General features: G+C 39.3%; 13 protein-coding genes and 1 long non-coding RNA gene across 27 annotated transcripts; 9 read left to right on the forward strand and 5 right to left on the reverse strand.

Annotated features, from left to right (window-relative positions):
- Positions 1-24487: 24487 nt before the first annotated feature.
- Positions 24488-37044, reverse strand: LOC117414119 (coiled-coil domain-containing protein 71-like). Its single transcript, XM_034023844.3, has 2 exons — positions 36793-37044; positions 24488-27930 (listed from the first exon to the last, which is right to left on the reverse strand). Exon 2 carries the CDS (start codon positions 27872-27874, stop codon positions 26744-26746), a length of 1131 nt encoding a protein of 376 aa, XP_033879735.2. The 5' UTR covers positions 27875-27930; positions 36793-37044; the 3' UTR covers positions 24488-26743.
- A 12257-nt stretch (positions 37045-49301) lies between these two features.
- LOC117414120 (proline and serine-rich protein 2-like) lies at positions 49302-59452 on the reverse strand. Its single transcript, XM_034023845.3, has 5 exons — positions 59209-59452; positions 53877-54012; positions 53046-53163; positions 52931-52960; positions 49302-51722 (listed from the first exon to the last, which is right to left on the reverse strand). Exons 2-5 carry the CDS (start codon positions 53955-53957, stop codon positions 51142-51144), a joined length of 810 nt encoding a protein of 269 aa, XP_033879736.2. The 5' UTR covers positions 53958-54012; positions 59209-59452; the 3' UTR covers positions 49302-51141.
- A 9793-nt stretch (positions 59453-69245) lies between these two features.
- Positions 69246-111064, forward strand: LOC117968151 (uncharacterized). The gene is made up of 26 exons (XM_059000504.1): positions 69246-69632; positions 74945-75044; positions 75822-75910; positions 76540-76623; positions 77462-77574; positions 78914-79026; positions 79447-79604; positions 80429-80525; positions 82238-82285; positions 93196-93323; positions 95113-95212; positions 96379-96467; positions 97372-97458; positions 97955-98067; positions 98800-98912; positions 99253-99407; positions 100643-100739; positions 101953-102092; positions 102193-102292; positions 104151-104239; positions 105110-105196; positions 105738-105850; positions 108630-108742; positions 109169-109326; positions 109409-109505; positions 109990-111064. Exons 2-26 carry the CDS (start codon positions 74964-74966, stop codon positions 110044-110046), a joined length of 2619 nt encoding a protein of 872 aa, XP_058856487.1. The 5' UTR covers positions 69246-69632; positions 74945-74963; the 3' UTR covers positions 110047-111064.
- A 157-nt stretch (positions 111065-111221) lies between these two features.
- Positions 111222-114128, reverse strand: LOC117414122 (translation machinery-associated protein 7). The gene is made up of 4 exons (XM_034023848.3): positions 113980-114128; positions 112993-113048; positions 112415-112502; positions 111222-111431 (listed from the first exon to the last, which is right to left on the reverse strand). The coding sequence occupies exons 1-4, from the start codon at positions 113993-113995 to the stop codon at positions 111397-111399; spliced, it is 195 nt and encodes a 64-aa protein (XP_033879739.1). The 5' UTR covers positions 113996-114128; the 3' UTR covers positions 111222-111396.
- Positions 114129-114520: 392 nt separating this feature from the next.
- LOC117414118 (mitochondrial potassium channel-like) lies at positions 114521-119938 on the forward strand. Of its 2 annotated transcripts, none has more exons than XM_058999441.1 (4): positions 114521-114574; positions 116166-116524; positions 117098-117262; positions 118072-119938. In XM_058999441.1, the coding sequence occupies exons 2-4, from the start codon at positions 116213-116215 to the stop codon at positions 118852-118854; spliced, it is 1260 nt and encodes a 419-aa protein (XP_058855424.1). In that variant the 5' UTR covers positions 114521-114574; positions 116166-116212; the 3' UTR covers positions 118855-119938. The 2 variants fall into 2 exon arrangements, with proteins under 2 accessions (XP_058855424.1, XP_058855423.1); XM_058999440.1 differs by lacking the exon at positions 114521-114574 and adding an exon at positions 114742-114989.
- A 1739-nt stretch (positions 119939-121677) lies between these two features.
- zgc:171775 (STKc_p38 domain-containing protein) lies at positions 121678-135110 on the reverse strand. Its single transcript, XM_058999442.1, has 12 exons — positions 134816-135110; positions 132654-132783; positions 132074-132132; positions 131122-131233; positions 129976-130005; positions 129465-129512; positions 128006-128120; positions 127525-127596; positions 126562-126641; positions 125986-126064; positions 124216-124389; positions 121678-123695 (listed from the first exon to the last, which is right to left on the reverse strand). Exons 1-12 carry the CDS (start codon positions 134932-134934, stop codon positions 123634-123636), a joined length of 1080 nt encoding a protein of 359 aa, XP_058855425.1. The 5' UTR covers positions 134935-135110; the 3' UTR covers positions 121678-123633.
- Positions 135111-157719: 22609 nt separating this feature from the next.
- Positions 157720-293729, forward strand: LOC117413893 (plexin-B1-like). Of its 3 annotated transcripts, XM_058999443.1 has the most exons (41): positions 157720-158189; positions 195317-195403; positions 222475-222575; positions 246709-246795; positions 248982-249037; positions 250012-251113; positions 253326-253508; positions 262496-262624; positions 263286-263386; positions 263995-264127; positions 264815-264971; positions 265443-265551; positions 266119-266227; positions 269044-270060; positions 270667-270801; positions 271317-271439; positions 271617-271710; positions 272032-272198; positions 272873-273024; positions 274066-274171; positions 274519-274655; positions 275050-275226; positions 275669-275864; positions 275963-276202; positions 278146-278322; positions 278941-279089; positions 279287-279387; positions 279973-280190; positions 281054-281232; positions 281789-281855; positions 282514-282660; positions 283128-283290; positions 283719-283822; positions 283899-283983; positions 284647-284813; positions 285128-285288; positions 285848-285995; positions 286878-286942; positions 287701-287776; positions 288138-288212; positions 288766-293729. In XM_058999443.1, the coding sequence occupies exons 4-41, from the start codon at positions 246793-246795 to the stop codon at positions 288868-288870; spliced, it is 6813 nt and encodes a 2270-aa protein (XP_058855426.1). In that variant the 5' UTR covers positions 157720-158189; positions 195317-195403; positions 222475-222575; positions 246709-246792; the 3' UTR covers positions 288871-293729. The 3 variants fall into 3 exon arrangements, with proteins under 3 accessions (XP_058855426.1, XP_058855428.1, XP_058855427.1); XM_058999445.1 differs by lacking the exon at positions 248982-249037; XM_058999444.1 differs by lacking the exon at positions 222475-222575.
- A 1169-nt stretch (positions 293730-294898) lies between these two features.
- Positions 294899-305542, forward strand: LOC131701491 (serine/threonine-protein phosphatase 6 regulatory ankyrin repeat subunit C-like). 3 transcript variants are annotated; one of them, XM_058999575.1, is made up of 6 exons: positions 294899-295426; positions 298192-298413; positions 300133-300335; positions 301606-301734; positions 302615-302895; positions 305439-305542. In XM_058999575.1, exons 2-5 carry the CDS (start codon positions 298233-298235, stop codon positions 302876-302878), a joined length of 777 nt encoding a protein of 258 aa, XP_058855558.1. In that variant the 5' UTR covers positions 294899-295426; positions 298192-298232; the 3' UTR covers positions 302879-302895; positions 305439-305542. The 3 variants fall into 3 exon arrangements, with proteins under 3 accessions (XP_058855558.1, XP_058855557.1, XP_058855559.1); XM_058999574.1 differs by lacking the exon at positions 305439-305542 and having other exon boundaries at positions 302615-305092; XM_058999576.1 differs by lacking the exon at positions 305439-305542 and having other exon boundaries at positions 300142-300335; positions 302615-305092.
- A 2665-nt stretch (positions 305543-308207) lies between these two features.
- On the forward strand, positions 308208-335242 carry si:ch211-220i18.4 (SRSF protein kinase 1). 2 transcript variants are annotated; one of them, XM_058999572.1, is made up of 13 exons: positions 308208-308316; positions 318093-318206; positions 323524-323645; positions 324209-324317; positions 325319-325406; positions 327143-327233; positions 328131-328237; positions 328749-328917; positions 329555-329646; positions 330241-330348; positions 330696-330765; positions 331418-331510; positions 334326-335242. In XM_058999572.1, the coding sequence occupies exons 2-13, from the start codon at positions 318160-318162 to the stop codon at positions 334508-334510; spliced, it is 1281 nt and encodes a 426-aa protein (XP_058855555.1). In that variant the 5' UTR covers positions 308208-308316; positions 318093-318159; the 3' UTR covers positions 334511-335242. The 2 variants fall into 2 exon arrangements, with proteins under 2 accessions (XP_058855555.1, XP_058855556.1); XM_058999573.1 differs by lacking the exon at positions 308208-308316 and adding an exon at positions 317447-317518.
- Positions 335243-335476: 234 nt separating this feature from the next.
- On the forward strand, positions 335477-343332 carry LOC117413717 (probable peptidyl-tRNA hydrolase 2). Of its 2 annotated transcripts, none has more exons than XM_034022998.3 (7): positions 335477-335704; positions 337286-337402; positions 338167-338238; positions 339066-339137; positions 339748-339845; positions 340539-340653; positions 342049-343332. In XM_034022998.3, the coding sequence occupies exons 2-7, from the start codon at positions 337295-337297 to the stop codon at positions 342133-342135; spliced, it is 552 nt and encodes a 183-aa protein (XP_033878889.1). In that variant the 5' UTR covers positions 335477-335704; positions 337286-337294; the 3' UTR covers positions 342136-343332. The 2 variants fall into 2 exon arrangements, with proteins under 2 accessions (XP_033878889.1, XP_033878888.1); XM_034022997.3 differs by having other exon boundaries at positions 335482-335704; positions 339063-339137.
- A 6159-nt stretch (positions 343333-349491) lies between these two features.
- LOC117414030 (histone-lysine N-methyltransferase SETD5-like) lies at positions 349492-400050 on the forward strand. Of its 4 annotated transcripts, XM_034023635.3 has the most exons (25): positions 349493-350011; positions 356945-357113; positions 374122-374381; positions 376350-376455; positions 376746-376954; positions 377144-377202; positions 377624-377826; positions 378724-378762; positions 379183-379425; positions 380065-380213; positions 380436-380553; positions 380753-380862; positions 381757-382030; positions 382404-382478; positions 383737-383991; positions 384153-384473; positions 384636-384881; positions 385366-385492; positions 385586-385824; positions 389088-389144; positions 391157-391660; positions 394824-395131; positions 395961-396097; positions 396277-396386; positions 396566-400050. In XM_034023635.3, the coding sequence occupies exons 3-25, from the start codon at positions 374311-374313 to the stop codon at positions 397262-397264; spliced, it is 4659 nt and encodes a 1552-aa protein (XP_033879526.3). In that variant the 5' UTR covers positions 349493-350011; positions 356945-357113; positions 374122-374310; the 3' UTR covers positions 397265-400050. The 4 variants fall into 4 exon arrangements, with proteins under 4 accessions (XP_058855431.1, XP_058855432.1, XP_033879526.3 ...); XM_058999448.1 differs by lacking the exon at positions 356945-357113 and having other exon boundaries at positions 349492-350011; positions 377624-377811; XM_058999446.1 differs by lacking the exon at positions 356945-357113.
- An 8908-nt stretch (positions 400051-408958) lies between these two features.
- LOC131701616 (uncharacterized) lies at positions 408959-413266 on the forward strand. The gene is made up of 3 exons (XR_009308914.1): positions 408959-409142; positions 412850-412912; positions 413118-413266. It is a non-coding gene; the product is annotated as an uncharacterized LOC131701616 (long non-coding RNA).
- A 14498-nt stretch (positions 413267-427764) lies between these two features.
- LOC117413818 (LHFPL tetraspan subfamily member 4 protein) lies at positions 427765-523360 on the reverse strand. 2 transcript variants are annotated; one of them, XM_059000122.1, is made up of 5 exons: positions 522352-523360; positions 445511-445747; positions 439171-439187; positions 434784-434798; positions 427765-432010 (listed from the first exon to the last, which is right to left on the reverse strand). In XM_059000122.1, the coding sequence occupies exons 1-4, from the start codon at positions 522755-522757 to the stop codon at positions 434790-434792; spliced, it is 669 nt and encodes a 222-aa protein (XP_058856105.1). In that variant the 5' UTR covers positions 522758-523360; the 3' UTR covers positions 427765-432010; positions 434784-434789. The 2 variants fall into 2 exon arrangements, with proteins under 2 accessions (XP_058856105.1, XP_058856106.1); XM_059000123.1 differs by lacking the exons at positions 434784-434798; positions 439171-439187.
- A 10087-nt stretch (positions 523361-533447) lies between these two features.
- LOC131701485 (myotubularin-related protein 14-like) lies at positions 533448-560182 on the forward strand. Of its 3 annotated transcripts, XM_058999451.1 has the most exons (20): positions 533448-533782; positions 533875-534273; positions 538369-538514; positions 540249-540357; positions 541945-542020; positions 542843-542909; positions 543872-543994; positions 544077-544150; positions 544703-544773; positions 545844-545918; positions 546372-546438; positions 547069-547154; positions 547621-547697; positions 548208-548244; positions 548847-548917; positions 549804-549862; positions 551456-551594; positions 551812-552015; positions 553414-553572; positions 557986-560182. In XM_058999451.1, the coding sequence occupies exons 2-20, from the start codon at positions 534139-534141 to the stop codon at positions 558161-558163; spliced, it is 1953 nt and encodes a 650-aa protein (XP_058855434.1). In that variant the 5' UTR covers positions 533448-533782; positions 533875-534138; the 3' UTR covers positions 558164-560182. The 3 variants fall into 3 exon arrangements, with proteins under 3 accessions (XP_058855434.1, XP_058855435.1, XP_058855437.1); XM_058999452.1 differs by having other exon boundaries at positions 533448-534273; XM_058999454.1 differs by lacking the exon at positions 553414-553572.
- The last annotated feature ends 5183 nt before the right edge of the window (positions 560183-565365 follow it).

Consider the following 565365-nt stretch of genomic DNA (forward strand, 5'->3'; position numbering starts at 1 on the left):
GGGGTATGAGAAATGTATGTACATTAGAAATTATTTAACAGCTTGGACAATAAAATAACTTATGGATAGACCTAAAAATAGGAGAATTTAGATTGTGTGGGGAATTATAATGGGAAAAAAACTAAGCATAATGCACAGGGAGCAGCAACTGTAAGGGTTGAGCAAATTAAAAATCTCACACTTTAATACATGTTCCTGTTCTTCATATCCTTGGGTCCCTGCAGCCCTAGAACACGACACTACAGAGACCACACCCTGCACAAACTACAGCTATGAGCTCACGCACTACAGCGACCACACCCTGCACAAACTACAGCTAGGAAATGTGGGTACTATTGCAGGCAGTTAATATATTCTTAAAAGCAATAAATTAAAGGACCTCCAAAATAAGCTGTAGGGGATAAAGAGATCCCTTCGATTGTCAAGATCTCGGTGCGACCTCTACAATAAACAGTGTCCTATTATAATGTACAAACCCGTTTCTGATATCGCTCTCTGAAAACGATGGTGGATTTACACGTTACAAGCCAAAAATAGACCACATTCCAGACTGTTCAAAGTTCATAAATCGTGTTTGTTCAACATGAGCGAATGACTCAATACTGGAAATCCCTTCTTAGAAAGATGGTATTTATTAAGCATACAACAAAATAAGTTTGAAAATCACACAAAACAGTTACACAATTAATGTCACATTAAAAGCATTACAATGAGAACTAAGGTTTAAAACAACAATTTACCAAAGAAATATTAGTATATACTGACACAACAAGGGGTCACACAATACCTGAATAGTTTTAAGAGTATTGTTACCTAGCCTGAAAAGCAGTCACTTTCAGCGTTACCTTGTGTTTCTCCGAGTGTCAGGGACCCCAACCTAGATGGATAAATACTGAGAGCTGAGGGCTCCAGGTGCAGTCTTGTAGTTTCTTAGAGTCTGAGTGAGCAGGGCAGGTGCAGGTCTGGGGCAGAGATTAGCAGGCTAACGTAGGTCTGGGGCAAGCGTAGGGGGGTAGAGCTGGGGACAAGGAGCTGGGGCTAAAGCGGGGGGTTTTATACTTTTCAAACAAAGAGATTATTTGAATTTCCCGCTGCATGCTCCGATTGGCTATTTTGTAGCGAATGGGCTTGCAATCTTGATTGATTGCTCCCCCCTTCCTCTGTCTGATTAGTTCATTATCATAATCTGGAAAGGGGAAACTTTTAGAACGTGCATAACTTTTGCTAAATAATTCAGATTTTATTCTGAATTCCTGTTATTTTTACCATAAGAAATTACATTTCTTTAGACACCAAACATGTCGGGTTGCGACTTTGGTTAGACATTGCAAACAGTTTAATTCTCTTAAAGATTTATTACCTGGGTTATTCTATACTTGTTAGGCAATTTAAGAATAAAAACACTTGCATCTTGTACTCATAGTGGTATTAAATCAATATGATGTGAAATTTGTCTTAAATCTCTAAATCTTTAAGCTATTTTTCTCTCTTTTCAGACTCCTTTGCTAAACCACCTCTCTCTCACTAGACAGGTTAATTAAATCACGGAGACGGGTTTGATTAGCCTTTTGTTTCCTGAGTGCCTGGTGCATTCAAGGTGTTCGGTTGATCGTTATCTCTAGGCAAAGCTAGACAAATTAGATTAAAGTTCATTCAATGTAGATTCCTGATAATATATAATATCATAACATAAGAAAGTCCATGACATTTGCAATATATTTGAGATGACAACGTCTAGAACCTACAGAAATCACACACTACAGTGACCACACCTTTCAAAAAAGTACAACTAGGAAATCACACACTACAGCAACCACACCCTGCACAAACTACAGCTATGAAATCACACACTACAGCGACCACACCCTGCACAAACTACAGCTATGAAATCACACACTACAGCGACCACACCCTGCACAAACTACAGCTATGAACTCACACACTACAGCGACCACACCCTGCACAAACTACAGCTATGAAATCACACACTACAGCGACCACACCCTGCACAAACTACAGCTATGAACTCACACACTACAGCGACCACACCCTGCACAAACTACAGCTATGAAATCACACACTACAGCGACCACACCCTGCACAAACTACAGCTATGAAATCACACACTACAGCGACCACACCCTGCACAAACTACAGCTATGAAGTCACACACTACAGCGACCACACCCTGCACAAACTACAGCTATGAAATCACACACTACAGCGACCACGCCCTGCACAAACTACAGCTATGAAGTCACACACTACAGTGACCACACCCTGCACAAACTACAGCTATGAAATCACACACTACAGCGACCACACCCTGCACAAACTACAGCTATGAAGTCACACACTACAGCGACCACACCCTGCACAAACTACAGCTATGAAATCACACACTACAGTGACCACACCCTTCACAAACTACAACTAGGAAATCACACACTACAGCGGCCACACACTGCACAAACTACAGCTATGAAATCACAAACTACAGTGACTACATCCTGCACAAACTACAGCTATGAACTCACACACTACAGCGACCACACCCTGCACAAACTACAGCTATGAACTCACACACTACAGCGACCAAACCCTGCACAAACTAAAACTAGGAAATCACACACTACAGCAACCACACCCTGCACAAACTACAGCTATGAAATAGGCTATGTGGTCCAGTGGTTAAAGAAATGGGCTTGTAACCAGGAGGTCCCCGGTTCAAATCCCACCTCAGCCACTGACTCATTGTGTGACCTTGAGCAAGTCACTTAACCTCCTTGTGCTCCGTCTTTCGGGTGAGACGTAAGTGACTCTGCAGGTGATGCATAGTTCACACACCCTAGTCTCTGTAACTCGCCTTGGATAAAGGCGTCTGCTAAATAAACAAATAATAATAAATAATAAAATAACACACTACAGTGACCACACCCTTCACAAACTACAGCTATGAAATCACACACTACAGTGACCACACCCTGCACAAACTACAACTTTGAAATCACACACTACAGTGACCACACCCTGCACAAACTACAGCTATGAGCTCACACACTACACTACAATGACCACACCCTGCACAAACTACAGCTATGTAATTTCTTAAGGTTTAAATGTATTGTGTAGGTTATAAATGTAACCATTGTACTGTGGAATTCTGCCTCAGACAGGCGACTCTTCCTAAACCAAACCTTCCTAAACCCATGTGGATTGAAGATATCTGTTGACATTAACACGTATAGTGGTGTTCTAGAAGTTAATAGACAACGATCAATTCTGTTTATTTTCAAAGTAACCAATGAATTAGATGTTGTGAAGCTATTGGTTCCTGCGATTAGAGAATGTAAGAACTGCCTGTTTTTCGAAGGTTAGAAAAAGGACTGCTTTGTCACAGACATGTGTGCGCTTTTCCCATTACCTTCAATTCTCTCAATAAGCTGGCTCTTAACATCGGCTCTGCACACCTACAAGCAACAAAGATGAGAGACCTTTGAAAGCTACAGCCTACCATCCGAGTAACTACCCCTGCGTTTCCAGCCTACCATATGATCTGCTGAAACAAATCTTCATGCTTGTGTCCAACTAGTCCATCAGCTATGTACAGTAGTGGTTAGGGTTCTGGACTCTTGACCCTAGGGTCGTGGGTTCAATCCCAGGTGGGGGACACTGCTGCTGTACCCTTGGGCAAGGTACTTTACCTAGATTGCTCCAGTAAAAACCCAACTGTATAAATGGGTAATTGTATGTAAAAATAATGTGTAAACAAATAATGTAATTGTATGTAAAAATAATGTGATATCTTATAACAATTGTAAGGTGCCCTGGATAAGGGCATCTGCTAAGAAATAAATAATAATAAAAGAAACTATCTAACCAAACCACTACCAGGAGTTCATTTATTTGATTAAATTAAAAAGGAAACCATCTTTTAAACCACTGGGAACAAAACTTAATTCTTTGAAACCACGAGTAGTAAACAACTTTGTTACGAGTGTAAGGTTCGATTTCTTCTTAAAAGTCAGTACCAGGACCATAAGGAGGTGTTCAGGCGGAGGAACAGCTACCTCAGCCTCCAGCAAGAATTGTACAATAGCGATATGAAGAGGGTCCTGCTATTAGAGATGCATGGCTATCTTTATTTTTGTAACCTGACGGTGTACTTTTATTTTGTATCACAGTTTTGTTTCATTAGCTTATTTACCAAATATAGCATCCTCATTTGCGCTGTAGTTGTATGACTGCTTCTTCTAAATAAATAATTGGGATATTGAGTAGTATTGTTACGAAAATGGACACGGGTGTTGCTCAGACATAAGTAACTAGGAGAAATTGCATGGGAGTATAGGTATACACATTTAAACATAGTACGTAGTAGTACTTTTCAATAAAGTTGTTTTGACAGATGTTTGTAAAGCTATTTGCAAGTGTATTCTGATGTACTGTACAGTAGCTGTAATCACCTGAATTCACAAGCACACAATGCAGTTTATCAAACATTTTTAGATGATTGATTTCCATTACACGAGAGTAAATGTTAAAACTTCATGCTGATTTGAACTCGGCTCTCGCCAAGATAAGCACCAACTAAGACGTAGCTTTACAGTAAACTAATGTGATCCATATGTGTTTCCATCCATTTACGTTTCCTTCCATATGATGATGTAGCTATCCTTCTGTCTGGTGTTAATGGCTGAAGTGTAATGCTGGCTCCAGGGATCAGCTTATTTTGCCTCCCTGGCGCATCAGCACACACAACGGCTGCGATGCTGGCTCCGGGATCAACCACAGTGCGGCCTCCCCAGCGCATCAGCATGACAACCGTCTGGATTGAGCTAAGTAGGGTACATCTCTGGGGTCTTCAAGTGGGCACCTTCCATCCTCAGTGTTTTGTCGACTAGCCCACGACACCTCAAAAGGGCTTGACGGTGATTCTGGCGTCCCAGCATCACCCCCCTCCGTCCCCCACTCAACTCAGCCCTGCTTACTTACCTGTACATCAGCGTTTCTTTCTTTCTATTGTGCTTGAGATCCCCAGCCAGAATCTTTTCGTCTCAACCACAGCCAGTTGCTGCTCCTCTCTGCTGCTTCAGATAAGTTCTTCACTGTGCGACGCAACTCTTGGCCACTGAATCCGACGTCTCTGAGAAACCGGGTTGTAGAGTGTGCCGCAAATCCTCGACAACCCACTACCACTGGGTAAACCCGGACTCTCTATCCTCGCTGTTCCGCTTAAGTGGCTAGTTGAGCATACCGCAGTTTCTTCCTCTCATACGCCTCATCTACAGCATCCTCCCATGGCACTGTTAACTCTATCAGGTGAACAAGGTGTGCTGATCCAGACCACAAGACAATATCTGGTCGAAGGTTAGTGGTGGCAAACTCAGGTGGAAAAATAAGCCGTTGACCAACATCTGCCAGCATTTTCCAGTCTCTAGCAGCTTCCAGTTCTCCTGGGCGAGGATTGGTTTTAACACCTTTTCTTGGTGGTTGCTCTCCTGGGTGGAGGAATGTTATCTTTTGTGTGTAATGTTTTGATGGAACAGGTGGCAACTTATTGGTCATGTTACGCTTGTCTTCCAATGCTAAGGCCAAACATCGCAGCACCTGGTCATGGCGCCAAGTAAACCGTCCTTGGCTAAGAGCCACCTTACATCCTGTCAAAATGTGCCTTAATGTTGCAGGTGATGAACACAAAGGACATGAGGGATCCTCTCCTACCCAGAGGTTTAGGTTCTGTGGTGATGGGAGAACATCATATGTTGACCTGATGAGGAAACTGATCCTGCTCTGTTCCATTGACCATAGGTCTTGCCAGCCAATCTTGCGTTGTTCCACACTCTCCCATCTCATCCATTCTCCCTGTTTGGCCTGGGAAATGGCCTTTATACACCTCATCCTCTCCTCCTGCTTTTGCACCTCGTTGACTACCAGCTTCCTCCTTTGAGCTGGGGCTGCCTTGTGCCATGTAGGAGGAGCTGAACTGAGACCAAGACCCCCTCTTCCATGCTGAACTTGCCCCATGATATCACCAATTCGAAGGGCAGCCTTTGCATCTTCCACAGCTTTCTTTGCCGCCCACTATCTTCCAGTTTTCAACACTGGTGTTGCCTCCCTTATGCATTTGTCACGTGACTCTACTAATGTCATTTCCAGTCTGACCTTGGCGCACTTAAACTCCTCGGTTAGAGCGGAGACTGGTAGCTGTAGTATTCCTTTACCATAAAGTCCCACTCTGCTGAGGCAGCGTGGAACTCCCAACCATTTCCTGATGTATGAACTGATTAAAGCTTCCAGCTTCTCTACTGTTGTCAAAGAAACCTCGTACACAGTCAGTGGCCACAGCAACCTCGGCAGTAGACCAAACTGAAAGCACCAGAGTTTTAGTTTGCCTGGTAGAGCGCAGTGAAAGCCAAAGTAGGCTTTCACTAAATTTGTTAATGTCATCGGTACACTTAAAATCAAATGCTGCCCAAAGAAGTTCATGTGGCACTGAACCATATGCATTAGCCAAATCCAGGAATGTCACATGGAGCTCCTTCCTCTCCTTTTTAGCTGATTGAATTTGTTGCCAGATCACATTGATGTGTTCTAAGCATCCTGGGAAACCTGGAATGCCCGCTTTTTGTATTGAAGTGTCAATGAAGCAGTTCTTTAACAGGTAAGTTGACAATCTCTGAGCAATAATGCTGAATAAAATCTTGCCTTCTACGTTTAATAGGGAAATAGGACGAAACTGACTGATGCTTGTAGAATCTTTTTCTTTAGGTATAAAGACTCCACCTGCTCGGCGCCATGCTCTTGGTACAACCTGTTTTTCTCATGCCACTTTGTGGCAGTCTGGCTCGCAGTGGTGACGTCACGGACCAGGAAGTAGAAACCAAAACAATGGATGGGCGGTTGAAGCTGAGTGCAACGGCACTCAGCGTATTTATTAATAAACAAAACAAAAGATTTAAACAAAACAACAAAACACAAAACAAAAGGGCACGAGGGCCAAACGAATAAACAAACAAACAAGTAAGTGTCGTGCTGGATAATCCAGCACGTTTTAGCAATTGTTTTTTTAAATGTTGCTCGCTCTCTCCGCTCCCCGTACTCTCCTCTGTACACCCAACCTCGAGTGCAGAGAGCTGCTGGTTTATATACTCTGGCCGAGGGATTAACTAGTAGTTAATTATCTTATTATCCCTCAGCCAGAGTCTGCACGCGTTTGGTAAGGATGCATGACTATCAGCTAGTTAAATAATCAGTAGCTGATCAGCCATGCATCCTCACGGGGTTTTTAAATATAATAAAAGACGCTGCGCTTTTATCCGCACCGCAAACAAAAATGCAAATAATAATAAATAGGGGCGGGACACTCCGCCACACATGCCCCCCCTTGTGCGCAGCACACATGGCCTTTTCGGCCACCTCCCCCCTTATTCCCTAAAGTCCCGGTTAGCAGTCCCGGCGCAGGAACAGGGGCAGCAACGGGCCAAAGGTGGCGGCCACGGTGGGATGTCCTCCTCCCACCCAAACAGCCGTAGCGTTCCAATGGCCCACGCACAGGCCGGCTCCTCTGGCCATAAAATTTTTGGGGGTGGTCTCCAGACCTGCCCCCCCTTCTTCATGGCCGGCAGCTCCCCTCCGTGGGGCTCCGGCCACCCTCTCTCCTGCAGCGAAATTGCTGCGGGGGAAGCTGGTCTCCTGACCTGCCCCCCCTTCTTCATGGCTGGCAGCTCCCCTCCGTGGGGCTCCGGCCACCCTTTCTCCTGCAGCGGAATTGCTGCGGGGGAAGCTGGTCTCCTGACCTCTCCCCCCTTCTTCATGGCTGGCAGCTGCCCTTCACGGGGCTCCAGCCACAGTATTTCCTGCCGCGAAAGTGCGGCTGGGGGAGCTGGTCTCCTGACTCCCCCCCCTTTTCCATGGCCGGCAGCTCCCCTTCATGGGGTTCCAGCCATAGTATTTCCTGCCGCGAAAGTGCGGCTGGGGAAGCTGGTCTCCTGACCTCCCCCCCTTTTCCGTGGCCGGCAGCTCCCCTTCATGGGGCTCCAGCCATAGTATTTCCTGCCGCGAAAGTGCGGCTGGGGGAGCTGGTCTCCTGACCTCCCCCCCCTTTTCCGTGGCCGGCAGCTCCCCTTCTTGGGGCTCCAGCCACAGTATTTCCTGCCGCATGGCAGGACTGGTAGTGACCCCAGGCAAAACAGGACCCTCTGGAGGCAAAGGTAGCAGCTGCAGACCTTCAGCAGGCAATGGCAGCCGCAGCGGACCCTCGGGGGGCGACGGCAGCCGCAGCAGTGGACACGCTGGAGGTGAACTCGGGAGGGGAGCCCCTGGCCATGGAGGCAGCAGCGGGAGCTCCACTTCTCCCTCGTTCCCTGTAGCTGGTGGCTCTCCAGGCGATGCGGAGCAACAGGCAGCCCCAGGCGATGCGGAGCAACAGGCAGCCCCAGGCGGTGCGGAGCAACAGGCAGCCCCAGGCGGTGCGGAGCAACAGGCAGCCCCAGGCGATGCAGAGCAACAGGCAGCCCCAGGTGATGCAGAGCAACAGGCAGCCCCAGGCGATGCGGAGCAACAGGCATCCTTGGGCGAAGCGAGGCAGGCATCCTTGGGCGGTGCGAGGCAGGCATCATTGGGCGGTGCGAGGCAGGCATCCTTGGGCGGTGCGAGGCAGGCATCCTTGGGCGGTGCGAGGCAGGGCAGGAGCAGTCCTTCCCATGACAGTGGATGTGGCACCAGCAGGTATTCACCCTCTGCTGGTGGAGGTGGAGATGGAACCAGCAGGTATTCACCCTCTGCTGGTGGAGGTGGGAGGGGCAAGCAGTCCTCCCACGGCGGTTGAGGCGGAACCAGCAGGTGTTCACCCTCTGCTGGTGGAGGTGGGAGGGGCAAGCAATCCTCCCACAGCGGTTGAGGCATAGCCAGCAGGCATTCACCCTCTGCTGGTGGAGCTGGGAGCGGCAAGCAGTCCTCTCACGGCGCTTGAGACAGAACCAGTAGGCATTCACCCTCTGCTGGTGGAGGTGGGAGGGGCAGGCAGTCCTCCCACGGCGGTTGAGGCATAACCAGCAGGCATTCACCCTCTGCTGGTGGAGGTTGTGGAGGTAGAGGCAGTTCCTGCTGCTCTGCTCCTGGCGGTGGAGGTGGCGGAGGCAGAGGCAGCTCCTGCTGCTCTGCTCCTGGCGGTGGCGGAGGCAAAGGCAGCTCCTGCTGCTCCGCCCCTAGCGGTGGTGGAGGCAGAGGCAGCTCCCGCTGCTCTGCTCCTGGTGGTGGAAGCAGTGGAGATGGCGGAGGCAGGGGCAGCTCTTGCTGCTCTGCTCCTGGTGGCGGAGGCAGAGGCAGCAGGTATTTTTCCTCTGCTGCTGGAGGCCTGGGCGCTGGATGCATGGGCTCCCCCCCTCCGGGCGCTGGATGCACGGGCTCCCCCCCTCCGGGCGCTGGATGCACGGGCTCCCCCCCCTCCGGGCGCTGGATGCATGGGCTCCCCCCCTCCGGGCGCTGGATGCACGGGCTCCCCCCTTCTGGGCGCTGGATGCTCGCGCTCCCCCCTTCTGGGTGCTGGATGCTCGCGCTCCCCCTCAGGTGCTGGAGCCTGCTTCTTTGCCTTCTTGGCACCACCCCTCCTTCCCTTCTTCGGGACCAGCAGTTCCACCTCCTGCCATGGAGGGGGTTGGTCGGGTGCTTTGTGCCCGACCTTGCCAACGGCAAAGCACCACTCCTCCCCATTGAGGCAGGTGAGGCAGGTTTCCTGATCCACCTGCGGCGATGGTATGGCCTTCAGGTGGATCCACTTCTCCGCAGTCTCCACCTCACCTCGATCAAAGGCCTGTACAAAGAGGGGGTCTTCATATGGGCACACCTCAGGGAGGTGCCCATACTCCAGGCAGGCGAGGCACCACGTAGCCCCTCCTTCCTTCAACTCCCTCTGATGCTCATGCCACCTCTCCATGTATGCGTATTTATTTTATAAACAAAACAAAAGATTTAAACAAAACAACAAAACACAAAACAAAAGGGCACGAGGGCCAAACGAATAAACAAACAAACAAGTAAGTGTTGTGCTGGATAATCCAGCATGTTTTAGCAATTGTTTTTTTAAATGTTGTTCGCTCTCTCCGCTCCCCGTACTCTCCTCTGTACACCCAACCTCGAGTGCAGAGAGCTGCTGGTTTATATACTCTGGCCGAGGGATTAACTAGTAGTTAATTATCTTATTATCCCTCAGCCAGAGTCTGCACGCGTTTGGTAAGGATGCATGACTGTCAGCTAGTTAAATAATCAGTAGCTGATCAGCCATGCATCCTCACAGGGTTTTTAAATATAATAAAAGACGCTGCGCTTTTATCCGCGCCGCAAACAAAAATGCAAATAATAATAAATAGGGGAGGGACACTCCGCCACACATGCCCCCCCCCTTGTGCGCAGCACACATGGCCTTTTCGGCCACCTCCCCCCTTATTCCCTAAAGTCCCGGTTAGCAGTCCCGGCGCAGGAACAGGGGCAGCAACGGGCCAAAGGTGGCGGCCACGGTGGGATGTCCTCCTCCCACCCAAACAACCGTAGCGTTCCAATGGCCCACGCACAGGCCGGCTCCTCTGGCCATAAAATTTTTGGGGGTGGTCTCCAGACCTGCCCCCCCTTCTTCATGGCCGGCAGCTCCCCTCCGTGGGGCTCCGGCCACCCTCTCTCCTGCAGCGAAATTGCTGCGGGGGAAGCTGGTCTCCTGACCTGCCCCCCCTTCTTCATGGCTGGCAGCTCCCCTCCGTGGGGCTCCGGCCACCCTTTCTCCTGCAGCGGAATTGCTGCGGGGGAAGCTGGTCTCCTGACCTCTCCCCCCTTCTTCATGGCTGGCAGCTGCCCTTCACGGGGCTCCAGCCACAGTATTTCCTGCCGCGAAAGTGCGGCTGGGGAAGCTCCAAACCTCTCACTTCCATATGCGTAGATGATGTCCCCAAATTTATCCAGCTTCTTTTCAACTGTTCCACTTAATCTTTCCAATGCAAAGCAGAGATCTGTGTTTATTGTGTCCCATGCAGTTTTCTCACAAGCTCTTGGCCATTTAACTCCAGGCTTGTGCCTGTTGAGGTTCTTTTCTCTCTTATGCTGGTTTGTCTGACCGGGTTCACAAGGATCATTAGGTTCATCACTAACTGTGTCCATGCAAGTCCTCCTCACGTCTATGACAGGGGTGCTGATATCCTGCGAACTGTGGTTTGCTTCCTGTCACTGGATTTCATTCGACTGACTTGACTGACTTCGTAAGAAGTACTGATCAATGCGAGGCCCTTGTCCCTTCTCCCTCAAGCATTTCATTCTCCCTTGATGAATCTTCAAACCCCTGACCGTTGTCGCCTTGCTCCAGCCGCAGACACAAACCTGGAGTTCCATGTCTTTGCTAACTGCAGATCTTGAACTAGTCTTTTGTGAAGTACTCTCCATACTCATATCCGTTTCCGTTCCTAAGTCGTTAACCGTGTTGTCCAACGTTGAGTCATCTTCCGCCCCCGCTCCCTCAGACTCTAGGGGTATTTTTCTTTTTAATTTCTTAGAAGCCTTGGGCGGGTGTCTCCAGCATCCTGTAAACACAGAGCTGGATACTGCCGACAAGGGTAGCTAACCCTTACCAGCCCCAATGGGGTCTCTTTCCTCCTGTCAGCTGTCTCTCCAGGCTGTCACAAGGTATTTCCCTTGTTGCCAGTAATAGTATTAAACAGAAACTTGGTAAATACAATCTGTATGATACTGTACAAACACATTTAGATACATGTATGATTAGCATTATGCAAAGTTCTAGGGAAGACAGAGAAAAAAGTGGGGTTATCTGCAACAGCAATCTGATAAGGGAAATAAAACAAAACATTAACTTCCCTGCTGCCATCTTTGGACCATGGTAACTTATGTATTCCCATGAGACTTTTATAACGGCTTTAGGAAAGGACTTGAACGAGCCAATTAACATTTTCACGAGAAACTCGTGTTTACATGTGTAAGTGGGCGTTGATTTCACGAGCATTTCCTGGAATCTCACAAGAAATTGAGACTTTCACAGTAAAATACTGAGACCATTTTGGGGCATTTTCATGAGCTTTCCCTGTCAAGTTTCTCATGCATTGTACATTCACGTGAAACAAACCAACATGTAAACTGGCCTATTGCAATAAACAAAAGTCATTTTATTTTCAAACTGAGTAATCTGATTTTATTTTTGGATGTGAAAAGCACCGTTAAGAAGAAGAATCACTCAAGCAGGCAAGCAAAATCCTCGGATTACTGCAAAAGATTTGACACAAGAATTGAGAGAAGATGGTCAAGAAATTCACAAGCGAAAAATTCAACGATACCTTAACAAGATGAATGTCCATGGGTGAAAAGTAAGATGCAAACCTTTGTTAAAAACAATACACAAAAGAAAGTGATTGGAGTTTTCCATTGAATACTTGAAGAAGCCTGATGATTTCTTCAACCAAATTGTATGGTCAGACGAAGCCAAAATATAACTTTTTTCACCAAGAAAGTAACAATATGTTTGGAGGAAGAGAATTTAAAGAAAAGTTCATAATGCCCAGTGTTAAATATGGTGGAGGTTGTGTCTTTCTACCTTTGTATTGTAGAAGTTTGAATGAATGCTGCAAAATATCAAGAAATTTTGCACAGTGCTAGAAGGCTTATTGGACGGAAGTTTGTATTCCAGGTGGGTAATGACCCTAAGCATTCTGCAAAGTCTACAAAGGAATTTCTGAAAAAATTCAGACTTGAATCCCATCAAGATGTTGTGGATTGACACAAAGGCTGCTGTTGCAAAAAGGTAACCAAAGTTGATTGCAGAACTGAGAGCTGTATGTGTTGAAGAATGGGCAAAAATATCTCTATAAAGATGCCAGGAACTGGTTTCAAAATACAAAAAAAGACTGCAAGCTGTAAAGGCAGGATCGCAAAAACAAGGAAGTTCTAATCCCGCCCACTTAGAACCACCAAAGCAGTCTTTTTTACTGCCTTTTACAATACATGTTTTTATTTTGAATATAACCTACAATTTTTTTATTTTTCATATACAAGCCTGTTGTTATCTCTACTGGATCTGGCAGCCATCAATTCCTTCATTTTATACAAGGAATGCACCAGGGAAAATATCAGTCAGTGAGATTTCATCTTGAAGCTAGCCGCTTTGGCAGAAACATTTCGATCAGAAAACTGCAAAGCAGCAGCCTGCTGCAACTTAACTTGGATTCAGTGCTGCACCAACTGACATACGCAAGAGAAAACATGTTACTTTTGTTTTAAATTAAAAAATTATTTATTTCTTACAGTATTGTATGTACTGTAGCACAGCAGGGAGAGGGTTAATATCCTCCCTGCCAAAAAAAAAAAAAAAAAAAAAAACCTGTGTTAATTATTTTATTGTTAATTATCCCCTGCACTTGTCTATTATTGTAAATTAGAGCCAGGTGCAGGGTATTTAAGAGAGCAGTCAGTCTGCTCAGGGCTGCTGCTGTGTGGAGAGCCCGATTGAAGGTGTGCTTAATCGTAATACAAAGGTACTGTGTGAAGCCCCTTTTTGTTAAATTATTTTGTGTTAGGACAGGTAAATGGCTTAGCTGTCCTGCGAGCTAGTCAGGGACCTGCTGAAAAGTGTACTTGGCACTCCAATACAGTTAGGTATTTGTTTTGTGTTTTGTTTTATTTTTGTATTATTAAAAGTGCTCGTAAGCACTTGAATCTTCAAACCTGTGTGTCTGGGTCTCTGGGTTAAAAGAGGCAAAGGAACCGTGGAGTGTGTAGCCGGTTTACAGTACATAAACCTGTTTACACACTACTTTCTTTTGAATGTTTATTTTATTATAGGTTTTTCATTTTTTGAAGTAGTGCTTTATGTTTAATTGTTCATTTAAATAGTGTTTCAGCCGTGCAGTACTGTGTCACACAGTCATTCTGAATATCCCAACACATATCAGATAGGATGTGCTTGAATAACACTTTTGAGTTGTATCTGATAGTTTGTCTTTCATTTGAATATTAATCTTGGTATTTTAGTTGAAGCTATTTACATAGACTGATAAGTTAGATAATATTCTTTTGAGATGCAATAATTAATATATATACTAACCTATGTAGTAAATATCCACTACACTACAGTCACCACACCCTTCACAAACTACAGCTATGAAATCACACTGCAGTCACCACATCCTTCACAAACTGCAGCTATTAAATCACACACTACAGTCACTGCACCCTTCACAAACTACAGCTATGACCAAAATGTTTGCAACACCTATAATTTTAGAATTGGAACATACTTTTAATATATATATATATATATATATATATATATATATATATATATATATATATATATATATATATATATATATGTAATACAGTATGAACAAAGAAAAGAAAATACAATGATATGGCAAAAGCCTACTGGTAGCACAGTATTTCATTAGATTTAGAAATTTCACATTTTTTCAATTGGTCATATGGAAAACTACAAAGCGGTATGTAATTCTATATGTTAACGTAACATTATTCAGCATGTTTCATTTATTATTATTATTTATTTAGCAGATGCCTTTATCCAAGGCGACTTACAGAGACTAGGGTGTGTGAACTATGCATCAGCTGCAGAGTCACTTACAATTACGTCTCACCTGAAAGACGAAGCACAAGAAGGTTAAGTGGCTTGCTCAGGGTCACACAATGAGTCAGTGGCTCCTGGTTACAAGCCCTTTTCTGTAACCACTGGACCACACAGCCTCCTATATGACTTTATGAAGCAAAATGAGTTCATTCTACAGCTCAAAATGGATACTGCTTTAGAGGTTTAGTGCAACAGTTTGAAACAATTTGAATGCTTAAGAAGGTTGTTGATTTATAAGCCTTGTTAAATACCAACTGAAATATTGTATATGTAGGAGGTTGTGTAGTCCAGTGGCTAAAGAAAATGGCTTGTAACCAGGAGGTCCCCAGTTCAAATCCCAGCTCACTTACTGACTCGCTGTGTGACCTTGAGCAAGTCACTTAACCTCCTTGTGTTCCGTCTTTCGGATGAGACGTTGTTGTAAGTGACTCTGCAGCTGATGCATAGTTCACATACCCTTGTCTCTAAGTCACCTTGGATAAAAGCATCTGCTAAATAAACTAATAATAATAATAACACCAGTAAAGTACAGAAGCCCATGCAGTGTTTACAAGTAACCCATTACTTCATTTTTGCTGTATCCTGTGTTGTTTGTGGAAGGCAAGGAAACTGATTTTTCTATTGCTTTGGCCAGGACAAATGCAAACCAACAATAGATGGAGGTGCATCTATTTTTATCTATCTGCCTGTCTAAGATTGCTGCACATTTCATCAGCAGACTAATAAACAGTAATACGTTATCCAGATTTAATCACCTGGCAACTGGCAAGGCAATACAAAAACCGATCAGACCAACCCTAATTCAGATTGACAAGGTTTGAAGGAGAGAGAATGCCTGTGTGCCTGCACCTAGAACTACTTCTATGAAAGGATTTCTAATGAAAGCACAAAGAAGGGAAAACAACGAAGCACACACTCCCCAGATGAGCATCTTAACCAGCCTTTTTTTACACAAGCAGAGTTTTTAACCTACAGGGGTTCAAATCCAAAGCGACAGTGAAACTCCCAACACTGCCCATTACACGAGGAATCATATTTGTAGAAAACTTCAGCTTTAACGCATTTTTTACCACTGCTAAATATTAACCATAACCTCCTACTCTGTTGCTTATTAAATTGTATAAGCTAAACTCCACAGGAAAGATATGGTCCCTTTGATAGTATCAATAGAAGCACTGCTGATGTCATTGTCTGGCCAGGGATCTAAAGCTTTAGAATGAAAATGTCAGATGAAAGAGCATGTGTTGATAATGTTAAACCAAGTTTGCTGAAAATGACTTTGGCATAACTAGAGTTTCTAAGGTAACATGGGTTTAAAATGATTGGAGAGAAAGCATATTCAGAAATGTATGGGAAGGTAAACCATTAACGACACTCTTGTGAAAGAGTAGATAATGGTTGGTTGCACTCGAGTGGAGTAGCAGCTGAATAACTCATTTCTATTGGTAATTAGTAAGATAACAAAAAGAGACTGTTATTAAGAATGTCATGAGCCTACTATATGGGATTCTAACCACACCTGCATGACTCACCCTGAAAACGGTTATGCTTTTATAAGGTGAGCCACTGGAGACTCTTAATTCGCTTTTAACCACTTCAACTCCAGATGTAAAAATGAAACCCCTTCCCAGATTTTGAAAATAATGTTTTCAAACCTGTAATTGCTATAAAATGTTAACATATGGTGAATAAAACACAAATAAATGACCTAAACTGTGTTTTTCATTAACCCTTTATGCTCCTGTGTACTACATACCCATGTTCAATATAGAGATAAAAACACGTTTTTTTTATTTTATTTTTTATTTTTTGTTCAAACAATGAAAACAAAAACACTGCTAATAACAACAATAATAATAATCAGTAAACAGTAATTGTCAAATAAAAATTAAACAACATCAAAACGTGTGCCATTATCGACTTGCCATTTATTGAAATATTCAATACAACAGAACCCGGGGTTGCCTTCGCAACCACTGCACATTTCCTTTTTTGTTTTCATGTTCGTAGCAGACTGTGGTGAGTGGTTACAGGTGTGTGCAGTGCAGAGCGGATACAAAAACAGACAGACTATGATTTCCAGGTGCAAAGGTGTTTATTGATTTATTAGACAATGTCCAGAGCCTTATGGCAAACACCTGTAAATAATAAATGATGGAAGTGATACAACAGCATGTATCACTTAGTTTGTAATCCTCGGGTATGACCCGAAACCAAAAATAAAGTCCAGGTTCTTTCCTCACCCACACGTAACACAGAACTCAAACACAGTGTTTATTTAGTGCGTGACACTAGTGCTCGTGGTGAAAAGAGTTTGTTGTGAAACAGGGAAGTGCTGGTGTCCGGGTTTGTTGCTGGCCTGCGGCTGCAGCTCCGGATAGTGTTAGAAGTCTTTATAAACAAAACAAACGGTTTTTACTAGACAAACACAACACTCGTGTGTGTTTTTTTTTTTTTATCACAGCTGTCTCCTTCTAGGTTGTTCTAACCATTTACAAAGGAACAGATCACTTACACTACGACCCCTATTTATACACTCACTCATGACCCCTAGGTTAACGAGCGCATCTGCTCCTCCAATCCTCGGATGCCACGCCGTTTCCCGTCCGAGTCATTGAGTTTGGGTACATTAGCTCCGCCTCCTTCCTAAATGACGGACTTCCACCTACCCCAAGGAATATACTGTCATGCCATTTAGTTAAGGGTACTCTGTTCACACAGACCCTGCACCTTTTTTGCGGTCTCTGCTTCCCTTGTGTTGGAGGGATAGTCACAAATGCGCATACAGGGCTACTTTGCGCAGGCTTTGTGATGGACCTGGCTGCCGCAGACACCTGCTTTATTGCCTTGTACCCAGTACTGTGTTTTGATAGTATTTCGTCACAGCACTGCCATTTCAAACCAAACACCTTCCCGTTTGCAACTGGCTTGCCTGTAAAGTAGCTGCATGCTCTTTTGTTTGTACAGTCACAAAGGCAAGTGATTAGCTTTTCCAGAACAAAAGCCAAAAAGCACTCCAATGGAGAATGCAAACTGCAAACTCTCAAGTTCCATGGCGGGGTGCACATCTGTGTTAATAGGTGCAAAATCAAATGATGGAGGACTGGCATCATCGTAGGGATCAGTAATAAACTCCTCTGCTGTTCTTGGCTCCACATCCTCTTCATCATCATCATCGCTGAGTGATAAGTCAGCATCACTGTCGCCGGTATCAAAATCCTCTGCACCAACTTCGAAAATCTTCATCACTCCTGCTGTTGCCATGTTGCCATGTTTAGCTTTCACTAAAAACTATATAAACTACAACAAGTAAAACTAATAATAAAACAAAAAATAATAATTTAAAACACTAATATATATATACCTGTATATACTGTATATATTGTGAGATAGTGTAGTCCTGGGGGAATGGGACTACATCTCCCAGAGGGGAACAGCCTTAGTTTGGTTAATTTAATTTAATTTGATTAATTGTTTAATCAGTAATGATCCCCTGCACCTGGCTAGCATTGTAAATTAGAGCCAGGTGCAGGGTATTTAAGAAAAGCAGCCAGTCTGTTTGGGGCTGCTGAGTAGAAGGAAGCAGGAAGGTAGGAGCCCTGCTGCCGAGCAGTCAGACAGGTTTTGTTTTTGTGGTGTGGGGAAACGGCTTATCCATCCCACTTTGTAGTCAGGGTGTTCCTGGAAGTTTAGTTAGCACTCCAGAGGAGCTAGGTGTTTGTTTTGTTTATGTTTTATTAAAAAATAGCGGGAAGCGCTTTAAACCTCAATCTCCTGTGTCCCGGGTCTATTTTTAAAGGGGCAAAGAACTCGAGCGGTTGCAAGTCTTTTACAATATATATATATATACACACACACACACACACTTGTAAAAGTTGAATAGCTGCCCGCAATATATCTCAGTCTTCTAAACGCCTGACCCTCCCCCGACTTTCATTGCATGGTACTGTAAATGGGTTTTCATTTGACGTACGTGTGTACGTCATGGTGTTGAAGTGGTTAATAGCCCCAGCTCTTATGAGTTAGAAACTAATCATCCTTGGCTTGGAGATCTTTAAGAAACACAAAGTCCTGAAAGAAGTTGTGACCCATGATGCAGCATTTTGTTGGGAATACTATGTTTTCTAACATGTTTAAATAAACAAATAACAAAGATCCCAGAGCACTATATACTGCATTTTTGTCATCCAGGAAATAGATCAAACCTTGACAAAGCTTGAGGGGGTGTCCACAGACCACGGACAGACCAACATAGCTGTTTTATTAACCACTGAGACAGGGGCATTACTCACGTTAAACAAGGCAGAGCGCGCAAAAAGCTTGAGAAGCACAGCAGATCTCCACAATACCTGTCCAAAGCCCTACCAAACAAACATCTTAATCATTGTACTGTACAAAAGGATCAATCCCTTGAGATCGCTAGTTTCATATCCCATTTAATCAATCTCACCAGTCGGGGTTAGCATACCAATAAGAGCCTTTCATCACACAACACCACTTCCAGAGACTTAGTCGATCATGGCACCAATGTAACAAGCAAAGCCTAAAATCCAATCCCTTGCAGACCTTGTCACTGTGAAAGCACGAAAAGTATTACTGGTAAGAATAGGGGCCCCGGAAACAAGCTTTGCATGGGGCCACCGTGGGACAAACAGCAGCACTGCTACTAAAGCATTTCGTTTTTTCTTTTTGGAGTGTTTTGAGGGAACAGCTTGCAGAGTGCAGTCAATCAGACCTGCATGGCACATTGCAGCACTTCTCTGTTCCAGCGAAGATGGAGGAGACATTGATTTATATGAACATGTATTCCGCTTCCAGGGAACGTGTGAATAGCTGAGGACATCTGCTGCTGCAGCACGTGCAGTTACTGACACATAGAACAACTGGGAATTTCATCAAGAGAGACAATGGTATCTCTGCCAAGAGAAGGTTCTGCTTTCGGATGGAAATTCCACTGCTTAAAGATACAACAGAATAATGTGAAAACCAATCAACAACCTTCCAGCAACAAAGTGGAAGCTATAACAAAGTAGTTATTTCATTCTTGGTGGACAAGAACAGTCCAGGCTGTAACTGGTGTGTGTATTTTAAAACATGACATCTGCTATAATACTACTGTGAGAGAAAAAACAATGTATAACACTTTAATTTAAAAATCCTTTTTAAAATCAGACTTATTACGAGAGATAAGAACATAAGAACGTAAGAAAGTTTACAAACGAGAGGAGGCCATTCAGCCCATCTTGCTTGTTTGGTTGTTAGTAGCTTATTGATCCCAGAATCTCATCAAGCATCTTCTTGAAGGATCCCAGGGTGTCAGCTTCATCAACATTACTGGGGAGTTGGTTCCAGACCCTCACAATTCTCTGTGTAAAAAAGTGCCTCCTATTTTCTGTTCTGAATGCCCCTTTATCTAATCTCCATTTGTGACCTCTGGTCTTTGTTTCTTTTTTCACGTCAAAGAAGTCCCCTAGGTTGACATTGTCTATACCTTTTAGGATTTTGAATGTTTGAATCAGATCGCCGCGTAGTCTTCTTTGTTCAAGACTGAATAGATTCAATTCTTTTAGCCTGTCTGCATACAACATGCCTTTTAAACCCGGGATAATTCTGGTTGCTCTTCTTTGCACTCTTTCTAGAGCAGCAATATCCTTTTTGTAACGAGGTGACCAGAACTGAACACAATATTCTAGGTGAGGTCTTACTAATGCATTGTAAAGTTTTAACATTACTTCCCTTGATTTAAATTCAACACTTCTCACAATATATCCGAGCATCTTGTTGGCCTTTTTTATAACTTCCCCACATTGTCTAGATGAAGACATTTCTGAGTCAACATAAACTCCTAGGTCTTTTTCATAAGTCCCTTCTTCAATTTCAGTATCTCCCATATGATATTTATAATGCACATTTTTATTGCCTGCATGCAATACTTTACACTTTTCTCTATTAAATGTCATTTGCCATGTCTCTGCCCAGTTCTGAATGCTGTCTAGATCATTTTGAATGACCTTTGCTACTGTAACAGTGTCGTCTGCAAATTTAACAAGTTTGCTTACTGTACCTGAATCTAAATCATTAATGTAGATTAGGAATAGCAGAGGAGCAATACTGATCCATGTGGTACACCACTGGTTACCTCACTCCATTTTGAGGTTTCTCCTCTAATCAGTACTTTCTCTTTTCTACATGTTAACCACTCCCTAATCCATGTGCATGCATTTCCTTGAATCCCTACTGCGTTCAGTTTGAGAATTAATCTTTTATGCGGGACTTTGTCAAAAGCTTTCTGGAAATCTAAATAGACCATGTCGTATGCTTTGCAGTTATCAATTTTCAATGTTGCATCCTCAAAAAAGTCAAGTAGGTTAGTTAGACACGATCTCCCTTTCCTAAAACCATGCTGACTGTCTCCCAGGATATTGTTACCATATAGGTAATTTCCCATTTTGGATCTTATTATAGATTCCATAAGCTTACATATAATATAGGTCAGGCTTATTGGTCTGTAGTTAGTTGGTTTGGTTTTGTCTCCCTTTTTGTGGATCAGTATTACGTTTGCAATTTTCCAGTCTGTCGTTACAACCCCTGTGTCAAGAGACACTTGCATGATCTTGGTTAGCGGTTTGTAAATAACTTCTTTCATTTCTTTGAGTACTATTGGGAGGATCTCATCCGGCCCAGGGGATTTGTTTATTTTAAGAGCCCCTAGTCCCTTTAACACTTCTGCCTCTGTTATGCTAAAGTTATTTAAAATTGGATAGGAACAGGTCGACATGTGGGGCATGTTGTCCGTGTCCTCCTTTGTAAAAACCTGTGAAAAGTAATCATTTAATATATTTGCTATTTTTTTTGTTCTTCAACTATGATTTTGCTATTTGTGTCTCTTAGACATTTAACCTCCTCTTTGAATGTTCTCTTGCTGTTATAATATTGGAAAAACATTTTGGAATTGGTTTTAGCCCCCTTAGCAATATTGATTTCTATCTCTCTCTTGGCCTTTCTAACTTCCTTTTTGGCTTGTGTTTGCACTTCCAAGTACTCTTTCTGTGTGCTTTGTTTTTGGTCCCTTTTAAACGCTCTGTAAAGTGCCTTTTCTCACTAAATATTCTTTTAATTGATCTATTAAACCATTTTGGCCATTTTGTTTTAGATTTAGATTTGTCTACTTTTGGGATGTAATTGTTTTGCACCTCTAGTACTACATTTTAAAAAACAGCCATCCTTTTTCTGTGGATGTTTTCTCTATTTTACTCCAATCTACTTCTGTTAATCTCTGTTTCATGCCTTCATAGTTTGCTTTTCTAAAATTGTAAACCTTAGCTTTAGTCATTACTTTTGGGGTTTTAAAAAATACTTCAAATGAGACCATGTTGTGGTCTGAGTTTTCCAATGGCTCTCTGACCTGTTTTAGTTATTCTGTCTTCGTTATTTGAAAAGACTAAATCAAGGCATGCCTCCCCTCTAGTCGGTGCCTTGACATATTGTGTTAGGAAGCAGTCATTTGTCATTTCCACCATTTCAATTTCGTCCGTTGTGCTCCCCACAGGGTTCACCCATTTTATACGGGGGAAGTTGAAATCCCCCATTAGTATGGCTTCTCCTTTTTACACGCATTTCTAATGTCATTGTATAACAGAATATTTTGCTTATTTTGCTCTGAATTTGGCGGTCTATAGCATGCTCCTATTATTATGCCCTTTGAATTTTTGTCTATTATTCTGACCCATATTGATTCGGCGTTGTTTTCTTTGTCCAGATTTAACACCTGGGCTTCAAGACTATTTCTTATGTATAGCGCTACTCCCCCCGCCTCTTCTGTCCTGCCTGTCTTTCCTATATAGTGTGTACCCACTAATATTATATTCGTCTCCATCACTCTCAGACAACCAAGTTTCTGTAACACCTATCACATCGTAGTTACTATGTTGTGACCAGGTGAATTCCAAAGAATTCTGACCAGGAGAATTCCAAAGAACGTTTATTGCCAGCCTAGATTTTCTGTTTGGAAACGATTCCAGTCCCTACTTCAAAGTTTCAAAAATAAACACACTATTTTTAAAGGCCTTCAGGAAGGGAGGCAATTCTATTGATAAGCAAGAGTACTTGAATTTTTTTTCTTGTAACAGATGTCCGAAGCCAAACACAGCAGATGGGTAATCAGTGTCTCAATTGGTGTCGCTTATCTCATGGTGGTAAAACAATAAAGCAAACCGACTTTACATGGAAACGGAATTCCCCTGGCTGGTGAGAATAAAGAAGGAAGTTTACCACCTATTGGACATGAACACAAATGATGTGTTTCAATTAATGTAGATAGAGATACAAAAGAAAACAACTACAAACTAAGAATTCTTATAACTTTTTCGATTTAAAATTGTTATGAACCCAAAATAAGTTACGTTTTACTGTCATAGCAGAATCTCACCTTAGGCAAATTCGTTTGGTGATTCTGCAGGAAGAGGGCAGCAGCCTCGTAAAACAAATTTCTATAACATCACTGGTTTCCCCAACGTGTTGGGAACAATAGACTGCACACACGTGCCACTAATTCCTCCAGCTCATTCTGAACATCTGTATAGGAAGAGGAAACACACATATTCTATTAATATGCAGGTGGTTTGTAATTGTGCACAATTTAGCACTGCACCACTGACTAACTTAAATAAAAACTGACGGTATACATTTGGCTTATACGCTACTCATGATAATACGAATTAGTGGTATAATGCAAAATTTGTTGCTGATCCCTTAATTTATATTAACCAGAATTGTTCTCCTGTATCATAACTTGTCAATGCGGCACCATGAGCTATTTTGTGTTAATTGACTAGGCTACTAAGTAGGCCAAGTCAATAATATTAAACGCTAAAATAACCTTTTATTCACATGTGTACAATGCAGCAGCATGATTTATTGTGTTACCAGTAGCCTACAGGTTAGTTAAAAGAAAGCATTTGATTTGACTACTGTAAAGGCATATGGTACAAAGTTATATTTTTTTTCAGAATGTAACGTGTAGCCTATTCAAAAACACGAGTTTTTATTTCAGCACAATGATTTATACATTTAAAACACATGGAGCACTATAAATTTATGTGTGCGAGATTTTATTGTATATACTGTATATATATATTTTTTTAAACCCAACACCTCCTTATGTCAGACAAACCAAGCCAGTTTCGGGAGGGGCTACTGTAAGATTATAAAAAGCTTTTTGAAAGAAACACGTTTTATTTGGGGTGACGGTGGGGGCCCCCCCGACTATAGCATCTAATAGGATTAAACTGCCTTTATTTATTCGAAAAAATGTTGCACGACTCTCGCAATGCTAGAGATCTCGTTAAGATGACACAACAAAGCCAGTACAGAACTGTGTTGTATTAAGAGCTGCAGAGATTTCAAATATGATGCCAAAGTACAGATGAAGTTGCCTCTGGTTCCTGGTACCGCATCACTTTGTGGTTTCAGACTTAATCCAATGGTCCATCTGCAATCAGAACACACACAGCACCTTCACCACAGATATGCCAAGACACAGTAGTTTATCTATTACATTGTATTTGAAAAATATGACTGATCAACATTAAAAACAAAACACTAGGAAAGAACCAAAAGATTTTCAGCGATAAGATGATCGTTTGAAAGTATCGGTTAGCACGCACCACATCACGTCATGTGCAGTACAAAAACTGTTTGTTAGTTAGTAGATCATAGAAGCAGGCCTTTAAAAAACTATTTGTTTGAAAGAAGTGTGACAGATTAAGAGATACAGGAAGATGACAGTAGAGGAAGTTCCACACATTTTAGAAACATTCTTAAAAAAAATATATAAAACAAAAAAACACAAGACAATCGTTCTGTTTTTCTTAAACAAGTTTATTTTCACAATTTCTGAACAATAAACCAAATATACAACACTGACAGCAAAGCCTTGGAACACTTTCACAAACCATCACTTGTATAAAGAACAAGTTGGGAGAACACAAATGAACATGTCTGAAAACACTTTACCTATTTATGGTATTCATAAGTTCTTGTAAGCAAAATTGTTAATAAAAAATACACAATGCCAAGAGTCAAGTACAAACTTGTGAGCCAAATGCTCATCTTTTTCTTGTTTTCTTCAAAAGACTCGAGCATCAGAAAAGTGCAACGTTGTAGAGATTTTACAGCTTGTGGCACTCTGAAGTCAACTATTCAGTTTCACACACACACACACACATTTAAATGCAAGCTATTGCTTTGGATGTAAAAAAGGACCCTTTCAGCCAAAAATGCTGGTGGTACTCTCATTAGGGCTTCAGTACGGTCCAGTGACTACAGTACCTGCCAGTACTGTACTGGTCTGTACATTACTCAGAAGGGTATGTTCCAAAAGATACAGGAACTTAACAGCGGTCAAATAGGGTATGCAAGGGCAGCTGAAAACATGAGACAATAGGGACCTTATAATATATGCGATTCAAAGTAAATGCAATCTTTATACTTGAATGGCCAAATATCATTTATACAGCGGCCAAACAAAGCAAAAAATTTAAATTAGAAAAAACACACTTTGCGTGTTCGTCAATACGAGAGAACTTTTTATTGCACTGAATAGTTGACAAGCTGTGAAAAGTCCTACAAAAAGAAAATAAACGTTTCTTTTTCAGCAACTACAAATAAGGACGGATTTGACTCTATTGAAAAAATATTTGTTTTTGTAATACTCACCTTTCGTTTGAAAATATAAATAAAAAGTGGAAAATATATTTAAGTGAAAAATGCACCCCTCCCATCAAGAGAAATAAAATAATTTAGTGGTCTTTGGATATTTACAAAAAAAAAGTTCATTTTTACAAAATAGTTAGCTGCAGGTAATGTTTTTTGTGGTTTGTACAGTAAATGCCTTTTTCTGCAGGAAGATTTAATTCACAAAAAACATCTAGCCATGAAAATAACACCCAAGTCCCCAGGAGCAAAGCTTTTCTTCTGGTCTCTTGCTTTGGGTGCAGAATTTCAAATCGGTGCTCCATACATGGCAACAGTATTGGCCAGTAAAACTAATAAAGCAACAGTCTGTAATCATATCTTGCCTCACCACAGTATGATTAATAAACAGTTTTCAATGGGAAGAAAAAAAGTGCATAAATGACGATATATTTCAGAATGAAATTAAACACGGCGATATATCCAGCTGTCAACAAGATTATTATTATTAAACTTTAACATGGAGCATATTTAACCAGATTCTCAAATTAAAATGCATTTAAACATATACTGTATTTAAATTTTTTTTTTTTTTTTTATGCAAAGTAAATAAATGCTGTTCTCTCCGACTACGGTATTTCCAAGAAGATATCAAACCTCATTTCCAGTATTCTCTCCACCTGCCCTCCCACTTAAAGGCAATGGATAGAAGCACAGGCCACAGCTAGCATGGCCTTGCGCAAACCACAATGTTTCAGGCACAGGTTAACTGATGGTCAGTATGGATTTACACCAGAGTGAATGGCACCTTAACAGATTATGCCTACATTGCAAATACATAAAATAGGGTTTTAGTTTGTTATTACATTAGAAAAGTCATCCTGAAACACAAATAAATTGCTCCCCATTAATAGACAACACTTATACTGCATAGTAAAAAATAATGACATGGCTTATCTATTAGATTTTTTTTCTTTTTTTTTTTCTTGACAATGTAAAATTAAATAATCAAAATAAAAAACTGAATACGAAAAGTCACAGTGCAGTATTATTACAATTTGTTTCCATAACTGTTGTACATATGTTTACATTGCACCATATTTAAGAGGCATGTACAAAAATAAACAAAAAGATATCCAGGACGATCCCCCCTTTCCACCCAGGTGGGGGGAGGATACAAAACAATTGCAGGATAGAATGCACCCCTATTTCTCATTGTTCTGAATCTGGTGTAGTATTTCAATAGGTTTAGGCAGCCTTAACCCTCAGGAATAAATACTACCAGATTAGCAAAGCTACACCAGAAAACCTTCCTTAAACACAAAGCCACATACCCCATTTTTATCCAACACCATTTGTAAAAACCTTGACTGCCAGAATCTTTTATTACATGCAAAAGGTTTCTATTAAAAGAGTTAGATTTCAGAGGCTAGGATAAGCCAACAGAGGTCTTATTTCTATCACCGGTGAAAGATTCACTCTTAGGATCTTTTGGGCTTTCCGTCTCACTTCTTCATCGGAAGTAGTATCGTCCACCTTGATAACCTTCGACCTCAGGTAGTTCTCCCTTATCTCAGATTCCTCCCGACCCTCATCGGCCAGGGTTGAATTTGCGGAGGTTTTCTTCCTCGGTTGCATCTCCTCAGTTTCTCCTAGCCTCTTCCGTTTCCTCACACGAACCTCTTGCTGGATGTTCAACACTTTCATGGAAGCCACTCCGGTCCAGTCTGTAGAAAGCTTATCAGGTTCCACACTGGTGGTTCTGCTGATCCTAATGGAAGAGGTTTTGCAGTTGTTGCTTTCTCTCAAAACTCTGCCATTTTGGCACATGGGTGCTGAGCCACCAATCAGCGACACAGACATTTTTACTGGACAGGAAGCAACTCCTTTCGTCATTTTACTTGCATTCTCCAAAGGCTGCACCTGTGTTATTGACAGTTTTGGCGTTCTGAGAGAATTTGACATAGAAATCCCAAGGGACCTAAAGTCTGAATGGATTTGTAGCCTGGCTGTTGGACTCCCTGAAGGTGCAGTTAGTTTTGTTAATGTCAAGCACGGCTGGTTTCCATTACTGTTCCCCAAGAGTGCAGTGGAGGATGAAGGTTTCGACAGGACCGCCATTGTGTGCCTTAGCGACTCCTGCGAAAGATTTCTCAACAGGATTTTTGGTTGTCTTTTGAAGATTATTTGAGAAGCGGCACTTAAAGTATATTTGATTTCCTTTTTCTTGGATGCAGCTTTTCTAGATCGTTTCTTTACCACTTTGACTTTAGCACACGTGCCCGCAGATTTCAAAGCCATTTCTGCCGATGGAGTTTCTGCCATACAGGATTCGTACCCGTAAACGTCTTTGCTTCTCAGAACGGTGGCCTTGTGCCCTTCTTCCTTAAGACTCTCAAGGAAAGATACCAGTTGTGTCTCAGTGTCAAGAAGGTCCTTTGACATGGGGCTGAACACTCTCAAGGCTTCCACTAATGCAGTTTGTCCAGCCGAGGAGATTCTGGACCAGGAATGGACTGCCTTCTTCTCTGCACTCTCTTCTTCACAATTCATGGCATTAGTCAATGAATGAGCAACAGAAAATCCTCAAACGGTCTTCAAGATGAGCCCTGAAAGCAAAGAAAAAAAGAGAATTAGTAAGATGTTGAAGGCCAATTTGAATTTAAAAAAAAAAAAAATTGCCACATTTCAGAAAAACTATGAAAATGCATTTTGCTCAGAGAAGTGTTATACAGAGCATTTACAGTTAATTACAATTTCTTGAAATGTGTTCATTATAGCGGAAATCCTTTTGGGTTATAAAATTGTACCTAGACCATTGAAACTTACCAGCTTTTGAAAAGCATTTTGGCCTTTACAGGTCTAAAGAAAGCACTTTACCCACTAACACACAGCAGGAAGTCAGTCTTAAGAAGGACACAACCCAAAAGGAATGGCCTCAAAGCAATGCAGCACGTCACAATTTACAACTCGGGCTCTTTTCTGACTCAAACAACTACGTGAGATTTCTTGTAAACAAATTAGGGCTGTGTTCAAACGTTGGTTCGCTAGCCAGGAATTCGAAGACAGTTCTAAATCTTTGAAGGTTCGTCAGGCGGCATTCACGCACTGTTTCTTTTTCTTTTTTCTCTGAACAGAAACAGTTTGAATACTACAAAAATCACACAAGAAATGTCACTCGCATGCAAAATTCAATCTTTGGATCTGTATAAATGTATATTACTAAAACACAATGGGTGTTAAAATCCATTACCAAATCGTTAAGTAGGACTCTGTATGGTGACTTAAATAAAGCTTTGTTTCACCTAAGTCAGCTGCAGTTCTTTTAAACTGGTCGCAATGAGGTTCTGTCGTATTGTTCTATATAATGTATTTTTAAACTACATGTGGATGTTTTATTCCATGTATATGGCTTACCTGTAAAATAGGATTTTCAATCAAATATAAAACTAGTAGCTATGGGTGACATCACCAGTAAATTATGCAAATTAGTACCAGGGAAGGTTCAAACCTTCCTTCGGTAATGTGTTCCGAACCTTCGAAGGTCAAAATGTACCTTTCATTAAAGCCCTAAAACAAATTGACAATTCTTTCCATGAATTCTCTTTACTATGTATTATCTTCATTGATCTTACTTAGGATTTTGTTCTTGAAGACTGTAGAGAAACACCATGTTTCCTAAAGATTAGTCACCGAGTCGAGTCTTCAATGCCTCGCACGTCATAGTGGAAGACCGGGCAGCCTATAGCATTCTTGAATAAAGCCCATAATTGAGCGCGACAAAGTGCACTGATAATATCAGGGATGCCTGCCTATTTTCTGAACAGACTGGTGCCATTCCTCAAGTGTACCACATGAACCTGAAAGAAACCCTAGACCCATTAAAATATAAAATATCAGTTACCATGGGGGCGGGGGGGCGGGAAATCATCCCCAAAACATGTTACCCTACGGAAGCAAAATTATCTTTTAGCTGCCAAGAGAAAGGCTGTCTTGCAAGAGAGAAAACCCAGTGCCACTAAATATTGTGATGAAACTGCAACTTAGGATTCAAACTGATTTTATTTTACTGAGTTAAGGAGGGGGGGAGGAATCTGCAACAATTGAGGAACTACTATTTGTGAAATTGTGCATGTTTATTGGTTCAAAGCATTTTCCATTCAGTTGCTCAGCATGGACTTAGAGGTTTTAAAGGTATGTAGGAAAAGTTAAAAACTGGGTGAGAGCGAGAGTTGTAGAGTAGTTGTAGGGAACACACAGGCTCAGTCCGGTCTGAATTTTCACAAGGTCAATAAACAGTAAAAAGCGAGATTGGAACAAGAGGTTTACAAACCCGCCTACTTGTACAGGAATTAGGTAGAGAGGGAGAGCTCCTGCCAACAAAGGAGTGTGTCCACTGCAATTTGTGACTTGAGAACAACTATTCCAGAAGGTGGACAGAATCCTGCGTTTTTTTTATTATAGTTTTCAAAGTTAAATGTATCCACCACAAAAGCAATTTCACCAGTTCTAGTTTGACTTGCACAATTTTCTAGTTCTAGTTTGACGTTCACAATTTTAACCTCTTTACTGTAGAGGTCTACCCCGACGGCATTTGAAAGGCAGGATCACGAAAATAAGGAAGTTATAATCCCGCCCACCTAGAACCCCAAAGCCGTCATTTTGACTGCCTTTTACAATACATGTTTTTTATTTTGAATATAACCTACAATATTTATTTTTATATACAAGCCTGTTATCTCTACTGGGCCTGGCAGCCATCACTTACTTTGTTTTGTGCAAGGAATGCACCGGGAAAACATCAGTAAGAGAGATTTCATCCTGAAGCTAGCCAAAGCGCTTCGGCAGAAACATTTCGATCAGAAAACTTCAAAAGCAGCAGGCTGCAGTATCAACCTGGATTCAGTGCTGCACATGCACAAGTTTGTTTTAAATTGAAAACTACTTTTGTTTTTACAGTTTTTTAAATTTTTTTATGTAGGCTACAACACCCGTTTCAATGACTGCCTGCAGCAGTTTTAGGTACGAGTATAACCGCAGCAGTTCTAGTGTTAATACACTCAACAGATCAACATTACAAACACCTACACATTTCAACGTTTTGCAGCAACTTGTAAAGTCAAGCATAATGCCAAATTTACAAAAGCCACATTTCCATCTGCACCATGAAACCAGTCTGAAAAACGTAAATCTCGTCTTGTTCCCAGTATCAAACTGCAGCCTACAATCCAATACATAAATCAGACATTACACAAAAGTCAAAGAATCTATATGCATCATATTTAATTGCTATTAAGAAAGCAAATCCCAGCCAACCTCCACACTTTCCCTGACAGCACAATATAGTATTCACAGTTCTGCTTCTGTTTTTTTGTTCTGAGTTTTAAAGCCCACTTCTTATTGCCTTCGCATTGGACACTCATTAGATTAGTGAACACCATGTCTATGGCAGGCCACTATAACTGAAGAGCAGCTCCTGAACTCAGTCAAAGCATCTTAATGATCAGTATGTATGAAATAGAGCCACTAACAACGATTTCAAACATAACAAGGTAAGGGGATCAACAATATTGTAGTGGCAGGACAAACATGGTACTTTAATGTACGGATATCAGCTGAACATTCAGACAAGTATGCGAATATTTGTTTGTTTGCGAAATGTAAATCAAAGCCATTATATGTAACACTGTATTAAAAGTAAGAATAGGCAGGGATGTAGTTAAGATTTCAAATAGCAGGGAATTTTAACCCTTTGCAGTCCATTTATTAAGTGCGTGTCAGGCGCGTCGGGTCCAATTTATTTTCCCACGCGCACTTAATTTTAGACGCGCTGTTTAAAAGTATTTTTTTTCCCACAGTCAAACGGGTTTAAAAGGCCCTGCATATCAACAAAGCACTCATTAGGCATCTCCAGCCCCACCCCACCCTTTCGTTCACTATAGCTTTCACGTATGCTAATAAATAAATAATAATAGTCGTACATACCGATCAATCAATCATCTCCTGATCACTCGTTTTATCACCAAACTCCTCAATAATGCGATCCAAGTCATTATTTTATTACTATAACATCTGAAAAAAGCTCTGCAAATGTCCGTGATATTCTCTGCGCGCTGATGCAGTTGCAGCCAGCTTGTTTCCTTATGGCCATCGTTATCTGATGCCAGGGGCAAGTATGACTATTCATGAGATACGCCCTTTTTTTTTCGTCTTGTCTCGGCTCCTGTCGCTCCCACTCTGCCATTGAATGGTTTTCTCAGCTTTTTCCAGAGAAAAAACGACAGAAGAAACAAGTTTTTTGCGTCTTTTTGATGATGTCGGACAGGGTCCGACATTGGACCGGATAGGAATAATTGCAATGTCGGACCAGGTCCGACATAGGACCACAAAGGGTTAAAGGAGCTAGGGGAGAATCCTTTTTATTTAGTAGATTATATAGGGGGCATTACGGCTATGTTTTGTGTCGCCCTATAGAATGAACTAATTTTGCTTCATAAAGTCAAATGAAACCCGCTGAATAATGTTACGTTAACATATTGAATTACATACCGCTTTGTAGTTTTCTATATACTGAAATTGAAAAAACTGAAATTGAAAAATGTGACATTTCAAAATCTAACATGAAATACTGGAGTTCTATTATGGCTTCCTGTAGACACTTGCGATATTATTTCGTAGTTACTTGGATAACATGATGTTAAATAAAATATCTAAATTCTGTTCATATTAGGGGTGCACCGATCCAGATTTTCTTGGCCGACACCGTAAGCCGATGATTATCTTCCCATATCGGCCGATACCGATAATAATAGATACTGCAGGTAAGCTATTGTAAACTACTAGAACAAGGCATAGGGCTTATATTTAAAACTGTTCTATAATTATAAAATGTTAATGAACAAATATCGTTTACTTCAGAAAATGAATACAAAGAATAAAGTAGTATTATATTGTGTGCTGGACAGCAATTTATACATTTGTTTTTTTAACAGGTCACACAAAAATACCATTTTGCATTTGTACTAGTAAAAACACTTCTGTATATAAAGTAACATTAACTTGTATAGCCACTTGCTGTAAAACATTTGCGTATTATAACTATACTGTGCAGTAGAAAAGAAGCCTACCGTTTTGGTTCTCATTTTATTACAATCCACAGAATGGGGGGAATAAAAATAAATCAATAAAAATTATAAAAAAACACTGATCAAAATACATTTCTGTTGTAGTTGGGCCGGTGTTGAAAAGCATGAGGCATTTCTGATTACCTGCATCTGTATCCCGATTCTGACTTGCTTCCCAAATCTGAAGCAGAATCTGTGGTTTACAGCAGAGATCTCTATGCGTGCGCATCCTAATCTGCTCTGTTTACATCTTGCGGTCTAAAATCGGTAAATAGAGGGTCACGAGCAGCTGTATTGATCCTGTTTTTAAAATTATGATTAATCCCAAATATCAAAACGGAGCTTTTTTTCACTTGCCATTTTTTAAACAGGCTTTCACGACCGTGAAAAAATGTCATGTTCTGGCTTGTCTGCCATCAGTTTCCTAGACTAAGATAAAAACAGCTTTTTTTTTTGTTGTGAATTCAACATTTTGTTTGCATTATATCCAGTCTCATAGTTAGCAACGTAACAGGTTCCTCTGCTGTGATTGCAGCAAAAAAAGATGCACAGATGCACGCCCTGATCCGCCGCAAGGAAGCGGGACAACGGGGTTGAATCGTGAAACTTTTAGATTTGGGATACTGTGTTCAGGTCACAATGACATTCACAATCTTTCCAGGACTCTCTGGTATCAGCAGGAAGATTGGTGCTGACTTGGGAGAGGCTACACAAGCAACAATGAACCGAGAAGGATTGTTATTTTTATTATTTGTGTTTTTATAGTGTTCATTATTAGGATTACTATAATTCAGTTAACCTTTTAGCGTTGCTATGATCATATGGCAACAACTCGGTTGCAGTTTTCTTTATGAAAAAATGACATTTTCAAATTTTGAATACAGTATTTTCATTTTCTGACAAGCACACCAACGTGTGCATGTAAAATAGCTGAAATAATGCAACAACGTATTGTGGCAGGGCGACTTGTTTTGGTTTACCCTTTTTGTTTTGCTCTGTGAGCAGTGTTTTGATTTCATTTTGTTTACTAAATGAACAGTTGCAGCAGTTTTTCCAGCCTTGCTGTTATTGTGTTGTGTCGGCACAGTATTGGGATAATCTGATTCACACGGACTGTCCTCATAGGGGATAACGTGATCACGCCCTGTTCGGCCAAATCTTTAGCAAATGTTGTTATGGGTGTTTGCTTTTTATTACGGTAATTACTAGGGATAAAATAGCAAAACTTTGAAAAGGGAGAAGAAGTTGCAATTACCACAGACTCATGGATCCCATTCCCCAATCTTTCCATAGGTGGAAGGCTTTTTCACTTGAAATTGTTCTGTAAGCTTTTGGACCGAACAACCGTTTCTGTTTAGAACAGTTTTTATTTGTATGTTGGAACTACTGCACTAAAGTAAAGGACCCCTGAGACACACTTCAAACAGGTAGGCCAGGCATCTCTTATTACAATTTAACGTAAAGTTGTGTGGATACATACATTTGAATACTTTACATTTAGTAATACTTGACCATATACAATTAACTGCACAAGGCAGCAAACATTATATTAAATTACTTCATATATTACTTGATCGTGTGTCAGTTTGGCATTTAAAATAGGACTTGTGGCAATGTTTGGGAGGTTTATGTACACTAGTACAGTATGTAGGGGAGAGTGGTATGTGATTAGAGTACTCAGAAATTGTAATGCTGAAGTACTCGAGCAATAGATCTCAAAAATCCCACTGCTACTATCAAAGACCGCAAACTTTTAAATCTCTGTGGCAGACTTTTTAATATCAGTCACAGTGCTCTTTACAATTCCAAAATAGTGTGTTATTTTATCCCTGGTAATTACCTTTTCCAGAAGTGAAAGTAGTTCCAACTTTTTTTCAACTGTAAGTGCAACTCGCTTTCCTGTAGCCATTTTGCATTAGCGCTGTACAGTGGGTGATGTTCATCTTTTTATTTATTTTTTTGTAATCATTTGGGCAAAGTTACTTATAATAGTTCTGTCTCCACTGGCAACTTTAATTACAAACATAAATATAAACATTTCAATATGTATGTTTTTTTTTTTTTTAACTTTGTAGTTAAGTCTTTGCGATATTAAAACGTTATTTGCTTTAGGGTTTATTTACTTAGAAAATACTAAGCAGTGCTTTCAGTATCAGAATGTAATATAAAGAGAGTGTGTGTGTATGCAGATAAAGTTTAAACGCCGACACTGCAAAGCGTTTAAACGTTCATAAAAATGTACCAAAAGCACATCTCTAATAGGCTCTCTTCAGTTACTGTACACAAAACATACGGGAATTAAAAACACATTGGGCCAGATAAAACTGTACCCCGGGCCAATAAAAACACTAGCTCAGTGGCCCAAAGGGCCAGTAGTTAATCTAAAACGTAGAGCCCCGACATGTCCAGAAATGTTCGTTCGAACATTCAGATATTTGTCCCAGCAATATAATATTGAATGGCAATTTCAGAGAAGCCATTTAATATCAGTTTACACCAAACCTACAAACAGGTGCCTCTACATAGCCCTATCCCCAGATTGAGACAATCTAAAAACCCAGCACCCAAGACCTCACCATGTTACACTGCAATTAGTCTTCACTGTGGCGATAACCCAGCTCCGTTCAAAAGAACGAAAAACAACAAATCTCAGGCCAACTACCAGTGTTGTACAATCTCCAGAAATAAACGAAACCCTTCGAAAAAAAAAATCAACAGATCTCGTCCTGGGATGAAAATAGCTTGAACTTCTGCTGCAGTGGGCAAACTGCTAGAGTTCAATTATTATAATTAATTTGTTTTAGTTCGACTTGTTGCTGTTTTTGTGTTTTTTATTTGCTAATTAAAATCAAATAATTTACGAAAACTATCCCAAAAGAACAAACAAACAAAACAAAAAAAGTTAGGTAGATTGTCAAGCAGAAACATGAATTCTGATTCAAAAACTAGTTTGTGCAATTCCGTAAAATGACCCTACATGCAGTCAGCAATTCTGTCGTATGCAGGGGCAAAACAGCTGGTGGCTGCAGTTCAGCTGCTGCTCAGGAATTCATCTGTACATTTAAGGGAACTTGCACATCCTGTGTGAACCATGTGGTGCTAAACTATATAAATTCAGGCGCCAACCCCTTATTTAGCACTAGTGCCCTTTCAGTTAAAACAGCTTCCATAAAAGATACTCTCTAAAACAGACAAAGAAAAACGGAATTGCATTCGCTAGAATATTTAAACATAGTGGCTTCTCCTTGGAAAACTAATTTTTAAAAAGGACGTCCCTGAAAAAAAAAAAAATAAATACATTTCATCCCAATTGGTAAAACTAATGAATACATAAACACAGGCCAATAACCCATTAACTACCAGACTGCCAGTAGGCATGGTCTTCAATTCACATTGAAACAAAAAAAAATTACTTTTGTGAATATTAAATATAATGGACCCAGTTCCATGGACAAAATTATATTTCAGTAGCTCAAGCAAATGACATCAAGGTTAAGCTAGGTAAGGTGTAACTTGAAGAGTTTGAAAACTAAACACGTAAAATTGTAAAACAATGGTATACTATCAGTAAGTATAATTAGTAGCATACTTTTTAAAGGCAATTCGTTATTTGAGAACTATACTGTACGCCAACAATGGAAGTCATCAAAATACGTTGGTTACTAGTTTGTCTCAAATGTTTGAGAATTAGAAAAAACATTTTTAAAAAACAGAATACCTTTAGCATCGTCAAAAATTGGCATAAACTCTATAACATATAATTAACGTTCACTGCTGAACTACTTTACGATACGGTAATGTAGCGGTATGCTTGCTGTACTGGAGAAAAGTAAGGCAGTGCCTCTTACAATATATACGGTAACCCACACGGCAAAAAATAAAGTTACCCAACATTTTTAGACGTTTTCTTATTATGACACTGGCTTTAAAATTTAAAAAGCTACTCAGCAACTACCAAATACTTTCAGAACTTCCATTAACGTACGAAAAATGTACAGCAAATACGTTTTATAAAAGACAATACCGTTAGCTAGCATCAATGAAAACTATTTGCTTGTTAAATAAATGTGTCGTACATTTGGAGATATACATCGTGTAAACGGCAAACATGAACTGTAATATTTTAATGAAGAAAAAGAGAAAAATTTAAAAGGTTCGCGTCTCTTTAAATTTTTCGAACAAACCTACAGTGTTCTCACAACAAACATTACATGGTTTACAAAAGACACGGAGCATGTGATTCAGAGATTACTATGATAGTGTGTCGCAGACCGAAAACTAAAACAGGCATTTCAAAAACAACATAACAATGACCGCAAAAGAAAAACAGAAAATAGTTTGTATTACCTTCAATAGGGGTGGTGAATCCAAGCTCCACAGACAGTACAATAAAACACAGAGACGACGTACCATCAGGTTCGCTCTGTCTTCAAGACAGCGACACACAATGCCAAAGACAGCGGGGCTGAGAAAGGGGAAGCGGGGTTCCAGTTCCTGTTGTCAGGCTCTTTTTTTTTGCACTGGTTGGCGTCTCGCTGAGAGAGACAGTGACCAAATTAAAATGGCTGCCACCACATAGCATAGGGAGTTTCAGATCAAGATAACAGGCAAAGAAGGGGGCAGGCTTTGTCTATAACAAAAAAAAAAAAAAAAAAAAGGGGTGGGGCGTACCGGAGAGTCTCCAGTATGCCCCACCCCTTTCCCCACCTCCTTTGTCTCCAGTGGAGACAGACCCCCCAAAAAGGCGTGGTCAATGTCAATAATATATGGAGATGGAGGGGTTTGAAACAATACGTTGCATTTTGGGGCGGGGAATGTGTGTGGGATATCAAATCATTGGCAAGGAGGTGATCAAGAGGTGGGAGTAAAGGGAGGTGGTTTAGTGGGTGATCCGCCCAAGGTGGGTTCGGCTAACCAAATAGGAGGGGATAAAGCCTGATTGACACAAAGAGTGGGAATAAGTCAAGGGGGAGGAGGGCACAGGAAGGGGAGGAGCAAAACAAGAAGCCACTGGAGGAGGAGGAGGAGGAGGAGGAGGAGGAGGAGGAGGGGGAGGTGGTAACAGGAAGTGATTAAAATGTTTTTTTTTGTTTTTTTGTTTTTTGGTCAAAATGTTTAATAGCAGTGTTAGCCAAATAATAATAATAATAATAATAATAATAATAATAATAATAATAATAATAATAATAATAATAATTGCTTGAATGTCTTTTCAGTGATCTATTTAAATTTTACACATTTTCAGTTATTTTTGTGTTTCTGTTTTTTTCTGTGATTGCTACATTTTACATGGCTACATTTGTATTTGTATTTACAAACATGTAGTTGTACATACAGGAGGCAATGTGGTCCAGTGGTTAAAGAAAAGGGCTTGCAACCAGGAGGTCCCTGGTTCAAATCCTGGTCAATGATGCACAGTTCACATACCCTAATCTGTAAATTGGATAAAGGTGTCTGCTAAATAAACAAATAATAATGTGTTAAATAATCACTACAATATGTATCTAGTTATTTTGCGCACATTCTCATTATATATGTGTTGTTTTGGGGTTTTTGTTCTAACCCTTTTATAATATTTGCAGTTGCTCTTCTGTTCTAGTTGCCTGTTATAGATACACGTAACATAGGCTAGATAAGCCAAAGTGTGGAAGTAAGTGCCAGCGCCATCTAGTGATCTGCCGAGCAGGGCCAGGGGCGCGGTTAATGATTTTCATAATTATGCTGCATCAGATCCAAATCACTGCTCTCTCTCAGAAGCTTCATCTGCCCGTCATTGCATTTCAGTTGTATTCAGTAATATACGGCACTACAGTCCAGTAGATGGTTCTGGCACTTACTAATACAAAGACAATTTGGCTGATCCAGCGTGCGTTACAAAGGTCTATGGCAGATGACTAGAACTGATAAGCAGCCTGTGACAGAGCAGAGGCCCAGCACATTTAAATATGTGTGTTTGTGGCTGGCAGCCATCTTGGCTTGAGTGGGGGAACAGCCTGAAGCCAAGATGGCCGCCCTCTGTATAGCCACTTGGTAAGTAAGATAATTGGTCTGGTGTGGTGTCTTTCAGGGGGGTGTGGGGGGCGGTGATTCGCTGATTGATTCACCCGAGAATGCTAGGCATGCAGTTCAGTTAGTCGCCTGGAGAAGGCACCACACCATTTAAAAAGAACAAAGAAAGGTTTGTTTGAGAGGGAGAGTTAGTGAAGAGAGAGGTCTGGGAGCAGCAGCGTAGGCTCTCTGTTACTGCACAAGGATAGCCACAGCTTGGGTGCTGGTTTGTTTTTGGATAGGTTTTGGATTTGAATTTTTGTTTAAACCTTTTGTTTGTTAGAAAATAAAAGTGCGCAGGAGCACTGAATTGCAATCTTTCTTGTCTAGATTTCATATAACTGCTATATATAAATTAATTTACAATCCTCCTTTCCCTGACAGTATAATTTTTTTTAAAAAAACTTCAGTCTGAGACTTAAAACCTCACTCTTGCTTCCTTTATATTGGACAATTGAGCTCAGCCAGCCCACAATCCTAACTGGGTCTGTCACAGTACCAGTTGAAATTGATTTGATCTTGATCTGCAGCTGGTTGAACTGAAGGAGTGATTTCAAATCTCAGTGGCAAAATGGAAACGCAACTTAACAAACATAGGTGTTAAGATACATCTTAAAACCTAATGCATCTTTTCTGTATTGGAATGGGTTATAAACTGTATGGTCATGGCTCCCATATGCAACAAAATGTGAATTAACTGGCACTTGTATTCTCATTTAAAGGCAGTCAATTTACTATGGCCCCCGACTACAACGTTATGAAGGGAGAGCACTGCATTGAGTGGTGCTGCACTTATAATTGCACTAAAACTTTGTAAAACATGGGGAAAGCACAGAAACAGAACCGTGTGGGCAAGGGAGTGGATCCTAAACGTGAGGAGAGGAGCTTAACATCATCTTTTAAATGATCTACGCTTAAGTCATTGCAATTTTGTTCACATGGATCCAGACACTTTTGAGGAGCTGCTGAGGCTTGTAGGACCACAAATAACCTGAAATGCCACAACAATGCATCAGCGTACATATCAATACAACGATTGATTGTAGCAGGATTCCAAACCATGTCATTTTCTATAGAAGTCGCCATTTTGCATAGTCATAAGAACATAAGAATACAAGAAAGTTTACAAACGAGAGGAGGTCATTCAGCCCATCTTGCTCATTTGGTTGTTAGTAGCTTATTGATCCCAGAATCTCATCAAGCAGCTTCTTGAAGGATCCCAGGGTGTCAGCTTCAACAACATTACTGGGGAGTTGGTTCCAGACCCTCACAATTCTCTGTGTAAAAAAATGCCTCCTATTTTGAATGCTTGAATCAGTTCACCGCTTAGTCTTCTTTGTTCAAGACTGAATAGATTCAATTCTTTTAGCCTGTCTGCATACAACATGCCTATTAAACCCGGGATAATTCTGGTTGCTCTTCTTTGCACTCTTTCTAGAGCAGCAATATCCTTTTTGTAACGAGGTGACCAGAACTGAACACAATATTCTAGGTGAGGTCTTACTAATGCATTGTAAAGTTTTAACATTACTTCCCTTGATTTAAATTCAACACTTCTCACAATATATCCGAGCATCTTGTTGGCCTTTTTTATAGCTTCCCCACATTGTCTAGATGAAGACATTTCTGAGTCAACATAAACTCCTAGGTCTTTTTCATAGATTCCTTCTTCAATTTCAGTATCTCCCATATGATATTTATAATGCACATATTTATTGCCTGCGTGCAGTACTTTAAACTTTTCTCTATTAAATTTCATTTGCCATGTGTCTGCCCAGTTCTGAATGCTGTCTAGATCATTTTGAATAACCTTTGCTGCTGCAACAGTGTTTGCCATTTTTTGCCTCCTTTTTTTGTGTCGTCTGCAAATTTAACAAGTTTGCTTACTATACCAGAATCTAAATCATTAATGTAGATTAGGAATAGCAGAGGACCTAATACTGATCCATGTGGTACACCACTGGTTACCTCACTCCATTTTGAGGTTTCTCCTCTAATCAGTACTTTCTGTTTTCTACATGATAACCACTCCCTAATCCATGTGCATGCATTTCCTTGAATCCCTACTGCGTTCAGTTTGAGAATTAATTTTTTATGCAGGACTTTGTCAAAAGCTTTCTGGAAATCTAAATAAACTAGGTGTCGTGGGCTAGTTGACGAAACACCAAGGATGGAAGGTGCCCACTTGAAGACCCCAGAGATGTACCCTACTTAGCTCAATCCAGACGGTTGTCATGCTGATGCGCTGGGGAGACCGCACTGTGGTTGATCCCCGGAGCCAGCATCGCAGCCGTTGTGTGTGCTGATGCACCAGGGAGGCAAAATAAGCTGATCCCTGGAGCTAGCATTACACTTCAGCCATCAACACCAGGCAGAAGGATATCTACATCATCAAAAGGAAAGAAACGCAAATGGATGGAGACACAGATGGATCACATTAGTTTACTGTAAAGCTACGACTCAGTTGGTGCTTATCTTGGCGAGAGCAGAGTTCAAATCAGCATGAAGTTTTAACATCTACTCTTGTGTAATGGAAATCATGTCGTATGCTTTGCAATTATCCATTGTCGATGTTGCATCCTCAAAAAAATCAAGCAGGTTAGTTAGACACGATCTCCCTTTCCTAAAACCATTCTAGTGGAAGCTTTTATTTATGATTACTGGCTCAAGTCCAGACATATTCCTAACAGTCACACAATCATTTCACTGCCAACTCTAAATAGTGTTAGAAGAAAAAGGTTTTGTTTTGTTAATATGTCTTTCTATTTTATATGTTGCTGTGCTTTGTCTGTGGATTTCATTACATTCATTGTAAAGGCAAGCTTGTGGAAAATTACTGATAAAAGACACATCCCTTATTTGGGGATGATATATTGCTGGTTTCTGGTACTCTTCCTGTGTCTTGTAATCTCTTGTAGTAATATATCTTATTAGGAAGGTGGGTGTGTCACATGCAGGAATTGTGATTCGATTATTAGAACTAGAACAGGCCCGGCTAGAAAAAGACCTTGGTGTTCTAATAGAATCGCAATGTGGGAAGCAATTAAAATGCCAAACAGAATGTTTGGGTATATAGCCAGAAGTGTAGAGTACAAATCCAAGGAGGTTATGATGAGGTTATATAATGCACTGGTGAGACTGCACTGCGTTCAGTTCTGGTCACCACACAATCAAAAACATTGTGGTCCTGGAGAGACATATCCCAGGGTTTAAAGGAATGAGCTACGAAGGCAGGTTGAGAAATTGTATTTATTTAGCCTGGAACAAAGAAGAATTAGGGGTGTCTTTTGGAATCTGAAAATGAGTTGATAAAGTGAACATTAAGCATACTTTAAATGCAGCACAGAAACCGTATAGACTTAGGACAGAGGGTAGGAGACCTTTCTTCACACAAGAGTACTGAGGGCAGGGATTGGGTGATCTAGACTTGTTGTTGAGGCAGAATCACTTTGATCCTTTAAGACCCAACTTGACAAAGTTCTGAGATCAATGAGCTACTAGGAACTGGTTGATCATTGATGGGCCAAATGGCCTCCTCTCATTTGTAATTTTTTTTTTTATGTTATTTACGTTTCTTGCTGAGCAGCTCTAACTCAGGTTAAAGTACCTTAACACAGACTTATCAAAAAATATACAGTAATGGAGTAATTGCATTGATTATTGCAAATATCATAAAAAGGTACAGGACCATGTGGCAGGGTGAAAGCCCTGCCGGTGCACAGGTGTGTGGGGAATATTGGGTTGGCAGGGAGGGGGTTAAATTCCTCCCTGCAGAAACAAGTGGGAATGTGGCTGGAGCCGTGAATTGAATACGAGGTGATTAATTAGGTGCCAGTCACAGGGTGTAAAAAGGGTGTGAATGGTGTTGGGGAGAGAGTTACTGTTGAAGAAGCTGAGAGTAGAGTGTATGTTGGTGTTCCTGGGGTGTCGTGCTGTGTTTGTCTTGTTTTGTTTAAATGTTTGCTTTGGCCGCCGTGCCGCTGGTTTTTTGTTTGTGGTTTTATTATTGATGTTATTAAACATGCGCATTAGCGCTTACATTTGCAGCTTCTTTGTCTGAGTCTCACTTCCTAGTAGTGCCAGCTTTGCCAGTGACGCTGTCCTTTTCACACACCAGTAAAAGAAAATCTTGAAAATGTAACTGAAGCTATTTTAAAGGCAGCCATAATGCAACTTTAAACGTAAGCAAATAAACATGGGTAATAATTGGTTTTATAAATGTCAATGCAGGCTCTGTAAGTAGTAGGGTTGCCAACTTTCCATTTTTTCAAAGCCGGACATTAAACACCTGTTCATTGTATGTAACAAATTAATCTTGTAAACAGCGATAATATCTGGATGTCATTCAGCCAGACTGTACTCTTCGAGCACACAAAACATAACCATCTTTACACCTATCGAATTACGGGAACAATTGATATGTTGGCTAAAGACAATATCCACCGCCATGATTTTAATTTAGTGACCTTGGAGTGACTAATAAACGCGTATCATTATCGTTTTTTAATTAATGGTTTCATTTCATAAAATGTGGCTCTAATGAGGGTTCTCATTTTAACTTGAGTTAGTATGGTAACTCTTCTACTTAATCTAAAGAGTTTGATGGTTTAATTTAGTACCATAGATCATGAACGTCTAGGGGGCAGCAGTCATCACCTGGACTTCGTTGTAATTGGGAACATTTTCAATACGCACCTGGGGATTATCTGGAGCGTACTAGTATTATTCTGAAGTACTAACCAGGGGATCATCTGCAGCTTTTTGTTTGTTGCAATTGACCCCAAGTGTTTGCTATATTGAATTGCTTTAATGCAATGATCATGCACAGTATGTATCATTAAGTTCAGGCTTCAGGGGTTGTCAAAAGAAACATTAAAAAAAAACAAAAAACGGTCCTAATAGCTAAGGAAACACCTGTGACCAGAAACAGTGAGAAGAAAGGGAGTGAAGTGAATAGCTTTGAGGAGAGTGTGAAGATGGGGAGACGAGATAATAGAAATGAGATGAAAGGAGTGCATACAAAATGAAAGCCACAGATAAAACAAGGCTATTAACATACTCAAAGAGATAAACACCGATTTGTCTAAGCAGCTGTGCAACACTGGGCAAGCTTTCAGATGTTAAGCCCTGCATACACGAGGAAACATGTTTCAAGACAAAATATTCCCTTGTGTATGCTGGATGTTTCTGTGTGTCCAGAAACAACGACACATGATTCCCGGTTTATTTTCAAGAAACATTTTGCCTTGAGGAGAGACCCTCTGAGCATGAGTCATCGATCATATGATCGATCAAAGGAAGTTAGAAAGGCCAAGAGAGAGATAGAAATCAACATTGCTAAGGGGGCTAAAACCAATTCCAAAATGTTTTTTCCAATATTATAACAGCAAGAGAACATTCAAAGAGGAGGTTAAATGTCTAAGAGACACAAATAGCAAAATCATAGTTGAAGAACAAAAAAAATAGCAAATATATTAAATGATTACTTTTCACAGGTTTTTACAAAGGAGGACACAGATAACATGCCGCACATGTCAACCTGTTCCTAGCCAGTTTTAAATAACTTTAGCACAACAGAGGCAGAAGTGTTAAAGGGACTATAAGCTCCAGCCTGAGCTCCAGGCTGAATGGGAGGATCTCATCCAGCCTGGGCTGGATGAGATCCTCCCAATAGTACTCAAAGAAATGAAAGAAGTTATTTACAAACCGCTAATCAACAGTCTCTTGACACAGGGGCTGTACCGACAGATTGGAAAATTTCAAACGTAATACCGATCCACAAAAAGGGAGACAAAACCGAACCTGGTAACTACAGACTAATAAGCCTGACTTCTATTATATGTAAACTTATGGAAACTATAATAAGATCCAAAATGGAAAATTACCTATATGGTAACAATATCCTGGGAGAGAGTCTGGTTTTAGGAAAGGGAGATCGTGTCTAACTAACCTGCTTGATTTTTTTTGAGGATGCAACATCGACAATGGATAATTGCAAAGCATACGACATGGTTTATTTAGATTTCCAGAAAGCTTTTGACAAAGTCCTGCATAAAAGATTAATTCTCAAACTGAACGCAGTAGGGATTCAAGGAAATGCATGCACATGCATTAGGGAGTGGTTAACATGTAGAAAACAGAAAGCACTGATTAGAGGAGAAACCTCAAAATGGAGCGAGGTAGCCAGTGGTGTACCACAGGGATCAGTATTGGTCCTCTGCTATTCCTAATCTACATTAATGATTTAGATTCTGGTATAGTTAGCAAACTTGTGAAATTTGCAGATGACACAAAAATAGGAGGAGTAGCAAACACTGTTGCAGCAGCAAAGGTCATTCAAAATGATCTAGACAGCATTCAGAACAGACACATGGCAAATGACATTTAATAGAGAAAAGTGTAAGGTACTGCACGCAGGCAATAAAAATGTGCATTATAAATATCATATGGGAAATCCTGAAATTGAAGAAGGAATCTATGAAAAAGACCTAGGAGTTTATGTTGACTCAGAAATGTCTTCATCTGGACAATGTGAGGAAGCTATAAAAAAGGCCAACAAGATGCTCGGATATATTGTGAAAAGTGTTGAATTTAAATCAAGGGAAGTAATGTTAAAACTTTACAATGCATTAGTAAGACCTCATCTGGAATATTGTGTTCATTTCTGGTCACCTCGTTACAAAAAGAATATTGCTGCTCTAGAAAGAGTGCAAAGAAGAGCAACCAGAATTATCCCGGGTTTAAAAGGCATGTCATATGCAGACAAGCTAAAAGAATTTAACCTATTCAGTCTTGAACAAAGACGACTACGCAGCGATCTGATTCAAACATTCAAAATCCTAAAAGGTATAGACAATGTCGACCCAGGGGACTTTTTCGACCTGAAAAAAGAAACAAGGACCAGGGGTCACAAATGGAGATTAGATAAAAGGGCATTCAGAACAGAAAATAGGAGGCACTTTTTTTGCACAGAGAATTGTTGAAGCTGACACCCTGGGATCCTTCAAGAAGCTGCTTGATGAGATTCTGGGATCAATAAACTACTAACAACCAAACAAGCAAGATGGGCCGAATGGCCTCCTCTTGTTTGTAAACTTTCTTATGTTCTTCTGTTCTTATGTTCTTATGAATACAGTTGTAACTATACTACTTCTATGCTGTGTGTGCTTAGGTGGCACAACATATCTTAATTAATCCTACACCTCTTCAAGTAGCATATTTGTTTTTAACAGACTGAGGCTTTTCATTTTCATTTACATTTTTTTTATGAAACCTATAAATTGTGCAGTTTGCTTGTTCCAGCTACAATATAAAAGCAAATTAGTTTGATAAAATAAAAAAATAAAAATCTTTATAATGTATTCTTCACTATTCTTTCAAAATAATTATTTGATTAAACATATATTTCACATAGAATCAAACTTCGGTATTATAAACTGTTTTCATTTTCTTTTGTTTTAGACCTGCCTTTTTGGCACAGTTTTCTCAAAGCGAACTAGGGTGCTTTCTTCTTAACTTTGTTACAGAGAATCATTAAGACAAGAGCACTAGCTATCTTCTGATTCCCTGTAATCAAATCTGGCAAGGCAGGTGGTACAGTAGCTATCACTGACCCCCAGCTTCAATACGTCTGCAATGTGTCAGGACGTGTTTCAGCTCTTAAGAAACTTACTAAAATAATATATTGGTTATCACATTAATTAGCAAGTCAAAATGTTATACTATTAACAGATTTTAATTACATTTAAATAAAAACAGCTCAAAATAAATTAATCTAAAAGATGAGTATTTTTTATTTTATTTTTTTCTTAAAACGGTATTTATATTACCTATTAATTAACCCTAAAGTTAACCCCACAGTTAGCACAGCACTGAATCCAGGACCAGAGGACACTACTGGAAATAAAGTGGATATGGAATTAGAAGAGAGGGTAGGAGACACTTCTTCACGCAGAGACCGGTAAGGGTATGGATTTGGTTACCTAGCCATGATGTTGATGCTGAATCATTAGGATCCTTTAAGACCTTTAATATGAATTATGGTGTCATATGAAAGCAATTTGTTAAAGCACATTAAAAAATGTTTTCAATTTAGACTTGTGTTTCAACTTGCCCAGTGTCAACCAGAATAGAGTTCCACAAGCAGAAGCGCACAAAGGGATCTGGCTTCAGTTGATTTAAGGTGATCTTTTGGAACAAGTAAAAATTTTCTGATCTCAAAGAACGAATAGGAATATACAGAGTTAGTAGTTCTTGGAGATAGGATGGCCCTAATCCATGCAGGACCTTTTAAATTGTTAACATCATTTAGATATTTTATTTAACATCATGTAATCAAAGAAGCTACAAAATTGCATTGCCCCGGAAGCCATAATAGTAGTACAGTATTTCATGTGAGATTTTGAAATTTCTGTCAGTTTTTCATTAAGTATAAAAAACTACAAAGTGGTATGTAATTCACTAAGTTAATGTAACATTATTCAGCAGGTTTCATTCGACTTTATGAAGCAAACATTTGGCCATAGCTGTACATTCATTAGATTTCTTGTAAAATATATTTAAAATGAAAGCTTAATTATCCTCTTTACAAAAAGAGCTGGAAATCTCTATCTGGGGTTAACAAAAAAACATCACCTTAATTTTTATTTTGAAGAACAAGAATATAAATTGTAGACAGTTTCTGCAGCTTTGGGACCCTATGTTTTCCTTAATAGTCACTTTAAGTCTCTTCCCTGTGATCCATGGCAACTAGGTTTGAGAAGTACAAATAAATATATAGCAACAGTTTACGTGGAGATACAGCATCATTTCAGTCAGTCCTCTGCAGTAAATTACTGTTGTCCATAACTGAAACTTCTATGCTGCTGGCAATTCTAATTACACTTTTCCTTGTGTTTTATTTATTTTTATATACAAACCAAACCAAAATAAACAAAACTAAACCTAACCCACCTCGGTTTCCTAACTAAACAAGTAGAGCCTTGTCTAATATGGGAACAGGCTAAACCGGTTTACCTCAACCAAAACAAACACAAGTTCTTTGTAGTTTTGAATCACAGGACAGCTGAGAGGCCAGTGGAAATGGAGGCCTGGCCGTCAGCACATTGCATTGTTACCCCGTTCCTGAGCGGGGAGGTGCAGAAAGCTTATTCCGACTTTCAGCTGCAGCTGCCAAATACATTTTGCTCAAGTCCGAAATACTGGCCAGAGAGGGTGTCACTCCTGCAGTCAGAGCACAATGGTTCCATACCTGGAGGTATGTAGAAGGAAAAGCCCAGAGGTCACAATTGTTTGATTTAATTCATTTAGCCAGAAGATGGATGAAACCATAAATCAACAGCTCAGCTTGTGTGATAGAGCTACTAGAGCTCCTAGAGCATTTTTTTGGGAAACTTACCTTCATCTTTGAGGAAGTGGGTCGATCAAGGCGACCCTCAAACTGCGGACGAGTTAATTGCACTTGTCGAACAGCAGCTCATAGCGATGGACATTATCAGACCACTTCCCCGGCAACGACAAGGACCTGGTGATCCCTGAACCCAAAGCCCCAGACTACTGGAGGTACCGGTAAATCTGAATTTGGGCAAGGGGGCACTGAAGAGTGGTCTGAAACCGTGGAGTTCCAGAGTTCCAGCCGAGCAGGCCCCTTGATTCTTATCCCTGAGGGTCTAAACTTTAATAAAACACTGGCCTGAAAATTGTAGCAAAGAGTGTCAACTCCTTCACTATTTAGGCTATCTGGATCCCTGACTAATATATGAATTATTCCTGGTAAACTGATTCATTATTGGCAACCTGGCAAATGAATTAAGCAGAAATAAGTATGGCAACCTGGCTCTACAATGAAATCACTGTGCAAGTGATTGCACCATTCAGGGCCACAGAAAGGACAGCAACGGTCAGGAAACGTCTAGAAAAGTGAAGGCAATGTTGATAACCACAAAAATAATTATGAAACAAGACTTCTTCTCTCTGAAAGTCAGTGAAGGGCTTCAGCGAAACCAAACTATATTTATAAAAGGCTGTGTAACACAGCAGGGAGGGGGTTAATCCTCCCTGCGTGAAAAAAAAAAGTGCGAATGCACATTTGGTTTAATTTAAATTGTTTTATTATTTAATTATCCCCTGAACCTGGTAACTATTGTTAAATTAGAACCAGGTGCAGGCTATTTAAAAAGGGCAGTCAGTTTGCTCAGGGCTAATGAGTAGAAGGAGGCAGAAGAGGTGCTCTGCTTCCGAGCAGTCGAGAGAAGTGTGTGCAGTGTAAACCTGTGTGGTTTTGTTGAAGGTAAACGGCTTAGCCGTCCTGTTTATAGGTTAGGTTTCTGTTTTGGGTTTTAGTTATTGCTCGAATAGAGCTAGGTGTTTGTTTTTTTTATTGTGTTTGTAAATTTTAAAAAAATAGCGCAACCGTGCTGGAAAACTCTATTCTTGTGTCTGGGTCAAGTTTTTAAAGGGGCAAACGAACCCGAGTGGAAGCAGCTCGGTTACAGCTGCTAGAACTACAAAAGTTAAGACTCTTAAAACTGAAATGCACCATCATTTGTAAAATATTCTTTCACAGGAGGTCCACCAGATGGTGCTGGCGCTTTCTAACATAAAGACCCTTTTGGTTGATCTTATCAACTCAAGACCAAAGCACCTGAACAATAAATTCTAATAATAAAACGACAGTACCTGAGTAATTGCAATAAGAACCAGAATGCTGTCAAACATCAGAAAAGTTAAGGGGAAAGGAAACAAATAGTGAACATGTGAAGTAACTCACTGATTAATATTAGCTCAGAAAATGAATTCATCCACAATGGTAGTATTAATGCCTTTTATTACACTTGGAGAGATTGCTCGATTTGCAACATGTTTTGTGAAATAAAATTTAAGTGCTGTTGCAAAAGTCAGAAGAATACTACTTTTACTGTCGCTGCAGAAGTACCAGGTGTTATTGCTTTCACATTGCTGCTGGGATTGTACTGCAGATTTCTGTGCCTAACTCCCCTGAAGGAATCATTGAAAAATGGTCACAATGCAAACCCTCTGCAGACTTGCAGGTCAAAGCACTGCCATCATGGCTGCACTATATCCTATGTCTTCCTAATGTTGAGCTCTGTAAATATTGCAATAGCCAGAACAAGGCTGTTTTGCTTTCAAGATACATTTTATCAGTCTGCTCACTTTTTGATTTTAAGGGTAGCATGTACACTATATTTATATTAAACAATATTCAGAATATATACACATACAGAATATGGCCCTGGTTTTTTGTATAAAATGCTTCTTCATCCTGTTCCAAATAAAAGTAGGTTATATAATGATGCTGTATTAACCACTGCCTTCCAGCAGATAGCACTAATGTATCTAATGTTAAACTAACCCTAAACAACACATTGTTTGATTTTTTTATATATACATATAAATGTGTATGGCACTCTGCATATTTCTCATATGAAACTGGGTAGAATTATAGGGACATTTTTCATTTACAATTCAGAGTTCAACTGGGATAAGTTTGAACTCATTTCAAAACTTGGTTAGCCTTACAAAAGAGTACAGGCCATTTAAAACCCTCTCGGAAATGTCATTTTTGTGATTTATATAACTAAATAAATGACTTCCTAAACTGCTGGTCTGAGCTAGTGTACTAGCTAAAAGAATCAGGGGAATTCAATTTGGTAGGCAAATCTGATGGTGAGGTAAGCAAATCTTACCATTGTCTACAGCAATGTAAATGCTGCAAAAGTAAATTACAGTAGAAAATGTTCTTTTTACTGAATAAAATGCAGTCGCTTGAATGTGACTATACTCTCTTTAAAAGGTGTTGAGTGTGGATATACATCTGAGGACCAAATTTAAAGTCAACACCTCAAAGACATCAGGCTGAGGCCGAGGTCTAGGCCAAAGTGCAGTATTGGGGTAGACTAATCTGAGATTATAGTTGAGGTAAAAATAGCTGAATGGGTTGACTGGTCTCCACTTAAAAAACAAAACAAAACAACAAAAAAAACATGTATTTGATAATGTGGGTGCGCAATTTTAAAACTACTTTGATTTTTTTTTTTTTTATTAATGTTCTAAAATGTAATTGAAATGATCTTAGATTTCAAACGCAACTGCACTTCTGTCCATCTGAAACCACATGCTTCACAATTACATAACCCTTAATTATTCACCTACCAGTTTTAAAAGATGTGATGACTGAATGATACAAGAATAATACATTAGATATGTCACAAGTTACTCTTGAATAAATTATTTAAAAATAAATAAATATATAAATGATTTGTGTTTTTTGTTAAATTTGGGGTTGTGAATTCATTGACATAAACACTTTGTACAACATGTGTTAATCAATGGGAACAAACATTATTATTATTATTTTTATTATTATTATTATTATTATTATTATTATTTTACACATCCTGTTAGCTGTTACTACATTTTCTGAATTTACAGATCTGCTTTTATGAATACATTAAAAAAATATAAAACGCCCATATTAACCCCAAGTGGTCCAAGTGGTGAGACGTTCTGCATACCCTTGAGTACTACTGCATAGTACTCACAGGTATTGCAGAGAGCTATTGCATAGTTGCTTTAGATAAAAAAATCTCAGAGAGAGATCCGAGTTACATCAAGTCAACTTTGCCTGAGTTATTGCTGCAAAAGTCCCAATTTCTTTAAGGCTTCCTGATGGTCTTTATCCTCAATGGTGGATGACATTTGAGGGCTTGACATGGTCGTATCTGGGGGCGACTGAGAGTACTTCTGTTCCCTGGGAGACCCTGGGGGTGTTGGTGCCTCTTCTGGAGTTTTAAGGAACCCCAGCTTCTGAAGAGCATCGACCCTTGGGCTATTGAAGTCTGAACCTTCTGGAAATAAAGAAGTGGGGGATCGCGGACCCTCGCGAAGGTTTGATGATTCATCCGTGCAGGTACCACTAAACCGGGCCAGAACCTGAGCCCGCAGCTCCTGTACGCTGACTCCTGATCTCAAGATGGTGTCAAACTTGCGCACGTGAGCAGGCTGGTGGCTGGAGGATCGGGCCAGTCGTGGAGAGACCAGGGTTTGTGGACGGATAGCTGGTATATCCAGCGGGGCAGATGTTGGCATTTCAAGTTGGTGATTGTGATCTGCTGTGACTGGATTTGGGTTTTGGGGTTCCTCAGCAGCGGGGGTGACCTCCTCTTGTTCTGGTTCTATGTTCGGACCACCATCCCTATCATCCGCATTGTCTAAAAACAAAACATACAGACAGTGCGGTGATCTATTACATTATACACTACCCTCCAATAAATATGGGGACAGATAACACACTTAGCCACACTCCGATCTCTTGATCAATACATATGCTGGTATTCTTCCAATACCCACAGATATTTTACAGAGGAAGTGCTACCAATGTAGAATGATTAGGTAGGACATGTATGTGTGCAATGGCGTATGTTAAGACTGGTATGCTTTACAGTGTGTGCCTCATCCCCGGTTTTGTGCATATATTCATTTGTCCCAGCACCTGTTGGAGAGTTGTGTATATGTACCATGGTTATCCCGGGATTACCCCTATATTACCCCTATATATTGTACAGTGGTTATCCCAGGATTACCCCTATATTACCCCTATATATTGTACAGTGGTTACCCCGGGATTCCCCCTATATTACCCCTCTATATTGTACAGTGGTTATCCCGGGATTACCCCTATATTACCCCTATATATTGTACAGTGGTTATCCCGGGATTACCCCTATATTACCACTATATATTGTACAGTGGTTATCCCGGGATTACCCCTATATTACCCCTATATATTGTACAGTGGTTACCCCGGGATTCCCCCTATATTACCCCTATATATTGTACAGTGGTTATCCCGGGATTACCCCTATATTACCCCTATATATTGCCCCTATTAAAATCCTTTAATCCTGGAGGATTACCAGCTCTTGATTAACACACCTGAAAGTCACATATTAATACTGTGTTCTGCTGCTGAAGGTGGGTCTAAAACAGAATTTGTAGTACTGAAGTTAGGGATATTGTTTTGATTCTACATGAATTTTATATTTAATCAAATAATTGTATAGAAAATGACAGGCTTGAATTTATGACACCATTCTGTGTAAACTCTATGCATAGATGTCATCAAGATTTATTAACAAAATAGGTTATGAAACACACTACCAGCTCCAACATAGACTCTGCATCATAGAATCATTACCCTCTCTATAAACGTTTGGTACATTACATAGTCATATTCTTGCTACCAGATCTTTAGCACTGTAAGACCAAAATGTATAATTTTAGGTTTGAGTTAGGACTACGAAGTTTGAACTAGTGGAGTTCCTGTAGTTAAACCAAGCACAGGCCATAATAGTAGTCAGTGAGTTAGAGAATCGGAGAGCAAAGGAGAATTCGCCATTAGTCATTACTCATTACATACCTGTTAGCGTTTCTGTTTCCTGTGCTCCTCCTGATAGAGAAAGAAAAATGTATAAATGTATGCCAGTTCATCTAGTCGGACCTGTGTCGATCACTCCACTGTAATATTACAGTACCTGTCCTTTCTTCTTGATCGTCTGCCACCATATCAGCTTCCAAGGAATCAATGGTGTCCATTAGGTATTTTAGACATTCCTGCTCTTCGTTAGACAGATAACTGAAAATGTCTTCATCCTAAAAATGAACAACAAGGTATGTAGGAGACAAACAATCCCACGTTACACGTGTCATTGTGTTTTCATTTTAAAACATCGTAGGGTCTAATATAATGATGTAAACAGGGGTGTGTCTTCAAGCTGTCTTGCCTTGACTCTTCAGGTGAAATGATCAAGGCTTCTTAACCCAGTGTTGTAGCAGACATCAAAACACATGTTTGAAAACTGCAAGAGCGTCAACCTACGTGTACTTGTGATGGCTGTGACAAAACAACAAGCATCACAGTTTACAGAAGTATTCCTACATCTTAAATCTAAAAAAAATCGCAACAACTTAACACCAGAAAGAAATATTTAAATACATACTCCCGTGTGACCTACAACACTAAAAGAAATTAAATGATGAACGTTACAACTAGAAGTCTTGTTCATGTTCAACATTGATGACGACTTCCCGTCAAACCATTTCTTGAGAAATCTGTATACCCTGAATAAAGGTTTAAAAATGATGAATTTTATACTCTTTCGAAGGATGTACCTCCTACAGCACAGTGCCTCCCAAGATCATTGCAGAGTCCAGGGAAGAGTGCCCCTTACTGAGCCAATAAAAACCCTTCTGAAGTACCTGATTGTCCTTGGAGGCCACTCATCCAAGTACTGGCCCAGCACAACCTTGTTTAGCTTCTCATAGTTGATAACGTCATACCAGTTCAGATATATAAACTAGCTTACCAGCTCTTCATTAGCAGGCTCAGTCCGTTCCTCTCCATTCTCCTCTCCATTTATACAGACTGGATCTGAAACTGAATCCATCTTTCAAGAAGTTATGTCCTGTTCAATTCTTAGCTAGTTTTGCTGGTTCATTACCCTGAATTGGAAAACAAAACAAGAAGAGTTACATAACAAAGTCGGAACAACCCTTGTGCTGGCTTAGGTCAGATATCTTTAACCTATAGGTTATGCCATTGTGAGGACCCTCTGTGTGTGTGTGCCCAGGTTAAGCACCACAAAAGACTTGGTCAGCCTAACAAGGTCCATGTTATTGTGTTTTTGATCAATTCAACCAGTTTTATTATTATTATTTGTTTATTTAGCAGATGCCTTTATCCAAGGCGACTTACAGAGACTAGGGTGTGTGAACTATGCATCAGCTGCAGAGTCACTTACAACAACGTCTTACTCGAAAGACGGAGCACAAGGAGGTTAAGTGACTTGCTCAAGGTCACACAGTGAATCAGTGAGTGAGCCGGGATTTGAACCGGGGACTTTCTGGTTATAAGCCCTTTTCTTTAACCACCAGACCACACAGCCTCCCATCTTGTTTACATTGGGGTCTTCCTGAATGCAGCAGTTCCAGTTGTGTGGAACTGTCCTAACATACACACAAAAAAAAAACTCTTGAATTGGAAGAAGAAGAAAAAAGGACAACACACAGGAACCACATTTACCTGACAAGGTACAGTTTATATTTATACTGTTTTCATACAGTATGAATCACACTGGAATTTCATATTGGGTAAGATACTATACAATTCAACTAATTCAGTACATTTGGCAAACTTGGATCCAAACTTGTGTTCCCTCTTTAACTGTATTCTAACCAGCTAGGGTTTGATGATGCATTGAAACACTTTGAACATTACAATATACAGTACAAATCTGGTACATGAACTTCAGAAGCTGTATTCAGATGTTAAGAACACTGAAATGACACCTATATGAGAGGACATGACATGCAAATTAGGGTTTTCTTTTTTGTTGGCAGCTGTGACCCACACACAGGCTAATTAATTAGAGTGATTCCCATGCTGATGTGTCATTCAATTAGACATCCAGATTACGACGTCATTTCCAATTTACGCTGAGAGTCAACATGTTCGACCTCTCCAGTGGTAACTTTACATCATGTAAATCGCTGATAGTACTCCTCGGGGGACTGTGAATCTTTTACCTGGAAGTTATTATGCCAAATCCAGAGGGTATATTAATAAGGTTTGTGGTTTAAGGTTTTACCTGATAAACAACAAGACAACAAATGAAACCAGTCTTCAAAATGCTACATGAATATACACCAAAAATAATTCCACTTGTGGGACTGTATAAAAACTTAATTAAATCAAGTTTGCAGATCATGAAACATGTTTTTAACTGTTCTAGAGATGGTTAGAGGTTTATTTTCATTATCAAAGCAACAGTCCTTAAAAAAAGGTTTGTGAATATGGGCCCATATGAAGAATGAGGACTTATTGTAGGCATATTTTAAACGTATGGTATTTGTATATATTGTTCACCAGCATTGCTGTTGTTCCCATCTGTAATTTGAACTGACTTGAGTCTGGAATACTGAGGGAACAAAGAAGAGAACGGTGACCAATATGTGTTTTTACTTAAGAACAAAATTTACAAGTGAGAGGAGTCCATTCCGTCCATCAGTGCTTATCCAGTTCCTAGTTGCTGACTGATCGCTAACCTTTGTCGGGTCTTAAAGGATCCCAATGATTCAGTATCAACAACTTGGCTACTATCTGTGTAAAGAAGTGCCTTCTACCCTCTGGCCTATGTCTGTCTCTACTCCACAGAGCCCTGTTAATAAACGTGCAAATGAATAGAACTGGAACTTTTTGAACATCACAACTGAAAGCCGACTGTCGCAATACAGAGGGACTGGCACAGAAATATACAAGTCATGACAAGACCCTCAATAATTTGTTGCTGTGAAATTCTTTTATGCATCATGTATTGCTTGAACATGGATTGATTGAAATAGTTTTCAATTTGTCATGCAGTCCTTTGGGGGGTTACAAATGCAGCCTGCGTTCACTCTATCGAAAACCTGCAAATTAAGATGTTCATTTAATTGCTGTTGTGGAGTATCAAGGGAATAAGATGCTTTATCAAAGCAGTGTTGACCTGAGGAGAGTTCGGCGCTTATTCTAGCTGATCTACCTGCAGCAAATTCTAGCAACAACTACTTGGCTCTCAGCAAAAGAGTTCCCCGGCTGCTTTCAAGTCACCTTTATAGTGCCAGTAGTCTCTGAAAATAGACTAACCTTGATGAACTGCCTAATAAATAGAGCCCTGTGTTTTTCACAAATACGAAATAGGATTAAATAATATAAAATTCAATACCTAAAACAAAATAAAATGAAAGAAACACATTTTTAAATACGGAGGTTTATATAAAAAATACTTTAAAAAAATACTTTCAATCGTAGTTGTCAAGGCTCAGCCGTTACCACAGACACTGTCTGAAGGGAAATGGAAGCTCTGACTAGCACTTGCGCAGATGTATAATTTGGAGCGAGTCGTTTGGTATTAAAATTGTGATGGAAGAGACGTTTCTTTCTAAAATGCCTAAACTGTGCATAACAATTAAACAACGCTGCAAAGAATCGCTCCTGACTTCTCTTGGTCAACAGTTTAATCCACTGGAGATAGCCACTCGGGCATCAGTGGATACAAATATTTTGTAGGAATGTATTGTGACTGTGCCACTGCTGAGGGAAGTGGAAATACATTAGTTTGTGTTGCGGTATATGAAACTAAGTGACAGTGTGAAAGATGCAGTTCAGAATAATTTTGACGGCTCTGTAGATATTATTGACATGCTGTTTGGGCTCAAGTGCCAGAATGCCAGCTTATCCAATACCGTGATTTCTTGTCTCGTGTACCCTGTGGTTTTCACTGACTTGCAACCAGTATTCACTGATTCCAAGTGATAGGCGACAAACCATTAAAAAAGAAAACGTAGAGTTCTGTTGTATGCTTGTGTTTAATTCTTAATTTGAATATTTGTGCTAAATTGAAGCTCTTTATGAACACATGCGTAAAATATCCACATTTTCTTTCAGTAACCTGCTTTTTGAGTTGATGCTGAATTATACAATATTCTGAATTAAGCCATTTTTTGTGATTGTTGATTTAATATCCTTCATGCTGATTTGATTTTCATTGTGCAGTAATAAAAGTATTTTTGTATTTTTATTTTATCTTATTGTATTTTTATAGAAGGCATGGGCAGTATTTACTGTAAATAGGCAGTTAATTAAAAATAGTGGGGGACTTCTAATGAGAAATTATGGTAACGTAATTATTTTTCTGTTGCTAGGTCTGTTTATGTCAAAATAATCAAAAATAAATATATAGTTAAAACATAATGTATCCTTTGTTTTTAATATAATCTATTTGAGTTATTTTATAAATGTGTATCTGTAATAAAACAAAATAAAACACTTTTTAGTGGCTAAAATGAAATACAATGAAATTTGTGAAAAACAAAAAATAAAACGAATTTCACAGGGCTTTACTAATAAACAAAGTAGGCCACCTGTGCAATGCAGGATTCATTCTGTGTGGGAATGCATTTATCATGTACTGAACAAAGTAAATGGTGAGGCTCCCCCACAATATCACCCTTTATTCCTACTCATGCCTCTTGCTCCCTAAATACATTGGTATCATTGAATATAATAGTCCCCTTTTTAATAATATCCAAAATATTTTAATTAAAATCCCACAGGTACAGTGGCACCCCAATAATGATCACTTTACTATCAATGCGGGGCAGCAGTGTGGAGTAGTGGTTAGGGCTCTGGACTCTTGACCGGAGGGTCGTGGGTTCAATCCCCGGTGGGGACACTGCTGCTGTGCCCTTGAGCAAGGTACTTTACCTAGATTGCTCCAGTAAAAACCCAACTGTATAAATGGGTAATTGTATGTAAAAATAATGTGATATCTTGTAACAATTGTAAGTCGCCCTGGATAAGGGCGTCAGCTAAGAAATAAATAATAATAATAATGCAGAATGACTGTGCGGGCCACTTCATTTTAATCCAAAACATGTTCCTGTATTGGTGACTGACAAAATTGCTGCTCCATTTTATACTGGACGTCACCACTGCAGAAACATGTTCTTCAAAGGATGATGACTATTCAGGGATACCGAGATATTTAGTAAGTAAGGGGTCTTGGTGGGGTAAAGGCTGTTTCAAGGCTGGTGACAGCATCATTTTAACCGTTTGGTATTTATTTTTTCCTCTGGTGTATTGTATAACAGAAGGCTGTTTTTCTGCAGTGCCTTCACTAACCTAGTTATACAGCTGCTCTTTCATGATATTTGATCTGGAACCTGTGCAAGACCTGGCCCCATAATAAACAAATCTTGTTTGTCTATTCCTCTGCAGTGGAACATTTGAATGTCAAATCCCTGTTTAAAGGGACACTCTTGAGCATTGTTTTTATGTATGTATGCTGCACAGTATGCTTGTGTATTTGCATTTACTGAGGGCTAAATGCATTTTAACTGTGACCAGACTCCCAGAGTATAAACGACTGAAAGGAAAATTGGTTTGTTAAAATGGATTCAATTCGACATCTCTACCCAGTGTACTGGTGTATCTCAGCAATTATTAAAATGCTTTAATGTTGCCAGCAGGTGGTTATATGGTTGTAAAATCTGTGTGTGTGTGTGTGTGTGTGTGTGGTCTGATCCCGTGTTGTCAGCCCATGTTACCGGAGAGCTTTTCATAAAATACCTCTCTAGATTGTATGTGGAGTACAGCATCATAGCGACCAATCAGAATATCTTCCATACCCATATGTTAGGCTGCATTTCCATCTGCCATTGGATCAGCTGAACTGAACGTGAAGGCTGTGAATATATTATACTGTCAAGTGCTGCTGCCAAGTCCTGCTTGTATCCTTGAACACTTTTACGTATAGCCCACGGAATACATACTCACTATTCATGGATTACATGTCCAGGGTAAAGCGGATTAAACATTCTTCACCGCTTTCTTTAAACAGGTCCTGTGTAACTCCGTGATGGATTATCACACTACAACTGTTTTATTAATATTCTTTTGTTTGTTTGACATACATAAATAAATAAATAAATAAATAAATAAATAAATAAATAAATGATATATAACATAGCATTTATGCTCCCAAAATAGTAATTCATTGTACAACTTTCCACAAACTTTGATGATGCCATTCGGTGACAGTGGACGTTAATAACACGCACGACATGTAAAGCTTTTAAAGAAGTATTGAATCAACTTACCTTTATATTTTACTACATTAGTTATTTCGGCATGCAACTGTCGTTTTCATTTTGAACTTCAGTAACCTGTCGCATTAGAAAAACTAAAAAGAATCTCTCTAAACACGGGAACACGCCACCCATCTAAACAGCAGCCACGCGTCGGATGCACCTTTCTCTGTCTCGTTGTCTGCTTCTAAGTAAATCCCAACGAAGCACAGACTGATTACGTGTTTGTTTAGAACTGGCAGGTGTTCTGTGTGTCTTGTTTTCTATGAGCTGCAGGCAAATACAGGGCTCTCCTAGTTTAAGGTGGCTTACCTTGAGTAAACAGTCGCATTCAAACCAGAGCTTCCATTTCGGCTATGGGAGATCCGGGGAAAAGAAACTATACAAATAAACCAGTTTTCCACAAACACGAGAACATTGTATGTATTATATAAAACAAAATACATATTATTTATACAGATTCGTACTTCTAAAAGACAAGATATTTAAAACGAACAAGGTAGTTAAAGGAAGGTTTTAATTGCGAGCATAAATCCATTAGTTGAAATGAATGAATGTTTTATTTCTGAAAATGAAAAAATAAGGGGTGGGATGGGGTGTAATGTAAAGGAAATCCCACCACGACAAATAGATACAGTATGTGAAAAATATACAATTGATCTGGGCTTAAAACAATGTGGAACTTGACAAAATGATTATAGTCTTCTGTGTGCTAAATATTAATGCAAGAACTCAAAGTATTCAGTCATTCTGACCAACACATTTAATATACAGTGTTTATATAACTCTGCAATATGAAGACACTGTCTCAGATGTTCTATAATATGTTATGGCCGGGCGTTTGAAAAATCATTTATTGTACAATTGATCTAGAGGCCTTTAAAAGCACAATACTCTACTCGATGGATCAGTGTTATTTGACATTAACAAACTGGTTTATTTAATGTTCCTTTAAACAGTAGTACCACACGTTATTCAGACAGCTGCCTGCAATTCAATGTTCTTCTTGTTTTCTGTTCCTAGTCGAGCTAATTACTAGAGGACAAATCCTGAATTAATACTGACAAAAGAAATAATAAATAAAGGCTTGAGAAGGAACACGATTATACTGTAATACTGTATATAAAAATATGGCTATCAAAAGGGATGATGGCATTTCTGTGGTGTTACAGGGTAATAATGGAACACCCAGTGGATATTTGAAAGAGAGAGTTCCATAACAATGTTTTACAGTTAACAATAATTCAATGTTGTCAATATATTTCTGGAATATTCAATTACCGGTGCAGTGTAGTTGTACCTAATTCAATACGTTCATTGGGCCACCTAATCACATTTTCATTGTACGTTATGTAATATGCATGTTAAATCGAACCACTCTTTCGTGAAGAGAAAGCAATAGCTGCCATGGTACCTGCCCAGTTCCACTAAATATTTACCAATGGCTTAGTCTGTGAGATCCCTTTTTTATTTCCTTACATGGACTAACAAATAATGTAAATACGATAACATGTGAGGATGGGCGTGTGAAAGAAGCAATTGAACATTTGAACGACATGTACTTTATGATCCAAAATACATAAAGCACTTTCATTCATCACTATAGCAACCACTGTAGGACCACATCCAGTATCAATTTATCTAGTTTTGACCCTCAAGGCCAAAAATGAATATCTAAATAATGTCATACATTAATAGAGAGGCCTAGTAAATATACTGTAGCATTACACATGGTCAGGTAAACAACAAACAATATGGGTATTTGTTTTCAATTTAAGCCCCAGTGTTTACTTAAACTTAGGCCCTGGTTATTCACTACAAATACTCGCTGTCAAAAAGAGTCTAGCTGACCCCACCATTCCCTGTCCCTGGAGCCCCTCCCACCAGCAACTTCACCTGACGAATAACCCCAAGAACAACAACACTGGTGTAGAAAAACTGTTTCATCCCCATAGTCACCGGAGAATGCTCCTAACCAAGCCCCCATAGCCGAGCATCACTGCCCACTGTCCCATGTACCCCAGGGTAACCTTTTATAAGGAAGTACAGTCAAAATTCAGCATATTGTTTACTTTTGAAATGAAATCATTTTTATTTCACTTTCCTTAGAAATGAGTCATCTCTGCAGTGAGTTGTTGGGATTGTAGTCCTGGACAAGATGTAGTCTCTAAATAAACTCGACAAAAACTACAAATCCCAGTGTCCACAGTAGCAGCTCTTGAGTTAGGTTCAAGGATTATTTAGTCAGCTTTTTTCTTGTTGTTAGTGATAAATACATATGTATTTGTTATTCAATAACATTCGTTATTATCAGTTCTTATCATTTATACGATATTCAACTCATGGTACCTTTGCGTTGACTTTCTAATTGTTCTCCTTCTTCTTCCTTTTCCTCCCTGGTGAGTCTGGAGGTGGACAGAGTGTCTGTCTCAGTGTTTTCCAGACAGTGCCTGTTCACAGCCAACGCTACTTAGATTTCAAGCCATTACTGCTAACTGTGCCACTCAAAGGTGTACACATTCAGTTACAATCCAACTCCTCTGTAGCACAACTGTGAAGACCCAGATCTGTACCAGCAGGCTCAGTGTCTCCTCATATAGATAGGTATGTCCTCCCAGCTTTATTAGTTAGATCATTAAAATAGTTATTTGTTATTCATTAGCGTCACTTTTGGAACCAAACCCAGGGTAGATTAATTCAGGTAAGGTATTGAGATAAGAAAAACATTTTAGGCTATGCACCATATAAAAAAAATAATAAAACATTGAAGAGCAGAGCTTAGTCTATGCCAGGAACATGATAATTCTATGACAAAATGGTCAGGGTTAACTGGTATTGGATATGAGGTTCAGGAGTGATTCATTTGTTCAGGTTTAATTTCTTGGAAAAAATGCCTTTTTTAACTTTATTACTGCATTCATTAATTGTACTGTATTTGTTTCTAATATGTCATGTTTGTGTTCAGTTTTATATTGTTCAAATAATATCTCACAATCCGTGTACTTCAGAAGTCAGAATACATTTAGATTAATTGACTAGTCCCTAATAAAAAACACAGACAGGCAGGCAGGATGTAGAATTTATTAATAAAAGTTTGAAGATACTGGGCTTAGTTTATTGTGTATTTGAGACATTGCAGCTTTGACAGCTTCGAGTTTTATTTTATAACAGGAACATTTTACACATGAATCAAGAATCAAGAATAGTCTGTTTGAAATATGAAACACCGTCATTGGACATTTTATAAGCTGAACGTAGAGCATGGGAGCCAACACTCCTTCACCTCCTTGCAACAATTATTCTAACCACTTGGTGTCGCCAAACACAAAGCTTTCTACCCATAGAAGCTTTAAGACTGTGTTTTGTGTTCTGGAAAGCCACTGCATATAACTGGATTATAGCGTTATTAATAGTGATTCTTGTTTTAGGGTGCAATCCCATACAGTGAGATTTCACCTGGAAATATTATTCAATATTATCTGTAAATGTTCTGATGTTCTTATGTTTTTCTTATGATCGTTTGAAACAAGGCACCTGGAGTCAATAAGTATAAACAATAATACAGAAATACAAATGTTCTTAATAACCTGCCTCCATGCAACACTGCCCCTAGTGGATATGAGACATATCATGTAAAATATGCTCCTAGACCAACTGTGGTACGTATTTCATCCACTTGAGACAGATTGTTTCAGGGTTGTGATGATTGAAGCAGAAACTGTGAATAAGAATACAGTAGATAAGATCATTCTGAATGTAAAGTGAGAGCAACACAACCCCGAACCATTCAGAATAATGAAGATCATGAGAGAAATGTGACAAAAAATCTATTAAAATGATATTTGAACTCATAGTTTATCATGGTTTGCCTTGTTTTTAATGTGCTTCACCAGGCCTCTCTGGGCTTTACAATGTTTACATGTGCTTTACCATGCGTTCACTATGCTGTATTCCACTTTGCTATGCTTTTACTATGGGAAACATTTATCATGGAAGCTACATGTCATTACCTCCATTGTCATCTTCATTTCCAGTGAAGCAGCTAGTTAGTGTGGTGAATATTCTGTAAGGGTTGTTGCTAGTTCCCATAAGCGAAAAGTACTATGTAATTTGAATTTCAGTTAATCTACAGGGGGGGGGGGGGGGGGGGGTAATTTGTAAGTAGGTTAATGCTACAAATAGAGACATTACTGCTGTGTAAGGTTCAGTTTTCACACTGAACACGTGGTTTTGTTGAGATGGTTTGGGTTGTGGTTTCCTCTCCAGCAGGTCTTTTGCAATTCATAGGCAACAGATCAGTAATTCTTATAAGCTTCTTGACAGGATTGACGATTAGCAAGTGTCATCAGATTTCAAGTGGCCTACAAGTTTCTTCTAGGCACCAGTGTAGAAATGGATATCCGGACTGGAACCCACTGAAATATGAATTCTGACGAACAAGAGCAGCCCTTTCAGCTGGTCAACCCTCGTCCGGTTCCTGGTAGCTGATTACAATAAGGATTCTTCATCAACAACATGGCTTGGTAACCCATTCCCCTACCCTCCGTTCTACTGTAAGTCTGTCTTTATCTAATTTCCAACTATCTCCTCTGGCCCTGGCTTCTATGCTGAGTTTAAAACTTTGGCTACTCTTTTTCAGACAATAAAAAAACCCTTTTATCAAGCCACCCCGCCTTCGCCCCCCCCCCCCCCCCCCCCCCCACGTCCAATTCATTACTATGTTTGCACAGAAAGCCTATTGTCCAGTATAAGACATTTAGCTATATTACAGATATTGCAGGAAGCAACGTACAGGGAATCAAACCTTTTTTTTCAATTGTTTTATTGGAAGCAAACAAGGTTATTATTAATATCACTAACCGTTCATTTATTAACCTTCAATACAATATAATTATTATAATGCACACATTCATGATACTGCAGGAAGAACCACATGGCTTGGTGATTGACTTCTCTATATTCTATGGCCTCATCTGGTTATAAAAAGAAAGGCTGAAGGTGTGTCAGTGACTGGTTGATTGGTTGAGTGATTGGTTGGTTGAGTGATTGGTTGGTTGATTGATTGGTTGGTTGATTGATTGCTTCATTGATTGATCGATTGATTGATTGATTGTATAATGAGTGGGGGGTGTGAGATGTTTAGAAGGGCTGTGCTGGAGATGAACTGTGCTGGAGAAGGGAGCTGTAATTCAAAGTGTAGTCTCACCAGTGCATCATACAACCTCATCATAACCTCCTTGGATTTGAACTCTGCACTACTGGCTATATACACAAGCATTCTTTTGCCGTTTTTGATTGCTTCCCCACACCGTGTGGTTGCTAACAGTGATGAATCTATTACAACACTAAGGTCTTTCTCATTGGTGTGCCTGCTCTAGTTCTATCCCCAAACTGGCATCTTGATTGGTTCGCCAATTAATGAATAGATGAATGCATTTGGTACTATACAGGTGTGTATTAAATACGTCTAGTCTAGGGGTATGCTGTAGGAACAGTTTGAATGTTAACTGCAATTGTAATGTGTGTGGCTGTACCTGGGAAAGCTGCTTCTTCCCCTATAAGCCTGAAGATCAGCATCAGTATTAAAAGGCTGCCCTGTCACAAAGACATTCTTACCCTAAACGAGACAGAGTCAGATTATTAATTGTTATTAGATTATTGTTTCATTTGCACAAGCAAACCCAAGGAATGCTGTTTCTTCAGCAATATTCTCCCTACTGCTTTATAATGTGTATGTCATTTTATAAAGTATGTATTTACAAGAGCAACATCCTTGTTAAGCAGTAGAGTAGAAAGTTATTCCAGGTGTTTGATACATAAGGACTATTAAAGTTATAGGGTTAACTAGCTTGATTTATTCTAAAATAAATGAATAAATAAAGCAGTATATATTTTAGCATATTTTAGAGAAAGCAGGAGAATGTTTTTGTCACCTTTCTCTTTTCTTCTTCTTCTCCTCTGTCAAAAGTGCTTTTGCTTGTGGGTTGACGGTTTGGTATTTATGACCTTCCCCCACAATCAGCTTTGTGGAGTCTTTTCAGAAGCATTTTTGATTTTTGATAGGTGATTATTTGTCTTACTTACTTCTTTCTGTTATCCTTTTGATATAAAATTATTAGAATTTCACTTTGCTTGCTTCCTTAGAAATGTGTCATGTCATGTCAATGTGGCAGTGAATTGTGGGATTGTTGTTCAGGGCAGGATTTAATCGCTCATTAAACTCAATTGAAAAAATAAATAAAAATCATTTCCCAGTTTGCACAGCGATAGCTCTTAAGACTAATATTTATTTCATCGCAAATGAAATGGTCTGCTTTCAAATTACTTCTACTCTTGACTCCCTGCACACACAATCACTGGGGAAGCTGAGCACCTGGGAATCAATACAAACACCTATTCAAATCAGGGATTTCCCTGTTCAGACCAAACCACACCCCAGGAAAGCTAGTAATTTGTTATGCTAAATAACAGACAGGGTTTTCTGACCACATGTAAATGTAAATAAGCAAATGTACACTGAATAAGATAAATAGACACATGTAGACACATTTATTGTTTGACATCCCTAATCAAATTTGACTTACTCTTGTATTATTATTATTATTATTATTATTATTATTATTATTATTATTATTATTATTATTATTAAGCTTCCAAGCCCATGGCTGGGAAGCCTATTGTTGTTGTTAAAATTATTATTATTATTATTTTTCTTTCTGCCATAACCTTAAAAGTTGCATGAAATGAAAACCATTGCAGGAAAACTTTTAACATTTCACAGAGTTGTAAACGCCAATGGGAACTAATGTCCACAGCTGAATGAAGGCGATTGGTCACATGGTTTGGCAGACAAATTGTGGACAACCACTTACCGCAGAGTTCTGAAACCTGTCCAAGATGCACGGTGCTTGAAATGAAGCTGATTGGTTCAGCGGTATGGCGGCCATGTTGGATAACCCAATTAGCATTTCAGCATTGCGCATAAAATGAACACTATTGAACAAAAACCCTGGAAACTAGTAGTGTCTACAACTGAGGTGCCAGGTTATTGACGAACCCCTGATAAAGTCAACCTACCCTGCTTAATGTCACCATGGCTGAGTCCCTTTGAAGTGGGATTGTAGGACTTTGACTGCATTTTGTAAGTACTTTAACCATCAGTGAACAAAATGTACAAATGGATGAGATTATTAGTAATTGAACATGCAAAAACAAGTGAAAGAATACTGTTACTCATCTAAATGAACTGTGTGGCAAATAACTCTTACTTAATTCAGGTGAAAAGATCACCATTTAATTCTGCACCTGTTGCTTTTTTCCCTCTGTGACTAATCAAATAAATCCAAGAGCCGTCCCGAGTTGTTTTCTATGGATTGAATCACCAAGCAGGTTGCACTTCTGCTTCCTCTGCTTCTTGCATCTCTCACCTCTACACTGATGTCAGATAATCTCAAAATGCAGCACACCCTCATGACTATTTAAATAGTCTATTTCCTTTAGTCATCTCACTCTTTTGGGCTAGGTGTGTACGGTGGCAGAATTAACGGTGTGCCTGCTTAACAATGGAGAAACCGCCCTATGTAAGCCTTAAATGTTCTTCAGTGGCAATGCAGTTGTTAAAAGAGACAACATAAAGGAAGCTACAGTACAATGGTAGGAGCTGTCAGATGAATGATACCTCAGTGATACATTTTTCACATTTTAGCAGCAAACACACACACACGCAGAGCTCAATTTAGTGGGTAGCTGTGCAAACGGTGGCCATCTTGGCCCCAGGCTGTTCCTCCTGAGCCTAGATGGCCGCCAGCCACCAAAGACACATCCATCCATATGCAGAGCAGGGGCTCTGCTACAGGTCCATTATGTATAATGTTCCACTTCTTCAAATTAAAGTAAAACCCCTTACATACAGTTGGCCTTTAATTTTAAATCTGAAAAGAACCTTTAAAGTGAAATTCTCAGTGACTGAAGTTACTCCAAGTAAATGAAAAATAATACACAAGATCGCAGAAGAAAGGATTTAGGATTGGAAATAAAAGAAAATATTCACAGAAGACAAATAAGGAATAATTTTGACCTACCCCCAAAACTCAAAATGGTGCTGGTACATTGGGATTTTCTTATTTCAAATACACAGGGTGAAAAATGAGGAGAAATTGCAAAATAAATTTAAAAAGCTGTGTTGATGATGTAAAACAATGGGAAATTAAACAGTAAATAATGGCCTGCATGAGGTTAAGAAGTCAAAGACGAATTTACACTCCTTAGAGTAAATTGCAGCCTGCTTTAGTAAGAATGCCTCAGGCTGTAAGGGTTAAATTAGACATCTCTAGTCTAACAACCCTTGTGAACACAGCGGGCAGCCTAATCACAAACAGATACACAAACAATTTGCCTGATTACTACTCTGTAGGCAGCCTACTTGTGCAAGACCCTCAATAGTACCAGCTTAGAGCACTGCACAGGAAATGCTGTAGACCCAGTGGAAAAAACATGGGGCTGCAGAGGGGTTGTAAAGCCAATAGGACCTCCTGGATGTTTAGTAATTTTTCGATGGACAACTTTCAGCACTTTAGATATTGTAGCAAGTCTATAAGTGCAATAATTCACAATGAGGCAGTTGATAGTTTTATTAAATAGAGGAGCTTTGAGAAGAGAGCTTGCTGGGGAACGTCCTGTGGAACTTCAGTACCAGTACCAGTATCTCATATATTTGGAGACACTAAATCGCATACAACAATGGAAAGCTCTTTTAGCAGCCAACCAAACATCTTTATCAGGAACAGAGAGCTAGTGAAATCCAGCCACGGACAGTGTACCCATGACCTCATGTAAATGAAAGAACAGGGAAAGCTATGGATCCAAAAACAATCTCGTCCAATGAAACAATTAAAACATTATAACAGGGAACAGCAGCATTTGGATAACTGGGCCTAATTAAGCTCAGGGGACACACCCCATGGAACCCTCACTACAATGAAATCTCTTGGTGTCTGTTTGCATTCTTTCATGGTTTAGCCTCCAGTGCACACAGACCTTGCTTGCTTTACAGTCCACAAAGGTAAGTTTAGCTCCAGGGAACAAGCTGCTCACCCCTCCCTCTTTAAAATCGGCTTGACCCTACAAAGCACTGAGCCTAGTATCCTCGCTACGAGTCCTGTGACTTGTGCACTTTCAGAAGTTTGGCTATTAATGCTCTACACTCTTTCAACACAAGCTGAAAAGGTAAAAACTTTGTTAAAAAATGTGGAACACTACACCCTAAATTTACTCCACAAGAAAAAAGCCACAGCATGTGTCAATGCACAGTGGCCTACACCCAAAGTCAACAACTCCAGATAGTCAGTTGGCTGTGAAAATCATCTCCCTCAATTCACTGACTATTTTAAATTAGCTGGCGTCACGTCTACAATAACAAACACTCCTAAGATAATGATCAAAATATTAATGCCTGGTGTGTCACCAGGATTAATGTCTGTTACATTTCAATAGGCTGTTCATACTAGCCTTAGAATTGGTTGACGTTTAGAGCAATGAGCTAGAGATGACAATGGCCAACAATGAATTGGATTGCGTAACTAGGGTGTACTACAGTTTAGCATTGATAGCTATACAAAATATATGGCCAACCTCACCATATTAAGTTATATAGTCAGTATGCTGCTTTCAAATCAGTTGGAGTCCAACCCACACATACAGAGCAGCAATTCAGAAAGAAATCCTGCCAGCTGTATAATATTGTAGTATGGCACTGAAGGCTAATTCGACATGGCTTTCATCACTGGGTTTGAATCTAGCTCAGGTCACGTTACGAAAAAAAAAACAACCCAGTGCATCATTTATTAACACCTTTACACCAAAATTAATTTTGCTTTAAGTACCTGAACTCAAAAGCATGCCTATGTTGTTTGTTAATAGTTTTGTCACATGAACAGTTTCATTTCCCTTTCTCAAAAAAGAAACTTGTCCAATGTGTCACGACTGGAGTCCCTGTGCTGAATGACAGGAATGAGGATTAGCAACAAGGTGGGTTTTCATCAGCGTTGGAGCTCTCTGCTGGCACCACCCCTGACTATAGCTAGAGCAACTGTCCCTATTGTCTTAACACAGCCTTAAACAACAACATTAACAAAGGTTTTTCTGAAAACCACACGCAACGTGGAAAATACTTCTCTCAGTACAACTGGAACAACAAAACATCAGACAGAAAACAGAGACACCGCCAACAAGCCGTGAATCTTGAATTACAGGAAGGGAAGTGGACAGTCTTACTCTGGTTTATTCAATGTTTTTTTTTTTTTTTTGCTTGTACAATGGAGGCTGGGCTTCATTCTGGACTTAAGCCAAGTGTCTACTACCTCTAGTACAGTCCCAGCTAAGACCTACTCAGAGCTGACAAGAGGCACCCAGTCATCTCCAGTGTGAAGACAACAGCGGTAAGAGGACATTTATTTCTCTGCTGTCTTTACTGTACTGTACATGTATAGATTTAGTTTCTTAGTTTTAGCACAGGTATGGGGTAACCAGGTAGGTACAGGTAGGCTGTATTAATCAACCAAAAGACAAAAAGAAAAGTTATTCATGTTATTGTTTCAATGCTGAGCTGCTTGTTTTACTTATTGTTCTTGTTGGAATGTACCTTTGAAAAACAAGACCTGAACTTGTTTCAAGACTTTAGTGTAATCAGGTAATCCCTGTGAGATTTTAAACAGGTAGTCACAATATAAATGAATGGAATTTAACATTCTGTGGTGAAAAATATGATCATTGTTGTCATAACAAAAGTAAATTCATGAAACCTACGTGTTGCTCATATTGAAAGAAGTGCTTATTAATTCATGAGGAATTAATGTTAGGTCAATATCAATTAGTTATTAATTATAAAGTTAACATAAATTCATTCATTTAATGAACTGGTTATTTGTATCTTAATTTTCGTTTTTTTCTATATTAACTAGATGTTTTGTGGTATACTGTATACAATAATTACATATCATACAGGATTCTAAGACAGGTGATGACTTAATTAACTGGTTTAACAAACAATCTAGGTAATTTGATCACATTCATAAGACCATATTTGTCAATATAAATAAATCAATGAAATACATTTTCACCAAGATTAATACAGCATGTGGTGAGGTCAAAGTCTATTTCCTGAGTGTCTGGCCAAAAGTTTTGCATCACCCTCTAGAATTAACACATTTTGTTTCATAATGTTGAATGAAACCTGCTGAATAATGCAGAATTTGGATAACTGAGCCGAATTAAGCTCATGGAATTCCTTGGTGTCTGTTTGCATTCTTCCATGGTTTAGCCTCCAGTGCACACGGTCATTTCTTGCTTTACAGTCCACAAAGGTAAGTTTAGCTCCAGGGAACAAGCTGCTCACCCCTCCCTCCTTAAAACCGACTTGACCTTACAAAGCAAGAAATGTGTGGTGACGTCTGGCTTCAGCTATGGCCAAAAGTTTTGCAACAGCCTATATAATTAACTAATGTAAAAACCTATGTATAAGTCTATTTTCTAGGTATTTTTAGGGGGTCCTAAAAAGGGGGAAGCGACTTATACACCGGTTTTTACGGTAATTCTGCTTCATAAGGTCGAATAAAAACTGATGAATATATATATATATATATATATATATATATATATATATATATATATATATATATATATAATTATGTCTCAATCCTAAAATTCTAGATGATGCAAAACTTTTGGCTATGGCTATGTATACAATGTAATCATGATGTTACCTCAAAACTAGTATTTATAGGTCGACTTTATAGGTGTTATAGGTGTTTATAGGAGGCTGTGTGGTCCAGTGGTTAAAGAAACAGGCTTATAACCAGAAGGTCCCCGGTTCAAATCCCAATTCTGCCACTGATGCACTGTGTGACCCTGAGCAAGTCACTAAACCTCCTTGTGCTCCGTCTTTCGGGTGAAACATAGTTGTAAGTGACTCTGCAGCTAATGCATAGTTCACACACCCTAGTCTCTGTAAGTCGCCTTGGATAAAGGCGTCTGCCAAATAAATAATAATACTTTTGCCCATAAGTAATATGTTCAGTTAGTACCGTCTTTAAAATAATAATCAATTTCATGTTGAAATTGGACTCCTGAGTGACTGGTTTCTTTAGTCTTTCATAGTTTACCCTTCTGTATCCTTCAACAATAAAAAAAAATAGCAGTTTACACTTTAATATGTGTATGAAAATGGATTTCTAAGTATGCAATTAAACATTAAATATCTTTTTGTTTTAATATTTTAAAACATTTCTCTTAAATAAAACAGGTCTCTCTTTATTTTCACTTTCTGTGAAACTGTTAGCAATCTTACTAACATGTTAACACATGTTGTTCATTTTTAGTTAACAGTAGTATAAACAAATACAGTGGGTAGAATAGAATACTGTGCAATCTGATATGTGCAATCTGATATGTAAAACATTTCTGCAGTGGCATCTTTAAAAAGAAATGCAACGCCATTGCAATGATATGATTGACTCTGGTATCCCAATGTAGGGGTTGTGATGTGTGCTGAACAGTTTTATCTGGCCCCTGTTTTACCAGTTTATAAATAGGTTACTGATTCCAACCCCATATGTAAGGGGACAAAGAGAATGAAGAAGAATTGCATTTTTTATATAAATTGAATGATTTTTTTTACATTTTGTGGAGCTTATTAATTAAATGTTCATACTGCTATGGTCAAACTTATTGTTGGCAACTACATTGCATTCAATAAAACGCTATACTTATTTCTAAATAAACATTTAATATTTTGTTGCAGAGGTGGTGCTGAGTTTTGGAGGAGAAGGGGAGGAAGGTGGAAAAAACAAAAACCAGACAGAGAATGAGTGTTCGACCCAGAGCTTAAATAGAGAGGTTAATGGATAGATTGCTGGATTAACTAGGGAGGAGCCCCTGCACCTGTTCCACGAACAACACCCAATGCTTACAAAAAAAACATTAAAAATTCAATGATGAATGTTTCAAATTGAAGTCTTTTTCAGTGTCTTCACTGGTATTTGTACATTCAGCTCTACTGAGTGTTTTATAGTTCTGGATGAACATTAATAAACACATGATTGCATCGTCCATGGCAGTAGGAAAGCAGTCCTGTTTCTTTCGGTTTATCTTTGAGGTGAATTGTCCCATATCGAAGTATATTTAACTTTATTTTCATCTATTGAGTCACTGCTGGTTGTTTATCAATTATAATATGAAAGAGGCTACTTTAATGATCATTACTCTTTTAGCAATACGTATTGGTAGTATTTAAAATAAACCAAGCTTTATTATACGTTTTTCCTAAATAATATTTTACTTTTTGCATTTCAAGCTGATGGCATAACTATTTTAAAACTGTGGTAAGGTGTGTCATTTGTAGATAATTGATGCTATATGAATAATATATTGATCAATATATGTGTTTTCCAATATATTGACATTCTAGAAACTGATATCACAAAGGTGTACCGGAAGCCATAATAATAGTACAGTATTTAATGTGATTTCAAAATGTCACATCTTTCAAAAATCAGTTTTTAGTTAAGTATATGAAACTACAAAGCGGTATGTAATTCAATATGTGAGTGTTGCATTAAGTTACATTCAGCAGGTTTATTCAGTTATTTCTATAGGGTGATGCAAAACTTTTGGCCATAGCGGTACAGTATGTATGATCCCATATCCCAAAACTGATATTTTTAAGATGACTCTTGACCAATAATGTACTGAAGATAAACGGCATTTCTGACAAACGTTTCAGGAACCCTTCGAGAATTGATGTCTTCATATGTTACAATGTGTGGGTTTTTGGGACATTTTTATATGTTACCGGTATGATGTTGACCCCACGGCCGTCCCTCATCTCCTCATCACATCTCCATGGAGACAAATGGATAAACATGGAAAAACATGGAACCCCTTCATTCTGTGGAAAATGTGCTCTATTATTCTCTGCTGCTCCCAGAACATGTGGTTTTAGCCTGCACCTGTATGAATTTGCATGTTACTGTTCTGTGTTGTTTGATAGCATATGCAACATAAAGTACTTTAGAAAATGAAAAAGAGTATTGAATCAAATTAAGAAATAAAGTAAATAGTGGGTTCTTGTTACCTGAAGCATGGAAACTAAACTTGTAGCTTTGTCAGGAAAAAGTGGAAAATGTTAAACAACACAAGATGGATATACACTGCAATAGTGTCCTGTGTTTCCTCTTGTTAATATCATTTTCTGCAGCCAAGTAGCCACGAAATACTAAAGAATACAGAAGTATCAAAGACCACACCACAGGCATTTCACAGTTCTGAATTCTTTCTCAAATGCTTTCAGATAACACAGAAAGGTACAATATCAACAGGCATCTGTGTTTTCTGGGTTTATTTTTGAGGAGCACACAACATACTCACTGTTAAGAGTCTTTGTTTTGAGCAGACTGGGGTTGTTTTTTAAAACCTCCTGATACCCGTTCATTGGGAAACAGGTTTGGCCACTTCATGTGATTACTGGCACAATAGGAATGAGAGTGAGTTGGACGGAAATCATATCTAACACCTTAAATTTTAAGCCCAAATGTTTCTTTAAACTTTCACTTCCATGTATTTGTATATTATAGTAAATCTAAAAAAAACAATATCCACTCTTCAAGTCTATTATCGCTATAACCTTGAATATCACTGCAAAAACAATATTGTTTCTTTGTAAATATTTGATTAACAATGTTTCTCCATCTTGAACCTAAAGGTTCCTAATATTAGATTTACAAATAAAGTTCTAGGCCTGTTATCATTTTCTTTTCCATTCTAATAACCCTGAATAAAACAATGCAATGATTAAAAATGATAATAATAAAAAATTCCAAGATTCCAAACAGCAATGTGACAGACTAGAGTTGAACACTCTTCCTGCAGCCTGATCTGAGGCACCAGACTTCAGACTCTGACTAGTGACTATACTTTGATATATAATCTGATCCTTTATCAGATCTTCCCTGAGAAATGTTTACCACTGTATTTTTGCAAGATATTTTTGCAGTTCCCCATGCTTTTCTCATGGTTATACTATGCATCTACCATAGTTTATCTCATGCTTATTAATATGCTTTACCATATCTTGCTGGTCTTTGCAATACTTACCTGTGCTGTACCATGCCTTCACTATGCTTTATTACACATGTTGCAGGAAGAGTATTCAGTCGGCATGCACAATCTAGACCATTTGCCTTGAGGATGTAACTCTCACCCATGAGTAAAGTCATTACTCTGAATACACTTGCATTATGTCAGCTTCGGGCAATACATTTACTATATGTGCATGCTGTTCTGATAGAAACTGAAACTGCACCAGATACCGGAACAGTATTACAAATACTTTTGAGCAATAAAGAGCCATCAACAACAGAACAATCCCATAAAAAGTCTCTTACAGGCAAAAAAATGATATATACACAAAACAAATTTAGAATGTATCTGAAGAGCTCAGAGGGACAAAATAACTTTTGATGAAGAGGTCACCTGAAGAACCCTGTCTACTAATGAAAGAACTTTTTAAAGGACTTCTGTGTGTTGATCTATATAGAAGACAAGTCAAGGACCTTTTAAGGCTTTGCGAATCCTTTTGTTCTGAGTGTAGTTTTCGATTGCTTTGTTGATTGCTTTGCTTGGTTGACTGACAGTAAGAATCAGAGAAGAGGAACTTCAATAAACTTCTTGTTCTTTTTCTCCTCTCTGAATCTAGATTCCTCTCATCAGCCAACATGAAGATTGCATCCTTTAACATCCAGAAATTTGGGGTGAATAAAATATCCAAAAAGGAAGTCCTGTCAACTATCATCAAGGTGAGGACAGAAGTATCTGGTTTACCCCTGCTGTCTATAAAATGTTAACAATCAAAATGGAAGACTGTTTGACTTCCAATAAACTACAGAACTTAATATTAGCTCAATTTGTTTTATCAAAGCACTGTAAACCAAATCTTGTTACCACAGTTGCTTTTAAATGTATGAATAGATTTCCTTAAATGTTGTATATTGTATTTGATAATGAGGGCATTTCTCTATATCGAAATCCCCTTTAAAGTACATAGAGCTGAGAAAATAATTTCAGTAAATCTAACCTAAATTGACATCCTTTCACAGACCGCTTATCTCATGTATAAAACATTGGTATATTGGTATTTTTTATAGCTAGCGTAACGAGCAGTGTTGTGTGATACACTGCTGTTACGGGTTCTGTCCTGTCCCCTGTCACTAAGATGAGATGAGGTTTAAAGGATTTGATTTTAGAAACACACTCAAACTCCCAGTAGGTCTGCACTTTTTCAGTACCGTAACCTATCGCTGCCTTTTCTTTGACTCATGTGTTTTTATCATCTCTCTTGAGCGTTTGAAGTTGTCACATATAGGAGTGCTGACATATCTTGAAGGAGCGATCAGCTTATTGTATTCATTCGTGCAAATACATGTTTACAATAACGTGTGCATCTTTTTTCACAAAAAATTGGAAAAACTTTGAAATGACAATAATTAGTATTAGGTAATATTAACTGAGTTTGGTCTGTGTATTTTAAATTGTATGATCACTTTGTGACTTTTTGCCCCACCCTTTTTTTCCAGATCGTGTCTCGATATGACATCATCCTCATTCTGGAAGTTGTTGATGCCGATGGAAAAGCTGTGGAAAAATTTGTGACTGAGCTGAACAAGTAGGAAAATTAATAGTACTCATTTTGTGGAGTAGATTCCAAAAGCTCAAAACCAGACGACACTGGGTGCAGCCAGTACTGAAGAGAAGGAAACAGCTGGAGGGGACACCACAGGCTAATGAAGATTACATGTTTATTTCAGAATATTACAAATTCCTCGTATTTGTTCATATAGGGTCATGTTTTCTTTGTTGTTATACATATCATTCACACCCAGCTCTACAGCTGTCATTGTATTACTTTTTTGATGTATCATATAATTGTTTATAACAACTCCATGACAACAGTGCATGAATGTCAGGGGACTCCTGATCATTTTTAATGCCTATACGATATGATTTTGAGTCCAGAACTAGTGCATCCCTCTCATACGACAATTACAGACGTGGTGTGGATTGTTCAGTAGGAAATATTTGCATAATTAACATTCGATGCGATAACTGTACGTTATAATTGGATAAGGATAAGAAGGAAATGGTGTGCAATGACCTTGAGCTGTGGGAACAGTACTTTATTGAAATTGCTAAAAAAAAAAAACACACACAACATTGGAAACCAGCCATTAGACAGTATCTCTTTCATCCCTGTCCTTCACTCACAGACTGTTTGCTTGTTCTTTGTGTTCGCAGGGCGCAAACCAAGCACTATTCTATGTCTCTCAGCCCACGACTGGGCAGAAAGACATACAAGGAGCAATTTCTATTCCTTTACCGGTAAGACAACACAGTTTTAAAGAAAAGAAAAAAGTGCCAGAATTTGTGTGCAGTGAGGTCTCTTTCTGTAACTGTGTGTGCAGTGAGGTCTCTTACTGTAACTGATGTATTCTTGTTGTTGTTTAGATTCACTTTGTACATCATTGTCTGTTTTGAAACAACAACATTGATTAAACCTCTGATATTTCATACCCCTACCAAGTTGCTCTTTAACTAAGCTGTGAGGCTGTGCCATCTGCAAATTGCAAACACGACCAGCAGGAGTAAGGAATGATCTACTAATTACCACAACATGGGCTGTGCTTTGTTTTGCACAAACCAAACTGAATTTCAAAGCCCTTCTCAAATTGGCACACTCAAATGTATATGGGCTTGCATTTTATGTCTTCATAAATTATTTTTTTAAAAGTGTAGCTAGTAAAATGTTTCTGTTACCGGGGCCCAAGAAAGCGTTAACTGGGTACCTTGACAAGTACTTAATTCCCTGCAAAATATTTCAGAATGTCAGCCAGGAACAAAAAATATACTTCCTGGTAAAATGGGCCTCTACCTTCGCCCTTTAGTAAATATGAGTACTTACTAATATAAGCTAATGATAAATGGCATTACCTTCGTACAGTAATTCATTCATAAAACAGTTTTCTCTTGTGGAGGGGGAGGGATGCATATGAAGGGTAGAGGGGCTTGGAATGGTGGCTTGGAATGGTGGCTGAAATTTGCCAGTACGTGATGAAGTCATAACTGAACATCGTCAATGTCTGTGCAGTTAATTAAAATGCTATGTCTGCTAAGGCTGGGCCTGTTTCAAGTAAATACAATTTGTTATGTCATTTTAAAGGGATGATTCAGTGAAGCTTACAGATACCTACCAGTATGAAGACAATCAAACAGGAGATGTGGATGCCTTTGCCAGGGAGCCATACATGGTGCGCTTCTCCTGTAAAAACACAGGTATGAACCATTGCTAGAATAGTAATGCACGTTGTATCTTAACTTCAAACCACTGGAGATGTGTTCTTATTTTGAAAGCCTCTTTTACAGGCTTGTATTTTGGAATATGTAACTGATCTTTATTTAATCTCCTGGTTATATTATTGTCTAGTCTTGTATGGGGTATTCATATATAATTCACTGTTTGGTTTTATTTTTGGCAGTATCTTAATTTTAAACTGTATTGTCTTTATTTTCTAAGACACATTATGTTTATTTGTGGTTAAATTAGGTTAGATTGCTGTTTGAGTGCACACAATAAATTTATCCTAGAAACATGATCATTGGTCCATCTGTTCCTGTACTAACAGTCTCATGGTTTTTTACTTGTTTTTTAGGATGTGTGAGTTTGTCAAATACCTCCCTGTAGATTCAAAGTTAAACAGCTGTTTTAAGATACCGATTAGCTTCCTGTGCTGTAGGTCAAATTGTCTTACTACATGTATACCATTGGAGTGAATCTGGCCTTAAATAACAAGCAGTGATTAGCTACCAGAAAAGTATTGTGTACCTACAGTATAATATAACCAATGATAACTAATGTTAATAATAAATATAAAAACTGTCCCCCAGTCCTGAACTGACACAATACCCTTAAAGTGACGGTAGCTAACAAAATGATCTGATAAATCTTACCTGTTTGGCACTTTCATTCACTATATGTCACAAATGTGCAGTTTTGAAAGAAGCACACGTTCTCAGTTGTCTTGTCTTGCCTTCCAGGAAGTCTGTCACTGCTGCACTGCCTAGGTCATTTCAGCACAGCAGTGTCTTTAGGGTCAAACAATCTTACTGTCACTGCTGCCCTGCCTAGGTCATTTCAGCACAGCAGTGTCTTCAGGGTCAAAAAATCTTACTGTCACTGCTGCACTGCCTAGGTCATTTCAGCACAGCAGTGTCTTCAGGTCAAATAATCTTACTGTCACTGCTGCACTGCCTAGGTCATTTCAGCACAGCAGTGTCTTCAGGGTCAAAGAATCTTACTGGCATCATTCATCAGGGGAAGTGGGGACAATTTTGTGCAATTACCATAAAACTGAAAGACTATCTGAAAGCAAGGCCTGCAAACAGAGATTTCTTTAACCTGGTGTAGTAGCAGATCTCACGTTTTAAAATGAAAACTACATGTTTGTTATAACATCTGTTTCATTCAAAACTGGACATGTGAGACCTAATTAAATCGATATCCATGATGGAGAAAATGTATTTATGGAAATCCTTTTGTAGCTCAGTGGTAACTGAAGCACCATAACCCTATACAGCTCTGTGTGCTGATTTGAGTGTTTCTCCCCTGCTCCAGTGCTGAAGGATCTGGTCCTGATGCCAGTGCACACCACACCTAGAGATTCCTTTAAGGAAATTGATGAGCTCTACGATGTCTTTCAGGTCGTCAAGAAGAAATGGAAAACTGATGTATGTCATCCAATTTAATCATACCGTAGCATTACAAACTATCATACCAATAATTAATCTGATGTTTCTGTAAGGTGCTTTTCAGTGCCTGGTGATAATGTGTCCTTTGTAACTCCCTCCATATTAATAAAGGGTTGGCTTTTGTCTCTAAATGGAGTTTATACAGGAGAAACATTTTACCTCTCTCAGCAGAAATGCTATGGCTGAAGTTTTCTGCTGAGAAGGACGACATGTGGAGCAGAAAAAAACTACAAATCCTCTTCCCCAAGTGGGTGTAAGAAACCCCACATTTATTTATTGCTGTTTTATTTCTCCCACCCACTGGGGGCAGAGCATTGTACTGTGCTACCAGGATGGGGTGGTCAGTGCTTGACGTCAATATTCCAAAACACAGACACTAATCGACTCTTTTCTTCACAGAACATCATGATCCTGGGAGACTTCAATGCAGACGGAAAGTATGTGTCCAAAAAGAAAATGAAAAAAATCCGTCTCAGGACTGAGCCTGGTTTTCACTGGCTGATTGGGGATGACGTCGACACCACAGTCAGTACTGGGAATGACAACACTTATGACAGGTAAATACAGCTTCCAGAGCTGCCTAATAGTAATATGACACCAGAATCAGTGCCCTCTAAATGGGAGTAGTAGACAGTGGGGGAGCCGTGGGAAAAGGGAGGTGGACCTTCTCTGTAACAGGGCAGATTGTAAACTAAATGTACTGCATATCAGAGAACACAGGTACAAAATGAATGGAATTCAAGAGTAAGTCTCTGAAAAGAATCTTGAGGTGATCGTGGACTCCATTAAATGCCGATGTGGAAAGGCAAACAATGTTCGGTTGAATAACCAGAAGTGTGGAGTGCATTTCTTGGGAAATTATGTTAAGCCAATACAATGAATACTGTGCCCAGGGAGATTTATAGAAATTTATAAATTGCATATATAAGGTTAACCCCATGTACTATTTGAGACTTAGCAAAGACTATGAATAGCTACAAATGCGGAAAACAAAAGGTGGGGACCCGTATCTACGCAGAGTGATGTCAGAAATTCTTAGAATGACTATTGTTTTTGTAGTGAAGTATAGTTCGACTACAAGACATCTTCAATAAGCAGCAACAAGCTGAAATCTGCTGTTTTGAGAAGTCAATCCTGCTTTTCTTCAAGGTCCTGCTCAGTATACTTGGGCACAAAGTGGCTTCTTGTAAAACCATACCATGTACAGTGCTCCATTTTTTACATCTCACCTACACCTATACAAAATGTTGAAAACAGTGAATTATTGAATGTATTAAAAATGATGTGAATTAATACTGGATGCAAATAGATTTAACAACCTTACTTACTTTTAACAATATACACTTTACTATCTTCATTTTATTTCTATTTATTATTCCAGAATTGTGATTTATGGGGAAGACATGCTGGAGGCTGTTGTTCCACATTCAGCCAAACCTTTTAATTTCCAGAAAGAGTACAGGCTTAATATGGAACTGGTAAGTGCATTTGCCAATCGGATGTCCTAACTTAACACACCAGCCTGTAAAACTACATTTAGATAAATGAGCAATCAATGTATGTTGATAGTTTCATTAAGCTATCAAAGGATTCTTTATTTTAAGCTGATGTATTTCATATATAAGTGTATATGACAAGTGCAGTCTTTCGGCCATTCACTTTAAGTGGGAATCCAAATCGTGTTTCTCTGCCACGTTACAATGTTTCAGAAAAGGTCAGCTGACGGTATTAGAGGCAGCGGAACGTCGCCAGCATGATCACTCAGAATCGGAGCGAAAGCAGCATATCATTTTATTTATTAAAATCCAGAACCTTAACAAAAATATTATTATTATTATTATTATTATTATTATTATTATTATTATTATTATTAATAATAATAATAATAATAATAATAATAATAATAATAATAATAATAATAATAATAATAATAATAATAATAATAAACCCTGCTTAAAGCAGGGAATCAATCAGGGGCGAGTTTATGTTTATGAATCAGTGAAAGTTTCACACCTTATTGCACAATGTTCACAAAATGGATTGTTTTGTGGCACACTGAGGCTTGATCACTGTTTTTTGCAATACCAAGCAAGCCCACATTTCCCAGCGACTGCATCAGCAGCACTGGTATACTGTATATTGTAACGCTGCATGAAAATAAACAGGTTCACACAGGCACTATTCATGCAAACTGTTTATTGTAAACACAGGTAAAAGAAATAAAAACAAAATGACCACTGTCAGCTGGGGATCACGGCAAAGAAATAATAATAATAAAATAACTGTCTATTCTCAGTCTCTCACTTGCTCTCCGCTTCACAGCGCTATTTCAAAATGATTATGCCAGAGAATATGTTCTTGTGTGAGTATATATTTATATGAAACATTTTCCTTCATAAAAAGCTACCGTTTTTTTTTAAATTATTATTTAATCGTGGGTAGGTCAAACTGTATAACAGAGCAAGTGTTGTAATAAAATATGTCTTTAAAAATATAGTCTGCTGAGGCTGTTGTTAGTTTAGACTTCACTGTATAAAGCGTTCAATAACTCCGTTATCAACAGCCGTTCACTCTTCTGAATAGCAGGTTGACGCTCAGGACCAATGAAAACTTTATGCTAATGAGGTCATCGTTAACCTTTCTCTCAATTCGTTTAAAACATGCCTTCATAGACGGAAATTGTTGGGGCTTAACGACGCATCTGAATTATCTCTTATGAATAGCAACTGCCGTTAAATAGGCGGCTATGGACGAAATACGATCGTGTACTCCAGTTTGCTCATTTCGACAGGCGTTAACCCTTTATGAATAGACCTCTTAATGTGATCACTTTCGACTCATTACTCTTCCTTAAACTCTGCCTAATTTAACGGGCATTGTTAAACAATGGCGAGTCCATCCAAGTGGATGTCAATATGTTACGATCCAAAAAAAGAACCCATCTTTTGGCGCCCATGTCTATAGCCTTGTTCATAGTGAATCACAAAGACCTGTAGTGATCTACTTCTGTCTTTCTATTTTTAAATGAGCCCCCTAAGTATTTACTGGAGAATTGTGCCGACTGACACCCCCCTCCCCTCCCCTCCCCTCCCATCAGTTGTGAGGGCTATCAGTATGGTAGCCTTAGATCCAATGTATCTAGTCTAAGAGAAGTACATTTTGATAATACATATTTTGTTTGTTTCTTTAGGCGAAGGATGTGAGTGATCACTACCCAGTTGAAGTTGAACTGAAGTCTGCACATTAGGACAACATTAAATACTGGAAGACCAAACTCTGCAGATGTATAGCCACAGCCTGAAAACTGTAGTATATGGATGGATCATCTGTCTATCTATTTAATAAAGTAAAAAAAAAAAAAGGGTTTGGTGTGTCAGCAGTGATATAGTAACCACAACAACAGTCTTCAGTTTGGATGGCAAGTGGTAAAATCAACAACTTTGCATGTAGACTGATTACTTTCAGCAACTTTATTACAGCACATTACAACGGACACAGTGCTCTCTTCTCTAGGAGGCTTTTAATAAACTTTATGATCACATTGTGAACAAGTTACTGAACAAACACCACGGTCAGCATTATGTAGGCTACTAGATCATTTTAATTAGGGAAACCTTCTTTTTTTTTTCTACTTTCACTAATAATTTTGTATTGGGACCCACTGGTAACTTAAATACTTAATCCTGTCTAAATGCACTCAAATCCCAATTAAAAAATAAAAACATATTTTTATTCTTTCACATTTGTAAGCGTTAGATAAAAACAAACATACCACAATTTGGAGATAAGCGGCATGTAAGATTTATTTTATTTTGCATATATTTATTATTTAGGCTATAACCCACAAATCAATGCCATCCCTCGCTAGTTAAGGCTATGATGCAGCACACCCAAGACATTCAACTGCACAAAGCTGGCCTTACCAGATGGTAAAGCCCTCTTCTTCGGGTTCTAGCTCAGGGAAAAAAGTTATGCCAAGCACAACTTACACATCAGGCAATGGTTTACTATAACATGTGGGTTTACAGTCATGGTCACATGCTCTTACCAGCTGCCAATACCACAGGAACATTTTGCATCAAATAACTGTGTGTGTATTCTCATAGTAGCCTGTCTTCAGTTATGCTGTACTTGAAAAAGTCCAAAACATTTCTATATACAGTATATGTATAAAGGCACACATTGTACACAGTCCAGTAAGATATTACAATAAACTATCCTATAGTGGAGTGGGGTGGGAATCAGTGTTGCAAAGAAAGGAAGAGTTACATGATACAATAGTTTCTCCCATCAACATCTCTTTTTATTTTAGTTGAATTTAAACCTGTTCGTGGTCCCACAGCAACCTGAACCTACTAACGTCCTTCTTTAAAATAATAATAATAATAATAATAATAATAATAATAATAATAATAATAATAATAAAATAAATAAATAAATAAATAAACCATCTGGTTCTCTCGCATTTTTTTCCAATGAATATAATTGAATTATGCAACAATGTTGTAAATAGTGCAGTGCAGACTATGGGATAATGTTCCTGGTGCTGCTACTGGTACTGGTTGGGATGTTCTTATTTCAAATACACAGCGTGAAAATTGAGGAGAAATTGCAAAAAATAGATTTAAAAAGCTATGTTGATAATGTAAAACAATGGGAAATTAAACAGTCAATAATGGCCTGCATGAGGTTAAGATGCCAAAGAGGAATTGACACTCCTTAGAGTGCTTTAGTGGAGTGGAGACTTTGGGGCCAGCAGTATAATATTGTAGGATGCGACAGAAGGCTAATTTGACATGCCTTTCTCACTGGAAACCTGGGTTTGAATCTAGCTCAAGTCACATCACAAAAAAACACTAATTAACACCTTTACCCAAAAATTCAATTTGCTTTTAGTAAAATAACGCTAAATGAACACACAACTCTTAAGGTTTAATTAACTCAAAAGCGTGCCTACGTTGTTTGTTAATATTTTTTCATTTCCCTTTCCCAAAAAAGAATGCTTTTTGGTCCTGATAAATATTGTCCAATGTGTCACGACTGGAGTCCCTGTGCTGAATGACAGGAATGAGGATTAGCAACAAGGTGGGTTTTCATCAGCCTTGGAGCTCTCTGCTGGCAACACCCCTGACTATATCCTGAGCAACTGTCCCTATTGTCTTAACACAGCCTTAAACAACAACATTAACAAAGGTTTTTCTGAAAACCACACGCAACGTGGAAAATACTTCTCTCAGTACAACTGGAACAACAAAACATCAGACAGAAAACAGAGACACCGCCGACAAGCTGTGAAGCTCGAATTACAGGAAGGGAAGTGGTCACAGACTTACTCTGGTTTATCTGATGTGTTGTTTTTTTTTTGCTTGTACAATGGAAGCTGGGCTTCATTCTGGGCTTAAGCCAAGTGTCTACTACCTCTAGTACAGTCCCAGCTAAGACCTACTCAGAGCTGACAAGAGGCACCCAGTCATCTCCAGTGTGAAGACAACAGCGGTAAGAGGACATTTATTTCCCTGCTGTCTTTACTGTACTGTACATATATAGATTTAGTTTCTTAGTTTTAGCACACACCTTTCAATATGGGTAGGTACAGGTAGGCTGTATTAATCAACCAAAAGACAAAAAGAAAAGTTATTCATGTTATTGTTTCAATGCGGAGCTGCTTGTTTTACTTTACTTGTTGTTCTTGTAGGAATGTACCTTTGAAAAACAAGACCTGAACTTGTTTCAAGACTTTAGTGTTTTCAGTCATTGTGTAATCAGGCAATCCCTGTGAGATTTTAAGCAGGTAGTCACAATATAAATGAATGGTATTTAACATTCTGTAGTGAAAAATATGATTATTGTTGTATAAAGAGGGGTACTTTTTAAAGTAAAAGAAGTAGTTCCAATTCAATTACCTACAAACTAATACTGAATTCATAACAAAAGTAAAAGCCATGTTGTTGATATAGAAACCAGTCACATCAGCCTGTGGTGAGATCAAAGTCTATTTCCTGAGTGTCTGGCTTGCAGCTATGACCAAAAGCGTTAGAATTATAGAATTAACACATTTTGCTTTATAAAGTGGAATGAAACCTGCTGAATAATGTTACGTTAACATATTCAATTACATACCGATTTGCAGTTTTCCATATACTTAACGAAAAACTGACAACAAATGAAAAATGTGATTTTGAAATCTAACATGAAATTCTGTACTACGAGCATGGCTTTCAGTAGACTTTTGCAATACCATTTTGTAGTTTATTTGATTAGATGATGTTAAATGAAAGATCTAAAATATGTTCCTTATATATACGAGAGGGGTATTGCTGCAGAACAAAGACTCCCACAGTGTAGCTCTCACAGGCTAGCGCTGCGTGCGCAACTCGTAATAGACGTCATTATGATAGGCTAAAGCCCAATCATATGATAAGGGTGATAAATGTAGGTACTAAAACAAAGTTTATTTCATAACAATAACCTAACCCTAAACCTAAAGTTCGTGGGGTATTGTGGTTCTGCAGCTATACTCGTGGTGGTAACGGCAGCGCTGGGAGCTGAAAAGGAGAGACCAGGCTGCCATAAGAGAGAGTAGCGTGTCTTAATAACATAAGTGGCGTGTGTTAACCGAGAAGAGTGTGGGTTAACAGAGTCCAATCCATAGAGGCGGGTGTGTAACCACCACCAGCAGCAGTTAAATCGGTTTCATAAACAAGCAACGCAACCGTGAGTGTGGGGTCGTCTGTAATCAGGAAACTGGTACGAAACCAACAGGATTACTTAAAACCCAGCGAGTGTGTTTGGGATTTTAGAAGTAAAACGTGTTCAGTTGTTTGCACTGGGAGCCGTGTGTGTGAAGGCAGCAACCAGACTGTTTAATACAGTGTGGAGTTTGCAAGTCCATTGATTGTTTACTTTTTAAAACGAAACGCAAGAAGGCTGAACGTGGAGTGTTTGGTTCAGCACAAGCATCGTTTTAAAAGTAACTCTGGCACCAGAGACTGTGTGGTTTTAAAAGACCAGTACATCGAGTAGCCTTTTGAAGCAAGGACGGTGTACTGTTTAAACTGTATAAACACCAATATACCCGATTGTGAAGAACCTTGCAGCATTAAAATTATAGTGGGAGTCTGAATTAGGAATGGTGTTTATAAAACCGCGACAAATGGGCTGTGTTTGTACCACTCTGTTTTATGGACTGTTTTAATCTAAAGAAAAGAGTGACAACTCAAGTTTACTTTGAAGATTTTTATTTTGTGGTTGTCCAAAACCAAACGTGGTGTTTTTTTCTGTGGGCCATTGAAGTTTGCTGGCCATGTTGTTCTTCCTCTTTGAACAGAAAAGCTTCACCGGCATTGCCCCGGAACTTACCTGAAGGGGGTACCGTTATCAACCCGTGGAACCCGGAAAGAAAGAGAAATTAGTGTGCAACCGGCACCGGGAAGACTACAACCACTAAAACTAGGAAAGAGACACTCACCTGGGAGGCCTCCTAGTGGTCAGTGGTGGAAGTACAGTCAAAGAGAACCTGGAATTAAAAGAAATGAAAACATGTTTTATACAGTTTGATGTAGTGCAACAATAAAATAAAAAAATTCTAAAAGAAACGTGGTATTTGTACATTCAGCTCTACTGAGTGTTTTATAGTTCTGGATGAACATTAATAAACACATGATTGTATCGTCCATGGCAGTAGGAAAGCAGTCCTGTTTCTTTCGGTTTATCTTTGAGGTGAATTGTCCCATATCGAAGTATATTTAACTTTATTTTCATCTATTGAGTTACTGCTGGTTGTTTGTCACTTATAATATGAAAGAGGCTACTTTTATTGATCATTACTTGGCAGTACGTATTAGTATTATTTAAAGTAAACCAAGGTTTATAATACTTGTTTTCCTAAATAATATTGTACTTTTTGCATTACAAAAGACGTTTGTCGATAGCTGATGGCATAACTATTTTAAAACTGCGGTAAGGTGTGCAATTTGCAGATAATTGATGCTATTATGAATATTATATTGATCAATATATCTCGGTATGTTTTCCAATATATTGCCATTGCTATACAGCTTTGGCCAAAATATCTTATTTAACATCCTGTAATCAAAGAAACTACAAAATGGTATTGCAACTGTGTACCAGAAGCCATATTAGTAGTAAAGTATTTAATGTCATTTCAAACTGTCACATTTTTCAGTTTGTCAGTTTTTCGTTAAGTATATGAAAAACTACAAACCGGTATGTAATTCAATATGTTAGCATTACATTACATTCAGCAGGTGTATTCAGTTATTTCTATAGGGTGATGCAAAACTTTTGGCCATAGCTGTACAGTATGTATGATCCCATTGTGACTTTGGTGCTTGTAACTACATACAAAGGGAATCATTAGTGTTATATCAGTGTGGCTGAGGTAGACTGATGGTCTTTCCATACAGTATATCTTTGAATCCATCTTTCCTGGTAGTAAAGATAACATTAGGGTGCATCATGTTTTCAAGGAGATAAGAAGTCTTCTTAGTGAGGGAAACTGTTGTCTTTAAGTACTGTTGATGATTCCTTCAGTTATAGTTATTATATGGCTAGTTGTTTGGTCTTTTCTTGTTTTAAGGACCTGTCATTATATTTCAATTGCCAATAGTCTGAATACAGGGGCATTCATTACAATTACAACCAGTCATATTTGTGCCACATGCCACAAGACAAGGTATCTCTAATCCGCAATAATTGTTCTGCCTAAATTGCTATTTAGATTACACAGCATGTTATCTTTGAAGAGGGTACTTTTAATAAGGAGGGAAAGAGCAAACATGGGGGAAAATGTCCTTTATATCCTGGTGTTGTACTGGTGTCTTCACAATAGACAGGTTGAGTTTATATTGGTCTGACTGTTCGCAGTTGTCAGCTTCCCTTGTTTAGTAAACAGTGCAATTATATGAAGCAACACCTCTGCAAAACAGGTCTGAAAAACAGGACTATTAGGTTGCCGTTGGTTGTGTGTACCAATTACAAAGGGTTAGAAATACAGTATTTGCAGTTTGCACTCAAAAGTGGAGTTTTAAACAACGGGGTGTTTTAGAACAGCTATTTGAAAAGGTCTTCACATTCTTGCTTGGTTCGTGAGAAGACTGGTATTTTTAAGATGACTTTTGACCAATAATATGTAGCAATTCCCATGCTACATAATGTGGGTGTAAGTCTCACCCACCTGTCCCTTTAATTAGGGTCAGTAGCCTGGCCAGGTCAAAACTTCATTTCCCATAGTTCCTTGCAACCACCCTCTATTCATCCTCTCTCCCCATTGGCTCATTCAGATTTCCACCCCTCCAATCTCAGAGCTCCTTAGTAGCCAGCACCTGTATTAAAGCTGGCTAATCAGGCCTGAGGGAGACTCCCTTTCTCAGAGGAATCCATTTAACTACAGCATTTTCTCTACTTAAATTTCAGTGAATCCATTACCATCCTTAGATAATTCCAGTGCATCCGTTCATTTTCTTTTGTCACTGCGCTTTGTCTAAACTGCTCTTTTTGTTTTCACTGTTACTTGTTTAAGTTTAGCTGTTTTTCTAGGTCTGTTTAGTGTTTGTTGTTTTATGTGTGACAGCCTCCATTTTTTCCTGATCCTCCTGATTTTTTCCAAACAACTGTTCACCATTCAACTCAACACTACTGGACAGTCTCAACAATTTCAACGTACTCAATGTTTTCAACCTTCTACAATCACTATCATTTCGGGACACTTTGCTGGACTGCCTTATTTGTGGGTGAGATCATTTCTTTTTTGTTTGGATTTTTTCTACTTTAATTTGATACTTTGTTTCCTGTATTTTTTTGTTATTTTGTTACTTTGTATGGATTAATTACCCTGCTTTACTGGACTTGTTGGGCCTACCTGTCATTTTCCCACCATTGCCATAGAGTTTTTCGTCTGTATCTATTTATTTATCCTTGGTCTTTATCTGTGTGTGTTGTGTTTGTGAGTGTGGGTTTATTGGAGACCCTCCGGACACCATTCATTTCTACTTTGTGAATCTGTTTAGCCTTCTGTTTGTCCCTACATATTTATCTGTACCATCTTATGTCTTACCTGTTACCTGCAATTATTTGAATTACTTTCTTATCATTATTCATTTCATTCATTTGTTCATTTTTTCATTTGTTGACATTTATTGTTCACAATAATAAACTGATTGTTCGTGAAATTGGCACCTCTGACGTCCCTGCTTTTGCTGTCTGTCACTCTTGCTGACTTATTTAGCTATAGGAATAGGGCCAGTAGTTTCTCCTTAGGGAGGACAGTGCAACTGCTTCTCAGTTGTGCAGAGTGATCGTTACAGAATTGGTGGCCCGACAATAGGAGCCATAAAGGAGCTATGAAGAAGCCGGCAGAGGTCAGCATGGTGAGAAGCCAGGAGAAGAAAAATATAGTTCCTGCTGCAAGCCTGACTCTGCTGATCGTGGATGTAGGCGCTCGAGGGCTCCAAGGGCCTGCAGTCCTGGACACTGGGAGCACCTTCACTCTGATGAGAGAGAGTCTCTGGAGGAAGATCGCTCATCCAGGGGAAGAGCTGGAGTCTGCACAGGACCAGTATTTCATGCTGGCGGATGGACAGTCACACCAGGCCAAAGGTCAAGTTCGCCTCACTTACCTTCTCCACGGAGAGATCTGGTTTCTAGGCACATATGTCCTACAGGATCATCACCTGACGTTTCCCCTTGTTCTAGGCTTGGATTTCTTGGAGAAAACTCATACCCAGATTGACATTGTCAATAGGCAGTATGGTGTCAAACATCAGAAGGATTTCTCCTACCATCCTTTTTTGCCACGGTATGAGGGGGAAGCTTCCTGGGACAGGTCCTTATCGAGTGTCAGCCTCTACTTCCATACATCTTGCCAGCCACCTACCACCTCTGATCCAAAACCATGCCAACCGGCGAAGGTGACCATGACCATCACCTCAGCTGAACCATCTCCTGTCGAGCAACAACTCCAGAACCTCCAGCAAAAGTGGTCTTCAGTCTGTACTGATAAGTTGGGAATGACCACCGTCACCCGTCACTCCATCTCCACTGAGGACGAAGTCCCTGTTCGGGGTCGACTGTATAGAGCGTCTCCACTGAAGAAGGCTTTAATCAAGGAACACGTCCAAGACATGCTGCTGGACGGAGTTATAGAACCATCTAACTCCCCATGGTCCTCTCCAGTGGTGCTCACAGAGAAGAAAGATGGTGGTTACAGGTTCTGTGTGGACTACAGAAAGCTGAATGCAAAGACTGTCTTTGATGCATATCCCATGCCCCTCATTCATGACATCCTGGAGTCCCTGAGTGGTGCTGCGGTATTCAGTTCCCTTGATCTTCGCTCGGGTTACTGGCAAGTGGCGATGGACTCAGCAAGTAGAGCGAAGACTGCGTTTACCACACCCTTTGGTTTTTATCAATTTAATGTAATGCCATTTGGGTTAAAAAATGCTGCAGCCACTTTTCAACGGCTGATGGAGAGAGTGTTAGGAGACCTCCGAGGGAAGATCTGTTTCGTCTACATAGATGACATCATTGTCTATTCACCAAACTCCGCACAGCATCTTCAAGACCTCGAAGCTGTCTTCCACAAACTTCATCTGGCCCGTCTTACTCTCAATCTCAAAAAATGCCACTTCTTTAAACACACTCTCCATTTCCTTGGTCATGTGGTTTCAGGTGAGGGTGTAGCTGCTGATCCCCACAAGCTCCAAGCCATCCAGGAATATCCCATTCCTACCAACTTGAAGGAGGTTCAACGGTTCCTAGGTTTGGCAGGGTGGTACCACAAGTACATCCCCAGGTTTGCGGATATTGCTGCCCCACTTAACAACTTGAAAAAGAAAGATGTCCCCTGGAAATGGACAGGAGAGTGCCAGAAGAGTTTCAAACTCCTCCAAGAAGCTTTGATCAGTCCTCCAGTCCTCGCTCACCCGGACATCTACAAGACGTTCCGAGTCTTTACTGATGCCAGCGATGTAGGACTTGGAGCGGTTCTGACTCAGCTAGAAGGAGATGATGAGAAGGTAATAGCCTACGCCTCCAAATTACTGAACTCTGCCGAAAAAAACTACTCCACATCTGAAAAGGAGTGTCTCGCTGTCGTGTGGGCAGTAGAAAAATGGCGGCATTATCTGGAGGGGATGGAGTTTGAGGTTGTCACTGACCACGCTGCACTCTCCTGGGCATTCAATAACCCAAAAACCTCTTCCAGACTGACCCGCTGGACTCTTCGCCTACAACAATTCACTTTTACCGTTATTTACAGGAAAGGTAGTCTGAATCTTGTACCTGATGCACTCTCTAGAGCTCCACTTGTACCACCTTCAACTCCTTCTGCATCAGTGTGTGCTAGCAATGCCCCTGCGAGTAGCATGGATCTTCCCACCACCATGGACCAGATTGCGGCCGCTCAGTCCAAAGACCCAGCTATCTCTGACATCATCAATGACATTGCTTCCAATACTGCCAATGATAACCGCATCTCCTTCATCCAACAGCAGGGACTTGTGTATCGCCGGGTGCCCATTCCTAAACAAGGATTCCGATACCAGCTGGTTATTCCGGAACAGCTGACGGATTCCTTCCTCCACCACTACCATGACAACCCTTTGGGAGGTCACCTGGGCAGGATGAAGACCCTGTTGCGCATCCTGGAGGTTGCATGGTGGCCCTCCATCCGTAAAGATACATGGCGCCACATAAAGGAGTGTCAAACCTGCCAGAAGTACAAACCGTCCAACACCAAACCTGCAGGTCAACTCCAGTCCACTACTGTGAAGGAGCCAGGAGAGATGCTGGGTCTGGACCTAATTGGACCTTTCCCAAGAAGTAAAAAAGGTAACACTTACATCCTGGTCATTGTTGATTACTTCACAAAGTGGGTTGAGCTGTTTCCATTGCGGGATAGTAAGACCACCAAAATTGTGAACATTTTGACATAGGAAATATTCACTCGATGGGGAACACCGCAACACATTCTTTCAGACCGTGGACCTCAGTTCACGAGCCAGCTACTCGCAGAGGTGTGCAAGACCTGGGGAGTAGTACAAAAACTCACCACCAGCTACCACCCACAGACCAACCTGACAGAACGCGTGAACCGCACCTTAAAGACCATGGTTGCATCTTTCGTTGGGAAAAACCATCAGCTGTGGGATCAGTGGCTACCCGAGTTTCGTTTCGCCCTCAACACAGCCAAACATGAAACCACTGGCTTCTCTCCTGCAGTACTAGCGCTCGGAAGGACCATCAGAGGCCCATTGGACCGATTAATCGCTGTTGCTCCTGCTCCATCCACCGATCCCTACCAACTGCTAGATCGCCAGCAGCAGATTGCCGAAGAGGTGAGGGATCACGTTGCCAAAGCTCAGAAACGGCAAGCTCGGAATTACAATGCCCGGAGAGCACACTGTCAGTATGAAGAAGGTGAGTTAGTCTGGATAAGATCTCACCCCTTATCTGATGCCTCCGGAAAGTTTTCCGCAAAACTTGCCCCTAAATGGTTTGGGCCAGCTCTTGTAACCAAGAGACTTGGACCCAACAACTACAAAGTCAAGTGGGGGGAGCCAGATTATTTCAAAGAGGATACCGTCAATATTGTTAATTTAAAACGCTACTATGGCGTTCGTCCCTTGCACCTCCAGTGTGGGGGGGGGGGGAATATGTAGCAATTCCCATGCTACATAATGTGGGTGTAAGTCTCACCCACCTGTCCCTTTAATTAGGGTCAGTAGCCTGGCCAGGTCAAAACTTCATTTCCCATAGTTCCTTGCAACCACCCTCTATTCATCCTCTCTCCCCATTGGCTCATTCAGATTTCCACCCCTCCAATCTCAGAGCTCCTTAGTAGCCAGCACCTGTATTAAAGCTGGCTAATCAGGCCTGAGGGAGACTCCCTTTCTCAGAGGAATCCATTTAACTACAGCATTTTCTCTACTTAAATTTCAGTGAATCCATTACCATCCTTAGATAATTCCAGTGCATCCGTTCATTTTCTTTTGTCACTGCGCTTTGTCTAAACTGCTCTTTTTGTTTTCACTGTTACTTGTTTAAGTTTAGCTGTTTTTCTAGGTCTGTTTAGTGTTTGTTGTTTTATGTGTGACAGCCTCCATTTTTTCCTGATCCTCCTGATTTTTTCCAAACAACTGTTCACCATTCAACTCAACACTACTGGACAGTCTCAACAATTTCAACGTACTCAATGTTTTCAACTTTCTACAATCACCATCATTTCGGGACACTTTGCTGGACTGCCTTAGTTGTGGGTGAGATCATTTCTTTTTCGTTTGGATTTTTTCTACTTTAATTTGATACTTTGTTTCCTGTATTTTTTTGTTATTTTGTTACTTTGTATGGATTTCAATTACTCTGCTATTACTGGACTTGTTGGGCCTACCTGTCATTCTCCCACCATCTTTTGTCTATCTGTGTGTGTTGTGTTTGTGAGTGTGGGTTTATTGGAGACCCTCCGGACACCATTCATTTTCTACTTTGTGAATCTGTTTAGCCTTCTGTTTGTCCCTACATCTGTACCAGCTTTATTCTTACCTGTTACCTGCAATTATTTGAATTACTTTCTTATCATTATTCATTTCATTCATTTGTTCATTTTTTCATTTGTTGACATTATTGTTCACAATAATAAACCGATTGTTCATGAAATTGACACCTCTGACGTCCCTGCTTTTGCTGTCTGTCACTCTTGCTGACTTATTTAGCTATAGGAATAGGGCCAGTAGTCTCTCCTTAGGGAGGACAGTGCAACTGCTTCTCAGTTGTGCAGAGTGATCGTTACAAATGTACTGAAGTTAAACAGCATTTCTGAGAAACGTTTCAGGAACCCTTTGAGAACTGATGTCTTCATATGTTACAATGTGTGGGTTTTTGGGACATTTTTATATGTTACCGGTATGATGTTGGCCCCACGCCTGTCCCTCATTCACATCTCCATGGAGACAAATGGATAAACATGGAAAAACATGGAAAAACATGGAACCCCTTCATTCTGTGGAAAATGCCCTCTATTATTTTCTGCTGCTCCCAGAACATGTGGTTTTAGTCTGTGCCTGTATGAATTGCCATGTTACTGTTCTGTGGTGTTTGATAGCGTATGCAACATAAAGTACTGTGGAAAATGGAAGAGAGTATTGAATCAAATTAAGAAATAAAGTAAATAGTGGGGTATCTTGAACATAGGAACTAAACTTGTAGCTATATGTCAGCTTTAATTACCCCAAATTAAAAACCAATAATAAAAAATAAATTGACAGGAATAGAGATTCCAGACAGACTGGAGTTGAACACACTTCTTGCAACCTGAGCTGACTTTGCGGGGCACCAGACTTCAGACTCCAAATTGCTTTGATGATTTTTGTAAGATGTTTTTGCAGTTTTACCATGCTTTTCTCATATACTATGCATTTACTGTAGTCTACCTCATGCTTATTAATATGCTTTACCATACCTTGCTGGTCTTTGCAATACTTACCTATGCTTTACCATGCCTTCACTATGCCTTATTACATTTTATTACACTTACATTGCAGGAAGAGTATTCAACTTCACTCTTGGAAACTTTTATAAGGGTTACATGCACAGTAAATCTAGAGCATGTGCCTTGGGGATGGAAATCTCAATCATGTGAGATTACTCTTAATACACTTTTATCATGTCAGCTTCGGGCAATACATTTACTAGCAGTGGTATGTGCATGCTGTTTTGTTAGAAACTGAAATTGCACCAGATACCAGAAAAGGTCTCTTACAAGCAGAAATATATAAGCAAAATGAACTAAGAATACATCTGAAGTGTTTAGTGATGAAGAGGTCACCTGAAGAGCCATTTCTACTATTGAAATAACGTTTTTAAATAACTTCTGTGTGTTGATCTATATAGAAGACAAGTCAAGGACCTTTTAAGGCTTTGCGAATCCTTTTGTTCTGAGTGTAGTTTTCGATTGCTTTGTTGATTGCTTTGCTTGGTTGACTGACAGTAAGAATCAGAGAAGAGGAACTTCAATAAACTTCTTGTTCTTTTTCTCCTCTCTGAATCTAGATCCCTCTCATCAGCCAACATGAAGATTGCATCCTTTAACATCCAGAAATTTGGGGTGAATAAAATATCCAACAAGGAAGTCCTGTCAACTATCATCAAGGTGAGGACAGAAGTATCTGGTTTACCCCCACTGTCTATAAAATGTTAATAATCACGATGGAAGACTGCTTGGCTTCAAGTAAACTACAAAACTTAATATTAGCTCAATTTGTTTTTATCAAAGTACAGCAAACCAAATCTTGTTATCACAATTGCTTCTAAATGTATAAATAAAGTTCCTTCAAATAATGACTACTACCTTTCAAAAGAACGTGTGCTGATTTAAATATTGTATTTGGTAATGAGCGTATTACATAGTTTGGTATGTCTTATAATGTGTTGATAACAACACAATTACTTTATTTACAGTTTTTTTTAAATGACTGCTGTTTATTTTGAAGACTAGAGGCCTATTCAATTAGAGCATCGATGCCCGACCGGTTCCAAGTGGTTCCAGAACCACATCCAGGCAGTAGAGGAACCCAAAAACTGAGCAGAACCAACATGACTTAGCAACTTATTCCAGAGACCCACCACTCTCTGAAAAAAGTACCTCCTACCCTTTGTCCTGGATCTAGCTCCACTCAACTTCTTATGCCCATTGGTTCTGATCTCTGTGCTGGGTTTGAATATGTTCAATTCTCTCAACCTAACTTCATAGCTCATACCCTTGAAGTCCTGGGATTAGTCTAATTGCTCTTTTCTGAATTTTCAGCAGTTCTGTTCTTTGTTGGTTTTTACACAATATTCCAATATATTATAAACACACACTGGGCCTGAATTTCAAAGCCTTTTACTTTACAATTACAAGGAGAACATAGAAAAACTAGAAATAAACACAGCAGGTATTTACTTTAGTGTTTTTTTTTTGCCTTTTGGAAAAAAATAGTGCATTTACACTTCTTAGCTGTGAAAATCACCCCCTATCTTTTTACTTCACTTTTCTAGTTAATGCCGAATCACTCCTCTTCATCCAAAGTTATATTGATACTTTTGTGCTTGTGCATAGTCTGAAATAGTATTACTAATATCCCAAATCCACCTGCCACATAAAGTGGTAACTAGTTATTTCATACTGCAATGTTTATATGTACCCAATGTATAATGTATTACTATCAAACCATCACAGATAGTGACTGGATCTTCAGAGGGACAGAGTAATCTGTGGATTTACAATGTTAAAATAAACTCTGTGTATGCAACATCTCTCCTAAATATTTTTTTTAGATTGTATCTCGATATGACATCATCCTTATCCTGGAATTTGTTGATGCCAAGGAAACCTCAGCGAGCAGATTCCTGAGTGAACTGAACAAGTATGAAATCACTATGACTGCTCTTTTAATACTGGGTGATTCTGGAGCTTGTCTGAGACAATGGCATGACAGCTAATATGGGGAAGGCACTTTGTGAACTCTACTGCTCCTCGGTGTTTCAGTATTGATCCAGTCTTTGAACTGGGGCTGCCATTGTGCTGAATTGTCCCTTGGTTTTCTGATGTGAAGTAAAGTCTACTGAGAACTCATTTCACTTGTAAGGAACTTCAGTTGTCATTTTAATAGATTTTCCCTTACTGTTTTGTGATGTTTGCAATCATTTCTAGTGGTTCTAGATTCGGTTCCAATACTCCCATTTTTCTCCTAATCTGCATTGACCTGGCATTGACCTTGTCTGGAGAATCCCATGTGCTGGGGCTAAGATCCTTTCTCGTTGTAGAATTAAGAGGGCTAGCAGAGTGAAAAAAAAGTCACGTTGTCATGTGATTCGAATGAAACGAGGAAGGTTGTTTAGTCCTGAGCAAACTCAAAGCCAGGTAAAGGGAGCTTTAGAGAAAAATGAGGTACAGAACCCCGAACCAATCACAATGGTTAAGGGAAAGGTAAGTAAGCAATTTAAATAACATTTGCAGCTGCTAACCCGTTAAGTCCCAGACTGGTTTTGAGTTGTATAGGAGGAAGGGTAGTGGATTCAGTCAGATTGCCACCTCACCATATAGGTTCATTCAAGCACCTGGGACAGATTTTTAAAGTGTTTACTCCAGTCTTTAAATTACTCAAGGATAAAAACACCTATTCATTTCTACATACCTAGATAGAGAAATATAATTCACTTTTATGTCTTGTGTTCCTCAATTATAATGTGTAAGGCTTCAGTTTAGTTTCTTGCTTCTATTAAGGGGAATGTACATTTTTCACAGCTGTTTTTTCTTTGTGTTCACAGGGCACAAACAGGTCACCAGTACCGCATGTCTCTCAGCACACGACTGGGCAGAACTAGATACAAGGAGCAATTTCTATTCCTTTACCGGTAAAAAGAAAGAAAGAATGAATTACATTTGGGTATCACTTTTTTTCTCTTGGAAACTGTTACTGAAGACTTTAGCAACTACCTGCATTTGCCATTTTGAAATCAAAAGTGCTGTTGCTTTGTAACTACACCACATTTGTAATTAACATGTCACTACAGTGTAATAACAATGTAGATAGGGACACAATGTGTAATTATAGTATTATAACACTGTTGATAGGGACACAATGTACAGTGCTACCAACTGTTTAAGTTTGAAAATAGGAGGGAAATCCTTACACTTATATCTTTCCACAGTGAATGCAAACAACCAGTTTGAGAGATGATGTAAAGGTGAAGCTAACCTGTATCTGTACTACAGTAAACACTGCATATCTACCAAACGGAAATCACTATTCCACATGCTTTATTTGACCAAATGCAAGGTACAAACGGATAAAGCCTGACCGATTTTCCTTGATTTAAGTAAACAAAGTGTTTATGTTTTCACCTAAAGGGAGGATTTAGTGGACCTAGTCGATACCTACCAGTATGAAGATAATCAAGAAGGAGATGTGGATGCCTTTGCCAGGGAGCCATACATTGTGCGCTTCTCCTGTAAAAACACAGGTAAGTTGGGGTGCACCAGGTCTGTAAATATATAGGATCTCAAAGAGCAGTATAACCTCATTCGTAGTGGATCATTAAAATGGCCCAACTCTATATACCTAATCCACACCCTATCCTTAAACCTAAGTAGATGGGACCATATTTTAATCACCTACAAAGAACCTCAAGTTGATTAGGGGTGTAAGGATTCATTGTATAATGATGAATCATGATACTTTCTTTACAATCGCTGCTTGGCCCGTAGCTACTTGCCTCCACCAAGATGGCCGACTTCCTGTTTCCGCCCACCATCCAATTGACCCGTCATGGGGAAGCATTCTACCAACCTTACACAGCGCCCTTTGTGGTCGGGAGGGAGATTTACAACATTTATTCTTACTCTCTTTATCACAATCCCATTTGATGTTTGTCATTTAACAAAATGGTCCATCAATACATGGCCTTTTGATTTTATTATGCACCATACAAGTAGCCCATTAGGACCATCACATGTATCATGATGCCTGCATATTGTGATATGAATGCCATCGTGACATCAGTGTATCATTACATCCCTAAACTTGATCAGGTTCTATTTCCACTGGGGATCCTAAGCAGAGCCAATGGGGTCATATTTCTGTATATTTTGGATATTGTTACCAGTTAAGAACCATATGAGTAATGAGTGATCTGTCAGCTGGTATAGGAGAGCTACAGCAGTGTGCTTAGCTGTGTGTTTCTCCCCTGCTCTAGTGCTGAAGGATCTGGTTCTGATTCCAGTACGAGCCAATCCTCAAGACTCCTTAAAGGAAATCGATGAGCTCTACGATGTCTTTCAGGCTGTCAAGGAGAAATGGAAAACTGACGTATGTCATCCAATCTAATCGTACCATAACATACCAAACTGTATGGTACCATATACATACAATATCAAATAATTCATTAAAAAACAGATAACTGACTGTGGTGACATGAATTCAAATGCAAACAAAGACACGTTTGAATATAAGGATGTTTTTTTTTTTGGGGGGGGGGGGGGGGGGGTATTTTTTGGACTGGCTGGCTTAGGTTGCTTAAGAATTTGATGTTGCTGTGTAAAACGAGTTAGCTTTTGGGGGCATCTGCTAGGAAAGTGACTGCTCTACTCAGAACCGGAATATAATGTTATGTGCCCTTCATTAATAAAATGCTTTTTTTCCCTCACAGAATGTCATGATTCTGGGGGACTTCCATACAGAAGGCAGATATATGTCTGATAAGAAAGTGGGAGGAAAACGTCTCCGGACTGAGCCTGCTTTTCATTGGCTGATTGGCGATGATGTCAACACCACAACCAGTAACAAGAGTAACTCTTATGACAGGTAAACTACAGTACCGTGAGCAGAGTTTAGCACACAATGATCTCACTCTGTAATAGCCTTGTGTTATCTTGCCATCATACATCTGATAGGAAGACTTATTTTCATTTTGTTTCATGCAAATCAGCATGTTAACGTTTTGGTTGGTAAACCTAATAAGCTCTTCTATATGAGTTAGAACTAGGAATACTAAATGAAATCCAATGACGAACATTCCCACTAAAAGTCTTTCTCAATGTCTTCAATGTTGAAATGATATCTCTGGGTAGTACAGTAAGTGGTACGGTGTGAAGAGTGCACGTGTTGATTATAGGTGTCAGTGGTGTTAGCTACAATAAGTCACCGAGACAATTTCTATGTCATACTTCTTACATGCAGGGCCAGGGTGATACAGGGAGGACAGGTTGAGGGTTCAAAGCTGGTGTACCAGATGAACTGGCATGTTTGAGAGCCCTTGGGAGGTCACAGAGGTGCTTTTAAGCTTCTTCGTTTGAAACAGAAACAGTGGTACACAATGTGATTCTAAACAAGAAGGATATATTAGTTAAGATAACTGGAATATTTCTGCCCTGTACCAAGCTGGGGTTTTTTTTCCAGCCCTTTGTTTTGTTTTTAATTTTAAACAAAATGTCCTATATAAAAACAAATATAAAAACGATAATTTGTACAAATATATATATTTTTTTCCTCAGGTAAATATGGGGGTAATATTGACACAGCGGATAAATGCACGAAATCATTTACTTAAGTTTGTTTGTTTGTTTTCTTCTTTATCTAAAAAGAGAAAATCCATTAACAAAACTAGACAAACTCAGGAATTAGAGACTGGTCTATATTATATCCAGTTAAAATGAAAAGACTAAGAAACTTGCTAACACGACAACTGATTATAATATACAGAGGGGTGTTTTAGAAATCTGCAATTATTTGTGTTATAATCCTACACTATTATGAAGCTATGTATACATTTTTACATCAATCCAAGCAGGCGTTCTGAAGTTATAAGCCTCACAAGCTTCCATAGAAACAAACTCTGCTTTTTAAAATGTATTTATAACTAATAGTAATTAATAACCACAATAATAATGTGAAATCTAAGTAATAACATTATTGTTATTATTTGAAGTCATTTTAGTAATGTTTGTTAGTGTATTACATTTTCATGACGTGATTTTGGAGCTGTTTTTTTGTGAACATAATTGATGTTAGATTCATTTTGTTTCTATTTCCTAATCTAGAATTGTGGTTTACGGGGATGACATGCTGGACGCAATAGTTCCAAATTCAGCCAAACCTTTCAACTTCCGGAAAGAGTACAGGCTGGATATGGAAAAGGTACGTGTATTTGAAGAACATAATGTCCCAATATAATGTCCTTTAAAAATAGATGAATATAAAATTATACAGAAAATTAACCTTTTGTGTCTTGGTTTAAGTCATGTACCTTTAGAGCAAGGGTGTTCAGTCACAGTCCTGGAGGTCCATTCCACTCCAGGTTTAACAGATAAAATGAGATAATGAACTACTAATGAACTACTTGGGTGGAGGTTTAATTGGTTCAGTTAAACAATTTAGAACAGGGTTGGAACAAAGACCTGGCGTGGAATGGCCAACTTTGGCCAATCCTGCATGCATGGTAATATATGGAGCCCTGATAAAATTAGGCCAAAATTTGCTGGAACTGACTTGCAATTTTGTCTAGCAACTCACGATGTTCTTATAGTGACTACAATTAAACTGATATATGAACAATCGACCACTCCTAATTATCAAACACTCCCTAATAATGAGGGACAATTATGGCCATTGTACATATTGATGCGTTTTAATGATAAAGCACAGGCTACAAACTTCCAAAGCTTAACATCTAAAGTTTACGTTTTAGTTCTTTAATTGAAGCGGCCCTAATTGTTATTATATTCAAGTATACAAATAAAATAGGATTATGATGAGTTTGTGTAATGCACTGGTGAGATTGCATATTCAATACTGTGTTCTATTCAAGTCCCTGCAATACAAAAAGAGCACTGTGTCCTTGGAGAGAGTCCAGAGAACAGCAATCTGACTGATCCCAGGGCTGAAATGAATCATTTAGGTAGTTTGAGGGAACTGAATATATTTTGCACAGAACAAATAAGGATTAGGGTGGGGCTTGGTTGACATTTTTAAAAGGAATTGATGAGAATAACCCAAGCCAATACTTTTGATCTCATCACGGAAACCACTACAAGGGTAGAGAACTGTTGCCCTGAGTGTGGGAAGTGTATGAATGGGTTAGCCATGTTGTTGATGCTGAGTCACTGAGATCCTTTACAACTCTGTAAATCAGCAGCTAGGAATCGGAGGAGCATTGATGGGTCGAATGGCCTCCTCTGGTTTATACATTTTCTTATGTTACTTTGTAAAAATAAATGGATCAGGTTTTACCAGCTGCCCGTGTGTAGCATAACCACAATTCAAGCTACTCAAAGTGACTCCCAATCAATTTTGATTCTCCTTAGACCTCTGAAGTAATCTCCATCTTGTTCAATTCTCTTTGTGTTTTTAGGCTCTGAATGTCAGTGATCATTACCCTGTGGAGGTTGAACTGAAGTCTGAAGATCAGACAAAGAGCAGTCCTGGAACTGAACCTGGATCTGGAGAAGTTCAACCAAAACCTGGCAATAGATGGCAAGGAGCAGATAAGGAGTGAGTGCAAACCAGCTTTCATTTTGAGGCTGTGCTAACTCTGTGGGAGAGTCAGAAGGTCGATACAGTGTATGTTCTTATTTCTCCTCTCCCTATGAAGATCTCAGTCGTCAGAGCATTTGAGGATTGCCTCCTTTAACATCCAGAAGTTTGGAATGAATAAAATATCTAACACAAAGGTGCTGTCAACAATCATCAAGGTGAGAAGAGGAGGTTTACCCCTAATTGACTTCAAATAAACTACAGGACTTAATATTAGTTCAATTTCCCCTTTTAAAGTACATAGAGCTAAGAAAATAATTTGAGTAAATCTAACCTAAATTGACACAGATCACTTATACAGTTGGCACCGCCTAATTGTGATACTGATAATAGCGATTTCTGCTAAAATGGGATACAACTCTGGGAGATGGTTCTTCCCAGTGCTATTTATGTAGTTTAATTGGGATGTCACTTCGTTTCATTGGCACACAGTGTTTTCAAATGATGAACTAAGATAGCTTTTCAGAGCAAGACAGGTTTGCATGCACAGTGCAGCGAGTACGTGATTACGCTGTGACTTACGTAAATTGTGTAGACCACATTGAACTCTTGAAGTTGTAGTTCCCTGTGGTTTCTCAGGATGCTGTTGCAAATAAAGTTGGCGCAGTATTGCCAACTCTCGCGAATTCTAAGTAAAATTAAGACTTGGTTGCGATCTCGCGACAGTACTGTTGGATCTCAAGATTTTTCGCTTTTCGAAAGATATACGTTGGTCATGTTGGAAAACTCAAAGAAGCACAAACACTGTAGATGCAAATTCAACCCAGACTGGACCAGTTGGTTTCCAGCTCCTTCATATTGCTAAACATGCAACACTCCAGTAGCTGTTATCACAGCAGCAGTAACAGGTACGATAATAGATAATGTTGTTTGTAATGTTGAATGGTGATATGGCTTGTCTGATTTTGTTATGCATTTTGAGAAGCACTAATAGACTCAATATAAGCTGTTATTAACAAGGTTTAAAAAACAACTGAAAATATTGGTTGTCTCTGAGCACTGAAATATTGGTTTATGTTTTGAAAATAAATCTCGTGGATCGAAGGCCAAATCTCTTGATTCTACTGTTGGCGTGTCAACATAGCAGGTGTCTCGCCTTGTGAGAAGATGTGATTTCATTTTTGTTTTTCATTTTATGTAGCAATAAAAAAAACAGATTGATTTTTTTTAGGAATAAAAAAAATGAACTCATTTTAAATTATGTATTTAACATTTAATCATAATGTGATGCAATTTCATTCTTTTTCTTTTCATTTAGAAACAAAAAAGCGTGACTAAGGTCGTTTCAAAATGTCTCTGGTTTAATTGGGACATCCCCTTATTCAGGATATTTTTATTTCTCTCGGAGTCCCGGTAAAGCGGCTCCGACTTGGTAATCTTTTCATAGCATTGTGGTTTAGACACTCGCTTGCGGTGCATGGAGTCATCGGTTTGCGCCCAGCCTCCACGCTGTTACACTGTTAATAAACAAAGTGTACTTATTGCTCTTTGAAGAAATCTGCACTTCTACACTTCTGACTTGTCCCTGCATTCCACTTTGAGGCATCGCATGAATATGATTTGGGCACTGAAAACATGCGAGTCATTGGAAAAGCACGGATTGGTTACTAGAAAAACACTCAAACTCCCAGTAGCCCTGCTGTTTGGCTCACGTGTTTTCAACATCTCTCTTGAGCGCTTGAAGTGGTCACATATAGGAGTGCTGACATATCTTGAAGGAGCGATCAGCTAATTGTATTCATTTAGCAAATACATGTATTGATCATCCATAGGGCTCTGGTGTTTGCAGTTTTAGCTGGCCTATTTTATATTATTAACTAACAGTTAACAGAAAATAAATAATGTATATTAACATGTTTATTAGCTGTTTGTTAACAGTTAATGAACAAAAAAAACAGCCTTAAATAAAGCATGACTGTATTAGGTAATATTAACTGGAGTTATTTTGTTAGTTCTATGTATTTTAAATCCCATGATGCACTTTGTGACTTTTTGTCCCACTCTTTTTTTTTCCAGATCGTGTCTCGATATGACATCATCCTCATTCTGGAAGTTGTTGATGCCAATGGAAAAGCTGTGGAAAAATTCCTGACTGAACTGAACAAGTAGGAAAATTACTGTGGGATTTTATCAATTATAACAGTAACATAGCACTGATAGAAACACCCTCAAAATGTCCTTTATCAATCACAGGCAAGAGAACCTCGCTTCACTGCTAACCCCTTCATCCTGTCCTCAGTTATCATCCCTTTCCCACAATGTTCAGAACTAGTGCATCCCTCTCATGCGACAATTACAGACTTGGTGTGCAATATTCAATAGGAAATGTATGTGTAATTAAACTGTGTACTTTAAAATTGGATAAGGAAACGCTTTTGCGATGGCCGAGGGAACAGTACTATATGGAAATTGCTAAAAAACGACAACATTGGAAACCAGCCACTAGACAGTCACTCTGAGGACCAGCTCAGTGTCTGTCTCATCCCTGTCCTTTCAGTCAGGACAATCTTGCGTTAAATAACCACCTTTATTATAATACAAAATCTTACAGATTTCCAAAAACATTGAACCCAACAAGAAAAATAAGTAGAGTAAAAATAGTTGGAGCACAGCCTCATCCTTCAGAGCATCCCGGTGCCGCCTGCTAAAAAACAAACAATAAAATAATAAATCTATGTGTTCATCCCAGTGAACAAAAATAATGAGGCAGAGGAGCATCGTATACTCCCCCCCCTCAGGACGAGGCTGGGAGTGAGGTGGTGGTGGTTAGGGAGGAGGTGGTAAATCGAAAGCACGACAAGACTGAGTTTGTGAAATAGGTTTATATACCTTATAGGTTAATGGGAATTTGCCAGTAATAGGCTTGCAGATTAACCAATGAATGTACCAGGCACTTGTACTATAGATTTCCTGCCTGAAAAGCTTGCAAGCTTTTTATCACTCTCAGACTGTTTGCTTGTTCTATGTGTTCACAGGGCGCAAACCAGCCATCACTACACCATGTCTCTCAGCAAACGACTGGGCAGAAAGACATACAAGGAGCAATTTCTATTCCTTTACCGGTAAGACAACACAGGTTTAAAGAAAAGAAAAAAATGCCAGAGTTTGTGTGCAGTGAGGTCTCTTTCTGTAACTGTGTGTGCAGTGAGGTCTCTTACTGTAACTGATGTATTCTTGTTGTTGTTTAGATTCACTTTGTACATCATTGTCTGTTTTGAAACAACAACATTGATTAAACCTCTGATATTTCATACCCCTACCAAGTTGCTCTTTAACCAAGCTGTGAGGCTGTGCCATCTGCAAATTGCAAACACGACCAGCAGGAGTAAGAAATGATCTACTAATAAGAAATATACATAAGAAATGGTATTACCTTTCTACTGCAATTCATTCATAAAACAGTTTTCTCCTGTGGAGGGGGAGGGGGGAGGGATGCATTGGACCGATGATGTAATATGAAGGGTGAAATTGGCCAAAACTTGATGTAGTTTTGATGGAATCATAATTGTACATCGCCAACGTCTGTGCAGTTAATTGAAAATGTTATGTCTGCTAAGGTTTGGCCCGTTTCAAGTAAATACAATTTTGTATGTAATTTTAAAGGGATGATTTAGTGGACCTAGTTGATACCTACCAGTATGAAGATAATCAAGAAGGAGATGTGGATGCCTTTGCCAGGGAGCCATACATTGTGCGCTTCTCCTGTAAAAACACAGGTATGAACCATTGCTAGAATAGTACTGCACGTTGTATCTTAACTTCAAACCACTGGAGATGTGTTCTTATTTTGAAAGCCTCTTTTACAGGCTTGTATTTTGGAATATGTAACTGATCTTTATTTGATCTCCAGGTTGTAATATCTGGTATACTGTATTGCCTTTATTTTGTAAGGCACATTGTGTTTATTTGTGGTTAAATTAGGTTAGATTGCTGTTTTGAGTGCCTAACCACTAGACACTAGATCATTTTTGGTGAGAAGCCCACAATATACAGTGCCTTGCGAAAGTATTCGGCCCCCTTGAACTTTGCGACCTTTTGCCACATTTCAGGCTTCAAACATAAAGATATGAAACTGTAATTTTTTGTGAAGAATCAACAAGTGGGACACAATCATGAAGTGGAACGAAATTTATTGGATATTTCAAACTTTTTTAACAAATAAAAAACTGAAAAATTGGGCGTGCAAAATTATTCAGCCCCTTTACTTTCAGTGCAGCAAACTCTCTCCAGAAGTTCAGTGAGGATCTCTGAATGATCCAATGTTGACCTAAATGACTAATGATGATAAATAGAATCCACCTGTGTGTAATCAAGTCTCCGTATAAATGCACCTGCACTGTGATAGTCTCAGAGGTCCGTTTAAAGCGCAGAGAGCATCATGAAGAACAAGGAACACACCAGGCAGGTCCGAGATACTGTTGTGGAGAAGTTTAAAGCCGGATTTGGATACAAAAAGATTTCCCAAGCTTTAAACATCCCAAGGAGCACTGTGCAAGCGATAATATTGAAATGGAAGGAGTATCAGACCACTGCAAATCTACCAAGACCTGGCTGTCCCTCTAAACTTTCAGCTCATACAAGGAGAAGAAAGATCAGAGATGCAGCCAAGAGGCCCATGATCACTCTGGATGAACTGCAGAGATCTACAGCTGAGGTGGGAGACTCTGTCCATAGGACAACAATCAGTCGTATACTGCACAAATCTGGCCTTTATGGAAGAGTGGCAAGAAGAAAGCCATTTCTTAAAGATATCCATAAAAAGTGTCGTTTACAGTTTGCCACAAGCCACCTGGGAGACACACCAAACATGTGGAAGAAGGTGCTCTGGTCAGATGAAACCAAAATCGAACTTTTTGGCAACAATGCAAAACGTTATGTTTGGCGTAAAAGCAACACAGCTCATCACCCTGAACACACCATCCCCACTGTCAAACATGGTGGTGGCAGCATCATGGTTTGGGCCTGCTTTTCTTCAGCAGGGACAGGGAAGATGGTTAAAATTGATGGGAAGATGGATGGAGCCAAATACAGGACCATTCTGGAAGAAAACCTGATGGAGTCTGCAAAAGACCTGAGACTGGGACGGAGATTTGTCTTCCAACAAGACAATGATCCAAAACATAAAGCAAAATCTACAATGGAATGGTTCACAAATAAACATATCCAGGTGTTAGAATGGCCAAGTCAAAGTCCAGACCTGAATCCAATCGAGAATCTGTGGAAAGAACTGAAAACTGCTGTTCACAAATGCTCTCCATCCAACCTCACTGAGCTCGAGCTGTTTTGCAAGGAGGAATGGGCAAAAATTTCAGTCTCTCGATGTGCAAAACTGATAGAGACATACCCCAAGCGACTTACAGCTGTAATCGCAGCAAAAGGTGGCGCTACAAAGTATTAACTTAAGGGCCTGAATAATTTTGCACGCCCAATTTTTCAGTTTTTTATTTGTTAAAAAAGTTTGAAATATCCAATAAATTTCGTTCCACTTCATGATTGTGTCCCACTTGTTGTTGATTCTTCACAAAAAATTACAGTTTCATATCTTTATGTTTGAAGCCTGAAATGTGGCAAAAGGTCGCAAAGTTCAAGGGGGCCGAATACTTTCGCAAGGCACTGTATTTAACCTTAAAGGTCTGATAACCAAATCAATGACTTCTCATTAATGCTAAAACATGATCACTGGTCCATCTTTTCCTGTACTAACAGCCTCTTGGTTCTTTACTTGTTTTTTAGGATGCATGGGTTTGTCAAATATATCCCTGTAATTAAAAGTTAAACAGTTGTTTTAAGATATTGATTAGCTTCCTGTGCTGTAGGTCACAGGAGGTCAGGAATGAATCTGGCCTTAAGCACAAGCAGTGATTAGCTACCAGAAAAGTATTGTGTACCTACAGTATAACATAACCAATGATAACTAATGCTAATATATATATATATATATATAAATAAAAACTGTCCCCCAGTCCTGAACTGACAAGATACCCTTAAAGTGACGGTAGCTAAGAAAATGATCTGATAAATCTTACCTGTTTGGCACTTTCATTCACTATGTGTTACAAATGTGCAGTTTTGAAAGAAGCACACGTTCTCAGTTGTCTTGCTTTGCCTTCCAGGAGGTCTGTCACTGCTGCACTGCCTAGGTCATTTCAGCACAGCAGTGTCTTCGAGGTCAAAGAATCTTATTGTCACTGCTGTACTGTCTAGGTCATTTCAGCACAGCAGTGTCTTCAGGGTCAAAGAATCTTACTGGCATCATTCATCAGGGGAAGTGGGGACAATTTTGTGCAATTACCATAAAACTGCAAGACTATCTGAAAGCAAGGCCTGCAAACAGAGATTTCTTTAACCTGGTGTAGTAGCAGATCTCATCTCAAATCGATATCCATGATGGAGAAAATGTATTTATGGAAATCCTTTTGTAGCTCAGTGGTAACTGAAGCACCATAACCCTATACAGCTCTGTGTGCTGATTTGAGTGTTTCTCCCCTGCTCCAGTGCTGAAGGATCTGGTCCTGATGCCAGTGCACACCACACCTAGAGATTCCTTTAAGGAAATTGATGAGCTCTACGATGTCTTTCAGGTCGTCAAGAAGAAATGGAAAACTGATGTATGTCATCCAATTTAATCATACCGTAGCATTACAAACTATCATACCAATAATTAATCTGATGTTTCTGTAAGGTGCTTTTCAGTGCCTGGTGATAATGTGTCCTTTGTAACTCCCTCCATATTAATAAAGGGTTGGCTTTTGTCTCTAAATGGAGTTTATACAGGAGACAACCTGCACTTCTCTCAGCAGAAAACTACAAAGCTATGGCTGAAGTTTTCTGCTCAGAATGACGACATTTGGAGCAGGAAAAAACTACAAATCCTCTGCCCCTAGTGGGTGTAAGAATCCCCACATTTATTTATTGCTGTTTTATTTCTCCCACCCACTGGGGGCAGAGTTGCAGGGATTTATAATTATTTTTGTACTCCACTGATGGTGTCAATATTCCAAAGCACAAACACTAACCGACTCTTTTCTTCACAGAACATCATGATCCTTGGAGACTTCAATGCAGATGGAGATTATGTGTCCAATAGGAAAATGAAAAAAATCCGTCTCAGGACTGAGCCTGGTTTTCACTGGCTGATTGGGGATGACGTCGACACCACAGCCAATACTGGGAATGACAACACTTATGACAGGTAAATACAGCTTCCAGAGCTGCCTAATAGTAATATGACACCAGAATCACTGTCTTCATTTTATTTCTATTTATTATTCCAGAATTGTGATTTATGGGGATGACATGCTGGAGGCTGTTGTTCCACATTCAGCCAAACCTTTTAATTTCCAGGAAGCGTATGGGCTTGATATGGAACTGGTAAGTGCATTTGAAAATCAGATATCCTAACTTAAGATACCGTCCTGTAAAACTATTTTGATCTGACCTGGGTTCTTCTTGAAACTTGTTAATTTGTGCAACAAGTTTCAGTAGCTTTGTCACTTAATGTGATCACATTCGACTCATTGTGCTGCATTAAACGCTGCCTGATTTAACAGGCATTGTTAAACAATGCCAAGTCCATCCAAGTGGATGTCAATGTTACAACCCCAAAAAAGAACCCATCGTTGGGGGCCCATGTCTATAGCCTTGTTCATAGCGAATCACAAAGACCTGTAGTGATCTACTTCTGTCTTTCTATTTTTAAATGAGCCCCCTAAGTCCTTACTGGAGAAATGTGCCGACTGACACCCCCCTCCCCTCCCATCAGTTGTGAGGGCTATCAGTATGATAGCCTTAGATCCAATATATCTAGTCTAAGAGAAGTACATTTTGATAATATGTATTTTATTTGTTTCTTTAGGCACTGGATGTGAGTGATCACTACCCAGTTGAAGTTGAACTGAAGTCTGCACATTAGGACAACATTAAATCCTTAAAGCGTGAAATCTGCAGATGTATAGCCACAGCCTGAAAACTGTGGTATATGGATGCTGAGACCATCTATCTATTTGAAATTGAGTTTAGTAAAACAAAAAAAGAAAAAACACAGGAATAGGGTTTGGTGTGTCAGCAGTGATATAGTAACCACAACAGTCTTCAGAGGTAAAATCAACAACTTTGCATGTAGACTGATTACTTTCAGCAACTTTATTACAGCACGTTACAACAGGCACAGTGATCTCTTCTCTAGGTTTTAATAAACTTTATGATCACATTGTGAACAAGTTACTGAACAAACACCAGTCAGCATTATGTTGGCTCCTAGATCATTTTAATTAGGGAAACCTTTGCCTTCATTGGGACCCACTGGTAACTTAAATACTTAATCCTGTCTAAATGCACTCAAATCTCAATTAAAAAATAAAAACATACTTTTATTCTTTCACATTTGTAAGCGTTAGATGAAAACAACCATACTACAAATCGGAGATAGGCAGCATGTAAGATTTCTTTTGTTAGGCCATAACCCACAAAGCAACGCCATCCCTCGCTAGTTAAGGCTATGATGCAGCACACCCAAGACATTCAACTGCACAAAGTTGGCCTTACCAGATGGTAAAGCCCTCTTCTTCGGGTTCTATAGCTCAGGGAAAAAGTTATGCCAAGCACAACTTACACATCAGGCAATGGTTTACTATAACATGTGGGTTTATGGTCATGGTCACATGCTCTTACCAGCTGCCAATACCACAGGAACATTTTGCATCAAATAACTGTGTGTGTATTCTCATAGTAGCCTGTCTTCAGTTATGCTGTACTTGAAAAAGTCCAAAACATTTCTATATACAGTATATGTATAAAACATCTCTACACCTATTGCTGTATGCATTGTAAGTACGTTTAATAAGATTAATCTGTTATTCTGCCATTTCATATGAAACCTAGAGAAATTTCAATAAAGTACGTAAAGTTGCATTTTATTTGAAAATAAGAAATGTATGAAAGACTGTGGTTTTATAACTGTAGAATTGTCTAGCCAGTATAGAGGGACATTCTGCATTTGTGTTCAATATTTGTTTTGTGATTTACTACATTTGTTATGTAACTAGTTACATTTTCTATAGAGAACAAAAAATTCAAAACAAAAACAGGCACATTTAACAAAAAAAAAAGTTTATTCAGCTTTGGACAAATACACATTTATTTTACAAAGAAAAAAAAAAAGTTAGGACTGATTTGATGTTTTCTAAATGGATCCAAAATGAAGAACAAACAGGTCCCTCCACCTCATGCCTGTCCTCACTGGTCATCTCACATCCCCTCAAACTCATTTCTTGCCAGACTTCTTAATGCCACCGGTAGCTGTGAAAGAGAAGTGAAGACAGAAATCAGGACACTTAGTATATTTCCTTCTTGGGATTCAATGAATACAGTACCACCCTCGCTATAACGAACCTGTCAGGGTCCAAGCCTTTTGTTCGTTATAGCGAAAGGACAATCACAATGAATGATTAACTGTTGGAGTAATTAAATGAGATTGTGAATAAAAGTAGAATTACATGTACCTGTTGGTCTCATGTATGCAGTATTCTGCCTTTGCTTTATCCTATTCGTTAAAGAATTAAAACGCAGTACAAAAAGCAAAAATCCCAAATCGAAGCTGAACTTTTAATCAATCAATCTGACAAATCATTTTAAAGTGCATCAAATCTTAATCCAACACTCAAGAATCCCAAACTGAGTTTATATTCCAAATCAACCCAACATGAAAATTTAATCAGATCATGTTTTTTTTCTTTTAAAATCAATTTTGCTATGACGCATGGTTGCTGAACAAGCCAAAAAAAAAGTGCCTTTTGACAACCTAAATTCACGACAGAGAGATGCTTACGTTACTACTTGTTTCAAACAATCAATATAGTTTCCAGCTTTGTTGCATCATGAAATAATTCAATGACAGTGGATCGAGATACTGTAAATGATGAAACCTCGAAAATGCAATATCCACATAAAACAGGGCATCTTCAAAAAACTAGAATGCCGTTTAGGATTTTTATATTCACTTAAAACTCCCTGCTAAAGTTTATGAAAATAGGCTGGGTGCAAGAGAAACCTTCACAGACAGTGCTTAATGTGCACTAGGTGCAGATCCAGCTGCTTCAGGAAAGTGAATGGAAACACACAATGGCAATGAAGTTAAACCTTGGCTTGCTTCCAAGCCTCTTTCTGGAAGGTAGAAGACAATGGTGTAAACCCAGGGGCAGTGAGCATGCATGCAGCATCCCCGATTGCAGGAATCTTAAGACAGACATTCGCAAGAAAGTAAACTATAACCCGCTACTCACTAAGCGGCCCCTTTCCCGCAGCCTTTGCTTTCATCGCCTCCAATTGCTTCTGTTCCTCCTTTTTCTTTTGCTTCAAAGCTACATCCTCCTGAAATAGGAATAGAGAATACAATGTTACCAAGGTCCTGCTCAAACTCAGAATTTAGTTTGATTTGATTAGTGTGCAAGATAGAGGCACTTTCTTGTATTAATAATGCTTTGAAATGAAAATACAAAACCTTAAGTGTAGAAGGGATTTTTGGTGAATACTTTTATTTTTACCTGTTACTATGTACACATAAAACAGCTACAATCAATCATATTTAGCAAAAAGGTCCTAAAACGAAATATTACAAAAACTGCATTTTGGTAGGCGTCTATCAAGTCTGACATACAGATGGATGGATGAACAGATAGACACCATGTATCCTCTGAATCCAATTCTCAGTAGAATAGTCTTGATGGTATTTCCAATTTCATGACAATTGAATAAGTGAGTCTCCAGATAGATGAAAATATATTTAGTGTGCCATACGTAAGACCACCTCCACTATACCCCTTTGCAGGGGGTTTCATCCCCAGTGGGCGATAATACACACCTCGTCCATATCCTTCCCTTGCTTCTTGGGCTGTTTAAGCGGTTTCTTCTTACCACCTATGAAAGGAAAAATTACACATACTTGAATTTAACAAATGCAAACAAGTCCCTTCAAACGTTCAGTTCCTGTGCAGTACCAACTTTACAAACTTCATTGTACTTGTGCAAACATCAACGTTAGACATTCCTGAGAGGCTTGGTTCATTTGGGGCGTCATTCTTGTGCACATAGTGGACACAAAAAGCATCTGGATGCTGTAACTTGTCAGATGTCACGAGGTAGACCTACTTGTACTAAACCTGACCTTAGGCAATCTGGTTATTCCAAGCTGCATGACTAATTGGACCATAAAATAGATTCAAATCGTTGATTCAGTACTCATGTTAACTTAACTGCGCAGCAGTACACAATATGAATTTAATGTGTGTAGCCTTCATGTGCAAGCATCTCAGGGATGATAATCAAGACAAACGAGCTCCAGACTGCTTGCGAGTGAAAGGCCAAACCAATGTTTTGACCTTAAATTTAAAAATACTGAGACTCAATATTCCGGATAAAATCTAGAAGCGAGTAAACTAGAAAACTAAAAGCCCTTGAACCATAGTTTTTTAATCGATTTCTTGGAAAAACCAAGAAGAGAGAGGCTGTCATTTGCCGATCTCAATGTACGAACTCGTCACGGGATGCCAATTCTGTGACCTTAAAACGGTGGCGATATGGCAACAGTATTCTTGCTGCGGCACTATCAACACACACCACCATATCCACGGGTATGGCATTCTGCTGGTTAGGGGTCCAACCCCAACGATGCAGCTGTTCGTGTTGTCGTGTTGGGTTTAGTTCAGACGGACGTTATGGATCTAATAGAAGCTACAATGTTAAATCTCTATATCCATTATATCCACGTATACTTTAAATAGCCAAATTATTAGTCGAGTAAAATACTGCGACATTTATTTAATACAAATATAATTCCTTATAATCTTACCTTCTCTACCCGACATGTCTGCAGCTATTCGTATACGCGCTTCACTGAAAGTGTAAGACCCACAACTAGTCCACTTCACCGGAAATAGATGTCTGCGACAGTGCCTGACAACCTCGCCAAAAACACTTCGTTGTTTAACGACAGGCTTTATTATTATTATTATTATTACTATTATTATTATTATTATTATTATTATTATTCAAACTATCTCAGATTATTTTTGAAGCGTTTGTTGAGATCAGAAAAACATGGACTGCGTTGAAATTACTTCATCAGTCCGGCAGAGTGCGGTAGAGATAGATCGGCTCGTTAATTACTTTAAATTTGGGATTTTAAAGGTGCTGTTACCCATACGGGTACAGCCTTTTAGTGTATTATGCTGAAATACCCTTGTTGAAAATGTCGGCGTTGTTAATAGATATTATGCCTTTATCTATTAAACATAATCTAATTGTGAGATGGGAGAGGAGAGGGTCTGTGCAGCAGCTTTAGTATTATATATATATATATATATATATATATATATATAATGTAAATTAATTTGGTGTGTGTATACTTAATGCACAATGTTGTTCAGTCACTTTCCAATTTCATGGTAAGTAATACATCTTATTGTGTACACAGCTGTTCTATATGTAGTTATTTAATACATACAGAACATCTCGTTTTACCTTCTCTACCAGACATGTTTGCAAGTGTCGTTCCCTTGCTGAAAAGACCCCTAAAAAAAAGTTCGCCGGAAATAGTTGTCTACGACAGTGACTTGCATTAACATTCACCATTGCGTTTACCGATTTGAGTGCATTAATTACTAAATATGCATATTTAATGTTATCTTTTGGAGTAATTATTCTAGTATTATACATAATATTATCGAACAAAAACCACAACCATTTCTGCTCGTTTCTGTTCGTATATTTTTTATTTAAAAATAAAAAACCGCTTAGTCCTGTTTCCGTTTCCGTACAAATCAAAGGTCAAGGACTGAGGGGCGGAACTGCAAGTGACAGGTAACAGTGAGTGACACAATCGTGTTCTAAATCCCATTCTTACATATTGCTAACAAATAACCTTTACATTTTTTATATATGAACATTACTTGTATCCATTTATTAACTAGTAGCCTCTTGGAAATGGTTTAAGCAGTAATGTTAAATGTAGCATTTTAAACAATGTCTGCCCGAAACTGGGTCGTTATGTCAGTATAACTAGACTGGAACTAAGCACTGTTCCCGTGTATAAGCTAAGTACTACTGTATGCTAAATGATCCACATGCCTTAATGGTAATATATAATGTGTGCGTTTATATAAATATATATAAAACATGCATTACGTAAAGCCGACGACCACAGAGATTATTTTGGGGTTTTGTCTTTGTCGGTTACAAGATCGAGAAGTGACTCCATTAATTTCGTTTAAAAATGCTTTATTATTATTATTATTATTATTATTATTATTATTATTATTATTACATGAGTACTATAGTGGGCCATATTCACGTCTAAGTGTTGGCTAAGTTAACACATTTTATTTTCTATAAACAAACTAACCCTTGTCAGAGCTCCTGGCTAAATTGACCTGTAACATTAATAACAATTAGTTTTTCGTTTTACCAAAAAATGGGGCAAACTTACCACTGTGGTTAATGCTTTGTGAATATGGCCCAAACTAAATGATCTGTATTTCACTGGCAATGTCTTTCAAGAAAAAAATAAAAGGTTCTATGGTTAGTGAATAGGCATGCAGAAGGGGATCTGTGGGATATGGAAAAGCACATTAATAACATTGCAAACCATGATCAAGTATGGTAAATGTGCAGTATAACCATGGGAAACCCACCCGATATGATGAAAAGGTGTCCTGAAGCTACTGAAATGCCAATTTTGATGATGACCTTCAGCCTTATTTTTCTCTGTGATAATTATTTCAATCTTTTTTCAATAATGAATTGAATGACAAATACTAAGCATCATTTTCAGCTCATAGACCAAACTGTGTTCTGGGAATCTCTCAGGCTACAAAGCAGAAATTTGAAGTGTGTACTGTAAATCTCTCAATGTGTGCTATCCAAAATCTGAAGGAGTCAAGCAAACCCTCCTAGGTATTCTTCACACTTGTGCAAAAGTAATAATGAAAGAATGGACAACTATCTAAGATTTAATATTCTTTCTTTCATTAAAATCAGATTCCAGCTGTTTCCAGTTCCTTAACCGCATTCCGTGTCAACGTCAAATGAGGTACAGAGGGGACCTGTTAGTGGTTAAGTATGGGAGTTGTTTTTGCCGATCTCAGATCTCAGGGCGATACAGGTCAGATGTTCTTGCTACGCGGTTGTACTGCAGCCAGAGCTCAAAGGACCCACCCAGCAAACTTCCGTTGCTGCAGACCAGCATGAACACCTTGCAGAAGGTGACCGAAGTGGGTAAACAATTTGGGCAGAACACTGCCAAGCAGATAGCAGCATCCACAAACTTATTGTGGGCGAGATATGAAGAGTTTGTGGGTCTGAACGAAGTCCGGGAGGCACAGAATAAAGTCACAGAGGTAAGCAAAAGTGAGAAAAAGTTGTGCCTGGAGTGCCTGGCTCAATCACTTAACATTACTGGGATATTTGGGATTTTACATACATATTGTTTTTTGATAAACATGCAAACCATCTGCAGTAAACTGAACAGGAATGTTTTATTAATGGTCAGACTCAGGTGAAAAATATAGCCTCTCAACCGCATCACTTTTTGTTCTCTGTTTTACAAAAGAGATTGCAGAAAGGGAGTTTTAATAAGCACACACAATATGACATTTAGAAGATTAAAGTTATTGTAGCCAATACATTAATTCCATAAATCTTACAGTACCTGTAGATTACTTCAATTAGTTACATAGATCTTGAATATTAGGTACAACACTTGGTTAAATAAATCTCTTTGCAAGCCATACTTCCAATTGCACTTGCTAGGTAATTGCACCTGAAGAGTGAAAAAGTCCCTACCCTTCAATGGCTTTTTTCTTGTCATTAATCAACCAGCTGCTTCTCCTATTAACTAAAGTAGCAACAGGTGTCATGTTTTAAAGTGTATTTATTTAGTAGTTACGGGGTGACTAGATCTTTCTTCCCAGGCTGAGAAGGAGTTCATGGTGGCCAGAGGGATCGTCCGAGAGTCCCATGAGAGCCTGGAGACTCTGCAGGTGAAACTAAAAGAGGTTCGGGATCGGCTGGACCGAGTCTCCAGAGAGGAGGCCCATTACCTGGAGCTGGCCACCCTTGAGCACAAACTGCTACAGGTGAGGGAGAGGGGAGCACCCTGTGGGGATACAGGCATACAAACTGCTGCAGGTGAGGGAGAGGGGAGCACGCTGTGGGGATACAGGCATACAAACTGCTGCAGGTGAGGGAGAGGGGAGCACGCTGTGGGGATACAAGCATACAAACTGCTGCAGGTGAGGGAGAGGGGAGCACGCTGTGGGGATATAGGCATACAAACTGCTGCAGGTGAGGGAGAGGGGAGCACGCTGTGGGGATATAGGCATACAAACTGCTACAGGTGAGGGAGAGGGGAGCACGCTGTGGGGATACAGGCATACAAACTGCTGCAGGTGAGGGAGAGGGGAGCACGCTGTGGGGATACATACAAACTTCAGAGTTCTAGGGTTTTGGAAACTAGGGCAAAAATATAAAAAATAACAATACCCTTTACTGTGACCTTTTATGGCTTTTTACTTGCACAATATCTTGCAATTTGTTGCCCATATCTATAGAATGTTAAAATCAAGAAATTCCTCATTTTAGTGAGTATCTTTAAACTTGAGCATCCCTGTGAGGGGAGCTTGTATGAGTTTGCAAACCTGCCGCCTCAGCTCCTACTACTGCTGCTAATATTTCATAAACCGTTTAAGCTGGCAAATTGATATTTTCAGTATCTCCTCAATGTATCTGCACCCTTGTCTTTGACCTGTGACCCAAAATGGCTGCCATATTGGGGTCACGTGACTTTTTGGTTTCCAGACGCTTTGAGATATTGGCTTCAAACTCGGTACAGAGAGCAGAGTGATTAAAACCTTTTGTGCCACTGTTGTGGGGTTGTGTTTTCCAGGAAGAGCGACGTCTCCGGACTTCGTATGAAAACGCGGAAGAGTCTGAGCGTGTGAAGTTCTCTTTATTTTCGGTGGCGGTGCGGGAGAGCCACGAGAAGGAGCGTACGAGGGCCGAAAGGACAAAAAACTGGTCCGTCATCGGCTCGGTACTGGGGGCCTTGATTGGGGTGATGGGTTCCACCTACATCAACAGGGTGCGTCTACAGGAACTGAAAAACCTGCTGCTGGAGGCCCAGAAAGGACCAATAAGCCTTCAGGAAGCCATCAAGCAGCAGGCTGCCATGCACAACTCCCAACAGGAAGAGCTGAGTAGTCTTATCACCAACATGCGGACAGCGGTGGGGGTGGGTGTGAAAGTAGAGGCACCAGCCAAGCCATGGATACCCACAGTAAGCCAGCCCACTGAGGCTGCCCAGCCCACTGAGGCTGCCCAGCCCACTGAGGCTGCCCTCAAAGAGCAGCTAATCTACAGCAAGAAGACCCAAAGCCTAGTGGAAGCCCTCCAGCCTAAATTACAGAAGGTGGAGCAGACCATGGGTAGGATGGTGTCCGAACTGCAGTCGGTGAGGGTGGCTGTCCAGTCTCGTCCCACAGAGAGACCCATTATAAGGGCGGAGGAGGTGCAGGTCTTGGATGCGGAAGACGTTCTGAGCGGATTGGCCGAAACGGAACAGAGGATAGAGGCACAAATGCAAAAAAACACGGTGTACAGCACAGTGCTGACATACACCGCCTTTGCATTGACACTACCTGTACTCTATTTCATATTCAAAGGCAATTGAGAAACAGTGATATAGGGGGTTATACTGCATCTACCTGTACATACACTGGTACAAACAATCAGAGAAAGCAATATTCAGTATATGCACACAGGCACACAGTTTCAGTATTTCAATGTATATGTGTCCGGTGTGATCACATATAATTGACGTAGTAGTATGGAGGATGGACAAAAAGACAGGTATGGAAGGAAACAATTGGGCACCTGTTCATCATTATTGACTGTAATATCAGATATTTATATATTACCATCCCAAGATTGTTCTCCCTTAATTGTTTATAGCTGTGTATGTGGAGGTGAAACCCATACTAGTGCAAGAAATGTTACCTTTAGTGCATTGTCGTTCTTTATGCAGGTTTCAGATTATAGTCTTTGAAAGCAACACATGCAAACTGTTTTTTTTTTATATGGAAGTAATGTGATTTTGAATTCCTCTTGGGAACTTTCACATCTTGTTCTAACTCGGGTGAATTGCACCATCATTGTGATCTAGTATTGAAGAGGATACGCTGTCGTCCTTTTGTCAAAGGATCTCGGTCACTGTCTTATCATACCAGAGATTAGGGACAGTTGTTTAATTGATTACTAAGCATGGCGTATCAGAAGGTCTCAGGGTTGATTGAATTTCAGGAAAAAGAAGGTAGAGTGATCTACCTGTTTTGAACCCCAGGACAGTTGATAGTTGATAATGCAGTTGAATGACTAAGTAAGGAAGAGGTTCCCAGTATATGTAGGTAACTGAAAGGTCTCAAATAGCTGGCCTCAAATTGCTTTCAAATATTACATACTAAAATGTGTTTTAAAAATCTGAGACTTGAATCGGGGATGACAGTACGCTTAAGGTAAGTACTTATTGAGTAAATGAGTCACTTTACTGAATGCATCAGACATTGTCAAGATGTTAAAGAAATTAAAGAAACCATTATCCTCCCAGTTAAGGTGTTGCACTGGGGTTTCATCAGTATAGCCCACTTTGATTTAAACCTCACTTACTAATCTTTATAGCGATTGATTGTGTGCACTTTAGTGCCCTGTGTTCCCAGTATCAAAGGTCATGTTAAACCCATCCCCAGGGCCAGGTTCAAGGGTTTTGACTCTGCAGTAGAGCTGGGCCAAAATGTCCGAATGTCCCAACAAACATTTTTTATATGTATTCAAGGGCATTTTTGGGGGATATGTATAAAACAGAAGATCGTCTCAGCAACTCTTGGCCCCCCATTTACTTCTGGCTGCTAAAAAACTTCAGCATTATAGTCTAGATTAGGCTGCACATGTAACACTAGCTGCCAAATAGTGATCTTTACATACATGTGAAGTTGCCGGTGCTGCTTCAGATTTAGGAATCACGTCAGTGTGGATCCGTTTCTGTCTGCAGCATGATACAGGTCAGGTACGTCACTCCAACTTGCAAAATGCATTTTTTGTAAAGACTTCATTATGTACCCCTGGCAATGGGTTTAGCTCAAGGTCTCAAAAGAGAAGGATACTGCTCACCACCATATACAGTAAAACCTGCATCTAACAGGAATGCAAGGGGATAGTCTATATATGAGTGATTTAACAAAGTGAAATATATAATATATAAATATACAGTCAATTCTCATTAATATGAATTTAAAGGGATCAGCAAATGTTTTTATTATCAGGAGTCTTAGCCAAATGCCTACTGTCAGTTTTTATTGCAGTTACAGTAACAATGAAATCCAATTTAAATTACAGAACAATCAAAAGTATTATACATTTAAAATTACTGTGCATTTTTTTTAATACAGTTGTAAGTGAACTTTTAAAAAGTATACATTGCAACTTGAAATCTGCATGCCCCGTTCTGATCACGAGCATTTTTAAACGACACAAGCAAAGCATCCTCAACATCAGGGTATTGAGCAATTTGGAAACGCTGACGACTTGCATCCACAGTTTGCTGTTCATAGCCTGTATTATTGCACCCCGTTTTTTCAGAATGGTTGACAAAGTGTTTACGGGATTGTTGAAATCTGCAGGAACATCTTTCTTTTTCTTGCACGGTGGTGCATTATCCATCGCTTTCAACACCTCCACTTTTGTCTGCAAGGATAGAGCACGTTTCTGCACTGCTTCATGGAAATGGCATTGATGCATTAGCACTATGGCAAGTCAAAATGCACCATAGGATCTTTAGTCCCAAAACAGCACTAAAATATGCTAATCTGGATACAAGTTAATACATTTCCTGAATATCCTTTATTCAGCTGTTCAAAATGTTCTTTCCGGAGGAGGCTCCAAAATAATTTGCAGCAGCAATACATTTTTGGAAGTGAATTTGTATTATAATAAGTAATGCAGTAGTTATGTTGTGCCTTAGTAAGCCGACGCTCTGCACTGTTCTCCACTGGTGGAGTTCGTTCAGACCTTCCAGTCGGACTTCAACATGTTGCTTTATCTCAGGCAGGCAGGCCAGGGGGTTAGTTAGGTACTTATGAGATACATAGTATGAAGTTCCTTGTGTAGTGGGGCCTGTTCACTATACTTTTAACTTTCACTTTGGTTTAAGACTGTTTGGTAAAAGGATAATTCAGATCATCTCCGTTTTACTTCTATTTAATATTGTACTTGATTATAGCTCATTACGGATTATTTGTTTATTCTTCTAAGATCATTATTTGCCTTGGTTCCTGACTACTCCTGCAAAGATTGCTTCTGAAAGATATCTTTTTGGAATTTCAAAAACACTGGAATTAAGTATGTTCTATTCAAAAAAGGCAGTGCACTTGTTAAAAAAAATAAATGAATGTACAAAATATGGTTATGCAAAACGATTATATATATATATATATATATATATATATATATATATATATATATATATTTTATTCATCCTATTCTAAGTCCCAGCAATATGATCTTTCAACTCTGCCAAGCCCACCGACTATATGAGGAGGTGTTAGCAGAGTTGAAATGTCATATTATTACGATTGGGAAGGCTCTTTAGTGTTGGCACTATAGATTCTCCAGCTAACCCAGAACCACTCAGAATGATTGCAAACGACATAAAATAATGAAAAATGCAAAAAAAAAAAAGATATTGACATAACAATTTGGGCTGTGTACTAGTTACATGTATTGTATGCAGTAGTTGTGAAAATGTATCAGACAGACTTTGTTGCTCAATCAACTGCATTGCTGGTAATGTCTCGATTAAAGGGAACAGGCCCTTCTACTACATATGTGTTCCGTACAGTCGTAGATTTAACCCTTTATAGCCTGGCCTATGGACTCCACTAACAGAATCTTGATTTCTCACCCCACAGACATTTACTACTGAAGACGTTAACAACAGTGACTTGAGAGACAAGGTTTACAATACCTCATAGAACACTTATTATTTTTAATAAGTCTCGGTTGACAGTTTTAAGATAATGTGTTTAAAGCTCTGAAGAAGTTAGAAACTTAATATGTATAAATGGGGAATCAATTTCGAATAAATACATTTAAACTCATCTATGGTATATTATTATTATTTTATTTGTTTATTTAGCAAACGCCTTTATCCAAGGCGACTTACAGAGACTAGAGTGTGTGAACTATGCATCAGCTGCAGAGTCACTTACAATTACATCTCACCCGAAAGACGGCGCACAAGGAGGTTAAGTGACTTGCTCTGGGTCACACAATGAGTCAGTGACTGAGGTGGGATTTGAACCGGGGACCTTCTGGTTACAAGCCCTTTTCTTTAACCACTATATATGTGTATAACTTTTGTCGTGTACTAGATATAAAAAAGTAGGTTAAATGAACAAACAACAAACTGAAGAATGCTATGGATATTTATAACTTTGGAAAATGAAACTAAGTTAAAAAAACGTTCTTTAGGAGATCATTTGGTTGCAGGTTATACAGTAAAGACAATTGGCTCAGTTTTCATTTCAAAAGGATGTAAGAGGCTTCTAAGTGAGTTGTGGGGATTAAAAAAAACAGTATGGATACATTGGTAGACCTGTTAGGTACACTTCAACAATTACAACGCTGGTATCGTACATCAGCACATCTTGAATCAATTATATTAAGAAATTAACAACATGCATTTTTACAAGAGTCTGCGACTATAATGTATGAACCAGTAAGGTTTCAGTCTTGTTTTTATTAAAAAAACTTAAATTTGAATATTCAGAATTATAAATTATTCAAATGGCAAAAAAGCATTACGTTATTTTGTTATACCATAATAAATTAACTGATACCGTTGTTTATAAGGTAATGAAATGACTAAAATTGTCAGGTATAATCATTTTTCAGAGGTGAAGGTACATGTATAGTATGCTGTCTCATATAGTACATGACAATCTTTTTGTGGCCCAAAGTTAAGACAAAGAATACACTGTTAATTTAAAATTCCGTCTAATTAAAAACAAGTTTTATAGAACATATTCCCAAACAATTACATTTAAAACCACTTGAAGAGCAAAATATGGTTCTCAGTTAAACACTACTGCTTTGTTTATCAATAGCTCACTGTCTAGTAAATGTCAGCTAAAGATTGTGTAGTAAAAAATACTACATTACAAAGCAACTGACGTGAGCAATAAAAAACAAAATACAAATCAAAATAAAAGTTCCTCAATTCATTTTTCTGCCCAACTGACCCACTCTTCTCCGTCTCAGAGCATTGCAAGTGTTGTCTTAGAACTTTACCCAGCAGCCTCTGTTTCCTCAGGATGTTAACTGCTTATTCTTCTCAAGTTTGTGTTGTTCTTCCCCAGCTATTCCATGAACAGGTAAAAGCTGCTCTGAATACCTCAGGCTATGTTGCTGTTTGTCTTGGGTTGTCAGGGTCAAAGGTCATGATCTCCATGTGGATGAGACCTGTAGAAAACAATACACCGGACACCAGTTAATACAACAACATGCAAAAAGTGGATTTATCTTCCCCACCCGTACTGATATTTGAGGTGCATTTATTAAGTTATTTCATCTAAATTTGTCTTAACCTGGGTTTGAGCTTGCATTGAGCCTAATTATTTTACCCCCCATCTACAAAAAAGCTTGAACATTTCTAAAAATAAACGCTGAAAAGGAGAAGTCTTAATTATATTGGATACTGTGGTTCCAATCTCCTGAAGCCTAATTCATGGTGTACATATAAACCAGCAAGGTGTAGACAAAAAATAATTTGCCACTACAATAGACAATGAAAGCTGTACTTTCATTTCATCCCCCACAGCAGTTATTGCACCTGTTTTATTTAGGGTGCTCTTTGTTCCTTGAAAAGACTTGGACAGTAGTATCAGTGAAGCAACCTAAGTGATTCATTTCCCTTCTGTGTTGTATTATATAAAAAGGTTGAGGTGCCCCACACAGCCCTGATGCAGACACAGAGACTCACTCCTCCACTCCTCAACCGGCAGCTCCAGGTTCTCAAAGGAGTCGTCGTAGGGCATGGAGTCGGGCTCGCTCTCAGGGTCGTGATACTCCTCCAGGTATCTGTGAGACAGCCCCTCCCTCGCTGTCAGCCTCCGGTCCGGGTCCAGCACCAGCATCTTCTCCAGTAGATCCACCACTATCAAATACACAACGTCAAGCAACTGGGCTAGTGAGGGCATAAGCAGTCTGGAAATCATAGTTTCTGGAGAACTGACCCACATTCCAAGACGAAAAACTACTGCAGGCACCTAGCTTGGCCCGTTTCAAAAACACAGACACTTTTGAACCTTTCTAGCCAGCAAAAAACAAATAATGGTGTTATTTAATATATAATAACAAAGTATTTAACACCACAGTAAGTTAATGCATGCATCTTTTCTTAAAAAAATAAATAAATAGAAGATTGGCAAAGTTTCAACTATATAACTCAGCAAGTTCAATTCGAAGTTTTGTAACATTTTGCAGTTTGATTTTTTGCTTTTAAAAACTGGTGGTAAATGCTCTGTGAATTTGGCCCTGCATGTTTTATTGGGACCAGGTAGGTGTCAGGTTAACTGACAATTGGGATGGATTAAGGAGTTTTTCAAGGTCATATAAGTGGGACTTAGATACTCATTCTGAGCAGTAGGCTGTTTCAGCTCTGAGACAATTACTACCAAACGCAGAATGCTTAAACAAAAGAAGAGCTTTTTTGAGTCTGTATTTGTATCTGTTTCAGGGAAAGCTGCGTCACCTTTATTAGCATAAGAGCTCATGCTATTATTATGTGTTGGTAAAACAATAAATGCGTGTCTGCTCCTAAAGTGATTTAAAGCGTTTAAATGCATTTTTGCTGCCATGCACATCCACTCACTGTATAGATCTCAGATAGGCAGTTTAAAAATGAATGGGTGAAATGACCCAGGAAGTAAAGCAGTAACACACTTCCTGAAAGGCAAGACAAGAAAACTGGGAACTGTTTAAAATCTTGTGTAGCACCAGACATCATGTTTTAAAATGAAAGTCGTGTTTGCTAGAACATGTGTTTCTTTCAAAAGCGCACATTCAGAAATTACATAGTGAATCAAAGTGCGTATCAGGTAAGATTTATGAAATCCGTTTTTCTTTCATTTTGTGCGATACCTATCTCACGCGAGGTGGGGGTTGCTAAGTGATTCAGCTGCAGCATTTGTAAAGAACTTGTGAATGAAAGGAATGTTCCATTCCATTCCATTTTTCTACCGCACTGGTACCAACATGTTACTGCACTTGTCAAACCTGCCTCACTACTATGAGTTATGGAATACCTTAGAACCAACTATAACATATATTTGTCCTTAACATGTTTTAAATGGCACCAAATCCTTCCTCGCAAAAATGAACCAGTAAGGGGTTTGCTTAACAGTAATGACCTATTAATAGTCAGTGAGCAGGTTTTTGGGGTATTAAAATGTGTAAATGTGGCCATTTCAGTCCTGACAATGTAAGCCGCAAAAACATGTTCAGATCAATCCAACAAGGAGTTCAGAAGCTATAAGCCTCACAAGCTTTGATAGAAACAAACATCAAAACAAGAACACATATAAACACACAGTTCACGTACATATTAACATAAACCCCTTCACATAAAGGCGTTAGTATTATGACAGGGGACTATCGATGTGAACTGGCTGAGGTGTACACCTTGCCAGCATGTCACCAATGGTATAGTCATATGATGCCCGTGAAAAATACAAATCTAATCCAATATTACCTTTCTTGTCCATGTTGGGAAAGGCCTCTCTGAAATTCCTCTTCACTTGGGGGGGCAGGGCCTGTATGTACCTTTTTGCCTGTTGAGAATCAAAACATTTGTGTTATTCCAGATCCATACATTCCAATATATATTTTACAGTAATATTCCCCCAGAAAATGAGCAGGGTTTAAAATGCAGGAATGTTAATACCTAATATAATCCTGTGTTGACAATGTCAGCTCTGTGTTAAGTATCTCTATGCCTCTGAGTCATAACAGAGCTTGTAATGTAATGTATGATCTTCTGCTGCATGTAGAACCACTGTTTTAAGATGAGGAAGCCTTTCTCCATAGTGTTAAAACTTTGGGTACAAACACAAACTGGCCTTAATAAGGTCTGCCCTTGTAAACGTTTGCCAAAGTAAATTTGCACAGTAAGTTTTCCCAGGTGTATATCAAGTACCCAACTCTGAATTCAACACAGCTGCACTTCCCTCCAAAAGACCCTTGCCTATTGGTTGTGTTACCCTAATATAACGCTACATTGTACTGCAATGTATTCATTGTATATTTCATGCATTAAAATGAATCTTACATCTTTGCTCTGCATCTTCTGCACCAGGGACGGGTGGGGGGTTCCTGTCAACTTCATGATCAGCTTCAGCTGGTCAAAATCTAGATTGTCGGTCAAGGAGTAAGTTCCATAAAGTAACTGCAGCTAACGTCATAATTCCATAAACTTCTGCAGTCAAGTCGTCCAACGTTTTGGCTTATGCCTTCATTACATCGTCTTCAATACTTTCATCACACAACAAATATAATGGTTTAAGAAACGAAGCCCCTATAAAGCATGACACTGGTCTGGAAAGAAGAGGAGGAAGAGGGAGAGAAAAATAAATTGTTATTTAATTATGGCACTGGTATTTTTGTTTAGTTTTAGCAGTTACATGACATTATTGCATTGAATACTCAACACATTGTCTTTATTTCTGGGTATTGCACCTTTGTACCTTATTGTATTGGAATTATGGGTCTTAATAAGGCTGTAGATCACTCCTGGGAGAAGACACCAGCATGATTAATATAGAGTTAAAATCTAGCAGTATTTTGATCTGCTGCTATTTTCTTTACATTCTCTCCCTGCAGCAATTTTCCACAACAACTCAGGAGAATTGAAGGTTAGTGGGCGTCCTTTGATCCGACAACCACAGCAACTGCCTCTTTACACCTAGGAACTCAAGAGCAAATTTAGGCGAGCTACCGACCTCTGGAGGACACAGGCCAGCCCTGCAGGTGCCCGTCTGAGCTCACCAGGCGTCGTGCCAGTAGGGTCCGCTGTAGTGTGGGGAAACAGGCCTGCAGGTTTTGCTTCCCTAACCCACGGGAGCCCCAGAACCAATGCGATGCTTCCTCTGGAATCCCCAGTGAAGACCAGCAGCTTGGCACAGCCAGGACGTGAACCTGCGCTCCCCTGACTGCATGACTCACCCTGTACACCACGTGACCCTAATGTGTTCTCTGCTCACCTTTCATACATTTAAACTCTGATAAAGGATACAGTCTTTTCCAGGAAACAGGACGTGGCCTGTGATCAGCTCTGCTAGAATACACCCAACTGACCACATATCAACTGCAGAGGGGACACAAAGACAATACTGAAAGGTTATTATTATTAGTAGTAGTAGTAGTATTAGCATCATTATTATTCCCCATCGTGGATGCATTTTACAGTTTTGCATATAGTTACAGAATCTGGTAAGGACCTTCTTTAGTTATTGAATGTATACGAATCTGCGGAAGGAGAGATAATTTGTCTGTCATGCTTCCACAGTAGTAACATTCATATTATTATCAATGATGTCATAATAGTACAAAGCAATTCCCACTGGTATTCCATTGCAGTACCAGTGCGATACTACATCGGTTCTATATAAAGCACACTGCCACTGCTGATAATGATGTGGTCTGCTTTGAAGGTACTGCCAAGGGAATGTTATGGATTCCAAGGGTATCCCGATAGTATTGTTCCTGGTGCTCACCGGTCTGGGTGTAGTGCATCCAGTTGAGGATGATCTCGGGGGCTCTGTACCAGCGCGTCACCACGTACCCCGTCATCTCACTCTCTGCATGCCGAGCCAAGCCGAAATCCAGAATCTGTGGGAAACAGAAGAAGAGTAAAACCTGCAAGGCCACTCAATATACAGGCCTCCTACTGACAGCAATGCAAACTCACCCTCCATGTCATGGTCACCCCTATATTCAGTATTAGACCCACCAGTTAAATTACTATTGAAATTCTTCACACTGCTGAATTAATGCAAACAGTGACCTGCACATGTATAGTACAGTGCAGGTCATCACATATATCTAAGAGCACAATGAAGTTAATTATTGCTGACACTGCCATGCACGAGGTAGTGGTGCTTACTAATATAAAGACTCTTTGGGTGAGCCTATTTTACATATGTCTATGACATCTCCTCAGCTCAGAGTCAAAGCCCATTAAACAGGCATATAAAAAGACCACAATATTTGAGTAATTGTTATAAGAACCAGTCACAGTGATTGTAAACAGCATTGAAAAGCTTCTTACCCTTTCAGGAATGTTCAGGCTAATTGGTTAATTGTATAACTCACCTGCACACTCAGGAAGATAATAGGAGCTAAGGCAGTGAAAGAAGTTAGTGGTTTTGGTTGCTTTAGAAGCTGTTGAGCTTGCAGACAAAGCAGTTTAAGGTTTGTATAGTCTAGTTAACCTATCTGTGGTTCTTTTATTTTTGCGTGCTTACCATATGCCTGCAACAACCCAGGTTTTATTGTACTGTGACCACTGGGCTGTCACAGGTATATTTTTATAACACATTCATACTCAGATTCCATCATTGCTGTGATTTCAATGCTGAAAGATGCATGAAGCTTGTTTTAATAGCTTTTACTTTCCTGACTGTTCTTATGTTCCTCTGAACTCAAACTCAGTTTATCTGACCTGTAAAAGGCTGAACAGGTCCACAGAATGACAGGCTTGTATCTTACATCTTCTGTTATGCGCAATAAAAAGGAAATTACAAGGAACTCTGGCAACCTACATTATGACAAGAAACTAGGGTCAGTCCAGTTCAAGCAGACCAAAATCTGGGGAAGAGCTTCCTCCACGTGTGGTGGGTGGTACTATAATCCACAAGCAGGCAGGTGTTGTGTGCATGCAGAAGAACTATGCTACTTATGTCCCACATGGTGAGAAAGTGTTACTTTTATTGCCCTTTCATCTAATTATGCTATCCATTGAAAATATATATAATACAAATCTTTATACCATTTTAAATAACATACATGCAACCTTGTAATATAAACATATTCTCAAATGTATAGCACATTTTAAGGGATTTCCAACCAAGCTGATTCATTAACAAAGTCATTGACACTTGATGCTGAGTAATAACCCCACTTGAGCTGGAATGACCCACACATTTATACTTTAAGATGCTACGAATTCTTTACCTTGAGTTCACAGTTCTGGTTCACAGCCAAGTTACTGGGCTTCAGATCCTATAGGAAGACATGATAACCTTAAAGTAATTGTAGCTAACACAATCATTTCATAAATCCTACCCAATGTGCACTTCCATTAGCTACATAGGTCTCAAACGTGCAGTTTTGAAAGAAACACATGTTACAGCAGACGTGCCTTTTCATTTTAAAACACATCTGGTACTACACTAGGGTTAAAGTTCTCAGTTTGCTTGGCTTGCCTTCCAGGAAGTCTGTTACTGCTCACCTTTTAAATTGAAAGTACGTTTGCACATTTCAGACCTATATAATGAATGGATGTGCCGAGAAAATTATGTATTTGATATATATATAATAAGGTCAAGAAAACATAATAAAACTGAAATATAATGAAATACTTTGCGGTATGTTTAATATATATTGATATGGGTGGTCTTGGCTTCAAGTAAAATAAAATAAAAATGTGTTTTATTCTTAAGAAAATTTACAAAAATGTACATACCCTGTGCACTATCCCAGCAGAATGGATATACTGAAAGAGAAAAAGTAAAAAAAAAATAAACATGTCACTTCATCAAAGCTCTCGTTTGGCATGCACAGGACACCTACCCTGGAACCCTTTTCTCAATCAAATGTGATTTATGTATCATCAACCACAAACTTAGTCCACTTGAGCTGGAATGACCCTCCAGCAGAAAACCAGAGGGTGAACAATTAGTATTTGAATATATGCGCCTGTATTTCTTTCATATGAAAAGCCTGTCGCCTGAGGAGCTGTTTTGAGAAGGTAAACTTTAAGTGCTAAAAGAAAGGCTGCTACATAATGGAGGTATTGTTAAAACAAATCTTCTGACGCCTTTAGGCAGTAACACTGGTATGTTGTTTCTGATTTGGACACTACGTACGTTATTTCTTTACAATTCTTAAAGAGCTTGGTATTGGTATGAAATATCACTGTTATCTTAACAGTTGTATTTGTGGTCTTGTTTGTAGTTTCCTGCTTCAGTCGTCCCTGTGGCCTCAATAGGGCACTCAGACATGTGCATCTGCACACCATTAACCTGCAAAGTTACCAGGCTTTAAACAGAGTGGGGGGGTGGGGTGGAATGGGTTACCAAGCCATGCTGTTGATGCTCAATCATTGGGATCCTTTAAGACCCTTCTTGACAGTTTTGAGATCAACCAGCTGATAGGCCATTGATAGGCCGATGGCCTCCTCTTGTTTGCAAACTTTCTCATATTTCTGATGTTAAGAAATTCTTAGCAAACTCAAAGTCAGTACCCTGTCTGTTTCTACAGAACCATAAGATAAGTGCCCAGAACAGTTTAATTTAATAATGACACAAAAATGAAGGACCATGCAAAAAAGTAACAGTAAATTATTAATGTATTTTATTAAAGAAAGATACAATTATTCATCAAGACTCAGCAATGTTCCAAAAACTATTGAGGCAGGTCTTCCAAGTGCTTAAATTAAATGGTTTAAAAATAGAAAGAAACTAAAAAACGTAAAATAAAATAAATTTAGGAGTACAGTATAATGTAAGGAAAATGGCATATCTGATGCAATAGTTTGTATACATAGTAAAATATGAAAGAAATTTGTAGCATTGAAATTGTTCTTAAATTGTGCTGCACCCTGCCTCACCTTGAGTCCTTGGAGTATCTGGTACAGGATGTAGGAAATCATTTTGTCAGTCAGTTTTCCTTTCTTCATGATATGGCTTAGATCCTGATCTACAAATGGCATCACCATGTAACTGGAACAGAGATTAATGATTCATAATAAACAGGCTAATTGAACATTCATTAAGAAGTGAAGACCTAGCACAGAAATGTGTTTTAGTTTTACTGAGCGCTAGTCACTGCTTTAAAATCTGCAAGGTATTCACAACAGTAAGTATTGAATTATTTCTACTTGAGCTGATATTGAATCAAACACTAGCAGCATTCTCAGGTTGCGTGTTGACAAAGAATTGAAAAGGGTTTGTCTATTGCGCAAAACAAAGTAAAGCACCTGGTTCTGTCCTCTTCCACTATGTATTGTAGAATACTGTAGTAAACTAATAAAGACAGTATTTGCTGAAGTAAATATTGTAGTATTATCTTTAAAGAGACTTCTTGCATATAATCTTAATTAGTGTTGGTTACTGGTTGGAACAGCTACTGTACATGTACTCCCACTGCCTGCAAGCCACAGAAAGCTTGAATTCCACACACCTTCTGTGAGACAAACAGTGCCCCGAGACAGCACTGAGGCAACATTTTAATGAACAGCTTCAGTGTTATATATCCTTTTAAAAAATGGGCAAACTTTTGATGGCTCTTTGAAAATATGTATATCTAAATACGTATATACATTTAATAGCAAGGTGTACAATCCCTATGGACCAATTCATTAAAAAAAAAAACAGTCCTCAATAATACATTCCTTAAAGCAGTTCTTAAAATGAGTGCCCACAAGATAGAAATAATTGTACCAACCCATTTGTGACACAGACCCCCCCACTCCCCCTCCCCCTCCCCAGTCCTGGTACACACGTGTCTGAACAGGCATTTGTGTAACAGCAGGTATTTCACAAGCCTGCAGTTCTACTTACAACGTCTGGAATGTATCTGGAGATGAATCAGGCGTGAAAACATTCAACAGACAGATTACCTGCATGGACAGGGAAAAAAAAACAGATTGAACGCATGAACTAAGCCATTGAACTGAGCCCAATCTTCTTCTTAAGGGAGCACAGAAAACTGGCTCCGATTTAACCAAGTCTTTCCCTCCAAAAGGTGTGCAATTTAGTTTCTTCTCCAAAATCTCACCTGCTGAAGGAACAGATCCTGATTCTACATTTAAAAAACTTGGCAAACCATAGAAAAAAAAAACTATGGCAAATGCATAGTAGAACCGTGCGAACAGCAAGAAAATATCTCCATGGTAAACTTTTATAAGTGGGGTGAATATCAGCGTCTATCGTACAGCACCCTATACAATATTCTATATGTGATTTATCTCTAGTGCTGTTTCTGCTTCAACCAGAATAGAATGCTTACCAACTACTATAGGAAAAATGTCATTTTAAAACCCCTAGGCAACTTCTGAACAGATGTTTATCTGAAGCATATAATGAAGATGCAGACACCCTGTATAAGACTGAACCTGCGCTTGTTTTTAACACGTCTCACATTCTCATGCTGGATGTGTCTGAGCAGACGGAGCTCCCGGTAGGCTCTCTTGGCGTGAATCAGAGACTGGAAGGGACGATACAGCTTCTTGATAGCCACCTTCTCTTTGGTCCTCTGGTCTATGGCTCCACTGAAAGACAACAGAGAAGGTTGCTAAGACAGTGCTTTTGTCGCCAGGCTATTGACCAGGACTAAAAAACGCAACACCTGTCATTGGATCCGAAGCGCAAGTTAGTTATCAGATCAATTTTCACTATCTTGCTTCTCACTTTTAAAGCTGTAGATGGACCCTGAATATTCAAATCAGCTGATCACCGCATTCCTGGGTTACTTAAGTTGACTCACAGTATCAGCTTGACCATCTCAGCTGAGCTCTTGTCTTACACAACGACTAGAATCCAGTAGAAAGTAGAACTAGAAACAAGACTTTACCTCTCAGCCGGACTAGGCAGGGTATTTTAGAGATGGAAATAAATTATGTTTCACAAGGAACAGTCAGATGATTCTGTAGGTCATTTTATTTTTATTATTATTTGTTTATTTAGCAGACGCCTTTATCCAAGGCGACTTACAGAGACTAGGGTGTGTGAACTATGCATCAGCTGCAGAGTCACTTACAAATAAAATCTCACCTGAAAGACGGAGCACAAGGAGGTTAAGTGACTTGCTCAGGGTCACACAATGAGCCAGTGGCTGAGGTGGGATTTGAACCGGGGACCTCCTGGTTATTAACCCTTTTCTTTAACCTTTTCTTTATTATTTTCATAATAACAGGTCTTCCTTCCAGAATAATAAAAGGCCATACCTGTAGTGCCAGGGCCGTCTCGATGGTGGCCTATACCCAATTGACAATGTTATGGCAGGTGTTTCATTTTATTTTCTCTCTCTAAATGCTACATAAACTGTATATAGTTTAGTTTGATATTACAAGCATGTTTGTAGGTTTTGAGCAAGACTATATAAAGGGCAGTTAATTACTGCAAATCTAATCAATTCATGTTGAATCTTGTGTGACGATATCCAAATATATAAAGCATGACTCAGTTTTTGATATGACTGATATTATCCTGCATGGCAGTAGAATATAGACCGGGTTATATCATGTATGTATGTATGTATGTATGTATGTATGTATGTATGTATGTATGTATGTATGTATGTATCTATCTATCTATCTATCTATCTATCTATCTATCTATCTATCTATCTATCTATCTATATAGTAGTAAAACACGCTCTTCCGATTATAATCGTACATTATTTAGCTACCTCAATAATCCGTAAAGCAATGAGTACAATTAAAAGGAGAGGAATTTAACCTCGATAACCATTTTACGATTGCCCGCACAACTCGTATTTCCCTATATGACTTCCGTTTGTTCATCTTATCGCTGTTTACACAATAGACTTCTAAAGACACATTTCCAGTAACTGACGCAATTCCATCAAAACACCGGAGTTTCGCTCACCCTCTGATCAAGGAGGTACTGTACCGCAAACTACAACATTCATTCATTATGCCCAGGCTACAAGAGAGCGGGTTTAGTCCCTCGAGAGGAAGGAGCACACATTTTTATTTGCAACCTCAAATAATGACGAAACCTGAGAGTTAATGATACAATCAAATTGTTTTGCACTTAGCTTAATATCAAGACTTTTTAAGATATTTAATGTATTGCTAAATTCAAACTCAAGAACAAAACGGTAAAATATGATCATTAGTATAATTTTTATTATTGATACTACTATAACAATAATAATTATTATTATTGCGTGTTGTATATTATGTCACTTATGCACTGTAAAACAAATATTGAAGAATTAAACATCTGTTATCCAACAGATTTGAACACATTTCAGTTTTTCTCCAAGAATTAATATAAATTACAATATGGAACCTTCATTAATAAGACGTATTCTAAAGTTCTCCTAACAGTGCCTGATTTAATAAAACTGTTGGGTTTTTATGTTTGCGATTTACTAGGCCTACTGTTAACTTCTTAAAGTTGATAATTAGTGCCTGGTTTGCACGACTTGTCAGCACGACTTGTCAGCACAGACCGAACCCAAGCGGAGATGGGACAGAACTGCGCATCAAAATAGAAGCGAAGCGACGCGATGCACTGGTGTGTCCCGGGCTTAAGATAAAGAAACGGACTTACCAGACCGTTCCGTAAGCCCCCGATCCAACAGGAGTCAAGCCAGTGTACCGAACTGGTACATCCCAGGTAGTTTTCTGGATCTCCTGTCTGTAGAAGCCTTTCTTCGCTGGAGTCGCCATCTGCCCTAGAATAATCTAACAAAGTTCTACAACTAGAATCTCCCGAAAACAAACAAGACTAAGGTGGGGCTGAAGTCCGGAGACCCCTCCTCTCCATCACGTGTATCTGGAAAGCACAGGTATATCCTTATCAAGATTCCACGACCAGAGCAGTAAGGAGATTTCGTAGCATAACAAAGGAAGTGAAGTACATTTCTGACTGCTTTTATAGTAAGATAGATAGCACATGAAGCACCTGCCTCAGCAGTGTCAATGTAGGATCACTGTCGGCATCCAGGGAGGGTTACCAGAACCAATTCCCCTCCTTTATTTTTTGTACTGGTCAGAAACAGTATACCGATAAATCATCTCTGTTTTCGATTTTTTTTTTAAAAAAAGGGCCATTGCCAGGTTAGCCTTTTAAGTTTGTCCCAATTGGTTTTTTTTGTTTTTTTTTTAATAAAATTCTTTGATATATATCACATGTTTAAATGTGAATAGCTGATCTAATTTTTCCAACCTAGCTTTTTGTATATTTAACATGTTTTAGTCAGGTGACAATAAAATAAAAATAAAAGACCTGCAATAAATACACCTTGTTTAACTTTTAAATTATGATTGTTTCAACATTATATATATATATATATATATATATATATATATATATATATATATATATATATATATATATATATATATATATATGCATCAGTAATGACTGCAGTAGTTGATAATGTTATGGCAGGGGGTTCGTTTTCTGTCCAATCTCAGTGCTTTGAGTAGATCTTGTTATTGCAGACACACTAGCCCAGTTTGCCGTTCTACATTGTTTACAGTAAACACTGTTCTTTATTGTTATTCAATCGTCCTATAGGGGTGGTCTTATTTGGAAGGTGAATCTTGTGGAATCAGCATGCCCAACTAGCTCTGACTTGCTTCATTAAAAAAAGCATTTAGTATCCCAAACCCTGTAAATGAGAGCAAAGAATAAAGCCACCCCAAATCTGACTAAAGGTTTTAACTTGTTGCTCCATTTATTTTTTATTTGCTATTTACTGAAGTATCCAGCAGGTGGCGCCACAACCTCACACAACTTCGAAAAGTAACGTTTGAATGCCCCTTAACAGTTTGGTAGAGAATGACCTGTTTGCAATAAAGCGCAGAAGTGAAGAAACATCTTTTAATGTTATAAAGACCTTACATGGGAGTCATCATGCTTTTGACAAAGTGCTAAACAAAAAAGTTGTGCTTTTATTGACAATACATAGCACTAGGTGGCGCTGGCACTTCCTAATATAAAGACACGTTGGCTGATGTCTCCTACATCTCTATTGAAGGTAATTAGAACTGAAGATCTGCTTCTGAACAAAAGGTAAAGCCAATCAGCACAGGCTATTTTATCAAGGAGAACTACGCCAAGTGATTGCAAACATCACAGAAAGCCAAGGGGCCGATAAATAATTCAGAACACGTGGGAGCTTTAATATTTAACAGCCAGGCAGTGTGTTGGAGTGCATGCATTGGGATTTATAAGGCTACCAGCAATCTGCATTGTTACACTCAGACATTATACCAGAGAAGGTCGTGTGAAGGTCATCGTGGTTCTTTCCTCTCCACTGGATTTCTCTGAGCAGTGAATAGTGAGTGAGTCCCAGGCTGTCCTGGTATGTAATCATTAGCTTGGGTTGCCATGAGCTGCTAATGACCTTGGGCCTTGGGTTCACAGACTCGTCATTTTATATGCACATCATGTAGAAAGTGTTAGACCTTCCTGTATAGTACATGCACAGAAACTGATTGGATTGGAGATCTTTAACCCATTAAGTACCAAATAAAATGTTCTTTGAAAAAATTAGAACTCCGGCTGTAGTTCTGTAGTTCTGTAATTTGATACATTCTAGATCATTCTGGCTACAAATAGCTTTTTTTTTGAGGACGGTATATAGATAGATAGATAGATAGATAGATAGATAGATAGATAGATCGATATACAATGACACCTGTGCCTTCTGCCAGTTCTGTTGTCAATTCAACGTTTGTCTTCTTTCTATTCCTTAAGGATATTATCTTCAAGTATTGCTCATCCTTATTAGACAGTTTTTTGGTCTTCCAGTCCTGGGTTTGTCAATTACATATGATGTTTCTCTGTACTTGTTGATTATGCTTTGGATACCACACCTTGAAAATCAAGGGATGCGAGCTATTTCACTCAATGTTTTTCCTTCTTTATGCAAGTTAAGGTTGTTATAATAGTAGAAAACACTAGTGGCTTTCAGTAAAATGAAGGAAAAATGCAACATATCTAAGACTTTTGCACAGCAGTGTATATATATATATATATATATATATATATATATATATATATATATATATATATATATATATATTTATATATATATATATATATATATATATATATATAATGTACCTGAATTTTGAAGTGTATAAGGGTTTCCGTACAATACTCAAGCACCTTTATTTTAAGAGCTTCATTTAAATGTAAGTTTTTATTTGACAGATTATTCTGGGGTAGACCCTCTTTACAGCAGACAACAGTGAGCAAGCTGATTCCCTTCAAGAGAGGAATCACACCGAACACAGCGATCAACTCCTCTCCATTGCCCTTTCCACGTGAAACACACACACTCCCGCTTCCTGATTGGGCGGTTCCAAAGCGACTGGGATGAGCTAAATTAAATACATAAATAAAACCAAATTTCCAAATTCTGTTCCCATTAATATGAATATATTCAATCTTTTTTTTTGTCTGTTCACCTGGCTCTCCACACAGCTTTACTATTCCACCAAATCTGTGATGTGTGCATGATTAATCGATCGTTCACTAAAACGTCACTTTCAGTTTTCACGGCACAGTCAGACCTTACCCCACCTTTACCATGGCAAACTCCATAGGGGTCTTTTCATTTCCCAGAACTGAGCCATTGTTCATCAACACCGCAGGCAAGCTGTCGTTCTACTGAGACGACAGTGTGGGCTGAGCTAAGGACAGGACAAAACATTGATTACCAGACCATCTCCAAGGTCACAAATCTGATATCATTTTCTGTTGAAAGGGAAAGTCAATTGAGCTGTCTGAACAATTGACAGTTGTGTGTATTTGAAATGTCCTCTGATTTGTTTTCCGTGGCACAAAACTTTTTTAATTGTTAATTTTGCTTGTGGACCCAAATATGCTATGTGCATTTTACAATGAACGTGAAAACGTAGCAAACCTTCTGTCAGTCAAGGTAAGCTTCCCATTATCCACAGAGCTGGATCTGATTGTCATAAAGAATGCAGCGCTTCTATACTTGTCTCACATTTACGACTTGGACTTTATTACTGTCTTTGTAAAAATAAAATAAAAAAGTGCTTCCTACTTTCCATTTAGAATGAATTAGTAAGTTTTCATTATATCCCAATATACTATGCACCTTGAAATGCTTTATTGCTAATAGGTAGGGGTGGGTGAGATTAAAATCCACTAGCAACATTTTTGCAAACATATTTTTGCATATTTTTGCTAATTATTTTGAATGTCATTGTTTGCATATGAATTTGCTGTAAACTGGAATGATTTGGCATCTCAACTCATTGAATTGAATGTAAAGGCAAGGGTTGGACGCGAACCACAAACTCATGCTGTTCAAAGACTAACGTCTCACCATTCAACTGAAGAGCAAGCTCTGTGCTGGAGAGGTAAGTCTGTGTCAGTATAATTAACTCATCAGCTGCTAGATGGAGATCCATTGCAGTGTGTGTTCTGATTGATTCTCCATGATGGCTGCACCATGTGCTCCACTTTGAAGCATTTTTTAGGTCATGTTTGATGTCATTGATCATCAGTGCTTTGGTCATGCTGATAGCTCTAATTGTACAGCCATGCCAGGAAATGTATGTTAATATTTTCTATACTGCGGATAAATCTAGAAATACAAAAATACAGTGAAAAGGTAAACAATGGCTCATCCTGAACAATATTTTTTTTACGTACACTTTAGCAACTACTTCCTCCATAAAGCAGCGATTCCACTTTAAATCCGATTGAAAATACAGATGCTGCAATGTTCTTGTGTAGCCTCTCTGAAGCAGTAACTCATGCCTAAATGCTTGTAAATCAGGAATTGACTTTTCCCGTAGAACACAGGGCCTCCATTGTGATCAATAGTCATCTGTTTCCATTTAGGGTTTGTATCCAAATCTGGTTAATAGCTACACGTCTGCTTACAACAGCAGTCCTGAAACGACCCGCAACTAAAGAACCCCTTGCTGTCTGTAGATCGTTTGTGAGCCTACAACAAGAACGGCTAGTGATAAAAATACACAAAACTATGAAGCCCATGCTTTCTGGAAGATTGCAATACTTATGCAACATCAGCCAGTTATGATTCTGAACATTAGGGTTTAAAGAAATCAATTGTTGTGTCAGGTATTGAGGCACTTGGAGAGTTTTCCAATATCTTAAAGGTATTGTGCTGTGTTTTGGCTGAGCAATGATTACAGTCTCCACTGGGAATTCCTGAGGGCTCTGGTGTTCCTGTTTGTTAGACAAAACCGGCAGGGATTGTTTCTCCTCATCCCGCTACAACGGACTGGCCAGACACCTGGTGAGCACAAGCGGAGGCCAGTAGCTCACCCACATCCACTCTCGAGTTCCTGGTGTAAAGAGACAGTTGGCTTGGTAGTGGGATTGGAGGATGCCCACTGACATTCAGGTCTCCAGAACTGTAGTGGGGATTTGCTGAGATAAAGGTACGTTATTGGATAATTTAATTGGGAGAGAAAATTGTGGATAAAATAATTGGGCAACTTTTCAAAACGTTGTGATTGGTCATTATTTATGTGTGAATAGGGTATTAGATGCAATAGTCATTGTAGTTGCCTACACCCTTTGGGCCAAGCCCTGTATGTACGCGTATAGGAAAAATATAAATAAATACTCCAATGAAAGAAAGCCCTCATGCTAGTTTAAGTATCTCGTTCAGACTGATTTGCAATTGTAGTGGGAATGATCCTTTTAAAATTGATCTCCAAGCCTCTATTGAGAAAGGTTGATTCATTTAGCATTGATCTCTGGGAAACAGGAGTTGTTTTTTACTTACCAGTGTTGACACACAAATGCTTAAATGAGCATTCTCTTGCCTACTTAGCATCTTTCTTCTTCTGAGTTAGTTATTATTATTATTATTTGTTTATTTAGCAGACACCTTTATCCAAGGCAACTTACAGAGACTAGAGTGTGTGAACTATACATCAGCTGCAGAGTCACTTACAATTACATCTCACCCGAAAGACGGAGCACAAGGAGGTTAAGTGACTTGCTTAGGGTCACACAATGAGTCAGTGGTTGAGGTGGGATTTGAACCGGGGACCTTCTGGTTACAAGCCCGTTTCTTTAACCACTGGACCACACAGCATCCTGTTCTAATTACAGTATTGCTGGAGATCTTAGTACAAAGCAAATTACCTTTGCTGCTTCAGGTTCTCAAAACACTACTCATTAAAATGTACGTTCCTTTGCCATTTGGTTTGTTAGCAAAATCAATATACTTTCCGAGCATTTTTGTTTTTACTTTTGAATTTCATAGGAAAATCGATTAGATGCCATTTTAGTGATACAGCTTTAGTGCAAGAAAACTTTTTTGAAATTAAATTAATAACAGCAGGTATAAGCAATATGTAAAGAAGATCCTTAGCAAGTTTCTCCGAATTGAACAAACGCTTCTCTAGATATATGCAAAACTCTGACACAAGGTTCATCTCCACTGTATCTCCAGCAGGGGATAACAACAGATTATATTCCATAAATATCAATTCCCCCACTTTGGCCATTCAAGGGTTAACAGGCCTGTGTTTCAGAGATATCAACTCTCTAACTGTAAGGCCTCCTTAAAGTTCCCCTGCTTCAGCTGGGCAAAATAATGGCAGCTGAGAGCCCAACATTCACAGTTTACTGTTTTTAAAGCACAGCACAGGTTTATGAAATCTTTATAGGGCTGTAGTTTGTTTCTCTAGGCTTGTCAGTCTGTTACATGGTCTAATAAAACCATCTCTACAGTCACTGAAGTTTCTTTGTAGCCTGTCCAAGGAGCCCTGTTTACTGGCTATAAAGTTCTTTATGATTGTTAAGGAAGCTGTACTTATTTTAAAACGCAGGGAATGTAAAGCACCTGCCATAAAGCTGTCAATAGGATGTAGGGCCACCGTAGGCACCGTAGCCAGTGTTTAAATTGTTCTTGTGATCATTCCTCAATGATAACAGACTCTAATTCTTGTTCTAAACATTTACAGTGATAAATTAGCACAGTATTTTTCATGTGTTTTATTTATTTATTTATTTGTTTTTTAACTACACTTTGCTATGTTTTTACCAGAAGCCATTGAGTCTGTGGCATAGCCAGGAAATAAAGGAAACAGAAATGAAGCTACAATATGTATCACTACAATGTAAGTCAATACACAGATGTATGAAAACGTAACACAATGACCTTAGGGTATGATAACAGGTGCCGTTGACAGATATTAATGCCGTCCTTATTGATGCTGTTATGGCAGGTATATCTATCTATTATTGCTGGGCATGCTGGGGAGCTGCATATACGTCTTTACTGTTGTCTCTAGAATACTGTGCAATTCAGACTCCACCACTATCCCAAGAGATTTCTCATCCTGACAGACTGCTTATAAGAATGATGGTCAGTCTGACAACTCCACATCAACTGAGATTTATATAGGACAAACAGAGAAATATAAGGACAATTAAAATGAGAGAAGAAATATGAACTTCTTCCATGCTGTAAATCCTGTAAAATAAGCAGCAAGGGTAGACAAATGACATTACCAAGTGAGAGATCTGTGTAAGAAGACTGTCTGGTGTAAAGCAGGATATGACTGTACGCCAAAATGGCAATCCGGGGGATTGTAGCCAGTCGTCTCGCTGAACCTAAGCAACTAAGGTTCCAAAGCTACTGAACACTGGAGGTGAGGCCCAGCCTGGCTAGTCTCTACCTGGCCTCGTCGAGTGTCTGACCAGTAGGGATTAACTTTCCTCCCTAACCCAGGGGAGCACAAAGGCCGAGATTGGAACCACTCAGGCATGACTTGGCTTGGACTATAGGCTTTTACAAGGTGAACCACTGGGTACAATGGGATAGCTCACTAGCCTTTCATGTCTTTTACCTCTGGAGGCTTGCCTGGGTTTAATGTGCCAGTTTCAACCATTTGTCCACCTACCAAAAGTGGCACACACTTGTGAGCGGGCAAGGGGAGTGATGTGCACATAACAGCATAAAAACATGTGATGATTTTGACCTGTTTAAAAATAAATCCAGGTCACCTTGAAGTTTCTCAGAGGGACAAGGTGTTATAACATTATTGTCAAAAGGAAGAGTTGAATTTAATGTTTTTTTCCTTTTTTGATAGACCCTGATGACACAAGCGGTACTGTGAAGCTATATTGTCGTCACAAGACTACCTGCTGGAAGTCTTGTATGTTGGTAGTCTAAACTCCAGGCTCTTTGATGTGAAAACTATTTTTAAAGTGTATGGGTGACTACATGTGAAAGGATAGCATTACAGACAAGGCTGGTTAAATGTCAGGAAGCAGACTCAGAGACAGAAGCTGCAGTTTAAAGCAACGGTGCACACTTTTATTGAACATAAAACAAAGAAACAAGCACAAGGGCCAAAACAAAAGGTTTAAACAAAACAAAACCGCACTTGTAGGCTGGGCCTTTGCCTTCACTACAAAGCCACATTTGCCACTCAAATCACAAAAACAACACACGGGTTACATACCCTGATTCCCTCCAGCCACATTCTCACACAGAGATGGCAGGGAGAGATTAACTCTTTCCCTGCCAACTCAACACAACCCATGTGCAGGGTCCTGTCACACTACACCTATAAGTGGATAGGCTCTTGTGCTGAAACCTGCAATTAGAATGGGTGCAATTAAGACCTCTCAAAAGGCAGCTGTTTACGTCTCTGGGTATCACATTACAGTGTGCCGGCCTTCTTTACTCTACAGGGATCCTTTCATACTCACCAGTGCTGAAACAACTACAACCACATTATGTACTGCAAAATATCTCCAAGCTCTTTACAAAAAAACACAATGTGATCCTCCCCAACAGAGCAGGGCAGGTTAGGTGAAAACCAGAGGAAACACATTTGTCTTGATTTAAAAAGCGACAGAGTGTCAGCATTCTTAATTCAGTTAGAGTGTTCCATGGAGGATCAACAGCTGAAAGATCAAGCTCCCAGAGTCCCCTGTTTTGGCCCCATGGGAAGATGGAGGCAAGCCTGTTCCTGCGTACAGGTAAATCAGAACCCTGCCCCTATGGATCCTTTGAACTGGTTCACTGAAGAATGGGAAGTAGCATATATTTCACCATGGTTTTGATAACAACAGCTATGGCTTCTGTTTTACCTATTTATTTATGATCTCCTATTTAATTGGTTCCAGGGGTCCACTGGATATGTAAAAATATCGTATCTCAAAGGGAGTCGTTCTACTACAGTACATACAGTACTAATCTGCGTTGAAAAGTTGAGGTAAAAATAGTAGAATAGGTCAGGGGTCTCCTATCCTGGTCCTGGAGGGCTGGTGTCCCTCCTGGTTTTTGTTCAAACTGTACCCTAAATTAATTAATAGGACCAATTAAGCTTCTAATAAACACTTAATTGGTCCAATTAAGTAATTTAGGGTACAGTTGGAACAAAAACCAGGAGGGACACCGGCCCTCCAGGACCAGTACTCGAGACCCCTGGAATAGGTTGACTAGTCTCCACTATATATGGGGCTCTATTTGTGAACACACTGTTTCGTACCAGTTTGCTGTTTGTGCACTATAATATGATTTATATGTTAATGAATTGTAAACACAACTGTACCTCCTTCTGCCCATCTGAAACAGCATGTTTCACACTTACTGTCACATGCGATTAGCCTACTAGTATATGTAACATATCTTTAACAGTTTGTTTCATATTCTTTAAATAGCTTGAATGGATTACAAGCTAAAAGATATCCCCCCTCCTTACTGGACGGAAGTCTGGACGGAAATTAATGGGAGTTGATGTCCTCAAAAGGTTTAATAATAAAGCTTCCTCTTTTTTCTTTAAAAAAAAAAAAAGAAACCCCTTCTAGAACTATCATTGAAAAGGTCACTGTGGTATTCTGAATTACTGTTAATGATACAAGACAAGAACTGCATAGGCATGTGAAGGGCCTGTTCAGCTGGGAGTCATTTATTGTCTTGAAACATTTCTGCTAACTTTGCACTGTAGCAAAAACTTTGAAATCCTGTTCCTTTAACCCTTTAAAGAGACACTTGCTAAGGGTATGAAATATCATGGTTATCTTAACTAATATATAATACATGGCAAATGATCATTTTCCTATAAAATTGTTATTATTCACAGTGGTGGCATGCAAGTGGATAATAAGGTGATAAAACGACTAATCTCAATTTTTTTTAACAAACTCTACCACCAATACATGAACATATCAAACCACTGCCAGTACCAAAACAAACAACAATGAACTGCAGATTTCAAGTTTCATCTGCAGAAGGCACACTTTCTTTCAGAAAAAAACTGCCTAAATTGTGATGAAACTTGGTATTCACTTTATTATTGGGAGTGTCAGATTGTAGGTATATATGGAGGTGTCCCTCTGTCTTTACATCTGTCAATCTGTATGTCACACTTACGTTTTTACTGTAAATCAGTATTAAAATACTTTACCATGACACTAATATCTCATTTGCTTGCCTAATGGCATCAAGGTCCTAAATACCACTTCTCCAATTTACTTTAAACTATTCATTGGTGTTTTTATTCTATACATTCTGTACATTCGTATATGTCATGGTCAGCCACGTTTTGGGCGGAGGGTGTATGTTAGGTTCACAATGATCCTCTCCTTCACCAATATGTTGTTTGTTGGTTGTTACTTTTTTTATAACGGTAGAATTCTTTGATTCCTTTCAGAACAAAATTAGGGCAAAATTTGCTTCACAAGAGTGGCCCCCTTGTCTAATTTCTTTACCTCATCTAATTATTTCCATCCCCATTGCATTTATGCACAAGGGAATTAACCCACTTCAGTAACTCCAGTGAATAGGCATTATTGTTCTATATTGTCAAGGTTTCTATTTTGATGGCATACAAACATAAGAACTATTTTTACCTTGACTCTGGTAAATAAGTAGTCGTTCTACCCCTACACCTTGTGGGCTCTTCTAAGCATTACCTTCTGTTCTGAACTTACTTTTAGCTTCCATTTATGCCCTGTCTTCCCTAACCCTTTTAATGCATGTGTTCTCAGATGTGTGCATGAAAGGGTTAAGTTTGAAATAGTGACAACTTTATCTATAGCATTTTTTTTTAAAACTTCAAATAAATCCCCTTGTTCCAGTTTTTTTTTCTAGACTGAAGAGATTTGATTCCTTTAAGCTGTCCTCATAGCTCACGTCACTAAATCCTGGGATTACCGTCACTGCTTTCTCAATGTAGGTTTTGTATTGAGGTGACCAAAACTGCACACAGTATTCAAAGATAAAAGAATATCCAGTGTGCTTTAGGATTACCATAATAAATGATATAGTACCGCCAAGATTTTAACAACGTTATTTTTTTTTACAATACTGCATGTTTGTAGAAGCCAAGTATTTTTATTTTACATTTAGTTCCCATTACAAGTTAAATCGCCTGTGCAATAAAGTACGCTTATAGATGCTCTATTGTATATTAAGCAGGTTGACTATGCCAATATTTTTCAATTTTATAAAATGGCAGAAATAGTGGGCGTTATCTCATTGGCTAAGTGTTTCAAGCTGTGAAAATATGTCCCCATACCAGCACAGCTTAGAACTTTACGTGATGCGCTTGACAACCAATTCACTTTGTGCGGTGTGGTTAGGCTGGGGGTGCCATTTTATAAGCACAATACCTGTTTAAGAGCTGAAGACAGGTAAAAAGGTCTAATTAAGCAAATTATCAGTTGAACTAAGGGCATAGTTAAGTAATTGAGAGTTCGGCTGGAATGTAAACCAGCAGACACAGGGGGTCCCCAGGAACGGGTTTAAGAAGCCCTGCTCTAGAGTGTTTAAATATAGTTCAAAATCCAAAGGCCTAGGCTGTTTGAACTGTAAATTGCATCTCATTCAATTGCGATGCAGGTTGCATTCTGAGCTGTAGTATGGGCATATTTATCAGGGAGGGTATATTAACATGAGTTGGCTATCTGTGCTCTGACCAAAACTAGTGTTGTAAAAACTGATGCTGTACACTTCCATTGTGTGTTTTTAGTTCCTCCTGTTCCTTCTCTCTCTCTCTCTCTCTCTCTCTCTCTCTCTCTCTCTCTCTCTCTCTCTCTCTCTCTCTCTCTCTCCAAACATGTTAATATTCCATGTGGCCAAGCTCCTAACTGGAGCACCATGAATGGAGCTCTGTTTGGGGGATGAATACAGCGTGCTGTGACAGACAGCCTTGCTCATTCACACAAACCTCGATCCTGTACCCCAGTACCACTGCAAATAAATGACTACACTAGGACACACTGGATTGGGACAGAGTGAATGAATAAATACTGCTCTTTTTTAAGTTTCTTTTTCACCACCCACCTCCCTCTCTTTCCTTCTTTCATTCTCTATAAATTAAGTTTTCTGTAACAGAGAAGTAGAGATGATCATTATAAGGAGACTGTCAGCCCCCAGGCTAAAAACACAAGAGATTAATGTTGAAACTGAAAAGAATGGGATTAAGAAATCGCTTTGTTGGAAGGTTGTTTTTCACAGAGCGTTTCCTAGTTGCTTAGTTTCAGGTTTGTTTTGAGTTGTGACGATTTCAAGGGGGAGAACGGTGGCTGTGCTCACTCAGACAGTTGCCTTTTTATGAATTTAGTAGTGCGTGTCCCAATTATGTAAACGTCTGGTTCTCCGGAAGCTTTCTTTTCATCATCAAAAACACCCACAGCCAATGCAGCCTGCACATGGTGAAACCACTGGAAAAACCCTGAGCAAACTGGAAAACACTTCTGAGAAATATTGATTAGAGTTTCCAGTGTTTTTATTGTGTCTTTTATTTATTTATTTTAATAAAAAATTTAACTGGGGGAAAAACATCAGCTTCTCTTCTCAAGTATTTCTAAATTCAGGTTGCAGGCTTTCAGTCTTTATGTTCTCATTGAATCATTCATTACAGCAGCTTGTTTTCTCATATCATCACAGATTGCCTAAGTCCCAACAAAAAGTTGCAGTAACCTCTAAAATACCAAGGCAGAGGCAACAGGTTCAGTAAATGTATTCGTAATTATTATTATTATTATTATTATTATTATTATTATTATTATTATTATTATTATTATTATTATTATTTATTTCTTAGCAGACGCCCTTGTCCAGGGTGACTTACAATCGTAAGCAAATACATTTCAAGTATCAGAGTACAAGTAATAATACAATTAAGAGCAAGTAATTATTTAAACTGATTCAACAGGTTTGTTAAAAGTGCTCATTTTTTTGTATTGAGTGTTTATTATATATTTCATTTAGAGAGGCAATGATTGCTCAATTAATCGATTATTAACCGCCATGGCATTTATTTTGCAAGCCTCATTTCAACATTCATTCATACATTAATTGCCCTGTTTTTTTTTCATTCACCCTTTTATAAAGTTTATTATCCTAAAGAACCGTAATAATCCACAGCATAACCAGCAATGGTATTACTGAGGAGAGCACTAGCTAGGGTTCCCACCTCTGACTTACAAAAAACCAGGACACCAGAGTCATTTCGTACCAAACTAACTAAATAAATAAATAAATCATATGCTTTGACATTTTAATCTTTTTAGCTTGGAATTTAGTTAGTTTGAAGTTATGGATAGTAACACCATTTATAAAACTGTTAATATATAATAGCACTATTTTAAGAGTAAACAGGAAAAATCATAACAGATAAATACTAAAGTGCCCTTATCAAGCAATCCTGTAATAGGAACAGCACTTGCTGTGAATTGCACTACGAGTGTTGGAGGCCCAGCAGGAAGGGGGCACTCTTCCCCTTGGTGCAGTTGCTCAGTTAACGTGCCATTATGGTGTTAAGGGGCACAGTGCTTAGAAGGTGCCATCCTTTTGATAAGATGGATGGACTTTAAACATCACTTACAGAAAAATACCATTGACATACCATTATACAAGCCCTGCATTAGCAACCTTAGCAGGTCATAACATTAGCAGTATAGCCATAAACAAACCACATCATTACCAGAACTACCAGCAATGGCGTTTTGATGGATCTGAAACCAATATTTCACAGTGGTCCTGATACAGTACCATTAGTAGACCACACCATTGCCAACAATGGCATTAGCCGGCCACTGTATTGCCAGCAATGGCAACATAATGTATTTTGAACACAGATTTCACATGGTACCACAGTGGACGACCAATGTATTGGTTCATACCATTGTGATTTTGTAAAATATTCCCAAACTCGATTTGTAATGAGATGTTGTATTTCAGAGAAATGATGTAATATAATATCTTCAAATAATATTTGGAAACAGCAGTATTGAATTAAGCTTTTCTTTACCAAAATAATACTAATAGCAGTGCACATTTATTGGGACAATGGAATTCTGAAGTGAGTTGTTTAATTGCTCAGTGAACTATTAGACTGCAGGGTTTATCGGTGTTGTTAATTTTTAATTTTTTACAAATGAAGTTTAATGGTTTTACATTTAAAGTTACATCACAAAGTACTGATTAATGGCCTCAGCATTAATCTTTTGCACAGTTTTGAGAGATTTAATAGTGTACGGCTGAGGCTGAGAGGAAGTAGCCTAGAACAGTAATGAAACAAGTCCTGGTTATATCTCAAAAAATCTGGAGAGACACTGGATCACTCGGACGGATTTGGTATGATTTGATGTGGCAAATCTGCAAACTATTTTTCTAGAATGATTCAGCACCCTTCTTCAAAGATTACTGGCTTAAATTCCTGCTGATGAAGGCACTAGTTGAAAGGTTTGTCTCATTGGCATAATGATTGGTTTGCTCAACCTATAACCCACCAGGATTCTTTTTAGAGCATTTTACAGCACTGGGGAATCGGCCTGGAATGCATTAACTACCTATCAGTGATCAACCAGGGAGTACCCATACAAATAAATAATTCTAATTCCTGTTGCTGTAAAATGCTCTAAAATCCATCTTTGGCTTATATCAAAGAGAAAATACCAGTGAAAAGTATTCCTCACTAACAGGTTTGAGGTAGTTAACTGCAAGGTGGAACAGCTAATGGTTGCTCGAGAAATTGTGTGTGTATAACTATTTTGTCTAGATAATCAAGGTTGGTGTGAGTATGCTTACACTGTTTGGCTACTCTAGAGCAGGGTTTAGAGCTTTGTATAATCAGGTTTTGGATACTGTATATGTTTTTCTTTTATTTTGGTTCAGTGGTTGTTTGCAATGGTCTCAGAGTCATTTTGGTTTATTAGTTTATTTCCTTAAACGTTCATCAATCTTCGGCTAGTAACGTGTCAGATCAGGGAGAGGCGAGGTAATCAAATAAAAAACACATGCCCTGGGCAATTCCGTTGAAAGCTAGAGTATAAGAAATCAATTGTAAAGGCATTTAAGACTGGACTGTGCTTGTTTCAGTGCCTCGAGCCATAAAAACATGACTTGATATCCAAAGGAATTCTCTATAAAGACCTCCAGCTGGTAAACCTGATTATACATTCATAGCCTCTTCCAGCTACCAACTAACACATAATTTAAACAGCCTGTAATCATACTGGTGTATTACTGTCACTTAATTACATTTTACATGCCTGAGGTTTTCTTTAAAGAGTGGAATATATTGAGACTTACATTTTCACGCTGTCTTCCATTCACTCAGGATCTAAAAAATCTTACTTTACCATTGTGTTTCAACTGATTTCTGGAGCAAGCCATGCTGAAGCAGCAGTTACATTGCATTACACAACAGCTTTAGTTTTTTTGGCTCATATTGTATGTGTTTTTGTGGAAAGTTTATGGGCTGGAAAACCAGGAGGTAGGCTGAGATCACAAGCACTCATTTCACAAAGATGTCCTGTGTCAGAATCGAATTGTGGTCCCAAGGTGTTCTAACCATAGATTTTCAATTTGTCCTTTGCAAACGGCTCTGAAAATGTACAATGCTTCTATGCTTAAACTGATCCCTCTTTCCTCCTTGAAATAAGTTAAAACAGCTAAACAGTGTACCCACAAATGTATTTAAACCATTCCTGCACTTTTGTAATTGAAGACTTCACAGTAGTGGAAGAAAAGCAAAACTTTCTATAAAGTGAAATCTAACGCTTGGTTTCCAGCTGAAATGGGATTGAGTTGAAAGGGATTTCATACTGATCCTAATGAGCGACCAAAGCAAAGGATGTGAGAGGCAGGTTTTAAACGGCGGATTGCAGAAAAAAACACTAGGCATGAAAGGGGGGCGATACATCTTTACTAAAATTTGGTATGGCTTTTTTTATACAATGTGGGTGACTCTTCTCAACCGATCAGCCAGGTCAGTGCTGTGTACCAAGAACCTTGACGTGTATTACATGCTGCTCAGGGTGAGGGCGTCAGTACTTATGAGAACTTGCCATTTTGTATAAACGACCACTTACTCAAATACAGTATATTAGCAACAGTTTGATCCAAAATGGCAGCCACCAACAACATGCAGAAATTTCCCAATCTTTCTTTTCATAAATCTTGTACTAAAATGCCTTGGGAGGGACACAAAAAACAAACATTGCTGATGCCACACACTGCTTGAAACAGCTGAGAGACTGACACAGAGATAACAGACAAAAAGAGGCACTAGCAATTTCTCTTTTTGATCAGATAATGGCTTTTACACACACACCCGTTGTTTTGCATTGTCTGACACAGCTGAAAGGAGAAGATGACCTTTAGATAAAAGTTTTAACCTCAGAGTAAGGTTTGAGGCCATATAGAAAAAACAAAACAAACTCCATATAGGCTCTGAGTGACCTCTTCTGGGACTGTTTTGAAAGCAGTTGTAAGTTTTAAACATTAGTTTGGAAGGAAGAACTATTCATCACCCACCCACCCACAAACACATTATGTCACCTATCAGTCAACCATAAAAAATATAAATTGACCTGTCACTTACTCCTCTTTTCATTTATTCGAGTCACACACCTCCACCTCCCCCAATCGCCACCTTTCTTAACCCATGATTAATCACAAAGCATCTATCTTCTCCTCTGAATGGCCAGGCGATGGACTCTCAAACCAAATGGGTTTGTGGCCAAATATTTCATCTTGTATCATGCTATATATTCATTACAAATTCCATGTTGTGGCGGTTTGTGCTCAACTACTGAAGTATTACCGGAGAGCCTGAGTTTTGCCCAGTTTAGTGTCCACTTTAGACCAATTTCAAGGACTTCTTTTTTAAGTGTTTATAAACATTCTCTTAGAATAAACAGTGCTTTGAAAACAAGAAGATATGAACCCTTTACCCACTCCTAAAACTGTTCTGTGAATAGGGCTTGTTAGTTTGCACTTGTATGTATTACTTGTGGATATATCATTAGGTTTACTGGTTTTCCAGATGTTAAATGAAATAGGCTTCATCTTGTTCAGAATGCTTACAGACACTGAATTTCATGATCACCTCCTTTAAGACTCTGTGGTTTGTAGGCCGAGACCCCTGTATTCCCAGCTGAAGTCGGATCTTTTGATGGTTCCAAAAAAAACTTCTAAAATCAGCCAGGACAAGGCTTTCTGTTGTAATGCTCCCCGTCGAAGGAACTTTTTGGAGCCTTTCTTACTATTCTATTGTGAATCATATGACTAGCGCTATTTTAGAGTAATTGTTATCTTTATTTGATCTGGACACTGCAAAAAAAAAAAGTATGAGGTCAAGAAAGACGTCTTGAAGGGGTGGGGACAATTTCACCCTTCAAGTAAAATGACCATGGAAGTGCAACACTATTTGAAAGTATGGCTTGCAAACAGAGACCTAGCATAGTACATGTTTACTACATGTTTTTCTTTCTAAACATTTGAGACATCTATAACAAATTTAGGTGCACAACAGGTAAGATTCATGGATTTATTTTGAAAGTTAAAATCATATTAAGAATGAATGGTTAAGAGGGCTGGAAAAATGAATACAAATAATAATTTTAAAATTAAAATAAATGCGTGGTTATGTCCACTTAGAATCATCTTATATATCCAATATTCCGTTTATACAGTACAAAGACCCCTGGTGTGATGGCATCTTCAAATGAAAAAAAAATCTCCATCGCTTTGATGAACTGCTTCCTTGCCTGTGAATTTGAAACCGTTTGTATTCCCGCAGATTCAGCTGGAAAGGAACCAGAGAGCTTGTGCTTGTTTCCTGTGCTTACGAGGTTGGGTGAGACGCTGTCCTGCTGAGAACTCAGTGTTGGCAGTGACCCTGTGGCAGATTGCCAGTGTTGTAAGCAGGTTTCCTACAGCTGAGTTAAGCTAAAACCCCACAACCCCACGACCACTCCCCACCCAACAATATATATATATATATATATATATATATATATATACTGTATATATATATATATATATATATATATATATATATATATATATATATATATATATATATATACTGTATATATATAGCTTGATCATCCTAAGTGTTAGTATAGAAGTAGCATCAATCACCATCTATTGATTTGCCACATTGAATGAAGATTGCTTTGTTTTGCTGGCAGTAGATGGTGCTGCTGCTTATTGATATGTGTCCATAGCAGGCAGCTAGAACTAATAGTCAAAGCACCTGAACACAATATTGGAGTTAACGGGGGGTTCAGGAGGCTTTCTGTCTGTCTGTCTGTCTGTCTGTCTGTCTGTCTGTCTGTCTGTATGTCTGTCTGTCTGTCTGTCAGTCTGTATGTCACAGAGATCTAGTGAACCACTGATCCAGTTGTGATGAAACTTGAAAAGGACATCATCTGGGGGTATATGAAGGTATCTGTAATGTTCTTATGCCAGACACATTTTTACATGTGCCTACGGTGTATAGAGGTCCTGGTTATTTTACAGATGGCTCAGATTTTGAATGTACAGCTGTGCTGGACGGCTTGTCCTTGACATGCTTGATGTCTGTTAATTATTATTATTTTTTTGTAATTCTGTACATGTGTTTACAGCATTCCATTCAGTACAGTAGAGGTCATAAATAATGTATTGTATATTTCCCAGCCATTCTTCACATATTTGTGTTCCAACTAAATATTTGCCATGTCCGTTTGTGTTTTATTATCTAAATATTATACCCTAGCATCAATAAATAAATTCAAAGTTTTGCTCTGCTGTAAATATGGACAAATGTGACCCCACAACATTTGTGGGCTCAGAAATGTCTTATGAGAAGCTAAGGCTTGTCTGTGTAATATATGATACATAAAGTAATTGTAGGTAACAGCATACCATAAATCTTACCCATTTTGCACGTCCCTTAGCTACATTAGTTACAATGTGCATTTTTAAAAAAACACATGTTACATGTATTTTCATTTTAAAACAAACATCTGGTACCAGACTAGCTTTCAATCTCATCCCACCAACAGGATAGGAAACATATTGGCAGTGCAAAACACATCACCCTGTTACAAGGCACAAGCTGAAATATGTGCCGACTTGACTAAGGGGTTGATGTGATTCACCTATATCCCAAAGCTGGAAAGCATTGTGCTGCACTGGGGAAACTGACCACCTACCACTGATTATCCCGCAATTACTCCTAAGGGAAGTAGTTGATAAAATACAGGGGGTTAAAAAAAAGATATATACACTTTAGTTTTACCTTTTACAACCGCTGTGTCTCCTCAGTGAGATAACATGTCTCTCCTTTAATCTCAGTAACCAGAAAAGCAGAACTATTTCATCAACATATAGAAAGCTTTTTTTTTTATTAAAACCAAAATGATGTGTGATTTATTTTAGTATTGTTCTGTAAATGCTACATGTACCAACTGTTTCTGTTTTTCCATGAAAAGCATCATATAGTTTACATAATAAAAAAGACAAGTAACCTGATTTAAAATGTTCACTTTTTAATTTGTATTGGCAAAGATTGAGTTGGTCAGGTTTGGTTTACAAAGTGTTTCCATCTGGCAAATTAAGGGGGAATCCGTGTATGAACTGAAGTTAATTGAATTTCAGAAACAGAACATACCATTTGCACTACACTGTTCCCAGGATTTGAGCAATTCCCAGAAGTCATGTTACTGTTAAAAAGCCAGTGTGGTATGTGTTCAATATTTGGGTGACTGTACTGAACTGACGCAATAATGTGCATGGTCAACATGAAAGTGATTTATGATTGTAAGATGTTCTTTTAATTAAACTGATTATGGGGTCTGCTTTATGATCTACACAGTGAAGGATAAAAAATACCTGCAAACTTTAACTCTGTATTCATTCTGTTTAATTTATTGACCCACATATTAGCACACTAAATGCAATACAGATACAGCAGAAATGGGGGCCACAGTAGAGTTTAGGGCTTCAGTATTTAGATATACCACTAGACCATTAAAATAGAAGCCTATATGTCTTATGAGAGAAGATTTTCTTTTTCTGTCTCTGTATCTATTTTTGAGGTTTGCAATCATTGTATTGGTTCTGACTGCGGTTACTCAGATACTGTGTTTTGGGTTGAGGCACCTAAGTTCAGGAGGTACTTTTTATTTTTAGCTGCCAGCCATCTACAGTACATATATAACATATGATAGACCAGCCAAAGGGCATTTATACAAGAGCCAGCACCACCTAGTGATCAGCCACTTTGGATTAAGCTTTTTATATTGCTGGCAATGCACTAGCTGTGCACTAGATGGTGCTGGTGCTTTTTAATACAAAGATACATATGTCTATGATAGGCAACCAGAATTGAGGAGCAGGTCCTGAAATCATAGTCCAAGCAACTCAATCCTATCAAGCAATAAAACAAACTTAATACAAGCAATGCTCATTCACAACGATCTCGGATTAAACTCATTTCCTGATACTCTGAATTTTCTACTTGGTCTCGGACAAATTTTAACAGTCGCTTATTGTAAATGACTTTTTATAATATGAATTCACTCAACACCAATTTCCTGTTTTGTGCACATTATTTTGGAGACATGCTAATTGATACACCGTGTTTATTTTAAAAGAAAACTATTTGAAGGAATTCTAAATGCCAGGTTAACTGTATATTTATATTTACTTTGCTTTATACTTTAACATGAAGTCACTATTCTTTTGCACACCTCTGTAAACATTGTGTATTATGTTCTCATCTCAAGAAATACAGCCATATACAATCATAAAACACATACGTCCCATTTCATCATTTTAAATTGTTTTGCCTTTTTATCAAACTTTCCAGATTTCTTTCCAAACATTTCGTTTCTTCCCTGGATTAGATAAGAAAGTCTTTCTGATTCAATGACTTGTGTGTTTATTTGTTTATCTTGAGTTTCCACACTGGAAATATGAAGGACATGCGTCATCTAACACATTACCAATGGACTGAGCCAAAGATTGTTTAGCAATGGGTACCCCTTTACACTTCATCCACACTGTAACCATCACAAAGAGGACATGGAGAAGTAAATACAGGAGCGCTACCACAATATTGTATTCTTTATATCACACATTTAAACAAAACCTTCAAATGAAAAGGAATGTGGTTTTTTTTCAGTCCTCTTACTATTTTATTTGTATGACTGATTGTTCCTGGCATAGCCTTGATAAGCAGCTGTCGTTATCTTAAATAGTAAGTAACATTGCCGTTGTTTCTTTTCTTTTTGCATGATGTTTACAAACATTCTGACTGTGTGTTTTTTCATTGAATCAAATATTGTGTTTTACCCAAAGTCTGTGATAAGGTGTTTTAACTTTCCCTTCCTGTGTTATTTCACCTCAGCAGTGTCTTCTGGGTCAAAGCATGTCAGTTAATAGGAGAAAGCAGATGGTTGGTTAATAACAGAAAAGAAGGTATTGAAGGGGTGGGGACAATTTCATCCTCCAGGTGAAATGACCGAGCAAGTGCAACACTAACTGAAACCATGGCTTGCAAACTGAGATGTATTTAACCAAGTGCAGTACCAGATATCAAGTTTTAAATGAAAATACATGCCTGTGATATCATGTTTCTTTGAAAACTGCACATGTTAGACCTGTAGAGTGAATGGAAGTGTTTTGTTTGCCACAACCACTTTAAAACAGACACATATAACACTAAAAAACATAGTATTTGAGTGAATAAGAAGCTAGCTCTTAGTCCACACAGTAAGTGTTTTTTTCCCCCAGTATAAAACATCTTTGTCCTCCACTTAACACAATGAATTCTAAACAGTTTATTGTGTATATGCCTGTGTGTATGTGGTGGTGGGGGTAGGGTCGGAGGAGGAGTGGTGTGTGGCAGATGCAGCAATTGATTGGTTTTTTCTCCAATCCTGTCCCCAATAAACAGGAACCTCAGTGGCCACTCTGATTCCTGATCAGTGGGACCCCCATCCTTGGTCCTGCCTTCCAGCAATACTGAATGATCGGCCTATTATTTATAGCTATAACAGTACCATTGTTTTTCATCTGGTCTATTACTATGCAATAGCATTTTTCATATTGGATCATACGACTGCTGAACATTGCAGAAAACCTTAGCAAGCTGGTAACCACTGAAGGTTTTTACTGGGTTTCCAGCAGGCACTGTATATAAAAAACCAACCACATTAGATCAATTTAGAACATAAATAAATCAACTGTATAATTTTACTGTAAATGATTTAGCAGTCACCAAACCAATTTTTTTTTCCGCTTCAGAAGTAAGACAAATAAAACCCTATTTGAGAATCTGTGTGCAGCCCCAATCAGAACAAGTCCCTTAAATCATGCAGTTGTGCTGGTTTCTCCCTTCCTTGTGCTGCTGGACCTGTAGAAAGCTGTCCTTACTGAATGGATTATGCAGGGGGGGCTAGGATGTTTGGTGCATGTTTTGCCCCAGGTACTACTTTCTCATTAAATATCTATATAAATAATCGTCTATAACAATTTAATAATCAAGAAGTCCCACAGCTGCAGTAAACCCTAACTGTATTCACTGCCAATGCAGTACCACTAGGGGGGGGGGGGGGGGGGGGATATGTGGTCTTCATTTTACCCCCCTCCCCCAAATGGGGTCCAGCAATGATGACATTACTGCTATTACAGGGGACATTGCTGTAATTGTGGAAGAAACACCCCAGAGGACCCCCAGATCAAAATGTATTTGTAGGTCTTTTGGCTTCCAATACAAGATTGTGGATGTTAACTTTACAAGTTCCATAATTATTTATAATTGCTACTAGAACATGGAATAGTGTTGACACAGCTATAAATTAGGCTAGTCTGCAAAGCAACAAATACATATAATGTATGTGAAGCAGGTCAAATCAAAACATTATGGGAAAAAAGTGATCTAATTTGTATGCTTGTATTCATATGTTTGCAATACGTTTATTGTGCTTATTCAGTTGTCATGAATACGTATGGCTTTTTATCAAGCTTTATGAAGGGTGAATATGATACTAGCCAAACACGTGGCCTTCGGTTTTTAGTTCTGAATTGCCCTTTTAAGTGGTCAAATCTTTTTTTTTTTTTTTTTTTTTTGCCATACTCAATTTACATGTCTGGTCCGGTTTGTTGCGAATGAATCGGCAGGGCAATTGTGTGACACGGCCCCTTTAAGTGTTAAGTGTATTGGGGGCAGGCCCAGTGATGTAATCTGTCCAGCCTGCGCTCCACACTGCCACTGTTTGCAGGGTGCACGGGATAATTGTGAAACCCATATTACAATGCAACAACCAAAAAGAGAGGCGCTTCATGAAACTGTGAGCGACTGAGCGAGGGATCAGACAGACAAGCACCAGATAATCACCCCCCCTTAGCCAGCCTTTACAAAGAAACTCCTCACAAGCGTGGGAAAAAAAATTAAACGAAGAAGAAAATAGATCTGTATTTCAAATTTCGTTCTTACTTTCCTGAGTGTATCTCTAAAACAAGTTTGGAATCATTTTTTTTCTCGTTTTGTTTGCCTGGATTTTAACTGGAGTTCTCTGGGCTGTTAAATTGGATTAACCCCCGTCTGTGAAGCAAACGGATTTCAGCTGTGCGTTTGCAGCAAGTGAGAGAGAGAAAGAGAAAGAGGAGACGCATTCAGAAACTTTTTTTTCTGCTTCAAAGGTAAGACATATAAAAAGATATATATTTAGGATATGTGTGCGATTTCAACATGTGGTTCTGTTTGTAATTACTGATATGTCAGCATAGGATTGAGACGCACACGTGTGTGTATGTATACATAAAAAAAATAAGGACAGAACATGTGCTGCATTTACCATTGTTTGAAGTTATACAACATTGCCGATGTGCATGAGGGGGAAATAAATAGTAATAAAACAAATACAAATATTGACAGTCTTGCAAACAATAAGATAAAGCATGGTGTTTTATATATGGATTATAAATGAAATAATTATGTGCGAATAAAAATTATTTTCGCTTACGGTATTTGCTCGGGTTGATTTCGAAATGCAATATAGAAATGTTAGCGCATCTAACAATTGCACCTTGTGTGCATTTAGTTTTATTGTTATGTAAGTTGATTAAAAACGTCTAATTATTAAACACAGATTGCAAAAAGGTGTTTGAGATGCCAAGATGCGATCGCTGCTGTGTAAAGTTTTCATATTGTGGATATCAAAACAGAGGCTTTATTTTAGAAGAGGCTTGGGGCTTTGGTGCTAAGTATTTTCAAATTATGTGACCACACTGTTCAACAGATAGAACATTCAAAGTGCTTTTTATAGGTGTTCACCCAAATGTCTTTCTTAGATGCGCCCTGCTTTTTCTTTATCGCTTCTCTGGTATCGGTTTGTATGGAATTGGAAGAGATCGATGGTTTACGTACATTTCGTGTAGCCTATACATTTTCACAGTGACTTATCAATGGTAAGTTTCAGCATTTGTCATACCGAATCCGTTTGTATTGGCAACGGAAGCGTGACCACCTGGCCTCCTCACAACCGATACGTACGTGTGGGATATGGACTTTTTGGGGTGGACCTCAAATCTTTCTACAGTCAGTACTTGGAGCTGGTGGGTAGTTCTCGCTTTGCCCAGCAGGAGTCGCTGATACTCGACGCGAAAATATCCAACTATAACTATAAAGTTGGGGAAGTGCAAAAGTAAAAACAAATAATAAATGGACAAGACTGTATTTTAATGTGAACAATACATGGTTCACCGTGCTTAAATAATTACAAACGTACGCACTTGCTGTACTTAAAAGGCTACTTTTGTAGCTACAATGAGAACGCTTCTATCTAGTAGTTTACGCATTGTGTAACTGTTTCATTTGATTAGCCCATGCCCTAGATTTGAGTTTGTATCTATTGATGAAATGTTGCCGGAATTTGACTATAAATACGATTAGTGAAATCACGGTTCTTCAGTTAAGATATATAGCGAGGTTGATACAAGTTTAAAACTGATCATAGACTGAACAACCAGGAAATATGCAAAACTATACCGGCGCTTGGTTTCTCGTTTGGTTAGCGTGTTCATGGTAACCTAGCAACAAGTTACAGTGAGCCCCCTGTATGTACTGTAATCATAGTACAGGCAAAATTGGTCCTGTTGTGATCTGTTTTCATAGTGCATCTGTTCAACGCTGAGTTATTTTACCTGCCAATTATTTAATGATGTGGGAGCAGCTTTTTTTATATTTGATGTACACTTGCATGTAACTTAGTAGTGTATGGTCTGCAAACTGGGGGATTTAAATCTTCTATAGATATTAGTAAAATTTAAGTGGATCAGACAGTCGGACGAATGGACAGACAGACTCCAGACACCCCTAGATACTCAATAATTTGTGCTAAAAAAAAAAAAGGTTCTTGGCAAGTTTTAATCGTAACTGGACAAGTCACTAATGTGTCTTTGGTGTGGGAGAATTGAGGGAAGGATTAAATCCAACCCATTGTCGTGCTATCTTTAGGATTTCATTTTGCAAACAAAACCACATTTAAAGCCAGCTTAAATATAACTCTCCAGCCTCATTGCATACCCTGTTAAAAGGCCACAGATTCAGTTTGACCCTTGGTTGTAGCCAGAAATAAACTCAAACAGCTGGCTTGCTTTGAGAGTGTCAGATTTAGGGAGAACCTCTGACAATGCTAAAGGCAATACCTGCAGAAGCTATTTGATGGATAAGGACCAGGGCTGTTTGTTGGTTTGACACATGCTGTTTTGTTTACACTGCTGACCACTTTGACCTATCAAAGATACCAGATTTCTCAGATTACCTTTAATGGTATTGTATTTGAAGTGCGCCTGGTAAACCAAACTTATTTCTACCCACAAGTTTAAGAGAGGTTAGTTTAGAATAAAGTTGGGTCTTTCTAGCTCAAGTGGACCAAATTCTGGGACGGCGTCTCCTCCAGTATTCTGGGAACAATGGGGGGAAAATGATGCCTTTATGAATACAAAGGATAAGATGTGTCACTCATTCTCTAAATGGTTAGACAAAAAAACAAACACACACCTTTTTGATAAATTTGTCTTGCTGTGTTCACCATTAGGGTTGTGGCCTAGACAAATTATTAACATTAATAGCTTTAAGAAAAAATAGTTGTCAAGTCATTGACCCCCGCTGGCCAACGTGGGCTGGAATGACTGCGTTGGGTTACCATAGAAACCCAACGTAAGCAGACCATAACATTCCTACCCAATGGAATTCTGAACAAATGTGGCACAATATTCATAATTCAGTAGCAGAACAGATTTATTTATTTTTTTAACCAGTGTGTATTGGTTTGTTTTATTGTGATACAAGATTGGTATTGCAAAATATCGGATGTTACTGTACAATTGTGGTACCATTTCTGCCAATGGCTCATACCATTGGAGCTAGCCTTTTGTTGCCCAGTTCCCTTGTGTACAGAACCATTACATTGCTATTTTAGCACCACAGCTTTTTGTCAAAGACTTGAATCCTACCCCCACCTCCCCAACAGAACTGATTAAAACTTCCATCCAGCCTGTCAGGAGAATGACCTTGACATTTCTTGGCATTGTGTACAAATGACAGCCAAGAAAGAGTGTCATTCTTTTTGTATGTGTGTTTTATGAGAAGACGCAGGCAGACGTTTTCTTAAACCAGTATCGTTATTTGAACTGGGCAGTTAACTGGCTGTCTGATTAGCACATTCCTCGTGCTACCTTTTTAACAAAAACATTTTTTTTCCCCTGTGAACTTGCTGGTCCTAAATACATAAAATGTTATCTTGAAGAACCATGCACTCTGAGTTTTATAGAATTGTACACAGAACTGCATTGTCCTTTTGGGATAAATCACATTGAGGTGGTGACTGCTATAGTTAAACCCTAGAGGGTTTACTGTATTGATAGCATTGAAGAGTTTGAGTCAAAGCACACCAAAACAGTTTCTTACTAGGTGAACAGTATTCTCATACTGCCAACAAACAATAGCAACTATAATCCGCTTGGTTTTCTGTGATCTGTCTTCTAATCTGCTTTGTAGCGCGTATTGCAGAAAGACGTATGCTGTTACTGACCCCCCATCTTAATTGGTTTGGTAATTCAACTGCTAGCATTTGGAATAAAGCACATTGGTTTGAAATAAGGTATGGTCCTGGTAATCTTGTAGACCAAATGCACAGTAGGTTGTTCAGTTGGCAGGTAATGTTCTGAAGTACTGTAGTTGTTCAGGTGTAATCTGATTCCCAGTTAGTGAAGCTCCTGACACATGCCTTTTGAAGCGCGTTTTCCTCCCTTGCAAGCACATTACTACCAGAGTTCTCTCTCTATAGTAAATCGTGTTCCATTTACTGTTCATGTTTAATGATTATTTCAGTCGTTCTGTGTGGTTTGGAGTTGAGTGTTGCTCCAATTCAAGCGCTTCAATCCTTAGAAAAAAGACTTTGTAGAAACATTAGTCCTAATACATTTCTGTTCTTTTATTGGCTTGAATGTAGCTTAAATGCATTGTAATGTATTCTAGTGCTGGGGCAGATATTCCAGTATTTGAACAAACATGGTTTGAAATGCATTTGGTAGCACAAATGACTCTTGTTCATATGACAGATTTTAATGATATCGCACAAAGAAGACCAAAATGTCTGAACTAAATAACACTCATTCTACTGAGTTTATTTCCTTTCTTTAATAGGCAATTTCATGGAAGGCACGGTTTATTTTATTCCTGAGATTTGTTTTGTCCTGACTAAAATGGTACACAACATAACCTGAAACACACCCTACCCTTCCAGCACTATACTTTTATTATGGGTTTTCCAAGTCCCTCAACGGTTTGGATTTCTGTTTTATTCTCTCTGTATTTGATTAGTTCCAGTGTTCTTATAGAGTTTGATTTCCCCCATTCCTGAAAGCTCAGCTTTTTATAAAGAGTAAATCAATTTAACTGAAAGCTGGTTGGGTGTGTGTGTGTGGAGGTGGGATGATTAAAACTTCATACTGAAGCAGCAGAAAAAGGCATTTTGAAGATTTTCCCAGAAGGAATTACCAGTGATTACAAACCCGGATTGCACTAAAGCAGTCACTAATCTCTGGCTATTGCTAATGTGGTGTGTCTTATCGTTGTTTGTAAATAAAGGCTGGTTTTCTGCACAGAGCATTATAATGTGCGTCAAATCTTTTTTTGAACTACTGATGATTTCAGCCAATTTTCTGTCCGAGTGCTTTGATTAACCAGTATTTAAACTCATTAAACCCCAAACTTCTACTGACCTATTTCCTGGGAGACTTATTTTCCGCCTTAATGGCATCTCCAACTGCATCCTTGCATTACCCAACTGACCGCTAATTTACAGGCTGCAAGGATATTTGTAAAAGCTTGGTTTCTAAAAGCCTCTGTGCAATGTGTGTTTTGATCTGTAGGATTTGACCCAGTAGTCTAACTCGCAGGTGAAACCTACCATATGACCTGGTGGTACGTCTAGATGTTCTATTTCCCAGTTTGTCAGACTGGATTGACAGGCAGTAGAGGCATGTTCCCTTCATCAAGTGCAATCGGTCTCTACAGAATAAAGCAAGCAATCTGTTGTCCTTTTCACAGCGACAGTGACATTCAGTAAGGAGACTTATCATTGATGAATCTTGAAGTGCTCTTGAGTTCCTTGGTGTTTTGTATTGTGTCTCTTGCGAAGATTTCAACGTGACTTTCGGCAAAATCCTCCGGAGAAATGGGAGATGGTTGTCGTGCAAACTGGGATCACAACCTAGTGCGTCTTTGTACAATTACGGAAACTCTCTACGCAGCAAATTTAACGTGCACTTTTATAGAATACAGAACTTTAACCCTCTTTAAAACAGTTACACGTTTAATGGACAGCAAACTTGATTTAATTAATAAAAACACCCTTAAGAGAACATCATTCACATTTTGTGAACAGGGCCCAATGTCATGACCTATTGATGCCCATCCTATATTTTATGTGATAGCCCTTGAATCTAAACTGCTGTTTTCATTTTCATAGCTACAGAGCTTGAGGAGTCTTGCAGTCTTAGCTTTGTTGTAAATAGCACAGCATTGCTTGGGTCACTATATGTTTCTAAGTGTATTGACTTATGATGCAACACGGATTATAACTTGAAAAATGAAATGTACTGTAATTCTCCAGAGAGACTCGGGGAGCTTGAGTGTTTCAAAATCCCTCCAAGTCTTTACCGTTTAATACCGGAATTTTATCCCAGATGAGGTCTCCAAGTGTAATGAATTATATTATGCTCCTTAATCTGTCTTGCAAGTGGAACCAAAGCAAACCTCCCGTTGTTTACCAGACTATGCATGCACGTGAAATCTCTTTTAGTTTGTCTGTGTTTTCTCAATATCATTCCAGATGTTTTATTTTCACTTGAAACAGTAATTGAATTGGTCTGTTTTCATAAAATGTCTGCATACAAGAGCACCACCAGGCATTTGGATTATGGAGTTTATCAGAGAATAGGAGTCTGTATTCGACACAAGCTTGAATATACAAAAGGTCAACCACAACGGAGCGCATACTGAATTATATACCGCATCGAGAGAGCTGCTCTTCCCATTGTGTTGAAACCTGATCTGGACGTTCTTAAGTACAACTTGACAGTATATGAATCTGAGTATAGATTGAGGATCCTGTAGATATGTCACATTTACTTCTAGAGAACCGTTTGTCCAATTATAATAAATCAAAACTAGCAGGGCTGTTTGTTTTCCATTCATCTCCTAAAACAGTTTCAGAAAACCTATCAAGAAGGCCTTCCTAGAGTTTTATTAATATGTGTCTTGATGAAATAATTCCTCACGTTTTATATTGTTACAAATTCTACAGTAACTTTAAATTACATTATTTATTTGTGCAAGACTACATATGTACAGCTTGTATGTGTGCTGTATCAAATACCTGCACAAATAAATGATTCATTTGCTACTGTATAAATGTTAAGGATAACATGCGTATTGTTGAACTGTTAAATGTTCTGCTTGGCTAAAGATGTTCTAACAAGTTCTAAATTGCCCCTAGTGAGAACATTCTTTATCAAAAGTTATTAAAGTAACTGGGTGTAAATACCTTTTATGTCACACTTCCAGTTTACCATGAATATATGGTGGTTATACAATAGGTCTGGTGATGTGCTGGTTCATCATACTGATGGCTCTAATTTTGTATTGAAAGCCATGGTGGGAGATGTAGTATCCTAGCATTGTTGTTCCTAATATTATTTGCATTGTGCTTTGTAGTTCATGTTTGAGTGTGTCCAACTACTGTCTCACTCCCAATGAATAGAAAAAACACACAAAGCTGCTGTCTGGAATCTCAGTTTGATGTAGGTTTGAGCTTTGTTCAAGCTCTGTCTTCCTCTTGAACCTGCAAAAAGGTGACTCAATCAATTTTTTTTGTTCGTAGTTTTAGAACATGGGAAAGTGACATGCCCTTACATGTGCTTTACTGGGGTGTGACCAGCTTTTGAGCACTCTAACACAAATGAAAACGTAACTGTTTATACAGTCTGGACCTCCCTCCTGGTAATGCATTCACAAATTGGCACCTACAAAGCATAGCTCAATGATTACGTGTATTTATTTTGTTTGGCAGTTTGGGTATGAAGAGGGTTTCAAACAAATCACTGACAAGTCTTCCTGTATTAAATCCCATGTCTTAAACTAGTAACAGGGAGAAGCAGCTTCTACATGTCACAGTTAAGGTTTAAAATAGGTCAATTCTAGCATGAGCTAGTCCAGCAAACTGGATCATTTATGGCATTAACCAGGTCTAGGCTCGATAATCGTCGAATGAACCTACGTCTGACAGCAACACATCACAGAATACAAATTAAATTGGGGAAAAACATCAGGTGTGTGTTTTAACCTCTGTATATTGTGGAATTGGATCCATTGGTAAACTGTGTGGAATTCTAGCCCTTCCAGATTAAGTTTCTTTCTTCTTTCTGACTCTTGTGGACGTATCTGGCAGTAAACGTTACATCTGTAGCTTGGCGTGCAGGGTGGGTGGTGGATTGTGGGTATGTGTCGGCTGCTTAGGAGGGGACCACATCCTCAATCATACAGTAACTGAAAAGATCATTTAAAAAGTGCTCAAAATGGTTGGCTTTAATGAGACGCCATTAGCCCCATACAGTAGTTATTTTGAAAAGACCCAATGAGGCTCTTAAGTCTTGATCTTGCCATAATTAGTTTATAGAGCCGTTTTATTTAGTTATAAGATGGAACAGGTTTCTGCTGCTGGACAGAGACTAGAAAACTGTCTACAAAAGCTGCTTTTAGAAAACTGATTGAACACAGCGGTTTATAAGAAGCTTCCAGGAAATGAATGATTGCCTGTCCTGCACAATTTCATAACTGGTTAAGCAATGAGCTGCCTCAGAGCTGCAGCTACAGCTGTGAGGGTTAGTTTGGTCCCTCTTTCTATAGCCCACGTTTTTGTAGCTGGTTCTCCACTAACTGCCTGCCAGAAGCCCTGCAGGAGTTTCTTGGCAGAGTTAGCTAGTCTTCGTAAGCAGATTTACTGGGAGCCCGCACCATATTGCACTACTGCTTTCTCTGCTAATCCAACAGATTTGCTGCCTGGTTTTAAAGTTAAATTACATCAAGTAGCTGTGACAGGGTTATCTAACTTCTTTTAAACAACCTCACTGCAAAAAGTTGACACTAAAATAGTTTTACAAATGAGGGTTTTTTTTTGGCCCAAGGCTGGCTTCAAAAATGACATTTCTGGAAAATTCAATTGTCATGCCTTTCATAGAAAATAATGATTAGATGCTTCTCTGCAGCTCTTTTTTGTTGTACTGTACTTGATACTTGGCTAGGCAGCCTGGCTTTAACAGTGATTTGGGGGGCGTGGAGGGGAGCTGAGACATGCATCGAATGATTATTTTTAGAAGGTCATATTGGCAACTATCAATTGACATTAATATTTTAGAGCTTACCAGAAGTTTCATTTTTAAAACCAGCCGTGGGCCAAAAAAAGTTATTGACAATTAAAGGTTTTTCCAGTGTCTGTTTGTCTGCTGGAATAAGACGTCATTTTTAGGACAAAGCATTTCTGTTGATCGTTACTGTAATAATTGTATCTAAAAAGCATTTCTGTTTTTAAACTGAAACAAAAGTAATGATCTTACTGTCCACATGATTCACGTCTCTTCCCCTCCCCCCCCCCCCACCGACAGCCGAAATACAAAAAGCTAAATCCAGCTCTGATGTGGATAACGCAAAGAGACAGTCAGGAAATAATGATCTGAGTGCATTGCAGACTTGATCCGGTCAGTTAGAATTCATTTTGAAAAGACAATAAAAACTATGACCGCACTGAAGAAGAACTCCACTTACAGCACAGTAACTTGGATGGACTTTGGATTTAAAGATTAAAAAAGATCAGTTAATGGTGGTGGCTATTAACTGTTTTTATGTGTGTTCTTTTTCAGTATTTGATTCTTAGTATCAATATACAGGCTTTTTTGTCGATGGTCGAAATTGAGTGCTTATCTTTTCTTTTAATATTCATAAAGTGAAGTAACCACTTTTACTTTTACACACTCAAATCTCTTCCAAAGTGAACTGTATGTAGTACACTTTGTTGTACAGAACCTCTGCCTTGAAGTGTAGTTACGCCTCTGTGAACACAAAATAAACCACTAATGATTTTTGAATGCAGAATCATGTTATTTAACAAAATGCCTGTTGCATTCCACCATAAATTTCTAAGCATTTAGTAAAACAGTTTAGTACTTCTTAAAACAATATAAAAATAGGACCACTTACACATTGACCTCTTGTGGTCCGGGCCTGATTCTGCTAATTATTCCTGAAAGTGGTCACTGTTGTCTATTTGCCAACTAATACAAATTCTGAACGAATGTGCAGTTCAATGGAGTGGGCTGGTGACTGCGTGACACGTTCATAATCCTATTCTGCTGTCTCATCATTTCAGTTTTTTTTTATTCTTAATTTGCAGAGCAAGGTTTCTCCAATACAAGCCCGGCTGTAACGAGATCCCAATGTGTGTGTTTTTTCCTTTCTGCTATTGCCTATGCAGGCCTGCACTGCTGCATGAAAGAAAGGAGCTGGGCTCTCTTTGTTCATTTTGTGAATAGGCAAGAGGGGGAGACCATGACATGGGGGGCTGAGGGGGTGGGTGACGTATTCAGAGCACTGTTTCGTCTTTCAATAGAACAGCAGCTGTTGCCACAGACCACGTTCTTGCACAAGGGTAGACTGGCTAACTAAAGAGTAAAGGTTACCATACTTGGGTTAGTTTTTAAACATTCTAGAGAGAGGTCTCTGTCCCTGTGCTTTGGAGGAAGGGAGAGATGGGCTGTCTTTTGATCATGTGTGGGGTAAGGCAGTGTGGCGGAGCAAGAGCTCTGCCTGTAAAATATTGTGGTGTTTGGCAGGGAATGGGTTAATTCCTGTCCCTGCCAAAAACATGTGAGAATGTGGCTGCTCCCAAATAGAATGATTGGGAGCAGCCACATCACGTAAAAGGAGAGCCCAGGACTCCATTTTGGAAGAGGAGTTTACACTGTGTTTCTTACTATGTTTTTCTGCACATTTTGTTTTTTTATAAAATATTGAAGGCGAATGCACAGCCTATGTTTTGTGTTTTGTTTAAACCTTTATTTTTTTTTGCCCTTGTGCCTTTTTGTTTGTACTTTTGTGTTATTGTTTTTTGTCCCTGGCTGCATGACAGGTGGAGATTTGGGGTTTCACTCACCATTTCAAAATACACCTGCATCCACCCCCACACCCCTGCACCTATCAACATGAGACTGAAGCACTTTCCAGTAATTGTCACATGCAAAATCTGTTGCTCATTTGCCTAGTGTAACCTGTTGAGTAATGGTTTTCTGGTAAGGGAGAGGGCTCTCAAAATCAGACATGTTTCCTGCAGTATACCTGGTAAGCGTATTATTCAATGTAATACATCCTTTACATGTGTCTACAAGGTATATTGTAGGCTGGGGAGTGGCAGCTAAAGAAGGTAATGCTTACAGAGTCTACACTCCTACAATTTAAGGTAAAGGCTTAAAGGAGGGGTTGGTTTGATCTGGGAGAAGCCACAGCTGTTTCTGGAATATTCTACAGCACCAGGGAATCCACTTGGATTGCATCCACCACTTTTAGGAGTAATCCCAGGTCTACCATGGATGTAATCCAAGGCTATTCTCCAGTGCTGTAAAAGGCTATAAAAACCCAGATCAGGCTTATTCCTGTGTAGGTTGATGAAACCCCCTTATGATCCCAATGGCAGTGTATCTTGATGTGACATGATTGTGGGGCAGTGCAGCTTGAGTAGAAACTCATGGCAGTCTATTTTTCACTTTTGACAGCCAGTCTTCAATGATAAGCGGGCTGTGAAACAGTAACCTGAACATCACAATTGCAGCAGGGACTACCAGTTTTTAGTGAGCGATTGTGCTGGATGTTTGTCACTGAATAGAAGCTTGACATTCCCTAGAGTGGTTCTATACCTTGGAAACGGATGCTTGCATTTCTAAAGCTGGTAGTCTGGCACTCACCCTATGAAGCAAGTGTGTGTGTGCTTGGGGTGGAAGGGGACATTCCTGTCTCACAGTGAGGGTTGCCGTGGACTCCCATGAGAACAGTGGATTGGAACAGGCTTCTGGAGGGGCTACTACAACCACACCGTTTTATTTAATTTCCTAGTCTTAAATACTCTCCCTCAGACAAGTATTGGGGAAAGATGTACAGCGCTCACTTTCCGTGAATTAACCATGCAAAAAGCACCATGTAATCAATGCTATATTTTTTACCAAAAAATAAAAAAAAGGTAACATTCCTACTCATGGATCATTTTAATTAGCAGTTTTTAAACTAAAACAAATGCTGAATAAGATGTCTGTGTTATAAAGTTCCAGCGCAGCTTTTCGTCAGTTCAGATACTGAATCAAAAGGGAGAGACATGTTTTGGAATATATTTCCGAGATGGCTTGCTCATTAAACTTTAGCACGTACTTTAGCATGAGACTTTTTGAACCGTAGCTTTGTCAGGTTTAAAGCTACGTTTACTTTTGCACGTGAAGCTGTTGTGCTTTCCAGCACTGTTGCTTCTCTGTCTAGTAAAACACACCTAATAAAACACGACAAACTTATGGAAATATGGAACATAGTTTTCCATATTCTGTGTGGTCCGCAAACATACTTGAATAACTGCCGTGTACAGTAGTTGCTATTTTCACACAAAGGCGTGACAGATGTGGCTTGAGAAACGTGGTCTCTATTTATTAAGCCAGTAGTATGGCTCACCCCCAGTAACCCAATTTAATAATCAGTCCCTGGCTGGTGTATGTTGGTATTTCACAGTTACTCTGATCTTTTTATGTTTTTAATGAAGCTGATTAATTCCATGTACCGGTATTTGCAGGAATTTGCAGGTGTTTTTGACAAAAGGGTTTTGAATTGCTGGCTTTATCTTTTGTGCTACAGATCAGTCACACTCAGGAGTTTAAACATTTTTCTTTTGCAGGCAAAGCCCTATATAAACTTCTTGAAGGCAGTGTATGGTGTTTGTTGTCTGGATTTTCAATAGCTTTTCAAGCAAATAAAGACGGATGTAGACTCTATTTATTATAGATTACAAGTAAAAATAACCAGAAGATCATTGGAAGAAGAGGGGGACCGTGATGAAAAGAAATCCTTAAGTCCAATATTGTCTGTTGCTTCATGTAGCCCCCCCCCCCCCCCCTCGTTTAACTGTATGGCGTAATCTGCCACTATCGAATTACAATTTAAACTACTGCTGCAAAATATGTTCGCCTCATACCTGTGGGCTGGACTGCAATTCAATTTAAAAAGTGCTTTGATAACCACTCCCTCCTCTTTTTTTTTAGGTTAATTGTTTGGCAAAGGAAGTGGCCTTAGGGTTTTGAAAGACACTTCACCAATAGCTGCCATTCACTATTGGCAAGATAATTATTGACCACACCCTAAAGCAGATTAATCTGTAGTGCTTCAGACAACACTGCCTGTTACACAAATACAGAATAACACTTTAAAAAATCTTCAGTAGTACTAAGCCAAGTTCAGGTACAGTAGACTAGTGGTCCTGAAAGCTGTGGCTGAGGCCACGTTTGTGCCTGCAAGACCAGAGTGATGTCTGTTTTTGTGCCATCTGTGAATTTTAATGTCGGTGTGCATTTTTACATTTTGGAATAAGTTAAATATCAAGAGAGAGAAATGATCATGCCCTCAACCTTCTGAGAAATACACATGTGCCCATGGTGGAGAACGATTCAATGCCTTCAGTAATACTGACTGCAGGGAGAGTGCAGGGTATAACATGAAGCTGGCCAATGCAGGTTTGACTCCTGAACAGACCATGAGATAAACTGCAGCTCTATGTGCGACCCAGGCCAATTGCATCGTAAATAACTCCCTTTATTCATGGCAGGCTCAAGTGTTTTGCTTCCCAAGAATAAGCCACCCACACCCCCTGGCAACTTGAATCTGTTGGAATAAACAGTGCGAGTGTACAGGAAGGAGAGCTCTGAGCTGGTTCTGGGTTACTGATAAATGAGGGATTCCAGTCTGTAGTGGCAGCTTCTTGCTTACAGATCCACAGAGGGATGTACGCTGCAGGATTGTTTGCCTTATGCTCTTCCCCTGGAGTTCCACGATTGGGTCACGAGCACCTGTTCTCAACAGCATGGCAACATCTGTTGTTATTTTTAATGGAAAGCATGTTAAAGAGCGTGTTCTGAATACTTGGCATTCCTGAACACCTAATCCAGATGCATTATTCTGCAGATCCAAAAATAATTTGCTTCCAGTTTAGGGCAAGGCATCATCTTTTCTTCCAACCCAGATGGCAAAGACCTCTTATTTTCTGTTGACACGTTCATGAAACATTTGGGTAGGTGGTACAAGTGAGAGAGTTAAACAAATGTGATCCTGCATGCTATCTGTGATTAAGGAAAGTACGATCTGCGAGTAAAAATGACTGTAACCCTGTTTGTTATCCTGGATACTCAAGATCCCAGGATTAAGCTGATTGAAAAACTGCATACAGTACATCAAATCTATTTAAAACAGTCCCCATCAAGTCAGTCTTTAGTTTAGACTTTACATTTGTGTACTGTTCAGTTTCAAATCATAAGCCACCTTGGTGATGCTGGCATGCCTTCGGTCTTTTTGAGATTTTTAAAATATTTGTTCTACTGTTTAGTAGAACTCTTTAATAGGGTTGAACGGTACTGGGGGTATAAAGATTTTACGTTGGTTAGACTTCTCCCTCTGAGATCCTGCATTGGGTCTCTGGATTCTGGGATGAAGATCACTGTAATCTGGTCCTTTCCGAGTAGGGTTAGAGCAAACAGAAATATTTCTAGTTTGTGTATCCGTGGCAAGCCACACCAAGTCATTTTGCTGATTCTTGTTAATTTATCTGCAGAGTCTTGCTGAGAGGTACCGCGAGGGATAAGCTTACCTCTGTCAGAGTCGTATTAAAAACAGGAGAGCTCGGAAGCCCCCATCTGTACAGTAGGTCTCGCTGCATTGTTTTGAACTCTTTAGGTCCCCTCTGCAGCTAAGTTGTTCAATACTTGGTGAATCCAAACTTTCCAGTTCATGGCCTCCCTTGACAATACTCTGAGGATGATCCCCACCCATGAAAATGTGAAATCGTGTTCTCTGTACAATCGCCCACCTGCTGTATAGGGGTACATCAGGTCAGGCATTGGCAATGAAGATTATAGCTGCAGGACAGAGCTGTGTTACAATTGAAACAAACCCGAGCACGTAACCGCAGTGTTCATGTAAGAACATTGTTTTGTCAGGTGTCAGGCTCAGGAGATAATATTTCTGGATGTACTTCAACCCCCTTCAAGGCATATTACACACTCAATGTGAACCACTGATCTATACAATTGATCTAAACCAGGGGTCCTTAGAGGGAAACAATTGTGAACATTCTAAATTCTTGACTGAACTGTTTTAGCAGTCATGGTGGTGAAATGCTTTGACATTAGGATAAATAATAACAGACAACACTGGACTTGAAGTGGTGGGCTCCAAGGTTTTCAAATCCACTTCTTATTGGTAACAGCAAAAAAAAAAAAAAAAAAAAAAAACCTGGTATGGTAAGCACTGGATATCAAAGGATCTACAAGCTAGCCTTTCGAAAAGCTTTGAAAAGATTTTTTGGAAAGCTCAATTCAACAAAACTAATCCAAAATGGAGCATATATATCTATGGCAGTTTTAAAGCAGATTAGAGATATCAGCTTTTCTGTTCTCGGAAGCTAAAGCCCTCTGTCCGAAAAGTATTCTGTGCTGCCTCGACTCTACAGATAACACAGGAATGCAATCAAGGACACAAGTAATGATAAAGTGGAAATGTGTGAAAATGATATTGCCACTATCTGGTAAATAATTGTAATGGGCAAAACATTCTTCAGAATCAATTTCCCTATTTGTGTCTGTGTGACACACATCTTGCATGTACTGTATATTGAAAACAGCTTATCTAATTTTGATGAAACTTGGTAAATGCATTCTTCAGCATGCGTTACCGAGAGTATGCATGTACTATTTATTATTATTATTATTATTATTATTATTATTATTTATTTCTTAGCAGACGCCCTTATCCAGGGCGACTTACAGTCGTAAGCAAATACATTTCAAGTATCACAGTACAAGTAATGTACATCCGTTCGTAGATATGTGACACACTTATGCTAGCACTGAGATATCACAATCCCCCACAACTCTCGCCACCCTCCCACCAGGTGTAAATTATAAATTCTGTGGGGAAAAGATATTGGTGGTTGTTTGGAGCACTGTAATATTTTGTTTTTGTAAGTTCATTTTGTTTAGTTTACTTCTGAATTCTGTACTCCTGCTGTGCAACAATGCATTGTTGTTCCACTGGTTTATTAAAAGAATATTAGAACGCGACATATCCATGTTTCACCCATGCATCATGCATGTGGCCAGGAATTAGTGAGGGAATTACTGGAGGTTTGATTTACGGTGGAAATATGGATCTTAACGAGCTGCAGCTGGTAAATCTGGTTGCAGAGTCCAAAAGCCACTGTCAAATTCCTTAGATTCTATAAAGAGCAGCTAAATGCAGTGTACAGAACAAATCCATTTTTATCCTGCTCTGAGGTCAAAATGTTGGCAAAGGAGCTTTTATTTGCAGTGTGGGTTGGTGCCACTGTAGCCATGTGTCATTTTTAAACTCTTATTTTATTTTTTATGGGAGGGGGATTTGTGGTTGTAGCCTGGGGGCATTTCAGGAGTCGATTTTAAAAACGAAATGCATTTTAGGAGTCGATTTTAAAAACATAAGTGAAAAATGAAATGCATTGTAGGACTACGAAGACTATTTAAGGATTAATTAACCTTAAATAACCCAGTTTCTGTAATGCACTACATCTTATTTTCTGATTTGTATTGTAGGTAAATGGACTGGCAGTACCATGATATGTTTTCTTTAGGGTAATACAAAGCTAACATTGAGTGAGATATATGATATAGAATGTGGTAGAGGGAAATGTGTTGCGTTTTGTGAAGGCTTGTAGCAGTGCAGTTGTTTTGAATATTGTGTTTTAAAGTTCTACTAACTATCCTGACACTGTTTTCAAGTTAATTTTATTTAATGAATGAACACATTTGGATCCAATCTCTTCCACAGATTCAAACCCCTCATATTCTGTTGTAATCATTTGGCCATATTGCCGCCTCTCTTGTTAAGATAGACTGTTAATACCAAATATTTCTATCTTGGCTGGAGTGACCCCTGTCTCTGCAAGATGATTACAGGACCCTCGCTACCAAAGCATTGCAACAAGTAGATTGTCAATCTGCACTTTATATTGAGCAGGCATGTTGATTGATTGATTAAAACTGAACCCCAAAAATCCCAGGGCTGTTACAGCAAATCAATAACATAATCCAGCTCTTTCTCCAGTCTACATTTTTCTTGGTTCCCTGCTCTTCCATTGCTCAGTCTGACATTGATTATTGAAGTTAGTAAAGTAATCAGAGTCTTTTAAGAAGTCCAGGTGTCGCAGAGAGGGATGAGACTTCAATCTCTCTTTTTCCATTACGACTTTAACAACTGCGCTGCCCCACGATGAGGTTCAACTTTACACTCTAAGGATTCTTGGAGGAACTCTGACAACATTTTTTCAATCTGATTGAAGGTGACTGAGAAACTGATTTGGTGAGTGGGTTCATAATTGTTACTCTACTGTAGGTGGGGGAAGGAAAGCTGTAGCCATTGTTTTTCCACTGCACTGTTTTTCACTTGCCAGCTGGTTTGCAGAGGTGGGTTTAGCTGGGGAATCTATCTTACCTGAAAAAAATGTGTAAAAGTGAAGGCACATTACTAATTGCAGTGTGAGCCACCATGGCGCTTACAGTAGGCTTTGTCACTTTGCTGGACCGTGTGACTGCTATGCAGTGCTAGCCTTATTTCCAGCTGATAGTCATTCATGAGTGAGGAAATCTGTTGATGCCACCGTGTCAATGCTTTGTTGGCGAGGGTCCTTTAGTTTCAAAAAGGAACTTGTAACGCAGCAATGTGTGTGTGACGGAGCGCTCTGATTCTAAAGGTCACTTGTCTCAAGGCCGGTCTTTCCTCAGTCGCGCATGGTAATGCGTTAGGGTAGAAGCACCTGGAATCTAAAGGTCGCCTGGGCATGTGTTCTGCACACCCTTGGGCGTTCTTTCTTATCGCATTACTGTACATGCAGAAATTATTTCAAACCAGGAACTTTCCATGCATGTCCAGACCATGTTCTTGTATCCTGTTCAAATTGGTTTTTTTTTTGTTGACATCTGGAAATAAATGGAATGGAAAATGCCATGCTACTGAACAATATTGTGTGAACAGGATGAAATCAGATAGGATTTTGAGCTTTGTGATATGCACACTGTGGCTTTTTCACTTTGGGCAGTCGGTGGTATCTCTTTCAGTTAACATTGATGCTAATGCCTTCACCAGTATCCTTTTCTTACAGTTTTAGAATGATATGGCATGTGTGACATGCTGGATGAATCACATGTGCTGTCATGGCTCCAATGCCTCTGGACCTTCTTCAGTGCACTTCACTGTATGTGTTTGTGTGCAAGTTTCAATTGACATTCTTGTTACTAAACTTAGCCTAGTAACATGTAATCTATCAGAGGGGTTCACAGACCAGATTAGTACTATTCTTGGGATACTTTAGGTAAGGTAGTCCACGATTAGAGTTCACCGGGGTCTGTGTAAACACAGCAAAAAAAAATAACCGTCCCCTTTCTTCCCTCCCCTTTTCTGTGCCAGCCCACCAGCCCCAAATTGATGGTGCCACAGCAAAACAATGGTTATGAAAGTCTTTAATTAACCTACTGTGTTGTCTTGTAATTTTACGTCTGGTAATGTGCTTGAGACTAGGGATTCAAGAGGGAAAGATGGTGCGCTTCTAAGCTTAACTGAAACCGTGCTAGAGTTTCTGATTTCTAACTGTTAAACAATTTAAAAACTGCATTTATCCTACAGTATGTACCACTGAAACCTCTTCTTCTGTGTTCACTTCCCCCTGTGGTTACTGAATTTTGCAATAGTGCAATACTCAATGCTATTTTGATTTGATCAGTTCTCGGGCGTACTTTTTTAGAGTAAAATAAGAATAAGCCATTTAATTCACTGTTCAGAGGGAACACAAAAAATGACTCCACAGTACTGTATGTGTCCTCACAAAAGCCTCCATATCTATGCAAACTGCGTGAAAGAACTAGTACCCAAAAGACTGGACTAGTCAGCCTTTTAAGTGGCAGTATGACGTGTGTTTGGTTAACTTACTTTACTTTAGTGTACACCTGATACCTTGGCCTACTTGACTATAGTTTTATCACCATTGAATATACTACTTGGATTTTGCTTCATTGATATTATTTTCTTCCTTTGTTAAGATATTCATTCTAAAGGGAACATCCTGTTTCCCTACAGAAGGTGCTCCTGTAAGCTTTACTGTGTTGCCCTGGTCAACCCCAGTCAGCTTACAGGGATGTTTTTTGTAACTTTGTCAGTCCCGTCTCCAGTCTGAATACGGTCAGTGTTAAATGAAATGGAAAAATATTGGAATGCCTTCTTGCTGAACTTTGTAATTAAATAAAGGATTCTGGCGTCAGATTCAGGGCAAGTTGTTTGTTCCAGTTCTATAGTTTGCAAATAAAGGAAACCTTTTTAAAGCAGCAGAGTCTTTGCCAACTGTAGGTAACCCCTTGTGTGCCTAGCTCTGGGGAGAGAGTGAAAAACAAAGGGGGGATTAGGGGGGGATCAAATTAAGAACATTTCCATTTAAAGAAAGGACATTTGTTTTAAATGGATATCTGTTTTCTCTTTTTCAGCTACGCCTTATAATACTAGTGATGAACAAGTGTATGGTGTTAGTTACAGTAAAGCTAAATTGAAAATCTACTGCAAAATAAAATGGCCTGAATGGAGCTTTTAGCAGTATAGGGTTGGTCTTCTAGCTACATACAGTACCCATTAAAAACTGGTAAAAGCTTCTTCCAATTCCTCTTGCTGGTCACCATCTTTGGAAGCTTTATCAATTAAGATTGTATTATGTTCACAATTACTTATAGTCCAACTTCCTTGTGTGAACTGCTTGTAATAAAGATCAAATCTATTTCAATTGGGACTCCATTAGTTACAACTGCAACTTGAAACTCAAAATAAGGATGTTTGATTTACAAAGTTGACAGACATTTAACAAAAGATTTTAATTAACAAAATGAGTTTGAAATGTTCAGTGTTCATGTGCTTACTTCTCTGTCATCTTTTAGCTCTGGACTTTTTAAAAGCAGCACAGATGACTGTGAAATGTTTGGCTTTAAGAACAGACGTACGTGCGACTGATGTAAACAACATCTTCTATAGTGAAAGAACAGAGCAACTGTTTTGTGAGTTCCCAGTGTAAACTAAAATAAATGACTGTTTGTTTTGAAAGAATACCAACATTTATATGGTTTATAATGATGTTAATGGTCTTAACCTTTAACAGTTTGAACATGATTAAAATTGAACATGATTGTGAGAAACCACAGCTGTAACTTGATAAAGACTTTACAGTACTGTGTGCTTTGAAACAAAGCAAGAGACTACCAAGCTGAATTGGGTACAGGAAAGTCCCATTGCCCAGTGAAGATCTATACGGTACTGGCAGATTTGCTTGTATATGGGTGTGTGCATTTTAAATAACCCATGTTTTCCCAGTTGCATGTCGTTTTAATGGATATTTTATGTTGCTCCAAAATTACATTTTTAAACCCCTGTAAAAAAAACAAGGCCTGTTCGCTGTTAAATTTAACAGCGAACTTGTACTGCTGAACTTGTACTGTTAGTGTTAAGTTTGAATCTCTCCTAGACAGACCTCTGAAAGAGGAACAATGCCCAGCTGAATTGTGCTCTCTTAATCTTCTTGAGAAAGCCTTCATGGCTACTGACTGAGTTTCTTGGATTCCAGCAGGGTTGTGCTATTCAAGGGTAGTGAGTTGGTATTCAGTGATAACACTTCAGGATCTCTCCTGATAACTTTTCCATGTTTCATATTGCTTTCTGCATTTTATTTATTTCTTTCTTTATTTTTTGTAAATCCCTGGCTAGAGATGCCTATCCCCAAAAGCATGTTGTGGCACAGTAGAGGTTTAATTGAACAGGGGAACCACTTTTACAAGTGTGATTTTAAACTTGCTAATCGCATTATTTTGCACAAGTTACTAAGAGTCTGGGAATATGCCTGTGGCTCTCTTTTCATTTCAACATGTAGTAACTAGAACATGACTTTTTTTTTTTACCACTGTGATTAAACCTGGTAAGGACCTGGATCAGCGCTGAATAGAAACTGGTGGCTGACTATCACATCACATCGCATGTCATGTGATTAAGTAAAGCATGCAGTTTGATGGATAGAAGTGCATTTGCAATCCATATAAATGACATTTTAGAACATCATTAATACATTGCACAAACAGCAAAGTGTTATGAAGCAGAATGCTGACAACTGGAGACCCAGACATTTATGAAATACAACATTGTATTAATATATATATTTAAGGTGACGACTGTTTGATTATTTTGTCTGAGTGGAATCGTTGAGGTAAATTTTATCCCTAGTTAGGGCATTAAGCTTAAATGATTGATAATGAGAATCTGGGGACCTACAGTATATAGGCTCACCCTTGCATTACACTAGTCTATACTGTATGGCCACAGACCTGCAGTTGTGATATGACTGTGGATGTAGAAATTAGTGTTCTTCAATTGCTCAAGTGGACACAAAATACGATACGACATGCGATTTGAGAAAATGTGTGCATGCAAAAGCAGAGCTGTGTGCCACATGCGGAGAACGGGACTGACAGTGAGGGGAAAAATGCCAATTTTGATGACTTTTTTGACCTCGACAAATAATGTTATCAGTTTCAAGCTTGATTCAAGAGCTTTCCAACAAAAACTAATTAACTGCTGTCTGACATAAGAGGCAGAGTCCTTGGTTCACTTGAGCAAGAATGACCATTTGTGGGGGGTTGTAACACATGGTTATACAGCTATGACTACAAGTTTTGCATACCCTTATAGAATTAACCAATTTTGCTTCATAGTTTACCATATACTTAACGAAAAACTGGCAAATAGAAACATGTGATTGAAACATCCTCCTAAAAGTTTTCAAAATTTATTGAGAAAGAAACTGTTTCTGCTGCAAAGCCTTCAACAGGGTATAGAGAGACACTAATAGTTTTTTTTTTATGGACAAAGTAGCAGATGTTAACAATCAGTCATAATTGATAGTTGTATAAAGACATAATAGATTGAAACAAGTTATTAATTAAAGATAAGTATAGAATCACTTGGATAATGTTGCGTAATTTAAAAGATAATGCAAAAGATAAAGCTAATATGTAACCTATTATACTTTTAGAATGGATAATTGTAACACCTAATCATTAGCTTTAAAAAAAAAAAAAAAAAAAAAAAAAAAAAAAAAAACCTCACAAAAACACAATCTTTATTGAAATTTCTAAACACATCTGTAAATTCCCCCCAAGAAATATAACATTTAAATTTATCATAGAAAAGCAATAATAGTAATAATAATAATAATTTAAAGGAATGGTTTAAGATCGAAATTGATATTTATTTGTATAAATCTAACATAAAGTACTGTAATACTATTATGGCTGCCAGTAGACTTTTGTAATATAATTGTAGTTTCTTTGATTACATGATAAAAAAATAAAAATAAAATTATCTAAATTGTTCATATATTTTTTAAATGATATCTCAATCCCAGAATTCTAGATGATGCAAAACTTTTGCTTGTAGAATAGAAGCCATAAATGCAGGTGTGTTCTCTGGAAGCTCGTTCCCAGTTGATCAAAATATAAATTGCAGGATCAGAGTCCTTTTACTGTTACTTACGCCATGCATTAGAGTCTTCTGGGTATTGCCTTTCAAATGAGCGAGCGTTTTCTTTTAAGATGTCTCCTTCCTCATCACTTCAGTCATTACTATAGTCAACCCCTAACCACACATGCCTTTTTAATGTCATGAAGACCTTGAAAAATACATTTTGTCAAAACATTGGTTTGAAAGTTTCTTCTACTGTTTTTCTCTACTATTTGGCACCCGGTCTTTTGATAAGCAAAATGGGTATAAAGAAAATGAATAATAAAAATATATATACTGTATATTTCAATGACCTGCAGTATGAAATTCTGTGAAAGGGTGCTATTTGTATGTGACCCTGAGAATTGAGACATGTAGACTTGGTGTTCCAGAACCCCCTACAGTGTGTACAAAAAACATGTTACTTTACCTTTGCTGTATCCCATGTTGTCCATATCGCTGTATTTTTTTAAAATATATTACCGATTTGAATTGTGAAATATTTACTCATCATTAAATCAACATTTCTTTTCAACTTTTTCAACTCGTTCGCCAAGAGAAAAAACATTTTAAACATCGCTGTGTATTCAGTTCATGCTTCCCCCTGCAACAAAGCTGGTGCTCCCGATTTGAAGTGAGTGGCGTATTGTGGGAACAGAAATCGAGCGTTGTTGCAGGATCAGTTTACTCTGCAATCCTTCGTTTTTGTTTTTATCCTAGGGCTCCCGAATAAATGTTGAAATGCGTTGCCCTGTTCATTTAAGACCCATAATATGGGATTTTTAAAAATGTCAAACGACTCTGTAATACGTTTACAAATATAACGCTGCGATACTGACAACACAGGACACAGCAAAGGTAATGTGATGTGCAGGGGGTTCAGTAACATTTTAATATGTCTCCATATAAGAATAAATACAAGTACAGAAATAAAACAATTAAATATTTGTTTTACTCTGATTCACATTAACCCAAAACCTTTTGAAATGCTGCATCTTCCAGTTTTTAAACTGGATAATGGAAATGTTTTTAGAGCTTGATTCAGGATCTTATCAATACCACTGCAGCTAATGAATGAACAGGACCAAGGCTACCTGAGGCTGCTGCTGACATATTTAAATCAAACTGAGGTGGCACGAAACACCGCCAGCGCACACATCCTGTCTAATTGCTTACCCGCTTCCATTCTCTTTGTACTGCCATACAAAAACACAAAGCAGACAGTATGGCTGGAGGCTCTCCTGTTATGAGGTACGTTGTGTGTTGTGTAGGGCTTGGCTTTGATGTTTGATCCTTGCAATCACAATATGGTGAGTCTTTTTTTGTGTCTGCGAGTGGTTTTTGTGATCTTGTCGGTTTTCATGACCAAACTTGCATGTTGACCCTAGGTTGGAGGATGACCCCAAGACAACATTGTAGAGGTTTTTGAAAGCGACCGCATTTCTTTCCTCCTAGTCATAAAGTGTGCATGTGATTGGTGCATTAACAGGTTGAGAGTCGGAGTATAGGCCTGGCCTCTGGGAACACTTTCAAATCAAAGCTCCCAACTGGAACATGGTTTATTATTTATGGAAATTGAGGTGAGATGGGGAAGGGGAATCTCCTATTTGAACAGCTGTAATAATACACAGTACATATACAATACCCGCCTTTGTTTTGAAGTAGTTTTCTGTGCTTTTGTCACATGTTGATAGCCCAGTTTGTTTACATTACCTAAAGATTCAACTCTAGGGATGTAGCAACACAAAGTTGAAGCTACATACATTATTAAAAGTGGATTTATCTGTTGCTGTTGTGGTTACCATTTATGGTTACAACCACCTTTTTAAATAGAAAAAAAAAAAAATTAAACTTTTAAAAATGATATTGACGGAAACAACTAAAGGAACAGAAAATGAACCAGGGATGAGATTCGCACAGTAAGTACAGGACAGGACTCCTGTTTGGAGAAGCTGTCTCACCTGTTTCGGTTCCATGCTGTTGTCATGGTTACCACAGAAGTGGAAGTGAAATAAGCGCCTCTGTCCCAATAATATCAACAGTTGGAAGCCCTGTTTCTTCATGAAGATGCAGGAACGAGGGAGTGTGAATTCTAGTTTCCAACACGACCTTCTGTGCTTAGTCAAAGTGCTGACAACACTTTTTTCAAAGTGGGCAGTGTGGTCTAGTGGATTGTGTGTGTGAAGGTTTGTTGGATGCCAGGCGAGTCTGGCTTTAGGTTTAGCTGATGACTCACTATCTGACCTTTTTGAGAACTCTGTTGCACCCTCTGCATCCTGTTTCTTTTAAAATTCATAAATGAGTACATTATCTATAAACAGGGCAGAAAAAAAAACAGGTAGCAGTGTGTGTTTGACAGCTCCCTCACTAGCTCTCTTAATACGTTGATAACAAGAGTGTGTGTGTGTACGTGATGTGCTGTTTGACTGTGAACCCTTTCAGTCCCTTACCAATGAAGAATCCTTCATCCATTTTTTTCCCCCCCAGAATACTAGTTGAGGGGGAGGTGGGCGGGGACAAACCACATTTTTTATAAATATCACAGCTTCTGTAAACCGTACATAAAGGAAATGTATTGTGCTTGAACTGAGATTGGTGGTCATAATTCTCAGTCTCTGCGAGGGAGCAGAGGCTGGTGTTCAGGTTTGAAGTGTATGTACACCCGAGCTGTGAGGGGAGGTCTCCCAGCATAGTGTCTGACTGTAGTGCTTGCCAGAGAGGACATTTTGGCTGCTCTGACCTTGAGTGAGGAATCTTGCAGTACCCCGTACTATATTTTATAGAACATACAGTGTAAAGCAGAATTTCTACTCTTAATATGATGTCATTTATGTCTGATGCCAGCTGTTTGATACAATAAGTGAAATTTCAGAAGGCCGTATCCCATCAATATTGGGTTCTACTATATCTGTATACCTTAGTACTGGAATTAATATATTTAATAGAAATACAGCTTGAAATGTATTTGGTGGCAACAATGATCATGTTTTGTATTGATTCATATAACAGTTTAAGTCACTGCATGAATAATATATCTGCAGAGGAAATCCATGCCTAAATGAAGTCTGGAATAAATAACTTTGCACAACCTGTAATATCTTTTTTAATTCAAAATGATAGAATATTCAAATATGCAGTCAAAAACATTTGAAGACATTTTTTTTTCTTTTGTTTCAAAACATTGAGTGTTGAATTATGGATGAAAGAATATTCAAAACCCATGTTTGTCCCAGCATTAATATCTGCTTTATAATTTGTTGCTAATACATGGGAAGATATTATTAAAGAAAACAGTCCTGATATTGCCTACCAGTACATGCAGTGAGGTGCACCCCACACTGAAAACAACCTTTGAGAGCAACGAGGCAGGTCTGTGTTTTAATTTACACTGCAGTATTTTAAACTGCTGCAGGTCTTGATTTGCAATATAAACTGCTTCCCATCCCACAGAGTCGTCATCATCTGTGTCTGTGAGGGCAGGAAGCCACGTAGAAACGGTGCTTAAACTTCAGACCAAGTCTCATGTTTTTAATGGGAACCAGATTGTGGGAATATGAGAGCCAATGGGAGAGAAACATTATTTTATGGTTTTAGAGAGGTGACACTTATTGTGCTAGATAGGCCACACAGTTAGAATGGAGAGTAGCAGTGGTGGGATGTCGTCCAAGTAAGTTTTCATTACTTTGGGTGGGGTGGGGGGTTACTTTATAATGTCAGGCTTTTCAATTCCCAACAGAGCAATGGTGGTTGGAAGCACCAAATGACAACAAGATTTCTAGGAAGGTGGTCCTGAAAGGTTTACCCACAAAACCAGTGCAAGCAGTAATAGGACAAAACTGAGTTTAATCGAGGAAGTCATTAAATATTCTACTATGTGCTAGCAGACTGTTTGTATTTGTTACATCTGTATTAGAATGTGATTTTTAAAATGTGTTTTTATTGTTTTTGGGAATATGTAGTTAAATATCAAGAGAATAGTATCCTGCTCTCCACCCTTATGAAAAATATACTGTTCAGTACTTCAGAAGAGTACTTTCTGAGCAGTACATGAAAGAATCGCTCAAGTCATTTTTCAGTAAAAAATAAATAAATAAAAGCCCCTCCCCCCTTTTTTTAAAAACACAACATGAGCACAGACATTTTATTTGTATTGTATTCTTTCTTGTGTTTGTTTCTGTTTTTTTCCCTCATTAACCCCTTCACATCTCATTTCAAGTCTACGTTCTCCAGCAAGGCGGGACCTACAGGAGCAGGCATATGGCTTGCCTCGCAGTCCATGTGTTATTTTTATGATTTGAAATTGGGACCCTGTGTTGAGCAGCATATGACATGCTTCAGCCAGCTCAGTAGGCAAGCTGAGTCTCTTAGCAAATCTGGCAGAGCGTTGGTCTCCATTGTGAGGGGTTCAGTTCAGTTGCTCGCATGGTTTACAGCCTTAACAAGCCGGCATACAATTCTGGTTTACTGTATCGTCAAGCAAGCCATTGGACTGATTCCTCTGCTCCTCAACCCATTACACAAAAGAATACGATTTCTTTTTTTAAACTGCTATGATAGATAAATTCACTTTGAATTCATACAGGATACCAGAACCTGGTGCTTTTACTTGTAAACAATCCGTAAGTCTTGTGGTGTTTTTGCTGAATAACCTTAAAGCCAATGGGTGGACAACTGTCCCCGAGGGCCATTCACATCAGGGATTAGAGTTTATCAACTAAATGAAACAGATTCATATATGTGAAATGAAGGTATAATTGGTTCAATTAAGTAATTAAGTGTATGGTTGTAACAAATATCTAGACAAAAATGTCCCTCACTGCACCACTGTTAAAGCCCCCTTTTTTAAAAGAAATTTCTTCATTTAACTTTACTGTCGTTTACCATGCCAGTGGTTTAATGGTGCACCCAACCTTGGGCTTTTTATTTTTCTTGTTATTCATATTGCTCAATTCCAGACCGGTCTGCTGTGTACAGCTCGGTAATCAGGCCTCCAGGCACTGCCCACCATTCCCTCAGGGTAGTGCCCAATGCAGGGGGTAGGACGTGTATTGTAGTGGTGGTGGGTTTGTTTATCCCCCCCTGCTGGAGGGAGGGCAACTGATGGCTATTTGCTGCACGGAAGAGTTATGAAATGCAAAACTAAAACATGTCTACTGCAAGTGTACTGCTATTCACTTTGTGGATATCCAGAAGTTTATGGATGTGTTCCAAAAACGAAGTAACCAAGGCTTTAAACCTTGAACTTCCTCGGAATGCAGCTCCCATTCTAAATGCATAGAAATCTAAGTGCTGTAGTTTGGTGTATAGTTATAGCAACCCTCCTGACTGCACTACAAGGTAAAAGCAAGTAATGCTATAGAACTAAAATAATACACACAGTGTTCTAATGTGTGTTTTAAAAGTGAAGGATATGTAGCGGCAACTGCTACCACAAACTCTGCCAAGCCCACTAAAGGGCTACAAAAAAAAAAAAAGTAAAAGCTGGCTGGGTTTTTTGTCATACCTAAGGATGCACATTTACAAAAAAGCTTTGAAAAAGATGAAGGCAAGTGGTTCATCCTGGTATAAATTATTGTCGAAACTACTGTGCTGCTTTTATTAAAGTGAAAGAACCTGTTCACTGCAGGTGGGAGTGCCTTCACTTCATAATGATTTCCAAGCTAATGGGAACATGAATCCAGCGCAGGGGTTCCAATTGGAAACGATCCCATTCTGAAATGAGACGATCTTACTTTTTTAGTTAAATATAATTTGATCTCCAAAGTAATAAATTACACCTCAAAGGGGAGGAGATGTGACTTCTCTTTTCCCTAGTTGCTTTTGCTGGTAGGCTCTTTTTATTTTTTATATGAGGCTTGATTGAAAGTGGTTCTGAATTGAATGCTTTGTCAGTACTAACAAGTAAACTCCACGTTTTCTGCAGTGTAATTGGTGAGTCAGACATTCACGTAGGGTTGCTGTGCTTTGACCTTGAAGGAACATTTATAAAAGGTGCACATGCTGTCTGCTTGCTTCTAGTAGATTTAATGCTGGATTTAACAAAGTACATGCAATTCCCTCGGTTGAGTGTTTGCTTTGATTCAGGTTATTTTTCGCACCAGTGTTGATAAAGGATCATGATTGCTGGAAGGATGTGTTCTGTGAAGTCAGGAGTGGAGTAATATGGTGGTGTTGACCTTTTAACATCAGGGGTAGAAAAACAGCTGTAATCAGATTAGACAGAAGAGTGAGAAACCAGACACTGAAAAGTAACAACTTTTATTTTAAACTCATTTTAAAACCATGTGAGGCACCTTTAAACATGACTGTAACTACAGTTGTCCCGTAATAGTGGGGCTGTCATGAATAATTTAAATAGCACACACAAACCGCGCCTGTACATTAAAGGAAAAAGCTGCATCAGCCAATTTATTTCTTGTGGATACGTTTAGGTCTCCTTCCTCTGCGCGATGCTGGGAAAGAATTTGAATTTGTTTTTAAAAGCTTGACAATAAGAAGCCTTCTCTCAGTTCTAAGTGGTTTGTGGAGGATCCTTTTAAAAAGGGAAACATGTAATCCTGGTCAAAGTTTAAACATCCTTTTTTATTTTAAATGGTTTACTGTAATTATAGCAAGCTCTGGCCAATAGCATTTTTGAGAGGAACGATATAAATTCAGAATTTATTGGTTTTTAGTGGATACAATTTCCTTTTGCTTAAAGAAATAAAAAAAATAAGCTGGTATGTAGCTGGTCTCCAATAGCAAATCTCTGCTCCCTGTTTTCAAAACCCACTGGCTCTAAATGCAAAAGTAAAATGTACTGAATCCACAAACTGTAACTTCTCTAAAGCTTTTAACAAGAACAGTGCAAGAAAATACACAGAGCTAACAAAACCATTCCAGTAAACCTTACCCTTGCTGCAACACTGCAAACAAGTTCGGTAATTCAAACAATAATAACAATTGAGAACAAGGCTACACTCCTTTTCTCTGTGTGTGTGTCGAATGCCAGGTATTAAGCTGTTTGAGATGCACAGTCCTATGGAAGTTTATTAGAAATGTGGTTTTGTTATGGGGAGATCTGGGGAAGAAACATCTGTAGGTCAGTGTGGACAGACGCCAGGGGTATCTCAGAATACAGTGCAGTGGGATGCTTTCAATGGGTGAATCTTAAACAAAACGGCGAGATCTGCAATAGCACCTGTCAAGTTTAAGACAGAATCATTTTACTGGTCTCTTGAGTGTTTATTTTATGACTTGTAATAAGGCTGAGCCAGCGATGCTAGCTGGTGATCAGTCTTTGTCAAGACTTTGAATGCTGAAGTATGTGTGCTTACTGTCCTGTATAGTTTGGCTGGTCCTAAATAATCCTGTTGGTGCTATAGGCTGGATCCTGTGTGGTCCAGTGGTTAAAGAAACGGGCTTGTAACCAGGAGGCCCATGGGTTCAAATCCCAGCTTAGCCACTGACTCATTATGTGACCCTGAGCAAGTCGCTTAACCTTCTTGTGCTCCGTCTTTCGGGTGAGACTTTGTAAGAGACTCTGCAGCTGATGCATAGTTCACACACCCTAGTCTTGTGTCTTGTAAAGCGTTTTGTGATGGTGGTCCACATGAAAGGCGCTATATAACAATAAAGATTATTATTATTATTATTATTATTATTATTACTATTATTACTATTATTATTATAGCTGAATAACTCCTATGTACATGCATGTATTATTTTATTGTACTAGACAAGTTTTGACGGATCTAGAGTTGAATAACTATCTTATTCAACGCTTCTCATTTTGTAATGTATCTGTCATTCAATCAAATCCAATAACAGACTTGCTGGGAGATTACACCACGTTGCTAAGCAGATGCAGAGCTCAATCTAAGGAAAGGAATTCTCCAAATGTAGCCGTTTTTAATTTATGTTTAAACATCATTTCTTTACCCAACGGGAGTGCTGTAGTTAAGTTTTTCATTCACAAGGCTGTAAACCACCCACTCACCCCCTTCTGGAACACTCGGCCGCCCTCATTCATGAAATAACTCCAGTAACTCCATGCACGTCATGGTGTAGTCTCTGTTTATATGGCAAGTGGAATCACCCTGCCATTCTCTTTCATTGGGATCCACAATCCTGTTACTCGGCACTTTAACACAACACAGTACAGTTTGGATAAACACACATCGGTGTCTATAGCTGGACTTGGTGCTAAATAGCAGCACTTAACTGACTTTGTTTTATTTATTTATTATTTTTTACTGCCATGGGGGGATCTATGTATTTTGTCTATGTTGATGTAAGTGCTTTGGCAAAATGAATTTTAATTTTGTCATGCCAATAAAGCCTTTTTTGAATTTGAAAATGTTCTGTGTGTCTTCAAAGTAGGTGTTACACTTCCCTTCTGGGACTGTGGTCTTTACCTTTTTTTAAATATATTTTTTTAAAGCGAGTCCTGACAAAACTGGACTTTAAGACTGAGTCAGACTGCAAAGGGATGAGTATTGTGGAGACAGGCTTGGCTGAGCCGATGTTTCCAAAGAGTTAACCCTTTTGTTCCCGGGAGTTTCTGGAATCTAGTTTCACTAAGGCTGTATAGCGCAGAGGAGAGGCAAGGCAAACTGTGAGGGTGACCTCATTCAAACAAAAAGCCAATTTTTAATAATCCATGAACAATCCTTTAATGGGACTTGTTTTTTCTTTGTTAGACGTTCCAGCCTGCACTAATGTTCCGCACACATAAATGTCTGTTTTAGCTCCAGGGGTTCCAACAAAAAAACAGTTCTGAAGAAATATAATCAAAAATGGACCTGCTTTAACTACTGTAAGAACATCTTGTATAACAAAACACCAAAAAACTTCAAAAGACACGACCTGTAATTCCATTAATTTTTAAACTGATTTAATTAATCTATGACCATATGTAATAGATATTTGCACTGCTGTGCAAAAGTCTTAGATATGTTGCATTTTTCTACTCTGATGCATTATGGGCATCAACTATTTACTCAAAGCCTCCACTAGTGTTTTCTACTATTATAACAACCTTGACTTGCATAAAGAAGGAAAAACATTGAGTGAAATAACTCACATTGCTCAAGGTGTGGTATCTGAAGCATAATCAACAAGTACAGAGAAACATCTGTAATTGACAAACCCAGGACTGGAAGACCCAAAAAGCTGTCTAACAAGAATGAACAATAGTTGAAGATAATATCCTTAAGGAATAGAAAGAAGACAAGCGTTGAATTGACAACAGAACTGGCAGAAGGCACAGGTGTTGTTGTCCATCACTTCCGTTAAGAAAGGGGAACAAGACTAAAAGGCTAAAATATGCACAAGAAAACAGAAATTGGACTATGGAACAATGGTCGAAGGTACTTTGTTCTGTTGATGGATGGACAACGACAATGAGCACAGAGGGGGATCCATCTGCTAAAGGGTGGGCTGCTGTTCAGGAGGTGTGGACTGTGACCAGGGTAGGTGGACCTCTCTAGGGGTTTGGGTGGGGGGTGTTGACAAGGCAGCTGGGACAACTAGTCGGGTCTGGGTGACTGTTGAGGTTGATCTGGTTTTAACTGGAGAGCTGATGGAGTCATTGTGTGAGCTAATTGATACCCTTCCTCTGTGGAGGCGTTGTTTTAAGGACTAGCACTGGAAATGATTAGCTGGTGTTTAATCGTAACAAACTGTAATTAAGTTCAGCCCACAAATAAGGCTTCTGAGGGCTGTTTACTGGTAGGCAAATATAAACAGTTATCTTTTCAAAGAAGCCTTGTTCTGTCACAGCACTGGGAGGGGGGTTACTGAAGCCCCTTTCGGCCAGCAACCCATTGATACTTAACAAGAATTGCATGGCCTAGCAACAGTTGCTAACCACAGTTCTGAAGTGTTGGTGTCGCATTTTAGCGCAGTGATGCGACATTACTCAGGTTAAGGACTTTAATGTGGCAGCCCACCCGCAAACTTGAAATATGGTGTTTTGAATGGGTTTTTTAAATTCAGTTTACAGCAGAGAATTCCACACAGATTGAGTAACTGAATTTCATGCTCATGAAAGTTGCTGAGCCTGGAGTTGTGAAGATGAAACAACAAGGTTTAAAAAGCATTACATTTCTCAAGTCTCTCTCTCCTTTTTTTTTTGTGTGTTTTCCAGACTTGTTTACTTGCCACATTGTAATAAGGTTGATAGAAGTACAGGTATGGTACTCTCCTGATTTCACTTCCTGTGTTACAGGTAATAGGACCCAGCATGACTCTACATAGTTTCCTGTGTGCAGACAGGTGGGGATCCAAAGTGTAACACAAGAAGTGGACTTGTACTACTGTATGTGTGCTTCATCTGAGTTGAAGGGAAAACAAAAATCAAAAGAGGTACAATGTGCCTCAACTGCCCTGGAGGGGCAGTAACTTTTGGCAGCCAAAACCATATGGGGTACAAATACAGTTCACTGTAATCCTCCTGTATATTTTCACTGTCATTTATTGTATAGGCAAACCCACACCTGTTTCATTCACGGTTTTCCGGGTCTGCATAAGACTTCTTCCTCTGAAACTGTACTGGGGGACGTGCAGTTCACTTTCCAGGCTAACCATAAAACTGTGCAGACACTGCATTGCCTGATTTCCCTTTTATAGAAGGTAACACCTGGAAGCTGACTGCACGGCAATTTAACTGTTAAATACAGGCTCCATGAGGAGGCACTTTACATGTAGGCCTTGACTAGAACGAGTACTGCAGAGATAGATGTATATATTATATCCAATTTAATTGGTTCCAGGGGTCCATTTGATATGTGAAAATATTGCGTTTTGGAGGGACTCGTTCTATTACTTTTGTAGTTACTTTATTAACGTCAGGGGCATTATAAATTAACAGTATCATGTAGATCAGTGTGTCTGAAACACCACAGTACTGTACTGCACATGTATTATACAAAGAAAATCAGTGAAATTATTGCAATAAATAAAGCAAACAGCATTCCAAAAACAGTTCTTGCTGTGCTTTTTCAGTCGTGTATGTTAACCCAAGACAGAAACAACAAGAAGAAAGCGCCCACTCGAACATCAACTGGCTTTGGAGGTCAACGGAAAAATTGTGTTTCAGTTTTTTAATGGTACTGTAATTATATTAATCCCTTGTTTTCTTTAACTTAACATGGTTAAACTGGGCAGTTACGTGAAGTGGCAGCATGTCAAATGTTTTATTAGCAACTGAATCTATTCTCTCCTGCTAGAGCTGAATTTACTGTTTTAGACTCCTAATAAAATGTGTATTGATCAGTTTCCATCAGTACCATTGAGGCAGCATATGTAAGTGATACGTGCCAGAGGTCCATCTGTTAATAGAGGGTATCATATCTTACAGGATCGGATATGACAGGTTCTACTGTATTCTTTCTTTGATTAGGTACACTGTTTTGCCAAGTCATTTGCAGTGTTATACACCATGAGAATATCTGACGTCTTCAAGGCTAAAAATCAACATATTTTTCCATCTATTTGCGTTTTCATCGACCACTTAATAATGAACAGGTTAGACCATCGCAGCGTATTGTATGGGCTATCTTGAAGTGTAGAAGTGAGACCAAAACCAGTAGGGGAAACGTTTCAGAAGGTGCTTTCGTTTGTGGTGTTTGATAGCATTTGGTTTACCTCGTTGGTTTAGTCGGTGAATACTGATAGGGTCCTGTCGAATTCGCATGAGCAATTTAGTTTAGTGCCTTTTGTAGTAATGATACTGTGTATCCTGACAAGAACTGATCATGTAATTGAAGCAAATGGAAATATCACAGAACAACATAGATTGAAAACCACGCCCCTACATTATGAGCCACTGTCGACATCATGTGGCAGCTCATCTAGCTACCAAATTCCAGTTCTCTCTGTTGACCGCCCTGTGTAATGATGAAACAGACCGCCCAAGGAATGAGTTTATTAAAGGGGCACAATGATCTGGGACCTGTGAGGTCTGCTCTAGAAAGCAGATGTGGTTTTATAAGCATGCCAGCAATATTCTTTTTTTGTCAAACATGTTTTTTCTGCTTCCACTTCGAACAATGAGTATTTTTGGATAAACCTGCTGCTCCCCCCCCCCCCCCCCCCCAATCACATAACATACTTCAGGTTCTATTAATTGAAGTCATAAGTGATCTTGAGTTATCAAAGCTGGCAGACATAGAGCTGAAGTTTCATATATATGTCAAGGTTTCAAAATCCTAGAGGTATTTATAGTGCCTGGTTGGAACATGAACCTGTTAGCATTTCTGCCATTGCAATCCATCCACAAATGTCCCCAGTTTTTCCACCTGGTTCCCAAAAAGTAGGACTTATGAAGTACTGTACATGCACCCAGGTTTGCATTTTAAGAAATACACTTTTTCAAATCTTAAAGTTCTATTTAATGTTAGCTTGTATACCTTATTGTTTGGCTTTTCTCTCCACTCTTCTCTTCTCCCTCCCTTTTCACGTTCATTAGTGGCTCATTCCTTTCAGATCATACAAGCAGTAGGCAGACTGTTGTCTGTAAACACAAGGGCTCCAGTGAATCCAAGAACCTTATTTTAGAAAAGTCTAAAAAATGCTGGATTGTAGGTGAACAGTATAAAAGGGTTAGGCATTGGATGATTGCTGTCATTACCAATAAGTCAATATGGGGAAAGAAGTAAAGAGCTATCTGAAGACCTTAGGTAGAAAATGATTTATTGTCATAAAGCTGGAGAAGGATACAAGAAGATTTCCAAGCATTTGAGTATCCCAATTTCAACTATTGTTTCTATTGTCAAGAAGTACAAGACTCATATTACTGTCACAACGCTCCCATGGTCTGGAAGAAAGAAGATTCTTTCACCAAGAACAAGTAGAAGAATTGTGAGGTAGGTTAATCATAATCTGAGATTGACTGCCAAAGACATTCAAAGTGAATTGGCTGCAAGTGGCCCTGGGGTTTCCATTTCAACCATAGGTTGAGTATTGCATGGTGAAGGTCTCAATCGTCGCAGGCCAAGGAAAAAGACACTCTTAGGAAAATGTCACAAGGACAATGGCTTAAAGTTAGCAAAACGCTATTTGAATTATGTATGTGAGTTGTGGTCCAAAGGTTTTGTGGCGTGATGAAACAAAAATCAAGCTATTTGGTCACACCGATAGTCATTACGTTTGGAGAAAGTCTTGTGAGGCGTACAAAGAAAAGAACACCATACCTACTGTCAAGCATGGAGGTGGTAATACCCTTCTATGGTGCTGTTTTTCCTCTAATTTAGTTCCAATACATGGTAAAATGGATTCCATAGCATACCGAAAGATATTGGCCAATCATAGAATAAAATCAAGGTCCTGGAATGGCCTAGTCAAAGTCCCGACCTAAATTTGATTGAAAATCTTTTGGTACGAGTTGAGGAAGGCTGTGCACAAGAGAAGTCCTTGGAATTTGAATGAATGGGAACAATTTTGAATTGATGAATGGTCAAAAATCACTAGAAGCATGCCAAAAGCTCAATGACAAATATCCTAATCATTTAAAAGAGGTTATTTCTTGTAACCTTTTTTTTTTTTTTCTTTCCTCCTCCACAAAAGCAAAGCTTTTGCTACAAAATATTTTTCCTATAATTCATTGTTTTTTGGAAATTTCTAGAAATTATAAATTTCCATTGGGGTGTGTAAACTTTTGTTTACAACTGTGTATATATAATCTGCTGCTGCAGAAGTGATAATTATTTGAACAGACATTTTTTTCACCAAACTTAATCCAGCCATTCCCTGCCAATTTGAGCAGCGTATAAAAATTACCTGTGTTCCTGGTGTTTAAGTGCTTAGACTTGTTGGCTCCTTGTTTTGCTCCTCTCCAATATTTCCATATAATCCGTCTCGGTCCTTTTGGCTTCCATTTGTATACAAAATACAGTAAATTAAACCCTCCCTTGTCAAAAGTGTAGGACAGCCATGGGCTGCCAGGATACCAAGGTATTTCAAACTGCAGTGATTACTGCCTCCAATTCCATTAGGGGAGCTGAGAGTTAAGAAATCTGAAGCAACATTTGTTACGTTGAGACTTACGAAACAGTTATTCTACTTGAAATGAAGGCTGTCATGTTTTATGTACATTTTGCGTGGGTTTTTAGTCATTTGACCCGAAGGCTTATGGTAACAGCTCCTGTGAAACGGTTCACTTCAGAGGTTTTGATGAAATAGCAGCATACTCTCTGCTGGTGGTTGCTGTGTGGCAAGAATCCAAAAAATCAAGAATGAGCTGGGTGAGGAATCCAGAGTTTCTACTTTGTAAGGTCTTCGGTTTATTCAGCAGCTGTAGCTGTCATTGCTCAGGCTACCTCTACCCTTGAAATCTTCTTGCTACACCAAATATGCAAACGACTGCAGCTTTTAAAAAATATAGTATAAAGTTACAATACAAACACATAAATGAGGGGTCTGATGTCTTAGTATTTTCAACGATTTGCCGTATTATAAAAGGTCGCCTGAGGAATAAGGAAATCAAAAATAAGCCATGAGAGCTTTGTTTAGCAGGTAAAATTCCTAGCACCTGATCTTCACTTGTTTTACAGTAGCCAGCGGCCCTGTTTCTGTGGTGTGTTAGGTTAAGTCATAACTGTGGGGTTCTTAACTTCTACTGTAACTTGAATAAAGTAAGTTTGAATGGACTGGTCCAGATTTTAGTCATTTCTAACATAGGTGGAGCTTGACTGACAATCTTCTTGTAAAAGACGTACAACAAAAACACCATCTCTTACATGAGCTGTGCTGTAAGTTTCAGCTTATGATGATACCATAATTATGCATTTATTTATTTTACTTTTAGTTGTTAAATCTTCATTTTAAAATGAAGTTGTAACCCACTCTGACTGCTTTGGAATCTCTGGCTTACTGCTGTCACACAGTAACAGATTCTATTAAACATACTATACATGCAGTCATGCATAATAAATGACTTCAAGCTCTGTTATGGAAGGTAACCACATTGCACTTGTCATTCTTGGGAGCTCTTCTGAAATATTAAAACAGCTTGTTTGAGCCAACTGTATGGGGCTGTATGGCTTTCCTATTCAATGCTTGGGAAGGTTAGTTTTCAGGCTCCCCCCCCCCCCCCCCCGATATTCCATCCTTTACAGCAAGGTCATGACCTCAAGGCTACAGGAGTCAGTGAGCCTCTTGCTATGGCTAGGTAAACCCTTTGTAACATTATATACAAGCTCTCTCTGTGTGTACTGTAAAACAGTCCTGGTATGCAGGTCTCTCTAAAAGTTTTCAACTCCACCCCCTTGCTAAGTGATGCTTTGTTTGCATGTGTCGGCGTTTAGAACGTACACCACAAGTTATTTTGGCCTATTTGAGTGTAAATCTAATACATTTTATTTTTTTATTTTATTTACAGGCTTTCGTGGGAAACCATTGTAACTAATTACAGTAACTGGCTGTTGCAGATTTGAATCCTAAGAATTGAAGCTCGGTGAACACACAGGTAAGGTGGATGGATTCTTCGTTGATGACAGGTAGAGTTGCACATAGTGAAATGGAGTTCTTTTTCTGATGGTATTGAAAAGAAAGAAACATTTAATGAAAGATCCTTTTACATTCATGCTGTATTCCATTGTCTCCAAACGGTACAAGTTAACAAATTAAGGTTTGCAGTTAAAAACTAAAAAAAAACACCTTTTAATTAAGAGGACAACCTATTGGTCTTTCAGAATGTAGCAAATACTATCAAGTTGGGTTTTATGAAGAGAAGGTATAGTTTTAAGAAATCTGTAGATTGAATATATGTGGGTTTCTGGTTGCTTAAATTGTGTAAAATGACATTTTTTATAATATAGACTCCCTACACTTGTTATAAATCACAAAAACAAAGATTGCGCTTGATAATGTGTACTGGAATTTTGACAAGCAGTGCTTGGGTGACTTCTCATATTGCAGTGTTAGTTTGAGATTTTGTCTTCTGTCTTTTTATTTTTATTTTTCTGTGTTTTTTTATTAATGGCCAAAAATAAATCTTTGACCAGTTCTTGCTGATATTGCGTGAGAGGTGAGGAACTGCTCAAGAATAACTCCCAGGAACTTGGTGTGCGCTTTTATGCAAGTCACCTCAGTCACAAATGAGGACCTATTTAGTTGGTTCAATAAAGAAATCGAAGGACGTTTCAGCCTTGCATTTACCCAGCCAGCTCCACTGAAGAGTAAAGGTATTGTGCTGTTTTGCAGGGGAGCTGTTTCAAGCAGATGAAGTGCTGTAGTTTCACCACTCTCCATGTTTAGTTCCAGTGGATAGCTGCTATTCGATTTCACTCAGTCTAGCCTTTTTCTGACCTTGCTTATAACAACAGCAACCTTATCCCTCTCTCCCCTCCTTCCAGCTGCCATGTTGCCAGTAGTGTCCTTGTGTGAATATAAAGCCTAATGTTATGATTATGCAGTGAAATACGATCAAGGCATATGTTTATACATCCTCGATAGCTACTCTTTCCCAGGATTTGAGCAAGGGGGAAGCTACTATGGATGAACTCGGACGGACCCAGACACTTTAGAACTCATTTACAAGAAGTGTTCCAGGCTGGGGCACATCAGCTTCTCACTTGGGGGTCGAGTGGCCCCCTGAAGGTACACGGAGCAGCTGCAGATTGAGGATGGCATGTGTTGTCTAGCAGGTACAGCAGTGTGCTGGTGATCTTGGTGGCATGTGAGAATTCTTGCTAACTGAGCCACTCATTTATCTGCTCATACTTGGATACTGAAATGTCACAGGTTTGGATTTTTCCTGTTTCTTTAGGGAGAAAGAGAACATACTTGGGATGGAAAATTGCAAATACCTGCGTGATGTAGTGCATACTTTAAAGCCTCTTGTCTCCAGGTTTTACCATCCTTTTTCTGGGCTTCCTCACACTTTTTGTATGCTTTTGCTATTGTACAGCGCAGTAGACCTGGCAGTAGCTAGTGAGAGCCTCTCTGCCTGTTTTTGTAATCCATCTGCCAGTCATTCACGCCAGCTTCCCTGCTTGTGCCAAGGACTCTGTGTGAACATGTAAAACTAACTAGGCAGCGAGCTTATTGTTACTTTCACACTTAAACACAAGAGCTGGCCTTTTGACAATTTGTTCCTGTTTGCATTCATTCTTCCAGCACTTCAAATGCAGCCATTGTTGATGGAACTCTCATGCATTCCTGTTACGCACCGTCTGTCTATGCATATACAGTACAGGGTTCAGACAAAAAAATGGGAACACCTGCCAGCAATAGCACACACTTTTGTGTAAAATCAAAATAAATTGTTTTGCAAATTAAATGTGTTCTGAAATATATAAAAACTGTATGTCCCTGTTGTAGAATCTCAAATTAGGAGACTGAATTTCTGAACCTGTACAGAGTCAAATCTGTATGATTCCATCAACCCATATTGACCAAACCTATTAACAGTGCTAAGGCAGACGGAGAATATGAGAAAACAGTGCTGCAGCTCAAAGCTAATTTAAAACCGACATCTTGTAATATAATAGGTGCCCTGTTGAATATTTTTTAAGGGAGTTTCTGCACCCAAGACAGTGAGTTGTCTATTTGTTTTACCCAAGGGTGTGTGAGTTGAGTCACTTCCTAGAGCACAGCTCATTTTGCTAAATCGTCACCCATCCAATTACTGACCAGGCCCCAACCTGCTTAGCTTCTGAGATGTGCGGATATCTGAATTAAAGGCAACATGATCCAGAGAGCGCCAGTTAAAATGAACTTACATTATTCTGCTTATATTATTATATGTGCCTTGAGTCTACGTTTTTAAAAATGTTATATTTAATAACGTTTAGTGCATCTGCCTGGATACCTGTAAAAAGACTGAGTCTTAAAGCAGTGATACACAAGGCTTTAAAATCTGCATTTCTTGTATGCAGCTATGGCCAAAAGTTTTTGCATCATCTAGAATTAAAAATAAAAACATGTCATGTTAGATTTAGAAATGTCACATTTTTTCAATTTGCCAGTTTTTTTCATTAACATATTGAATTACATACCGCTTTGTAGTTTTCCGTATACGTAACATAACATTATTCCGCAGGTTTCATTCGACTTTATGAAGCAAAATTAGTTAATTCTGTAGGGCGATGCAAAACGTTTGGCTGTAGATATGAATTTGCCACTACACTACTGTAGATTTTAGCAGGTTTTAAACTGCTGCTTCCTGTTACCGTATCACTTCCTTTGTCATCCACCTTGCCACATGGCCCTGTCGGAGTGAGGCTGTTCCATGGAGCTGATCTTGAGCACAGGAAGTGATAAGAAAGCAGTGGTTTAAACTTTTTAAAATCCTCTGGAATTGTGTATTAGTTACGCTGCTAAAATGTACATAAAGTTGAATTTAAAGGTTGGGTACTCCTCTCTGAGCCCTTTCCAAGCTTCATTCTGGCTGGTGACTTCTAATGCTTTTGATGGTTCATGGGGAATTTGGAATCCTGTAAAGCAGAGGTGTAAAAAATCAAGGCCTGGGGTCAGTCAGGCCTCCAGGGAAGTTGTGGTAGCTCAGTTCAATTGGGGGGTGGTAAACCGTTACAGAATCTTTTAATTAGTAAGGGTGGCTACAGCTTAACCTGTAGCCAACGTGCTTGGGCAGGATTTTCTTTTGGTTTTTCATACATCCCTTGTTGGGATTTCAGCTCCCAGAATTAAGGAGGGCACCAAATTAGAACAGGGAACCATTATGAAACATCTTTGTTATAATTGTTTACAGAGTTGAGGTACTGTTGAATTATTTGTATTGCAGAAGTATGTTTGCAGTTGGTACCTCTTTTGTGAAAGCTACCTGTCTTTTTTGAAATAATTTCCACCGTTGTACAGTAAGCGCTTGTTTATTTCTTTTCATTAAGCTTGAGCAGAGTTATTATTGGAGTATACTGTTACACTGTAGGCTTTGTAGCAATTGTGCTGAAACAATAAAATAAACCGTAAAGCTCTTGAATTATGACATTTTTGGCAGCTGAAATACTTCCCAAAATAAACGGAACGAATTCTGCGTAAGATTGTCACGTTCACCTGTTGTCATTTACAGCCTTAGTTGGCAACTCAGAGTGTCTCCGTTTATATCCAAGTCAGGAATATGCATCTTCTCAGTAAGTTTTATTTTAAAACCCATTTTCCTTACCTTTATTACTGTCCAAAGTACAGAAGCACCGTCGGCGTTGTGCTAAAGACACAGCATTATATTTACGTGTGGAATTTTTCATCTACAACATTAGATTCAGCAATGAATTGCTTGATTCCTGGTGCCTTTATTACTTCCTGGGTCAGCCCTGAGCCTGTGCTCAACTAGAGTGAGGCTGCCCTGCAGCACAGAAAATGTGGACCCAGTTTGAAATGAGGCTCTTGACGCCTCAGTCACAGTCTTGCACCTTTTTATTCCAAATAACGTTAAGTTTATTTACAGAGTGAATGGGGGTGCATATTCTTAAGCTGCCAACTAAGGCTGTAAATCTATGTTTTAATTAACGCTCAAACCTGCTCTGCAAACAGACATTTACAGTTTTAAATATCATACTCGTTTCCTAATTTAGTATTCCTCTTTTGTTTTACTTTCTGTATTTGTAAATTGTACGCTGATTTTCATACTGTATTCAATTACAGTGGTTTACTATGGGTGTATTTATACTTTTCTTTACATGATAAACCTAGGGCTTCTGTTTTTTCGGATTCTTTATTAATTGTATTTTTCTGTGCTTATTTTTAGCTATTTTCGAGTTTTATGTAAATAGTTTTTTGTATACTGTATGAAATTAGTGTTTTTGGTTACTTTCCACAATGCTTGAGTGTGTTTGGTTTTTTTTTCCTGTCAAAATAGGTATAGTAGTAACTCGACCGTACTTGCACACTTAAGTTGTACCTTCTTTCCTTTGCTGTGCTCCACAACGAAATCCCTATGGTCACTGGCACATTCTTCTGGGATTTTTGTGTGCAGGCATTTTTGCACATTTAGCCACAATTCTATTTTAAATCAGTAATCAATGAGGACCATCACACATACCGTGTTGCATAGTGTGAGCAGCATATCGCAATACACTTTATCGTGAAATTTGTGTTACACCGCTAGTCATAACATACCGATACACTATAAATGATGAAACTATTGGAGGAATGTGAAAATCAGTACAATTCATATTAACGGTACATTTTCGTTAAACATTTCATAAATGGCATTCAAACATTTTATACTTTTTACAGCCGAATTGCTGTAAAAAGTATTTGTTACTTGTTCTATTAGTTTTTGGTTCTGTTCAGAATAGAGGTTTCTATCTGGAAGGTGTTTGTGTCAACGCCGTTGAACGTGCATGTTCATTTCGTAGGTCTTTACTCAGGGCAACGCTGCAGAACGCGCTGTGTAAGAATTCAACGGAAATCAACTAACTCCTGAATCACGCACAGCATTTGCTGTGGGGATAGGGTCATGGTTTAAGAGTGCTTAAACCTGCTGCGGGTGAATCAAGAGTGGGGAAGAGATGGTTTGATACAGTATTTGGGAATATAGTGGCAAAACAAAAGCGAAAAAGTTGTGCAATACTAGACTAGCACAGCAGTTAAAAATACGCTAGACAGGTTCTGCAAACAATCCATTTAATTTGCCATTGTTTCAGAGCTGCAGTTTCCTACAGTCCATTTTACACTGAACTATGATTCCTGGGTGTTACTACATTCTTCCATAGATTTAGCCTTTTCTCCTTCCTCAAACGGGCATTGTTGGCATACCAGTTTGTTTACATTACTTGAGTGGAGTTAGCTGCGGGAACACAAGCTTACTCTATTCTGGAATGTTCTGGCAGCTTTGAACTGTCTTTTATAATTTGTTTAATGGAAGTAATTTCACAGTAGAGGATTTACCATATTATTTACACTGGGGGAAAATATGCCATTGTCTAATTATCAGTATCACGAATATGGGTACCATTCTTGTTTTCAGAAGTAGTATTATTATTATTGAAAAGTTCAGCAGTAAAGTTGGTGGGTTTCCCGTAAAATATGTAGAAAGTACACTTACCAAATATCTTGGTTACCCAATGTGTATGTAGTGGTACCCACAATGCATTTACAACAACTACAGAAAGACTGGATGAGTATATATCTTGTTAATTTCTGCAGTGGTGACTGCAAAGACAGGTATACTTTATTTAATCAAGCTTACAGTAATGCTTCATTAATCAAGACTGTCTGCTAGTCTTGGCATTGTGGGTTCTTGTATCTGTGGTTTAAACTTGGCCTGGCTCTAATTCGGAGGACTACGGCACGCTAAGCCAGCAGGAATCCATTGGCTGTGGTTCCAGGCAGTTTCTCGGATGCAGCTGTCTAGCACCTAGCGTTCCACTCGGAGTTGGATAATGTATCTGACGGGGCTCGATATTCGATAGCCTCTCTTAAGATACAACTTCCTAAGGCACTGGGGGTTAGGAATGCAAAAGGCATGCTGAGGACGAGAGGGGCTTGAAACCTGTGACTCTGAAACAGCCAGTTAAAAATCAAAGAGCAAAGGTTCTCGATTTTTATTACATGCTGAAACTTTGGATTTAAGGACATTTCATACGGCTCTGCATGCAAGACATTTAAACAAGGGTCATGGAATGATGTATATTTTCAAAAGAAATAAACCCCCCAGTTGTGTTCTACAAAATATGCCATGATCTCTATCTAGGGCATGGGAAACTGAAGGACAATCGGTGACTGGACTGGTGCTGTATTATGTTAGTTTCAAGGCTTGGGTATTATTTTGAATGATAATCAAGTTTTAAATAGTACATGCCTAGTACAATAACTGTGATGTCGGAGTACAATAGTATAGTACTCCCTAATAGATTGCTAACATTTGGATGAGGTCCATTTTAAGAATTATCAGAAAACAGTGTTGCCATTGACTCCCAGTGTTTGAATCTTGAGTCAGTTCATCTCCCAAAGAGATAAGAGAAACCACTGCCATTACACTGTCAATAGAGAGAAAGTATTCATGAGTATTCAGCATTACTCACTCTAATTTCTTCAGAGAAGTTGGGGAAAGAAATGTTTGTCTAACATTGAAACATCAATAATGTGTGTGGTGGATACTGAAGCAATTGCTATATTCTCTTATGAGTCATTTGTGAAAGTCAGATATGCTGTCACTGACTTCAACTGGGAGATGCAGCCTTTATGGTATTCTGTAATCAATCAGCAATGTGAATCTAGTTACACAAGTATGTGTTACATATCACAGATGTTTTTTTTTTTTTTCCAACCAAGCCACATATTCATTAGCTTGAAGTTGGCAGACAGTTTGGATACTTTTTGTTAAGTAGCAACAAAAAAAAAAAAAGCAAATTTGCAATTCGGTCCTAGAATTGCAAATCTCTTTCCTATTCAGTGATTTCAATGAGAGTCAAGGGGACATCTGTTTCAATGCAAGGCAGCTCCAGCGACTGTGAGAATGGAAACCGGTCCAACTGACCTCCCGCACTCTGCAATGGGAGAGCAGGTCCAGTCCAGAAAGGGTTAACTCCGCCTGATGAAATTAATCCTCTTCCAGTGTTACACTCCTAAATAGATCTGTGTCGATTTTAATTATGAAACATCAGCAGGTACTGTAATCATACCTTTTTATGTAAAAAATAAATAAATGAATATTCAAATTATTTGGATGTCTGAACACTGCACTTTCTATGTCTTTGTGCAAGTCTGTGCCAGGTTTATAGACCTTTCATTAAGAATTACAAGTTAAAATGGTCTTTATTTTCCATCCATTTAACCAGGATTTGGCAGAATATACAGCAAAAACAAAAATAGGGCAAGTAAAATCATAAACCTGAGGAGGGAAAAACATGTTCAACCTGATGTTTTGAATATAAAATGAGATCTACCGGTATCCATAAAAATGTAGATCACCAGAACCTGCTTGCATAGGATATGTTAAAATGTGCGACTCATGTGCTGAGCAGTGTTCTTTACAAGATTGGATTTGAGGTTCTTTACGCCTCCACTATATCCCTGTCACTGGGGATAATGAAGGGTAGGAAAATGTAGCATGACCAGGAATCCTCTATTAGACTCTGTCCATTCTTGTAAATCAGTCTCTTACCAGCATTGGATTTAATTGTAACATAGGAATTGATTCGTGGGACACTAAATGTTATTTAACTGCTAATGCAACATTTTGCTGTGCATTTAAAAGTTATTGTTACTAATTGGTCTGTATGTATTCATGTCTGATTTTTCTGCTGATTCATCAGGGGATTGAACTGTATTTTACAGGCTCAATTAAAAGCAATTAGATTAAGGTTAATTATTATTATTATTATTTGTTTACTTAGCAGACGCCTTTATCCAAGGCGACTTACAGAGACTAGGGTGTGTGAACTATGCATCAGCTGCAGAGTCACTTACAATTACGTCTTACCCGAAAGACGGAGCACAAGGAGGTTAAGTGACTTGCTTAGGGTCACACAATGAGTCAGTGGCAGAGGTGGGATTTGAACCGGGACCTCCTAGTTACAAGCCCTTTTCTTTAACCACTGGACCACACAGCCTCCTATATATATTGGGTTGTGCAGGGCATCTTATTTCCAGATGTTTTACACAGTTTATTCAAAGCTCTTGGTGGCAGAAGTCTTTCTAAGACCTGTCACATTTGAAGTGGGTATGTCATAATATGTCTTGGAGGAAAATGAAAGTTTTTGGAATATTGGTGCGTTGATATTCTAAGATATGTATGGATTGGAGGCGATTGTCTAATGAAAGGCACCTTTTGAAGTACGAATAAAACCAAGGAGTCTTTTATTAATGTGCTTCATGCTGTAATATTTAACAAAAGAGGCTTCTGTGATTTCACATGTCTAATCTTCAGAAATGAAATGATCTTGGACAGCCTGGTTCACTTCCCTGGATCCTGCTGTCCTGTTTTCTCCTCCCCCCTGAAAAACACTACTCTCCGACAGTTCTAGAAATCTGTCTGACAGTTGAAATTCAAACTTCCCAGAATTCCGGAACTTTCCAGTACTATGAAAGCAACAGGTGTGTTTATTCACACAACATTTTACTCGTATTACAAAATTGACGATAAGTGTATTAAAAAAAAAAAAAAAAAATAGATTGTATGTTTTTTATTAAGTGTAGCGCTGTATATAACTAGCAAGTAGCAAATACAAAACAAAAAGGAAAAATGTATTTATTTTGTAAGGGGTGCACTATTTCGCACCGATATGGTGTGAACATCAGATTTGAAGAAAGTTACCCTGACCAGTTGACTGAGGAGTCTGAAGGAAACAATTCTATTCGTATGTCATCACATTATAATATATTAGCCATCACATACATATCTGTTTATTTTTCTAAAGTGCTGCTCACCAGTAGGTATCGGAATGCTGTATAGATACAGTATAAAATGCTCTTACAATTTAAGTACAAAAGAATATACAGAAAACAAATATCAATACATGCTAGATCTGCTGTCCTTGGCTAAATAGGGGCAACTCATCTTCAATCTCTCTCCTTGTTCCAAGCGTGCATGTCTGCATGAACACATTGCGCTGAATTTAAGAACCACAAGCATCTACACAATCTCAAAATATCAAAAAAGGAAACAAATATACGTCCACACCACCAGCTCTTTGCAATAAACTATTCTACTACAATCAGCACTATTGGTTTGCAGTGGGAAGAAAGCTACGCATGCGTTAATGGCATAAAAAGAATATTCAATTTTACCATGGAAACGCGGAATATGAAAGCAATAAGAGAATTCCGCCTGCGTGTATGCAGAGCATTTGGAATATTCTAGTATTCCAAATTTAATATTCTGAATACTTGTGCCATGTAAACATACTGCAAGACTCTGTGGCTGGTTCACCATTTTGTTTATTGTGGGGTGTTGTCAGAGGGCACTTGACTGTAGAGTGTTTTTAGAGCAACCTTTTTGGGTCATGTGACAGGCCAATTGGGATGCGAGTTTCAATTTAGTTGGTTAATGTATTATAATATGTGGTTAGTCTCTGTAACCCACACCCTGTGCATTCAACAGCACTAAGAGTCATCTGTGATTCTGTTTTTCTTTCCCAAGCCTGCTGTACGGCATAGACCAAAGTGGCATCTCGGATTGAAGATTGAATGGTAGATTTGTCACAGGTGACAGTCCTCTTCTTACTGCTAGCTCTGCTGACACTGTCTCCTCCATTGTCACAATACATCATTATTGTTGCTCGTTATAATGAAGAAAGACTTCTTACATGTCGCCCAGGTCCTGATGAAGTCTTGGAAGGAGCTGAATCTTGATGACAAGCCAGCATAGTCCTTTATTTTGAAAAATAAATTCAAGCTGTGCTGTCAGAGTGCTTACTGTTCTGTAATGTCTGTGTTGTTTGGAAAACCTTTGAGTAGAGTAACGCTCCAGTAATGTAATATGATTTGGTTGAATTGTTTTCAATACAATTTAACTCAACACTGCACACCTGTACCGACCGGTCTTAGGGAGATAACAACTCCCTGTATTCCCATTTCTTCAGTAATACTTAGTTACTCTAGTTAAACACTTTTTTTTTTTTAGTGTCAGTTTATATCCATTGTTTTACTAAGATGTTCTTTGCACATTTTCAAAAACAGTTCTAAAACAGTTTCCTCAAAACAGTCCTCAAAGTTTGGTGAATTGGGCCTAAAAAACCTGCATTGTTTCCAAGGCATATTAAAAACAACTTCATTAACATGTGCAGTGTACTAAATAAACAATTTTGTTTTGCTGAACAGACAGGTAATCAAGGTGCTAAGAGGTCATGCTAGCTTAGCGTAACCAGTGTTTAGCAGTTAGCATTTAAATGGAGATGAATGGGGGAGGACAAAGGGCAAGGATTGAATAATAGTGAACTATAGCCCTACTGTGCACTTGGGTGCGAAGTGGGGGATATACAGTGCTTTTTCCGCACATGAGTCCTGACGGGGAACCTTTTGTTGTGTTGAATTGCAGGGGACACCGCTAGGATTGAATGTGTGTGTGTGTGTGTGTGTGTGAAAACCCTCTGTTAGCAGGGAGTGTTGTTGAAATCTTTGTGCACTGAGCCCAATGTTTTTGACTCTCAAAATCTCTGTTTTCAAAATGTCTCATGCAGGAATTCACACTTAATGCTGGTCCTGCTCCCCGCTGTGGAGCGTGTCGGAAATACATTTCTTAAGCGATTTTAGTTCAGTTCATGACGTCCGACATATCTGATCTGCAGGAAGCTAAAGACCGAATTGGATTAGGAGGTGATAAAAATGAATGACTTCTGACAGTTGTAGACTTTAAATACTGTACAAAATATGTTTCACAGACATGCACACAATACTTAGAGGATACAGTACATAATAAATGTTAAACATTTCCATTATAGTTTTAAATAGAGAAGTAGTTTGTTGCTTTCAAGACAACTAATGGGTCATTCCATGGAAGTAGTTTGTTAAACTACACATACATCAATATCAGACTAATAGCAAACCTAAGCGTTTTCTATGGAACCTTTACTGCTTTTTATTGTGCCTCCAACTCATAAGTGACTATCCTACAATTGTCTACTCAATGAAAAAACATTGGTATTAAGGAATGCATAAAATCTGTGAAACCAGCTGATAAAGCAAAACCATAGGACCAGGAATCCTGCTTGTGACATCCTTATGCTGAAAAGCACCTGCAACCAGCTGCTGTTTCTAAAAGGAGACCTGCTGTATTGGAAAATCACCAAGGAGTAACAGAATTAGGAAAAGCAACTGTCTGATTTTTAGGAAAACAAAAACAGAGCAAGATTGTTGTTTGTTCCTGTGCTCTGCGAAGGAGGAACACATTTTGAAACTGCCAAAACCCAACAGAGTTATTGACACACATGTAGGAGGAGGCTGTTAACTATTGATGTTGTCTCCACCAGGTACTGTGCTCCAGTTAACAAGCAGCTCTGGCTTGAAGTGACAAAAGGGGATTCGCTGTGCTTTAATTTGTTTGGTAAGAGGTCCCAATGGACTTTACTGTTGATACCAACATGAGAGCCATCTTACAGAGGGTGCTTCAAAGCTTGAATAGCCATGTTGACCCATGTTGAACCACACAGTGTGAGTTGATATTGGTGTCATCTAAAGTACTAGGGATGTGGAAGAGGAGCTCTTCTGTCACTCGCCGGTCAGAGAGCAAGTTTCTCTTATTGTGATACAAATAATGTTTTAGAGAATTGTCAGTTTTTGGGAATCCTATTTACAGGAAGTTTGGATTGTGTTTCAGCATGTCTTGCAAACCCCAGTGCAGCTTTGCCAGACTAACGTTCACAGTTGCCACATTAAAAGAAGCTGTTGTGGTGTTTTCCGGCTCAAAGTCATGGCGCCCTTCCGTTTGGGAATTGAGGCACATGGTCAGGATTGGCTTAATTATTGTAAAGGAAAAAGTATGTTGAGTAAGTAAACGTAGGTCCTAGATTAATCAATCTTTCTGGTTTGTCTTGATGCTCATGGTAAGCTTTGAATTGACGCCTGAACACTGAACTGCAGACCAGTGTCGAGCACCATAAATGCCTATATTTCAATTGGTCAGGCAATCCCCCAGGACTGTGCGACCTAAAGAATCTCTGCATCCGTTTCTAGGTACTTTTCTTTTACGGGGCAGACCTGTCGCACCATCGTTTATCTATTCGTTTTCACAAATTATCCTGCGATTCCTAGCGAGCGATTTCATGAGAGACAGCTGCCTTATTCCCTGCTCCGGTGCAGAAACATGCATATCTCTCCACTCCGGACTCCCTGGTTCAATCAAATTGATTGATTCTGTCATGCTCTATGGATTGCCTGCCTCTATTTATTTTTTGCCTTCTCCCGAGAACCCATCTGCCTCTCAGAGTTAGGGCTTCTGTTAACCAATTGCCTGCGGTCTTATTTCCCAGCACAGAGGAGCAGAAAGATACTGAGCATGGCCTGGACCATGGGAGCCATAACCGGCCATCGGTTCTGATTTCTGAATGCAGAAAGGAGGAGGAACGTTCATTGTCTTTTAAATGAAGCAGGCTGTGTTCTAATCTCAGGAGAATGTTAGTCAATAGGGGCTTCAGATGAGCTCATTCTAATTAAATTGTTGCGAGTGCTTTCGTATCCCATTGATCAGCTGCTACGAAGGTTCTGGTGTCACGACCTACGGTCACAACAGACAGTGAGCATCCTGGCAGCTTTAGAATGATTAACACTGTAACACTTTTACAGTTGCACCATGTGTGTCAAGATCAATATGTGCATATACAGTATAACCTTTTTCTTGTCTATATAGTCCATTCCTACAATGACAATGTTGCTTCTGGCAACAACTGGAAAAACTGATGTAGCACCAAATATATCATTCTCATAGATGTGTACAGTATTACTGTTGACAGAAAGCATTGCGACTAGGTCAAAATGCTCCTACGATTTTTTTCTACACTGTATCTAGTATGAAAACTCAAAGCACCTCCTTTTTAGTTTTTCTTCAATATCTGATCTTTTATAAATGAGGTATTTTGTTTCAGAGCAGATAATTAGCTCTTTGGAATTGTGTATGAATATAACAAAATGACAACCCACCCCGAGTGCCAGATCTGTAAATAATAATTGTGCCCCTGAGCCACCAACTGTTCCCTTATTAGCATACAAGCACTCTCTCTTGGTTCCCTATTGACCGAGTGATGGGGCGCACTGCACCCCCTCTACCCCCTTTGTTCATTGCAATATGATTGCAAGTCTACAATTAAATGTAATTTAAATAAATCTGGTAGGTATAAGGTGGTAAGATAACTGGTGGATTCATTCATTAGTCACAATGTAGTAATCTTTGGGGAAAGGCAACGAGCAGGTTCACAGAAATACAGAATTCCGGAATAACAGTTAATAAGTTAATACTTATTCATTCAGTATAAGTACGTATCTTTCTCCTTTACACATCGTATGATGGCCTGCTTTAGACCCTTTTTTTGAAGCTTGTTTTGACAGAATAAATGTACTGAAGAAAGTCTTCTGCTGGCCAAAGACATTTACACAAAACGAGTCAATGGATTCCCTGTGTGTGAAAGACAGTGATTTATTGCCTGCTGTTTGTGTGCTCGTTTTGGAATTGATTGTCGTTCCATGGTTAGTTTCTATTGTGTAATGATAATAGGGTCTGCTGCTATGATTGCATTGGAAAGGAAGATTAATAGTGACGGACACCACCCAAAATCAGCTTTTTGGGGTGGGGGGGATAGGCTATACACTATGGTTACTGGGGTTTAAAAACACTTTCTTACATTTTATTAGCACTAGAAACATGATCACCGTCCCTGCATTTTCTTTTTTTTTTTTTTTTCTTTTTTTTTTTTTTTTTTTTTGTATTTCTCAATGTAGCCCATATTTTCACACATTGAAACAGTAAGCTAACAAACTTTCAGCACAGTAAAAGGGAAACCAGTAAAGATTACATGTATTAAGATTTTGTAGGCTTACAAACCTCCGCCTTGCATTTTGTTTCGCTCGACCTGGGTCAAAGCGCGTCCACCCACGTCCTGAGGTGGGTCGCTGTGAACCGTGTATGCCCCAGGTACGTGGTTTCACACTACACGGAATTTGAATTTGACTCTATTTCCAACCAAAATCAAAGAAAAAAGCTTTTCAGTATTTTAAATGAAGCTCGACAGATACCAGGCAGAGATCAAGTAAGAGGTGGCACATGTGATTTGTGTCTCTTCCTGTGCTGTGGAGGTTGAGGTGTGCTTCTCTGTCTTGTTCACTGTTTGTGCAAACAGATTTCTAATTGTGGGGCACCACTGTGCCTGGCTTGTCTGCTCTGATGGATGGTGGTGTTAGTTTTAAAGTGTGTAGTTTAACAGTGAAGCGTGGCGAGCCCAGTCATCAGTCCTGAGTGCTCTGGGGAGCAGGCATCAGCTGTGCTGGCTAAGCTACCGGCCCATCTGGTCACTTCATCTACGTTGTGTTGGAAGAAAGTTGGCTTTATTATCATTAAGACAGTTATGCCAGTCGTCATTTCGAGTTAAGAATTGAAGGCATTTTTGCTCATGGAACCATTGTTTCGGACGCTGGGGTCGGTTTTCAATTGGTCTAAATGGTGGCAGATCTAAATAATGCCTTCCTTTTGAATCTCTTTTTTTCTAGGACCCCCTCTGGCATTTTTACATATTTCTACAGCCAGAAAATAAGACTTGCATGCACTGTTAGGTATTTGATTTGCATAGCCTTGGTTCTCAAATTAATTCTTGTTGGCAGTGTTTTAGATTTGTCTGATATTTGTGTGTGTGTGATCCTGCCCCTTATGACATATTCTATGTATGCAATGTTTGCTCAGTGTTTTTCATATGCACATTAATGTTGTACAGCTGTAGATTTGTATATAGTAACTGCATTCCTATGAAAGGAATCTTTTGGGATTTCTGAGAGTTCATTTAGGCATGCAAACTTGTTTAGGAAATTAAACAGAATCTAACATCTCTACCTACATTTTTGCAATACTGTGGTGGTTAGTGCTGTCCAACTGTTTGGTGGCTCATTGGGCTCCACAATGTGGCGCTCTTAATTTTAGAGAAGAGGTGTCCCATTAAAGGCTGTTAATAGGTTTGAAAAGACTACAAGGACAAATGCTGGTCTTTGGTAATGGCAGGTACAGTCCAAAGTTAATTCAATTTCAGTAATTATTCAGTCATATTTTTAGTTTTAATAAACTAAACCTGTTACATGTTAGTCTGAAGTGGGTTATTCAGATTGTGTTTGATAGTCTGGCTCGTAAGAATCTGCTTGACAGAAGTATGGCTCTCATGACCAAACAGCTTGGACAGCTCTGAAATAAACAGTTTTATATCCATTTTCCTCTGTCGCAGTAGCTTTAGACCTGTACTACTTGTCATTAGGACTGGAGGGTGTTCTTGAAATGCCAGAGTAGAGAGTGTTAGCAATTGGAATCTACAACAGGTTTGCATTGACTGAGCAGTTAAGAGTTCTAGCAGTTCTGAAGCAGGGGGAGGTGAGCTCAGTGGAAGATCCCAGTTATTTTTGGAGCAGTCAATAACTGAGGACATGGCTTTGCTAGGCCCCTCCGTGTGAATCAGGCATCTGAAACGTGGACAGGTGGCTGGGAGGATGGATTAAAAACACATTTCCATTCCCTAGTTAAATTAGCAGGAGTGTGGAATCAAAGCAAGCTCACTGCCACAAGGCACACAGTGTACTTCAGCCAAAAGGCCTCTCCTCCCACTCTCCTGCATCCACAGAGAGCACACTGTTCAATAAATAAACAAGGCCGGCTGGGATTTAAAAAAATAAGTGAATACATCAATGACCTCAGGGTAGTTAGCTGGGTTTCTTTCCTCCCCAATGCACGCATGTCACAGTCTATACTTTGGCTTGCATCTAGAGAACGAATTGTCCTGTTATGATGAAACTTGCTAAGGAGCTTCCTTTACAAAAGTTATGGAGTGTTTCATAATCCCACTTTACATCTAAACATACATCTAGCGAGCCACTTGACCAGTTGTGGTTAAACTTCCTAAGGACAGCAAAAGTTATCGATAGCATTAATGTTTTGGGCAGTATGAGCCACACTTGCATTTTTTCATCCGTCTAAAGAACCCCATGTAATTTTCTAATGAAAATTGTGAAGGACATTGTTTAGTTTTGAGCGTATCATAATATGGGAAGTACAGTGTATGGAGGCTGTCTCAGACCATCCGTTTGCCTATATGCCAAGCCTACATTTTTACATACTTCTAGAGAACTGCTTATTCAATTGTGATGAAACTTGGTCTGGACATATTTTAGCACAAGGTATGGAGAGTTACTGTAGGCTCCTTACATTTTTTTCATGTAAATACAGTGGTTATGTTCATGTTACTGTAAATGTTTTTAAAATGGTTTTTTGGCTTCCTCGATCTACTGTACACAAGAGCTTACAGAAGACTCCCATAACCTCCTACTGCTACAAGCAGTAGAAACAGCTTGTTATATGGCAAGTGGGAGGCAACTTTTATACCAGCGGCTGAAACCTTTGGTGAACGTAAACAAACTGGACTGCCAACACAGCTGAAGTAGAATGCATCGAAAAACTACAGTGGTAGTAAACCCGAGGAATTCCATTTGTGTAAGCAATTTTAACATGATTGGTGGGAAACTCAAGGATGGAAATAAGACTCCTATTGCATAGTAGCTTGATTCATTCCTGGTTTTACTTTGAGTTTAAGAAGACACACCTGAGCTTGTTTCCTTTATGTATACACTGTAGCTGGAAGGGGTAAAATTGCCATGCAATAGGAGTCTGGTTTCCATCCCTGGATGCTGCTGTTTTAAGGATGCTTATTTTTCCAGTAGTTAAACATTTTTGTATTTTTGATGAGGATTTGGCTTTCTGTTGGGACCTAGCCCTTTTATTAAGCCTACCAACACAATGCTGCTTTTGAAGGGGTTTTATATGACAAGTGGAATCTGCCATTCACTTTCATTGGGATTCCAAACCCTGTTATTATGTTATAAAGATACAGTCCAGCTTGAATTATAGAGTCCATTGACTGTTTCCGTAAAACTCATAACATTCATTCATTTTTTTTCTTTTTACATTTTTCTAATTTTGTTTTTATTTTTATTATTTAGATTTATGTGAAACATTTTTCCCTGCCACAAGAATACAGGTTCACTTCCTGTGTTACAAGTAACAGCATCCCACTTGCATATGGAAATGAGGGGTGGGGAGCCCTGATAAGTGTAACACAAGAACTGAAGCTATTGCTTTATGGGTTGTTACAGAAAATAAAACAGATAAGTAGCAGAACAATAAGGCCTAATAACTGTAAATATCCTTTGTTCTTGTTATATTTAATGGTTGAATAACAAACTCTACATGTTGATATCCAGTTAATGTTGATTAATAAAGGGATTCTGCCCGAGTTGGGTCCTATTGTTGGCAGCTATGTTCAGGCCTGGCAGTGGGCAGCTACTGGTTACCATGACAGCTTGCTAGCTGTGCTGAGTTGAAAACATTCCTCATAGATACTCCCTGAAATACCACAGGAGCAAGAGCTGCACCCTGGGCAGGCCTGCAGCTGGACTGTGTTAACACTGTGCGGACTTCAAGGTGAACCAAAGCCAAGAATCTTGTGCTTTTTCACTCACTGGGTTTCTTATTTATTTTATCTCTTCTGTTTTTTTTAAAACCTTGCGCCTTTTTTTTTTAACAAAGGGTACAGTAGTGTCGTATATCTAAATCATATGACAATAAAAACAACACTGTGGAATATTATGTCACTGAACTGTTTCCTTTATCCATGGCATTGCACTGTTGAAATATGCACACAACACAAGTACTGATAAGAATATTAAGGGATCCTTACACCCATTAACTAGTGCTTCATTGGCACATTGCTTTTGTTAGGTGACACTCTCCTAAATATTCTATTAACTCTCATTTGCAACATTAAATCTCTTATCTGCCAGATTTACTAACTATTCAAGCATAAAAAGGGGCTGAAATTACGGTTTCCGAAAACCATCATCCTTTAGTCTTTTCAAAAGCAGTGTCCGTGCTTTAAAAGAACAGTTAGTAAGCTTGGTAAACAATACTTCTGAAACAGTAATAGATAATTTTACAAGCACACACAGGATATTAAACAGGTAAGAAATGTCGATGATATAAATTAGCCTATTCATCTCAAGTTTTTATGTTTCCTCTCTCCCTAAAGTTGCATGTTTCGATTGTGGTTGGTGTGCAATGCAGTGTTTTGTGTGGAAGTGGGAGGGGAAACCTGTGTCCTGAGAACTTTCTATCGTCAGATATGTGTCTGTCTATCCTCTGATTTAATAGAGCCTATGTAAAGTTCATTCCTTAATGGATGTCTAGAAGATACAATCTAAAGCTTTCATTCTTCATCGCTTATTTGGAAGGAAGCGCTAGGCAGTTATCTTTCACAGACTGAATGATTTGATTTGGTGATTTTATTGTTGTTTAGCCAGTGACATGTTCATTTAAGTCTATCCCATTATAGGATAGAAGTAATACTGGACAGCATACTAAATGTGAGGAACATACTTCATGCTTTAATTGGTTCTGGGAAAACTGTTCAAACAAACATTGCTGGAATGCATTCAGAAGCACAAATTCTCATGTTCTTTGTTCCTTCTGGGTCACATGATTTCCAAATGTTCTCTTTGCACAATTTATTTTTGCTCAAACAGAGTGTAAATCATCTAGAACTTCACACTATCATACATTTTTAAGGTAAAACTAAGGGGCTTATTTGATCAACCTATACCTAGCCAGAGCTTCTCTGAATGGGGTACAGGTTCATCAAATCAGGCCCTAAATCAAGCAGACAAATAGCTACATTTGCTACAGTATACCCAGCTTTCTGTGGTGCTGTTTTTCAGCACCACAGAAAGCATGTGGATTATATCAACCACTTATTTTAAGGCATAATCCCAGGATTAGATGGATGGTTGGCGCAATCCAGGGTGATTTCACTAATGCGGTACTTTACGTTATGCTTAAACTAGTGCTCGAACAAATCATGTACGAACAAACACTGCCTGAAATGTCTTCGGTGGCAAAAGTGACCATATTGATATTTGTTCATAAAATAGAATTTATAAACGACTGTAAAAATATAATTCAAAGGAAACCAATTCTTAAACAGTGTCTGAAATAAATAACATACATTCTACCGTACTCTTTCTGGCCTGTATTTAATTTGGGGTTTATTTTACTCCTGAGAAATCTACTATAATATGATATGAATTCTCCTTTTGTTTTCCAGCTAATTAAAAATCGTTTGTTTTTAAACACTATTTGAACATGGAAAATCCATGTTTGTCCCAGTGCTGGTTAAAAACATTTTTTTTGTTTTGTCTTATTGAAAATGAAGACATGAATCTACAGTATTTCATTCTTTTTGGGTTTGATATGATCTGCTGGAAATTTTTCCCCTATCTGGTTTGAAGGCTTAAGCCCCTTTCACACTGGTGTGCTCTACCTGGGTCCGAACCTACCTAGGATTGACCTGGGTGACAGACGCAAGTACACAATGCGCGTATCAGTGCCCCGGAAGCAGCTTGTTACTGAAGGTTCCATCCACGCGTCTCTGGATTGAACCGTCGGCCCAGATGTTGATTCGAGCAAATGTTTCTTCATCCCTGCTGGCTCATGCTTTGTCTTAATCAACAAACATATGGCTAAACAGAAATGTTCCTTGCGGAAGTGAAACCTTCACGCAGGCGTGGCTGTTTGTTATTTCGTCGGCTCACGAACGGCCGTCATGCATTTTGTCTCAATCAACATGGGTCAAAGCGTGTCGACCCACATCTTGAGGTGGGTCGTTGGGACCCGAGTCAACCCGGGTACTACCCAGGTACACGGTTTTACACAAAGCGGGATTGTGACCCGGGTAGCCAGAACCCGGGTAGGAGTGCCTTGTCATTTTCGACTTGGCACGATTACAATATTTCTGACTGCACCAGCAGTTGAAGTGCATTGCGACTGAATGCCTGGGATTCCCGCGTGGCGGCGCCAATTCTCTGCCCTGACGCATGGCATTTGTGTGTCGGCCCCTGTTCAGTCACACTGCTGGCAGCTCACTCTGGCTGCTTTATCTGGGGTCTGGAATGGATGGCTTGAGTTTCATTGCAGATGTAAAACAATGCTTCATGTAGATCCGATTTGAATGCGAAAATCCACGAGTAATCAGATTACTTGAAAACCCCTTTGCAGCAATATAAGATGACCCATAGTCAAGTCATTCCATCATGATAATGACATTATATAATATTCCTACTGGGGCGTATTTTAACCCTTTGTTACCTTGGGTATAACCCTGACCTGCTAACATGATTGCTATATGCTCTCTTGTACTCGCCTTACATTGACTCACAAGAGCATACATGCTTGTCTGCCTCTAGTGGAAGTTGAGGGAAGTGCATCTCCAAGGGTATAAACATTATTATTGTAAGTCCTGCATCATTGTTTATTGTGGCCTACATTGACTAACAGCACTCAGTCACACCCTTTAAGAGAGAGAAACAGAAGCCTGGTGAGTTTTTTGCTTATAAACTTCGGCTTTAAAACTAAACAAACTACTTGACACAGCTTGAGATCCTTGAATTGTGTTTTCTTGTTTTTAAAACAAATTAGGAGTTAATTGGAGTCTTAGGTTTGCAATACAAGGCTTGTTTGTTTTTATGATTTGATGTGGACATATTTTCTTATATTACAGTTAATGGAACCTCATCACACAGTTGTTAGAATAACAGGCTTCACTTGCCAATATTACTGAATAACTACAGTAAACACAACGTTAAAGTAGTGTCTTTTGGCATTCAATGGTTGCAGGAATGTTTCAATGGCAGGGATGTGTTGGAACTGGATTAGTACATTTTCACATGTAGGTAACAACTTCAAAGAAACGAAGTAAAGTAAACAGTATTTCGGTGTACTTCTATGTAGCGTTCATATGTGCTTTGTGATTTTAAAATTACACATGAACAATAATGTACCTGTAAAATGCACGAGGTCACTTCGTGACATTTTCACAGAGATGACTGATTTCCTTTAGCCAAGATTGTAGAAAACAACTTGTGCAATTCAAAGAACAACTTCAGTGTTCAGTATGTTCAGCATTATGAGATGAGATAAATGTTAATTGATGTTGTTTAAAGATGGTGTTCGTGTAAAAAAAAAAAGTTACCTTAAAATGAACAAAATTCCACAATACAAATTGGGGGGTAGGAGAGGAGGAAGGGGGGGGGGGGGGTGGTAGAGAGAGAATGAGGTTAATTCCTGCAAATATTCTCTATGGTAGTTCCATTAAAGGTCAAACAAGTTCCATAGAAAATATTTTGTTTTTGGTCATTTCTTCTAGGCCAAATTTCCAACCTTTTGACTCCTCAATTGAAGTTGTTGTAGCTGAACATCAGGTGTCCTGATGGTGCAGCCGACCCCAGAACTGAATCCCAACAGAAAGAACCCCCTTTAGCTTTCGCTTTATCCTCACACTCCAGTACAAAGAGGAGTCGAATTTTATGAAACTGAGCCCGAGTGCTTTATACAGCTGCTTTGGTTAAGAGAAGAAAAGAAAAAAAACCCAAAACACCATGAACCTCTAAGATAATATGCATACCAGTACCAAGGCTAGTGCTTGCACAACTCTTGGGGTAAAATCCACGGGTACATACAGACTACACAGCAACACACACTGTCTGATCTTTGGCACAGTCCCCTCTCTATTTACAGTATATACACACATCTTCTGGACCATAACTAGCTGTTCTTGGCTGCGTCTGCCTGGGTCAGCCATGTATTAATCCCAGCGAGAGAATTTGATTTCCTAGCCAACCAGCGCTTATCTCTGTGGCACTGGCTTCTGAAGGATGAGAGGGAGGGGGGGGGGGACTGGGTTAAACTCACAGAAAGTGAGACAAGAACCTGGAGATTGATGGATGTTTTAAACACTAGGGAACGTGTAACTGAGGGGGTAAAAAAAAGCCTACCAAATACTTTTAATTTTGTTTTCTTTTACTGTAGCCATCTCTCAATTTGAACAGTTCTGTTAAGACCTTAAACAAAAACTGCCTAATTCTACTTCATTCTTTTTTTAAATAATATTTAAAAATATTATTATTATTATTATTATTATTATTATTATTATTATTGTATATTCTGATGTAAGTAACTAGTAATCTAATTATGCAGCTTTAGTTATTTAAGGATTTTATAGAGGTTGGACAAAAACAAAAAATGGTATTCAATATGTAGTACGTATTGGGCTGGCCTTCCCAGAACTGAAACGTGTTTTTTTTTTTTAATGTAGGGTTACCATATGACTCCATACACTGGGACCATTTGGGACGGTTCAGGCTTTGTGGTATGTTTACCTGTTTCAGGTACCTTTTTAACAGCAGGACTACACTTAAAGCCTGAACTGTCCCAGTGTATATGGAGTCACATGTTAACCCTATGTTAATAGAATCCCTAGCATGTGTTTTGTATGTAAGCTACATATGTCTGTTGTAACTGTCACAGTGGGCAGATTTACCAAATAAAGAGTAATAGTCAGAACTAGGTTAGCCGGTGCTTCCAAGACCTTCCTTGTGAATCAAAAGTAATTTGTACATGATTTTACAGGCATTTCTGGATAACCGATTTCGACCCCCAATTTCCCTGAATGAATTAGGAGACGGTCACATATGCCTCTTGAACAATTAAGACCTTTTAGACTCCTCGCATTGATCTGCTCCTGGCCTGGCTTCCTAGAACACTCAATTGATTGTGTAATAACAGCTTTCGTAAGTCACTAGTTCTGCACTCAAACCTGAGTTTCAGAATTACTCTAAATTTAAGTGTTATTAAAATCATCAGCCTGGATTGAGAGCAATCAAGACCCTGTTAAATAAATGGGTTCCCCACCTTTAGCTGCATGAACTCCTAATTGTAACCCTATTGATGCTGTGAGAAGTATGGTCACTTAGAGCAGGGGCCGGATTACTCAAATATTACAAGCACCAAAATACAATGTAGCTGGAAAAACCAGGACTAGCGAGTTTCTAATTGTATGGAAGGGCAAAAGATACACTCTAAATCTATCTGAAATATTAAAATAAGTACCCTGTAACTAACAAGCGGAAGAGATACAAGATTGTGTGCAGGACTAGTGTGAGTTTCTATTTCGTATATCTATAAATACTGTATATCTCGATAGCAAAGCCTTATTTGAAATCTAATCAAATACATTTTGTCTATTTTTCATTTGTGTTGAAAGCTACAGTAAAACTGTTATCTTTTATACAAAGACCGGAATGTAAAGCCTCAATTATAGATCCATCATCCATCACACTATGCCGTAGTCAACATTAAATAACCCTGCGCTTGAAACACTATCCTGGGTTGTTTTTACCATTATCATTTTACTGTATTTATAGAAATCATATTATGCTATGATTTTTTTCCACTGTGTATCTCTTGGTGGGGGGGTTTTATAGAACAGTAATCCTGTTTTTACAATTTAAATACTAATAAAAAAAATACACATTTACATGTAATTTTGATGCTGCTTGCGATATATACAGTAAGCTTGCATTAATGTAATAATGTTAACTTACACTTGTCAAGTGACCCCAGAGATTGGCTGTGCCTCCATGATACTTCAACAGTCTCTTGCACAGTTTGCATTCAACTTTCTTCTTTTTTTATTTTTTTTTTTGGGGGGGGGGGGGGGGGGGGGGAGTGTCATTTGGGCATTTAACAAAGAAACCCAAACAGCAGAGGGGTTTTGAGATTTGTTTTCAATACAGCGTACGCTATACAACGTTTTCCTGTCGAGATGGCAAATGAAGAAATTAAAGTTCTGTCTCTGGATAACACGAGCCAGTGCTTTGGCATACTATACCTTGCTCCATACACGGCATTAGTGCCATATAGAGTTGATACATATAATGATTTGGTAGTGGATTTTAATACAACAACCTTTGTGACATTTAATGTGTGCTTTATAGTGTTCACAAATTGTCAAACGGAGAGGGAAAAAAAAAAAAAAAAAACAGTGCGTGAATGCCACCTAACGAACCTTCGAAGGTTTAAAGCTACCTTTTGAATTCCTGGCTAGTGAACAAACTTCTAACCAAGTCCTACTTGATATACAGTCCTCCTCCCTTATATATTACACTTTTTTGTACAAAAAGTACACATTCTATTTAGTGATGCTATAGCTTTAAGTTGGTGTAACCTTTTTAAAACACTATTAAAAACGGCTTACTTTGGCCCATTGTAAATGGGATATGTGTCTCACAAGAGTCCTACAGTACATTCCCCTCGGAGTATTCTAAAGCTTCCTTGTTAGTGCCACAAACATAAGGCCACTGTGTGCAGTCTGTCTCCGAACTAATGCCGATGCTGAGCTAAAGCAGCTTCACACTCCACCCTAGATACTTTAGAAGTTGGCCCAACATCAGGCTCCAGCTCCATGACTGTGCTTAAATAACCTGCAGAAGAACTTGCTGCCTGTATGAACAGGATCCTGTCGGAAAAAGGGTGTTTGTTTCCAGTTCCTGGTATCCTAGTTAATTAAATATTTTTTAAACCATTTCACGTTCCAGATGGTCAAGACTCGGTGAACATGGACTGCAGCTGTTAACTCACTTGCGCACCTTTTTTTTTAATATTGTTTTATTTTATAGTGGATCAGTTTCAAAGGGACTTTTACTCTCCTTTCAATCTAAATCCGTACTGCCGATCACAAAGGGAGTTTTAGTTCAAACAAAACAGGAATAAATCAGACTACCTCAAATGAGAAGGTTTCTTTTAAAGAAATGGGTAAATGTAGGGGACTTTTTTTTTTTTTTAAATATTACCTTATCAAAAATCTGAGGAAAAAAAAAAAAATATATATATATATATATATATATATATATATATATATATAATATATATTGTTTCAAACAAAAATCTGTCGTTTTCAAACAGCAATACACAGCTCCCTAAATAGCAATTAAACTGCATTACAAGTATAGTTTGGATCATGCTGCATACTGTATATAGATCTGACAGGATTTTTCCACATGCCTGAGAACTACAGTAATATTGTAACTTGTTATAGGAAGCAAGTGTGCTTTATTTTAGTCCACGCTTATAATTAACAACATTCTTAAATATGTTAAACTTATTGGAGCAGTTAAGTTGATGAGTGATTATATACAGTTTTAAAATACATGATTGGCAACTGTAAAACCTTTAAAATACACACCTTTTGAAAGACATTTATAAATAAAATGTAAGCAGCTATATTCCAGAGTGTGTCATACATATTTCATACTGTATATGGAGTCACCTAAAATGCTCTGTTTTCTGTCCATTTAAACAAAAATATTTTGGTTACGATGTGGGCAACTTTTCAATCTAAAGGCACTGAAAGGAGATGAACTCTCTCTCTCTCTCTTTCTCTCTTTCCCTCTCCCTCTACCTCTCCCTCTCTGCTTTTTTTAAAATTTTTTGCATAAAGGGATATTTCATTATCTGCTGATTTGGCTTAGTTCATGCCCCCGAAGGCAACATCATTAACTTTGAATGAGTAACTGGAAAAGGTCAGTTCAGATTGGATTTATGACGCAATTATTCTTCTTCTGGAGACTATGGAAACTACTGCCGATTTAACTATTAAGTAAAAAACAAAAAAGTAACCGAGAATAAAAAGTAAAAAGATAAAAGTAACTGTTTCAATTATCGGTTTTATTTTAAGTACAGTGAACTCTGAGGTAAACACTCCGAATCCTAAATATTAGATTTTTAAAATGTTTACCTCCTTGTACTCTACACTGAAACAAATCAGCGCTTGTATAGAATTCATATTAAGAAAATAATATTTTAAAGCATTGTTTTGCATATTTGTGTATAAATGCAAAACAAAGCCCCCTCTTTGATCTATCCAGTTATATTTCAGCAGTAAGTAAGAAGCAGGCAGGATTTCTTACAAAACTCACTTCTCTTTGAGGGAGAGACCCCATGTGTCCCAATACAACTACTCTATCTTCTCAGTTTCTTCCTTATTTAAAATGAATCCCATTGTTTTAAAAACCAAAATACCCAGCTGGTGAAGTATATTATGCCAGGAATGCAGTCGTTGGGTTTCTGGATATCTATAACCTGCTTCAGTTTACTTTCATGGGTTTTGACGTCAATGAAAGCACTTTGAATATGTCACTGATTTGCAGTGCACTTTGAGAAGGATTTATATGTGAAAAAAACATTATTTTTACTGCTAGTGAAACAGTGAATGATTAGGTCTGCATATGACTAAATCAAAAGACACATTGCCTGCACAGTTTGAAAGATTCCGTCTATCAAGAATGTTTGGAATTTTGTTGCGGTTCTATGTGGAAATCATTGCTAAAAAACAAAGTTATATACCACGTTTGTTTAACAAGACAGGATCAATTCCGCATACAAAAATTATGAATTCGATTTTGTTGCAGAACTAATTGATATTATGTACTTTAGACCAGGGCTGTACAACGGATGACTCCTGAGCCATCATTGAGCTCCAAAATATGTCTGATTTACAGGTGAAGTGTCCAGATTTACACTTTAGTAGGTTTGAAAAGAATACAAGGACAAATAGTTGTGTCTTGTTGAAGATATACTGCAGCATTGGTTAGTTTTTCAACTTTGCTTCTATTTAGTCAGCTTTTTAGTTTTTATTTAACAGAACACAGCTGTCCAAGTTTTGATAAAAAGAGCCAAAGAGCTCTTTAAGAACCATACTATATAAGTGTATTGTTTGTGTGTGCGTCCAATAGACTTGTAAGGGTCTACTTTAAGGGTTAATGATAAGAAGAAACAAAAACACTAAACTGTTGTACATGACGTATGTTCCAATAAAATAAGTTGAATGCACCCTGAAGAACACTGTAATGACCCATTCCCACTCTCTCCCTCGTCAGTCATGTTGTCAGGAGAGAAATTCATGTCCATGTTTTGTTTTCCATTTCTATTTTCTTGTTTAAAAATACCCCACTCGTTTTTCAATGTTTCAGTCTTTTACTAAGAAAACATTCCTCTCTCTTGTTTTTTTATAGTGACATTAGCCGGACACTGCCTCCCCATTCCGCCACGGGGTTCAGAGTTCAGGAATTGTACCGAAACATCACACTCTGCAGTGCTTGTGTTTTAAAAGCAGGTAAGGAGACGTGTTCGTTCACACAAACTCACAAACATTCATAATAAATCACACATGAACTAAAAATCTTGCAGTATTGCCTCTCCTAAGTAACTTTACAGAATGACTGCCTTATGATTACTAATTTTAAAGTGTGTATTTACTGTACTGAACAAAATAAGAAAATAAATATTATACAACAACTGAACACAGCTCTCCCATGGTCTTCTATGGAGGTTAGCCATTCTGTTATTACTCAGTAATGGAACAGCATATGCTATAAAGCATGGCTGAGAGATTAAACTAATTCATGACACCTATTCTGTAACCCAGCACAGGAAGCAGGATTTTGTTTCCCTTGTCGTGTATTTGGTGGAGAGGGGTTCAAAGACAAAAACGTGTACAAAAGGCTTTGTGAATTAGAAAAAAACTGCTGAAAAATATGATATATATGAAGGATGTTAGATGTGTGCATTCAAAATTGATATATTTGAACAAAAATATACAGGACTAGGAAGTCTGAATCTGTTTATGTCTAAATAATGGTATTCATTATTTTGGCCCCCATCTAAGTGATGTGTGTTTTTAAAGCCCAGTAGGGCAAAGGCTAAATGATATTGTTGCCAGGACAACAAGGTGCTTTCATCTCAAACCGGTGTGAAAATGAATACATTTCCAGTGAATTGGGCTGCATTGATTTAAATTGGATTAATACAAGTACATCATAAATCATCTTGCAGTAGCCCATCTAGACCCTACTGCATATAATTGTATTAGGCCAACAAGCCTTTACATATTCAGTACTAAACAGTGATGCTTGTACATTAGGATTCACACTAATATACTATGATTTTATTTTATTTAATTTGTTATTTTAAAGCCCTCTCTTCTTATTGGAAAGCCCCTTTAAAATCACAGCTGTCAAGTTACATTAACTCGTTTGTGTATTTCTGTTAACAGTTAGTTAATTCGCCTTGGGTTTAGGCAAAGTGTTGTCAAAAATGTGTATCTGTATGGTATTTAGTAGGGTAGCCAGTCAGAATCTGGCACTGGTTGTCGAAGTAGGCATTGTGCATTGGGTCAAAGGTCATTCCAAAGGAGTAAAGGTTAAACTGACAAAACCAAAGCTACATAAACTGTTTCGAGTTCCCCAAGACTCACTTTCTTCAGGAGTCAAGGGCAGGAATTGTGTTTGTGTCACTTGGTGGAGAATTACAGCAACTGAGGACAGGCTCCAAATCTAACGGACAATTGACTCCAACTTCCTATGCACATGCTATTTTACACATGGGTTAAAATTGTAACAAGGAGTTGAATTTAATGACCCCCCCTCTCCTCCCCTCCCTCCCCCAACAGTTGGAATTGAAGTTACTGTAGCAAATGATGATGATGATGATGGCTGTTAACCACTCTCACATGTACACTGAATGGACAAAGCAAGGCGAGAAGGAGTCAATTTAATGCAAATAATCCTGTTCATTATACGCAGTGACACCAGGCTGACTGGAACACACTAAGCATTTATAAAGACTTGTATCCCCCTGTTTGTCTAAGAAGCAATGTTTCAGACAGACTCTCACTGAATACATGCTGTACGAGATATTCCCTCCTTTAGCTACACTATGGGCTTTTATTGGTTGCTGTGGTCCTTGTAGCCTGTTAGTAGGGTATAGCTGTTAACTATTCAGCAACTATTTTTTTGCTTTCTTTGTCGTGGATTAATCATTTGTACTGACCAAAAAAAAAAAAAAATCTGTTGTGTACAACAGACGGCGGATCTTAATAATGCCGTGTGTTTATTATTTAACTGTTTTCTTATTTAGTAATGTTAATAAATTGATCTATAAATCATGGCGGGAGAGCAACCCTAGCTGGATTAAATCGAATACTGCATGGGTAGTGTGTGTGTGATGAGCAGTTAATGCCCACCCGAGGGCTGGGATGCTACGTCCTGAGGGGTTTATCCAAACATCCCACCCCAAGGGTGGGCATTACATTCTCGTTTCACACACTACCCAATGCAACATATTATAGAGTTCTAAAGTTCTGTGTTGCTTGTTGTCGGATTTCTTTCAGTGTGACAGCTCGTGCTGGGCTCACGCTCTGTTGCTGGTGTTAATGAGCACATGCTTGCTGCATCAACCAGCCAGGTATTATGGGAAATATCAACTGGATGAGCCCATTGAAAAAAAATGCACAATTATGCAGTAGGCTACAGAGTATCTGCATTTATAACCAGCTACAGTAACTGAGCTCCATTGCTTTCTTTTTTTATTTTTAGATGTTTTTTTTTATTATTATTATTATAAGGGGACATTTTGCTTTTAATCTTTTAACTCTTATCCATAATTTAACTCTCATTTTAAATGTTAACATACCAGTAATCTAATCTGTTTTTGGGGGCCTATTAATCAGACTTTTTGGAGCCAGGACAGTCTAAACATTACAGTTAGAGTATATTGTCATAGAGATTCATCCAAGGAAACCGTGTTTAATTATAGGAAACTTATTTTTGTGTAGACTCAGTTCTAGGTGAATGTGAATTTGCAGGGTGAATGCCATATGGGAATTATATTGGCTGTCGGCTGATGAGGCGCTGCGTTAAGGCTCAAGTCTTTATTCTTTGTAAATAGAGGATACTCCATGGGGGCACCACGAATAATTCATTTCAGAGATGTACATGTTTTTGAATGTTACGTGCTTTAAGCAATTCATCAATTTTTTCCAAGCAGTATTTTCAAACATGTTGAATGGGATACTTGACCTACAAATCAAAATAACCATTAGGTAAAGTCTTATATACTGTATATACTCGAGCCAGGTATTGGACGTGCAGTTAGTGGAAAGATGTGTTTGATCAGGTGACTGCTGTGCAATTTTCATTGTTTTATTGGCCCCATTGGTTAATTAACTACCCCTAAAGGGGTCGTAGAGACTAGCCAAATAGAAAAGTGACAGTCGACCTCAGGACAGGTAGTTGACCAATAGCAGGTCATGTGACGTTGTCTGTGTCATCACATGACCTAGTGTGTGGCTGGGTTGACAAGGATGGCGTTACGCGAGAGGAAAACGGCTCCATTTTAATTTGAATCTTCTTTCAAAGAGAAATACAAAACTGCTCTGTGGCAGCAGCAGCAGCATCTAAGATTTGAGTGTTTTAATGTTATTATTTTAATTGTATTTAGCTGTATTGAACTGAAAGTAGGTTTCAGGTACAAAACATTAACATATCAATTACATTTTAGAACACTAATGCGTACAATGGTTTTCAAATATAGTGCACAAACAGCAAAGTGTTATAAAACAGTAAATTCACAAATAGAGCACCAGATACTAATCTTTATTTTTATTGGTGGTGAACAGTGAACTATTTTTACCTCTACTATTTGGCAAATTAGTAGTCGATCTACCCCTAAAACATTGTGGAAAATTTAAACTGGGACTCAAAAGTCCCTTTAGGCAAACAAAGGGGTAATGCAATCTTTTTTTGTGTGAGTCTAGGTGAGCTTGCCATATTTCATTATAAAAGCGAAGCCATCATTGCAAGTATCAGTGGGTACAGCAGGTAAAGACTGACACGTGTCGATTAACTTCTAAGGCAACAATTGTGTGTAAAAAACAAAACAAAAAAAACACACATTTGTCTCAAGTGGATGGTTTTTACCCCCAGGTTAAATAATACAATTATGTGACCTTACACAGACCTTATACAGTACAGAAGGGACTGTCGGAGACCAGCATGCTTGCAGATCAGCTTCACCGAAAAACAGCTTGCCCTTCATGCTTCAGGTGGCTTTCACTTCTCTGTGGGCTGGCTGCATTTCCATTTCCTTTCCAAATGATAAAAAAACAGCAATACTAAAAAAAAAACATACCAAACATTCTTCTGTACAGTGATATCAATATAACAAAGACAATCCCCGCTTTTATTAAGCATTCCTGGAAGGGGAGCTTATATGTTTTTGTAAACTTGCTGCCGCTAATTTCTCAAACCATTTTTACATGCCGACCTTCATAATTTCATATGTTAAGGAAAGTCCTTGATGAAAATCTAAGGGTATTCTTCACCTGTGACCTGATCTAGCTGCAAAATTGATTGTTTTGCCAGCAGTTTATTTTTTCAGTTTTGCTTGTCTTACATTAACATAGCTTGTAGGTATCATGTACCGCATAACCTCCTACTTGTGCAAGTAGAGCACTGTATGATTTATTTGGCTCATATGGCGAAGTAGTAGCTGGCAAGCTGGTTTACAAGGGAGGAGTGATGCATTGATTTTGTGACAAATAAACGTTGATATTTGTGAAACTGGTCTATACTTGTTAAAGAAGCCAGTGGCTTTCTAGAACACTTTCCTGTTTTTTAATTGTAATATATATATATATATATATATATATATATATATATATATATATATATATATATATAATGAACATGCATGAACTGTTCCAAACAGATGAAAGTTGTTCATCAATTTCAGCATGAATACAAATAGTAAGAAATAAAATACAAAAACAGACAAATACATCTTCCAATAAGAGTACTAAGCACCCTATCTGTCCCATACTGTTAAGTACATGGACTTTCACTTTCTAACTTACTGAACATCTGTTGTTGTGAACTTGAGGCATTGCATTATTGCCGAGTTTTTCATTGCATTAGTTAAAATGTATTTATTTGGAACAGAATGTTGAAGACCTGTAGTATCCCGGGTGGAATACTTGGAATCCATGGGTTAAATTGCAGACGGTGATAATTCTGTTAGGCCGGAGCCTCTGTCCAGTTTAATCTAACTGTAGTTCATTATTTAACCTATTATCTCTTTTAATCTGCAACATTTTCTGTACAGCTTGTTCATCATTTATCAATTTAGACTTACTGTTAGCTGTGAGGGAGGAAGGGGGACAATTGATTTGCTTCAAGGGGTATAATTTCAGTTACATTGTTGTTGTTCTTCCCTTTCTCCACATAAACAGTGGCTGCTCATTTTGAACACAGGGGACCTCTAGTGCTTTCAGCAGGTAATTTTCAGCACCTGGCTGTATTTCGTATCTCTTTCTATTATCTGTGCTAATGAATGAAATGAGTTTGGTTCCGGTTGATCAAGTCCGCGTCCTCAAAGCAACCACATTATTCAGCAGAACTGCCCTGCCTGTGCTTGAGGGAGGCCCAGGGCTGTAGACAGTAGCAGGGGTGTTGTCAGGGCTGGGGTGCGCTCACATCGCTGTGAGGAGAAGCTTGTGTCTGACTGTAGCCAGTGCCATTGTACCTCACCTTTCCTAAAAGTAAATTCAGAAGGACCAATTTTTAAAAATAATTTAGTGTGGTAATGATATCTAGCCTCTAGGTTTGACAATCCTATTGTGTTTACTTATGTATTATTTTTTTTAATCGCCTCCATATCCCTGGATATGTATGCATGCATGCATGTATATGGTACAGTTCTTTGCATATACCTAGAGAACTGCTTATCCAATTGTGTTTTTATATGTGATCATACTGTGGATTTAGGTCATGGTGATTTTTTAATATACTGATGTATCTAGTTCTGTATTTACAACTGTATTATTTTGAAAGGTTTTAAATGGTCTTCAAGTGCCATTTTCTTAATTGCAGGCCATTCAATGTTCTGTTGATTTGAAGGTGAATATTTTCTTAATAGCTGTCCAGCCTGGTGCTAGTTCTAGTTGCTTGGCCACTGTCTTTGCTTCCTCACTCCAGAAAGCCATGTCTGGTTTGTGATGGACCGACTGAAGTACCATATTTGGTTGGATTTTCAGCATGTAGTTTTCTGGTTGGATTTTCAGCATGTAGTTTTCTGTTTTGCTGTAAACCCCCCCAAAAAAGAACAACAAATGGTACAGGGTTTGCTACAAATGAGAAAATTCTGATTTTACATTACTGAGCTTTAGTATACCCACTGGCTTTAGACAGTCTTTCAGACCTCTCCTATGAAAAATAAATCTAAACTACACAGTAAATGATTCTGGGTTTACCACCACCACAGGTCACATCAAGGGCGTTTAATGTGACAGGTGGTGTTGTGTTAGCTGCTTAATATGGGCAGCATCCCTTTCAAGAAAGGCTTCCATTGTCAATAAGCAGTAGAAAATGCAACTTTATTCAGAAATACATTTTGATGGATGGCATATATATATATATATATATATATTTAGGTATTCAACTTGAATAAAAAATGCCAGTATGAAAAAAAAGCAAAACCGCTTTTTTCAATGAACTGAGATGAGCTATTATTATTATTATTATTATTATTATTATTATTATTATTATTATTATTTTTTTTATTTTTTTTTTTTTTTTTTATTTATTTATTTTTTTAACTGGCAAGTTATCGGAAATGTTTCAGTCCCTGTAATTGTCAGGAGAACAATTCCCCAGCTCTTCTTCAGGAAGTGCCTGTGCATTTACATCTCTAAATTAGGGGTGAGACCGAATAGTCGAACATTCGACTATTCGATAACGATGGCACCTATCGACAAATGAATCCAACATTCGAAAGCTGAAAAAAAAAAATGTATATATTGATTTTATTTTAAAGGCTGTACTGCTGATTGGCTCTCTATGTAGCGGTAATGAAGATTGACTGGAGGGTGGGATTTGTTATTTCTTGTCTGTGATTGGCTAAACTAGAACGTACCTCGGCTAACGATGGCTTACTCACAGAAAAGTTCTGCATGGAAATACTCTGACAAAGTAAATGAAAACACTGTTAAGTGTAAAATATGTGCAGTGCAATTAAACTACCACAAATCTACAACTGGTATGTTAACCCACTTAAAAGCCAAACACCCTTCTGTGACGCTAGCAACGACAGAAAAGAAAAGAGGACCGCAACAAACCGCCATTGCATCCTTTGCGGTGAGGCCTCGTCAGTGTGACAACGTCGTACGTGCTGAAAAACATCAGCCCTTATTGCTAATATGGTGGTAAAGTACATGCTTCCCATAAGTTTTGTTGAAGGTGAGGGATTTCGGGAGTTGATGAAATTTGTGGAACCTGAATACACAGTCCATGCACGAAAAATCCTGCACTAAAACAATTACCACTCGACTCGAAAAAAATGCATGCCGATTCAGCAGCGTCTGTCCGCAGAAACTTGTCAAAGGCTGAGAAGGTGGTGATCACTACAGATGCGTGGACTGCACCGAATAACCGAGTCGTACGTCATAATAACCTGTCATTTCATCGAGGATTGGGAAATGAAAAACGTAGTTCTACAGACTCGCGCCACGCCAGAGAGGCATACAGCAGAGAATCTAGCAAATGTGTTGAACACCGCTGTAGACCATTCGGGTTTAACTAGGGGGGAAATCACTGCCTGTGTTCACGACAATGCCAGCAACATCATCTTCGGAGTTTGTTGAATGGGACTCGAATTTGTGCTTTGCACACACTCTGCAGCTCGCCTTCAACGATGGCTTTAAACTTGGTGCCATACATAATGTAGTCGGTGCGGCCAGCCGTCTTGTGTCGCATTTTCATCACAGTGCAATTTTTACTCAGGCTCTGAAGTTGAAACAAAAACAAACAACTCTGCCTGAGCACCGTCTGCTGCAGTATTGCCGGACCTGATGGACATGCTGATTAAACAAGAATAAGTGAACATGATGATAATAATGGACATTGCTAGCCTAACTATTCCTAAAGTTTTAGTTAGGATTTTTTTTTGCTTCCATGGAAGGCTAGTGCGTTAATGCCACTCAGGCCTTTTTGTTCATTCATTCATTTATTTATTAATATTATTAAGCTAGACACATACATAGCAAGCTGTTGCCTATACAGGCTATTTATTTTTTATTCACTGGAACTCGAACGCACAGGTATGTTTCCGATTTGATTTAACGTAGACCGTTAGTCTATATGTTGTGTGTGGTTTGAAAACGTGGGAAAAGTAAGTCGTTTAGTTAAGTGGATTGTATAAATTAGCTAGCTAGATAGTCTAATGCATTTTGTATTTCGCTGTTATGACCGGAAAACATTATTGCCACAAGGATGCTAATGTTAAGGCATTTGCCTCGCAGCTCACATTGCTAAACTATTACTGAATGAAAATTAAATTAATAATTGAATAAAAATTATACTTTTTTTTTTTTTAATTGTCACAACCTTTATAGTTCATTTGAAATTGTAATTAACGGAAAAGCTTGTGACAATATCGGTAAAAAAAAATAACACTTGCTTGCAAAATACGAGAGTTGACGGTATGCTTATGTTATTGCTGCTGTTATGGCATTTCTGTATGTTTCCTAATAGGAAGGTATTTTTTACATAGCCTAATGTTTATTTAACAAAGTTAGGGAAGTATTTTAAAATAAAGTTCAGAATTTATTGCAATTGCAATAATTGTCACTTTGCATTATTTCGCATTTAATGTACGTCTCATTTTGAATGGGAGGGGGGAGGCAGGGGGGAGGGGGGGGGGGGGCGACTATTCGATTAGTCGACCTCAACAGCTGTGGAATTATCGATAGTCAAAATATTTGTCGTGCACATCCCTACTCTAAATTAACCGTCACTTAAAAGTTTTTTAGTTGATGTATTTTGTTGGTGTACTGAATTTGCATAATCGAATCATCACATTATTAGCGAAGAGAATTTCACTAAAAATCAATTACAGGACTGAGCGGCTGGATGCTTCCAGTTCTCTTCACACTGACTGACAGATCTGATTGACAGTGTCAGAGTGAAACTGAGCAGGTCTTACCAACATGGGAATATGAATCCCTGTGACTTGCATGAGCAATTAAAGTCTTAGACAGCCATGCTTAGACAGAAACAGGGGTTTGTGACAAAGCTTTGACAAGCTCCTAATTCTGTTCCAGTTTTCTGCAGTGAAACTGCTGCTTTAACTGTTTACACTGTCTTCCAACAAGTATTTAGGTAGATGAATACCTGCAGAATGTCTGAGGTAGAACCCTTCACCCATTCCTTACTAAATAACTTGGCATACATGCAGCAGTGTGCAAGGGGTTGATGTCCTGCCGTCCTTAAGTTTACACCTTCTGACATGTATTCAGGACACAGGGACTACAAACTCTAGATACAAGTAGATACAAATTTGTGAACGCAGTTTTTACTGCTTGCAAGACATTTGTACCTTCATTCATGTGAAGGAAATGAGCTCCAGAGATCTGTGCTGTGGAGTCAGCGGGTGTGTTCACAGGCCACTGATTGTGTTGCAGGAGAGGTGCTCATGTGCTGTGTAAATGGGTAGCTGTAGTTTCCGGAAGCAATGATCCACTGTGAGCCCAGGGTGTCAAACCAGGCTCTGTGGAGTGAGTCACAGTGAGGGAATGCCAGAGAGCCAGTGGACTGCAGTGTGAAGCCAGGATATGAGAGCAGTTGCCGTGACAGAGAATGATAGGGGGGTTGCTGTGACTGGTAGTGATTTATTTTTATTTTTATTTTTATTTTTATTATTATTATTATTATTATTATTATTATTATTATTATTATTATCCAACAATAAGGAATGTAAGGGGCTGATTTGGGCAATGGGCTAATACACTAGATCCTCATGTTTTGCCCCTCTGGAGTCCTGGGTCACAAGTTGAATGACTTTTGTTTAGTCAGATGGAGACTTGGGTATTTGTTCCACATTAGAAAGCCACCAAGTACTTTTGCTAATTTTTTTAAAATTATGCTTAACCTTTTTGTTTTGCTAAATTTTGTGTTTTACATGCATCAGATACAGTGTAGTGATAATAGATATATTTGGATTGGAATCTATAGCAGATCTAAATACATACATTATTTAAATCGTTTTTTTAATAGGTCTATATCCTGTAATAGACCTGCCATGCATTTGCTGAATGCTAAGTTATTTAAATGTAGTGATCAAACAGACAACAAGTGTTCCTATAAAGTTTGTTTTCAAGGCACTTCAGCATTATAATGGTCTTAATTCAAGCTTTAGTGCTTGAATGAAGATGCGGTTTATACTGCAGATGTGAATGGTTGGGCTTCCAGAAGCTACTGGCCTGTGAGTGGCTAAAAAAAATCAAAACAAAGCCTGAGATTTTGTCTGAATGCAGGCTGTTTCCAGACCTCTTCTGGTGACATCACTTCCTTTCCTGTGCCTTGAGGTTTGACCAGCAGTAATCGGGACATGTTGCCCTCAGTATTACTGGGGTTCTGTGAAGTGACCGGAGACATGCAAAATTTTTCGCCTTTCAAATTTCACTAATAAATTCACCTGCATATTTGTTTTCTTTTGGGGCTGTCTGAGCAGTCAGTTGGGCTAGTACATAAATGACAACTGGGGGTCTTCCTTCCTTTTGTTAAAGATTTTCAATGGACAATCTCGGCCACACTCGCTGGGAATAAAATAAACGGCGCACGTCCCAAATGCACACCTCCAGTGGCCAGTTTTCACCTGGCCTCATTACAGGAATTTCTTTGTTTAGACTTGCTCAAAGCTATACTGTATGTGGATCAAATTGACCCCTAAGCAAATATTAATGCCTTCATTAGTGGATCCATATTAATTCACTTAAGCTGAGAATTTGTACCTGGTATAACATTGACCATGCTTAAGTCGGTCAGGTATGCTGATTTCAGACTACAAAATAAGCCCTCTTGACCATACCAGGATCATGCTGTGTTTAGTTTAGTCTATATCTGGGAATAGACGACACACTGGGTGATTTGTTTTTTTAATGATTAAACTGATGACCCATAGAAACCACATCCACGTTTTCCAAATAGTGATGAGTCTAAATGGGGCTTTTTTGAAAGTAAAGCAACACAGATGGGACTATTTGTTTTTCCACTCAAACTTTTTTTTTTTTTTTTTTTTAATTGCTGGCTTCCGGAAATTCTCACTCCTACACTTGTTTTAGAAATCTTGTTATCATTAGTTTAGAATCAGACTTTCATATCTTTTTACAATTGTACAAAGTGATTCTTGTTCCATGAAGTTAATTCCTGCCATTGAACAAGCTGTTTGCTTCCGTATGGGGTAGGTGCTTCCAATGTAAACAAACCAAGGCCAATCAGCAAAAGTGTCTGAGTGGTTATATAATGGTCCTAATTTCACTTTTTGCTTTTGGCTACAACTAAAACATTTGTTAATTTAGAGGAAATTCAAGAAGTCTTTAAAGAAGAATCACGTCTACCTGTTTGCGACACACAATACTGTTAACATTTAGTAAAGAAACAGAACATCTAGTAGTAATAGTTCTCCACTGTATTTGAAGACACGCAGGAACCAAAACCCTACCTAACTGTATCTGTTGTGTTGTAGACAGTGTTTTACAGAAGTCTTGGCTGCTAGTTTTAGGTGTCTGAAGGAGACTGTGTTGGAGTGCCATTTGGGTTTTCCTGGGGGTGTCTTTCTTGAAAACAGACATAGTTGCAGATGGTTGACAGTCTGGTCAGTGCTAAAGGCTTCTCTGCTGTTCTGGCTGTGCGGTCATCCTAATGAGCAGTGTGCTCTGGTTGTTTAAGGGCATCAAGAAGATGGCAATGAGTGTGAGGTCTGAAGAGGACGTCTGAGATGAAAACTGTACATAAATTATTAACCCTGTTAATAACTGGGAATCTGAGGGTGGTGTCTCAATCAGCCAGTGTATAGTAGCTGTCAAGTCTGTGATTGATTTTTAAAACCCACAAATGGAGAATCTGGAGTGCTATCTTGAATGGGTATATGGATACCCTCCTGGTTTTAATGATGGATTTTGGGTGTCTTTCTTGACACCACCATCCATCAAAGCCCCTACCCTGATACTTAGTTGCCACAGAGAAGCATGCCATCAAGTTATTAAGGATTAAGTTCCCCGGCCCTCTACAATCAATTGACCAAAATTTAGGTCATCAGTGAAGACATAAGGGTTCACAATATGGTGTAGAGTGACAACAACCATCTGCTCTTAGCGCAACATGCTCACTCTAAATTATTTTAGATTCATTAAAGTATACTTTATTTCAACCTGAATGACATTGTTGACAGTTATTCCTTTGCCATTCAAAATTAATTAAATTTGACTGAAAGGAACTACTTTTAAATCAAAACCGTTTTTTGCTAAATAAATGCTTTGTGAATGTAAAAAAATAAGTAAATTAATTTAAAAAAAAAAAACACAGGATGGCTGGTGTTTGAAATCATGGACACTAGAGGCTCATTAAATCCAGAACATAATATTTTTAAAAAGCACATATGAAAGTGTAGCCACTGAATAATTAATTTGTAAATGTGAATTTTCACTAGACAGTTTAATGTAGTCATTTGGAGACGGGAAAGGAGACTAACTTGCTTATGGATTAGTCACTAGATAATAGGATCCCTTGGCTCTTGGCCTGCTCCTAGACCAGACTGCCTAAAATAAATAAACAAACTAAACATACATCATTGTTTGTTTAATACAAATCAGTAGCAGTCTCAGGGAGATAGATAACAGCCCACTCAGTCTTATTTAAAGCTTGTGTAATAATATACTCCTTGAAAGTGACTATATAAGATGTACAGTATGTATGTACAGATATCACACTTACATTTTGACATACATCTACAAAACTGTTTGTTCTTTAGAATGTTAATGAAAGTCTGGGGATATGAGGCCAGTATATGGGGTAGCACTTGAGGTATGCACCTGTAATTGCCTTCCCCCTGAAACTGTTTGTTAGCTCTTGAAAATATACAACACACTATTTCAGGGGGGAAGAAATTACTGGTACACACAAATGTGGGCATTTTTATACTGGTCTCATTAAATAAATTCCACCTTACTCACTCAGGTTTGCTTAGAGACTGCACCAAAGGTAAAATATTCTGGGGAATATTATTAAACATGCCAAATATCCATGAGCTCTGGAAAAAGTAATAAAATATGATTAAGAACACATTATAGTACGTCAAATAAAATATGCAAATTGAGAGGATAAAGAGTATGAAGACCTTAATCCTAAATACAGGTGTCTGTTGACAATGCTGTATTCTGCTTTTTGTAAAACCGTATAACTTCTTATGATCCTACCAGAGTGGCTACTATATTGAGCAATATTGGCACTGCACTAGAAAAATGAAACTGCATCTACGAAAAGTGCTTTGTGAATTACATGCATTTCAATGTTTTTGTATGGTGCATTTGTTATAAAGATATATGTTATAGTATAAAGCACAGTTTTATTGTACAGTGCATAATGCGCACATTCATGTCCTTAACAAAACTCTTCCAGACTATTACACATGGTCAAAGCTTGATATGTAGCCATACCAGTTTCAGTTTTCCAGCTGTCAATACTTTGTACAGAAAACGTGGGTGGCTTCACAGTTTCCCACAACGCCTCTGTCTCCTTTCCGGTCACATCTTGAACCCACAACAAAGTTAGAATTTCAGTGTGACATTGGGTTGTAAATGCAACTAAAAACTTTTTTTTTTTACTTCAATTTAAAGGATAGCTTTTAATATTTTGACCCGTGAAGATGTCTGATAGAAGACCAGAATTCTGATATCCCTTCAGAAAATATTCGATTTCTTCACTGTATAGTTCTTGTTTTATTATTTGATTATAATAAAGACCTGCAGTGGAGTAGCGTTCTGATTAAGTGGCAACAAAAAGGTCAACTAGATGTGAAGGACTGTTCTACAGTTGAAATACGGTGCATTGCTTTGTGTAAATGACGATCTCAGCAACTTTAATTAAAGGTTGAGTCCCTGATTTAAGTGAAGCGTGTGATGGTAAAGTCTAATGTTATCAGCTAATCACTTGATTTGTTTCTCTTTTGGATTCAATTTGATGGCCTGAGTCAATAATACAAACTTCTTCTGATTTAATTAACCTGTACTCTTCACGGAGGGGAAGTAGGCAGATTTAAAACAGCAAAAGGCACTGCTGGGAAGCACTGTATATACTATATTTAAAGCGGCTGTGTCCCACGTAGTCAGTCTGTTGGTAGATCCTTGAGGTGTTCTCCAATTGTGATGAAACTTTGGGAGGATCTAAATCTGGGAGTTATGGATTGGCCTTGTCTGTCTATCCGTATCTGTGCAGGTCTCACTTATTTGTTACATTGCTGTGTTTTATTGATTCTCTCAATAAACTTCTATTACTGGTGTTGTCCTATTAGAGAAAGGCACACTATTTTAACCTTTGGCCATATGGATGAGACAGATCACTCAGAGATGCCATTCCCCTTACATTATGTCCCTGTGGTTTCTTTTCTTTTTGTTCACAAAAACAAAACCTTCAATATCAGAGCTTCTAAGCACGTCGGCCTAATCACATTGGTGGTAGAGCTCCATTGCTTTCAATCCAGAGGCCTTGGTACTCGTGTAAAAACTGTCCCTGAATCTTGACAGGCAGGAATGAATGAGCCTCTTGTGCTATGCCTGGTTGGTAACTGCCTGGTTTAAAAGATTTGCCCCTGGAATTTTTATCCTGGGAACTTTTGTCTTTTGGGATCACTTTGCTGAATTCCATCAGTGGCGCAGCAAAGGAGGGCTCCTTTTAAAAGCAGTGGAAATCTGTGCTGCTGCCCATTGAAAACAATGAGTCGCCATTGGGTGTTTCCTTAAGTGTCACAAAATGCTAATTATTATAAAGGCTTAATTATCATTTGAAAGAATAAACCTTCCTTCAGTATACTGTACATTTGTATTAGAGTGGTGTACAATAACTGTATGTTCTTTTGAAAATAATACAATGTTTCAACCTGCCACTTGTTTGAGTATAAAATGATTTTTTTTTTTAAATGTCTTTTTTTTTTTTTATAATTGATTAGCTGGAGTGTATTGTACATGCGCTTTTGTTTTTAACTTTGTACAGCACTCTGGGATACCACGGGATGAAGGCCACAGTGTAAAAATAAGTTTGTATTGTATTATAGCAGAGAAGATGAAAGGATCTGCAGTGATATAAACCTTGTACTTCATCAAATGACTTTAGTAAACAAAGGGAGCATCTCTCAGTGCAGTAGAATCAGTGTTTCCTTTCAGCTGTCAGTTTAAACAGTGGAGGTAAAAGAAAGGTCAGCAGTGATTTTGATTTACAGTAATGTACAGTTTATAAAGAAATATTCATTTTCTCTTTATCTGGCATGTTTTAACTTTTGTAGCCTAAGTCTTTGAATGAGAGGCCTGAAGGAATACTTGAAGCTTTGCATGTATATAGTAGTACAGGGAGAAACACCTAGCTACACCTAGGTAGTCCTAGCTACATCCAAACATAAAATAAAAAATGTACCCCCCCCCCGTGGTTAGAACAGGCAATTTATTTCCCATTTTAAAATCTCACTTCGGCAAAAACATAAAAAAAAAGATATAATCCCTTGGCTCTGAAAACAATGTAGATTCCTAGAGTGACAACCGTTGTTTGATTGGACTAAAAATAAAACCTTTAGGCCTGCCAGCAGTCACAGGGTCGCTATTCACAGGAAACGCCAAGGAAAGCCAAGAGCTTAATCCTCCATATGTGGTCAACAATTATATACAGCTCTAGCTTTTAATAATGTCTTCGGCTCATGGCTTTTGCCCCAGCATTTATTTTTTCTTGTCTTCACGCAGTTAAAACACTCGAGGCAATGACAGAGATATATAAGTTATATAGTTTAGCCCTACCTTAATATTTTATAATCAAGTGCCATGAATGATGAACATCTGGCCCAGTTTCATAACCCTTTTTGTAGGTCTGACGGAGAGATCTGTTCCAATTACTGTGTGAGTAAATGACTTGGAGGCAATTGTGCCTGCTTCATAGGAAATCAATACCTACTCTGTCCTCCCTGAGGGCTGGCTACTGTAGCTCAAAAGAACACGTCAGATCCTATTGGTGCATTTTTTACATCAATAGCATGCTGTATTATCAGTTTTTAGCACTGAAATCATTTTCCTCCTATTTCTAGCATTTATGGGGCTATTCTACCATTAATATAATCAGATTTACTTGAATGAGCCTTTATGGAGGTGCTGAATAGCCTCTGGTACTCTTCGTTCGCTGTCTCATCTTCATCACTGCAGACTGTTAGTCAAGTGGGGTTCCAATGCACTCCAGTGATGCAGAACATTAGTTTGCCAGCCAGTTCTAGTAAAAATGGTGTTGAGTGCTATGTTACTCCTAGGATGTTTAACCTCCGCAGTTTGACGCTGCTTGGTATTAGGTGGTACGGTCGTTGTTCACATCTGGAGGCCTAGGTTTCAGTTGTATCTTGGCTTTTAGTGGACAGAAGTTCACATAAAAAGAAAACGTCGCGCAGTTAGACACGATTTCGACTGCAGTTCGAAGATAGGCCAAGGATTGGATGGGTAGTCTAGACATTCAGCTGCTGCTCACAGGGCAAAGTGGCAGAAGCTCACATGAACATCTTTTCCTTGCTTCCTGGTCTTTGGAATGGGAGTCTGGGATTCAATCATTAGACTTTGAGGCTTGTATGTATGTATGTATGTATGTATGTATTAATTAATTAATTAATTTATTTTAAGAAAATGATGCAGATTTTGCTTTCAAAGATGCGCGTCTGCATTGGCATGTCTGTTCATAGGTCTGGCATTCGTCTTTCATTAATTAAGTTTGAAATCTCATGAACTCCTTAAGAAGGCATCAGAGTCTATTCTGCAGTTCATGTACTGAAACAAGAAGCTGTGTGAGGGTCTTCCTCATTGGTGGCTTTTCTCTTTACAGTCCATTAGATATCCTCTGTTATAAGACAGTGGGCAGTCTTGGACTCACCGGTGCTGGTTTTCGACAACCCGCTGTTCCTGTGATAGAAATATCTCCTAATTAGCGAGCGGGGAGCTGGTACACTGATTTATCTGGTGGTGGCTGTTGTAGCCTCCGGTTCTGTAATTAGTGGGCTGCACTTGTTCCAAGCTGCTGATTTGCCACATTCCAGCCCGGCTGCACTGAACAGCAAACAGCAGCTCAGTAAGACCTCCGAGGGGGTCAAACTTTCACCTGATTGAGGTGGTAAAAGACTTGACAACAGTACTTAGAGCTATCTATTATAAAAAATGCAGAAAAAAAAACTAAATTTATTATTTTGGTTGAAGTTTTTAAAGAACGTGATTATTTGATTTAATCAGCAAGTAAAATCTGATTTTTATTTTAAAATGCTCTTAAAGGAAATGCCACCAGAGGAGTCCGATTTTACTTTAAGTTACTGTTAAATAACTGTTAAAAAAAAAACCAACGTAATCCTAAAGATCCCACTGCATTTCAGCACTTTATTTTATGCCAATTTGTTATGTTTATAACAAATTGTATTTTACCTTCTGTATCTGCTTGTGTGTTGGAAATACTGTAGCAACACCCTCTCTTACACATGCAGATATTTTCAATAAATGTAGTACTGTACCAGGCTACAGTAAGTGTGTTTTGTATCGTAATTGTTCTTCGATAAAAAAAAAAGGTAGAGGGATAATGAGACACTGGCTCTGGAACAACACTCCCAAGCACAGATGGTTTCAAAATCTATTGTGGTTGTGTGTTCTAGACTCGGTTCTGCTGAAGGCAAAGTAGAGTCAACCAAACAGGGATACCCTTGTAAACGATGCTTCAGTTTTAATGGGTTATTCCTGGGTAAAGAATGAGTACATTTAAAAAAACTAAAACAAAACCCAGGCCTCCGGAGGTGAAGGCCAGTGAATTAGCCCACGGTGTCGCCCGCCCCCCTGCCTGTGCCATTGAATGCAGCCTCAAGTGAATTCTTCCCCATCCAGCAATGACACATCATTGAAAATGGAGGGCCTAACACCATCCTAACAGCTGTCGGAAGAAGTGTGTTTGAACGGTAGCCTGTCTCTGTGTGTGTGTGTTTCTATAAAGCAATGTTGTTTGTTTCTGTGTTGGAGAAACATGACTGGAAAAGTGGCAAGGCTCCTTGGGCTCTGGTTTTATTGTATTTAATGATCCAATTAAAATAAATCATAACCCTGTCTGGCTAGCATCAGAAGACCCAGCATGTCCTACTTGGTTTAGTCAGGCAAACACAGCTTATGTATCCTCGACCAGGCCTTGGTGTAAAAATGCTTTATACGAGGAGGGCAAATAGGTTGATCAAATTAGGCTTGTGCCTTAATCAGTGATAGTGTTTTAAAGTTATGAATATATACAAAAAAATGTAACTGCATTCTGACGTGCCCCATATAGTATGTGATATGCCAACGTATTTTTGTTCAGATTCGTACATTCCATAATGTAAAAGGTCAGATTCCATATGATTTTTTTGGGGACCATATCTCTCATTTGAAAAGAAAAAAAGGATAAATATGTCAAGATAAATAGTCAAGTCTGAAGTGTTCACCAATCAAACTGAAGCAAAGGGCAGCATTCTTGTCTCAGCTACCCCCTTCTCCCTGCCAGCTCTGCCTGGCTCCAGTGCTCCGAATGCCTGTTTCACAGCATCTTATTTACCTTTTAGTGGAAAAACAGGATCTCAAGCCCCAGCGTTTCAGCTGAGTCTGTTTTTTGGCAGTAGCTGTCTCTAAAGTCCACACAGCAAGCTAATGTACATTCAGACATGACTGAAAGGGCCTGGAATGCCATAGCTTGCTTTGGACTAATTTAGAATGACATTTTTTATTTTATTTACGGCCCTGTTTTTCAAAACGTTTAGTCTTGGTTTCTGTTTAATAAATATTGCTCCCTTCTTCGGGAGGTCAAGGCAGACTCTCTTGTGCAGCACAGGCCTCCCCGTCAGTTGCCCCTGTCAGAACTAGCAAAGACTGGCTGACAATTCAAAGCTTCAAGATTAACGGTAGCCTTTACCAGATGAGGAAACCAAAATGGCAAGAAGAGAACCATGGATTTAACCATGACCATACTCTGGTGACTTTGAAGGTTTAAAGCACCCGTGTGGCCTCACCAGAGCTCTCAAAAAACCAAGTCTAATTTCATACATCTGGTACACCAGAGTGTAACCATTAACCTGTCCCCCTACAACACATATCAGAAAGACATGGGAAAGAAATACCACAAAGAACAAATGTGCCTACATCCACTAGGGACAGATCATTATTTGAATCCTTGTGAAAGCATGCTTAAAGATCACTTTTCTTTAGAAAAGAAAAGTTTACGATCCTCATTATAGCTGTGCAAGGCTGCTTTTAGAGATTGTTCAGTGTTAAAAGTAATACATGGGGGCAAGGCACCGCTCTTGGGGAAATGTCTCTGCTATGAATAGGTTCAAATGTGGACGTCCATCAATATATGGGGTTTGCTAAACAATGCTACTTACAGGCTGTGTCACTTTTTATATATCTAGCGTATTTGAAATGTAAGAAGATAATCACAGAGGACATGAAGTATATATGCCAGTCTACAGTGTGGTGGAGGACTGGTCCGGGATCCTATCCAACCCATCACGCTGCGTCAGTGGGATCGGGATGTCTTCCTGTCAGTGCGTGTTGGAATCTGTCGAGAGCAGCTGTCCTTTCCCATTCAGTTTCTGTTGCTCTGTCATTAAAACTTCCCAGACTTCACAGCCTCAATCTGAAGCATCCAGTATTTATGCCCTTTCAGCAGTGAATGCTTTTGTGATAGATGTGCATTGTAAATACAATCCTTTTACAGTATACCTCTGGTACTGGGCTCCTGTGCTTAGAATTGGATCACACTGCGAGAAGATCAAAATAACTTCATATTTATAGCAGGCTGCTGACTAATAAACACAGCCCACTAATATTCAAAATGTGCAGAATCCCACAACTGTGTTGAATTGAATACTAAAATATAATTCCTAAATGCTAGTTTGCTACATTCTTCTATAGTTTAACAAAAAGCAAACCTGCGCTTTGATTAGTCCTGCTTGTTTACATTCTCCCAGACGTTAAGGCTGTAGTGCTACAAAAGCTTGAGGTTTGAATGATGTGTGGTGTGAGTGCAGGTTTGTGCCCTGGCTGTGTGAAATCGACGGACTTCGCTGAGGGTTCCAAAGGGCGCTCTGGCACTCCCGCTGGTTGGGAGGCAAAACCTCATCGCACTACAGCGGACCCTACTGGCCAGGCCAGGTGAGTTCCAGTAGACACCCGCAGGGCTGGCCTTTGCCCTCCAGAGGCTGGTAGCTCACTGCTCTTCCTGGGTTTAAAGAGGTAATCAGTTAATGCTGATCTGTCCAGGCTTACAAAGCTGGAAAGAGATAATGAAAATAGTGGACACATTGATTTGATCACAGCTGGTGCACCGACTCCTCTGTCTGATAGAAGCCTGCTAGAGCTCGCTGACGGTATTGATTCATTTTCTAATTTAGCATTCTAATGTAGTACTTTGATAGGGTCAATGGGTATGAAATTAATAGTGGCACATTGTTTTAACCACTCTAGGTTAGGTGTTAAAGTCCTATCGTTAGCTTAGGCATAAATTCAACCCCCTCCACATTTTCCCCTCCAAAGGTCTGTTAAAAAGCTGGGGGGGGGGACCATTTTCCAGCGCTGTCTAGTTGTATAATAGAACCAGAGCAGCTTTGAGACACCCCCTATTTTTCTTAGTCTACCAACCTCCAGAGGGAGGCTTTCCGGCTAAAAATACAAGCACAAATATTTAACCAGCTGCCTAAATGTAATAATCTTCAGGGAGAAAAACAAAGTTCCATAGGCCTTGGTGAGTTCCGTGCTTTGAATAGAGGGCCACTGGCAGCTCTGGAAGCTGCTCTGCATGTAAACTTGGTCTCTAAATGCCTCTCTGTAGTTTTCAAATCCTCGGTGTCACTGCAGGAATAGCACAGTAGCCTCATTCACGGCAGCACCTCTGAATCGCGAATGACCTGACTTTGTGACCTTGCTGCTGTTGGTGCCACTTCCTTGTGAATTCGTCAAAAGCGAACAGAAAACAGAAAGGCCTCTGGAGGCCTGTATTTGAGTCCGCCTCAGGTGAAATGCGCCTGGTTGTTTAGTTTTAGCCCCAGTGGACATCCGTACACGTCATGTAATCACAACAACTCGACACAATTAGCAGTCACTGTGTGAGAGAGTCATCATGGTGCCTGCTCAGACAAAGATTTACAGCATTGTAGTAAGAAAAAATGATCTTTTATAATATTCAAAAGGCACACTTTATGTTTCAGTGGTATGCAAGTGTTTAAACATTCAGGGATGTATTCCTAAAGCATGTTTATTTGTTAGTGTCATATGTGTCAGTGCATCTACAACCTGCAGTATTGGTTTGTACCGCATTCATAAAGCATGCTTATCTCTACATGTGTCTAAGTCTGTTCTAAATTGCAAACGTGGTTAACCAAAGTCTAATTGAATGTGTTAAACAAATGTAAGGCATCTAAGTCTTTATCTTCAGCTCCTTCAGCCACATTTTATGCAGAGCAAAAACACATCTTATTTGTTTACTTGTATCAAGAATTGAAAAATGTGTTAATTTTTATTTTATTTTTATTTATTTTTTTGCTACTTTAATCCCATAAGGTACACAAGGAATTGAGCGCTTGTTCAAACGGTTTAGTCTTTAAACTCTATTTGAGAGCAACTCAAGTACCACAAGGAAACAATTTGGATGACCAGATCCAACCTGTCGTTGCAAAAATAAGAAAGTTGGCATCATTTTATTTGTGGGGCACACATGTCCCTTGTGCCTTAAAGGGTTAATAGAATATTAAGTACAAAAATTACTTAAACAACAAATTGCTAAATCTCCAAAAATGAATAAAGTCTTTATGAATACAGCCCTTAAACAGCCTATGGCTGATATACAGACGTGCTCAAATTTGTTGGTACCCCTCCACAAAAAACGAAGAATGCACAATTTTCTCTGAAATAATTTGAAACTGACAAAAGTAATTGGCATCCACCATTGTTTATTCCATATTTTTGCTTTTGATTTTTTATTCAACATAATATTGTAAATAATAAAACAAATGAAAATGGCATGGACAAAAATGATGGGACCGCTAACCTAATATTTTGTTGCACAACCTTTAGAGGCAATCACTGCAATCAAACGTTTTCTGTAGCTCTCAGTGAGACTTCTGCACCTGTTAACAGGTAGTTTGGTCAAACTGCTCCAGCTGTCTCAGGTTTGATGGGTGCCTTCTCCAGACTGCAAGTTTCAGCTCTTTCCATAGATGTTCGTTAGGATTCAGATCAGGACTCATAGAAGGCCACTTCAGAATAGTCCAATGTTTTGTTCTTATCCATTCTTGGGTGCTTTTAGCTGTGTGTTTTGGGTCATTATCCTGTTGGAGGACCCATGACCTGCGACTGAGACAGAGCTTTCTGACACTGGGCAGTACGTTTCGCTCCAGAATGCCTTGATAGTCTTGAGATTTCATTGTGCCCTGCACAGATTCAAGGCACCCTGTACCAGGCGCAGCAAAGCAGCCCCAAAACATAACCGAGCCTCCTCCATGTTTCACTGTAGGTATGGTGTTCTTTTCTTTGAAAGCTTCATTTTTTCATCTTTGAACATAGAGCTGATGTGACTTGCCAAAAAGCTCCAATTTTGACTCATCTGTCCAAAGGACATTCTCCCAGAAGGATTGTGGCTTGTCAATATGCATTTTAGCAAATTCCAGTCTGGCTTTTTTATGTTTTTCTTTCAAAAGTGGAGTCCTCCTGGGTCTTCTTCCATGGAGCCCACTTTCGCTCAAAAAGCGACGGATGGTGCGATCACAAACCGACGTACCTTCACCTTGGAGTTCAGCTTGTATCTCTTTGGCAGTTATCCTTGGTTCTTTTTCTACCATTCGCACTATCCTTCTGTTCAATCTGGGGTCGATTTTCCTCTTGCAGCCGCACCCAGGGAGGTTGGCTACAGTTCCATGGACCTTAAACTTCTTAATAATATTTGCAACTGTTGTCACAGGAACATCAAGCTGCTTGGAGATGGTCTTGTAGCCTTTACCTTTACCATGCTTGTCTATTATTTTCTTTCTGATCTCCTCAGACAACTCTCTCCTTTGCTTTCTCTGGTCCATGTTCAGTGTGGTGCACACAATGATACCAAACAGCACAGTAACTACTTTTCTCCATTTAAATAGGCTGAATGACTGATTACAAGATTGGAGACATGTGTGATACTAATTAAAGAAACTAATTAGTTTGAAATATCACTATAATCCAATTATTTATTATCTTTTCTAAGGGGTACCAACAAATGTGTCCATCCCATTTTAGAATATCTTTGTAGAATAAGCAATAATTCATCTCTTTTCACAGCTTCTTTGCTTTATTCTATGACATACCAAAGGCATGCAAGTATACATGATAAAATAGCTTTCAATTTCATCACTTTTCAGGAGGAATGAAGCATTATTTCAATGAGCTGTAAGGGTACCAACAAATTTGAGCACGTCTGTATGTAGGTATTTTTTATGTATTTTCTACATTATATGTGGTACTACACATGCAATAAACATGTTGTAGTAGTAGTAATAATAAAAAAAGATCTACTGGAGACTTGCTGATGATGGTATTACTGCTACAAACATGTTAGTTTTAACAATTGAAGGTTGAGAAGGGTAGAAGCTTTGGGTGGTGTAAACAAACTGGACAGACAACAAGATCTGATTTAAATGCACCTTAAGGTTAACCTAGGGATCATATGGCATCATCAATAGATTTATACAGCTTTAAAACAGCAGTCCTATGTTGGACTGATCAACCAAAGTAAGGCACCCCTTTTAAATCGCTTTTGTCTGATGGGTAACGTCACCAGTAGTTGAGTGCTGTCCTTTTGACAGGTTTATTTAGCCTGTCGGGTGTTCATAACTGCAGGATTCTGCACCTGCAACACGTTCAATACTTAGCAGAGCTGTCCTTAGGAGGTTCAAAGAGAACAGCAAGATGCTCACGCCTGCGTTGTTTACCCTGGAGGCAAACGCTTATTGTACTGACCATAATTTCATAGATGAAGGAAACGGGCGCTATATGTTCTCAGTATGATGTCCTGTTAAGACCTGTGAGCCGTGACTTGGTTGAGCAGCTGAGTTTGCTTCATATTTACATTACGGTCTCGATTCGGTGCTGCTGATGATCTGTGGCTCGGATGTTTAATGTAACTTTTAAGAATACATGACACCCCCTGTTGTGCCAGTAGAGAAATCACAACTATTACTCTTTAAAATATTGAGCTACATATTTTGCACAACTTTTGAAAATAACTGTATCCAGTGCCATTGTCCCTCACCTTTCCGTAAGCACTAAATTCATCACTGTACGTGGAACATGTGTTTATTTTGTCTTCCTTTCTTTGCAGGTACTGTCCTGGGATGATGTGTTAAGCAAAGACAATGCCAGCAGTGCAGGGGTGAATGCCTCTCTAACACAACATAGGAGACAAATGGTGAGAACCTCCTTATATCCACTGTACAAAAAAATTCCTACTGTATATTTGAGAGAGGTTTAACTGAGCCTGTAGCTAACTAAATATTCATAAATTATACCTGTCGTACATTTCTATTCATTGTATGTCTCAAATGTGGAGTTTAAAAAAACACGATAGCACAAGAATGGGTTTTATTTTTACAGAATGACATCTTATACTACACTGGATAAAAGGAAGTTTACTGTTTGTTTGCCTTCACCTATCCAGGAAATCGGTTACACTTTTGCATCTGTTGCACTTCCTAGGTCATTTCACCACAGCAGTGTCTTCAGGGTCAAGCATCTTACTGGCTGCAAAGCATGTCACTCATTTGGGGGAGCAGCTGGTTGGTTAATAACATGAAAAGGCCCTGAAGCACTGCGGATAAATCCACTCTCCAGGTGAAAGAATATCAAAGCAGGGCCAGCAAACAGAGATTTTTTTAACCAGGTGTAGTCCTGCTTTAAAATGAAAGTACTTATTTAGATTTATTTCCAAACTATACATTTGAGATCTATATAGTGAATGGTGACAATTCAAGGAATTATTTTGGTCTTATTGTCTCTGGTGATGCAATTAAGACCTTGGCTTAACAATATTTCCAGAGCCCTTCAACGGCGTAGTTAACATAAGTGGTATGTTTCCAGGGACTGTATTGGTGTATCACATCTGTCGTGTCGATGTAATACTCATATAGACTTCAAAGGAAGCTTTATTCAAATTGATTCCTGATCATACATTTTAATGCTTTTGAAGCCATTCCACACAATCGCAGATAAAAGTGAACTCCTTTTTCTCATTCAAATCTCTGTTGACAAAACGTAGCTCGGCTACATCCAAATAGTTATATTACAACCCATTTAAATAAGGTACTTTCACTGTACTCCTTGTATGCAGTTTTCAAACATTAAAACACATCAAGTAACAAGATCCTCAACTTAGTTACATTTCCCCTGCAGGAAACGCATTGCAACAGCTCATAAAACCTCTCTTGGAAAAGACCATTCTAATCCTGGTACAAATATGCTTTTAACTGAAGCCTTGCTGCTTTATTCTTTTTATTGAGGCATCACCAGGTCGCCCGGAAATTGAGATCTAAAAAATGATCAGAGAGCTTTTTAATTGTCTACGGAGCTTAGCGGAGAGAGGGTGCTGTTTTATTTGGCTGTGCTTGATAAGTGTCGTATATATTTCTTTCAAATTCCTTATCGCATTGACTACTTTGCTGCAGTTACTTTTGGCTTACTAATTTGCTAAATTGCAAATTTTAATCTTCTACAGGGATCCTTGTCTGTCTGTCACACTCTATATGGTGAACATGCCTTGAATCTTCATGACTTTCATCATAGTCTTTTAGACCACTCCTTTTAGAGATTTAGCTTTATAACTGTTTTTATCATGTGCTTAGAAGGCATCCGCCTATTTAACACTGCACTACTATTGCATAACAGTTTTATCACATACAATGCAATCGCCAGGTATTTTTGTATGTGGGGGGGGGGGAGCTTTTGCATGTACCTATATATTTTTTTTTACCGAATTCAAAGCTGTAGGTCTGTCTGGCAATGTGATGCATTGCATATTATATTGTGGGCCTTTGAGGATAGATTGTAGACATAGTAGGTGCGAGCACCAAAAGAAAAATTTATAAATAAGACTTCCATTGAATAGCAGTTTGCTCCATTCTTCGTTTTACTGTGTTTAATATGACACGCTTGAGCTTGTTATCTGTCCACCGTGGCTAATCCAGCTTGTAGTAAAACCTGGAGTGGCTGAAACTGCTATGCAATAGGAGTCTTTTTTTTCCATTCCTGTAAAGGGATGTAAATAATCTGGGCAGCAAGGTGTGGTTGCTGAGGGTGTGGACGTGGGGAGAGGGTTAATATTGGCACAGGAATAAAGGTAAGCAAATTCTTTTTTAATCAGCGCTTTTGCAAGACCTGGAAGAGAAAGTATAAATCAATTCCCTTTGTTCTTTTACCCCCCAAACACACTCAACACATTAAGTGAAGTCTCTATAGAGAATAATTTCCGGGAAGCCCCGTCGGTGTTTTAGCTTTTAAGATGATTTCAGTTTAAAAAGGTTACATCTGTTGAAAGATTAAATGGTTTTGTTGGCAGATTTGTACCTGAGCTAGCAAATAAAAATTCCTTTCCTCTCCCAGGGAATTGTGGCTGTGCGTGGCGCCTGTGCACTTACAGGTGCAGTAATACAAGTACAGTAAGTGATGTTTGAAAACAGTTTCCCATTGCCTTGAAGCAATTGTCAATTTGCACTTCCATAGCTACATGGGTCTCAAATGTGCAGTTTTGAAAGAAACACATGTTATAGCACACATGCATTTTTAGTTTTAAAACATGTTCTCTAATACTACTTTAGATTAAAGGAAGCGTTCTTTGCCTTATTCTCGGTTATTTGATCTCGGCAGTGTCTTTTAGGGAATTTTACTGGTTGAATGCATCATCAATAGGGGAGGCAGCTGATTGGTTATTGACAGGAAAGAAGCCAATGGCGGCGAAATGACCCGGGAGGTGCAAGGTCTGGTGTAGTACCAGATATCATGTCTGTCAAAGCTGCACATTTGAGACTTGTATAATGAATGGATGTGCATGGTGGAAACATTTTATGGAACTGTTTTGTTAGCTACACTTATTTAAATAGACTTGGTTTTGTTTTAACTGCCTCCCTGTGATTTAGCTCAAGTTTAGCTGCATATTGATCCTGTGAGCAGTGAAAATTGCAATTAAGCAAATAAAATGTACAGGTTAATGTTAAAGCCTCGTAACACAGCATAGAGTAATCTGTGAGCAAACCAGTTCCTTTAGGTAAGACTACCTAGTATCAAAAACAACAGATTATTTCACTCACTTTCACCTAGTAATCAAGGGGACTGAACCTGTATGGTACCATTGTCAATGTTTGGCAAAGTAAAGAAAGGCCTTTTAAAGTTCTCAATTCTCATTAAACATTCATCGACTACAACAATTGAGCAGTATTTTACACATTTAATAATTATGTCCAATAGCTGCTGAAATGCACTGATCATGTCTTATGAAAGAAATCAAGAATGTTTAGTTTGCATAGCTTGAACTTTGCATATTAGGGAAAAATCTGCTCTGAAATGTCAGTAAAAGTTGCCTGCGGTTCTTTGGCCTTGACACCCCTAAAATAATGAACTATTTTCTGTATTGCAGAATGTTCACCATGCCACCCGGGGCAGTCCTTATTTATACCTTCCTCTGTCTGCTGGGGAGCAGCTTCCTGAGCGCCTATGAAACCTTCACCCGAAGCGGCACCAAATTCGAGCACCTGGCCCTTCACCCAGACCCCCAGACGGGCACGGTCTACATCGGAGCCACCAACTACCTCTTCCAGCTGAGCTCCGACCTGCAACTGAGGACTGAGGAGAGCACGGGGCCAGTTGAGGACAGCAAAGACTGCCTGCCGCCCATCGCCTTCACCCACTGCCCCCAGGCCCGCCTGGCCAACAACCACAACAAGCTGCTGCTGGTCAACCCCTATAAAGGGGAGCTCATCACCTGCGGCAGCGTTCACCAAGGCATCTGTGAGAAACGCAGCCTGGATTCCATCAAGAATATCCTCTTCAAGACTGACCGGCCGGTGGACACCCAATATGTGGCGGCCAATGACCCAAACGTGACCACTGTGGGGCTGGTTGCCCTCTCCAAAGAGCAGCAGCCTGTCCTGTTTGTGGGCCGCGGCTACACCAGCAGCCACCCTCCCATCTCCACCCGCAACCTGGTGTCTCCGCTCATCTTCTCGTACGAGGAGACTGCCAAGCTTGCCGTGGCGGGCCGTCTTTCGGAATATGACCACCATTTTGTCAAGTCCTTCTCCCACCACTCCTCAGTCTACTTCCTTTTTTACCGGCGGGATTTGAAATCCCAGTCCCGGGAGTACAAAACTTACATCTCCAGGATCTGCTTGTACGACACCTCCTATTACTCTTACGTGGAGGTGCCGCTGGTGTGTCGGACTGCTGGGAAGAACTATAACCTACTGCAGGCCGTCCACGTGGGGCACCCGGCCGAGGGGCTGGGGGCTGGGCGGCTCAGGACTCAAGGGGACGTGCTGGTGGGTGTGTTTTCTATGGGACTGGCCTCCTCGGGGAAGCCCGGAGAGGACTCTGCAATGTGCATGTACACGCTGGAGGAGATCGACCGGCGCATCAACGCCACGCGGGACCTGTGCTACACGAGGGACGGACGGGCCGAGGGTGGAGAGGCAGCCTACATAGAGTATGACGTCAAGTCCCTCTGTGCTAACCTCCCCTCGGTAAGACGTCGTCCATTATTGTCCGTGATTTGATTTCCACAAGCTGGTAGCATTTTCCTTTTTAAATCCCTCACCAATCGATATATAAGGGAGGTATAGTTTAGCATTCATCCTGGGCTACCTAATGTTATTATTATTTATTTCTTAGCAGACGCCCTTATCCAGGGCGACTTACAATCGAGTTAGAGCAACTTGGTACGATATCATAGTTATCTTAACAGATGTGGTCGTCTTAATCACTTGGTATCATTTTTCAATTTGTCAGCACATCATTGTGACTTACAAATAACTCAAGATGCTTAAAGCACCCATGTGGCCTCTATAGAGTTCAGTACAGCTGGTACACCAGAGTGTAACCATTAACCTTTCCCCCTGCAACACCACTGGTATTTCTTACTGCTGTTTTTCTTACATCCAGCTCTACTTGAATAAGACATGTTTTGAGAGCTCTTTTAAGGCCACAGGGTGCTTTAATAAATCACCAGGATGTGATGACTGAAGCAGAACCTGATATACAAGACACAGTGAATCTGAACAAGAATACATTAGTTAAGAGAATCGTTATTTCATACCGATATCACGTTACTCTCCACGGTTAGCATTAATCAAGGTCTGTGCAATCAGACGTTACTTTTACATATATCTAGACAACCAAGTGTGCCGAAACTTGGTCACTTTTAGCATAAGTTAATATTGCAGTATACTATAAGATTTCTGTAGCATATCAGAATAAATGCATCTTGCATATACATGCATATTATCGGTGAATTAAAATTCAACATAAGCGACATGTGTAAGGGATCTTTTCCCACTGGGGGTTGGAGGAGTACAGCTGTTTCAGGAAATGACATGGGGGTTGGGTTCTTAATAAACAGGTAGGAAATGGTTTATAAAACATTGACCTGCTCTTGATTTATAAAGCCAAGACACACAGACAAAAGAAACCAAAATAATCAAACTGTTCCAATTGCTTCAATACAGACACTACAGTTCCAATAGTGTGCGTGATCTGTATGATGCAGATGGAATGTGTAGTCTTTGCAAGAAATCAGTAAAGTATTCTGACAATTTATACTAAGTAACTCAAAGTGAACACCTCTACAATGCTTCTGTGAATACACTGATTACTCTTTCTTCAGGGTGCTCCTGAAGTGTTATCACTATCTTAGGCTACTCCTGGAATATCTTCTGTCCTAAAATTGTTTCCTTAACAGTGCAAGTCAAACCTTAAATGTCACATGAATGCCCTTTTTATATCATATGCTAGAAAGTGGAGGAGGGTGGGTTCGATTAGTGGGATCTTCAAAGAATATTTCGAGCTGCAGTCTGACCAATCTGAAAAAAAAAAAGCTGTATACAATTCAAACTGTGCCTGTAACTGTAACAGTAATAAGTTACATTTGTTTTTCCAAAGTACTAAACTTAACTAGTTACAATTTTGTTCAAGTAACTGTAATGGACTACTTTTAAAAAGTAGCTTCCCCAACACTGCATGCCGCAAGAATGCTACACTTCCAGTTTTCCGAATATGTATCTAAGCACAAGTTATTAATGCTCTCAGAATCATGCCGTGTGGAAGCACCAGGATGTTGTCATCTACTCTACTGATGAAGGAAATGAGTTGTTAACTTTTTGTTTTGCTTGCCTTGGCTACAGCAGATAACATTCACAACCTCTCCATGCTGCAGTTAATAGTTTTGCCTGGTTAACAGAGTGGCTGTAAGACTTCAAGATGTGATGTCTGTAGCCAAAACTACCATTACGGATTGAAACTAAACTGAGAAGCCAAGTGGTCCTGGGTTCTGGTGAAGTTGTACGGTGCACCGATAGTAAACCCTATCATGGGCTTTGTTTTTGGTATTGGAACGAGTGTGATTGTGGGGGGGAAGTGTGGCTTTAATACATTCTTTGGAAGTTTCAGTGGATATTATATACTGTAAACCATTATATCCAACTGTTTGATGATGGAAATTAGCACCCCTAGGATTCTGGCCAAGCTAAGTTAAACAAACGGCTGTAATCTCCTGTTAACAGACCTCACTGTTTGTGTACATACCACTAATAGCCAGCAGAATGTTCCTCTCCAAATTTAAGTTATTTCTAAAAACAGATTGCTCTTATTTTTCTTTCCTTTTTTAATACTTGCTTTCCATGAAGGCCAAGTTGGTCTTCACAGTTCAAATAACAGGCTTGTTTTTCTCTTTTTCCTCAGAACACCCTCGATGCCTACCCCTGTGGTTCTGACCACACCCCCAGCCCAATGGCCAGTCGAGTTCCGGTTGAGGCTGCCCCGTTATTGGACAGCCCGAACACCCGTCTCACCGCCGTGGCTGTCAGTGTGATGGAGGGACATACCATTGTGTTCCTGGGGGACAGCAAGGGAAACTTGCATAAGGTAACTGCTAAATAAGTGCAGGAGTACTTGTGTGTTTGTCACTGGGCTTCTGTACCTCTGTGCATAATACTTCTCCACGTTCCTATATTGTGTGTGTGTGTGTGTGTAACAACTGTATAAGGGTTGAACACTTTCCATAACTCATGATAAGGGCTTGAAGTTTTCAGGTTTTATTTTTGATCTCATGACATCCCTTTTAACCTTATTTTGAGCCGATTCTGTTTCCTAATTAAACAGAAAAAGCTGTTAATTACAAAATAATCACTTGTTTTACCTTCATACATTGGCGACTCATGGCTAGAAAAACTGGGGGGGCACAGCCCCCCCCCCCCCCCAAAAAAAAAAAAAACGTGCTCAAACCCGATGCCCGATTTTAACCATTTTTATGTAAACATTAAGCTAGCTTTCTAACATTACCAGATATTTCATCACAAACAGTTCTACGCCAGATTGTCACAATCAAGAAAGCTGCAAACAACACTTTATAGGCAAGAGTCTCTTATTGACAGACAGCTACACCTGCACTAACCTGAGCGTTTGAAATGGAAGTATCGTCACAGTCTTGTGCTGTTAGTAACATTCGGAACTACAGAAGAGTCAGGTTCGGTTTCTGTTGATGTCTCTGGCGTTGGAGGTTTAGCTTTTTTGTTGTAGAAAAACTCCAAACGTAGCTGTCTTTTTGCCATTTTAACAGGGCTCAAATTCACTCCGTTTTAGCACATATTTTCGCTGACTGAAAAAGTGAAAGTCTCACACGAGAACAAATATAACGGTGAAGGGTCTTAGACACTCTTTGTTATGTTATTATGTTTTGAAAGTTTGAAATAAACTGCGCATTTTTAAATAATAAACCCTGGCAACAGTGGCGTAGCCAGGATTTTTTTTCGGGAGAGGGTGGCAATGGTAACTTTTTTAAGGTGAATAGTCACAGTGGTGAAATTGGCAACCTGATTTCTTATTAGTGCATTGACGTTTTATTTTCGAAAAATAAAGAACTTTTTTTTTTTTAACAGAAGATCCAATAACCAAATACACTGTTGTGCAAAATAGTTAAAAATAGAGATTCAGTTCAGAACACTTCCGTTTAAAAACAAAAAAGGAAATACGAAGCAAAGGACTTGAACTTTTAACATGCGCATCAGATTTCAATTTCACATTATGATAATAAATAACTATATATAATTTCATTCGTACTTATGGTTGTTCATTTCACATTTGGTGTTCAAAGCAAAGCAAACCATTTTATTTAATTTCACAAATCCTGACTAATGTAATTACTCTTTGACTGACGCAGGACTGCCGATGGTACCTAATCTTCTGGAGGTTCAGGGGAGGAGGGACTTGTGCACACAGTTGCATTAACTACATTGTATAACTACAGCGCCTTTAAAAACAAAAAAAATGTACAAACAGCTGATCCAACAAAAAACTTGGGTTGATTGACAGCAAATCCAACCACTCATTTTTTTTGGTATCACACTGCACTGACATTCGCTAGTTGAGCTGACGGACACGCTGTAGCCTAAACAAATAATCAGAATGAAAACAAGTAGGTAACCGAACTCGGGAATTGAAACAGTTTTGCCGGTTTTCTCTCAGCAGCGTCCAGAACTGTTTTCATTCTGATTTATGTCTTTAGTTATTCAATTAATAACAGGTTGTACATTTACCACTCCATCTCCAAGACCTGGTTGGACTTGTTTACCGTCCCTTGATGAAGCTGGCTGCACAATCCGTGAAAAATGATAATCTTATTAGTAGGCTGGCTGCTGGAGAGGTCAGCTGGCAATAAGATATGTCATGAGGCGAGTGCATTCTATGTAAATACATAGGCTTCTCATTACATAGTAGATGTCCTCTACCACATCTATGTGTGTAGTAGCTAGGCTACATAGCATATACAGTAATCATAGCCTATATGTTTCATGCATCTGTGTTTGGGGTTGAGCAAGTACAGCTTGCTTATGTATTCTCATTGGTTGATAGCAACGCGGTAAATAAAAAGTTCTTTCCGTGAGCGAAAAGAAAAATCAGCGCCGCCCATGCCACGTCCGCCCCGCTATAATGGGAAGCGAAAAATATAACAATATTGCAATTTCTTACACATGTTTCAGAGTGAACGATCCTAACACAGTGGCTAAGCCACTTCCTGGCAGAAATCTGGGGGGGCACGTGACCAGGCGTGCCCCCCCTATGCGTCGCCACTGCCTTCATATATTGACTGAGCCCGATTCTGTTTCACTTAATTTTTTTTCAAACAGACGTGGCAAATTGCGTTAATTGCTCAACGCTGATCCTAATTGCATTTCATTCTTGCAGTTGCCGAGTTTATCGTTGTGCTTTTTGTTATTTTCACTCGTTTAACAGAGCTGTCCTGACAGATTTTCTTCTCAGTATAAACTGTCCACTACAGATAGTGTACATTGATAGCAAGTCCATCATTTAAAATCGCCTTGATTTGTAGCAAAGAAAAAATTATCTTAACCCAGTCTTTAATTAGTAGTTTATTAGGATGCAGAGACCGCTCAACAACTACTAATTAACATTTAAAGGGAGGTAGAGATTTGGAAAATCAAAACCGAAAAGTTCAAGCCCTACTCATGATGTAGGGCCACCACAGGCAGGTAGAACGCAACGGATTCAACTTGACAAGTCTGCTTGAATTAGTTTAGTTTCAATTGTTCTGGAGGTACAGTACTGTGCAAAAGTTTTAGGCACGTGTGAAAAAATGCTGTAAAGTAAGAATGCTTTCAAAAATAGTCATGTTAATAGTTTATATTTATCAATTAACAAAATGCAAAGTGAGTGAACAGAAGAAAAATCTACATCAAATCAATATTTGGTGTGACTGCCCTTTGTCTTCAAAACAGCATCAATTCTTCTAGGTACACTTGCACACAGTTTTTGAAGGAACTCGGCAGGTCCAAACATCTTGGAGAACTAACCACAGTTCTTCTGTGGATTTAGGCAGCCTCAGTTGCTTCTGTCTCTTCATGTAATCCCAGACAGACTCGATGATGTTGAGATCAGAGCTCTGTGGGGGCCATACCATCACTTCCAGGACTCCTTGTTCTTCTTTACGCTGAAGATAGTTCTTAATGACTTTCGCTGTATGTTTGGGGTCGTTGTCATGCTGCAGAATAAATTTGGGGCCAATCAGATGCCTCCCTGATGGTATTGCATGATGGATAAGTATCTGCCTGTACTTCTCAGCATTGAGGAGACCATTAATTCTGACCAAATCCCCAACTCCATTTGCAGAAGTGCAGCCCCAAACTTGCAAGGAACCTCCACCATGCTTCACTGTTGCCTGCAGACACTCATTCGTGTACCGCTCTCCAGCCCATCGGCGAACAAACTGCCTTCTGCTACAGCCAAATATTTCAAATTTTGACTCATCAGTCCAGAGCACCTGCTGCCATTTTTCTGCACCCCAGTTCCTGTGTTTTCGTGCATAGTTGAGTCGCTTGGCCTTGTTTCCACGTCGGAGGTATGGCTTTTTGGCCGCAAGTCTTCCATGAAGGCCACTTCTGACCAGACTTCTCCGGACAGTAGATGGGTGTACCAGGGTTCCACTGTTTTCTGCCAGTTCTGAGCTGATGGCACTGCTGGACATCTTCCGATTGCGAAGGGAAGTAAGCATGATGTGTCTTTCATCTGCTGCAGTAAGTTTCCTTGGCCGACCACTGCGTCTACGGTCCTCAACGTTGCCCGTTTCTTTGTGCTTCTTCAAAAGAGCTTGGACAGCACATCTGGAAACCCCTGTCTGCCTTGAAATTTCTGCCTGGGAGAGACCTTGCTGATGCAGTATAACTACCTTGTGTCTTGTTGCTGTGCTCAGTCTTGCCATGTATGACTTTTGACAGTAAACTGTCTTCAGCAACCTCACCTTGTTAGCTGAGTTTGGCTGTTCCTCACCCAGTTTTATTCCTCCTACACAGCTGTTTCTGTTTCAGTTAATGATTGTGTTTCAACCTACATATTGAATTGATGATCATTAGCACCTGTTTGGTATAATTGTTTAATCATACACCTGACTATATGCCTACAAAATCCCTGACTTTGTGCAAGTGTACCTAGAAGAATTGATGCTGTTCTGAAGGCAAAGGGTGGTCACACCAAATATGGATTTGATTTAGATTTTTCTTGTGTTCACTCACTTTGCATTTAGTTAATTGATAAATATAATATATTAACATGTCTATTTTTGAAAGCATTCTTACTTTACAGCATTTTTTCACACCTGCCTAAAACTTTTGCACAGTACTGTATATGCAACCATCCTTTAATGACTACCACCTTAATGGTATACTCTGCAATGCACCAGGTTTGAGACCACTTCATTTGAGCAGCCTTCAATTACATAGGCACCTGTCAACCAAGCAGTCAGCCAGATCTTGCGCATCGTGCCAGGTTTACAATTGAGGAATGCATAGGAGACGGCCCATGTGAGCAAGTTTGTGATGCATAATGCAGGAGTTTGTTTTATTTATTTATTTATTTATGTATTTATTCATTGCCAACATCTAAGAAATGTGGGTCAACTTACTGCAGTGTTTATATGAAAGAAGCATCAAATATTGGACAAGTGAACAATTGAATAGACACTTGACATGCACTAGGAAATACAGTTAGCGTGCTCTAAGAAATGGGTCACTAATTAAATACAGAATCTCCCAGTCTTTTTCTTTTGACATGCCAATACCCCCTGCTTCGGGGAACACAAAACCTGCAATCAGCAAACAGCTTTTCACAGCAATCTCTTGAACTAGACTTGTTGGTCACAGTAGGCTTCTCCAAGTGTAATCAGTGAATCAGTAAATAAATGGGTAAGATACCAGGGTGAGCGCATACAATTTAAAATCTATTCATAAATGCATGAGTGCACTGATAAATGGTGCGGTACAGTGTGTTTTTGAATTGGGGTTAAAGAGCAACTTGCTATGAGAATGAAGTAATACAGTTATCGGAACTAATGTATTCTTCCTGTGATTTAGTCACTTTGTATAATTTTCGGTTTCAGTCATCACATCCCGGTGACGTTTTAAAGCTCAGAAGTTTAAAGGCTAGAGCTCTCAGAATTCTGTATAACCTTCTAAAGTGTAACACTGTAGTGAATGTAACAAACGCCACATGGAACCAATGCAGTATTCCTTAAATGCACTGGATTAAGGTTAATGGTTACACTCAGGTGTGCCAGATGTACCTAGGGTTTAGACATTATTCTGAGAGTTTTGGATACAAAGTAAATCTAAAATAGAAGAGTACATCAGATTATATTTCATACCCATACCAACCTGCTCTTTTAAGGCAATACATGCCCCACACAGTTGTAAAAATGTACACATTTTTAGGTTCCACAAAGGTTGTGAGAAGGTTTGTTAATTTAGATATATTCTTCAAAATATATTCAATTCACAGATACCAGGGCATTTAAGAAACAAGCAGTCTGAGAAATTCAAGGGAAACTACCACAAACCTACATGGTTTTTAAATGTTTTGTTAGGCCAGAGTCTATATTGCATTGTTAAGTACGATCCTGTGTGCTGTAGCTTTACTGTTTTTTTTCCTTGGACGATACTGGCTTAAACAAAGAAGCCCATCGAGCAGGCTCTTAAACACACATTATCCACTAATGCGCTATTTATGGTGCTGTGGTATGCCAGACCATTGCATTTCCTTTCGGAGTACCTCATAAATCTGCTCTTTTGAGATAAACCCCATTGAAATTGCATAGGGCTGCAAATAGATGGAATTGAATCCCTCAGCAGCACTAAATCTCAGAGGAATGTCAGCACTTTCCAAAAATGACCGGACTTAACTGTTCTCCTGAATGTGATGCTTGGACTGTGAAGAATTCCATGACAACCTTACCATATACAGTAAGCTGCTGTTTGCTCTACTTCTGGGTTTAATTTGAAATGCCTCACAGACAAATAAAAAAATATTCCAAGTAATTAACACGTGAAAGCCTCTTATTTTATTTGTTTTTCCAAAATGTTTCAAATGACTTGTTCAATGTGTTTGGGCTAAGGGTGCCTCAGTAGCTCACTTACTAAAAGCACTGAAATTTGGAGTGCTGCGTGAGTCATGCAGGTGTGGTTTGAACCCAACTTGCCCCAGTATCTTGGTAACATCCATTTCTAGGGGTTAAGTTAACAATTGGCTTGACAGCGGGAATGGAGGCTGGTCATTGATCTTTAGTCCTGATGATCAGCAAGTGGTTTGCAGCAGTGGGACAAATCTGGATGTAAATCTGTGTTAACCTTTCGCTGTTTTTAATTCGCCACAGGCCTAAACCAATGATCAGGTCTGTTGAACAGGCTGTTGAACCAGTGAACGATAGTCGTAGGAGAGCTTCCAGCAGATTCTAAAGATCTATATTGAAATCAGTCTGGATCCAAATGAACAACACGGTGTTTGTATCATTTTGACCAATGGGAATTGTAGCCATTTCTGTTAAGGCCGGGGTTTGGATTGCATACATCAAAAACACGTTTAGTGCCTGTAACTGGGTTACATTTCTCCATCCAGCACTGCATGCATTAAACAGACACCAGTGAATGCTGTACTTTACCGTTAAATTGAACTCCATTGTCGGATACAGTAGCAACAAACGCAACACAAGTGTGTGTCATTAAATTAAACATTAATGATACGCGAAAATAAAGGTTGACAAACAAAAGCCCAACACTCACCGTTTTTAGTATACCAATGCAAAATGATTTTTGAACACAAGCCATATCAAGACGGGACGTTCATTACCAGCAACCTGTTTTTCTGCTGTGTATGATGTTCATGAGGACTGCAAATGATGTCACTATGTAACACAATTTTTGTTCCTGGGTAGTAAGTGTTATTTCCTAATTGCTTATGCCTCAAAAGTATAGAAAATAGCTATTATTCCCCACAAACTTTGCTTTTGTGACCAGGACAGTGATATTTTGAAATGTACCTATTTCCAATGAGAAAACGGGCGAATTTGTGTCTTTTCGTTCACATAAAGTCAGAAAAAAACAACATATGAATCCAAATTAACATGTATTTATACTAAAGTAATTAAAAAATGACTACAAAAGATTTAGAAGTGAGTAGTTTTTCGAGATTTACAATTATACTGTAAAACACTTTCACGAATCAGCCCCCAAATGTAGTCTCCTATCATGTTCTCGTTATACTCTCCTTGGTAGCGGCGTTCAAAGTCCAGTATATCCTGGTGGAAGCACTCGCCTTGCTCCTCCGAGTACACTCCCATGTTCTCCTTGAATTTATCAAGATGAGCATCAAGGATATGGACTTTGAGGGACATCCTACAGCCCATTGTGCCGTAGTTCTTCACCAGAGTCTCAACCAGCTCCACATAGTTTTCGGCCTTGTGATTGCCCAGGAAGCCCCGAACCACTGCGACAAAGCTGTTCCGAGCCGCTTTCTCCTTACTAGTGAGCTTCTTGGGGAATTCATTGCACTCCAGGATCTTCTTTATCTGTGGTCCGACGAAGACACCGGCTTTGACCTTTGCCTCAGACAGCTTAGGGAAGAAGTCTTGAAGGTACTTGAAGGCTGCCGACTCCTTATCTAGAGCTCTGACAAATTGTTTCATAAGGCCCAATTTGATGTGCAGTGGTGGCATCAGCACCTTCCGGGGGTCCACCAGTGGCTCCCACTTGACGTTGTTCCTCCCCACAGAGAACTCGGTCCGCTTGGAAGGGTCCACCATGCAGAAGTAGCAGTTGCTTGAGTGGTCAGTGGGTTCCCGCCAAATTCTTGGGATAGCAAACTTCATGGCTCTCTTTTCCCCTCTGTACCATCCTACAGAAATACATTTATTTCACCCATGACTAATGTGCAAGATATTCTCTCAACATTTTTCATATATGATATATTTTTTCAATAACATTGAAAATTGTAAAACATTTTAAAATTAAGAACTTTTACAATTTTAAAAATTAACAAATTTTATAACATAAAATTCCGAGCAACAATTGTCCATCTTACCTTCCAGAGTTTTTTTGCAGTGCTCGCAGGTGAAATGAGGTGCCCAGGGTTTGTCTTGATCCCCGACAGGCATGCCGAAATATGCCTTGTAGGCCTCACACATCTTAGCAGATGCTTCCACGGAGTACTTTTTCGCTCTTGTCTTGATAAATTGGCCGCAGACATAGCAAAATGCGTCTGCCGGATGCTTGCAGCCTCTTGATGCCATCTCAGAAAAATGCAGATATGTATCCACTTAGGCAGCTGGAACTAAACTGAACTGGTGGGCTTAAGGCCCCTGTATTTATACTACTATTTATATTACTGGAAAGTTCTAGAAAGTTCTAGAAGTTACTCCAAGTTTACTCAGCACTGAATCTATCTGGAATGTTCTGGAAAATAGGTAAATTTCAAAATATCACTGTCCTGGTCACAAAAGCAAAGTTTGTGGGGAATAATAGCCATTTTCTATACTTTTGAGGCATAAGCAATTAGGAAATAACACTTACTACCCAGGAACCAAAAAAAAAAAAAAAAAATTGTTACACGGTGTGTTCAGAAAGTCGTTGGTTTGAGGAGCGACAGGTTCGACACTGTGGTGTTGTGGGGGAAAGGGCTAGCAGTACAAGCCTGATAGTTCTTGTGTACAGCTGTAACATGGGGCCACCTTCTGGTAGCAAGTTGTACTGCAACAAAATGTTTGTTTTGGAGTAACCAGGAGAAGAAAGATATTTTTCCATCAAGCACAGTAGAAGCAGAACGTTGGCCAGCAGCAAAGTGTTATGACCCACAGTGCAGTAGTCACAAACCTTAGAGGAATACTCCCATGCAAACTAGGATAACGGACAAGGGTCTACAAGATGAGAATTTTTATCTACTAGAGACCAAAAATGAAATGTTTACTTTTGGAAGTTGTTTCACCTTTTTTTGGTAATATTGTTTTCTAAGTAGGTCTGAACACAGTGTCTGTGTTACTACTTCCAGCTCCACTAACCTCGCCTTTTTGTTTTCAGGTTTTCCTCGGCCCCTCTGGCGAAGCAGAGAAGTATGCCACGATAATGATCCAATCAAACGCTGCCATCGGTGGGGACCTGCTGCTGGACCAATCGCAGGAGTATCTCTACATCATGACTCAGTCCATGGTGGGTGTTGCTTCTAGTACCGCATCTAATGTTCTTAATCTGGATCTCAAGTGCTGTAAGAACCCACACTTAAATCAGAACAATCTAGCCATTATTTTTATTTTTGAATATTACAGCCCTTTTGTTCTTGTGGCATGGCGGAACACTAATTGCAAGGACTCCTGACCACAGCACTGTAAAGGGACAGCACTGTAATTTAGAAATTGGAGTACTCGGTTGAAGAGCGAGATGGGGGGGGGTGGTGGGGGGTTTCAGTTGCGACTTTACCTAGTAAACTCTGAACTTGCCTCCTGTGCTGTCCCTTCCATACATGCCCTCTCACCCTATTACAGACATGCTTTTCTGTCTCAGTACCACTCCAAAATGGCAGTGAACTTTCACAGAACTCCATCCTAATTTTTTAAGATCTCAATCACTTAAATCTGACCTTGGCTACTGTGCTAGTTGAAATCAACCTCCTCTCCCCCCTAAACTAAGCCGAAGAGATTGAACTCTTTTTGTCCAGCCCTCCATGGCTCATACAATAAAGCTCTGGGATTAGCCTGGCTGACCTTCAGTCGTCTTGTTGCGAGGTTACCCCACTTTCTGAAAAGTGTATTATATAGTCTTGGCATAGCTCCGTAGCAGTTTTCTAATGTTTTAATCTGGTTTCTCTGGCTAGGTGGTGAAGCGTCCAGTGGCTGAATGTTCCAAGCACCTAGATTGCCAGTCCTGCCTCTCTGCCAATGATCCGTACTGTGGCTGGTGTGTGCTGGAGGGAATGTGAGTACAAACCAGGGGTCCACCTGTACAGTTAGACGTTTCCAAGTCTTGCAGGCTTCCTCAAAACAAGTTTTTTTTAAAACTGAACTCCCTTTTTAATATACTTACTTTTAAATACAAAAATGCATCGGGTCCACAGTGGCCCGCTTGAAACGTAGGGCGAGGCTTGCAAGCCCGGTTTGAATCCCACTCGGGTTGATCTTTGCTGGGAAACCAGCCCCGATGAGAAGACCAGACGATTTGGATGTTTTAGAACTGAATGGAAAAACAATGGCTTTTTAAAAGTGTTTTAAGCGTGGCTCACGTTTCTATATCCTGCAGGTAATTTGAAGCTAAAAGGATGCTTATTACCTCATCCAAGCTAGTGTCTAGACACAGAAGTGCTGACATCGTAGGTGGTGCGCTCCAGGCGTCAAGAAATAATCGTCAAACTCAGCATCTGCCCTGCTGTTTTATACATAAGCTTATTAGATTTTGGTTTTAAACTGAACCTGGAAAGAGAAATGGTCTGATCTGTAATATTTTAAGATCTTGAATATGGTTACCAATCCATTTCCAGGGCACTTCTCTTCCATCATTGTGTTGGCTTTTCTTCCCCTGTGTATCAGGTGCGGTCGACGGTCCGACTGCCTGCGGTCATCGCTGGCTGGTCAGTGGATGTGGAGCTATGACCAACACCAGCAGTGCCTGAGAGTCCAGTCATTGACTCCATCCAACATCAGCAGGGAGGAGAAGAGAACTGTAAGTACTGGGCATAGCTGGGTGGGAACAATAGGGTGCCATTTCAATTCAGTGGACACTAGTAGTCGTATTGGAAACAGTGGAGAGCTGTGAAACTGAGCCATTGTGGTTCAACCATGAGAAGTATTATGATCATAGTGTGTAAAAAAGGAAGCTTAACATTTTGGCAATGGCAAGCAGGGGGCTTCGTCGCTGTCCCCTATGAAGGTCTGGGTCACAAGCAAAGTGTGTTTGGTGTATTCCACATCAGAAAACCGTCACACAATATAACTCAAATGTCACTCTATGCGTGAGAGAGGCCCAGGACTGAATGGCAGAGGGGGTTCATATAATGAGGTGCCTGTAGAGCTGTGACCAGAAGCTCTCATGCCATCTTTTTGACCTTTGACAGTGACATTGTCCCTCACTTTCCCAAGGCTGAAATGTGCCACATGGTGTGTGATTGTGTGGAGCTCGGTATGTGCTTTGTTTTTTTTCCAAGACCCCTCAACCAGATGTGGCTAATCTGAGGACCATAGTTAGTGCTCATTCTCCATAGTGGTTCCCACTAGGCTATGTGCCAAACCTTGTATAAAAAACAAAGCTGTTAAGCTGCAAGCCATTGCACACCCTGAATCCCTATCCCCACTGGGGCAAAGGGAGAGATTAACCCCACCTCTTCCCTCCCTCCTGTCCTCTCCTCTCCAGATCTTCCTCTCGATCCCTGAACTGCCTGCTCTCGTTGAGGAGGAGTCCTATTCCTGCTTCTTCGAGGACTACGAGAGCCCAGCTGTGCTGACTGAGACCGGGGTTACCTGCTCTTCCCCTGATGCCAACAAGGTCCCACCCATCCGCCAGGGGGAAGGTGAGTGAGCCCGGGCAGGGCAGGGGGCATCCTGTCTGGGGGTGTGCGTGCTACTGGGAGAGGGTCCATAGACAAACAGGACTTTAACCGTTTCTCAAATTTATTTTTTTTACTTTGGACACTGTAGATGACATACATTTATACTACTGCAGGCAGAAATAATAGCATGCCTGCTTGGTTTAAAGAGATGCCAAGGCAGCTTCAGGAAGAATGATAGGGATTACTTCCAGGTTCCGGAGACGCTCTAGAACTGACTTTCAGAATTTAGAACAGCAAGAGTGTCTTCTGAGTTGGACTTCTCTTTTGTAGTTCTGTTTTTTAATAAACGTTTCAAATGCATCAAAGAAACAGCAAGCAGTCGGAGGAATTCTTTGTTTTGCTGTTAAAAATGCAGGTTTCCAGGGAGTTTCTGCTACCGTGTTCTTCCCAGTGCAATCTCTGAGACTCGTTAATCCTGTGTTGTCTTTGCAGACTACGTGACGGTGAGGCTCTCCCTGCGCTTCCTCAATATCACCGTCTCCTCCACGGAGTTCACCTTCTACGACTGCAGTGCTGTGAAACAGCTCTCCAGGAGCATGCCGTGAGTTCACCTCCACCTGCTCTACAGGGAGCCCCATTCTAACCATGTGTTTGAATGTCTCAATAGATACAATAATGTTATGGTCCAGCCACATTGTCCACTAATACCTAACCATCAGGGGGAGAAGAAGTCAACCACAAGTTGTTGAAATCATGACCCAATCTTTACATGCATTCCTGCATGTGATTTTGGGATAATGAAAGCTTATTTTCTGAAACACTTCGCCACATTTCATTACATTTTTGCATGGAGAAGTTTATTACTCCTATTGAGACTTGGTCATGGTGACAGACTTATACAATTTCTTGGTTTCTGTTTCAATCATCCTGACCAGCCTGTTGTTCCAACCATGTTCTTAACATTCAAACCAGTTATGAAGCATGTAACCACTTCATTGTACCTGTTAAGCCTGGTGTGAAATGGCTCTCCAGGGCCATAGTTGCCCATGACTGACATAGGTAATGGAACCCAGTTTTTCGTGGTGCTGACACCTGCACTCCACACAAGTGTGTTAGACGTGGGTAGGAGATGTGTGTGTCGTTGAAGTGCCTCGTTTACTCTGTCTAGGTGTCGTGGATGTGTAAGCAGCCAGTGGGGGTGTAACTGGTGTGTCCATCACCATCTGTGCACCCACAAGCCCACCTGTGAGGAGGGAGTCATCATCTACAACAAGCATGTGAGTCAGGATGTGTGAGTGGGGCTTAAAGGGTTCTTGAAAACCTGCAACATATTGGATAATTTCTTTAATAAAATCCAGTCCTGGAAAATTGGATTTTGAATGTTTTGATGATAATTTTGTTTTTTAAATTCTTAAGTCAAATGCAGCTGAACTTTCAGAATGTTTATCGAATGCCTTAATGTTAAACTTAATATGCCTAAAATTTTGCTCAAGTGCAACAGAAGTTATCTATGACCAGGAGAGTCCCCAGAAATCTTTCACATGGTATGCAAAACTGAACCACACCGACATCCCATCTCATGTCGATACAGACTCTGCATCAACATGCTGTAAGGTGTTTCAGCAAATCGGAGTCCTGCATTTTTGTTCTTTCCTGAGTTTCACAGCACCTACACTGTCACATTTAGAAAACTGCAATCAAATTGCATCACCGTTTCCCTTTCTAAAAATGAATAAACACAGTGCACTGCCATCGAGACAGAACAGCAACTATAGTGACAGCCAATTTGTCCACAACAACAATAAAAGGTACAAATAAACCTATTTGAAACTCAAAACTAGCTCACAAATCTGTTATGCTGGTTCCATTTCTAATCCTTATTCTCACAATCACTACAAGTAATGTAATAGTTACTCACCCCCTAAGCATGGCGTATAAACATAAACTTATAATAATAATCAATAATAAAATAACACAACTTGGCAATTATGTGTTAATGATAAGGAAATGTATTATTCACTTTAGCCGCATTCACACTGGGTCAGTTTTCAAGTGGACTCGGTCTGTTTCGTTTGGTTGATTCAATGTATCAATGTGCTTGCTGTTCACGCTTACCTGCGAGCAAAGGGGCCGAGTTCGTTTTGGATGCCAGCTATGGTGTTTTTGTTTGTGGTCCTTTTCCATTTTTTTCAGGACCGAGTTTGTTTGTGTTCACAATGCAGTTTTCAGGTGCACTCTGCTCGTTTTATATGGTGCGTGAACCGGATCCTGCAAGGCATATTGACAAATGGCAGCTATTGATGTAGTGCTCAGGTTTTTAATGTAGTGTGTTTTAGTTTCTTACATGTTGCTGTAAGCACTGGGGCAGCACTTTGCTAATTCAATGAATACATTTCTTGAATGCAGTTTACTCAATTCTGCACGGTTCTCCTAATGTCAGCATTAAACGAAGTAATAGGAGAAAAGACTTCACTATATTTTACTATTGTTGTGTTTTGTCCAGTTCGGCTTGGATTTTGGTGTCTGACAGCATTTTCTATCAGAGCTTCAGTTTCTCACACTGTCCATGTAGTTTAGGATTACCAGATCTCCAGTGAAAACTGGGACGTTTTATTTTATTTTTTTCTTCAATTCACTGACATCGTAGCAGCTCTGAAGCCGTTAACAAAAATAACAGCATATAAAACAACACAATAATAGTTTCAAAATTAAACATCGGGTGCATTTATTGCAGATCATAACTCCTCCATTATTTACTTTATATTGCCATCTAGGTAAAACATGTTATGTACAAAAAGCCAGATATAAAATATAAATTGGCTATTACCATTTAAACATATGGTATACACATAATCAGAATGATTAAACAAATAATCCATAAGATTGATTGTTTATTTTATTTTTGAATGGTGCTAACACACAACCTAATACATTACTCTGCTATTAACTTGCTGAGCACGCTAATACAATTTTTTACTTAAAAAATACAATAGCATAACTGGGACGATTTAACAAGTTTATCGTTTCCGACCGATACAAAAAATGAAAGCTGAAAACTGTGACACTGTTAATTTTCCCAGAATGTCTGGTAACCCTAATGTAGTTCCCCGAGACGACATTTTTTTTGTTTTGTTTTGTTTTTGTGCTCTACTTGTTTCCTCAGAATATTACCTAAACCATTAAATGTTTACTTCCTAGCCAGGTTACCTTGTATAGTTTGTTTCCTATGTGCAAAAGGACACAGTCAAGCAGTTGATCACATTGAGGTTTAGCAAGCGAACCACTCTGTGCGTTTGCCAAACGGACTGAGACAACCTCTTCAGGTGGACTTGGTATGGTTCATTTCCCAATCAGACTTTATTGTTCACACTTCACACCAAACATAACGAGTGCGACCAAACCCTCTAAAACGGACCCAGTGTGAACAAACTGATAAAATTAAAATACAAATAAAACTTGTATAAATGTGCACTTACCAAGCTCAATCCTGGAAGAGCAGCAGAATTCAGGGAATGCAGTGCTAACATTCAATGATGCCAACATATTTTCTGTGCTCATAACTCCACCACTGTTAAACAGACAGTTTGGTGCTTTTACTAGATTTTTTATTTTTTTCCCTCTGACATCTGGCTTCAACCAACCTTATCTGCTTCTGTTTGCTTATTACTACCACTAAATAAACAGTACAATCCTATAAGCTTAAAATGTCTGTTTCGCTTCAACCGATCGCACAGGATTATATACAAGTCCACACCTATGAAGCCAAAGTCTTGCAAACCATTGTTAATGACCATCCTCATGAGTGAATCAACCACAGCACTCTGAACACTCCTCAAATATTCTTTAAGTAGAATAAGTCTCCTTGTACAAGGAGAATGTATGCAAAATGAAGTAATGCAGAGTAACTTGGAACAGTGTGATTCGTCTGGTCATTCTGTCGTCAGATTTGAATGAGTGCAAGATGGACTCCGAAATGATTAGGTGAACAAAAATGAACTGAAATGTAATTTGTGTTTTTTTTTTTTTTTTTTTTTTTTGCTGTCCATGCTCCTTCCTGTTTTATTTAACTTCTCTGTCTGTCTCTCGTCTGCAGTTTGCCCTTCCTACTTCACCTCCCCCTTCAGTGACGCCAGTGATAGTGTTTTCTACAGCACCTCTGCCCTCCACTTTGGCTCCAACAACATTACCAACAACCGTCCCTACTGTAACAACTACCACCGCCGCCACCACCACCACTACTACTGCTCCCACTACTACAACTACACCTCCCACGACTACGACTACTTCTCCTCCCACAACTACTTCTCCCATGACAACAACAGAGAGTCCAACTACAACAGAGCCCACAACCATCCCAACGACTGTCCAGCCAGCCACAGTTCCCACAACACTGCCTACAACCACAGAACCGACCACCCTGCCAACCACTCTAGCTGCCACCACCACCACCACCACCACTGCTTCTACTGAAGCAACTGCAGTGGCCATGCCAGCCGAACACACGGTACCCGTTTTGGTTGCAGAAGAGACAACTGAAGAGGAGATTGTGACGACAGCCGACTACACCGACCTTCTAACGATGAACCATGCGGTGGAGTTAGATGAGACTGAAGTGCCACCTTCCCCACAGCCTACAGCAGGTGAGGATAGGAACACAAGCCCGTTTACCACCCCAGCTCTCCTTACCTTCCAACCCCTCGTTGCCTCTGTGACTGCTTCCCCCGACCCATCGAATGACACCATCCAGCTCAATGACGCTCTGTCAATAGTAGAACCTCCCCATGACGTCCTGCCGCCCACTGTGACCGCCACCCAAAGCCCGACTGACCCCTCCCCTTTGGAAACGCCTTCTGATTCAGACTCGGAGTTTGAATTCCCCATCGCAGAGATGCAGCCCACTGTGATCTCAGAACAGCTCCTGGACGCTGGCTCGGACCCAGTTCCCTGGTTTGAGGAGGTGCAGATGGAAAATGATACGGCCCCGTTCTCGGCCAGCACGCTCCTTTCTGGAGACGGCGATGCAGAAAATGTGTCCCTCACCTTCCCACGAATGCTGGACTCAGACTTGGAATTCGATTACCAGTATGATTCCCCGGGATTCTACACAGTGGTGAGTGCCAGTCTAAATTTAGAAATGAATGTACTTCTATTCAGGGGCACGCTTCTTAATAAATAATAAATGCCATACAATTAAGCCTTGTCTCATCAACAAACTGTAACAAAGACTCCTTTTACCAGAATGCATGTGATTCTTAAATGATGCTGTGCCATTTAAATGTATTTGATTTTTGTTAGACATGTAAACAGTAACTTTTACAGCCATGTTATCCCCCGCTGTGAATGGCTTGTATTGGAAGTGGTGGTCATACGTACTGTACTTGTCACACTTCACATTTTTCCATATCTGGAGAATGGCTAACCCATTGGAAACTTGCTAGTATCCTTATTTAGCATAAGTTTATTGACTGTCTGATTCAGTGGGAAATAGGGGGGTGTCTGTCCATCATCGCTTAAGATTGGGATTTTCAATATTTTATTGCTAATTCTTCAATACTGTTCTGTATATATGTCACATTCAGCAGCTTTTTCATCATACTGATCGCTGTAGTTTTGAATTTACAGGGGATGTATGTTCTGGCTAAACTTGTTTAAAATGATTCTGATAAACGCTGTGTCTGTGAAGCTCTTACCCTGGTTTGGTGTGGTTCTTGTGCAGGGCGAGGAGGCTGTCGGTGTCAGCTGGGGACCTGCAGACTGCCCCTGTGTGGAGAGTGTCCAGGGGTCAGCCCTGCTGCCTGTCAACGTGGAGAGGAAGATCACACTGCTGGGCAAGAACCTCCACCTCTTCCAGGTACCTCAAGGAAATCTAGAATCAAACCTATTTCACAAAGTGTCCATCAAGAGAAGCAGTGATAACCTACTGGTTATCTTTGGGTTTATTCCCCAGCTGATTTAAAAAAAAAAATACTAGGTGTTGGAGAACTTGTGTACTTGTATACCCCAAATACGTAATACATTACTTGGCAGTAATTGATTAAATTAATTTGTATTGCTATTGGCAGAATGCCCTCTCTAGAATCAGGAAACCCTATAGACTGAGTATTTCTTTGCTGGCGGTATGCCCATAGCATGTATTTTTTATGTATTGCAGCCTATTATTTATGCCAGCATAATTACAAAAAGAAAATCAATGATCCACAAGTTTCTCAGCCTGTTATTGAACGAGCAAAAGATACTGAAGCTCTCAAAGACTTCAAGTTTTGAATACCAGATAATCTTTTTATTCACAATCCACACCCCTAAACAATATCACTGCAGTGTTAAGAGTGGATTGTTGCAATGTTCTCCTCTTGTTCTTTGCTGAAGGATCACGAGCTGGATTACGAGTGTGTGTTTGTGATCGAGGGGAGGATGGTGGTCGTGGACACCTATGTGGAGACTGACGAGCTGGATCCATCCCTGTATTACCTCACCTGCCAGCTCCACCGGGTAGGGAACACCAGATATACCTTCTTGAAGTAGCTAAATAGAGGGCCGTTTTTTCAAAAACAAGTTCTGATTAGATATTTAAAGTTCGGTTTTGTTTGACTGCTTAATCAGTTCACTGCTATACTGTAGCTGTTCCACATAAGCTGATCCCAGCTCTCTTGCTTCCTCCTGTTGCAGTACACCTACTCCGCCCAGCAGGAGGACTATAACGCTGTGGTCTACATCAAGAGGAGGGACACCTACCGCGTGGACAGCGCTCAGGATCTCTATGGTAGGTTACTGAAGCAGTGAGGTCAACTAGACGTTTCAGCTCATGTCTTCAATACAGCACGGATAAAAACGTTCTCCGAAAGTCATTGCTACATTTCCATTTGCAACTGGGAGCACGGTTTGAAATCGGGCTTGTTCTTTTACACCGGCAGGAGATCGAGATTCAATTAATTAGAAATTAATTAACTGATTTCATGGTGCAGATGGAAATGTGGCTTTAGAAAGAAACAGCGTGATGTATTTTTAAGTTATGCCTCAGAGTGGGTATGCATACCCTTTTAACCCTGTCCTGAAGCTTGCAGTGTGTCGTTTTGTGTTGCAGTGACCCTGTATAACTGTTCGGCGGGGCGAGCTGACTGCAGTCGCTGTCAGACTGCAGATCCCAAGTACAGCTGTGTGTGGTGTGGAGGGGGGCAGTCCAGCTGTGTTTACAAGGAGTCCTGTACTGAGGAGATCAAGCAGACCTGCCCTGCACCCCTTATTCACTCTGTGAGTAGCACAGACCTTCCCCTTTCTGTTACATGAAAACAGTGTCCGGACCAAACGTACAGTGATAACAGACCTTAAAGTGGTGGAAGCAACAAAGTAATGCCATAAGTCTTGCATGTTGCGCACCTCCATTTGTTGCATAGGTCTCAACTGTGCAGGTTTGAAAGAAACAGATGTTGTAGCCATCAGGCATTTTCATTTGAAATCCTCATGTTACTTGGTTAAAAAAAATTCTCAGTTGTTATGCCTTATTCTCAGGATGTCACTTCCTATGTAATTTCACCACGGCAGTGTCTTCTGTGTCAAAGCCAATAGGGGAAGCAGTAGGTTGGTTAATGATAGGAGAGAAGGTATCAAAAATGCGGGGCAATTTCTATTTAACATTTGGCATCAAAATAAAGGTAATTTCTGTGTAATTTTTATATAGAAGGTGACTCCTGGGACTTTTAAAGGGTTTTGAGATATTTCAACATTTGGCAGGATGATGCAGGTTTAATTATTCAGTTACAATAAAAATGAAACTACACCTGAAATGTACGTACACACCTTTTACTATCATCTCATGGTGCAGGTTACTTTGATTAACACTGGAATTGCAGTATGTTTCTGTAGTTACTTTATTAATATTTTGACATCCTGTTCCTTAACCCACTGTAAACTGCTTTTCTGCTTAGATTGAACCCCTGTCCGGTCTGGTGGAAGGAGGGACTGTCGTCACCATCTCGGGTTCAAACCTGGGTCAGAAGTCTCAGGATATCGAGCACACCGTGTCTGTGGCGGGGATACCCTGTACAGTGGACCCCAGCAGATATGAGGTCTCCACCAGGTAGGTTCTGAACCGCACGGTTAAGTATTGGCAGAATACATTGAAATGTCCCTGTCTCCTATTGGCCATTGCAGTTTCCACTTCATTTCTATATTGTACATTTTGAAAAGTCTAGTGGTGCAACACCATAGGTAGCCCTTTCTTCCATGTTGGTCCGCATCTATCGGAGTCCCCCATGCTTTCTTTCGGAGTCCCCCATGCTGGGCAGAAAGAATTCAGTTATATACAAACTGTGCCATTCTGCATTACTGCAGCTGTAAATGGGAGGAGTTGAATATTTCCTCTTCAAGGCACTGTCTGTCCAGTGGAGAGAACATTGGGGGACTCTGAAACACTGATCCCATGAGACGTAGAGGGGTGCTTCAGAGATGTTTCAGACTTGAGGTATGGAAATTAAAGTTGAGCTGAACAATAATGGAGGCAGTGACACAGATACTCCAGCTAATTCAGAGTAGCAAACTGCATTTCAATCCTTACTTGCTGTTATCTTAAACTATGGAGAACATATGACCTCCTATGTTGCAAATATATCCTCCTGTTACAGACTTCTTCAATACCTGTAACATACTGACATACAACTGATACCTTCTGTTACTGTTTGATCTTTTGTTTTAAAAAGGTAGAGTAATATTCCTTATTGCCCTTAAACACACAATGAACTTTCTGTTGTGATAAATATTAGAGAAAAGGCTAATTTTATAAATGTAAGTTGTACCTTCTGTCTAAGCGGTGAAAGCTATCCAGAAAATATCATTCATTTTAAATGTGCCAACTTAATCACAGAGAAGATAAGAATGGGAAACAGTGTGACCAGGAAAATTCGGAGCTCTTGAAACATGCTTAGTTTCTTTATTACATGTTGCTTAGCCCTTCGTTTTAGCAATGTCAGACATTGCCACAAGGGGCAGTACTGTGACATGACAGCATATCTCATCATTGGCACTGGTTAAGTGCTTCAGAACTTTTTGTCTGAAGGGTAGAAAATGTTGCTGCTTTGTTGCAATAATGATTAAGATGTTGATGGAAACTTGTATCCTGCAGGATTGTGTGCATGACGACCGCCAGCGATGGGCCGAAGTCTGGCCACGTGTCTGTGGAGGTCAATGGAGGAGGTCATGGTGTTTCCACCCAGGTGTTCACTTACCAGGTGAGAGCAAAGCCATGTGTGCAACACAACATCTGAACGTGAGCCTGGTCTTTAAATGACTGTCTTGTCTTTCTTTGGGTAGAATGCACACACCAGCTGTTTTCTTGCAGTGAATCAATGGGTCCAATGTTAGTGTTATTTTAGTGATGACAAGCTAAAGAAGGTCCTTGGCAAGTTCCCTTGCAATTGGACAAGCAGTTCTCTAGATATGTATGCAAAGCGTGTGACATACCGATGTTTGTATATACATGTTTCCTTTCATAATGATCTAGGACTTATTGTTAACTATTAGGTAATGATTTGATAGAATTCATTTTAACTGTACTGACTCCTCTCTGCCCCTCCAGGACCCAGTTTTGGAGAGCATCTCCCCCCAGCGTGGCCCGAAGGTGGGCGGGACCTCCCTCAACATCACAGGCAGCAAGTTACTGACGGGACGTCCCAGTGAGGTCAGCATCTTCGTGGGAGACATCCCCTGTGTCATGTGAGTGCCAGTCCCTCAGCACAAAGCCTCTTGGACAGAATCTTGGTGTTCCCACATTAAATCTATTTATCTCCAGGGAGTTTTTTTTATGTTGCTGTTTGCCTTTTACAGTTTTATATTAACAGCAAAATAATAATAAAAATAACAGCGCTTTAAATTAAAATTGAAAAAATGTATGGCAGTTGGAATCCACTGTTTCAGATTCAGTATTTTATAAAATATTTAACTTGTTGTAATGCTTATAAGAGTGTAATTAACTCAAGGTGTTCATTGTAGACTCATTGTTTCTTATTATTTCGGCAATGTTACCTTTTACATTTAAAAATACAGATTTACCACCCAGTTCATTCAGTCAGGCCCAAAGCCTTAATTGGTTTCCTGTTTGCTCCCTCAGTTCCTCAGAGCTGCAGGATGATTGGTTACAGTGCCAAACTGGCCCCAGTAACGTCACGGCCGAGCTGACTGTCCGGCTGCGGTATGGGCAGAACGAGAGGCGACTGCAGGGCACTCTGTACTACTACACTGAGGATCCCAACATCACCCAAGCCGGCCCACCAAAGAGCTTCCTTGGGTAAGGGTCTTGGTGGATACTTGGGAGGGTGTGGAGGGAACAGCAATGAGGATGTCAAATTCATGCACAATGCCTGTTCGTTACATGATCAGGCAACCTTGTGTTACATCCCTTTAACATCCTTCTCACACACTCCTCCGGTACTCTGCCCAAGCAGAAACACCATAGCAGGGCTCCATATTATCGGCCATCCATTCAGTATTTAGTCCTACAGCCACCAGGCAGAGTTTACACATTAAATTAAACTGATAAAAAAGAATAATTAAGCTCTGTCAATTGATTTAGCAATACTCCCTTCAAAGAAAATAACTGGGTGCAGTTATTGGGACTAGTGAGTTTCTCAGCCTGTTCTTCTATACAGGATTGTTTTAGTGGAGAATGGAAGAGGTAACAGTGAACCTTTACAATGCTTTGGCAGTAACAGAGGTACTTGTGTTTTCAGTGGGGGGCGGGTTATCCGGTTGTTCGGACACAATCTGGATGTGGTGCAGAGTCCGAAAATCCAGGTGACTCTCTCACCAATGAAACAGCGGAGAAAGCGGCGGGGTGTGGAGGCCCAGGACAGGTCACCACGGCGACACAGGCGTATCGTTCCGGACACGGGATGCCCTGAAGATACTCTGTGTTCCATCCAACAGGTGAGCTGGAAAAAAACCTTGTGATCGTCTAGTGTAAACTGTATTACAGTTTCGGACTCTACACCTCGAAATGGACTGTGTTTCTTTTGGTCCTCTAGTTTGTGGAGCCCTGCCAGGTGAACACCTCCTCCCTGATCCTGTGCAAGAGCCCAGCTATCGGGACGCTGCTGAGAAACGCCCAGGTAACCGTGGAGTTCATCATGGACAACCTGCGAGTTGACTTCAACAGCATCAGCCAGACCCGCTTCTCCTACGAGCTGAACCCCACACTCAAGCCACTCAGCGGGGTCGACAGCAAGCCCTACCGACACAAACCAGGCAGTGTAATCTCTGTTGAGGTACGAACGCTACCTTCACATCTAGCTTGGTGCTGGGGTAACCCTAAAGATGTAATAACCAAGGCATTTCCTTGCCTCTCTTCACAAGTTCCTTATCTTGCCCGAAACATACAGTACTGTGCAAAAGTTTTAGGCAGGTGTGAAAAAATGCTGTAAAGTAAGAATGCTTTCAAAAATAGACATGTTAATAGTTTATATTTATCAATTAACAAAATGCAAAGTGAGTGAACAGAAGAAAAATCTACATCAAATCAATATTTGGTGTGACCGCCCTTTGCCTTCAAAACAGCATCAATTCTTCTAGGTACACTTGCACACAGTTTTTGAAGGAACTCGGCAGGTAGGTTGGCCCAAACATCTTGGAGAACTAACCACAGTTCTTCTGTGGATTTAGGCAGCCTCAGTTGCTTCTCTTTCTTCATGTAATCCCAGACAGACTCGATGATGTTGAGATCAGGGCTCTGTGGGGGCCATACCATCACTTCCAGGACTCCTTGTTCTTCTTTACGCTGAAGATAGTTCTTAATGACTTTCGCTGTATGTTTGGGGTCGTTGTCATGCTGCAGAATAAATTTGGGGCCAATCAGATGCCTCCCTGATGGTATTGCATGATGGATACATATCTGCCTGTACTTCTCAGCATTGAGGAGACCATTAATTCTGACCAAATCCCCAACTCCATTTGCAGAAGTGCAGCCCCAAACTTGCAAGGAACCTCCACCATGCTTCACTGTTGCCTGCAGACACTCATTCGTGTACCGCTCTTCGGCGAACAAACTGCCTTCTGCTACAGCCAAATATTTCAAATTTTGACTCATCAGTCCAGAGCACCTGCTGCCATTTTTCTGCACCCCAGTTCCTGTGTTTTCGTGCACAGTTGAGTCGCTTGGCCTTGTTTCCACGTCGGAGGTATGGCTTTTTGGCCGCAAGTCTTCCATGAAGGCCACTTCTGACCAGACTTCTCCGGACAGTAGATGGGTGTACCAGGGTCCCACTGTTTTCTGCCAATTCTGAGCTGATGGCACTGCTGGACATCTTCTGATTGCGAAGGGAAGTAAGCATGATGTGTCTTTCATCTGCTGCAGTAAGTTTCCTTGGCCGACCACCGCGTCTACGGTCCTCAACGTTGCCCGTTTCTTTGTGCTTCTTCAAAAGAGCTTGGACAACACATCTGGAAACACCTGTCTGCCTTGAAATTTCTGCCTGGGAGAGACCTTGCTGATGCAGTATAACTACCTTGTGTCTTGTTGCTGTGCTCAGTCTTGCCATGGTGTATGACTTTTGACAGTAAACTGTCTTCAGCAACCTCACCTTGTTAGCTGAGTTTGGCTGTTCCTCACCCAGTTTTATTCCTCCTACACAGCTGTTTCTGTTTCAGTTAATGATTGTGTTTCAACCTAAATATTGAATTGATGATCATTAGCACCTGTTTGGTATAATTGTTTAATCATACACCTGACTATATGCCTACAAAATCCCTGACTTTGTGCAAGTGTACCTAGAAGAATTGATGCTGTTTTGAAGGCAAAAGGTGGTCACACCAAATATGGATTTGATTTAGATTTTTCTTTTCGCTCACTTTGCATTTAGTTAATTGATAAATATAATATATTAACATGTCTATTTTTGAAAGCATTCTTACTTTACAGCATTTTTTCACACCTGCCTAAAACTTTTGCACAGTACTGTATGTACATGTAGAAGAACTTGGTTTCCTCTCCCCAGTAATTTCCTGTGTAACAGATAATCATTCCTCCACCCCTCCCATGGGGTCCTATTTACCTGTAACACAAGTCTGTATTAAGACACTACTAACCAGTGGTGTTCAGAGTTATACTGTGGGGTTACTTATCTGCTGCAACCCCACTTGGTATTAATACTGTATATTTACTACTACTTGGCTCCTCATGCTCATGCCCATCTGTGTCTCATTCTCTGCCCAGGGGGAGAACCTGGATCTGGCCATCTCCAAGGAGGAGGTGCTGGCTATGATTGGTGAAGGGAACTGCTCAGTGAAGACTCTGTCCAGGAATCACCTGTACTGCGAGCCACCCCCTGAGCAGCCATCGCCACGGCGACGGAAGAAGCGGGATGGAACTGACTCTCTTCCAGAATTCATTGTGAGTGGAGCTTTGTGCTTTTATCATGGAGAATTTTTAACATGGAGAATTCAGTTTCAAAAGGGGCTTCAGTTGTGGTAATGCATATTATTGACACAGATGGAAATTGCAATGAATAGCATATGGATTATAACTTCTCAAGTAATCTGCTACTGCTCTTTCACTAATACCGTCTCCCCTCCATTTCAGTTTCATTTTAAGCTATGTGTTAAGAACTATTAATCTGACTAGGTATACCCTTTATACTGTAAAAGTTAACTACAGCAAATTGTCATGGTAATTTTGCTAGTTTTCCCATGATATACTAGGAATCTGCCACATTTTACCATGGTTTGCCAAACTTACCTGTGCTTTTACCATGCTTTCAGTATGCTTTAAACTTTGCTGTTCTTTTACCATTGTAAATGTTTGTAAGGGTAGGCATTTTAGCACGTGTGGGTACTGAATGCCCTCCTAGATTACAGTGAACTTGCTTGGATGTCTGTTTATTTCTACATACTGTGGGTCCTAGTGACTTGCACCTGATTGGCTAAGCTATTGTTCTTGGATGTTCCATTCTACAGGCTACTGTTGTGTGTTGCTAGTGAGATGTGAATATTTGTGATTCTCTGCCTGCAGGTCCAGATGGGTAACTTGAGGTTTATGCTGGGGAAGGTCCAATACGACACTCAGAGTCTGTCCACTTTCCCACTGGAGGCACAGATTGGAGTAGGTGTGGCAGCCTCCATTGTAGCCCTTATTGTCCTGATCATTGTACTCATATACAGGTATGTATCAAACTTATTTGCATATAATTACTCTTAAATGCATAGGCAAGATAACCAAGTCAAACATGTGTTTTTATTAGATTTTCTTTTTTTATCACCTGGGCCCACAAACTGCATTCATGGGAACATCTAAAATGTAAATTGAAACCACTCTGTTTGTAATGGAGTAGCTAAATGAGCTGCTTGCTGTCTTTTAGGAGGAAGAGCAAACAAGCTCTGAGGGATTATAAGAAGGTGCAGATCCAGCTTGAAAACCTGGAGACCAGCGTGAGAGATCGCTGCAAGAAGGAGTTCACAGGTGGGGGAAGAACAAACTTATCTAGGCGGCTCTTATGTATCCAAGCCTATATTGTGTCCATGCCAAGTCTCTTAAATGACATATGCCCAAGCTTTCTCTTGTAATGCAGAGTCATAGACCAGAGGCACAAAAACGTAGTAAGTTTCACCTGCTACTGGTAGAATTGTTATATGGGGCAACTGAAGCTTTAGAAAAGCTTCAGTTTCCACTTGCAACACCAATAGCATCCTTTTAAATTGGTATCTTTTTAGTTTCTAGTCATCCTAATTATCAAGGCGTACAACAATTGCTAAATTCTGGGTTACAGCTGAAATACTAACATCAAAACACTCAATTAGTCAACATCCAACAACAATTTTGAAGATCATTAATAAAGCCCCATTGACCAGTCTTTTATGATATTTAACCAACATGTCCTCATAGCTCATGAAATGGATTATCCCCGTAACACTTCTCTGTGCCGTCATGTTTCCTCTATAGTGGGGTTACTGGATGCAGGATTCTACTGTAGTTCCTAAACTCTGTCACGTTCACCAGGCCTGGCTGAGCACCATTGGTTTAACGCCCTGTCTCTCCCCCCTGCAGACCTCATGACTGAGATGATGGACGTGTCGAGTGACCTGGTGGGATCGGGGATCCCCTTCCTGGATTACAAGATGTACGCCGAGCGCATCTTCTTCCCCGGCCACCGGGTGTCTCCCCTGCGCAGGGACCTGGACGTGCAGGAGTGCCGCAGACAGACAGTGGAGCAGGGGCTGGTGCAGCTCTCCAACCTGCTCAACAGCAAGCTCTTCCTGACCAAGGTGACGAGGCTTCCCTTCCACAGCAGCCAGGCTGCTTTAAAATCAAGTGCTGCTGCTCGAAGAATGAAGGGATCATCAGTGCGCATATGAAGCATGTCTGTACAGACACTCCACACACTCCTTTCCACTATGCACAATCAATACCAGAACTGTGTTGGTGTCAATGGAGATCACACACCATAATGACACTGTAATGAAGGGTGAACAATAATTAGGATAGGACCATTGGGACCTCTTTTTTCCCAGCCTATAATGTTGGATGTTTGCGCATTTCATACTGGTTTTGTGTTAGTGAAGTTTTATGATTTCAATACAGAATCTGGGTATCTACTAATCTCTGAATATATCTTCAGTCTGAGTGGTGTTCTTGATAACTCTAAACACTCTCTTTTATATGTTTTAAAACTACTCCTCGTTGCTTTTTAACCCCTTCAATAAAGAAGTTGGATATGGAACTTCTTTGGCAGCTGCACCCTGACTACTGCTTTACAGATCAGTCCTTTTAAGTAAATGAAAATGTTTTTTTTTTAATTGTGTGAACACAAACCTAAATATATATTGGGCTGAAGGGCTCATGTAATCATTCCTTAAGTACTTCTGCCAGGTACATGCATTAAAACAGCTCTGTACAACGATCGCCTCGTGAAGTACAGTATAAACTGTAAGTGTTTAAACACGTAAGATATGTAATGAGTGCACTGAAGCAGCGTGTAGTCTGGTAGCCCTTTTTCGTCTTGTATTCATACGTTTATTTTTCAATGGCTGTTTAAGAACTCCCTGGTGATCGGTGTGGCTCAAAAAAAGGTCAGACAGCGGCGCCTTTAAAGTGCAGTTTTTCAAATTGCGGTGTGCTGTCCCTCCAGTTTATCCACACCCTGGAGAGCCAGCGTACCTTCTCCCCACGGGACCGCGCCTACGTGGCGTCTCTCCTGACTGTCTCCCTGCACAGCAAGCTGGAGTACTTCACTGACATCCTGAAAACCCTGCTCAACGACCTGGTGGAGCAGTATGTGGCCAAGAACCCCAAACTCATGCTCCGGAGGTGAGGCCTTATCGGCAGCCCGTTTACATTGGAGTTTTCCATTTCGTGGCTGATTTAGTCCATTATGTATAAATATTTGATCTGTTATAGATTTGGATAGTCTTGGAGCACTCAACAGCAATCCCAGATGCCTGGAGGATAACGTTTATGGGGCTTAAATTAATTAAAGAGCAGGACTGTCTGAATCATTTCAGATTGTCTTTATCGATTCCCCCCCCTCCCCCACATTATATTGGAGGAAATTGCATTAATTTCACATTAGAAACTATAACTACCGTCTTATTTAAAAAATGGCAAAAGGGAGGCTTATTGATTTTACTATGGCAAATGTAATAAAACCCATTTCAGCTTAAGTACTGCAGAAATGTACTGTACTGTGTGGTCCCACAGCTCTATCAAAACACTTCCCAGAAGTGCAGTTATAAGGAATTGTATCTGGTGTTAATGAACTGGCGATTGAATTCAGTGTTTATTGATGAAAACTGAAATACAGAAACTGCATTATAATGTCATGTTGTACAAACCTGCTGTACCGTAACTGATCTGTGCCTTTCAGGACCGAGACTGTCGTAGAGAAGCTGCTGACAAACTGGATGTCTATCTGTCTGTATGCCTTCCTTCGGGTGAGTGCAACTCCTTCCATAAAGAAAACTGCTTTTTAAACCGAACAGTAAACTATGAATACGTTTTATCCACAGCAAATCTGTTCAAAATAATCATGCATTATCCCATATTGGGCATGTGTTTTTTTATTTTTTATTATTGTTGTAAAACTGGACACCGTTGAATTGTGAATAGTTAGGTACTCACTTGTGAATCAATCTTGGCATCATAACTGTTTTGAATAATTTTAAAATGCTTTTGAATTGTTTTAATTGAAAATGTAATGTTGGGTATTGAAGGTGCCTAAGTCACTCTTGAAGGCCATTTTAAACTGCTGTCATGAGGGAAAAGAAACACCCCTCAATGATGTTTGAAGAATATCTTGGAGAAGCCTGTCTTGTATCTGTATAAAACACTTTACCTGCATGTGGTTACTCTAGGTGTCAGATTCCCCCTGGTGGTTGAATCCCATCATTTGGTGCCTCCACCTCCCAAGTCTCAATACCCTGCAGTAGATGTTTTTGCACACTAGTGCAATGGCTTATCCACTTTGCATATGCAGTGCAACAACTGAAATTGTAAACGCTCACTACATGCAGACTTTATTCCAGGTTTCTCTGTAATGGTTTGTTTCTTGTAAATCAGCATCTCCTTATAACCCCTGTGCTGTTTCTGTAGGATTCTGCAGGAGAATCCCTTTACATGCTTTTCAGGGCTATAAAGCACCAGGTAGACAAGGGGCCAGTTGATGCCGTCACTGGGAAAGCCAAATACACCTTGAATGATAACCGGCTGCTGAGGGAGGACATAGAGTACCGCACGCTGGTAAGAACTGCCCGGGCTAACAGAGGTGTCTCTGAACACAGCAGCTCATATTCTATGTTGCAAGTGACCACCTTCCCCCTAAAATAATGCCAAGAACTGCTATTGAAAAGCGCCAACATCTAAAAAAAACTATGAAAATCTGCCCTTGCTAACGCAATGGGATTGTACTATAAATATGGGGCAGTACTAGTTCAGTTTAGAAGTTAGCAAAGTGTTAAATTTGTTTTTGGCAATGTCAACAATATGCAAGTTAACTACAGGTGTGGGCTCCAGTGTTTAATTGAAACAGCTGTATGTGTTCAGTGTGAGGCAAGAATCTAGTTTGAAGCTGCTCATTCTTTCAGAACCGTTTTACACACCCCTGGTCAAAAATCTCATTTGCAACTGGAGGAAAGGGGGTCATTCTTCTGCCAGCTTGCCATTTAATGTGTGTGTGTGTTTCTCGACGGTTCTCATTGCCCTCGCAGACTCTAAATGTCCAGATGCAGGGGGGAGGGAACGAGGCTCAGCCTGTGCAGTCCAAAGTTCTGGACTGCGACACGATTACCCAGGTGAAGGAGAAGATACTGGACCAGGCTTATAAAGGGACTTCCTTCTCCCACCGGCCGCACACAGACTCCCTGGACCTTGGTAAGGGCCATTTAAACGTTTAAATATTTTCAGTTTAAAAAATAGATTGTGTACAGTGTAAGGTTATTTTACACCTACAGTCTCATCTACATTAATGCTGTTGTTTGAGTGAAGGCTTTTCTTCCCAGTATGTTAAAATGCAAATGTTTAAACATGTTCAATCTTATAGTTTAAACGTTTAACAAATTAAACTGAATCCAACTTCCTCATTTCAAAATAAGTGAAGGAGACAAACGATAAAGGCACCCACTGAAACGTTTTGCCTACTCTTACAAGTATTACCCTAATACAGGTTTCACTGTATGTTATTAAATAACCCAAACTTGGATTTCCGGTATTGAGGGAAAAGTAAATCAAGCAGACACAGGTTTCAGATCGTGTTGTGAAATGAGGGCTGAAATTGAAGCCTGGTATAATCTTTGTTTCAGAGTGGAGGTCAGGGGTGGCAGGTCACCTGGTCCTGTCAGATGAAGATTTGACCTCTATTGTTCAGGGGAACTGGAAACGCCTGAACACCCTTCAGCACTACAAGGTAAGCTGCTCCATGACCGGCTTTGTACAGGCACGAGGCAAACCTTCATCTCTGACTGTGTGCATTTCCCTCATAGGTACCAGATGGAGCAACAGTGGCTCTGGTGCCAAGAAATAGCAAACACATCCACCATGACAACCATGATTACGTGGCAGGGGAAAGTGAGTACGGTTTGAAAAAGAAATACAGGTCATTCTAGACTCGACTGGGGGTGTACCATGTCAATGTGTTAACTTTCAAAATGATCATCCATTAATTTTAGCACTGTATGTAGCGGTACTAACTTCACAATAAATAATGATAATTAAATAAATGAATGTTACTTATTAAACTACAGGCATGATTTGATTGATATAAACAGTGGTGTAGCTAAATACCACCATTGTTTAAATCATTAGAAGAGGGAGACCTGAGAACCAACATCTCTACCATTATGTACAACTGTCTCACTGTATTTAAACTGTGGAGCTACAGTTGAACCCTACTATCTGCTACAGATGACCTGTGAAACCGGTTAGGCAAAATAAGAGCTCTTCCTGTGACTGGCAGTCCCATGCAATCCACAGTTATGGTACTTACAAAATTTTGGGGTGGGACAACCCACTGTAGTTTCCTATTGGAAAATAGTTTATTTGATCTTTCAAAATGATGCAGATCGTGTGTCAAGTTAACAGCCCTGACCAGTGTTATAACACACCAAAGGGTTCAAAGACCCAGTGTTACCCAAGGTAAAGTGGTCCAAAAGTAGAGTTTATTGGAATTGAGATTGTATTTGTACCTCCTAATTTTGAGTATTTGAAGATCCATCAATGTTCCCATTTCAGAGACCCCAATGCTGGAGGATCTGGACGAGGGTGGGATTAAGCTCTGGCACCTGGTCAAGGCCAACGAGGAGCCCGATTTGCCCAAGCACCGGAAAGGCAGCATGCGGGAGAGGGAGAGAGCCAAGGCCATCCCTGAGATCTTCCTGACACGGCTGCTGTCAATGAAGGTACTGCACCCACCCAGTTATATTCATAAGTTATTAACACTGTTCATGTAGACCAGAGAAGCACACTGAATAAAGCACAACATTAAGAATACACAAACGTCTGCTGTTACTCTCATCAATAATTCCACGCTGCAGAAAGATGCTGATCCTCTGACACTCTGGGAAATGTGCAGGTAACTTGCACAAGAAAACTAACAATGAAAAAGACAGGAAAACCATTTTGCTTCAGATTTCAGGCCTGGATAAATTCTGCATAGCTTCTTTTAGAATTGGTCTACTTTGCTGTTCTAACCTCCTCTCTCCTTCCTCTTCAGGGTACGCTGCAGAAGTTTGTTGACGACCTGTTTCAGGTGATCCTCAGCACGAGCCGGCCCGTCCCCCTGGCAGTCAAATACTTCTTTGACCTCCTGGACGAGCAAGCAGTGCATCATGGGATCATCGACCCAGAAACGATACATATCTGGAAAACAAACAGGTAGACAACTGGAGTTATATATAATAAACACATGGGCTGCAGGGAGTTACTTGCAATCGAATTGTATCAAGGGCTTCTGTGATGTTATAAATCATGACCCTGATTTGCTAAATGTCTTTGCTTATAATGTTGAGTTTGTATAAATGTGTAGAATGTCAATTATTGTTTTTGAACTTGGTTATGCTAAGGTTTGAAGTCATATTGCACATTCCAGCTCTTGCATTCCAGATTGGTAATGTCACGTCTGTGCCACTGGTTTTGTATAGGCCAGTTATAAGTAGTGTCTGTGAGAAATAGCAGAGGACAGGCAGTGTAATATAACATCGTAGAATTCCATCTAGGGGATCTGATTTACATTAAACACTTCCTGTCACTTTTGTTGTTTTTTTTTATAATGTCAGTTGAGACTGAAATATGTCTTTCAGAGATACTAATCAATTTAAATAGTACAAAGTTTATACAGTGAATGCTTAGTTGTGTAATTCCTAATTCATATGAGTAGCACTGCTGTCCTGGTGTGTGGTGGTCGTTGCTTACATTTTTTTCCTCTTTTTGGCAGCTTGCCTTTGCGGTTCTGGATCAACATCATCAAAAACCCGCATTTCATTTTTGACGTGCAGGCGTCGGACAATGTGGACGCTGTGCTGTCAGTCATCGCTCAGACCTTCATGGACTCCTGCACCATCGCAGAGCACAAGCTGGGGAGGGTAGGTACTGGGGAGGTGGACTTACTTTAGCACAACTACACCTTACCAGTGGAGATGCACAACTTCTGGGCCATGTTACAGTAACATAAAAATAAACAACAGCATAGAACATTGGGTAATGGCCGCACATTTCTAATGAATTCCCACTGAAATTAATTCAGCTGATAAAATTAATAAATTTTGAATTCAGCCCTGTTAATTCATCATGATTTAGAAATGTTTAGGTTTCCCTTTCCCCTCCATTCGTTCCTAATGAATTCACTGTTTATTCTTCACTAATTCATGCCCACTTACTCGCCCACCAGGGGATTGTGAGAAGTGTTAATTCATGCGTGCCTAATGCATGTGATCAACATCATTTGTTACAAAGGAACATGGGATGAATACGGGTAATTAAATCCACATGAATTAACAGGGCTGAGTTCAAAATTAATTACTTCATAACTCAGAAGTGCATGAGCTATTCAGGTGTTGTTCCTGTGGCATTGTCGGAATTTATTATACATTTGTGGCCATTATTTTAAACCAACATTTGCCAATATAGAAATAAGATATGGTCATTGTACACGAATGTTGAAAAATACTGACACTTGTAAATTGACACCAGTATATTACTCTGTTTTTTATAATGCATAACTTCTATTCATGAAACCATAAAATATTGTACAGCATAATGTTTGTCATTGAAGTGACATGTCTCTTCCTGTTTTAACATTAGAAAGTCCCCCTCTCTGGTTAGTGTTTCTGGCATGCTATTTCACAAGCAGGCTATTTGATTTTATGGATAATATTTTAGCTTCGCATAACCTTACGCATAGGATAAATGAATATTTCTTACTTAGCTTCTTGGGTTTTTAGTTGTTTTTTTTTTCGCTCTTGCAGGACTCTCCAATTAACAAGCTGTTGTATGCCAGAGACATCCCACGGTACAAGCAGATGGTGGAAAGGTAAGATTTCCTTGTGGAGACAGTGGGAGGCAGAATTGTCTATGAGCTTTGAATGTCATGCCAGTTGAAGTGCTGTATTGGGATGTCTTGTCGTATCCGTGTGTCGACACCCCAGCATGAAGTGATGGATTGCTCGTTAGTTAGAAGATCAAGGCCATACATATATTAGGTGCCGTCAAGGATTTAAAAAAAGGTGTTGAAAAAAAGCCTTAAATGTGCCTCTATGTATTAACCATGCCTTGGACTACTGGCCATTGATAAAGTATTGTATAAAATACTGGGTTAGTTTGGCAAAGAAGAGCAGTGAACTCTCAAAGGTAGTGTGCAGAGCACACGCAGTCAACGTAATAGGCTTTTTTAATATACAATTTTAGTACTGTACTACTATTTGTAGTAGGTGGCCCGAAGATATAAACCCCTATTTTGCTGAAGAGCTGTATTTGCATGTCACAATGATTATGTATATTGTATCACAGAATTGAAGAACTATACTGCAGTCTAATTCAACAAACCTACGTAATATAATGATCATATTTCAGTCTGTTATTAAAGGTGCCAATTGGCTAGCATTTTGGGGTCACGTGACTGGTTTGCAGATGATATATTTTCAGATATCGTATGATGTTCTTATTCAGTACACCTCTGTATTCTATGATTCTCAAGGTAATTTGTTTGTTCCTGGGTAGAAAAATGTACCCTTTTGTGTGCAGAAGTTTGGGTATCAATGAATGTATTTGATTGTGTTCATTTCTCCTCAGGTACTACGCAGATATCAGACAGATGATATCTGCCAGTGACCAAGAGATGAACTCGTCTCTAGCAGAGCTATCTCGGGTGAGGATGTCTTCCAAGGCTGATATCTCATAAATCACATGTTGTGCAATCTTAAGATGAGGGAACGTGAAGCTTGGAACTTTCAGGCCACTGCAGGGCACACCAGGGGAGACTTGGGGTTTGATACAGCAAAGTTGCCTCAAACTAGATCTCCCGGTTTCCTGGAACCAGGGTTCAAGGCTCCGTGGCTTCGTGCTCCCTCAGTTTTATGGTTAGGCTTGTTTAAAATTCTCAGATTTGTTCTCGACGCTGAAACTGGGATGTAAGCTTATTCCTGGCAGGTGTAGCGTTGAAGTGCTTGCAGTGAACACAAGTTCCAGAAATAAGTTTTAACATCACTTTGTTTCTTTTCATCCCCCAGAACTACTCAGGTGAACTGAATTACCTTGTTGCTCTTCATGAGCTTTATAAGTACATCAACAAGTATTATGATCAGGTAAGATCACTAGTTCTCTTTTATAAAAATGTAGCATTAAGACTATAGTGGCCAAACATTGATAAGTGGGTTCAAATGAAGAAGAATGAGCCATTATTGCAAAATATTGTTCTAATAGTATTTATTTGACTGTCTAGGTAACTTTATTAAAAAAAATAAAGTAATGTCAAGTTTTGTTATTGTTGTAGTACAGTGTAAAAAAAAAAGTGTAAAAAAAACTGTAAAAAAAAAGTGTAAAAGAAAACCCCAAACTGTAAAAAAAAGTTAAAAAAAAAAAAAAACTCTCTCTAAAGCACGTGCAGAAAGGTTTTGAATGCAATATTGTACAGCCACCTTCTATGGTGCTTTTTTTGATAGATAAATATGACTGCTATTAACCGGAGTGTGATGATAACCACAATGATTTCAGGCGCTTGTCCCCATTGATTGCTGGCTCTTTTCAATGTTGTGTTAGTAAGTGGGTTATTAAGCCGGTTTGACTGTGTTTTAAGTGTTGGGGCTGTGAATTCACACACGTGTGCAGGTTCTCACTGGTCTCTCTGGTGTTCTCCAGATCATCACTGCATTGGAGGAGGATCCCACCGCTCAGAAGATGCAGCTCGGGTACCGACTCCAGCAGATAGCGGCTGCCGTGGAAAACAAGGTCACCGACTTGTGACAAGAAGACATTTGGGAGAACGCAAGCTCGTAGGAGGAGGACACCCCAGTAGAGTGTGGATTTAGTAACTGAGACCCCCTGCAGTCATCCTGCTGCCAGCTCTGTCACAGACTGCTTCACTTTTTTACAGAGCGTCTTACAACGCCAGGATGTTAATATTTCCATCATCTGTTATAAGAAGCTAAACGTGTTTGTCGGTTTGAATCAGCTGCTGCCATGTGAGGTTTCCCAAGAAAGGGATCTTTAAAAGATGTTAATTAAGACTGCCATGTTAATTAGGTCAGTTTTAATTGGACAGTTTGTTAATACCTTGAAAACGCAAACAGGACTCCCTCTTCAATTGAAAAAGTAACGTTCTCAAGTCTGCCTAACAGCCATTGGAAATTGCACTTGTGGGTTCTAGCTCTGAGTCCTGGTGACCTTCAACAAGGTTAAAGAAGAGAAAGAAATGGCAAGCAATTTAATAGGGCACTGTCTTTATGGAAATCAATGCTTCTATTCTCTGATTTTAAAAGAGTTGACATATCTATCAGTGTTATGCCACGCAAGCAGGGACTGAGTTCTTGGGTTTATTAAAGATCACTATCTGCACAGAGGCAGGCAGCAGGGTGGGAATCAAAAATAAATGCACTGTCTAGAGAATGTGTTAAAGATATTTAATTATGGGAAGGTAGCTCTAAGCCGAGTAGAAGGAATATATTTTGTTATGTTTTGCTAATTCTGGGGAAAGGAGGAATTTAGAAAAGGAAAAGTTTCACATCTGCAATCAGACTGATCAGGTACGAACGAGTCAGGAATGTGTTTTTTGTTTATGGGATGGTTTTCAGATGGGTTAGATGATTTTCTTCTAGGAATCCTCCGGAGAAAAAGATTGTTCTCCTGATTTCTCAAGAAATCTCGGAAGAATATCCATGTGATTTTAAATGGAAAGCACAGTTTGGAAATGGTCTATTTAGTCAGCATTCTGTTTAGTAAAATAAGCCCTAAATTAAATCTCACCAAACACTGGGTAATGAATGTCTTGTAAACCTAGTCACCTAAATGTCATTCAAACTCATTTTTTCATTTTAGCTGCTTTATCCAACAATTATTATTATTTAAGTATGATTCCCGAGTGACTGTTGACTGCCGTTACAATTGAGTGCTGTACTGCATTAAAAAACATAAGCACAGGCTTTCCAGTTGGCTTACATTTAATGAAGGGTGGATAAATCAAGATTTGTCCTGCTATTGTTAGGGAACTAAATAGGTTTGGTCTTGTTACTACCAAGCAACAAATAGAATGAAAACTAAACCGAAATGTTAACAACTGGACATGAGGTACTTCAGTTCTGAAATAACTGTTAGAACCGTGTGGGACACTTTAACTCCTCCACTGTGTTTACAGCACTCCGAATTGCATAGAGGAAATGTAACACAAGCAACCACAGCACAGGCTTGCCACCAGAGGGCAGTGTTACTTGGTAACCCTATTTGTTTTAAAGCCATGTATATTCTGTCCTGAGCTTGTCTTTCTTTTAAAACGGTCTGTAGCTTTAAAAGTGTGAGGTATAAGACTTGTTACTCTGCTGGTTTAGTGCTGCACGGACAAGTTTGCTATTGCCAGTCCAATTTAAAGGGGAGGAGAGACTTGTATTTAATGTGGGCACAATGTAACTGCCATTTTATACAGCAGTTTGAGTCATTCCAGTTGCGTGGTGTGTCAAAACACAAGCGTGTCTAATTAGGCTTACAGAAAAAGTCTCAAACTGATCAGCAATGGCGCTCTGCAGTGTTTGACCTTGTTTGCAACTTTGTGCATCTCCCAGGTATTTCAAAGTAACCTGTACCTAGGCTTGGGAAGATATGTTTACATTTGTACGCCAAGAACCCAGTGACTGTAAACATGACCAACTAATTATCTAGCGTCTCAAAACTGAATTAAACATTGTAACCCTTTTTGTTTTCCTAAAATAAGTAGACTTTTTTTTGGTGCAAAGTCTATGCTGAATAGTGCATTACTGCTAAAGCCTTTGAAAATGTAACAAGATTTTGTCTAGTTGATGCCATTTATATAAATCATTAGATTTGCTGTTTTTAATATCAGTGGATAAATGGTGCCCATATTGAGAAGACTGCCATAAAACCTATAGACATATACACTACTGTGTATGGTGATGGGCTTTGAATCTCAATGCCCATCTTTTGCTTTCTTTCTCAATTAGCCACAGGATGTTTTTTCTACAGCTGCATTGCTGAGGTTGATGGACAGAGCTTGTTGAGTGGGCCAAAGTGCCCAAGTTGCACCTCACTCTCAAATCATATTTGATGCAAGTTACAGTGTGATTCTGTGGCCGTCTGAAATTTAGGGCCATTTAGGAGAACTTTTTTTTTCTGGTTAATCTTGTAGTTCTAAGAAGTAGCTTCAAATGTCATTTTAAAGTTGACATTTTCCTTCCTCCTGTGATGTGTTTAAAATCATTCTGTTGCTCCCATATTCACTTAACATTTTTCTATAAACTTGTCCTTTTGAGCTTGTCTAAAGTATCCTACATGCCAGGACTGAACAGCCTTTATTCCATTCGGTGACAATGTGACAGAGTGGCTGGGGCTGACAGAGTTAAAAGCTTACGTTGTCACTTGATTTGAATGGAATGATGAAGGCTGTTAATCCCAGCATTTTGGGTTCTCCAGACAAGGAAAATGGTAATATTTAAATATTGGAGCAAAATAACCCAGAACCGCTCAAAGAATGCAAACACCATAATGAGGGGATATACAAAGTCATTGAAATGACATTCAAAGATACTTACTCTTTTAAGATGTCTATATTGATTTTGTTTTTTTCTTCTGAAACCTCAGATGGTTTCTTGTGATTTCCTTGGAGAAATTTGAATTTCAAGATCAACGCAGAGGAAATAGAATTGGGAATTACCTTAAAAGAATTTCCGATTGCCACAGATCCCTTAGTGTCCTGTAAACGCTTTCACCCACTGAGAGGGAAATGTTGCTTCTCGTGTGGGCTGTCCTGGGTAATTTATTTTTAAATAAATAAACTGTAAATAAGCAAGGGTCCCAGCATCATTTCTAGACAACAGTACTGTTAAATTATAGAGCGTGTACACATCACTACATCTTGCAACTTGTTTGGATTTCAGTGTGCAAAGTTGGATTGACTGTCTGCATTTTAGATATTTTTATATAGTGTATAATTATATTATATAAATATGGTATGTTTGACAAGGCAGCATGCTAGGAAGTGATGTCTGTTTGAGAACATGAATAAGGCAAAAAAAAAAACTTACAAACATTCCAGTTACAAAGCCTTGAAATTGTTATTGTTGCATAAGTATCTGTTACTGGGAAATAAGATGCATACATTTTACTTAATATCCCGCTACATGCAAACACCCTTGGAAGTTTGAATAAATGTGTAAATAATGCTCAGTTCTGTAGTGGAAAATGTGTGTGTGTGTTTTTTTTTTTTTACCTGCTTCATTCATTCCTGCAATAATTTTCACTATGGCTGATCAAAAGCATTGTCTCAACCCACGCTATTGGTCATCTATGATGGGAATGTGCAGAAAAACTACTATTAGAGACACCAAACTTGGTGCACAGTGTAAATGACAGTATTGTGTGGATTTGTGTATTGGACGGGGTGCTGAAAACATCTAATGACCCTCAAATGTTTACTTTTGGCCACCAGAAGATAAGCCTGGGTGTCCGAATTGCTCCTGGCTGTTGTATAAAATGGTGATAAGTCGAGTAACCAAGGCTTTAAAAACAGACTCCTCACCCCTCATTCCCATAACACTATATCCCTTTTGGCCCTCTCCAGAAACACGTTTTGGTTTGTGCTTACTTAAAGAGCAACTTGGTATGGTTATGAAATATCCGTGTTATCTTCACCAATGATTATTGTTTAGAATCACTTTGTAGATCATTTCCTGTTTCAGTAAGACATTTAAAGCAGCCCTGTGTGGCCTCTCCTCTCTAAGTACAGCTGGTAGACCAGAGTGTAACCATTAACCTGTCCCTCTGCCCCCAGTAGATAAGAAATACCACATTTGTTCTACATAGTATTTCTTGCCGTGAGTTCAAACATCTACTAAGTTGACTGTATTGAGAAACAACACTCAAGTGAGCACTAACACTTGTTTCTGAATATGGTCTTTTGCTTTTAATAGTTTATTACTCAAGTGATGTCCACATATCCTGCCACAATGTTGCAGTTTTGATGGAAATATTAAGTTCACTTCCTGTGTTACAGTTAATACAATCCCACCCAAGCCATGTACTTCTGGTCCAGGCTGCAAGTAGGAAAATAGTAATGGTCCAAATAATGGGGTTCCAATTTCTAGGACACAGGAAGTGGAAACAAAGTGTTGTGGCAGGAAATGGGCATCAGTGAAGTGAAAAGTGTGGAAAGCAATTGATCAATAGAAAAATAAGGGAACTGTTTTAATGGTACGCTAATAAAGGGATTACTTGCCTTGGTTTTAAACCAAAGTATTTTTGCTTCTATCTAGAAATGTGAAGATGGCATGTTGCACCCTCTGGTCCATACAGAGTCTTAGTTCTACAGTGTATACTAAATTAATGGCAAACTGATTTTTGTTCCACTACACAGTGTAATATAATTTGGGTGGAGAATACCAGAATTTTATTGGTTCGGCTGTATAAAAAATGATTCTATAGAGCAGGTTCTGAAGGAGCACTGAAGGTTTTTTTGTTTTGTATTTATTTTCTTTAGAAAATTCACCATCACTGTTAATATCTCTGTAAATAACCATGTAATAAGTCTTCAGCTACCTAACCTGTTACAGAAGAGATGAGAGAATTCCTACACACATGTAATAAACTAGAACTACTATAAATGACATTGGTGGACTGGGTTTGTTTTTATAAAGATTTCCTCTTATGATGAGCATGTCCTAATGAAACAAGTGTGTCTGTAACATCCATCCCTTGCCACAGATGCAAATTCAAAATTAGAGACATAAGAAGCATGAGAAAGTTGTTGACTGTGAAACATGAAGAGTATATACAGAATAGTATATAATAACCAAGTGTTATGCCAATTTCAGAAGTGCTTCTCCAGATAAATGCACAAATGTAATTATCTGGAGAACCACAGACAGACAGACGGATAGAGAGACACATAGACACCGCTCAATGTCTCCAGAATCTGATCCTCTCAATAACTTAAACTAAATTATGTTCTTACCAAGTTTCATGACAGTTGGATAAACCGTTCCTCAGATATATGCCAAAATGTCAGTTTGACATGCAGACAGAGAGGTGTGCAGACAGAATCTGATGTTCTCAATTTACACACAATAATATTCACACCAGGTTTCATGACAATTGGATAAGAGCTTTTCCAGATATATGGAGACTTTGAAGCTTCATCCCCAGAGGTGAATAATAATCCCATACTGTAGGTTAGTCTGACCATGGAACAGGACTGCCCAACACTGTGCTGGTGCACTCGTTTAGCTGTGGCTTAGAGACCAGTGCCACTAACTAACCCTACCTGATCCACTGAAGTACTAACTAGCATTGGCATTTGAGAACTGATCGATACTGCGGGCTTTGACGTCCCTCAAATACGTCAGCTGCAATGCAAAACGCAAAAGGTTTCACTCTATATTATCGTTCACACATAACAAACTTGTGATACAATTGCCATTTTTTCAAGCAATTCAGAAGGTTCTGTTGCACCTTTAACTAACTTTGGACGCCAGTTCATGCTGATGTACTAGAAAATGCTTCATGATAGAATCTGCAGCTGCCCTGATTCCTTTTTCTATCACTAGAGCTCGATGTTTTAATTTAATTATCTAAAATATTTTGCAGTACGGTATTTACAATAGATTAAATTATATCAATTTTTTATTATTGTAATGTCTTTTTTAACCGTCGTGTGTGTGTCTTGTTATCACGACAGATATTGGTCATATTACGATAATGCTTGCACACTTGCAGTGCTATAATTACAAACGCATTGCCCTTTCAGGATACAAAAAGATAGAGGAGGCGCGCAGGCGCAGGAGGAGAAACGGATGCAGACTTTCAGCACCTTGGACAGAGAACATCAAATCGCTTACTATAGATTAGCATTGTGAGATGAAGGGTTAAACAGGGATAAATCTCGGTATATATCATTGAATTCTGGTGGGAGGTCGTATGCCGTCTGCCTAGGGGCAAAGTACAGCATTTGAAATAGAATCCGGCATAATACAAAGTGATACTGGGGTAGTGTGCAAAAACGACTTACAAAAAATAGTGCAAAACCTTTCATTTTGAGTTTTATGTTTAATAATACGGAACCATACAGATATTGAAACCTTGACTGAAAACGAGAGCAAAAGCAATCGCTTCGAGTTACAAGTGGCAAACATTTAGCCGCAAAATAAAACTATTTTTAATCGTGCATGATTTCCCAGAACTAGGACTGTAGATTTGTGCGTGGTTCGAACCTGACTTCAGACTGGCATACAAAAAAAACAAGATCTGATTCTAAACAGTCGACATGGAAACAATCTTTTAAAAAATCAAAGGACTTGCAATGGTAAGGTGTATTAATTTATTGCTGGAGATATGCATGTTCATAATACAGTATGAGGTTGTACTTGGCTTTTTTATGCCCTCGTTCAAAACTAATTTTGGAACAACTATTGTTTGATTTATTTAAAGTTTATGCTTTGCAGGTACCACACAGTTTATAATCTTGCATGTTTTTTTTATTTACAAAGTTATTTAGAGTGCATGTACAAAAGTATACGTGTCGTACTATTCAGCTGTTCTATAAATAATAACATTTTGCGCCCACAGAAAGTGTCATTGAAGGATCTCGTGCGCTATTAAACTGCACCAGGCCATCGTGTGGATTTACTTTCGTTTTTCAGTTATATAATACAATATAGAGCTGGACCATACATCGATGCTGAATACCTTTTAGGAGCGCACAAAGAGTGTCAGAATTGTTGATGCCTAACTCTGAACTCAAAATAGGGTTAAATTGAGGAGAAGAGCTTAATCTAATTTTGTACATTTCGTCAGAACAGCACAAACCCTATTGAGTTCCAAGACAGAGCTGTTAATCTGCAGTGGGTCCCGGACTTTAATGAAACTTTGTGGTCACATACTACATATTATATGTTCTATAGCCGCTAACATATAGTTTGTACTGTGCTCTTATGTGTTGTAATGCAAATCAATATTAAGACTTAAGGCAACATGCCTGCAGAAAATATTTACAGTGCGGCTGTCCATAAACCTCCATTATTTACACCTCTATAAATCTAATGTTCTCCGTTTTCAGTAGATATTGTTAATAGGGTTAGGGTAATAAACGACAATATTAGGTGGTGTTAACAAGTTTGTAAATAGTAAGGGATCACGCAATATTTACCCCTGTTATGCATATATGGAGTAAAATGACATGCCGTACTGCTGTCCCTACTAAACATAACTCTGGTGTACCATGGTAAAAGCATTGCAAAGTGCAGGAAAGTGTGGTAAATTTGAGAAGTATTGTTTTAATGTGAGCACCGACTTTAACTTAAGTCATGTGTCTGTTGTTTAGCATTATGAGGTGTAATGAATACTAAAGTATGGTAGTTCAAATATGGAGCTCACATAAAAAAGTAAGAAAAAATGCAAGAATGCAAAAGTGGGCCAACATAGGATTCAATACACATGGACAAAATAAGAATGTGGAAAAAGACAAGGTTATTTCTGCAACTGTATTTAGTTCCATTAAAGGGGAAACTTCCATTGTCAATATTTCATTTTTGTCTGTCCCTTGTGGGCAAAATTCCTTTACCACCATTAACTTTTATAGGCCAACTATATTAGAAAATATTCATCAATTCATATGAAATCATTATTCAGATTACCGTTTTATATAGCTTTAATGTGGAATTTTGCACTGGTTGGTTAATAGCGATGTTATTTCTAAAGCTGTTTTGTAAATGTGGCACAGTAAATATAGCCAACACCCATTTAGTGGGTGTACAGATTATGTACCACATGACCCAGTTTCAACATGGATAGTTATTTCAGTTATAATTCTTGTTATGCAATTCCTGACTTTTCCTCGGCATGACATTTGACAGACACCCAACAGCTAGGAAGAAGCGTGTGGAGATCTAAGTGAGCACCAGCAGGGCTTCAGAGCACCCGTAACCTCCTGCTGCTGAAACTAAGCATGTCGGTTAGAATTACTGTGACCTTGGTACCCACATTATATAACAAAGCATCAAGTCTTTGTGAAGAAGTGACTTGTCTAATATTGAATACAATGTGTTACATAAAGGTCTTGGAGAAATGCAAACAATACGTCAAATCCGTCAGTGGTGCAGTCTGTTTCATGACGTGTTCCCTTAACCACTGTTGTACAAATTAGTGAAATCAAAACAACATGCTCCTAGCCATGGGCCTCTTGTAGCCATAGCAACCGGCCTACTATGGCTGTGTTAACCCCACAGGATTTGTATCCTCCGTTTACATCTCCAGGAAATAAACAAAATATATCTCTTTAATTCAAATGATAACCAAGAGGGTAAGAATGGGGGAGGGGGGTATTTTCAGCATGCCCTCCAAATCTTGTAAACAAAAAAAGTGTTTTGCTTGGATGATGCAAGAACCACTCAAGGAAATAAATGCATGTACTGTATTAGTTGTATGGAAGGCATAACACATATATTCACTGTTCTTATATTGCCTGTGCATTTCTTTAAACCTTCATGTATACAGTATATATCTTGCATTTATATAGTATATGTACTGCTTTCCCCACCAATAAAAACACAGCCAAGGCAGAGACATGATAAGACAAGTGTTAAACAAGATAAACAAATTAAAACAGAGTTTCTTCAGTATTCAGTTACGTCTCTCTCATTGGATTATGGTGATGCTGTTTATGGAGCAACCTTCATGTCTTATCATGGTTGGATGTAGATTTTTTTATCCATATTTAAGGTGTGACTGCTTTACTCAACACTTTCCTTGGTTCCCCAGCTCACAGTTAAGGTATCGCTGTAATAAAGTTGCATACCTGTTTGTAATGTACATTTTGGCAAGATAGCCTTTTTTATGTGCTATTTTTTTATTGATATACAGTATGTCCTACGCGCACAGGGTGTTACGGGGACAGATTAGTGGTTACACTTTGGTGTACCAGCTGTAGAGGCAACACACTCTGAGAAATAAAAAGTCACCAGGATGAGACGTCTGGCTCGCTTCTTGCTAATTCTTAAATGTTCCTCCCTAAGCACATCTAATGGAGTATCACAGCCCTGAAGGTTCATTGTCCAATACTTGTCATTGCAGGTAGAAGATACTGTGGTTGGAGTGTTGTGGTAGGTAAAGCTATGGGTTTCTACATCAGCTCCCTGTCCAGGGCAGATATCCGCTGCACCAAGCCTCACTGTGACACACAACAGGCCCACCGCTACCAGACAGCTCCCAACTACAACTACAAGTGGACTGATATCCACTACGAGGCCAGCCGGGGCAATGTGGACAAACTGCGCTCCCTCCTTCTCACCTCGAGTAAGAGCAGCCTGAATTCTGTTGAAGAAAACTAGGAGCTGACTTAGTCTAATCAAGAGGTTTCCCTATTGACAAGGTTGTGTCTCAGGGTCATATTGCTATGGTGTTTGCAATAATTCGGAGCATTTCTGGTTGCTCCAATGTTGAGTAATACCAGGAAATAAAAAACAATTTTATTCTATTCAAATCATGTAACAATGTGACTATATATATATATATAGAGAGAGAGAGAGAGAGAGAAGATGGGGCTAGAGTTAAAATGCGACATTGTCACTGAATGTAATGAGGCTGGCTGTTCAGTCCTGGCATTTAGTAGACTGAACATACAGTACAAGGTCAAAGTCATAATAACTTAATACCTGGTGCAACAGAACCCAGATGCACTCAGAATGATTGCAAACACTGTAACATAGGAACATAACTCAAATAAACAGTATAGGAAATCAAATACATTTCACATTACTTATTCCTTAACGTCTTTCTTGCAAGTTATTTCTGCTGGTTTCATAGAGCCCAATTAGCACTGTTCTTGTACTACTTTACCACAAATAACACTACAGTCAGCACTCACATATCCGACCCTATAACATTTTGACTTCAGTGACGGTTAAACACGTGTGACGCATATCTGATTATTTCATTTTGGCCCGTTCCAACCCTTGCCCGTTTTTCAGTGAAGACAAAAAAGATACAATATCAAAAATACATATCTGAAAGGACTGTGTTTTAAAATAAGTAGGCTTCCATTTAGATGTACTGTATTGATTGTGTTGGTACAGTACTATATTTTTAACATAAGTATTTTAATTCAGAATGATATGATTCTGAAAATATCACTTGCCAAAAGAGACGACGTGTGGACTGTAATACAGTACATACTTTTAAATCTGGTATGTATTGTAGCAGTATGGAAAATTCCCCGTTAACGACCCAACAGCAAAATGAAATCAAAATCATGCACAGAACTTTGTGAAACCTAAAAGGTAATATTGCAATTTAGCAAAAGAGGTAAAAAAAAAAAAAGTTTCCAGAATTAAAACAGTATCCAAAGTCAGTATTCAAAATTGCAGAATATAGTGCTCGATAAGGCCCTAATGACACAGTTCACTTGCAAATGAAAATGCACAAAAAAAACTACACCGTATTATTTAAAACTGTTTAATGACTAACTGTTACATTACCCTAGCTTGTCTCGTTCGCTTTTGGTTGCATTTTCGTCAGGTGAAACTGGAGGAAGTGCTGTGTAACTGCACAATATAAGATTTGGCATTAGAGAGAATTAAAAAAAAAAAAAACGCAGGCTGTGACGGATATTCAGATCAATTGTAACATTGAAGAGATGGGCTTTGTTTAAAAAGACTTGTGAGAGTCAGAAATCACGTGTGACGGGTAAGTGCATTAATTTGTTACATATATAATTGGGATTGATTTTATTCTTAGTACAAGGGTGGTAAAACGCGACTGACGTGTATCTGGGTAACGGATATCCGAGTGCTGACTGTAGTTAGTCCAAGATTAGTGATAACCGGCCATTTACTATTATGCTTTTAAGAATTTAGTTAGAACTTATTTTCACTTTGACCCACACAATAGAAGTACTTCATGTGTAGCCAACCCAAAGTCCTATGTTCTGCAAAAAACTTTGCATATCCAGGTGGATGCTTAAACATCCCTAATACCTTTCCTTTTTGTGACTACCCAAATACTAATTTCTCAAAGTTGTGTCAGGTAAAGCACAGGTGGACCAGAAGGATTACTATGGGAAGACTCCCCTGTACTGGGCTGCATATAAGGGTCAGAAGTTGTGTATGGAGCTGCTACTGTCCTACGGCGCGGACGTGAACAGCCAGTGTAAACACGGGGGCACCCCTCTCCACGCGGCCATCGGTCTGTTTCCAGAGTGTGTGCTACTGCTCATACAGGTGAGGCCAGAATCACCTACAAGAACAAGGTGCAGAACAATCCCTATGCATCTTTACATTCATGACTGGGGTCACTGTACAATTCACTGTAAAAGCATGTGAAATCACTACAGTAAAAGCATGCTAAAGTGGAGTTTTGTGAACTTTGTGAATGCAGCCAAACGGAATAACAGACAGGAATTTCAACTCTTCCTCATTTAAGCTGTGTTAAAATGCTTGTGTGTTTGTTAAATAAAATGAAAATACGAAGCAGACGTAATTACAGTGTGGGTTTACGGCATATTTAATTCACCTTTCTAAAGTGTAAGTTACTTCAGATTACATTTCCATGTCCTCTAACGTGGTTATGATGTTGACAATCATTCTGAGTGGCTCTTATTGCAGTTACTTAAGGAGTTTTTTTTTATAATTTTTGAAATTCTAATTTGAGAGCTGCTCTTCAGTTCTTGTTGACTAATCACTTGATGGTTCATACTTGTATAAATACACTGGCTTATCTACAGTAGCCACAGCTAGAAACTGAAGAACATCAGAAAAAGTAATAAATAAATAACTGGACTGGTGTCAGTTTATTCTCTATGTAATGTTGGTCAGTTCCAACATATACATTAAGCATGAATCCCTTCCCATTCTTCAAATACACAACTCATTAACATAACACCAAAAAAAACATAAGGGGGAATATCAACACATTAAAAAACGGCTTATCTCGCTTGCCTCCCTCAAAAACAAAGTTCCTTTTTGTATATGTATAGGTCCTCATACACTTTAACATTATTTCAGACTTAACTCCCTTGTGTTTCTTTTTAAGAAACTTTGAATTGTTTCTTTTCAAATGTCAAAGTTACACAGAGCTTTGTTACAGCCACATTCCCTACTCTCACCAAACAACCCCTTTGTCTCATCAGCTCACCTTAATCGATACAGCTGGGCAACATCTCTTAAGATTCTCTTAAAGAAACAGATGCCTTAATATTAAAACAGGGCTGTTGCTGTTAAAAAAAAAAATGTGAAAATGTAATTTGAAGCTACTTACTTAACAAATACCATTAAAATTAAATACACGTTTATCATAATGTGTGCATCTTTCTCAAATTGTGAGATCTATGAAATGATGGTAATACATATTAGTTAAGGTTTACTGGAATCATTTTTTCAGCTCTGTGTACTTCAAGAGATTATTTAAATACAGCACTGTGTGAAAATGTGATCACTATTGGTCTTCATGGTTAGTTCATCATCACTCCTCTCTGCTCTCTCCCTCCCTCAGCATGGAGCAGACACTGACCTCCCCGATACCTGGGGGGTGACCCCCATGTACCTGGCAGCGTGCAGCGGACAGTCTGAGTGCATCCAACTGCTGGTGCAAGCTGGGGCCAGGATCACCTACAAGAACAAGGTGCAGAACAATCCCTATGCATCTTTACATTCATGACTGGGGTTGCTGTACAATTCACTTTTCAATTTTTTTGATGTAACATTTGTTGATGCCCATATTGTATGATAAGTATAAGGCAAAGACATTCAAAGGCTGAAACTAAGTATGAAGCTCTATATTTACAATCCCATTTCATTTACTTGTTTTCTGCCATGCCCCTGCTGAGGTTAGTGTGGGTTTGTCAAAGAAACAACAGTCACCAAATCCACAGTAGTCAATTTCTTGTTTTCTGATAGTCATTATTACATCATTAATACAAACATGGTTTAATTGCTAAGACCAGTTGGGATATTAATGGCATTTGGCATCAGTATTTTAAATGAATATCACCATGTTTGAATATGAATTTAAAATATTTTAAGTGGAATAAACAACTCAAAGAGGTGAATCAGAGTACAAATAAACCAATATTATGCTTAGTGCCAGCAAACATTATTTATGGCAGTAATGGCAGTGCATCACACAAAACTAGCAACCAGGTAAACACACCAAGGATCTACTGCAACAAGAGGAAGAAATACTGCCTGGATTCTTGTTTCCTGTCAGTTTAAAGGCTGGTTCATATTTCAATCATGTGATCATTGCTGAGGCAATTTCTAATCTCTCTAGTTGTGTGTTTGTCTAGTAATTCAAGGGAGACTGGTTGCCAGAGTTAGATTTTTCAGAACGGAAGCTGGTCGCATTACACGATCATCTCCTGATGAACCAGCCTTTTTGCCACCAAAGGAGAATGACCAAATAACTTAACTGGGCAGGTCATTCCTCAAATAAATGATACTAAAATGGAACTGTTCCTTTAGGGATAGATGAGAGATAACCAGAGCGTCACTTCATTTTGCAGAACACGGGGGAGGCTCCCAAACAGCTAGCCTCCAAGACAGCTTTGATCTCCTGGATCGAGAGCTACCACAAAGAGCCGCGATCGCTGAAGCACGCCTGCAGGCTGAGGATTCGAGGGGCTCTGGGACCGCGCAGGATCACAGCCTCACGCACGTTTCACATCCCGCTGTGTCTGAAAGAGTACCTGATGTTCAAGGACCTCGAGCTGCAGAACTGCTCAGCAGCACCAGCGACGGCACAGACGACACCCAGCGGGGACTGTTAAAGATAAGAAATGAATGGGTAACTCTTTCAGTTCCAGGGCATGCAATCAAGGTAGCTACAGACGTGCTCAAATTTGTTGGTACCCCTCCACAAAAAACGAAGAATGCACAATTTTCTCTGAAATAACTTGAAACTGACAAAAGTAATTGGCATCCACCATTGTTTATTCCATATTTAATAGAAATCAGACTTTGCTTTTGATTTTTTATTCAACATAATATTGTAAATATTAAAACAAATGAAAATGGCATGGACAAAAATGATGGGACCACTAACCTAATATTTTGTTGCACAACCTTTAGAGGCAATCACTGCAATCAAACGTTTTCTGTAGCTCTCAATGAGACTTCTGCACCTGTTAACAGGTAGTTTGGCTCACGCTTCCTGAGCAAAACTGCTCCAGCTGTCTCAGGTTTGATGGGTGCCTTCTCCAGACTGCAAGTTTCAGCTCTTTCCATAGATGTTCGATAGGATTCAGATCAGGACTCATAGAAGGCCACTTCAGAATAGTCCAATGTTTTGTTCTTATCCATTCTTGGGTGCTTTTAGCTGTGTGTTTTGGGTCATTATCCTGTTGGAGGACCCATGACCTGAGACTGAGACAGAGCTCTCTGACACTGGGCAGTACGTTTCGCTCCAGAATGCCTTGATAGTCTTGAGATTTCATTGTGCCCTGCACAGATTCAAGGCACCCTGTGCCAGGCGCAGCAAAGCATCCCCAAAACATAACCGAGCCTCCTCCATGTTTCACTGTAGGTATGGTGTTCTTTTCTTTGAAAGCTTCATTTTTTCGTCTGTGAACATAGAGCTGATGTGACTTGCCAAAAAGCTCTAGTTTTGACTAATCTGTCCAAAGGACATTCTCCCAGAAGGATTGTGGCTTGTCAATATGCATTTTAGCAAATTCCAGTCTGGCTTTTTTATGTTTTTCTGTCAAAAGTGGAGTCCTCCTGGGTCTTCTTCCATGGAGCCTACTTTCGCTCAAAAAGCGACGGATGGTGCGATCAGAAACTGACGTACCTTCACCTTGGAGTTCAGCTTGTATCTCTTTGGCAGTTATCCTTGGTTCTTTTTCTACCATTCGCACTATCCTTCTGTTCAATCTGGGGTCGATTTTCCTCTTGCGGCCGCGCCCAGGGAAGTTTCTACAGTTCCATGGACCTTAAACTTCTTAATAATATTTGCAACTGTTGTCACAGGAACATCAAGCTGCTTGGAGATGGTATTGTAGCCGTTACCTTTACCATGCTTGTCAATTATTTTCTTTCTGATCTCCTCAGGCAACTCTCTCCTTTTCTTTCTCTGGTCCATGTTCAGTGTGGTGCATACAATGATACCAAACAGCACAGTGACTACTTTTCTCCATTTAAATAGGCTGAATGACTGATTACAAGATTGGAGACATGTGTGATACTAATTAAAGAAACTAATTAGTTTGAAATATCACTATAATCCAATTATTTATTATCTTTTCTAAGGGGTACCAACAAACGTGTCCAGGCCATTTTAGAATATCTTTGTAGAATAAGCAATAATTCATCTCTTTTCACAGCTTCTTTGCTTTATTTTATGACATACCAAAGGCATGCAAGTATACATGATAAAATAGCTTTTTAATTTCATCACTTTTCAGGAGGAATGAAGCATTATTTCAATGAGCTGTAAGGGTACCAACAAATTTGAGCACGTCTGTATTTCAATCTGGAAGCCTACTTCAATAATGAATGGCATGAAAAAAGACACACGCCTTACCCTTCGAGATGTGTATATTCATTTCTTAGCATCTTTAGTATTGGAAAGTGTAAGTACATTTGTTTTAAAGGGTTCAAAATAGGTAACAGATATCTGGGATGGGTGTGGGTACTTTTACCACAGGTGGGTACCTGGGTTTTTAAAAACAGGATTTTTTTCTGCTTTTTGTTCATAAAAGTAATTAAAAATGTATCCCTGTGCTATCTCCAAAATAAACTGAGGGGAAAAGCAATAAAAGTCTCATCTCCTTGTTTTATCATCTAATTGTCTTGCAGAGCTGTTTAGCAGCTAAAGTACCCTATACTTTGCCTCAAAATGATACCACAATGTGATTTTATGGTCACTTTAAGAGGAATTAAAAGATATGAGCAAATATCTGTAATTTGAATCGCTATACTATTTATAAAAATGGAAGTACATGTAATTACCAAGTGGTCTCCCAAGAAATGCAGAACTGCAATAATTCCATAATAGTTATAGCAACTGTAGTTCTCTAATTTCTATATAATGTGTGTCCTGAATCTGAAAGTTTTGCCAGTTACTTTTCTTCATCAGTCTCACCTTGAATGCTATGCATGACTCAATTTGGTTATGGAAGAACTACAATTTATGTACGATCTCATGCAGTTTGGGAAGGGAAAGCAATGAAGCAACGCTAAGCTATTCTGGCTCCTCAAACTGTGTGAAATGGTGTGTCTCCTAATGAGAGACACACTACACCAATGTAAAAATGTATTCCAAATCCTACTAACATGTACCCAGGAACTACAACTAAACATAAAGGTGTTGTTGTTTTGTTTTGTTTTTAGTTTAGAATTGTTGCACAATTCTGGAAAGTCTAGACGGCAGCAGGCGATTGAACACTTAGTTCAAGAAAGGAGACAGCTGATGAAGCAATGGAGAAGAGCAGAACAAAATCAGAAGGAGGGACTCAATCTCTTACAAAGGGTCATAAAAGATAAGCTTGCAACATTGCGCAGAGCTGAGCGCCTACGGAAACGCTACAAAAAGAAGGAGCGTGCGAGAGCTAACTTTTATAAAGACCCATTCAAATTTGTAAAGAAGTTATTCACCAGTGAGAAGAATGGCACACTAAAAGCATCTAAGGTTGAGCTGGAGAGATATTTGGAGGAAACACATACAGATTCAAAAAGGCAGGAGCCTATGTCAATTCCGTCAGACATCACACCTATCAATCCACCAGAATACCAAATGGAGGACTGTGCACCTAAGTGGAAAGAAGTAGAGCAAGCTCTGAAAAAAGCAAGGGCTTCATCATCTCCAGGGCCTAATGGGGTTCCGTACAGAGTGTACAAGAGTGCTTCAGGAGTTCTACAAATTCTGTGGAAATTGATGAAAGTGGCATGGGAAAAACAGGTTGTACCAAGAGCATGGCGCCGAACAGGTGGAGTCTTTCTACCTAAAGAAAAAGATTCTACAAGCATCAGTCAGTTTCGTCCTATTTCCCTATTAAACGTAGAAGGCAAGATTTTCTTCAGCATTATTGCTCAGAGATTGTCAACTTACCTATTAAAGAACTGCTTCATTGACACTTCAATACAAAAAGCGGGCATTCCAGGTTTCCCAGGATGCTTAGAACACATCAATGTGATCTGGCAACAAATTCAATCAGCTAAAAAGGAGAGGAAGGAGCTCCATGTGACATTCCTGGATTTGGCTAATGCATATGGTTCAGTGCCACATGAACTTCTTTGGGCAGCATTTGATTTTTTCAGTGTACCGATGACAATAACAAATTTAGTGAAAGCCTACTTTGGAGATTTGCAATTTAGTTTTTCAACTTCAGAATTCAGCACTACATGGCAATGCCTAGAGGTTGGAATAATGGCAGGATGCACCATTTCTCCACTGGCTTTTACCATGGCAATGGAAGTAATCATTAGGGCATCAAAATGGGTAGTAGGAGGGGAGCGCTTGGCTTCTGGAATGCGACTACCACCAATTCGAGCATACATGGATGACATGACAACCATGACTACAACAGTAGCCTGCACTAATCGGTTATTGGGCAAATTAACTAATAACATTGAATGGGCACGAATGCAATTCAAGCCCACTAAATCAAGGAGCATCTCTATAATTAAAGGCAAAGTAGTAGATAAAACATTCTTCATTAATGGTGAGGCAATACCAACAGTGTTTGAGAAGCCAGTGAAGAGTCTTGGGAGATGGTACGACGGGGATCTAAAGGACACAGTTCGTGTGGGAGACGTTAGACAACAAGCAGTGGAAGGGTTGAAGAGCATAGACAGCTGCGCTCTACCAGGCAAACTAAAACTCTGGTGCTTTCAGTTTGGTCTACTGCCGAGGTTGCTGTGGCCACTGACTGTGTATGAGGTTTCTTTGACAACAGTAGAGAAGCTGGAAGCTTTATTCGGTTCATACATCAGGAAATGGTTGGGAGTTCCACGCTGCCTCAGCAGAGTGGGACTTTATGGTAAAGGAATACTGCAGCTACCAGTCTCCGCTCTAACTGAGGAGTTTAAGTGCGCCAAGGTCAGACTGGAAATTACATTAGTAGAGTCACGCGACAAATGCGTAAGGGAGGCAGCACCTGTGTTGAAAACTGGAAGAAAGTGGGCGGCAAAGAAAGCTGTGGAAGATGCAATGGCTGCCCTTCGAAGTGGTGATATCATGGGGCAAGTTCAGCTTGGAAGAGGGGGTCTTGGTCTCAGTTCAGCTCCTCCTACATGGCACAAGGCAGCCCCAGCTCAAAGGAGGAAGCTGGTAGTGAAAGAGGTGCAAAAGCAGGAGGAGAGGATGAGGTGTATAAAGGCCATTTCCCAGGCCAAACAGGGAGAATGGATGAGATGGGAGAGTGTGGAACAACGCAAGATTGGCTGGCAAGACCTATGGTCAATGGAACAGAGCAGGATCAGTTTCCTCATCAGGTCAACATATGATGTTCTCCCATCACCACAGAACCTAAACCTCTGGGTAGGAGAGGATCCCTCATGTCCTTTGTGTTCATCACCTGCAACATTAAGGCATATTTTGACAGGATGTAAGGTGGCTCTTAGCCAAGGACGGTTTACTTGGTGCCATGACCAGGTGCTGCGATGTTTGGCCTTAGCATTGGAAAACAAGCGTAACATGACCAATAAGTTGCCACCTGTTCCATCAAAACATTACACACAAAAGACAACATTCCTCCGCCCAGGAGAGCAACCACCAAGAAAAGGTGTTAAAACCAATCCTCGCCCAGGACAACTGGAAGCTGCTAGAGACTGGAAAATGCTGGCAGATGTTGGTCAACGGCTTATTTTTCCACCTGAGATTGCCACCACTAACCTTCGACCAGATATTGTCTTGTGGTCTGGATCAGCACGCCTTGTTCACCTGGTAGAGTTAACAGTGCCATGGGAGGATTCTGTAGATGAGGCGTATGAGAGGAAGAAACTGCGGTATGCTCAACTAGCCACTGAAGCGGAACAGCGAGGATGGAGAGTCCGGGTTTACCCAGTGGAAGTGGGTTGTCGAGGTTTTGTGGCACACTCTACAACCCGGTTTCTCAGAGACGTCGGATTCAGTGGCCAACAGTTGCATCGCACAGTGAAGAACTTATCTGAAGCAGCAGAGAGGAGCAGCAACTGGCTGTGGTTGAGACAGAAAGATTCTGGCTGGGGATCTCAAGCACAATAGAAAGAAAGAAACGCTGATGTATAGGTAAGTAAGCTGGGCTGAGTTGAGTGGGGGACGGAGGGGGGTGATGCTGGGACGCCAGAATCACCGTCGAGCCCTCTTGAGGTGTCGTGGGCTAGTCGACGAAAGACTGAGGATGGAAGGTGCCCACTTGAAGACCCCAGAGATGTACCCTACTTAGCTCAATCCAGACGGTTGTCATGCTGATGCGCTGGGGAGGCCGCACTGTGGTTGATCCCCGGAGCCAGTGTAACCGGTCTATGTGTGTCTCTCCTTGGCTAGCAAGCGCTGAAACCTGCGTCTCTGTTTCCCTGCCTGCGCTCACACTCCGGCTATCCTATATCTGCATTGTGTTGGTGTTCCTGGATGTTTTGTTAAGAAGTATACCACTGGAGATTTATGATGGAAGACTGCAACGTTTATTTCTCTCTGCATAACAGAAAATAAAATAAAATAAGTAAAAGATGGCTCGGTTCACCATTCATCTCCCCTCTAGAGTACAGTAATGTATTAACTTCACATTAATTTCAGTAATTACATTAAATCGATTTAAAAGAAAATACAAATTCAAAAGACATTGCTGAAAGAAATCACATTTTAAACCGACATGAAAACAAAATACATTTTTAAATTAAAATACAGAAAGACAACATACCTGCATAACAGAAAATAAAAGAAAATAAGTAAAAGATGGCTCGGTTCACCATTCATCTCTCCTATGGGGTAAAAAAACCTTCAGAAACATTTCGGAATTGCCATCTTTTTAAAACAAAATTAATGTAATTAAAATATTTCATTTCACAAACTCAGTCGCAATATTGTACCAATGCACACTGTATTATGTTCATGAGTATTATTTGACTACATTCCAGCAAAATAGTTCATATAAAATAACAAATAACAGAGAAAAAAAATAATGCAGCCTACCCCTCTAGAGTCCAGTAATGTATTAACTAAGATTTGGCGTGCATTCCAATATAAGATTACATATTCGCACACTCTAAACAATAGTGGCTGCAGTGAAAACGCGGCACTGGATCAGGATCTTTGGTGTAGGATTAATAGTGCACTATATACCGGTTACACCAGCATCGCAGCCGTTGTGTGTGCTGTTGCGCCAGGGAGGCAAAATAAGCTGATCCCTGGAGCCGGCATTACACTTCAGCCATTAACACCAGACAGAAAGATATCTACATCATCATCATATGGAAGGAAACATAAATGGATGGAGACACATATGGATCATATTAGTTTACTGTAAAGCTACGTCTTAGTTGGTGCTTATCTTGGCGAGAGCCGAGTTCAAATCAGCATGAAGTTTTAACATCTACTCTCGTGTAACGGAAATCTTGCATGGAATAACTTCTGCCGTGTAAACTTTTATAAGGGACCCATGACCTTGATAAGAAAAACATCTAGTTTTTAATACAAAAAAAACTGCATAAATGAATTTAAACCTTACCTCTATCACTGAAGGCAGATGAACATGGATCTCAGGTTTCCCAAGCCTTGTAGGGGAGAGGCTTACATGTATGGCTTGACACCCCAATTTAAACACTGGGCAAGAAACTGAAGGTTCATGTGTCAAAGTATCAAACCACTCCGATCCGTATTTATGGTGCCTAATCAGAGCCCACACCTGTTCACTCCTATACTGTTACAGCCTGTCGGAAACTTCAAACACGTTTTTCTAGATTTCAAAAAATGGTAATTCAATATAGAACTATTGAAATATTTCCATATTTCAAAGCGCTTCCTCCAGTCCTTAATTAACTGCTATTATTTGAAAAGAGAAAAAGTCATGTTTAGCCACCTTCAGAGTGCTTAAGAGAGCTTGGATTTTATTACTTAGTAGTTTGGTTCTAGTTCTGTAAAATTTTACTTTGTTCAAACAATAGGGTTTTAATTAAAGACTGGAGTAAATGCTTTGAAAATATGGTCCATCATCTTCTTATAGGGCAAGATAAGTATCTTGTTTAGACAATATTTTTTTATAATGATGGCCATTCTTCAGCTTCATATGAGGAACTTTTTTCGACATTGCTTTGTCTATGATTTCCTGGCGGATGGAATCATGGGTGAATCATGTGACTTGTGGGAGACACAGCGATTGCAAAGCCTTTGCAAACAACAAGCAATTGCTGTGTCTTCTAACTACCAGGAAATCAGAGGCAAAGCATGGGACAACCTGAAAACAGTTCCTCATTTGAACCTATTGATTTAGAAAAAAAAGGTTTCTATAAATGTTTTCATGAAGAATGGTTCTTTCATAAACAAGAATTTGCTAATTGCATTGCATTCAATGTTAAGTTACTGCTGCAAAAAGGACTAGCCAAGAACAACACAAAGACAATTTAATAAGCTAGTCTGGGCATCTGATACTGGAAGCAGGAGAAAGTCTCACTTCTGGACCAAAAGGTGTTATCATCCCTGAGGAAACCCATATAACATTTCTCCATAAGCCAGCTTGGTGTATATATGTGTGCTGGATCAGATTTAAAATGAAGGTCCCACATGGTCTGCGGATCACTCATTAAAGAACTGGGGTGCCACTCACAGCAGGAGCATCGCTCACTTGACAGAGCTGTGCTTAATCTCCCAAGAGGTGATGGATGAAGGCTGATGGAAACATGGGGCTCACATGAAATGAGCTTCTTTCTAACTCGCTGTTTACATATCTGCTTTACTTGCTGTGAATGTGATGCACACAGGCTCTTCACATTCAAAAAACATGTTCAGGAATATGCATTGACTGAGGGTGAAAATAACCGTCTTGTGCATTCTTTTTAAGTAAGGCCTGCAATGCTGAACTCTTAAAAGGAATTAAAAATATAATAATAATAATAATAATAATAATAATAATAATAATAATAATAATAATAATAATAATAATAATAAAAGTAAGCTGTTGATGTTTTCGCTGTTGCTAGTACAGTATGGTATGTTGTATGTTTAGAATTTCAGTTTTGTCTTTGTGCATGAAACAACTCTCAACTGGTTTATGAGAAACACTTAAAAAATCATAATTTAAATTATGTTCATTGTGTTTCCATGAACAATGGTTTATTCAGTTTAATCATGTTATAATTGGATACAGTGATGCTGTAAACAGAATCCAGGTGAAGTGTCACATTTAATTAAACCCCAAGAGAAACAGGAGGTGTATTCTCTTGAAATTGCAATCTGCTTCACCTGTTTACCTACCTCTCCTGTAAGTGGGATTTAGTTCATAATTAGAAGCTATTATAACTTTCTCTGAAACATGTATTAATGATCCACAACTTCTAAACCTCAATTTAAAATGTCTGTCTACTTCATTTGCTTATTATAAGTCTAGCAAGGTTTTGTAATCAGAACACATATTTACTGGTCTCTTCCTGTGCATCCAGCAGCTTTATACAGTCCCAGACAAGACTTACAGCTAATAGATTACTTTAGTAGATTAGGCAACAAACAGTTGTATTTTAAAAGTTACAGTTACACTAGTGCTGATCATTGCTGGAATTTCTGAGAGCTTTACCTCAGATATAAATAATAACTTACATCACATTTATCAATAACGTTCTGTCAAATAAAAATATATTTCTCATGATTGGCATATATTGTCATACAGTATGTTTTTTTTTTTTTAATTGTTGGTTTCTTTAACTATTGAAAAGTTTTTCTTCACATTTTGCAATTTAAATTGTTGCACTATATTCCAAGGAATGTATTATTCTGTACATATAGTTGATAAATGCCATGGTCACCAACTTTATCATCGTGCTGATAGCTCTGAAATACTTGTTTTTTCCAGTGTAGATACAGGCTGGGAACCTATTTATCAGCCTTTGTGAAGCAGAGACACTCAGCACCTCCTCCAACTCCCACAGCACGCCCCTCTCCTCTCAGCTGTATCTGGCATTTGTCCTCTGGAGCAAGGTTGCTGGAAAACAGGACCTGAATGACAAGCTGTAAACCAGGCCTGAGTCAATCTAACCTGACAGCCTGGCAGGGCCTCTGCGTGAGTTCCCAGCTTTCGCCTGTGAAACCCCACAGCAGGTAAGGTGGTGGCCCCACTCTTACTGCGTGGGTCACATTGGTGCTGCTCATGTGATAGGAAAGAGAATCCATTGTCACCTGACAGAGTATTGGGACAAGGCTTAGTTTTAGAAGTAATGATATAAGAGATGTTTTAATGATCAATGTTAACAACAGTAAGGTACTGTAATCATAAACACATTAAGACTTCTGGTTCAAACTGTTTAGTCAAATAGTTTTTATTAGAGAGTAAGAAGCTTTAAGTGTTATTTTAATTGTTTTGTACTTTTGTTATATTCAGTGATACACAAATATACCGTATATGCACACACACACGCGCACTCACAAGGTCAACCCCAGCGCTGAAAAGTCACATTGTCACATGACTTGAATAGAATAAGGAACGTTGTTAAGCACCTAAGGAAGCATTAGATCACTTAAATCATTACTTAATAAGAGTACATTTTTCCACCACCTGACAATGTTACTATATGGCTACAACTCAAATCTCCCAAACTAAAAGAGCAAAATATACAAAGCCATGATGTTAATGAGTTAAAATAACCTGACTTGTGACAATAAGCAGACTGAAGACTTTTCACCTGGCTTTGTCTTGCCAAACAGACACTGATAATCATGCTTGCTATGTTACTCTGAGAATGTTTAGTGTTCTCTGTATATGTGAGATATAATGAGTATAACTTCTGGGTCAGGGAGTGAGGGGGACAAAGAGCAGAGACACAACCCTCTTACAACGGTTCATTAAGACAAGATTTAGTATGTCATTAAATATAATTGTACAGCCCCATGTAGAAAGAAATTATACTGTAGAAAAGATTATGCCAGCTTTACCATACTCTGATAACCTCTAAACATGTGTAAAATATTGAACTAGTATTGATCCCTGAGTGGTAACCTGGTAAAGGCACGATCGCATGGTGTGCAGGGTGAGTTATACAGTGAGGGCACACAGGTTTGAGTGCTGATTGTGCAAAGTTTCCAATCTTCGCTGGAGATTCCACAAGGAGCATGTCATTGGGTCTAGCACTCCCGCTGGTTGGGAGGCAAAATCGGGAGTCACATTGCTGATCTACAGCAGGCCCTACAGACCAGGGGTCCCCAGTTCAAGTGGACGCCTGCAGGGCTGGTCATTGTCCTCCAGGGGTCAGAAAAGGGGGTTATTGAGCACCCTTATAAAAATAAAATAAATGCAGAAATATTGTGCATTTAAAGAATCGACAATATAGTACTGCTGTACTGTAATATCATATAACAATACCAGGCTGGTTCCTTCCCCGACCCACCCTCTCTCCACATTTCTTCCCACAACTCCTGCTTTGCACTTTGGCATTGTGGTTCTGTACTTCCCAACTTTATTGCACCCAGGTAACCATGTGTGCAAACTACTGCAACTTGGCCACAATCAGAGATGGCAGACAGGATGAACCAATCCAATGTGAACGTTCTTGCCGCTACCAGCTTCATTACAGCATTTGGGAAGCTGCTTAGTTTAGCGACAGGAAGCACCAGTAAACCCGAAGCTGTAGTAGCCTTCCTCCTTCCACTAGAGGCGACACAGCCTCAGGTGTATCCCTGGGTTTAACGCAGTGCCACTGGGGAGCGCTGACACTGGCAGAATAGAACAATCACAGGCAAAGGCAGGCAGGCTGAGTTCCTGAGCTGCTGTGAAGTGTCATCTTAGCTCCTGATTCATTACCTCCTGCTGGTGTCACATACCAGGGCAGAGAGGACGTGAGGGCACGGGAATTCAACTGTGTAATGGTTACACTCCCCCTGTTTATAAAGCAATTGGCAGGGGGATTTCCAGTACATGAGAGTAGATGTTAAAACTTCATGCTGATTTGAACTTGGCTCTCGCCAAGATAAGCACCAACTAAGACGTAGCTTTACAGTAAACTAATGTGATCCATCTGCGTCTCCATCCATTTGCATTTCCTTCCATCTGATGATGTAGATATCCCTCTGCCTGGTGTTGATGCCTGAAGTGAAGTGCTGGCTCCAGGGATCAGCTTATTTTGCCTCCCCAGCGCATCAGCACACACAACGACTGCGATGCTGGCTCCAGGGATCAACCACAGTGCGGTCTCCCCAGCGCATCCACATGACAACCGTCTGGATTGAGCTAAGTAGGGTACATCTCTGGGGTCTTCAATTGGGAACCTTCCATCCTCTGTGTTTCGTCGACTAGCCCAACAATCAGCAGTAATCTTTTACTTCTGTATAAACTACAGGAGTTTACAGCCTTGTGGTTTACAGTTGTCCTAAGACACCTGTAACATAATGAGAGAGCCAACAGTAGCTAATAAACACAAACATCTTCACCAACTGAGAACAGCTGTACCAACCATCTGGCAAAATCAGTAGATCAAAATGATTGATGAAGAGGAAGAAAAAATAGATTCTAATTGAAGATAATGCTGCGACAATGAAACAGATTTCTGAGTGGTATACAAATTTAATTTGAGAGTTAGAACCTCAGGAAATCAAATTCTTTATAACTAATTATAATAAATAAGGTACACCCTACTGTAAATCCATTTTTGGTGACATTGATAAATCATTCACTAGTGCTTATTATTATTATTATTATTATTATTATTATTATTATTATTATTATTAGTAGTAGTAGTATTAGTATTAGTAATAGTATTGCACTTATACCAGGTGAGTCATAAACAAAGCATCAAAGAGAACATTTGGGTTTATTCAATTGATCAAAACAGGAAGAAAATTAGTTTGTGAAAACAAACATCTCAAACCGTGAGTGTGAGCCTTTTACAATGACAGAATTGGTTATATTTTAATATTACACTTTATAAGTGTCAGAAATGTTGTGTGAACTGACATTGGTGGTATATTCATGATTCATTATTATTTAGGGAGGGTTAAATATGTATTGTTTCCATCCTTTGAATTTTATAGCAAATCATACGCTTTTTCATACGCAATTAGATTTGAATTACAGACACTTATAATAAAGTGTTACCTTTAAATATTGAACAGTGACAGGGACACATGCAGCAGACGTTGATAAACATGTGGACTACATGTATGCAAGTCATGGACAAAGTGCTTGGAGTGCTGCAGAGCAACAAGTATCCAGAATGGCCAAAGCAGTGTCATAAGTGTCATAAGTGCTTGGCTCAATTCAAACGTGTTCTGTAATAATATTGTTCATGAATCACCTGCAAGAATCTCGTAACTATAGAATTTAAAAAAGGCATACCATTGATTATGAGTTTTGTTTGTTAGGATTTTGCTGGTTACCATGTTCACAGCCAGAGATCTACTGCCAAAAACCACATCATTCTGATATGGAGGGTACTATAGAGACCTCTTCCATTTCTTTAGATTTCGTTTTTAGAAGCTTGCATCAAGGTTTCAACCTCTGAGAAAACAGTCAAAACCACAGCTATTTTTGAAGGCAGAAAGTCAAAATGTACCTTCACTGGTGCTCTAGAGACAGATGTGAGCAAGCTTTCCATCTTCGGGGCTAGCAGCTAAAAGTACCCTAGTACTGAGGGATCCACAGTGTCACAATGTTCTATTCCTGGGCCCTGTTACAGCCCTCCCCAAGCAGCCTGTGTGTGTGTGGAAGTCACAACCTCAATGTTACTGCTAGAGACTAACGGAATTGCTTGCAAGCAGGCACATTTTAATCAAAGTGCAAAAGAATCTGAATCGTTTGCAAATTAGTAACGCTTATGCGCTTATGATCCCAGCACAATGGTGTAGCTACCTGTAAACCGATGCCTATTGATGATGACACAGTTTATACTTCAACCACCTGTCAACAACCACGCCAGCACTCCAAAAGCTCTGATAAACATTCTGCTGACAGGTGTTCCCTCCACCACACAACAGTAGGGGTGAAGGAAGACCTGAGATGAATATGCTTTCAGATTTAGTGGCTCTAAGGCCCTGTGATGGATAGTGAGTATCCTGAACAGGCAGTGGGAGGCTTTGTTGAGTTCGTTTCCTCTGTGCAGTGCGGTTGTGCGTACAGAGCAAGCTCCCGGCTTCTAGACTAAGGCTAGCCCTGCAGGTGTCCCGCTTGAGCTCACCAGGCATCTGGACAGTAGGGTCAGCTGTAACACGCCAAGAAGTTTCTGCCGGTTTTGCTTCACTGACACGCAGAAGCACCAGAGCTAATGCGACACTCCCTCCAGAATCCACAGCAAAGACTAGTGACTTTGCACAGCCTGGATGTGAACGTGTGCTCCCTTGACTGTGTGACTCACTCTGCAAACCACGTGGACACGCTTGTACAAGGTGAGCCCCTCGGGGACCCCCATTAAATCATAATTTGAACCCCAACCTATAAATTTATTCTACTGTTCCTATCAGACTGTAAAACTGAAACTCAGTCCCTCGGCTCGACGAATGCCATAATATTCTCATTACAACAAAGTATTCAAAGTAGCATTTTGAAATGGACGAATGAACAACCCCCTATTACCTGTGACACAGGAAATTAACTTTAATTGTTGTGGTTGGAAATATGTTCTTAGTCAAAGTGAAAATAAAGCATGAAAAACAAAAGAATCAACAGAAAAACAGGAAGGGCCTTGTAAGAATCTTGTTAAACTCATGAGACATTTCAATGTTTTGTCATCGAGACAGTAGTCACAGTCAAAGATGTAATCCTACCAAGACTGGATGTTACTACTTGAAGTTGTCAAAGGCCCAGTTCACAGATTTGTCTCACAAAACCCCGGTCACATGACAAAGACAATCCTGCTCCTGTTACTTGTTCAGCTGCTTAAACCCAGGTTTTGTTTTGAAACAATGTAGTTTTGCAACAGACTTTTTTTGTTTTTGAGATATTGGAGCTACAGTGCAATTAATTCCTCTAAGGAGTTTTGTATAATAAGCGCCAATTTTTAAAAAAATATATTATTACTCTGGCCAAAATTAGGCAGGCTGCACATGCTTTTACACTGTTAGGTAGCATTTATTTTTAAACATAATCATTTTAGTATTTGTATTCACACATCAGGATCACCTGGGGAATACATTTATCAATTCGCTAATGTTCGCAAGGAGAAAGATACATTTCCTTTAAACATCATAGTGTATGCAGAACATGTGCCCTCCTACAATGATGCTGATGGGCGGCACATTGTGAGAACAAAAAACGGTTGTTGCAAAACTGGAGATAGGAACGACATGAGACACAGCAAAGGTAAAGAAATGCATTTCTAGTAAGCACTGCTGGGTGTTCTGTAACACAACTAGGATATGGTCTGCTGTTGCTGCTACTGACTATTACTAAACACTGTTTTTATGCCTAATAGATTTTGTAATAATCAACAGGGAGTTGTTAACTGTAGTAACATTATTTTCAAATGCTTTACAAATATAAGGGAATAACAGTAGACTCAAATTACTGCTATTTGAATGTCGTGTTGGGTTTTAAATAGTTTTGCAGGGTCTTTGACTGCCAGAGCCCCACTAGACCACAACTATTACAAATAGAAACTGAGCAGTAATTCATTTGCTTTGTGAAGTATACTGGCTTGGGTTTTATATACTAATTCAAACTATAAGGCACTCTGCCAAGTAGCTAACGGTTAGCCCTGCCAGGCTGAGGGTTAACTCCGCTAGAGTAAATCAATCCAACCCCAGCTGTCCTTCCTATCCAAAATATCTTCTCATTATTCTAACTGTAGTTCTAGTGGGCCGCACCCCCTCACCCCAACAAGGAAGGGCCTGTCTCCTCCCCTCTCCCTCTCAACACTTTCATCACTCCCACACAGGGTCCTGGGAAGTATCCTGCACAGAAAGCCCTCCACAGCCCCAGGCTACACGGACTAACTGGCAGCAATGCAGTGGCCCCGGTCGCAACCCCACTCCCATTTCTCTTCAAAGCTGTGAGTATGCATTAGTGTATGCGATCCCTATGCATTCAGAATGGACTTGTTTGTCATGTATTCTATGCTTTGCACTCTGATTTGTACGCTTCAGTCAAAATGGTCTGCAACTTTACTCATTCACTGCAGTGGTCCTCTAAGCTGTGCCCATGTAACCAGTGTTATGCCCGCTACGCCAATTGGCATAATCTGTAATACTGCAATACTGATCAGCAACCAATTTCCCAATCGAATATCAGACTGGTAATAATCAATAATAGTCAATGCATTGAGAACACATTATTGTTCAAAATCAATAAACAAATAAATGTAGAGCGACTCTTCACAAAAGTCTTCATACACACCTGAAAACATACATGTGCTAACTATGTAACTTATATGTCAAGCTCCAGACAGGGCACTGTGTCTGTATGTGTCCATGTGGATTCCACTATACACTGCTTACTCTTAAGATGAATACCAGTATATTCACTTGAAGGAACCTAGGAAGGACCATAAGGAGACCACAGCTTACCCAGAAATGTGCAACTCAATGCACGCTGATATGATATGCTACCATTGTGGTATCATTCTCTCAATGGCTCATGCTATTTTAACCACCCTTGTGATACCATTCCCTCTTTTAGTATGTAACCGTTGCATTTCTATTGTAGTGCTCCCGTCTGCATTGTGATTGAATACCATTTGCAATGTGTAACTGTAATGCATACAGCTATACAGATACCTTAGCAGCCTGTATGGGGTATGGTGAGGTTAGAGGGGGAGATCCTACAAACAAGTCCTCCACAGTATCTGTATTTATTGTGCATTCTGCTGTACAAACTCATGTTTCATACAAGATTTCTTTATTACAATACAATGGTTCTGTACTAATGGGAGATGGGAAGCTACTGCAGACCCACTGTAATATCAGTACCAGTGTGCTACCCTATCAGGACCACAACATGCAATATTTGTTCCAAATCAATTGTGATGTTGCTTTAGGGTTTATTTAGGGCAATCCACTAGCAGGGCTCAAAGGATTGATCTACAAAGATAGGTTGGATCTATTTAGCCTATAACAAAGAAGAATTAAATGGGACATGATTGAAGTTTTTAAAATCTTAGAAGAAGCTGACATAGTTACCCCGAACCAATACTTTAGCACAGAACAGAAACCAGGACCAGAGGACACAGTTGGAAATGAAGTGAGATAGACTGAGGACAGAGGGAAGGAGAGACTTCTTCACACAGAGAGTGGTGAGGGGATGGAATGGGCTAACTAGTCATGCTGTTGAGGCAGAATCACTTGGATCCTTTAAGACCCAACTTGACAAAGTTCTGAGATCAATCATCTAGTTGGAACCGGACAACCTTAGTTGGGTCTCGAGCTTCCTCTTGTTCTTAAATTTTCTTAGGTTCTTATGTACTTATATACAGTATGTTGCATACTTTCTTTGTTACCATTTAGGTATGTTAAGCTTCCCTGATTGTAATATAACAATGTGATCTTGGAATCATATTTGAAAATAAAACTGAAAGGGTGCTTTTTGAATCTAAAGAATTATAACTTGGAAATATCCTTTTAAAAGTTGGTAGCAAAGTGTAAATACATTGTAAATGGAGGTTCTGAATTTACAGTTTAACCCGATAAAGACAGATTTCTTAGTAGGGATCTTAGATTCAGATTTCATTCACGTGGAAGACTCCCTGTTAACTCGATAAAAGTTAGATCGGTGCCTTTATATTACTGCCCGCCAGCACCATCAAGTGCCCAGCAATGTATTGAGAGGAAAAGAATTCCAAAAATGACAGATCACTAGATGAGGCTGGCTCATACTTTTATAAAGACACTTTGACTAATGTAGCCCATGTTACATAAATCTGACAGGCAACTGGAACTGCAGTTCCTGAAATGGGGTAAATGCACCTCACACCTCATATATATATAAAACACAGTACTAGAGTAATTGCAGGACTTGCAAATCATAAGAAAGCGTAAATAGGTTCCATTTCGCTCTCCTGTGGAGCAGCCCTATTCTTGGAAGGAGTTGGAAGGTACAGTTTTAGAGCAGCAGAGACAGCTTTTCTTCTTCACACTGCTAATCCAGGAGGGAGAGCGGAGCTGGCTAAGGTAACGCAATGCCAGCCCGCAGGCACAGCCACGCTGTATTCTGTATCCCCAGGAAAAGGTGTTTAACCCATGCCATCAGAGCAGCCGCTTAACGCTGGCACACTTACTTTATTCAGAGCCGGGCTCAGTGCTGGTGCAAGGAAACCTGAGGGACCACAAGGGTTTTCATCATTGCACTTCAGATATTACATGAAGGGGAAATGAAAGTGCTGACTGTACTTCAGCTGCCTCTGACAACTCGGTTAAAAATAACGACTGGATCGTGTACAGCAGATCTGTTTTTATTCAGCCATATAGTGAGTTGTATAAGAGCAATCTAATTGGGGCTGTGCAGAAACTGACATTTTCAGAGTAATTCTCTTTAGCACATTTTAAAGGGTACATAAGGACCTTTTTATTTTATTGTGTTGCATGTTCCCATGTGTTGCTACAACTGTTTACATAAGGTGTGTGTATTTATTTATTTATTTATTTATTTATTTATATATTTTTTTACATTTTGACCACTTTTTTAAACTTTTAAATTGCATTCCCTGCCTCAAGATGGCTTCACATATACCTGCATGGACCTCTCAGAACTACATTTCCCATCATCCTCCTGCTCACTGGTAAATCCATCTCAGTTAAGTATCAACACCATACAAAACCAAGTGTTCCCTTGTTTGCTCCTGTCTACTCAGTTATTGAGTACCAATCAATAACTATCTGACAGTGTGATGTAATATAGAACCTGTCGTGATCAAACCATCTAAAACATCTCATATTTTATCTGTGAATATTTGTCTTTCCTTTCTTTTATCTGTTTGGTATCAAATCCTATTGATTTCACTTCCTGATTTTCACTTCACTCGTTTACATGCAGTGAATTGTGGGATTGTAGTCCTGGCAACATTCAAATCTAACCCTACACCTAAAGGAGGTAACCCAGAGCTTTAAAATAGATGCTCTTACTCCTTCATAGCATTAGCATCATTAACACTGCCCCTTTTGTCCTGTGTTGAAGTTTCTTCTTGTTTATTTGAAATGCACTTTAAAAAAAAACAATTGTTTCCTGGTACCTAGTCACTTCCTGTGTTGTAGGTCAGATTTTCTCCGGTGGTTTAAATGCAATCAGACCAATCAGGCTTGGTTATTTTTTATCCCTTTACTGATCATTAAAAACATTTTATTTTATATTATATTAAACTATTCTTTTAATTCATAATTTGAGCTTTCCTTAAGTAATAAACATCTTGCTAGAGGTCAAAATGTGTTAAAGACAACTGAAACTCTTTCCACTGTGGTCCAGGTATTTAGAGGGTTGCGTCCAAACAGATTACCATCTGACACAGGTGCGAGACTGAAGGCTAATATTAGTCCTCTGGTGCAGGCTGCCTGTTAACTCTGGAATATGGGGCAATGGGTCCAGGCTGTCTTGGAAATTAATTAGAAAGGCAAGAGTGGCCAATTGGATGAAGAGCTGTGATATCCCAGAATGCAATGCACGACACATATAAGCAGAGTTATTATTATCTGTGACTGGTCAGGTACAAACTTACAGTCAGTTTGTTTAGTTCCTAGTTTAGGTCTTTTGTCTACCATCCATAGTTATAAAACACTCAATGGTAGAATATACTGTAATAATAAAAGAAACATTGCCTTTCTCAGTGTTGTGTTTCATGGAGTGTTGTGTTTATTTCACTCACGAGGATGGCTGTAAACAACTCACTTGCACCCAGTGGCTTGTTGTTTATCCACATTTAATTGTCTGGTTCATTTTTCTGTTAATTGCTGCTTTTTTCCCTTCTGTATAGGTTTGTCAGTAATCCTGAGCTCCATTCAAAAACATCTGTTTTTATGAATAAAACACATTTTTATATTTATTAAACTGCTCTTTAATGTTGGTAATGGGCCCATTAGTAGTTCAGGACCGTCTCAGCAAGGCCATACTTGATTTTATTGATAAAAATGTAACCATTCATAAATAAATGACGGTGAAAGCTTTGTGATTAGAGCCCGTAGGCAGAGTTACTTATAAAATGTTTACGGGTCCATACACTACTTAAAAGGTTCTTCAGAAGTTTATTAAAATTCGGCTTCTTCCTCACCATTTTTCTATACTTAAGAAGTCAAGTAACAAATATGTTACCACATTTTAAACAAATATTTGATTAACTTTTTCTTTGGAAAAGTAAACATTTTATAAATCATCAGTATGTAATGTCAAAGCAGTGAATTGTGACTGCATTGCCAAGGCTGAAATTCAAGGTGCTACGCTTGTGTTACATTCAATGTGAGACGGCAGTGTTTTTCAGCACATGGATAATACTGTACATTTGAAAGGAGCTGAAGAGTGTGTGAAGTTGTTACAAGCGTCCAAAACCCCAGTGAGGAGTGCAGGAGAAAAACACTTCCTTACAGTGCTGCATTGCTTGTGAAGCAGGAACCCTTTCATGTTAATCTGTGAGTTCCTGCCTAGCTGTAGCTCTTCAATCCCATCAGGATCCGCTGCCTTCCTCAACCACCTGTGTGTTTTCTGTGTGACTGGAGACTCATCTCTATTTTTATCAGTAGCACAGCCTAGCTTGCCCACAGGAAACTGATCTCTGCCTCATGCTGAGTGACATATATCTGTGACCTATATCTATAGGGGCTTCTGTTATCTAGTCACGTTCCTAACATGTGGGTTGGGTTTCTGAATTATGTATATAAATACTTACTTGTTATGATTATGTTTTATGTTTTTTAAAGTCTGGTGGTTTGTGTGCATAAACTTTTTCTAGGTATGTGTTAGAAAGCCAACAAATCTAATTCAGTTTCATAAATCAACAAGATCAACAAGTGACTATTTTTTATAACGGGTGTTACCAAGCCACTGAACCCTGGAAATGAGGGTCCAGCCTGGGAAGTCTCATATGGACTCTGGTCTGGTGTTGACCAGAAGGGTTTGCTGGAGTATGATGAGTCAAACTGGGTTTGGGGTAGGGTAAAAGCCAATGCAGGGATCCCTGTGAGTCCCCAGCCCAGACCAGGAACTTGACGAGAGTGGGATTCGAACCACATTGGCATGACTCTCCAAACAATATTTTACTAAATGAGCAACTGAAGACCCATGTCCAGGACATCAGTATTTTATATTGGGGCGTCTGTGTCTCAGTATTTTCTACAGAAAGAATATTTTGAATATGTATACATTTTTGTACAATATATATATTTTTATTTTAGACCTCCAACACATCATCAGCAGAACCTCCTGAATGTGCAGCCCAGCTGGGACTCCACAGAGAGGCTGCTGGCCCTGGAGAGAGAGGAAGACAAAGGACAGGACCCAGCGGAATACTGTTACGGTCAGTCTCACATCACCATAGCAACCACCAGCCACTGGGCCATCTGAGCCTCTTTCCTTAGCAACTGGGTTGACATCCAAGCCAGTTTCTGTTTGCAAATCTGTCTTTCAGGTAGCCTTGCACTTCCTTGGTAATTTCAAGCAGCTGCTTCCCCTATTGACTGACATGCTTTGCTGACAGTAACATGCTTTGACCCTGAAGACACAGCTGAGAGGACATGGCTTAGAAAGTGCAACAGTAACAGACCCCCTAGAAATAAGGCAAACAAACTGAGAGCTTTATTTAACCTATTGTAGTACCACATATGAAAGTGCATGTTTGTTATACTATATTTTCTTTTAAAACCACACGTGAGACCTACAGTATATAGTGACAAGAAATGCGCAGAAGATTTATGGAATTATTTTGATGTCTACAACCACTTTAAAATCAACATAATCTATTACATATTGTGTCTTCCCTCATGTTCTGACATATACCTCATGTACATGCCCATTCCTAGAACATTTGCACACACAGTTGGTTAAACCAGGTTTTGCATTTCTGTTTTTTTTTTTCTCTAGGAGGATACCACCTTGTAAATATAGGGGACACGTTTAACGGAAGATACCAAGTGCTGCGAAAACTTGGGTGGGGCAACTTTTCCACCGTATGGCTGTGTCAAGATTTACAGTGAGTACATGTTCAAGACCCTTAGCTAAACTCCTGCCTGATCCTTAGCATCAGCTGGAGTGTTATACTATGTGTTTACCCTTGTAAAAGTGCACCATAGTAAAGGTATAGCAAAGTGCGATAAAGCATAGTGAAGGTATGGTAAAGCATATACAAAAAAAATAAAATTGGTAGTCTATGGTAAATGCCAAGTAAAACCATGGGAAAAGCATGGAACAGCTGCACATTTACAGTGATAAACTTTCATATTTTTTGAGAATTATAATTTAAATGTGTATTGAGCAAGATGATGACTTTTTATCTTCATTTAGGCTGAAATAAAAGAAGTTGGCAAGAAAAGTTTACCACGGTAGATATTCAAAGTAAGAGCAGCTGACTATGCTTTTCCTGTGCATAACCAGCATGGTTAATCTCCATTGTCTTTACATTGCTTTACCATTCTCTCACTGTGCCACAGAAATGCTTTACTACATGTTTTTACTGCTTGCTATGTTTTTATGTTTGTAATTGTTCATTGAATCCATTAGTGCATATCTGGTCAGAGCTGCTGGTTTTCAGCTGGTCGAGCGGTCAGGAGACTTGGTTAAGCTGGTCCATAAAACAATTGGTCCCCCATTACAAAATCCTTCTTAAGTCAACTGTATTTTTACACTGCTAAATAAATCGGACTCTCTTGCATAGAGGTTAAGATGCTTGCCTGCAGTGTGCATGGTCAATGGTGCACCCAGCCCCTACCCTGTTACCTGCAGGTGCAGTGAGTAAGGTCTCATAGAGTTTAATGGTGGAAGAGTGTTGCAGACAGAGTAATGTACTGCCCTTACTGATTCTGATCCCTGTCATGTGATGAACGTCAAAGCTCTATAACCACGAATGCAGACCAGCCCTTTTGCACAGTGCTTAAGATCCTCACTCGGTCGCCTCTTCACACCAAGCCCCCACTCTGTTACTCTGGCACTGTGGATTCAGTTGTTAACTCTGAATGCGTGCCCCTGTGTTTTCAGGGAGAAGGGCTGTGTAGCTGTGAAGGTATCCAAGAGCGGGGCTGAGTTCACTGAGGCTGCCCAGGATGAGATAACTCTTCTCAGATGCGTAAGTCCATTCTGAGGGGCTCTTTCATTTCGACTAATAGCTAGTGAAATAATTCCAATAAAATAAATCTTACTTGTTATGCACTTCCAAAGCATCTTGTATGTGAAGGTATGTGCAGTTCAGCAAAGAGTTGCATCTGGGATGTCTGCTAAGTTAAAGAAGGTTCTCAGTTGGCTAACCTGGCTTTCTATTACTGTTTCACATTCCAGGTCATTTCACCCTTGCAGAATATTTTGGATCAAAGCAAGTCTGAAAGACATATCAGTCTCTAGGGGAAGCAGCTGGGTGGATGCTGACAGGAAAGGTGGTGTTGTAGGGCAGGGGACAGTTTCAATCAGAGATTTCTTTAACCTATGGTATTAGACATATTTTTCTTTACTTTAACTTCTTTCAAAACTGCAGACCTGCATAGTGAATCAAAGTGTGCAACAGAGAACATTTACTGAAGTATTTAGTTAGATAGACTTTTTTTTAAAACTTCTTATAAGTGTAAAAAGTTGTCAGGATGTTAACAATGAAAAGAAAAATCACAGGTACGTTATTTAAACAGTAGCAACACATGGGGATGCGTAACACTATATTTAACAGCATCAGTCTCTACCTGTATTTAATAGGTGTTTGAATTGTTCTGGAGAGATTCAGGGTGGTGCACACTGCTGGATTTCTATAATCCAAAAATGAACATGGGACAATCCACTTACCCAGTCCTGCTTTTGTAATGCAGATCAACAGTGTGATTGTCCTTCACTTCATTCCCAAGCACAATTTTCTAAGGGATTGCACATTACATAGGTAGGATGAGTACAGTATTGGTAAAATAGCAGGGGCCACAAATCAGTCTAATTTTTTTTTTTTTTTTTTACTGTACTCATTAGTCATATTACAGGAATAATTTAAGCAGTAATTAGTCTCACTGGACTAGATTAGATTACCTTCTGGGGGTGATTCAGGCCTGCATTGAGGGAAAGCAGTTCACCTTAATCAAACCGATTTCTGGCACAGTCCTCGTTTATTTATGTATTTATTTATGACACTTCTTTTTTCTGTCCAATTTGAAATGCTTCATTTGAATATTGCCTCTTCAGGAAAACTGAAGATAAATCTGGATCCATTCACAATTCTCAGTTTAAACACATTTCAACAAGGAAGTTATCACACAGAGGGTCATGTGCTGGACATTTAACTTGGTTCAAAAGTTCTGGACAGGAAGTGCCGAGGTTGTTTACCGCTGACCATGCGTTTCACCAGGATGATATGGGAGAGTTCAGAGGCCTTTAAAGAGATGTAGGAGTTCAAATCCCAGAATGCATTGTGAAAAACGTGTCCTGCAGTGTCACAGTAAAGCCAGAGTCATGTGATCACCCTTAAACTGTGTTTGTTTCCAGTTTCAAATGGAAAAGTTATTTCTGGTGAGTAACCAAAGACACCCACAGAAGGGTGACAAATATATTAAGCAGGATAGTGCACACTGCTGCCACCTACTGTGAACTTGTTGGTACTACATCAACAACATCACCAACAGAGAAAAAAACAGACAGTGGTGTTAGTGAATTGATTCCTGGTGGCTTCAGTTTGGTAAGCCTGTAATGTGTTTAAATTGTCCCTAATGCCGCCTCTAATTCCTTCAGGCAATCTGCTAATGGCAGGCATGGGATTGTACAGACATGGCATTGCTTAAGTAGCATGTATAGAATGTGGATTAAACAGCTGTTTCTGCCTCTCTGTTTTGTTCACAGGCTGGTGGTCCCAACAGGAAGCAGCACTCATACAGCCAGCGGATTGTGACTCTACTTGATGAGTTTAAACTAGTCGGGAGAAATGGGATCCGTATCCTTTAGCCTGCCCGGTGGAAACATCGTTGTGTCCCGTGTGAAGGCTGGTAGTTCTCGAGGCTGCGGTTTGATTAGATATGATAATGTCTGTGTGGTGTGCACAGTCATACGGTCAGGGGAGTGAAGGTTTGCGTCCTGGCTGTGTGAAGTAGCTCGTCTTTGCTGAGGATTCCACGGGAAGCTTTGGCTACCGCAGGTTAGGGTGGTAAAATCAACAGGGGTCGCCTCACTGTGCTACAGTGGCTCCTACTGGCCAGACGCCCAGTGAACTGAAGCAGCCTTTGTCCCCCAGGGGCTGGTAGCTCCCCGTCATCCACTATAGAGCTTCTGGGTGTAAAGAACAGCTTTTTTTAAAATAATATTTATCCAAATATTTTATTCCCAACTTACTATATCTAATTTCTGTTCCTTCAGCGTGACAATTCCCCACACAGCTCAAGAGAACTGAAGGTCAGTGAGCATCCTTTGATCCCACAACCAAGCCAATTGCCTCTTTACACCCAGGAACTCAAGAGCGGATGTCGGCGAGCTACCAGCCCTTCAGGTGTCCACTTGAGCTCACCAGGCGCCTGGTCAGTAGAGTCCACTGTAGTGCGATGAGGAGAGACAATTCCTGTCTGTTTTGCCTCCCTAACTTGTGTAAGGTGATTTATTTATGGCCACACAACTTTGAGTAGTTTATTTACAAAAATCCCTAAATAGCTAATTGTCTCTTTTCTGTCATCATGATTAAATATTGAAGCAAAGGGTAATTTAGCAGTACATCACATGCCATGGATACAAAAGCAGGTTTAACAGAATGTTTGTGCACAACAGTAGGGTTCAGTACTAGGATGTATGGTCTGTCTGCATTGCCTCCAAAGCGCTTGTTCCTCCTTCACCTGGCTTTCAGATGTGTGCCTGGTGTTCGAGCTCCTGGGACAGGACCTCCATTACTGGATGCTGGGCTCCAGGCAGACAGGGCTCCCCCTCCCCTGGGTCAAGCTCATCATCCAGCAGGTGAGAGTAGTCATTCACAGCACTCCCTCTACAGGCCATGAAGCACACTGCAGCTCTTCCCTCGAGTGCAGAATTCAAACAGAGCCTAACAGTCTTAATTTGAAAAGTTGTTGCTGAAAACTACCAGAAAAAAAGGTTCCTGAATATTGCCACCTTTTTCAGGGGTTTAAAATACGATTATTTTAATACTTAAATAAATATAACCCTGTATTCCTGAATAGCACTAACAGACTTAATAAAACACATGAATTAAGGATTTGTGAGTAGAACCCCTTGTCTGTGATATACTGTATGTAGAATATCTTATAGAGTGCTCTACTATATGTGATATCCACCCTACAAGGTCAAAGCAGCTTTCTGGATTGAAAATCAGCTTGTATTTTACAACACCCTATACCATTAACTAATGTTAATGAAACTTCTTGTATATACAGTACAGACTATCTGATACAAGCCTTCTGATACACAATGTGGACTCTGCATGTGTTGATGGTCTCATTCTCTGTCTCAGGTACTCCAGGGTCTTGACTATCTTCACACCAAGTGTAAGATCATCCACACAGACATCAAGCCGGAGAATATCCTGCTCAGTGTGGGGGAGCAGTGCCTTAACCAGCCACCAGGGGGCACCAGGAGTGTGCGATGTCACCTGAGGGGAAACCAAAGAGGAATCCAACCAGGTACAAGACTGCTACCTTTCTGGACGCAGGGATGGAAATAAAAGTCCTATTGCATAGCAATTCCACCCATTTGGGTTTTATGAGTTTAGCCACAGTGTATAGGTACCAAGCTCAAGTGTGTCTTATTAAACGCATTGTAAAACCTGGGATGGATCAAACTGCTATACAATGGGCGTCTTCTTTCTTATTTCATCTTATTTCCTGGGATGGGTATAAGCAGTGTCGAATTCCAGAAAACTGACTTAACGAATTGTATGTTCTCAAGGCATTCTCATGTATGTCATTGCCCAAATATGGCACATTGGTCTTCACACTTCTAATTAGCTGTAATTTGCTAAAAGGGAACTCAACAGGATACTCAGTGTAGAGTGGGTGGCACTTTACGCTTTGAGATGCTGCTCACAGCCGAGCAATGCCACTTGGCAGGTGGAGGCTCCAAATGGAAGACACTAAGATTCTACAGGAACCTATAATGTATCTGCGTGTTAATGCCCGTCAGTCCTGTCAATATGGGCACGTTTGTCTGGATGGCCTCAGTTTGCTTTGCCTGTTTCATATGGGCTTGCACAGGGAACAGCTGCACTCCCCAGTCCCCTGGATTCACTCTTTGTTTCAAGTTTATTTTTTGTTCTTCCAGATTTGTCTCCCTGTGACAGCCTGCTGTTCAAGTCCTGTAAACCTGAACAGATCAATGTGAAAATCGCAGATCTTGGCAGTTCCTGTTGGGTGGTTAGTTGATCCTAAATGAGGATATTTCCTGTGTATGTCTATAGGATTGTGAATGGAAGACATGCCATGGTTTAAGTGGGTATCGTTAATGCAAAGCGTAATCAGCAAGCAATGGAAATGTTTTCTGCAGGGTGTCCCATCAGTCCAGCATCAGAGGTAATATCAAATATTCTGCTGCTTAGTATGTTCTCTTTAGAATCAGGCATGGCCCCGTCCCGTGGCCTATCTGCACCAAACATCAAAATGATCTCAATTCCCGCCTCTTTGCTTAAAGGCATTTCACACCTGAAAGAAATACAGAGATGCCCAATGTATCTATGATGCCTGACTTACGTACTTAAAAACAGGTGAAACTCTACTTGCTAAGAAACTCCTACAACAAAACGATCTGCACATTAAAATTTATTTAATTAAGATAATTATTGTCCTGTACCAACATGTTTAGTGAACAAGGGGTACAATGGGAAATAAATGCCCTCCAATTACTATTATTAATCTGATCAAACACTTGAATAGCAGTGTATGCTACAGGCTATTAATTAAAAAATTAAAAAAAATTAAAATCTGCTGAATTAAACTTTCTGTTTTTCATAGTACAAGCACTTTTCAGACGAGATTCAGACCCGGCAGTACCGGTCCCTGGAGGTTCTGATTGGTTCTGACTATGGCACCCCCGCTGATATATGGAGCACTGCGTGCATGGTAAAGAGCCCTGCAAGCATTTCTATACACTGTAAAGCATACAGCGCCCTATATTGGCAAAGAAGAATACAAAAATGATAACTGTATAAATCTACATTGCAGAAAGCAGCAGCTAAATCATGGTTCTGAGCTACGAGGTTTATACTATCAAAATAATTGCATCCCACGGTTTTATTTCACCAGAAAAGATCATCATCAGCCATCTTTGTGTAGAAGAGAGCAGAGAACACTAAACTGGAAGCTAGCATAGTTTAGTGTCACACTGACCATGCTTACGGGTCCCTGCTGCTTTAAACAACCTGGACTGATCAGAGGTGGTGGACTAAAGCCATTCATTCTTGTTCCAGGCATTTGAGTTGGTGACGGGGGACTCTCTATTCGAGCCACACGCGGGGAAAACCTTCTCACGACAAGAGGGTGAGTCAAGAGAAGCTGCCCTCTTTACTGCAGTTTGTAGAGAATACATTGAAACAGACTTAGGTCAAGACCCTGACAATACCAAAGCTAACCTTTTACCAGAAAATTAAATGTTTCATTGCAATTTGAGAAGTGACTCCCCAGATATATGCAAAAATGGAAGCGTGAGACACAGACGGAGGAATGGACAGACAGACAGACACCCCCCATATCTCCAGAATCTGATAGTCTCAATATTGTAGGATAAATAATGGTAATACTAAGGTAAGTTTTATGACAATTAGATATTGTCCAGATGTATGCAAACATGCAACACCCTTCAGTATATCCCCAGAATCTGATCTTCTCAATAACTTAACATCCTTTTAACGCATGCCATGTGTGAATTGTATTAAATTATTTTCCATGTTAGCCAATATTTTTTTTACCAATTAAAGTACTAATCTTTGTTTTTACACAATTGAACCAAATATATTGAACTATGAATCTATAAACTTATGGCAACTGTCTGAAAACTGTTTGAAGCCTGTGTAGATATGTTTTCATTGCAGGTGCTGGTGAGGAATGATTCTGAGTCTGGAACATGAACTGGGTTTCTGTGCTGTCTCACTCTTACCTCATCCTTCACGCTCTCTCTCTCTTGTCTATGCAGACCATATCGCTCACATTATCGAGCTGCTGGGGAATATTCCGGTGAGACTTGCTTTGTCTGGGAGATACTCCGGGGAGTATTTCAACCCCTACGGTAAGGTAGCCTGGGAAACAGGGCTGGGCTGGGTAGCCTCCATCTTGTTTGCTGTACAGAGCACACTACATTGTTGTACTGATAAATACAATGGTTTCAGTGTTAACATGTGCAGCTGTTGAAGTTTATTAGGTTTTTAATGGCATTAGATATGTTGCCAGCCTCACTATTTTGCCAGTTTTGGCCCTTGCAAGCGAAGGAAGGGCTGTATTACAAAAACAAAACTAACACAAAAAAGCAGCATTACATTAATATAACCATAAACCATGCCATGCAAAATGTTATTTAATCCAATAAAAACAGAATGCAACACACAATTTGAACGCTATGTAACTTTGTTTACATTATTTTTTAATATAAATATTTTACATAACATGAAATGCAACATTAAAATAGTACCCCAGTCTTGCTAGACATGGGTAGTTGGTTGCATATTAAACAAGACAAATGATAGACTGTAAGATGAGAAGTGGCATTCAGGGACTGAGTAACTGACAGTGTTATGTGAGAAGAGTGGCAAACAATAGAGTGTAAAATGAAGGGATACTTTGAGAAGACGCGGTGAAAGGGCTCTCTTTAAAAACTCTCAGACATTAATGAGACCAGGGAAAAGATCAAGGGAAAGCTGTCTGTATGCAGTGTTTATAAAGTGGTGACAATGAACACTCCAGGACCTAATGTTTAGCAACCATTCAGAACAAGTTTTCCCATAAAAATATTGTTAGGCCTTTATTGTTCTGGGGTTCTAATACTATTTTCAAATCGTGCGGCACGTGGATCTCTGTACTGAAAGATGGCAATACATCTCAAGATGTACTGGATAACAAATAGTAACACTATGTAACACAGTTTTTGTTCCTGGGTAGTAAGTGTTATTTCCTAATTGCTTATGCCTCAAAAGTATAGAAAATGGCTATTATTCCCCACAAACTTTGCTTTTGTGACCAGGACAGTGATATTTTGAAATTTACCTATTTCCAATGAGAAAACGGGCGAATTTGTGTCTTTTCGTTCACATAAAGTCAGAAAAAAACAACATATGAATCCAAATTAACATGTATTTATACTAAAGTAATTCAAAAATGACTACAAAAGATTTAGAAGTGAGTAGTTTTTCGAGATTTACAATTATACTGTAAATCACTTTCACGAATCAGCCCCCAAATGTAGTCTCCTATCATGTTCTCGTTATACTCTCCTTGGTAGCGGCGTTCAAAGTCCAGTATATCCTGGTGGAAGCACTCGCCTTGCTCCTCCGAGTACGCTCCCATGTTCTCCTTGAATTTATCAAGATGAGCATCAAGGATATGGACTTTGAGGGACATCCTACAGCCCATTGTGCCGTAGTTCTTCACCAGAGTCTCAACCAGCTGCACATAGTTTTCGGCCTTGTGATTGCCCAGGAAGCCCCGAACCACTGCGACAAAGCTGTTCCAAGCCGCTTTCTCCTTACTAGTGAGCTTCTTGGGGAATTCATTGCACTCCAGGATCTTCTTTATCTGTGGTCCGACGAAGACACCGGCTTTGCCTCAGACAGCTTAGGGAAGAAGTCTTGAAGGTACTTGAAGGCTGCCGACTCCTTATATAGAGCTCTGAGAAATTGTTTGATAAGGCCCAATTTAATGTGCAGTGGTGGCATCAGCACCTTCCGGGGGTCCACCAGTGGCTCCCACTTGACGTTGTTCCTCCCCACAGAGAACTCGGTCCGCTTGGAAGGGTCCACCATGCAGAAGTAGCAGTTGCTTGAGTGGTCAGTGGGTTCCCGCCAAATTCTTGGGATAGCGAACTTCATGGCTCTCTTTTCCCCTCTGTACCATCCTACAAAAATACATTTATTTCACCCATGACTAATGTGTAAGATATTCTCTCAACATTTTTCATATACGATATATTTTTTCAATAACATTGAAAATTGTAAAACATTTTAAAATTAAGAACTTTTACAATTTTAAAAATTAACAAATTTTATAACATAAAATTCCGAGCAACAATTGTCCATCTTACCTTCCAGAGTTTTTTTGCAGTGCTCGCAGGTGAAATGAGGTGCCCAGGGTTTGTCTTGATCCCCGACAGGCATGCCGAAATATGCCTTGTAGGCCTCACACATCTTAGCAGATGCTTCCACTGAGTACTTTTTCGCTCTTGTCTTGATAAATTGGCCGCAGACATAGCAAAATGCGTCTGCCGGATGCTTGCAGCCTCTTGATGCCATCTCAGAAAAATGCAGATATGTATCCACTTAGGCAGCTGGAACTAAACTGAACTGGTGGGCTTAAGGCCCCTGTATTTATACTACTATTTATATTACTGGAAAGTTCTAGAAAGTTCTAGAAGTTACTCCAAGTTTACTCAGCACTGAATCTATCTGGAATGTTCTGGAAAATAGGTAAATTTCAAAATATCACTGTCCTGGTCACAAAAGCAAAGTTTGTGGGGAATAATAGCCATTTTCTATACTTTTGAGGCATAAGCAATTAGGAAATAACACTTACTACCCAGGAACAAAAAAAAAAAAAAAAAAAAAAATTTACACGGTGTAATACAGGCTATCCTTACACAAGTTTATCACAGTATTTTTGCACCGCATTTTGTGCAGTTTTACCACCTTTTTCCTCTGGGTATACAGTACCACGCATTTACCATAGTTTACCATGAGTTTTAATATGCTTTACCATACCTCGTTGGTCTACACAAGGCTTACATATGCATTATTACACTTTGCTAAGCTTTTACTATGGTAGTTTTTTTTTTTTTTTTTTTATAAAGGTTGTCGTGAGGACCAGTTACCTTTAGCCCGCCCCTCTTGTCTTTCCAGGTCATCTCCGGCGAATCCAAGTGCTCCGACCCTGGAGTCTGTGTGAGATCCTGGTGGAGAAGTATGACTGGCGGCTGGAGGAGGCATCTGTCTTTGCTGATTTCCTGCAGAGGATGTTGGAGTTCATTCCAGAGAAGCGGGCCACAGCAGCACAATGTCTGCAGCACCCCTGGCTCACTTCCTGATCCCACTGCAGCCGAGCCAAGCCAAGCCAGGACAGCAGCAAAACATACCAATAATAATAATAATAATAATAATAATAATAATAATAATAATAATAATATTTGGTGCTACAGCTGGGGTCACAGGTTGCTTGTGAAAACCACAGCCACAATACTTTATGGTTTACGTACCTTTGCCCTAATAATTTACCTTGGTAAATTTGCACAACATTTCTGTACTTTTTTATGCCTTACCCATGTGTATACTGCGCATTTACTTACCGTTCTTCTCTATGCTTTAACACATGCTTTCTTACACTTTGCTATGCTTTTACCATGGTATACGCGGTAACCTTTTATTGAAAAGAAATTTGAATTGCAAAGTTGTCAAAAATGTGTACTACAATACTCTCCAATAATAAATGTACCTTGATGATGGGTCATTTATTGCCCATTTTAAACCTCAGAACCCTTGCTAAATATTTTGGTATGTCTGAATAGATACATTAATTGTCCTATCTTCATACATTTTTAAACATCTCAACATTTCTTAAGCAGAGTATTGCAAGAACTGAGCTTATATAATCAGATGTAAACGAGTTGATCTAATGATGTGTTTTTCTGTAACTGTACTTTATATATTCTTCAAACAAAGTGAAATGTTCCTATTACATTTTGTTTTTAAATAAAAAAAAAGCCAGGATGTCTGTAATGTCGTTGAATTTAAACTCGTGTTAGAAACTATTCTTTATTACTTTTACTACAGTACATACACGGCTGAAAATGTGTTAATAAAAGTAGAGCCCTTTAATACTGTCTCTAATTTATTTCATAGAACAGGCCAACAAATATGCGATTAAATTGCTGCCAGTAGAAATGTTGTCTCGGTTCTTACACAAACTGCATTCAGCTTGCAGGATTTTCTTGCTAAATCTGTTTTTCTACCCGGACAGAGTTACCGTCGGACACGGACGCCTGAGAAACCGCATATCACGACCCACGCGAGTCCATCCTGTTTGGCGAACTATCGATTATCTGCCTGTGCTAACCAACGGGAAGGAGAGAGAGAGAGAGAGAAAAAAATGACGAATAAATGTCTATGATTATCAATTCTATTGCCTTTTCGGGATCGTTTTGCAATACTGACAATCTTTCTGGATCTGCAGCCTTGCTTCGTGGAAGGATTTTGCATTATCGGAGAGGAGAGGGACCACACAGGTTTGTAAGGAGTGGTTTCTTTTTAAAATTCCTACTAGGCTACATTAAATAAATGGCCTGGACGTAACGTTTGTATAGGAAGGCTGTTTTTGTATCTAATCCACGTCCTTGTTCCTGTGCAGCTCACGTTTCACAGATTACCAGTAATGGAGATTATTCAAATCTGATGACAGTTCCATTTAACCCGAGTAATTGATACTTGTGCCTCGGATGGATCTCAGTCACCACATTATTGTATACAATCAAATATAAACCAAGAAACATGAAATATATTGTAAATGACGTTACGTTTTTGACAGAATACTAGTGTTAGTGAAAATTGAAACGAAATACTCCACTATGTTATTTTCCACAAATTATGTTGTACATTTATAAATTCTACTCGTTTCGTAAGGCATGCATTGCAAAATCGCTCTTTTACATGTGGTACATGAAACAGTAATAAAAAAATTAAAAAAATCCACGTTTACGTGAAGGCCATTTCTAAATTCCTTCCATCTTCTATTCCAGCAGTGTTCCTAGTGACATTATTTAGTTCGCATTTTATACAAAAAGGTCGAATAACGCTGTTCTAGTGTTCTTGTTAGGTCTACAGGAATAGAAAAAAACAGGTTTATAACAAATGGTCTGTAGCCAGGTGGTAATACTAGTATTTGTTTGTAAAATTGTTACATCATAGCAACAGAGACAGTCAGTCAAGCGATTATTGTGATTACGCGTCAAGCGACATAATTTTATTTGCTCTACTGCGACTCCTGCTGGCGTAAGAGTTTTTTTTTTTTTTTTATCGTGATAGCCTGCAATTTCAATATAGCATTTGACCTTATTTTGCTATGAATAGCCAGACAGTTTTCCCAAACCGCAATGTTAAAAAGAATAGTTACAGGAGTTGAACGGAAGCAAAATTGCACACCTGCACACTGATATTTAAATGGCCGTGACACACGTTCTGTAATATGTCATATCTGCATCTCTCTGTTATGCCAGTCTGTCATGATGGGTAAGACATCAGATCTGACACAATTTGATAGTGGTACCGTCGCCCTTCTTACAAAGCAGTCTCCCACAGTGCATCGTAATAAGTAATGGCAAAACCAGGAAGTGAGTGAGTGTGAATGTATGTGTTTGTTTACATTTGTTATCGATGGGGTAACCCATGTGCACAGGTTGGTCAATCGAAGTTGTTAAGGGCAATTCATTGACAGGACCACCAGAGGGCGCTACAAAGTAAAATATGAAAAACTGCAACTGCAATAGCCCAGTCAGTGGCTTGTTTACTGATATTAAAATCCATTCCATCCAGTAACAACTTTATTCAACTGTATTTTATTGTTTGTATGTATTAGCTTTATATTTGCAAAGAACAAATGCAACAGAATTGGTATTGAATAACAGATCACAGTAACCATTCCTGTACACGGAGACTAGTTCACATGCACAGTATATAGAGAGGATTTAAGAAGAGGTCCCTTAACTAGGTAAAGCCACTTTTGCCTATAAACATGCCTGCTTGAACAGTGGCAGACTGGCTCAGCGAGGTGCTGAAAGTGTGTTGCTGTTTTTGTTGTTGTGTGCTTCTAGTGAAGGATCATGGAGCAATCTGAGCAGGCTGCCCCCGAGTCGGGGTCCCAGGAGGTGAACCCCGTCTTCATGCAGCAGCTTCGGGAGCTCGACATCCCAGAGGAAGCAGCCAAGCAGGTGACTGCCATCTTACTGTTGGGATATGAAGCCTCTCAACCTGGATCCTATTGCTGCAAAGCCAGAACTATATAGAAATGTATACCAAGGGCTGAAACCATCCAGGAGGGTTAGACCCATACTAGTTCTGGGACGGACATTGGGGGGTTGACGTTCAAATGTTCTTTCATTTTGAACTAGCTGGATAATAATATAATTTCTACCATATTAGCATATTAAACATGAAGTAAAATAAAATTGGTACCAGGATTGAGCATCAGTTCCTTTGTAAAATCAATGCCAATTCCCCCTCCAATTTGTTCAAAGCAAGTATTTTGAAGGAATTAGAGTTGGGAATTGATTTTACAAAGGAATTGACCCTAACCTTGCCTGCTACCCCTTTATTTTCTGCATTCGTTTTCTTTGCTTGTTTGATCCAGTTATTTGTAATGTACCCCTTTTGATTACAAAAATTGAACCAAATGACAAAAAAAAACAAAAACATCCTTTCTTCTAGTGAAAAGAAAATAGTGGGAATGACTATATATGGACATACAGTAGATTAGTTTGCTTTTTTGAAGGTGTTATCTTTCCAATGCTTCAATCGTTTTCTGCAGTTCTGAGTGGAGTATCTTCTGTAGACCTGTATAGAGGTCTGCAATGTTAAGTTAAGCACTCTCGCCTTGTACTTTGTCATTTTGATGCGTTTACATGGATTTTTCTTTGAGGACAGGTGTCTGTGTATTTGTGAGCTCCCGATTCTGACCTCTGATTTCATGTTGCAGGCTCTTCTGCGCACAAGGAATGTGTCGGCTGAAGAGGCGGCTATGTATTACTTCAACAAGCTGGAGAATGAGGTAGGACCCGTTTCACATTGTGCGCTGTCCTGGTTGGGATCATTAAAACAAGTGCATCATGTAGTCTTTGTAAGGGTTAAGAACCAACATAACCATATGCCCCTTTTTGTTGTATTAGACCCCATCTGAGCTTTACTCTTGTATTCAATGGGATCAGTTTGATCAGCACTTGCTGGGGAATCACAGTGGAATGCATCAACTGCTACTTCATGGTTATCCTGGGATTACCCCTAAAAATAGGTGGTAGATGCAAATCAAGGGGATTCGCCAGAGCTGTGAAATGCTGTAATATGCTGCAGCTGTGGCTTGTCCTGGTGAGGTATAGGCTGATCGCATCGACCCGTATGCTGAACTATGAGATCCCCAAGGACAATCGCATTAATGTATGTAAATAAGGAAACCAGGTTAGATTCATAAGGTTATTGATGTTGCTGTAGTAACACAGATCTTCACAATAAATAAGGGACCACTGATCGTGTGGATTGTGCTAATAAGGAAATGGGTTATCAGCTTATAGAAGCCCATGTTAAAATGCTTTATAAATCTTTTAACATGTTACCATTATAGAGATGCTTCTAAAACAGAGTTTCCATCTGGTATTGATCCCCCGTGAAGCTGAAGTATAGGATGCAGTAATCCAACCCCCTGGTGTGATCGTGCGATACTGCACCTTTCACATCCCTACATTTTGCTGGCTTGCATGTTTATGCTGCAGCAGCTTTTGGAGTACATGTTCCCACTGAGATTCCCTGTAAATATTGCAAGTCATTGCCTTGGTGAAATGCTCCGGGGTGCTGAGTGTGACTCGTGCTGCTCTTGCACAGGAGGAAGGGGATGAAGATCTCTGGTTTAAGATGGTGTTTGTCGTCAACATGGAGCTGTCCATGGGAGTCGGGAAGGTGAGCAACACCGCATTGAATATCTGAAGATACACTGATGCTGTCAGGGCTTAGTCTGTTAAATGCAGTAAGTTAGTCATGTGTACCCCACCCACACTACCTAGACAATGAATTCAATTTGATAAGATGTCATTGTTAATTTATCTTTGTACTTAATCATAGTCTCTTACTCTACATTTGTGCATTAGAAACTAAATAACATGGGATGGGCACACAATGAAACCACATGATTGCCATTGAAAGTCACATTTTCAACATGGATTATTTAGGTAGTGTGGAGGATGCAGTTTGCAGTAGTCTTCGAAATATTTTACAACTGTTCAGATATAAATATTCACATTTATTATCTACCAACAAATAGGAATGCTTACACACACAACTTGAACTTGTGTTTATTATTAATGCAAATAATTTGAGAAATTTAACCTGACTGCTCAAATGTTGGATCGTGATCATTTACCTTGAATGATTTTTGTATTGCATTTTGAATGCTTTCTGCTTTACCTGACCATGTGCTACCCTATCACAGTGCTGTACAGACAGGTTTGATTTTGTTGAAGAAGCAGCAGCTGTAATGTAGCTCTTCTCTAAGGTATGTGCTCTTGTTCAGGTGGCTGCTCAGGTGGGTCATGCTGCGGTAGGGCTGTACCAGGCTCTGCAGGAGAAAAACAGCTGGAGGGAGATGGCATGGAAGTGGGACCAAGCAGGGTAAGTGTGTCTACATCCTGTGTCTCTCCCTGTCCGGCTGCCTGCCTCAGTAAGAGGATTCTTGCATGAGAAGTGAAATAAGATAGGCGTTACTCATGAATATTGCATCTCTGTTCTCTTATCTAATTGTGGCCTCATAAACTGGGCATAGAGAATAGCCAAGCTCATATTGCATGCCAATACAAACAGTGCAAGGCATTAATCAACCAAGACCCACTGAAGGAATATTTAAAATGATGTTGTCCATTTGAACACTATTCTGTTTGCTACATTTTTGCACAGTTTTTAATTGGATTTACCATCAAAAGTAAATTCATTTGTAATAAAAAGAATGGGTGCTGCATTTTTGTATTGTTTCTTCGACAGTTCCACTATATATTAACAGTAACAGTTCAGTCATAGCTTAGCCAACTGGGCACAGCACCACAAGGATCTGGTGGCTTTGGAATTATTTAAATGTTATTTATGACAACAGAAATGAGTTTTTGAAAGCTGGTTTATTTAACTTGATGCTTTATTGAACAGTTCTTGCTGGTCTTATTGGTTGTATTGCGTGTCCTGGTGTATAACAGTATACTTCCCTCCAGGTTCATTCCATCATGATTTCAGTTGACCAGGTTTGTTCTGTCTCGTGGAGGAGTGTTTGGAGCTGGCTGAGTGCAGTCCCCTCACTCTGCCTGTTGTTTCCTGCAGAGCGAAGAAGGTTGTGGTTCAGGGCACGAACATGGCTCACCTGCTGGAGCTGCAGGCCCTGGCCATGAGCCTCAGCCTGCCCACCTACCTGGTGCAGGATGCGGGGAGGACTCAGGTGCGAATCAACCTCAACACATTAGAGTCGTCATTTTGTGCCCCAGTGATATTGTGTTTTTTTCTCTGTGCAAAACAAGAATTGAAAGTGTTTGTAGCTAACCATGCACATCCATCATTACATCGGTCTCAAATGTGCAGTTTTGAAAGAAACATGTTTTAACAAAACATGGTATCTGGTATTTCTCTAGGTAAAAGAAATATTTTTGCAAGCCATGGTTGGCTTGCACTTCCTGGGTCATTTAACCTGGAGAGTAAAATTGTCCCCATCGCTTCACTGGTGTCTTTTTTTTAATACCCAGTCATCTTCCACTATTGACTGACATGGTTTCAGCCAGCAACATTATTTGACACAGCCGAGGTGAAATAGCCCAGCAAGTGCAACCAGATAATCCAAGACTAAGGCATAGAAACCGAGAGCTTCCTTTAACTTAAAGTATTACCAGATCTCGTGTTTTAAAATGAAAATGCATTTGTGCCATAGCACGTGTTTCTTTCAAAACTGCACATTTTAATATCTATGTAGCTACTGGCAGTGCAAAACAGGTACAATTTATGAAATTATTTTGTTGGGTACAGTTACTTTTAAAGATAAACATGCTCATAAATTATTTAGAAATACAACACAGGAATTGTTTTCAAATAAAAACAATTAACTTGTTTTTCCCCTTGAAATTTCAGATGTTTTTTAAATGTGAAAAAACAAGTACTACTTGTAGTAGTATATTGTGCAGTATGTGGCCCCCGGGACCCCCCAAACAAACCCTATTTACAGTGTAGAATTTAGTAGTCTTGCGGATCCATCATCAATGCATTTAAAAGAAAGATTTGAAAACAATGCAAAAGTATTTGAGAATAATGCCATACTCTTATATTACACCTAATTGATGATTTAGGGGGAACTGACACACACCAGAAAATCCTCTTCCAGGCGATCTACAGCAGGGGTTTCAAACTCAGTTCCTGGAGGGCCCGCAGTGTCTTCTGGCTTTCGTTCTACCCAAGCTCTCAGTTACTTAATTGGTCTAATTATTTGATTAACTGGATGCATTTAAAACTTCTCTTCAGGCCTCACAATGTTTCATAGGTAGTGTACCTTGAATCAAGTGCATTTTTAAAACCATCAACTGTAAAACACCTTGAAAAATATTAACTATGTCAAATTCAACAAATAATTAGATCAGTTATGTTAATTGAGATCTTAAGTTGGAATGAAAACCAGAAGACCCTGCGGCCCTCGAGGACTGGAGTTTGATACCTCTGATCTACAGCTACCAAATCTTTAACTGCCTATATTCACAACTGACCCCTTGACTAATACGTAGAACAGAAATCATGTTTTCCAGCCTAGCTTCCTTTTTAGTCTTTCTTTGTTTTTGTGTGTGTGTTTGGTTAGGTTGAGTCTGGATCCCGCACAGTCTTGGCAATCATTGGTGAAGAGGAAATGGTCAACAATGTTTCTGGAAGCCTGAAACTGCTTTGAAAACACTTCTGACCACTGCAGAGGCAAACTGCATCGGCAGAAACGAACAGCAGGGGGCGGTAATGAGTTTCAGCAGGAGCGGCTGGGCATGCGGAGTGTTAACTACAGCCATTTATTTTTCTCTCTTTATCTTTCCGAGTCACTGTCTGGAGGCCATGGGAGGTGCTGCTCAGTCTCACAGAACCTGGTTTAAACCGGGATGTCCTGTTTCATGATATTAAAAAACGTGGCAGCAGGAGAGATCCTGAGCAAGGAGTAATAGTTTCATTAAATGACAAAGAACTGACCCATGACATCACCCCCGACCTCTCAATCCCACAGTGCCCCCCCCAAAAAAATACTGTGACTGCTGTAGAATAAACAGTTACGTTTTAGTATATTATTGGTATTATAATTATTAACCAATATATTATCCTTAATTCAAGTCTAAAGATATTGTGCTTAGTAAGTTAAATCCTGTGGGGGGGAAATAAAAAACAAAATAACTACTTGCCATTTTTCATCCACCCCCAAAAAATATTACAAATAGCAGACACCTTGGTTCTAAAAGAGTCCCTTGTTTCCAAACACCATCTACAGGATACAAACTACTACTGCGCCTACAGAAGGATAAATACTAGTCCCATAGTGTATGGGTTGAAAGCTGTTTCAAGGCCCTACAGTTTTGAAGAGCTACTTAATGTGGCTATATATGGTTCTTTGTTTAAGTGCTTCAAATAGTGACCAATAGCTATACATAAATGCTCCGAGAGCATCGACAGGAAAGTGACACTACCTGTTTAAGTAGAATCGTGTTTCTTTGCTGTGCTTTTCTCCTTGCAGTGCCATCTACAGACACCATTCATGCTTTATCACAGTCGTATTTGATATTTTATGTTTGTAACCAAAGTGTAAAACATGATTAAACATCTACAATTAATATTAAGGGATTTGAGAAATTCAGCTCTGTGAAAAGAAATATAGACTGCATTTAATAAAATAAATAATAATTTCACCCCATCAATAAATGTTGCAAACTCCAAGCCCTATAATAACTTCAATGGTTTCCTTTTCTACTTTTAAAGTGTTGGTGAACATTTTTGGTTTGAAGAAAGTCTTGACTCGGAAATACTGGATTCAAGTCTGTATATTCATTTTTGAGGGGGTTCTGTTTGTCGTGTTTTTGAGATTAAATAAATTCAGGTTGTTATTTATTTATTTATTTTTACATCAATGTATATCTGTCCTGTACAATATGCAGTTTATAATATATAGTAGACCATGATGTTGATGTGATACAACCATCTGATATTTCTTTGTATCATATAGATTGACATTAAGTCACATTTAAGGTTGGCTATGCTGTTTAGTTGTTTAACAATATATTATACAAAATATATATTCTAGTGAGTGCTGATACAATCTGATTTTCACACCACTCTTGGTCAAAACGGCACTGAAGAATTTCAGAGCGGCCAAGCAGTTCCTGGTTCATACCAGAAGGGGGCAACATGTATAGAGAAGAAGTGAAATAGTTAATGTAATCTATAAACACCACATGATTTGTGTGATGTATTTTTTTCCCCCTTCTCCACAGTGAAGCAGGTTGAAACACACACTGTCAAACTTACAATAATGGCTCAAAGGACTGGCTATGAAAAGAGGTTTAAACACCCAGCTGATTTTAGCTGTGAACTTGAGACCACTATAGACGTGTCAATGAAATTGCATTACATTGATTTTTGTTCTGTTAAGGAGTACAACGGCATGTGTCTTTACTTAATGTTGCTGCCTTCAGTGTAGTCAGTGTATTGCTGCCTATGATTACCCCACCCCCTATCGACAGTGCTTCGACTGGTGTATCTATATGTATTGATAAAAGCCTGGCCTGTACGTGTAAAGCATATTCGTAACGTGCAAGAGTTCCAAGTTGTTTTCCATAACGAATATGACTGAGTGGCCGGTAGGAGACGCCACTGTGCTGTAACTGCTCTGTTCAGCGACGTTGATGTGAAGCCGCATTTTTTCCCACTATTACTGAATCTCGCCTGATATATTAGACTGACATGGAATGGAAAATGTCTGCAATAAATTAACTCAAGCAATGCAATAATGATCAAATAATAAACCGCTCATCTTTATGTATTATATTTTATAAAATGAAATAGGCTGCAAACTCACAAAACAATCATATACGATGGCTATAATATTATCTTTAGGATTGCGTAGCTGTTTGTTGTACAAGCTATAAGAGTCATTTAATCTACGTATTATCGAAGACTTGGTATCACGAGTGCGCTAAAACAGTTTTAGTTTATAATTCTTTGTATTCAAATTTGCCAATAAATATTCAATTAATGCACAGATGTAGAAGGTTGTGATTAAGTACAAGATCGAGTAATAGTAAAAGATATGCTAAATTTAGAAAAAACACTTAAAATGGTCTGTCTCATAGTCAGTGACGTGGTCACATTAAAACTATTGTAGGTGTGGTAATTCGATGTATGGAACATTAACCTGTAAAGGCTAGTTCCTGCAAACACGAAGGCATGAGAAAAAAGAAAAAGAAAAAAAAAGTGAAACGTGGCCTTCTCTGGCGGTCGTTTTTACTGTCTGCAATACCTAACGATGCCTGTTTATTATGAGCCCGCTTGGAACAAAGTCAAGAAGAGGATATTTATAAAATGCTTTTGTGGCTATAATATTCTCTTGATATGAAAATACTGTTTTATTTTCGGGTTTTTAATAGCAGACCAGTAAGTCAATATAGCTAAAAGGGGGCGGGGCGCTGGCGCTTCTCTCTGCTCCTGAAGATATTGTAGGAGTTTTTAGAAGGACAATCAATTCCATTTTAACAACAGACCACAAGCCCCCTTTACAATGTAGGTCCTACTTGAGCCGAATTGCTGTGCCCATATTTCCATAACGGGTAAAGGATGACGGTGCTTGAAAACACACTGAAGGGCCATAAAACCAGATGGCGGATATGCCTGCCCTTGGCGCCAGACTGGTAAATACTGAAGTTATGCAATACCTCAAACATTTCAAAAATGCATATAAACCGCTTGACACAAGTGCGTTACTGCCCACGGTTATAGTATGGGATATGTGCATTTCAAATAAAATTGTATTTATTGGATTGATTAATTAATGAATCCCCATCAAAGTGATACATTTTATAGTGTATTGGACTAGCCCTCATCGTGTGTTTAGAAACGGTTTAGCTTGATAAAACTTGACTTGCTTGTGACTGAATACGAAACACCTATAGTGATGTTGCATTGCTGTAATTCGTCTAATAGAATGGGAAGGTTTACATATACATTACACTCCATCTGCCATAAAAATGTGATTATTATACTCTGAAAAGATAACACAGTGTAGTCGTTCCCTGGGAGAAACAATTTAAGCAACCCCTTTCCTGTGATTGCCGCAGAGCCTTTGTGATTTAACTTTCGGTATGCAGCCAGTTCAAAACGGAACAATGGAGGTATTGAGACTAGCCTCGCTTTCGTTTAGTTGCTGGGAGACGCAGAAAAGGTCGATCAGGGAAGAGATTACTCATGTGTTCCAGTCTGGGACAAAGGTCATCCTTTCAACGCACGCAGTACGCTTCTGGAACATTCTTACTGAGGAAGATGGGTAGGGACGAGAGAGATCACCGTGCATAGGTTTATGTTACAAAGAGAAGACAAAAGCGTCTCACAGTTAATAGTAGTATAAATGTGGTTATTATAGGGGGGAGGTTATATTCTGTATGGTAGATAGTGGAAATGGAGTTGGCAGTTTTCTAAATAAGCTTGGTTTATGCATAAACCTTGAAATCGTTTTTCTGTCGATGTAATCGTGTGAAGCAGCCCAATGAATACACATTTTAACAAAAATGTAAGCTGAATCTGGTTGCATGTGCTGGAGATATGCTCAGATTTCTTGCTGCTGCGACACTGCAATGTGGAGGAATTCTCAGCGTGTGATTAGGTGGTAGCGCAGCCAGGAGGAAGCATGAGCGGAGAAGAGCACACAGGAAGGACACGAACAAAGGATGTTAAAAAAGAGGAAATTGTAATTTTCTATACTACAGACTAATATAATATATTAACCTCTGCCTCCATCCGTCCTCGGTGCAGTATTACAGTGCACCAGAATTGTTTATTTCCAAAGTTTTTTTTTTTTAACAGACCTCCGATTATATTACCGTCGTTTGCCTATGCAATGTGTTCACACACACATAACCTTTAACATAATGGCTCTCAGGAAGTCATTGCCGGTGGCATACTGGATTTTACAGTAAATGATGCACATTAAAGGTGGCTTTTATTGCTTACCACACACAGCACTTTGACAAAGGCTTATTTGGGATACAACGAAAACTTGCGCTTGAATGCAGTTAGGCAAAAGATCCATTATATATATATATATATATATATATATATATATATATATATATATATATATATATATATATAGGAAATCAAAAACCTATCGAGTATTACCAACCAAATGCCATTTTTTGTAACCAAAATGACCGTGTGTTTTTCCACTGCTACTTTCTAAAATGTGCATTCGTCGGTTTTTGATTTTGGATAAAGTTGCCAATGTGGTCAATACATATTAAAATATATAGGGGTGGCGCAGTAGTACGTGCTGTTTCGCATGCGTGCCTGTCTGCCTGCCACGCCGCATGTCCTGACGTACCTAACCGGAATTTATTGCATGGCAGCTTTTCCTAAACAAACACCCAAGAGGTGCGCCAAGCAATTTCTGATCTGTATCAGCCCCTCTGAGTTTGGTAAACGCTATACCATCACCCCCCATTACATCAATGTATCTCTAAATTATGTTATCAGTGTGTGTGTATGTATATATATATATATATATATATATATATATATATATATATATATATATATATATACACACACACACACTATTTTTAATAAGTAAACATATTTCTTTGAAAGCAAGACGGTCGAGAAATATCCAGATATAGGTGCAGCATTCTGTAAAATGTTAGGGAAACATAAAGACAAATGTCTGTAATCATTCAGCAAATCAGAACCTTTCATTCACGCAGCTTGTTTCGAAGATGGTGTTATTTCAGGAGACATTTTTAAATGTCATTATTTTGTAAACTATGAATAATGCATGAATGCTTGTGACCAAGACTGCATTAAATGTATTTCAGTTACAAGTATCAGTCCTGTTTAAAAGTATTAAATATAAATTGTGTTTCTGATGTAGCTCTTCTCTCGTTTACACGCAATCCTCATGTAAATAGTGCACCACAAAAGCAACACTATCCCAAATGTGTTGCTAGTTAGCGTAAGCTTGTTTTTAAATTAGACATTTTATCCAACTTTAAAATATCCACCACAATCCATTTTTTTAATTTGTCAATATAAGCACTCCCGTACAGGTCTAATCGTATGTAGCTATAATGTATAAAGCTATCGAAAACACAAGATACCCTCCATCAGTCGTCAACAATTCTGATAAATATCAAAACAGCCCGAGGCAACGATTCTACACACACATACAAACCTTTATTTCCCATGGCAGCCAGTACTAACAATAACAAATACAATACCGTTACTCATAAATACCTGATGTATACATCTGCATGACAGCCTGAATTTAACATACAGTATGTGTACAAACATAAGAGAGAGAGACAAACACACCAAAGACCATAAATTATCTGGCCTCAGTAATAGATATGTATTTATTCGAACATTTCTGTTTTGCGGTGAAAAATAATAAAAAACACACATTTTCCAACACTTATAGTTTGTCACATGTGGAATGAGTCACTCTGCTCAAAATATAACTGGGATGGGCATTCGTTGTAGTTCGATCCCCCCAAGCGTCAATGGAACACAATGATTGGGTAACCACCACTATACGACGGCACTGGGCTCTGGTGTGCAAAAATCCTGTCAATAACAGGGCCATTTTTTTCAGTGCAAGGTATTCCAAAATGTTGTTATTACGTGTTCCAACTACGCGCATTTTAATTGCCAAACGCAAGTTTTGTTTAAACCTCGAGGAATAATTAATAATTTAAACAAACTCCCACCTCTGTTTCAAAAACATACATTTCAACTCGTCGCCTATTTACCATCCGCTTTTATTTACATTAAATCACGGTGCTGCTATTTATTTAGTAAATGTATCTTAAATGTTAAGTAGCGCTAGAAAACACCGAAGGAAACCATTTTGCTTACACTTCGCTGGCGCTAGAACATAACTTATCCGTTAATAAAATACATAAATATTATCCTGCTATTTTTATGCTGCCGACAAAATCTCCAGAAAGCGCGAGCCCCACAACACCGACGTTACATTAACAGTCAATCACCGTCTGCGTGTTCCAGTTATGACGGGGTGGAATTTCGTCCAATAGCCATTCAGTTCGCCTTTCTCTTTGCTTTCAGCCAGCCCCTGCCGCCCACCTCTTTAGAACCCCGTCGACTACAACAAGGCTTGGCTTTCCCGGACGCCATCTTGCGCACAAAACAAAATTGTACATAGAAGAAAAAAAAACCTCTCGCGTATCTTCAACAACCAAACCGAGAGAAAAAAAACCCTCAAAAAACACAAAAATGAAACCACCAAATGTACATTATGATACATATAAACCATCTAAATCGTGTTCTCGTCGTTGCTCATTTTTTATCCAGCTTTGTAACGCTATACACACACATACACATGTCACGTCCTTCGCTCGGCTTTCATTTCTTTGAGTGAGAGATAATTTCGTAAAACCGGGGAAGTTCTCTCTCCAGCGGGAGACTGCCCTGAAGGCCAGACAACACTGTCCACCAATCCCTTTATCAGCCTTGCTTAATCGACACCCTCTCTTCCAATCAGATCTATGGACAGGCGGAGCTAACCCTATTCCTACTGGTGTAGCCCCTGCTTGGAAGCCCAGGAGAACCCGTGGCGAGGGGTGTTGTATAAGATGTGTCACTTTGGCAACGTAGCGTCTTTTGCTGGAAGGTGCGTAGGCTATATATATATATATATATACACACACACACACACACACACGTTTTAAGAAATCACGTTCTCTTAGAAGCTCCAGAAATAAAAAATAAGTTCACCTTCGCGAATACAATGTATATATACATATGTATATTTTAATGAACGCATTTTCCCCTCCTGATTCTCCATATCAATTCCGTTTCAATCCCAACTACGTTTACTTATCTGCCTCTCCTCTCTCTGAGTGAAGCAAGCTGCTGAATTGTCAACCCCTGGTTCAAGACAGTCTCCTCACCCTTGGGGTGGGGGAGAGACGGCCTGATCCTCCAATCAGTTTTCGGCGTTTGAGTTTCAGATATTGAATGACACCTATGTGTCGAATGATATATGAGAAGGCGGGTTTATGGGTAAGCCTCCCACGGGTGAGCCCCTGCCGCGGTGCCCGGGAATCCCCGTGTGTTGGTGTGTGTCAGTAATGTTGGATCCCGCGGTTGGTGCCGGTTAGGAGGGGGATGGGCGGCACTGCGAATCTTGGAGGAGCTCAGAGAGAATCAGAGCCTGTGTAACTTCACATAGAGTAGTACATCTCCCCTTATAAACACCGGTTATAAAGCATGTAAACAACATTATAAACGGATTTAAACACTAGGCTCAAAATTAGAGAGGCTAAGGGATCGCTGGGCCAGATATAGGACTGTGAATACAACTCCCCCCCCCGCACATGGGACATTGAGAAGGGAATCGCCACACCGGACCAAGGAGCGCACTTTCCTGGGTACGGTTTTTAGGAAATACCGTGGCTCTGGCAAGGGCCCTTTTCTACGGTCTTCTCTGGATGTTGGATTGTTTTTAAACTTAGGAAAGAAAAACAAGTGGATATAAAGTTTGAACTGGGGTGGAGAGGCCTGAAAAGGTGAGTGTATGTTATTACGATAAGGTTTTTAGAAGCATTTTTAAGGTTTTTGTGTCTTGGGGTGTATGCTACGTTAGCGCGTATTTTTTTCAAAACAGTTACCCATAAACAAAATAAATAGGTGCTATATGGGTTACTTATTGGCTTGCTCAATTTTGTATTTGTACACTGAAGTGAGAATTTAAAGTTTTTCACAGGGCTTTATGTTATGCTGTGCTTATTGATAATGTAAACAATGCGCCCTATTATTCTACTTTTAACTGATAAATAGCTCTCGTTTCATAATGCAGTGCATTTAATCTGTTTGAAAGGCTTAACACGTTTATTGCAAAGATTCACAGCTGATTTTTAGGTTGGCTATGGTTGTTTCTTTACTGGGACCTACTACATAGGGTTCCAAGTTTGCAATACATTTTAAACAATCAAACAACACTAATTATTATAGTTGGCAATAACAGCATGTTTAGAGTGGGTTGTAGTGTTGTCATGTAAGTAATCTACTGTGGAAACCGTTTAAAAAGGCCATACTGATTACTGAACTGTGCACAGCAAACGCATTGAAAATGCTAGTGTTAATTATGAGTAACCTTAACTTTCTTGGACACATTTATTTCGTTACCCACATTGCTGTGTGGCATTTCGCCTTGGGTGGAAAACAATCCCAATGAACTCGAACGCTTTATTCCAAGATAACGTCACTTTTTTTTTTTTTTTTTTTTAATTTGTGTTTTTCTTTACGCTATTCCCAGGTTAACCTGGGTATTAAAACTACAAGCCCTCCTTATTAATAAACAATAGTTTTTTTTGTATACCCTAAGTGTTTTAAATATCCAATGTGGTTTTATTTTTTAATTAAACTGTATTTGAACTGTACTGTGCTTAAAATAGAGCACTGTCCCCATTGATTTTCGTTTTAGAGTAACGTGGATAGATGGTTGCTATTTGTGAAGAGCTGTTTCCTTTTAGCCTCCATTTTTTATTTCAACAACAAGTGAGATGAAATGAAGAGAGGGAGGTCGGGCCTGTGGCAGCACTGCAGAGCCAACAGGAGCCAGACATGTATTTCCAGAAAACTAGACTGTGGAGATCACATTTTATACTGGCTGCAACAGGAAAAAGAATATTACACACGATTCTACCATAGCAGTGCAGAACAAACGTTTTAGGATTGAATACAGAATATGTTGTTTTAACCAGTAATGGGAGCTTGCTTTATACCTTGGTTTTATTTAATAAAACCATTGTCATTCTATATTTGGGGATTTAGCTTGTCCTAACATGGGCACCCTTTTCTAGCTGACAGCTGTTTATATAAAAACACCCTAAATTTGTAGGCTTTGGAAGTGGGTTTTGACCTTATGACCAAGTTCAAGTTTCCCCAAATAAATATATCCTAGAAAATGAGCAGCTGTAATAGCAATAATGAAGCTCTATATTTACAATTTTGAAGCAGTGCTGGTTCGAATGATTAATCAATGACAAAGGTGTCTCAGAACACATTTTTATTTAGCTGCCTGGAGACAAAAACAGACACATTCCACAGTGTTCAAGCACATTATTATTGTTATTATTAGGACTAATGGCAACAGTCAGTCTTTTACTGTGTCTGTCTTTATTTTCAATTTTCCCATTAAGTTGTTAAAACTACATGTTTTCTTTGGTGTGATTTACATCACTATGTTTGAGTTCCATGAAGATGAGTAGGTGTGGGGAATCGTAGATAATGAGGAAGCTGAGATTTGTTATTTAACTGCCCTGGGAAATCTCACTAGCTGCAGACATGGTGTGTTGGTCATGTGCTAAACACCTCCTCCATTAACAGGAAAGGAAAGAAGACACTTTTTTTTCTTTCAGTATGTACAACCTATTAATCAGTCCATTTTTTTAAAAGTGGTGTTGTTTTCATTAGATTTAGGCTCCATAGTCCTCAAAGGATCCAGTATGTAGTACAACATTTGAACTAATCAAAGTCTTACCTTTTGCAGGTCATTTTATAGGTATTATAATGTGAAATAAAGACTTCCATTTACACTGCTGTACTGGAAAATGACTGCATCAGTAGGCCTAAGGTTATGTGACCAGGCAGGTCAGGGGAAGGCCTAAGTTGTATTTTACTCTAATTCTCTAATCAACCGTCTGGAGTGTTCCCATAGCAGGACCGGAATGGATCTCGAGGGCCGGAATTGAGTACCAATGCCCATAGATCATCATTTAGTATTGAAGGCATTAGCTATCGACCAATTTACTTATTGAATAACCAATTGTTAATAGTATAACTATACGAGAATGTTTAAAATACATTATATTTTGGTCATTACAAAGTGGCATGGCTCTCCTAGATTATAGAATTATCTATCTTCACAGTAAAACTAGCAACAAATATTTTTGATGAGCACCCTCACTTGGGCTTCTGTTGGAATGCATGGTTGTAAGCACAATAATACCTTTCTTTTATAGATGCAAATACCAAACTACAGGGCTTGAAATTGGAGATTGACCTGCTAATCTGAGCTGAAGCATTTATGACTCTTGGTCCCCTGTGTGGATTCATCTGTCATTTAAAAGAGAGCGAGGACGAGAGTAGAAGAATTGAATAGATTGAATCTGTGCTTTTTTCATGATACAATTTCAGTACAGTTGAGCTCTGAGTAAAAGCATTGGCGAGGCTTGCGCCCCAGTCATCCAGACTCGAATCAACCTTTCCATTCACTTCTTTGTCAAATGATTTTAAAATGCTGTGTAATGTTCGTAGTGAAAGAGAAACACCCAGGCATATTCCTTGGCAGCAAATACTTAATGATTTTAATTACGACACATTCTGCTTTCTGCTGTAAATGGCTGCCCTTGCACAGCACATACACATTTCTTTCTGCTGCCCATTCTCTTTAATTTAAGATTAAGAGTGTATCTGTGTTTGTTCACATCTATCAAAGTATAAATCACTTGCAGGTTTGATGCCAAATGGTCATTCTAAATGAAAACCTAAATTGATTGTGTCTTTTGTGCATATACCAAACCTATGCATCTGAATGGTGTATTATACTGTATATCTACAATATTCTCCATATTGAGGAAAACTAACTACCAAACTAACCAGACAGCATGATCTTAAAGTGGAGATTAACTGACACTTAGGAACTATATTCCACTGAGAAGTAGGATATTTTAGTATTGAACAGACAATACAGCAGCTATGCTAATATTTTACTAAGCAATTTGAAATGGGGGGGGGGGAAAAATCCCATACTAAACAGAACTATAAAAACAAAAAGGCTTGCAAAATGTAGTCATTAATAAGCAGCTTTTGAAAACTCCTCAGGACCAGAATTAGCCATCTTATACTCCTTTCACACAGACAAGTTACGACTGCTCCGAACCGGGACTGATGCAGCATTTTGGTCTGTGTGAATTGCCTGTACCGTCACAGAGCAGTCATATTTTATGCCGTTTCGGAACCATTTAAACTCCTGTGTGACAGGCTATGCCTGAACTGGCGCGCTATAGTGGCCGTGGATTGAAAGTCAACATCCCACGTGACTATACTGGACGTGTTGGGTATTTTTGTCGTTTGGTGTTACACGCTTTCAGGTAGTAGGCTAATTTGAGTCTGGAATAAGTTAAGGAATTGTTAACTTTATGTGCTGAAGAGGAGGTGACTGCACAAATTAGAAGTGCGGTGTATGATGCTGTAATTTATGGGAGAATCGCCGTTGCCATGAAAACGAGCTACGGGTTTGAAAATTATACCCGCATGATCCCTTTGAAAAGTGTTATGATGGTATTATACCGACATAGATTGCGTCATTTCGTGCTGTGTGAATGGGTATTTTAAATAACTTTTTAAACGTCTCGGAGACAGCTCCGTAGCGGCATTTGTGTGTGAAAAGGCTTTAGATAACTTAAAATATCAATGCTACATTCAGTTAAATTGTTTGCATGTTTACAAAGCCTGGATGTAAAAAAACATGTTATCTGAATGTATCACAGTTTTAAGGTTGTCCTCCCTGATGCCAACAGTTTTTTCAGAAATCTGATGGCCTTGTCATTTTTAGTTTATATTTTGTATATATTCTTTCTGTTCGGTTGGTAATTGAGGGATCATTTAAGTTTTTATTGGTCTTTTTTTTTGGGGGGGGGGGGGAGGGTATAGTGTGATAGTGTCTTTCTTTTTCTTTTAAACACTTTTAACATACAGAATAATGTAGTCCACGCTTATGATGACCCTACAATAGGTGTGTGTGCATTGGTTACATTTGAACGGCAGGTATTTGGAGCAGCAGTTGTTTTAAACCCTAAGAGAACTCTCTGGAAATGAGAATACAGAAAACTAGCTGTAGGCTTTAAGGCCTTAAGAGTAGGCCTGGATCGCAATGTCTTTATGGTACTGCTATTAGATCGCCTTGGAGTGCTATCTTTTCAGTTTTACCTCCAGTTCTTTTAGCAGAATGCAAGATTCTCGGTAGTACACCACTATTTATTTGGTGCATGCAACATCGCAATTAAGGGTTTGGACGTGGTCAGGACAGTATGTTGCACAAATGAAGTTCCTTTCTTATAAAATGTACATGGATATTGGATGCTGCAGATTCCATTATGCAAGTGTTTATTTGCAGCCTGCATCATGTGTACTGAAAGTCCTTGACTTTGACCAGCTCTCTCTGCTGTTTCACGTCTGGTTGGTGTATTGCATGTCATATTGTGAAGAAAAACTGGTTATTAACTATATGGTATTGCTATGATTTAACTGTTTGTTGACTTGATGTGATAATGCCCAAGGGTGAAAGCCTTGCAAGCTTTCACAGAAACAAACATACATTCAAACAAAAAATCTGTGAAAACAGTATGTGTAGTGGGAATGCAGCTTTTCCACATCATAATGTGTGTGTGTGTGTGTGTGCGTGTGTGCGCAGTTTTCTGTTGTTGCTGCTTATGACTTCCGTAGCTCAGTCTGCATAATTTGGCCTGTTAGCTGCATAGTAATTAAATAAACTCCAGGCTGGGTCTACAATGATGCGTTCCCAAACTTCCTCTTCTACTTATAAAAAACTGAAAATGTCTCTGGTACCAGTGTTTTCACTGATCATATCAACCTGTCTGGCACACTCTACATGGTGAACACAACATTTGTATTGGGTTTGCCTATAATCTGACGTTAAACCTTTTTTTTTTTTTTCCTGCCTATAACTGTTTTTCTGTATTTAAAATGGCTACCTTTTTCCTGATTAAAACATCTGGGATGACACAGCTTATGTGAGTATATAGAAAGCTGACACTTGGATCATTTGTTTAGTTGAAAAAGCACAGACGCGCAGTCATGTGTCAGTTTTTGGGCATATTTAGTCTGCTTTTGCATTATACTAGTGTATGTCGGCCCCTTACAAAAACAAATAGAAAAAGATGTTGTCTGTGTTCATCATGTTGAAATACAATATATAGAATATCCCGCTTTCTTGATTAGAACTACGTTGCTTATTTAGGGATTACCTCTTGCAAAACATTTTTAAAACAAGAAAATAGATTTAAACAAGCCTTGGTGTTGTGCTTTGTCTGGGTGTATTTAAAACCTGATATGAATGTTGTAATCCCCAAGTAGGCCTCTTGGTAGATCTTTAAAGAGTTTTCAGATCAGGGAAGGTTTGCAGGTAATATGGCTATGGTTAGGAGCCAGAAAAACAGGTTTAGAAGTGATGAAGAAAGTATTGAGATTTTAGGAGGTGGGGAAGTGCATGGAGTAATGGAACTGTAACAGCTGCTGATTACCATACAGAGAAAAGGAGAGAAATCAGCAAGTTTTTTAGGCAGCGTGCAGAACCTCTGAACCTGAAAGAGTTTTGTGAGGGATACAATGTGGTGTGTGGAGCAGGGAGCTGGCACATTTCCATGAGAAAGAGTCAGGATTCCTGCACAGCTCAGAGACAGAGAGGGGGAGGGGAAGTGAAATGCACTGCTAATGTGTGGAAAAACAACCCATTCATTGCTAAAAGTATCTTTCTAAATGAAGTTGGTGTATTTGGGTGCTGATAATACAGTTTGTTATAAAATATGTTTAGTACAGAAAATGAATATAAATTAGATTTTGTGAATATTAAAGACAAAGTTGTAACCTTAACACACCTTAGGAAATACCAGGTTTTATGAGTTGCGTAATGAGATGGCTTGTAAAATATTTTCTAACAGCTTTTGCAATTGGGCGGGCGGGGTAAACTCTGTGGCATACAAAGAATACTATTATAAAGCATAGGGGTTTTGTTTTGTTCCCAATGATTTTATATAGGGCACCTCTACAATAATGATTCCCTAGACTGTAGCCTAGAGAGCTGAGTCTAGCGCGTCTACTTTCAATAACAGGAAAAACCTAGTTTGTTTATTTATTTATTTATTTGGGGTGGGCAACGATATGAAAATTGTATATATCGATATTGAAGTCTTCCAAAACCCAGAAATACAAAAACACAATTAAAATATGAAACGTATGTAGATAAGATAATTGCATATGAAAAGCAATAACTTACTTTAACTTGGTGGTGCTTTGCTTCACAATATCCATGGAGAAAAACAAAGTTTACTATTCCGTCATCAGCCACTTCAAAACTGAAATATTCCTATACTTCACTGCCTGCTCACAGACTTTGTAGCCAATCCAGCAGTAATTGAATCTTCAGCTGTTGCGTGTAAATGCTGACTCACGACACCTCTAAAAGTATGAAGTACGGCGTCATGCCGAATTTTGCATTATTTTGATGTTTTCAAAATGCATCTCATTTATAATACCGAAAGTTCACATTTTAGTGGAAGTAATCACACAGACAAAATGCAATGCACCTCTGACGCATGCGCATATCTCACGATATGTAAATTATCTATCGTATTAAAATATTGATATTGGTGCCCACCCGTAATATTTATAAAAACTTTTGTGTGCTTCTTTGCCAGGTTACCCAACAATGGTTTGCTGATTTAAGAGACAATGGTGGCTAGGAGCCCACCGAGTTACAATGAATCATCCTAAATGAGAAGCATAGCCCACTTGATGGCAAGATGACATTTACCTTTATGGCTCCTTGTCTTGGGATCCATTCAGCCATCTTCTAGAGGTGACATGGTAATTGTAATATTTAAGTACATCTATATGTGTTACAGATACTCCTGACTAAAATGTGTACTACTTTTAGATAGGACAGTGTAGTCTAATCATTGGTTCTTTAAAGTGGAACAGTCTCAGTTCAAATATTCCAAAATGGTACAGTTTTAAATTTCCTTTAATTAATGTAAAGTGTTTTGCAGTGTAAAAGAAGTAGGGTAGACTGGGGTGATGCAGTAATTGTTACAGTACAGCACATTTTGTTTATATCTGTGAACTCATGAATAACTGATTTTTTGAAGCATAGAATTGAGAAGATCTACAAACAAAGCAATGTGTAATTCTGTGCATTTCTCTCCCGTAGATTTTAGTGCATAGAAAAACTAATGAAAACACAGATGTTTGGCCTGTAAATTGAAACAACTGACAGTCATCTTTTCCCATTCAGTTTAGAGTTTGTGTCTAAATGTTAGTTTCTCAGAGTTATGTTTTAGAATACAAAATGGATATGGCCATCTTAATTCTGTTAAAAAATAAAATAAATAAATAAACATAAGAGCTGGCTAAAATTCCTGGAAAGAGCCTGGTCTGTGAAATAAAAAAAAGAAATACTTAACCTTTCATAGAATTTCATGCTCTTGTGTTCTTTAGACAGAAGCTGTTTTAAACCACATGATTATGGGTGTTCTACAAGTGCGTGTACTCTGTGATAGAGGAGGAAATGGCTGAATGAGCCTTATCTGTGAAATGACTAACAATATTGCCCTCTAAACACCTGAGCAGTGAGTCATAGTTTAGAAACCACTATGTGGGTCCTGTCTGCAGAGTGAATTTCCTGTTCAAATGTCCTTAGGCAAGACCAGCTTTCATTTGTTTATAAATGTAAAAATACAACAAAAAATAAATCCAGTTAAAAATGCTGTAATAGTTTACCTAGAATATATTCCAGTTGCCTGCACAGACACAGCAACATAACTTAAGATGGATGACACTTGTAGAGTGGGATCTAAATGGGAGACAGGATACTGTATGCATGCCGGTAGGGGGTGAAAATGTATATTAATAATAATAATAATAATAATAATAATAATAATAATAATAATAATACTGCTAACTGCAGGGAAGTGAGTTTTTTTTAGCTTTTTGCTGTGTTTGATTTGAAACACCCATTTGATTTGTCCACACATTCTTTCATCCCTTTCCCAGTTAGCTCTGCACCTTGGGGGAAGCACTAGAATGCCTAGCATACATTTGTAGTATTAGAGATGCAAGTTGGTTATGATCTGTTCAGTTTTTCATCAACTCTTTCAGCTGGTTTTGAGCAAAATCAAAATGAATTTATTTATTTATTGTTTTTTTATAAATAATTGACAAACAAGCTCAAAACAATTTTACTGCATCAGTCATACCATACCAATGTGTTATACAGTTATCCAAACTTGGCTTGATAATGCCCGAGTGGCTATAGTTGTAATTAAACATTTAATTTATTAAATGAAAAATGTAAATAATAAAATATAATTAATTTCTACTGAGTTCAAACGTTTCCAATTCTTGCTGTAGTTCATCTCAATCTCCAAGTTTAATTTTGTTTTGTATTTGTGTGTGTTGCATATTTAGCAGGTCTAGATCTGTACCTGAAAGTAGAATGGCTTTCCAACAATCAGAATTGTTGTAGCAACACTTCCCATAAACTTCAGTCCTGCATAGTCACGGTAATTACTCCATTTTGTAGGTCTCATTTTTATATGGCTGATCTCTTTATTTTGACTTGGTAGGATTGACTCTGACTCTCAGTTTAGAGCATTTAAATGACAACTGTGCACATCAGTTCTGTAATATATCCTACTAACAAAAAAGTCACATTAGACTGTGTTTCAGTAGTGTAGTCTACAGATTACTGTGAGTTGCAGTTTCAGACATTTATGCTATGTGTCCCACAAATGCATTTAAATTAAATAAATGCAGTAAAATAAAATTCCTTGGTTTCTGTTTGCTGCATTCTTTCAGGATTTTTACATTTTGTTTACAAGACTGTTTGAGACCCCTCCCCCATCAACCTGTGAACCAAATAATGTCTACTTATAGATTAGAATTTGTAAAAAAACTAAGTTTGCAGGTAGCGTTTTGTAGGAAACACCTGTGTTGATAACATCTCGGTATTCGCAACTGCCTCAATGTCAGATATTTGGCATAGAATTCTTCTTAATGTCTCCAGTATTGAAATGAGTTTTAGTTCACATTCTTGTATCCCAGGGTTTTGTCGGATCTCTCCCAGCTGGTGGTAGAATGTGAAAATATCTTGATAATAGAGGTTATTGCACATATTACACCTTAACCTTGTACTGTATATATGTGAATTCATCACATAGGCAGGAGAGGAAAGTGCAAACTTAGCTAAAGAAAAAAAAAAGGTCAGGTAAGTATGTTGGTGAGTGAAATAAAGTCAAAGAAAAGTGATTCGGGAATGTATGAAGATAAAAAGGACCTGGAAAATGCAGTGCTATAGGCCTAATGGAGGGGACCATAAGTAGGGCCACGGAAAATTCACGATTTCACGAATTTCACGGAAATCGTGTATTTGATTGCCTACCGTGAAAAACTCAAACATGGCAAAAATTGCACGCTGTGGATGCAGAACGAGCAGTTTCTGCATATGGACAGGTTTTTACACCACAAAGACAAACCATGAGTGTTGAAACTGCAACAAGATGCACGATGCTGGCCTTCAACAAATAACTAGTTTTCTGCTCACGGGCCAGATAATTATTGTGTGTGTGCACAACATGCTAGATGAATAAAAAGTCGCATACGATTTATTCTTCTTGTTTTTCCTGTTCTTGTTCTTCAGATTATTTTGTATAGGTTGATTTGCTGAAGTAGCACAATGTTATGTGGTTTTAAAATGTCATATAATTTAGTGTGTGTAAAGAAAAACACAAAGTTTCGGTTTTGTCACTTGCACTTAGCCCTGTTTTTAACATTTAGTTTTTCAAAGTCAGCATAACGCTGTACAACACAGTCAGTTTAATTACTGTATTAAACGTTTACAAAACTCGACAATGTTGCCGAATTTGTCATTCAAACTTGTTTTTGTTTTAATCAGTTTTGTCTGCTTGTTACTTCTCAGCCAACACATTTAAATGACCCTTGTTTGTTACATTTTAAAAGATTGCTTTAAACATTTTTTTTTATTGTCATTCGTGAATTTCTTGAAAAAGTACTGTGAATTTTCCATGGCCCTACCCATAAGTGTCACACATGTTTTTTGCAGACATACTGTGATCTACTTTATTTTTTAAATTATGATGACGCAGATTTTTTGACAGTTATTTAGCTTTTTAGTTTATAATTTAAAAGTTATAATCTGCATGGGTTATTATGGACAGTTATAGTTTTCTTGGGTAAACTTTGGGTGGTGTTGATCCTGCTGTAAAGGTCCTAGGTTTGTGTGCTGCTCAGCATAGGCATGGTTGAATAAGAGTGCAGTAATAAGGCATATGGATGCCCGATGCTTCATTTAAGAAGTCCATCGATTCTGTGAGTGCATTTTAGTGAATTATGGTTCCAGGTACTGTAGGAGGAACCTGCAACAAAAGACATGCCCTCAACAGTGTGTTTTTTTTCAGGGAATCCAGCGCAGTATCATACTATGCGCAGAGAAGTACTTTCTTTAAAATGTCTCCCTAACTTCTTCTGTTGGTCATTCAGCAGCCTCTCTGGGGCTCCATTCACTCAGTATTGCATTGGGGTTGAGTTTTAAATACAATTGAAATCAAACAAACAAAAACAAAACCTACAGTGAGAGAGGGGTAGCGTTTCATAAATTCAGTTTAGCCACCATGCCTTCACCCATTATTTAAGAATGTGCTTGAATTTAGATGTGTCAAATTACAACAGACTCCTAAGATTGCTATATACTGTGTGTGTGCTGGTGTTATGTGGAGCATGTTTAACAAACTTTGGTGGAGATGCTGTAATCCTGCTTTGCAGCTACAATAAGTGTGTTTTCTGTATCTAGATACATATACAGTGGGCTGCAATATCATGTATTCACAAGGGATACTGTACGTACGTTGTTTTAACAGCCATGAACTGGCAGGTGGCTAGTTCTTGGATTAATGTGTTGGAAGAAAGCGTGTTGTTCATTCAGCCAACAACCACAAAGCTAAATTTGGACACAGGACTGGGAATTCCTGGCAGATTCTAAATCGGTCATTTTCCTCCTAAGAACCCTCATTATTTTGTCACTATTGATCTAACTTGGATCAGGTCTAGTCCCCCACCCCCCATATAGACTAAAGTTTAAAATAACTGTATGTTTATTGTGCATTAAGCAGTCCTTGCATTGCTGCTAAAACAGCTGATCCTTGGGCAATGTGAAATACAAAAGTTATCCAAGCGACAAGAAATGTAAAGTTAAATTGAGACTGGTATGTTTTAACATTGAATGACTATTTATCTTTAATTGTGTATCTTCATTTAATAATTGATTGCTAATTTGCTCGTTATGGAAATGAATACAAATTTGCCAGTCTTTTGTCTGCTTTATACCTTGATTGAAGGCAATGTTAAGCCAAAATGCGTAGTTTTTTTTTTTTGTATTTTTTGATATGCGAGTTGCGGGGTTTCCTCTCCTTTTTTACCATTCACCCAATCCTCAAAAATGGAGTGTAAGTGACCACAAAACGTTATCAGGTAACAAGATGAAAAACTAGGACATGTATCCAGGGACCTGATTTTATAGAATTGTTCTGCTTTAAAATGTAGGCTATTTTCCTGTGCCATTGCAGTCCTTTCTTCTTCACACAGACTGTCAGGTGTGTTTTTTAGGCTTTGTTACAATGGTTTTGTTAATGTTTAACACAGCCCAGTGAAAGCAGAGCTTTTTTATGCTTTTTGTTAATATCCAAATAAGGAAACTGTTTATGGGAAAATGCCTCTAAGTAACTATCCTTGTTTTTTCCTAAATGTTGTACATTCATTTTCATTGTAACAAGAACAACGATATAGGCAAATTAATTTTGCTCTCTGCAAGCATAATCGCTTAATGAAAATTTTTACAATTTTAACATTTGCATTGAGTACTCTGCATTAAGGCAAACCTGTGTACAGAAAAACCCATGAATACAATGAGTTTTAAATGATTTACTTTGTTCCAGCCCAAACCAGCAAGCAGGTAGCACTTTACATCATAGTGAAGTACTAAATAGACATGCCAGATTAAAGAAAAGAAGTCTGCGTAAACACAAATCAATTTTGTTTAGTGCCATTCTGAAGCTACGCAGGGTGGCAACCGAGAACATTGTAAGGTTGCACAAAAAATGTGACTGTACTGGATTTCAACAATACATACGGTTTGCCTTTTCACTCTGTACTATATTTATTCAGTGTGTGTGTGTGTGTTTTTTTTTTTTTGGATAGCTTCTAAGGTATTGAATTCCATTGACAATCTAAGCCTTAGCCAGCTTCCCTGACTCTTGTTTGTAAAATGGCTGCTGATTCCCCAGATCTGCTTCTCATTATTGAACGTTTCTTTACAAACACAGCTAGCTTGTGTTTACCCTATAAAACCTGGCACTACTCCATTGGAAGGATGCAGACTTCTGACTTTATAATGAGGCTTCATTGTAGTATTCATGTTCCATGTGCCTTACCTTAAACAAACCTGATTTGCTTAACAACGATGGTCTGAATTTACTGTCAAATTACTCTGAAAATTTGGTAGGTTAATGTGCAGGTAAATATAATAATATTAATAATAGGTAGCCCAGTTGAGGCAGGTGCTGTAGAATTTTAGGGGACCAGATGAGGCACAAATGTGCAGCAGAGGACAAAGATAGTTTCTCAAACTGGCTGAATGAATTTGCTTATTGGGTGGCTAGTTAATCATTGGATGTTTCTGGTTGCTTTGTATTCAGTCAGAAGAAGCCGCTTAAATGTTATTTCTTTATTTCTGGTATTTCTTTTGTTGTTGAAGCCAAACACTGATATTAATCAGAACTGCTGGTATGGATTGATAGACTGAAGATATCTGACTGGAGCAGAAAGGCTTTTTGAGATTGCATGCCCATTTACTGAGTGCAAGGTATTCAGAGATCCTGGATTTGCCTTGTACTTGCTGGCACATTTTCAGCTACTGCATACTTTCCTGTCTTTGTGTTCAGTGTCTTGTGATTTCAGGAGGTGTGGTTAATCATTGCTGTAGTCAGAACAAATAACAAATGAGGGAATATGTCATTTTTGCCCAGCCTTCCTTTTACGTGTCCTTTGTTTTTCCACTAGTTAAAGGACCCGGAACAAATACTAGGAGAGGGTTTATATTGACATTGTAAATAGCAGCTGTGATCTGGGACACCAAGTTAACAGATCATTTCTTTACAACGGGGCCACTTCGAGTTCTGGCAGTGTCTGACAGTCATTCAGTGGCCTTCAGCCATTGTAAATGAAATTGTAAGTGATATCAGCCTAGCTTTGTCATCCTGCCTTCTAGGGTGTTTATACTCTGGGGCCTGACATGGCTCAATTCAGCACTATTGAGTTTTTCTTTAAATGACACCTAGGCACTGTATACAGCTCCATGGATTACTTTCTGCTTGGATATTCCCTTGGTTATTTTTTTGGTGTGTGGGTGGGAGTATGGGATTTTATCCTTTGCAAACAGACAAAAAGCAGTGTGCGTTGGGATTTAAATTAGCTAAGAAATTCAACTGGCTCAGGAAGAGAAATGATTTCTGTATACTCTCTTCATGGTACAGATTTGTATGTACACAGTATTTCCTGAATTAAATTAGTCTGTGTGCACTTGACTGGTATCTACTGAGTTGTTTTTAGAAAAGCAATTTGATCCTTTTATAAGTTACTCTATTTCAATGGGGAGAGGTGGAGTTATTGTTTCAGTTCAGCATGCTGTCTCCTGGGAATGTGCCGTGGGTAGGTCAGTGATAGTGTTAACTGTTTTGGTTTCCGGGATGACATCATTCATGTATTGCATTCACAGAAAACTTGAATGAGGGGGAGGGGTTTGCTCTCATTATGCCCTGTTGAGTCTTTGGTTTTGCACACTGCCTATATTATATAGAGACTACTGTACGGTATGCTTGCATAGCTTTAATGCTATTTTGTAAACAATGATTTGTATCCAGTGCATTTGTTCTAAATTATCCTGAAAGAATCCAGTCAATATACACTAGTACTGTAGCTTCTTAAAATAATTCAGCAGGAGTCCATTGGATTTAACCATACGTTTGGTTAGTGATAACCACACTGTACACGTGACACACAGATTGGGTGCACCATATCTATAACAATGAACAATTGATGTAACCCAAAATACTTGCTTTTGTCTAATCTCTTTAATGTCCCAGAAGAGTAGCGCTATTTCACTACTATGTTGATTCCCTTTCGTCTGGTGTCCTTTTATATTCCTCTGTTCTCATTAATTTTTACTGTGTAGACCACATTTTAATGTCGGTGGCTTTGGCAAGTTGTTTACAGTTAGTAAAATAATAAGGCAATTTTGGAAAAGGTAGACGTACTCTAGCATTGTAGGGGTTGTTCATCATAATAAGGATGATGTGTGAAACAATGTGTGCGTGTATTTGTGTCCTTTTTTAAAAATTATATTTTTAAAGCTGATTTTACAGAACTTTTAACAAGCCATATACAGTACTGTAGTTGTAGCGGGGGGTGATTTTTGTATCTAATGCTGCAATGCTTTTTTTCTCAAGAGTTTTAAAATACATTTATTTTTGGGAATTCATTATGGTTGTGAAATTGCTGTTTGGACAAACAGAAGTGTTTACAAAACACTTTGCACTAGCGTTTGACAGATCTTCCAACATTTCATCTGTGCTTGTCGTCTCATGCAGTTATATGGCTGACTGAAGCTCGAGCACAATATCTTTTCAGGTAGAATCCTCATATGTGCTCTGAAAAGGTCATATCGATTTGTTGCTGTGTTTCTCCTGTGGATTTATTGAGTTAATGGCAAAATTATATTAGTACAGTAGCTCCTGTGAAATTAGCCATTCGCTGCCCTCCCTTATGCAAAGGATCTCCTTCATAAATATTGATCATCCAGGAGCTGCAGAAGAGCCTGCAGTTTCCCGCAGTACAGCTCTACAGCACACACTCCAGGGATTCACAGGCATTGCACATCCACCCACATTAGCAGGCTTTTTCTTTTCTTGCTTAGTAATAGCACCTCCTGTCCCTGTCTGCATTTACTAGAAATGAACGCTCTTGTGTAACATTTTCATGGTAAAACATTGTCCAAGTTCTACCCCTTGTTTGAGAGAGGCGTAAACAGATCACAGGTCTATTTTTGATGGCTGTTTTGACCTATTTCCAAGCAATGGGAACCAAGACACTATCAAACAGCACTGACCTGGTATTCCATGACCTTGAGGTCAAAAGTCAGAGGTTTCCCAAAATCCTTGTCTCACTTACATTGGAACCATTGGTTCTCCCCAGGAAATCTGTAGAGCTGGTTGACAAAGCATTATAGCCAGGAGACCTCATACCCACTACGATTCTTTTTTTACGCAGTGGCCCTTCTTGTGGTTGTTCTAATTCGCTTTCTACAAGTTGCTCTTCTTTGACTATATCGGGTTGCCCCTTTTCATTTTCTACATTTCTTTTTCTTTATCATCCATTTTGGTTTGGTAATTTCCTCATTTATTATTACTTTTTAAATATATATATATATATATATATATATATATATATATATATATATATATATATATATATACACACAGTATATATATATAATTTTTTTTAGCAGTCATTAATATTTCAGCCTCTCCCACCCTTCAACTCTCTGATTGGTTAAATGTAGTGACAAGACGTAACACAGTAACACAGCTGTCATGTGGTTCCAAGATTTTTTCACCCACCATGCGCGAGTGATCTTGTCTGCTAGCAGCACAACCAATCCTTATCGTTAAAGGCACAGTAATATCTGCAAGACGGCCGGCTCGGGGTTCTTCAGCTGGGTGGCCCGTCCGGCTGGAAAGGCCTGGCAAGAACCCTGCTATAATTTGCTTTAGATTTCAGCTTGACATTTAATACAAATCTCATAAACCAGTTTTTATATATTTCAGAGACCTGCTAAGAGTAGATCGGTTTTAAAATTGATCAATATTTTGGCACTGGTGTAATGTTTGCATTTTGTAATTTCTTCATTGGAGTGCCACAATGGATGCTACTTTCCGGCACACACATATATAGAGTTGATTTTATGGGTGATTTAACTTGGTGACTAAATACAAGCATCATTGGAGATTTTTCCCCACCCCTGCCTCACCATGCAGTTTTATCAGTCAAGAGACTGCTAAAAAGTGCATGTCTCAAACACGACTGATTTCTTAAAGATTTTAAAGCATTTTTTCCTTCGAGTTGGAGGAGTACTTTGTTTACTTTGAACACATGCTAATGGAACTTTATAATCAATTTTACATTCTGAGATAGACCAATCTTTCAGGTAATGCCTTCATCTGAGTTGCCATGATTTCCATTACACGAGAGTAGATGTTAAAACTTCATGCTGATTTGAACTCGGCTCTCGCCAAGATAAGCACCAACTAAGACGTAGCTTTACAGTAAACTAATGTGATCCATATGCGTCTCCATCCATTTACGTTTCCTTCCATATGATGATGTAGATATCCTTCTGTCTGGTGTTAATGGCTGAAGTGTAATGCTGGCTCCAGGGATCAGCTTATTTTGCCTCCCTGGCGCATCAGCACACACAACGGCTGCGATGCTGGCTCCGGGGATCAACCAAAGTGCGGCCTCCCCAGCGCATCAGCATGACAACCGTCTGGATTGAGCTAAGTAGGGTACATCTCTGGGGTTTTCAAGTGGGCACCTTCCATCCTCAGTGTTTCATCGACTAGCCCACGACACCTCAAGAGGGCTCGACGGTGATTCTGGCGTCCCAGCATCACCCCCCTCCGTCCCCCACTCAACTCAGCCCAGCTTACTTACCTGTCCCCAGCCAGAATCGTAATATAATGTAGGTGTGTGTTTCTTATAGTTTCTCTTAAAATAAACTTTGACAAGAAAAGGAATAAGGGCTAGTTATTGTCAATCAGGTATGTGTGGTCAACACACATAATTAGGCTATACAAGTTCAGATAGCAAACTCTCTCAACTTGTGTAGCCTATTTGTCAGCGTGTTGCATTAAACCTTGCCAGCACAGGACCCTCTCATGGTCCAAGTTCAAAGAGCTTTCTCTCAGTATTTTGGGAACAGAATCTGCTTCTTTGTCCCTTTGCTGTATTCTGTAAGATTAAGACTTTTAGACCCCTTAACTTGCATTGTTGGCTATTGGGATTCGGGATGTCTTGGCTTCAGTGCATTGGTTAATCCACCTTTTGAAGAATCCTCTTTTCTGGAATGGTTTTGAATTCTTTAAATCTCTAGCCATTGGGTAATCTATTTATTTGAGGACCTGTTTTTTGGGATGTTAATTTTTCATTATAAAGTGAATCTTCATGCAACAACATTGCAGCCAGTAACATAGTGTGTATCAGCACCATCTGTCCCCTATTTTGTCTGGAGACTGTTTTGATTAAATGCAGCACATCATCCCTAAAAGCTCTAAACAGCAAGTCAATCTGTTGTGAAAAGATTGCTAATTCATAAAGGAAGGCCTAATATATTTAGGCCATCACACACATTTCTTGTTTTGAAGTTCTTACATTTAGGTGTTCATACAGTTGTCCTCACCTTCTTCACATCCCTGCAATGCAGAGACTCTTGGTTACAGGTAGACAGTAGGCACATAGTGTTAAATTACTTCTAAAAACCTGCACTGTAACTTGATGGCGACATTTTCTTCAGCCATTAACTCGTTTAGCTTTCAAACCTAGTCTGTGGTTGATTTCCTGGTGTGTTTACAAAGTGATGATTCATTAGCCACATTAACACATAGTTGCGGCAAGTTTAACACATTTATGATTAAAACAATGCCTATGTTCTTTTGTCATTAACTAAATTAAAGTTGTGCCAGTATTTAAAGGAACAAGCCCATTTTGAAAGTAACAGCTGTTGGTGTTACCTGTACCATGTAGAACCAGTGCACACACATACAGGGGGTAAAACATGTATAAAATCAACAGTATTGGATAAGCCCAAATGCAATCCAGCATTGCTCCTGGTTTGTGCTACTGGCCTTTTGAATGGGGTGTAGATGCCACATGTGGTGGGATGTAGTACTGCGGTTTCTTGCCCAGCTGGCTTAAAAACAGGGTTTTCTTTTCATGATCATTAAGGATTGGGGAATATTTTTATACCTTCAGGCTACAAAAAAATCTTGATGCTTTTATAGTCTTTCTATATTGCGAAGACACTAAGCAGTGTTGTAGTTTTTGTTTTAATCACGAAAAAGGACTTTCCTGGTCAATCATTTGTGTTTCTATTGTCAAAGGTATTTGGTCTTTTTTTAAAACTGTCTCAGCTGCTCTTTGGTTTCCTCTTCCTGAGCTAACCAGTAATTTGAACCTATGACTCATTCTGTTTTGTGCATTTTACAGAAAGCTAGCACCGTCAGTCAATACCAACTGTAGTTGATGACAATACTCTCTCTCTCTGTGTGCAAGTGCATCTTACCCTGGTCACAGGCAAGTCTTGTGTATGCATTTTATTTTTTTGGAGGTTCCTTGAATCAGAATGGAAGGGGGATGGATATCTTTGGCTCAAGGAGACAGCTGGTCTAATACAAGGTGCCCTTTGTGCAGGGAAATTTTCTTCTGAGAGCAGGAAACAAGTACATTTAAAGATGAAAAGGAATAATTTGTTTATTGAATGTTAATACTGCAGAATAAAGCCCATCTCTCTAGATTGTGCCTAGTTGTCCTCACACACCCACAAGATGGCCTCTTGTACCTGCACTGCAGAGACTGTAAGGGAATGTTGTAATACTCTTCAGTCCTCATTTCTGTTTTTCTCTGCTGTGTGATCTTGGAGAAATCAGATCTGCACATTTAAACAAGAACAGGGTATCTTACTGGTGTCTGTTAAACCAGTAAATAATACTGTAGTGCAGGTTTGTTGAAGAAAAAAACAGTTAGTGCTATGTCTTGTCTAGATGATGCACCAGATAACTATACCAGGAATTATTTTTTAGTATTAAGCATTGTCAAATTGGCACCCAAATCTATTTTTTAGGAATATCACAATTTCAGAATGGAAAAGTCAAGATCAGCGATATTTTTCTTGATACCGTATTGAAAAAACTTTTGTTCCACAATAAGCTGCAGTGATGCTGACTAAACGGATACTGTATGTTCAGAAACAAGCAGACAAGTATGTTTGCCAAATAGAGGTTAATAAAAGGCAAAATCAATTCAGAGGTTCAAATAAAATGAGTAGTTCCCCTTTTCATTTAACAAGTTAAAGTGTTTCAATTAACAGTAAAAACATACAGGAAATGTAATGATTTGAATGCAACTTTGCCAGTGAGTATGATGCATTTAAAATCTTATTTAAAAACCTACTGTCAAATGTATGGCTAGTTTGTATGGTGCTTTCATGCTTTCAGCAATTCCTATATTCGCCGATGCAATGTAGGTGAGAACTGTGAGGGGGGAAAGGTGTTTTAATTTGTGCTACCCCTGACACAGGAGCTCATTTTTACTGCAGCTTCTGCTTCTCAGCCGATTTACAGGACTGCAGGTTGGGAGCCCGGCACAAGCTGCAGTATTTATATATTTCTGATGTTTACAGAAGCCAGGGGCTGGTGTAATTACATTTACTGGATAATTGAGCAGAGCCGTGGTAATAAAAGCCAGCCTGCTTTTGCTCGTGGGCGAGGAAGATTCGATCAGTCTGCTTTGCAGACTCTTTCCCCTGCAAGTGATGGACGAGGTATGAGGACTGTGTGATGAATCTCACCGGCCACTGGAATAGATGAGGCGAAAGGGCAGCTGGGCTGTTATTGGCATTGTCTGACAGCAGGGCTGCTAATCTAGTTGGGTATTGATTTAGGAGCAAGCGAGAGATTTGAGCATGCTTGTTGGCATCTGGGGAGGGCTCGGACTGCAGAAACCCCAGACGTGGCTACAGTCTGGGATGAGTAATCCATATTTTATCTCCTCCTTTTTTATTTATGAATTCTTTCAATTTTTAATTATTTACAGAGTACTACAAGACAAGTGGAATCAGAAAAGATCCTTTTGCAAATTAATTTCCAGCAAATTAATCTTTTGCTGTCGTCCCAAAAAATGCAGGAAAGATTGGTTCTTCAGTTTCGATGCACTGAATTGCACTTTCCATGTTCTCCTAAATGTAATTCACAATTTTTTAGGTTCTATGTCATGGTTTTGAAGCAAGGTTGTGGTCCCAGTTAATGGCATACTATACACGCATGCCACCTCTCACTGTTGGTCACCCCTGATTTTCTTGTATTTGCATTGGATTTGCAACCCATTTATTATGAAAAAAGTCCAAATTCTCATGATGGTTTTATACAGTTTTTTGCAATTTTTGAAAAAAAAATCTTGTACAATGGACAAAATGCTAGAAAAATCTACTCGTCCCCTCCCGACCGCACTAAACACACACAAAAAAGTAGAATATAACTTGTAGGATTTTGGTTTTATTTAATAGGGGACACAATCAATCAATTCGTGATTAACAGGGGTGGATCTAGCCTTGTAGCTTGACTGGTTCACTAAATTCTTCAAGATACACAATTCCCTGTGACCTTACCTGAAATGTATACCATACTTTAACCACCCAGCTGCTTGTTTATTTTGGCAATTTCCATGTTGTAAATGCTTCCTTTTTTTTTTTTGCAGATTTCATTCTTTGCCCTCATATAAGCAATTTGGACAGTTTTCAAAAGAATTTGCTATATTTATTTTTTGTGTGATAGATTTCAAAGCAGACGCACTCCAAACCCTCATCAATGCTAACGTCTTTATCTAGCACATACACATCAGAAAACTTGCATCGTAAATTTTCAATCACACGATATACAGTATCGTCCCCAGTTTCAGGCACAGATGTATAGCGCTGTTATATTAATTATCTGTGAAGTGTAGCTACAATAAATAAATAGGTTGTTTTGACCAGTACCAAACCTGACAAGGCTTCCTTACAACCTGTGACACCAACAAATAAAGAAATCTTGTTTTATTCTCTGTAGATACACAGGCATCCATTTTTCACTCTCAGCTGTGTATATACTGATGACCCAGTCTGTCAAGCACATTTCTTAGGGACTGCTGCCATCTGCCAGTAAAAAACAAAACTGCATACACTTTTACAATACAGGTTTCTTATTCTTTCATTGAAGCACGTTAAAAAGACGTGTTAAACTTTGCAGATGCACATATAACGTCCGGCATGCTGTTCTCAAGGGAGTGACACAAGTGCAGTTTGGAACACATTTGCTAGTAAATTTAAGTAACATTCTAAGAGTACAACTGTAATACTTAGGAGTTATTCAAATATAAAAATAACTTCTGCCTGTTTTTTTCCCACTCTTTTTCTCTATAAGTGGAATTCAACTCCTGATGTACAGGTGTTTTAAGCCCCTTTCAGAATGCCACAATCCCACGTAGTGTGAAACCATTTACCTTGGTTGTACCCGGGTTGAGCCGGGTCCCAGCTCAGCATGTGGGTCATCACGCTTTGACCCGGGTTGAAGGTTTCTCTTCCGCAAGGAACATTTCTGTTTATTCTGTTCAGCCATATTTTTGTTGATTTTTGAGACTCACCATGAGCCAGATTGCAGCAGGGATGTAGATACGTTTTGCTCTAATCAAGATTCAATCCAGAGAAGCTTGGATGGAAGTGTCCGTAACAAGCTGCTTCCGGGGCATTGATACGCACATTGTGCACTTTTGTCTGTTAACCTGGTCAACCCTGCTTTATCAAAAGCAGTGTGCAATTGCGTACCCGAACCGCATGACACTGGGTCCTGACCCGGGCAGAGCATGCCAGTGTGAAAGGGGCTTTAGTTTGTTGCATCGCAGATACAAAATCATTGCCACCTATTACTGCTGCTTTGTGGAATTCTGATTTTTCTTGACATTCTTTCAGTTTTGTAACTGCTGAACCCCAGACTTTTAAAGGACTTGTGGATAACCTGTCAGGTTTCTCTGCATTTTTTTACTGTTTTTGTACCAAAATGCATGCAATATTTACAGTAGGCTTCATCAAATTCTGCAAAGACAAAATATTTTCTTTCGTTTATTTCCATTATATACAATGGTACAGTGTACAATGTTTTACAGCTATTTTTCCTCATCTAACATCTTCTCCCATGATGGCTAACTGTAACACTGCTGTAGCAGGGTGATCCTGTTTTCATACCCTGATGGCTTATTTTTTTGGGAGGGCAACATTCTTTCCCTGCACTACTGTCACTGAAAATGATACATAAATGAATAGATACATAAACACATGAGATTTACAGTCTATTTTATTAAATATTAGAAATGTCAGGTTCATGTATTAAAGCAGTATCACTTATATGCTAATTTACAAAAACCATAAATAATACCTTAAGTTTCAAAGATTAGTCTCTGCTTTGCCAGAGGCTCTCAGGCAGCCATTTCTGGGTTTCTTTGTGACCAATGGAAGATCAGTTGGCCAATCAGAAGTGATAGGGGTGAGACGTAAACTTTCTAAAATGTTTGTGCTTAGGTGCTGTTCTTCCGCAATTCAGTTTTTAGAAACTTGCGTGGCTATCTACAAATAGAGCATCTTTCTAGCAACAGAACAAACATAGGACAAATAAATGAATAAAAACTACTTGTCCGACGGGCAAAGTATAACGGCAAAACTTGTTGTCCCGGGCGTCGGGTGATACAAATTGCACACCCCTGCTACGTTGAACTGGTTTTACTGTGAGTTTAATAAGACCCACCTGAGCTTGTTACCTGTACGCTGTGGCTAGTCAAGCTTGTAGTAAAACCTGGAAAGGATGAAACTGCTATTCAGTAGGAGTCCATCCGTATTTCCATCCCTAAATAACATACTAATTTGAATTTAGCGACTTACAGCTCTTTGACAGTCTAAACGTTTTGTAATAGTAAACTAAACTGAAGTGTGTACATGTTTAAACTTTGCATCCTAGTACATGCATAACCTGTACTGTTTTACCATTTCAAGGTACAGTAAAACCTCAGATTTACGAACACCAAACTTATGAGCTGACCGGTCAACCGAACACCCCACTTTGAGCCGGAAGTACACAATCACTCAACCATGCGGCAATCCAACCAGAATCTAGTTTAAAAAAGTGTAAGGTTATCCTACTGAAATGGTAAGAACTGGGAAATGCAAACATGTTGCACTTTCAATTGAAAGAAAACTCTGATGGCTATATCGTCATCAGCAATGGGAATATGGCATCGGGAAATTGTCAGCAATATTAAAAAAGAACATTTTTACAGTGGAGACGAAAGGCAGCAGAGCAGTAAAAACAGATGTATCGTACGCAAAGCTGCTGCTGCTGCTGATATTGGTCATGGAGAAGGCAAAATTACTTTACCAAGAAATGTATCCAGGCCGAGGCAAGGCAGATTTCAAAGCAAGTACAGGCAGTTTTACTAAGAACATTTCAGTTTTAAACAAAGCAATGTTTTTTTTTTTTCCTCCCTTAAGCCAAAGGACTCTGAAACACCGAGCAAGCTGCACAAATGCATTTTGTTTAAAATAAAATAAAAACAAGCTCTGCATTTCACCCAGGTTTTCCAGGACATTTAAATCTGTGTTTTTGCTACAGTTATAATCTTAATAGTAAGTTTAAATGTATCCTTTTTCCATTTTATAGTTTTTAAAGACTTTATAACAAAAGACCATAACAAATGAGTATTGCATTACTGTGCTGTATCCTTGTATTCTCCAGATTAAGGCTGTAGCTAGCAGGTGTACACGTTTATTAAAACCATTGAAAACTCATTGAATTACAGACATTTCACACTTAAACAACCTTCATTCTCAAGGTGTTTTGTAACTTGGAGGTTCTACTGTAATTGATAGTCCTTTTCATGTGTGTTTTTGCAGGTTTCCTCATGTCCGTGAAGTGCTGGTCGCAGCACTGCGGCTCCCCACCCCAGGAGTGGTCAGTTGCTGTGATTTGGACCCCTTGATCCCTCTCCCCTCCCCCCCCCCCCTTCCCCCCCCTCCCCTCCCCTACCCCCCCCCCCCCCCCCCTCTTCCCCTTCCCTCCCTCTCACCACGGTGCTGGACGTCATGAGCATAGTAATCCCTTTGGGAGTCACCACACCAGATACATCATACTCAGACATGGCTGCTGGATCAGAGTGAGTATTGTGCATTGAAAGAGTAATTATTTTCATTTCCCTTTTTTGTGATGTTTGCCATCATCTAACATGGCGACCCTCACATTGTTACACTTTTGAAGTTAGAAATATTTTGCAACAGTCTACTGGACTGGAGTTTAAGATTATTATATGTGGCGACCATCCCTTGTTCCTACATGTGCATCTCTTTGTAGCACTGTAGCAGTTGCCCTGAAATTACCTTTTAATACAATAAAGGTAGAATTTATGGTAGATTTGCAACAGGCAAACATCTGAAGGCATGATACCAAGAAAAATACAAGCAAGTCCTGGTGTAATTAGTAGTTTAACTGAATAACAAGTTCTGTTAGTTCCTTGTGCCCAGAATCATACTGGTTTTAACCCAACTTCTGTTTCATGCGTGACAATATTGCACAACATTGTTAAATGAGGTGGATGTTGGTCTTTTAGAATGACCTATCCTGTATCTTTAAGTGATACATATTCTATATAACTTATTTGACAATAGTAAGAGTGGTTTATCCGTAGTTTAAGAAGGTGTTTGAGTAAACATTTGGGAACTACTGTTCAAGTAATAAGGGCTCTTCAAAACTTTCCCATTGAGGGTCCAGGACTCTCAACTATAATAGGAAATGTTGGGTGTCCTAATAAAGTACAGTCTTAATGTTATGGTTCACAAATGTGTTTTTTTTTTTTGTTGTTTTTTTTTTTCTGTCTAAAAGACCAAAACGTCAAATAGAATCCACAAAAGCAAAATTGCATAAAGATCAAAGGACAACCAACCATTCTACTCAACCAAGCATCCCCCACTGCTCTCACTATTAAAGGAGACCAAATGCTCCAGAACCTTAAAGCATTTCAATATTTAGGAACGTTTGTTGTAAAATAACTTGAATTCTGATTTTTGAATATGACCGCTATTTTTTCTGCTTTAATCGTGAAATATCCAAAATGCCAGTGTCAGACGGAGAGATGCGGGTCCCGGGGACGCAGACGATCGCAAACCTGAGAGTCCCGACAAACCATGCGTACTTAAAGAACGGGGGTACCCGTGTCCCTGAGAGCCTTGAGCCTTAAAGTGGAGTTCTTGGATTAGCATGAACCCTAATGTGTTTTTTCTGTCTGTTTTCAGTTTGTAAATATTCAGTAATCACTGCACTATAGTGTACAGTAAAACACCTTGAAGCTAAGAACCATTAAACCAAGTTGTATAAATAGATCTTGTCACCTTGCAGTATGAAATTGTTGATTCCAAAGATTCTACCTGCAGGCTGCAATTAAGAGTGTTAACAATCATCTGTATAGATATAAAGAGGGTGATTCTCAAATTCACATTTCTGATCTATAAACACTTGCTTGAGCTTTCAAAATCTGGCTTTGTTTTCTACAGTTTGACACACATCTAGTAACCCTTGCTTATGGACATTCGTTTTGGTCATTTCCTGCATCGGATTATAAAACCCATTTCCTGCTGACCCTCAGTCCCAACTTGGGTTTTCTAAATCGGTTTTGAAATAACTTGCAAGTGCTCTGTGTTGGGCTTCTACAGTATCTACAACAAACGGCTTTAGCAACCGACCGAACTTCAAGAGTATAAAAGAAAAATATCCATTTCCTGCATTTTTTCAATGTTCAATATTGTGTCAATATTGACTGATAGGTCAATTTTATTACTTTTGGTTCATTTGCCTTACTGTTTCTGAAGCAGTTTCGTTTTGTTGTTTTCAGTTGTAAAACTGATTTGGTTTAAAAATTGTCTGCCACTGCCATCTTGTGGAATGTTTTAGTACTTAAAGAATTATATGAACTAAATAGACCTGTTGAGGGTATTATATTTATTTATTTTTACCCTAAAGACTAGGTACATTCTTAATACACCACATTGTATTTTCTATTTAAGGATTTTAAATTGATATCATACTGTTACGGAAAAGGGATGTAGCAAAATGTATCTGGTTTGTTTCGCAGCCCCGAGTCGGTGGAAGCAAGCCCCGCCGTCAATGAGAAGAATAACTATTCCAATCCCAGCTGTGGGACCGCTCAGAATCATGGGTACCGAGGATTACCCTACGCAGTGAGTAAAACCCTTCATCCTTATGAGATTACAAACCAAAGCTTAGGCAAGGATACAATTAATTCCTCTTCGTTATCAACCCTCGGCCAGAGGAGCTAGTAATTTGGAATGACATAAAGAATTATTCGCCGACTTCCCTTTCTGCTTTGTATTTGAGGCTCTGTGAGTATTGCAGGCTTAATAGTCATGAGTTTTTGCTTCTGTAAAGCACCTGCCCCCTCTCCGTGGCAATCTGTTGAAGTTAATAAGGTGTATCTCAAGTGTACTCATGCATTATTCTGTGTCTCCAGGATCACAACTATGGCGCCCCCCCTCCCCCCACTCCGCCAGCGTCCCCATCCACACAGACCATCATCCCGCGTATGGAGCTTAACGGGGTGCGCTCGCAGTACGTGGACAATTCGGCTGACAGTGACAGCTCCTCTGACGAGAACGGTTGCAGGTGGTGTCACTGCAGCCTGACACAGGACGGCTTTGTCATTAAATGTGAAAACTGCAGGTAGGTGCCGCTGTCTCTCTCTCAGCTAGACTGCCACCGCTGGCCATATCAATGCTAAAGATCTTTTTCACATATCCAGATTACTTCATGTTTACAAACAGTTTAATCGGAGATACAATTCGCTTTACGTTATGCGCCCACAAAAAAAAAAATGCAACCATGCTCAGCCCTTTCTTTTGCTCATTTTAGGGGTTTAGACAGACGGAAAGGGATCGGAGTCCAGCGAAGAAAACAAGAAAATGTGTCTGGTAAGATAAAGCTCTGGGGATTTACAGCTTGTTACCATCACCCTTGAATTCAAAGGGAATGTGCAAACAATAGTATTTTTAAAGGTCTGTCTGGAATTGTGATAATTCTATGATGTATTATGCTTGTTATACAATTCAAAGCACTAAATAAAATGTTATGCTTGCATTGATTGACTGGACCCCTATCAAAGCTCCAAGTTTTATTACTGTTGTATCCCATTCTTAAACTCTGTTAACTGTTTAATAAAAAGAATGGTGGCAGTTACTTGCTGGAGGCAAGTCTAACCGGTACTGTTAGAAAATCACAAGATTTGGGGCAGTTGGGGACTTAACTACCAATAAATGACCTCAAAAAATAACCATGAAGTTACACCAGAGTTTGGTCTGAAGGTTGAAGTCTGAGTGCCATTTGTTTTGCCAGGCGGTGAGAGTAGCGCCACAGAGAGTGGGGATGAGGAGGTGACCCCGCCAGCGGTGTCCTACACTGCCACGCAGCACACTCCTACCAGCATCACTCTCACCGTCAACCGCGTCAAGAGATCCAAAACCAAAAAGAGGAAGAAAAGCACGGAGAAAACCCGCAGCGCCCCAAAAGCAAAGAAAATCAAGGTATCGGCACCTCCGGTCAGTCAATTCATCATTTTCATTATACAGGATTATATGAGCCAGTGGATAACACCAAAGCACAGTATGGGAAATATGTCCATCAGTTCTCTGTCAGTTTTAGTTCATGATTGTATGTATTTTAGAATGATCCAATAACATGGTTTCTTCTGTTAACTTTTCTCAAATATCCTATTTGCATTTTATAAACATGGAAAAACACACATGTATGGAGGGTGTGGTTTGTAAAAAGGATTGTCAGTCATGGAAAGAAAAAAATGAAAATGTATGAATCTGCTTACAAGACAATGTATTTTTGTACTATCATAACTTAGTGTTGTGGTATACTAATGGAAATTTATAAATGTACAGTCGCAGGCAAAAGTATTGGCACCCTGCGCTGCTTATATCATAATTCAAGGTAACAGGTTAAGGACAAGCATTTAGTAAGCTTTGGCCACTTTTTAGTAAAATAAAAAGCAAAATACACTTTCTTGTAATTAACAAAATCTTGTATCAAGAAATGTAATGTAATAATCAAATGTATAAATAGTTTTGATTTGTATTCCTTTATGCATCTAGATCTGTATTATAACTATAATGTGTTTGCTGAATGATTAAGAAGTTGGGGAATGACACTATTTTTTACATTTTAGACAAAAGCCCTTCAGCTGTGTAGAAAGAAAAGTAAACACAGTGCAGTCAACTTGTTATTTTTCAAGCATTCCTGAAATGTCTTGTATTTGCACACATCTTCAGCTATGGGGGTGCACCTGTACCTTCTATAGGGGCATTGTGTAATATGTTAAACCAAAGGAGCCATTGCATTTTCACAGAAATTGTTAAGCTCATGTGCATTTGTGTGATTTTATACATTTCACAAAAAGTAAATATGATTAATTTTATTCTCATTCTTAGGCTTTCCGAGAAGGTTCTAGGAAATCAATGCGAATGAAGGTATGTAGAGACACCAGGAGAGGAGGGGAGTAGATGTTGTAGCCCTCAAAGGCAACTGTAATAAGGGGGTGACACAGAATGCAACAAAACCCTCAAGTGTGAAATCTGACTAAACTAGACAATCAGTTTCGAAACAAACAGTGAGACACTAAGAAGCTGCTTTCACATTTGATTCAGTGTTTCAGATTGTAGATTACAAAGAAATGGGGACTGTGATATTGGATATTAAACAAGTCTGTGTAGTTTAAATAAAGTTATCTGGGTAGATGTGTTCCTTACAATGTTGGCTGCTAAGTCTGGGATAGATTAATCTTTAAGTCAGAAGTAAACATTTATGTCATGTCTTAAATGAGTTTGTCTTGGTTTGAATATATATTTGTGCTTAATGGATTTTTTAACCCTACTAATTTTCATGATTAGAATTCAACGACAGAGGCTAACACCCTGGATGAGAACACGACAGAGGGCTGGGAGAACCGGATCCGGCTCTGGACAGATCAGTATGAAGAAGCTTTCTCTAACCAGTACAGCGCGGACATTCAGAACTTACTGGAGCTGCAGCGCATCACCAACAAGGACTCTGTGGGGAAAAACGCAACAATGGACACCATCAGCAAAACTGAGTTAGCCTGTAACAACACAGTCATCGGCTCTCAGATGCAGGTAAGCTGGAAGTTTGACAAAACAGCTCCGCTTTTAAAATGCTCCAGCCACAGAACATTTTTGTGAATTTTGTTTGGTAATAGTGGGCCCCATAAGTCAGACTAACCTATTGGAGCAGGACCTACTGTTTCCTCTTCACTTGGTATTTAAATTGTTATAGCAGGAAAGTAGGAAGTTCCCTTTGTAGCTTCATATAGCTAAACTGAGATGCAGCATAGTGCCAGCTAAATGATAATTGCGTCGGAGCAAAGACACAAATACTAGAAGAATCTTAAATTCAGCGATTCAAATGTTGTGGCTAGAAGTCTTTTATCAATGTCTTCAGTCACTTTTTGTTATCATTAAGGCTCATTGCACTTAATAACTTTTGGAGTAAGTAAAGATGTTGAACAAACAGACAGTTCATCTTCTGGGTTCTGAGAGCTTCATCTTTTTCATAATTACAGTCAGCACCGCTTTATCGGGAGAAGGAAAAATATCCTGAATAAGCGGCTGTCCCAATTAAACGAGAGGCAGTTGAGACAACCTTAGTCACACTTCTTTGTTTCTTAATGAAAAGAAAAATAATGAAACCACATCACAGTATGATTTAATGTTAAATTTTGGGATCAGTGGAATGGTTTCTTTGTTTGCCCACAGCTCCAGCTTGGGAGGGTAACGCGAGTGCAGAAACACAGGAAGATACTTCGAGCCGCGCGGGATCTGGTGCCGAATACCCTGATCATAGAGTACCGAGGGAAGGTCATGCTGAAGCAGCAGTTTGAAGTCAATGGGCAGTTCTTTAAAAAGTAAGACATCCAAAGCTATGTGTGTGTGAAGCAGAGTGGGACGGGGGGGGGGGGGGGGCATTGTCTGTACTAGTATAGGCTCCACCTTGCTCCTAGCGGGCAAGAATAGCCCTGTTTTTTGGGGTTTTTTTACAGGCTTTTAATTGGCTAAATTATAATTATCCAATGGTGGCTTTTGGCATTAAGTAATATGCATTTTTTTGTGTGTTTTTATTTTTTTAGACCATACCCATTTGTACTTTTTTACTCCAAGTTTAATGAGGTTGAGATGTGTGTGGATGCACGGACATTTGGGAATGATGCACGGTTCATCAGAAGGTCCTGCACACCCAATGCTGAGGTAGGAACAGAACAGTCTGAGGATTTCTTCATTAAATAATCCAACCTAATTAATGATATGGCTGTTGGAGGCATTGGAGCTGAGATTCTGGGTTTCAAAAATCTCCATTCCAAAAGTGGCTTCTGAATTTGCTCAGCGTACATCAAATATTGCCGCTGCTATTAATTATTTTCCTAAAGTTTCTTATTTCTCTGTCAAGGTTCGGCACGTGATTGCTGATGGGATGATCCACTTGTGTATCTATGGCAACACTCGCATCACAAAGGATACCGAAGTAACCATTGGCTTTGACTACGAATTCAACAACTGGTGAGTAATTTAGTAAAAAATAAATAACTACTAAAAACGGACCAATATAAAAGGATAATCCAAGATATAAATGTGACTAGGTTTATTTATTTCTTTATTTATTTGTCAGGAAAACTATTCTATTCTCATTTTAAACAGTTACCAATGATTTCATTTAATTTTGCTTCGCTCTCCAAATGAAGAACAATGAAAGCTTTGAATGCACAAAATCTGGTAACCGGAACCTAGCAAATGATTAATGCTTTCCTTGGTTCCTATTAAGGTTAATCACCAAAGGTAGGGCAACTGTAGGGAAATCGTGGAAATGTTCAGTGTTTGCTCTTAACCCAGTGACTTCTTATAGTGTGAATCAAGATGTGATTTGTTAAGCAGGTCGGTTTCCTTAAATATGCAATGTGGATATTACTGTTTAATCCATCAGGGCCTTGCCTGCTAACATTTCTTTTGGTCATGCATAAAATGTTCTACACAGAAACCACAAGTATGAATCCATTAGCACCGAAGACATTTGTTGGACAAAATTTCCATCACTTGTCATTTTAAATTTTGCCTATAAATAAGCTTCCAAAAGTGGAAGTTTAAAGGAAAAATGTCATACTTCAATATCAAGGATTATATTACATCATATGTTTGTGATCTTACATTTTAATTAAAATAAGTTCATACAAAAAGGTACAGAATTTCTCAGAAGGTTTTGGGAGAGTTGCTGTTAAAAAAAAAAAAAAGACTTTGTTATGCCTTTTGCAGATAAATCTTAGTTTAGTGACCAAAATGTTAGATATTACCCCCTCCCTCCTGCACACCTTTTATGCCTGTCTTTTTTAAAAACATTTGTTCTAATTTTAGCTCCCATTCAAACTGTGTCCTTCCTGTCTCGCTCTCTTTTTCTGACAGCAATTACAAAGTGGACTGCGCTTGTCATAAAGGGAACCAGAACTGCCCGGTGCAGAAGCACAACCTGAGCCCTATGGAGCCACTGCCACCTCCTCCTCCCCCTCCCACACCCCCACAGGTGGGAGCAATGACCAGACGCAGTAAAGCCAGGCGGAAAGAGCTGGAGGTGGGCAACCAGGACAACGCGTCCGATGAGAACAGCAACCAGCAGTCTGAGGACCTGAATGATTCCAAAGAGTTCCAGGGACTTGGAGCTGCGGGCAGTGACGCAGAGGTATGCTTCATTCAATTCATTCACCTCCTGGCATGCTGATCGGTCATTTAAACCGTAAAGCTCAAGTCCCATAGACATAGCCATTTTCTTGCTTTTTATAGAACCTCATGGTTATCAACTCCCCATGTCCTGAACAGCTGTCTTTAGACAAAACTCCTGCTAAAGGCAACTGCACTGTACATGTTCTCAATTGTATTCCATTTGTATGTAGAGATTGTAAATTTTCATTTTATATGTATCAGGCTCTACATCCTTGATGGTTGTTTTAAAAGACAAATGTTTTGGCTAATGCCTTCATCAGTTAACATATGAAAACATTATCCAAAACATGAGCGAATACAGTAAATCACTTTTTTTCCTTTACTAATTTTAGGAGGGAGATGATAGGTTGAAGCTAGAAGATAATGAAGAAATTGAAAATGACGAGAATGCAATCCTAAATAAACAGGTGAAACTACAAATCGTTAACAATACTGTAATTACTGTTAGGATGAGTCCTAACTCCTCCTGTTCTCAGTTGGAAGTTTTGAGACCAGGCATTATGTAACCCTTTGCGGTCCATTTATTAAGTGCGCGTCAGGCACGCCAGGTCTAATTAATTTTCACACGCGCAGTTAATTTTATACGCGCTGTTTAAAAGTGTTTTTTTTCACAGTCAAACGGGTTTAAATGGCCCTGCATATCAACAAAGCACTCAGTAGGCATCTCCAGCACCGCCCCACCCTTTTGTTTGCTATAGCGTTCACCTATGTAAGAAATAAATAATAATAATAATAATAGTCGTACATACCGATCGATCATCTCCGGATCACTCGTTTTATCACCAAACTCCTCAATAATGCGATCAAAGTCATTATTTTATTATTATAACATCTGAAAAAAGCTCTGCAAATGTCCATGATAGTCTCTGTGCGCTGACGCACTCAGCCAGCTTGTTTACTATGAACGCCCCATTATCTGATACCTGATACCATGTATGACTATTCATGAGATACGCTTTTTTTTTTTTTTTTTTTTTTTTCCCCCCCGACTTGTCTCTGCTCCTGTCGCTCCCACTCGGCAATTGAATGGTTTTCTCGGCTTTTTCCGGAGAAAAAACGACTAAACACCTGTTTATTGCGTTGCTATAATGATGTCGGACCCAGTCCGACAAAGGACCTGTGAGGAATAATTGCAATGTCGGACCCAGTCCGACAATGGACCGCAAAGGGTTAAAGTCTTTGACCAGTGCATGCTAATGCTGATTAGTGTTGAATCCTGTGGGAATATGTAAATAGTTCCCATTTACTAGATTTCATATTGCAGGCAGTAATCTTGGGTTGTCCTCATGTGTCAGCAGGAGATTAAGTTAGTCAGAACCATAAAGCATTAGCATACACTGTCGCTTTGGATAAAAGCGTCTGCTAAATGACTAAATTATTATAAAGTGAGAACGAGACTGATTTGAGTAAACTGCCAACTTAAAACTTCCTATGTAAAAGCAAGCAACCTCAACATTTAAATCCTCAAGTTTATGAAAATAAATAAGCAGTAATGTTTTTCAATAGCATAGTACTTGCTTTTCATGCAAGGTAGAGCTGGGTGTATGTCAGAGGTGTTGCAATTGCATAGATCCAGGCTTAATCTGACCAGTACACATGTCTTTTTTTGTAGGATTTTTCCCACCTTTTCAGACATTTTAAATAATGAGTTGTATTTTTGTTTAGTCACGGGATGATCGGAAAGCTGAAGCCATCATGCATGTGTTTGAGAACTTGGAAAAAAGGAAAAGGAGGAATATCCAGATCCAGGAGAGGAGCTGTAGCACTTCAGGGGCAGCTTCCAGTCCAGCAACACCCACGGCACAGGAGCCTAAACTAGATACCACCGAGACCGAGGATTCCAATCTTGCCTCAGCAGTGACGCAGACTCCTCAAAACACCGGGGTCGGGGTCAGCACCCGCCGATCCGCTCAGAGCACAGTGAGTACCCAGTTCTTTATATCCTATTATACTTTTCATTTTGCATTGAAATATACATTTTGCCCCTAATTCCTGTCATCCCAGAGAAGATTATTTAAGGTCCTCAAATGTTTTCTTCAAGTCCCTAATGGCTGTTCCTGTGTTGCCACCCCCCATCCCAGGAGTTGCCAGTGGTGGAGAAGCCACCTGCTAAGCCTGCTCCTGCCAGGTCTTCCAAGCCACGGCCAAAGAGCCGCCTCTCCCGATACCGCTCCAGCTCCTCACAGCGAGCACGGCGACAGCGGCAGGCAATGGCTCAGCAGGCAGCAGAGCAGGGGCAGGTAGCCATGGAGGAGGGGATACCAGGGGTCTGTGGTGCTGAGCAAGGGAGCACAGAAGGGGGACTGGCCAGTGGACTTCCCCTTGATGTAGATGGAGCAGCTGGGACTGCTGCTGGATCCCTGGGTAACCGAGCAAACCTCCGATACCCCAAGACTAAAACGGTAAAAGACGAGCTTGTGCACGCTGCCTTCTAAAACTGTTATACTGTGTCTGTCTTGTGTGCATGCTAGCTAAACTACTTCTATGCATTTCTTTTTTATTTGTATTATTTATTGAACCAGGAGTATACCCATTTTTAATGGAGAATAACATGTGCTTTTCAGTACCTGGTGACGGAGTGGTTGAACGATAAGGTTGCTGAGAAGCCCGAATCCCCGATCGACTGGCCACTACGAATAACCACGGACCCCACAGTGCTGGCCACTACCCTGAACATGCTTCCCGGTCTCAGCCACTCACCTCTCATCTGCACAGCCCCCAAACACTACATCCGATTCGGCTCCCCCTTCACACCCGAGAGACGCAGACGCCCTGTCATCCTCGATGGAACCTACGGCTCCTGTAAAAAGGTGAGGCCTCACAAAATATTTGTGAAATTTCAAGAATTCCACTGAACATGGAGGTGCTTGTCAGAGCAGGCCTCTATGTAGTTTGTATTTTCATACAAGTTTGACTGTACGTTGTATAAAGACATACATGTAGTGTAGTAAAGGATGGTAGCTGCATCACACAGTGGCTTATAAAAAAAATGAACTGAATAAAAGGTGGAAAAACATTGAGAGGTTGTTAGGCCTTCTGTATCTTCATGTATTAACAAATCTAACCACCCACATATACACATTTTCTTTTTATCAAATTATTCTTGTTACCTATCGGTTACTTTTTTACATTTTTGGAATTATTTTCTTTTCATTCAACCCTTACGTAAGCTTGTGCCACATTTATATAAAATGCATACAGTGAAGGTTTCATCAGATGCGGGATTTACACAGGAGACAAATGCATTTTGCTGTCTTCATGAGCGATTCCTGGTGACCACAATTCTTTCTGTAGCGTTGGATGAAGCAAGCGTTGGACGAAGGCATGTCAGCCAAAACTGGGGATAGTGGAACGGAGTCTCAGTCATCACACCAAAGTCACAGCTGCAGCAGCACCTCAAACCCCAGCCCCTGTAACACAGGTAACCCTCTCGCCACACCCTCAATTTGATGAAATGCCCCTAATCACCCTAGAGACAAAACTCTCAAACTCCTCCCGTTTTCTCCCTTTGCAGAGTTAACAGCGCCCCTTAAGAAACGGAAATCATATGTGCCGGAGGGAAGCACCTCGGAGCTGCTGCGACCGCTCTCCCCCATCACCCCCCCTCCACCCTCGTCAGATACTATGAGCCCCCTGTTGGCAGCTTCTTGCGCCCTTCTCCTGGGAGGGGAAGAGGACAAGCACAATGGATACATGTACTCTCCCCTTCACTCCCTTGCTGCTAGTCGCTGTAACACCCCGCTGCAGTTTGAGGTGAATACTGGTGGAAAAAATATGTTTAGGAGACAAGTAGTATTTATTTTTCACAGATGAAAAATACAATTAAAATAAATTTGTCCTGCATAGCAGAGTTTAGATATTAGAAGTTGGTTATAAAACAATTGACATCTGTTAAACTTTTATTTTTGGGGTGAATTAGTGTTTGGGTTTAAATCCAAACCCAACTAGTTGTTCTTTATTTCCCAATGTTAGACAAAAATGAACCACTCTGAAGCCATAAACACAAGATTTTATATATTTTTTACAAAACTACAAAATATTTAATTTGTTATAGTCGCTTGTAAAATTTGTTTGTGTCGCTAATATTGATAAATACAATTGTATGTAACTTGGGAATGTCAAACTCAAGGTGAAGCATCACTTAACTTCACTCAAGTAGGAGCCTTGCTCCAGTGGAATAAACCCACTCTGCCTATGGAACGTTGTTCAGTTCTACCCTGGGTTAACTGAACTCAAACAAATAGAACTAGCTTTAATCGGATATTGCAGTAAAATAGATATACGTACCCCAATCCTTTTGTTTGTCATATCTATCATGTTTAAAACTGACTAAGGACATAATTGCTTTTATTATGTTACAGAATTAAACAAGTGACAGAATATTAACTAGAGGAGAGAGAATATGAAAAACAAATAGTTTGTATTATTTTAGCAGTCACAATATATTATAGAAAACAATACCATTTTAAATATTTGCATTTATTTTGTAATAGTTATTTAACAAAAGAATGGTGTTAATATCTATTTAATGCTTTGCTTGGTAGAATTCAGGTATACCCTAAGTTAGACATTCCCTTCAACCAGTTTCAATGCACAAAGAAATATAAGTGGTTTTCTCCAGTGTTTTGTTGAAGGTTGATGTTTTGAAAATCTTTTGCACTAATCCGATTTATTTTTCCTTTCGTATACCATTCTTAGGTACTGAATACCTCAAGCAGCACCAATAGCCACTGGCAAAATCTCATTTCTTTTTATCTTTCTTTTTTATTGTTAAGAAGACTTGTCTTTCTTTACAGGCGGAAGATCTATTCTGTGAAAGATGCAGTATTACTCTCCACAATCAGTCCTGGTTTATTAATGAACTGGATAGTAATTTTGTTTTTTGGGGGGAAAAAAGAATTCTGTGTCTCTACTTTCATTGGGCTTTAGATCTGTTTGAAAGGGTATACAACAGTAGTAGCATCAGGAAGTGCATTTAGAAAATAAAGAACTGCATTAAAGTCTTGCTGAACAGCTTGTAGGGTTTTAAACCTGACGCGTTACTTTACTGAGTTTCTTGCTTTTTGTACGTATTCCCCACAACATCCTTTTCAACACCATTGCGATTTGTTTTGAAATTTTTATTAACATGTCCCTGGTCGTAAATTACTTTTGACCAGTTATTCTTTTAGTTTCACATTGGTTATGCATCGGGTCTTCCTGCCAAAATGTGTTCTGAATCACAACATCTGAGAATGGAATCCAACCTGTCCAGTCAGAAACATTTCATTGGTTCCTGACAACTGTCACAAAGTTCAGCATTTCGATTGCTTCATTTCTTTGTTATCCTGAATATGCATGACAAGCCCTGTGTAATCCCAACACCTGCTTTACAGACCCCTGCCCAGTTAGAGTGAAGATGCAAGTTGTACATGGGGTGTTAGTCCAACCATACGGCTGAACTTTGTGAGAGGAGTAGGGAACCAATGAAACGTTTCTGATTCAACCTCCCGATTTGTTGTGAATTCAAAAGACATTTGGACAGGAAACCCCAATGCATAACTGATGTGATACGGAAAGAACTAGTCAAACCGCATTTATAACAGCAATATGTTAATAAAAATATCAAAGTGTCAATATGAAATATGTTACAGGAATACATACATACATCAAAGCAGAATGTTGGGGAAAGTAATGTGTTGTGTTTTAAACCCAGTAGCCTTCTCAGTAACACTTCAGGGAAATATCTACTTGACATGAAATTTAGTGTAAAATGGCCAACCTTAGACATTAGTACATTTCAACACATCCTGCTTAATTTTGCTTTTTTTTTCTTCTTTTTTCCACCATTTTTTGATTTTGTTTTAGCATCATACTTTTTCTTGTAGTTGCTCTCTTCAAAATATTTAACTTCTATTCTGAGTTAACACACCATATCATTTAAACGACTTATTTTGCAGTTCAAGTCAACTGAATCTCATATGCCCCCTCTCAATCTGTTGTGTGGGAAGTGATTTCTTTAAAATGTATTTTACTGTAATGTGAAATTACCAGAGCTACACTAGTTGTTGTGTTTCACTCCCACATTTCTGCTGATTTTTATCACTTCAAAAATATACAGTTAAGTTGATAACATAAGTTGTTTATTAAAACAAATTGAGCCTGTCAAATCTTATTTAGAAAACTATATATATATATATATATATATATATATATATATATATAAAAGACAATCTTCTATAATATAATTGATCATAATGTGTGTATGTAGTCAGTTATATTAAAGATTACCCATTTCTTGAAGATAAAACTTATGCAACCAAGTCTGTGACACAATTTCTTTCACATGTGCCCACTTGATCTGTGTGTGTAATTTTTTTCGTATTTAACTTTTTAAAATTCTCTTTTTAATATGCTTCCCACAGCAGATTGCAGTGAGGTCTTATTTCTGATCACTGACTCATACCATTGTTAATGTGCTGTTGCTTTAGAGACTGATTGGGGGAAAAAAAAAAAATAGCGGCCTTTAGTTTGGCATTGTTAATTTTATTTTTTAAATATTCGCCTAACATTATGCCACAGCTTTTTACTATTTGGATTGTAAATTATTTGGGGTATGATCTGTTTCCAACCTTTTTTGTTAATTTGCAATTACAGTACTGCATATATTGTAATTACTTTATTGGAAAGTATTCAAAGCAGGTTGTGATGGATGAACCACAAGGCTGAATTTGGTGTTTACTAATAGTAATGATGCAGTTTGCTGCTATATATGGGGAATACCCTTAAAGGGATGCTCCCTCCTCACTTTTTCAGTTTGAAGTAAAAACAGAATATACATATCTGTTCCATCTTTCCCCCCTCAACCCATTTGTGTTAATCATGCACTACATTCATTTACATTGAGCGGTTTCTAACCAAGTCTTTTTTTCATTTCATACTTTTAAAAGCTGTGGCAATTCTCTATGCTTTTTTTTATTTTATTTTGCTACCTGACTTTAATTAGAAAAATAACAAGATGCTTTTCCCTTCTCTAGAACATATCCTCCCCTGAGAGTTCCCCTGCGCATAGGCCCGAGTCCCTGTCACCAGAGGTAGTTATCACAGTCTCTCGCTTAGAATAGCAGGATAAAACATGGAGATAGGTCTGGGAGGGGGACATTCTGGAATTGTTGTGCAACCTTTAGTGCATGGGATTCATTATCACTATGATTGAGATAATGGGTGAATTGTGCATGATAAATTCACGTACCCTTGCAACAAACAAGTGATGTGGGGGAGTGGACCAGTTCAAGCCTGTAAGTTACAGGGGGCAGAGGAAAATCAATAGAAAATGTTGTGTGTTTCATACACATTATGTTAAGTGTTCTATTAAATGAGTAGAGAACAGCAGCGTGTAAAACTGTCAAGGAATAGTACATATAGGTAAATCCTATTCATCTGCAGGAAAACTGAAAAGGTTACATTAAGATCATTAGATCTTAAATAGATCTACATAGTTTCCTTTTACTTACCCATACATGGACTTAACAGCAGTCCATAGGCTGAGTGGGTTTATACCACTGGGAGCAACTGTTTACTTCAAACTGGTTAACTGGTCTTGTACAATGGCAAATTTGTAGGGACAGCCTGCCTCCAGGTCTGTACTGGTTTTAGACCCACAAATGTGAACTCCTATTGGAGAAGAGGCCTTAATCTGCTGCCATCCACACACCAGTGATGGCCCCTGGGTTCTTTAAAACCCAGCCTTGATCAAGAAACAGTACTAATAAATAAGGTGATCTGAAGATGCATAAAAAAAAAAAACACTGGTGTGAATACTCTGACTACTGTTTTGTTTCTCTGCTGTTCTCCCTCATTCTCAGATCTATTTAATCTGTTTGCACTGGTAGCTTGGTAATTCTATAGTCACCTACAAAGCGCCACACTCCCAGTCCACAGTACATAAGACCACAGCAACGTTTGGTCTGTTCTTCAAACACCAGTTCTGGTTCATGTAAATTCAGTTTTCATGAACTGTTTTTTAGACCAGTGTCGTCTTGCTTTTAATGTTCACCACCCTTGCTTCTTAAAAGCATTACATGTCAACAAATGGGGATTAATTCCCAATAAAGGTAAAATCCTGAGACACTTCTGTTTCAATAATGCAGTATGCCATAGGGCAGCACTCTTGAATCATTTTTATGGAAATACCACCAGGTTTATTAAAACAGCAGTGCAAAAATAATCTAAGCGGACAAACAAAAGTATCCCGCCTCCTTTGCTTGTGTTCTAAAGAAGTAAATATGTTTGACCACTTGTATCAAAGCACTGTAGGTGACAAAGAAAATGATTTGATGTAAAGTTGAAAGGATTGCTTGCCTTCTGTTGGGATCTGGGTGGCGATTGTAGGTGATGTCATCAGTTTTCACCTGCATGGACTTGGAAGAGGGGTGGTAAAAAATCATACACCTGGTTATGTGACTGGAAAGAACACAAGTCACAGACTGTGGCAGTTGGCTAAATCTTTCAAATTTTTGGAACCAATTCCTGAAACAATTTGTCTCTAGTTTTTAGTTATTGGACCAGTACTATGGAGGAATTTTGCATACCAGCCTGCCTTATTTATTTATTCTTTTAGCTCTTTCCCTTGTTTTGACAGGCCTTCCAGCATTATGGTTAGGTTTGATAAGTCTGAAGCAGCTAGCTGCACAGAAACACACACTTTTTTAGAAGTGTAAAGAATGTTGCAGCCATCTGGAAATCTTTGTAGACATGTTTAATCACTACTGTAGAAATATTTCACACGCATATATATATATATATATTGGTGTGTGTTGAACAGCAGCAAAAAAAAAACTTAAATGTTTAAAATTACAGCTGTGAGCTGCTGAGGTTCCATCTGTGTTCTGATGGTTATTTGTAGGTTTGTCAAAGTCATCATAGATTGATGTAATGTCAAAAGGCCACAGACAACAAGGAAAAGAGCTTTAATAAATACAAATAGAAAAAGCTGTCGGCCAGCTGCCTCTCTCGTAACATAAACCCAAATCTCTAAATGTTAGGAAAGAGTTTGAAAAATCTGAAGAGTTGTAAACTTTTTCTTTTTCCCTTGTATATTTTGCAGCCTTGTCTCCGAACAGATTTTGACCAACCCCAGACAACTTATCCTGATCTGTCTGTTCCCTCTGGCATGACGAGCCCTGTCCTGTCTGCGACAGGATCTTCTGAGGATTTTGCTTCTGTACAGGCACCGCTTGTTGCTGGGGTGCCATTCAGCAGTACAACTGATGCAGTCTTCAGTGGGAGGAGCCTGGATTGCCAGGCCCAAGCTAAGGAGCAGGCATTCAGGACAGAGTTTAATCTCATCTACGCCTGCTCCCCTTTGAACGCTAACTTGCTAGCATCCGGGAACCTTGCAGAGGGAACGGGGCGAGGGTCTGCTGTTGGCAGCGACGGGAGAACATCCCTGTCAGAAGGGGGGTTCTCCCCCGGAGAAGTCTTTTTTGGTCGACAGAGTCAGGGACTCCTGAACGAGCCTGCCCAGGGTGCAATGTCACCCTATGGAGATAGACAGTATGTTTACTCCGAGAGCGGAACACCACCCCATAACCCACCACAGAAAAAGAAGGCAAGTCTTATGATGCATTTATTTTATTAAAGACACGTTTGGTTTCTGTTGAGTACCTGTCCCAATGTTGTAATGCTTCCTCAGGCAAACCTCTGACTGTAACTTGCTTTATGTCTCTCTTGAAGGACATCATCTTTTACACAGCTATGGTGGTCCATACAGGACCCCAGATTTCAACTAACATTCAGTAACCTTTTTAAGGTATTTCTTAGGTTTGGTACTGGTAACCAGACATTTTGATAAGTACTGCAAGTCCTTGTGCATCATGACAGGGTTTTAAGAGCTAAGTGTCCTTTGTTGAGGAGTAGCTGAGCATGAGGGAAGTGCAAGATTTAAAAAGGCGGCTTGGGGACAAGGCACGTGTGTCAAGAGCAGCTTTGGAATCCAGTTTGACTGTATTACCAGTGCAGAGCGATGCATTCTGGTACCAGACTGTAAATTCAGGACTCGCGTTAACAGATTGAGGGAGGCAATACAAACTGACTGCTGTGTGGCTTTTAAAGTGGGGCTTGCCAGCAGCACATGCATTAAAAAGGAGACTGAGTGAGTATATTTTGCAAAAACTAAATGAGAAAAAAAGCCAGTTTAAAAATAAGTATTGTTGAAAACGAAATGATTTTAAACTAAAATATTCAGCTCATCCTATTAGTGATACACCATAATACAAGCCTTTGCATTTATGTTGTATCTGTTGTTTTTTTAGTAATATTTCTTAGTGTCATCAACTTTTTAGGTGACTTAATCAATTGATAATGAAGACAAATACAACTTGGACTTTATCCCCTTTCACACATAACTAGGTATTATATCAGCACACTCAGAATGATACATCCTTTAATAGTCTTTCAGTGTCAAGTTTTTAAAAAATAGATTTAACTATTGCCCTCGCATCCTTACACTCTAGGCAGTAGTCTGCCTGTCATGTGACTGCTTCACATTACTGTCAGTCCCGCCCCTTTTCAAAGGAACACCGTCCACCTACACTCCTAAAGATAAAGATGAATGAATGAAAAAACTGCTGAACGGCGATTCTGTGACAGAAAACGAATTACAAAACATACTACAAAAGAAAGAAAAAAGTATGAACTTGATAAACATTTTCTGTTATTTATCTGTTATTTTTATTTACTTATGCTGTATCAGCTATATTTAAACAAAATACTGTAAAGCCATAAATATGTGACCAAAATATTTGGCTAATCACACTCATAAAACCTATTTAGCTCCAGAAATGTTGTCGACCTGCTGCACTGGTAGTAGTATATTACTTCATTAGATGTACAGCACTAAGATATTCGTGCCAAAAATGTTTCCTTTTTTTCAATACGTGCAAAGCACATATAAAAGGTTTGCAAATATTTATGGCTTTACAGTATATATAAAGTCATATTTACTATCCAGCCTTGCCTGTCATTATTTTGACTGACTCCTATTTATGCGGCTTCGGGCATTATAGCCCCGTGTCAGTAACAGTAGTCTTCCCTTAGGTCAATAATTTTCCACTATGGCCCTCCTCTCCAGTCCATATTCTCTCTCTCTCTCTCTCTCTCTCTCTCTCTCTCTCTCTCTCTCTCTCTCTCTCTCTCTCTCTCTCTCTCTCTCTCTCTCTCTCTCTCTCTCTCTCTCTCTCTCTCTCTCTCTCTCTCTCTGATTTTTGAACAAAAGTTCTGCATTACTGCCTTTTAGTGGATAAAGGTCACCTTTTAAGTACAAAACTGATTGCGAAGTAAATTGACATTTGACTATAAAAAAAGTGGAAAAATAGATCTGTGTAAAAATCTCATACATCATTGTAGTAAATGGATCTTCTGTAAAGTATGAATCCCGATCCAGAGTTAAATTTGACTTGTTAATGTAGGATACCAATAATGATTTGCCACCCTTGCAGGGTCATTTTTTATAGGCACAGGGCCAGCCTACATACTTTTAGTCTGTTGACAGGGAAACCAGGTGCTTCAGGCTGAGAAACCAGTAAATTAGGCATGCCATTTAAAAATATTATTAGAATTATTTGTTTTTATAAAGGTAGCCATAAAGCATAACCCGCAAAAATGTCTTAATTCTGAAGTGCTCAGTTGGGGAAATTCTACTGTCATTCTTCAATTCTCATAAATTAGGTTGGTAATTATATGTTTGCTCAGTGCTATTGTGAGCTATCAGCATTCATGTGTGCTGAAAATAAAGTATGCTGATCTGCCATATTTATAATTGTCAACAAGACATGAGCATTTGCTACCAATTAGAATTCCATTTATTATCCCCTGACAATGAATATAGTGGGGGCGCCTGTCAATCCGTACATGACACCTGTATTTTTATGTCGAGAACCAGTTGTGTTGAAACCTGGCAATAATGTTCAAGTCAGAATCTGACTTGAATGTTATAGTACATACTGTGGATGAAGGCCATTGTGGTGGTCTGATTTTAGCACTGATGGATCTTATTTTTGGAGTTTACAGCATGGTGCTGACATACTGATTTTATTTCCAGACAAGAAATTCTGTAATGCGGTTATCATTGGAATTTCTCCAGTTTGTCTGTAAAACAGGGAGTTCCCTCTTCCTGTTAATATGGGACTTGAGGAATAGATTGATATGCAAACAGCTCTGTGAAGTCGACAGAGGCACATGGGCATTCCTCAGGAAATACCTGGGCGCGTCTTGTTAGTTTAAAAAGACCTGTGTGTGTGTGGCATAAAAGCATAGGATTAAAACAAACCTTTTAGAGAACATATGTTCTGTATTTTGTGGATTAAGGACTTTTCTTTTTATTCACATCTGTAGCAAGTCTGCACATCTGTTTAGTTTAAAGTTAGACATCCAGACCTCATTCTGAGGCTACTTAGAAGGAATAATAGACAGAAATTAAATAAGTCCCCCCTCTTTTAAAACTCTTGAAACGGAACATTGCATTTTTGTTCACAGCATTTCCGATTTTTCCATATTGTTTGTGCCTAGCAAAGGGGTCGAAATTGCTCACAAGTAGAGTATAATTAAGAATTGAAAACTGTCTCCTATAGTCTCTCCTCATTTGTCCGTCAAAGGCAAATGTGTACAAAACACAAATTGGCCCTCGGATGGGATCTGGTGCAGTGTACGATCAAACCTTCACCCTGTTCTAAGAACCTAGATTAACACAGTGCTCCACCACTTTCTGTTTTCAGGTCTCTCTGTTGGAATACAGAAAGCGGAAGCAAGGAACGAAGGAGAGCTTCCCAGGCGAGCCAGGTAAATCGGTGGGCACGCCAACCAGGTCCAGCAGCAGCTGCAGCAGCAATGCAGAGTCCCCTCATGTCACACGCACCACGCTGCGGCACCCCACCTCCCCACAGAGTGGCTTCTCCTCCCCGGTTCACCACTCCATCCCTCAGATAGAGGAGGTCAGCCCCCCAGAGCCCTGCACCAGCCGACACTTTGGAGCCTCAGCAGCTGGCTCCCACAGCAAACCTCAGGACACCATCAGCAGCCGCTGGTGAGAAAGCACACCTAACCTTGCAAATTAGGATTTTCATTTCATCTGCTTTAAACATTGTAGTGTGTTATCAGAAGTGAAATCTGTTCGAGAAGAACTCTCACAATCCACATTTGAAGTTCTCATTACATTACATTGTCATTTGAATTCTATGCTGAAATTTATAAAACTGCAAAAATAATCCTATATTAGATATTAAAACCATAAAATACCAAGCGTTTCAGACGACTGTAAATGGCACACCTTTTGGTCTTGGGGTTTATGAAGTCTCTGAAACCTCTTGCTTTTTTATTATTCTCTTACAACAGACTCCAAGCCATCTTTTCAGACAATTTTAATATACAGTAAGGTATTTTACTTGCATGTGTAAAATCGTTTAACATTAGTGTTACATACCCTAATACCCATATGGTTAGACTGTTTTATTTTTTTATTTAAATTGTAATTTAGAAAATACAAAATGCAGGAATTCTGTAAATAGATCTGTTATGAAAATTAAGTGAACCGGTTTTCCAGTTGCTTTCTAATCCGATTTTCTAGAGTTATGCATGTGAGAACATATTGAATGGTAGCACCAATTTGCCTCTGCAGTATAAAACTATTCAAAGAAATGCAGGGGGGAAGGTGGGGCTACTGAAGTTTCTAAATTCTTTGTTGGTGTGCAGATTTGTCTGAAAGTATGGATGTGTGTGTGTGTGTAATATATATTACTTTACTGAAAATATTTACCTTAACTTCTAAATCTGAGCTGTTTTAGTATTGGTGACTTGTGTGATCAGACAAGGGGGTGTAAGTGCATGCCCTTTACTGAATGATCATCTCTCCCCAGGATGGTGCCCACATCAGTTGAGAGGCTACGAGAGGGTCAGGGGGTGCTGGAGAGAGTCTTGCGGGGGGGCATGAAGATGGAGCGTGTGCTGAAGAGAGTGGAGTCCACTTCAGGAGAGTCCAGGGAGAGAGACTCAGGTACTGTATAGCGTAACGGCTTATGTTTCCACATGGTGGTTTGCGTTTGGCAGTGACATCTCAGTTCAGCAAAAGCCTTATTGTTTTTCTGTCATCCAAATGTGTTGAAAGTAGAAAGTGCTAAACATACCTAGCACTATATTAAACTTGATCTTTCTTGATTATACTCTGTTTTTCAGATTTCACAGAGGGGGGAAGTTTAGACATGCAAGCCATTTCTTGTTCTAGAGGCTCACCTATACACAGCCCCCAAAGATACAGCCACAGTCCCTCCCGATACAATCACCAGGTGAGAGGCTGCTGCCACTATTCCTAATCATCCTCAGCGATTATGACATGTCTGACTCTGTCTGCATTCTACTGAAGCATTAATTTAATCTGAATGGTACATACAGGATATGTAAGTTCTTAAAAGCATCTTTTTCTGAAAATCAATCCCTCTTCCCCCCCTCTTTTTTCTATCTATAGCTGCAGCCAGTTCATTCTGAAGGACACCAACCAGAACCTCAGACTTTCCTACAGGAGAGCATGTCTCCATTTAGAGGCCATGGCAGCACATATAGCTATTCAACACCATCACCTGGACATGGCTACAGGCCCACAACACACACAATGAGCCACGGGGCAACCCAGAGCCAGCTAGATCCCTCACTTCAGCCTGTATCCTACTCCAGCCCTGTCCATTATTCTTCCTCCTCCTCCTCCTCCTCCTCATCTTCCTTGGACTCCTCTATGGTGCCTATTGGCGGGAACATCGGACACTATGGAAGCAGTCAACAGCATTCTGGAAGCAGCATACATTTGTATAGTGGCAGCCATCTAAAGACAAGCCTGCTTTCTAGCCAGTCCGTGGCGATATCTGCTGCCGACTCGCTTACACCGGGCAACCACAAAACTGTAACAACAGACTCAAGCGTGGTTCTTCCAGCCACCAATGCTGCTTCGGTTAATGCCACCTCAGCTTCACAGAGCTCCAGACTGTCACAATCTGACTTACGAACCTTAAGCCCAGTCAGCCCTGGACAAACTGTCCTGCAGTCTGGAACCAGACTATTAGCAGCAGCAGCCAACTCACAGCACTACCAACATCGGGGAACAGCATTGAGCCAGTACCAGCATCCACAGATACAAGGATCCGGAGTACGGACACAATCGGGAACCTATTAGATTAAAATAGACATAACCTGTGGGATGTATGGACCAAACAGTCATTTGGGATTGGATTTCCACCAGGGCCTGTTTTTATATAGACTTTTGCTTCACCAAAGGCATAATAAGTAATGAACAGGCCTTGGTTTTAATTACAGTACGACCAACAACAAAAAAAAGACCGTATAGAATTTCAAATACCCGGCCCTGTTCACCTTTAACTCAGATTGACAGATAATGTACAAATAAGAGAAATAGAAAACAAAATAATGCATGTACCTGTTGTTTAGGTACATAAGAAAAAACAAACAGAAGCAGAAATAATTTGGTTAGACATCTTTTATTTGGTTTAACCAAAACATTAGTCAGTGGTGCAGTAAAAAAAAATATATATATATATATATATATATATATATATATATATATATATAGGTGCATAATGTAAAAAAAGAACTAACAAAAAAAGCAGAAACAAATCTATATTTGTAGCATCAGGTATTAATGCACGGGAATTCAATGGAGCGAGAAGAGTAACTCGTATAGACGATCATTCCAGATGATTGCCAGCTATTTTTTTTTTTTTTTTTCCACACACGAGTTTACTGTAATATTCCGGAGTTAGACTATTTTTTTATTTATCTAATTTTAATTTCAGTTATAACCGTTCTAGACTAGCTATAAAGTACTTGACCCATACGGACATTATAATCCACAGTGCTGCAGTGACCTTTTTATATTTTCCACACATTCACACTGCGAGTTCCTCAATCTCTTTTGTTGTTCATGAGGAATTTGGAAATGTTTTTTTGTTTTTTTAGTGACTGTTACAAACTTTCAGTATAACTGAGTGGGGGAGAGATGGCTTTCTAAAGGTGGTCATGCTCTTTTTGAAACCTGTAAAATTGTAAGTTGTTGGAATTTAAGATCATGGGTTTTTTCTTTTTTTTCTCCTCCATTCTGTACACAGTTAATTGTAAAAGCAGATAGTTCATTTGGGTTAAATCTCCAGTGTCCCTTTAAGATGCTGTCTCATTAACTGATTTAAACAGACCACTAAATAAATAAACAAAATTGTGTATAGAACCTTCACAAAATGTTCCACCTTTGCATCCACCGTACCGGAAAAACATTACAATAAATCCCATTTTATGATCTTGAAGTGCTGGTATTTGATGTTTAACTCTTCCCACCAGTGTAGATGGCATAACAATTAACACTATCACCTTTTCCAGCTCTGCACTTTCACCACAACCCTTTGAATGAAAAATTAAATGTTAAGACTGACCAGAATCTTCTGAAACGCCAAATATCTGCACCTTTTTTTAAATTTTTTTGTATCTGAATGTATATACGCATGTGTGCATAAATCGAGTTTACTGTATATCCCATCAGGGTTTCCTATTTCATTCTGAATGTTCGGAATTCATGAACGTGAAATGCATTTAGACAGACTCAATCTTGCACACTGATTTCTCTGCTTATTGGTGAACCTACCAGCAGCATTTTGAAAGGAGATACTGCATTTAAGTCAATGGTGTTTTTACACAGGGTTGTAACAATTTAGATTTTCCAAAAATAAGATGTCATTTTTGATAATAAAATACTCCTGTTGATAATCAAAACATTCAGAAATGCAAATTTTGGAATTTTGTCTTCAAGTAAAAAAAAATATATATATCTTATTCCAGTGGAGAAAAACACACATACACTCACTTTTGGTTTCAGGTGTTAGTAAATATTAAGAGAGAATATCCGTGGTAAAGTACAAAATGTGTTTCATGACTTTGTGCAAGAAATTACTTCCTGGGTATGTCTTTCCAAAGTTATTACACACAAATATATGAAACATGTAAATGATTGTGCTTTTTGCAAATGGATCTGTGCCATGCTGGTGATGAACTGTTCAGCATTCCCTATTACAAGGTACTTTGTAACTAAATGCTAAACTAATGGGCTATTCTGGAAATGGTATTAAGTGCAGCTCAGCAATGTCTGAGGTAACATGACAAAATAGTAAGTTGCTTTTCTTTTAAAATTGTAGACCTTCCAATGTTTGAAAAGCAGACTGGTTGGTACGTCATCTGTGTTTTTGAGAGCTGGGCCTGCAGCTACTACCGTGTTTTATAGCTTACATCTTTAATTTCTCTTGCTTTTTACAACTTATTTTTAATTTTTATATAGCTTGTCACTTTTCCTTATCGCTTCAGAAACCTAAATGTTTCATTTACCAAAAGTGGTGCAGCGCTTCCCTCTTTCCTTGCTGGTTGATTAGTCAATTTCATGATTGCTCTGTAATGTACCATTGGAATGGTTAAACAGACCTTGTTAGTTACTTTTTTCAATACCACATTTTTGGCTGCTTTGGCTTTTCTTCAGGGTTAGCCCAGGCTTTAATAAATGCTGCTTGTGTTCTGTGTAAGCTTGCATCTGGATCACCAAAGAGCAATGGCTGAAGAGTTGGATTTCATTGCATGCGAGATCTGCTGGGTGCAAACACTTAGTCAAGGATGTTTACATAAATGTGCTTGTATGTGTCCTGTGGATTTTACACCACCCATTATCACAAGGCCTTTTTTTTACTACAACAGTGAAAGAGCACTTCTCACACATTTGAGAACCACTGCTGTGGAGCTGCAGGAGCTGCTGGAATAAGGAAAATCGAATTCCAAACAATCACTAATAATCTGTGGGAAAGAAAAAATGCATGGGTTGTTGCCAGCAATTTGCTGCTTCTTGGAGCCCCACAGCAATCCTGCAATGTTCTCATTATCCAGTTGGTGGACTGGATTACTAATGAATGTGGGTATAATGTCATTACTGTCCAGCTCTGCAGTAGGTAGAGTGGATGGCTTGCAATACACAGTACACAATTCAGCTCTAGTAGTCATAAAAACTTGCAAAGGATGTTGTAAATCGACATATTTTATTGAATAAAATAAACTCCATTTAAACAAAGAAGTAAAAATATTATACAGCATACATATTTTGATCTGTAAATAAATTCCAGCAGGGGACTATACTGGGCTTAATTGCATATAAAACAATGTAGATACAGTTTCCCAAAAAATATTATTTTCCGAAACATTGAGAAATCAATTCCATTGTGTATCCAGGCCCTTTTTAACTTCCATCAGTGCCCAGGGTTTGTCACAGGATGTTCATATTGGTTTACTACAAATGCTTTTGTTCACGGAAAAGCTGCTTGTGACCCTCTGAACAAGCAGAATTATCATTTGGCTCACATTTTATGAACTAAATACACGTATGACATGAGGTTTCTGGTACCACTAATTCCTTTCTGATTTGCAAACAGGCATACATTATTTTGAGAGAATTTTTTATTAAAATAATGATGCATTAAAGAAGATTAAAGCAAATTATTGGGAAACGGCCCATTTTGAAACAGATTGAAACAGTTTATGATTTTTATCTATACAGTCGTTTCAAACCTATTTAAACATTACAAGATATTTTACATATGGGGTTATATTATTGATCTATACTATATATATATATATATATATATATATATATATATATATATATATATATATATATATATATATATACACACACACACACACACTTCAAATGTTAAATAAAATAAACCATCTATCATAGGTCATTACTAACCATTGTCTGTTTAATGAGTAAACTTAAAACAGTTCACTTCCTTGGTTTAAAGGCAGTGTTGTCAGGCCCTTACTATAATAATAATAATAATAATAATAATAATAATAATTTGCAGAGGTTTTTGTAAAAAACTAATATTCATTTAGCTTGCACAGTAAGATTACCAAGTCTCATACAACGGAAGACCTACACACCCTAATTTATAGGGACAGTCCCTAGTTTTCTGTATATATCCTTTTAAAAGTATAGTATTTAGCTGCCCATTACTAACACATTAAAATAGCTCAAATTATACTGTTTGAAACTGAAGCAGGGCTTCTTTCAGGATTATGCTAGTTTCCTTGTGGTTTCAGTCACTTTGTATCTCTTGTATTGCAGTGAAACAGTTTATTCAAATGTTTTTTTTTTTATGGTTCTGCCTTTTTATAATGTCTGACCTTTAACCTCGGCTCCATCTGCTGTAGGCCGATTTCACTCCTGCAGTATGACCTGCAGCACAAATTTTTTATACTATGGCATTGCAATAGAAAATTATGTATAGTGTTTCCAGAATAATGAAAATGTGCCCCTACCCTCAAAATGAATCTGGATTATTGTCCTATTTAAGGGGGGGGGGGGGGGGGTTCTGTTTCACTGTTGAGAAGAGTGACAATGATGGTAGTGCATGTAATCCTCAAGTAAAGATGCCTCGGTTCTGTAGTGTTCTGGAATCTGAACACTGCGTGGATGTTGACTGATGGGTTGAAATCCCACTTCACCCGATCCAGCTATAGGCCCGGCATTCCTTCTCCAGGTTTTCCCGGTAAACGATCCGGTATCCGCAGTCTATTGGGATTCGCATGCATTTCTTAGGCCAAGAGGTGGGCTTCATTGGGCTACGCAGAGAGAAAGGTTGTTACTAGTATTGCAATGCAAAGCCAAATCCAAATATCACCTAAATGAAATTATTCAGCAACGCCACTTAATGTTGCCCGTTTTCTGTTGTTGTCTTAGCAATAAGCTAATCAGGTCAGTCTGGGGTAACTTTGTTCCTTGCTATGTTCAGGATAGTAATGAAAGGTATCCGTGGTAATGCAAGAGAAGGAAGCTTGAGGGTTCAAAATATGAAACATGTTTATAAAAATGTTTAGAATAAGCCCTTGTTAGAAGTAGCTGTATTCCAATAGACAACAACATGGTTTTACCTTCGATCACTGCCTTGACATAAAGGGATATACAAGTCTGGAGTCTGATCTGGGATAGCACTGACCAGCAGAAAAGTGACAGCCGACCTCAGAAACTGGTAATCGACTAATCGCACCCTTCACTTTCAAAGCAGCAGCAGCAGCATAGTGCTGTTTTTGTGTGTTCAAAGTGTATACTAGTACCAAACTAGCACTGTCAGTATTTGAATTGGGCTGTTTGAATTACAGGAAAGTAATTGTGAAGTGTGCGGTTTCAGATGAATGGAAGTACAGTTACGACCTCAATCCATTACATGTGAGAACATTTAATAGCAGTTTTAAAATGCAGTGCACAGACGGCAAAGTGTTACAGAACTGCACTTGCACAAAGAGAGAACCAAACATGATCAAATACGTTATTTATTTTATTTTTACCTTGACCATTTCACTCGGGTTCATAAGTAGACACGCTACCCCGAATGTGATATATTATTATAAACCTCCCAGAGGCTTCAGTCAATCTGGTTCTGAGCACAGTGGCTATTAGCCATGTACAGAAAATTATTTCTAAGCTTCTAACAAAGCTCTTAATAGCTGCCCTTGCTTCAAGGATATTACAGCATCTTTTTTTTTAATTTGTATTCTTTTATTCAGTATATGCAGATTTTTTTTTTCAAATACAATAGTTTCTGCTGCTGTTGTTTCCTGGTACCTAATCACTTCCTGTGTTTTGTAGGTAAATTTCATTCCTGCAATGTGACCTACAGCACAGGAAGTTATTACATACCCGAAGGTTTTTGTACCATGTGGCATTGCATTCCCAGTTCTCATCACTTGGTGGCGCATGGAGCTAATGTAAAGAGAGCCTTGGTTCTCACTCCTTTTGAAAGGAATTTAAGGGATTACAGAGTGTTAATGGAATTGGTCTCTTAACTTGATTTCCTTTGTTCAAAAGTCTCCCCCCGAGTACATAATGCTCAGTTGAAGGCAACCTCTATACATTACTGCTGTTCTCAAACACACTCAAGGGTGTGCCGGCAGACTTACGTGAAGCAGGTGAATCCCAACTCGTGGCAGTAGCACTTGTCACAGCCCCTCGTGAATGTCTCTCCAACTTTGAAGAGCTTATCCTTGTACTTGCATTTGCCTAGCAGTTACAAAAGACAAAAAGGGGCAGTCCCTGCATAAAACAGTACCACAAGGCATGAATTAAACCTAATTAAGCACTCAGGGTGCAATAAGAACCAGATGTTGACAAATAGGCTTGCAATATCTAGCCTTAAACACCAGATGGCACTCTACTTCTCTTGCTCTTATTGTATTATTACTTGTACTGTAACACTTGAAATGTATTTGCTTACGATTGTGAGTCTCCCTGGATAAGGGTGTCTGCTAAGAAATAAATAATAATAATAATACTTCAGGTCAGAATACAAGATCATAAGTCTGAGTTGATCGATAATGAAAACCCAATGTTTTAGCATTATCTACAAATTGCTAATTTAGGAAAAGGAAAAACAAAACCCTTTTTTTACCCTCTGTAAAATGGTACCCTTTGATAGTGGAGGTAACATTTTGGCCAAAGTGGGGGAAGCACATATCTACCTCGCTTACTACAAAAAAGGGTACCCCAATATGTGAAATGTGCATTTTTTTCTCTTTTTTTTTATCTTTAAAGGAAATATCATCGACTATATTTGCAAAAGAAATACCTTTTTATTGCCACTATTTTTTTCATGTGTATCAAATCTTACTAGGTGCAATTTTGCTCATAAGATCATTTTTTCTTACTTTTGAGTCTTAATGTGAGCACCATCATTAAACAATATCATTTTAATATCTATCACATCTCAGAATGCTGAACGACATACTGACGTTATTTAAAGATGGTACTCAGATAATAATAAAACAAAACTGTGAAAAACTACCTTTTAAAATGATTAAAATAAACGATGTAAAATATGTCAGTAGTAGGCAAGTTTATTCCTGCTAACATATCCATGGTATTAAAGGTAAAACAACTTCCATTAGAAATACATATTACATTTTTGGTTGTCATTTGTAGGCAAAAATTCCCATTATATATATATATATATATATATATATATATATCATTTACACTGAATTGTTACTTCTGTTTTAGTTTCTTTGTAGAATTAGACTCTGTGTGTGTGTATAGAGAATCATTCTTACCTGGATGATGGTAAATGGCTGCTTCACTGGAACTCAAGATGAGAGTAAGTAACAGGCAGACAGCCCACAACAGGGCCAGCCAGCACCAGAGACACCTCACAGGTGCCATGGAGAACCAGAGAGAGAGACCAGCAAAAATAAGGTATAATTTAAAAATATATATATATCTTCACTCAAAAGGTAAAATGCTTAGAAAGTCTTCTTTTAATAATTATAATAATAATAATAAACAATTGAATTCAAAACCAGGCTTTAAAATAATAATAAAACATGCCTAATTTCTTTAAAGGATAGTTCAAAAGCTATTCAAACTGTCAAGTATCTCTGCAGAGCTACAGCATAGGGATTTTTTTCTTTTGAAAGATCTGAACTCCCCTTTGCTCACTCTCCTGGTCAAGCCTGTCTCTAAGCAGCAAGTGAGCATGGCTCTGAATTTATACCCTGTCCACACCTGGGTTTGGCAGGTAAGAGAGACAGTCTGGTTCAGATTAGAAAGTGAACTAATTTCCGCCTCTATTTCCTGTTATTTTCTCTATTTATTTTTTTTCCAGGGCTCTGTAATTTCAATACTACCTTCCCTCCCTCCCTCTCTCTTCTCTCTCCTCCCCCTCTCCCTCCCCCTCTTGCTGCACTCTGTGAGCAGGACACAGCTTGCTTTAATTTTGTTGTTGTTGTTTAGGGTTGTGGAAAAGCTTGTTGTTGTGTTTAGGGTTGTGGAAAAGAAGGAATGTGAGCTATTTCCCTATTCCGTGTTTCTCACAAGGCCTGGCAAACCAGCATTGTGGTCTCCATGGTTATGTTCCCTTGGTAACAGCTAGATTAGCCCCCCCTCCTCCCAGGCCTCCTTTTGTCTTAAAGGCCTCTGGCTTTTCGGCTACAGCTACAGCTACAGCGAGGGATAAAGATTGAACTGTTTAACTCTAGTGATGGAAATCAACCCTTTTTCTTTTTAGAGGTGGTCTCTTCGTGATTGTATAACCAAGTTTAATTATTGTTTTTGCCAGGTGTTCATTTTTGCTGAATTATAAAGAGATTAAAATATCTTCTGCCTAAAGGGGGTGTGGAATAGGGAAGCAGGCAGTGGATTATAAACCACTGTCTCAGAGGGTTGTGGTGTGCTTGCATTAGTTGTATATCTATCTGTCTGTCTCTTTGTTTATCTAGCTGCTGAATAAATGCCCGGCTCTTTTAGCACTGCAGAAAGCTTGTTAGTAGTTTAGTATACAACAGTGGAATTGGCTGCCCCAAAATAACTGTCTATATAATTTATAAAAATAATACTGAAAAAAAATCCCTCGCTAGTATAAACAGCACCAAGTTCCAGGCGTTTATTCACTTGGGAGTTGGTTTATTTCCTCGTACACCTAACTAGCCCTGAAGTTCTTGCTCGATTTACTCCACAGATGGATGCTCTCTAGAGCTAACAGGACTTTTGAACCTTGAAACTCGCATTAAACGGCAAAACCATTTTCAAGTAGCAAAAACACACACAACAACAAATTAAAAATGTCCTCAAGCAGTGCACAATATAAACATGCACGTGTCTTGCTGAAGTCAGGATCCATCCAGATATTTAGGGCATCCCGGGGTATGCAATGTGAAAGCATAGACAAACAATCATGATTTAATGTAACTGAGCTCAGCCACTGTGGTCCTATTAAGTATGGAGCTGTTAGACATTATTTATGATAGTGGGTGTCTGTCAAGCATCTGTGCCGCATGTCTTTAAAGAACAGTCCCAAAAGACAACTTCAGATCTGTGCAGCCGGTGGAGAACGGTGACTGATGGGGGAAGACGGCAGCTGCAGAGGATTGTGAAATCTGAGAAGCATCCATCAATATGCACAGTATACAAGCAAACTTCAATATAAGGGATGTGGGTAAGGGCAAGGCAACAAGGAATAGTGATTAAGGTACTGTGGACTTGGCAACCCCAGCCTCCGGCCCACCTTGTTCTCTCCCATACACACCTTCCCCTGGCCAAGGAACCCAGACATTCCTGCCCCTGCCACAGCAATGGCTATCCAGTACGAAACATTCCCCTGAAAACCCAACAGACGAAAAATAAACTCAGTGCAGCCAGTGAAACCCACAGTGATTCCAAACATCCAACTCCAAATGGCAGCCTCGGCCCAACGCTTAGTCAAAGTATTTCTTGTCCTTCCTCGCTGCCCCCGGCACACGTGAAAAGGACGCCTTTGGACCCGCTTCAAAAATGAAAAACGATGTTTAAACTATTTCTCTGTGTTTTTCCTCATTTTGGTTAGCGAGATGAACACACATCATTTAAACGGATCTGTACACCTCAAGTATGACAAAAATGCACTCCGGCCCTCTGGAATGTTTGAGATCTTTTTAGGAAGATTTTGTAAAGTGTTCTAGACATCATTTGACGTGCTTTTTGAAAGTCTGTTAAGCTGAACAAGATGAAAAGGGCTTTATGTTGTAAGAATTACATTTAAATACAAAAATGAACTAACTGTCTGGGTTGTCAGAGACTCTTCCTGTTTAGCAGCAGGTTAGTGCTAACCGAGGCTTGAAAATGTTTGATCTGGCATTCAACATTATTATTTCGCCCCATGAGAGAGGCAACAAAACCTTCTTTCCCTGATAGCAGCATACACTGGCCACATAACATCAGCACAGCTGCATCCCATTCATAGTTTTGTACTTGTAATCAAGGATTGAGTATTAACTAGTCCTGAAGTGAATATCGACTGCACAAACGATATTGGGAGCAGCTTAATCCATTTATGTGGTTTCTTCATAGTTTTATAATGTTATAATTGTTTTATTCCTTTCATTAAAAATAGTAGAAAGCATTCCAGCCTCTTGCTTTGAAATCTGACCTCATCCATAACTCTTGTTATTATGATTTGTTTATTTAGCAGTTGCCTTTATCCAAGGCGACGTACATAGACTAGGGTGTGTGAACTATGCATCAGCTGCAGAGTCACTTACAATTACGTCTCACCCAAACTATAAAAAAAAAAAACCTGCTTGTGGTAAATTTAGAAATATGTCATCAACGAAGACATTAAGAAGACTTAGTTGAAACGCCTGTCATTGAAAAACAGACTCATAATCTTCTGTTGTGGGAACCTGCCACAGTTAATACGAACAATCTGAGTTTGAATCAGGGGGTCAGGTGGTCTTTCTACCAACATTTCAGAAAGTAATTGATTTTCTCTTCTAATTGAGCTGGACTCCCCCCTGTGCCATTCCTTCAGTCTGGATCATTCTGTAATGAATAGCTTGATTTATCGGAATGTAATCCAAAAATCACCTTCCCCTGGCATGATTTCCACCAAGGAATGCAGCAGAATGAACACCTTTGAGCACTGTGCCGAGCAGGAATGCTTACAATGTGCTCTGATAGGCCCTCGGTCTGACCACAAGCAGAAAAGGAAACACGTACATTGTGATTTGACTAATCAAGGCCTGTGATGGTTTATAAGCATGAAAAAGAAACAAACCATCTCATCTGGAAGTTTTGCAATTGCTTTGACCGCACTAAATACCAAAAACATAACTGTAACCAATTAAATAGTTGAAGTTTTCTTTTACAAAAAAAAGATATAACTGGTCTGCTGTCATTATTCCTAGCTCTGCCGTTTTTAGATATTATTTCTCTCGATCTGTAGATGAGAGTTTAAAAGAAAGCTGGCAAGGCCTGACAAGAACACTGTATCAAACACAGACCAAACAAAATTCAAACACATTTATACAATTGCCAAAAAAAATGACTTAAATATTCCACTGACTTAATACTTCAGTGATATCGACAGATGGACTCAATATGTTTATAGATTCTAATACTGGGGGTGTTAAGATATACACACACTATAAAGAATGACTTGTTTAACACATTCCTCAGGCAGCAGGGAAAGGGGATGTGCACTTCATTCAAGGATTGACTTTGTGTCTGTAATTGTTTAGTTTCATAATGCTGTTTCTGTCTTTTTTGAAAATGATTAATTGTGTTTCCCAGTGCGATGTTTATGGATTTTTAATGATCTTATAGGAAGGAAACACGCTTATATTGTTCTTGATTTACTTACTGCTTGTACTTACGGTCTCATTATAGTAGGGTACGTTGCTGCTCCACTAACATTAATTATCCCCTGCAAATGGGACAGAGTGGAGACTGTTGTACGACCGTACATGGGTATGTGTGTCACACTTCACATATTTGTCCGTATATCTGGTGATCTGCTTATTCAATTGCCAACTGTTTCATCTGAGTGACAGCTCTAATTCTGAATTTACAGGGAGGGGTGTGTGAGACATACTTGTTATCAATGAATAATGAAACTTAATAGGAAATGTGGATAATTATATTTGAATTAGTGATACTTAAAAAAAAAAAAAAAATGTAACCTATATTTTTCTGGGGTCACATTTGTGAAACAACATTGCTGTAGATTATTTTTTTACGGCACAAGGCCACACTAATAACCCTGTTGTTGAATGGCCCTGTGATTCTAATGTCAGGTTTCCATATGCCACCATTGGAAACGGACCAGTATTTGAAGTGGAACTCGTTTGGATTTCCCTGCAGAAAGGAATTGCTTTGGCCCGGTCACTCTGAAGGAGGAAGTGGCATTGTGACAGGGTGGAACCCCTGCCTGTAAATAGTGTTAGGTTGGGCTGTGCGGGTATCAATAAAGATGTATTATTTTGTATTTAAGTTTGGCAAGGATGGGGTTAATTCCACCCCTGCCAAACCCATGTGTGGAATGTGCTTCATTGAATAATTGATTATCAATCAAGTCCCAGCCACATGGTATAAAAAGAAGCCAAATGCTGTGCTTAGGAGAGCTGGTCCAGTGAAGGCGAATGAGCTTGCGCAAGGAGGAGTGTGGCTCTGTTTTAGTGAAGGCGAGTGCTCAGCCTAAAACAGTAAGGTGTGTTTGTGTTTAGTTTTTTGTAAACAAACGTGTGCCTCTGTGCTTTATCTGCAGCGCTCTGTTTCTGAGTCTACCTCCTGCTGGTAACCAGCCTTTACAGTGGCACTATCCTACCACAGGGCATGAAGAGGGTACATGTCGTTTTTACTGGGGTGTGAGACAATACACTGTGTAGTTACCCTTTTCCAATTATGAGTGTAGTGTAACAGCTTATAATTAACACATAGAAAGTGTTCAAATATTACTGAATGTAAATGCTATATATAAATGTGTTTTGATGTAGTTTTCAGCAGCAGCTGAAATTGAGGCTACCTAATAAGAAAACTTGGCAGTCCACAGTAAACTATGGTAAATGGTGCTGCAGCTAAGTGAAAGGCCCTGTGTTCTCTGAAATTGGTGAAGGGTCTGCCTGTTGTAAAGCCTGCCTTGAGAACGGTATGGAGCTCCACAGTGTTGATAAGGTCACGGTGTAATAGGTGGTTCAATATCACACGTTAGGATGGGGGTCAGGATGAGGTCATCCTAAATTAACTCAGTTGCTCCATAAAACTGAGCCACCAATGCTACTGGGAACTGGTGTGTACATCAAACTGCAGTTTTCCAAGATAAATTTCAGGGAGACAGACGTGAACCAGATGAGCTGACACAAACCACAAATTGACGTACAAATTACTGGCCAAAGTCCATGGCCAACTGTTATGACTGGAAGGGGGTCTTTCCCAGATGGTACGTCAAATGTATGTCTATCTAGTCTGAGCTAGTTCAGAGTCATCCACCAATAACCAGCTGCTGTTTTGCCCTGCTTGGTTGCTAACGCTTTACGAAAGGTACTGTGAGTTTTGTAAAACCAGACATCCATGTGAAAACAAAAACAATGGAAGGAAACCATGCAGTAAACACACAGAGGTCGCTAACAACCTTGCTTTTTTTTTTTTTTTTTTTTTTTAGGAATATAATAATATATAATTAGTCTAGGGAGGAAATTATCTCCAAATGCAAAACAACTCTCCACTGCAAACACGGCTGCCAGTGAGTGCGTAGACAGGCACACAATTAGTGGACAGATCCATTGGCATAAACTGTGCGCTGTGAATTCTCAATGACCGTAGTGGAAAATAAGATGAGTATGTCAATAGTCTGCTATGAAAGGGCAGTACTTCCAAGACGGTGACCGAATGTCTCAATGGTTGACAAACTATTCTGTAGTTTTGTATCATTCATAACTATGAAAGGTGGAGGGTTATTTTCCCATGTGACATCAGATGACTGGAACGAGTTTCCACTTCCAGATCTAAAAGACAAGTTAACGTGGCGAACAAAACATAGTAACGGAAAAGAACAGTCAGAGCCAGCGACTGCCGCAGGAGCAGGGGGGCGTGGCACCCGCACTGTAGACTCAGTGTGTGCGTTCTCATTGGTTGTGTTATCTCTGTATCAGTATTGGTGATCTTAATTTAGATACATGTTTTACTTTGTTTAGTCTTTAATGTATTATAGTCCCCAACCAGGTCCTCCTGAGCTGTATATGATTGAGGGTTGTAGCGTGTCGTCAGTTGCTGGCGTGTGTGTATTGTTTATTTATGTGCGTGTTCATTTTTCATACTGTATTGTCGGTCTTTCCTCCACTACCGTAATCCGCAATCCGCTACAACATCCATAATTCATACCTGTCGTGCATCATGTTATACACAGTACGTGGTTTTGAAAAATACGTGCTGTAGCATGCGTTTTAATTTCTATAAAATTACACTATATTAAGTTAAAGAACTTTCTCAGTTTGCTTGACTGACTTTCAGATAGTGTATTATTTATTTCGTTTGGTCATTTGACTTCAACAGTGCCTCAGTGTTAAAGCAAGCACGTCAGTTCTTATGGGAAGCAACAACTGTTGGAAATCAAATCCTTTTAATTGTGGGATTAAAAAGCACAGTGCTGAACAACATTGGCAGAAAATGATTCTTAGACTAGAGAATGTTTAAACGTTTCGTTAGAAACTTTATCACGAAAAGGCAGGATCATTCATCTTCATTATATATGTATTTTCTTTTAAATTAATTTAATTTCAAATTACGTATAATTATGTTTTACGCACCATGGCAAAGGTTTCAAAGCAGTGTGTTAAAATACAAATGAGATTTGAAAGTGCATGTGGTCTCGCTTTGTGAAATAGTAAAATGAATCATCTTTGGTTTGTAATTAACTTTTTAAGCGTGAGTGGTTTTCTGAGGAGTGCTTGTGTGTGAAGCTTTCAAACTTCAATTCGTGTTCAGATACGTACAGTGGGTACTGTCGTGTTGTAAAGGCTTGAGATCCCTGCCCTTTGAATTTAATGTGAAGGAAAGCTCTGGACCCGCACCTCTAACCTGATGGTTTAAAGATGTGTCAACATTCAACTAAAAAGCAAGCTCTGTAGTGGAGATGTTAGTACGTGCTGTAAACTGAATTCAGTGTTCAAATTACTGGCTCTTTACTCTGTACAGCCCATTAAGCACCATTTTTAAAGGCAAATAATCCACAAAGAAATCCTTCAAAACTAGTATTGTTAACCTTTCTGACTATCTTGTTACTTGTTTTGTAACACAAATAATTGTTTTTCCCAACACAAAAATGGTGTTGAGTGGTTTTGAGTTCTGTTGCTTCAATATCGAATCATTATTTCCCCTAATGATATCTTTACCGGGCACTTGCTTTGAGCTTGTCTAGAGAATCCTAATTGCCAGGACTTCATAGACATAGTCATTCTCTTAAAATCATGTGACCTTAAAACGCTGCTGGCCCACCTGCTCTGTCTATACACATATATACGTAGAATAGGCGGAGCTGGCTGAATAGAATGGTCACATTGTCACATGACTTGAGTGGAATGAGGAAGGATGTTCTGTCCCAGCATGCAGGATTCTGCAGACAGATTTTGAGAACAATGGAATTAAGAGAACCCAGAACTGTGGGGCTCTGTAGCTTTAACCCGCCTACTGAAACCTATCACACTCCAAACCTAGCTCCTGGAAAAAAAGCCACTGTAGAGAGATAGCCGCTACTATAACTCGCTGCATTTTACAGCCTGGATATGCTGTCTGTTCTGTGATTCCTTGCTGCTGCGTGTTGCCATAAATCGAGCAGACACCCACGTTAGGATCCTTGCTCAACCAATCTGTAGACATTTCCGCTTGCAGACAGCTTCCTGCAGTTTCATGTATTTTAAGTGTAATAATAACATCTTTATATAGCGCCTTTCATAGTGACCACCATCACAAAGTGCTTTACAGAGACAGGCTGTGAACTGTGCATTATATGCAGTCACTTACAATAGGACATTGATTTAACATCTCATACGCAGGATGGAGCATAAGGAGGTTAAGTGACTTGCTTAGGGTCACACAGTGAGTCAATTAGTGGCAGAGGTGGGATTTGAAACAGTGCCCTTCTGGTTACAAGCGCTGGACCACACTGCCTCGTGTAAGCTATAGGGCTATATTATTTACAACTACAGTCCCCGCTGGGGGGAGATCTCTGCCATACACAGCCATTCATTATACAGGTCTCTGTGCAGTTTTGAAAGAGGCACATGTTTTTGGTAAAAAAAAAACTATGTTTGCAAGACATGCTTATGCTTATTTTAAAAGTCTTGTACTTAATAAATCAGCATGGTAGTTTGATCCGAGGTCTCTTGAGCACTTAAGATTTTCTCATTTTGTTTTTAATAGACCCCCTGAGTGAAAATCTGGAAGCAATTTGTACTACCAAATGTGTGGAGCTCCAAAGTTTTTGTAAGTATAGTGGTTCAATGTCAGGCCTTAAAGGTGTGTTTAGTACGTCTAATTATATGTTTCACCATTAAAGTTTTTAACCTGAAGACTTGACTCGTTATTTTTGTCTTTACCGGAACAGTTCCCTTAAATGCAGTGCACTGTACATGCTTTACATAGACGAGCATGTGGTTTGGACGTGTCTCTCCCTCTGCTTCTCTCTCAGGATTCCTAGTGGAAGTAGCGCTTGTTGAGCCAGGATGATATAGAGCGGCTGGTAAACCTGCATGCTTCACCCTGATGCTGTGGAGTGCATGGAGCTGTCCAGCCTGGACTGAGGAATACTGCTGCTGCCCTCTCCCCTCTCCCCCTCCCCCTCCCCCTCGGTCTTTCTGTAAAAGAATACAAGTTTGCCACCGGTGTTTAAAGAATAAAACCTCTGGAAATTCCTGTTTATTACGAGCCCCATGCCCACCAAGCTAGTGATTTAGCAGCTCCTAACCACTAGGGGTGCCATTTCACAATAACGCTAAATATTTACTGACTATTCAATAATGGATCACTGTATATGTTTGGTAAGAAAAACCACCTGCTCCACCCTTTCTCAACAAATACTAAGAACTACATAAAGCAATGAACACATTTTCTATTTATTTAAATATCTATGTTTATTAAAACAATAACAATAATAACAGCCCTAAAAGGGTATAGATACATAAACAACGACACACACTCTTTGTGTCACAGTTACAAATACAAAAACATACTATATAACTTTTTTATTTTTACTACTACTATTTTAAGTCTTTTCATGGCCCTACACCAATCCTTGATCATAACGCCTGTCCTTCCTCTTAAGGGAGAGCTTTCCATGATAATCTTCCATTTCCTTTACCCAAACCTTAAGACCCCCTTTCTCAATCCACTTCATCTCTTTCCAGGTCCGCTTCTGCAGAAAGGACTGTTAATAGCGCCTCACTTCACTCACGAAAAGCCAAGCAATCAAGGTTACTTTCCTGCTTTGGTTACCTGTGGGAGCTGGTGCTGCAGAGGGCTAATCTCATATACGTGCTGTACTTTTCCTCCTTGGAGGACTGGGTTCAAAACCAGATTAGTTCCTTCCTTTATTTTCAAAGACTTGGTTAATTTACCTTATAGCAACGAAAAAGCAAGCCCTTCAGTAGAAGAGATGGCACAGTGGGCTAATTCACTAGCATGCTGTACTGCTGTCCTTGGAGAACTGGATTCAAATCTTGATGAGTTCTTTCCTTCATTTTCACTAACTTAGTTCATTTACCTTATATTGAATGAAAAAGCAGGTTCTTCCATGGAAGAGAGATAGCACAGTGAGCTACTCCACTAGCATGCTGTGCTGCTCTCCTTGGAGAACTGGGTTCGAATCTAGCCAATTCCTTCCTTTATTTTCAAAGAATTTGCTAATTTGCCTTATAGATAATGTAAAACAAGAATTTCCTGTGGGAGCTGGTGGTGCAGTGGGTTAGTCCCACGGCCTTCACTCCCTGAAGATGGTGGTTCAAATCCTGCACCTGGAGGTGAGTTCCTGAGGTAAGTAGTGGTTGTTGTAAGTAACAATGTTGGTTGTGTTTCCACAGATGGAGGAGAAGAAGAAGAAGAAGACCTGCCCTACAGCGGGGAGGAGGAAGAAGTAGGAGAGGATAGAAAGGGGGGGGTCTGGCCCCCCCCAGCAGGGAGGAGAATGGAAAGTGGGGGTCTTGCACCCTGAGAGAATAAAAAGTGACAAATTTAACTATCTTCTTTTGGTGCTTATAATTTTTTTAAATTTATACAATAATTAAGTTATCATCAAAAACTAAGCTATGTTTGTCACCTTTTGTATTCTCTCAGGTTGCAAGACCCCCCACTTTCCACTCTCCTCCCTGCTGGGGGGGGGGCCAGACTCCCCCCCCCTTTCTATCCTCTCCTACTTCCTCCTCCCCGCTGTAGGGCAGGACGACTTCTTCTTCTTCTTCATCTGTGGAAACACAACCAACATCATTACTTACAACAAACACCACCACTTACCTCAGGAACTCACCTCCGGGTGCAGGATTTGAACCACCATCTTCAGGGAGAGAAGGCCATGGGACTAACCCACTGCGCCACTAGCTCCCACAGGAAATTCTTGTTTTACATTATCTATAAGGCAAATTAGCAAATTCTTTGAAAATAAAGGAAGGAATTGGCTAGATTCGAACCCAGTTCTCCAAGGAGAGCAGCACAGCATGCTAGTGGATTAGCCCACTGTGCTATTTCTCTTCCATGGAAGAGCCTGCTTTTTCATTCAATATAAGGTAAATGAACTAAGTTAGTGAAAATAAAGGAAAGAACTCATCAAGATTTGAACCCAGTTCTCCAAGGAGAGCAACACAGCATGCTAGTGAATTAGCCCACTGTGCCACCTCATTTTTGTTGCAAAGTAAGCTTTTCCATTGATTATATAGGACATTAACCAATTCTTTGAAAAGAAAAAGGAATTAAAGTGGAACCCAGTCCTCCAAGGAGGAACAGCACATTATTCTAGTGAATTATCACACTGCACCACTTGGCTCCATGTGAGTCAAGCATTGCATATACCATCTTATATCAACCTCTTTATATTATTATTTCTATGCTTAAGACCACAGACACCTTGTCCTGTTTTGTAAAACAGAGTCTAACAAAAAGGGGAAATTCTTTGAAAGTGAAAGAAAATCTCACATGCCTGTAACATGGGGTTTGAATCCACTAATCAGAGTCCCATACGTTACCAACAGAACTAACCAGCCAGGTGGCTAAGCTGTTGCATGAAACATACTATATATTGTGACGCTGACCTGGGGATTAATTGTGATTCTCAGGTTAGTTTAATCTGGATTCAAAGCCAAACTTTATGGGTCAATTGCAACAAACTAAAAGGAGCGTATTAACTAACTGGGGATGATCCTTTGGTTAGTACGGAGGACGGTACTGAACTAGTGCGCAAGTTAATACCAACTGCAATAAACTAAGCAGCTCAAGATAGTCCCCAGCTGCATATTAAAAATATTCTCAATTGCAACAAAACCCAAAGTAACTGCTGTTGCCCTCTGGAGGATATTAGAACATGTTACTAATATAGTCCAGCCATTTCTGTAGACGAAAGACTTGTGGTATCGTACTAACTGCAAAAAATATGAAAACTCCCAAAATGTATTGCCAACTTTTATGAAACTGAACTGTTCATAACCAAGAATTATATCAAATGAATTGAAAAAGAAAGTGTCAAAACGTTGCAACAAAACCAGTTTTATCCTTATTCAACCTTTTATAAATAATAATAATAATAATAATAATAATAATAATAATAATAATTATTATTATTATTCCAGTACCACTTTCCAGCATCTCCACTTTCAGCCTCTTCCACAGATTTTTTTCATTTGCTGCTGTACCTGCCCGCCTCTCAGGGAATTCAGCATTATATCTGCTCACAGGTGTATTCTGTGCCGTTGTGCGCTGCAGAATTGCTGTGGAATCCTTTCAGCCATCCTCCACAGATTCAATACAATCTTTTATACACTCTATGAAATCAAGTTTTTGCTCCACTGTATAATTGTGCACACGGCTAGTGGCCATGATTGCCTTTGCATGGATGTACTGAGAAAGTAAGCTTTTAAGGCTGTACCTGAAACATGTCATTAGCATTTCTGACTCGATTTACACCTTTTATATTCTACAATACACCTTTGGTCCTATAAAGGAATGCATTTTTTTTTGTGTGTGAATTAAATAATGAGGACTAATAAAAGTATTGTTTACCATCTAACGCAGCTTCATTAATTTTGGTGGTGTTTTAGGGAAATTACATTTATACATGTGAATGTTACTTGCAATTCAAAACATATCCAGTACCAGCACATAACCTTCCCAGTCTCGCATTGTTATTAACATCTAATTATACAATATTTGTGTAGATTACGGATAGCTGGTGTCGTTCAGTATTTAGGGATTTCCAAGCAGCGTTGACTCATGAATCCACTGGTTATCTGTTGGCAAAAAAGAATGTAAAGCAAATGAATAATTTCTTCAACACACACACACATGGATTATGCCATGCTTCTGCTGGCTGCCAGCTGAACTGAGATAAGATCACACCAATACAGGAGGAAATGAACAGGATTAATATGAGTTAAACTATCAAGGATCAATTGAAACACACCTTTATCCAAACCCACTAATATGGGCACCAGGAAGAGGATTCAGAGAAACAGTAATAGAGAGAGTTTAGTTCAGTATAACAACATATTAGGATACAAAAAACACAAAAAACAAGGTCAAGAGAAAGACAGTGTCCTTGGTAATGACATTCTTACCAAATATTTCTACACAAATTTGGAAAGACCTATTCATTCTTCACGATTCATAAATAATGAGGAAGATACTTCCTAAAGAACTAATGGCAGTTTTAAAAAGAGATGCTAATTTAGCAAATATTCTAGTTTGTAATAAACACAAGGATAATAGATAATTTAAAAGGATGTACATACCTGCAAAAGCAAATGTCAAGCATGTACATATATTTAAGTTATATGTAAACATACAGCGGGGGAAACTATACAGTAGTTAAGAAAGTGCCATGCAAGAATAGTAAGTTCATGTATGTTACACTTTACCAAAATGTAATGAAATAAAACACGTGGGAGAGACCAGTACAACATTATATAAAATAATACAACATCACCTACTGAATATAAGAACAAATTAAATAAAAAAAGACATAACATGAACAACTTAAGATTTGTAGATTTAGAAGACATCAGATTAGAAAAAGAAATAAAACTCAAATGAGAAAGACATACCATGAATGACTTGTAGTTTTAGAACGAATCAGATTTGAAAATACATAAAATAGAACACATGGGTACACAGGACAAGGAAAACATACAGTGCAGTGGACTTCATAAACCATGACATCATCATTACATCACCATGACATCACCATGACATTGATGAACTGTACTGAAGCAATGCTTGAGAATAGGCTTGCACACAATATCCATGGTATGCAATCACCGAGGATTTTAGGATTGAGACATAATTATATATATATATATAAACATATAAGTATATGGTAAACTACAATGCAGTATGAAATGCAATATGTAACGTAACATTATTCGGCAGGTTTCATTCGACTTTATGAAGCAAAATTTGTTAATTCTATAGGGTGATGCAAAACTTTTGGCCAAAGCTATACAGTAACAGCATCTTTCAAAGTAGATACACAACCATGACAACTAAGCTTAACTGTTACTGATCAGAGCTCATAAAGCTAAACATTATTGGCAGCCACTCAGCAAACAGTAACAAACCGACCCATGATACTACAAATAAACAAACATCATCACACGCGGGTACTTCCGGTTAATTTGTCATTAACATTGCAATGCTGAATCCAAAAACAAGTAAACAGGGTGCATTCACCTGGTTTAACGAGCTCTATCAATCGTATTTAAAACAACAGCAAACGCCTCCTTGCTTGGCTTCCTTCCACAAACTAACATACTAAATTAAATTAAATATACCTGTTTCACAGACACACGTGTTTTCGATGCCCTCTGCTGTTTATAGTGGGTAATGCGCTATCAAGTTTTAGCTTTCATTTCTTATGAAATGCTGCCATCGTGTGGCCATTTGGTAGAACTGCTGGTTCAAGTATAATCACTTTTTAAAAAAAAAAAATCTGGACAGCACATTATCGCTTTGAAATTACTTGGATTACTGTTAACCCCGCTGTGCAAAAATTAAGACATTTGTGATATATTCTTAAAAAACCTAACCCCGTGACGAGGAATTGGAGCTGTTACGTCTTGCCTTCAACAATTTCATTGAATAAAAAAGCAACAGTAAGCACCTGACTTCTGATTGGCTCACACAGTTAGCGACTAAAACTGAAAAACAAAATACCTAATTTGCATAGACCGAATGTCTGTCTACTTGCGCTTTTGTTTAAGAACATATTTTATAATTAATAAAACATGTTGTAATACAAGTGTCTACATCTGTATTTCCTTTGAAGTACTGTTGTAATATTGGTAATATTTGAAAACAAGAAGTTTTAAAATAACCAATGAAAAAAACAAACGAATTAAACCGAAACCTACCTGAAGCAAGGGCTTTAGAGTTGTTGAATGCAAGTTCTCTACCGATGCTGCCCCCGTGTGGCGATAAAATGGAACTGTCATGGCAATGCAATATCAGTCAATGCAATTCGAAACCCTCCATGTAACTGGATATTCATTTCAAAATGCTATGATGTAGTAAAAAGTGGATATGTATATCAATATGGAAATCAGATTTTACACCCTATACATTAAAAAGCTATTGTGTTATACCTCATGGTTTTTTCTCTGCAGTTTTTCGGAATGTTCGGAATGTCTATGGATATTTAGAAGTTTATAACCGAGAGTGAGTTTAGAATACTGGTCTGTGAGAATTTGAAGCAGTTAAGTTAATATTAATACTCATCCATGCTCATTGCTGTGTCTTCTCGATTGTGTGTTCTTGTACCTTGACAAGTCAGTGAGAATTAGATGTCGTTTCAGTGTTTAATACACATCCCCTCACTGTCTGCATCTGTGCATTATTGTCCCTTGACTCGTCTGTGAGGACGAAAAGGTCTCCACAGCCAAGTCTGAGTGGCTCAGCAATGTCCTCTGTAAAACAGACCATGACTTGAACACCTACACATTGGTCAACACAAGTCAAAACTAGTTGTTTTTTTTTGGTTAATTAAACTGAATTTGGTTAGCTCCCCACTGAGGATTAAAGATATTAAAGCAAAATTAAGTAAGGAGAGAATTAACTTTATAAAAAACAGCATTAGAAAGAGATTGCTCCAGGAGGTACCAGTCAGTAAGGCTTATAATCATTTAGACCCTTCTGGGATTTGCCAATGCTATATCTTTCTACATCATTTTACACTACAAGGATTTACCCTGGATGGTATCACCCATCTATTCATGATAACCCCTAAACATGGGGGTGGATACAGTGCAGTATAGGGGGACTGTAAAATGCTTAAAACCTATCCTAGCAGGGTATACCTTCATCAAATCAGCCCCTTAATAAAAACAAACACTTCAGCTAACACCTAGTCAAGAATACAAATAACAAGAATGAACAGCACCGTTTATGACTGACAGTCCTTTTGTAATTAACACTTTACCACTTTATTAGGAAATCTACTTTATCTAATTATCCCCTTTCCCCCGTTTTGAACCCCCCATTTCTAAAACGTCGGTCACCTATACATTGATGCAGCAATAATAAAGGAATCACACCTTTCTGGCCAGTAAGGGGGCACTGTCACTCCATTACGATGTCAGCTGGAAACAATTACTTCTAATGCTGCAGAAAATTGGGATTTTAAAGGGGATGACCAAATCCTAACATACTGGATTACCTGCACACCCGTAGTTTAAGAAATGGCGTCTATTTTAATAATCCAGCAGCAGAGTATCTTAATACCACCACCCTGAAATGTAACCCTGATTTTTCTGGACCCTCATGTCACTGTGTTTTTAAATTAAGTGGTAATGTTAAGTGGGGCAATAAATGCACCCTGACTAAAATCCCAGCTGAAGTATTATAGTCACTTAGATCTGCCATTTTTTAGATCATCAAAATAGACCCCTATGTGTCAATAGGATCAATGCTAAATAACTGTGCAACGGTCAAGGTTATGTAAGAATGAAACAAAAGGGCAGACAGAAGAAAGCAAACGAAGGGCAAGAAATAACTGAAGAGTCACTCACAGTGATGTGATTAAGACAAAGCTGCAATTTGAGCTGCAGCTTGGACTGGGGAGTGTCAATGGGCTGAACACCAAGGACAGCGACCAGGGGAAGTGGAATGATGGGTAATAGCAGGGCTTGGGCAAATGTTTGGAACACAGAGTTCTGAAATGTTACCAACTAAGGGCAGGGCCAAATCATGCGAGTGAGAGATGCAGGAGTTTGTTTGCATCTATCACAGATTGGATCCAAGCCTGGATACATTCTAGGATAAGCAAGGACATTGTAGAATTTACACTGTATTAGTTTATCTCGGCACAGATGAAAGAGGGATGTGTAACAGATCCAGTGACCATGGACTGCAATGAGCATCTTAACCACTATGCAAAATAGCTAGTTTCCTCTGCCCTCATGGTTATAGAGCTTTTAACCTCTTCTAATCCCACTGATAGCAGACTGAGAAACTAGTTATTTCAGTGCATCACACATCACTGCCAGTTACACTGGCACCCACCACTCAATCTATTAAAAAAGGGAACAACTGCTGTGTTGGAAGAGTCTTTGCAGTGCTCATAAAATCAGTACATTGAAAACATGACCACATTTTGCAGTGAAAAGCAGCAAATCTAACGTTTCAAATATGGTAACAGTTTAAAATAATTATCACAGTGCTACCTGAGAGCACTTTATGTATTCTGCTACCTAATAAAGGGTATTCAACACTTCTTAAATAATCTGAATACAAATAATTAATCACGTTGGTAAAAAAGCTCATTCTGCACCAAATTTATGAACCAGACGAAAAAATGTCGTTTTCGAGTGGACAGGCAATGGAATGTGGAGATGTTTGTAAAGACTTTTATACAATAGTATTTAAACTGGATCTCGGTGCCCCTGTGTAAACCGGTTAATTGTTCCATTGCTGTAACACGACAATAGCCTAAACATGGATCCATTTGCCCCTGTGTGTCCCTGCTGCCATTCAAGTTTAAACGCCCCGAGCCAGGAGGCCTTTGCAAAGTGTTTCTGGTTTTAAAGACTTGGAGGCTTGGAGATACACTGTGGGATTCCATTTATTATCTGAGCAATCACACAAAATAAATAGCTTGGACACATGTGGTGCTTCTCAATGCAGTAATCTCTATTGTTCCTCTATACAGCCTGCTCTGTAACTAACTCTCACACCCAGTATATGCTTGTTTGAGTCCTGAGTTGTGGTCATTTATTGGTTAATGTGAGAACAAGACAGAATTTGTGTGGGTCTCATTTTGGATTAAAAGCCAGCCTGTGAAACACTCTCTCGTTCATGTCTAGAGCAGTTTGATCCACAATGGAGGCTATTGAAAAAACGTGTTTCTTAAAATCCCTTTTCTATAAACTTTTCCCATTATATGGTCATGTGAAGCCTTATTTTAACCCCGTTTGATCTGAGAGAGAAGCAGGTTTGAAATGAAGATCAGTTTCTGAAACTAGAGATTCATCACAAATGTTTTGAAAAACACTCTGTCTAAGATATATTACATTTTGTTACTGGCACCAAAGTTGTAGACTATATCAATAACATAATGTTACTTCATGCTTAAACTAAGATTTTAATAGAACTGGGACAAACTGTTTATCTAAAGGGGTGATTAAACAGAGAACCAAGCGAATGACCCACAGTCCGTACTGTCCACTGTGACAATTTATTATAAACTCATTCCAACAGCACAGAATCTAAAAACGGTAATTGTTATTTAATACTCAAAAAAAAAAACAACAAATGGATGGAAATTTAAAATAGCACAAGGTGGTTCGTTTTTATACGTACAGTTTTTTTTTCTTTACAGAGCGGATACAAGATGGAAATGGCAGTAAAAAAACTTGACATAGTTTTCTTTTTTTAATGAACAAGCAATTAAACAGTAAGTGTTCAATAAGTGATGTTCAGCTTTTGACCACACAACAGACCCTATAGGTGGGTTGCTTTCCTTTCTTGTTACAGTGAAAACAGTGGCAAAAACTTGACATAGTATTCTTGAAAGTACTCTTGCAAAATGGCTTTATTAACCCTATTGTAATACTGACAAAGTCAAGATGACCATTGAAAGAAATGTGATAATTGGAAAAGAATTTAAAAGCAAGCCAATCTCAATGTCATTGGGGTTCTAAAGTGTTACACCGAATAATCCCTAGCAGAAAAATAAACAGACTACTGCATTGCCAGCAATGGCAGCCCAATGGATTTTGAACAAATATTGCTCCTTTGTCCTGATATAGACGTACATGTGCTACAGTGCTGCAGTGGGATTATTGTGTATTTGGTTCACTGTGATGCCAAACAAGAACATTCCACATAGTTAACACATTGTGATACTATTCAATTGTCACTACATTGAAGATCCCTTAGTCAGGCTAGGTTCGAAAGTACTGTATTTGAATGTGGAGAAATGTTATGTACATGAGCTGAATGGTGAAAGAGTCTGAAAGGGGTAGCAAGGAAATCAGGGACCACTGTGTCACATGTCTATAAATATAGGGTTACTATAGAACTGCATTGCGATGTGAGTTGAAAAGCCTGAACTGTCCCAAACTGTCCAAGTGTACAGAGAGTCATATGGTAACCCTATATAAAAAGGAAGAATCTTCAAATGCCATTCTCATTTCTGAGGTGTTCTTGGTTTTGTTGCACCATATTGAGTAATTATGATTTTTTCTCTAAATCTGCTTTTACCTGGCTGGTACTGTGATGATGATGTCTGTATAATGTATTGGCAGCAGACTGGAATACATTTATATTTGATCTGCTGAGACACAAGCACTGTCCCCTGAAACCTATCAGACATTATCCTATCACTACAGCAGCAGGAAGTTTAAAATAGCATCTTCAAGTTTTGTTTTTTTTATAGCTTATAAAGCAATGCATAAATTAACAGGACATGTATTGTGGTATCTGAAGCCATTACCTTGCACAGACAACATCATCACAGCATCTGAGCCTTGCAAAACAGGAGTCATGACCTACTTTTGTTAAACAGAATTAACCAAGTTTGTACCTTTGAATTTCTACAAAACTGTATCCAGATTGGATCACTGGTCCTGCTCCTACTTTGAGAAAGGTAGAAACAGAGGACGGGCCTATAATAAATGGGAACTGTACAGTACTCTCTTCGAACAGTTTATTGTAAAGTTTATCCAGATGAATACATCATCAGTTCTACTCCTACCATTAGCATACTGAAAACAGTACGTGCCTCCTCTTTGTCCAGGATGTTGGAGGGTTTTCATGATCCTTGTACTTGACCTAGTTTTGAGACAGTGACCATCGCAACCTCCTTAGTAATATACAGAGTGACAGATGGACAGAGTGCATCATTTTACTGTACTGCTCCTCGATTTGCATGTAAAAATGGGGGACTATCCATTTTATCCAATTGGATTAAAAAAAAAAAACAATACTAATAACTGAAAACGGAGAGGCAGGAAGATATGTAACCCCCATCTTCTGAAGGATATCCAACTAGAAACAAATAAAGGATCAATGATGGACAGATAATTCGCGATTAAATATAAAATATGTCTATACTAGCAATAAAATCTGGCACCTAAATGCTCTGTGAGAAACTGCCCACCCTTTTATTAGGCATATTAGCGAACCCTGCAGACCTACTAAAAGGGCGATAAAGTAAAAGCCAAATGAAATGCATTTGAAAAATGAGGAGATGAAGTATCATTGCTATTCATTGGCAGTTACACACTCGTCTCAAGCAGCACTCTTCAATGTAATTCTGACCACATTAAGCTATTTTTCAGATTGTTTCTATCTACAGGTAGGATCCAGTGGAGAGCTTTGGAGCTGCTAAGTGGTTTTAAACTGCATGATACTGAGGTCGAGTGGTATCAAGTGAGACCACCTCATGTTCCATTTGTAATCTGAGCCCATTTTAAATTTGGCTTCCTGCAAGTGAAGCACACAGTTTATTATATATTGACCTGCTCAGGCATGGTATAGTTTCCTGCCATTAATTTATTAAACCCACCTAATATAGTTAATGATCATGATTGACGTCTGTCGTCAATCATGATCGTTAGATTGAATATCCGGATTACAAAACATGAAGTGATCAGAGCATTTAGGTGCCAGATCAGGTATCTACATGTTGCTAATCTAAACCCAACAGAAGAAAACAGGGCAGTGATAATATTGCTCGTGCTAATTAGAGGTCAGGAAATAGATTGTACTGCACAGTTAGAAACAGAATTTACCAGGGGTGGGAGTAAAAACACCTACCATGACACTATGAAAAGGATGTAGGTCCTCCACCAAGGGGCAGCCAGGACGGTTCATCATGAGATCTGAAAGGTGCTGCAACTCTTCTGGAGGGATACGTGATCATCAATATTTGCCACCTCTAATTCCAAGTAAGTTGTATGTGGGATCCTCAGAGTCATTGCTTTTATCTATTACAGAATACAAGTCATGTATGCATTTGAATCAGTAAAATGACCCTTATAAAAATGTTAGCACAGTAATGTAGCAGTTTTCCCATGCTTATATTATGCTCTTACCATAGGCTACTGTTTTTTAATATGCTTTACCATACCTCTCGGGTCTCTACAGTGCTTACCTCTGCTTAACCGATCTTTCACTGTGATTTATTACACTTTGCTATGCTTTTATTGTAGGAAACTATTGTAATGGGAAAGGACAGTCCAGTAGCACAAAACCGTACTTACATTTCCACTGGTGCTCTAGCATTGTACAGGGTGATTAGAAAGTTAATTTACCACATCAATGATATGGTGCGCTGATGTGGTAAATTACTCTCTAATCACCCTGTATTTTTGGTGGACTGGAATTTCTGTCTTAGGGGTTGATTTGATCGACCTGTACACCCCACTGGGATAAAACACAGCAGAATTGTATATAGCATTTTACAGAACTGGGAAATTTCCCTGGATTGCGTCAACCACCTATGTTTGTGGAAATACTGCTACAATTAAGTGGATCTCACCATCCAGGTAGATTTCCTGGGGCTGTAAAATGCTCTAAAAATCCAGGCGTGGTTTTCAGGGTAGAGGTTGATTACATCAAGTTTAACAAAAACCTGAAGCTGTCAATTAAACAAATAGATCACAAACGATCAGACACTTTGCCCTTGAACCTAATGGCTGCATCCCAGTAAGGGTGTGATTAAGTCTGCACCCTGATGAGAACCAGATAAAGAGCCAGCAGCTGCATTAGCAGAGAAGCATTGCGAGGGTCTTGTGATATGAACCAGTGGTTTAGGATTGAGGCTACTGAAATAATTTACTGTAACCTGTGACTTGAGCTAGATACAAACTCAGGCCTCGAGAGGTCAAATAAATGAATTAGCCCGCTGCCCTTTTCATTTTCTTTTATTATTATCTTCAATAAAGTCCATTGATGTAACTAAAGACAAGACATTATTCAGATTTAACCTTGTTGTGACACACTCATGAAAACAGTCCTTTGAAATGGTACAGCTAATTAAAATCAGAACATCTAAACAAGGATATTTTACACAAATCGATTGTACATAAAAAAAAGAACATTATCTCACAGACATCAGGTTCCTTAGAATAACTCATGTGGCACAATTTAAACACAGCAGGGTATCACTCGGCAACATTGTGTTTATTTCTTTCTAGTGGACAGTTTCAGTCAAAGAGTGAGTTTTGGTAGCTGTCCAAGGATGGCGGTTTCCTAACTAGGACTATCGGGGGGGGGGGGGGGAAATGGAAATTTCTAATTGGAGGTTTTGGCATCTATAGTCCTTGATTTTTAACCCAGTCTACCATAGCACAGGTACTGTAGGAACATGGCCGTAACTAGCTGAGGACACAGAGGTCATGTCTTCAGTTGTTTTTTTTTGCATCATCAATGCTGATCCTCATGTAAAAATTCTGGTAAAGTACAAAAGACTCATTTTCTCTGTTGGTTTGCTGTGTAACATAGATTTGGAGGTTGAATAGTAAATACCAAGCAGTCATATAAATACTGCCAGCTATAGCTTGAAACCTAAGTTTGACCTCAGTAGAATGTCAGCTCTAGTTACGACTCTGTGTGGGAATAGTGATGTCAAGCAAATAAGAGAGTCCCTTAGTTTTCCATAGCAAAATTTTAGGGGAAGGAAGAAACACGGACAGATACCATATTTTTAACACCAGTAGCAGCAACATAGTCTGTCTTATGGTTTAAGCAGCATTCAGTACTTTTTAATACAGCCTTTTTCTACCAAGGGCACTGAAGTAAGCATGATGATATATATCAGTGTATCAGATACTTAATCTCATACCATTGGGATATCATTATAGAACCCGTTTGTCTTGCTTTATCACCATTAGCATTGCACAGTGGTACCATGCTGGAACAGAGATTGTATCTGCAGTACTGCAATGGAGTACCAGTGGGTATCACAGGGATACAATTAAGACTCCTATTGCACAGCAATTTGAACCATTCTAGACTTCACAAGGTGAGCCAATAGAGTCCAATCTGAACTTTAGAAAAAGGTGAACCTGACATTGCTCAAAGTGATTTACAGTGGGTGTTCATGTCTAGTATTAATTAGTTCATAGCATTAACCATTACGATTCCATGTACCATTGTAGTGCTATTCTGCATTGTCAGTGGGTAATATTTTTAAAAGGTTAGGGCATGGTGGTAAGGGGGACTGAGCTGCAATTGAATGTGTGGCCACTGATTTTGGCACACTTACTGAGAGCAAGTCCATTAATAACTTTCTATTTGTGCTACCCCAAGTTGCCCAATTGTAATGGGAAGACCCCAGCAGCCACTATCTACCTCTGTCAACTCCCCTCCTTTTAAAGATACGTCACTGCTCAAGTCAAGAACAGTCACTAACTGTGTCACGTGACTCGAGAATTGATAGGGGTTTGAAAAAGCACCAGTTAGAGGAGTTTGCCATCTTAAGAGGCAGCTTATCGCTCATCGCTTACAGCAGGGTATCAGAGTCACAAAGCATTGGCCTCCCATATATACTGTATATATATATATATATATATATATATATATATATATATATATATATATATATATATATAAAAACAATAGTAAAACACAAGTTATTTCTTTACATTTTTAGAAATAGTGCTTTGCAAAATATTTTACACACATCTGTAATATATTTAGGCCTTGGTTTATGTTTCAAATATATTCCCTTGTCCCATAAAGAAGTAATTTAGGTATATTTCAGAATTCTTTCATATAAAATTCCTTTGTTTTTTAGATATATTTCTTTTTTATATGTTTTTTTTTTAATTTGCCAGTGATATTGCCACAGCACTTGCCAGAGTAAGGACAGCCACAGCGTTTAGATACAAGGGCAGGATTTAAAATGGGCAACACCAGAAAGACACTCCTGAGATGGACCTGCATGTTGTTCACACGTTTTGCTTGACCTAACTACATTATCCCAACAATATACCTTTATCCAGTCCTGGGAGAGAGTACAGACAGTTTTAACTTGTGCATTTAGGGCTCATAGATGGTGAGGGCGCACTTCAATCCTCAATTTAACCTCTCCTGTCAGTTGGTTAAGAATTCTTCAGCATGCATTTTATCTGCTCCTCCAGTTCCCTGATGAAAATTGCTCTGAATGGATGAAGAACTGTTCTTCTTGTCCAAATGTTTTATATTGAGGTTTAGACCACTGAAGGAGAACAGAATTGGTTAAGCATGACACCATTTTTATATTTAACTTTTATTTTACTTAGTGTGGCTCCCTCCTGTGTACTAAATTATTTTTGCAGTTTTTAAATAAGCCCCTTTCACACTGGCATGATCTACCCGGGTCAGAACCTACCCGGGCGGGACCCGGTGTCATGTGGGTTGGGTACGCGATTTCACACTGCCTTTGATAAAGCAGGGTTGACCTGGGTGACAGACACAAGTACACAATGCCCCAGAAGCAGCTTATTACAGACGCTTCCATCCAAGCTTTTCTGGATTGAACAGTCTGCCCAAATTTTGATTTGAGCAAATGTTTCTTCATCCCTGCTACAATCTGGCTCATGCTGTGTCTCAAGCAACAAAAATATGGCTAAACAGAAATGTTCCTTGCGAAAGTGAAACCTTCACGCAGGCGTGGCTGTTTGTTATTGCATCGGCTCACGAACGGCCGTCATGCATTTTGTCTCGCTCAACCCGGGTGAAAGCGTGTAGACCCTCATCCTGAGGTGGGTCACTGGGACCTGGGTTAACCCGAGTCCGACCCAGGTACATGGTTTCACACTACGCGGGATTGGTCCAGACCTGGGTAGGAGTGCCAGTTTGAAAGGGTCTTTAATGTGTACGCTTCTCTGTAGAGAAGTTTATTTTAAAAGTGTATTTTGAAGCAAATATGAAGGAATTTCTAACCACTTTCCGCAATTCTCAAACTTGAGTACACTGTGCCTGTGTAAAACGTCATTTCGAGGCAGTGATTTAGGTGCGGTTGTGGTTTGAGGCAACGTAAAATTTGATAAACTGTATTCTATACATCCTTAAGTATCTGTCGCAAACGTGACCTGGCATTGTTAAGTTGGGTTGCAGTTTGAGACATGTGATCTGGGAATCAAATTCAGCACATTATCCACTTTGTAGTTCAGAGGGAAGAGAAGTAGGAAGCATATATAGTGTAGAGATGGAGCTCAAATATAGACAGCGCTTACACAGGAGGTGGCACCAGTAAGTGAGAATGTAACACAGCACAAGTTAAGGGGTGTTCACTAACACTTCAACATGCTTCAGAGGTGAAAATGAATCCTGACTGAGGTGTTTTGTATTATTTGAGGTGTTACATTATCAAGTGCAGTTTAGTCCAAAGAGTGACTGCATAGTGCTGCCACTTTCTTCCCTGTATTGTTCTTTAACTGTTTACTGGTAACTATTGTCGCAATTTTACATGTTTATTTTACTACTGTGCTGATTATCTTTTGATTTGAGTGTTTAAGTTGCAGATGAAATACGTGTTTAAATACTATCAACATTTATGGTCAAAGAGTTTTTTTTTAAATCTTTTCTATGATAGTCAATCCTGTTCTGTTTGTGATCTGTGTGCATGATAATTTAGCAACTATAAAATACACACATAATCAAGTTAAAATGTACAGGGTTTGTATGAGTGGCCTGCTTGTGGCTTAGATATCTTGGGAAACATGCACTGTTTGTGGATGACCATAGTAGTAAAGCCATGGTCATAAGATATGGGTTTGCAGTAAAACATGTATGGCTGACACCATAACCATTCACCACACTTGCAACTGTTGTTTTGGGTGCACTTTTTTCATATGTATAAAAGCTTGCTGATTAGCTAAATCTTTATCACCATGTGTTTTGAAGCAAAAATCTAAAACATAAATGGAAACATTTGCTTGTTAGTGCTCCATGACGAGGCTACTTATTCATATTTACTATATGGTGTCTTTAAAAATAAATCATAGTTATGGTTTGTTGCCTGTTTATAATACTACATATCTGAATCTTTCTTGAGTCATTTTTAACTTCATATAGAAGTAGAGTGTTATTTTCAATACAACCATTGCCTGTTCCCAGGTAGGATTGATGGGAGTCAGTGTGCCAATATATAGAGGTGTGCAGATATTTTCCAAGTAATTCCCTTTAACATGTTTTAAGTCAGCAGAGATTAATTGTAACCTGCTATTGTGAAACACACCATTATGCTTTCTCAGTCATTTACAGTCTACACATTTAGTATCAATCAATGACAATAAGACTGACAGTGTGAAATAAAAGTATCCAAAAACTTGTCACATCCTAATCTTTTAAAACCACTCACATTATCTTCTTACCTTTGTTTCCTCCGTTTGATATAAAATCCATTTTCTTTTGATTGCTAATAACACTTCACTAAGGCCCAGGCTTGTTTCCAATAATTCAGCAGTTTCAGTGACTCCTGTCCAATACTCGTGTCTAATAAACTTCCATCTCAATTCATGTGTTGAATGCAAGTGAAGTATTATTAGAAAAGCAAAAGAAAATTGATTCTATAACAAATTACGGATAAAACATTAGTGGTTTTAATAGGTTCTGACAAGTTATCACAGTGTTATATTAATTCACATTGCCTTTTTTTTTATCATTGGCACGTAGTAATGTGTCGATTTTGTGTTTTGCAATTAACATATTCTTTAACAGGTTTTTTGTTTTTAATTAAAACCTGCTGACTTTAAACAGATTCAAGGGAATTACTTGGAAAATCTGAGCAGCTGCACAGCCCTATAAGAAACTATTTTTTTTCCCCCATAAAGGGCTGCTAAAAAAATGATTTGATCATTGTATTTAAGGTTCCCTAAATTAATGTATTAGTTTAAAGCCCTTAAATGTATTCAGTAAAATAGAAATATACACGTGTGCTTTTATTAAAAACCACCTTCCGAAAGAATGTTTGAAAAACTGCACTGAATCCGCTGCCAGCACCTGGAATGACACACATGGCATGTTTTCAATTGCACTTAACAGCAATGATAACTCTGTAACTGCATATCTCAGGACTGGCGTAGATTAAGTGTGCTTTCAAAAAAGATTGTGTTTTTCTTGTCAAAGCAGTTTGCAGCATGCAGGGCTATTGTCCCAACAGACATGTATAAAAGCTACCCCCTGCTATTTGCACACATTTTGAAGTCTTCATCTGAATTCCTCAATCAAGATGCATGGAATCTCAGCAATTGCTTCAAGTGGAAGGACGTACAGTAATTAAACACAACTTGCAGGGCCGGTTCATCAAGTTCTAATGAACAACGTGCTCTTGTGGGTCTATTGCAAGGCATCCCAGGAGTGTTAAACATTTTTATGTATATAAAAGGTTAATTAGAAACGACCTGGCAAGCCACTTGAATGAAAGATGGTTTATGTCTCTTACCCTGTTTTGTTTTTAGAATATTTTTCATCTTAAATAACTCTTTAGGTGTCCATTTACATTTACAAATATGAAAGAGATGTTACAGTCTGGTTCTTCTGAAACAGCAACAGAAAATCATACCGTATTGTGCTGTACAAAAAAATAAGTTTGCTTGGTTTTTCCTCTGAATTGCACCTGGGTGCCGATGAAGAATCTTGTGAACATGGTATTTCTCCTTTTCTCAATATTTACATGTCTCTGATATTGTTTCATTTTGTAGTCCAAACTAGAAAACAATAAATAAATAAAACAAAGTTGTTTTTTTTTCCAAGAGGAATTGTGTTTATATATAAAGGTAGTTTGTTCTAGTGTTTGATCCCGGAGTGAGGAGACAGAGATTGGTAGAGAGAAGGTGTTGGGGCAGGGGTGGGGTCTCCATGAAATCCAACCTTTGATGGTCTATGATCCTGGACCTCAATCTGAAAGAATGAAAAAAACAAAGAAGTGTAAGTACTGTGTACATTTTATCATTTCTTTTGGGTATCGCCATTTTACCTCAAAATGACAAAAGCCCACCACACGGCTAAGTCTGGTCATGTAAAGTCTTGTTGGTCACTGGAATAGGGATTTTGTATGCGATTCAGCAAGATAGGTTTAAAAGGTTGTCAATAGATTAATAAAACCGTAACCCTAGTTATTCCCTGCCAGGGATGAAATCATCTGCGAAGGGGATATACAGTCGTGGAGGTAGTATTGTGTTGGAAAACAACTAGCAGTCTCCAAGCTCTTTATTGGGGAACAACAGTCAACATACAGCCACTTCACCACAGTATGTATGTATATACGTATGCATGCAAATACATATGTCACATATATCTGCAGAATTCAATTGTCATAAAACTAGGTTTTAACATTATTTAGCATAAGTGTTGAGAATATCAGATTATGTGAATATATGGGGGTGGCTGTCTGTTCGTACAGAGGAGACATGACTGAAATCTTTAAAATCTTAAGAAGAGTTGACATAGTTAACCCTAAGCAATACTTTAGGTGAAGCACAGAAACCAGGACCACAGGGCACAGCTGGAGTAGAGATAGACGCAGGACAGTGGAAGGAGACACTTCTTCACACTGAGAGTAGTGAGAGTAAGGAATGAGTTACTCAGTCATGTTGTTGAGGAAGAATCACTGGATCCTTTCAGACCCAACTTGTTCAAGTTTTGAGATCAATCAGCTAACAGGAACCGAATGAGCAGAGCTGGGCTGAATGACCTCCTGTCATTCGTAAATTTCTTATGTTCTTATGTACATCCGTCCTAACGTATGACATGTTTACATATATATCTGGAGAACTACTTATCCAATTGTGACTAAACTTGGTATTATCATTATTTAGCTGAAGTTATTGAGAATATTACATTTTGAGGATACATGGAGGTGTCTGTCTGCCTGTTCATGCATCTGTCTGTATGTCACACTTACATTTTTCCTCATCTAGCTGGAGAATCGCGTATCAAATTGTGATAAAACATTGCTCATTCTTATTCCATACTACTCTGTACATCCTGTTGATATAGCTCTTTGAGTTTACAAAGACATGTTGGCTGATCAAACCTGGCTTTCATGTATCTATGGCAGGCAACTAGAACAGATGAGCAACTCCTGAAATGAGGTCAATCCACCTTAAGATTCTTCACACCAAGCAGATTCATTCACTACATAGAGCTATTTTTTTAAATAAAAATACATGCTTGTGATATGTGTTTCTTTTAAAACTGCACATTTGAGACCTACATAGTGAATTGAAGTCCACCACAGAAAAGATTCATGGTATCATTTTGATAGCTATAACTACTTGTAATGAACCCTGTTATATATTGCTATTACCCCTCCCTTTAAGAGTTATTTAACTGCTTAATTGTATGCCTACTGTATTACTGGTGCCCTTTTAAGTGACTGGTGCCCCAAAGATTTAGTCCGTATAATTGGCAGATAATTTGCATGCACCAGGTGAGTAGACATGACTGTGAACATGTTAGGATGTCATTGCAATAAACCGTTTCATTTGAGAACACACTGTGTTTCTCAGTGACTGTTTATTGAGTTAGCTGGACAAGTGAGGGTTTAACCAAGAAAACCCTGATTAGCACTAATCATGGACTGCCTTATCTAAATTAACATTCAGCAGTCCTAGATTAGTGCTAATCAGGGTCTGTGAAACCTGCCTTTCAACACAGAACACATTGCAGATGTTCTATTAATCTCTGTCAGTCATTAGAATTGAGATGAATACAAACCATATGACTTCCCCCATTTTGTCACTGTGGATCTATTTGATTCCTTCCAGGTTTAAATAAAGCAAGTGAACACCTGAGAAGGAGTAATTAGCTTTTGTTTTTTTAGTTTAGAGACAGTCCTGTGTTGTCTGCCACCCAATATGGGAACCATTCATCTTTTTTCCTTGCTTCTCTGGTTGGTGGCAGCTGGGGACACTGCAGTTAGTCCCACTTTAGTGGTCAGTTCTTAAGTGGGAAGTGACCCATACTTTGCTTGACTTGTGTGAGCTTATATACACAGCACTAAAGTGGAACAGCTGTCGACATGGTTAAACATGTTTTTATAAGGTCATGGAACCAGCTTTTCCATTGCAGGCAGAAACTTAAAACACAAACCGTGTTTATGTGAACTGGGTACATTATCCATGACTTGTTATTTAGAAATAAACCCATTGTACCAATGCTCACAAATTAACAAACATCCCCAGCAATAGCTATACATACCAAATTTGAGCTGTCAGTGTTATGAAAAAGTATATCATAATGACCTACAAACACTGTAAGCACAGTGTGCAAGTTTGACTCAATAACTTATAAAAATAGATGTGTGTCCACCATTAGACTACCATTTCAAACATGTGCTCCTATTCATTATGTATGTTGAGTATGTTCAAATATTAAAGACATAAAAAGACAGCCTTGTAAAACGTTGGTTATAATAATCTAAAACTAAAGTAAGATCTTAAATCCCTGACTGGCACACACTGTGTATTATGGCCTCTTTTTATTTGCTCACTAGCCCCGCATGTACTGTATTCTCAGCAATTAAACCCAAATGGACATGATTGGCTATGTTCACAAGCCAATCAGCCCTTAGGAATCAACAATGCTGTATTTTATACAGACTGGCGAGCTTGAAAGATTTAGTTCTTTTGTACCCGGACAGAGTAATGACACGAACCAGCTGGCTACTTACCTAACATTAGATCCTCTGTAACAGCAATCAGGAGAGAGAGAGAGAGAGAGAGAGAGAGAGAGAGAGAGAGAGGCGGTGCAAAGTCAATTTCGAGAGGAAGATATTTACACACAGACAAAAAGAAACATTCATGTAAGGTTAGATCACAATGACAGCGGAATACTGGGTCAGACAGACAATTAGGGACTTGATGAATGACAAGCCTCCACATCTCAGCTCTGGGCTGATTTAAGCAGATTAAAATAAAGCACATGCAATTTTTTAATGAATGGGTAAGTATATATTTATGATGCTGCGGTATGTCCACAACCCAACTATTTCAGAGGGAACCAATGCTTCTGAACCTGTGCATTTGAATTGGATTAAAACCCTAACTCGATCCCAACTCGAACCTGTTTTACAAACAGAATATATATATAGGATTTGTGAATCAATCCCTCAAACAGGTAGCTTAGATTGTGCATATAAAAGGGTTATATGTATAGTTACAATAGTTTTTCTACATGCTTTATTTGAACTTGGCCTTGATTTGTTAGATATTTCACTAAATGAACCAATTATAATGCTTGTAAAAAAAAAAAAAAATACTCCAGGAACATCAACAGTGCTTCTGTACAAAAACTTTACATCACTAAAGAGAGCGGACTCATAATTATAAACTGCTGCTGTTTCATTATTGCTGTAAGCTGTCGAATGGCACAGGGGGTCGCGTCCTGGGCTTCTACTGTGAAGAGCAGGGTTAGTGTCTAGGTTGAGAATATCCGATTTATTTATTTTTATTTCATAAGAAATGTTTAATTTGCTTTTTAGAGAAAATATTTGAACAATTCTTGAGATTAGGCTAAGGGAATATTTAACCAGGAGTATCCCGTACATTTGTCCCAATTTTCAGTTGAAGGAAAGATATTCTAGGAGCACCCTAGGAAACAGTTCTTGTGTTATTAAAGCTGACATGATGTGACCGGTTTATGCTGAGAAGCGTAGTAGAGACTCCTGGGGCATTTTATCACCAGCTAGAGATAACAACAAGGTACTAAGTGATTGAAATGACACCAGGCTCTGGTTGGGTATTCCACAGGCTGCTGGGAAATGGTATTCTTTCAAAGCTGAGGATTTGAGACTTTGTTTCTTTCCTCTCCTGGTTTTGTTTTGTACACTGCTGTTTTCACTAAACCCTACGATTTTTACTGCGATATTTCTTACTGGTAACTTAAAATGATTTATTAATAACTGTGTTTTTTTAAAAAGTTGAATGCAACATATATTCAGGGTCTTTTTATTCTTATTTTTTAATCTTGAAATCAGGGGTGCGACTCGATTTCAGGTGAGACTCATTATCAGGTAAACACGGTAATTAGTTTAAATGTTTCGTAGACACAGTGTGAGTGTACATTTTATAAATAACATGGAGGTGCTCTCTGGGGTTTTTAAATGTTAGCTTTGTGTCTCTTTTTTTCCACAATGTCAGCACTTACAAACAGGGTAACATGGTGATGATTTCATTTCTTTGACACTGCTTCGCGCATGACTTTTAATATAGATGGCACAGGCAACATATTGCTGCCTTTCTCAGTAAACTGCAGCAAACCTGACTAATGGAGTCTGGTGTCTGGCCAACAAAGAGCACATCCATTGCCAGTGAAGGGATCCCGCCAATGTAGATCACATATACACTGGGTGGTAAACACAGGGAGACTCTTCGAAGGATCCTCTGAGAAGATGCATACCTGACTGTTCTTAGCCATGTGTGCTCTGTTTAGGTGAGCAGCTATAGTACCTGTACTACCACCATTACACCTAGAACATATCTTTGATATTTCTGTGTCAGGGTTTTGTGTTCATTTTTATGATGTGTCACAGATGGGTTAAACTACCCAGCAAACCACTCAATCCATTTTTCCCATAGAAGCCTAATGTAGTCCAGACAGCTACTGTATATACAGTAACTCTCATAAAATGTGTTTCCGTATCCAGGATTTTTATGCTTTCAGCATTAGCAGCCATAGCAACGCAACGGCGCTGGAGCAAGTCTTGGTTAGTGATCCTGACACTATAAGGTTAAACCACCTGATGGTGTTTCAGATACTGGTAACTTTTAGTTAGGTAGTGGAATATTCTGAAGGAGTTTTTTGCCTGGTTTCAGCCTCACTGTCAGAGCAGTTAAAACTTGTATTGGACTTGGAAATGGGTGAGAATATCCAATTTTTGTAATTATTGGCTGACTTTAAATGTTTTGCATAAACTGTTTTTGTTTGGAGGTATTTCTTCTTGATATTGTGCTGCTATAACTTTTCCCATGGTTACCATAGTTCACCATGGTTTGCCATGTTTTTTAGTATGCTTTACATACCTCACTGGTCTTTACAATGCTTCCCTATGCTTTACCATGCTTTCACTGTGCTTTATTACACCAGACTATGCTTTTACTATGGGAACCTTTTATATGGGAGAAGGTCCTCCATTCATGAAGTACTGCAGTGATTCCATGAATGAAGATGGCCGAATAAGCCCTCAAAGGGAACACTCAAGGAGTTCATGTTTAAACTTAAATCTGAAGTTGGAGAAACGAACTGGAGAATTCATTTGGAACAGTGTTTTGCCCAGTGGTCAAGGTCTTTACACTGAAAGGGAATTGATAAAGGAATATTAGACTGTAAATGTCACAAATATCTGAAGTACATTTCTAAGTCACCCTAAAAATGTGATTTGTCTTCATAGAGCCCATTAAATGTACTTTCTTAATTGCATTTTACCAGTTTTACATTCATATTTTCCTTTTTTTTAATGGTTTTGTTAAATATTTTGTCCCTTGATTTATTTATGGTATCTATTGTTTTGGTGCTGGCAAAGTTTTTAAAGAAAATAACCTGATGACAGCTTATCCACTGCCTAAGTGAGGATTAAGTATAGAGCATAAGCACTATGATTTTTCACCCCCATTATTTTATAACGACAATCAGTTTTTAACGGTGAATCTTATGTAACCAAACTGTCACTGGCATTGCACTGAAGAACAGCCAAGTAAAATAATATGTATTACAAAATATATTCTCAGAAAACACCTGGAAGAGTTTAAATATATACAAAGCACCCCGGGCAGTTCTCAGAGCGATGTCGTATTGATGCAGAGCTCATTAAATCACCTCACTCTACAAGGTGTTGTCAGCTCAGCCAAGTGCACAGAGGCATGGAGAGTGTTACTGTAGAGAACATATGGAGCTGCCATGAAGACTGGACCATTAGTTACACAAGGGTGAATGAAACACAGTATAGCATTGCCATATCCAGAACTTGAAACACTCAATCAGAAATTCAGACATAAATCTTATAAGAAAAAAACTCAAACGCTTTGACTAATGTTTTCATCCATGCTGGTTTAGCGACTCGATGAATAATTGCTGACCAGGAATACTGTATGTAATGCATATTATGTTATTTATATACCAATAAAAATTACATACAGTAAAATAAAATAAAAACCGAAAAAACATTACTTTTTAAAAGTGCCATTAAACAATTTTGAAACACATTTCAGTAATATGATTGACTTGGAGTTGATAATCCTAAAGCAGGGATGTTTTCTGAACACTTTTAAGAGGCCTTTTTTATCTTAAAATAAAGCGTGGTAAATGGTCTTACATTTTAATGGGAGACTATTCACTTTTCAGGGAAGGAGTGGGGTAAAACGGACAAACACCCCACAGCAGTGTGGAGTAGTGGTTAGGGCTCTGGACTTGTGACTGGGGGGTCGTGGATTCAATCCCAGGTGGGGGACACTGCTGCTGTACTCTTGAGCAAGGTACTTTACCTAGATTGCTCCAGTAAAAACCCAACTGTTTAAATGGGTAATTGTATGTAAAAATAATGTGTAAAAATAATGTAATTGTATGTAAAAATAATGTGATATCTTGTAACAATTGTAAGTCACCCTGGATAAGGGCGTCTGCTAAGAAATAAATAATAATAATAACAAATTTCTCTAATTACTGTTGGAGTTCAGTGGACAGAACACGGTTACAATGTGGAATGAAGTATTTTCTGAAATTCCCCCTTTGAATATATGAATGCGCCTCAGAAGCAGTTCTGCCGAGGAGGACTATTTGTGGCAAACATTTGCAACTGGCCCCAGGGAAAGGGAATCAGAAACATTGCATGACATGATTGCGGTAAGTACCACACATATGACCGGACGCATTAACTCAAGCACGACTGGACGGAACATGGAAATATTGAAGGTGACATCACAATAGACAAGGGAATCACACACACACAGACACACACACACACAAACACAGACACACACACGCCTGAGCACGCTGGGACACCACCACACAACTACAGTACAACAAGGAACCAGCACATCACAATGCCACTGGTTATAACTTACCCCAGTAATAGTGAAATCTGCAAACAGAGAAATAAAGGACATTTTAGTTTAACACACAAATGGTTTGGTACCGGTTTACTCATAGTTGCCTGTGTATTAGGCTGCTTCCTCCCCTGCAGCATCAGCTCCTGTTTAAAGAGTTTAGTAAATCAAAGAGGCTTGAGGCAAGGCGGTACGAGTCAAAACAGAGGTGGGCAGTATCCAGTCCTAGAGGACCATTCCACTCCCAGTTTCATAGGTAGCAATATTAGGACCTGGGTGGAGGTTTAATTGGTTCAATTAAATACAGACTGCTACTCTATCAAGTACTGTTTGTTTCTTTTCTCTTGCTGTTTTTTGATGGCAGTTACTATGCTGGTGCTTTTGCTAAACACGAAGTAAGATTTCATGCTGTCAACTTGTAATAAAAGTGTGTTTATTAAGAAGGGTCGAATGCGTCCAGGGTGTTTTTATTTTCTTAATTTTTTGGGGGTTTTCAAATTAGCAGTGCAATTTTTAGGGGTATTTTGTGTATATACACTAATTAGCTTAAATGTATTGCAAATAAACTGTGGTGAAGTTTTATCAATAACATGGCTATAATATGATCCAGAGAGTTGATTTAAAAAAAATAAAATAAAAAAAAAACATTTGCTTTGTCTCTCTGTTTTCACAAAGTCAGCACTTCAATTTTCTTCTGTGGTTGAGATCAGGCCCTTATACTGAAGCTAGTGCAATAGCAAGGACTACTTTTCACAGAGGAATAACATCATTTTCCTGGAATAAAACTAATAATAACAAAACTGCTCCTTCTTGATACTAAGTGTTTGATGCACTTTTTGCAATAGAGCCCAAGTTTTGCCCACCTCTGTGAGTGACACAGAATTAGGACAGACATTAAGAGACACTTCTTAACACAGAGAGTGGGGAGGGTATGGAATGGGTTATCTAGTCATGTCTATGATGCAGAATCCTTGGGATAGCTTAAGACCTGCCTTGACAAAGTTTTGAGATCAGTTTAGCTACTTGGAACCAGACCAGCACTGATGGGCAGAATGGCCTCTTTTTATGGGTCAGAATTTCTAACAGAGGCTGCAACTGCAGTGCATCTCACAACACTGCCCATTACGAAGAGACTGACTTGCACTGTTAGTACACTGCAAGTGATTATACTACATTTTCTTCATATTCTTATACCTAGTAAACTGTTTGAGATGCTGATTTCATATTTTCAATTTGTTGTAACCTCAGAAACCATCAATGATACATGCTTCATACAGTATTTGTACTGCATAAATATATACAGAACTTTATATATACCAAACGCTTATAAATCTGTCTACCAGAAATCACATTCTAGTTTTAAGTTGCCATTGTCATGTATTCTGGGTGCTACTTTTTTCTTTATTTTTTGCTGAAAAGAGAGAACAGGAGTATTTTTTTCCCTTTGGTTTGTGTGGAGGATGTGACCCTATGGGCTGATCTATGCCACGATCAGCAGGTCATTCGAACATGATATGGTCTTACAGCATGGCATTCTGCGTCCAGTTTCTCAACCGACTTTGGCTGCAGGATGCAGCCCTGCACATATACACCCGTATCTGTTCCAGGTGACTGCATTACTGGGAAAGACGCAGAAGAAGAAAGCAGGGAAAATCCATCTTCTTTAGCAGGCGGCTCAGTGGATTTTCCTTCTCTAATCGCATTATGTAATGCTGCTAGCAAAAGGACACAACTGCAGGATATTAAAGCTAGAAGCTTTGTGCTTTATAAGCCTAGAGTGGATGTGAAATATAGTCTTGACCACACTGAGAAAGTCCCCATGCCCTGAGGTTAAAGGCTCAGTCCCTTGACGTACCCTTCACATGAGAATGAAGTGGGAACAGATTCACTGCACTGCTACTGCAGCATGTACAACCGATACTGTACATCTGTGCACTACGGCCACATTTAACAAAATAGTTCATTTGAACCATTTATCAAATTTGAGCATTCTCAGCTGTTGGTCGTTTGCTTGTATTTTCCTGATGCGGTTCTACTGACACCAATTTGTATCACAGCTGTTCTTGAGATATATGGAAAAATAAAATCTGCAGAGTGCCCAAATCAATTTGCAGAGATTAGATTTCTTAATGGCTTTCTCATTTTTTCAGAAATCGTTTAAAAAAGTGTCAGAAGCTAAACTATATATATATATATATATATATATATATATATATATATATATATATATATATATATATATATATATATATTATATATTGTAAGATAGCGGGTTGTGAGAGACAGCAGGGAGGGGGTTAAAACCTCCCTGCAAAAGAAACATGTGAGAATGCACTTTTTGGTTTATTGTTTAAATTTAATTGTTTAATTGTTTTATTAATGATCATCCGCACCTGGGCGTTATTGGGGAATTAGACCCAGGTGTGGAGTTTAAAAGGAGAGCAGGCAGTCTGTTCGAGGCTGCTGAGGAGAAGGAGGCAGAAAGGGGTGCTCTGCTTCCTGGCAGTCGTGAGGTAAAGTGCTGTTTCAAACCAGTGTGTTTTTGTGAGGACGGGGAAACAGCGTAGCTGTCCCGTGTTAGTCAGGGAGTTCCTGTGTGTTAGTCAGTGCTCGTACAGAGCTAGGTGTTTGTTTTGTATTTTGTTTATTTTTTGTTTATTAAAACATAGCGCACCAGCGCTTAAAAATCCATTTCTGTCGTGTTGGGTCTATTTTTAAAGGGGCAACGAACCCGAGAGTGGTGCAATCCTTTACAATATATATATATATATATACACACACACACACACACACACACATTTTTCACATTGCTAACACCTTTTTACAATCACCTTATGATTGGTCTAAACCTTCAGTTTTGAATAAGATTAGTATATTTCTAAAATACATTCTTATTTTGTTTTAAAGGGGTTATAGTTTATTACATTTCTTCATACACCTAAACCTCATGCAGTTCTGTGTGCTGTGCACTGCAGGTCTCACATGTGCAGTTTGGAAATACGAGTTCTAGCATCTCTGGTTAAGGAAAGTCCTCAGGTTTTCATTTTTAGGTTGTCTGTTTCTGTTTTACTTCCCATGTCACATCAGCAGTGTCCAGCAGTTTGTAAACGACAGAAAAGAAGGACACCCAGATTTACAAAAAAGAAAAAAAAATGTACAAGGGGCACTTGTCTATCAAAACAGAGCTGATAAAAAAGGAGGTTCAACTCCAGGTAGGTTTTGTTAAACCTTGCCGTGTGCAAATGGTTTTGATGGGCATGACAGAGACTTCAGGCCACCACAATCCCTGGATCTCAATCCCATTGAGTATGTTTGTGATGATGTTGAATGACGCATCCATCATCTTCTGCCTCCTCTATGAATTGCATGAAATATTATTGACAAAAAAGATTAGCGTCCCTTGAGATCTTCCAGCACCTTGTGGAGTCTATGCCACGTTGTGTCAAAGCTGTGATCAGGACAGACGGTGAACCAATGTCAGGTAGAGGGCCTAATAAAGTCACATGTCTTACTGAAGTTATCTGTGGGGTAACATTTCAAGATAAGAAACCTGGCTCTTGGGGGAAGCCCTTAAAATCAAAACTTCTACTAAATAAAAAGTTTTTCAAAATCTTCCTGGTGTGAGAATAGGCTTTTGCTCTCCCTGCAGATATGGAGTTTGACGTGATAACAACAGCTGTTTTGCATTTGCACTTTCAAATGAGCTAGATCACAAGAGGGTTTATTCAAAGATTGCTCTGGAGTAAGGGAGGTGATTTCCAGCCATATTGCTCTGAGCCTCCAGCCCCCGAAGCAGAGGACCTATCATTACAAACTCATAATAGAATCCCTGGCTGTATTCCAGATCTACATATCAGTGCAAAAGTATGTCCTACCCTTTCATCACCTTCAGTCTTATTATAAAAGATGGGGTTTCAGATTTCTAAACATAAATACCCCTTGGTTGTTTACTGTTCGCTGTTTTACATTATAATATTGTACACAACTAATACATTTTGCACAAACTATTATTTCATGCTGTTACTACCCCCTGTTCTGCAATCACCTTCTGTTTTTCCATTACATCTCAATCTCACAGTTCCTCATTTTGCATTTGTAATGAAGTTATTTATCGCTTTCTCAAAGAATATAATTAAGCACAGACTCAGAGGGAGTATTAGAGATTACAGATCTGTTCTTGTCAAACAATAAGACCATTCATTTTGTTCAGCACTGAGGTAGACCAGATGGAAAAAAAAACCTTAAACAAAACTGTAAGTTAAGCATAAAGTATGCAGCTATGGCCAAAAGTTTTATATAAATAGAATGAACGAATTTTGCTTCGTAACGCCGAATAAAACATCTGCTGAATAATACTGCTACATTAATTTATAACATTTAGATTGGAGTGAAATATACTTTGAATATAACATTGAACTGGGACAAGACAAGAAAGGTTTACGTTAACCTTGCCATGCAAATAATCTAAAAGAAAACACCCCAGCACAGTGATAACATACAGAACTCAGAGTTGATTGCTTGTGTTCTCAGTGACAGAAACAGCTGTCAGATTCTGACTGCGTACATGTAAATAACAGAGATCACAAAAACTATTTCAGTTGTGTGTTTTATATATTTGCAAGTCTTATAATTACTGCTTTAGGCAGTTTCTAAAGTAGATTGCTGCAGGTACCCTGCCCACCTGTACTTAACCCCTTGAGATATACACACGGAATTGAGCGGTTCCTCAAACGGTTTCTTCTTAAAATCCATTTGAGAGTGACTCAATTATCACAAGCAAATTTAACCTGTCAGCAAATTTTAAACTATTTCGTGCATCTCACTGTAAAAATAAGAAAGTTTGCCTCATTTTATTTGTGGGACACATATGCCCCCTTGTACCTTAAAGAGTTAAAACTGTCTCCATTATACGCAGGTGGCTAGACCATCACCCCAATGACAGAAGCAGTTTGTTTTATCAATATTTTTATGACTAGGCCTCTCGTCATTAGCCCCGTAGGAGAGAGTAAAATTACAAGCTCTCGTCAAAGGCACTGAAAAGGTTAAACTGACATTTTTATTTATGCCAGATGAACTGCAAAAAAAATAAAAAAATAAAAAAAAAAGTCGTGTCGTGACACAGCTGCTAGAGAGCGGGGAGGACTCAGGAGAGATGAGCCATTCCCTTGGAATCATCTTGGTTACCATAGAAACACCACCACTTCAAATGTATAAATAAATAAAATAAACATATTTTTTTTCCAAGTAGGAGTCTAAGGATCCCAGTTTTCTAGTTACATTTAGACTGACTGAAAACTACCTAATTTGTATCTGTATAGCTTTATTTAAATTGCTTTCTATAAATATTTGTCAGGGTTTCATCGAGGGACTAAATGACCAGTTAATACAGTTTTATTTGCATTTAGCTGCATTGACACTCATTGGTAAAACAGCTGTGGTGCTCTCTTTGTATCCCATAGCCCTTCACGTACCTCAGGAGTGGAGATTGCTCTGGCTTGGCATTTCTTTGTGTATGTGTAGACTTTTTCATATTTCAATTGCACGGCAAGCAGGGCAGTCACACTGCATTGTAACGTAACAAAAGGGGTTCATATTTCTACATACTACACCCTGTTTTCAGTACAGATGTCATCCAGTACATAGCATACTATGTTTTTGTGATCTGTAGTTGATGCGTTGCTTGTAGGGCGTCCTCTAGACTGGATATGTATTAGATGTCCGCTGTTATATGAACAACATTTTGGTCTGGCCTTTTTTTAAAGGCCTACACTTGGTTCCACCAGGTGCGCATAAGTTCAAACTTATCTTAGTCCTAATTCTTTGCTAACTATGCTTTTACACATGAGTCTTTACGTTTTATGTTTGTTTTAACTTTACATTTTAATTTTAAAAAATCAGCTGTGGAACCTGTAGGATGTTTCCAAACTGTGTACTGTGCCATTTTATGGCTGGATAACAGGATTTGTAATCCAAATGAAAGTGAATCGCAGACACTGTTTCACCTGCAGACGTCCGAATCTATAATGGCAGTGCATCGCTCTAGACTACTATGCAAGGTCATCCGGGTCAAAAACACGTTATTTAGTACACGTTCTCATTTGACTTTAATACGTGTTGTAATTCTAATTATTACAAAATTTAAAAATACTGAACCACTGCTGTATTATGTCTTCCGGTAGACTTTATATCATTTTCTAATTTCTTTGATTACACAATGTTAAATAAAAGATCTAAATTATGTTTATATCGTTTTTTTTTGTTTGTTTGTTTTTTTAATTGTCTCAATCCAAAAATGATAGCTGATGCACAACTTTTGGCCATAGCTGTAGATGCTTTTTCTTTCTTTCTGCAAGCCTACCTTTGTTGTCAGTCGTAAGCTCGTCCTGCAGCAGATCGTTTTGCCTGTTCCCCAGCACGAAGGCGAGGAAGGAGAGAATCAGGGCGTCCAGAATGCCGATGATGGCAAGGATGTAAGCCCAGCGCACTGAGCAGTTCCCCAGGGTGTACTTGTCCGTGTCGTCCCCGCACATGTCCCGCACCACCTCTGAGTCCCAGCCGTTGGGGAAAATCATACAGCCCAGGACCAAGCAAACAGCTAGGGGGAGAGGGAGAGAGAAGTGAACAAGATTTTAACAAGGGCATTTAACAGTAAGTGGTGAGGGAGACAGGGAGTTCAGCACCTGCTTCAGAAGACCAAAACACTATGTGAAATTGCTCGGCGCATTACGCACTGATCTGCTTTAGCCTAATGTTCTGTACCGTACATCAGGGACATTTCTAAACCAGGGCTTGTAAATTAGCAGTAGATTTAATAAAAAAAAAAAAAAAAAAAAAACACTTGTCCTAACCCTTGGGCTGAGCAGTCTCCTGGGTTTAAGTTAAAGTTAACAAGGCGTGACGTTGCTCTTGGTCATAACAATTTTTTTTTGTTTATTCCTTCCTCATACCTGACTATTTTAAGCCTGAAAGGAATAATAACCATAGCATAAAAAACATGTCCAGACCTCTTTTATTTGCTTTAGGCTGTTTATTTTTTTCCCCAATTTTCTTTTCTCTTTGACTCTGACAAAATTCATTTTTCCTGACACTATGCTATAGATTCACTTCCTGTCCAGCAGTTATTAGGAACCCCCTCCCTTAGCCTTACACCCACTGACCTGCACATAGGACCTTATATCAAGCTGCACAGGAAGTGAATCTATTGTGCGCATACAGTGAATGGAAATGGAAAAGCTGGATAACTGAAGCAGAATAAAACAATGTCAATGAGCTTTATATTATATCACTAGAACTGCTTAAAAGGCAGCCACACATCTGTGAATTTACTGCATAAAGAATAGTGCAGCTAAACTGCAAGCATTATTGCCTGAACTGCCAAAGTTGTAAGCCAATATATTGTCAGCATTTTGACTTGCTTTTGAGAGTTTGGGCATTCAGCCTCACCTCTTGAGTCAAGTCAAGTCAAATGGAGTTTGGAGAGGAGGAAGAGGTTAAACTCAAAGGCACTGCAGAGACTGCAGTAAGACGTAGGTATTAATCTACCTGGATTGCTAGATTGATGGTCGCTAGGATCTTCTTGATCACATTTGTCAGTGTAGTTAGAGGTGCCTGCCTGAAACTTTTCTTTGCAATAGTTTTACAAGTTTCTTTTACAGTCCTGCTTATTATGCAATTGAAGCAACTGTGTCTCAAAAGAGCTTTCAAACAAGTCTTCAAGTACAGCTGGTACACCAGAGTGTAATCATTAAAATGTCCCCCTGGAACACTCTGCCCCTAGTGCAGAGCTCTATAATGGCTATAGGGTCACCTGGATGTGATGACTGGAACAGAAAATAATAGATAAAAGTAATTCTAAACAACAACAGAAAAGCATTAGTTAAGAAAACAGAGATATTTAATGTACCAAGTTGCTCTTTAATTTCATCTCAAAGCTGGAAAAGAAAAGCCTTGTTTCTGACATCATCAATATTAATACAGGAGGATGGAGTCTCCCCAAAGCACTTGCCTTTTAAATTAATAAAGCTTGGCATCAGAACACATCACAGTCCTGTGTCACTCACAATGTGCAATGCTTTCTACATTGCTATGCTGCAGCTCTCTCTGTGCAGCTCTCTCTGTTTGCACTGCTCGTAGGCTCACAGGTTATACAGCGTTTATTTGTAAAACAATTTAAAAGTAAATATTGTGTCAACTGCAGTATGTTGCACTTTTGCAGTACTGACAAGGTGGATAGTATTATACCTTTTATTTAATCAACAAAGCGAAGAAAATCCACCAGTCACTAGATGTCCTCAATAAAAACAACCACAGTGTAGGTTTACTGCACATTGTGTTTCAGGGTAGTGCTATTGATGTTAAACTGAAGTGACAATGTAATTATGTCGAAGGCTCTATTTTTCAGGATATTTCGCTTCTTACCTGTTTAATATCCTAACATGTGTGTTTTGTATGATTTTTCTGTTGTTTTTTCAACCATGGCTGCTTCTGAAAAAAAAACCCTCCTAAGACAGATTTCTAAAGTAAGATGGCTTTACAAAATCACAGAGGCATGTGTGTGTGTGTGTGTAACATCAGTATCATTCTAACCAAAACCTTCAAGGCTAAAAATACTTTCAAACGTCCTTTTCTTGCAGGACCTTGTTGAATGAAAGGTAGGTGACGCTTTTGGACAGTCGCTGGCAGAATAATCTATTTCTTCGTAATGACATGCTACTATACATTTCACACTAATGATTTGATTATCTTAACATATCGATTTTACAAACACCCCCTGATTCCAATTAGTTTGGATAATAGAGGTTTCACTGCAACTAATAAAAATGATTACGCCTCTTGAATTATTGGATTCTTGTTTCATTCACACTTCAGTAGATATTGTATATCCATAGCAACAATAAAAACTACATTAATACAATCTATGTTTTGTTTTTCTTGTTATTATGCAGCAACGTGTTGGGAAGACTGGGAAATCCCAATCCACTCCCCCTTCTCCGTGACACATAAGAGACAATGTATTCATTAACGCTTTATTTTATATAATAAACTTAAAATGTTCTGTAAAATATAGCATCAAACTAATAACCACAGTATTGAATCAGATTCTAGCTCTTTATTTCAAAATATATTCTGTTACACAAGATTGCCCGTTAAGATGGCACCCAAACAAAATTATCTTCAAATTGTCTCGGAGGAAGACAGGGAGAAATTAGTTGAGCATCAACAACCCCCACCAAAAAAAACAAATAAACATTTGAGCATGCAACATTTACAGCAGTACACTTTTATAAAGGTTGTGGTAGCAGGATAAATTGCCTTCAACTGAAAACTAAAAAACCTACAGCACAAATTTTGAGACCATTTTTATTTAAGGGTTTGGTTGTTGCTAGATATTGCAAAGTTAAATCTTAAATTTAAAATTATACTGCTGAACAAAAAATCGATTTTTCATGAAAACCCAGCAAGGTATGGGAATTGATAATTGTTCACTTTTTTGTTTTACACCCATAATAATAAGGTGTTCTTCTTCTAACCATTAACTTAAAAAACAAGCTGAAATGCTGGGACAGTAAGGGCCAGGCAGTATCTTCAGATTTGATTAAGGGAGCATCTGCAAATTATAATTAGAAAATGGAAAAGAGATGTCCTTTTAAATAGATAGATAAATAACAACAACATAATTAGATAACTGACGAAGTAAAAGACTAATGTAGGGAGCAGGGAGAGACTATTAGATATCATTAACTTTAATTACAAAATCCCATTTCAATCCCATTCAATTTAAAGGGGAGTAAAAAAAAGGACTAAGACTGTAGGATGGGAATTACACTTACTAGTGATGGCAAAAAATAAGTTTTACCTATGGAAGTTATTTCCCCTTTAATGCAGCTAGCATAGTTCAGAACTTGTCTATTGCACACGTTTTTCATGGGTATCCTTTGTTGGCCCATTTGTGTTTTTTTTTTTTTTTTTGCTACTTTGTACCCTTTTGTTAATATGAGCGTCATCTTTAAATACATTTAGTCCTGAGAGTGTTGTTTAGCATTATGAGACGTGATCACTATTCAAAGATGATACTGTTTAAAGATGGTACTAATATTTAAAATGGATACAAAATCTGAACAATTACTTTAAAATGAGATAAATTGCACAAGTGGGCTGACATAGGATTCGATACATGTGATAAAATAAGAATATTGCAAATAGGCAAGTCTATTTCAGCAACTATACCCCATGGTAATTCTTACAGACCCAGGTCCTTTCTCGCATCTCTTGTTGTTACCTCTTTACAGTAACTGAATATGTCTCCAAATGAGGGGCCCTGCAGAGCACATGTATTCCGCTGAATAAAAAGCAGAGCTGGCTGCTAGATCCCAAGGCTGAGCTCAGATCCCTGTCTGTCAGGAAGCAAAGCTGACATTGCCTTTATCAATCAGGAATCAGCCCCCTCGTTCCCTTTCCTTCACTGTGTCTCCAGTCTTTCTTTCATCACAAAAGGTTTAAAACAAGCGTTTGTTTTTTAATGGAATCAAAGGAACTGCGGCTGCAGTCATGGAGTCATCCATCCTGTAGGCCACATGTGCAACTTTCTGGTCCTCATTGTCCGGAGCCCTCCTGGTCTTCATTCCACCTGTACCCTAAATTACTTAATGTAACCAGTTTAACCTCCTCCCAGGTGAACAGATTCATTATTTAATGATACTTATAAAACCTGGATCACTCTGGACCTTGAGGACCTGATTTGGGCTCGCCTGCTGTAGGTGGTGTGGAAATTAGAATAGTCTTTCACTTCTACGACCCTGGCAAACAAACAAGCTTGTCTATCTAAGCATGCTTATTATATAATCTTAAAGCCTAAAAGACTACAAGACAGTAAGATGACGAACGGTTTCAAAAAGTGAATGTCTTGTTCTATATTTAGAGTGCATGCAATCTGTGTAGGATGTGAGGATACAACCAAAGAGTTAATTGGTAATTAAATTGGACACTTAGGCAAGCCAGTGTATACATATTGTACACCTGTGTTTGACAGAAAAAGCATATTATTTATTATATATAACTGAGTTAATATAATGACTGAGTTAATATAATTCCCATAGGATTTACAACTGGTGTTCTTCGCGTAGACACACAACTGACAAACAAATACGAAATGCTATAACGTTTTGGATTACTAAGGCCTGCTTCTAGGATAGAAGGATTTGTGTAAAGCGGAGACAGCACTGTCACACGGACAAACTTTGAAGAGTGCCCTGGTAAGCATGGCTTTTATTTACACTTCAGCTCTAAGCCCAAGGCTGTTTCCTCCACTGCCTATTCGATACATTCAAGGGACTCCAAGACACTAAATACTGATTCATTGTTTGTATGGCTGGTCGAAGAGTTGATTTGTGTGTTTCTTGTGTATATGTACAGTATGGCTGTTATACTTGCACTTTATAATGAATGTTGGATATGGACTTATTACTTTCATTGCTGCCACTTAATTAAGGTGATACAGTTTCTACTGTACATCCTATACAGATGCAGATAATGGGAATTTCACTAATATGGTGCTTTAGATTCTACAATGTTGCAAAACTCAAATGTTAGTACTGGTATCAATTTTTTTTTTTTTTTTTTTTTTTACAGTCCTCGCAATAATAACATAAATTGCACCTAAACTGTTAATATTTACATTCAAGTGAGAACTACAAGTCATCTACACAGCCGCTGAGGGATTCAGTGCCTGTCTCTCCCCCTGTATTGTCCCTGAGGCAACTTCTACCTTGCCTCACAGTGCTGACTTGTTACTATGGCAACACGCTGTTAGAAGACAAGGTGTTGTTTTTAGAATGTTTTTCTGTTTTATATGCTGTTATGTATTGTCTGTGTGTTTTCGTTTTCTTCTATTCGACTTTGTAAGTTCTCAACGTAAAGTCAAGCTTGTAGAAGGTTACTGATAAGGATACATTCCTTATTTGGGTTTGATACATGCAGATTGTCAGTATGAGAAAATCAGAACTGCTCGATGTGATGTGACATAACTGATTTATGACTTTTATGACACAAAATTGAGTAATTATAACTTTCTCCAGGGTTATGAGTCATTATAGGGCTCATCCATATATTGTATTTGAATTATTCACACTTATTATGAAGTGGGTCTGCTTTATGAACTCATTTTTATCAAAAAATCATTTCCATAGTCTGTTCTAGAGATGGGAAAGCAATGGCCATGTTTTTAAATGAAATGTTAAATTAAGCAATTCTATTAAAAATTCAAAAGTAGGGGGGTGGACTTTATATACTTTATACATGCAGGGAAACTTGTTAATATTCCACTGCCTGCTCCAGAGATGAGTAATGATGTTTTATCTTGCTCGGCTCTTTGATCTTACCCTCAAACAGGAGTCAAGGCTTCAGTGAAGTGAGGTGGATTAATTATTGATAATGAATGAGATGCAGCCCCGGTGAGGAGAGAGGGTCTGGTTATTCACAGCCCTATTCACTCTTGATAGTTAACCATTGTGTTTCAAGCAAAGAGCAAGTACCAATGGGATACCATTAAGTGACTCTCAGCGGAACCAGAGACTGCAAGAAATGGCAGCACAGTTATTCTGGAATGCAATTCAAAGTGGTCCTGATATGGTAGTTCACTAGTAATTGTACCAAGGTAAATGGATTGCCAGTGTGTGTTTTGGGTTTATACCATTGTGATACCAAGTCAAAATAGGAAAAATTTGCCCCTGTAGTACCAATGTGCTCTTGTTCTACCACTGCATTGCCACTGTAGTTCCCCACTGCATTCCCATTAGTAATTAGTAATTATGCCAATCCCTGCCCAATCTGCATTTTACATTATAAGGCTGTTAAAACATCAAGCAGTTCTGGTTACATGACAATCCAAAAAGCAAATTGTTAAAAATCACCAAATGAAGGGGGGAACAAGCTGATTCCTGACAGAAATACAATGATTCTTGGTTGTAAATCACCCTCCCGACCTGTGAGGGCGCTAAGCAGCAAGAACAGAGTTCCTTGGACGGACTGGCCTGACAGTTCTTTCCCAGGGTTCAAGGGAAGTCGGCCAGCCAGGAAGGGAGCGAGACTCTGTTGCAATAACGCATTGACTCGGAAGGGAAACAACGTGGCAGCCGCATGTTAGAGAGGCGGTTGCACTCGTTTACCAAGGGGTCATGTGTGACAACATAAAAGGGGACGGAGAATCGTTATCTGTTCCTTCGTTTTGGTTTGAGCTTTAAACTGGTAAGGACTGTGAGAGACCCTGTGAGAAATAACGTTTTGTGAGTGTTTTGTCTGTTTGTCTGTAATTGTCTTGTTTTGTAAATTACAACTGACACAATTCCGGAGGTGTCACTAAGGACCAGCACTGCACGATTGTCACTAATAAACTGAATCACCCACCACGAGCACTGCTGCACGCACCCAGGACTGGTGACCGTGTTAGTATTATTGTGGGGCGGATATTTGTGTTTATTGTTTAGGACTGTAATCCATTGTTATTTACTCCATGCAATACACATTGTTGTGTATTGCCAGGGTCTTATTATTTGGTCACCAGACCTGGATACAATAAAATTCCTTTCCAACTGGATTATAACTCTCTTTGTCTGTTTTATCCCGCACTGCATCACTCCTGCACCTGTACCCACTTAACCACTTTGACACAGTTATTAACAATTATTGTACACAATAATAGAGTTCATAATAGCTCAGTTACTGTTAGTTGTTTTTAACTAACCCACTTAAATTCAGCAGAATTCCTTGGGGTACTTGTATACAAGCAGATGAATATGTGCAGAATGATAAGGAGTTGCCTGGGGCATTTGTTGTCCCAATTTGACCCCACTCACATCCCTTGCTTACTAAATATGAACTGTAAACCCATATTTGTTTGCATGCCATTCATTTAAAGTAATTTGTTACTTCTTCATCAAAACATTGCACTTTATCGTCTGCATTATCATCAGAAATGATTTCATACACAAGTTCTTCATATATGTTGTTTAGGAGTCTCTGTTGTTGTTTCTGCTTACTGCCATGCTTACTAAATTTTCCAGCAAAAAGATGCTTCTCAAAAGACTTCTCCAAGCTGATTTTGAGTAAGCAAGGTAGAGAAGCATAGAAGTGTTTTATATAAGGATGATAATCTGTTGAGGGAGACCAAGATATTTAGTAAGCAGCGTGGTAGAACGGGCAATGCCCCACTACATGTTAGAAGGTAATGATGCCTTTACAGTCAAACACAGTGACAATAAGCACATTTGAGTTTATCAAAAGTTCACCAATATCTTAAAACACAGAAGACTTGATACAAAAAATAGGCCTGTTTTGTTATGGAACAAAACAACTAATCAGGTTTCTTTTTAAGACCAGTCTACAATACTATGCATGCACAACACCTTGTAATAGTTAAAACCATAATGAACCTGCAAACAAACACATTGCGTTGTTCTGAGTGCTATATTGTGCTACCGTACATTATATTCAGAACATTTCAATACTGTACGGAAACCCAGTTATATGTAAAGGTATGCTTTTATTTTAAAAGGATAGAGATATTAAGTGAGGTGGAATGCAGTTGTTCCTAACCAAAGTAATATTATCCAGAGTGTGTCCCCGTTGTCTCCCATTATATTAAAAACATGTCAATGTGTTTTACAGTTTCACAGTTACAGAAGTGATAACAAACGTGTATATCTTTTACACAGACTACATTACACTTGACCTGGACTATATGTTAGATACTCAAGTACCAAGACATGTTCTTATCCAGTACATGTACTATGGAGTATTCAAATGTATACAAGTTGATAAGAGCCAAACAGGCAAATCCTCCAGATTGCCAAGGAAATAATCAGTCTCTAGGCTCACCCTTATAAAAAAGAAAGAAAGAAAATATGTTTGGCCCATCTACCCATGCTGACAGTATTTTGTGCTTAGCAGATACGCTCGGTGAGTTAACAATTGAAATCCAGCCTCTATATTAATCCCCCTAATTACCCATAAGGAATAGGGCCCTGGAGAGACCCGCGGTGTTGGGAGGGGTGGCTCGCATTGAGCAGAACATTTCTGCAGCATCTCATCAATTTCCGAAAAAAAAGGAAACCCTCTGAGCTTGGAGACTGAGCCTCACCTGTCTGGCTACTAGAATGGACTATGCTACTAAAGCACAGGAGAATTGTAGGGGTTTGTTAGGCTTAGACAGGCAGGAACCAACCCCCCAATTATCTCTTTTTACATCAAACCAAAGTTAATGCCTCTCACCTGAAAGACAACGGAAAGCTCCATCCACCAACTTCAAATGTCGGTTTGGGATTACTGCAACCTCAATCCAATGCTGCATCTTTTAGTCTTGTACATGAAAATAAAATTACTCAGACAGTTACCCTACGTTTCAGTATCCATAGCTGTATTTATTATATACGTGTCGATTATTGTAAGGTTTCCTTTCACTCTGCTGCTATGGGTATGGCGTCTACTTTTGTTTAAACTTATAATGAGCTAAATAAATATCTCTTAAACCTTTATACACCTAATTATAATTCATTGATTGCTAAACCTCTCCCATGGTGGTAAAAATACACATAGACTTCAAAAGGATCAAAATCACTGTCAAGTATGTGAATGCTCTGTCCAATCACTTTTTGAGTGCCAGAAACGTATCTTCCCTCTTCCGAGTGCCAGCACCCATATGAGTATCACAGCTCAGTACAAGTAATGGCTCCTCTGTATACCCAATTACAATACTAAACAAATAAGAAACAGCTTAAGACTGTCATCTAAACTCTCTTTCTAGCATGTATTATCTGCAATCGTCATTTTCGTCTCCTAAGCACAAGGTTTTAGATTTTTAACGGGCTGTCTTCCTCCATGCAATGTAAGTGACCAAGCCCCCCATAAAGCCTGCACATGTCCAAATGACTTCATTAGAAAAAAGACTGTATCCAAAAATTCTATGTGTTGGCTGTACTTCATTCGGAAGTCCAGGTTAAAGTCCATTCTATATATCTCTTGATGTACATACAGTATTGTGTGTGGTTTGATGTAAATTGATTTGCAATTGGGCAGGCCAACCAAAAATGTGTGCTTTTGAATTGGAGGCCTGACCCAATTTTGAGGGGCAATGAAAAACATGTGTGGAATGTGGCCAGGCTAAATTGGAAGATTGATTGCTTGTTTAACCTGGCCACGTGTATGGAAGCATGAGGCTGATTGAATTTAGGCAGTTTGGAGAGGACCTTGTGGGGAGGTGACACAAAGCTTACTTACCTCCCTGGACGGTGATGTTTCTTTCTGCTTTTAGTTTGAGTTTGGAGTTATTTAAAAGTGTGCAACCCCGTGCTTATACATATTTTTGTGTTTGTGTTTTGAAAGTTTATCCACCTCCTGTCTTGAAAGGAAGTGTAGTTGCTAGTAGTAGATGTGAATTTCTTTCTTTTAGCCAGGTTATCTATTTAGTTTGGTTATCTGACCTGGGCTTGTTTTGTGTGCCAAGAACTGGAACGAAGGGAGACTATGTAACAAAGCCCATGTATACTGTGGATGAGATCTGTGTATTAAGGGATGAAGTCACAGCACATAGTTATACTGTTTTTTTTAATTGATTAGGAGAAAATGTGTATCCATTGCTGGCACAGAACTTATTTGGCAAGACATCACAGATAAAGAAAATGCAGAAAGTAAAAAAGGATTTGACAACATGGAGAGTATTAAACATTTAAAAAGCTGCTAAAATGATCTGGGGTCCATTTCCAATGATATTAACCCTACATTGCCAATGGCAAGCAATGTACTGCAACATGCCCCACATATTGTTTTTTTTGTATCTTTGAGACAAGCTGAACCCTGTGTGTGGGGACGCAATAAAAAATTAATTGTACCGTCTTTTTTGAGTGACATTCAATTTATATTTTGGGTCAGGACCTTATGAGAACCTCTAAGAAACTAAATCGAGTACACACACATCTTAGCTAGTGAAGGCACTTGCTGAAATAAAATGGATGGTTAATGCAGTCAGGGTGGAAATCACACTGCTTGGTGGGTAAGTAAACTTTTTTCAATATTGGTAAACATGTTTTTTTTATTATTTTTAATTTTACCTAGATATGTAAAGAGTTCACTTTGATTTTAGAACAAATTAAAAACAGAAGCTAAAGACTTTGTCTAATTTTATTCTTGAGCATTGCTGAGTGCACCAGCAGTAGGATAATAGCTGCTCAGTGATAGTACTGGTACACTGAATAAGGCACCAGCTGAAACCTTACTTTACTATCTTGGAACCTAATTTCGCGGAGTCAATCTGTGAAGGTTTTAATAGTGTATATATTCAGTCCCCTGTATTGGAAAATACAAAATGGTATTTTTTATATATATATGTGTATATATATATATATATATATATATATATATATATATATATATATATATATATATATATATATATATATATATGAGCAAAAGTGTAATTCACTCTATAAATAAATTGGAACTTCTCTGAAATTGGACTGATTCATTATGAGTGCAATCTTCAAGCTCTATAGAAATATGGAATAGCCATATCAGGACTCGTTACACTTCCTCACACAAAAGGACTTGTACAGAAACTTAAGTCAAATCAAATGAATTGAAGTAAGGGGCAGCAGACAGTCAATTCACACTTGAGTTAGCATGAGGCAACAGTCTACAGAAGCCCTGCAGTGTGAGATACACAAACCGGACCTGAGCTCTGTGCGCCAAACCTGTAAATATCTAATACAGTCTTCAAGGGCCCTTGTACCTGGAAGTAGAATCCACTGCTTTGAAACTGTGATTTATGCTGATGTCTTACTGTGTTCCTGTCAACCAAATGTGGTAAACAAGCATCCTGGATGTTGCTGGGAACCGTACTGTAAGAGGGGAGAAGGGGTTCTGTATTATCATGATTACAAGTAGTTATTATTATTATTATTATTATTATTATTATTATTATTATTATTATTATTATTAATAATAATAATAAACCTTTGTATGCATTCATTTTTAATGTTGTATTTTGGTATTAGATTAGCTTAAATTTGTTTTTAATGTTGTATTTTGGCATCAGATTAGTTTAAATTCACTTTTAATGTTGTATTTTTAATGCATCTTGGAAATGACTGTAAAAATGGTGGCCTACTGTATATTATCAACCTATTCAACAGGGGTGGGTTATAAACACCTCCATGGTTATGTAACCGTGCAGGGAAAGAGCTACCAGGACACAGCTGGGTCTAATTGGTATAGGAATGGGGAAATGAACAGCCATTTTCAGCAAATACAAGAAGGCTTGGTCAAAGTACTGTGAGTCAGTGAAGCACTGTTACTATCTAGCCCTATGAAGCACATTAACATTCTAGTACTAACAGTATGAGAAACAAAAAAAAAAATCTGTTTTTCATGTTGCTTCCTTCACTCCTATGTAGGGAACCTGTACAATCCCTTCATTATATAAACAACTAGCATATTAAATAGTACTTTATTTATTGTGTAATTTAAATTGGCATACTCGATAAACCTAGTATACACAGCAGAGAGGGCACTACAGTTTGGTATGTTACTAGGAACCCAATGATAATCATGGCATTACGGCTGCTGAGAACCAAGTTATAAACAGCTGCTATTTTTAAACAAAACAACAATAAGACAGACTACACAACGAAGTAAGAGAAAGTTGACCATGTTTCTTGACCACTGCATATCCTGAACACAGAAAATGGGTTCAATTGAAAGTGTCAGCTTCTAGCCCATATGGTTCCCAAGAAATGATCGCCAAAACTTAGAGCAAATGTCCCAGCAAAGCTTTGCATTCTCAATTGACACAGAGTGACCCATATGTTTTCTTTATTACATTATTGTTAATATTTCCAACTCCACTGTTTTTTCTCCTGTGTTCTCCGCAATGCCTTTGCCTTAGTTTATGAATCCCCCCCTTCAGCTAACAGTATGCTTGTCTATGTCTTCAATACAATACTTCATTAAATACTGATGCTGCCAGAGTGCATCTCATATTGTTTTCCCCTCGTCCTTCTGTCAAAGCGAGTTCACAGGGTAAAACTTCCACAGCCACAGAGAAATTGGATGGATCTGAGTCATACATCAGAAAGGCTATTAGGGATTATTAAAGAGCATGTCTTTTTCATTTTAGGTGATAGACAGTCATGGTAGCCAGGAACACTTACAGGGTCTATTCAATTAATATAATGATGAGGGACCTAAATGGAACTCTCCCTGCCATTTAATATATTTTCACAAAGTAAATACACTAAAAAGATCCACATGCACTGTCAGATACACAAAGGCTCCTATATTAATAACAGTGATGGTATTTAGAGCCCTCGCTGTTTAGATCAATTAAATACTCATATATAAAGAACGCGAGAGAGAGAGAGAGTGAGGAGAGAGGTTATGCCATGGCCCAACTGAAAAGATCAAATTTATTTTACAAGTTAGCCTTTCACTGTCAGGAGTGGTGGGGGCGAAGCAAAGAGGTTAGCCTAATGAGTACAAATATATCATATATTTTCAGTTGGGCCAAGGCATATTAGATTTATCTTCTATTCAGCTGGGACTGTGTTGTGTCCTTCCGCAGTCTGCAATGATCTATTGGTACGTCAGTGTCTTACTATTGGTTGTATGACTGAAGGAACTTTTAATTCATTGGTTCTTTGCATTGCTGCCAACTGCACAAAGCAGGAATTCACCAGACAAAAAACTCACAAAGTCTCTGGATGTCGCTATTTAGACATTCTAAAGTTGACAAAAATGTCACTAGACAATTTACCAAGTATTCAGGAAAGTAAATCTCAAGAAGTCGCTAGATGTTGCTATTTAGAGAACTTTATAAAAAGGAGAGTGGTGTTCTAGCGACAATTTTTGATGACTTTGTATTATAAAGTCAATTATAAAGATGTTTTTACCAAGTATTCCACATCATAAATGGATATATACTTCTTAGTACATACCTACAATCGCTCCATATCTAAATCTGCATAGTGTCTCAGTACCACTCCCCTTTGGATGTAGATGGTTCTTGATTACTGGTACATGACTCAGGATGCTGACTGCTGCTGGATGGCTGTGTTGCTTTAAAAGTGGATCTGTGAAAAACTAACCTTTGCAGAGAGTTCAGCTTTGTAATATCTGCAATAGGCCTTGGTCGAGTTGCCTTCCACAGGTTTTATCCAACCCTTAAATTGCCGCTGAGACTGCAACTCATCTCAGAATCACTGAGTGTATTGTGCTTTGTCTTTTGACATCTCTATTTGAGATAGACAGCAAAAATGATTTAAAAAATACAACACAATGACCATTACTGCTTTTCACATGTTCCTTTCCCTAACTACCTGCCACGAACAAGTAATGCAACAACGTGCATAATCATCAGGGCGCGTTAACGTTGGGGGTTGTGGGAATGGCAATTTTTGGAAGCTCAGTTGAGCTGCAACAGTTGAGGAGGCAACACGTTGCTTTGCCTCACTGTGATTGTTACCTGTGCTGCCTCCTTTCTGAGGCAGCTCTCAGGGAATACTGTAGAGTTCATAACATCCGCAATGGGCCGTGTTCAAAAGTTGCTCTTCACAAGTTAATCAAAACATTTTGGGAAACAGGATACGCTTCTGATAAGCCTCGTAACGGTAGACCACCATTTCTGGTTATGGGGGTAACAGAACCCTCGCACAATTCCGGACCTCAAGGATTCCATTGTCCGGGAGGTGGCCAGCATACCTGATGAGATGCGTAATGCTGCCGTAATGTCCGTTGTCACACGAATGCAATTCATTCTGGATCATGGAGGATCATATTGAACACTTGTGATTATCAGAGGCAGGTCACAGTGGCGCCCCCTAGTGACAAATAATAACTGTGGTATTTGCGTCCCTATGGTTCCCTTAACAACCATATGCAAGTTCACCTTTCTATGCCCTACCGTTTGTGAGATATGGTGCATTGATGTGGTTAACTTACTTTGTAATCATAGTGATGAAGGTACAAGCCAAAACATTTATCAGCTTGACTTTCTATTTTGATTGACTGTTTTGAAGTATGGATGATTGTGACAGAGAGCGAATGAATCCGAGTCAACAATCTCCCTCCCAACCTGTGAGGGCGCTGTGTAACAGGAACAGTCTCAGCACCGGACTGGATGGTCGAAATTTTGTCATCCAGAAAGGGGGTGGAGTCACAATACCAGAAGTCATCGCCTTAATGCGGTAGGCGATGTGTCAGTCATGGATTGGAGGATACGTGATTGCGCTCACTACCGAAGGGGGCGTGACTGAAGGTATATCAGGGAATGTGGCCAAGCAATCTGTTCCTTTGGTATGGTTACAGAAAGACCTATAAGGACGAACTGTGTTATAAAGAAACCGCGAGTTTTGTGTGTTTTTTTGTCTATTTAAACTGTTATTTGTCATTGTAGAAGGCTAAACTCTGGGAGCTGTAGCTAAACTGCCAGCAAATAAACCCGGACTCCACTTCACCATTGTACACGAATAAACCTGTAAATCACCACTTTCACTAAGAGCACTCACTCTGGACTTGTGACTGTGTCGTGTTTGTGTGTCTTGTTTAGTGTATTATTATTTCGGGACTGAACCCCATGGTTTATCTGTGCAATACACATCGTTATGTAGAGCCAGGTATTATCATTTATCAGCAAATAAGAGCTGCTTCACCGTAAACTGTCTTGCGTCTATTATTCCTGAGCACCGCCTCACTACTGCACCTGTGCACTACAAACCACTTTGCCACAATGACATAAGTGGTGTTCTTTGAATGACTGCATGACTCGCTTGAACAATGCACTGGAAATCATCACTGCAGTTATCTTTCATGTGGAAACTGACCACAAACTTTAAAATGCAACAGCTTTTAAAACGAAATGCACGTTAACTCAGTGTGTTTTAGTGCTTGTCCATGTTTGAGACTTAAGTAAAAAAAAGTAGCATCTGCTGCATATGAACTCCCCTGCCCTGCATTTCCCAGGCCTCGAGTTAAAGTTGTGATGAAGAGATTAATGTTCTTAAAAATATCTCATTCTGACAGCAGCCCTTTGAAGTTCCCTTCAGATAGGTTTGAACTTCTGCTTTAACTACAAAGTGCTCTGCATAATGTGGTGTATACGGCATATAAATACTGTGTTTCTGTATGTCATCGCAAGCTGCCCTAGTTTCTGGAAACTCTCCACTCTTGCTAGACCATGTCAAGACTGGAGAAGCTTTTCAAAACTGTTCAGATCAAACGGACGCAGGCTACTGATTTCTTTCTGTCAATGAGAATTCATTAATTTGGTTAATGATAAAGTTTTTTTTTTTTAAGTGCTACTGATGATTAATAGTTGGTTTCACAGACGCTAGTTAGCACTAGTCTTGGAGTATATTAACTAAATTAACATTGTGTATTCCAAGATTAGAAAATAGGAGGCACTTTTTTACACAGAGAATTGTGAGGGTCTGGAACCAACTCCCCAGTAATGTTGTTGAAGCTGACACCCTGGGATCCTTCAAGAAGCTGCTTGATGAAATTCTGGGATCAATAAGCTACTAACAACCAAACGAGCAAGATGGGCTGAATGGCCTCCTCTCGTTTATAAACTTTCTTATGTTCTTATTAGTGCTTATCTGGATCTGTGAAACCAGCCATTTCACTGTGGTCTTAACACTGCAGCACATGGTAATGTTATACCTTCCTTGGTACTGCCAGTCGAAATTTGTTCATACCACTGACATTGGTATGTCAAAATATGATACCACTGTGGTACTAATATACTATACTACCATTGTAGCTGCACACTTCCCCTTCATACAGGACCATTGCACAACCATAGAAGATCATTGGGCAAAGTAATCTCTGTTAGTCATTTTTAACTGCCGCTCAACCCTATAGTATTGATAGGATTTGCCATATAACAATAACGTTTAATATCCTCAATTTGTATTCCAGTTCAATCCGCTAATCTAGATTACTCAATTTTCTTCTCTGGCAGCCCTGATTTGTTTGGCCTCCAGTGTGTAACTGGCTGGCACATGAGATGTCAGTCATTCTGTCAAAGGAGATCTCTGATTTGAGCTACTGTATCTAGAAACATCTAGAACCTTCTATGGCTAATTTCACAAAAATACAGTGGGGTGGGGTGGGGGGCATTTATGGTAAATGTATGGAACATGTCATTTGAAGCTCATCTTAAACAAATAAGATTCACATGTTAATAATTCTTCCATTTCACACTAATTATAAACTCTGTGCCCCTAAAAATACTATACTAGCTGACCCTAACCTAAACTGTAATTTACCTTGCCCTGTATTACTTTAAACAGAAATTTAACACATATGCTGATGGGTGTTCACTTAAAGGGTGTCATTGGCTTTTTGAGATCCATTATAAATGTACAACATGCAAATGCAAATAAACAGGTCAACTCTCTCTCTCTCTCTCTCTCAATTTCATCTGGTGGTCATCCCCGGTTTTGGGTACAGATTGCATTATGCACACATTTAGAGGCAAACCCTCGAACACACTATTGCATCATTTTCATAATATTCTAGGAGGATTCTGGGAAGGCAAATCAAGCAGATGTTCCTCATGACAACCAGCAAAGACTCATCACTGTACATAAATTGAAAATGGGGCATACCTAAATAGAAAAAAGGTACACAGTTAACCAGGAGAGCAGGATACAGGCAAGTGCCCTTCTTACGCCCCTCCTGTCCCGCGGGCGGAACATGGTACTGCAATTACACATTATATTTCATAAATCATTTGTAATATTATTACAAAAGCAAAAGAGAAAAAAAAGCTAATTCAATATCAAAATCGTTGTTTTCCTACCGTCAAACAGCGAAGGAATTTTTCGAATCCGTCATTTCACCGCTGAGATATCCCCTTGGCAATGTGACTTGTATCACATGCTTCTAAAACAGCTGCAATCGACTAGCTGTGCGTTTTGCTGCTCTGGTCTTACAGCTGTCTGATGATGGTGAAACCTCCCTGATTACGTTGTAGGGGAGGTCACAAGCTGTCCAATGATACCTTGACTTTGTTTGTAGCCCAATCCATTACAGAGTAATCGATCTGCGCAGTAAACATACCCCTATCTATTGCAACCGAGTGCGCAGCGTTACGCACAACGGATCACGGTTTTATAACATTTTCTGATCATTTTTCAATTTATAAAATTTGTAAAATCGAAGAAAATGTCGAGCAGTGTTCCAAAGCATCCTAAACAAAGTAGATTCAGTCTTTCTGAAGTTTTGGAAGAGATGGATAGGAGTGAAAGTGATTGCGAAAATGATCAACTTCCTGGTTTGGAGAGTGCTGATTCAGTGTCTGAAGCAGCATTGAAGATGGATTGGATCCTCTTCAGGATTTGTAAGTATAATGGATCCACACTACATATTATTATTATTATTATTATTATTATTATTATTATTATTATTATGCATAATTTTCAATATGCATTTTTTACTGTAAGTATGTTATTAGAAAATGCAACCATTTGACTCTCAAGGGACACATAGAAATAACGTTTTTTTTAATAATTTTTTAGCAACACCATGTCTCAACTGTGCTGTGCTGCTCTATACAGTCTCTGATCTTTACATGCAATAAAAGTTGCAAGAAATAATTGTTGCTTCCTGACCGTTTTTATTATTTTCTCATTGATGTTCACTGATTTATTGCATGAGAGTGTTTAGCAAACTTTTTATATATATATATATATAATTCCATGATTACAAGGCGTGGTGTTACTCACCTAGAAACAGTGTAGGTTTTCTTATCCTTTCAAGATAAGCTGTCTGCCTCCCCCAACAGTCACTCACCCAGTTCCTTTGTTTGCCACATGTCAATCAAAGTAAAGATGAAAGGAACTGAGGTGTTTTTAGTCTGGCAGCTTGATTTGAGAGCAGCCAAGTTCTCTGCAATCTCATTATTATTAGTATTATTATTGTAGACATTTGGCAGACACCTTTATCCAATAATCAATGTTCACCTCTCAGCAGTGCAAATACTGTGCTTGAATCTGTTGCTCATTGATACTGATAATGGAAATGTTATTCTAATTTTCAATTCATTTCACTTTTTATTTTCAGTGAGGACACTGAAGAAAACCCTCCCCCCTCAACAAGTGAGAGTTTTGATGTTTCTCAGCAGAAAAGGCATACTCATCATGCATACTCATCATGGATACATTTCGGGCACCCCAAAGCTCTCCAAAAAGGCCACCTTTTGAATGAAATATTGGACAAAAAAAAAAGGGGGGGGATTACAAAATCTAATTCATGTGGCAATGGATAGCATGTGAGGTGCCAGAAGTTCACATCCCTTTTAGAACTTGCTCAAGAAACTAGTGTATCACTGGACATAAAGATTTACACAATGTTCATTTTTGGAGAGGTTTGGAGAGGTTTGGGGACCCTTTGTAAAAACTCCTGTAGAATTTGATCCCTTTATTCAAATAGTTCCAAATTTTTACCCAGTATAGTAGACATGTTGGTGAAGCACTGGAAAAAAATCTGGCTCTTTTCATATGCTACAAGTTGAAAAAATGACTATAGAACATAAAAAAATGAAAAGCGTTTGTTGTTTTTTTATGTATTTTTTCTGGATATCTCCTTCCAGTGTGGTACTGAGTAAGACTTTTATCACACCTGAGGTTTTATTCTTGATGCCCAAGGGGTTACCTTGAATTCAAGGCCTGAACCATGCCTGTGCTGTCTATACTTTGGAAGATATTGTGATTTATTTAAGGGCACAGCCCCCCAGGCGGAAATTGTCTGTGAGGGGCTGGGGGTTTTGAGAGGTTAACATGAGACTCCCCCTTTAATATACAGTGCGTATTGTTTAATGACTGTGCGAGAGTGCATGCTGCACAGCAGTCTTTCTTTTTACACAGCAGGAGATGTGAATTTTTGTCAGGCATCTTAAGTGGTTGGCAGAGGGCTAAATTATAGGCTTGCTTTCTTCAGATGCTGCACCACTGGAAGGAATTTCCTGGCAGATAGTCACTGCTGAAGACATCCACAACAAAGCACTGCATGTTCAAGCCAGACACTGCTTGTTCAAGCAAAAGCATAAGGTACAGTAGGCTGGCAATATAAACACTGCCGAGTGACTTTTTTAGAAAACTGATTCATAAAAGGCTGACTCCCCCTCGCAGCTTTAATTAAGGCCTTAGATGTCATCTTCCTGACAAACAGTGAATTGGAGATATTTAAAAACCAACTGGTGTTGCTTCATCACTGAAATTGTTTTAAGGTGGAGTATGTTGTCATACCGATGTGCTATGATTTTAAAATATCAAAGGGCTTAATTCTCTATTGAACCACAAAAGATTTCAGTTATTTTCTTATTTATTCTGTTTGGCCACAAGAAAACCTGTTTCATCACTAAGGCAAGACAGCACATCTTCCAGACTTTGTAGTGCTTGAGTATCTGCAACTTCACACATTCTCATTTGTGAAGTTGCATTAATATTCACTCATTGACTGATCAATTGATTATTTGATTAAGCCAGGGAAATTATAAAAACTACATTTGCGTCTGATTTTTTTTTTAATATACTGTCCCAATCTTCCTAGACACACCAACAGAGCATTATTTATCAGTGTAACAGGGGGAGACCTGTGCTGACTCTTCTGACGTGTTCATAGTGCTGCAGGGAGAGGGCAGCAGCTCGTCAATATCCGCCTGTCAGTCATGGCAGTGACACAGAGAGGTGGGAGAGTGGGTGTGCGGACTTTCCTTCTCTCTGAGTGGCTGGGAGGCGGGTCTTGGGGGAATTGCTGACCCTATAAGTTTCATTCTGCTGTTCCCTCAGGTCTGCCCACGGAGACGTAAACGACGTGCGGAAGCGCTGGAGGAAAATAAGCCGGGACGAAAATCCCAGCAAGACAAATAAATAATAAAAGAAATAAATAAAAGGGCAGCCCCGATAAAGTGTATAGCAGGCTGAGGGAGCCGCTAGGGTAGGACGGAGACCCGGGCCGTGCGGGTAGCGACGGCTGGGGTGAAGCTGCCGAGCGCAGCACTTTTTATTTTGTAGTTTTGTTTACTGTGTTTTGTTTTCCCTGTTCCTTTCGCCTTTTGATTAGTGTTTTTGTTTAAACCTCTGTACCCTGTACCGCTCTGGTATAGTTGTGGCTCTGTCGCTACCATAGCTGGTACGGCAGGCCACAGACAACAGCGCCCTCTGCGGGCTGAACCAAAATCAGTTTCTAATAAAACTGGGCACCTGTGCGGTGTTTTCAGACTCATTTCTCTGTGTCCTGTGTCAGTGAATTACCCACCACCCTTCCACACGTGGTGTTAGAAGTGGGATTCACTGGCACTGCCCCCTTCAAGCAGTGCACACCAGCATGGATGCTTCCCAGTTTGCGGAGATGTTGAATCTCCTGCGCCAGACCCTGACGGCAGCGGTGCAAGGGGCGGCTAGACCGGCGGGACCTGAACCCCGGTTGATGAGACCCACCAAGATGACGGCAGAGGATCGACCCGAAGCCTACCTGGAGGTGTTCGAGGCGCTGGCGACCTCTGCCGGGTGGGATCAAGCCCAATGGGCCAGTTACCTCTTGCCCCAGTTAACGGGGGAGGCGCAAGCAGCAGCGAGGACGCTGTCTCCCGACCGGATGATGGACTACCCCACGCTAAAAGCTACCATCCTGAATCGCGTGGGGGCCACACCGGAGGGCTATCGGAGGAGGTTTCGGGAGGAGCGCTTCCCGCCCGAGGAGAACCCTAGAACCATCGCTCATCGCTTGAATGAGTATGCCATGGGGTGGTTGAGGCCGGATGCGAGCACGAAAGCCAGGCTGGTGGAGGTGATTGTGGTGGAGCGCTTTCTGGAGTGTCTAGCTCTGGAACCACAGCACTCGCAGAGCAGTACCGGGCAGCCGAACCAATGCCAGCCAGGCTGCCGGGGAGAAGCACTGCGGCATCATCCGCCCCACCGGCCCCGGATAGGGCGAAGCGACTGGGGGGAAGGGGTGTACAAGGTTTTGGACGGGGGGGGGGCTGTGCGAGCTCCCGGCCCGGGGACCGGGGCAGCGTGGGGTTCCCCGCGGGCTGCTGCGGGGTCGGACCGGGGTCTCGCACGGCTTCCTTACCGTCGAGCCCCTTTGATGGCTCCGGTGTTTCCACCTCTTGCCGAGGCTCCAGGGCGAGAAACTAGCCCACTGCGGTGTTGGACGTGCCGGGAGGTGTGACCTCAGCCGACCAGGTAAGCCTGTTCAATTACCTCAGTCACTTCAGCAGACGGGTTTTGTTATTCCTGTGACAGTGGATGGTACAAAAACCCAGGCGCTCCTGGATTCAGGGTCAGTCATGGATTCAGGGTCAGTCAGTCCCTAATACAGGATAGCCTAATCTCACTGGGGCATAAACGGTTATTGAGACAGGTGCATATTAAATGTATTCATGGGGATGTATGCTCCTACCCTAAGATAAGTGTGAATATAACGATTGGCCAGCAGGGGATGCAGGTGCATGTAGGGTTATGTCCTCGATTGCCAGTACCAGTAGTTCTGGGGCGGGACTGTGGGCAGTTTAAGGATTGGTTAGCTGCTCTGACAGCCCCGCCCACCCTATTGGCCAAGAAGGAGGAAGTAATTGGAGAGATCTTCCCCTTCTGTGACCCGAATTGGTTTTGCCATAGATTTAGACCCCGAAAAACTAAACGGGAACGTCGGGCCGCTAAGAATGAGGGCTGGCGATGGAAGGAGTCCGAGAGGTTTCAGGTGGGGGCGGTTGGTGAAGAGTCGGGGGGGGAGGCTGCGGAGCCGGCACAGGGGTCTGGCTCAGCTGCCTCCGCTCCGGACCGACCCGACCCAGAGCTGGAAGCCATGGGAGCTGATTTTTTAGCTCGTTCCCGTCACTTCCGACTCGAGCAAGGGCGTGACGACGTGCTGGGCAGGCTCTTTGACCAAGCAGCGGTGGTTAATGGTCGGGTGGTCGAGCCCAGACGCGCCGCCACGTACCCTCACTTTGAAATTAATTGAGACCTGCTGTATCGTGTTGACAAATTACCCCAGACGGTGGAGGTGCGTCATCAGTTGCTCATTCCTCAACCCTTTAAGGAGGATTTGCTGCAGCTTGCTCACGCTATTCCCCTGTCTGGTCACTTAGGTAGGGACAAAACCAAAGCGAGGCTTGTGACACGGTTCTATTGGCTGGGGTTGGATGGTGAGGTCAGACGGTTTTGTGAACGGTGTGGGGAGTGTCAGAAGGCTAGCCCTAGAGCCGTCCCACGAGCACCACTGGTGCCGTTGCCCCTAGTGGAAGCTCCGTTTGAGCGTATTGGGATGGACATAGTCGGGCCATTGGAAAGGAGTGCGGCAGGATACACACACCTATTGGTCATTTTGGATTACGCGACGCGTTATCCAGAGGCTATACCCCTCCGATCTATGTCTGCTAAGTCTGTTGCCGACGAGCTCGTGAAGGTTTTCTCCCGGGTGGGGATCCCCAGGGAGATACTGACCGACCAAGGCACCAACTTTATGTCCCGGCTAATCCGCGGAACATGTAAACTTTTGGGGATTAAGACCATTAGGACCTCGGTGTTTCATCCTCAGACCGATGGTCTTGTGGAGCGCTTTAATAAGACCCTTAAGAGCATGTTGCGCAGATTTATTAGCAGTGATGTGCGTTAATGGGACCAGCTGATTCCTCCCCTTCTCTTTGCGATCAAAGAGGTACCCCAGGCTTCCACGGGATTTTCGCCATTCGAGCTGCTGTATGGGCGAAGACCCCGGGGTGTGCTCGATCTGGTCAGAGAGATGTGGGAGGAACAGCAGGATAATTCGACTAATGCAGTCCGGTATGTGTTGGACCTGCGCAAACGTCTGGAGTCTGTTGGAAAATGGGCGCAGGATAATTTGCAGCAGGCACAACACCGACAGGAGACCCAATACAATAGAGGAGCCCGATTACGCACATTTCAGCCGGGGGATAAAGTGCTTCTATTATTACCCAGTTCTGAGTCAAAACTCCTGGCTAAGTGGCAAGGACCCTTTGAGGTTACACGCCGGATTGGGGCGGTGGATTATGAGATCTGCCAGCCGGAGCGACGGAGAGAGAAACACATTTATCATGTTAACCTCCTGAAGCCCTGGCTGCAACCGGAGGCATTGGTAGTGGCGCAGGCAGATGACGTCACCGACCTGGGACCTGATCTTTCTGTGTTGGCGAAAACAGGGTCGGTACAGATTGCAGAGAATCTGACACCAACACAGAAATGTCAGGCTCGGGCGCTGGTGACGGAATTTCCTGATGTATTTTCTCCCGTCCCGGGAGCCCATCATCACATTGAAGTTGAGCCGGGGGCGCTAGTTCGCCAGAGGCCATACCGTGTACCTGAACGTAAAAGACAGGTAATAAAAACGGAAATTGATGAAATACTGAGACTGGGGTAATAGAAGAGTCCCAAAGTGACTGGAATAGTCCAATTGTTTTAGTGGATAAGCCGGACGGGTCAACTCGATTTTGCATTGACTTCAGGCGAGTTAATGAAAAATCGAAGTTTGACGCTTATCCCATGCCCCTGGTAGATGAATTGCTGGAGCGTCTGGGCACGGCTCATTTTATGACGACACTGGATTTAACGAAGGGGTACTGGCAGATACCCCTGTCCCCGGAATCCAGAGAGAGGACGGCGTTTTCGACTCCCTTCGGATTATACCAATTTAGGACCATGCCCTTTGGGTTGCACGGAGCACCAGCCACTTTCCAGCAGATGATGGATCGCATTTTGCGGCCCCATCAGCAGTACGCCGCTGCTTACATAGATGACGTGGTTATCCACAGTGAGGATTGGCCGAGTCATCTGTGTAAGGTAGCGGCGGTATTGCAATCCTTGCGGGAGGCTGGGCTCACTGCTAACCCAAAGAAATGTGCCATTAGAAAGAGTGAGTCGGAGTATTTGGGGTATCGAGTAGGGGGTGGCCAGATCAGACCGCTGATTGCTAAGGTGAAAGCCTTGGCTGACTGGCCGGTCCCTACAACCAAAACCCAGGTGCGCTCTTTCTTGGGACTAGCGGGCTATTACAGGAAGTTAATTCCGGGCTTCGCCACGCTTGCTGCTCCCTTGACAGACCTCACCAGGAAGGCTGCCCCAAATACGGTTCAGTGGACGGAGCCGTGCCAGAGGGCCTTTCTCGCTTTGAAGCGGAGGTTGTGTAGCAAGCCAGTGCTATGCAGTCCGGATTTCGGTAAGAGGTTTACCCTGCAGACGGATGCGTCAGAGACAGGTCTCGGGGCAGTGTTGTCCCAGGAGGTGCGGGAAAGTGAGCACCCGGTCCTGTATATCAGCAGGAAGCTCCTTCCCCGCGAGAAGAACTATAGTACCATCGAGAAGGAGTGTCTCGCAGTAAAATGGGCAGTCGAGTCACTCTGGTACTACCTCCTGGGGCGACACTTCACCCTGGTTACAGATCATGCCCCCTTGGCATGGCTTAACTGGATGAAGGATAACAACGCCAGAATCACGCAGTGGTACTTGGCCCTGCAGCCCTATGCCTTCAGGGTTGTCCACCGAGCAGGGAAGCTGCATCAAAACGCAGATTTTTTCTCTCGGGAAGGCATGGGGATGTAGGATTTTCGAATGGACCGGTGGTGCCATTCTAAGGGGGAGGATATGTAACAGGGGGAGACCTGTGCTGACTCTTCTGACGTGTTCACAGTGCTGCAGGGAGAAGGCAGCAGCTCGTCAATATCCGTTTTGTAGTGCTTGAGTATCTGCAACTTCACACATTCTCATTTGTGAAGTTGCATTAATATTCACTCATTGACTGATCAATTGATTATTTGATTAAGCTAGGGAAATTATAAAAACTATATTTGCGTCTGATTTTTTTAAAATATACTGTCCCAATCTTCCTAGACACACCAACAGAGCATTATTTATCAGTGTAACAGGGAAAATCAGCCGGGACGAAAATCCCAGCAAGACAAATAAATAATAAAAGAAAGAAATAAAAGAATTAGCTGTAGTGGGGAAAACTCTTGGGCAGCCCCGATAAAGTGTATAGCAGGCTGAGGGAGCCGCTAGGGTAGGACGGAGACCCGGGCCGTGCGGGTAGCGACGGTTGGGGTGAAGCTGCCGAGCGCAGCACTTTTTATTTTGTAGTTTTGTTTACTGTGTTTTGTTTTCCCTGTTCCTTTCGCCTTTTGATTAGTGTTTTTGTTTAAACCTCTGTACCCTGTACCGCACTGGTATAGTTGTGGCTCTGTCGCTACCATAGCTGGTACGGCAGGCCACAGACAACAGCGCCCTCTGCGGGCTGAACCAAAATCAGTTTCTAATAAAACTGGGCACCTGTGCGGTGTTTTCAGACTCATTTCTCTGTGTCCTGTGTCAGTGAATTACCCACCACCCTTCCACAATCAGCCTTTCTAATAAAATGGCAATAAAACTGAATAGTTAGCAGACTTTGAGACGGGCTAATTTGCTGTCTTGCGCTGACTTAAGCAGCTGGTTTAATTTAGGTGCAATTTATAAATAGAGTCCCAGAGCACTGCTTTTAGGATTCTCTCTGAAGGCTGATTTTAACCACTTGGTAAGCTTATCCAAGAAGATGAGGATGTTTAGTTGAAAGTTAGTCATTGTATGTGTGCAGGGAACCAGGCCAGAGGAGTGAACAGGAGTGAATAGCTTTGATCAGTGCATGGTGTAGATTTTCTTAGACAAGAATTATTATAGAAATTCAGCATTTCATCACGTACCATTGCTTTGATAACTGGGATGTCACTAAGTTCAGAAACCTACTAAGTTGCTCTTTTAGATAACTGTGATATTTACAGTTATACCTCTCTTAAATTAATGCAATTACTGTAAGCTGTGCTGGAGTTTTACTGCAGCATTAAACATGATATGATCTTATTAAGATAATTATTTTGCCCTATTGCTTGTTTTGAGTTTAAAATGTCGAGTTGTCGAAAAAACAATACACAAACCCAAATGAAGAAATGTTATCCAGCAAGATAATTATCTTGGTATGGATATTTCATGTTGCTTTGCAATTAATCTTATTTAATTAAAAAAAGAGATTATTTAAATTGTTACTTAATATATCTTTTTAATAAAAATAATTAGCCAAGTGGCAAAATGGTGATTTTCAAAAGGCCAAATTGCTGAATTTCATTCACCAGACATATGCTAGTGTGGGTTTTATAATAGACGGTTTTATATGGCTGAATACTTTTGGCTGGTTTCACAACCCTGATTAGAATTGTTACATTAGATAGTCCAAGCTTTGTTTACTAACTATTCCAGACAAAAGTGCTTTGGATATAGAAAGTGCATCAGTGCTGCTCAGGCTTCAGTGCACAACGCTTCATCCATGAGCCACTAATATTTCAGAAATCATGCTGTTATATTGAATATTAGAAACATTACAAACCTGATACGAGTCTGAACGGTCTACGTGATCTTGACTAATTGCATTGCCTTTATTTGTAGTGCCACTGCATTGCTATTGAAAACCGTTTGGTAAGAGCCCTCCATATGGTACTGCAGTTAATAAAAGATTGAAAATGGACAGTCCTCAAACTAGGAATTGCTGAAGGAATAGATGTTAGATAGGTATAATTACCTTACCTTTACATCAATCCCTTTGACATGTCTTTAACTGTGAGAACAGCTTGTTGATATTGTCTGAGAATATCCAATCTTCAAAACAATGGCATGACAATGATATCTTTCAAAGATCTGAGCAGAAAAAAGCGTAATTTGCATTTATCTTCACCAGCTTATCACAGCAAGTGAGAACTGTACCACCTGATTCCAAAACATTGTGGACTTATATTTGAGTGGATTTGCCTGTTCATCTGTTACTACTTCAGCTATATATAATGCTGCAGCAATTTTTCTTCCGGCTAAAGCTAATTTCACGCCCTGATGGTAAACTGCAGCAAAGGGCTGTCTTAATCACCTTTATTCTTGTGGGTACATTTGTTTGGAGGATCTCGTTTGTAAAATGCTTGTCAAAGATGTGCTTAATATTCTGCAGTGTGTAGAATTTTCATCCCCACCTGTCTGAATCAACTTGTGTAGTACTTTCTTGTGCTGAAGAGCTCTCATTTTCTAATGTGCTTGTTTACTGTAATGCAGATCTATCATTCTGGTTCTAATAAGCTTTTACTATTAATCTCTAAGCCATCTATTCAGTCAGTGTAGATATTATATACATGGAGCTCACTCCTGAAACTGAATTAGCTCTCTCAACTAAATAAATCATGCCTTCTTAAGCCTATTTTTATTTGGGTTACGCAAAATGGCTTGTTATAGACAGGGGTATTTCTCTCGACCTCCTGGGAGTGTATGCCTCCCAGTAACTGAGCTGGAAAAGGCAGACTATTCTGGCCTACTACAACAGACTTGGTATTATTATTATTATTATTATTATTAGTAGTAGTAGTATTAGTAGTAGTATTAGTAGTAGTAGTAGTAGTAGTAAGTGTTCTGTGGCTACCTCATATCATATTTGTGTGGCTTCTAGCCTCTCTGTTGTGTCATGCCAGCAAAGGAAGCGAGTCATGGTAAACAAGTACATCTGGTACACCAGAGTGTAACAATTAACCTGTCCCCCCTGTGACACTCTAGTGGATGTAAGCAATACAACATACAGTAGAATAAATGTGGTATTTTCTATATCCAGTAGGGGCAATGTTGCAAAGGTTAATGGTTACACTGTGATTATCAGATGCACTCGGAGTTAGACATGATCCTGAGAGCTCAATTGTTTTAAAAAGTCACCAAGATGACTGAAGCCGAAAATGATACAAAGCAAATTGAGACAACAAGAAGAATACTATTTAAAATAACTCACCCCCCCTACCAAGTTTCTCCTCATTACAAATACAAACGCACTGCCTGCTATTAGCTTCCTTGTTGAGGTCATCGTGACTTATAAACCACATTGCACTGTGTTCTTTGCTGGAAACTGATAACATTTTTCCAATTATTATCATGTCAGTTGGAGAGGCAGACAGGACCGCGAGTTCCAGTGAATTGGGTCATTAGGTGAGTTAATGTATCAGACAGTCAGTATTGACAGACGTGTAATTTTGAACCTGCGAGATGCAATGATCACACATTCAGGACCTGAGCCGCCCATTAGAAAGATCCATGGTGGGTATGCGAATGATTTATAAGCAGCAATTATGTTTACAGACAGGAGTGGCTTATCACGGTTAACTGCTTTGATAGCAAATGTGACCGCCATTAGAGAAAGACGACAGATGCTGCATTGGAAATAAAAAGGTCTTGATTGCTTCAAGGTTTTCTTTTTATTTTATCACCGTTTGTCTGCAACTTGTTAAGCATGACTTGTTTAATTGGCCAGGAGGTTCTTGGTATCAGCACGTTGTTGTTTTTTAGGGAATTGTTAACCCTCCTTTCATATTTACACTTTTTTTTGTTTGTTTTTTAAAGGGGACTATCTCTTAAAGGTGTTTAACCCTGGTTGGACCTCAAGGTCTCTCATTATCTTAGCGCTGTATGTTAACATATGCTGTCGGAAACCTCGCGGGACTCCTAGGTCCCAGTCTGAGGTAGTATATAAATATATATAAACGTTTGTTGTGCTCTTGTGTATTGTGGCAGTGTGGCTGGGCGGAAGCAGAGACTTTTGGGCCTTCAAAAGGGGGGAGGTGGCCATTAAGGCCATGTATGCTGCGCATACGGGGGGGGGGGGGGGGGGATGTGGCAGTGTGGCAGGAAGGGAGTTAAAATCCTCCCTGCAAAAAACACACATGGGAATGTGGCTGGAGCTGTCAATTGAATAAATGTTTAAATGATTAATTAAGGCCACAGGTGTATAAATAAGGTGATCACAGGTGGTGAAATGGTTCGAGTTGATGTTGGTGAGAGGTGGAGGATTTTCTGTGTTCTGTGCTGTCTCATCCTGTCTGTCATATGCGTCCATGAGTGTTGGTTTGTGCAGTTTTGTTTGTTAAAGTGTTTTTGTTCTGTTTAATGCTTGGTTTATTTTATTTTGTTTAAATAAAGAAAGAGCGCATTGGCGTCTCACCCCGCAGTACTGAACCTGTGTATACTTCCTGGTCTGACTTCACCCACCAAGCCATCCGTGACATGCATACTCAATAAAGGAGTTTATTCTTCAGCTTGACACAAATAATTCAGGACTGAAAGGGTTAAAATAGTCTTGCTCATTATTAGATTTAGTAGTCACAGTACGTTTCAAAATGTACTCCTATTTTCTAAAGAAAAAATAACTGAATTAAAGGGAGAGTTTATGTAACGGGCAGTGTTGTGTATTGTACTGCCGTTACAGATTCTGACCCTGTTGGTTAGATGAGTTATAAAGCTCTATAAGCACACCTGCAGAACCTGGTTCTTTTGCATAGTGGTTAAGGCACTTGCTTGCAGTGAGTGTGGTCGCCAGCAGCCTTTTACATATAAACCATTAACGTTTCCAGAATATTTGATTTCTGGAATTTTGAATATCCTTGTGTTTTGTGTTATTCTCTGTTGCTGTTTCTGCTTACAAATGTATATTAAAAAAGGGTTTTAACACACAGCAAAAATCTTCCACATAGCTTGGAGCCAGGCTATGACTCTTTTAAAAAAAAAATAGATCAAAGTACGCTGTGAACCGAACCTCTCTCCATCGGTCCGGTTCTTTCCTCTTTCAAAGTGTGGCAACCTCTTAAGACAAGCTAAAAAAAACTACAAAAAAAAAAGATCCCTTGTCCCTGATGCTAAACCACTCAGCCCCTCAGCCTTACATCTTTTAAGTCTGCTCCTTCCTTTTAACACAAATGTAGGAGGACAATCATTTAACAGTTGCTATAGGAACCTAAGTGTAAAGCTAGGACTGGTCTCTGGAGCCTCTTATTAGAATTTCATTCAAAAACTAACACTTCAGGGATGCACCTGGGCCTCTGAATTAACACTCCTGAGCTCAAGAATAACCACTGGAAGCTGCAACGCGGGCTGCTTTAAAATGCAGTTGGATTGAAAAGGGATTTTAATTAATGAGCAATGCCACAGGGAGTTGGTGACGTATGTGGTTTCTCTAAATGTGAACTAATAATGACTCATTGCCAAATAGAAATGCATTGCTTCTTATTCCTTGGGAGGTAGGCTCTTTTTCAGTCCATTTGCTCAAGGGATGTGCATTGCCCCCTCATAAACTTTATGTAACAAACATTTAAAATAAAGTAGGAGAGGATGAGGATTTGTTTTTAAAATAAGCAGTTTCTAAAGAAGTCTGACTTTAAAACTTTGTTAATTATTGCTCATACCTGGCTATTCATGCATGGATGGATTTCTTTTCAAGGATAAAACAAGGGCCCTGTTTATATCCACAGGAAATGCAGCTTCATTAAAACTGTTTTCCATTCCCCTAAAAGATTGGGTCGATTTATTCCGTTTCTTCTTTGATTTTCAAAGTCTGCCAGATTCTTCCGAAGGGAATTCATTCACAGTCTCATATTTTACAAGCGCATACATTTTGCATTCTTAACTTCTACCACAGCAATTAAATCAAAGTATTGGGCCCTATGTATGAAGCTTGGATTATTTATATGTTCTGAAGAATTATGGAATTAAACTTGAACAACAGTCATTAGTATTTAACTGGACACAATTCCTAAAAATAATAAGGCTAATTTTTTTCAGTAAAGCCTTGACCACTCCAGCTTTTATGAGCTTTTCAACTCATACAGACAACAAGGCACCAAACATGCCCTACAGAACCATTACAGAACAAGGACTGGTTGTCGAATATGGGATACCAGTAAACAGAATTACTTAAGTGATAGCCAAAAGGATAAATGAAGTGTACAAGGAGATAACTGTATTCTGAGGGAGCAACAATTGATTAGCACAACTAATAACAGCCCTTTTGTAATAAACAAAATAATATCATTATAAAATATTCCCCTTTTAAGGAATCACCTATAGTTCTCACCTGTCCTTTAGCTTCTTTTCTAGACCTTCAAACCTTTCTTACCTATCAAAAGTCCATGCTGCAATGCTAGTGTCTAATACGTGCAAAATCCGCACATTCCTTCACACTTTACCACTTGGGGTGGAGACCACATCACCCAGTGATATAAGTAAGTGAACCAAAACTAATTTCAACATTCAATTGAGAAAGACTTGTTATGCATTTCCATTCGCTATAGATCTCAAATGGGCAGTTTTGAAAGAAACACCTGTTTTATCAAACATGTATTGTCATTTTATAACATGATATCTGGTACTACATTACATACTTATTCTCAGCATATCTGTTACACTTCATTTCACCTTTGCAGTGTCTTCTGGGTCAAAGCATGTTACTGGTTTAAGTCAAGTCAATAGGGGAAGCAGCTGGTTGGTTAATGACAGGAAAGGAACCATTGAAGGGGTGGGGTTAATTTCACCCTGCTGGTGAAAAGACAAAGTAAGTGCAACACCAACTGAAAGCATGGCTTGCAAACTGAGATTTATTTAACCATGTGCAGTACCGTGTTTTAAATCTTAACATTTGAGACCTACAGGTATATTACAAATAAAAAATGCACAACAGATGGGTTTTATGGAATTACTGCTTGTTAGTTACAGTCACTTTAACATCATATTTCCTCCCTTGTAAGAGGCACATGTTTTTGCATACTAAATAACTGAGAAAATTCAGCAATTAACTAGAGCGAAACAGTGAGTAAATCACTTTATTTTAACCAAGCAAATAGCATTTTAGTGAATAAGGCTGTGGGATTAAAATCGGTTCTGAATGAAAGCTCACCATTGCTGGTAATGCTGTGGTCTGCTTATTGTATTGTAATGGTATATCAGAAGTAGTTTTAAACACAAGGAGCCATTGCATGATTTCCATCTGTTAGCATACCGCTCGGCAGGAATTTGTACACAAAACTAGTAAGACTGTAAAAGTAATTACAATTCAGCACAGTGTGTATTGCCCTGATTACATGCTAACAAACCCATTGTATGATCATCGACCCCAGTTATGCAGCTCCATTTGACCTTGTAGGGTTTCATTTGCGAAACATTTGGTGAAGGCTGAGGTAGGAATAATGGTCATAGTTGGCTGGATTTAATACAAATCAGATCTCAAAATGGTTTCATTCCCAAGATTAGTGTTCTGATGGACTACCATGAAGAGGCATTCAATCAGACGTATTAATTTAGATTAACAAAATAAACCAATTCCTGTCCAAGCGACTAGGCCTGGATGTTGAGAATCATTGGGATCGTTTGTCTGCAGATCAGATTCTTTGAGCGGGGAGATGGAAACTATGAAAGGCTTTTGATTATTCTTGGACAATAACTTTAATAGTAAGGAATATTATTCTGGGGGTAAGGTCAATCTGAAATCATTCCATCTATTAGACAACTACAACTAATTATCCTCTGTATAGAGTTGGCGTTCTGTCCTTCCCTGGTTTTCTTGTTTAAAATCTGTTTTTATGGAGTTTTTTTGTATGAGATCATCTGTACAATGAGTGAGTTTTATAATGGATGTGTGTCGCAGGGCTACTTATTGTTTTAGAAGTGCTGTCTTGTGCATTCCTTATATGTTGATGCCGCAGTGCTGAAGTCATGTTGCAACCAAAAAAATACTTTTGTAAAAAAAAAAAAAAAAAAAAAAAAAATATGTTTAGCAAGTCTATGAAACTGCAAATATAAACGACTTTCCTTTTGGTTTATATTTTGGATACTGACTGAATTTGCTTGAAGACAGAGTGCTGTGTAATCCTGAATGTGGTATGGGTCTGGTACCATGCATACTAAGTGGTAGCCCTGAAATTATATTTTATAATGTTTATGAAGTCTATAATATCTATAATATCTACGTAACTGTTCTAGACTGAAATAACTTACATTGTAAACTCAAATTCATCAGGAATTGTATTGCTTATCTTTTTTTTACTTTTTTGTGCACAAGATGACACTCTTAACAGCTTTAGAACTGTAGTTGCTACTGACAGGTTCCAAAAAGGGACATGATGTATTAATATGTTTCTGAGAGAAAATCTAAGAACAAAAGGGACAAAACACATTTTCTAAAAGGAATAAACAATTTTAGCAGTATTAAACTAGCAAGAAACTACTCACATTAACTACCCCTATTTGTTTCTTGTCTAGTATCATATTGTTAATTGCATTCCTTTTAGAAAATTTGACTGAGCCTTTCCTTGAAAATGTAGGTGCTTTTGTTATATTACCAATGGATAAGTCATCAAATTCAGACAACTGGTCTGATTAACAAACCTCTCTGTATATGAATAGACTCATCACTTCAAGAATCTTGGGCTTGCAATTGGTTTTGATGGCTTAACAGTGTAACAAACAAGCTATTTTGTTTGAGCTTCTAAATAGGGCCCAAGGAGTGAATGACAACTCCTGAGGGCCTGTCACATTTACATCTTAGATGAATAATTACATTTCATATATACAGTACAATGCTCGCGTTCTATCCATTTATTGCATCAACCTAGAATTGCTCCCAGTAAAAACATGAATTGAGATGTATTTCATACTTTCCTCAATCCCTATTAGGCCAGTAGTGGTACAAGACCAGTCCTTCCATTGACTTGAACACAAAGCCTTGCAGACCACAGTATTCGACAGCGTTGGGAGCTGCTTCGGGTGCCAGGGATGCTGTGCTCAGCAGCAACACAGCCAGGCAGCCACAAAACCTCTGGCAGGGATAATGTGCAATCGGGCGCATGAGCAAGCATTTCTCCTGATGAGCGAAGATCAGCCAGGTAATATTGCCAAACCAGCTCAGAAGAGAATAACTCCTCATATGATAAAACAATTAGAAGTAGGATAGCTGATGTCAGGCTGTTCGATATGGTTGATCTATATGCTCAATATGTAAGAAGTGATGTCAGAGCACTACAGAGCACAGGTGTAACTTTTAATCAAGCAGCTTATTTCGGCGCCAGCACGAAGCGCCAGCAAACAGAAGAGCCTCAACAAAAGAGCCGGGAGTCTAGCTGTGGGAGTCCAGCGAGGGGAGGCCTGCGCTGAGACGCTGTTCGACTAGATCCGAACCTAACGGGCCTCTAGAAGACGCTATCTACTAGTCAGGTCTGTACCCTCCACCCTACTGCTCCTACTGTGCCTTTTGTCTTGCTTGTCCTGCTATGACTGTCTCTCACATCCCTGTTCTGTCCTCCCGTCCTCGTCCTCTGCCCTCCCTCCGCTGCTGCTCCTCCAACCCCTCTAACCTCATTTCTCTGCCTCTCCCCCCCTCCCGCACACTCTCTGGTGCACTCTGGAACTGTCACTCTTCTGCTAACAAAGCTGATTTCATATCTGCCTTTGCCTCCCACCTCTCGCTCGATTTCCTTGCTCTAACTGAAACCTGGCTGTCCCCTGATAACACTGTTACTCCTGCTGCCCTGTCCTCTCTCTACGTCCTGTCCCATACCCCGCGTCTCGCTGGACAGGGAGGTGGGACGGGTCTTCTCCTCTCTCCCTCCTTACTCTTTTCTGTCCCCTCCGATCTCACCTCACTCTCTGTCAATACCTTTGAATTTCATGCAGTCCAACTAACCTCTCCCTGTCAACTCCTGCTCATTGTTCTGTACCACCCCCCTGGGCCTCTCACTCACTTTCTGGATGAACTCGACTATCTACTCTCCTCCCTCCCCTCTCTGTCTACCCCGACTGTCCTGTTGGGTGACTTCAACATCCATCTCTCCAACCCCAGCCACTCTGCTGGATTCCTCCCTCTCCTTCACTCCTTCGACTTCTGTCTCTCTCCGTCCCCTCCTACCCACAAAGCTGGCCGTCAACTGGACCTCACCTTCTCCAGGGCCTGCTGCCCCTCCACCCTCTCTGTCACCCCCCTGGACCTCTCTGATCACTATTTCATCTCTTTTTCTCTGTCTCTCGCCCCTCTCCCTGCTCCTCCTACCCCCACTATCACCTCTCGCCGTAACCTCCGCTCTCTCTCCCCCTCTGTCCTTGCCTCCACTGCTCTCTCTCACCTCCCTCCTATCGACTCCTTTTCACAACTCTCCATAGACTCTGCTACCTCCACCCTCTTCTCCTCACTCACCTCCTCCCTCGACTCCCTCTGTCCCCTCACCTCTCGACCTGCTCGCCCCTCCCCTCCCCATCCCTGGCTCTCCTCTGCGCTCCGCTCGGCAAGAATCACACTGCGATCTGCTGAAAAGAAATGGAAGAGAACCAAACTCCCTGCTGCCCTAGACCTTTACCGCACTCTCCTCTCCTCCTTCTCCTCTACTCTCCTCTGCTAAATGTGCTTATTTCCAATCTGTAATCCAAGCCTCCACTAACAACCCACGTAAACTATTCTCTACCTTCTCCTCCCTCCTAAACCCTCCCCCACCTCCTCCTCCCTCCTCTATCTCCCCTGATGACTTTGCCTCCTTCTTCTCTTCTAAAATCTCAGATATCCACAAACTCTTTAACACCTCTCCCTCCCCCGCACCCCCTCCTGCTCCAACCCCTACACCCACTACATCCCCTACTAACTCGCCCTCCCTCTCCACCTTCTTGCCCCTCTCAGACTCTGACCTCTCCTCCCTGCTCCAGGGTCACAAACCCACCACGTGTGCCTTGGACCCCCTCCCCACTCACCTCTTTCAAGCTGCTGCTCCTGCTCTACTCCCCTTCATCTCCTCCCTCCTCAACACCTCTCTACTTTCTGGTATCTTTCCCTCTGCCTTCAAAAAAGCCTCTATCACTCCCCTCGTCAAAAAACCTACCCACGACCCCACCTCCCTCCAGAGCTACCGTCCTGTCTCCCTCCTACCTTTCCTCTCCAAAACCCTCGAGCGGACTGTACACCGCCAGCTCTCTGCATTCCTGTCCAACCACTCTCTGCTTGACCCTCTCCAATCTGGCTTCCGCTCTGCTCACTCCACTGAAACCGCCCTCCTGTCTGTCACCAACTCACTTAAGTGTGTCCGAGCTGCCTCTCTCTCCTCTGTCCTAATTCTCCTCGACCTCTCTGCTGCCTTTGACACTGTTGATCACTCTATTCTACTATCATCTCTTGCTGACCTGGGGATCTCTGGCACTGCTCTGGCCTGGTTCTCCTCCTACCTCTCCAACCGCACTTACCAGGTAACCTGGCGTGGAGCAACCTCCACACCTCACCCTCTCTTAACTGGAGTCCCACAAGGGTCAGTCTTGGGTCCTCTCCTGTTCTCTCTCTACACCCGCTCCCTGGGCCCCCTCATCGCATCCTATGGTTTCTCATACCATTTCTATGCTGATGATGCTCAGATTTTCCTCTCCTTCCCCACCTCTGACTCCACCATCTCCTCCCGTATCTCTACCTGTCTGTCTGCTATTTCCTCCTGGATGCACTCGCATCACCTCAAACTCAACCTCTCTAAATCTGACCTCCTTTTCTTTCCCTCCTCCTCCCCCTCCTCTGATCTCTCTATCTCTGTTCCTCTGGAATCTACCACACTCTCTCCCTCTTCCTCAGCTAAGAACCTTGGAGTCACCCTGGACCCCTGCCTCTCTTATTCCCAGCACATCTCCACTCTGGCACGCACTTGCCGATTCTTCCTGAGCAACATCCGAAGAATCTGACCCTTCCTCACCAACTATGCTACCCAGCTCCTGGTCCAGGCCCTGGTACTCTCCCACCTAGACTACTGCAACTCCCTCCTGGCTGGCCTCCCTGCGTCCGCCACCCGTCCGCTCCAGCTCATCCAGAACTCTGCTGCCCGCCTGGTGTTCTCTCTGCCTCGCTTCACCCACGCTACTCCACTACTCCGCTCGCTCCACTGGCTCCCGATCACCGCTCGCATCCAGTTCAAGACTCTTGTACTAGCCTACAGATGCCTTGACCAGACTGCACCCAGCTACCTCCAGACCCTCATCTCTCCCTACACCCCCACTCGACCTCTCCGCTCCGCCTGCACTAGAAGACTAGCTCTACCTCCGCTACACTCCCCTGCCTCCAGAGCCCGCTCCTTCTCCACCCTTGCTCCGCAGTGGTGGAATGACCTTCCTACAGATGTCAGGACTGCCCAGTCCCTGACCACATTCCGGCGCCTCCTTAAGACTCACCTCTTCAAACAGCACCTGTAGAACTCCTCTGTTTGTATCCTGGGACACTATCACCCTTCATGTAAATGTGCTTTATTTTGCTCTTATCTGCCCCCTATTTTACTGCATTTAATCCTGTACTTCAGAATACTGTAATCTGCCAAGTGTTTAACCTGTAGTACTTTGTATTTAATCACATCCTGATGTAACTATCACTATTTAATCATATCCTGATGTAACTATCACTATTATCTGCTGTATTATTGAATTTTGGTTTGTCACACTTGTACTTTGCTTGAACAAAAGTTATTGTATTTCTTGCTCTTATTGTATTACTTGTATTGTAACACTTGAAATGTATTTGCTTACGATTGTAAGTCGCCCTGGATAAGGGCGTCTGCTAAGAAATAAATAAATAATAATAATAATAATAATAATAATAATAATACATTAATACCACCCCTACTTGCGAATCTGGCTTTTTAGTCCATTAGTACACATCACAAAACCACTACACAATTTGTCTTAACTAACTGTCACTGCTTGAGGGATGCCCAGAACTGACTGGCAGGGATCCTATAGCTTTCGTATTATTTCCATGACGCAGAATTAGGCAGAGCAGGGGACATCCAACTTTGCTGTAGTACAACTGTCTTCAGAGCCACTGAAGCACAGCAGGCTGCAATATCAATGGCATGCAAGTCAAGGGAGGTGAGGAGGAAGACTTCTAAACCTTATTCATGTGCTATTTTGAAACTGGGTTGAATGTTTTGTGCTACAGATGATTACATTGCTACAAACCGGACACATATTTTAAGCATTTTAACCTTCACTTGGATGCTAGTGGAGTAAAGAAGGATTGGAGACAACCACTGCTATTCTACCCACCAATGTTTGGTGAACATGGGAGAGAGGGTTTAAAAACAATAATGCCATAGAAAAAGCTTTTACAATATGTACATTATTCTATTAATATCAGTTTATATTTGACAACATGCTCTGTAGCATTGGGGGACAAAAACTACTTTTAACTTAGATTTGGAGATGTCTGTTAGAACAAGACGAGCGGTAGCTTTTCTTTTGAGTCTCGGACCTTTTTGTAATTATCACACCTGTATACCAGCTGGTCTCATTTGGAATATTTCAAGCAGCATTGCTATACAGAAAGCCCACCCTTAACAAAGTGCTTTGGGTCATGCATGTCCCTGTCTTTATGTCTTTATGTCTGCTCGGTTACTCCACCAAACATTTGAGCCGCTTTGCCAGTTGAGCCTCGTAGGGTTACAGTGCTGACGGTGCATCCCGCATGGGATCATATCACGGTTTCAATTACGTTTTATCATGGAAAATTTGATTTGATCTGGATTGCACTGGTAAATAAATACTGCGCCCTTTCCATTGTTTGTCTTCCATGAGAAGACTACTGAAGTGATTGCCCAGCAGGCTGAAGGTTATTCCAAGCCCCTAACCAGGCCTGTGGTTTGAGGTTGTAGAGCCGATTACTATAGCAAGAATGAGAAGGACCCCACACCCCCACACCCCCACACACCACACACACCACCCTTTTCTACCCCCTTTCCATGTTATCAACACTGCAGGTCTGAATTAGAGGGGAGGGGGGAGGATAGCGAGAGAGAAAAAAAAAATGCTGCTTACAGGGATCCGAGCCAAGTGCTGAATCACGTAACCATGGAAACCAGAAAACCCAGGAGGCAAGAACCACTTTCCTTCCTTTTCAAGTGCAGGAGTGTTTAACCAATTCCTGAAATCAGGATACATGCTTCAACCATCATACATTTTGTATATGACATATATATCTTTATTGAAAATATTATCAAATACATTTGTAGTATATTTCAGATATATTTATATTAATGGGCTTCACAGGATTGCAAAAACATATTCTCTATTACTCGATTTCTCTAGTTCATATGTTAGGATCACAAATCGAAAATACAAACACCGTAGCAATCCGTGACTGCAGTCAGCGTGGGTTTCAGACGAAATTTGATTGTATCCTGTAGAGTCATCATATCTACATCGTAGTTCAAATATACACCCCGGAACAATATTGTGAAAATGCCATGTGCTGTTTTTAAATGAGCAGTTAAAATGACTAGCACTAAAAAAGACAAACTACTTTTTGGAAAGGTGGTAAGTTAACAGATTCTTGCTCTGACTAGCAATGCTCTGAGTGGCCCTGATGCCTTCACATATGCAAAGTCAGTTCCCTGCCCTCCGTTTAAGCCAATTGTAAAATAATTGTCTCTGTGCTCACAGATTCTTGTTCTTTGTTCAATTCTATAAATATATGCAGAACCTTGAATTCTCAACTCTTAAGGATTTACTTAGATTCTCAGTGATGTCAAGCCTCGAGTACGACTGCTTTTGGTCGTTTTAAAATAATGAGAGGAAAAAAAAATATATGCATTAGTGCTAGAGCTCCAAACCAAATCTTATGCACATTTTCATCAGAATCTGTTATGCATTAGCTGTGGTAATTATAGTCACTCTATCCTGGACCATCTTTGATATGCAGTAGTTCTTTAATAGAAAGCTACAAAGTTAAAAGAGTAACTACCTTCAAATGTCTTTTCATTTGCTCTTTTTTATTATACATTTGAGTGCCCAGTTCTTTTACCCCTGATTTTCTCCCCGATTTAGAATGTCCAATTACGTTCCCTCACCACAGCAATTCCCCATACAGCTTGATCATCTCCTTTAAATCTGTCTTTACCTGGCTTTGAGCTTATCTTGTGAATCCTGGTGCAACGAAAAGCCTTCCTCATTCCACATTCAAATCATGTGGAAATGTAAACTTTCAACTCTGTCAGACTCACATACTGTACAGTCCTGTATGAATCATTATATAGTAATGTTTTTTTTTTTTAAACGGTACCCGTGATTTTTGTCAACTTCTGTCAACCCTTCATTATTATTTAATGTAGATTTTAATTGTATGGTGCTAATCCTCCTTTAAAAACAATTATGATTTAGTAAATAAATCTATATTTAAGTGCAGTACTGTGTGACAATGCAGCTTGTTTACCACCTGCATCTCTCAGTTTACTTCAATAACCGATACAGCTGATAGGCAGTGATAGCAATTCCCTAAACATTATAGTGGATTTTCCACAAACATGGGAAATACCTAAGAACTGCTTAAAGATACCTAGCAATCTCAAAGCACTTGTTGGACATTGTGACTCGATATTACAATTAAATGCAACCAAATATTTTATTGAAATACATTTAATTTATTCATGTATTTTCATTAATTTGGGTAGACATGTATCAGTGTTCATTTTGGGTGAGAAACTTAAACCTATGAGATCAGTGACTTACTACAACACTGAACTCCGGTGGCATTATAATATATGGTAATAATCTATAAGTATTCATGGCATTGCACTCTGTAATTTAGAAGGAATTTAAAACTATTATTAGCTTGGCTCCATTGTTAGCACAGATACAGAGTCAAAGAAAGCTGAAGTTTCCTACAGGATTTGTACCTGTTCTTTGACTGTGCGTTTAACCAGTGGATCTGGATATCATATGAAGGACCCAGGTGAGTCTTACTGGAAGACATCAGTATGAGTTGTTCTGCTCCATTGAGGAGAAGCCTCCAGCAGATCAACACATTAAGAAAGCCAGATTCACGGGGAGTAATGTTGTCACTTATTTTTTTGTAAAGCCATTTGGTTAATTGAATTTACATAAAAATAATAATAATATTAATTTATACATAAAGTGAAATATAACACAATTTCCTTAAAAACAAGAAGACAAAATAATAATAAAAGAAAACAGGCTGAAATGACAGTTGCACACCCAAAAGCCATATCACTCCAGAAATGATACTTTTTAGAAACGTGTTTGTTTTGCTGCAATAGTTAGTAATGATGGTAAATAAATCACCACAGAACTCACATAATGAGCTATAAAAATAGACAAGAAATGAAATATATTATGAAAATGTAGCTAACTGGTATAAAGTAGCCCTTTAAATTAGGTACAGCAAACTCAGCAAAAGAACAGCCCACCATTAAGCACTGTCATTCCTTCTCGATAGGACCATTTCACTCAATCACTTAAAGGGTACATAAGGACCTTTTTATTTTATTGTGTTACATGTTCCCATGTGTTGCTACAACTGTTTACGTAAGGTGTGTGTATTGTTTTTAAAAAAAATAAAAAGGTCCTTGTGACAGGATGGACCGAGGTTTGAGACTCAGAGACAGTATAAAGTTCAAAATAAAGATTTTTAATAAACAAAAATACAATATAAACCAGCACAAGGGCCAAACAAAGAGATTTAAACACAAAATACAAACACAAAACAAAAACTTACAAAATAAAGTTTCCAGGCTGGGCGTTGCCTTCACTGGAACCAAAAACTTACAAAGACACAGCACAAACAAAACACTCCTCTTCTGGAACTCTCTTTCTCCTACTCTCTCCCCCAACCAGGGCCTCTCCCCTGGCTTTTATCCCCTGTGGCTGGAGCCCAATTATTCAATAATTGCCGATTAGTCAATTAGGGCTCCAGCCACATTCTCACATGTTTTCCTGGCAGGGAGGAATTTTAACCCCCTCCCTGCCAGTCCCAACCATGATCATAAAGACGGGGCAGTACCCCGTCACATATCCCCCCCCTTGTGCCAAGCACAACATGGCCTAAATGGCCACCTCCCCCCTCAGTCTCAGTCCCGGAAGAGGGGGAAGCACAGTGTCCATGGGGGTGGCCATGGTGGGACGTTCGGCACCACCCAATTCTTCGTGGCCAGCAGCTCCCTCTTCCGGGGCTCCGGCCACACACCATCTTGCCGCGAAAGTGCAGCTGGGGGAGCTGGTCTCCTGACCTCCCTCCCCCTCTTCATGGTCAGCAACTCCCCTCCGTGGGGCTCCGGCCACAGTGTAGCGACCCCAGGCGAAGCAGGATCCCTGGCAACCCCAGGCGACGCCAGCAGCAGCGGACCCTCGGGAGGCGACGGCAGCAGCAGCGGACCCTCGGGAGGCGGAGACGGGAACGGCGGCCCGGCTCCCTCTGGTGGCGGAGGCGGGAACGGCGGCCCGGCTCCCTCTGGTGGCGGAGGCGGGAACGGCGGCCCGGCTCCCTCTGGTGGCGGAGGCGGGAACGGCGGCCCGGCTCCCTCTGGTGGCGGAGGCGGGAACGGCGGCCCGGCTCTCTCTGGTGGCGGAGGCGGGAACGGCGGCCCGGCTCCCTCTGGTGGCGGAGGCGGGAACGGCGGCCCGTCTCCCTCTGCTGGCGGAGGCGGGAACGGCGTCTCGTCTCCCTCTGCTGGCGGAGGCGGGAACGGCGGCCCGTCTCCCTCTGCTGGCGGAGGCGGGAACGGCGGCCCGTCTCCCTCTAGTGGCGGAGGCGGAAACAGCAACTCGTCTCCCTCTGCTGGCGGAGGCGGGAACAGCAACTCGTCTCCCTCTGCTGGCGGAGGCGGAAACAGCAACTCGTCTCCCTCTGCTGGCGGAGGCGGAAACAGCAACTCGTCTCCCTCTGCTGGCGGAGGCGGAAACGGCAGCTCGTCTCCCTCTGCTGGCGGAGGCGGAAACGGCAGCTCGTCTCCCTCTGCTGGCGGAGGCGGGAACAGCAACTCGTCTCCCTCTGCTGGCGGAGGCGGGAACAGCCTGTATTCTTCCCCTACAGGTCCCTTCAGCCCTAGGCCTGTGGGCTTCCCCTTCTCGGGCCGTGGACGCACCGACTCCTCCCGCTCGGGCCGTGGACACACCGACTCCTCCCTCTCGGGCCGTGGACGCACCGACTCCTCCCTCTCGGGCCGTGGACGCACCGACTCCTCCCGCTCGGGCTCCTCCCCCTCGGGCTGTGGACGTTCGGGCTCCTCCCTCTCGGGCTGTGGACGTTCGGGCTCCTCCCTCTCGGGCTGTAGACGTTCGGGCTCCTCCCTCTCGGGCTGTGGACATTCGGGCTCCCCCTCTCTGGGCGACGGCAGCGGCTCCCCCTCTCTGGGCGACGGCAGCGGCCCCCATTCTGGCTCTCGGGACGGCAGCTCCTCCCCTTCTGGCTCTCGGGACGGCTGCTCCTCCCCTTCCGGCTCTCGGGACGACGGCTCACCCCTCTCTGGCTCTCGGGACGGCAGCTCCTCCCCTTCTGGCTCTCGGGACGGCAGCTCCTCCCCTTCTGGCTCTCGGGACAGCAGCTCCTCCCCTTCTGGCTCTCGGGACGGCAGCTCCTCCCCTTCTGGCTCTCGGGACGGCGGCTCACCCCTCTCTGGCTCTCGGGACGACGGCTCACCCCTCTCTGGCTCTCGGGACGCCGGCTCCTTCCCTTCTTGCTCTCGGGACAGCGGCTCCTCCCCTTCTGGCTCTCGAGACAGCGGCTCCTCCCCTTCTGGCTCTCGGGACAGCGGCTCCTCCCCTTCTGGCTCTCGGGACAGCGGCTCCTCCCCTTCTGGCTCTCGGGACAGCGGCTCCTCCCCTTCTGACACCAACTGTGACAGGATGGACCGAGGTTTGAGACTCAGAGACAGTATAAAGTTTAAAATAAAGATTTTTAATAAACAAAAATACAATATAAACCAGCACAAGGGCCAAACAAAGAGATTTAAACACAAAATACAAACACAAAACAAAAACTTACAAAATAAAGTTTCCAGGCTGGGCGTTGCCTTCACTGGAACCAAAAACTTACAAAGACACAGCACAAACAAAACACTCCTCTTCTGGAACTCTCTTTCTCCTACTCTCTCCCCCAACCAGGGCCTCTCCCCTGGCTTTTATCCCCTGTGGTTCCTCCCTGCCAGGAAAACATGTGAGAATGTGGCTGGAGCCCTAATTGACTAATCGGCAATTATTGAATAATTGGGCTCAGCCACATTCTCACATGTTTTCCTGGCAGGGAGGAATTTTAACCCCCTCCCTGCCAGTCCCAACCATGATCATAAAGACGGGGCAGTACCCCGTCACAGTCCTTATGTACCCTTTAATGAGATTACACAGGGTAGAGAGTTAAAAAGAAACAAACAAAAAAAAACACACATGAAAACATTTGGGATATGTGATACAAACACATGTAAGTAAATGGGCTGTCCCTAGCATGGTTTATAATCACTTTATCAATTCTTGTATCATTCTTTTACTGGGGACTGCATGATGGGGAATACTAATGGCAATAGAAATGGAATCAGTGACACGTGCTCCGAGCACTCCCCTGCTTGCTGGAGGGGTTTTTAATCCTGCATCTTGAGAGACTATGACAGCGTCCACAATACAGTTACAGAGAATGAGTATCTCCTTGAAGAATCATGAAAAAACATATGAAATCACAGATATACTGCAGACATTTACAGAATTCTATGGAAATGTTCTTTAACGTAGCAATGTTTTAATGCAGAGGTTAGCAGAACAATATTGGTTTGGTTAAAAAAACAAAAAAGTTTTGCTGTTTTTTCTGCCCTGCCAGCTGAGCAAAAAATATTGGGAGTACTCATAGAATTTACTGACAGATAAAAGTGCAAATACTCCACCTAAAAATATTTTAAATTCCATGGCATTTTATGGATAAAGCTGATAATCTGAATGGCCCAGGAGGGCTGATAATCTTCGCTTGTTTGTCAGGTTCTTTGTTATACAAGGCTGTCCAATTAATCACAAGGAACAGTAACAAAAGTGATGAATGGGGAAAAGATGTTACTTCAGATTGAAGGGACTGGAGATGGTAATCATTGAGAAATGGTCACGTATCCCTACAGAACAATTTCAACAACTTGCAAACTCATCACTTAACTGGTGCCACCCAGCCTATTGACAGTATTATGGAAGGTGTTTTTGCAGTAACCCTGCACTTCTTAACACATTTGCAAACTAAATGTGAATCATCATGTTTACTTATTAGCAATAAATGCAACAAAACCATTAAAAGCTTACTGTAGTAAATTTGAACAATAATTTACCAGTTTTGTTTTACTTCTGCTTATACAATGCATTTACTGAATAAACCATGGTTTATACCAGCGCTTGTATGCATATATATTGATGATTTATCTCAGCGATTTTGCAATGCTTACTGCGCTTCACTACGCCTTTAACATGATGTTCTGCAGCACTTTTTACAAATCCCAGAGTTAACGGTACTTGACGTTCCTAAGTCTACAGAGAAGGGAAATTGGTCAAAACCACGTCTTGTTCTGTATGCCTTATTGTGAGGAGCCCTGGTGTCTTTGTAATTATTTAGTGTGCCAAGATAATTAAAGCATGTGCAGTTCTTCAGGATGAGAGGCCTGAATTCAGAATGGAGGGCTCCACTATGTTTTGCCTTTGTGCTTTTCTGTGTAATCGTGTTTATTGTTGGGTAGCTGGAATGGAGAGACAGGGAGAGAGCCTGCTTTGAATTTTAATGATCTTGAACCAACCCCGTCATACCCCCCTCCCCCCACTCTCACACACAGTACACACATTCTCCCCCTTCACCTTGCATCGTGCTCCTCCACTCATCAGTACACACCACTATCTCTCCTGTGAATGTGTGGAGGGGACAATTTATAGATAGGAAGGAAGGGGGTTGGTGGTGAAAGCAAATAGGTGGAGGTTTATCAAAGGCCTTGATTCTAAGTTTTGAGTGGATACATATACAGTTATGTCTTATCATTAAAATAGGGTCTATTGTTACCACTATCAACTTTTTTAGGTTTTTCTGTAAAATACTACCACTATTTGTTTTTCATTTTTCTTTTCAAGTTACAACAGAGCTCCCTTAGAACATTATAACAGCGATGTGGTGCTGATCAGATTTCAAGAGCTTGTTTCCTCCTAAAACCTGTGAGACGTGAACGAACTGGACTGTCAACAAGGTTTGTGATAAAATGCAATGCACAGAATGCTAAAATACAAAGGAATGCAGCAAACAGACTGCAAGGAATTGTATTTTAGTGTACAATGAAACAAGATTGCGGGACACTGCAGCTGGTGTATAAACCTGTTTTTAAAACCATGTATGGGTGCTACACCTTGGTAATACACCTTTAAGAGGAGTTGAGAAGGACACAAAGAAGTGTATCAATTGGAAGCACATAAAAAGAATGACAGGAGAAGTAGCGGGCAGTGAGAGAAAAAAACAAAACAAAACAATCCCAGTCTGTCTTTGAATAACTCTGTGTTTCTGTACCTCGTCTGACATTGATTTAAACTTGCTAACATTAAACTGTCAATACATGGTGAGCCCAGGCCTCAATGGAAGGAACAGCTGTTAAGGTTTTCAGCAAAACCCGGAGCCACATGTTCTACAGATTGATTCACAATTCAAGATGGACTACGTAAGCCATTTGAAAAACGGCTTACATAGCACATGTACAAAGGAAGACGATGAATAAAATGAATATTATATCAATAGATTCTGGAAAGGCAAAGAGAAATTACTGGATTCCTTTGCATATCCATACCAAATGATCTTTAATGTCATTGCAATAGTACCAAGGGGCAATGGAAACATGTTAATCCGGTATAAATTAATCAAGTACTATGGTGACACCATTTTGTAAGAAAAAGCAGAGAAAGGATTTTAAGTTGAAGGCTGGATATAGTGAGACGTTTCCTTGGGTTTCAGCACCCATTTCCCACAATGCTACGTGGACAGCTCTGGCTAGCACAGAATATCTTTCCTGGTAGACGCTCTAAATAGTAACCCTGGAGCCTAATTGTGCAAATTCAGTGGTTCTCCATTTTAATAGATTTGATCAGCTTTTTATAGCGTTGTCTTTAAAATACAAAACAAAAAGACCTTCGGAATAAATTTAAACTATAACACACAAAATAATTTGTGTGTGTGTCTATAGCACTGAAGTATGGAAGCATGTACATTATATTTTACTTCACAAGCACATATCTTTCAGAAATGCAGGTGTCTGTAGACAACAGTGAACACTGATGCTAGCCTGAAGCAAGTTTCTACATCAATCATCTTCAACCTTCGAGCATTTGTGTTGGACGGCAAGCACGAGGCTGTTTTTAATCCTGATCTATAATCACCCTCAGGGCTTGTCCTAGTCTTGCGCTATCTTCACTACTGATGTAGGTTCATCAGGACACCTTCTTTCTGTCTTTGTGTAACAGGCAGTGTTGTGCACGGCTTCTACGGAGTGGAATATAGACTCAAACAGCGCTTCTCAAAACTCTTTGGCCACAGGCACATTTTTTGTATTTCTCATAAGGGCATGGTGGTTTTGCTCAGTTGACATTTAACTAAATGCTTATTCCAAAATGTAAAATGAAATGACATTAAAATACTTTTATAAAACAAAACAAAAACAGAGGTTGTGAATACAAAGTGAAATGAATACACCAATATGGCAATGTCTCAGATTAACTGGCACAATTTACCACAGGCACAGCTTTGAGGACTATTGCTCTAAAACAACTTGTCAGAATGAACACATATGATAAAGATGCACCAATGCAGTTACATATACAAAAACAAAATGTAAGGAGGTGGATATTCAAAAACAATAATTCACCTTATTTCTTTACTTTTTGTTGACAATTCTAGATTTTTGACGAGCATCACTATAGCCTAGATGAATACACTGTAATAATCCCCCATTAGCAAAATTAATCTCTTTGTGTTATATGCATGTTGAGTGTTATATACAAGGTGCACAGTATGCTTGGGTAATAGTATTCTATATGGTGTGGTGTTTCTTAAGTGCTGTAGCAGTAGGTTAACGTTTTACACAACAACACTCAACAGGTGCACTTTATTAACATGGTGCATGTGAGCTAGACTGGATCCTTTGATTCCCTCAAAAAGACGAATAACATCCTGTGTGTATCTAAACATTGTTTCCTTCTACCCAATTTAGAATGGGAAGCCAACTACCTCTTTACACCCAGGAACTCAAGAGCGGATGTTAGCGAGGACAAAGGACACCGGCCAGCCCTGCAGACGTCTGCTTGAGATTACCGGGCTCTCGGTTAGTAAGGGCCGCTGTGGCACAGTGAGGATGAATGTGACGTTCCCTGTGGAATCCCCAGCGAAGATCAGCAAGTTTGCACAGCCAGGATGTGGATCTGCTCTCCACTGACTGTATGACACACCCTGCACACCAGGTGCTGTGCCTTTATCAGGTAAACCACTAGTAAATGTGCAAATTAGCATCAGCCTTACAAGCCCCATACATAGGGCCCTGTGAAATTCACGGGAGAATTAGAACAACATGACTAACCTGCAATTCAGTCCTAAACCTCAAGATGTCTGTGTAGCCACTGCAGCTAAACTGATCAAAAGAATAATTAAGTAATCAACCCATAAAATTCTGGTTAATTATATTTACACTTGACTTACCTGAAATAATATTGACAAAAAACGTCCTTTTAAAACCCTGTTATACATATACACAGGGATGTCAGGATTAAATAAATGTCAGTAGCTATCTTCAGCGTTCTGTTTATTAATCTGCTAATACGTACTTTGTAGTAATGGGATGACCAATTAAAATGAAAATGGGATGATTGTTTAATGATTTCTCATTATGTGTCTCACTGTGGAGGCTATATCGACATCTTGTGGCTGTAGGACTAAATTACAGGCTAAAAGATAAGTCGTGTAAAACACAAGGCCCTACCCATACAAGCCTTTAACTGTACAAAAAAAAAAAAACACATTGGATGTTTTAAACTGAGTAGTTCTAGAGCTTATAACTTATTACCTCATCTAAGCAACAGGGGCAGCACACACCACAGTTTATCCTGACCTTGAGATAACTTTGTGCACAACTCTCTTGTCACCCATCATTCTCAGTGAAGCTTAATTAAGCAGTCTTGCTCTCTGATACTCAATAATGTCATTGACAATTATTAAACCCGCTATTACCGGCAATAAAAAATGGTACTTCTACTTACTGTAGATTAACAGGACACACTCTAAGCCAGTGCTCATTGATTTAATGTAATGGAAATTATATCATCTGGACTGATGTAGGTGTCTCATTTTTCCAGTGGGCTTTAGCTGCAATCCAATTTTAAACATGTAGAATGGAGGCAAGCCAGAGATTTTAATAAAGGCTCTGGCTCCAGGCTGTTTTTTTTTCACTAGACCAAGCTGCCTACACTTTACTAGGTCTACCGAAAATACTTTATCATTTGGTAAGACGCCCACTTGGCTTGAAAAAAATAAACTGGAAAAGCTCTAACTGAACTGTACCTCGGTATTAAAAGTGGAGGAAGACAAAACTGCTATTGGGCTGACTAATTCCTGTCTTTCTTTTTACAGACTGTGGTTAGGGAGATGAGGACATGCCAGTTTTATCATTGTGAAGTTGAACTTTTCAGTTGTCGAAAACAAAGTGTTATCAACGTGATCCAATTCTCCAGTGGTTCATGCCATTGTGGCTGCCTTTTTGTTACCATTCCCCCTTATATAGAACTGTACTGTCCAGTGTCCTCCGGATGTGAGACATGTTATCAGTGTTAACAGACATGTTAACAGAACTCCGGATGTGGGACATGTTATCAGTGTTATGTTTTAAAACTCAGTGTTGAAACTGGAACTTGTATTACTATTATTGAATTAATATTACTGATCACATAGCTTTAGGTTCCCAATCCCTAATCAAATGTCAGTTCCTTGTACAACTCAGCAAGTAGCACATTTCACTAGGGCACGCTTGAATTTCAGGCTGGTATATTAGTTTACCATATTTATTAGAAGGTACAACAAAAAATACTTAATATTTATAATGAATAATTACATTTGTTTTACGCCCCTTTTCCTTACCATTTAAATATCTTTTCCAGTCATTCTCAGTGATTCTTATCTTGCAGTTATTCAGATATTCTGGGTTTTAAATTTGCCTGTCATAGACATATGTAATGTTTTCATTATCAGCCATGGTGTCTTTCTAGAAGTAAGAGTTTGCACAATCACCATCATGTTCACAGCTGTGCATTGCCAAAAATACAAAAATAAACTTGACCTTTGAATCTGTTCACCAGATGGCTTTTATAAAGAGAATTGGTCTTATCTAGACGTGGTTATGTACTGTACATGTGTGTCTATGACAGGCAACTAGAACTGTGAGAGCAGCTCCTTAACACAACACAAAGCACCTTGAAACCTGTAAGCCAATATTTTAGTCTGTTTTTACCATAACACTAGACACTCAATCGTGATATATGTTGGACTAATGAGAAGTTTGCCTATTACAGCCAAATTTATTTATTTTTTATTTAGTCGTCACCAATTTTTTCCACAAAAAGGTGCAGAGAAATAGGTAGGAATAGCACCTCAGTACTATATATTAAGCAAGTCATTAAACTGCCTGCCAGTGGTAAACTGTGTTATTACCCGCTATAGACATTTCTGTAGCAATCCGATACAGATAAGAATTGTATTGATGTTTGTTACTTAACTGCAAAGGAGAGTAAAGTCTGAAATTATAGCACACTGATTGGTGAATGTTTTGACCTGTACATCTTTAGTGCAGAAACATGTTGACTCAAGAGGTAGTGCAGGCTGGGTTAGACATTGACATGTCTTATAATCCCTGTGGGAGAGGCATTTTTACACACAGGTCTCCCTTGTTATTTCTCTATCCGACTTCCTAAACATAAAAAAATATTGAGGGCAGTGAATTAGTGAAGAGCTCTTTCTATAAAGTATAGACATGTACATTTATAGTCAACGTGTCCAAGCAGATATGATCAAATCATTTAACATGCAATTGAGACACTGGGCTGCCAAGTGCTAGGTTGGTTCTCTCCCAAATAACCGCCTGGTTGCCTCCCCCTGCCAATATGCATTTGAAAGAACTCCCCAACTCACAAGCTGTTCAGAGCCTTTTATGCAGATGTTTCAAGCAATTTTATTTTGTTCAGTCAGACTTGCTCCCTTGGTTCTCAGAGACAGCAAAATAGCAGAACGTAAGCCTCCAGCTTCATTACTCTCTGACCGAGGGGGAGGCCGTGCGAGAAACAAAGCGACAGGAGAACTATTGATCTTTATTTATCTGCTTTTTTATTAAAATGCAAATGGTTTCCATTTGGATACAAATCTTTTCCCCCTAAGCTTGTGGATTTGCAGAGCAGTTGTGATTTCAGATATCAGAGACATAAATGAATAATATTAATGAAAAGCCCTCCATCTGGAGACTGGGCTGCTACTCCACCTATTAAAGATAATTGAATCAATAAGCACAGCACTCAGTTCGAATGTCTAATCTTTCAGCTTTTTGGGTACTGCTTTCATTACAGGACATATACTGCATAGCAATTAAGCCACTTCTCCATCTGACACTGGAACTGACTTGAAAGAGGTTTGAACCCATACCTGTTCATTTGCATCAGCAGCAGACTGAAACTAAATTGATTTCGACTGAAACCCTGTTTGCCCCAGTTAGGGGTGCAGGCTGGCAGCACTCCAAGTCTCCAACTCGCACTGATGGTGGAAGTTACCTAATGAATGTCCAATGCAAAGGACCTGAGAGGTGTGTTTAAACATTAGTTTAAATGATGCATTGCAAAAATATAAATGTGCAGTATCTGTAACCTAAGACCACAGACTCATTTTTGAAAGAGTGCTGCAATTTGCTTTCTACATCAACAGCCTGTTGACTCCACATTGCCCCGTTTTTAAATCCAAGAGCAGTATCCATCTCTTGCAATAGCCAGAACAGCCACAGGCAAAATTAGCTTTCCGTGACTTTCAGTTATTGGTCTTTTCAGACCTGCAATTTATTGGCACTTCAAATGCACTATAAAACCGCTAGTGCACAAAATCCTTTTAAATAACATGTTTAAAATGTGTTTACATACTCCAGCGCATAGCATATAGATGACTGAGCCACAGATAATCAAAACTGCTCGAATAAATGGTCTGTTAATTTTGCAGTGCTTTGTACGTGTTTCAGCTGAATACTATGTAGCCTTCAATACTGTTGTGGGAATCACTTTAAAATGATTATCCCTTCTGGACCTAGGTGGCATTGCAGGCTAGCCTTTTACTTCTTGATGCCTGGGTTTGAATGAAATGAGTTTGGTGTTCTTGCCTTATCCTCCTGTGGAGCTGTTCAACCTTAGAAGAGCAATACGGATGACCAGGTAGTTCTTATATATCTAAAGGAGGGGTGTCCAATCACAGTCCTTTCCACTCCAGGTTTAACAAGTAAAATGAGATCATGAACTGCTTCAGGGTCTCGATGGAGGTTTAGTTGGTTCAATTAAACAATTTAGAACAGGGTTGGAACAAAGACCAGGACTGGAAGAGCCAACTTTAGCCACTCCATGATCTAAAGACTGCAACAAAAAATAAGTATAGTTTATGAAAGCGATAAATAGCTGACAAAATAATAAAGAATACCTTTTATAAAACAAAAGAGATAAAAAAAGAGATCAGATTTAACAAGTCTGCTTAAGCACTCTTCATTATGTGCATGCTCATGAAGCATGTGTCATGTCAGAACACAACATCAAATCCCTGTACATATACTGTCGTCTTTTCAAACCTATTAAGAGTCTTTAATGGGAAACTTCTAAACCAAAAGAGTCATATTATGGAGCCATATATAGTTCAAGAGCCATCCACTTGAGAGACCCTGCCGTATATCACAAAACCACCATACAATTTGGCAGGGGGTATGGGGTGTTCAGGTCAGGACGATTGCAGAGATGTGAAGGGCTGTGAAGCTCTCATGGTGTCAGCCTGTACTGTACCTGATTGTAGCCAGTGACTCACCTTCAACGAGGGCTAGAATCATATGCACCAAACTAAATAAATATGAAAAGTGCTCAAACAGAAAAAGTGCAGTTTATACATTAGTTGGAGGTAAATACAACGCAAGCTAACAGAAATTATGTATACAGAATAGAGGATTATTATCTATCAGTACAGATATGATTCACCAATAATATGTCAATTCAGGACATTGCCATGAATAATTCGTAAATGTAGGATTCCTTTAAAATGGACGCCCTTATCAACTACTCAGGAGCAATCCAGCTGCACAAAAATGGGTTCTATACTAAGAGATATGGTAGCATGAGGGTAGCTTCAATGGTATGTGATACGTGTAAAACATTACTACAGTAATGATAAACATTCTAGAAGGAAACTGGTGGTTGATTACATGCTGGGTAAGATGATGGCTTTTATAAAATAATAAACCAAACACTGAATTTAGGTCATAAGACATGGTTCTGAGTTTGTATGGATTGGGGCAACTGAGCCATTGAATGAAACGTGCAGCCCATTGAGATTTAGTTAGCGGGTCATGGCAAGACAATTATTCAGTTGTTAACGTAGAAAGAACCTTGCTGTCCTAGCAAGGTGATGGAGGGGGAGCTGTGAATAAAGATGCAGAGTTATCAAAGGATATTCAGCGACTCAGCATACTGATAGAGAACGAAGAGAACTTGGGATTGCAAATTGTTTAAACACCTTCATTTTTATATATATATATATATATATATATATATATATATATTTTTTATGTAATATTCAGTTACAACCAAGACAATTTTGGATACAAACACATTGCATTCCCTGGTTCATCTCAGTCTCTTCTGCAGGAATGGGTCCAACTCCCAGGAAGCAGCATCAGCTAGAGGTGTGCAGTGATGCTAGTGTTAATAATAGGTAAGAACATGTGTTTTGAAACATTGGTTACCTTTACTGATAATGGTAAACCCAACAGCAACAAACTATTCAATAACAAGTCAATAACGGATCTCTGGTCTGTTTCTCCGATAGGAATCTGCTTAGCTTCCCACATCTATATTCCACGGCTGATATCTACAGATCAGTATTCTGTGGAGATCTTTCCATTAACACCCAGCCTCATTCATATTGAAATTACCTGCCACCACCCTCCCATAAGGTTACTGTATTCTGACACTGGAACCCGGGGAAACAGAGATTGGATACTGGCAGATTGATCTAGTTTAATGGCAGGCATGCCGGGAGAAGACATCACAACTTAATCTAGAAGATACATTCCAGTGAAGGAGTTATGCAAATGATTACACAGTTTGTGCATCAGAGCTGGAGATAATCAGATGAATGATTGTTTATCAAGTACTCCTGACCTCCTTTGCATGTTGAGGTGGGAAATCTTGTCCGGAATGCTGCTGTTTATAACTCTTATCTTATGCACAGCATGGCAAAGCAGAGGTATAGCACTTGAACTTTTCTATTCTCGTCTGACTTTCCTTCACTGTTTAAATAAATGGTTATAAGCCCCCACCGGGGTTGTATGTACAGTATGTACAACTATGGCCAAAGGTTTTGCATCACCCTATAGAATTAACTCATTTTGCTTCATAAAGTCGAATGAAACCTGCTGAATAAGGTTAACATTACATACCACGTTGTAGTTTTCCATATACTTAATGGAAAAACTGACAACAATTTTCAAAATTGACATTTCGAAATCCAACATGAAATACTGTACTACTATTGTAGCTTTTGCTATATCATTTTCTTTGATTGCATGATATTAAATGAAATATCTAAATTATGTTCATATAGTTTTTATTTTTGAATTATGTCGCAATCCTGAAATTCCAAGTGCTGCAAAACGTTTTGACATAGTTGTACAGTATTTGAAAAATAAGACGTTTCAGCACATTTTGCTTGTAAAACTTATGGATGGCTGGCAAACATAAGGATTCATGTTGGCCAAGTTTTTTCAAGTTCAGTTTTCTTTCTGCATAAAGGTTGTCTATTGTATGGCTCATGCAATTAACCACTGACATTTTCAAAATCCCAGTTGGGAGAATAATTTATTTTTACAAACAATACACACTCCAGTGATCTGGCAACCTGTCGCCATTGAATCTAATCCATTTGAAGAGTGGTGGTTTTCCATTAATGTACCCTCTATCCTAAGGAGCCTAATACTGCTTTGACACACAATACACTTCTACAGCTGGAGCTGATATTCCATTCTGCATTATGAATGTGCTTTCATTAAGAATCCGCTGCAGGGCTGTAAAATCCCTTACCAGAATGGACGATATGCTGGAGGTGTGGATTTTTATCTGTGCATACTATTAAAATTGTATGTCAGTACCAGAATGCAAATACTACTCATCTAACCTGTATATACATTCCTGATGTATAGTAAATGAGAATTATTTCCACAAAAAAATATTTCCACGAGTTTACATTTGCATATCAACGACAAGTTCAAAACACTTACTCACAAATGTAAAACTATAAGAGTCTAATCAAGTAGACAGACGGTTCAGCTGGTTTAATGTACACTGCAGGCTCTAGCCAAAAGGTTTGTCTAATTAATTTGGTTTGCTATAGTTTTAACATATTCAATAATATTTATAGTGACCAAATCCTTTTAAAAACAGGACTGTGTGGCATACTAGCTGGGTCTTCATGACTCAAACAAGGAATGTTGTAACGTTTCACACCACAGACATAGATTTTCTTTTTTAATTTTAAAAGCAAGTAAGATTTCCTTGTGTTTGCAGTGACATAAGCACTAATACAACCGGCTGGAGGTGGGTGCATATCAGGGATGCTACTGCCAGTCATATGTGGCTGGAAGCTCCTTGTATTGTGATCAGAGAGCTGAGTAAATCTCAGACTCAGTGAGTGGGCCTCTGCTTCCACTCTGTTCAAACCTGCCTGTCGTCATGACACTATGTTCCAACTACAGTAGGTAACAAATAGTATTGTCAAGCTCAGTTGTACAACTCAGAAAGCAAATTGAAAATCTAATGGGGGCTCACCTCTTTCCAATGTTTTCTTACGCTGAGTTCTGTGGATAACATTTTGTAAGAAATACCAGCAGATCGGATTCGCTTTTTTCTAATTCACAGTAACACAATAAAGCAAGGTGTAGGTGTGATTGCCAGCCTTTTCTTTGGTTACATTTCCCCAGGCTGCATTCGGTTGTCAAGTATATCAAATAAATTGACATGTAGGGCATTAGCAAACCTCTGTAACTTGTTGCACAATTAACATTTTTTGAAATATCTATATTTCAACCCCAGTTGGCACATAATAAATATGTTACTCTAAAAGTGGAGTGATGCATTAAATAATAAACACTAAAAACAAGCTCTACAAAATAGTGTGGGACACTACAGCTTTAACTCTCCTGATTTCCAGCAGGCTGAACTATGATGAATGGCAAGTCTGCTTCACAGGGCAAATCCTCCATGTAGGCTGTAGAACAGAACATCCACTTAACCACCAGTTATCCTCTAACTCCGGCTCAGCTGCCAGGGAGCACATACAGCAGGATCAGCCCATTAAAATCTGAACTGGCAAGGAGCAGAGAGATACAGATCTGTGACGTGAGGTTCAAGTTAAATTGGCTACCTTCAATTTTTAATTCAATTTCTACAGCTTTCTGCAGTTTAATGCCCCAGGGCTCCTAGGTAGTGCGGTATTGTGTGTTAGGGCTCACAACATAGGATGTGGGTTCTGTATAACTGTATGTGATAGTTAGGCAAGTAATTGGGTATTTATGTTATGTATGTCTTTTTACATTTACACACACACACATATACAGTGTGTATATATATATATTAGTATAACATTACTCATAGGCAGCAGTGATCTTCTGATACTGTGTATAGTGCCTATGTGTCAATTGGGTTATCAGAATCCTCTCCTTGATGTCATTTGCCAATAAGATTGGGAAAATAATTATTGTAATGGAAAAAATAATTCTAGCAAAAATTCTTATGATCCAATCATTAGAACGCATTTGAAAAGGAAAAAGCTGCAGTATACCTATGCTGTCTGTTTGCATCGGCTTCATATGGGTTGTGTGACTTTATATAAGACATTGAGTGTGGTGTAAAATGACTTTACTAAACTATGTTAAGAGAGCCCTGTGGCAGGGCAGATGCACAGTAAATATATTTTAGTTTTTGTTTTAGCTGACAAGGATAGAGTTACAATTCCTCAGTGAGGATGTAGCCAAGCTAAACTGGGTATTTGATTGGCAATTTAGCCAGGCCACAAGTCTAAAGGAGGAGCAGGAAGTCTCCTCAGTTCAACCTGAGACTCCAGGGGGATAGGGCCCTGTGCTTGTGGTCCTGTTCACTGTGATAGCTACAGTATCTGCTTGGGTGAATTTTGCAAACAATATTACAAAAAAGTGTCCTCTGCCGCTCCTAACTGCTTTGCTCGGTGTCTTGCCTTTATCTCCAGTGCATTGAGTTCTGGCTGCAACAGTTTTTCTTTTTCATCATTCTCAGCTGTAGGCCTGTGCCAGTTTTGGAGCTCAGAAAATATAAAAAAAAGAGTCTATTATACCCAAATATCGAATCCTGTAAATTTACAGATGACAGTAAAGACAGAAATATGGAAAGGACTTCCTTCACAACTAAAAAGGTGTTTGTTTTTCATAGACTAGTGCATCCCAAACTTAAGTCATCCCAACAAAAGTGTAGCTTTGTTTGCACGCTAATGCTTAAATACTGCAGTACATTTGTAGAGGCTAAATGAAAAAAAGTAATAGTATTATTAGCATACAATAGTAAGTTCTAAAAGGCAGTTAACTAGAGGGTGGTAAAATTGAGTTATTAATTAACAATATTATTATTTATTTCTTAGCAGACACCCTTATCCAGGGTGACTTACAATTATTGCAAGACATCACGTTATTTTTACATTTACATAATTATACAGTTGGGTTTTTACTGGAGCAATCTAGGTAAAGTACCTTGCTCAAGGGTACAGCAGCAGTGTCCCCACCTGGGATTGAACCCACAATCCTCCGGTCAAGAGTCCACAGCCCTAACCACTACTCCACACTGCTGCCCATAAAATATGACCATAACTATAAATTATATATTTATAGTTATGGTCATATTTTAGATCATGACTGGCCTTAGATGCTCAACAAATTATCAAAAGGGCCTGCTCAAATACAAGAAACCCTTGGAATCGCAGTTCATAACATTCACTTCGGGTGCCTGGGTCAAAGGAAAATATAATCTGTAGTAAGAAGAAAACTAGTACTTCACATCTTTAAAAAAGATGACTTTATTTACCAGGATTTGAACTAGCATGCTCCCATATAGTGCCATGCAGTAGTGCCTTTGCTTGGTAAGAAACTGGGTAAGACTTAGACGTGTTCTCTTATGAATTTGAGTTCCAAGCTTGTGTCAGAACAGAGCTCGCTGCCTGGCAATGTTTTGCACACTGTGGCATCTGTGCAGGAAATGCAAAAGCAGATTTAACAATTATCTGTATGGAAGCACAAGGCACGGCTCCAATCCAATTAGCTATTACCCTATTTTGCCAATCCTTGGAACAGTTTATTACAAACCATAATGCTGTATGAATTTACTTCAAATAATGTACAAAAGTATTATGTTTTAAAGCTGTAACTCAATGCTTTTTTTTTTTTTTTTTTTTTTTACTGAATGGTCAAGGACCGAGTATAAGAAATTAATCCAGAACTAAAATCAGAGTAAAATTAAAGAAACTTATTATTCTGAGATTTCACTCTGAACTCCATCTTAATATGAATAGAGTGCGATCTTTTATCCTTGCTTTTGTATTCTGTTTGCAATCACGTTGAGTGGTTCTGACTCTGAACTTGTCTCAGGCTGCCTAGGATGGAGCAGGCTTCCTCATTCAATTTAATCATGTCACATCATGATCTTTCAGCTTGGCTGGTCCCACCTACCCACCCTCTCTATACAGTATCTGTACAAGAGGTTGGTTTGAATGGAATAAGAAAGTCTGTTCAGTGCTAGGCAGTTTGAATTTTCCAGACAGACAATCTCAAAGTAAGTTCAAAGTCAGATATAGAGAGAATGATAAAAATGAAATATTGGCACATTAAAACCCAAAGACAAGCGAACAGTGAAACTTTTTTTTTTTTTTTTTTTTTTTTAAAAGACATTTGAAGCTACTTTTTTATAATCATAAACACATTTAGAACGTCAGAATTGTAAAGCGACACAATTTAACTTTTGAGTAAAATGGACTGTTGTCCTTGAAGTTAAATAGACATTCATCAAAATAAAAGTCCAGGTTGTTATCTTGCAGTACCTGGGACCTTGATAGGAAAGGAAAAGTAGGCCCTGGTATTAACAGTGAAGATACAATCGCACACACATACATTTTTAGAGGTGAAAATAGAAAACACTGCAAGGTTGCACAGTTTTCATTTTTTGCCTTAGGTTTAGGATTAACTCTATGGATTAGAAATTAAAAGGGGCTCTCCCTCAAATAACTGATTAATCTAAACGACATCTCCGACATGTCTTGTGAGATTATATATAAAGTGCCACTCAGTTTCAGTCACAATGGGCAAGACAGCAGATCTTACACACTTTGATAAGAGCCTAACAGCAGGCACTCAGTTGCAAAACTCAATGTGAAATTTCAGTGCGAAAAGTGTGAGTTTGAGATGGTAAAACTTTAGAATAATAGCAGCAAATTCAATTTAATTGCCTGTATTTATCCCATGTTTCTTTGTAACAAATGGTTTTGATCACATATATATAAGGCATGCATTCACACTTCTCACAATCACATCTTCGGCACTCAAGATTCAATCAGGACGCTTAAAGCAGGTTTGAAGCCAGGTAATGGAAGATTTAGAGAAACATACTAACTGAAAGCAACAGTACCCAGAACCACTCGGAAAATGATTTCAAACATCATAAGATAGTAAGGGAAATGTAGAAAACAAGTATTCAAAGTATTTGAAGCTGTTTACTTTAGAAGATACGCTTTCTCATTCTGTGATCTATCTCAAGCTACAGTCTTTGCAAATAGGTATCAGAAAAAAAAAGTATTGTTGTGTATTGTTTCTGGGAAAAGACTGCAAAAAAAGAAAATGCTGACCCATTGTTGTTTACCCCACACACAGTGTTTAGTATGCAGTCTGCAGAATAAATACATTTCCCAGAAAACTGCTGATCTGGTTGGAAATTGATGTTACAAAATAAGTTTGCAGAATCAGAATAAAAAAGAGACACAGAGAAGGTTGTGTAATCAATGTGACGAGACAGGAACGTTTCTGACAGATTAATGAACATGCAAATTTATAGCTGACAAATGATTGTAAGTATAATTTTATTAGGTACAAAATAATTTTTCCAGAAAGGTAAAATAAAGACTGTGCCAATGCATTGCCAGCGATTTGAAACACACTGTATATTAATAATATGGTAATGCGATAGGGTGAGGTGTCCTCCATTATTAGTATAAATGTTGTGTCCTGGTGATGATTTGGCAGGGATGGGGTTAAAAATCCCTTCATGAAAATTAGTCCCTGGCTCCCTCCATTCCAGTCAAGTGAAAATGTGACTGAAAGAGGGGCAACTGGGGCCTTGATTTGTTGACAGCTGGCCCATCAATTAATCAATTTGGCTATTTAATCCACCTGCTAGGGGGGGAAATATAAAAGGATGCAGAAAGCCCAGTGGGGGCGGTAGGCTGTAGAACAGCTTGTATTTTAAGATGTGCCAGCACGGATAGACGTGCTACTATATGTGTGTAACAGGGGCAGTGGCAGGGCGTGAATCGGCAACTACACAGACCACATGCAAGTGTCTTAACCACCATGCAAAAGAGCCAGGCACGTCTGCATTTGTGGTTATAGAGCTTTTAACCTCATCTCACTAAAGAGGGTCCGAATCCATAAGGGCAGTGTTGAGAAATATACCATTTGCTGAAGGTAAGACAGAGCTGTGAAGTTAGAGAGGCTGTCTGTCTGTCTGTCTGTCTGTGTCTGTCTGTTTATCTGTACCAGGGGAAGCTGTGTCTCCCCTTTCAAAAAGATGGACCACAACCTGTCTTGTTTAATGTAAGTTAACCAGCAATACAAGTACACGCTGAACTATCTGTTTATGTGATCCTGCCCTTGCCTCTCTGATCATCGGCTGTCCTGTCACAGGCACCATGAGACAAATGGGTCTGAACATGTGTGTCAGTTCATACCACTGTGACAGGGAAGGCAAAACAATATGAAAATGTTATAGTGTGGTTCCTATTGCTAATATCATTGAAGCTGCCCTAGAAGATCATTCATTAAGAAAAACCATGCACAGCTTGCTGTCGCCATTTTCAGCACATCCAGTAATTACTATCTTAAGTATTGCATTCACATATTTAGAATGTACTAGTTTGCAAAGAAGATTGATTTGACATGTTGTTTTTATTTAATTTATCGTGCACAGTAAACACAACACAGTAAAAACTCAGTGTGAGATCTCAGAAATGATTTCAGAAATGAGACTAATTTAAAAGGGAAAAAAAATACACAATCCTCCAGCAAGCACTGGATCGACTGGGGCTAGGAGTTGCTGCCTGTTATTATTATTCTTCCAATACTGAACGCCTTCTTACTCCTAATATAAAATGTCAGAGATTGAGAGAACAGCAGGTTGGAATGACTTTAGCTCCTCTACTGTTACACCAGGGGACCACTGATCTGGTGTTACCAAGATTCAGTTTCCTTTTGTATGCCCCCTTACCTTTTCATGGTATTTGTAATCATAATGAGTGGTTCTTTGACCAAGATCCTGTATTACATATGCCTATGGCTGGAAACTAGAACTGAAGATCATCCGAACTCAGGTCACCTAAGCACAGGCTATAAAAAAACATAAAAAAAACGATTTTGCAATAAGAACAACCGAGAATGATTGCAAGCATCATAAAAAGGTTAGGAGGCTAACACATTAAATTGTAATTGTAGCTACTTGTTTGACATTGGTTTATAAACAAGTTTTTTTTACATACTCTGCACACCTTAGGTTACTGTATGCAAAGCTTTCAGATATATCTGCCACCTACACACACACACCAACACAGAATTAATAACAAAGCCTCTGACGAAAACTGGCAAATCGTGACTCCCAACTCTCAGCGGCTTCACCTACACTTCCTCAAAGACCTGTGTTTCTGATTTCCTTCCAAAAAGAATTAAACTACATTTCCTCATTAAATCACACAGCGGGGGAAGCTATCTATGACTTTATTGCATTGTTCAGTGGTTTTAAAGGTCTGTTGAGAAGATGGGAACATTGTATAGTGCCAGTTCAATGCAAGGTGCTGTCACATTCAGTTAAAAAGAGGCTCTACTTAAATAGTATTACCTGTGGGGGACATTAAAAATTAAGAAAACAAAACACAACTTGTGAGCAATCCGATACATTACTGATCTAGATGTTCTGTTGATAGATTAGGACGAGTAAGCAGTTGTTCTTGTAATAAAGATGGATATTAATAAAACTCGGCACTCTCCTTGAGATTGAGAAGAACTAGGGAATGCAATTTGTTTGCAACACTGTAGCACTTTGAACCATTATCTTTTTTGGTAAGTCAACGTGGCCTAGTGGTCTGAAGAAAAAAGCATGTTTAAAAAAAAGATATCTGATACCGTAGAATAATATGTTATCAGTACACTAGTATTAATTTGCAATGTGTCTTTACACATGAATAATTGGTGAAATATTGAGGGCAGTCAATTAGTAAAGGGTCCTTTCACTGTATAATATAGCTGATGATAATTTATTCTCAACAGGGCCTGACCATGAATTAACTGAATTATTAAATTGTGAAATAACTGTGGTAACAAAACCATTACCATTTAAAATTGTAGTTTTGTTTCCAAAGCATTAACCGATGTATCAACAAGCATGTTTCTGCATTGGATTTGGGGTCCCAACAGTATTCTGGGAGTCACAGCAGCTTTAAATTTGCATTTGGCCCAGCACGATGTGAGGGTGTTGAAAGTTATATGACTGCGGGGCAGGGGGGGGGGGGGGGGGGGGCACTTGCGGTCATTACATTAAATGACACTGGGTTAACACTGCAATATTTCAATTTACAAAATTAGGAGAGGAAAACAAAGGAGACAGAAGGGAATGATTTAGTCCACACTGGGAAATTATGCCAAATTCCTAGTTGATTTATCTTGGCTAGCTTAAAATTATTTTCTGCATAATTTAATGTATAATTTCCTGGCAGATGTGGCAGTGTCGCTCCCTGTTACCAGGGAAATATCTAATACTTGCCTGGCTGGGGTGCATTCAAATGAATTGTATTATTTGTTTGTGGTGCTGGGTACTTATCTTTGCAAAACCTGGCTTTCTCTGTGGGAGTATAGGACTTTTCCCCAGCCTGTTCTGAACCGTAATTTCCTATAGGATTCCTATTAATCTTCTATTTTTATAGTGAAGATGTGTTTTTGTATTTCAAGGCAACACTGCTTGTTTATTCCCTATAGAGCAGTGGTTCTGGGGAACCCACTGTCCTGCTGGTTTTTGTTCCAACCGAGCTCTCAATTACTTAATTGAACCTTAATTGAACTAATAATTTGCTTCATTTGACTTTTTTAAAGTGTTTAGCTTACAAAAAGTTGGAGAATTCAAGTTCCTTATATAATTTTAAATTTTACTTAAAATCTCCAACTGTTTAAAATAATTAAAAAGCTCGAATTAATCATATTAGTTCAATTAAGGATCCAGTAATTGAGAGCAGCTTGGTTGGAACAAAAACCAGCAGGACAGTGGGTCCTCAGGACCAGGGTTGAGAACCACTGCTATAGAGTATACAGGCAGGAGAAAGTCATTTCTAATATTTGCAAATAAGAAACGTCATATGTAGCTCACACTTTGGTGTAAACGACCAATTCCTGATATTACTTATTAATTCGTGAGGCAAAAGCCACCTCTGATATGTGTTCTGTAATATATGAAAGCTGAATATCCCTGTTGCAAGTCTTTTGGGCTGGACAGCAAACAAGAAGACTTTGATTGAAGGTGCTTGGTTGAAAAGTGATTCTGTATCCAAATACTATTGTATCATGAGGAATATTCTCAACACTGAGTCATACTTTGCTTTAGACTTCCCACCATTGAAGAAATAAGAGGAAGTTCGCATTGAGGAATGGTCATTTACAGGACCCGTTCTGAACAATGCTTACACTTCCTAGGTCATTTTATCTCGGAAATGTGTCATGTCAGTCCTTATGGGAAGCAATTGATTTGTTAATGGAGTGCTGTTCCATTACATGATTAAAGGATGCAGTCCTAATATAAAAATCATTTTCAAAATAATAATGGAAAAGTATATTGAAACTTACATTTTTACTTATGCATTCCAGGCAAGAAGGTTCGTGTCGTGTGGGAAGTTGTAAGGTGGTCTTGATTAGGGCGGGTTTTGATTTAGCACCAATAGGCTCTCTTTTCAAAGTAGCTTAGCACACCGATTCTCTAAATGACTCACACACCTGTGCAGCAGTCAAAAATGGCCTCTTTCTTGAACATTTTGTCTTTACATGTAGGTTTGTCAACCTTCCTTTTTTATATCCAGAAGACTACTTGTCCAATTGTGATAAAAGCACAAGGGTTTATAAGATGTGCATTTTGCCTACAAGTGATAGCCAAAAATGTATTATTACTATGGAATTTGTTTCACTTGGAACTACCATATGGTATATTTTGTCAGCATGAACTTGTCTATTGCCACATTCTTGTGTTTTTCATTTGTGTCCAATCCTATGTAAGCCCACTTTGGCAATTTTGCTCATTTTTTAAGTGCCATCTATACTGTGAATGAAGAGTCATATCTTTCCAGGCTCTTTAGAGTAAAGAACAGAAAGACAGAGAGAAGGGAGACCGCTCTCAGAGATGTTTTGTGGCAATATCATTGGGATGGGGGGGAGGGGTAAGAAAGAAATTTTGATTCCAAACACACCAAGTTGTAAATGCCATAAAACTATACAGTGTTATACCGACCTTTCAAAGTGACCTTTTAGAAACCCAAAGAAGGAATATTCAATAAGCTTCACAGACTTTATTGAAAAGGTCAGAGCAGTTTTAAGACAGTGTTGCCCTTGATACAGATAAGCGCTCAAATTACAACTGGACAGTTGTATGGTTTGAGATAGTACTTCCTCAAAATACCCAGAAAAAAAATACAAATGCAAAAAGTCTTAGACATGTTGCATTTTTCTACTCTGATGCATTATGAGCATCAACAATTTACTCAAAGCCTCCACTAGTGTTTTCTACTATTATAACAACCTTGACTTGCATAAAGAAGGAAAAACATTGAGTGCAATAGCTCACATCACTTGATTTTCAAGATGTGGTATCCAAAGCATAATCAACAAGTACAGAGAAACATCATCTGTAATTGACAAACCCAGGACTGGAAGACCCAAAAAGCTGTCTAACAAGAATGAGCGATACTTTAAAATAATATCCTTAAGGAATAGAAAGACGACAAGCATTGAATTGACAACAGAACTGGCAGAAGACACAGGTGTCGTTGTCCATCCATCAACAGTCCAAAGCACCTTTGACCATTGTTCCATAGTCCAATTTCTGTGTTCTTGTGCATATTTTAGCCTTTTAGTCTTGTTCCCCTTTCTTAACAGAGGTATTCTTATTGCAACACATCCTTTAAGTCCTGATTTCAAGAGTGACCTTTATACTGTTGGTTTGATGGACAACGACACCTGTGCCTTCTGCACATTGTGCCCTTATCTTGTATGATGCTTTGCCATCATTCTGAGTGGTTCCTACTGCAAGGCTGTGTTAAGGTGCTTTCACCTGAGTGCAGGGGTGGATTTCACAGTTGCCTGTAATGGAAATCATGGATCATGATAATCTTTTTACAGTTGTGTTTGTTAGATCCATCTTTGAGGTAGTATGGTTGAGCTAAACCATATTGATTGTGATGTTCTTAAACTCCATTTTCTTGGTAGTGCCATATGCAGTACCAAGCATGGTCTGCCAAAATGTCACGGTTGGCTGTGTGAATGGTTTTAAGAAAAATATAATTCAGTAGTTCGGGACAAACACCAATCACAAAATGTTTTAGTATAAATATTTATTGTAGAGAATGCGGAGTATGCGATTTAACAGAAGTATGCTGTATATACACATTCATTTGGCATCAAACCTAACTTGGTTTGAGGGTTCGCTGCCTGGCCAACTGGACGAGGCTGAGACCCCCATTTGATAAAACATAAAAACTGTTATTAAGAAAGGTGGAGATGGGGAGGTGGTGGGTTACGATGAAATCAAAACGCAACTGAGAGATAAGTGAAGAGGGTATTTATAGTGCTAACAATTTAAATTAGCTAATGTGTAAATTGAATGATTCAATTTGGTGATGCGGAGATTGGTGTCTGACCCTCCTCCCGAACTTTAATTATAAATTTCATTTCAGTAGTTCGGGACAAACACCAATCACAAAATGTTTTAGTACAAATATTTATTGTAGAGAATGCGGAGTATGCGATTTAACAGAAGTATGCTGTATATACACATTCATTTGGCATCAAACCTAACTTGGTTTGAGGGTTCGCTGCCTGGCCAACTGGACGAGGCTGAGACCCCCAAAAAGAACAAGCCAGTCTCAATGCCACAATTAGAATTGAATATAGCCCACTTGAAGGTTTAGCCAACCTTTAACAAATGATCATCAGCACGCAGGAAAGGAAAACAAAACCCATTTTTGGGAAATAAACCTCTGGGAATCCATGGCTGATTCGATTGCCCTTCCTCCAGGCAGGCTACTAACACTTAAGAGCACATTTCTGTAAAAGCATTTTTAGGCTCCATAATATTTGTTATAATGTAAACTTGGTAAGCACTGGAGGATCAACGACCCAACCGTTTGATAAGAGAGTCTGGAACTCAGTGGGGGAAAAAGCTGCTACGATTCTGAAGGAAGGACCGGAAAACTGCTCAGCTGCGAATCCGGACCTGGAAATAAATCAGGTGAAAGAAGAACAAATGTTGGGTGACGATTGTTCAGTTTTCATTAATAAACAGCGGGCCTGAGGGTGATGCGCCCTGAGAAAGATGGAGATGGACAAGAGAGAAAGGGGTCATATGGGCCAACATGGGATTTATAAACAAAATTGAAAAGCTTTCTCTAATCTTCCAGGTCCGTTTTACTTCTTTTGAGCAGGAAGGAAAGGGTATCAGATGAGGGGATTGCTAGGTCAGAGATTAAGGGGCGAATCTGGGGGTTGAATTTGAGAGCGAGGTAGACTCCCAGCACCTATGGGAACCCAAGAAGGCTAAGAGAAAGAGCTGTAAGGTTTTATCTAAAACAGGCAGGAGTAGCTGGAGCAGATGAGAGGCACCAAGAGAGTACGTTGATGGCAATAGGTAGGCTAGCAGGAGGAGAAAGAGATTTTGATAGTTGAAGCCCTTTCAGGATTAGTGAAATTTGTGAGTTGCAGAGTGTAGAGCTGGGACACTGAAATTGGGTTGAGTTTGTAGAAAGACTTGATGCAGGAAATTCAAATCTTATAGCTCTATTCTTAAGGGACATAATATAGGATGACGCTACGGGCACTGAAAATGATGGAAAGGAATGTTGAATGCAAAGTGAAATTTTAAAGCAATTCCAGGATGACCGGTACATTTGCAGTGAGCGGGGAGTGATGCTGAGAAGAGTTGTTTCTTGAGCCTGCAGAAATCAGGGAATGCAGCAGGTGGCTCACATGAATGTCAGGTCTGAAAAATGAGGAATCCGAGTTTGCAGGAGGTCGTCTTCGGAAGCCAATGCTCTGAATCTCTGCGTTTGGAAACGAGAAAAGAATCAATTATATTCAGGTGGCCGAGAATGTGTTGAGCTCTGAAAATGAACTGATGAGTAACAGATAAACAGGTAATCCTTCTGAATATTCTCATTATATGGTGGGAGAATGAACGATCTTGTTAAAGATTTAGACTGAAGGTGAATTGTGAGTGGAGAAGAATGGATTTTGAGCCCAGGAAGACCCCCAAAAGGAGTGCGGCTACAGCAAATGGACACACTTTGCACAATGACGAGGAGTGATCGGTTATAGGAAGAATGCTGAATTCGTTGGGCCATGGAGCAGAAAACCAATTTTCCCTTGTAGTATCCTCCAAAGCCAAGAGAGGGAGCTGCATCTTTGAACGGCTGAATGTCTTTGTGCAGCAGGAGACAGTTGTCGTAAAAGAAAGTACTGACATTCCTTTCTTTTAGTAGGAGCACCCACAGGCGGAGTTCCTTGCGAAAAAAAAAAAAAGGAACCAAACCATAAGTATGACATCATTGAGGGAATCGACAGAAAGGATCAAATATAGAGAAGGTAGGAGATAAAAGCTCTGCCTCGAGGATTTATCCTCATTGCGTACAAATTGCAAAGCATATGACATGGTTTATTTAAATTTCGAGAAAGCTTTTGACAAAGTCCCACATAAAAGATTAATTTCTCATATTGAACGCAGTAGGGATTCAATGAAATGCATGCACGTGGACTAGGGAGTAGTTAACATGTAGAAAACAGAAGGCCTCCAGAGTATGCAGTATTGCTGCCCTGACTGATATTCAAAGAAATGGGAATGGTTTTGAAAGTGTTTGAATAAACTGCCGGTAAGCTGAAAGAAGAAAAGCATCTCACAGAGAAGAGACCACTATGGGGTCGTGCTGGACACCCATGGCGGCCGGGGAGGTCACTGCAGGGGCCTGCTGAATGCCTGCAGTGAGGGGATGGTAACCTAAAAGGTTACATTTGGAAGACCGCGGAGGCAAGGAATAGAAGGGGGCTGTGGGGCCCTGTTGAAGCTCGCAGCTGGTAGAAAACCGTTTGACAGAGAAGGGAGCACTATGGGGGCCTGCTGGACGCCCATAGTGGCCAGCGAGGTCACTGCAGAGGCCTGCAGTGATGGGGGGTGGGGAATGCGGGAGCAGCCGGACCCAACTGTAATTACTGATTAGAGGAGACATCAAAAATAGAGCAAGGTAACCAGTGGTGTATTACAGGGATCAGTATTAGGTCCTCTGCTATTCCTAATCTACATAATGATTTAGATTATGGCATAGTAAGCAGACTTGTTAAATTTGCACACAACACAAAAATAGGTGGAGTGGCAAACACTGTTGCAGCAGCGAAGGTCGTTCAAAATGATCTAGTCAGCATTCAGAACTGGGCAAGCACATGGCAAATGACATTTAATAGAGAAGTGTAAAGTACTGCACACAGGCAAGAAAAATGTGCATTATAAATATCATATGGAAGATACTGAAAGTGAAGGAATCTTTGAAAAAGACCTAGGAGTTTATGTTGACTCAGAAATGTCTTCATCTAGACAATGTGGGGAAGCTGTAAAAAGGCCAACAAGATGCTCGGATATATTGTGAAAAGTTTTGAATTTAAAATCAAGGGAAGTAATGTTAAAAATGTACAATGCATTAGTAAGACCTCACCTAGAATACTGTGTTCAGTTCTGGACACTTCATTAAAAGAAAAAGGATATTGCTGCTCCAGAAAGAGTGCAAAGAACAGCGACCAGAACTGTCCCGGATTTAAAACACATGTCGTATGCAGACAGGCCAAAAGAAAAGAAGCTATTCAGACTTGAACAAAGACTACGCGGTGATCTGATTCAAGCTTTCAAAATCCTAAAAGGTATTGACAACGTCAACCCAGGAGACTTTTTGAACCAGGAGTCACAAATGGAAATTAGACAAAGGGGCATTCAGAACAGAAAATAGGAGGCACTTTTTTACATAGAAAATTGTGAGGGTCTGGAACCAACTTAGTAATGTTGAAGCCGACACCCTGGGATCCTTCTTGATGATACTCTGAGATCAATAAGCTACTAACAACCAAACGAGCAAGATGGGCTGAATGGCATCCTCTTGTTTGCAAATCCTCCCATGCTCCCATGTAGTTTAAATGGCCTAGGAGGGACAGAAGATTGCGTTTAGTAGGGGGGGGGGGACCGGACCGGACCGGACCGGACAGAAAAGTGGAAATATAAAAAATACAATCCCCTGAGGACAGGCTCAATGGGCATGATTTTAAATGTGTTTGATATATTGGCTTTAGCCAGTCATGCGTTTTTCCCAGCAATTTTGATTAAGAATATGGCGTGGTCGATTTGCATATTGCAGGGAGCAATGTTCGTGAGGGACTGTTGATGCTGGATGTGATGGAGTTACGGTGAGCGAAAATGAAGTAAGTTACAGGCAGAATAGCACAGGTTCCTTCAATGAAGTTATTACAAATCTGGCAAAACAATCTCTGGATACAAATGCTCAAAACTGCCGATGAGCAGTGAGGGAAGGGAACCAGAAAGGTTAGGGAACCTGCAGTGAGAGAAGGGAACCAGAAAGGTTATAGTTAGAGGTGAAGGGAGCACTATGGGGGCCTGCTGGACGCCCACAGTGGCCAAAGAGGTCATTGCAGGGGCCTGCTGGACGCCTGCAGTGAGGGAAGGGAGCCAGAAAGGTTATAGTTGGAGGTGAAGGGAGCACTATGGGGGCCTGCTGGACGCCCATAGTGGCCAAAGAGGTCATTGCAGGGGCCTGCTGGACGCCTGCAGTGAGGGAAAGGAACCAGAAAGGTTATATTTGGAGGTGAAGGGAGCACTATGGGGGCCTGCTGGACGCCCATAGTGGCCAAAGAGATCACTGCAGGGGCCTGCTGGATGCCTGCAGTGATGAGGGGGTGTAACCAGAAGGTTACAGATGCATATTATACAACAGTGGCGGGTGTCGAAACCCCAGGATAGATCGCGGGAGCAGCCGCTCCTAACTGTAATAATAATCTCTGGATACAAATGCTCAAAACTGCTGAAGCACAGAAAGAAAAGCATTTCACAGAGAAAGGATCACTATGAGGGCCTGCTGGACGCCCATAGTGGCAAAAGAGGTCACTGCAGGGGCCTGCTGGACGCCTGCAGTGAGGGGAGGTAACCTGAAAGGTTATAGTTGGAGCCAGAATGCTCAGGAACTGCTAAATGAGCCTTTGATTGACAGGTGCGATGGTCCTGCTTTCGGATTTTTCCGGTAGTAGAAGCGCTTCGTGGAGATGCAGTCGGTGCGGGGGAGGTGTTTCAAGTCCGCTTATAATACGCGGAAATTGGGCTTGCTTCTTGAGTCGCGGGTTGGAATTTGTAAAAACACCCATACTGACATGGGTTGGGCTTGTTTTGTGATACTTGGCAACACTGGGTAAAGCAACGATCAGTGCTGACGTCATAGAGCCTGCAACGGGAAGGATGAAATAAAGTAAACAAATTCTCCTTACGTGCTGTAGATTTAAATGGGATGTTGTTGCTACGAAGATAAAGCTGGAGCCGGGAGATCGTCCAGTCTCTGATGTCAGGAGTTGCGGAGGAACGAGTGGCCAGGCGGGAGCCACAGCAGACAGGAGAAGCTGACATCTGGGCAGAGAAGTTTGGAGTGGTAATACCGCCGACCGAAGTTGTGGTGGAGTTGGCCCGGGAAGGGCTGGTTGAACTGGTTGCGTGGATCTCGGCTCCGGGGAAACAGCAAACAGATCGTCATCCGTCGAAACGGAATAATCCAGACTGCAGACCATGATGCGTGCATGTACGATGAAATCAAAACGCAACTGAGAGATAAGTGAAGAGGGTATTTATAGTGCTAACAATTTAAATTAGCTAATGTGTAAATTGAATGATTCAATTTGGTGATGCGGAGATTGGTGTCTGACCCTCCTCCCGAACTTTAATTATAAATTTCATTTGTGTAGCAAAAACATGGTGCAATTCAGCTAACCCCTCCTCTGATCCAAGTGTGGGATCTGATTGGGTGTCAATCTGCCTCATTACAATCTCATGGGCTCCAAAACTGCCCTTGTTGGCCTTATTCCCGCCTCTGTGTTTCTCAAAGGAGTACAGTCCTAGTATACTTCCTTGAAGGTAGTGTAAATAGTCCATATGTGCTTTGAGTGTGAAGAGCCTGGAGTTGTGGATTTATTGTAAAAGGATTCTATGTAAATGCAATCATGGTGGTGTCGTTTGACAAATCTAATCTAAATCTGTTTTACACTAAGGAATTATAAAATATATATTTTCTGTTGCCCTCATTATAACCATTTGTACTTGTCAGAACAAATCAAGTATTGAGTTTTTTTCAGCTCTGTATTTTTTGTCTACATTTAATTCACATGACTGAGAAACCCACTGAGCTACAAAATGATCTGAACGCTAATTCCAGGAATGGTAGATACACTGGCGAGAGCATTTGCGTCTGTCTCCCTCACGCGCTCTCGGAAAAGGATTGTACAGCTGCTCCCACTGAATAATCACTTCCTACTGCAGTAAGTACGTTTAAGCTCTTGCTTAAACGTGAAGCTGACAAACAGCTCGTCATATTAAGGATGCGTAAATTCACGCTGTCCTTGCTCTAGGAGTTCGTAAACTACCGAAGCGCGCTCTTTGTGGTTCAGCTCAATAAATGATTTTTTTTTTCCCCCAGGATCAAAATAAATGATTATTTTTTTCCAGGATCAAAGAGGGGATTCAGAGAGGATTTTCGTTACCAATTCATTCTATAGTTCTGTCACTTTATTAAGAGTGTGCGGATATTCCGATTTTCCAAGTAACTGCCTTTAACGTGTTTTAAGCCAGAAGGTGTTATTTAAAACAGAAAAGAACACTGTTAAAAAACATGTTAATTAGCGAAACATGAAACGATGTTTTTCCCGTCGTTTGCAATCTACACATAATTAAGTACCAATGAATACTAATAAGATGACCTCTTCTTGCAGCGTAAATTAATATAAAATTAGCCACTAGCTTATCACAACCTAAACAATTAAAGCAACTCATATTGTCTTAACTTTGTTTAATTTTTTTGTTGTTGTTGTATGATCAATCACTCAAATACAGGTTCACTAAACGCTTGATATCTAGACGTTTAATATCGCTTAATATTGAAAACAGAATGGTAGGTCAAACAAATGTGATAGTTTCCAAAGAGCGTCAGAGTGACTTTGCAAACACACCAAAATGTTGTTTTATTGGATAGAGACCAATCAACGGGTGATTTTCAAAGACCCTGTTAAGTGTAACACAGGAAGTGAACATGAAAAATATCTTCACTTGAGTAACGAAAAGAAAAATTCTGGAAAAACAAAAACTCTTTTCTCATCATTTGCAATCTACACAGTATTAAGCACCAATCAATGCTAATAGCACAGCTTTTATCTGGCATTGCAAATTAATATAAAATTATACTAAGCTTCTCTGAACTGAATCTAGCAAAACCACTCTATTTTCTAATAACATTTCACTGAGAACTGACTCTTCTAAGGAGTATCCAATAAACAGGATGTGGATGTGAAAAATATTTTTACCTGTCGTGGAAAACAAAGAAGCAATGGCAAAACCACAATGGAGCGTTACTATTCACACAAGACCACGCTTTAATGACTGCAACGTCGTATGCTTTGCAAAAGAATTTCATAGAACCTGAATACCTTGATTTTGTTTGAAGATCCAGCGTCATACAGTGATCATCTTCTGTGAATCAGGTTACCTTTTGCATGGCTGTAAATACACAGTACCTATTTAAATGGCTTAACTATGCAGATGCTTTCCCGATCTAGCTTGAGTTACAAGATGAAAGAGAATCTAGCAACTAGCGCTAAAGAGCTGCTCCTTAACCAGACCTTATCATTTTAACACAGACTATATCCACAAAGTTCTGAGTATTTTCCAACAGGAACCATTAAAGATTGTGAACATGTAATCTCAATCAACTAGAAATAGAAATCGTTTCTAAATAGATTAAAATGTTCACATCTGACAAACAAATAGGACGAGTCTCTTACCTACAGTTATAGCTAATTAGTACCTTCCCTAATTAATCAGTACCTCGTCTAATTAATATATGCCAGGTTTAATTAGAAATCTGTTAGGTTGCTTACCGTGACTTGATCTTTGAAATATGTTCACATCACACATGATCTGTGTGATGTGAATGGCAAGTCTCTCTGCCGTTCCTTTTCATTGGGGATTCCAAAGACAGGTTTCCAACGATAGCACGACGCCGAGCAGTTTGGATAAACACACCACAAAGGGTTTATGGGTTGAAGTCCTGGGAAAGTTCCTGTTGTGTTTTTCATCAGCACCTGATTTACAAATTCAGGAAATCCAGGAATAGACTTCTGTTTTTAAATCAAATCTGTGGTGTGAGCCTTGGTTTCCCTATACAACAGGTACTGTTTTTAAAGACTGAATATATATCACATATATGTGCTTGTCTAGAGTAATATAGTTTCACTGAATGATGATCTTGCATGATTTAGTTAGTGCGGATAGTTCCATTCTATCACAGCCAGCTAGTCATCCTAATTGACATTCACAATTATGTCAATAACAGTGTTAATAGTGCCAGCATTTGTACAACCTAAATTAATCAATCATTGCTTACTTACAATAAAAAAACATTAGTCCGTTATATTTTATCCAGAAGTATTATTATTATTATTATTATTATTATTATTATTATTATTATTATTATTATTATTTACCAGTCACGAGACTACAGACAAGGCAAGGCAAATACACATTTCCTCAGAGAAAAATAAACTGTATAAAATTAGCAAGAAACAAGCTCATTTCATAAAGGAGATATTTAGTTATTGTGCCGAGTAATATCGTTAACCGTGTTTTATTGTTCTTTGAAAATACAGTACAAACACTACCAGAGCTTCAGAACAGGGCCTGTGTATTCTAGTGCTAACTGCAGCTTGCTCTTTCTCTATCACCCTTATACTGTGAGCTGCTATGCTGTATATAGTTATACAGTGAACCTCTATTTAAAGTAGTTATACTACTACACCTTCCCTCACCCCTCCGGTACAAATAATACAAAGAGAAAGTAAGAAAGTATGCCGGGCTGATGCGCTGCTTCGTATGCACTGGCGTTTGTGGATGCAGTTTTTACATTATAAATACAAAATATAAATACAGCGTCAGTTAAACTGGGAAGTAAACTGAAGGTTTGCGCAACCGAATAATGTCGTGTTTGCATTCCTACATGTTTGCATTCCTATATTTGTGGGGACTTCTCATTGACTCTCACAATTTTTTTTTTTTATTAACTATTTCTAACTCCAGTCAGACAAAACTCCACACAGGGATACACACACTCGCCCTGGTAAAAAGCTATGGTTCCTGCTTCGGAAACATGGACAGAACGATATTGCATAATCCTGCCTATGCATACGTGTGTGCAGGGCTTGCATTGAATCCAAGTCATATTATTATAATGTGAATAGGTCTTGGTTTATGTTGTATTGTTAAAATGATACATACATACTTGCATTCCCACAACTGCCTGGACTGGATTAGATAATACGCTTTGGCTTGATGGTCTGGGGGATTCCAAAGCCTCTTCTATCCAGGGGAATACTGCTACCATTACTTATTACGTAAGAGACTTGCACCCTTTACAAATAACATGTCAGAATATTATTGATAAAATGATTACGGCTTTATTGTGTATAAGCACAGTCTTTCACAAAAAAACGTTTCACTACAGCAGTTAGATCCAGCTTTTTCTATATAAAACACACACATAAGAAGGACAAATCGTATTTCTGAGCGTTCCCGCTGACATTCATTAATCGCTAGCATAACCGTTTTTCAATGCTTGGGCGTCTTCTGTTATTGAGTTTTAAGTACAGTTCTGGCAATATTGCAGCTGGTCTGCAAAAGAACAAGCAAGGAAAAGAAACCACCCCACACTTAAGTGCACCCTTATTATCTACAGTACTGGGGTTGCTGAAAGACCGATGCACTCAAGGCAACGTTTTGAATTGCGAGCAGCGGTCGAGGCAACGTACCTCAGAGGCCAGTTAAAGTGTCCAATGATATTAGACTCTCAATGCATACTGTCTAGATGCATTTGCCTCACTTGAAACCACATTCATAAAATGCTGTAGAATGTGTTAACCCAAGTCCCCCAAGACCCTCTGACCTGTCCGGCTTTACAGCATTCATTTTCAACTGTGATGAATGCCTAGGTTCCCTACAAACCCATTTTTACTGAACTTTACAATCATACTTTTATTTTTACAGTCACCGCACATCTGTACTGTACGCTCTAAAGAATCTGCTTTACCAATATTTAATAAATCAAATAAACAAACACAAATCCTATTGTATTGGCATCGCCATAGGTTCCCCCCACGAACACACACACACACACACACACACACACACACATATATATGGCTTTTTATACTACCTTGTTTCGCTGTACTCTTAAAGTGCTTTTATTAAACAAAGACTGCACAGCTTTGGAACCATAGGCATCCCCCTACCACTAGCAAAAAAAAAAAAAAATCAGGGGGGAAACCCCTAATTAACATCACTCGGCAACAGTAGCTGAGCAGCAGGACAACCACCATAGGGGGGAAACGGAGGAATTCATAAGATATGGTTGCCTTACCACAGAGAAGCTGCATCCACGCACAGGTCTTGTAAACAGTCGCGGTGTTGCAGAAGAAGAAGAGAGCGAAGCAGGCGATACAACCCAGGATCAGCACCATGGACAGCAGCACGAAGAAGGAGGCTGCCTTGAACGCGCTCGACGGAATGGAACTGAAATCTGCGAAGGTACCCCGGCAGGTGAGCTCCCGATTCGACATGCCGTTTCCCACACAGTAGTGAAACAAGCCGAAATAGCCGGCGTGGGGGGTGTTGACACTGTCCCCAATCCAGTAAGGCTGGATAAACACGACCACATTTATAATGGCAAAGCATATGGTAAAGATTGCCCATAGCACTCCAATCGCTCTGGAGTTTCGCATATAGTTGTCATGGTAAAGCTTGGAGGCTTCCTGTGAAGGCAGCATTTTGTTTTCTCTTTTACCTTCTTCTTCTTCTTGTATCGCTGAACCAGTCGTAAAAGCAGCAGTCTATTATAATATTTTAAGAAAATAAAGCACCGGGTTTTTTTATTTACACACACATAGAACAAAAATGTTCAGATCTGTGGTCTAGAGATGAATCGATAATACAATCCCGTGTACTACAAATGCAAAATAACAAACTGAAGCTAGCTCCAAGCTCAAGAAATCCCAACTTGAAAACCGATTTCTCAGCATCGATTATTTATATAATTAAGAAAATTATACCTCCCATCAGAATGAATGCCAGGAAGCAAATATCGGGTGAGGTTTCACCGGGAATGGGAAATACAATCTTCTGGTTGCAAAAAAGGTTCGCGGCAAAAACAGAAACATCCGTGGATAGCAGATCACAGAACTCCCTCTGATCTGGAGGCTTTGCTTTCTACAGTGAATGCAGATGTGGACGCTCTCGAGCTGCTGCTGCTTGCGGACGGGACTCCATGATTGTTGCTGCTGCTTCTCTGTCTCAGCTCTGCGCGCTCGTGTGGATGTTGAGAGATGCTGACGGCGCGCTCACAGTTGTCGCAAATCGGTTTCCAGCGTTACTTGTGGGTTTCAGAGGTCTGGTAATTAAAAAAAAAACAAAAAAAAAAACACGTTACAATCTCTTAATAAAAATAAATATAGCCCTATATATATATATATATATATATATATATATATATATATATATATATATATATATAAAAAGCTAAATGAACACATCTACTGGTCTCATTGTGGTTCCTCTGAATTGTGTGTAGGTTCTATATAGAACCATTAGTATATATTGATCAACAGAGGGTTCGGAACCATTTGATCAAAAAAAAAAACGCTATAGGAGTTCCAACTTCAAATGTAAGAATAGTTAGAAACATATGGTTTGAAGAAATATTTCAAACACATTTTAATATGTATTTGCTTTACACTGCAATATGTTCTCAAACAATTACAAATTAACAATAAGGTGCATCATTACATAAGTCTTAATAATTTGGTTTTACAGAGACGCCAACGTTTTATTATTATTATTATTATTATTATTATTATTATTATTTCTCTACATGCAATTCGAACTGTACTCCCAGGTTCTGCATTTGGTTTTTTTCGGGAGCAGCATCAAGCATTCCGCTGGTCTTTTTGTGTAAGGACACGTTTGGCTCTCGAAGAGCTCCCAGCTGCTGCAGCTAGCGCCTGCAATAAGGGGCTGTTTGCTTCTAGGAGCCCGGATGTGTGTGAGTGGGGGGAAAGTCTGTCACGACTTTCTTTTGAAAAGAATGACTTTAGACAAGCCAGTTGCATTTCTTAAGATCTCAAGCAAAAGGGAAAAAAAATGTAAAGGCGTCATGAGCACACCACACTGCAATACACAGACTCTGAATTAAAACAAAACAAAAACACTAAAACAGGGATGTTTGAGGGGATTTGGTGTGATAGAGAGCTCAGTTTTTCCTATATATTTTTTGTACTTAAGCAAAGAGACTTCTTTTAAACCTTTTGGAATTTTAAATAATGTAAAGGTACAATACCATATTGGACATTGTGGTCATGGATGGAGCCCAACAAAGAGCAACCAGACTTCAAGGAATGAACTGTGAATATAGGCTGAAAGAACTGATTGTGTTTAGCCTTGAACAAATAAGTGTGTGTGGGGGTGTGTGGGGGTGTGGGGGGTTGGTTTGGGGGGTTGGGGGGGGACGGACGGACGGACTCAATTGAAATCTTTGAAATCTTAAAAGGAGTTGACCCCAGTTTTCATTTAAGTAAAGATACATGCAACTAATTTGCCATGGTTTAGTGTCAAATTAACTGTTGAATTGTCCATGTTAGGGTTGAAGCTAGGGTTATTATAATGTAATCATTGACATATTACCTGGTATATATTTAGTACTGACTAGTATTTGTTTTAATATCTTCTAATTATCCTATAAAACAGAGGTCTTGGGGAAAATTATCTCAGGGGGTCCCTGGAAACATCCACAAATGTAACTTCTACCCAATCACACACACTCCCATTTGCTGTACAGAACTGTAGGAAAACAACACCTCAACAAGCAATCTGAAGCAAGAACTAATCAGGTACCAGTTAAATCACTCCAAAACCAAGATCCCAAGTCACACTAGACAACAGTGGACCATTGTTGTATAGCAAATGAGTGTACTGCAGAATAATAAAATACTAATCTTTGTAATAATCTTTTATGTGCTGGCTTCCCCATGATGAAACGAAAGGGATTTGAAAGTGAAACAACTCTATGGCATAGCTGTTTGAAATTGTTGTATAGCAGATTAATTAATCCATCACTGCTAAAATCAAACCATGTGTATTCAATACAATGGAATTTTGCACAACAGTACATTTTATTGCACTTTTAAAAGATTACAAAAGTCTTAATAACAATATCTAAAGGACCAGTACATACCCCGTGACTGAAAGCTGGGGTTGTCACTTTTAAAGTAAATTAATTATAGCAGTTTCAATTTAAAAAGGGAGACTCTTTATTCTTTATTAACAATGTAATTGTTCTGTATACAAATTATAAATCATGCAATACCTGGCACACCTCTTCTGAAGAGCAGTGTATTCTTATATTTACACTACTGTGTCAGAATTGAATACAATTACATATTATTAATCACTCTTAGGCACTTGGCACAGTCTCAATTTGTACAATACAGTATGTGGCAAGCTTCCAAAAGATAATACAAATAACAAAGAGGCAAAACACAACTGTAAATGGTGAAAACAAATGACATACTTCATGAATAATTTACAACAAATTACAGAGAGATATCTCTTTAGAGTTATATACCAAGCACCCATATTCAAAGCGTTTAAATACTTCAGAGGAAGAGAGGGATAAGTCTGATTAATATGGGTAACTATGTGGTTTTGACTTGTGGTCATGTTGCTGGATATTATTTTGTGGTTTGTATTTATGACTAGCTCAACTAAAGAGCTATTATACCATGCCTTTATTGGGGAAGGACCATATTTCCAAAGACATTTGAGAGCTCATTGTCAGTATGAACAGACCTCTTGGTTTGTCTCACATTCGCTATGCTGAATCATCCACGAGGAATGGCTTTGGGTTACAAAACTTGCACACATTTTTAAATATACCCTTCCTGTAGTTGCAGAGAGTGGAGTTCCTACGGCAGCTGGAGATCAAATCAGCTGGATATCAACGCCACCGTGGAGCAAGAGACTGAAGACTTGACTTCTGTTTTTTTTTTTAGATGCAACAATGTGCAAACGTGAGAAATAAACAATTTGAGCGAGATTAAGAGACCTCCAATTACTAATTTGGTAATGTCAACAGGTATTTTTAATTTTATTAAACACTTTGTTTATATCTTGGTACTCCCCTTGCTTTTTCAGTTTGTGTAGATGCATGCACATTTTACCTGTGCATTGTATCTGAAAAGCAGTTAGCCTAGTAAACTCTTATTCCTGGAGTGGAGGGCTGTTGATGTAATTGTAGTTTAGCTGTATGTTTTTTAATTGGGTTTTGGAGTGCTGTTCTGACAGATTTTTCCTGTCTGCTCCCCACAGTTCTAAAAGCTGCCTGTCCTCCTCTCCATTAATTACACAGGCTCTGGGTCAGTGTGCTTGTTCAGCTGCAAGACTTCCTCAAACCCCCAGGGTGATGCTGTCTGAAAAACAGAGACATGTGGCTCAATCCAAAATCCTTTAATCACAAAGTATGTTTTGGTCAATTAAATAAAGTTTGGCATTAACAAGCAAGCAAGCCACTGACACAAAAACACCAGGATGACTTTAGAAGAAGAAATCCGGGGTCTCACCTGGTAAAAGCACAGCTGCATGGTAGGTTTGTGTCCTGGCTCTGCAGAGTTGCCAGTCTTCGCTGGGGATTCCAAAGGCTCTGGTGCCTCTGGTGCTCCCATGGGTCAGGGTGGCAAAACCGCCAGGGATAGCCTTTCCTCATCGAGCTACAGTGAACCCTACTGGCTAGGTGTCCAGTGAGCTCAGATCGGACACCTGCAGGGTGGAAGAGGAAGCTGGTTTGGTCGTGGGAGTATTATTATTATTTATTTCTTAGCAGACACCCTTATCCAGGGCAACTTACAATTGTTACAAGATATCACATTATTTTTACATACAATTACCCATTTATACAGTTGGGTTTTTACTGGAGCAATCTAGGTAAAGTACCTTGCTCAAGGGTACAGCAGCAGTGTCCCCCACTGGGGATTGAACTCACGACCCTCCGGTCAGAGCCCTACCCACTACTCCACACTGCTGTCCTTATCAAAGGATGTGTGGGGAATTGCTGCAATGAGGGGACAAAAAGTATTGGACATTCCAAATTGGGGAGAAAATCAGGGGTAAAATAACTGGGCACACTAAATTTAAAACATAAATAAATTAACAAATAAATAAAATAAATAATTCAATTGAATCTTATTCATTATATAAGTTGAAATGTCCAGTTTTGAAAGAAAAACGTGTTATGGTAAACTTGTATTTTTATTTTAAAACATGATGCACGGTACACCTGTTTAAAGACTAGCACTAGCTTGGTCATTCACCTGGAGTGTGGCTTCTTTCCTGTCATTAACTAACCAGCTGCTTCCCCTATTAACTGCTTTCAGCCAGAAATATGCTTTGTCCCAGGAGACACTGCTGAAGGGAATTGACCCAGGAAGTGCAAACAGACAACCCATGAATAAGGCATAGAGACAGAGAGCTTCCTTAAAGTAGCTCCAGATGTTTTGAAATGAAACTGCATGTGTGTTATAACTTTATTTCAAAAGACCTATTACCTAATAAAAGTGCAAACAGGTCATATTTATGAAATTATTTTGTTAGCTACAATTACTTTAAATTCATCATTTGTTGCACGATTGAGATATATTTTTCTCTCTTTCTGTTCTTTCTTACCATTGGACTCTAATGGATTACCAGAGTGCATTGGTTCAACACTGTTGCACCTGTCTACCAATCTACTATTGTCTGTTGTACCTGCCCTCACCTTAGGACCTGGCCATTATTGTTGGAAAGCATTTGTTGAACGTAAAGTTAGGTATTTCCCGTTAACACTCAGTGCCAACGTCGCTGAAAGGTGACCACCGGCTCTGTGCTAGTGGTGCAAATTTGTGACAGACAGCTGTGCCTTTAATTATCAGTTGCTGTTGCTAAAACACCAAAAGATCTGGACTAATTGACGTCACCATGATTAGAAGCGCAATTTCAGCTTTTGATAGGTACATCATTTAATACATGCTGCTATTCAATTATTTTCAGCAAATTGCTATAAAGATAGATGTTGCTAGGAGCCAAACAGAGAAGGAGGCAGTGAATGCATTGTAATAGGGATGCCAACTGTCCGTGGTTCTGGATGGGGGGATTCACCGTGTCAGTCTTATGATTTAATTTAAAGTCTTAGTATATTAGAAGCCGTTGAGGTCATTGAGGTTAATTGTCCAAGTGGGTGAATCAACATTCCTGTCAATCCGCTGATAAGCAGGATCCTGCACCTATTAAGACTCCCTGCACCTGTTTCATAGATTTATTTTCTCTTATGGTTGAATATGTACATTAAATGTGATATTAAGAGACTGACACCCTTCAAGTACCAAGCATGTTAGATTGGATTTATATCAGGCAATTGACTTGACCACATTAACACTTGAGGCTCCTCTTCTTTCCACGGGGTGACTGTGTGCTGGTGCACCATCATCCATAAACAGAGTGTTCTGCCTTGCAGGTGTTGGGATTAAAGTAAGGAGCTCTGTAGTCAACACCTAGATGTATTTGCCTGCTGTGATAGTTCGGTCACAGGAAATAAGACTTGGGCGACTAGTGGACCTAATGTCTCAATGAACATGTCTTGACAACCCATTCCATACCCTCCCCACTCTCTGTGTAAACAAGTGTCTCTTACCCTCTACCCTAAGTCTGTCTCTTAATTTTCTGTCCTCTGTAGTCTCTGTACTGTGCTTAAAGTATTGGTTAGGGTTAACTTTGTCAGCTCCTTTTAAAACGGGGAAATGTAGAGAATTGTATTATTATTATTATTATTATTATTATTATTATTATTATTATTATTATTATTATTCTGCGATAAAGGCATTAAAATAAGACACAAATATACACTTTCATTTTGTTTATGATATGGATTTATATTTTATTAAAACACCCTTCTCCCCTGCTAAAAACTGAATTGAATTGTGCCTCTTGTGAATTTGAACACTCAAACGTATTTATTTAAAAAATATGACTTTAATAAGAATTGATGGGTTTTGCCACTGGTAAAATATTGAATTACTGAATATGCAAGTCTATAGCAACAAACATAATTAGGATTTTCAGAAAGTGCCTTTTCAGAAAGTGTCTTTATTCATCCAGCTGTACAGACAAGCTACTTTTGATCTGATCACTGTGTAAGATGTTATCAAACTGAATATTTTCTTCTTTTAAAACCTATAAATTGTTATTCGATCAGACATCCCCCTGTAGCTTGGCAGTGGATGTCAGGGAGCTATTGGCCTCGGCCTTGCAGGAATCCGCTTTGACCTGTAGCGAGCAGAGGAGAAACAGTCCCTCCATAACCAGTAGGAGCACCAGAGCCAATCCACTGTGGAATCCCCAGCAAAGATCTGCAACTTCGCACAGCCAAGATGTAAAGCTTCTCTCCCCTGACGATGCATCACCCTTTACAAGGTGAGCCACTGGTATTAAATAATGATCTTTTCTCTCAGCATCTTTAAGCAACACATTGTATTTCCAATATGTAACATTGCAGTAATCTGTTATTACTTAGCTTCATCCACAGATAGCCTTCACAAAGCGCTTTAAAAATGACAAGCTGACAAGTTGGCACAACAAATCTTAAGGTTTATCCTCTCGCTTAGCCAGCAAAGAGGGCTTCTTTTTTTTTTTTGTCTGTGTTGTCATTTTGACGGAATGTTAAGTCAGTTTGAAAGATCAATTCTATGCTGGAAGCATTTGCTTTCTTTATTTATGAAATGATTTGCATTTTAAATCATAAGCCGGGAATGAAAATAAAGATGCAATAGAAATCATATACAAAGAACAAGATTGGAAAGTATTTTTATGAACAAAAAACGAAATCTTACATTGTTTTGCGTGAACCACTGATATCACTGTAGTCACAGCAATCAAATCAGATCTTACTCCTACAGTATATAGTATAGGGTTTGTATTCACAGCTTTAAGTTCCGTACTGTCACCCGTTGGATGAAATGTACAGTGGTTGATGAGGAATTGCATAAGGGCTTTCCCCCGGAGCTTTAACCCCCATAATAAATAGGTGCCTTGTGCATAAAAATAACATGCAATATGACAATGCATCCCATCAACGCTTTACTGAGGTATTGCACGTCAAAGGAAAGAGATTAATGGGGAAGATCAATGGGGAATCTCAGTTCCCACTGTCAAGCCGTTCACCTCCTTTCACTGGCTGAATCTAAGTAATGAAGTCACCAAGCTACAGAACCCTGGAAGTATACACCCAGCCTGAGAAATTTACTCCTGGACTTGGGCCTGACCAGTATGGGTCGCTGAAACAGGAGCGTAAGAACAATTATATGTGGGCCCTCAGCCAACTCAGCACGCCTAAGATTTAAACCAGAGTGTTTCAATGGCATCAATAGTGACTTCTGCTGTGTTATAATTATGGGTGGAGCAGCTACTGAGAGCTGATCTTTTTATGGGAAAACTGGGGTATCGCCACCACTATTCTGACACTTGGCTGTTTTTGTACATGCGAAATGGTTTTGATTAGATACAGTTAGCTAGAAATTACTCAGAACTTAACCAGCTGTTTCCTGCTGTTACTATCTCATTTTGCCTCTTTAAACAGTTAAAAATACTTTTATTCCCCTCAGAAAATGTGTTAAGAAAAAAACAAAACTAATGGCCACTTTTGCTTGGAGTGATAGTATAGTATAGCTTTTATAGTATAGTATAGCTTTTGATTTCAGTCATTTTAACGGCCAGTTAATTGTGCACATTATGAGCAGTCATACTGGGTGCTTGGGGTTCTCATATTAAATACCTGAAATATGTGTGAAGCTGTGGCAGGTGCAGGAGCGTGTGTGTGTGTGTGTGTGTGTGTGTGTGTGTGCTGTATTCTTTTATACTGCAGAGTTACAGTGCATTCAGGTGGTAATGCAGTGACCCCATCAGTAAAAGCCAAGCGATGGATTTCCCTCTCTCTCAGGCAAGATGGAATCTGAACTAGAATTAGCAGGGGCTTCCAGGAATTGATTTTACACAGATGGCAGGTTCTCTCTTTTACTGATGGGGTTAATTGTTATTGCTGGAATTAAGCTCATCTCTTTCCACTGCACAACAATCAAGGTGGAATGGAATTAGAAATTGGATAAAGCAGACACAGAGAGACCAAAATAATGTATACATTTTTTTATGTAATATTCTAATTTTTTTTTTTTTTTTGCAGACCTGCGGACAAACCTATATGTCTGCCAGATAAGTCACAAACACTATACAAAAAGACATTAGATGATAGAATTGATCTTGGCCTGACACATGATACTTTTCATGGAAAGCTTCTGACAAGCATTTTGAAATACGTGTAGTTCGACAATGTATGTGTTCCAGTTCACCATGACAGTCCGTTTCTGCATCTGAAACGAAAAAAAAAAAAAAACATGTTCTGTAATAATATTTTATTATCCCCTGCAGGAGGATAGTGGAGGCGGTCGTACGCCATGTATCTGTGAAACAACTTATTACATTGTGATGATACTTGGTAATAACATTATTTAGCATATGTTATCTGGAGTATCAGATTGTGGGAACATACGTCTTATATTTAGTAAGCAAAGGGTTTACATGGGGGTAAACAGCAAATTCACTGAATGCATTTTGTGTAGGCGAGAGCAGGTCTGAATGTTCATTTCTCTTCTTCAGAAATCTAGGTCAGTTTTCATTAAAATTGAAGAAATTCAATCAGAGGCCATTTGATAGAACTACTTATCATAGCCAGCCACCACAGAGAACTGTAGAAGTGTAGGGAAAGTGCAGGACTAGCGCTAACCGGGGTATTGTGGAGGCACTGGTCTGTATGTCTGTCTGTACGTATGTCTCTAGAACCACTGATCGTGGTGTGAAGAAAACTGTCAGGAACATTCTTTAGTGGTAGGCATTGAGACGATCAGAATCAGGAGGTGGTTTCCATATGTCAGTATGAATTTATTGTCACACAACATAGGTATATGCAAAGAACAGTTTATCCATATGTGATATTCTTCAGCACATTTCTGAGTATCAGAATCTAAGGGTCTGGGGATATACTGAGGCATGTCCATCCACCTGTAAGTTTGTGTGTATTTTTTAATAATAATAATAATAATAATAATAATAATAATAATAATGTATTTTAGAAGTGTTTTAATGCCATCTAGTGGTTTCATGAAATATCACATCCCCAACCTAATCATTTTGGATTTAGGCAATATTTATAGTGTTGAGGCAATTGTTTCTATCTGAAGCAATTAAAATGAAAACTATGTACTTGTATGCATATATTGTATTTAATATGATTAATTTGGTCCAGATTGATTGAAATAGGATCATTTTTAAGTCCCAGTTTAACATTCAAAGCTGTTCGTTTGACAGCACTTACCATAATCTAAAATAGCAGTTAATTGAAGATTAGGAAATCTACATCAAAATGAGGTGAAAGCTCCAGCTTTGATCTTGATGGAAATTAGTGCCTTAATATGTATAGTTCATAGTAATATAAAACCATAATAATAATATACTACTACTACTGCTACTCAATGTAAGCATATATATATAATCAATTTCATTGCATTACATTTTAACTGCAATAAGTGTATGATTCATATAAGACCTAATCAACATTGAAGTCACCTCTGCTTAATCATCTTGTCTATTGGCTCCCAGGGGCTTCAAGCTGTGATGACAGTAATGGTTTCTCCCAGAGAAACTGACAGGTATCTGTTCTTCCTATGATATACACTTGTTTACGTATGCCAGACTGCTCCTATTATCGTAGCCATGTGTCACGCACACAGCTGCTTCAGGCTATGAGTGCAGGTTCCAGTGCTTGACACATTCCTGCAATATGCATGGGGCAACAAATGAGAAACCCTTGCCACAGTCGATATAGGTAGGTATACCGCGGGCAGCCAGCACGACACTGATCTGCCAGTTGTTTAAATTGTTAGGGATAGATAAGCCAGTCAGATATGCTGTCTTGCCCATTGTTATTGAAATAATGGTACTGGGTACATACAGGTGCCATAAGAGCTTTATGTAACAGCTGGCATGCCTCAATCCAGACCTGAACACCTCTGGCCTTTCAGTCCTGGGCTTTTCTCAAGCAAATACTGACAGTTGTGCAGAGCTGTGTAATTGTTTGGTGATGTGAACCCAAGTTGACACAAAACCCATTACCCAGCCTTTTAGCTGTGACATGCTACTTCACTTTGCTATCTAGTCTCCTAAGGATTTTGTTTTTATATTCTAATAGTATTATTTTAAGACTCAATATTTTGGGCAATTTTGACAAGCAACTTAAAATAATATTGTTATACAAGTACCAATTATTAACAGTGCCTTTACTAAGATGGCGCACTGTTTCTTCACGAATTTTTTTTTTTTTATTTCCCAGCTACAGTTTATGGGGGCGGGGGTGTCACGTGTGCGCACGAAGTTCCTGTTTACATGTAGCTACAGCGATGTACCCGACCGTTCAACCCTAGCTCTGCTAATCACCGTTATTGTGGAAAAAAAACACAACACATTGTTAAATAATAACAGGATACAGTCTCTCACTCTTCATAACAAGTGACTACCTGTTTTCGCTGGGACTACTTCTAAAAACTCCTGAGGTAACCTTTGTATACACGAGCAGGCCGGGATGCCTCGAGCTTTCCAGAGTCGCTCTCTCGGTTCCGTTTGACGTTTTGATACAGTGGTAATGCAGCGGATACTTGATAGCAAACCAGGTGGGATTTTGACTATTTTTTTTTTTAATTCAAAGAAGCACTTAAACGTGGGGCGTGACAATTGAATTTCACGTTTAATGTTATTTCCTCAGAAACGGAAACTTGCCTCGCTAGGAATTTAACCCGACCAGCTCAACAGTTCCTGCCTCCTCCAGATTGACTAGGTCGGTGTGTGGGTCTAATTCTCCGGGGCCCTGAATCCGGCCGGGTTTCCCTGCTCCGGCCCAGTAAAGCGGGCGGTAAGGAAGAAGTTTTCGAGGAAGGGATGGCCCGGTGGGTCTGTCCGAACCCAGGGTACTGCAGTTTTTGAGGGAGGCCGTGTCCGCATAGAGCCGGCCCGAGTGGTCCCGGCTGCCATGGCCTCCTCCTCGTCCCTTTTCTCGGACGGGCTGACAGCCTCTGGAACAACAAGCAAAAAGAATGAGGAGATTGCAGAGCTGATAGACTGTTTCTCAAAAATACAGTACCGAGCTAAAGAAACGAACTCAAAGGTAAGCAAAGTTCAACATTGAAATACAATAACATTTAGTGGTCTTCATTGACAGTTGCGTTAAAAGAATTATACTAGTAATTGTATAGGACATACCCCTGGTGATTTGAACTGGTGGATTTTACTGCGGTATATGCAGCCCTTTGGAGTTACACAAACAAAGTGGGATTTAGTTAAACTTGGGGCTTATGCAAACATTAGGGTGACATTTTCAGGTTTTGGAATGTGCAAGATTATCTAATGCATAGTAGGTATTTTATTTATTTATTTATTTATTTATTTATTTATTTATTTATTAGCAGACGCCCTTATCCAAGGCGACTTACAGTCGTAAACAAAAATGCATTTCAAGAATCACAGTATAAGTATTAATACAATTAAGAGCAAGATAAAATACCCACAAAATAGCACAACATGACATTAAGTCTTGGGTTTCTTTTAAAACAGAAATAATGTAATGGTTGTGATGTGATCTAAATATCCACGGGGGGCTTGGTCGAGACCGCTAACTGGACACTCAACTATCCATAGGTGAAAGGCTCGAGAGGAAAAGCTGACTAAATAGGACATGTTCATGTGAAGCACCTCTTAAACATTACAAGGCTTATCTGTGTCATCTTCACTTTCACTGAAGAGTTATTTCTGTGTAAAGTGCTAAGACACATACTTTTACTCCATCAGCAATAAAATACCCAACCCATCTGTGTGTGTCACTATATTTTGTACTTAGTGATGTTACATTGAAAATGGCATTTGACAACTGGAAAAAAATAAAATGAATAGGATATATTTCAAATTAGATTACCAGTATATTATATTGTATTTCAAACACACTTCCCTTGACAAAGCTATGTTAAACATCTCTCTCTCTCTGTATATATATATATATATATATATATATATATATATATATATATATATATATATATATATACATACATATACACACAGTGCCTTGCGAAAGTATTCGGCCCCCTTGAACTTTGCGACCTTTTGCCACATTTCAGGCTTCAAACATAAAGATATGAAACTGTAATTTTTTGTGAAGAATCCACAAGTGGGACACAATCATGAAGTGGAACGAAATTTATTGGATATTTCAAACTTTTTTAACAAATAAAAAACTGAAAAATTGGGCGTGCAAAATTATTCAGCCCCCTTAAGTTAATACTTTGTAGCGCCACCTTTTGCTGCGATTACAGCTGTAAGTCGCTTGGGGTATGTCTCTATCAGTTTTGCACATCGAGAGACTGAAATTTTTGCCCATTCCTCCTTGCAAAACAGCTCGAGCTCAGTGAGGTTGGATGGAGAGCATTTGTGAACAGCAGTTTTCAGTTCTTTCCACAGATTCTCGATTGGATTCAGGTCTGGACTTTGACTTGGCCATTCTAACACCTGGATATGTTTATTTGTGAACCATTCCATTGTAGATTTTGCTTTATGTTTTGGATCATTGTCTTGTTGGAAGACAAATCTCCGTCCCAGTCTCAGGTCTTTTGCAGACTCCATCAGGTTTTCTTCCAGAATGGTCCTGTATTTGGCTCCATCCATCTTCCCATCAATTTTAACCATCTTCCCTGTCCCTGCTGAAGAAAAGCAGGCCCAAACCATGATGCTGCCACCACCATGTTTGACAGTGGGGATGGTGTGTTCAGGGTGATGAGCTGTGTTGCTTTTACGCCAAACATAACGTTTTGCATTGTTGCCAAAAAGTTCGATTTTGGTTTCATCTGACCAGAGCACCTTCTTCCACATGTTTGGTGTGTCTCCCAGGTGGCTTGTGGCAAACTGTAAACAACACTTTTTATGGATATCTTTAAGAAATGGCTTTCTTCTTGCCACTCTTCCATAAAGGCCAGATTTGTGCAGTATACGACTGATTGTTGTCCTATGGACAGAGTCTCCCACCTCAGCTGTAGATCTCTGCAGTTCATCCAGAGTGATCATGGGCCTCTTGGCTGCACCTCTGATCAGTCTTCTCCTTGTATGAGCTGAAAGTTTAGAGGGACGGCCAGGTCTTGGTAGATTTGCAGTGGTCTGATACTCCTTCCATTTCAATATTATCGCTTGCACAGTGCTCCTTGGGATGTTTAAAGCTTGGGAAATCTTTTTGTATCCAAATCCGGCTTTAAACTTCTCCACAACAGTATCTCGGACCTGCCTGGTGTGTTCCTTGTTCTTCATGATGCTCTCTGCGCTTTAAACGGACCTCTGAGACTATCACAGTGCAGGTGCATTTATACGGAGACTTGATTACACACAGGTGGATTCTATTTATCATCATTAGTCATTTAGGTCAACATTGGATCATTCAGAGATCCTCACTGAACTTCTGGAGAGAGTTTGCTGCACTGAAAGTAAAGGGGCTGAATAATTTTGCACGCCCAATTTTTCAGTTTTTTATTTGTTAAAAAAGTTTGAAATATCCAATAAATTTCGTTCCACTTCATGATTGTGTCCCACTTGTTGTTGATTCTTCACAAAAAATTACAGTTTCATATCTTTATGTTTGAAGCCTGAAATGTGGCAAATGGTCGCAAAGTTCAAGGGGGCCGAATACTTTCGCAAGGCACTGTATATTAGTAGCAAAAGCTGCAAATATTTATAGACTTTACAGGGTTGGCAATAAGACTCCCATTGCATAGCAGTTTGATCTATTCCTTCTTTTAGTAGGAGTTTAATAAGACACACCTGAGCTTGTTACCAAACCATTGGGGCTAATCAAGCAGGTATTAAAACCTGGAATGGCGGAAACTGCCATACAATAGGAGTCTGATTTCCACCCCTGCTTTATATGGCTGACAGTTTTGAAAACCTCATTATAACCCTTCCCCTTTCAACTAATAAACCAAAGCTTTGAAATAGGGATTACTTTAATAGGATTTAATGCAGTTGTGAGTTTGCTCAAACCCTCTCCATACTGACAGTTGAATATTCTCATTTACTGAGCAATTTATATTAGGTGAAAACCAGCCCAGATGTAAATTGCATTTTACTGCATTTCTATGAAACGCATGTCGCATGTATAGTAGCCTCCATAAAGCAGGATGACACTAATTAAATGTGACTCTTATGGAGGGTGACCATTGGTGGGACATTCCATGATAATTCAAGACACCTTAAACACAACAATTAAGTTTTGATAAAACTTGTCAACCAGGGTGCTTTTATTGAAAAAATCCATTGAAGCAGAGGTTCAAAGGTTAGAGGGTCATAGTTATAGGGTTAACCAGACTCATTTACATTCAAATAGGAATAGGATCAATTTTAGCTATAGATTTGAAATAGTGTTGACTCTTAATTTCTCAATCACCATCTTTCAAGACACTTTACTTATTTTGTATAGAATATCAGTTATGTAGTCAGATTATTTGAGTTGCACAAAAGTTTCAAGATGGGTCAAATCTTTTTCTAGACTAAGCAAACATGTAGAACAGCTTCATGAATATTAAACTTTATTTTATTCAAAACATACTTAAAAATACATTCTTTAAAGTGTACTGTACGTAGCGTCAAATGTAATTTTGTTATTTTTCATGTTAAATCTTGCCAGTGTAATGACGAAGTAGGGACTGGGGGATTTTAGTTATTAAAGAATACATTATAGAGACTTCATTTGCACATAAAACTTATAATTAGTAAGGGACACTGCAACGTATTGCAGTTGGTTGATGTTTTGTCCAGCACCTGTGAGTATTTATTATGTTTTTGGCAATACTATTAGTACTTTGTCCTTGGAGAGAATGCTGACCTACAAGAAGGTACATACATTTTAAGTAAATAGAAAAGTATTAGTTAATGCCAAATCTGAGGCATTTGTAGAAGTGAGGATAGAAATGAGTCAGCAAGTCTGATTCCTCTTAATGGACTCGGTTTAAAGCTGTAGGTCCTAACACATTTGACAGAAACTCTTAGGGATGTTTAAAAATCCATTCATTAAAACCATTCAGGAAGTTCAAGAGGAAATGCATGTGGGAAATGCTCACTTCCAGGGACTACTTGAGCAAAATGTAGTCTTCCCCCAATTATATACCTCTTGATAGATTAATAAATTCAGTATTTTTAGCAGCTCTTTTTCTAACTTGTCTTTTCCCAGGTGGAGCGCATTGAGAATCGGTATTTAGAGTTGTTTGGCAAGGATTACAAATACAGTATAATTCACAATGCAAATGGAGAGGTGTGTGGGCATTACCCTCGGAAGATCGTCTTTTTGGAGTATGAGAGCTCTGACCATGACAAAAGGTAATACAAAGTCAGCTGTTTACATTTTACCAACCTAAAGCTGAATACTGCAACATTATTCTACAGCACACAAAACTGTTATTATGTTAATTATTAAATTGAACGGTACCTTTCACTTTGACCTGTAAACTAAGATGACTGCCACCACAACATTCTGAAAGCCTTACATTCAAGGTACTCATATTTTCATATATAACCATGATATGCCAAACATGTTGGCCTCTAGACAGCACAAAACATTTTATATTGGATCAAAGTACCCTTTTGTTTCCTTTTAAGCCCATATTGAGAATATCATGTACAGTATGTGTTTCTTGTACATTCGATATTACAAAACACACCAATTGGATCATTCCATGTCTAGTAAGAACTGTTATTCTGAATAATAGATTTAAGATCTCTTAATTGATGCTCATGATGGAGGCTTTCTTCTCGTCATATACTTCTGAATTCAGCAGTATTCTGGTATAATCAGTACACACACATAAGGAAGGTATTGTAAATATTGGTACATCTATTGTAAAATCAGCAGTTAATTGCACTCTATCCAAATGCATCCAAAAGGACTTTCGGTGTCTGATAAAAGTTTGGAGTAGATGAAACTTCATGGCATTACCGGACACAATCAGTGCATCAGAGTCCACATTTTCCATGAGGATTGTAAAAACAAGCACCTGTAACTCTGCTAGTTAAAAACAAATACTAGGCTGATTTTAAAGATAGAAATTAAACTAGTCACTTCCTCATTTTTACAGTCATAGCTATTTATACTGTATCCTAGTATCAGTTTTTACAGTGTCAGCTGAGGTGTCCATTCACCTGTGATTGGCAGGGGCAGATTTAACCACATCCTTGCCATCCTTACACTTATTTACACTGGCTTCCACTCTGCCACAGCCTGTCAAAATGTTTGTCTAGTTAGTTGTGGTGCAGTATATTTGCCTGGCCAGGTGTCAGTCTTAAGATTGTAACATAGCAAGGAAATTGCAGTAAAAGGCACAGTAACTCTGGCTTCTAATACATCAATAAACACAGTAATAAAGCTGTGCCCGTTACAGGTGTAGTGTTATTGTTGGAAGATCAAATCAGAGCAATTCAAAATTTGACTTTTTGACCCCACTTTAAATTGTTTACAATCATGTGCATTGGGCTTTTCAAGTAGTTTGTTTAAGACAACCAATATTTATATTTATTAAAATGCTATTAAGTTAAGGTGCTGTATTTTGACTTTAATATTTGATTACAATTATGTTCATCCACTTTAGGAAAGTGTTTTGCGTTTTCAGTTGTTCTGTGTCTGCGCAGTATTTAGAGCAATACCTTTCTCCATGAAAATAAAAACTATTTATTTATATAAGCATACATACAATAAAAATATCCATGTTACAGCAGTAATACCCCAACAGAGAACACATACTTTATGGGGTGTCATCATATCATATTTGCATTTACAGATTAATCAGAATATTATAAAATAACTGATGATTTTACCATTGTTTGTCGTGCTTGCAATTCCAACGAGTACCGCAATTTTCAGATATTGCTCTCCGTTGCATTGCACACACTTTTTGTCATTCTTGTAATGAGTTTGTTGTATTACTCGCTCCTATGGATAATGCGCACTGTTTTAGTGACCCGGGTCTCGGTTCTTAACACTACGTTCCTCTGCACACTTCATAGACACATGCAGTATACAGTCTGCTTCTACTGTAACTCTGTTTTTGTTTTTCTCAGGTTTGAGAGCACTGTGCAAGTTACTAAACTCCAGGACTTGGTGAATCGCAGTAAAATGGCTAGGTGTCGAGGGAGGTTCGTCTGCCCAGTTATCCTCTATAACGGCAAGGTAAGTAAGCTCATTTTTGGAAATAATTTACTCAGTGACAAATGCACTCTATTGAAAGAATATCATGTTCATTCCAGTTAATTTAATGAATTCTGTTGAAGTTAGTAAAACCCTGGAGGTTTTCCTATTATAGTTGTGTGAAATCTAAAAGTTATGAATTTATTTTCTGTCATCCCCTGCTTACATAAAACTGTCAGTTAACAGGGATGGATCTTACTTGAAAGGAACAAGCATTAAGGTCATCATGGCATTGTTTATTTATGTATTTTAAAATATTTATACTGCATAAGGCATTACTTTTATTAACTAATTATTAACTTCTCTACACCAGAAGACACCAATAATTTTAATAATAATGCATTTCAGCAGCATCATATAATCTAGCTGGGGTAAGGTAAGCAGTTAGTAGAAAGAAAAATTAAAAACAAAATTAGGGTATTGCCCTTTTAAAAAAATAAAAATAAAGTGTATTTGTCTTGGTTTAAGTGTATGGTAAAAAGATCATCATTTAAAGGCAAATAACTGCAGGGTAAAAAGGCTCTGTTGTGTTGGGCAGTGTATTATTATTATTATTATTTATTTCTTAGCAGACGCCCTCATCCAGGGCGACTTACAATCGTAAGCAAATACATTTCAAGTGTTACAATACAAGTAATACAATAAGAGCAAGAAATACAATAACTTTTGTTCAAGTGTGACAAACCACAATTCAATAATACAGCAGATAATAGTGATAGTTACATCAGGATATGATTAAATAGTGATAGTTACATCAGGATATGATTAAATACGAAATACTACAGGTTAAACACTTGGCAGATTACAGTATTCTGAAGTACAGGATTAAATGCAGTAAAATAGGGGGCAGATAAGAGCAAAATAAAGCACATTTAAATGAAGGGTGATAGTGTCCCAGGATACAAACAGAGGAGTTCTACAGGTGCTGTTTGAAGAGGTGAGTCTTAAGGAGGCGCCGCAATGTGGTCAGGGACTGGGCAGTCCTGACATCTGTAGGAAGGTCATTCCACCACTGCGGAGCAAGGGTGGAGAAGGAGCAGGCTCTGGAGGCAGGGGAGCGTAGCGGAGGTAGAGCCAGTCTTCTAGTGCAGGCGGAGCGGAGAGGTCGAGTGGGGGTGTAGGGAGAGATGAGGGTCTGGAGGTAGCTGGGTGCAGTCTGGTCAAGGCATCTGTAGGCTAGTACAAGAGTCTTGAACTGGATGCGAGCGGTGATCGGGAGCCAGTGGAGTGAGCGGTAAGTGCGGTTGGAGAGGTAGGAGGAGAACCAGGCCAGAGCAGTGCCAGAGATCCCCAGGTCAGCAAGAGATGATAGTAGAATAGAGTGATCAACAGTGTCAAAGGCAGCAGAGAGGTCGAGGAGAATTAGGACAGAGGAGAGAGAGGCAGCTCGGACACACTTAAATGAGTTGGTGAAGTCACAGCCTTTGTGCACCCAAATACAATTTTTAAAGCATTCCGTTCTGTTTGTTCCTCTTGAAGGCTATTTCAAGGTAGAATACATTGAGCAGTGATGTGTACTGAAGTTACAATTCAATTTAAATCTGCATGCTGCTGTTTGCTCTGTTGCAGCACATCTGCCGTTCTTCCACGTTGGCAGGATGGGGAGAATTGTATGGACGAACCGGTTACAACTACATCTTCTCAGGTAGGCTTGTAGGGGAGTATGAGTGGTTTCCATCAACTTTCTGCACTGTGAAAAGATGCAAGATGTAATACAGAATCGAAATATAAGTAACATGTTATACATTTTGTAAACTTTTTCAGGAGAGGAAAATAGTTTCCCCTCCATGATGTACCGCATGCATCACTAATGGTTTCTCTTTGGGCAGAACACCTTTTCTAGTTAGAACTCCACTTAACATATGCTGTACAATCTGCTTTGATGAAACCTTGGGCCATGTGATCCGCAATGTTTAATTTTTTTTGTCACTTATAAACCACCTGCAGTAAACATTTAACTGATGGATGGGACTTCTCAAGTAAAATAATAAATAAATAAATAAATAAATAAACCAGCAGACAGTTGGGGATTAAATAAAGCAGTATATAATACATTTCCAGTAATGAACGTGGTGGAAAAAAAACTATTACTACAGAAAAGGTTATTTGCACAGGTTATTCTGATAGAGTACACATGGCTAATTTGAATACAGCACAATGTTAAGACTAACCGATCTTTGTTTTAATCCATATTTTCATCTTCTGAATGATGCCGATCTGACATTTTAGGATTGTATAGGTAACTTACACAACCAAATTAACAGTAAAACAATTGTCAAACACTTCTTTTGATATAAAACTTGACTTTCATTCCAGGCATGGGCTATTTATTTGCATTTAAGAGGGAATTGTAATACAATATACTTTTACGTGTTTTTAATGTTACATGTTTCTATACTTAATTGACTGCAGAGTTGTTGGTTTTTTTTTTCTTTATTCCATTGAGCATTAAAGTTTAATTCCTCAGGGGGCTTGGAGGATGCGGGGGCCGTGTCGGGTGACGTGCCTCAGGAGGATGATGATGATGCAGTGCGGTAAGTGTGTTTTGGGGGATTTTACTTGGAATGGATTTTATCTTTAGTGTATCAATTTATATTCATTAGACCAAATTATTTAGGCAAGTTTAAACCAGTATATTGCTGAACAGAAGTGCATGCTGTGTTAGGATAAGAACCTTGTCTGAGTTTAAATGAAAACATTAATTACTTGGTAAGAAAGACTATGATACATGAGATCTCACCACTAAACCAGTGGTTCTCAAACCATTCTGTGCTTTATCAAGGCTGCCCATCAATTGAATCAGTAAGCTACAAATGTAAGATGCCCAAACCCTGACAACAACAATTAAATGGAAGGTATCGTAGCTGCATAGCAGTTGCTGTTACCAACACCATTAAAAAACAAATGATTAAGAGGTTACAGGGAGTTCCTGGGGGTCTACAGTGGCCACAAAACTGCTTGATAGAGGCCTAGGGGTGATGAGGTCAGTTCAGGTGCACTCGCAGAGCTGTGAGAGGAAGCTGTCATGGCACCTGCAGGCACTTTTCTCAATCTTATGAAGTAATACCCCTTTTAAAAGTTGGAGGAGAGAAATCCTATACCAAACAGATATATATTCTGTCAACTTCAGTAGACTTTCTACAGGCAGTGAACAGTTTAAAAAAAAAAAAAAAAAAAAGTGCAACTTGCTACTGAGACAAATCCAATTTATAAGGGGAAGTAATAAGATGAGGGAGTGTTTTTCGGACAATAACCATTGTCTTTTGGATTACATTGTAACAGTCCCCTTGAGTATTCAGCTTTCGTTTTCAAATTGTTAAAATAAATTGACCACTATAGCCCTCCAATGTTATTGTGTCTGAGTTGTATGTACTTTTGTTTTCCCCTTTCTCAGACTAATATCTGTTCCGTTAATAAAAAAAATAAATCCACATTTTATATAACTTGTGTAAGTAGTTACCAACTGTAAAGACATGTTTTATGCTCTGTTTTCTAGAAACAGGGATTCTCAGCTGTTTGACAAAGTCAGAGGTCATGACATCAAACTGCTCCGATACCTGTCTGTCCGATACATCTGTGACCTGATGGTGGAAAACAAGAAAGTGAAGTTTGGCCTGAAGTAAGGGGAACTTGTATGCTTGTGTTACTCTATCAACTGTTGGACAGAGTTTCAGTGTTTAATCTGTATGTATTGTTTCCAGTGTAACTTCCTCTGAGAAGGTGGACAAGGCCCAGCGCTATGCAGACTTCACCCTCCTTTCTGTTCCATATCCAGGTAACTGCAAATCCCATTGCTATACTTTTTATGGCGTCTCATACCACTTGTGCCAACCGCTATAAATTGACTCAGTTTTTACGAAACATCCTGAAACTTGGTTAAAGTCAAATAGAACCAAGGTTCAAAACCCTATTGAAAAAACGTTGGCTCGCAAATTTATAAGTGGCAAGTTACTGTGGGGCAGGCTGACAATAAGCTCTCTCTCTCTCTCTCTTTCTCTCTCTCTCTCTCTCTAGATATAGCTATAGGTAGATATATATATATATATATATATATATATATATATATATATATATATTAGATAGATAGATATATCTATATATATATATATATGATAGATAGATAGATATATCTATAGATCTATATATATATATCTATAGATCTATATATATATATATATATATATATATAATATCTATATATAGAGAGAGAGAGAAAAAATAGTCTAAAGCTGTCATTTTTATGTATATCAAGTAGTCTGAAGCTGCCAGTTAGAAATATAGTTCTATGGTGCTCAGTGTAGCTATGTTTCTTTTCCATTGTTTCTAGGCTGTGAATTCTTTAAGGACTACAAAGACAGAGATTACACTGCAGAGGGTCTGGTCTTCAACTGGAACCAGGTATGAAAGGAATGGGATTGTGGCAATGTGCCCCGCCCCTGTGTGCATGTGTGTGTTAAGTGTTGTATGATGCGTGTGTTAATGTTGGTGTATAGAGATTGGTATACGGGATATAAACGGGTCTGTGTTTCACGTGTATTTTAAAATGTTGATTTGTATTTAGGCACAAGGAGGGCACAAATCACTTCACGTGCTGGTTAAATGTAATATGTGAGCACGGGTTGCATGTAATGAATTCACGTGCTGGGATTCAAGTGAATAATTAATTGGTAATTGAATCCCAGCACAACAGTATATATAGACACATTTTCATTCACTCGGGGTTGGGTGTTCGAGAGTGGAGAACGGGAGAGAGAGGAGTTAAAATAAGTAAAAGCGTAAATATAAGTGTTTGTACTCATCGTGTTTGTTTGTCTGTCCGTTCACCGTTTGTTAAATGTTAGTGCGTTTTGTTTGACTATTTATTTTGGCTTAAAGTGCCGTGTCCTGGTTTGTGTTCAGACCTTTTATTTTCTGTTGTGTCTGTTAATTATTAAATGCTGAGCGCGATCACGCGCTCAGCCTCACCAAAACCCCAAGTCTCTGTTGTTTTATTTCCTGCTTCTGGTCTAACGCCACCCACTCCGGCCGTCTTTGTGACAGGGATATAATTGGAAATTACTCTATGTTCAATTCTAATGCAGTTCCTTGTAAAACAAACAAACAAAAAAATAATTAATAATAAGCATTCTACTGATGTGTGTTTTTTATTGTAATTTTTTTATATCTTGTTATAATAAAGCACTATTTCAGTATAGTGTATCACAATAAAACACACCCAATTACAGCAGAGAAGATTTATTCTCTAACATATTTCAAGAGTTTACATTTTTTTTTTGTCCCTAATATATTTTTGGTACTCTACATTATATTTGAATTAAGGCGAATTGATGGGCTTTTTTTTTTTTTTTTTTTTTTTTACATTTTAACTTTGTATTATGGTTCGTTTTTTTAATGTAGCTTCAAAGGTAATTTTTTTAGTTAACTACATTTATTTAACTTTTTTATGATGCATTTGTAATTAATTGCAGGACTTTGTGGATGCCCCCCTAACAATACCAGAATCCCTTAGCAAGAACTTGAATATCAACTGGAGAGAATACCAGGTGAGTCTCTCACCGTCCTAAAGTGACACCTGGTGGAAGAAGCAACACTGGAGCAGCTGCAAGTTTGCGATTACTGCTATTAGATTTAATATCTGTGTACAAAAACACACAAAAAATTGGAGGAAAAAGGATATCTGCCTCTAAATCTACCTTACTGTAGATAATGTAAACAATAATGCCTGGTTCCTCGCGAAGCAGAGTGCACAGAAATGTCCTAAATCAAAATGTGGACCTGAACTAATCATGTCTATTAGGTGAATGCCTTGGATCTTGAATCCTCTATAGAGTAGGATAAACAATGTCTAGTGGCGAGATTATGAAGACCTAAAGTATATGCAAGTGCACTGTTTTACTTTTACAAGAGGGCAAATGCTCTTTAGGAATACACATACTACAGTTTCCTGTGTACAGTAAATATCCTCCAATATTAATATCCGTATTTGTTTTCTCCAGTCATGGGACCTGGTGAAGCAGACACAGAATTATCTAAAGCTGCTAATTCATATTATCAACATTGACGGTAAGTAAAGATCTGTTGTAGATATAGATACTCTTTTTTTATGGGATATTGGTTTGAGACCAGGTTGGGAAGTTAGGAACAAGATGCAGAAAGACAATCTTTTGGCGATCAAAATAAATAAAACTAATCTTCTCTTATTCCCCCCACCCCTCTGCCATGTAATTTTATGGATTATTATGGGTTTTAAAACAGGATGATTAGAGACTTATCTTTGTAAATTATCAACCAATAAAATATGCTATAAGAGATATTAAAACTGTTATGTCCTACTTGTTGTGTGATATTCTGAAAGCTGCTTTGTACCTTTGGGCACTGTGGACAATTGTTGCCTTTTAGTTCTATGTGTAGTAATGAGCCTCATGGGGGCAGCGGGGACCAACAGGCATGGAATTTGTTGCAGATCGCATTGCATGTGAACAAAGAGTTTGGCATCAATTTCATTCTGGCTGTTCAGGAGGCAGACTGGCCAAGAGATTTTAAACTATACTTTTAAACTATTTTTCTTCCTCCGCTTGAAATTCTCTTCTTGTCTCAAGTTTGTTGCCTTTTCAAAATGACTCGTTTGATGATCACATTTTTTTTTTTTACTTTTAACACTTTTGTCTGCTAACTGTTTTCCGTCACCCGCAGATAAAAGTGGTTTGCTAGTGCACTGCATATCTGGCTGGGATCGGACGCCTCTGTTTGTTTCGCTCCTGAGACTCTCACTTTGGGCAGTAAGTACTTGTTTCTGCCAGTCAATTCTAAGCTAGTCTACTGTCATTTTTCAGCTTTTTCAAGGTTAAGAGGGATACAAGAGGTGTGCACAGACAGTAATTTGGCTGAAATTAACTCCCGTTTAAGTTATAGTTTACCTTTGATTCATCTGCGGTATTAGCACATTAATTATTCCAGTTGTATCTTTGAAATATGGCACAAAACAACCTAAATCTTAGTCTCAGCAAAAATGCCCCCTCTATATTGGACTTCTGGAAATTCAGCTTTTTACTTAAACTACCAAATATCTGCTGACGAGTAAGCAGAACTGTGTGTTCCTGAATGTGCCATCATTTGGATAAAGAAGTATTCCCTGTTTGCTTTGGATATCAATGCTTTGTAAAGCAGAGAATACTGCTCTAAAGATTATAGAGCAGTATTCATATGCATAACATGGAAACCTTTAAAAATACTTATTTGTTTCAGGATGGTGTGATCCATGCCACTTTGGAGCCAGCAGAAATACTGTACTTGACTATTGCCTATGATTGGTTCCTCTTCGGGTAGGTGTCTTACAGCTTTCTTTGGGGCTTGGCAGTTTAAAAGCATAACTGAGCTGGCAAAGTACATTGGCCTGCATGCTTTATTAAATGGTTTATGGACAAGGTATGGAATACTTGTGTAGTAAAAAAGAAAAACGTTTACCATTTCTTCCATAGAGGGAATCACATTTTTTACATACATGCATCTTTACCGTGTTCCACGCTTACAAGGTTTTGTCTAGAGTAGTAATTAGGTCAGTATGACACTCAAGACTGCTTCTGTGGGAAAACAAACATTCGTATTTGAATGATGTTGTCTGCCAAGTGGTGCTGTGTGCCACAGGAAAAACATTTTATTGTCATCTTAATGATGGAATACTAACTTTGAGAAAGATGGTGCCAGTGTAAAGCAGTTGGTGTAACCAAAGGAATATGTGTACCATCATATATTTGTTGAATGAAACTCACACTATTAATGTTTCAAACCGTGTAAACACCATTAATGTAATTGTATTTGTGTCTGCTCCCCAGTCACATGCTCCCCGATAGACTGAGCAAAGGAGAGGAGGTGAGTGGCCAAATATCAAGGGAGAGGAAAATACACATAGCTCACATCTCTTTGATTTTAAACACATTCAGGAGACACAAAACTGAAGCTGCAGTGTCCCATAACCAAGTTTACACTTACAAATAAAATACATATTTTTTATGGATTCTTTTTACTACATTCTTCCATTGATGAATAAATTTAGCAACTCTGTGTTTCTCAGAAAGCAGACCAGATTTGGTGAGATTAGTTTTAGTATAATGTCTTGTTTTGTTGGTTCAATCCATTTACACAAACTGTATAGTCAGTTTACTAGTGTCTTAAATGTATCTTGTTGCTGTTTTTTCAATAAAAATTATATATAAATATTTTAAATGACTGTACATCTGTATGCAAACAATACACAGCAAATGAGATGGTAATACAGCTGCTGCATCTCTTAATGTAATACTGCTTTTTTACTTTGTTTACTAAAATAGTCTGCCTGTGCATGTTTTTTTTCCTTCAATTTAGCCTATAATTTCAGATTTCCAAAATGCCTCTAAATTTTGCCACCAGAGGGCAGCCTTTAACAGCTAAGCCTTTTAAAGAAGCGAATAATGACCACATCCTCCTGTCCACAGATATTCTTTTTCTGCTTCAATTTTTTGAAGCACATCACCTCAGAGAAATTCTCGGCTGTGAAAAAACAGAGGTAAGGTTTCTTCGCTCCCGGTTATGTACAAATAATGTTTTAAGTGCAAATGATGCTGTTTACTGGTAAAAACAGGATTACTCCAACAGGGAGTTACTCAACCATCTATGACTTGTATCAATTTATTGATTTATTTATTTTTGTTAAGCTCTTCAAACATGCTTTAAAAATATAACAGTTATTTGTCAAGGCACCTTCAGACACATTTTACCGTCACACCATGTGGGACTGCGTGGGTTACACAGCTCTTCTTTTGCTTCCACCTGCCATGGGACCATTTTATCAATTAAATGGAGGAAACGCCTCCAAAGAATGTGGTCCACTTGACCTTACAGCATTTTATTTTTAATTTCACTATTGATGTAATGTTGATATTTGAACTGTTGGTCAGTCTCCATGCTTTAATTTCATGTTAATCACGTTACTCAAGCATGTATGCTGTGTACTGGCATGGGTATTCATCTAGGGAGTGCTTTGGGTAAAACAAACAGCATTCCTACTGCATAAAATAGTGTTATTAACAGGGGCTTTATATACACTGAAAAAAAATGAAACATTGTTATCCCTCTTTTAAATGGCTTGATTCTCTTAGTAAATACTAAAGACATACCTGTGTCAACCAGAAAACAAAAACATCTTAATTGACTTCCTGCTAAATGTGATAAAAATCAAGATATGCACATGATCACATTAAGAAGGGCTGTCAAGTGTTTTTTTTTTTACTTTGTTCCAATTATAATAATGCAATCCCAATACTGCTGCAACATGTTACCTCACATGCCAAAACATCTCAAGGCGCTTTATGTTAGAAATAAAAAGATTTAGGGAAGTGTTTCAAAGATTGTAAGATTTATGTATTGCTTCATTTCTTCCTTATGTATTTCAGGCGGAAAAACTCCCACTTCAGAGATACTGATTTCACAGTAGAAGATATCTGCCAGTTAAGTAAGTTTATTTCCTTGCTAGTTTAGTTAAGAGTAATAATAACAAAAACTATTAAATGAAGCCATACCTGAGAGAGTATATAGTTGGTTTAAGACCAGCTTGGAGAGTCAGCACTGCTAGGTTTCTAATTTGTTCAAACTGCTGTTGATCCCTGAAGTGCAGGGTTTTATTGTTGTACACATACTGGGTAACGGGATCATCATAGAGGTATGCATTTTAACTTAACTGCTACAAAATCAGTGCTGCTCCAGCTAATAAAACAAATAAGTTGCACATGCCCCACTTTTTCATGGAAGTATTTGAAGTGCAAGTTCTTTCATATGTAGCTTTAATAAGAGGTCTCGTATCTTACAATGATCAAACGTGATCTGGGATTATTCTTGTGAAAAAGACCAAAGAAAAAAGGGAATAAACTGTTTTACATTTCACAAGCTAGTGTTGTTGTTCAGTAAGTAACCCTGTAAGGTTGGGCTTTTATATGCAAAGACACAATTTTTCCTCCTCATATCTAATTTTACAGACTTTTGTATTACTAATAGAAACTCTTTGAGTGGAATAAACACTGACATTAATCTTAAACTCTGACCTAACATGGGTGCCACATTTGCTGTCCTATGACATTTTTTGGTTTCTGGATGAGACTAAATTCTAGCACTGTCAAGTTTGTTTTCACAGGTATCGTACAGTAGCAATTAACCATTTAAGACAAGTCATTTGTTACCGCCGCCACACTAAAACCTCATCTCTGATACAGATTTTATATTATACTTGGAATTAATATCATATTTGGTGCACAGCTATATTCTAATTAGCAGCCTTGTTATCTCTTTGAAATATTTATTTATTTACATACCATCTGGTTGTTTCTTCGTATCTACCATAATTTATATCTTTCAAACTTTTACTTTTCAGCCTTTATTACTATGAGCTGTGCTTTACATTTTGTTCTGTTCATTGGTATATAATTTAGCATTCTTGACAGGAGTGAGAGCATTAAGACATCTCTACTTAGCCATGAAATTCCTCCTCAACCCTCTAATGCAAGCCCTGTGTATAATTTAACAGGAGGTTTTTTTGTAGAAATTGCTGCATATGTCTCCCCCAAGGCCAAAACTACATAAAACCCCTAATAAATGTTTTGAGTTTAATGTTCAAGTATTGTTTTGCCTTTTTATTTGCTTTCCCATGTATTAAAATATTCTGTGTGTGAGAGATGGTTTATATGTGGCATACAATTTGCTGAATCCTAGTAAGATACAGAACTAATAGAATTTTGTAGATTTACTGTTTTTGACTAAAAAGGAGAAAAACTAGCACTAGCTACTGTACATCAGGCACGTTGGCGGTAAGTGACATGAGAGCTTCCCTTCACAGTCCTGAGTGCAGCTCAATCCTGACCCTGCCAATCTGATTTGGACCTCTCTTAAGCAGTGGCTGCCAATTGTGCCAATGTCAACACACATTTCCCATGTGACCTGAACCGATGTGAATGCTTAGTGAATTAGCCCACTGCACTGCCTATGCCTGTCCCTGTGAAAGTGTTTATTTTCCTTTCCTAAGTAGCTCTGAGCTATGTGCTGTTTGTGTTTTCAGAGCGGAAAGACCGGGGCAGCGCCACCAGCCTGAGTAGTGACTTCTCCCTGATCCAGGAAGACTCGCCAGCCGCAATGGGCAGCTTTAACTACGAAGGAGTGGAGCTGATATCAGCAGGGCCTCAGGCACAGGCTGCCTGGTGAGAAATTGTGATTAAATCAATGTAAAAAAATAAATAAATGCTTCCAGAAAAAGGATATATAATTGAATTGCCTCTACAAAACAAGCACTTTATTACTTTACTAATGTACTGTGGTTACTTTTTGTAAGTGTGCTTTTCTAGGTGGAATTTTAAGCTTTTTAACGTGGAACTGCTCTTATATAATCTCAAACTCTTTTTTTGACTTTGTATCCAGGAGGAAAGGAAGGACATCATCTCCACAGAATGTGTTGTGGAGTAAACACCACCCACTAGAAGATAAGCCCTTGTATCCAGGAGTGGCAGAGGCCAAGTCCTCCAGCTCTTCCTCTTCGAACCAATCTGAAAACAACTTCATGAGGCCAGGGAGCAACCCATTGCCAGTGCCGGGGAGTAACCCGTTGGCTGTGCCAGGGGGAAGGTTGGTGAATCTCCTAACTCTTACTCACAAGATTGGGGGGGGGGGGGGGGGGGTCCTACCTTTTGTATATTTTCAAAAAAATCAGTGTCTGGTGTTTCTATTTTGAAAACCTTTTTTTTTTTAAATGTAAATAAGTTTCTCATATGAATTATTATTATTATTATTATTATTATTATTAGTAGTAGTAGTAGTTTATTTAGCAGACGCCTTTATCCTAGGTGACTTACAGAGACTAGGGTGTGTGAACTATGCATCAGCTGCAGAGTCACTTACAACTACGTCTCACCCGAAAGACGGAGCACAAGTGACTTGCTCAGGGTCACACAATGAGTCAGTGGCTGAGGTGGGATTTGAACCGGGGACCTCCTGGTTACAAGCCCTTTTCTTTAACCACTGGACCACACAGCCTCCTATTAATTCCGACAAATGTGTATCAAACTCTCATTTGGTGCTTATGTGCATCCTTGTAAACTTAAGTTGATCAGAGGTGCTTTATAAATTCAGCTTCCATTCTATTGGAGAACATGATAAGATGGCATACAACAATCCAACCCAGCATCGGTGTGCGAGCTGGCCAGATCAGGAATACGTATAGAAGTTGAGTGCTGGAAGTTAGGAAAGATTTCTGTCTTGGAATACATCGAACAGAATTGTTGGCAACATGAAAACCGTGAAAAAGCACCTTCTTTTTCTATCATCTCGCCCCACATAATCTATTACGCGGTTAATTGTATTACAACAAAAAAAAGGTAAATTTACGATGACAACAATCAAACGAGACCAGAAATTAGCCCGCTAATTAAGGCAAAGCAAGATAAAACAGAAAGACTATCTGAACGCAAATCTTCCGATTTTTGTAATTACTAATAAATCAATAATTAGGTATCAAATCTGGGGTAAAAACACTTAGGCGATTTTATAATTGTACTATTTATATGGTTTTATATAATTTTACATACGCACAGTTTAGCTATGGAATGCCTTGGTGAATATTGACTACATTTGTACAAGGTGTATTAAGTGCGCTCTTCATCAGAATGCTGAACTTGTTTGCATTTCAGTTTTTGTACACTCCATAAATAACCAACGTCCTCCTTCCTTGAAGCCAGCTTATCACTTTGTGAACAAGCCACAACTGCAGAATGTCTTCTGTATTTCAGTAAAAAAATAATATATATTTTATAACTAAAAATGCTGATAGAAATTAAATTTTCATCTCGGTCCCCTGAGCAACTTAGAAAACATATTGGTGACCCATCAATGTTCCACGTTTGCGTGTGCACTTTGCAGCTCCTGGCCTGCCCTGCCCCTCTAGTAGCTGTAGACCCCAGGATGCTGTCTATGAGCCAGTGGCTAGCGCTCTGACCCCCCCATCTCTGCTCTCTCTTTGCACTGCAGATCTGCCGGCGAGTATGCACGCTCCGGTTCTTCAGTCTCCACCAATTACGGCAGCTGGCAGATTGTGTCAGGCTGTGGCAGCATTAACGACCAGGGTAGCCTGACTACTGAATCTCCCCTACCCTTCAGCTTTCAGGATGAGGGCGCCAACGGCAGGATGTAAGTCCCAGTTGCACACTGCAAGCTGCTGGCATAATGCTGAGTGATCCTAATTGATCATTTTAGCTTGACCATATTTAGGCAAAATTATATGTGGCTATTCCATTCCAAGTCCATAAAGGGGGTTAATAGTGAAAAGGCATTCATCACGGGTTGTTGGTAAAATAGCTGTCAATATTCAAACTGTAAAGAGGGACATTTTCTTTGATTGTGATTGGAAACAGTGTTTCCTATTCAATCCTATTAAAATTAAAAAGCTATAATATGAAACGTCCATGTTAAACCTCCAATCCTGTTCAGTTTTTTTCTATTCCTTTGACTATAAAATAACTAGAGCCCTGTATTTTTCACAGATACGAAATACCACAAAATAAAATTAAATGCAACATATAAAACGAAATGCAAATGTAAAACGAAAAATAATTAAAGCAAACCTAGAATTAGATTGTTAAATTGGGAGGTTTTATTCAAAAAATACTTTTGATAAATACTTGCAATCGTAGTTGGCTCAGCTGAAGGGGAAACGGAAGCTCTGACTAGCACTTGCGCCAGTGTATAATTTGGAGCAAGTCGTTTGGGAAGATACCATCATTAAGCATTGGCTGTTTATTCCTTTTCCTTTTGGGGGAAATATGGCTTGTTTGCTTATATTTTGTATTAGTATACTAATTCTTTGTTTTCTTTCAAGTGGTGCAAACTGCACTAGAGCAAATGCTGTTTTGGTTTTGAATGAATTTGAATGAATGAATCTGCTTTGCTTATTTTTTTTAAATACTGAGAAACCCCAAGCTTGTTCTAAATACCCTGCTTCAGTGCAATGGGATTGAAATACAATTCCTATCATTTTCTTCTTAATGGGTAGATTGCTGTATACTATTATTATGACAGCCCCACAATATTAGGGCAGTGTAAATATATATGTTTTCTTAATGTATTTTTATAGAGGGCATAGGCAGTATTTACTGTAAAAAGGCAATTAATTCAAAAGTGGGGGACTGCACATTACCATTGCTGTCGCTAATGAAAAATTATGGTAACTAAATGATTTTTCTGTGCGAGGTCTGTTTGACAATGTTAAAAAAAAAAAAAAGACAATGATGTATAGTGTGTATATATATATCCTACATTTATTAATTTGTATCTGTAATAAAACAAAAAATTATAAAAAATAAAAATAATTTCATGGGGCTCAAATAGCCTTGTTATAAAATTTCTAAGAAGTTTTTGTCCCACATAATAAGACCTGACGGCACAGACATGTGTTTAAGAACAAATTAGGATAGTATGCAGGCAGGCTACAGCTAGCTGTGGTCTTGGGTCATAACATTCAATTACGCCATAATCTTTTAGGTATTTTTGCACCACTACTGTGACTTCTTTAACCCCCATAGTGGATTCTAAATCCCCCTTGCAAATCCGTAAAAACAGTTTTGTTTTGGGAAAACACAACCAATTGATATCAGAGTGCCTTTTTTGTAATTAAAACTTAAGCAATTACCCAAGGGAAGACAAGGACATTCCCATCAGGTAATGAGTTCACCAGGATAGTTAATCCTCCTGGAGCATCGCAGTTGCTGCTTATTAGAACCTGTGCAGTCATTACATGTGAGGAAGTTGTTGCTATTTCAAACTGCTTGAAATCACCAGATGTCTGCTTCACCCACCATAATATCAGAGTGGAAAGCCGCTCAATCGAAATCACACATGCCTGCAGGTAAATCATTTTGAAACTATACTAACCTTTCTGCTGCTAAACAAAAATGAAATATTTATGCAGACTGGTATAGAGATAATATAAATATAATATATCATTATTTTCTTGCTCACCGACATCTGCTATAGAGCTCCTGTGTGTACAGATACAATTTGCTTAGTCATGGAATCGGAGGACGCCCACTGACCTTTAGTTCTCCTGAGCTGTGGGGGTTGCTGCCGTGTGGGAACATAATTGGTCACACAGTTCTTTTTTAAAAAAAAAAAAAAAAAAAAAAAGGCAAGCTAAAGCAGGCTATAGTGAACAGACCGTGTTTTAAGCTCTGTATGTTTTGCCTATTAACTGTTGAATCTGTAAACCCTTATCTTGATGAAACTCCAGTTTATCGAATGCTCCAGGGATTCTAGGTTGCCCAAACCTTGAATTTAAAAGCTGTTTAGATAACAAATGAATATATAGACTAACTTGAGCTGAACAGCACCTGTTCCCTGCTGTTCTGATTAGAACCCAGTCACCTTTTAGCTGTCATCATTAGTGGTGGTTGAGAATACGTGTGCTATTATTCTGTAAAAGATTGGTTTGCCCTCCACATGCCGCCTTAGTAAACAAAACACATTTTCATCTTCCAAAGCTGTGGAATTGATTATTCAAAAAAGGACACAGGAATGCAGAAGTTGCATTATCCATCATCATTTAAGAACAGTTATTAAATGAGGGTTGATGTTTTGATCTAAATTGTTTTACAGGAGTTGATATCACAGAAGACAAGCCTGCAGTGTTTAGTTTCTAGTTTTGTTTTTCTTCTAACATTTGTATTATGAGGATAGTTCAGAAACATACGAGTCAGGTTTTATTTCTGTACAGGATAGACACGTTAACAAAAAAAAAAAAAAAAAAAAAATTGAAAAAGACACCACTTAATTAAGTTGCAATAAATTAAGGAGTGAACCTTTTGCACTTTTAATTACAGAGATGTTCAGCAGCTCAGATGTCGAATTAGCACCAGTCCTGCCTCCTGATGTGTAATAAGGTTGAATGTTCCTTTGTCTTGGGTGTCTGACAGGGGCAATAGCAATCTACAGCAATGAGCCTGGTCTGCCCTGTTCTTTAAATTCAACTATAATAAGAGCAGGCTGGGTGTTCATTACTGATATACAATATCAGTTGTATGTTTGGAAATGTGCTGCTACTTAAATATGCTAATATTACAAACTATTTCAGATGACAGATGACAACTTCGTATTGGCAGTGTGCTGGAACTTCATCACAAATTCCATAGTTTTTCAATTCACCAGACAACTTTGCGCACAGGACAGTCTGGTGAATGATGCAGTGCAGACATTGTAATGTAGGTTGTATCGCTGTCATGAAGGGAGCTCCGTCAGTAACAAACACATTTTATTTTCAGCATATTTAATCCGTGCTGATCAAAAAAGCCTTTTATTGTTTTAAAAATGACCTCTCCTGTAGTTTTGGTTTCTTACCGTAATAAATACAGACATTCTTCCTTGGAAGTTTTGACCATCATAAAATCTAACAAACAGTGATAACTGGGCAGTGTCTGTTAAATTGAATGATTCATCAACTTCAAGAGACATGTATTTAGTATTTTTTAAAAGTGGTTTCAAAGTGATGCCTCACGTTGGCAACTTTACAGACTGCTACAGTGGCTTGGCATAATAAGCACAACGGTTTTGCATTTAAATGCGTTGGCATAAAAAAGAAAATCAGCCGCCCAGTTTGGATTAAACAAACGTTTTTCACTGTTCACTTTACGATGCTTACAAAGTGGGCGGTTTTAAGCTTGAGCTTCCAATGCTGAACAATACACAAGCATAACATCCAATAAGAAACACACTGTAGCCTTCCACTATAATCAAGATTGTGTCATTTTTAGATTTAATATACCTATTTGAGTAATTCAGATTTAAATGGAGAACTGACGAGCAGCTAGGGTGGTCTTCGCAGTCCTCATTTGGCCCGCGGGCTGCCTATTGAGTATCACTGCTTTAAAGTCCATGTATTACCTTTTATTGGCATTGGTGACAATATTCCCCTGTTGTTGTGATGAACCAAGAACTGAATTTGTGTTTCCCAGTAACAACTCCTCACTCCAGCATTAATCAGTGCAAAGATTGTGTGGTACTTTTTTATTATTTTGGGGGGATCAATGGAACATTAATACATATTTCTCTTGAGTCAAAAACAGATGAAAAATGTTATTGCTGTGCTGTATTTGACCAGACTCCTTAGATGAAATATTTCACATTGGAAACTGCGGATTAAAGTGAAATGGGCATAGGTTGTGTTGCAGCAGGGAGCCTTATATATCTCTTTTCATAAGGTTACTAGTCTGCTCAGTATATTAAGTATAAATGTTATCCAATGCATCTTACAATCAAATAAAATTCCACTCAAAACTGCAGAACGGTCTAGTAATATATAAAAGATAGCTCCACTCAAAACAGCCGACCAGTAAACTAATGTGTGTGTGTTTACCTGTGCCCTTTTTTGTTTATTTTGCAGTATGTCATTGAATAAGTGCTGAAATAGTTAATCTAATAAATACAAAATGTAAGCATGTTTTAAAAATATTAACTTATTTTCTTGTGACCTATTGGGACATTGTTCAGACGATAACCAGTTATGGAAAGTGCAGACCACATTGTATTTATCCCATTCCATTTCTCTTTCTCCAGGTGCCCACCAGTCCTGGAGCGGCAGGCCAGATTGGAGATGGTGCGGGAGGTGTTCCTTTCTGCCTACAGTGCCACTGTGGGGCTGAAATCGTCAGCCAGCCCCTCTGGAGCCATCACCGGTCTTCTGGAGCAGTTTGCACGTGGAGTGGGACTGAGGGGAACCAACATGATAGTCTGACACCCAGTGGTGTTTTCTGATACAAGGAAACAAAAGCAAGGGCATGACTGATCACACACACACAAAATGGTGCCAAACATGGCTTTTATTATGCAGGGGCTACTGTAGTATTATTTTTGTTTTCTTTTCTTTTACTATGGGAAACCTGCTAAAAGTGATGTTGCCCAATTTATAATTTGTATATTTTCAAGATCAGTGTTTGGTCTCTTCACTACCATGGGTTTTAAAAAGGCTTAACTAGTTAACTTTTTTTTTGTAAAACACAGACAAATTACAGGACGTTTAACTTATAAGAGATGTGCGGTTATAATAAGAACAACGTTGCTTCCATTCTGTAGTTATCCTGGAGTTTTTTTGAAGAGACATTATGGGGGGGTGTTTTAGTGATCTAAACAATGGCTTATCTAAATACTGCCACCCTTAAGCTTGTAAGCCAGTTTTAATGGGTCAGTACATCACACCTTTACAGACGTAAATGCCTACTTGCTGGTGTAAGTTTGTTGTTTGTCAAACAGACGGTGTGAAATCTGTACACAGCAGAGGGGAATGTGTAGTATCGGTAAATCATTGGTTGCTCAATTGTAATTCACAGTACTAACTGTAGAGGTATAAAAGGCTTTAATATCGAAAAGTGTTTGCCTTATAAGTTGTTGATTTTAAAGTTCACTTGCCTTAAGTTGAGGGGCCCTACGCTGCTGCAGGCGTTGTTTGGAAGAGATATAAGCATTACATCTGTGGTTGTGGATCTCACAGCACATTTACGGTATAGAACTGAAAAAGTTATAGAAACATGTCTGCTATTAAGTAATTAGCAAGTTTTATATGGTGACTTCTAAATTCACTGAGCAATTAGAATGTTAGGTTACTGTCCTTTGTGTTTGCTCAGTTTAAAAACAATGAACTGTTGAATAAAAAAACCTCGAAGGCTGTAGCATTCCACAGCAGCACTGAATTTATCTGTCAGCTTTGGGATATTATTTAATCTCAAAACCACTGTATCAAATGCCAAATATCTGTTCAAATAAAACCCCATGGGAGTGAAATGAAGAGCTAAATAGGTCTAAAACATACTGAACAATTTTATTGCAACTGAAATAGTTAATGTGTAGATGTTGTCATTACACATACCTTACAGGGACAAGAAACCTAAAGATCCCGAGCAGGACCCTGGGCTGATCTATTCACCCACTTTTTTTTATGTAATCATCACCTTTTGTATTGGCTGTAGGTGTGATGGAGCTCAAGGTATTTTGGAGGCAATTTGGAACAATTGCTTTAAAATGACTCAAACCAACAAAAAATGCTCAACAATTTTATTTGGCATAAAGTTGGGTACACAGTTTTGAAGCTCTGCTTGTTTCCTGCAACTAACTTGCATAGGAGTGAACTCTGGCAGTTTTTAGTGAGCATTTGTGCAGCTGATTACAACAAGGCTCTAATTTTGAGCTGTCAGCTGAACTTGTATGTGTTAGGACAAATTGCGTAGGTTGCCAGGTGGTAGATGTATTGACAGTGCAGTTGCATTACATCAGTAACCCAGTTGTAGACCCAACAAATGAGCAATATTGACTGTCACACATGGCCAACTTCAATTATAATCTAAATTATTGAGCGTCAGGGTTAAGGTGAATTGAATTTACTTTATAACTGAATTTACTTTATAACTTTATAACTTTATAAAAGTATGTGCACACACCACCCTAAACTACTTATGTATGTTTTCTGCCCCTACAAAAAAATAAAAATAAAATTGGGAATTAATTTTCTTTTTCAAAATTCAAAATGTTTTGTTTTGCTATGATTGTTTATTACTGTAAACACACTGTCATGTTTAATCAAACAGCTACTACAGCTGCACACACACATGGTTGTTTAAAAATTATATTTATGTCTCTAACTGTCAAGAAAATGGCACCTTTTTACCTTGTACAGATACTGTTTTTTAATTAATTTTATTATAATGGTTACTGGAGAAGGTGGATTTGCAGATTGGGGGTAAAATAAAAGTACATAAAATTGTTTCTTGTCATTAATATTTAATTTTTTTATGGGGTCTGATTTAACTAAGGGATGATGGCATTGCTGTGGCATGTTACAAGTTAATAATTCCCAAGCCAATAATGGAACTTTAGAGGCATTATTTGAACAAGGGATTATTACTTTACCAACAAGCACCCTTCAGAAAATACATCACTATTGTATTAAAACCTGAAAGAGGATACCCTGTCTCCACCTCCCCAAATAAAAGAAAGCAAAGACAATGATTATCCTTTAAAAAGTTAAATGAACTGTTACTATACTGTCCCAATATCCATAAAAAGTCAATTTTCTGAGTAACAATGCATGTACAATAGATAAGTATTTAAAATTGTATCTGTCAGAAGGAGGAGGTGATCGGTGCTTTATTTTGCTTTTAATGTACCCAAACACTTCCACTAATCCCTTGAGATCACATAACTGCTTTGTGAGCAATGTTTTACGCCAGACCAGGAAAAAAGAAAAATATATGCTACCAAGTGCTACTTTTCTCCATGAGAAAAAAAATACTACTTGAATAATGCCAGAGGGCAGCATTGTATGTTTTACAGCTCTCTTAATGTTGCTGATTACAATAACCCCCACCACCTCACGTCTCTTGAATACCATTATACAATTGAATGATGGTCATCATCCAATTGTACCTTATAACCTTATTTATGTTTGAATTATTCTTACACTGGCAGAAATTAATTTACAATAATTGAGATCTGACATTTTGAATCATGGCAGTTTCTATCTATGAGCAAACATGGCTGCCTCCAATCTGCATTGAGATTTCAAGGCAATTAACTGTATATAAAATGAATAACGACCATTGTTTTCTCAATTATACATTGTGAAAACACATACATTAGTCTAATTGTGAAATGCATTGTTTGGAACATGTTGGCTATCTTCCCTTGACATAACGGTGAGAGAATTAATCTTTTAGTGAGGGGGCGTGTCAAAGGACATATTTTATTTCAGGAGTAACAACAGGAGTAACACATGGCACAATAAAAGATTGTGTCAAACATGATTTTGGTTTCATGTTGCTCTGTTAATTTCTGGTAGTGGAGATGTTATTTACTGTTTTTGTCCTTATTCCTCAATTTCCCCATTTATCTTCATGTAGTGCCCTTAATTATTTATACAGCTGAGAGTCTACACTGCCAAGCGTGCTTCAATTTTACATATTCATCATATTGTGTTCCAAATAAAATCGCAGCCTCAGTGCCAGACTGACACATTCACATAGCCTTATGTGCTGAGAAGCATCATTTTGGCTTAATGATGTGATTCTTTAGAGCTATCTCTGCCTACATTATCTCGGGTCTCAGAATAAACAATATAGAATGGCCTGCCAGGTACAGTCTTAGGGGCTGCAACATTGGAGCATTTAAGGAGCAATTAGAGATTGCCACTGCTTTTTTAGGGCACTCTAATTGTGCTGTTTTATCCATTTGAGATAAAAATTAAAGAACAATACAGCATTCCCCTACAAAATACTGGGAGTTTATTAAATTATAATAGAGAATTTGACAGAAGCTGTACACCATTGTTTCTGGACCACATGCCAGCCATGCAGTGCTCCCTTTTTATAAGTTAACCCCTTTATCACACATAATTAGTTATTGCCATAATACCATTTGTAGGCAGAACCAAAATAGCAAGTTTTCTTTAACAATGGCTTCTACCTAAAGTGTTAAAAGTAAGTTTATCTACCATAGCTACGAACAGTGCTTACTGTTTGTAACATTTACATGTGAAGCTGTTGTTGTTTTCCAGCTTGTATGTCTGCATTTGCAATAGTGGATGTGCTCAGATCGCCCAATTACTGGTATTTCACCTGTGTTTTTTCTCCCCAATTTAGAATGTAAATTGATGTTCCCTCATTGCAGCAACTCCCCATGACCGCTCAGAACCTGCCCTCCTCTGACTGTGACTCACTCTGCACACCAAAGTAAGCCGCTTGGGTACCCCAAATTCAGCACCGTTCTTGTTGCCCTTGTCTATCCTACCTTTGCCAATTGACAATTTGCAGGATATCTGCAGTGAATTTAGCATATTCACTCAGACATTGGATGGCGTGCACCAAAGACTTTCAAGTCCCTGAAGAAGGCTGAAAGATCAGGTGACTTTACATGCAATGGGACCTAGCCAACTGCCAGGATGTTCCTTATGCAACTAATGAATTATTTTTTTCTCCACCAAGCCTGAGGCTAATTATCCTAAACTTGTATTACTACCAGATTGAATTGACATCCCTCTAGCAATGTTTAATGATAGGTTGAGCAGCAGTTTGAGGCTGGATGTGAGGAGGAGGTGAAGTGAACAATACATCAAAGACTGCAGAGTGGTACAGCAGGTGTTCACTTCTCTGACTTGGTAGTCACTGATTGCTTTAAAATAATAGAGGTACATACGCTTTATTGACTTGCCTACTTTGTGACACATTGCTTTACATTTTCTTTTTAAAAACGCTCTCAGAATCACCTGAAAAGCAGCAAAAACCATGGAAATAACTTTGTACAAAAACAACAATGAACATGTCCTAATCAGGTTTCATTAGAAGTGGTTAAGGGTTCTCATCTAGAGGTACATATTAAACCAAGGGAACTTGTACTACTACAGAAAGTCTGTTACCATGACTGACTAATGCTATATAAACACATACATTGAAAAAAAATCCCAAGCAGTGCATGCATAATCATACAGTACATATGCATGTTTGTTACAGTAATCAATTACTTTATTAATCCATTAATTTGAGTAACGTATGTCATGCTGATAACATGCAAGTTCAATATGTAGTACATATTGATTTTTTTAAATAAATGCTTTTGAATAACAGCATACCATTTTGAAGCCCAAATGTACATATCATCATGCATTATTAATAAAACGTCAACTTGAAGCAGGTACACAGTGGTAACATAACTTTGAAAAGTTAAGGGAATTGCCCATTTAACCCCAATCTTGACCTACCAGTTTGGGCAGTAAACATTGCAGAACAATATCACACCCATTCATTCGACAATGGCAGCAAATATTTACTAGAGATACAGGGAACACTTCACTTGTGGGACATTGTATTAAAACCTGTACTAAGACAATTGCGTGGGCTGGGTTGGAGCACTTTTGTACAGTCCACTTTAAATGATGCTATTGAAAACATGGAGCCAGCAGACTTTAAAAGGTAGCAGTGTCATGGAATTGTTTTATGGAATGGGGAAGCAATAACAATGGAAAAACACATTGGATTATCTCAAGAGCACTGAACAACAGGTAAAGTCAGTGAACATATATATGATGAAGCAACAGACTCATTAAGTGACTTTTCTGAACATTTCATTCCCAGAGCAGAACGTTTTTATAACCAGACCTTTTAGATTTTTATGTTGACATATTGTATAACCTCAGTATGCCCCTTTTAAAACACTATATTAAGTAACAGCCAGTAACGTCTGCACAAGGGCAGTAAAAAATATCTGATCCTCATTTACTAGTACAGAAAGAAACCTGCCTTGTTTTACATGTCGTATACGAGTTAACTCCCACTCCTCTAGCTTCAGACAGTGATCTAATAATACTTTTATCCCATTGAAAAGTGTTCTACAGGTTCTGTAAGCGGAGCACTTAATGGACAGTTATTGAACAGATAAATTCAGTTATTCTACATATAAGATCTAACTGTACGGCAGACACTGTTCTTACTATTGATTGTGCGTGGGTATGGTGAACCTGCAATGTTCGAAATGAATAAAACAATTGCATTTGTATGTACACTGTAAAGACGGGTAGAACGTTATTGGTTAGAAGCTAAACATTTTTACAAATCTACATGTGTCAAACGGAGTGGGAGGTTGACCAGAGATACCATAAACATGTTATCTGTAGAAAATTAAGCTTGCAAACACTGTAGGACCCCTTGTGCAAATGTGTTAATTCTAAGGTCAGATTTCTTAACCGGAGCCCAAACAATATCATTTTATTTTATTATTTAACACATTTCATTGTGTTAAAACAACATACTGAACACTGAAGTAGTCTAAAGATGCTTAAAATGAAGACCAAATTTAAAGGTGGAACAATGTCCATATTAAATAGTTATTTCTTGGCAAAATGCTCATCTTATAGACCCTTGCCCTTTATAGAGTTACCAGTAACACTGTGTTTCTGCGTTTTCCCTAATTTTAGAGATTTTGTGTATAGTCCAATATAACCGGATTCAAATTAGTGAAAAACAACCATATCAGGACATTCTCTTTTCTAAACGTTTAATTATTAATTGAATCAGACTACTGGGCATAAGAGGCGTTCTTGGCTCTAGTGTAACGTTGTAACTAAACGGCAAGTCACTCGATGTTGCCATGTGCTGTTAAACTGTGCAGACATAGGAACCCACTACACAAATCCTGTCTATTCTGGTTGTATGTATTTTAAATGCAGTACGAGCAATACAATTATAATGTACGTGGTATGCAAACGTGTACAATACAAAACATTATGATTGATTCGCAGTTCTTTATAATAGTGTCGTTTTAAACAACATAAAAAGCATCAAACACCTGCTGCCGCGTTGAACTTTATATCACATCTCGTACTGCTTTATTTTCACTCGACTGCATAATAAATAAATAAATAAATAAATAAATAAATAAATAAATAAAATGCAACGTGACAGAAACTTTGAATAGCTCGTTGGCGGCTTGCTGTTTAGAGTTTGGTTTTTGGATTTCAGGACCTTGGATAGAGCATAAACGGATAAAAACACCAAAGGGGTTGTTTCTGCATAAAAAACGTTTCAAATCGACTGTGAAAACCTCGGTTAAAGGGGGAATACCAACCTGCACAATATCGCCTATCCATTCTCAGAATGAGCGTGGCTGAGTCCTTATAAGAGGAATTATCCCCCAAGCATTGTTCTCCTACCCTCTTATCCTGGCTCTTATGGCGCCAGCTTGAAGCGAGGAAAGCAATTCTAAAAAGAAAGACTGAGGTTTTATGATAATCTGCATTAGGAATACATTTCAGTTTTAATTAATTCTAGTCATAAGTGGGCCTACTTTAAATTGTCCACACTTATTAAATGTAAATTACGTCTGCCGGTGTTTACTTTTCTCTGTCCTTTAATTCTCAGAAAACAGGGCTACTCTTTGGAACATTACAGCCATATTTAG

This window comes from Acipenser ruthenus, chromosome 25, assembly GCF_902713425.1.
Source record: "Acipenser ruthenus chromosome 25, fAciRut3.2 maternal haplotype, whole genome shotgun sequence".
Lineage (NCBI taxonomy): Eukaryota > Metazoa > Chordata > Actinopteri > Acipenseriformes > Acipenseridae > Acipenser > Acipenser ruthenus.

Excerpts from the sequence above, each read along its gene's own strand:
- LOC117968151 (XM_059000504.1), top strand. The coding sequence starts at position 74,964 with ATGAAGATTGCATCCTTTAACATCCAGAAATTTGGGGTGAATAAAATA. Across the intron at positions 96,468-97,371 it reads TTCCTGAGTGAACTGAACAA|GGCACAAACAGGTCACCAGT; the intron begins GTATGAAATCAC and ends TTGTGTTCACAG. Across the intron at positions 98,913-99,252 it reads AGGAGAAATGGAAAACTGAC|AATGTCATGATTCTGGGGGA; the intron begins GTATGTCATCCA and ends TTTCCCTCACAG.
- LOC117414118 (XM_058999441.1), top strand. The coding sequence starts at position 116,213 with ATGAGGTACAGAGGGGACCTGTTAGTGGTTAAGTATGGGAGTTGTTTT. Across the intron at positions 116,525-117,097 it reads CACAGAATAAAGTCACAGAG|GCTGAGAAGGAGTTCATGGT; the intron begins GTAAGCAAAAGT and ends CTTTCTTCCCAG. Across the intron at positions 117,263-118,071 it reads TTGAGCACAAACTGCTACAG|GAAGAGCGACGTCTCCGGAC; the intron begins GTGAGGGAGAGG and ends TGTGTTTTCCAG.
- LOC117413893 (XM_058999443.1), top strand. Across the intron at positions 275,227-275,668 it reads CCACCAAAGAGCTTCCTTGG|TGGGGGGCGGGTTATCCGGT; the intron begins GTAAGGGTCTTG and ends TTGTGTTTTCAG. Across the intron at positions 282,661-283,127 it reads ACATAGAGTACCGCACGCTG|ACTCTAAATGTCCAGATGCA; the intron begins GTAAGAACTGCC and ends TTGCCCTCGCAG.
- LOC131701491 (XM_058999575.1), top strand. The coding sequence starts at position 298,233 with ATGGGTTTCTACATCAGCTCCCTGTCCAGGGCAGATATCCGCTGCACC. Across the intron at positions 298,414-300,132 it reads CTCCCTCCTTCTCACCTCGA|TTGTGTCAGGTAAAGCACAG; the intron begins GTAAGAGCAGCC and ends AATTTCTCAAAG. Across the intron at positions 301,735-302,614 it reads GGATCACCTACAAGAACAAG|AACACGGGGGAGGCTCCCAA; the intron begins GTGCAGAACAAT and ends TTCATTTTGCAG.
- LOC117413818 (XM_059000122.1), bottom strand. The coding sequence starts at position 522,757 with ATGCTGCCTTCACAGGAAGCCTCCAAGCTTTACCATGACAACTATATG. Across the intron at positions 445,748-522,351 it reads GTGGATGCAGCTTCTCTGTG|CTGTTTGCTTGGTCCTGGGC; the intron begins GTAAGGCAACCA and ends CTCTCCCCCTAG.
- LOC117414030 (XM_034023635.3), top strand. The coding sequence starts at position 374,311 with ATGAGCATAGTAATCCCTTTGGGAGTCACCACACCAGATACATCATAC. Across the intron at positions 377,203-377,623 it reads AAAACAAGAAAATGTGTCTG|GCGGTGAGAGTAGCGCCACA; the intron begins GTAAGATAAAGC and ends TTGTTTTGCCAG. Across the intron at positions 380,863-381,756 it reads GACTACGAATTCAACAACTG|CAATTACAAAGTGGACTGCG; the intron begins GTGAGTAATTTA and ends TTTTTCTGACAG.
- LOC117413717 (XM_034022997.3), top strand. The coding sequence starts at position 337,295 with ATGGAGCAATCTGAGCAGGCTGCCCCCGAGTCGGGGTCCCAGGAGGTG. Across the intron at positions 338,239-339,062 it reads TCAACAAGCTGGAGAATGAG|GAGGAAGGGGATGAAGATCT; the intron begins GTAGGACCCGTT and ends GCTCTTGCACAG. Across the intron at positions 339,138-339,747 it reads TGTCCATGGGAGTCGGGAAG|GTGGCTGCTCAGGTGGGTCA; the intron begins GTGAGCAACACC and ends GCTCTTGTTCAG.
- si:ch211-220i18.4 (XM_058999572.1), top strand. The coding sequence starts at position 318,160 with ATGCAGTGGCCCCGGTCGCAACCCCACTCCCATTTCTCTTCAAAGCT. Across the intron at positions 327,234-328,130 it reads AGTCGGGAGAAATGGGATCC|ATGTGTGCCTGGTGTTCGAG; the intron begins GTATCCTTTAGC and ends CCTGGCTTTCAG. Across the intron at positions 330,349-330,695 it reads TATGGAGCACTGCGTGCATG|GCATTTGAGTTGGTGACGGG; the intron begins GTAAAGAGCCCT and ends TTCTTGTTCCAG.
- LOC117414122 (XM_034023848.3), bottom strand. Across the intron at positions 112,503-112,992 it reads AAGGGAAGGATATGGACGAG|GAGGATGTAGCTTTGAAGCA; the intron begins GTGTGTATTATC and ends TTCCTATTTCAG. Across the intron at positions 111,432-112,414 it reads TGCGGGAAAGGGGCCGCTTA|CTACCGGTGGCATTAAGAAG; the intron begins GTGAGTAGCGGG and ends TCTCTTTCACAG.
- LOC117414120 (XM_034023845.3), bottom strand. The coding sequence starts at position 53,957 with ATGGATTCAGTTTCAGATCCAGTCTGTATAAATGGAGAGGAGAATGGA. Across the intron at positions 53,164-53,876 it reads AGCCTGCTAATGAAGAGCTG|GATGAAGACATTTTCAGTTA; the intron begins GTAAGCTAGTTT and ends GTTCATTTTTAG. Across the intron at positions 52,961-53,045 it reads CGATCAAGAAGAAAGGACAG|GAGGAGCACAGGAAACAGAA; the intron begins GTACTGTAATAT and ends TTTCTCTATCAG.
- LOC117414119 (XM_034023844.3), bottom strand. The coding sequence starts at position 27,874 with ATGAATTGTGAAGAAGAGAGTGCAGAGAAGAAGGCAGTCCATTCCTGG.
- zgc:171775 (XM_058999442.1), bottom strand. The coding sequence starts at position 134,934 with ATGGCGACTCCAGCGAAGAAAGGCTTCTACAGACAGGAGATCCAGAAA. Across the intron at positions 132,784-134,815 it reads GGGGCTTACGGAACGGTCTG|TGGAGCCATAGACCAGAGGA; the intron begins GTAAGTCCGTTT and ends GTTGTCTTTCAG. Across the intron at positions 127,597-128,005 it reads GATGCACTACACCCAGACCG|TTGATATGTGGTCAGTTGGG; the intron begins GTGAGCACCAGG and ends TCCCCTCTGCAG.
- LOC131701485 (XM_058999452.1), top strand. The coding sequence starts at position 534,139 with ATGGCCTCCTCCTCGTCCCTTTTCTCGGACGGGCTGACAGCCTCTGGA. Across the intron at positions 545,919-546,371 it reads TCAACTGGAGAGAATACCAG|TCATGGGACCTGGTGAAGCA; the intron begins GTGAGTCTCTCA and ends TGTTTTCTCCAG. Across the intron at positions 552,016-553,413 it reads TTGGCTGTGCCAGGGGGAAG|ATCTGCCGGCGAGTATGCAC; the intron begins GTTGGTGAATCT and ends TTTGCACTGCAG.